A 576,716-nucleotide genomic window follows, 5' to 3' on the forward strand; every position below is an offset into this window, starting at 1 on the left:
TAAGACTATATGACATTTTAAATAATACATTTTCTTAAGAATACTACCTAATCAACGATGTGGAGATCCCAGCTGTTGTCTTCTTAAAGTATACCCGAAGGATAGAGAATCTGTTATTCATAGTCAAATTTCAATTTATTCCACTTGTTATCTAATCTACCTGTCACTTCTGTAGCTGCTTCACATTCTTTTAGATAAACTCTTTCTGGCCTTTATCTATTTTTCCTCTCTTTTCAAGCACCTGCAAGTAAAAGATATGAAATTGAACGTTATTTAATATGGTTTTGGCATATGCACATATACACATTTTTGGTATGCTTGGCACTTAATGTAGGTGGATAATGAAAATGGAATTATTTGTTTTCATATTTTTTCATGTGGTTCTAAACTGATCATAAAAAGAAAATAGAATTTCTTTATTGTTACTTATAGTGATTGATCTTTACAAAAGAAATGATACATTAATCCTTAAAGACAGCTCACTTTCCGTGCATTTTGAGTATTTGTTTCATGCTTTGACATGATGCAAGCACCAATTCATTTCCTTGCAGTAGACATTGTTACATAGTTTCCTAAAAATAAATCATATAAGTAAATCTGGAAGGAACTTTGAAATTTGACTTAGTATATGAATTACATATTTGCAATATTTCCTTAATAAATGAAAATACTTACCATGTGAGCTACTATGGGATAAATGAATGATAGTTTCACTTTAGTATTTGTTTTTAAATCCAAGTTCCCTCAGACAATTGTAAGTTTATTCTTTCATTCAACAATATTATGTGTTACACATGTCAAGAACTCTTCTCTAGAGATTAGAGATACACAGTACTCTAAACCAAACCCAAATCCTTGCTCTAATGGATTTTCCACTCATGTGTGTTGGGGAGGAGGATTAGAAAAACTAGACTTGTGAACAACTTGATTAATGTTTCGGTTGTTGATATAAAATGAAGCATGGCAAGGGAGATGGAGTACCTGAGTGAGTGTTGTTAATTGATACAGGATGTCAGGGGAGGGAGGCCTCTCTGATAAGGTGACATTTCAGTAGAGATCTGAAGGTAATAAGAGAATAAGCCCTGCAGATAATCCTTTCAGAGTGTTCGGGGCAGAGCAGCTTCAGGGATACAAAAGGCAAGAAATAGAATCTTTGCTTATCATTGCCGAGGGATGATAAAAAGGACAATGTGCCTAATGTTTTTTGTTGTTCAAATTTAATGAAAATGTTTTATATTTAGGAACATTTTTTTAAAATATTGCACATTTGCATATATTATTGTGTTGAGTCTTACCATATGCTTGATATATCATTGGAAATTATGATCTTAACATTATAAGAGGAGAAATTGAAGCCCCCCAAGTTTAAAGGATTGTGCCTTAATTCTCACACCTGTTGAGTAGAGAAGCTAGAATCAGAACTCAAATCTGATTCATGGTCCAGTTTTTTTCCCCATTATTTTATAGTTTGTGCTATAGTTAGAGGAAAGCCATCATTATTCTTTAAAATACATGTTATTCAAAGGATACATTCAACCCAATATTTGAGAATTTGGAAATAAAATTTGGAACAAAATTTCTATTCAAAAGTGCATGACCAGAAGCAAACACATCGAACATCCACTGAAATCTTCACATTTTAGTGATAGATATACTAAGGCCAGGAGATACATATTAACTGAAACTTAAGTGACGCTTGAATTTAAAATTGCCACATAAGAGGTAGAATATTCATTAACCTTAGAAAATACTATCAGATATCATCCAATATTTTATTGGAATGATATTTTATCATTACTCAAGTCTCGATGTCCAGGACACAGCAGATGATTCACTCATCATCCCCTGGACATGGGATAGGCCAGTCCTCTATTTGATTCATTCTTCTACCTAGGATACATTTTCATTATATGTCTGAAAATTTCCTGTTTGAGAAACCATGTGTGATACCACTGGGCAAAACCATCCCTGTCTCCTTCATATTCATCTCATGTTGTTCAGATCCCCCTTATTCTTGCTTTCACTCCCCATTTTGCAACTACAATAGGCTGTTTTTTTTTGTTTGTTTGTTTGTGTTATTGTCTGGTGTGTTTAAATGTATCTTTCCTAATATCCCCAAACAAAGCAAATGATGAACTTTTATGGCCTGCTGTACTTCTAGACTCTTTATTTTAGGAACTCAAATAAACATGTGTGTGCATATGCATATATGATAAATTATATGATAACCACTTATACAAATACATTCTGTTGAAAGATGACAAAGTGACTTAAATCAAAATGACTGATTATATAAAATTTATGATTCTTACAGACACTTCATCTTCCAGAACCTCATAATTTTATTTTACTGTCTATTTTAAACCAAATGCTTATATTATCCTTCGGGAGTTTGGGGAGGTGTAAAATATAAAAATACAGAGCATTTTACACAAATGCTTTTTCTTCTGTCCAAATTAATTTTTAAGTTCTGAAATAATACACAAAACATGAATCCTTTAAAAATGAAAACATTAAAAATAAATATGTTCTTTCTCTTCCAGTTGTAATGCCAGTTTTCTTAGTCCCCTCCCACTGCCCCTGCTCCACACCATTTGGTTGAGTCTCTTGCAGAAGCCATTCTCTGCATTTTCACACATACCTATGCATCCAGATTCACCCTTACTATTTTTGTTAGGAATATTTGATGTGATACACACACACACATCATGTTAACATAAAATATAAACATTATCATTTTATGTATTTTTCCTCTTATTTTTACACAATAGTCTTTGGAAATATTCTGGTACGCATTCACATGATTCACATGTAATATTCTTTTTAAATACTACACAGTATTCCACAGCAAGGAATTCTATGGTGAGAACACCTAGTCATTCTCACAAAGAAAAAACATTAGGATGTTCCAAGAACTTTCTATATAGGAAGAATCAGAATTTTCCTCCTTCAAACTCTCTGGAAAAGCACCTTATTAATGAGCTGAGTGTCTATAGGTCCTTAGACCCTTAGTGTCCCCAATTATATCTGAAGGATTGAATAATATGGAAGACAAAGGGTAAACAGTTTCATGCTTATTCAAGAATTTTTTTGTGTGTGAGGGAGTGGTACTGGGGTTTGAACTCAGAAACACTCAACCACTGAGCCACATTCCTAGCTTTGTTTTTTATTTTATTTAGAGACAGGGTCTCACTGAGTTGCTTAGTGCCTTGCCATTGCTGAGGCTGCCTTTGAACTAGCAATCCTCCTGTCTTAGCCTCCCAAGCCTCTGGCATTACAGGCTTGTGAAACTGTGCCTGGCTTATTCCAGAAATTCACTAATGGATAGGAATTTCATCTTATTGTATATATTCAAGAAAAATAAATTGTTTAACCATGTTTTTTCTTAGCACTTGTGAATGAATACTATAACTTAAAGTAAGTGTCTGTTTGTGTGTTTTTTTTATTTTAATCAATGAAAAGAAAATCTAATAGCTTATCAAAGTACAGGTGATAATTAAAAACAAAAACTCAAAAAAATGTAAAATAAATTAGCAACCTTACATTGATGCTTTCTGATGATTAATGAATCACAGGGATATAATAAGTTATATTTTATTGAAGGGACTCCACTTCAGCAACTTGACACATGGACATAGCAACACATGTATTCAAGTAAGCAAAAATATTTTTGCTTTCAGCATAGATTGGGAATACACATATCCAAGGAGAAAAGCTAAGTTTAATGTTGTCCAAGGTATCTTCCACGAAAAGTACCAGTGTCAAGAAATAGCTCTGATTTGCTTTGGGGAACATCTTATGCAATAGGCTACTGAATTGCAGGGAAATGTTGGTCCATTCCTATTTCCTCCTGTTATTGAGGTCATGACTGTAAATCAAAGAGAATCATGTATAAAGCACTAACTGAAGAAGAAACCAACTGGTAAAGCAAATCATCTACAAAACTTGATATTTCCAAAAAGAGAAAATGGCAGAGCAACAGAAGTTCTATCCCAAGAAAATAGCATAGTGACCTATAATGTTAGTGGGATTTAGGGACATCCAAATTTAACACAGTGATCTAAATCAAGAATTGCTCATATCTAGGTGAATTTATGGCACAATGTTGTAGGATTCTTCCACCAAATATAATAAAATATAAAGAATGAGATGTAATTTAAAATACAGGTCAAAAAAGATTATTTTGGAAGAAAGCTTGAAACAGAAATTATAGACCAAGTAGCTACCACTTTTCTTTCCAAAGTATGGTAAACAACTTAAAATTTTGAGAATATTTTTAAATCACAACTACATTTCAAATACACTGTCCTTAGTGGATAAGTTTTGGTACACAAGTAATTCCATTTGATGAAAAATGAAATGACCAATTTTGGGGATAATATGCAGTAGCTGTCTTAGTTATCTCAGGGATTTGTATGACAGTGACATATTACACACATCTGATATAGCATAGTGTATTTAACATTATATTATGCATAACAAACTTCAGTTTTGCTAAATAAAAAGGATAGTAGCAATTGACATCAAACACTATGTTAGACAAATATACTATGCATTGTATATAGATTTACTTGCTTAATTATTAAAGCAATCATATGAGGAGGTGTTATTTACCCCGTTTTTCAGAGAGGAAAATTATAATAGAAAGAAAATAAATCACGGATGAGAAAAAAGCTAGAGAGCCAGAAGAAAAAGAAATATTCAATGAACCATGAAAGCTGAAATAAGTGATCTTGTTTTTGTTTTACTGCTTCAAAGTTTATATATTCCAAGACAGTTGTCCCACTTCCAAATTGGTAATAAAATATCTTGCACATGGAAACTGAATTAATTTAATTGTAGGAAGACTCCCATTTAAAGACATTTACGGAAAAGTGAAGCACCTATTATTGATTGTTGGAAATAGCTACTTAATATAAAACATCTAGACCACAAAAGGAATAACCAATTATTGATATCTATACTGATCAAGACTTGGTACATGAAATCCACTATGCTTGGTGAAAACACCACTCTGTCTTTTGCTGATGAACACTTTATTGAGCTCTTCACTTCACTCTGTTAATATTCAAACTCTATTTAAAGGAAGAAGGAACTTAGTACTAAGTCCTGAAAATCTCTTAAAATTGTTGCATATTGTATTTGATATCTAGGTTACACAAAAAACTAGATTTTTCTGAAATTAAAATGATAAGGTACTTTCTTATATCAGAAAGGGAAAAAATTGACTTGAATGTTTTCCAAGAATCATCTCAAATAATACTGCTATTCCTTATGCTTTTACAGTTTTTTTATGAAAAAAAAAAAAGATATGGTCACACTTCTGTAAAATGGCCCGGTAAATTTAATGATGGATGATTTGCCTACATTATAGCTTTCTTTTCTATTGTGAAGAGTAAAAATATTAACGAAAATAAATTCTAAATGGGTAGTTGGTAATATGTTTGTAGCCAAATATTTCTAAATATACTGTTCATTTATGGATAGATGATTTCTCCATGTCTTCATTCAGTGTGGAAAATCTTGAAGTATAGCAACTCTGTAATCATAAGACACTAAAAAAATTTTAAAAATTAAAAAATAAAAAAAATGAAAACCTACTGATTAGAAAAATGGGCATTTATAATTAAAATATTTGAAAAACTGAAGACTCCATTGTGCTATTAAAAAGCCTCTCACACATAGGGGCTGGCTTTCGCATCGCTCTGTACTGCCTTTTTAGTCATTGCTCTAACTTCAATAGCTCTGTCATTTATTTATTTTTAAAAATTTGCTGTTAGAGCATTTTTCTTCATTGAATAATTCAGTCATCAAGGTACTGCTATCATTTCAATCATTAAAGCATATAAGCTAGTTCCTTTTTTGTTTGTTTCTTAATACTCCAAATAATTACAGACTAGAAACACAATAGTTAAGGGCGAGTCCCACTTACTTGAATAAACATTGCCCAGATAATTTCTACCTGCTCTGTAACTTAATCTCCCCTGCTCCCTGCTCTGGGCTAGAAAATAGAAAGGTATTTTATAAATCAGATGAATAGAACTAGGAGTTTTTATGCACAATGAATATGATGTTAATTTAAACTGAGGCCACTCTCATTTTTTGCATATAGTCTATTAGGTATTTGATAATGTACGCTTCTTTTCCGGTTAGATGTGACCCTGTCATGAGCTATCCTCTAAATACTTTTTTTCATTATCCTTTTTTCATTTTCCAAATGTATTGGGAGCCAATACACTTCCCCCTTGGAGTTTTCTTCTTGACTTTCATGAATTCTGTTAATCAAAGAAATAGTTCTTTTAGTTTGAGCAACAAATCAATCTCAGAGAATGATCCATTTGTTTCTAAGATACCACATAAAGTGTTCTGACAGGCAATAATTCTTGTACAGTCACAAAATAACAGTTTCCCTGGTTCACATTCAGTTAGGAGGGTGTTTTCCACTTACCCACTTTGTTATATAGAACACATATTGGAAACTCATTTTTGTTTAATGTGATGTAAACTGGTCTCGCTAGGAAGTATCTTCCCTCAGACAAATCTGCAATCTTGTTTGTCTGCCTAGGCAAGCTAATCTGATTGTAATCATGTTACTTATCTTTTAATTTCTTTTGAGGCTGATGTATATCAGAAGTGGCATTCAGCTGGGAATAACATTGGTAAAATAGATTTTTATCACATTTAAATGTTTTGGGGGGTTCTGGGCATGTGTTTTTAGATATGCAATCTGAAACCTCCTTGGGGTGTAAGTCCAACAGAAAAACTGCAGTCACAAACTCAATGGTGAAATATAACAAGAGTATAATAATGTAAACACAATTGAAGTAAACTCCCTGTGATTCTGATCCTCACTGATTTCTTTTTACTTTTATTTATTTTTTTTTGCCATAGTGAATTAGGCATGGAAAATCATTTAAAAATGCACACATATTTTATTAAAGAATGAGAAAAGGTAGTGCTGTTCACACAATGCCTGATTGCCTTCTTGTTCTTGAATTGAATTTACTGCAGTATCGAAAACAAATATTGGGGAAAACAACAACGGTATCTTCTACTTCTATACTGAAGTTTTGAAAGATAAGAGTAGCACTTAATAGAAAACTCATTAACAGCCACCTGTAAATTTTAATTGGTATCCACTAGTTGAGCAGGAAAAACTAGAAACCATGAGTGATAATGATTTTATTTATTCCTTCTATGAACTACTTGACTTGAGAAAAATCTGAGAAGATTTCAAGTCAGAATATTGAACTATATAATCCCTCAAAGTCTCTTCCTCGGGAATGAGCCCTGAAAGCATCCACCCTGGTAAAGCAGACACATGAGGAGAGAATCAGGTAAGAGACATTGGGGTCTTGACCAACAGGCAGTTAGAAAGGAGGATCCAGGATGTGATGACTATCATCTGGTGATGGAAATCTTAGCAGATGGCTGAACTTAGGGAGGCTGATCAATCACAGCATTGGTCTCTAACAGCAAGTTGGAAATTACTAAATGCTAACTGTTAGAGGAATAGATAAAATAGAACTTGGAATATTAATCGAACAATTATCAAAAACAGTACAGAACAGTGAGGTTAATGTAGAAGCGGGGAGAGAGATTTTAAGGACAAAATAAGATGTGAAAAGATCAAGTCATACTATAGTCCACATTTTTAAAATTTTGATTTCCAAACCAAACTTGTTTACTATAAATAAACATGTATTTGAAAATATGGCTACAAACATACACTGAACCCCTCATGATAGTTGGCTATGAAAATCTGAGTAGAAATTATTTTAAAGAATGTAAGATTATAAATATTATTATATTTTAATTTGTGTTTTTCTTATTTATACATGTATTTAGGTGATGAAAAAAAGAATATAAAGAAAACATAATGCAGTAGATTATATTGTGAGAATTATATATTCTGAAAAAGGAGTTGTGGAGGGTTATGATAGAAGAACTGATGGAATTGTTCCTAGGGAATTCGTTTGTAAGAGGAAGTACACCCCGGTAGCTATAGGTGATTAAATTAGGACTCTTTGTTACAAGAAATAGGAATCCATTATTGCCCATTTAAATACATAGACAATATCTTAAAAATGCAAGCATTTGTCATAGATAGGCTAAGAATAGTACTGGGTCATGGGAAGAAGTCTGAAACCCAGATTTCATCAAAACCCTCTCAATTTTAGTTCTTTGTGCCTGGATCAATTTTCACTCCCCAAATATAGGCTCCTCATTAATCTATCAATACAGTGGGAAATACGGATGTACCAAATCACATATTAATAAATAAGGTACCTCAATCTCAGCCCCTAGTTCCTTATGAATAAAAACTCATTCATTGTTTGTTTTTTTACTAATCCACATCCAATTCAGTAAAGTTTTGTATCAAAAAAAAAAAGGAGAGCTACTTTATTTTCAATAAAACAGAAAATTCTATTCTCCTTGTAACCATGTACTGAAGGACAAAGGATCATTTTAGAGTAATGGAGACTAAATCGGAAAATCGGTGTGTCCCATTGAATAAATGAATAGTGCACACATCTTTCTTTTCATTTTAAATATGCAAATCAGCCCCTGAAACCTACTGTCATTATGTCTTCAAGATCTAATGTGTATCTTAATGTGAACTTAGCATGCATTTATTAATGTTTTCGTATCACCATCTATCCTAGCTGGTGATCAAATGCTGGGTTTACAAATCTGACTATTCCAATAACTTAATAAAAGGACAAAGAAGCATGCAACCACACAGAAGTACCTTTTTAATATCCCTGATGGCTCTCTGACCTTAAGGGTCCATGGACAGAGAGTGAGCCTCTGGAATTCTTTATTCTTATATAAGGAATACACAAGGGGAGCTTCCATGAAACATTCTATCTCAAAAAGGCAGAAGGGGTAGGATTACAAGGGAACAGGTGAGTGTAACTCAACTCCACTGGTGGCACTACTCCTGTAGCCAAGCCTCATTATCCCAGGGCCCCAGCGGCATCATGACTTAAAGGTATGTTCATCCAGGGCAGCCCATTTGCATTTCTTTATTTAAGATATGGAGTTCTCACTATGTTTCTTGGCTGGTCCCAAACTCCTGGACTCAAATGATCTTTACACCTTAGCTTTCCATGTAGCTAAAACTACAGGCACACATAACTTAATGTCTGTCCTCAATAGTCAATTAAGGTCCACATAACTACTTCATAAATGTAAGAAATGTTGCTAGTTGTGTTAATAAGCTTTCTGTTACTATAACAAATATCTGAAAAATCAATTTATAAAGAGCAAAGGATTATTTTGGTTCATAACTTGGAGATTTCACTCTATGGTCAGTTGGCCTGTTGCTCTAAAGCTTCTGATAAGGCTGCACATCATGGCAGGAGTACATGGTAGAGTAAAACTACTCAACTCATGGCCAGAAAGCAAAAAGAAAGAATGAGGAAGAAGCTGGTATTATGATTTGGATCTAGGATGCCCCACAAAGGCTTTGTGTTTAAGGCTTTGTCCCTAGTGCAACAATGTTCGGAAGTGTGACTTCTCAAAATTGAATGGATAATGAGGGCTGTGACCTCATCAGTGGATTTTGTTGCTCTAGTAAAATATTTTAGACTGGGTAATTTTTAAATGATAGACGTTTGTTAAGACCAGTGCACCAGCAGGGGTGGTGTCTAGTGGAGGCTGCTCTCTGCAAGGGAGCAAATGTGGACAAAGGGTCAGGTGTCTCCCACCAACCTCTTTCCTAGTCACTAATTCCTTTTTTTGAGAATACTATCTGCAGGATAAAAATAATATTCAGAATAATTAATTGCTGACATCTATAAAACTTGATTTTAAGACTACTTATGAATCCACTATTAATCAAAGCAATGTAATGTTGCCTTAAACTCACCTAACATTTACAGAAGTCAATGAAACTGGTTGAACAGTCCAGACACAGGCCTTCACCTATACAGTGAACTGATTTTCAGCAAAGGCATTTAAGCATTTCATTGATTTTTTTTTTTTTACTCAAATGATGCCAGAAGAAGGAGACATACATATGCATATATTATCATTTTTTAAAGTGTTGGCCTATACTTTATCTCATATCCAAAATTAGTTTGAGATGAATCAGAGGCTTAAACACAAAAGCTAAAATCATAAGTCTCTAGGGAAAAAAATTGAGGAATATCTTTGTTGCCTTAAGATAGTTAAGTATGTTACACTCAGGATACAAAATTCATTAAGCAAAAAAGAAAATTAAATGAAAATCTGGACTTCAGCAAAATTAAAAATTTTTGTTTATCAAGAGGGAACAGGAACAGGCATAGTGGCACATGCCTATAATCCCAGGGACTCAGGAAGCTGACATAGGAGGATTGCAAGATTGAGGTCTACCTTGGAAATTTTGTGAGACTATGTCTGAAAATAAAATAAAAAGAGCCTGGAGGTGACTGGTAGATGTCCTCTGGATTAAATCCCCAGTATCTCACACACACAAAAAAAATTAAAACTAAATCTTAAGTATACTTAATCACAACTTAATGGGACATGCAATAAAAACAACTGTATCCAATATTTGAAAGTAATATTAATAACATTTTTCAGACAGTCTGATAAAAAATTAGCAAAAGACTTAAACAGATATCTGAAAGAGAATGTGTGTGTGGGGTGTGTGTGTGTGTGTGTGTGTGTGTGTGTGTGTACACTGTTGGCTGAAGTATAATATAACAAATACTTACTAGCACTGTTTCTGATTATGAAATCAGTTTCCAATAAAATCAACTATCTAATCTAACAACATAGGGAAAAAAAAAGATCTAACTTTGTGTCACAATCGTATCATGTAATGTCCCTAGTAAACATTTTGTTGAGTGAAAAAAAAGTCAGAAAGTAAATGTTTCTTGAGAATGGGAATTGACTGTAAGGCCACAGAGAAAGGTTTTGGGATTACTGAAATATTTTCCATCTTATTTTGCACAGTGGTTACATTGATATTCATATAAAAATTGACAAACTTGTTAATGAATACTGAAATCCAGTGCATTTTTTCAAGTAAATTGCAAATCAGTGGGATAAAAAACGATGAAAACTATGAAATCACAACCAGTCCGATCAACAAGTAGTTACTGAGTGAACTCCAGAGAGGTTTGATAGTGATTAGAGATGTAATTAATGCTAGCAACACAAGATTCCTAAACTTTTTCAAACAACTGATATTTTAGCTACAACTTCTGCTCCATTTAGAACCAAAGGAAGTCTTCCCTATGCAGGATGTAGGTGTATTTTCAATGCAGTCCTGATTAGTTCATAGGCCTCCTAGGCACCCAGCTCTGGCTGCTTCCCTTCAGACCACTGAGGGCTTCTCTCTATACCTATGTCCCCACTTCATATGCAGGTTCATCCTATCTTGCAACCTCCTGGCATCTGCACCCACGGAGGCCTCAGAGACATTAAGTGGGCCCCAGGACCATTGCAGGCCAGCCCTGACTCTGTGTGGGACGCTTGCTGTGGCCCGCTCAGAGGCCCTATTTTAGTTACAAGAAAGAGAATACACACATTCCAAGCCAAATAATAACTTAAAATACCACAGGAAATTTTATGGTTAATTATTAAAGTCTTCTCTTCACCTTGAGAGCAAAGAATGAGAACAATTTGAAATCAAGGGATCAAAAGGACCTCTTGGATATGATATATTTGAGTTTGGCATTTTAATATCAGGTAAGATTTGGTTGGAAGAGACAAAGTAAAAGGAGGATGGTACAGTTAGTATGACCTCTTTAATTTTTTGCTACTTTTGGGGAAACATGGATTTATTAGTTTCTTATCAATACTATAACAAATTATTATAGTGTAGTGTCCCAAAGCAAAACAAATTTATTGTATTAAAGTTACAGAGGTGAGAAGCCTAGGGTAGGCTGTACTGAGCTACATCCAAGGTCTTGCAAGCCTGTGTTGGTTCAGGAGACTCTAGGAGACAATCTGTTCCATGTCCTGCTTCAGCTTCTAGAAGTTTCCTGGATTCCTTGGTTAATAATTTCTTCACTCATTTTAAAAGATAACAACAAAACCTCTTTAAATATCTCTCTCTCTCTCTCTCTCTCTCTCTCTCTCTCTCTCTCTCTCTCTCTCTCTCTGATATTTAACTTCTTACCTTCCTTTTTTACTGATAAGGACACTTATGTTTGCATTGGGCCCAGAAGGCAATCCATCCATCTCTTGGCACAGAAGATAGTGTAGATACCAAGATACCATAGCCACAAGTGAACCTCCTGTGGGAAACACTATTCTGCTTATCACAATCCACACTATTATCCCCAAAGACTCATGTAATTTCCACATGTAAAATACATTCACCCTATTCAAAAGTTAACCATATTCTCAATCTATTTTAGGATAGATTCAAAATCTTAGACCTCAGTTCGAGATTCCGTCTATGTCATCTACTCTAGGTATCATGAGTGAGACTCTGTGTATAATCCTACCATAGTCATATTCTTCTCTATCTGTGAAGGTGTAAAACTCAAAAAGTGGGTCTCTTGTTCCAAAAATACAGTTGTGGGAAAGGCAGTTGATAGCAGTTATGAGCATTTCCTTTAAAAACAGGGAAGAATAAAGCAAATTATGAATAGTATAACATATTAACAAACTATAAACCTGAGAGGTGTTTAGAAAAAAGCTAGTAGCATTTTCATACATTCACTATAGCAAGGATGTAGTTTTTCCCCTTAGGATATATAGTCCTTAAGAAAGCATTCTGTTGATTATAGTAGGGAAGGTGTACATAATTTCCATAAATTTAGAAGTATGCTCCCATTTCCTACAAAATCCTTGAAAGATCGATTACTTCTCAAATCTTTTAGAAACCAAGGTTTATTGAACTAATGTCTTAATTATCTATTGTTGGAAGCCACACACAAACTGTGTGTGTGTGAGCCTACTCTAAAGCAGAGGTATGCCCTTCAGAGAACTCTCCCTGCAGTTTCACCAATCTGAGAGTGCTCTGCTGCTTTGGCAGATATTCTGCAAAATTTATTGGCTCAGACAGCCCTAGGTTCAAAATCAATTCCCTGGAGGTGGAGAGAGATACCAGGGCACCAAGTAGTCTTGTGGCACCAGTTGCCAGGAGGAGAAAAAATTACTGCAAGTGATAAGTCCCCAATCAGGCCAGCTTCTGAACGGCTTTCCACTTCTAGTATACCTTGAAAAATCCCTTCTCACAATAAATTCATTTGGTGTGTTTCAAAGGAATAAATAAAGTATTCATGGGCTTTTTCTTTTATTAGGATCAGACCCATCCAACTCTTCCATTCCACTCATCAATGCCCCTGCTTTGAAAATAGTTTGGCTATTGTGAATTGTGCTGCTATAAACTTTGATGTGGTTGCATCACTATAGTAGCACACTGTTTTTAAAGTCTTTTGGGTATAGACCCAGGTGTGGGATAGCTGGGTCAAATGGCATATCCATTCCAAGTTTTTTTTTTAAAAATCATTATACTACTTCCCAGATTGGTAGCACCAATTTGCAGTCCCACCAGCAATGCTATGAGTGTGTCATTCCCCCACATCCTTGCCAACACTTATTGTCGACTGTATTCTTGATAACTGCAATTCTGACTGGAGTGAGATGAAATCTTAGAGTAATTTTGATTTGCATTTCTCTAATTGTTACAGATGCTGAACATTTTTTTCATATATGTGTTGATCATTGTATACCTTCTGAAAAGTGTCTGCTCAGTTCCTTAGCCCATTTATTGATTGAGTTGTTTGTGGATTTTTTTTGTTTGTTTTTGTTTTTAATGTTAAGTTTTTTTGAGTTCTTTGTATATCCTGGATATTAGTGCTCTATCTGATATGCATGTGATAAAAATTTGTTCCCAAACTGTAGGTTCTCTCTTGACTTCATTGATTGTATCTTTTTATGAGAAGCTTTTTAGTTTGAATCCATAACATTTATTGATTCTTGATTGTATTTCTTGTGCTATAGAAGTTTAATTAAGGAAGTCAGGGCCTAATCTGATATAATGAAGATTTGGGACTACTTTTTTTTTTCTATTAGGCATAGGGTCTTTAGTCTAATTCTTGGGTCCTTGATCCACTTTGAGTTGAGTTTTGTGCATAGTGAGAAATAGGGGTTTAGTTTAATTTTGCTATATATGGATTTCCAGTTTTCCTAGCACCATTTTTTGAAGAGGCTATCTTTTCTTCAATGTATGTTTTTGGCACCTTTTCTAGTATTAGATAACTGAATTTATGTAGGTTTGTCTCTGTGTCTTCTATTCAGTACTATTGATCTACATGTCTGTTTTAGTTTAAAAACTGGTATTGTGATGCCTCTTCTTGCTAAGGATTGCTTTAGCTATTCTCTGTCTCTTATTTTTCCAGATGAATTTCATAATTGCTTTTTCTATTTCTGGGAGGAATGATGTTGGGATTTTAATTGGTATTACATTGAATCTGTATAGTGCTTTTGGTAGTATGGCCATTCTGACAATATTAATTCTGTCTATCCAAAAGCATAGGAGATCTTTCCATCTTCTAAAGTCTTCTTCAATTTATTTCTTTAGGTTCTGTAGTTTTCATTTGAGAGGGCTTTCACCTCTTTTGTTAAATTGATTCCCAAATATTTTTTGGAGGCTATTATGAATGGGGTATTTTTCCTAATTTCTCTTTCAGAGGATTCATCACTGATGTGTAGAAATGCATTTGTCTTGTTTCAGTTTTTAGAGAGAATGCTTCCAATTTTTCTCTATTTAGAATGATATTGGCCTTAGGTTTAGCGTAGACAGCTTTTACATTGTTGAGATATGTTTCTACTATCCCCAGTTTTTCTAGTGCTTTGAACATGAAAGGGTGCTGTATTTTGTTAAACGCTTTCTCTACAGCTATTGAGATAATCATATGATTCTTATCTTTAAGTCTATTGATGTGATGGATTACATTTGTTGATGTCAAAACTTAATTTCTTTAAATAAAATTAAGCAACTATTATCTCAGAGTTATCTTAGAGTTATAAATGTGGGAATAGCCTTGTTGTTTGGCTCTGGTTTGGAGGAATCTGATAAACTCACAGTCAAGATACTGAGGGTATCATCATCAGCAAGCTTCACTGAGCCTGAAGGATCCACCTCCTGACAGATTCCTTAATGGCCAATTGTTTCTGCCTATTGGAAGGAAGGCCTTGTTTCTCTCCATGTGGTCCTTCACCATGACAAATTAACATGGTAACTGGTGTCCCCTGAGTGAGAAATCCAAAAGAAAAACATGGACATGGCAATTTATTTTTGTCCATATTCCATTAGTCACAAGCTCAATCCTAACAGAATTGTGAGAAGAACACAAAAGAGAGTGTCTATCAGGAGATGATTATCAGCAGGGCCTATCAAAGAGATGACTATCACAGTGAACAGTAAGGAATGATAAGGAATGCAAACAAAAATGTATGAGATAGAAACTAAGCTTGAAGCAAATTCTCACAGGCAGTGACAGAAAGACCCCCATGCTAAACAAAGGATGAAAATTCAGTATTTAAAAAAATCCTTTGATCCTCCTTTATGAAATTATTCTCACATTTGTTTGGGAAAAGAAGATAAAGTAAGCAGAATACTTTATGAAAAGTAGATCATCATTGACAGATAAAATATGAGAATAGATCTGAACATCTGAAAACATTTACCCCATTTCCATACCAACCTGACACTCTGATATAAAATTCATCAGCTGTGTGTTTAAGGATTAATCTTGCAAAAAATGGACATAGCTTCTAAGGAGTCATTTCAACACATTTTCAAAAACACATTGTTTGTATGGGAATTTAGCCACTATTTCAAAATCTCCTTGGCTCTGTATTCATCATTGTACCATCATAATTGAAAGGGAAAAGTAACATTTTCTCTAAACGGAAGTGTAAGGGTAGTATTAAAAATAAAAGGATAATTCAATGAATCTGTGGTCTAAAGCCTGGCTTTGGCTGGAAATAACAATGACCTATGGTGATGCCCCCAGGCTAATGTTATTCCCCTATTATAACAAGTATATTTATCTTTTTTGGAAACATTAAGTAAAAGCAGGTGATGCCTGGGATTGGGGCCCAGAACAGGGTTGATTAAATAGAAACTCCTCTGCTCTGCTTCACTTGAGGCTTATGATTTCATTTTAGCAATGTTCCTTTTCAGAAAATAAATAAATAAATAAAAAATGGTTAGCAATAATCAGATGTTAGAAATCTCATAATCTCTGAAATATCCATTTACCAAAAAAAGTTTATTCTGTAGTTATTTTTTTTTCTTAATATGGTGCTGGACACTGTGGAAGAAATAGAGGAAATAATACAAAGTCTTTAACCTAAAGGAATTTAGCATGAAGAGTCCTAATTCCTGCTAGAGTTTGGCAAGGTCAATTAGTCACTTTCTTTTTCTCAAGGTTCCCCATGGCTTCTGGGCAAAAAAGAGTCAGAAGAGAGCAAAAGTGTCAGTTTTATTAAAGGGCATCCAAATGAAGGTGGCTGAGCAAAGGTGGATTAAGGGACAGAGCTGAGATATATCATCAAAGTGGGGTAGACACCATCTACCATTCTTATAGTCACCCTCTCGCCTCCCAATAATTAAGCATTGATTTCTTTCCATTTGCCCACATTTAGGCTAAATCTGACAAAACAAATGCTTATCCAATACAGCAGCAAAAACTGTTTATCCTTAGGGAGTAATATGCATTTTATCTCCCTGTCTGCATGTCTCAAGATAAACCTAGGGCTACACAGTGGCTTCTCCCACTGTGACAGGCTCTTAGTCGCCCCAGATAGTCCTGGAATACATCCATTACCTGACACCCTCAGCATCTTTCATTACCATATCTCAACCCTAAGTCCTTTTAGCAGTGCACATATGTGATTTTGCAATCACTACAGTTTACAGCAAACTTGCAGACAAATGACAAGGAAGATTTTAGTGGGAGCCCAACACCTCATTCAGAATTACTTCATTAATTTATGCTTAGTTAAAAGAAAAAAAAATAACACAAGAACACCAGAGATACCTTTAGAGGGTGTATTAAGAAGTTGCTTTGAAATATAAGAAATGTGAAATGGAAATGTATTGAACTAATATCATTTCACTTGACTAATGAGCAAATATTTAAACAACTTTACTTTTCATCTGGAAGGCTGCCAATATGAAAACTCCTTCAATAAAGAGTTGCTATCCTTTTCCTTATTAAAACTCTGTTTTTATATATATAGTCCCATTGCAGATTGTTGGTGAAGAAATTCATAAAGAGTGGTATCAGTGCCTGGCGTGGTGGAACAAGCTCACTGTGACTTGGGAGCTGGGGGAAGAGGACCATGAGTTCAAGCCCAACCTCAACACTTGGCAAGGCCCTAAGCAACACAGCAAGATGCTGTGTCTAATAAAATATTTATTAAAAAAAAATTGGGCTGGGAATGTGGCTCAGTGGTTAAATGCCCCTGGATTCAATATCTGGTACCAAAAATAAATATATAGATAAATAAAGAGTGGCAGAGGTCAAACAAGTTTGAAATATTTTAGGGTACATCACAAGCATATGAATTAATAGGATTTAATATCTAATTATTGAAGCTCCTATTATTTTATGTGAGAAAGTTGACATAAGAAAAAGCAAGATGAAACATTTTAATGACTTAAAAAACAAAATTATGAATAACACAGTTCTTAGTAGAATTAATAGAATTAATAGACCAGGCAATTTTACCAATGGCAAAATTTTCTTTGCTGTTAATCTTACCAGTGCCAACTACCAACCAAAACAAAATTCATGATTGGCAAACACACAAACACACTCAAACACTCAAACAAAATATGACTTATTTTATGAAATCAGTCATCTTTCATCTTACATATTATGACCAGAACTCCATGTAATAATCAGGTCGCATGTATACTTACTTAGCTAGCACTTCTAGAAAACGATAACAGACTATCAAGAACTAAGAAATCAATATGAAAATGAAGTCATGCTTTTTAATCCCAGTGACTGAACCCTTTTTGGTCAAATGGAGTAGTCACTACAAAGAGCAGTCACATCACTGCTTCCCTTTTAACACTGGCTAAATATTATTGCTCTGCTGTTTCAACAACAAACTGCAGGACTTTGGAGCCAGCAGGCTCTCCTCAAGGACTTGCTGATGTGTAGCAAAAATATTTTAGTGTGAAAAAACTACTCCCTAGTGCACTTGTTTGCAAACTGCTGAATTTCTAGATAACTCTTATGTTTGAGGACTATTTTTGATAGTGCAGATCTGGTGCTGAAATGCCTCTAAAGAATCAACACTTCTCTCTGCACCCCACCCCCTTTACTTCTTTTTTTTTTTTTTTTTTTTTTGCTCACAGCATGACAAACCCTGTAGAAAAACAAAGCTGCTTGGGCAGCAATTTTTTTTTTTTTATTTTATACAGTAATTTGTGGTGTTGAACTCAGACCTTTCTGTTTCATGCTTACAAAACAGTAAAATGCAGTCAAGTGAAATGCAAATTAATATGAAAATCAAACACTGTACTTAGCAGCTTTCAACTTAGTAGACTCAATTGCCAAAAGAATGTAAAGCAGAGCTTTACACTGCTGTTAATTATGGTTTTCTTGCCAGAAATACTATTGCCATTACCTAGAAATTGTAAAGAATTGTTTTATTTCATCCAGAAATTTGTGTGTAATTTAATTACTGTTTATTTCTGTTTTCTCCTCATCTTCTTTAGTTTACACAAAATCCAGCAATTAAGCAAATACTTTTCATAATGGTTCTGTTGAGATATACATTAAATTGAAGTCCACTTAACTTCTAAAGTCTACTTAAATGAAAATAAAGATTTATTTTTCTACTGTTATAACATATACACCAAATGAACTTTTAGTTTTATGTTCTCTTTGGGGAATATAATTTTGCATGTCTAATTAAATCTATTTTTACTGATAATAATTAATGAAAAGTTAAACATGTTTATGCAAATGAAATTATGTAATTCAATGTATGGCCACATACTGGGAAAATCTCTTGCCTTCTGTGTATGGTGTGCCACATTTCATTTTACATCTGGTAGTGAAAACAAGACATGTACTTCCTTTTGGAATTCAGTGTCTAGCAAGGGAGTATACATTTAATTAAATAACTAAAAAACAACAACAACAACAAAAACTTAGTATTATTGTTAACGCTGTTTACCAGTGAGGAGCTGTTTACCAGTGAGGACTTCTTACTTCCCGGAATGCTGAAGTATAACACCCAAGAAGCACGCCAAGGCCATTGTAGAGTGGAAACTGGAAGGCTTTCTTATAGGATAACAGAAAAGACTTCCTCCCTGAGGAAGAAGCAGACCACATAGGCAGGAGGAATCCAGGGAAAGGGGGAGGTCTTCCCTTTTTTATATCTAAGGTCTTCTTTCAGTCCTCCCACATTCCTGTCCTTTATTTCCCTCCATCCTGCAGTGATAGAATTCAGGTGGGAAGGCCCAAAGGTGGGAGATAAGTGGACTAATGAGGCAGGGAAGAGTAATCTGGGCCGGAAGGACCTGGGGTGGTTTGATTAGCACCTCTCTGTTTGCTGGGAGCTACTTTATTAATAGTTCTTTAGGATGGTTCCTAGGCCTTGGGTATATTAAAATTTCAATTTCCCCAGGTATTGTTCTGGTTTCCTGGGACTCAGGTTGAACTCCATCTTCTTTATGCACTCCATTATCAATATGGTCTCCATTTTCTCTAACTACACTAACTACCTATCTTTAAATCTTTAAATCTGGCTTCATTATGATTGGTTTTTGTTAAATTGATACTTGTTTTCTTTTATCAAATATGTTTTTGTTTTTAATTTCTCTGGAAAAGAGACCTATGTAAGTCAAAAGTCTAGTGAATGAGTCTTCTTCTTCTTCTTCTTCTTCTTTTTTTTTTTTTTTTGGTACCAGGGATTGCACTCCAGAGCACTCAGCCACTGAGCCACATCACAGCCCTATTTTGTATTTTACTTAGAGACAGGGTCTCACTGAGTTGCTTAGTGCATCACCATTGCTGAGGTTGACTTTGAACTCGTGATCCTCCCAAGTTCAAAGCCTCCCAAGCTGCTGGGATTACAGGCATGCACCACCGTGCCCAGCTGAATGATTTTTTTTTTTTTTTTACTGTATTTTTCCATTACATTGGATGAGTTCATCATTTACACCATACCTGGTTGTTCACACAGAAAGTCAGAATTACAATTTGGTGAGACCCTTAATGTAGTAGAAGCTTTAGAAAATGATGTCAAACCCTCATGCTAACTTTCTGAACTCAATTGAATTTTTGGCCCAAATATTCTGTTAAAATTATATAAGTAATGAATTACCACTTTACTTTTCAATATGAAAACATTCTTTTACATGCTAAAGTGATATTACTAAGGTACCATCTGCCTTGAGAAATTTTCCTAGTGATGGGACTGGATTTGCACTGATCCACACATGACATGATCCCTTTTGTGACAAAAAGCATGCAATTTAGAGACAGCTGTCCAAAATCAGGGGCTTGCTGTGTAGTTCTGGTACATGGCACTGGTACCTGATTTCACATGGGGATTAAAACTTGGTCTCTTTAGTAATATACTGTAATCAGTTGAACTCAATTGTCACCAACAAGTCTATTGTAAACCAGAGCTATCTTTCTTAAGATTCTCTATGACAAGTATATTGAATTTACTTTTTGTTCTCTTTATTTTCTAGTGAGAGTTTCTTCTCCCTACTGATTTCTCCATTTTTCTGCACTAAAATTTTCTCCTTCATCTTACTTTATAAGTCTTACATATATCTGAACTCATTCCCATTTCAACATTCCAACCATTCTTTTAATGTGGATAAAGGGGCAATTAGTGGTTATAATCTGAAGTTTACTAATATTACACAGCTTTGAAAAATGGGTTTTAAGCAAATAGAATACTCTTACGAAAGTAATAGACTTTGAAGTGATTTTGCTTGCTAAAGATTATTATTATAATTACTCACTAAATTAATTTGATCTTCCAGATAAAGTAATGGTGGGGTTGCCATAGTAAGAAATATCAGTTGTTTTCTTTGCTAGCATAGCCACCTGCAGTTTCAGGCTCATTGGTATTCAGAACTAAAATATCCATATACCACATACTAAAACTCAAAGAAACTAAACACTTCTAGATAATCCAAAAGGTAGCCAAAGACAAAGTTGTGTTTTACATTAATCAGGGTATACACAAAGCTGATATAACAGAAAGAGTGTGACTTTATTCCCCTTCATATAACAAAACAAAGACATGTTAAGGGTTATTTGAAAGGTTCTGCCATCTTTAATGTGTAGTCTTCATTTCTGGGTATACCACTCCAGGACTCCAAATGCCCCAAGCATATGGTTTACTGCTCTCAAAGAAAAACTTGAAGGACTCAACTGAGAAATTGTGAACATTTTATTATTTACTCCTCAGCAACAGTGAGCTGAGACACAGTGGGGGGCTGCCCTGTGCCTACAGGCAGGAGGAGTATATAGGGTAGGTTGCCTGTCCTCTGTGCAAGTGGATTTCTTCAGATGTTTTATGAATATGTCCCTTTACTATACAACCAGGGTCACTGTTTGGATCCTCTCCTAAAGATTGGAGATAAGAGAAGTGACCAACTTCCCCTCTCCATTTCCTTCCTCTCCACATTCTTTTAGAGAACTTCTTATCTTGCTGTAAGCACAGTGTAGTGTCTAACCCAAAAATGAGTCTAAAGTACAATCTCTAATAGTCAACCTCTCCACATCAGAGGGCTAGAGCAACAGACAGAGAATTGAAGAATGTTATCTATAACGGCTTATAATTAATAAGCTAGAATTTAGTCACACAGTGTATGTAGCTCTGTTCAAAAGAGTCTTCTCTAACTGGGTATGATTTTTACCAGATCATACATGGAAATAATGTCTGTATTATTAAAAGGATTAAGAAAACTGTTGAATACTGTTGGATCCGCAGCACTTTCTACTATATAACTTTAGTGTCTTGATTGCAGAGATAGGAGTCTTCACAGCTCAGTGGCCTTACAATTTTATTAACTTATTCTTTTGTTAAAACTATTACTATTTTATCAAATTTTCATATCATGATACCATCTTTGAGATTGCCCTGGATGATCTTACATCATATCTTTTGTGTTCTTTCCATGATAAACTTCTCTTTATGTAGAAAAAGTGAGAAATCTAATGTATACACTTCCTTGAAGCCATAATCAATAGTCAAGAATCTAATGTTTTTGCATAAGTTAAACAGAAGTACAGATTCATTGAATAGTCTTAGGCCTTTATTAAATAAATTACAATATTATGATTTTTGAATATAAGTAAAAGAATTCCTATATTTGTTTCAAATTTAATATAGATGAAATATGGTATTCACTGGACAAATTCCAGTGCCTGGAATATTTGAAATAATTTGGTTGCCTTTATGGTTTGGATGTGAGGTGTCCTCCAGAAGCTCACATATGAAACAATGCAAGACGTTTCAGAGAACTGATTGAGTTGTGAGGCTCTTAATCCAAGTAGTAATTAATCCCCTGATAGGGATTAACTGAGTGCTAACTGAAGTGGTAGGGTATGGTGGGAGGAGGTGGGAATTTGGTCCTGGTTTTGGTGTATATATTTGTATCTGAAGAGTGGAGTCTCTCTCTGTGGTTCTTGATCACTGTGATGTGAGCTGCTTCTCACCTCCACCTGGAGAAATAGATCCGGCCTTTTATGGACTTAGACCTCTGAAACTGTGAGCCCTCAAATAAACTTTTCCTGCTCTATAGTTGTACTGGTCAGGTCCTTTAGTCACAGCAGTGAAAAAGCTGACTAAAACAGTTGCTTAAATAAATTTTGGAATAAATGGATGAATAAACAAATGAATGAGTCAATATTTCCCTAAGACCAACTTTGATGATCTCATAACTAAAAGTCTAAACAGATTGAATATTTTTAAACTCCTTATAGAATTAAATTTATGAACTTCTTGTGAGATGCTTTTATTTTGCCTTTTGTTTCTCAGATTATTAAAAATAATTTGTGTTCTAACTTTAAGAATTTGATAATCAGAATATGTGTGAATCTATAAAAGTTCCAGTTTGACTTAGTCCTTTTTTTTTTCCAGCTTTCTGAATTTTCTCAGTTTCCATGTCAAAACATTTGATGGTGAAGGACACAAATGTCCTCTAGCATATATCAGTAAACTCTCCAAAGACTTTTGCTATATCTGCACCTAAGAGAAACTCCAGTCAACTTCTGTGTCTTCTGAGCACTACTTGAAAAACATAATGATGATAGATTTAGTACATGTTTCCAATCTCCCAAAGCCATCTCCTCCCTTTCCTTTCTTTTTCTTGAGCTTCCTGTCATCTGTCTCCTTAACTCATAAAAAAACATACCCCAGAGATTTTGCATTGATATGCTTTGGAAGTTCTCTAAGAGGTTCTCATTTTCTTTCTTAGTTTTTGGGTGGGAGTTGGAAAAAAGGACTGCTGGGGATAGGAGAATGTCCTGTATTGTTGGCCTGACTATAAAGTCTAGTGCTATCTCTTTGTTTCCTTTTCTGTTTGAAAAGCTCTGGCTGGAAGCTATAAACCGTTGTTTGGCTGAGCATCTCCAGCCAGGCCTCAGACCAGCTGACTATCTGGCACCACACCCTTAGGAACAGAAATTCCTTTCCTTTGTAGAGTTTAGCTGTCACTGCCCAGGCATTTTATGCAAGTGATAGCTTTCCTGCTTCCCATAAATACAATTTACTTTTTACAGAACTGTATCTATTGTTTTAAAACTGTTGACAACCTAAAGACATCACATGTCTAATATCAAAATGCAGAAATGATTTTTTGAAAACACATATGTAATCTAATGGGAGAACTAAGGATACATTAAAATATATTACAGATGATTTCATTGTAAAATCTGTAAATCTAATAACATAACTTCCTGTTTTTATAAATTCAATTTTAAGAGCATTTCCAAGGTCTGATTATAATAAAGTGTCTCTTCATTAATGTTTGTTTCTACTGGCTATAAGCTGATGACATCAGTTCTTTTCTTTCTTGAGTTTATATTTTAAAGCAAATTTTAAACTACAGGGTTATTTTGCTTTCTATTTTGTGAATTGGCAGCAAATGTCAAGCATTTAAATGAAGAATAAACTACAGAGGGATAACATTTCTATTGATCTTGTCTTTGACATATACTAAAAGCATATAAATGGAAATTAGTTATATTAGAAAGGCATGCATAAATGTATTAGCACTTTTCATATAAACCAATTTTCATGGTTCTATGAAATTGCTATATAAAATTTCTCCAAAGCCAAATTAGCAAAAATAGAACCAATCAAAAATCATTAATTACATTTATGTGTGTGTGTGTGTGTGTATATATATATATATATATATATATATATATATTCAGAAATTGGCAAAATTAGTGAACCTCATTTTTCTGAAATTAAAAAGAAAAGGGTACAGAATACATTATACCACTTGGGATAAGAACAGATTAACAGAAGACACAGTGCATTCCTTTGAGGGTTTTGAAGAGCTGTTCTATTGAGCATCTTTTGTTTTGAAGTGTTAAGAATATACCTAGGCACAACATAAAAATCACACACACATAAAAAATGATTATATTTTATTACAAGGGCTTTCTATGGAACACTGACCAGGTATATGATTTTCTTGCAAGATTCTGAGGATACTATCAGCACCAAGGTCCAGACACTTCCTGAAAGATCTCCTTTGACTTGAGGGTCAGACTGAACTAGGCCAACCAGATGCCAAAAGAGTACTAGCCACAAAACCACAAAAGAGTCTTGATTTGAAGTTCATCCCCAAATTTTTACTGGTGCCTTAGGTCAGCAGTCAAACTCTAGAGGTTCCAATGGAGCAGGTCTAGCCACCTATCCATCCATCTCAAAGGCAACAGAAGAAATGAATTGTGGTGAGAGCAAGAAAGGAATTAATTCTCAGTGTGGCAATGCTGGGGAGAAAAACAGCAGTCAAGGGACTGAAATTCTGGCTCTCTCTCATGGGCTAATAGTCTTGGGGTTATATAGGAAGAGGTAGGGGCTTCCATAGCTAGTGATTCTGGTCAGAGTGTGGTATAGGTGGCCATCATCTCAGGATTGGTCAGGGAGAACCTTGTCCAAGATAACACAGTTGCTTATGCCTACGTAGTAGTTTTGTCTCTTATCCCAAGATGTTTAACCGTCTTACCTGTTGTTCCTGGAATATGCCGGTGACTGCAGGACAAAATGATTCAGAAAGAACTAGTCACAAAGGCAATATGGCCTGGTTTCACTTACGCCATGTATATCTTCATGTTGGAGTGAGAATACACCCCTAGGGAGACATGTGCCATTAGAGGAAGTCATAAACAGTGGCTTAAAGGGAAAGCAAATGCTCTATTTGTCCCAAGCATTAAAGGTCCTCCTTTATTTAATCCCACATGAATTCACTGTATCATGTTTATTGAGCACTAAACGTATGACAGATTTTCTTCCCTTTTCTGTAAAAAAGGAAATGATAGTGGCAGGCAAAGTTGTTTCCCTCCTAGAACTTGTGGTCTCCTAAGATGTTCTTCACAATATAAGACAAAATAAGGAGGTATTATGCAAATAATCCACATAAGAATGTCTTGTCAAACTCTTTCAAAATTTAAGAGGCAAAGCCAAATTATATAAATAATTAAAGGGTCTCATCTTACTTCATCAGGAAAGGAGCTAGGAAAACTAGTGAACAATTCTCAATATTAAATTACATTGATTGATCTTATAAAACTAAGCATGCAGAATAACACTCATCAACTTTGATTTTGTTATCACACTCATTTATATTTCTATATTTTTCAATAGTTTTTTTCAGAAAAAGTTCACAAATTTTTAAAACATGTAAAATGAAAAGCATCCCCATTAGCCGTGTTCAAATATACCGACTTTCTGGTCACCTCCTCTAAAATGACTACATCCATTACTGTTAGTCTTCCTTGTGGTTATGCATGCAGTGTAAGTATGGAAATCCATCCTTTTTACATCCTATATAAAGAGTTTTAAAAAGTAGTATTCATGCTATTCTATAAATTATTTTTTATTTAATATATCTTAGTGATCTTTTTTCTATATTGTAAAATGGAGAGATTCCCCATTCCTTTTTATAGCTAAATAGTATTCCATTCTGTTTTCATAAATCATAATTTAAATGGTCCTATTTTTATAGACATCTGTTGTATTTCCTATTATATATTTTGACAAATAATATTGAGTAAATATCCTTTTTCATACATTATTTCTATAGTGCAAAAATATTTATAGACTATATTCTTAGAAATAGGGTTGTTTGTAAAAGTGGATATTTATTTAAATTTTAATTAATTTTGTGAAAAAGACCTCAATAAATATTACAGCAATTTATTTCTACATTCAGTGTATAAAAGTTATCTCCCAATTCAACAAAGTGTGTTGACATCATTTTTGTCAATATAAAAAGTAAAAATATTATCAATTTATTTCATATTTCTGTCTTACTAGAGATTGATTGTCTTTTTATTGATATTAGTAGTAGCAATTAAGAATTAGTAGCAATTCTTGTGTCTTCTCTGTGAACTGCTATCCTTTGTTTATATTTTTTTTCCTATTGAATATATAATATTTTTCATTTTTGTTATTTCCCATGTACTCAGATGTGATCTTGATTTTGTGATGCAATGTGAAAATTATTTCTGTTTTACTTGCCAAGTTAAATCTGTTTATATTTAAAGACATGTCAGATATGATCATTGTTATTCATGGCATTTTTGTCCAATATTTTGGTTCTCATAATATTTTAAAAGTTTTAAAGTAGTCTGTTTCTGTGTGTTTGTGTGTGTATTCAGATGATCTGATATTTTGGAAGATAAGAATTTTTGTTCCAGAGGCTACCCTTGAGACTTTAACTCAATAAAATAATTTTTGTTCTGTTTTATATATTTTATATATATAATTTTCTTGGTATATACAATGACAAATCATGTACTAACTTTCTACTCCATTTACTATAAAATTCCATTTTATTGATTCAGTAATTCACTTCTACATTTTAAATGCTTCTACATTTCCATGTTGGACTTTAAGTTTTTTACTTCAATATGAGCCAATGAAGAAGGCATAATCATTAAATTTGCTTTTCTGCAAATTAAATCAACCTCAAAAAAGATACCCATACTCCCAGAGTTATTTGAGCACTATTCACAGTAATGAAGATATGGAATCAACTGAGATGTCTGTAAAAAGATGAATAGATGAAGAAAGCGTGGCATATATGGAGTCTAGAACACTATTCTATTGAAATCTAGTGAAATCATGCATTCTATTCCCTTAAAGAAATAGGAAGCAGAATAGTGATTTCCAGAGGCTAGGCAGGACAGGGCTGTGGAGATGGGAGAGATTAGTTACATGGTCACCACCAGACAAGAAAAGAAGTATGAGCATTGGTAGTCTGTCACACAGAAGGGTGATTACAGTTAATATTGTATCATAAAATTAAGACAGCTAGAAGGGAGGATTTGTAATGTTCTCATCACAAAGAATGATGAACATTTGAGAAGATGGAAAAATTAAGTATCCTGAAATTTTAAAAAAAGTTTCCCTTGTCTTTGTTCTGTTCTATTTTTGATACTTGTAGCCTTTCCCAATGGCAGGGCACATGCCACTTACATTTTGTTTCATTACAGTTATTTTAGGTTTAGGTATATTATTAAACATGTTCAACATTCATTTTTGTAATATTTACAATAGTTTCTCCTGGCTAAAATTCATTTATCTAGTATTTTACTGAAGTATGGCTCAAAGGATTCTTTCATGATCAAAACCATTTTCAGCAGTTTTTTGTTTGTTTGATTTTTGTTTTTCTGGAAAAACAATGTGGCTGTTTAAAAGTTCTCAGTTAATCTGAGCACATGACTGTAATCCTAGTGACTCTGGACGCCAAGGCAGGAGGATCCAAATTTGAGGCCAGCCTCATTAATTTAGGAAGGCACTAGACAATTTTGTGAGACCTTGTCTCAAAATAAAAAGGACTGCAGATGTAGCTCCCTGGGTTCAATCCCAAGAACCAGGGAAAAGTTCTCCATCCACCTGTTTTCCCCTTAAGTAATAGAAGGATGTTGTGGAATATCTTCAAATTGGTGGAGAGAAATAAGGCTAACTTCAGCTTCATATGAATTTGTCTTTGCATTCCTATATTTATTGGGGTGTGTTCTGATATTGACCATTTTCAGTCAATGTTTCCGCACTTACAGTGTATCATAACAATAAGCTTTGTAAGGTTTTTTTTTTTTCCTTGAAATCTATCATGAGTTGTATCTTTGCATATACTTTTATACTTTGAACAGGCTTATAATCAAATAAAGTTGTGGGCATTTTCTTTGGGTACCACAAATGTGCTTCTGTTGGACATTCTTTTTATGTATTTCTTATGTATTTATAGATTTTTTCTTTTTTCCTTTTGTTTCTGTTTTTCCTCATTTATACTACTTTTCACCTGCCTGTAATTCTTCATGCTCTAAAATACTTCATTTTATTCTTGCACTGATTTTTATTTCTCATCCTTGGTCTTGGTTCCCTTTGCAGAGGTGATTGCTTTATTTTTTAAAAAACAAAATAAAACATGAAGTTTGGTGAAATACTAATTTATACTGCTCCTCTGCTTTATGAAAATAAGAAATTGTGGGGAAATTTGGTTTGTCCTTTTAAATTTTAATTTTTTAACTTTACAGATGCTGTACTGCTACTTTTCTTAACGGATTGGTTGTCACTTCCTTGACCAGCCTTTTCCGTGTAGTGTGTGAAATAACACAGGGGTCACCTTTCTGGATTCACTAAACAAAGCTGTTTTTGGTTTGTGAGGGAGACTTCTTGCAAACACAACTCTCTTGTGTTTTTGGTGGCTCTCTGGTCTCTTTTCCTATTACTTTGTGTTCAGAAGTGTTTTTCCTGCTCGCCTTTTGCACCCAGATTTCCACTGTGACATTTTTCCATAAGAGGTTTTCTATTTTCACCTTTTGATAATGCATTCAACTTCAGGAAGTTTGTTTTGCTGATATATTATGAAATCTGCCACCCCTTGGCCCCTTCTCCATTCTTCATGTGTTTAACTCACTTTACTTTTTCTGATTTCATTGTTTTGTCCTATTCAGCTGTTTTTAGTCAGTTTTATTCTCATTTCGAAATCTGTCTATTATATCTTTCTTCTAGATTTACTTAAAATATATTTTTTTTCTTTTTAACTCCTTGAAGGATGCCGGGGCAGGTGATCATTTACCCAGCTGGGCTCCTTTTGGAAGTCCCTATATGTTATTGTTCATGTATGGGAAAAAGGTTAACTATAGACAGTAGGAAAATTTGAGAAGTCTTTTTGGTAGTCGCATCTGTATTCCACATAATGATAGTAAGCACTGAGGCGGATATCAAAATTTATTCTTTTGCCATTTTTTGTTATAACTAGGTATGAGAGATTTTGTCCTTGAGGCATTAAGTACTTATTTGAAATAAGGACAGTATTTTTATGAAGAACACCATTGGAATTTTAATAGGAATTGCAATAAATCTCTATAGCATTTTTGGTAGTGTGGATATTTTGACAATATTAATATTGCCTATCCAAGAACACAGGAGATTGTTCCTCTTCTGATTTCTTCTTCAATTTCTTTCTTTAGTGTTCTCTAGTTCTTATCGTAGATGCCTTTTATCTCTTTTGTTAGATTGATACCCAAGAATTTTATTTTTTATTTTTGAGTCTATTGTGAATGGAATAGTTTTCCTAATTTCCCTTTCAGCTGACTCATTGATTTTGTGAGTATTGCTCATATATCCTGCTACTTTGCTAAATTCATTTATGGGTTCTAGAAGTCTTCAGAGGGAGTTTGGGGATTTCTAAATATTGGATGATGTCAGTAGCAAACCCAGACAATCTGAGGTCTATTCTTATTTGTATCCCATTAATTTTCTTCTCTTGCTAGATTTTCATGGACTATGTTGAATAGGAGTAGTGAAAATGGGCATCCTTGTCTCATTCCTGCCTTTAAAAGAAATTCTTTCAGTTTTTCTCCATTCAGTATAATGTTGGCATGGGGTTAGTCAAATATAGCATTTATAATATTGAGTAAGTACCTTCTATTTCTAGTTTTTCTAGTGTTTTAAAAATGAATGAGTGCTATAGGTTGTCAAATGCTTTTTCTGCATCTATTGAGATAATCATATAATTCCTTTCTTTGAGTCTATTTGGGTGGTGAATCATATTTATTGTGATTTCAATATGTTGAACCAACCTTGCATCCCTGGGATAAAACCCACTTCATCATGATGTGCTATCTTTTTCATATGCTTTAGGGTACAGTTTGCCAGTATCTTATTAAGAATCATTATATCTATGTTCATCAAGTATATTGGCTTGAAGTTTTTTTTCTTGATTTATCTTTGTCTGGTTTTGTTATCAGGGTGATATTGGCTTACTAGAATGAGTCTGGCAGTGTTCCCACCTTTTCTACTTCATGGAATAATTTGAGGAGGTTTTGTATTAGTTCTTCATTAAACATCTGGTAGAACTAGACTGAGAATCTGGTCTTGGGATTTTCTTTATTGGAGGGCTTTTGTGTGTTCCTTCAATTTCATTACTTGATATGGATTTGTTTAAGTTTTCTGTATCTTCATGATTCAATTTGGATAGATAATATGTGTCTAGAAATCTGTCAATGTCTTCAAGATTTTCTAGCTTATTAGAGTATAAATTTTCAAAACAGTTGCTGATGATCCTCTGGATTTCAATCGTGTCTGGTGTAACATTTTCATTTTATCTTGAATTTTGTTGATTTGAATGTTGTTTTTTCTCTTTCTTTTAGTTATTTCTGCTAAAGGTTCATCAATCTTGTTTATCCTTTCAACAATTCAACTGTTGGTTTTGTTTTTTCTTTTCTGTTTGATATAATCGTTGAATTCATATTCATCTGATGTATGAACTCAATACTATAAACTTTTCTCTTAGAACTACCTTCCCAGATACTTTGATGTGTTATGTCACTATTCTCATTTGTTTGTAATTAAAAAAAATATTCCCCTGATTTTTGCTTCTGTCCATTATTGATTTAGGAGTATATTATTTAGTCTCTAGGTGTTTGAGTGGTGTCTGTTTTTTCTCTTGTCATTAATTTCTAATTTTATTCCATTGTGATATCATAGGATACAAGGAATTATGTCTATTTTTTCTTTGCTAAGATTTGCTTTGTGACCTAAAATATGGTCTGTTTTAGAAAATGTTCCATATGTTGCTGAGAAGAACCTGAATTCAGTCATTGATAGATGAAATATTTTATAGATCTCTATTATATCCAAATTATTAATTGTGTTTTTAGTTCTATAGAATCTTAGTTTATGTCTGTATGATCTGTCTAGTGGTGAGAGGTGTGTTAAATGTGCTCCATGATATTGAATTGTGGTCTATTTGATTCTTAATATTGAGAAGGGTTCATTTTATGTATGTAGGTGCTTAATTGTTTGGAGCATAAATATTTCCAATATTATATCTTGTTGTTTTATTATTCCCTTAAACAGATTAATTGACCTTCTTTGTCTCTTCTGATTAATTTTGGCTTAAAGTACAATTTGATTGGATGCCTTTTCCCATCCTTTCACCTTTAGTATTAAAATAATTTTGCCTGTGAAGTGAGTCCCTTAAATTTAGTGTAATGATGAATCCTATTTTAAATCTAATATGCCATTTATGACTTTTGATTAAAGAGTTTAGACCACCTATAGTCAGTGTTATTATTGAGAAATAGTTTTATTTCCTGCCATTGTGATTTATTTCTAATGTTTAAATCTGACTTGACTCTCCATTAATTGACATTTTTTCTGGTGCAATTTTTTCTTATTCAGGTTTTTATTTTTATTCTTTCTTCATGAAACATTTAATTGGGCATGATTTATACTTCAGGCTTTCAGTTTATGGATTATTTTAGCTACTGTTTATTATGGAAACTTTTTTCATATTCAATTATGAAGCTTAATTTTTCTAGGTATAGTATTCTTGGATAGTATCCATTTTCTTTCAGAGCTTGGTGTATATTTTTCTAAGATTTCCTGAACTTTAGGGTCTGGGTTGAGAAATTATTTGAAATCTGGATTGATCTATCCCTAAATGTGTCCTTCTGTTTTTCTCTTAAAGTTTTAAAATTATTCATTATAATGTATTTTGGAGTGAATCTGTTATAATTTGGTATATTTGTAGTCCTATATGCCTCTCATATTTGAATTTCCATCTCATTCTTAAGATTTTTTCCATGTTATTCTTACATTTTTCTGATATTATTTCATTGTAAAACTTGTGCTACCTCAGTATGTCTTAAATTTGGCCTCTTGATGTTATCCAAAATTTCTTGAGTATTCTGGTTATGGTTTTGTAACTTCTTTTATTTATGGTCAACTTTATTTTTACTGAATGTAAATGATCTTAATTCTCCATTTAAAATTTACACATTGGTATACTGGATTAAAGAAATAAGACCAAACTGAACATTGTCTCCAAAAAGCAGCTACTTCATGCATAGTGAAATACACTTGTAGACTGAAAGTGAAAGGACAAAAAATTATATTCCACGCAAATGGAATCCAAAGCAAGTAGAAGTAGCTACTCTCATATCAGGTAAATCAGATGACAAGCCAAAATTAATCAGAAGAGACAATGAAGGTCATTACATATTGGCAAAAAAGAACACAATAACAAGAAGATATAATGCTTATAAATATTTATACTCTGAATGTCGGTGCACTCAATTTCATAAAACTGTTTTCCCTCAATACAGTAATACTGATAAAACCTAATACAATAATAACGGGGGACTGTAACATAATACTCTCATGAGCAGACCAAAAAAGAAAGAAAGAAAGAAAAAGAGAGAGAGAGAGAGAGAGAGAGAGAGAGAGAGAGAGAGAGAGAGAAAGGAAGGAAGGAAGGAAGGAAGGAAGGAAGGAAGGAAGGAAGGAAGGAAGGAATAGACAATTGGAACTATATGAGAGTAAAAAGTTTCTGTGCAACAAAATAAATAATTGTCAAAATTAAGATACAATTTACAGAATGGGAAAAAATATTTGTAAACTAATTATGCAATAAGGGATAGATATTCAGGATTAGGAAGGACCTTAAGAAGGCTAAATACCAGAAGAATAGAAAAATACAATTTATAAAATGGATTGAGTGTATTTGAAATCAAGATGGTAGAGCAGATTTAGCCTGCCAATCTTAGCTTTGCAGCTGTTCGAATTCAAAATAGCAAGAAAAGCTACTTCTTATTCTGATACAATTCCATTTGTCAGTTTTTATTTTTATTACTGTGCCTTTGTGATCTTATATAAATCAGTTGCCTTTGTAAGTATCTTGAAGTATCTCCTCTTTGTTTTGTTTAAGCAATGTGATAGTTTCAAGTTTAACGTTTATGTCTTTGGTCCATTTTGAGCTAATTTTTGTCTAGTGAAGATCCAGTTTCACACTTCTGCACATACTTGTCCAATTTTATCAGCAGCATCTATAAAACAGATTTTTTTCCATGTATATTCTTAGAACTATTGTCAAAATCAGTTGGCTGTATGAACATGTATTAATTTGGGGGTTCTCTATTCTGCTTCATTGGTCTATATGTCTGTATGTCTGTTTCCATGACAGTACCATGCTACTTTATTTGGTGTACATGTTTCAAAGTTAGATATTGTGATCTTATAGCATGTTTTGTTTTATTTTACCCCTTCATTATCACTTCGGCTATTCTTTTTTTTTTTTCTGGCTCCAAATGAATTTAAGATTTTTTTCCCTATTTCTGTGAAAGGAATCATTGGTATTTTGATAACAGTTGCATGTAATCTATAAATTATCTTGAGTAGTATGGCTGTTTCAATTTATTAATTATTATGATATAGGAATATAAGATATCTTTCCAATTTTTTGTTTTATAAGTTTTTTATTGGTGTTTTATAAATCTTTCATGAACATCTTTAATTTACTTGGTTAAATTTATTCCTAATTATTTTATAGCTATTATGAGTAAAATTAATTTGTTTTTCAGCAAGTTCATTACTGATGTTTAAAGTACTACAATAATTTTTGTATGTTGATTTTTTATTCCGTAAACTTACTGGATTTGTTTATAAGTTCTAAGAAATTTTTCATAGAGTATTGAAGATTTTCTATGTATAGAATCATATTTATACACAGGGAAAATTAAGTATCTTCCTTTCTAGTTTGAATGCACTTTGCTTGTTTCTCTTGATAAAGATTTCTAGTACTGTATTAAATAGAGTGGTCTTGTGCCTGATATTACAGGAAAATATTTCAGCTTTTCCCTGTTCAGCATGATATTATCTTTGGGTTTTCCATACATAACCCTTCATGTTTTGAGTTATGTTCCTCCTGTGCTGTTTTGTTGAGAGTATTTGTCATGAAGTGATGTTGAATCTTATCAGATGCTTTTTCTACATCTATTGAGATGATCATATAGATTTTGTGGCTTTGGTAGTTAAAGTCCTAGAGCTGAAGAATTTGGAAGGGATCTTCCTTTGGTTCCCAGGGATAAGCTTGAGTGAGGCAGATGCTTTTTGCACCAGCAACAGGGGTCCCAAGGCCATGGGTTAGGGAGAAGACCTTCACTAGATCCTGCCAAGTAAGTACAGATTTTGGCAGATGATGGAGCCATTGATTACCATATGCACCTGGAGCTGAGGGGCTGGGTAAAATTTTATTAGCTCCTAAAGAACAACAGTCGCAGGTGAAGCCTGGACTTTACAACAGCAGCTACAGTCTCCAACTTGTGGGCTAGAGAACATATCTGCCCGCCGGATGAGTTCAGATGTTGGTAAGGGACACAATCACTGGTAGCCTGTTCCTGAAGGTGTGAATCTTGGCTGGAAGATTTTCTGGATCCTAATGAACATAAGTAAATGAATCTCAGAGTGTGCAACAGTGGCTACAGTACCTAGGTTATGAATCAGGGAGCACATATTCCCTAATTACCTGGGCTAGCACAAATGAGTCTCTGACTTGTGGGTGGTACAACTGCTAAATCTATCTTCCTGGTGAGGCATATATCAACCCAAAGCTTTGGGCAGTGTCATATTTGTCTACTAGTCCTTAAGCCAAGATGGACTCTAGAAACAGCTTTTGTGATCAATTATGGTCGGAGAGTTGTGGGAGATCCCAAGTGAGTAGTTTCTTTAGAGCAGAGGAGTCACTTTTAGACTAGCTAGCTCTGCAGACTATATTTAAGTACCATGGGATTCTTTTGCAGTCTACTAGTACAATCAGAGTTGCTGGCACTTTCCTGCTTACCTTTGGCCCTGGGATGAGGTCCCCTTCCCCCAGGTTGTGGAGCGAGTAGAGGCTGATTTTGTAAATTGTTAGTCTGTAAACAAGTCAGGATGGCGCCTGGCATTTTGCCAGGGGAATGTTAGAGTCTGTAAACAAGTCTGCATGGCGCCTGGCAAAATGCCAGAGGGAGTGGTTTGTGAAGTAAAGTCAGCAAGCCATTAAGTGTGGAGATTTCTTATTGGTTGACTGATGTATCTAGTTTGTGCTAATTAAGATAAGCTGTGTGGAATGTATAAATACTGCTCCTGTCCTACAATAAAAGGCTCCCACTTTTCGCAGCCAGCCAGGCTGTGGCAGTGAATAGCTTCATTTTTTTGTTTTTCTCTAGGGTGTCCTTCTGATTCTTCATACAGTTTAGGTTTCAAGTCATTTCTTTGCTCATTTACAGAAGTCTTCAATGACCATTACATATAATGACCATTATAGCCTCAGTGGTCACCTCACTCTCCTCAAAATTTGATTTTTCTTTTCTGTGAAAAAATTGCATGAAGGGCACCTCTATTCAGTCATCTTAGCTTATCTTTCCTAGTTATTGGTACTTTTAACTTCATTACACTGTAGTTTGAAAACGTATACAATTGAAGATTAAATCCCTTCTTTTTCTGTTTCATTATCTGCATATATGATCAATGAATCATTTGCTCAAGTGGTTAATTAGCTGCACCTGCATTTGTAAACCTACACTCTGGTGACCTTTTGAAATTAATATGATGTTTTTATTCACATGTCTAACTTAGAAAGCTAATCAAATGGTAGTTTCTTGTCTAAATTCTTCAAATATTTTCTTAGTAGTTTCAAGGTAAGTTTTGTCAACCAGCAATAAATAAGCTAATGATTTAATTTAAAAAGTTTATTTTTGTTGTCTGTTTGTAAACTAAAAATATGGTGACATTATTCAGAAAAATCCTTACAAATAAATAAAAATAAATCTTGGGGATTATTTAAGTCATTAGAGATGCTTCTTATAGGAAGGGAAATGCTATTTCAGAGAACAATAGCCTGTTTACCTCCCAAATCTTATAAATTAGCTCTGTTTTGTTCTCTGTGGGTCTCGTAGAAGGTTCAAAGGTTGTACTTAAAAGATAATCTTTATGCAGCCTCAATGGTCACCTCATGAGAAGAATAATTATTGGAGATTATGGAACCTTGGGACTTTTATCAAGTGATGTCTAAGTTCAGGTCCTGGTAATTTGAAATGAAGTCAAAAGAGAAACCACTTAACCTGAGATGAAAATTAATGGTTGGGAATGAATTAACTCTCTAAATATTTAATTACTTAGAGACACAAAAGTCAGTGGTCAGGACCAAAAGTAATCTTTTGACACATGATTGCCCAGAAGGGCATTTTCTAACTAAAAAGTTTGATTTTGGGGAAATATCTAGAAGAAAGTAAATTTTTAGAAAATAGAAAGTTAAATAGCAATCCTAGTTTCCCTGAGCATTGTTGAATCTATGGTCTCTATTTTGTCTCAAATTAATTTTTTCGTCATTGTTGTTTATTAGATGCTGAAATCCCACCACATTAGTTTGTTGAGACCTTGAACTTTAAAAGTTTTAGAAACAACATTAAAAACAATAACCAACCATAACTGATCAGATGTGTTGTTTGCTGTGGGCCCAGATACATTGACTTCTGCATTCCCTGTATCCGTTATTCTCCTTAAGCATTTGAGCTTGGAAATTAGAGAGGGATAGATTTATTTCATGTAGTTCTATGATCCTCCCTGTATCTGGATTTGCCAAGTCTATGGCCCCTGACCAAGAATTATGTTTGCAGAATTATACACAGGTGGTTTGTTGTTGTAAAAATTGAACAAGCTCATAAGAAATTGCCCCTGAGATATGGGGCAGTAAGTTAGTGAAAGTATGATTCACTGGGTAATGTGTTGTTCTTTTTATTAGTACCCTCAGGGAAAAAGCTTCTGGACTTTTCCAGATTAGTTGTGTTTTCTTTGAGCTATAAATACATTCCTGTATATGGATATTATGAATGTCTTCTTTCAATCTTTTTTTTTCCTGTTCCTCTTTGTTGTCAAGGAGTTTAGAGCTAGCATCATGATCAGCCTTTAAGTACAGAACAGCGTGTTGATGTGCTTTTTATTTATTCCTCCTCTTATTCCCCTGCATATATTCCCTCTTCATTTTCTTTCTTTACCTTGAAAATCAGTTATGTATTTCAAACTGACCAAAGAGATATTTATGGTGACTTAGTAGCAAATGTTCAAATGAACAAATAGGAATTTACTGTGAAGAAAGATGATGGTTCCTTTGATAATTTCCTGTTTCTTCTTGAAGAGTAGTGTGTGTGTGTGTGTGTGTGTGTGTGTGTGTACACTTATGTGGCAGATGCAATGGTTACTGACACAGTACTTCCTTGGTAACAGAATTTTGATTTCCTTGAGATATCAAGTAAAGATCCTTTGTTCCCACAGAAGGTGAACCTAAAACTTCTTGTTTAGAGAACAGTCGTAAGAATTAACAATTTCTCATGGAAAAGAAAAAGAACAATTTTACTAGGTATTTTTATGGAAAGATAATTGCACAAAGAAGAAATGTGAGATTGCCCCAGCTTGTATCCCTGTCTGAGAATAAGTTTTTTATATTTGGAACCACAGCATACTTCTTGTAACAATGAGATAACAAACATAAGACTAAAAGTCCAAATTCCAAGGATTATAGAAAGAAAGATGGAAAAATCCTGAGTTTCTTTTAGTCCTACTGAACTGCTAAAACCAGGCTTTTCACTTCCAATAAAATTATTGCATGGGGGGAAAAAACGTTTTTCATAGTTTACTCTTTTTAAAATTTTACTTCATTTGAATTTGATCCTAATGCTATATTCTTAGAAGACAAGGTTAGGAAATGTTTATAATTATTCCTAGTGATTGACAGAAACAAAAAAGGCTCAGATCTTATATAATCACATTGCTTCATTTCATTGCATTTTCCCAAATAATTAGTAGCCTAACAACTTTTCATTGTTATCTGTCAACAAAACATTTATTCAGGAAAGTCTTATCAAAAAAGCATTTTAATTTTTAACTATTTTTATTTTTAATGAGAATGTTTCTATCATAATATGTTATTATTATTTTTAACAATTAGTAATGAACTATATTGACTATTTGAGAAATTTAACTTTGGCATGTAGATAATTGTTTTCTTGAGGTAGGTTTATCTAATTTACATTTGAAATATTCAATCTGAGGTCAATTTTCACTTAAAATATAGTCCTATTTAATACTGAAAACAGAAGTCCTGAAATTATTAAAATCATTTTGTATTAGAAATGGGACAATATAAACAGAAAGAAGAAAAAATAGCTAAAGAGAATGTAAAAATCTTTCTACATAAATAAGAAGGAATGTAAAATCACAAATGCCAATAACACAACAAGCAGGAAAAGGTGTTAGTGAAGTGAGTATAAAATAAAATGCAGAACTATGAACAACGTAATGATGTTAAGCAATGAAACAGAAAAAAAAACAGAGAAGACATTATAGATAGTAATTAGAACATTTTTTCATTTGCCTAATTTTATGTCAAAAGCATTATATATAGAGTTTCATTTAATTTTTTTTACTACCAGTCCCTCAACTAAATTATATCATTATTCCCATTTTACAAATGACAAAACTGAGTCCTAGAGAGGTTCAGCAACTTAGAATTATACAATTAATAATGGAAGTCAGGATTAACTCAAATAATTTTAAAGCCTATATGTCCAAAGACCCTATTATAGTGCTTTCTAGTAAACATATAAGTATAGCAATATTTATTCCTATATGGACCATATATGCTTTTTTGTCTAAAGTACTTTGTATATTTGTATATTCATCTGTACCCAAGATTCTATTTCCCACTGATGTTTCAGAAATTTTAGAACTGAAGTTGAATGTTATGATTTGAGGACTCATGTAATACAAACTTTTATCATTGTACACATCAGCCAATTTTTTCAGCAACTTTATTCATTTCTGTTTCTCAATTAATGTTAATCACAGTGATTATGCTAATTGAGGTTGTATACAGTATACAAGAAATAACAAATAGAACCGTTTTAGGCTAAACAGCCAAAACAAGATCCACAGTAGACACAAATACTTGAATTGTACATAATTTCAATCAGGTCATACACTGAATAAAGAGTAAGCTCATTTAAATTTCCAAGAACAGAGAGAATTTTCTATTTATTATAGTACACTATAGTTTTATCTCTTGATATTTATGTTTCCACACTATCTTTGCCATTAATGTAGAAAGATTGTAATAACATAAAGATGATAACAATTTGCCCAGACATTCAAGCTGATTTCTATCAACAAAACTGCAACTCTATTCACCCATGCAATAGTTAATGCTGCACATATAACTGTTTAGTAGCTCAAAAGGTGACACTTTACTGTTTTGTAGCAAAAAGCAATAGGCAGCTGAGACTACATTTCCCCTTATACACATTTATCAAAACAGCATCCCATATTTAGAAGCAATTGGGAAAGGTTAATAAATTCTCTGCATTAATAAAAGAAACTGTATAGTCAAGTCTACCTTGTCTAATCTGTTCTGCCACCACTTTAGACCCTTCTGAACCCACCTAGCAAGGATATAATATCTTCAAAATCCGGAACTTCTGGCTGATTGTAAAGGACTGTGTCCCTGCCCAACAACATAAGCTGGCAAACAGACATCAGTCTGTTTCATTTAAAACTTAGATCTTTTGTACACCATGAAATTTTTGGCATTAATTTTGATTTGCTTAATATGTGATGTTAAATATTATTTATATTAGTTACTTAATTTTAGGTCACTCAATTCAACCTAATCTCAGTCCTACTCTATGAATCTATTATATTGTCATTTACTAAAATTCAGACTACAGTTCAGGCATGCCCAGTGGACATTCTCTCTATAAAGTTACCAAAGGACTACTCTTTTGGAGAGTTGCAACGAGGAAAAAAAAATCATAGCAAGCAATTACTTGAACCAAGTTTTTTATTACAAAACAAAATAGGATGAACAGAGAAAAGATAATTGCCTTTTCTATTTTCTTGAGTTTATAAACAGCATGCAGGTGAAGATGTAAAGCCATTCCACACTTCCTGTTTTTTAAGAAGCTAAGGTATTTTCTAGAAGTAATGGAGATTTGGCAACTAGAAAGAAAAGGCATAAGTAATTGTATAATGTGATCACGTTCAAGTATGTGTTGCCTTCTTCCATCTGGTCCTCATATTTATTTACTAATACCACTGATGTTCCTCAGTTTGAAATTCATTTTTTGTGACTTGCTATCAGAGTTACATTATGAGCCATCAAAGTAAAGTTGTCATTACTTTTGAGGCACAACACATTTTGTCTTAAAATACGTTTGTGGATTTAAAATGCCTAACATTTTCATGAGATGAATATCGACTATTACCAGAAGCTAAGTCTAATTGCTAAGAATGGCCATATGCCAAAATTAATTAAATTTAAATGACTTTGGCAAGCTTCAAAGGATATTGCAAAAGAAGAAATTAGAAAAGATCTAAATATATATGTTTTCAGATAGTACTTCCCATTTGTTCATAAGTGCACTAATAAGATTGCCAAAAACTAAGCAGAATTATTTTATCATCATATCTTATATATATATTTTCAGGTGATATCCTCCAATAGTCTATAGATTTGCAATTGGGCTGATTTTGTACAGTGAATCCTAGAGTGTTAGTCAGCTTTAAATTACTGTGACCAAATGCCCAAAATAATCAAGTTTAAAGAAGAAAAGTTTTATTTCGACTTACATATTCAGAGATTTCAGACCATAGTAATTTGACCCTTTGTACTGGGAATGTGATAGCACAGTACATCATGTTGAAAGTATATTAAAGAAGATCTATCTACTCATGGCTTCAGAAGCAAGGAAAGAAAACAGGAAGGGGCTGGCATCACAATATTTTTTTTTAATGGTTATACATAGTAGTTGGGTTCATCCTGACATACTAATACATGCATAGAAATCAATTTCACTTCATGATCCCCCTTTTCTTTCCCACACAGTGCTTTGTTTTGTTTTGTTTTTATGGTACATATATTTAAACCCTGGTCCTCATGGATGCTAGGCAAGTGATCGAACACTGAGCTATATCCCCAGCTTTTCCAATAGTCTCTTCAAGGGCTAATAACCTAATTTTAATTTTCTCCCACTATCTCCAACTTGGTGAAGATTTTGTGACTTCCAAAGAGCATCACAGAGCTCTTTGGATGTCTTCTTTGACAATTATACTAAAATTTATATATTTGCTGTGAATAAATATGATTCTTTGGGGCACATTCAACATCCACAAGATCCAAACTACAACATGAACTAAACAAAAAAATACACACACACACACACACACACACACACACAAACATTTTTTTCACAGTAATTTTTTGGAAATTCCCAAATAGTTCCCGTCTGTGAGTTCTAATCAGTGTACAAGTATAGGTGCATCTTCCATTATTAGATCAGATTACCGTTTCTTTAAGAGGAGGAGCATGGCCACAGTTGGATTATATTTAGGAGTGACATCATTAAAAGTAAATAGTTCTATACACTAAAAAAATCACTAAATATACTGATAAATTTACACTGTGTGACAGATGTGGCAACTGTGGCCAAGTAATGGATAATCAACCCCCTATTTTAATTTCATGCTAATTAAGGAAGTTTATTGGGTAAAATGTTTGGCACAAACAAGCAAGCACAGTTTACTACATTCATACAGGTACTTTTGGAGAAAAGGAAGGATGATCGGTTCTGTACATTTTCTACATTTATTTGCTTTGGCATACCAATTGTGAAGGTTATCCTTTCTGACCATCACTCCCCCCACAATTTAATAGCTGTCACTTACTTAGAATGGCTTGCAACTTTAAGTACCTAGAATGGCTTGCTTCTTCTGACCAAATTCTGACATATCAAAACAGTCCCCAGAAGTAAGTCTGCACCTGAGGCCTTGGCTACTGGAGCAGCCAGGTGGTTCTGGCTATGGCAGAGTTCCTTTCTTTGGAATTTAGAATGAAGAATAAGAGTTTCCAGTTTCCATTGGGGGTAGTGTCTTGAACAGGAAGAGAAGCACATGATGAGCCTTGTGGCTCCTTAAGGACTAACTAGCAGCAAGACAGTGGTCTGTAGGGAAAAGAAGAAACACATATAATAAGAGAGAAGGAAAGAGTGAGGACAAAAAGAGAAAAAGTCTGGAAAGTTCCCCGTTTCCCACTGTATTACCCATCTTATTGTACCTTGGGTTTCAAAAAATACACATATATCCTTAGGAAAACATTTCCTAAGTGGTTTAATTGTAGTTCGCTTTTGGTGCTTACAGTTTGTAACAGAAATGTTCTAATTACTATCTTTGGATAGATAGTTCTTATCAAGTGGGTAGATGTGTCCAAAATAGAGAAGACACTTAGTCAATGTGAAAGCCTTCTGACTGCACACATGCATATCCAGATATATCTGGGTTTAAGAGTCAAATTTCAGATAAAGAGTCCAAAGCCGCCCTGGGAAGCATGCACATTCTCCAACAAACCCTCAGTTACAGATATGAAAGCCATAAGATTTATTGGGACGTGGATATGCTGGACAATTTTTATAACTCTGAAGATTACTGGTCTGTTTACATGAATTTTGTGAAATGTTTTGGCCTTTCAGAGTATGTCTAATATAAAAATCAAAACAATACCCTGCTCCGTAGACAGAGTTGAAAGAATGTCTTTTATTAAATTCCAGTCCCTGGCGAGGTAAGAAAAAAACTTGAGATCAAAATTAAAAGCTCAATGGGTTTCATAAGGGAAAACATAGACAATAAAGAGGGTTGTAATTATGTATTTTATCCATTGGAAAACTCAAAAAGGCTGCATTCCTGACATACCCCATGCACATCTGTTCTCTTACAATCAAAGAGATTGACAGCAATGTTAAGGTAGTTTGAAGGATGCCTGAGAAAAAGGCAAAGCTAAAATGGTCTGGTTTTCTATCCTAAGTAGTTAAATCTAGAAGGGAAAATAAATTCCCTCTAGGAAATGCTACACACTTGAAAGTAGAACACTTCAAAAGTCCAGGGGAATGGTTGAGGATTTTTAATTATATAGAGACTGATCAGAAATGTTAGAACTCACAAATGTTTCTCAAAAGGATAAAGGATGGGGGAAATGTATAAGAAAATCATTTCCAATCAGGGAAAAGGTCTAGTAAACTGAGTGTTAGACCTCACCTGGAGGGCTCAGGGATTCTGGCTCTTGGTTTAAAACAGAGAATCAATTGCTTGACCTTAATGGTGTCTCATGTCAGGAGTGATATAATCAGGGGGAAAGAACAATGTCACTTTGCTAAAATGATCATAGAGAAAGCAGAGTGAATTTCAAGTGAGAATACAGAGGTACATTAAAGTGAAGTTGCCTTCAAGTGAAAGAGTTAGGGGTGTAGTATAGTAGAAGGCTTTGTTGAGCATGGGTGGGGCCTTGGGTAGATCCCCAAACAATACTAGGGGATAAAAAAAGAGAGCTCCCAGTGGGCAAAGTTACAACATTTTGAGCAACAAAATAATTAAAGCAATACTGAATTATAAGCCGAAATAAAAACCCTTATGAAAAGGGAAAAATAAATAACAAATGTACAGTAAAAAATACCTGACAAAGATCACGTCAGCCCGGTAACCAAGGTCAATATCAACAGTTACACAATGCTGATAGTATGCACTCTTGGTAAGATATGACGAGAATATCACCTTTCTGATCATCCTAAAACTCATAACTTCAGCCTAATCATGAGAAAAACATTAGGCAAAATAGCAATTGATGAATGTTCTACAGTATCCCTGACCAGACCTCTTCAAAATTTCAAGATCTTCCAAAATAAGGAACGTACAATAAATTTTCACTCTAAATGGAACCTAAGGAAATATTAGAAATATATAAAACGCAGTATCTTGGAACAGAAAAAGAATCAGATAAAAATTAGTGAAGGCTAAATAAAGTGTAAACTTCTGTTAACAGTAATTTTGGTGGTTAATTTCAGGTGAACACTTAGCTACATTAATGAATACCTACATAGCTGCTAAGTCATTATTTCTGAGTGTGTCTGTCAAGGTGTATTCAGAGGAAACTGGTGTATGAGAGTCCATGAGTTGAGTGGGTAGGATCACAACTCAACATGGGTGAGTACTATTTGACTGGGAACCCAGGTGAATGAAAAGGCAAAGAAAGGGCGAACTCGTAGATTGTCCCTCCTGGATCTGAGATACCCTTCTTTTCCTGCCCTCATACACGAGAATGCTCAGTTCTTTGGGTTTGGACTCTGACATACTCTAGCAGGCTCCATGGTTCTCAGGCCTTCAGTTTCAGATACATGATGATCTTGCCTGTTTCAGAGCCCTTATAACTTGAACTAAATCATACTATAAGCATCCCAGGGTCTTTAGCTTTAGCTTGTAAATCATCTATTGAGAGTCCTTCATTCTATATAATCAACCACATGAGACAATTCTCCAAATAAACTTCCTCTTATCAGTCTCTCTCTCTCTCTCTCTCTCTCTCTCTCTCTCTCTCTCTATATATATATATATATATATATATATATATATATATATATATATATATATCATGGTAAACATGTTATCATGGTATCTTGGAACAGAAAGAAGAATCAGATAAAAATTAATGAAGGCTAAATAAAGTGTAAACTTCAGTTAACAGTAATTAATATAGATAGATAGATAGAGAGAGAGAGACAGAGAGACAGAGAGAGAGATCCCCTTGGTTCTATCTCTTTGTAGAGCCCTAATTAATGAATCAGTGTATCCATATCATCTTATTAATCATAAGAATTATATCATATTACTGTATGGTGTTACTATTACAGGGAACTGCACATAAACTCTAAGGGTCTCTGTACTATCTTTGTAATTTATCTGAAAACCTTCACTATTCTAAACAACAGATAATTTTTCACCCTTTCTACAGTAAAGTTTTTGAAGGCAAGTATACTCTATGTATACCCTTCCATCCCCCTATATCAACAGACATTTAACATAGTTTCTCAAAGTATTGGTATCTGGAAAATTTGGTTGAACAAATGAATGAATTAAAGAAAATACATAAGAAAAATGCACTAATGGTCAAGATAACACTGAATTTAAAGTTCCTGGAGTTTCAGGGAAGTTTTATAAAAGGAAAACCATAAATTTATAAGAGTAATTGATTTATATTCTGCTCAAGAAAGGTAAGAGTGTTGGGAAAAGGTATAATGGCAGCTACACCCCAAAAACCCCAACATGGTGCCTGAGGAGCTTCTCTTCCTCTCTCCCTTTCCCCAAGGCACCAATATTCAAATCTCACTGGCGGGGAACCTTAGCCCCAATAAGAACTAATTTTCTGGGCTCCAGAACTAACATCTGGAAGAACTTACCCATAAACGGGTGACCCGTCATTCTCCTAAGCCCTGCCTCCTCTCCTTAGATCTATATAAGCCCACAGCCTTTTGTAATAAAGTGGAACTCCTCCAGTGACTTGTCTCGCGTGGGTTCTTTCAAAGAGTACATGCTAAAACCATGTACATTTGTCATCTTTTTGTTGCTTTTCCACATTAAGAAGGTATCATGACATACTAATAGTTAACTGTCCTACCTTGTCTTCAACATAGTATCCGTTGTTTACTATGGTCTAGCTATTGCAGCCCTAAATTTTCCCTTAAGTAAAAAACCAACTTCATTCTTGATCCAAGATGCTAACCCATTATATTACTCTGAACCCACATACTTCCTCCCTATTACCCTCAGATGATCAATTTTATTTTATTTTTTTAATTTATTTTTATTTATTTTTTATTGGTTGTTCAAAACATTACAAAGCTCTTGACATATCATATTTCATACATTAGATTCAAGTGGGTTATGAACTCCCATTTTTACCCCGTATACAGATTGGAGAATCACATGGGTTACACATCCACATTTTTACATAATGCCATATTAGTGACTGTTGTATTCTGCTACCTTTCCTATCCTCTACTATCCCCCCTCCCCTCCCCTCCCATCTTCTCTCTCTATCCCATCTACTGTAATTCATTTCTCTCCTTGTTTATTTTCCCTTTCCCCTCACAACCTCTTTTATGTAATTTTGTATAACAATGAGGGTCTCCTTCCATTTCCATGCAATTTCCCTTTTCTCTCCCTTTCCCTCCCACCTCATTTTAATTCAGTTTTCAAAATCTCAGATTAACAGTCATTTGCTCAGGGATTCTTCCTCCATTCTTGCACCAGGCTATGTGTTGTTTGTGTTATTGTTTTAACCATTTTACAGCACCTTGTATTTTTCCCAACCATTTGATTATAATTTCAAGTACACACACACACACACACACATGCTTTAATGACTGCTAACTCTACAAAGCAGGGATTATGCCTTTATATCCATTGCATCCAGCATAATGCCTAGGATATGGTATAACAACACTTTTTTTGTTTTATGAGTTAATAAATGATAAAATATATTAATTAAATAGAAATAGTATCAAACAATTGTAGAACACAACAGACAAATTAATCATCAACTTTCTTATAATCCTACAGGGACCATTTTCCCCATCAATAATGGTTTCTTTCTCTCTTCCTATAGCTATTTAACACAGTGTTAAATCTTCATTCCCATCATCCAGGCTACTCAATACTATTGTATTTTGCAATTCCCTCCTAGCATGGACACTTTCTATATATTATGCAACCATTCCTTAAGTTGTTTTACATTTTACAAGACATACATGACAATTTTTTACTCAAATTGATAATTCACATATATGCAAAAAAAAATAACCGTGCTGCCTATTTTAAATTTACTTCACTTTAAGGGATACTATCAAACACATACACACAAAAACTGTTTTTCAGCTCTGTGTGAACATACTGCACCACACGAGATATCTGGCTTGGTTCAGTGTCTGAATCCAAAAATATCTCCTTATGTTATTTATGGCTGCTGCTGTCTCTTACAAAATTAGCTGTACTCGTGGAGATAAGAATGCTCTAGTGTTCTAGTGTTTCACATGAGACACGCACCCCCCTACACACACACACACACACACACACACAGGGAAGAACAGGGAAAGGAACATACACAAATGGATGCTTTCTTCACATGAATCACAAAAACAATTCTGACCATAAATATTCTTGTGATTTACAGAGTCTTGAAACCTAGTCACAGGATCTTATATAAATTTAGTTAGTGCTTGTTGAATTGATTTTCCCCTATAAAATATAAAGAAAGAAAAACTGTCATCACCAAATATCTGAATCAGGTTTAGTGTACTACATATTTTAGATTTTTCACCATAATATAAGACTTTCACTGTGCAGAATATCATCTACTTGTGATTGTTTGAGAAACTGAATCTTCAAGGACATCAAGGAAGAGGATAAAGATAACCTACACGAAGGCAAAATAGCTTAATTTGGTCTTATCCAAATTCTATGTAGGCAAAGACCCCTGATTAAATCTAATTGTCTCTATTATTAAGGAGGCGTTGTTCAATTTGAGGTATAATCCCATAGAACATTTTTTAAAGATCCTAAAACTAGGTGCTTTTGGTTTATTTTCATGTCAAGAGTCTGCTAAAAATGTGGAGCAACCTGCCTTTTTACATGAACAAGCAGGTCAGGTAAGTGATTAGAGGACATTTGGGGAATTCTTCCTCTCTTTTATCAATAAATACACATTCTACAGCTACAAGAGAAATGAAATCAACCGAAATTAATTCGGGAATTTGAACAGAATACCTCTATTTGCACACATACTCTGTTGGACAATTTAAGATGGCCAAAAGGATTAGGGTAAATAAAGATATGAAATATAGTTATAATATAATACTAGTAAAATAAATCTGAAAGTTTCAATTCATGCTCAACTCTGTAGTCCTAGACAAATTTTTACTTCAAAATTACCCAAAATGGACATTTACAAAATTATCCTCTGAGGACAACATATTTCTCTATGAAAGCAATGTGTTATTTAATAAATTTTCAGAGTGAGTACCTGGATGTAATATTTTCTTAGAAGAAGAAAAAAATTATGTCAGTTGGGACTGAATCTAGTAAGGCAGATGCATTCAATCAACCTTTGAAATGCAATGAAGTATTTTAACAAATATATATAGAATACATTTCAGGTATATGGTTGAAGGAGAAATTAATTCTGCATCATCCAGAATGTTTCAGAGAGATGTCCTTTGAAAGAGTCCGGGAGGATAAGAAAAATGTCTTCTAAAAATAGTACTGTGAAATACATGATGTTTACTCCCAAAGGATGCTCCAAGTCCCATGTCTCTCCATTTCCGATAGCAGGAAAACACCAGCCATGCATCAAACAGGAGACACCTCAAGAGTCTAAAATCTGTCATAATTTACTTCGATTTTACTTTATTTGGTTTGTCTGGCCACATTTCTTTTTCATTTGCATACACACACAGTTATTTGAAAAGCACACATACCCCAAGAAAAGAATCATACAAAGACACACAGTCACACCAAGATAATGAAAGAATGCTCCCTCCCACTCATAAAAATAATTTTTATTTTCACAACACACTCAATAAAGTTGAGAGAGAATACATCAAAAATTGGGAAAGAGTGGATAAAATACAAATTATTTGATTAGGTATGAAGGAGAGTAGAAAGTAATATCCAAAATATTATTTTGAAATATTGCCATAAGGAGTAAATGAGGTACAGGCATTAAGAAAATAGCAGGTGTAAGAGGGACATGCTGATCATCATCAGCTTCTTCCTTAAATTGTGAGATAAAACCCTCAAATCTAAGATAACTTCAATATCCTAAAAAGTCTCATAAAGAGGGTGGAGAAAAAAAAATTGGCCCATCCTACAGACCCCTATGGAAACACATGGCTATGGTGTTTTTATCAACCAAAAACTCTGGAGATCAAATATATATATATATATATATATATATATATATATATATATATATATATTCATGCTTTACCCTTAATTCTATGTCAAATACATCAGATTAAACACATTATGAAGGATTTAGGTAGATAATCTCAGGTAACCCAAGTTTATTCCCATTTACTATAGTTTTAAAAAAAATTATGCTTTTGTAAAGTAAGTGTAAGATATGACAAGACATACAGACTATTTGTTGAAGCTGATCCAGTGGAAATGAAGGAAAACAGAAAGAAGACAAAGGAAAGAAATGATTAAAGAATAAAAATGACACATTGATAATATTACTACCTAATGAATGTGCACTTGATATCAGATGCTTCTTCACATTATGTATAACCCTCACAACAAACCAGAATCAATCTCTATTTTGTGGGTAAGAAAATTAAGTTTTCAGGAGGTGAAATAACTTCTCTCTGGCTCACCAGTGAGTAGAAATGTGGGTTTCAGAGTCAAGTTTCTTTGGCACTCATTGCTGCCCCTAGATAGAGGATCTGCTATGGTTATCAGATTTTTCTGGATGTAAGTTCTACATGATAAAACTAAGGATTCTAAGCTATTCCACAGTAAATTTTAATTGGTTGATTGCAAAGGAAAATATATAGAAACCCCTGTGATGTGGATATGCTAAAGACATGCTGAAAAATACCAGGTCTGCGGTGTCCAGTTTGATGATTAAAGATCTTTTCTTCTGTCCTTATTCCTTAGTTTTATAGTTAAATACATGTGCAGTGAAAACAAAGGTCAGATATATTGCAACAGTATAGCAGGATGCTCTTTTTAATTTCATCTCATATAATGCACACACACACACACACGCAGGATTATATTTTTTACTGAATTCATAAAGCTAGTGAATAGAGGCAGCTCTAATTCAAAATACAAGCATTAACCTGGAAGCATTTTTTTCCAATCCTTTGACATATTAGAGCACTGTACCACCTCAAAAGTGTGGTTTAACTTAATTACTTTCATACACTTCATTAGCTTAGAGAAATTTAAGAGGAAATAATATATGCATATATTATACAAAAAAGATTCCAATACCTTGAGCTAAAAATCTATTCATAAGATTTTACTGCTCCTATATTTAATGAAGAAGAATTTAAATTACTTTTATTTTCTTAGGGGGGAAAATCTCAAATAATATCTTTGGGTATCTAATTAAAATGCTTATGTGCCTTGCCTAATTAAAAATAGACACTTATTCAAAATAACAGAGCATCTAATGTGTGTATGATATTTGTAAATAACTGAAATGAAATGCCTGGCTATAAGAAGAAGTGCAGTAATTGAACTCTGTTCATGTATTAACCTTCCAGTCTCTTCACTCATTGTCTCTTTCTTTTGGGGGATACAACTTTTTTATTGGTTCTTTTTAACTATACATGAAATTATAATCTCTTTTCATATAATTATACCAGCATGGAATACATCTTATTCCAATGAGGACTTCATTCTTGTGGATGTTCACAATGGTGAGATTCACTGTGGTGCATTCACATATATATACTTAGGAAAATTATTTCAGATTTATTCCATGGTGTTTTATCCTAATACCCCTCCCTTCCCTGTATTCCACTTTGTCTAATCTACTGAACCACCCACTGTCTTTTCAGAGGAAAATCATGTAAAACAAGTGATGTCATGATCAGTCTTAAAAGACCTCCAATGGAGGCACAGCATAAAGGCAAACATCTAAAGCTAAGAGCTTGATTTTCTTTGCTTTGCTCTTTCCATTTTTTGTTTTTACTTTTATGCCTCAAGTATTGTGACCACAATCCAGAATTCATTAGTCATGCTCAGATCAGAAGATGGCTTTTTCTTAAAAGACTTGAAGTTGAAAGGTCTCATGAATGCAAAATGGACCCAAAGAGCCTGCCCAGTCTGTAGTTGCATACATATCTTAAATCATAGAAAAGAGCTTCTATCATAGAATACAGAAACTATTTGTGTAAAACTCCCAAACAAAATTTAAATTAGGTCCTGGGGCATGCCTAAATAATGGAATGAAGCAAATAAGAAAATGGAATTTTTACTAGAATATGGAAGAATTCAAACTTGGTTTAAGACTATTAATAAGAATTTTCCTAGAGCCAACATCAAAATTCATTGAGACAGAATTTTCTATATTCATTGTCTCTACAAAACTTCAAACATGATTCATGTTTATCCCCTCAGTTTTGAATGTTATGAGGTATAATTTTGGAGCCAATAAAAAATTCCCCTAGGGAAATTACACATGTATTTTTGTTTGCTTGTTTGTTTATTTGTTTATTTATTTATTTATTTATTTATTTATTTATTTTTGCAACTATATGCCCACAGATTTGAAGAAATGCACACATTCCTGGCAACATGCAATTTACTAAGATTAAATTATAAAGAAATAGAAAACCTGAACAACAACTCCAAGTAAGAATGCTGAATTGGAAAAAAAAAAAAAAAAATGCTTCCATCAGTGAAAGTCCACGACCAGAAAGTTTCACTGCTGAGTTCTACAAAATATTTTCAAAAGAGTAATTGTCAATTCTTAAATTATTTCAAAAAAATTGAAAAGGAGAAAATTCAAAAGAACACATTTAATGAAGCCTCCTGCTGAAATTTGAATCAGGAAGCTTCCCAAAAGCTTGCTTATGTTGTGAAGGCTTGGTCCCAGCCCATAGCATATTGAGAGGTGGTAGAAACTTTAAGAGGTAAGGCTTCATGGGAGATGTAAGGCCACTGAGGACATGCTCTTGAAAGGGATGGTCAGACCCCAGTCTCATCTCTCTTCCCAATGCGTACTTAGTCATGAGGTAAGTAGCTTTGCTATACCATGTGCTCCTTGCCGAGATGTACCAGCATCCAATAGACCCCAAAGTAATGGGTCCACCAGTCCACAGATTGATACCTCTAAAACTGTAAACTTCTTTTTATAAACTAATTATCTCAGATCTTTATTGCAATAAGGAACAACTAATACAACAGTATTACCTTGATACCAAAAGCAGAAGACCCAACCAAGAAAAATCCAAAATACTACACATCAACTACACATCTATGAAAATAGATGCCATAATCCTGAATGAAATAGTAGCAAACTGAATCCAACAGCACATTAAAAAATTATTTACCATCATCAAATGGGATTCTTCTTAGTGATGCAAGGATGCTTCAGCATATGCAGATCAATAAATATTATATGCAACATTGACAGAATAAAGGACAAAAAAAAGATCATCTTGATGGATGCAAGAAAGGCATTCCATAAGGTTCAATAATACACATTTGCATAATAAAAACACTGTGAAAAATATCTATAGAAGGAACATACCTCAACAAAATAAAGGACTTATAAAAGAAGACATAGGGTAAAATCATATTGAATGGGGAAACTGAAAACTTTCTAAGATCTGAGCCAAAGACAAGGATATCCACTTTTGACACTTTATTTGGTACATGGCTAGAAGGCCTATTAGAGAAATCAGGCAAGTGAAAAAAAGTGAAAGGTATCCCAATTGGAAAAGAGAAGTTCATATTTTCACTATTTACAAATGTCATAAATAGAAAATTTGAAAGAACCCACCACGAAATTATTATGATAAACAAATTTAGCCAAATTGCTGATACATACAAAAATCAGTGGCATTGATGTATGCCAATATTATCTGAAATAGAAATTAATAAAACAGTAGCATTTATAATAGTAGCAAAAGTATATCTAGGAATATGTTTAACAAAGTAAGTGAAGGCTGTCGACAATATAAACTAAGAATGATTAAAGACATTTAACAGAACACAGAAAGTGGAAAGGCCTCCCATTTGTGTTCAGATTCATAGCAATCCACAGATTCATGTCAGTCTCTAAGGACCAATAACATTCTTCACAGAACTAAAGAAAAATCCATCCTAAATTGTATGTGATGTCACTGCAAAATAAAAAAGAAAACAATGACCATAGTAATCTTGAAGAAAAGAAAGAGGCAGTAGTCATTACACTCCTGACTTCAAAATACACTACAAAGTCGTAGTAATTAAAATAACATGGTGCAGACATACAGACAGACAAGCTGAACGATAAAAAAGAATAGAGAGCCTAGAAATAAATTCATGCATCCATGCTTGACTGAATTTCTACACAGGTGCCAAGAATAAACATTAAAGAAAGGAGAGCCTTTTTAATATGTGCTACTGGGAATATTGGGTATTCATATGCAGAAGAATGAAACTAGGTATTTCTTTTTTTGCCGTTTATAAAAATCAACTGAAAACATATTGAAGACTTAAATATGAATCCTACTTAAAAATGAAACTACCAGAATAAACTGCTTTAGAACATTGGAATTGTCAAGGTTTTTTTGTTTTTGTTTTTTGTTTGTTTGTTTGTTTTAAGACAAGACTCTGAAAGTAAGGTAAGGAAAATAAAGCAAAGAGAGAGAAATGGGATTGCATAAAAATGAAAAGTTTCAACATAGTAAATGAAACAAACAAAAAGATAATTAACAAAATGAGAGAAAATATTTGCAAACTACACAAGTGGCAGAGGTCAACATATAGAACATATAAAAAACATCATATATCTATCAGCACAAAAACAAAACAATTTTAAAAGGAGTAATAGGCCTAAATATGCATTTCTTACAGGACAATATGCATATGGCCAATATGTAAAAGAAAGTATGTTTGACATCACTATTCCTCAGGAAAATTCAAATCTCCTCATCACAGTAAGAATGGCTACTATCAAAAACACAAAGAAAACAAGTGCTGACCAGAATGTAGAGAAAAGAGAACTCTTGCATACTGTTGGTGGGAACATAAATGAGTACAGCCATTAATGAAAATAATATGGACATTCTTCAAAAAATTAAAAATAGACCTACCATATGACCAAGAAATCTCACTAAGGGAAATAAAGCTATAGGAAATAAAATCAGGAGAAGGAAGAGATATCTGCAATGCCCATTTTTACTGGAGCACTACCCACGATAGCCAAGAAATGAAAACAGCCTAAATGTCCATCAATTGATGTATGGATAAAGAACATGTGAGATATATATATATATATATATATATATATATATATATATATACACACACACACACACACACACACACACACACACACACAATGGAATATTATTTAGCCATTAAAAGAATGAAATCTTGCCATATGTGACAAAAGGGATGGGACTGGAAATCATTGTGCTAAGTGAAGGAGTAAAGCACAGAAAAACAAGTATTATATTATTTCATATGTAGAAGATGTAGAAGGATTTTTTTTTTCTCCTTAAGTTGATCTTATAGAAATCAAGAATAGAATGGTGGTTACCAGAGTTTGGAGAGAGAAAGAAGGGAAAGAAGGGATGGGGCGACATTGATCAATGGATACTGAGTTAGAGTTAGAAAGGAGTAAGACATTCTGGTGTATGGTTGCAAAGTAGAAAGACCATAGTTAGCAAGTACTTGCTATATATTTCAAACAGTTATAAGAAAGGACTTCATTATTTTTATAATAAGGAAAACATAATTATCTGAGTGACTAGATATGTTTAACCAGATTAAAATATTTAAAATGTTTAGGGATTGTGGAGGATATCATTTTTATTGATCTCAAAGACCAAGTGAGTCCATCTTTGGGACTACAAAAATAAAAATTTTACTTTCCCTCTTCAAGTTAATGAGCATTGAGTTAGTGTGGTAAAATATTCCATAATCAACCTCAACACCATTTTTAAATCTTAAAATCTGTTCTACTTTATCTCAAAGACTGATCATGCACTAATAGTCCCGTCCCAGTCCCCCAGCCCAAGAAATTCAGAAAAAAATAAAATAAAACAGCTTTGAAAGAGCATAAAACCATTTAATTAGCTTAATTTTCTTTTAGAGAGGCTTATAATTAAATGAAGTATTTATGATTCTAAAATATACTATATGACACACATTTCTGAGCCTTGAATACTCAAATTGATTTACATGATTTTTTTCAAACCCTATATCTTGAAATTTTAGCAATCTCAGCTTTGAAGTTTGAGCTGTATCAATTTTAAACAAACATACATAGAAGTTATAATTCAGAGTAATCAGTAGTCTAAAGTAGGCCAAAAACTGTGCTCATAGAATATCCAGAATTATTTAAGATTCCTTGCAAAGATGCAGTACAACAAAGCTGTGTACCCCGGTCACCTGGGACAGCCTCTGAAGTCTGTGCTCTCTGGCCTCTTGAAGTACCAAAGATTATGCAAGACAGTGAGATGCTTCTGATTTACAGGAAACATTTTTTTAAAGAGATACTCACTCATTCAATGCCTTAAAAAGTCTTATCTCCTTAAAAAGTCTAACTGAAAAGTTGCATAAAAATAGCCAATATCCTTCTGTGTCTGAAGAGCAGGGGGAAATGTAACATTACTCACAAATGAGGGGTTAGAGAAAAGAGGTAAAGGGTTCAGATTCTGGAGCTCAAAGGCATGGATTTGAATTTGTTATTTATATTTGCTAACATTTGGCAACAGCCTATCGTGTCTCTGTTTTCTGGCCTCAAATGTGAGATTTTGTTAATTTTCCATAGCATTATTTTGAAGGTTAAATATGCTTAGGGAGTTGTGCCAGACATTAAGTAAGTAATATGTAAATATGTATTTATGTATGTATGTATGTGTTTGTGTGAATATTTACACACATGTATTCAATTATTTTATAATTTGAAAACTAGCTGTCATTTAATTAATCAGAGAGACCCAAGTATAAACATATAATTACTTGCCTAATCTTCATTTTCTCTTATGATAGATATAGTACATAATTGTTGAATGAACTGAAATACAAAGAAAAAAGGATCTGAAGAAGAAGGTCTAATGTTACAGCTGACTAGCCTAGAACAACAGAGAAACCATATGAGGATTGCCTTGGAAAAGTTATTTAAAGCTCTCCTTTGCAAATTATCCATGGTACTAGGGGTGAGAGTCAATGTTCACCATGCATCTTTCCTTGAAAGAGTACCCTAAGGTCATGCATGCTTTTGTTACATCAGTAGGTTATGTTTTCGCCCAACATAGATGAGAGGGAGGATGCTGCCTCTTAGTCTAGTTAACACCAAGTGGAGGAATTCCTTACAAATGTGATGTCCTTACTGAATTCTCTTATGACAAAGAAGCAGCTAAGTAAAATTCACATGAAATTTCAAAAGGGAGTTAATAGTCACTTTTGTTTTCAGTGGAAGAAATGTATAGAAGCCACCTCTGCTTCCCTCCCAGCCTTGATATGTCAGAGAAACTAACTCTTTATACTTAAATTCATGCAAAGCTTAAGAGAAGAGCAGTTGGATAAATAATAGAGCCTGTTTGTGATCATTGCCAGCTTTCCCCCCACAACACCTTGTTGAGATTTTAAATTATTTTCAGAAAATACCATCACTTATAGAACCTATGGATAGAGCTCACTGCTAGATCATTGCATTTATATTCTTCATTTGTAAAACATATGCTTAAAAGTTTATAACTCAGCTTTTCAACATTGTGAGAAAATATCTGAAAATTTAAAAAAAAGAAAAATTTAATTACTCACAGTTTTGGTTTTAGTTTATGATTGTCTGGCTTCATTGTTTCTGGGCCTGCAGTGAGGCAGAAATTCATAGTAGAAAGATAGGATGCGGCAAAACAGGTCACCTCATGTCATTTGGAGGCAAAGAGTGAGGGAAGGGCCAGGGTCCACGCTCCCTTCAACCAGGTCCCACTTCCTACAGTTTCCACCATATCCTCACTAGTGTATTCATCTATGAATCCATAAGTGGATTAATCATTAATGAGGTTAAGATACTCATGAACCAATCACTTTCCCCAAGCCCCACATCTGAATATTGTTACACTGGGGATGAAGCCTGCTGAGAGCCACAGCCAAGTCTGTATGGCTCCTGGGCATTTTGCCAACAGTATTGATTGACAGGTGAGGCATTAATATCCGCCTCTGCAGCTACTTTTGCGTTCTCGAGCTATTTTGGACTTCTTGCGGTATTTTGAGTTCTCACGGGGATTCCCCGGGAGTTCCCATTGGTTGGCGAAGTGCAGGAGGAGGGATTTCCCTGGGAGCTATTTCCGGCTGGGGGTTCCTGCAGGAGCCGGGTGGCTTTCGGGAGGATTCCCCAGGAGCGTGTGTGAGGTTTTTTCTTGCAGTAAAAAAATAAAGTTTGTTCCTGCTTCAGTGGCTCGTGATTTGTGCCCAGCCAGACTGCGGCAAAGCCTTCAACACATGAGCCTTTGTGGGAAATTCCAGATCCAAATCGTAACAGTGGATAAGTAGCTAAGATGATCGAAAGTGGACAAAATCCCCTTCTGATTTTCCATGTCAATGTGTTTGTTGCCTAGTTTCAACTGATGCCTTTGACTGCTCTGTACTATGTATGAATTCCTGTTGTGTCCATTAGTGTTTCATAGCTGTCACAAAAATTCCCAACCAGAAAAACTAGAGGAGTAAAAGTATATTTTGACTCAGTTTCAGAGGTTTACTCCATTCTCCAGGTTCTGTTGCTTTAGGCCTGAGGTGAGGTGGAGCATCATGACAGAAAGGCCCAGCGGAGGGAAGCTGCAGAGCTTGTGGCAGGGCAGGAAACTCAGGGAAGGAGAAAGTGGGCAAAGGGGGTTTCCAGCTCTTCTTGGAAGTGCGACTTGGTGAGGGGTGGGGATGGGAGAGATGTTAAGCATATTACTTAGCCATAAAGAAGAATGAAATGATTGCATTTTCCGGTGAATGAATGGAACAGGAGATTATCATGCTAAACTGTAATAAGCCAATCCCCCAAAAAATCAAAGGCCAAAATTCTCTCCAATATATAGATGCGAAGCCACAACAAGGGAGGGTAGGGAAGGGCAGAACAGAACTTCAATGGATCAGACACAGGGGAATAAAGGTAAGGGAAAGGTGATGGGAAGAGGAAGGACAGTAGAATGAATTGTACAGAACTTTCCTGTGCTCACATGTGAATATAAGACAGGTTTAACTCCACATTATGTACAACAATGGGATCCTAATTAAAATGGGTTGTATTCAATGTGTGAATATTATATCAAAATATACTGTCATGTATATGTAAAAACAACAAATAAAAAAATATGAATAACATCAGTCTGGTGTTCTTAAGGTGGTTTCTGGTGGTTTCCTCAATCCCAAAAGAGGGCAGAAGGGATACTTGGTTGATAAAAAGAGCAGATGTCTACCATTGGTGATTTATTGAAACTGTATGAAAGAAAAGATTTAATCTTATATAACTGTGAACACTGGAGCTCAGAAACTGACACTTACCAAACTGTTGTGTTACGATATGGCCAGGATTCCTGCCACTCTTTTCCTTATTGTACTCTAGGAATACTGGACATTTGCATTTATAACCTCTGATTCCTCTGTTTTCTTACCTTAAACCATTTTCATCTCACTCTGTACTCAACTGATTGAAGCAGGATGACCTCAATGCACCTAGTAGAATGATCACCCGCCTAGCAACTCAATTATTCTGTCTAATTCAGTCAGATTGTAATGGAACTGTCCACCAGAATGAACACTGAAGTCTATAAATAGTATTGAATTCAGATATAAATAGCAAAATATAGTGAGCAGGCTACCATATTGAAGAAAGGCTATCTAAAGAGAATAATTATTGATCACAACAGAAGGAATGGAAGCAGAAGCAGAAATGGGCCCAATCAAAGACGTGACCAAGAAGAGATGAAGAGTTCCTTGGCAATAAGGGGCTTTTTACAGACTGAAACTTTGTGTCCACCAAATATAATGAGGTCCTCAAACCTAATGTGAAGATCTTAGAAAGTCAGGATTTGGGGAGATGATTAGGACATGAGGATGAGTCCATCACAAATGAGATTTTTGTCCTTATAAAAGGGACCCCAGAGACTCTCTCGCCCTCCTATTGTAATGTACCAGGACTATAAGGAGGGGTGGCAGTCTGCTATTGTAAAGAGGGCCTTCACCAGAACTTTACCCTCTTGCTCTCTGATCTCAGTGTTCCAGTTTTCTGAAATGTCATACATAAATTTGATATTTGTAAGTCATTCAGTCAATGGTACTTTCTGATAGCAGCCCAAATGTACTAAGACAGGGATAAACACAAACTCTAAAACTTAATAGCATAATGAATAAAGATTCAGTTCTCTGAGGGAACTCAGCTGTTGGAATGGACCCTGAACATTTGCACTTCTCACAAGTACTGAGACAACCTGAGAATGTTTCAGTTTCTTAAAATAGAGGATGACAAATAAAGCAATTCTTTAACCACAAAATATTCAAAAACATTTTTTCAGGGAGGAGTAGAAATCAACATTTTGTGGGTTCATATCCTTCTTACCACTAACTTCCCACTCACCTGTCACCCCCCCCCCCCATTCTCTGGATTACTCATTCTCTATCACTTCCCCATCTGGAACCTTCTTTTATGCTCTCAGATCCCTTGGGATTTATGCAGAGTTATTTTTGCCTGGAAACTTCTTTATTCTTCACTCCCAACTCTCCATTCTCTTCCTTAAACTTGGATGTACACAACCTTCTGTAATAGACCAAGATAGATAATGTGCAAGTCAGTCCAAAGAATTTTTATTTTCTTATCACTGAACACACCAACTACCAAGTGGTGCTTACTTACATCAATAATACCTTATGCCCCTCACCTAGATTAATAATTCTATAAGAGAAAGAAAGAGTCACTTCTTTCTCATGGCCATATCCTCAACATTCAACATTGATTTTGATATGACTTATATCTTTGTTAAGTTAATAAATTGCATCAACATTTTCTGAAGGGATTACACAGTTAAAATTTGCAGGGGGGGGGAGCTGGTTTACATATGAGAAACTTTACTGCAAAGATATGAAACTTTTCAGAAATTTTCTTTTGAATTACAGCATTATGTATTTCATAATGAGGAGAGATCCTTTGAAAGACAGCAGGAAAATGACCATTTTAACGAATAACTTTTCCAATTAGTTGATTCCCTGCACAATTGGAGAGACCGAGAAGTGGTATCACATCTCTGAGTAGGTGTTACTTATTGAAATATGCTTTCTGATTTGAATCTCTGCCTTCAAATCATGCTATGCCTAACACAGTTATAAGCAAAATTTCATGTTGGTTAGATTACGTAAAATTACAGCTGAAAAATAAATTTGAAGTTAATGGAGGCATCTAGATTTTCATACATAGTAGTTGACAATATTGAATAAAATAACTATGTTTCACTTGATGTTGGTGACTTTAAATCTACATGAAATGAGCAATATCTCTGAGAATATTTTGCCTCAGTGCTATGGGGGAACAAGTGGAACAGAGATCAAGTATCTATTTTCTGGTGATTCTAATGAAAACAATAAATTCAAACCTTTATGTAAGCTGACTTCTGGTAATTTGGCTTCAATCCACTATCTTGAATAATCTTTTTATATTTATTATCTCAGGTTGAAATTAAGCCTGAACATATCTTTCTGTTTACATATCTCACTGCCCTTCTTGAAGAGTTAAAGTTTAAATTTGACCCTAATCTTCCCTAAAATACCAAGGCAATGTATCAAAGCTGGGTCTGATTATAATAGAGGGAACATTATTTTTCCACCTGTGACACTATTATTATAATCGCCCGACTTACATTTATAGTCAAGTGGGAGTGTTTGATGAGTTAGAGCCTTTAAACCTGAACATAAGAAAATGCTAACTGTGAAACACATATAAATCCTAAAGCAGATAAAAATTTTAAATCATCTGTTTTGCTATTTGTTTTCATCTAATAAAAATAGAGAAAAAAATAGAAATGAATCTGTAGAATTCTAGGCAATAAGGAAGGATTCAAAAGAACAGTACACTAAACATCTCTCCATGTGTTCCAGTAGTTGACATAGCAGGGGGTAGTCCAAGTATTAAGGGAAAAATGATTCACTGGAGATCGAGTTTCTTTAGACAGTTTCTTTACACAGTCCATCCTATTCACCCTCTCTTTACCAATATCATCCATAGCCTTGAAGCAAGTTTTCCAATATGGTGGCATTCTAAATTGCCATTTTAAATTTCTTAAATGTCTATAACTAATTTCATTCATTCCATCCAATAATGTCAAAGATTATTGTTATCAAACTACTACAAATAAAATAGTCATATAAATCCTAAATATGAATACTTTAAAGCCATTGGAAAGTAACATATTATGCTACTGAGAATGTATCTTTTTTTCTTCATTTATGTTCCCAGATTATTTTAGTTGATGAGATTGTCAATTGTTACTTAGATATAGATTTTATGGTAATTTTTTTATTTGTTTCTAGAGGTTTAACAAAATCAACCAGTCCTGACTATGACAAAGTTGAAATATAATAATTCCCAGATTGAGATTTCAAAGATACTTGTATTAAAGAATTCACACAGAAATAATCCAGTTTACATACTAATTCCCCATCCATATTTTCTTACATAGCTGTCAACTTTTTTTCACCATTATGTATTACTTTCCTCAGAATATAAACTTCAAATTTAAATCAACGACTAGACAGTTTTGAGGTTTAGGCTTTATAAGAAGGGTTCCTTTGTACTAATTTGATAATAATAATCTTTAAAGTTATTTAGCATACCTTAGACATTCCACTGAAATATTAAATAGCTCATATCAAATGTCACAGGCATTGATAATCTAAATTTTTTAAATACAACTTTCTTTGAAATATTATTAGATTAAAAATTCTTATGTTTTAAAATTAAATTATTTCTCTTACAAATCTTAAGTTTATTCACTCAACTACCCATAATTTTGAAATACTTTCAAAATGCTCACTTTCAAAATTACTAATGTAAAAGATATCCAATGTATACAGTTGGGAAACAGAAAAACAAGTAAAATGAATCACAAGGCTGTAAGTATGCTGTTGCACTCATTGCAGTGTGTCTTCCTTGTTATTTCATGTACATTATTCTCTAACTATAAAACTAGTCACTATTTTTTTTTTTGCCATGGATAAGGGGCATTTATCTATGGTATTTAAATGGAAGTATGTTTAAAGCTTTTTGATACAATAGAAAATAGCAAATCTCCTACCTCTAAACCCAATTGGGCACTTCTAGAATAAGGCACCGTTTGGTGATTTTTGTTGAGTGAACAACGATAATTCCTGCATTAATAGATGAGCTTTCTGCCAGTGGCCTGATAGCCTTATACATAATAGCCAGCATTTCTCATAGAGTCCACCTTTTTTTGATCTAAGGAAGGGAATTTTACATAATTAGTCCAGGGGAAGCTGGTCAATGTAAGAAATAACTCTGGAAACTACGGTAATCGTGTTATGTAATTGTAAAGTACAACAATAGTAAATTTGCTGGATGAAACCATAAGCCATCATTGTTCTAGACAAAGAAGGACACATTTTAGAAAGGAGAAAGAGGAGTTTTAGGGATGAATTCTAAAGTACTACAAATTGAAGTAGTTTTTGGTTTATATCAGGGTCAGCAAACTAAGATTTGTTGTTCAAATTCAGTCCTGCTGTCATGTCTTCCTCAGTTCTGAACAATATTTACACATCAAAAAGACTTTTATAAAATCATAATTTGTTCTGTCTAGTCATATATAAGTACCTGCAAAATATCCTTCATTTTATTTCTCAAATTGCAAAGCCCAGAATGCTATTGTCCTTTACAGAAAAAAAAGTATGTTAAACTCTGTATATACTGATAAATTTTCTACTTTCATCACACACATTAATACTTATTATTAATTTATTATTTATCCAATTCTATGATTTGGTGTTTCTCTCAACTAAATAAAGCATGAACCCCTGTAAGAAAAAGAAAGAAGGCTTTCAAGCTCCAGAAATTACAGTTGTTAAACAATATGTGTATAAACACTGACTTACAAAGCAAACATAAAATCAGCTTCAACTGAGAAATATCACTGAAAATTATGCTAAAAGATCACCTTGAATGTTATATTAATAAAACACAGCACTTAAAATTCTTATAGAAAACCTGTGTTCCTTAGTCTGAAATCACTGTGAACTCAAATTCTACTTTAAGAAATGCTATTCTACCCTAGTCCAGCTGTATTGTAAGGTGTGGAAAAGCAGTCAAGGAGTGGTTTCCTTTTGGAGGCAGGTGTTAAAACTCTAAGTAAATGATCTAATTAAACTTTACTTATTTGCTGCTTCCTAGTATTTTTTGCCCTTACTTCCTTTACACCAGTATACTCTAAAATGGTTTAAATATGTGGTCAAAATTTTATATAAAAATCCATAAAACTGCAATAAAATATTCCATATAATATTATATATAACATGTTTAGAAAAAAAACAAACACGATCCTATCAAGTTATGGCTAATTTTATTAAGTCTAGAAGATTATAGTGCACTTTCAAATAAATTGTTAAAATTAAAAAAAAATGTGTCTTTGGGGGCTGGGGATGTGGCTCAAGCGGTAGTGCGCTCGCCTGGCATGTGTGGCCCAGGTTGGATCCTCAGCACCACATACAAAACAAAAGATGTTGTGTCTGCCAAAAACCAAAATAAATAAATAAATATTTAAAAAATTCTCTCTCTAAAAAAAGAAATGTGTCTTTGACCCTCCCCACTTTAAGATTGCTTATTCAGTTGTTTGTTTGATAGAGTTTTTTTTTTATCAGAAACATTAATAAATATTTAAAATTTCAAATCCCATCCTAATCTTTAAGATTATATCTAATATTATTCTGTTATTTCTTATGGCCTTTCTGAAAATGGATCATTTGATACATAACAATACTGAACACCATTAGTAAACAATATTTTTTTAGCATCATCAAAGAGAATTGGGAAAAAATTGTATAGTTATGAACTCTTAACCATTTTTTTTTATCTTCGCTCAGGAAGTTCAATAACTATAAAAATTATTTCTGTTTGGGTCACACATATTCAATTCTACCAATGAATGAAATTTACATTTAATAGAAGCAACAAAAAAATAAAGTTAAAATTAAAGGAGAACATTGATTTTTAGCTTTCCATATTTTGCATTCATATTCTTTGATTATTCCCTGTAGCTAAGAAAATTTATATTACCATGTTTAATCACCTTCCTGCATGCAGTTTATAAACAAGCATTAGAGTAGGGTATAGAGGCAAAAAAAGAAAAAAGCAAATGGTAGTTTGGTCCCTATTCACTTCAATTCCTAAGAGCTCAAGTAGTTGATTCTGTAAATTCCCAATAAAATAAAGATGACTAGGTAGTAAATCCTCTATCCCCTGGTTAGCTACCTAACATCACCTCTCCTTCCTGGGAAAACCAAGTTTGTTTTGAAAAGGGGAAAACACAGAGTAAATAACTTCTCAGTGTGGCAAAAGACATTGGGATAGGGACACAAGATGAACTGTCAAAAGAGGAAAAGATAAAGGCAAGACCTCAACCAACAATTTCTTTGTGAAGTCAGTCTATCGAAACTAAAGTCAATTTCCTAATTGTGCCATTATTTGGTCCATTTGATAGCGCTGTCAATTGTGATAATTCAAATCCCCAAAGGTAAATTTTGCAACAAAGTTTCACCAAAATCTTATTATCTTATAGATAAGGCCAGGTCATTCAACAGGAAGACATAATGCTGTATGTTCTCTGTTTATGATTTGGTATCAAAAGTAAGTTATAATACTTCCAGGGTAACAATATAATATCATCTGAAGGTAAATACCTGCCAATCTGCATAATTAGTGTCCTCCCTACTTAAATGTTTATTGTACCAAAGGACTATTTTATTCTGGTAAAACTGGAGAGTGTCTTTTTTTTGTCACTATCTAAGGCATGTAGAAATGCATTAATTAATATATGAGCCAAGAGAAGAAAGAATATTAATAATGGTAGACATGTGTCTGAATTTTTATCAATCTGAATATTATTATTTAATGAAAGTAAAGTTCACCTTCAGGGGTGACTGATCTAAAAGTTTCTGCAATTTATATTGCAAGTATTATGAACATTTTGAGATAAATCTGAAAGTACTTTGTAAACTATAATGTGTGTTGGAAATGTAAGGGATTGTACAGGTCACTGTCCTGTGCAGCTTCTAAGTTATAAGACAGAACTCTTTCAACGGATCAGTGATGGTGGGAAAATCAAACCTAAGTCTTGCAAGGAATACTGTGCAAATTCTGTGGACTCCCTTGACTGACTTCATGTTTATGTTCCTCTAAAGTGCAACACTATATTTACATCTTTGAAGGTGTTGTTTTGTTTTAAAATATTTTAACTTAAGCATGCCATTTCAGGGTACAGTAAAGTATATGTTCTTCGAAATTTAAATCAAGAGTTTAAAATTGAATACAACTCTAATGCACCAATAAAAAGCGTGGACAAAAAAGAAAAAAATTGAATACATACTGACTTAATTTAATGGGCTCTTCCATTGAATTATGTACTGGTGTTGAGTTCTAACAATTAAAAGAATAGTAACAGTGAGTGAAAGTAACATTTTTTTCACCCCATTACCATCTGAGGTAGATTTCCGCACCCTGCTTCATCCTACTTTCTTCTGTAGGGAAGGAACACCGCTTGCCAGTCAAAATCAATTCATAAGGATCTTTTATTCAAGAATGTAAGTCATCCTATATAAAATATGTTGAATTTTCAAATAAGGAAGGAAAAAATATAATAACTTCAAATTAAGGATCTCTACAATGTCTGGTTTTTTTTCACATGTGTAGAGATGGGGACAAAAAGTTCTATGCAATCCTTTAGTATATATAGAAGATATTGTGTTCTATGAAGAATCATACTTGGAAGGAAGGAAGTTCACAATTGAAGGGTTAGAGAAGACTCTATTTTGAATAGATGCTAATTTATTTACATAACTTTGTAAATAATGAAGATAATTATTATGTTTTGTGTACAATTTTGTAATAAATAGCAATGGAATGATTAAAACATAAAAGGCAATAAATGAAAGAAATATAATAGATAGGGAAGACCAAGCAAAATAAATAAATAAGTGATCAAGGAAAAACTATTGTGTTCTAAGATATTTTTCTTATTTTATGATTTAAGTTTTTTTAGTCTATAATTCTTTTTTCTGTTTGTTACTAATTTGGATTGTAAGGTAACATTTCCTAGACTGGGGATGCAGCTCAATGGTAGAGTATAACAAATAAGGCCCTGAGTTGGATTCCCAGAATTGTAAAATGAGGATTATGAAGATGAAGATGATAATTCCTACACAGAGATACAATCTGAGTCAGAATTAATTACTTTAAATATGAAATTTCTATAGATAACTCTGAAAAAATTCAATCTTCATATTAATAGTGAGATTTTCTTTGACTAAGATTTCAAAGCTAGGTAAGCAAGTATCTCAGAAATTATTCTGATGAAACTAAAGAATCCCAGTATCAGTCTATTATCAAGCAAGTAATGTGACAGTTATTCACAGTGTCCCCCAAATCAATGATTACAGCTACATTATCTTCTTGCTCTATCTTCATTTAGAAGAAAGCAAACCATCTTAAGTCAAACTGGTACGTTCACCCATTCACTTCTCTTCCAATCAAAACCATATTACCTGTCAACAGAGAAGTACACTTACAAGTGTGAAACCATTTGACCATGTTATATTTTAATTTGCAGAGACAAAAATGACAAGCAATTTATTTACATAAAACTGTACAAAAGCAAATTAAATTATGTAAAGAATTCATAAATAGTTGGACGAGTGTTTAATACATTTCGTCATGTTTAGCATAGTTTCGTGCATAGTGACTCATAATAAATGATGATAAATTGTTCTCTGCTTCACTATCAACATCCAAGTAGCAGAACAATAGTCAATGATCAACATTACAAACAGATCGTACCACACTGAATGCAAGTGCTTTAAAATGTCGGAAAAGTTGTCTGAAAGTAACCCTAGGTAGCTGAGAAAATGATGCCTCCTCTGGATGTTTTATAAACCTCCACTTGGGTCATGACTAACAAGCATTATTATCTTCCTGATAAGCTTCATTTCTTTTTTTTTTTCTCTTAAGGACACATTATGGATTGCTGATATAATATACCTAAAGTGACTTAAGTCTTCAGATTTTTCACAACTGCTTTAGGATGGCTGTTGGATTCTTGGCAGCTTCTCTGGTCTGTGTGTTATTTTATTTTCCTATAAGACAGCTTCCCAGGGTAGCCTTTCAGACAGATGTCCTTAGTATCATCTTAGTTCCTCCTCCCATAAAAATAATGCCTCCCTTGTTTTCTGAAACTCAGGCAGCAGGCCAGTCAAAAAATGTACAGAAATGATGTCTGGAGAATCAGAAAGAGCAGTCGATTTTTAGATTGGTGCTACAGATGTTTTAATACACATAAATTTATATAGTTACTCAATTTATAAATGTGTCCAAGTGTGTAATGCATGCAAAAAAGTTCACTTGAAATTCTTGTGTACAGAAAAAAAGTATTGTTTATATACTGTACAACCAAATGAAGAAGCAGCTGAAAAAAAAACAAACAGAAAAAAGAATAAAAATTCTAAATCAATATTTTATCTTACAAAATAGACTGATTTCACCTCTACTAATATGTCTTTGTGTTACTTGTAAAATAAATGCTTTCTTCCAGTGAGTTTATGCAGCCCATAGTAATGCCTGAATTTCATTTTATGAATGCACAATATTTAAGACTGGTCTATTATCTGAGTTTGTCAGAAGGCAAATTTTTAATATATTATTTATTATTTTCAGAAAATAAACATGGATAAATATACAGGATCAAAAAGTTGGGAATAGCCCATTTCCCCTCATTGTCCAAACCCAACAACCGTTTTTTTACCATAACAACAGGTATAAAAGGCACAGTTGCTTATTTTGCATTCACTCATTTATTTTTTTGTTTCTTTTTATTGATTTTTTTTCAAAAGCACTCTATATATGGAGTGGCACCAGATTTAACCTATTCAAAATAAAAGTCATACAAACACAAAATATATTTCTGTGTCATGCCAGCTCATTATATAATAAACATGTTATGATAGCTAATTCTACTAGAATTACTGCGAATACTTACAGTACACTGAATTTTATTCTTTCACACTCATTTTAGTTCTAAAGAGAGGTTCACGAGTTAAATGACAATGACATGACTGTCCTGAATGTGGTGCAAACATCATTGGGAAAGGTGGAGCCAATTAATTTGAAGGTCCAGCATGACCCGTATTAGCTTCATAGACCATAGAAGGGTTTTAAGATAGAGTGAAATGAGCTACCTAAGTGGTTTCAAGTGTCTTGTGAAAGAAAGAAACAAACAAACAAAAAAAAAAACACATTAAAAAATGTTCGCTGAACATCTGTGTTATGCAATTATTTCCTTTGTAACGTGCAAGAAAAATATGTATACATTTCATAAGTATCTTTAGAAGTATTTTGTCTTAATAGGTACTTACAGATTATACAAGGCAGAACTGCTTTAATGCAGTTTCCTAACAAAGTACTAGAATTGCATCTTTCCATAGTGTAAATAATAATCAAACATAAACATGTTCAATTACTGATATTTTAGTCCAATGTTTTTGCTTCAATTACCTATCATTTTTCATCCTACCTATTTTACACAAACTAACATCAAAAGAAAACTCCATTTAAGAAAGAGCATAAGGAAATGTTTCCAAAAGAGTATCCCACCAAACAGAGAAGTGGTTTTCTAGTAAGTATTTTGATGACCTATGGTGAATTATCAACCTATACTCCAGGCTGCTTCTTCACCTTGTAGTCTAAGAAATTCTGCAAAGCATGAAACTACTCAAAGCTACTCTGTGTCTACAGTTTGCTAGAGAGCCATCAAAGTTATGCCTTAACCAGGTTACACACATTCAGTGATGAGAACATTTGCTCTCTTTACCTGTCATCCCCTATTCTGTCCATGGATTGTCACTTTCATCTGAATGTCCCAGCTCAATTTTAAAGTTTTTATATCATCTTGTGTACAGCAAATGGCTAAATATCTGCATATTCTGCTTCTTTGTGTGGCACTGACAAAACTCCATATTTTCCAACTTTAAGATGTATAAACTGTGAGAAATGTCACTGTCCAGAACTCATTTCTTTCATGTTCAGTATAGATTCATTTAAGATATATATTAAATACTGGTCAAATCACATTAGTGACAAAATCAATTAACTTGTCACCGTATTTCAATGCTGTGAGTCTTAAAATATTTCTACATTGTGCAGAATTCAAAATTAGTGCACTTAATTTTGCAAGTGCTACTGAACAGATGCAAATGCAATTGTTGTTTTAAATGTGAGCAATAAAACCAGCAAGCAGAGCTGGGATTCTAAAAGGATACCAGTGGACTTAACTACTTAGACCATACACCAATGTATCTTTCTTTCTTTACCTGACTACCCATAATTATGACTTTAAAAAGTGCAATCTTCCCTGATAATACTATCTGAAATTAAACTTGAACCTCAACATGTTGACTATTACAGTAACAAAATATCTCTCATTTTTTCTCATTTTCTGAGCTTTCAAATAAATCCATTTTAAAAGAAGTAAGATGTTTTCTGGGCATAGAGACATATAAACTAAACTAGTATTTGAGTATTTCTGTTTGTGTATGGGTTCCGTTGCTTTTGTTGTTTAATGGATTTCCACGCCAAGACTAAATCAACTTCATGATTTCCCTGATCTGCCATATGATCTTTGGCCTCATAATGACAAAATTGTTCAAGTTAGTTGATAATTATGGTCCTGTTCTGAAAAAAAAATATTTTTTACAAGTAATAATTAGTGTAATTGATATATGTAATCAAGATTGTGTGAGAATCTTGAGTGAATGTATGGAACTGAAGTTGATGCTCTTGACCTGAAAATAACAACATAATGCCAGTTTGGGACTGCAATCCCCCTTCAGTGTTGTTTTGCTCTTAGTCTTTGCTAGGATAGTAAAGCTGTGATCTTCCCGGAATGCATTTGAGGAGAGTCCACCTTTGTGAGGACTGTATCTTTAGAGGGTTGTTATCACTTTCAAAGGATTGCCTTTGATATTGATAAACCATATTGAGGGTATTTCTGAATATAATTTACCTTCTGCTTTTTTTTTTAACTAGCCGGATGACACTCGAACAAAATCAAAGTGACTAAAATCATGCTTCTGCTTAGGGATAATGAGAGTGTGTTGTGTTCTGCTGATCAGGCTTGTTACCATGAAAGGAACTTGCAACCATCTTTTTTTTTTTCTCTTTTTTTTTCTTTTTGGAAGGGAGTGGGGAAGAGAAAGTGGGTGTTGGGGACCAGTGAGAGGGTTAGACATGCAAGTAACAAGGATGGAGTCTACATTGTACATTGTAATCAGGCTAACGGTATCGCTAAAGGCCTGATCTGGAGGCAGAAGTGGCAGGCAAAGCTTTGTCTCTTTGGTAGCCCCCTCTTTGTGATTAAATGGTTTTGCTTTGTAAGGTTTTTTGCCCCTCATTCTCCTTCTCATACATGAAAAGCACTTTGCTGTTGCTCCTTGATAGCCTACAGGTACACTTCTCTTCTAGTGAGAGTATTGACAGGAGATGGCTTATATTCCCCTGTTTTTGTCAGGGGAATATCCTCAGGGTTGGCTTCCTCATTTCTGCTGAAACTGGCTGCACTGAAGGTCTCATAGGACGAGGTCAACTTTTTGTTCAGGAGGTTTCTGTTGCGGTCACCCATGATGGCGGCCTCGCCATTAGCCAGTTTTTCCTGGCTCCCTCGTTCATCGACCGGCATGAAAGTGGAGAGTTTGGGTTGGCTCTTCTTCCTCTCTGGAGAAGTGCGGACAGGCATCCAGCAGGAATCTGAGTGGCCGTACTCATCACACTCTCGAGTGCATTTTCCAGTCAGGGCTACATCTGGAAGAGGCCTTGAATCTGAAACCCAAGCAGAAGCAGCTGTTAGTGTGAGACATTCCTCAACCAACTTTCCCCTCCTATACAAAACTGTCCTGGGGGGCAGGGGTAAGGCCTTGCAAACTTATTTCCCATTTTCCAATACCCTGCAGCTTATTCTGTAAAACATTTTATTTCTTATATATTAAAGATAAGGTCTTGCAAAAACAAATATTATAGGAGAGAATAGACCAAATGATAAACTTAAGTATATAGAAGAAACATATATGTACTTGGTGCAAGATAGGGTCATACAGATATTTAAGAAAATAGTGCTCAGTAGATGAGTATATTTCTATGGATACAATTTTGTTCTACATTCACTAGAGAAATTATTAAATCCAAATAGATAATTTTCCACATCTATAAATTATTTCAGAAATGGTATGCTTTTGCCAATTGGATTTCTTCTTGCTTTTACATTATTCATAGAATGCAAATCTGCAAAACCTTATATTTAAAATACATTCTGAGACATAAGGGTGACTGAGAAGTTGAACCAAAATTGACAGCACATTATGTGGTTAGAAGTATAATACAAAATACAAGCAGGTTATACATATGAGCACAGTAGCAATACACCACCTTCCCCACCCTGGACACAATTCCCCTTCCCCATGTCAAAATGACCTTATGTGTACCTTAGGATAATTCCCTGAAGTTACATAGAAGTACCTTTGTCAGTGTGTTTGATGAATGGAAATATTATCTGAATGTAATGTATCATGTAAATGTAGGTAAGTTCCTAAACAGTTGATGAAATAGCATATATTCCTAATTAATGGTGTCACCCAAGGGAATAAGAAATATATTCTATTTCTAAAAAGCTAAATCTTTTCTAGAGAGTTCTTAAGGATGAAGATTAAAGGTGGCAGTCATAAAGAAACTGTATGAATAAGTAAAATCATGATATGTGTATGTCTCTGGAAAATAGTTACACATTTTCTTTACACTAAAGATCTTTTTATAGAATATTTTTCTTTGAGAAAGAGTGAGGGAGAGAAAAACCTACTCTACCTCAACAGATTCTAAGAGAATAACTTGTTGGATTTAATTCAATTTACAGATTATCACCACATACAAGATATACTCCAATGTATGTCATATGATATCAATTTATTGCAAGATGTGGGACTTTAAAACAGACAAATTTTGACCTCTGAAATAAATTCACAGTGACTTGCGTTTGCCTAAGCCTGGGTGAATAGGGTTCAGATAGGAGAGAAGAGGATTATTTAAATCTCAATAGATTTGTACCTTTTGCATTTTTGTACCCATATTATGTCCTCTATTTTAACATTATATAAAGCATTTTTGAAGTTCTACTCTGCTAAATATTTAAAATCAAGGCTCTACAATAATACCTATCATTTTTTTTCTTCTGTGATGGGTAACAGAAATATGGACATTTGTCAGCCCATTGATTTTTGAACCACACTAGCCTGAGATTTTTATGCCAAGTGCTGAGAGGTCAGAAGGAAATGACAGTGGTGTTCATGGGAAATTTAGAATTAATTTACACTTTCTTAAATGTAAAATGCAAAGGCAATTATTTTTTTAAGTCACACATGCTGCTATTTGACTGCTAAATGAGCAAATCCTCTTAATTTTATCATCAAAAGAAAAAATCATACTATTCTTATTTTAATTCTGAATTCCCTTTGCTGCATCTCTCAGATATGTATTTTAGAAACATTAAAAAATCAAACTATTGATAAATTTTATGATTTTTTTTGTAATCTAGGTGGTTTAAATGAGCAAACAGCAAATTCTTTGGGAATATGTTCTATCATGGGATACTGTGTTTGAAGCTGACCTAAATGTTTTGAACAGGAAAAAAAAAATGTGTGTGTGTGTGTGTGTGTGTGTGTGTATACAAAAAATGTAAGATCAGATCTACTTTTTTACTCTAAACATTTCCTTTTATCTTCAGCTTTTTAACAAATTCAAACTTTTTATTTTCCTATTATGATAGTGCTTATCAAGGACACATAAAAATAATCAGAAATTTAGCTACTGAAGTAGGAAAAAAATCTTCATGAATGAAATTGTCATTCCCTTCAGAAATGACCCAGAATTGTCTCAAATCATTTCTGTAAGTTTCTTTATGTCTCATATGATGTGTCAGCTACACAGTGGATTACACAGGTAGCTGTTTTTCGGGGATTAATTTCTATTTTTAGTTTGAAATTAATTGCACTTGTTTTCTCTTGGTTTGATATGCATTTACAAACAGCTTGTAAAATTATATTGATGCTTAAAATCTTTTCCTAACTTTTGTTTAACTCATGTATATCAACCACCTTTAATTCCTAAGAAATCATGCTCATTTAGATTGATTCAATTTCCAATCAACTCTAAGTGAGATGCTTGATAATCTTTTCTCTTGGTCTTCATAGTCTGGAGTGTTTCCTGCTAAAATTGATTTCCTTTTATCACTTTTAATGAAAGGCTGCTTGTCTTTGTGCCATTATCCACATGTGAGCTGCCACATCTCTATCCAAGAGGCATGACTTTTAATAAGGATGTCCTGTCATTTCCAAAGTCAAACACTTGATTGGAGACCACACTGAAAGTTGACAAGCCTAATTGGCTGAGACATGTTGCAGAGTTTGTCATCAAATTTAGAAAATAATCAAGAAAGGCTATAAGAGAATCATCAAGAGCAATCAAAACTTCCAATCTAGATGACTAAAATGAATCTTCAAAAGAAATGCCAATGATTAACAAATGCAATTTGTATTATGATGCAATTTATTAAGTAAGGGAAGGCATGAATGGAATAATATTTTTTGTGTTTACATATTTTATTATCTTAATTTTGTAGGCATATATTATAAAATCTTAAAACATAAAAATTGCAGGGTCTTCAAGAATCACCAAATATTATTCTTCATATTCCATAAAAGATATAATTTTAAAATCTCCTCTTTGGGATTTCATTATAGAGCCAGATCTTCTACATCTAGTAACTTCTTAGTCTTTCATGAAAGAATGTGTTTTATGATATCTAATTATTTCATTCTTTGGTTTAATACCATTCCCTTTAATTTTGACCTGAATGAAAATGGAGATCATGTTAGTTGGAATGGATCAAAGAAATATAAACATAGAATGTTCTATATGGAAATATAATAGTATCCTCTATACACATTTTCCACAATAAAGTCAGTTATTTTTAGTTTTCTTCTGTTGTTGTTTGTTTTTCTATTCTTTCCCTCACTCAATCATATTAAACTGAAAAGATTAGAAACAGAAATGGTGCCCATAAGATCCTGTTCCTGCCAACCTTTTACTTGTACAGGTTTCCATTTTGAATTAATTATGCTACTTACTAGAATCATGGCATCATTTTGGAGAGTTCAAGTTCTTTCTTAGACATAAACCTAAGTTCACTCCAAAAAGCACAATTGTAAGCCATCATAACATAAAATAATCCTAGAATAATTTACAACATAAGAAGTACTGTCCCATACTTCACCCTTTTTACTTATCAGCTCAATCAAATAACAAGGACTATGGAAGCCATGAGAGGTCAAACCCATGGGAGATCTGAGGCCAAAGGATAAGTGCTTTGACTACCACTTTAATGTTTTCCCATTACACGATATTGCTTCTTTCTAAAATATAACAGCTGAGTTATTTAGAGGTCAATTACTGCTACCCATACCAATAAGAAAAAGCTACAGTCCCTAAAGAAAGGGGGAAAAATAACTGAGCAGCACAGAAAAGAGAAACCACAGTCACAAATTTTACTGCCTACTAAAAAGAATGGTTTAACCTTCTTAAAACTATAAATATCCTAAGATAGAGAAAATTATATACCAATTCAAGAGTCACGTTTTCGCCCTAAAAGGAAGTTTTTGTTCTTACTAGTCAGGCAGGATATGTAGGTGGTGCACAGATGCCTCTAGATGCTGCTATAATGATGCCAACAATAAATGACCACAGATAATATGTAGCATCATTAGAAATAACAAGAAGAGCCCAGATTTATGGAGCTGATATTTCCAGAAGCTCTCCTACACTGTTCAGAAACCATCACAGGCATCGTTCTTACAAGACAGCACAGTGGATTGTTAAGACTCCTGCAGACAGCAGTGCACTGGACAGGACTTGCATTATGCTGAGTAATGCATTCTGGCAAACCTGGCAACTCCTAATCCAGGTCCTTGACATGGGCTGAAGATACAAAGATCTTCCATTTACTAAGAGAAAGCAGGACCATCTTGCAATTAGTTTTAATATGTTCTCAACGAGTTTTTGTTGTTGTTCCTTAAAGTTCAGATGCCTAAAGCTATGTACTTTGTTAATTTGTTTACAAATTACTTAATTTGTAGACCAAATGAGATAAATTGCTATTCAACATTGAGACTTCCCAGATATTCATACCATCCCTTTAATTTTTCATTAAAATCAAGCACCAGTCCATTCTTCACATTACTCAACAACATTATGTACATTAAAATCTGTGATAGTCTTTTTTTTAAGAGGAAAAAAATAAGCACCATTCCTCCTTTAATTTTAAAGTACTTGTTTTTCTTCTTAAACCTTTTAACTTCTGGACAGACAAAAACTTGTTTTCTAGAAACACCTTAAAGCCTAATGGAGTTGAGTAGAGTATAAAAAGGTCTTATAAATGGATAAATTTAAAAAGATGAGAGATAAGTGGCAACTTTTCCAACAAACAGTTTTATATATTATGTATTTTATATTTTATACTTTTATTTTCATTAATCCCAATGAAAACATCTCTATCACTCAAATAATTAAATCAAGTGCTTTATTTTTAAATAGCTTTCAGAAAATTATTTATTTTGGCCTTGCATGAAAGGAGAAGTAATTAAATGTTAGCTACAAGTTTTTCTTATGAAAATTATTATAATCAATAAAGTTAGAGTTGAGGAGAAAACATCCAAAGAATGGACACTAAGTTGAACTTGGCTTTTTTATGTCAATAATTGAAGGGCCCTACTATTTGCCTGTTTAGGAATTCATAAAGACTAGTAGGAAAAAGCACAACAGATAACAGTTGAGGTGGGAATCACTGACTCACACATGTGACCAATGCCCTGAACATACATTGGAACAGTCTTTTTGGAACAAGATAAAATGTACAGTTCTGTAAGTGTCACACAAAATCTACAGTGTGTTGGGGTTCCTAGAGTGTGCTGTAATTTACTACAGCATCACTATTCCTGGTCCAATTAAAAGAGAGTCTCAGGACTCTATTCCTAAAATCTCATTTCAGGTTTGAGCATCACTCCTGAGCATTTTCTTCAAAAACAGTGAGCATCCAAAAAGAGCATATTTGGAAAACTGACACAACTGAGTTTAATTCTAGGCTCAATCACTTAAGAAATGCAGGACTTTTGTTATATCTCTGAGCTTCAAGTTGTTCTTATGTATAAAATAATACCTATTCTCCCATTTATTGTGGGATAAAAGAGTTAATTAATATATGTGGAACACAATCTGGTCTCTGATGCAGTGCAGGCATTCAGTAAATAGTAGGTTATATATCTGAACAGATTTAAGCATATGTATTCATATACATATAATATACTCTCTCTTCAGCCTTCTAGTAATTAAATGGGAATTGCTTAAGCGAAGAATAGACTCAGAACTAAAGTAACGTAGATTCAAAGCCTTACTTTGTTTTCCTAGTTTTGTGATTGTGAAGAAGTTAGTCATTTTAAGTTTCCTCATCTAAGAATGAACAAGCTTATTAGAATTACTGGTAAAATTAAATATATTAATAGATGTAATATACTCAGTATTAATTCTGCACAGGCAGCTCTCAATTAATATTAGCTATGGTACATAATCCCTAATCCAAATTCAGTCCTCAAGAAAGCACAGAAAATCATGTTTCTTGTGTTTGTGTGCATGTAACTTCACAACAAAACTTAGCTGAACTACTATAAGACTATTTTCATCTGTATCTTACACAATTTGTATTTATATGTCTTATTATTGAAATAGTGGATTCAATTAAGGGCTTGATCTTAGACTATTTTAGATCTTTAGTATATAGCATACATGGCATCTTATTGTCTTATTATCTTATTGAAGATAATATTATATTACCTTTTCTCACATGTGAAGAATTTTAAATTTTTACCCCAAAGGTCTCAGGTAACTTATTGTGAATTAATACCAATTTTCAATTAAAATAACATATATTTTTATTACTTTCCCAGTAGTGCTAATGGAGTCATGTTGATAGCATCTGAAATACAGCAGAGCTACCATTTATTTAGGAAAGCCTGTTGGCCACCATATTCTAGGTACTCTACATGAGGCATCCTCAAAATCCTGTTTTAGGAGTTTATCAAATATTTATTCAGTTGCTATCAAAACTCAAATGCAAATCATTTATTGTTTGAAGTTATCTTTACAGTCTAAAAAAAAACATTCTTATCATTTAATAAACTCACTGGAAACTTTCCCATGGTATGTTGTGTTGCTGGTCTGCTATCAAATATTACCTAAAAAATGGGCAGCATAAGGAGAAGGATCATTTTAAAGATATGTCAAAAATGAGCAGTAAATTTTTTGAAGACTGAGAGATTGAAAAACTAGGTAAAACAGGAAAAGCAGAAAAATTACCTGAAATGCAATGCACCATTCACATCAAAAACAATTAAACAAAAATCTACTGAGATTCCATTAGGTATTTACATGCTTGTTTTAAGTTGTGAAATAGGACCAGAAATTTCTGTAATATCCTTAGACACACACCTTCAGCCATTACTGTTTCTCCCATCAAATGGACATTCTACTTCACATTCTTTGATGCCAGGCCTTGCTTAGACAACAAGAATGTGGCAGAGATAATGCTGTGCTGTTTCTAACCTATCTCTCAACAAGACTAGAATCTTGTGCTTTTACTTTGAAACGCTGGGATCACCATCCTGACAGAAAGCATAGTCTCTCGCCTCTCTGAAGATGAACACCATTTGGATGAAATACCACATGACAAGGAGCCCTGGCTGTCCCACCTACCTCTGCAAGTTCTACATGAGGTAGCTCTCCAGGTGACTGCACCATTGAGCAGAATAGACAAAACTATCAGGAGAACCAAGAAGCTAATCCACAAAAAAATGTAAGAGGAAATAGATCTTTGTTGTTTGTAGCCACTAAGTTATGTTTGCTTGTTTTTATGTTTGGGGAGGTAATGTGGTAATAAATCACTAAAATGATGATCATAGAGTTATTATGTTATCTTCAATAAATAAACTGCTCCAAAACATAGATGTAATTCTGGGAGTAATGCATTCTATTTCTTTTGTGTCTTTTATGTCTCTATATCATGGATTACAAACTGACCAATATTAGTGTAAACATAAAACTGTGAACTAACATCTTTGGAAATGTAAGCACATTTAATTAAGAAGTTCATAGAGAAGGCTCCCATATAAAGTTTTTGAAATTATTTTCCTCTAAATACAAGGTTTTCCTCACCTCGGAGTGCTCCAATTGGTACTGACCCACCAAGACAATATTTCAAATGTTTAAACATGTTTGAAAGCATCAGCAACTTATTTTATTCCTTAGGATGAGCGCGGTTAAAGAGCAATTGAAAATATTGCAAGAAGCATTTACTGCCCTGAGGCTTAGGCCACTGTCATTCTGAATGTGACATTTGCACATATAGTGGAGACCGTGCACACCATGTCTCAAGCAGGCATGCTGAAACAGCTCAAAAATGAACCTGCTGGTTGGTACATGAAAACTGCATAGCAGCCAGAAAATGGATGGTAACTGCTTAGGAGTGGTCTGCTTATGCACATCAGAGATGTGGCTTCCTTGGATTGCCCTTTTCACCATGCCAGCAGAGCTTCTCAAATTGAGGGGCAGAGTGGAAAGAGAATAAAATGCTGCAAATGATATGATATTGATCAAGATAGTATAGAAAACCTTGGAAGAAACTAGAGGCATCTATTGCAGAAGGTATCCATTGGTTTTCCCACTAAGAATAGATACAACTGTGGCTATTTCAATTTATTTTTCTACTATAATGATCATGCCTTCCATGATTTTCCTTCTAGCAACCTAAATTTTCTTATATTAAAAACAATTTGCTTCAATGGCCAAAGACTTCATTGATCTCATGAAAATAAGAAGTACTGCTTCCCCTTACTAATGCAGATATGTATTTACAATATTTTGCAAAAAAAAACATTCAGTGGGTTTCAAGTTACATGATTGATAGTCTCAGTATATTTCCAACATCCCAGTGTATGAGAGAAAGTATATTTTTATAATTACACAATTTCTCCCCCTTGAGTTATAACAAAAGGTTAAGACATATTTAACAATTTAACACTCACCCTCAAAAATAGAAATCACATGTGGTGACTGTCATTCAGTGACATAAAGCATTTTTTAAACACAGAATTATGAAACACAAACTTAGAAGTGAGAAAAATAACTTACGCTCAATTATATTAATAATTTAAGTTAGTATTGAAATGCCCAACCCCAATAACACTGATAAATTATAAAAAGTTTTTGTTTAAATAAAAACTTACTATTTGGGAATGGATTTAACTAATTGCTGATCTCCAGTTTAAAAACTTAATTCCCTAAAATCTACATTCAACATTTGCCTCAAACCAGTGTCCTGAATTGCCAGTAACTGGATGGTTAACTATTTTGCATAGAACAGAAATAAATTCTTGTGATACTGAAAGTTTAGAAAAAAAATGAACCAGATGACAGTTATTTTTAAATTAATAAAATATGTTAGCTTCTTTATATTGGTTTTGCTGAAAAGAGTCACATGAGTAATACCAAAAGAGCTGTAGGTACCAGTTTAAATTAGTAACACTTTATAGTAATGTTTAAATCTTTAAAGTTCTGATTTAATGAGGTAATTATCATCTAATGGCAAGTTATATTTACTCATTAGTACTACAGTCCAATTATCAACCAAATTTCCATCACTGACAAAAAGTTGTAGAACATATATTCTAGAATAAACATTAATAATATCTTTAGGACTTGATGTTTACTCTATAGTATATAAAGGTTTTATTAAATATAAAAATATTGTCTTTGAGTGTCATAGTTCTGAAAGCAGTGGGAATTTTATCTTTTCTTCTCCATATTATATACATACTATATATAATATATCTATATAAGTGTATGCATTCATATATATGTGCATATATGTGTGTATGTATACATTTCAATATGATATATATAATTTTATATGAAGAGATTGAAAAATAAAAACTGAAAAATATATCATTAGTAGACATTATTTTCTCAAAACTTTCTTAATTTCCATAAAAAAGTATAAAACTTTTTTTTACAAAAGTGAGAAGTTAAAAAAATTCTTTGTAATATGTGGTTCTTTTCAAATCTCTAGAGTTTTAACAAATGCAATCATGTTCAATATTAATCAAATTAACTTGGTATTAGGGAATAAATAGGGTAAGGAAAAAATGCTTTGCTACCATGGTCATCATATGATAGATGTGTATTTCTATTTATTATTTTGTGTGAACATCCAAAATGGACCAATTAATGCTCAAATCATGAATGAAGTAGAATTGTAATGCAATTATTTTTGCATGGGGGCAAATCATAGCAATTAAGATTTACTGCTGTAATTTTAATTTATATTTAAGTAGCAAAAACATGATACCCATTCATTTTCTTACTATAGTAATCCTGAGAAACTATACAATTACTCTAATGATATGGCCATTTTCCAAACACCAACTCTTTGCCTGGGATGCATAGTGAAATGTTTTACAAGTCACAGAGAAAAGCTTATCTTGTTGGAAACACCACAGTAACAACAAGTTATACAGTTAAAGAGGATTCCATTGAGAGAAAAATAAAGATTTCAACTTTAGAAAGGTTTAAAGTAAACACTTAGTTCTTGTTTTGTTTTGCTATACTGGGGATAGAACTCAGGGTCTGTCCCATGCTTGGATAAACACTCCCTTATTAAGTCATATCCCCAGCCCATACACATTGCATTCTGAAGTACTATTTAAAAAGGGGTTCTGAGAGATTTTGTTTGGTAGCGTCTGAAAAAAGCATGTATAGAGAGAGTTTTAAAACATGTAGAGTTTTAAAACATGCCTTCTTACTCTGTTCAATAAACTGATGGATTGAAACTAAAATTGGCAATCACAATTAGGACCAAAAAAAGTGTTGAGAAGCTTAGGAGTGCAGAGCAGAGAAACAAAATGAAAAAGGAAATGATCTCTAGTGACCAGCTAAGAAAACTCAATGAACAGCTAAACGGGAGGGGAAATCAATGAAGCAACACTGGATCAGTTTGCTCCATTGATTTTTGCTGCTCATTGAAATGTTTTCCTTTATTTACTTCCTATTTCCTTGGAGAGTGGTAAAGTCTCACTGCTGAACCTCCCTCAGAGTCTATGATGGATGGGAAAGCAAACTCTAGAGATGCCCTCATGCCTTCATTGCTGTCTCTGGCTGAATGGCTCAGAAGCAGATTCCAGCTTCGCTCTGCATGCTTGTTCTCAAGATCCCTCTGTGGTGCACAGAGTGGTCCCCTCCAAAGACATAGGCATGTTGAGTAAGACGATAAAGAGGAATTAGGTTTTAAATAGTATTAGGATGGCTAATATGCTGACCTTCAAAGAGGGAGATTATACTGGATTACCCAAGTGAGCCAATTTGTAATCCACAAGGATCCTTAATAGTGGAAGAGGGAGATGGAAGAAAAATCTGTATCAGAGCAAAGTGATGAGAGAAAGACTCAAGGTTTCGGTCAGCTTTGAAGATCGAAAAGGGGGCTATAGACCAAAGAGTATGATGAGAAGGCTCTAGAAATGGAAAAGGCTAGGAAGCAGATTGTTTCCCTGAGCCATCAGAAAGGAAAGCAATGTTTTCAGAAGTTCCATGTTAGTCCTCTGAGATTCATGGCAAACTGAGATCTAGAGAATTTTAAGAGAATACATTTGTTTAATCAATCAACCCAGTGGAATTTCCTTTTGTCCAGTAAAGTATAAACAACTCACTTTCCTGGGTAATACCTGTTTTGCCCTACTCTTCAGCCATAGCTGCCTCAAGGATTATTACCAATGGGCTCACTTGAAGCCATGAGTGATTCCAAAGGAGATAAAAGGAAGAGAATTTGACATAATATCGATTAAGCAGAGAAGCAGGTACAAGGGCTTAGTCCTTACAAGTACTTTATAAAATATATATATTTTTGTGATTTTCTTGTTTCTGTTACTTTTCACATGTTTTTCTTTAGATGGATTGTCTCCCTTTTTGTGATTAAGAGGAAAGTTCTAATGATAAGAAAACTGAAACTTCTTTTAAGAAGAAGAGTAATAGAGTAAAAAGTCTCTCCCTACTTTGAACCCTGTTCCATAAACCTCACCATAAATTTAAAACTCCTTATTTTAGCACAGAAAGCCCTTCTGGACCTCGATTCTGCTTACCTCTTATTCTGGCACTCTCCCACATGCCCTGGAGCAGACTGACCTAATGCAGAGTTGCTATTTCTAGAAAGCCTTGTGCTATTACATTTCTTCATGATATTAATGTGTTGCTTCTTCCGCTATTCTTTGCCTTATTATCTATCTCCCATGAATCCTTTAAACCCACTTCTAGAACATCTCCTTGAATATTTATTTTTGCCAGAATGATTTTTATTTTTCTTTGCCTCTCCTGTCTTGGTTATTTGTCTGTATCATAACACTTAATATTTGCACTGTATTCTGACACCTATTCATGTGATTTCATTTTGTAATGTGTAACACTCTATGGGTAGAATAAGTTAACTCTGTGCTCTGGATACTAGCAACATACTAGTCACATATGCAGTATCTGAAAGACATGAAAAGGAGGCAGATGTATGTCATTTCTGACAATTATGAATACTTTCATGCCATAGGAAGAAGTATTAAAAACATATATATTAATCATAAGTGCAATGTCATTGGCCAAGCTGAGAAAATGAAGTGGGTTTTGCTTGTTTGTTTGGTATGAGCTGATCTGAATGAACTTCTCTAGGACTCACTCTCCTCACCCCCTTACAGCCTTACAGGGCTGGTCCTATGCTCTTTCTAATTGAGGTTTTTTATTTGTTTGTTTGTTTGTTTGTTTTTGACACACAATTTTAGTTGAAAAAAATCCATACATGTATTTCATAGCACAAAGTTTAAACTTTTATACTCAACTGATATGGGTAGAAGTCTGTCAGTGTAGACAGTAGAGGATGCTAAGAAAAAGTTTAATGGGAAAATCCTATACTTAGTGGTCCAAAGACTACACACACACACACACACACACACACACATACATATATATATGTATGTCACACACATACATACATATATGTATGTGTGTGTGTGTGTGTGTGTGTGTGTGTGTGTGTATCTGTGAATCTTCTTTGCTTATGGCTGGTGGATATTCTATAGTTATCTTAGTGCTGACAGACTCTCTCATTGGCACTGCTGCATGATTTTTAAGAACAAATTGAGGAAATAGAATCTGTTATTGACTTACACAGCTCATTCCATGAAAAAAAACTCAAAGCTCAGTCATGTAATACAGATACATTTTAATAAGAACTATTGTAGGCAATGAGCCAACTTTATTTGGTTTGATAAATTTTATTTGCCTTGTGGTAGCAACCTGATGGATACATTTTCAAGGATGGGCCGTTTAGATTAGTGCTTTCAAACCAAATGTCATGAACCATGAGTAGACTGAATCCATTTAGAGTTATTACCAGCTTTACGTGAAGTTCACATTGTTTTGTGAAGTTTGTGTTTCAAATTTTTATTAGAGTGTATGGATATGCCTATGCATGTACTTGATCCCCATGTAAAAAGAATTTCTTATTGTGGGTCACACTGAATAAGCTTGAAGTATTTGTAATTTAAACTATACCAAGGGTTGGGTATGTTTTTCAGTTGTGGAAAGCTTTGTAGCATATGAAGCCCTTAGAAGGACTCTCAGTACTGCAATAATAATAATAATAATAATAATAATAATAAAATAACAAACAAATAAAACATATCAAACAGAAATCTGTATATTCTAGGGCATTTCTGAGTAAACTATATATTATTATGTGACATTTAATAAATCTCATGTATACACAGTATCATTGGGATTTTAAACTATATTTTATTTGCCATATTGAGTTGTCTTTTATATACTAAAGTTTTATCTTTATAAAAAAATATTACTCAGTTAACTCAAAGAATACAGAGTCAGTCACATGTTCAAAAACCCTTTCAGGAAGCCTACTGTAAATACAGTTGCTTACCTTGACATATTCTGAATTTATGGCTAATTTCCCAGATTTCAATTTTCCAGAATTACATGTAATTGTGATAAGCTTTCTCATAATCTACTAAAATCTTCTGATAGACTTTGATTTATTTCAATCAGCAAAATGGCAACAGACGCTTTTAAAAAGGAGAACTTAATGTGACTTTTTAAAGTCATATAGACATTAAGATGTAGGACACATTTAAACTGTCTAATTGTACCATGGTCTAATGCCTAAGTATTAATCTGTCACAATGTCAAATTACATACATTTAGGCCTTTTCTTTAGCAAAACGTGTCTGTGCTTAACAAACTCGTAGTATAAAAAATTCAGGAGTGCAATTAGAATGTCATCTCTCCCCGCAGATGATTTAAGAAAAGCATGAATCAGAGCTTAACAGTCAACATAATTTCATAGATAATCATGGCAAAATTATGGTACTGCAACAATTCAAAGGAGTACAGTGAGGCTACCAGACAGTGACGATCAACTATTCATCGCCACCATCTGCCATACATGCTCTTTATTTAAGTCTTTTTTTGCATTTTTGTTTTTGCCAATGTTTTCAGTTTTGACTTTGCCAGCAGTAGGCATCACATAGAAAAATAGGTTTCATGGTGTAAACAGATTTTCCCATGTGTGCAATGAATTAGCTTTGCTGGCTATTCTGCAGCTCTTAGGCAAAGAAGAACGGCTGGAGGGAATTAATTTTAGCAAGCTTTTGTGTATTGGCCAGCATCTTGTACTACTCAAATGCAACAATTCTATAACAGAAAAGATAAAACTGGAAGTACTGTAACAATGGAAATTCTTACGAAATCTATGTTTTGCCAGTTTTCCTTTAAATGACATACTTAAAATATATGTAAACTGCATTTACTATTGGATTACACTATCGGTACTTAAGCACATCAGACGGAAAAAGCTGGCAATTTCTGCTTTAGAACTTGTGGTCCTTTTCTGTTCTGCAAATAAGATGAGGACTAGTGGAAGCAAGATTTACTATGGCAGGATATAGGAACTTAGTGGAAATTCCAATACGGAGAGGAAAGAAGAGGAAATGTATTCTACTAAACAAAGTGACATGAAGTTTTCAAGCTCAGGAAAGATAGCTCCCACTATCTTCCAAAAATATATTCATTCATAAATTCAAAAAATATTGGTACATCAGGCAATAGTCTACAAAATAGGAAAGTAATTCATTGAATATTATCCCCATTTTACAGATGAGAAAACAAAGACCAGAGAAATTAAACCAATTACACAAGAACTTATGTTGACAGAGTGGTGAAACGAGGTTATAAACCTAAACAGTCAGACTTAAGAACCTTATTCTTAACCACTATACTCTACAACCTCTCAATGAGCAATACATCAATGTACTATAAATTCAGGTTGTAGATTAAAAAATAATGATCTTTGTCTAAGTCAACTAGAATTGCATTCCACTGTACAAGGAAGAAGAAAGCTGGAAAAAGCAGTGTCCTTGGGTGTCAGATGTAGTGTTAACCGCCACTGTGGTTAAACTCTTAGCTTGAAATAAAGGGATTGTTTTTAAGCTTGGAGAAAGAGAATGGTGAAAACCTAGGAATTGCATGGAAGGAGATTCTAGGCCAGAGTAGCCCTGCATGTGACTGTTGGTGTCCAACCTGTTTCTCCTTGGGGTTTTCTCTCACAGATGTCCCTTAGTTGGTTTTTAAATGGGATGAAGAATTTTCCATCTAGGTCAAAATAAGGAGACTAAATTATTGTGTTGGTAAAAAGCCTCAAATTTCTATTATTATTAAAGCCATGTTCGGCTAAGAAAAAGTCGCCTCCTCATGGTATACGTCTATTTTAAATTCTACCTGGCAGGAAGACTGCTCAATTATGAGGTTTTGGATCATCATCATTCCATAGATAGAAAAGCCATGTTTAGAAACCACACTGTTCTGGGTTGAACTGAGTGTGGAATATGCCAAGCCGCTCCTGGTGAATTGGATGTGACAAATGGAAATAAGTGCTTTAAAATGTAAAATAGTTATAATTTAGACAGTTATTTTTGGCACGTAAAGTATCAAAGAGATTATGTAGGACATACTAGCCATGATTTGGTTGGTTTAATATGAAAATTGATTATCTTTCTTAAGAGAAAATGTACCCAGCACTTGGCCCACACCTGTAATCCCAGCAATTTAGGAAATTAAGAGAGGAGGATCTCGATTCAAAGCCAGCCTCAATGGTGAGGTGCTAAGAAACTAAGTGAGACCCTGTCTCTAAATAAAATACAAAATAGGGCTGGGGATGTGGCTCATTGGTCGAGTGCCCCTGAGTTTAATCCTTGGTACCCACCCCCTTACCCCCCCAAAAAAAGAGAAAGAGAAAATGCACACATAATGATACTTGGCCTGAACTTACTTCTACCTGACTTCCTAAATTAAAGAAGTAATTTAATAATACCTAAAATTTTATTCTATTTGATAATTATTGGTGTGATCCAAACTAAGTTATAATATGTAGACTGGAAAAAAGTGATTTTATTGTTGTTGTTGATTTGCAGTAAGGGAAATTGAACCCTCGAGAGCTTTACCTCTCAGCTATAACCCCAATCCTTTGTATTTGTTATTTTTTAGATAGGGTCTGGATAGGTTGTCCAGGCTGACCTTGAACTTTCCATCTACCCACCTCCACTTCCCGAGTTTTTGGGATTACAGAAGTGCACCACCACACCCAGCTATGCAATATATAAATATTAAATACTGAGATAAAATATTTATATTAATTACCATTAATTAAATGTTCATATTAAATAGTGGGGTAATATTAAATACTGAAGTAAAATGTTATGGTGCCTCCAAGTACATGCATATCTCCAGGACTTTTTCATCATTGTAACTTGGAGCATAGAGGACAAGAATCATGCATTGTATATGCATTTGCTTTCATTTTGAATGCTTAAAGGAACAGAGTGGTTGACACACTAGGATTTGAGCAAAGGAAGTATGATTTGAGCTCACAAAATGCCACTCACCAGCTGTCCACCTCACTAGGTTGCTCTGAGGATTACATGACAAAATGCAGGTCAGGTACTTAATATAATGGTCTACACAGAGAGGCGCTCAGCATATTTCCCTGCTGTTTCCACTAGTGTTGTTTTCAAGTATTTTGGGTCTCCTTTCCCTTCATATTGTTGAATGATAGATGATTAGTTCTAAATTTTTGAAAATCAAATGTTTTATTCAATGCCCCCCCCTTTTTTGACACAAATTAAAAAATAGATGATAACCTCTCAAACTTCTTTTTGTATATTGACTACAGGAAAACCACACATATGAAAGATTACAGATTCATATCTTTGTGTTATAATATATAGTGCCAAATATATTTGTTTTAAATAAACCTTCAGAAAAGTAGAATATGAAATGAACTCCTTTTAAAGTGGCTTATTTTAAAATTATTTAAATTAATAAACTTTGAAAATGTATATTACAAGAAGCTTAGAAGAAGAATTGCAATTTAATTTCAAAGATTAGGTGTACATAAGTTAATGATTTTTCTGACAGTTGCATTGTATTTTATAATTACTAGCTGTTCAAAGTTAACAGAAACTTAATCTTTTGTGACTTGCAGGTATGTAATAATAAAGACTATAAATAATAATTAGTACTCTGTCATCTACTTAACTGTGTATAATCTCTCATTTCCCCTGAAGAAACATTTTTTATATAATTATTATTTTGTACATTTTAAAGTCACATTTCTTATTGCTTAAATTCTCACTTTATTTTTTATATGGGAACCTGAAAAGATGGTAAAATTGAGAAAATTAAAGAGACTGTTTGCCTTCAACACAACATAATATCTACATTATTACATAGGTGGTTTTTAAAAGTATATCAGCAATGTTCAAAAACAAATCTAAAAAAAATTTAAGCACATCAGAAAATATTAAAGCTGCAGAATTCCAGTTAATGCGCATCAAATTATCTTCAAAAAGAGGAGTTAAAAGTTAAGAAACAGTTTTCTGCTGTGCATATTAACTAGGCTAATAATACAAAACTTAAGTGAAAAAGTCAGAATATTTAAAAGAGAAGACAAATATCTTAAGATGACTTGTTTGTATAAAGTGTCAAGTAGAATTTACTCCTCTGAAGAAAAGCTACCAATGACTTTCAGTATTTTAATTTATCCTTTACGCTGGATTAAAATGTTTCATTTGACTATTAAAGATGTTGTCCAGTTAAAATGAGGACTGAATGTCTTCTCATGATATACATACAGGGTTTCCAAAGCAGACACAGATATTTGCCACCAATAAATACATTTAGAATTGCAGTCAGGTTCAGGATTCAGAATAAGATGATCCGAGAACTAAGACTAGTTATACATTATTCATGAATTTGGGGAAACAGTAAAATAAAATATTTTGTTTGCAGTGTATTCAGATAGTTATGGCTAAATACTCCAAAACATTTAGCATCTGACATGTTTTTATATCTTTGAATTTTTTTTAAAAAATCTATCTAAATAGTGATTCTATTGTAATGATGATTGTACAAATACTTAACCCCAGGACTACAAACCAACAAAGAGAAGCACCATGAACATTTTCCTGCTGGGCAAGATATAATTAAATCTTCTATCTTGTAGATAACTAAAAAGATCCACACTTTTTTTCTCTTCATACAAAATGGAACTCCTTATAGATGAATCACTAAGCTACTATCATTATACAAAATTAGGCTATTTTAAACTAAGCTGCTGGAACTTAAAATTAAATTTTTGAGAGACAGGTTGTTTCCCACCCATGTTTGAACATGTTTTTATTTGGGCATTGGAAGGGCTTATCTATGTATTAGGAAAGCTAACAACAGCTACAAATTCCAACTAATGATCATATTTTTATGAATATATTTTAAAATATACAGAACATTAAAAGTCCACAAAAATAAAATATATCAAAAGGCCAACCATCCACAAATTCATATACTGCCACTTACTGAAAACCATGGTATATCAGTATTAAATTTTTAAGTTATTCAAATTGATTATTCTTGAGTTTTTAAGCAATCATAAGTAGATGGTAGCCTTCTAATTTCTTCATTTCTCTACAGATAAGGAAGTAAACATAGCCATAGAAACATTTCTTCCACTCTTCCTTCCTTTCAAGTGTTATTCTCTTATTTAAAAACAAAATTCATAAATGCTGTCTCTTCTCAAAACTGTCATAAATGAGTATTTTATTCAACCTGAGTTCAATTTGGTTAAAAATGTCTTTCTTCCTCTTATAGAACCTGGACATGAAAATGAAGACAAGGTACAAAAGATGTACAGCCGCAAAGCATCTGGTATGTCTTAGACATTGTCCTATGAAACTGTGAACCACATTGCTTGAGATGAATAGCTAAGGTGTAATTATGATTGGCATGCATTTATCCCTGCAAAGTTGTAAGGATAGTTCTTGGCACACAGAAGACATGCATGTGTAAGCTATAATTGTTATCATAATCATGACCATGGGAACTGATTTTTCAATGCTTGGAATAATTTAAGACATCTTTTTGATTGAGTAAAGAAGAGAAAGAGGCAAGTGTTGTTGTGCTCATTTTTCAGAGGGCCAAAATTAAGAGACAGACAGAGTGGTTTGTCTAAAAATGAAACTAAGTATAAAGAATTTGGCTAAAGTATAGCCCAGGAAGCGGACATAGGTGTTTCTCTAACCCTACTGCTTATCTATGTGTGTATGAAAGTGATTTAATTTTGCTCAGCCATTGCTGTCTACTCCTGTAGAGTCATGGTAAAACAGAAGCAAGATTCTACACCTAAAGTACCTGGAGACATGCAAATGAGAAATTTTCAATAAAAACGTATTTAAGAAAGAAGGAAAGAATAAAAGAATAAAGGATGGATCCTGATTTAATCATCTATTCTTTCCATTCTAATAAATTTAAAGTGAACACATGGAAACCAAAAGATACAGTCTGAAAAACATACAAAGAAAGAAAAAAATAGAATAAAGAAAAAGAATGAAAGGAAGAAAAATGGTGGGAAGTTTAGTGAGACGATTGATAGAAAATAGGAAAGAAATTGAAAGACCAGAAAGAAATTGAAAGGAGAGAAATAAAGGAACACAGGGACCAGGAGGAAGGAAGAAATGAAAAAAAGAAGGAAAAGTATGAGGAAGTAAAAAGAGGGAAATGGAAGAAAAAAGACAGGAAAGAACAAAAGAACAAAGGATTAATGTCTTAACTGGACGTGTAACCTGTAGAAGAATTTATGCTTGCCATTAACTTTACATAGATTTTCCAGTTGTGGTTTAAGGTGTGTCTGGATTAATTAGCATTGACTTTCAAATGTGAGACAGATTTGGGTTTGGTCAATCAGAAGGTATATTCTAACCTAAGGCTAAAACATAACTTAAAATTATGATTCTACAGGATATTACACATCATCATGATATGTAACAGAATGAATGAGTTGATTAATCATTTCCTACTATAAAGAAAGAAAAATTTATAAAGACCTATGAAATGAATCTAACATTGAAACCCAGTAGACAAGTTAATGTGAAACTGTGGACCCAGCAAGAAACAAAAACTGCACTGAGGGAAAAACAAACATTGTAGACCTCTGACATGGATCACGTGAACATTTTATATTATCCTGCTCTAATCTCAAAATGTTCTTGGTAGTACCTACCTTGATGGAAAAAGAAAAAAATAAATAAAGAAAAAAAGAGACAATAGGAGCTATCTGTTAATCGTATATTAAAATTTAGAGTTTTTCTTTCTTTTTGATACTTGAGTATCCAAATCTAACCACAAAGGCCTTTATCTAGCCTCTTATTACTTTATCTGTAACTCTTGTTCTTTTGCACCATCAGTACTGAAATTATCATTTTAAACTGAAGACACGAAATAAAAATAAAAACAGACTTTAAATTAGATATTACTCAAATTTACATTATGTTATTATTATTATTATTATTATTATTATTATTATTATCCCCTTCTTTTTAAGAATTTACTAACACTATATATGTTTTGCCTAAAATTCTTTTTTAAACTGAAAAACAAGTTTGTTTAGCTTTTCAAGAAGAAAAGACTTCCAAATGACTTGGCTAGGCACAGCCATGTATTTTAGATCAACATTAGCAAAATGTTATTTGAGAATTGTTTAATGTTCTAAAAGAAGAACAACTAATGACCTAAAATTAGTACAGGATTTAGAGTGTTCCCAGTGGCTAATTTCAGCTCCCCTTCAAAGTCAATCTGAGTGCTATAAGTGCAGCAGAATCTCAGGGTAATTTACACAAGTTTAGTTAGGCAACTTTCTTGCAATGCTGGACATGGATTTAGAAAAGAATAGTGGGTTTTTATGAGTCATCCAGGAGTCATCTTATACAGAACTTTGCATCTAGTGATTGCCACCAAGTATTTACTGTGTATCTTCTACTCAAGTATTGTGAAAGTAACATAATTATTTTAAGTATGAATCCTGTCTTCAGGATGTTGAGAATCTAGGAAAGGAACAAAGTGAGGTAACTTACACTTAGTTTCTAAGCACTAACTTTCCTTAGAGAAGTATGATAAAATAAGTACTGAAATGTTCAAGGAAGAATAAAAATTAAATAAAGTTTGTCTTTTGTCACTGGGCCTATCATTAGAAATAGTAATACTGGTCTACAGTAGTCCCCACCCACCTTCACAACAGAATTCATTAATAATCTGCCTCTTACCTTCCTTTCCACTAGAGCTGACCTCTACTGCAGAGTCCTACCATTGTTACACAGAATTAGATTAAAAAAAAATAAAAATGTTATCATCTCTGAATATGTAAAAGGGGATTTTTGTGTATTTAAATCAACTATGTCTGTGATTCTTTTCTACAGAGGAACAATTATAGCTTCATCCAAACTGGAAAGTTCATTTTTTAACAATAGCAATACCATAAGAATATTAATATACTAGTAGGAAAAAAATGTTGGCTTGCTAAATATCCTGCCTTGAAAACTGCTTGGCACACTTTAGACACCAGATGAATAATTGTGGAATAAATGAATTAATGAATACTAAAATATTAACTATATCTCAGCACCATAATACTACTTATTGTTCTGCCACATGCTTCAAATTTGGGAGTTTTGAGTGTTACTCAATAAAAAACTCAATGACTTTAATGGAAAAAAAAGGAATAATTAGTAATTGTATTAATACTGTTTCCTTTAAAAAATGATTAGCCCATTATCATTGTGCATAAAAGTGGGATTTGTTGTTACAAATTTGTACATTGTTTTCTTTATTTTTTTATTCTATTCTGCCTCTTCTACTCAAATAACATTTGAATTTACACTGAGAGAAAAGAGACAGGCAAGATTTTCCCAGGATACAAAGTCATCACCCCAGAAACTACTTGTGTAAATCCTAGTGCCAATACCACTGAAAATGCCACATAAGTGATCAAGACAGTTTGCCCTCCTCAATTCCCTCAGAGCTAAAGTGGTGACATCCTGCCATATAGCTACAGTCTTTGAAGTGTTGACGGGCTTTCCTGATGTTATAAGTTGCTATGAAAGTGGCTCATAAAAGCAGCATTTTAGTTACTGCCTAAAACAAGCAGAAAAGTTTCAGAACAGTGTTTATGGACCTTTTTATAACCAAATCCACTTTTGATAAACCAAAGATGGTTCCTGGTTTTCCAGAGAATTACCTACCACTCCAAGGGTGTTAAGATACAGTGATCCTGCAGGAGCTCAACAAAGATAGAAAGATATTTGAGATATTTTGAGCACAAGACAGCCCTTTTTAGTGTCAGAGGCACATATTTTAGAAGGGTTGAGTCTTGTTGAATCATTTCTCTTCCCTCCACTGACCAGACTAGATCTTATAGAAATCTGATTAAGCTGCATATAGAGAGGGACCTTCATATGTTCTATAGCTCCCAGGAATAAGAGAATGCAGAGATGTTGCATCATTCTTTCTCTTAGATTTCCCATAAATAGTATTATCCAAGGGAGGGGAGAGAGAAAGCAGCTTTAAGCTACACCTAAAGCATCTGGATACAGTCAAAGTTTTTCTTATCTATTTTGCAAGAAAAAGAGTAAGTGGGAATTCAATAGTGATAACAAAGTAAAGGAGTGAATTCTCTGAGCTGGCAAAATGTATATTTTGAACTGATTTTCTGTTGTGTGAGATCCGATTACTTTTGTTAAACTGCTTTAAAATTCAATCCCGCTTTCTTCTATCCATGATTATTAGAAGGAAGAAAGCATAGAATACGTATTTTTCAAGAATGCTTTTCCTAGGAATGTTGGCCATACTAAAGAATTCATTATATTATACTGCTATCATTACTTATAGTAGGTTTAAGGAAAAACAAGAATCCTACCATTTTCCACAGAATACAGCTTCTACAATATACAAATATGAGAAAATTTAAAGAAAATAAAGAATCATGCTAGCTATTGAAAATAAAGAAGTAAACTGAAAATAAAGACTTCATATTAAACAAATGCACATATTTCACCATAATACTGAATTTATTTTATCAGTCATCCACATCCAAATAAAATACTTTTTTCTTTATCAGATGAATATCGTAGAGGGATTAAAAATTATCCCTAACAATAATTTTGTAAAAATTCACATGATTGATAATAATAGCACACTTTTAAAAAAGCATAATGTGTAAAAAAAAATCATCAAAATATACTCTTTGTTCCTAAGCTTCTTTGTGTTCTTTGTCCAATATATGTGATTCCATTAAATTTGAGTGAAACATGACAACTTAATTTCTGATGTGCTGTTTATTTTGTACTCTATTATACTGTGTATGTTGTTTCTTCTATTCGTAGATTTTCAGCAAGTGAAAGTGGAGGAGGGAGGCAAGTGGCTCAGAATTGACGGCAAACCTGAATCAGGGCGTCCCATGCCAATGAAGCAATGAAAAACCACACTGTTCTTAGAGGGGCAATAATGAATATAAATAGACAAAAGACATTGAATAGCTACTGGGAGAAAAAGAATGAAGCATCCATTTCAAGAAAGAACCCTTTTCTGCTATCACAGATAGCTTTGTGGGCTGGCTAGATTAGGATGCCATATAACAATTTCATGCTTTAAGGGAAGTCTTTCAAAGACAGCTCTCATACACTTTTATTTAAAGGGTCTGACTTAATAATAGGAATTAGCTTGTTGTTTTAGTTGTATATGTTCACCTCTCTCTCTCCCTCTCTTTCTTCCTTCCTACGCCTCTCTCTCTATCTCTCTTTATTGTATTTGTGTATGAGTGTGTTTTAAGTAACTGACTTTAAGATGAAAACTGCTACAATAGATCTGAAGTTATACTTTAAAAATGCATATGTTCTTATAGCTTGTAAGTTCAAGACCAATTTGTACACTTAGATTTGGAGTGATTTATAGGTCAATATCTGGATTATGATCATTTTAGAGAGGAAACTATAATTGACAACCATAAGTGGGTATTGCAAGAAAATATAAAAAATTTCCACATTGTCAAAATGATTGTATTTTAATGGACTCCAACTATTTTTCCAAAAATGTCAATATAACAACTTGTTATTTATTTAAAAATGCCAAAGATATATGTAATAATTCATTAATCGAATATCAGAAGTTGTATATTTCAAATTATATTAGGTGATTTCTATTGAGATGTTTTTAATCAAAAAATATAGTAACATAAATATTATTTTGAAGGGAGGCTTAAATACTAAATGTTCTCAATTTTTAAACTTCAAAAATTGTATCTATTTTGTATGATAACATGTTAAGATTACAGTCAATGGTCATTATTTTGTGATTGTGCAAAATTTTAGAAATCTCATTATTAAGCAAGATTTTGCATTTGCCTATGCTCTAAATAGATTATTCACAAAATACTCATGTAAAAAGCTTAATTTTGGCTCCTCTGTATCAAAATAAGTAAAAATGGTAATATATTTATGTAGAAGAGAAGCAATACCAAATGTTTTCTGCACTCAGGCCTATTATATTCTAGTTAGTAAAGATTTTGAGATAGAATGCATAAATATCACCAGAATTAAAATATAACAGATATGTTTAACATCTTTAATAATATAATTATTCTCTGCTTGTCTCTTAATGACAAAATCAATTTGAGGATTCCTTTACCTTGTCACCTGACTTTGCTGATGTGGATATGATTCACTCTGAAGAGAGAATTAATAAATATGTATATATGGTTACCAAAGGATGTACACAAAACAGAATTTATAATTTACTTACTTTATAAACATTATGGCATTGATGGATATGCTAATGAAACAGTCATAATTTGAACAAAATTTTGATCTATGATAACTCAAAAATTGTTCAATAAGCAATTTGTAAGTACCGACAAAAGAAGGTCAATAATAATATTAAGTAGCACTTTTTCTTGCAATGCTAGGCTTGCTTGCTTAAAAAATAACAATAAGAATAAAAGGCACATAAAGGAAGACCTGAAAAAATGAATCAGCTTTCATCTAAACAGGATCTGAGCAATTACACTGAAATCCATGTAGTGTTCAGAATAGCGTCCTAGACAGTAAATCTGACTATTATCCCAAATAACATAATTACCTCCTCTCTACTAAATACTCGATGCTCTTTTCAAAAGGATGGGCAGAGAGACTAATTCTTTGTAGTTATGCAAATCCCGCCTAGAATGAACACTATCGGTAATAACTGTAGGTCAGTTTATTTCAAGATAATATACCAGGTGCCCACATTGTCAAAATACCTGCATTATAATTCTATTCCAGTTGCTGTTTTTAATTATGAGGTTCTTCTCAACAGGAAACAATCCTACAGAGAACTGAAACAATTTATTTTAAATACTATAAACAACAGAGAGGCTCTCATGGACTTGAGAGTTCTGATCATCCCATGAGCTCACAGCATGTTACGTCAATAGATCGTACAGTAATGAAAAATATTAGCATTTCAAAATGTTTTTACTTATAAAATACCTTAAATATAGATTAAAATGGCTTTCATGCTTATTACTAATTGGTAAATATCATATTTTTTCTAGACTAGGTTTTGTGGAAATATAAATATAAATATGGAAATATAAATCAGTTATATGAATCAAATAGACCAGTTCTACCACCAAAGAACATGAATTCCAAGAAAAGCATTTAGATAAGACAAAGCTTTGGACATGCCTTCAATACTAAGTTCTAAACTAGTTGTTAGAACAATGATGGGTCTTTTTAAGATTTCCTGCACCATGCATTATCACCTTGACCTTATCTGCTTAAGGAAAGACATAGAAAATTGGTATACCTCATCAGTTTAGTCAACTGAGAAAGGTTTCTCTTGCTGCTGTTAGGTTAGTATGTAAAAGGGCGACCGAATGACATTAAAAAAGTTAAGAAAATAAAAATATTTTAGTTAACCAGCATCTGCCCCCATACTGATAACATTTATAGACTGTTTACTATGAGCAGGTCATCATGGTTCTAAATGCTTAATTATTAGCTCTATTAATATTTGATCCCCATTTTAAAGATGGTTCATAAAAAACAAATAAGTACCTTGCCCAAATCACTGTGCTAGTTTCTGCCCACGTTATTTACATTCAGTCTATCTCCAGAGTCCATACATACTACTAATAAGCAAAAAATATATAAGAACTATAATTTTTTGTAGGAATGATGTGGTACAGGAATCCCTCTGAGTTAATTGTTATGAGGCCTGTTAGAGTTGGAAAGAGCCTTTGTCTACTGCTTGCTGTTTAGTGGATCTACAACATAGACTTGCTCCTTGTTCTCAGTAGCCTTCCTTAATTTACATTTCTGTATCTCTGCCTGTTGTCATTGTTATTCTTGTTTGTTTTGTCATGGTGGAGACTACATGCACACATATAAATCTGGAACTGTGCTAAAAATATATTACTTGTGATGGTAAAATATTGAAAATGTTGAACTTCTCTTTATGTCTTATTCTAAACCCGTTACAAAATACATGTGACTTTATGCTACATAAAAGATACATCAAGAATTATAACAGTACAATTCAGTTGATTTTCTACAATCTATATGGACTACATTTTTAAGAATGAAAACTTACAGAATCACAAATAAAATAAGCAAAAAAAAAATGTAACCACAACTACAACATACTGGTAGAGACTCTGATATCAGTAATTTGAGATTATCAAAATATAATTTTTGAATATCTATTTCTTACTTGTAGTTGGACACAATACCTTTTCTTTACCTATTTATTTTTATGTAGTGCTGAAGATTAAAGCCAGGGCCTCACATGTGCTAGGCAAGTGCTCTACTGCTGAGCCACAACCTAGTCCATCAAAATGGAATTTTTATACATAAAAACCTACTAAATTTAATAATGACTTTCAACATATCATAGTAAATTTTATTATATTAATACATATTTGACATTTAGATGATGTAAATTTTGGCATTCTAGGCTTTAAGATTTGTTCTCTGATACTCGAAGCCATGAATTGCTTGGTCAAAATAATGAATCGTCTTCAACAAATTCTTATTTTATATATATACATACATACACACCCACAATCATATATATATATATATATATATATATATATATATATATGGACAAACTTGCATTACATTTTTCACCTAATCTGGAGAAATCTTTATTTTATATCTAGTAGAACCTTCATGTCACTTAGTTTCCATAACTGAACAAATAAAACTTTTGCCTAGGTTTTTTCAGAAAAAGATGGTTAAATGTAAACATTGCCAGCAAATTAAGAACACAATCCATTACTAGGGAGAGTATCAGAAGTTTGATTAGCTGTTTCCCTCTGTGCACTAAGCAATTTTGTTGAATAAATGTATTCCATACTCTGTATTTCTTGTTAAACTCTCTAGGCATGGTAAACTTCAATGATAGTAAAGACCTGTTAATTGAGCTTAAATTTGGTCACACATAAATATTTGTCATCAGTTTACTTGGCAGCAAAACACAAACTAATCAATCCTAAATGATTAATTTTTTGAGTGGTTGTTTGCACGAAAAAGCAGTATATTTTAGATTTTAAGGGTATTACTATGAAATCAGAGTGGCTGTGTTTAAATCATTGATTTACCAATATGATGTGGCCTTGGAGAATTTTTAATCCATTTTGCCTTCTCAGGTTGAAGTTGGACACAAAATAATATGTATACTCCATGATTTCTGAGAGCATTAAATGTATAAATAATATATAAAAAATTCTTAGAATAGACAGAGGTTTCCAGGCTTGCTTTGAGTATTTGCTTATGGTTTTCCATGTATTTTTTCATTTCTGATTAATAATGTTGAGTCTTCAGATAAATTATATCCCTGCATTGGTATCAGTTAGTATCAAAATTAATAATTTTTTTAAAGAGAGAGAAAGAAAGAGATAGATAGAGAGGATTTTTTAATATTTATTTTTTTAGTTTTCGGTGGTCAAAATATCTTTATTTTATTTTTATGTGGTGCTGAGGATGGAACCCAGCGCCCTGCGCATGCCAGGCAAGCGCCATACTGCTTGAGCCACATCCCCAGCACCAAAATTAATAATTTTAAGAAGACCTTCAATGAATCTAACTTAAGATTATAATGGAATGTGCCAGATTTTAGAGACATGAATAGCAATTTATGAATCCAACACTTAGATTAACAGCATCAGGTAGCAGCATACTGAATATACCAATAACAGTGTTTGAGAAGAAGCCTGAGCTAGAATGTTGGGGCAGAGTTGACCTGTTATGCCTGAAGATCAGCCAAGCAACCCCCACACAACCTCAAATGGACACAGAAGTAGAGTGAATACCACTAAGAACATTTGGCCCAGTTGACAGGAAACTGTAACACTTCTTGCCTTAAACTATGTTATCTGCAGGTAACTCTTTGCCCAAAAGATAGTCTTCTCTGTCCAGTTTATCCTTCCTCTTCAAATGACTAATGTATATGATGCTCAACCAGCAATTGTTAAAGTGAAGAAATGAATTGATATTTGTTAATACCTTGTCTCTATAATTTATCCCACTTTTTAGGCTAGGCGTGTTCTAAGTACTCTACATAAATTACATCATTTAATTTCCTCCCCAATAAAAATATCAGTTGTGAGTCCTACCTCTCCAGGAGTGAGGCAGGCACCTAAGGCATCCTAAAACAGGTATCATCTTTCCTTGTGGAATTTTGACTGAGGAGAACACAGACCCAGTATCTCTGAGTTAGCAGTTAGCTTAGTTAAGAGGATTATTCAATTACTTGGCACCTTTTCCCCATCTCTCCCTTTCCCCTATAATCAAAAAGTGTATTTTTACTCTATGCCTTATGTTACAGTCTACTGTAGTTGTAGTTCTATTTTTAGAATGTGTCAGTATGTATTGGCTGAATTTTACATTTTTCTCATTAGAAATATTTCTGATCTATTAGCTAAATTTCATGTTTAATAAAAAGATTCATTTTAATAGTGTAGGGTGTAGGAAGAACACTTACAGATTTCATACCATAAACAGGATCAAGGTTTATTTTAGTCTCAAAGATAATATAATTTAAAAATAAGCTTTTCCTTTGGCTGTCATGAGTCAAACACAAATTTATCTTTTATAGGTTTTTTTTTTCCTTTTAAAATACAACAAATTAAAAATTAAGCAGAACTCTATTCTGTGTATTAAGAATGTACTGTGTCAGTTTACTAATACAAAAATTATTGATATTTTGTTATCCCTTAAGTGAATTCAATAAGACCAACTGATAAAAATCTTTTTTACCTGTTCTTCATTGCAAAACCGTTTTAAATATATTTAATTATAAATACCCTTTCAAACTTCCTATGAGAAAGGTAATTTCATACCCATTTTAAGAAGTATAAATTATTTATTCATTTGAATGTAGAAAACAATGAAAATTCTTTCATTTTATTGACTTTAAAGGCTGTATTTTCTCCACTTGATTATAAACTAATTTTATTTCTCCCAACCAACCACTGTGAACTTTTTGAAGATATATATTGGTGTGGAATCTACTTGAAGCCCAAGCTAAAAGTGAAGCAAAGAAAACAATTGGAAACTCTCCTCACAGATGCCTAACTCAGGGGCACCTGACTCAGACGAATATTGTACTGACATCTCCTATCATTTTGACTGATTTCCTGTTTCTGTCTCAGAAGAAAGGAACATTTTCCTTCCCCTGTCATCTATGCAAGCTAAAGCAGGCGGGAGATTGCTTCTGGCTCATTCTAATTATCAAAACTGCTTTCTCACTCTCATTACATGTCTTTGGTCTCTCTGGCTGAACTACATTGCTTCAGCGATTCTGTATGCCAGTTAATGGGCCTTCTATCACATATATTTGTATCACCCTTCCCTGCTTTATTATGAGAAAGAGAAAAAAAGCAAATGTAAAACGCATTTCTATTGCCATTTAGCCTTCAATTTACATTCTATCATCCATGTATTCATGTCATTACTTGTATAGTTTAATGCCTAAGTTACAAAAAAATCTTGCTCAGGTCATTTTTATTCAGTTATATATGCTTTGAGTTAGTACATCTGAAAATTTTAGACAGGATAAATTTTTGAACAAGAATTTATGGAAGGACATTTTGAAAACTAAAGAATAAAGGAAATATAGAAAATGATATTTCTTTCTTATACTATAAGTAGTTATTTTAAGCAAACAATTATCCAAAAGGTAGAAGTTAAAAGTGTAAGTGGGATGGAGAAGAATTTAAGAGTAATGGTTAGGACATCAGAATGTATTACTAGGAGAAGCTTAGCTGATCATCCTATATTATACATCCTAATCTGTGGACTAATGTCCAGTATAAAATCCATGATCTTTCATCAATCACATCTCATGCCACTTCCTGAAACAGAAAACTGTTTTAAATGGATCATATTGCTAAACCAGTAGGATGAGTCTAAATATGGTCTAAATAAGTGAGTGTGGCCAATTTATCCACTATCTTTTTTCCGTTATAAATAATTTTGTGATAATTGATGTGAAGTAAATGGTTAAACTCTGGCCTTCTGAGTCCAGGAAGTATGGATAATAATGTTAAATAGGAAGTATCATGACATTTATATTTCTGCCCAAAGGCAGATCTACTTTTAGCACAGAACCCAAGCAGGAAGTGTTTCTTCTGTCTAAAGGAACAGAGTATAAAACCCCCATTTTCATCACCAGAGGACACAGGGAATCTCCCTTCATCAAACTCAGAAAGAGCCTTGCATATAGCAAAAGCAGCTGTACCCCATGGGTCACATGTACTTGGTGACTAGCAGACTGCCCAGACACAAGGAAGAAAAGCAGAGCCTCAACAGCACACCACATGAAAGTTCTCTATTTTCAGGATATTTCTGCTTGATTTCTGCAAACAATATTAAGGGTTCAACTCATAAAAGCTACTTTCCACCACAAACATATGACTAGTAAAAAGATGGAACATGAGGGGCAATGGAAGAACCTCAAGAAGAAAAGAAATAAAAACTAAACTGGAACATTGTATCAAACAGACCCTAATTGTTTTTGTGTTCTATCAATTTCTATTTTAGGGAATATAAAAATAACATAATATTCCTGCTATATATCTCCTTCTCCTTCTCCTTCTCCTTCTCCTTCTCCTTCTCCTTCTCCTTCTCCTTCTCCTTCTCCTTCTCCTTCTCCTTCTCCTTCTCCTTCTACCAGGGATTGAACTCAAGGGCACTTGGCCACTTAGCCACATCCCCAGCCCTATTTTGTATTTTATTTAGAGACAGGATCTCACTGATTTGCTTGCTGCCTCACCATTGTTGAGGCTGTATCATTTTAATTTTAAAATAACATGCATTCTATTTTTGTGTATAAATCCATACAATGAGTTCTACAATTCTCTATAATACTCATTCTTCCCAGTTTAACACACAAAAACAAGACTATAGTAGTGCTATGAAAAATACTGACTAATGAGCTCTATTTCTTTGTCATGAGCATGATGGTGTTTCCCCCAAAGAAGAAAAATAAGTTTCAAAAGCAAGCATATTTAGAGAATATAGTTCTAGTAAAGATATTCTAGTCAGGAAGTGTCTCACTCTTCTACGCTACGGCTCTTATATACATATATGAGTGGTTTCTATAAGGTTCTTCAGCTGATTCCCTTACTTATACCTGGCAGAATTTAACACAGGTAACCTTGATTTTGAGACTCATCCACATGCCTTAAGTATAATATTATTATAGTCACTCATATGAGTTGACTTAAGATAAAAATTTATTGTTGCAAATCTCATATAATTATTTAACATAAGTAGGTTAATAGTTTTTGTTAAGTATCCTTTACTCATATACACAGAAGTAAATGAAGCATGACAATCAAGCAGTGAAAGCAAATTCTTCTGTTATGAGTTAGGTTTTGGATTGCGTATTTTCAACTTCATTCCCCATCCTACTTTATATATGAAGACGGGCACCATCCTTTGGGCTCAAATGAAACCCTTTTCCATTTTAGGAAGTTCAAAAGAAACCTTCAAAGTATCGCATGCAAATTGTCATGTGATTCTTAAGATACACAGGTGTCTTCATATTAAACCTCTTGTCCCACCTTTTCACCATTTATCCTAGCCAAAGTTTTCCTACCCAGCTTTGCATACAAGTCTGACTTTCCTTTAGGGTTGGCGTACTCCTTGTTTGAGCTGGCACTAATCGATCAATACGCTCCTACTTCAGCTGTTCAAGCAGCAGCTAACCAGGCAGCCACAACAAACACAATTCTGGCAGCTCCTAATGTGTGTCTCTGCCTGTAATTCAGATGCTGTTTGCAATGAGTTTACATGTAGACCACGTCGCTCTTAGAAAGCTCAGTGCGAGGATTTTAAACAGAAAGCTTATTAGGCACACAGTCCTGCAATTGAAATCATTATAAGTAGTTGCTCAAAATAGTTTGGGAAGATGGAGTGCATGGTAATGTATTTTAATACACAAAAATTAACATTTTGGAGGACAAGAACAATGCTATTTTAAATAATAGCATTCTGGTAAGAAAACTAAGCATTGATCCAATTGAGTACTTCATCATTTACCTAAGAGAAGAAACTTATTTTTTTCCCAATGAAAATCAGAAAGGTTGAGGACAGAAGAAGAGAAACGTGCATGGGGCCACTTGTTGCTTCATTTTTCATTTGCTTTAAATATGTCTGTCAGAAAACATAGCTACAATTAGGGATGAACGTAACTACTCAAAACCCCACAAAGAGTTCATTTCAAGGAACATTATTTGGTGCAGGTTTGACATTATAGTCAACAATCTGGAAGCTAAGATGGAAGAACAAACTTGGTTCTTCTACTGCAAAACATACAACATTTCAAAAAACTCACATTAAAAAACTATAGCACAATGCACAAAGCAATATGTTATAGATACACATGTCCAAGGAAAAAAGTCTCCCTGAAGATTTGGAATTTAATCTGGATTTTAAAATGACTAGATTTTGCCCTCCAAGGGATGGAGTAGGAGCTAGGCAAGAATTCCAGTCAAGAGAACAGCACAAGAAAATGCATGGAAGAATAAAAGATAATATCTACTTGAGATCCTTAATGTGCTCCTGAATTGATAAACCATATTTTATGGGAGGTGGAGGGGGTGAAGTTAGAAAATACAGTAGTTAACGTTCTTCAGAGCCATGCATATAAATCTCAAAACTTTAGAGTGAAGTGGTAAACAGCTATTGTTTCTAAAAAGTTGTGTCTTATAATCAAATCTATTTTGAGACAACACTCTTACTTCATTTCATAGAGGAGAATGGAGTGGAAGAAATAAGAGGGTACTCAGTAATCCCAGTTAGAAAGTGTTGACTGCAGTTCTTGAGAGAAGCAGACAAATTGAAGACAGAATTTCAAAGATGAAATTGGGAACAAAGAGTATAAATAGAATGAAGAGTCACAAAAAATTTTAAATTAAATTTGTTTTTAAGTTGAACTAGCATAAATGTTAACTGCCACTTACTGGATATAAAATCAAAACGACTATATAAATTTTTCCAAAAAAGTATTCATTGCAAATTAATGAACAAACTATCCTCCAATATTATCTAAGCTTTCTAACTATAGAAATATTGCCAGTGAATATATACAAAATTATGTGTATATACAAATGTATGACATTATTTGTATATATTTCAAGTAATATAATATTAAAATGTAAATGTTACTGGTCTGACATTTTGTCATATTTTATAAAGAGACCTGTGTAAATATTCTACCTGAAGAATATATTGTATAAATTAAATTTCTCTCTGTATGCCACATGGTCATACTGATGTAAACATCAAATTAAAAAACAAAACACACTTTATGTCAATACATTAAAAATCCCTCAGTGATTTATATATTATCCAATCTAAAAATATATATTTTTATCAAAGTTACATGCAATATTTAATACTTAAAAGTTATGTATTATTGAATATGAATAATTTAGCTCTCAAGATAAATCTAAATTATATTTCTAAAAGGAAAATTGTATATATATCTACTATGTAATATCCAAAATTGGCACAGAAAATGAACATACATGTACCTTTGTACTATGATTCTTTTAAAGAGAGAGAGAGAGAGAGTATTTTAATATTTATTTTTTTGTTTTCGGCGGACACAACATCTTTGTATATGCTGCTGAGGATTGAACCCGGGCCGCATGCATGCTAGGCGAGCACGCTACCACTTGAGCCACATCCCCAGCTCTGTACTATGATTCTTGACTGTCATTCTGATATACCTGTCACAAACCATTTTTGTTTTCAAAATGTGGCTTTTCCTCAGCCACCCAATGGTGGTATAAACATGTAACCCCAAGATTCGGGAGGCTAACATAGGAGGATAGAAAGTTTGAGGCCAGCCATGACAATTGAACAAGACTCTTTTTGAAAATAAACTAAAAAACCTGCTAGAGATGCAATTCAGGGGCTGGGGATGTGGCTCAAGCGGTAGCAAGCTCGCCTGGCATGCGTGCAGCCCGGGTTCGATCCTCAGCACCACATACCAACAAAGATGTTGTGTCCGCCGAGAACTAAAAAATAAATATTAAAAATTCTCTCTCTCTCTCTCTCTCCTCTCTCACTCTCTCTTAAAAATAAATAAATAAATAGATAAATAAATAAATAAATAAATAAATAAATAATTGGCATGCACCTGTTTAAAAAAAAAAAAAAAGAGAGAGATGCAATTCAATGGAAGAACATCCCTGGGTTCAATCCTCAGGACCTCAAAAGATTAAACAAAGATTTTTCCTCATTGCTACACTTTCATAGTAAATCTACTTATAAATACCAATGTTCCAAAGAATGCTGCCTCTTCCTGTGACTCGCAATGGCCCTAAAGAGGCTAGCAGAATAAAGCATTTCATTTCTAAATTTTTCACTTGACCTAGCTTAGATGGAATCCAGGTGACATTATTACTTTGGATTTAGGATATTGTTTGGGTTAGACAAGAGTAAAATAAAGGATAATATTATTGCAAAAGTAGCTACATTTTTGGCCTACCAGACATACCAGTTTTCATTTAAGATAATAATTTTAAGAATGATGTGTATTGCTGGAATTCTCAATATCTTATTCCATTTTAAATAATTCGCTGTTACTTGCAGATATGAAAACATTAATAAGGCTTGAAAAATGCTCCACATGGGTAATATTTGAGTCATTAGGGTCAGAGCTGTGTGAACTTTTTCATGCATAAAAAGATGAGTTTGTTAAGGCAATATATTCCTACCATGTCCTTTCATTTGTAATAGAGAATTATGTTCGATTCATCCATATTTTACCATGAGGTGTACAGATGCAATATGCCCACATGGGGACCATCTCATATATCTTTGAATTGCTTAATATGCTCTGCAGTGCCTTGCATTTAAAAATAAGTGTGCTCAATGCACTTCTGTAATATGCTCGGTTTTGAAATATTTCAGTTGTAAGGAAGATTTAAAGGTCATTGCTTACTCTGCTAAGATAAGACTTTTCATACTAAGAAATAACACCCCAATATGCAGGAATTCAACATTCATATATTGCAAAGAACCTAAGTGATAACAAAGAGTAGTAGATTTTCCAGAACACCTGAATATATAAGGTTAAGACACTTGAATTCAGACAGAAGTGACAATTGTTAATTGCTTTTTCCTTAAGTCTGCTTATAGGAAAAAGGGAAGAAGACTCTGTTTTATTGTGTAAAACACACACACACACACACACACACACACACACACACACACTTCCTCCAAATCTTCTCACTACAGTATATGACTACCTGAATCATAGGTATAATTTAAAGTGAGGCATACGATAAGTTCACTCTAAAAAATCTTTTTTTTTAAATAAAAATACCCCTTTAGATACAGCAGTTCAGAAACCAGTACATAATTAAATACATATGATGGATTTTGCTGAGTGCTTAATGCATGTAAAATTTCCTTTGACAATTCAAATTTAAACTCACTTTAGTTCTTATAAATCTTGCAAGAGTATAATTGACTTAACATTTTTTTCTAAACCAGCTAATACATTACTTTCATTTCTATCTGGATTTTCATACAAATGAGAATAAGAGAAGGAAAAAAAATTAAAAAACACTACCTGTTAATAATCAATGGAGAAGTAGCTTGGAAAAACCAAACGATTTTTTTCCCTCTCCTTTGTAGTCTTTTGTATAAATTTTTGGTGATTGTGAATATGATTCATTACAAGCCACATAGCAAATTGGGTAAAATTAATTTTAGAGTTGCAAATATTCTGATAGGAATCAGCAGAGAGAATGCTCCAGGCAAAAATTAACAATTTTTCTCTAGAGATTATGAAACCAATTTTCCACATGCCAAAGATATAAGTAAATGCATGTGCAGAACGATCTAGATTTTTTTTTAAAAAAAGCATTTTTCTATAATTTCAAGTAAAAACCATTTATATCACAGTTCTATTTCCCAGACTCATTCACTTATGACTTGTCCAGAAAAGTGGATTTTGTGGACAGACACTAAAGAGGGAGCCAGAGATCTGAGATCCAGCTCTGTTACCAATCCATAAAATTGGATGACCTCCTGTTAATTTATCTGCAACTCAGATTTCTCTAAACACAGAGGATGAAACTAGATTATTTCTAAAATATTAGGAATTCTAAAATTATGCTCCTGGCTTCCAATGCTAGCCATATGGGAAAGGCTAATCCACACCTAATACCTATACTGCATCTGAATTTTCTTCCACTTAAATTTCAGAAATCATGTGGACATATCAAGTACCAATCTATACAACACATTTCTACTAGAATTGACTCTCTCATCTGGGACTTACTGAAGTTCTCTGCCTGCATATATCCTCAGATTTTGATTTGCATTTTTTTACTTGACACTGATTTCAATCATTTCTTACTGTTTCTCCAAAGCTGTTTTGACTGAGCCCATCCCTGTATCTTAACCAAACAGCTCTTCCTTAAGCAATCTACCTATGGAACTCTATGTTGGATCAACCTTCAAGTACAGCTTTTTATCCTCTCATTGAGGTATTTCCTGAGTTAAAGAGATCAAGTTATTGTTTCATTTAGATTCAAGCTACTGTTTGCATACATGTATATGTATTTGAGTGTGGTCACTACGGTGGTGTGGACATACTGTGTCCATGGTAAATGAGTGAATGTGAGAGCTACATTCTGCCTAAGATTCTTTCTCCCCCACTCCCTTGTTTCCTTCTTTTTTTCCTTCCATCTAACATTTACCTTAATCTCCCCATATTATAGGTACAGGGTTAAATCCCATTAATGTAAAGATGAATCACTCACATCTCTATCCTACAAAGATACGGACACATAAATAAATAATCACGATATATTCCTACAAAGGCACATGTAGACATGCTTATAGTCATCTGTTATTGTTTCAGGTTGTTAGTTGGTTGGTGAATGTGAGCATAGGCTAAGAAACTGAAGGAATCTATCTACTCCACTTGCTAGCTGTTTAGTTTTGAAGAAGTTTCTTAGCTTCTCAAGGCTCTATTTCTTCAACCATAATGTAGGAGACAACATTCTCCTCCCCAAATTTTAGTAAAAATTAAACAGGTATCATAGTTTCTGACATACTGAGCAAAAGAAAAAATTGCATATGAAATAGTTTTATGGCTGTTTATATACATGTACATGTATGTTTATATGTTTATATACATGTATGTATGTTTCTTGTTTCTGAGGCCTTATTAATCACTTTCCCCTCCATGAATCTTGAAAGCAATAGGCAGTTAATAAATAATTAAAAATGTATTACTTATGATAAAGCATATCTGCCCTGACTTCGACTTTTTTTTTTTCAAGTGCATGATCTGTCCATGTGGCCAAGGCCAGACATGTACCTTTACACAGAGTCCTCAGAAGACACATAACTCAGAAAGCAAACAAAGTCAAACTCCACAATACTGGCAACAATGACTTCTTTTGGCCTTTTTTTTCAAGCTGCATAACAAGGCAATCTCTGTGCCTTGTATTAGAGGGTACTAATATGGCCCAGAATATAGCTAAATTGAATGGAATGGTCTCTCCCTCTGTGTATGCACAGAATAGTATGAGCTCAAAATTCATGTTAAGACTAACCCACCCACCCCACCCCCAAACACTGTGCTTATATTTGCAAACAGGGCCTTTAAAGATCTCGTTAGATCATAAGGGTGAGGCACTAATTCAATAAGGCTGTTGTCCTTTTAAGAAGAGACATCAGGATTATGAGCCCACAGAAAGGGTCATATGAGGACACAGCAAGAAGGTAATTGTCTACAAGCCAAGGAAAGAAGCCTCAAAAAAAAAAAAAAGTTTTCTCAGTCCTTGAATTTGGACTTTTATCTTAGAGAATAGTTCGAAAATACATTTCTGTTTGTTGGGCATACCAATCTATGGTGTTTTATTATATCAGCCCTGGTAAATTAATATACTGTATTGAAGTACTGGCCAAGGATATATCTAGTTTGTCTATTCAATTTTAGAGCCAAATGGGACTTTTGAAAACAAGGTTAGCTTTCTTGATAACTGAAGCAAAGAAGATAATTTATTTGTATTGCATATTTACTATCTGTCAGCAAAGAAAAAAAATCATAATGTTTATGAAATTAAAGTGACCAACCTGATGTTAAGTCAAGTCATCTGTTGCCAGGTCCCATGATGCCATCCCAACACTGTTAACCCAACTCTTTCAAACAATGATTAGCTTTGTGGTCCTGTAAAAATTGGCCTACCTCCCTGAGTTCTTGTTGGGAAGATTAGAAATAATGTATGTAAATGGGTACACTATTAATAGATGCTCAATACACGGTATTTCTGATTATATATGTTTTTTTTAACTGACTCACATTGTGCTAAAATACATTTCACATAAATAGCCTTTGATTAAGGTTGAGTTTTTTTTCTAGTGGTCAATCATGAGAACTGGAAACAAAAGCAATTTAACTGTTGGCAATATAGTCTAAAATGAGAACAGGAAAGCCCTGGCCTGCCTATGTGGGCAGTGACATGCCTGGGTAGTGGAATCAGCAGCTACTGGCACATAACTCCAGACCCTAATTCCCTTTGTCTTTTCTCTGGGTGGAAAAGCAAGCAAAGCATTCCCTAAGCAGAAGTGTACAAGGACCTTGGGTTGCAATGCAACTCTCAAATATATTCCATTAGGATAATTCATGGGCTGAAAGACCTTTCCTAGAAAACCATTCTTTTACATCAAAAATGTTCTTCTTATCTTGAAACACCTACACTTCCTTATCAAGAACGAGATAACACTGACCTATACCTCCATTATGTTGGTTCCCAGTTAACCACCTTAGTTAAAAGAAACTTTCTGCTTCATAATCAAGAAGAGACCAGATCCTTATTATGGTTAACATGTGAAAGGAGAAAAATGTACAAATAAAAGTATATAAAATCCAACCTGTCATTTAAGTAGATCAGCTCTTTGTTTAATGTAATTTCATATATTAATTTTGACATCAAATAGATAACAAATTGTATATGAAATCATTAAGCTTTACTGGGGAAATTACATAACATATCAATTATATATTTTTGGAAAAATATTTGGAACACTCAAACAGCAAGTGCATATGTGCTACTGGAGAAAACAAAATAGAAATATGTCACAATGTCATGGTTTTCTGTCACTGTACGTGAATACCAGGATAAGACATGGAGAAAATTCCTATTTCTCCCCCCCCCGCCCCCCCCCACTTTCTGTGTCCACATAGATCTACAAACATGAATAGGGCTAGTGAGAAAGCACACGTGTTCACACCCACTCCCAAACACACAGATTGATAGAACTCATTGACCAAGGAAAAAAAAAAAGAATTCATTGATATTCTCACAGCAATCAATTATCAATTATGGACTTTTAGTGCAAGAATACTTATGGATTTTTTTTCTGGTTTGTCTTTCTGAAGACACAATAAACTTGATAACAAAATTTATATTTCAAAAGAATGTAAAGATCACAGAATATACCCACCTGGATTGCTATTTTCTTCATATTAATAAATATCTAAGTTTTGAAGTAAACAATGTATCCCTATTATGTTACACTTTGGAAAAGTTTTCCCTTCTCCATATATTAATTTATTCCAAAAAACAAGAGATTTGATTATTTATATATCATCATCTAAATTTTTACAGATAAGTGATTATTTATTTTATTTCAAACTCTAGAAACAGATTTAATTCAAACTTCTGAGGCTATAAATCCCACAGGTTGATTATATGCTACGAAAAGAAATTGTAAATTTGCTACCCTTTAACTTAATTGAGGGTGTCTACTTCTACCTAGTATTTTGGGACAAGGTCAAAAGGAGATTCTTTTTTAGACCTTTTTATATCTCCCAATTTCCTCCTATTTTTTTTCCCTTCCAGAACAAGTGACACAACTTTCTATTTTCATGTGAGCTTGATCACATAATTTTCCACATTGGAAAGGTGACTAAAAACTTGAGGAAAAGTAAATATAAAATAGATTTTCTTGAGCATGTAATTCCACTCTATAAATATTAAAAAATATCATCTGATTGTCTTAAACTTTTCATAACAGAACAATTTTACATAATACAAATAACAGACTACTCTGGTGTTTTTTTACTCTCAGGATTTGCTTGTATTGCTTAGTTAAGATATATATTATTAGTAATATTATGTTGTGCAGTATTTCCACTCTTACTAGGGCCTTGTAACATGAGGCAGATTCTTTTCATATAAGTGTTTAAATAGAAAACTGGGAAAGTAGAGATGCAATGAAATGCAGTATCAATGACAGTGATCACCCTAGTAAGACTGCTTCATGCTTATATAGGTAAGAACTTATAATGACCTACTTAAGCTTTCTGTGCAGCAACTTTATTTGTTTAAGAAAGCAACAATATATTAACAGTCAACCACAAACAACCATCCTGCAGGAAGTATTGAAACACTAGTACAAGAAATACTAGGCAAGGCTACAAATTTACAGAAAATTTCGTAAACACCATGTTAGTGAACAGTACTTCTTAATTGTTTTTTTAATGATAGTATTCCCTCTCAGAAAATCTCAGTTGATTATTTCACTCTCAGGCCTCATGGTATCAGGGCCTGTTCCTCTGCCAAGATCTGGCTTTTACTCTCCTTCATAAGAGTGCTTCGTGATTTGTAAATAAATACTACCATGGCTGAATGTGTCATCAAAGTTTATGTGTTGGAAACTTAATCCTTAATGCAGCAGTGTTAAGGAGTGAGGCGCTTAAGAGGTGGTAAGGCCACAAGGGTTTTATCTTCACTAATGGTTTAATGCTGTTATCACGGGAGGGGGAGAGGCTGGTTCCTTATCAAAGGACAAGTTCAGTCCAGTCTCTTGTTTTCTCTGACTTTCTTATTGTCCCTCCACTATGGGAAGATAGGGGAACAAAGCCCTTGCTAGATGTCATTCTTCAGCCTTGGACTTTTCCAGACTCCAGAATCATGAGCCAATAATTTTCCCTTCAGTGTGAATTACCAAATCTCTGTTTTTTTGTGTTTTTTTTTTTTTAATAGCAGCATAACATATACGGACTAAGACAAACACCCATGCTAAAATTATTTTTAAATGAAAACGAATGACTTCATCTCTCTCTCTCTCTCTCTCTCTGTCTCTGTCTCTCTCTCTCTCACAACCACACACACACACACACACACACACACACACACTCACACACCTTGTATAAAAGACACAGAATTTATTTTGAAAGACAGAAAAAGCAAGCATAGATATTCTAATAAGAAACCAGATTCTATTGAAGAGCCTACAGAGAATAGTTGTGGGGAATAGTGAGATGATTTTTAGTGAAAAAAAAAATTGTTATAAAACCCCTTGCAAATGTCCCCATTGAGCTACTTCTATTCCCTTTGGTTCATATCCTTACTCATACTCTGATTCAACACTTCAATGTAAAAGTGAGGGCGACAGGGAGGGTCTTATGATGCCAAAGAAATAAAATTTCACTTTGGTACAAAATCTACCATGGGACCAATTTCTAGAACCACAATTAATAGCCTAAATAAAAGGAAAGAAAATGGCACCAGAGATATTTAAAGCTGAGGTTGCATCCATAAAAAAAAATAATAATAATAACCTGTCTACTAGATCTACAATGAAGTGCCCTGTTACATCTTTGGCTTTCCTATAGGTCAAGGTCTTTTTGTTTCTGAAAATTTAAATGTAGCAACTGCATTTGATTTTTTACCTTACCGGCTACTCCTTTACTATAGACATTACCAGTTTTGCCATAAATATTTAAACTCAAGTATCTTGTCTTTTAAAATAACAGGGAATTATAGGGCCAATTGGCACTTGTTGCTAACTCCCAAATTCTTCATAATGCATGACCAGAGCATAATATTTTTGATAATATAGATCACAAAATTTAACCTGCAAGTTTTTAAGGATTTTAAGAGTTATGCTTTAGCTGTAGGCAATGTTTTGGAAGAGCAGACTTCAACTCCACCATCCATGTCTTGTTTGCGTGTTTGCTATCAGCGGTATCTGGATGAAGGGCAGGATTTTTTGCTAAAGCTCTCCCCAGTTCCATTTGCCTCTAACAGATGCTGTGAAACTACTCCCAGTCCCACTGCTGGATGTTCCTTGCTGATTTGCTTCTGTTTATCAGAAATGCTTTCTGTTATCTCAGTATGACCCGTCTGTGATTCCTCAGGATAAAATAAAACATTTTTTAGCAATAAAATACACATTTCTCCTCACAACCCATTGTGAAGATTTTTCAGTCCTTAAGATCTTCTTTGTCCTTTATGGAGTCTTTCATTGATTCGTTTTAGCATGTCCTTATGTCATAGCTGGTGGAGGGAGGGTCATGCAGTTCTCTGTATTTTTAATGAAAAATCCAAATAGATTTGCTCTGGTCTATCCCAGGATTCCTGGAATGTTTGTGTCATGGAGAGTATTGCAGGTATCAGCACATATTTGAATATCTGGCTTTTCAGACTGAATTCGTTTTGATTCTTTGATGGCTTTTATTTAATCAGAGATTTGAAAAGGTGGACCTCCTGTTTTGCTTTAGTCATGAGTAATCTGTAAATGGTTTTCATATACATTATTTCACTCAGTCTCTTTTTTAGGACACTAGAGAAGCAAATATCAAGATCCCTCTTCAGAGGAAGTAGAAATTATATGTATAGAAATTATAAGAAGACTCTAAACATCTAGCAATAAATGTGTCTTGAATTAATATTTTTTCCAAAACATGTCTACCATAAACAAAATGAAATAGAATGATGGAAGTGGATTTTGCTCTATAAATATTGATGTGGCTGCCCACGTATATACAAATTGAATATGTATATATACAAATGGGATATTACTCAGCTATAAAGAAGAATGACTTTATGACATTAACCAAAAAAAGGATCTTTCTGGAGACTGCCATGCTAAGTGAATTAAGCAAAAAAAAAAAAAAAAAAAAACCAAGAGTCAAAAAAATGTTCTCTCTGATATGTGGATGGTAATCTACAACAAGGGGGTGAAAAAGAATAGAAATTCAATGGATTATAAAAGACGAATGAAGGGAAGGGAGAGGGAATAGGAATAAGAAAGACAGTAGAATGAATTTGACATAACTTTCCTATGTGAGTACACCACAGTGATCTCAACATCAAGTACTTCCACAATACTAGTACCTAATTAGGATAAGATATATTCCATGCTTGTATAAATATATCAAAATGGATATTATTGTCATACATAGGTAAAAGAAACAAATAATAAAAAAGAAATAAAAATGTAAATAGGAAGATCATTTAAACTTCCACTTTTCAATTTATGATAGACTCAAATGTCACTAACATAGATTTGTAAATAGCTTTTTTTATTATCCTGTAGTATTTTATTTGTTTACAATAGGCTTTTCCGTATATTATCTCACTTAATCTTAACAGCCATCATGGAAGAAACAACCAATTTTGTCGCATGTTGATGCCTTTTAAAGTCTCTTTGCCAAGATCACAGAAATAACCTTCAATGAAGCAAAAATGTTTATAGTGATGCTTTTTATAAAAGATTTTGGTTTTAGTTAAAAGATTTTATATCAAACTAAAATATAAATGTGTGTGTGTCTGTGTATATATATAGAGAGAAAGGTTTTACTATAGTTTGCAATTTCATTTCTGTAACTTCAAAAAAATCTGTAGCAGACAAAATATGTTCCTTGTGTTGCTCAGGAAAATTCTAGCTCTTTAAGATATTCCAACACCTCAAGAAATGGACTCAGAGACATATGTTTGTTAAGAGCACAAAGAAATGTAAAGAAGCCTGCAAGTTATTTTTTCCCTATCAAAATTCATTGTGCATCTTATTTTTTTTTAACAAGAATGATGCAAAAAATAGAATTTACCTTTGACTCTCACTTAGGGCAAGAAAGAAGCAAACAGTGCTGCATTGATACTCCCTAAAATTGTAATGAAATGCATTTCATGAAAATGAACGTTCCTGCTATTTTTTAGTTGTCACAAAGCTCTTATTGTAGGAGATTAAAAATAATTCCTTGTGGTTTACAACAAAGACCATCCTATCCTGTTTGAAAATCAGGTAATATCTGTGGGAAATAAGAATACAGCTTCCAAGTGCCTGTCACTGGAAAACAGGTTCCCTAGTGCACATTATTCTTTGCAGATAGATAGAGAAGCAAACACTTAGTAGAGAAGTGGAGCAGCAAAGATGAGACAAATCTTTAAAATGGAAACACCACACACACACACACACACACACACACACACACACACAAGAAAAGATGGACTACTTTTTCCACTTACAGAGAAAGATTAAGTAGTAAAACTGAGGAAGTCTTTGGTAGAAAGTGTAGGTTGCCTTTACCTATTTCCATTCAGTCATAGAAATTAAAAAAAGAAAAAGCATGAAGTGGGAAACTGTTTGAAATATTATCAGTGTAAATCACCAATTTAGAGACATAGGAAAAGGTCAATGGAATTGAACTGTACTTCTCTGAGTCTTTAATTTATTTGAGCAATTTATAAAATCAGTTTTCAACAATTAGAGAATCTTAAATTACATCTAAGTGTTGCATGAATTAACTGGAATTCTGGAAATATATACAGAATTTTGTGAAAATTTGTAATTTTAGGCAAATGTAGAATTTCCCAGCGAGAGAGTCTGTTATCTTATTCACAAAGCAGCTCATGATCTCAAATCAGTTAAAAATCATTGAAACTAGATGATCTCCGTGTGCTTTTTCAATGGTAATGTCTTATGATTTTATGATTTTATTACGTCAAAGAGTCTCAGAGAAATATTACCAGTTCTCTCTGGAGAACAGAAATACTATCATCAATAACTAATTAAAACTTGATCTTTTGTTTATAGATTTGTGTGATTCTCCATTTTTTTCTTGCTATATTTATCCCTACTGAATTTTTTAAACTTTGCTTCCTATTTTAATCTTACAGCCAACAAAATAAAGATTTTGGCATTTGTCTTTATATTTATGTGTAAAAGAATCATCTCATTTCTTAGAGATAAGGAAGTATATATATTTTGAAACACACACACACACACACACACACACGAAACTATTTGTAGATTACTTTCATTATTCAAAGAAGCCTTATTGCACATTACTATGTACCATGCACTTGTGAGAATGGTGAATTAGGCAGTTCTTCATAACATAAAATATGCAGAAAGTCTCAGCACATGCACAGGGAAAGAATAGCAACTCCATCAGGCAAGACATTACTGAAACAACCGACCACTAGAATGGAAAACATAGTACTTTAGGTTTAGCCTTATTATAATTTCACAATTCAACTATTATAAATACTTCTAATTTTTCATTTGCTTTAATCACACAAGCATTTAGCTTCTTTCCTTAATTATATACATTCTAGAATCTCACTGTTTTCTAAGTTTTGAAATTTTTTATTAAGTGAATCATTATTCATAAATGTGTAAGTAGAATGAGAATTATATTTTATATGTAATTACATGTTATATTTTGGTTGAGTAAACTTTTTCACAATAACTGAGAGACAAAAGAGTGTGGAACTATGATGTAAAATTCCTTTCATCAAACTTACTTGATCCTTTTCATCTTAGTAGTATATAATAATATACTTCATTCAAAATGCAATCATAAACCAATTATTGATTAATTAGTCTGAAAAATCAATATGGATTCAGAAGCTAAGAAAGATAATATAAATAACTTTTCTGCACTTACCTAATTTCTTAAACTTATAAGAAGGACTTCAAGTTTTTTTTCAAGTAAAACACATTTTCTTAAACTTTTTTATATTATAATTTTTTTCCTAAAAAATGGACAAATAAATGAAATTCAGAAACATAAATAATAGTTATTCCAAAATTTTGAAATATTTTTTCCAGGTAAGAAATATACAAATGCTAAATATTCACTTTGATCTATCTTTTTATATATTTTGTATTCTCTGTTGACATTGCAGATTGTTTGGATGCACCCTATAGTTAATGATAGTATGTCCTTATTTCTCATGGTGGGTTCTCACCCCTCCTTGCTAGCTCAGAGAGTAGCTTTAGGTTTTGATGGCAAGGTAGAATAAGTGTCCAGAAAACTCTGGAGAATGAAAGTCTAAACTGAGGCAAAAATAAACATCAAAAATGAGTAATTATTATCTCATGTAAGTATTCATTACATTGAGGCAACTATGTTTATATTATCATGTACACATCATAAAGATTTCTTTTTAACTGTTTTCTATTCTTAATACACCTCAATATTTCACAGGCCCTGAGAAAGCATAAAAAGTGGACCTACATAACATTTCATAAATTTCTGGGAAGAAGACTGAAATTAAATTTTACTTGTGTGTTATTGGATTTAGAATAGAAAAGTAATCAAACAAATACAAAAGTGGTACATTTTTCACCAACTTGCAAACTTTAAATATTAAAAACAATCTTCCTCAATACAAAAATGCAGAATTTAAGGGGGAAAAATACAATTTTCATCATCCTTAGATGATATATCTGCTTCAGTGTTGCTGCAAATACTCATTTTATTTAAATTTCTTTTTTTTTTCTTTTTGGTTAATATTTGTTAGCATTCATATTAAAGAGAACTTGCAGAGAAGAATTCCTCTTCTTTTCTTTTTTAAGTAAATCTTCCAGAACAATGTTTACATTTAAATACTTGGTACATAAAGGATCCTCTCTTGATAGGCCCACTTAGCATAAGAGCAGTGACCTGAATAAACTTTAGACTGGCAGGTTACCCCTGAAAGCAGTTCTCAAGGGCTGCTGACTTGGCATTTAGCCACTAAATTGAAAGGAGAGGAAGGGGTGAGGACTTGTGGTTTGCATATGTACAGGACATCTGAGTCAGGTGTTTCTTAATCACATCTTAAAGGGTAATTATTAGGTCACATTACATTTGACAAGCTGCTCAAAAATCTTCCAAAGTTATCTGGAGTCTGCAAAAGAAAATTAGCTTACTTTACTCAACAGAAATGTATGAAAGCTAAAATGCTGAGCTCATTAACAGCCATTTTTAGGATCTTTCCTTATTGTAAGATTACGATAGGTATTTGATGGTTCTTTGAATACAATGTTACTTCTCCATTAGCTAAAATTACTATTCAAAGAACATCATTATGTAGAATTATGGGAAAAAAATGAAGTTCGTCGTAAGGAGCATTTGTAAATGGCTTCAGAGATTTTCAAGAAAGAAAACAAATCTAAACATGTCACTATTCTAAATTTAGCCTTACCATTTCTATATTATACTGGTACTTGAATAATATAAAAACACACTTGTAATTTAAGCCATTTTGATATTTTAAATGCAGCACTCAATACAGAACCTATCAGCAGAGATTAATTTACAATCTTACTCAAATTGACTTGAAAGCATTTCGAAGACAAGTAAAAAAAATTATATATATATAATATATATAAAATAACTTGGCATGTTATATTTTTATAAGGTAGCCAAAAATCCTTAAACTGTTAAAATAGCATGTTGGCCTTTAAAAGGCAGATATGTTTTTTTTCTGTTTTTATTACAAGTTCTTTTTCTGTTCCTAAAATACATTATATTATGTTCCTTATAAACCATAACACTTTACATTTTATAGTATAAAAATAATGTTTTGAACACATAGTCCAGTTATACCTACTGGTATAACATTGCCAACAACACAATGTTCCTGTGGTGTGGTCATTTTCAGTGTGAGAGGTGATAAATGGCCAGGAACCCACATTATCTAAAGCAAACAAGCAGTGCTCTTAGCTATTTTCTGACTGAGTCAGAGTTACAAGATAACGTGTTTGAAATAGTTCAGAAGCGTAGAGCAAAAACACCATATTAGGAGGTAAAGACAGAATACTTTTATTCTGTAAGATATTTTGGGGTATTACACATAATGTAGCAGGTATGCAAAATAACTATTGGAGCTTAAATCTATATTTTAATATCATGTCAAAAAATGTTTATGGTACTTGTATCTTACATTACACTCCACCAGGTATGTAGAAAGAATAATGATTATTGTTAAATGCTGACTTGAAAAGTGTTTACACTGAAAAGATAGCAGATATTAGTATAAAAATTTTGAGAGAAAATGTAATTTTAAAAATATTCTTATATCAAATATACATTTTAAAGAGTCAGAAATAATGTTCTAAGTCAAATCATTTATAGAATGTTCTTTTTATTGCTAATTTTGGTAATTATCACTGATATCTTTGGCAGCTTTTTTGACTAGTAATAGCTAAATCATTAAGACTATTAAAAAATTACTCTTGTTAAAAAAAACTAAAAAGGTAAACAAAGAAATTTCACAAATATAGCTTGCAAAAAGTCTATGGTATGCACAAGATACAAAGAAATTAATTTAGGCAAAAAAAATTAAGAGGAATCTATCACAAATATAGCTTGCAAAAAGTCTATGGTATGCACAAGATACAAAGAAATTAATTTAGGCAAAAAAAATTAAGAGGAATCTATCAAACTTAAAGTTATTGTTTTATAAATAGGAGGTTAATCAGGTCACTGTTATTCTATATGTGATTTGGATGGTGATTTCTATCAACAAGTTTTTCTATTAACAAGAAATATTAACAGAAATTCAAAGTTATATGCATCTCTCAAAATTAAAAAAAAAAATGTAAATAATCTTTTTAGTTACATTTCTCTGAATGGCTACTAACAAGACACTGTCCTCAACAGACAGTCTGCCCCCACATGAGAGATAAATAATCTCATTATGAATGTCTATGGATATAAAAACATGCATTTAAAAGGATGCCTTGTATTTTTTAAGGTATAGTATGGCTAGATAGGAGTACATAATCTGGAGAAAGTGTACTAGTTACAAATCCAGTCATTGACTTAATGACCTTTTGCATCTTGCCAGAAAATTTGTAATTAGTTTCCTTACAAAAAGAATGAGGGGTCCTAACTTCATCTTCTCCTTAAGATTGCCATAAGAATTAAATGAGTTAATACAGTTAAAGTACGTAAAAGATGTCCTTTATTAGAGGATCATCTGGTGCTTTACTTAGTAAGTAATGTCCCACTGTTGATCAATTTATGAAATTTGTGATGCTCTATGAAACACAAGTCCAGGAATTTCCAGGGTAAAAAACAAACAAATAAACAAAAAACAACTTTGCAAGGACTTAGTTTGAATGAAAAAAAAAAAAAGAGTGACAAGATGAATTCTGATTTAGACAATATTTCAGTCCCTTTCCTACTGTTTTCCAGATTTCTTAATGTGTGTAGTTAAAGGAATCAGGAACTTTTATTAACATCCATATTTCCACTATTATTTCTCCCACTATCCCTGTTCCTATCTGCCATTCTAGGTCACTGCTTATTAGCATAGGTCATTTCCTTGTCAACAGCTGTCTACACCTACACCTAGATACCAGACAGCTTTTCTAAAAAAGGTTCAGGCTTATTCTAGTAGAGGCACTTGTTAAAAAATATAGAGAAATGCATGTTTTCTAAGAAGCACAGATCTAAATATAGATGCATAGTATGTGAGTTTTATCTTAGGGATAAGTATCACTCATCAATCTTTGTATATAAACCTTCCTACTGAATACCACACAGCCATCTTTCTATTATCTTTACAAAATATAATGAGCATCAGGGAGTGCAATGAATTCTGAGAGTGAATAGCACACAGGGTAAAAGGGTTTTTATCTACCCATGGCTTGTATTTGATATACTTATTTAGGAATGATTTGAACAGAGTGACTACCTGCCCCATGATTATTTACTGTCACCATCCTGAACCGTGCCTTGTAATTAATCACACTCAGCACTAGCAGTGAGGGAGTCTGCTCCCCACAATGCAGTGAAACGTTATTTGCCTCTCCCTCACTTGGTGTTTCTGCAACCCTGTTGTGATTTTGTTTCCAGAAAGACTTCTGTCCCTGCTGTTTGGGGAAATGTATCTATAATGTCTTGATCCAAGAATTTCATATTCAACAGATGGTATTCTTGGCTATGTATTCACTGTAGTTTCCCTGAGCAGAGTTGAGTGCTTAATATTCCTTGTTCTCTGCCAATCATATCTTAGCATACAAGTGAATGTTGATCAAGTATGTATTATTCTTGTGCTTTCACTCTAACCCTAGGGGAATTCTGATCTTTATCTAGCATGAACTGTGAAGAAAGCAAGCTTTTTTTTTTAATGGTCCTGTCTTAAGAGAGATGCCCAACATTGTATATTTATGTGCATAGATAAAATACAAAATATGTCTGCACTAACAGAAACAGGAAAATGTAAATATGAATATTACCACAGAGACTGAGTCTCTCTGAAACTAAAATTTTCTTTGTAGTATTTTCCTCTGTGCATATATATATATATATATATATATATCTCCAAATCTTATAAAATTTAATGAAATAATTATTATGCATGATAGTACATTTAGATTAAGCATTTTTTAGCCTATAAATCTCTGTGCATAAATGTTTGTATTTGCAATGAGATGAGACATTGGTGTATATCTGTGTAGACAGGAACACACAGATACACACCCACATTCACTACATACAAAATCAGATTTCTTAAAACTATCTGTGGGATATTAGCATCTGAGGATTTAGAAATACTGTAGGTCAAGAATGAGGCTTTTTGCAGCAATTTTAATTTCTTCCCTTATAACCAATAAAAGCAACTCTCCCTTGCTTGCTTTCTTCTCAGGTCTGAACATCAAAAAGACAAATGGAGGAAAAAATGGTAAGGACAATATAGGCTTCAGGAACTCAAATTTCATTCATTTTTTTCTGCCTCACCTAACAAGCCTCTACAAGGCAACAAAGGAAAGATTCTATTTTTCCAAACAAAGCCAAGCCAAGAGTGAACTGGATTAACTGATTCAGAGCCTTCGGCTTCCTTGTATGCTTCTTTAGCTGGAAAAATCCGCTATTTTTCTTTTTTGACTTACTTCATTACTTCCTGGCATTCTTTTAAGAGTTTTTTCCTCTTAGGAGCTAAATCTGCCATCAGCAGATTTGACATGGTCATTTGTAGACAAAAGCCTGGGATTTCTTGGAGAATAGGAAAAGATTTAAAAAAAAATAAGGAAAGGAAAAAAAGTCGGATGCGTAGGATGTCACAATATATTTCTGACTTTATCATCAATTTTAGTAGTTGCTAAATAAAGAGGCAAGTTTAACACTTATTAATTGGTAAATTAGGAAACTTGATGGAAACACCCTACACTTATACTTTAAAGACTCTACAATAAAGTTCAATACCTACACTTTTCAACTAATTTCATACCTCAGTGTATTAATGCAGGGAAATTAAATTCCTATTCCTGGAAATGAACCTATCAAATATTTTCCAGTCTTTCAGTATTTCCCTGTAATCGGTCTATATATTCATTAGGGGCAATCAAATGCAGCCTTCCTTAACTAGTATTGTATATGACCATAATATAGTCAGCTCAGTTTCACTTTAGGTATTGTCATATCAGAAATTGTAATAATATCTTAATACCTGCATCAAAAATATAAACCAAATATCTATTTGAAACTCCTGGGTAATATGTATTATTTGTATATGATAAATATGATAAATTGAATATGATAAATATAACAAATAGGATAACTGACAAATGTATTGGCCTATAACACATAATGCTTAATAAATAATCATTAATTTTTCAGATTTATTGTTATCTATCTTCCATTTATGATGTTTAAAGAAAAAATACTTGCAAGGTTAGGCATTTGCTATTTATTAACTCAGCAACACAGAGAGGGTTGGGGAGGAATGTGCTACAAGCTAAAACTTCTGCAATAACTCCATCTAATAACGTAATGAATGAAGAGCTGTCACACTTTGGCACATCTGACTTATTTGATGAGGTCAAGGGCTTGGAGATTCTGTCCTTCCCTGCCCCACCACTGAGAAATGAGCATATTGAAGACAGGTTGGAGAGCTCTTAAAGACACTGCAGTCTCTCCCCTTAATCCTGCTGGAACATTTACAACATCGCAGGATGTCTCCTTTGAATGTCAAGATTAAGAACGTAATCCTTTAAAATTTGGCTCAGACACAAACAAAAGTGAAGTTAGGTTTTTACTTTTTAAAGTATAGCAAAGAAGATGCTCTCTATTACTTGTAAAGTTCAAGGAAGAGATGATTTTGAAAACAGAACCATTCAGTTGATATGTAATAAAAATAAAAAGAATGGATTCAAAAAAATCACTCTTTCTTAAAATTGGTAATAATCAAGCTATTGTTCCTATCTATATTAAGAAAAAGACATCACAAGATTAAGAAGGATTTCTCAAAGCCTACAATATATTCTGATTATCTTTTTTGAAAATGGAAATAAAATCAAATTCTGATGTCATTATTTATTATCGATCTCTTCCTTTTTAAATTACACTTTTTTTCAGTATCCTCAATTGTATAAGACACCTATATTTGAGCTCATTTTAAATGCATTTAAATATTAGTATCAGTATTATATAAAATACATTTAGCCAAGTCTTTATCATATTTTGCTTTTTATAATTTGGAATAAAAATCTATGTTTTACTGTTGAGAGAAAATAAATAAAAGCTACTCCCTTTTATTATGTATGTTTAACATACAGTTCTCATCTTAAGCTTGTCTTATGGTTGTCAGTCCTCTATGGATTTTGACTATGTTGGTCTTGTAGCCCAGGAAATTTACTATAAGATTGAACAATGCCTTGAAATAATATGGATTCATTTAAGACTTGCCTGTTTTCTACTAGAAATAAGAAGGAAAAAAAAATTCTTAAACAAGTTTGTTTCATATTAAGGAGTTTTCTTATAAGGCTATCTGATTGTTCAGATGTAAAAAAAAAATAAATAAGAAGTTGGGGAATGAGAAAATGAATCTTGATAATGTTTCTGAGATAAATTCATGTAATCTTAGCTATCTTGGCCAAAAATCATATAAGAGAACCTAAAATAATAATGCTGCAATATTGAAAGAGACAGAAGCATGAGTCATAGTAGAGGTGTATCGTTGAGACTTTTGGCAAAGTTATAAGCAGAAGGAGTTTAGGAGCATATTAAGATCACATATTTTCAAATCCATCATATTTCCATTTATGAAGGGGCATATAAGAATGATCAAAATGTATATATAACATACAGTTATTCATAATTAGGCAAAACCCCCTAAGAAATGATAAATATTAGGACGCATCCTCACTATCTATAAAACACACCCAAATTGAATGCGAAAGCAGCTCTTCTCTTTGGAAATCTATAGCATGAATAGGTATTTTAATACTACAAATTCCTTTCAGGGTTGCTATTTTTTACTTTAAAATGCTTCATTTTATGTACTTATTTATATTATTCAGCATGGGACCATTGCTGAGACTGGCAGCTAATTAATTCTTCATTTCATAGCTTTCTGTGATTCTACGTCTTCAAACAAACTTTGTTATACATGCCTTACAAAGACAGGGATAGCTAGGTATAGGGTACACACCTGTAATTCTAGCTGCTTGGGATGCTGAGGCAGGAAGATAAAAAGTTCGAGGCAAATATAGTGAGACACTGTTTCAATAAAAATAAAAACGGCTGGAAATGTATGTAGTTCAATGGTAAAGCATCCTGGCATTGATCCCCAGTATTTCAAAATTAAATAAACAACTAACAAAGATAAATGAAATTCCATATTTTTACTTTTTATTTCCTGAATGCAATAATGTTCCAATTACCAATAGCCACTTATTTATTTAGTAGTGAGTCCTAATGGTCTCTAAGAAAGCAAATTATTAAACACACTGTTTTAATAGTACCCTGCCAACTTACTAGTGGATTTTTGCAGTTTTTTGTTTTTATCAAGGACAAAAATATAACAGGTGTTGTCCTTTTTTGAGGTAATAAAGAAATTCTGATATTTTACCATATTAATTATACATACCATTTTTAAAAGTCTAATTGATTAATCAAAGCTGCACCAAGGAATGACTGACCTAGTTAAATATAGCTTTTCAAACAATGTAAAGAATATCTACAGATTTGTAAAGGAGACAAGCTAATCAGGTGATATTTTACAGCTAAAGCATTTTATCAGCATTTTTAAAATCACAGAGGAACCTTTATCAGGTTACATTTAAATTACAGACTAACTTCTGGATTTAAGGAAGGTGGTGTGAATCACTGAGTAACTAAAGTAGGCATGTTGAAAGACCTTGCTGTTATGCTTTTCAGGGAGTGCTTAGGTAGCAACAGGCAGCCAGAGGATTGTTATAGTAGTAGGAGAGAGAACAAGGCACATTTTCTCATTTTTCTTTAATTGGGTGCCAAACTCTTCTCCATTTGTACTCATTATGGCTTAACTGCAGTAGAATATTACAATGTACGAATCCCTTGGAATATGTGGATCTAGAATTCTGATTAATGGACATTAGTGTCGTGTCCAAAGCTGCAGTTAACCATCATGGACACATCTCAATGTGTTTAGGTATGAGAGTGTCTCTAAGTTCTATATACAATAATTAATGTAAATGTCAATATATGAAACTCTACTGGTTACTGTGAAATTTCATATTTATGTGATTCTGCAAAACTGTACTGTTGAAAGACAGTATATGAGAAATTCTGTTTCTATGCACTCAGTATTTCCAGACATTATCCTTTGTTGGAATCGGGGCTGTCAAATAGTATTTAAATATAACTCAAATCAACTATTTCTTGATTACTAGTAAGACTGAGCGTCTTTTGATGTGCTTACTGGTCAATTGAATATCTTTTTTAAAAAATGTTCTAATTAGTTATATATGACAGTAGAATGCATTTTGACATCATACATAAATGGAGTATAATTTCTCATTGTTCTGGTTGTACATGATGTAGAATCGCACCAGTTGTATTATCATATATGCATATAAATAAGTCTGACTTATTCTACTATTCTTCCTATCTGTATAACCCTTCCCTTCTTTCACTCCTCTCTGCCTAGTCCAATTATTCTTCCCTAGAATGTCGTCTTACATCTACTTCTTTTTGTTTTATTTTTTAAAATCTGTCTCTATATTACAACATTATCTTTTCACACTGCAACCTTTTTATTAATTAGTTTAGGAGGTTTTCTGAAGTATTGATGTTTCTAATGTTAATGAAGTTTTTGTTTGTTAAACTTGTTTTTTTGTAGGTAGTCATTTTAGTGTCCTGTTTATGAAAAGAGTCTTCACTCTGAGGTGATAATGTTTTCCTATTTGACCTTCTAAAAGGTTTCAATTCTGTTCTTAAATATTTGGTCTTTAATCCACTTGTAATTCATTTTGTTCATTCGGTGAGGTAAACTTATACTGCTTCTAGCCCCAGTTATTTCAGGTTATTTATCAACTAGAGTCAATAGGCCTATTTTCTCCTGAATTCTAAAGCAGTTTTATAAATTAAAAATCCACATACATGTGCATCTACTTTGCAACTTTTTTCTTCTGTTCCATTTGTTTACATTTTCTAACATTGTACTAATTCCAAACTCTTAGCCATTTCATCTTTAAAATGAGTTTTAAAGTTGGATGTGAAAATCTCCTTCTATCACCAAATTGGTTTTAAAAATTTATCTTGCCAAATTTTGGACTTTAAAAATTCCAAGTAACATTTGGTATTGGTTTGTTAAATTATCTGAAAAGTGTACCTACAATATTTGATTGCTTTAAATTTTAATAAGTGAGAATTAGCTATACTTACCCTGAATCTGGCAGATAATTAAAGCTGACTACTTTTTCTTTTTAAAGAATTTCATTTTTAGTTTTACATGGATATAGTACATCACTCTACCACTGAACCACAACCCCAGTCACTGTTGTGTTTTTTTAAAAATCAATTCCACATGAGCTCCCTTCCTTCACCTTCTCATACTATGACCACTTTGACATGGGTGACATGTTATTACCTTCCAATTCCTGTACCTGACCTTAGCCCTACTTATCCAGGGTAGCATAGAATATTACTGTTCTACCTCATCTTTCCATCCATGTTGGACAGAACTAAAAACAGTGATAGTCCAGCTATTTCCTCTGCAAGGTTAAAACCTAATCATGGGAAGCATTTATGTCACCTTTGACCTAAGTAATTCTGTGATGGAGGCTATTCCAAAATCATCCACCTCATTTTAATTATTCCCTCAAAAGAGTACATCAACTCTCCTCTTTTGCTTTCCAGATTTTTGTCCAGATGCATGTTGGTAGATGATGTACCTTCTAAATTTCAGAATTATATACCAAGTTCTCCAAGTAGTGACATTGAAAGCTTTCTTTTTAGTCAACCTGGCTCTTCTATCAAGCCCATTGCTGACTGTGCATAGTTATCAGCTCTTAACAAGCATGCTCTTAGCAAATCTACTATTCCATAAAGCTCTTTCTGCTTTCTCTCACCAGCTTGAAGTGGGAAGAAGGGATATTATAAAATTTTCCTTGAAAATTTGCAATTGATTTGTCTACTACTGTCTGATATCTGATATCTATTGTCTCCACAACTCATTCCAAACCAATAATTTAGCAACTTTTTGAAAACATTTGCATTTTCTTCATTAAATTTTTGCAAATTTATCATATTATTAGGTTTATGTGCATACTCATGTATATATTATGGTTTCCAATCATTACAATTTTTTCTGTACCTTTTGCACTGAATGTAAAATAGAATGTACCAGGGCAGTGATAATGAACATTTTTGTCTACTTTCAAGTTTTAAAGTCTGTTTTACAATGTTTTATCACCAAGTGTAAGATTTCATGAGGATTAAGGAAATTATTTTTTATTCCAACTGTGCTAAGGTTTTGTTTGACATGAATGAGAGTTGTTTCATCTGTTAATATGATCATTATTTTCTTCTTCTTTAATCTTTTAATGTAGTGCATTACATTAATAGATAATCTGTGTAATAATGCTGCATACAAGATTTCCCTGCATGTTTTGGGTCTTCATAAAATAATATCTGTAATAATACTAACTATGCTGAAATGCTGAGAAAGTACAATGTTGGCTGTTTCTTTGACATTTAGAGAATTTGAGAAAAAAAGACTAAAACATAGTTTACCAAGTATTGGTTTATTTTAATAAAGTGTGCAGAAACTTTGTAAATGTGAAGATATACGCACCAATTTATCTGAGAAAACAATATGAGCACTATATTTGAGGTAGTATCTTTGTTTACATTAATGTTGTAATTATGTTTTAGATAAGTAGAAAGAAAGAACTGTCTATCTTTAAGATTTTCCTTTGGAACATTTCTTTGTGAAAGGAATGAATCTTTACAGATGTTTCTTTTCTCTACTAAGAGGCCACATAATTAAATATGAATTAAAATAACCCCTTTTGTAAAGAATGATAATACAAAAGGTTAACCTGTTGTATCCTAGATGTAGGATTAATTAGTGCAATTTAATATGTATTGAGGGAAATGGTAATAAAACTCAAAGAGTATGTCAGAGCTGGACCTTGAGACATTGTGGTGACACTCATATACAAAAAGGGCTTTAAACTTGAGATACATAAGAGCAAGCAAAATAATTATTTCACCCCACTAAATTATATATGCCAAATAACATTTGTGTGTTATTTGAACTTAAGTTCAAGGATATTTTAAAGATACAAACATCTCTATGAAGTCAGAACTAACAACCTGGTCTTAGACCTCCATGAAATCTGCCAGAGCTTGCTGGACTATTTCATATCCCTTCTGATTTATCGCTATTTAAACTTTGCTTTAGGATATATGAAAATAAACTGAAGACATTTTTAATAAAAAAAGTGAAATTGTGAATTTGGTTTTAAAAATGAAAGGAAGGAAGGAAGGGAAGGATAGAGTAACCAGCTATTGACAAATCACATTCCTCATCAAATTTAATGCAATTACAGTTGTCACCTCCCATAAGACACTACAGGAATGAAATCCAGCTAGGCAGACACTGACCTTTGCTTGCTGTGTGATGGAGCTAGCCATGTCCTAAGCAGTAGTAGAACTGGGCACATGCTCCAAGATTCTGAAGTTATAATCCACACCTTCTGTTCTCAACCCTGGCACATATCTAAATTACTACTGGTGAGTCTTTAAAAGTATTCATTCCTCAGACATAAATAATCTGACTCAGTATGTTGCACATTATTTATTTCATTAATTTCTGAGGAAAGATATTAAGGAAGTATAAGCTAAGGTTCTAGAAGACAAAGAAAGATACCCATTGCCCATAGCCCAAACCCAAGTTGATCAGGTAGGGGAACTGGCTCTGGAATCTCAGTTATTTTCTTTGCATGTACTCAATCCCTGGTTGCTTCTTTCTTGGCACATGACTAATTTATAAACAGCACTATGGTATCCCTATAATTAGTATCATACCATGCAAAAGGAGCACTTTGAAACAAATGCATAGGTTGTATTTGTTATTGTAGAATGGAGCTGAATAAATCAGAATAAGGCAACAAGGACACCCTCCCCATCAAAAAAGGGGGTCTTTTTAAGGCAAAATTCTGTTCAAAAAGGAAGTTTGTGACAAATGCAACACTGTCACTTTATCCACGTCTGTCTCTGTTTGTGAGGGTGAAGTCCAGAGAGTCATGTACTCTCTTTTTTTGCAGGCTCCCTTTCAAAGCCCTTTTCAACAGAGCCTTAATAAGTAGTCTGCAGATGAGAAGGACATGGATGATTATATGCTGGAGTAGGAGGAGAAGGAGAAAGGCCACTAACATTGTCTCCTAATTCCTAATAATTTTCCTGGTACAAACGATGAGCAATATATCAGGGTGCATGAGTCTCCTATGTAGAGAGGGATGGTCCCTCAAAATGATGAAGCTTTTACCCACACACCAAAACTTCATCTTCTGTGTAGTGAGGAAATGAATAAGAGTTATACATTTTTCTTTTCAGGCTCCCTCAGGGACAATTTGTAGTCATTGTTACTGACATCATTTTTAAATGACCTAAATCTATAAAACTGTTTCATTTTCATTCATGCAACTGATCACCCCTTGCTTAGGCCCTCAGAAAAGTCATAAGCTGAATGGACAGACTACATGTCCTCCTATTTGAAATCTAATTTGTGTGTACTACGTAGGGGAGAGAAAAGGAAACTTAAAGCCACACACAAAGGAGGAGGTAAATGAGTGGTTTCAGGTATTATATTTTGTAGGGTACATATATTTCTTCTTGGGTTAATATATACACTAGCCTTATGAAGAAACAGCTACAGCAGCCTTATTCTAAAATCTTTCATTTGATCACTAGGCAGCATGTGAGGATCAATGTGCTATTATCTGTTCCATTGCTGTGTTCCACTTGAAATTAAGAAATTTATATTACACTGGGTGGATTTAATGATCAACTAATTTGACTAATAGTATATCAGGTGGATTCTTCAGTTCTTTTAATGATCAGGACAATATAAACTCTACTTGTTCCAAAACATCAGAAAAATTTAGAAAGTATTAGATATCAGGGGTTGACTATATTACAAACTATTTTATTTGTCCATGTATGCTATAAATCAATGCCAAAGTAATGGTGTTAAATTTTGAATCAGGATTTTTTTACCTCTGTATTAAAATACTTTCAAAGATTAAATCCTAACCTAAACACAGCACTCAAGCCCTCCTATTCTGACAAATGAAGTCCCTCTGTCCCCGCTCCAATTACAAATATTTATTTCACTTTTTTTTGATCATTCCCCTCACTTTCTCACGATCTACAATAATATCTTCGAATCCTCAGGATTCAGCTTAAATGTCAGCTTCTTTGGTAACATCTTCCTGATTTTCCCAAGTAGATTCAGTGGCTGCATGTGTCTGAAAGTTACAACTGAAGAACTTATCACATTGATTTGTTATGATTCATTTACACTTTTATACTCTACAATAAAAAAAAATGATTCTTTCCTCTTCAGGTACCATATGTGATTTTTTGTTTATTTGTTTGTTTGTTTTTGTTTTTTCATTTATTACTATTGTATCACTCATTCATTTAGTTATTAACACTATTGCAAGAACTCAATAGACTCAATGAACGAGTGAACAAATGAGTGAATTCATGTCCTTGTTTTACACATTCCCATAATGTGGTCTGTGTAATGAAACTGGATGAAGAGATGGTGAAATCGACTCACACTTCTAGCCTTCATGTCTTTACATGTATAGTTGCCTACTCTTATATGTCTATAACCATTTACCAATGACTACCTGTTGAATCTTACATGTCTTCCAAAATCTAAGGTAGTCATTCCTCTAGGAAGTTTTATTGGCTTCTACTTCAAGAACCTCCCTCCCTCCTCTGTATTCCTTCCCACATAGTCAGAGTCCCCATTTTAAAGCTTAATTTTTTCTACATTGTTTCTATTAAAACATAATTATGTGTGTATGTGTCTTTATGCCAAAATGCAATTACAAGTTCTTTAAACAAGATCACGTGATTTTCTTTGTTCAGTTCTCCTGTGGACATTCACATGAGTGAGTATATCAGGGCTATATAACTGTAATGTTCAACCGAATAGTTGATGTAATTATAAATTTTCTCCTGTTGTCATTTTTTGAAAATAGATTTTCCATATTATTTCTGCCAAAAATGACAAACCCAGAAAAACCCTTTATTGAGTTGGACATTTTTATTTGCTCCCCAAATTTCCTTAAGGTTTCATATTACTTTTGTTTTGTTTTGTTTTTCCTGGAGGTGTGCTAACGTGCATCCATATATAGGTCTTAGATTACTTCAATATTGTTTTTCACAGAAAGTTGACTTTGTTATATTTCCAAACCTAGAAAAACAAATATAGGGAAAATGAGTCATAGCTCTGACACTGTACTAAAAGTAGTTATTTATAAAAATGAATCTAAAAGTAATAACAACTAAATAAACTATTTTTACTCTCTTCAGAATACACAGAATTAATACTACTATTGATATCTACTATTAATTACAAAGTCTTCTCAACATTGAAGGAAAAGCTCCCTTTAAATACTGGATACCTGTGTTGTTTTAACAGATAAAAGGAAAAAAAAATTCTGATGGAATTGTGAGGGTTATTCCAGGAAGGATGATGGGAACATGTTCTAACAAAATCAGAGCAATTCCTCCGCCGCTGAAAGAAGGTGGGTGGGATAAATGCAATGAATTGAGCTCTCTCTGCAGACTTACCCCATTATTTTACCACTAATGAATTGATTTGTCAAACATCAAAAGCAAAGAGAATAGAACCAAAATTTACCTGCATTTACTAAAAGCTTCAACTATCACTGTAATTCCAAAGTATCATTACAACAGGATGCTCTTGTCAAAGACACATTTAACATTATTCAGTTTATAAAAAGGATACTCAAAAAATGCACACCACATTTTCTGCAAAAGAATTGCTTTTATATTAAAAATGACTTATTTAACATGGGTAATAATTTATAAGTTTGTTTGTAAATAAACACATACACAGTAAGCATGAGGGGGCGGTTTCCAATTATGGCTATGCAGAATCTATGGGTTTTGGCTTTGGGAAAATTATCGCCTCAGAGTGAATTAATACTATGTATTTTCTCTATATTTTCCCTTCACCCAAGACTTTTTTTAAAAAAGAATCTATTAAAGACTATTCTACCTGTGAATGAGCTTTGAATTACCTTTGCTTCTGTCAAAGCCCATTTATCAAATTGACAGTGTGAGTCTCTAAAAGCAAATAAGGGCAAGAAGAGGCCCTGCACTCTTGCCTTGGCAGAATTAAGCTTCTTTTCCACAAGGGAAAGGCATCCCACAGACAGCTGAAGTATTTTACACAAACTCAGCTAAACATGGCTTAATATCTGTTTTTGGAGGATCCTATACAAATTGTGTTTGATATAATTCTGAATGCTCTTATTTTGCAACACTGCATTAACAAATACATATATTTGTTATAATCTTCACAAATCAAATGGACTTAGTTTAAAACTATAAAAGCCTAAAGGAAAAAATATATAAAGTTTTCTCTATTTTATACAAAGTAACTCTCATTATGCATTCTTTTGATATTTTTATGTATGTGCTTATAATCTTTATATAGAAACCTACAGATATAAAACAGCTTCATATTTTAAGGGAAATATTTTATGTAGGTTATAATGGTTCAAAAAATCAGATTAGGCCTAAGAAAATCTGTTTAATGCAGTGGTCATTTTGTTAATACAACTAGATATATAGAGAATGGTTTGCTTGAGCAAATGCCTACATATAAACATTCAACATCTAGACACAAATGTCTGTGTTTTATTAGACAATGTCCTTGAAAACATATCTATGTAACTTGAGCAACTCCTTTTTACTAATGGAGTGGAACATTCTAGAGAGAATTCTATTAAACAAAAAGTCAGTCTTATTATTAGATCTTGCTGGATCAATGATGCCCAAAACATTACCCAGACAGTTTGAAAACTACTCCTTGTCAGATGTCTATCTACCTAACTATGGCCAATTGCTTAATTGAAAATTACATTGTTGATGATTGTGTGTATCAGGCAATTAATAAATCCAAATACAGGTAAAGTGAGTATTTGTAAATATCCAGGGTAGAAATTGGTGGTAAATAAAAGGGATTTATTCTCACATATATGTGAATGTTTAACATGCTTTATGGAAGGCTCTTTGTAGCAATTCTATCTAATGTGGAAAGATACATTCACTTTCAACCAAATCTATTTTTATGATTTTATCTCAACTGTGACTAGTTCATTCACTTACAGTTTGAATGGAAGATCAGTTACCTCCTTAGTTAATTTAAATATTTCAATAATGCAAAGTATTTGGAATGTGAAATATTTTGCATGATTTCCATTTTTAAGAGAGTCAAATCTCATAAATTTAATTTTTAGTTCATTTGTTAATAGTATCACTAAATAAAAATGAATTGAACTAGGAAAAACAGGTATCAATTTATGTGTAAATATATTCAGAAATATTTTTATATATTTAACAGTATGTATATTAGAAAAAATAATATTATATATTAGAAAATAACCCCCTGAATAGTTAATACTCTCTTATGGATGGATATTTATAAATTAGCATAAGAAATATCATGATAAAGATATTAATAAAAATTATTCCAGATGTATGTATGGTATTATCAGTAAAAAATTCCACCTCATTACTCATAGAAAGGCTTCAACTTTTAAGAAAACTTTGGAATAATTACACTAAACTTTTACTACCATTTGCTCTATTATTATGGAAAAACAAGCAGGATTTTCTGAATAAGTTCCAATGTGTCTTTTTAAAGTACTATGTTGAAGAAAATGTATTGTGATGTTATTTTTGCTTTCCTTAAATATTGTATAATGTTTTTTATGGTTTTGTATATATTTTTTTCTGGACCTTTTCATGCTATTTTTTTTTCATTTAAAGAATCCCTCAAATTATTATAGAAATGAGCTACATCCTATGAGAAGGGAAGAAGTTCTCACAGAGGAACTTAAAGCAGGTAGTACCATGCTTCTTGTTTATTTCAGCAAAATGCATGTAGTGTATGAAGTTTCTGAACACTGGTCCTACAGAATAAGGCAATTTTCTTCAGGAGTAGTACTTCTGAAAGTTGGAAGGGCCTCTTCTGCAATAATTGGCATAGAGATACTTTATGATTACCATAAAGTCCTTTTTTAAAACCCTTGTTTATCCCTAAAAATAAAAACACAGAAGGAAACAGTAGGGTTTAAAAGGCATTTATATTGTCTACCAATTTAGTATTTAGCTCAAACAGAATAGCTATGTCAATATGCTTTATGCATATACATACATGCACAAATATATATGCATATGTGTGTGTGTATATATATATCATATGTACTTAACAAAGAGGTCACTTTTTCTGTCACCTCAACATTTCTGGGACATAGTCAAGTGAGTGTCTAGAATCATATTTTAAAACAAATGTTATACTGAATTATAGGTCTTAAGTCTGTTCTGGAAATAGGCACATGGCCAGTATAATTAAGGCTTATATGAGTCACAGAGGCGGCTCTAGGCACTGTTCATCCTATTTATACTCTATCCCTGGAACAAATATTGAGAAACTAAAGAAACAGTGACAAAGAACAATGTCAGGTGAAGTTCACTGGACACAGCCTCCTTTCTTATAACTCAAATGCAACTTAAGGATCCCAGCAGACAGGTTAGGAGACCTCCTACTTCTCTGGAAGTCCTTAATGGTTATGAGGGGACAGGCAGGCAGGTCACAGATTCCTTTGAGATATGACCTTGCTGGGTTATTAAAGAGAATTGGATCCTACTGAAAAATTTGGCCATGGCAATTTACTCTGCAGCAGAATAATGTGTTCACAAGAGAAGTGTCAGAATATTGAGTTCTTTGTGTTGAAATGTACTTTGGTTAAGTGTGTGTGTGTGTATGTGGTGTGTGTATACACACACAACACATACTGGAACTTACAATCCAAACAATTTCTACACATTCTGTCTGCCTTCTCCTTACATGTCATCTTGTTGTGCGGGAATGTTTTCAGAGCAACTATTTATTAGTTCCACGTTATATACTCTTTTTCTATTTTCTCTATTTTTGCATTAAATGTAATTTAGAGTAGTCTTAGGTTCACAATAAAATTTAGAGAAAGGTACAGAGATTTTACATATATTCCATTCCATCAGGCACATTAAAGCCTCCCCCATTATTATCTGTTTTCTCTTAATAGTATCAGAGGAAACAAAAGAACAACAACAACAACAAAAAGATCAAATTGCTAAGAATTATAGATTCAAAGGTTAAAGTAAAAGTCTTAAAAGTTATATTAACCTATAAGTCAAAAACAGCATACATTTATAAATTCTTATCTCCATTGTGTGTCTTTTCATATATAAATGTGTGAGAACTGCATTAAACTATAAGGTCCTGGATAGTAGGAATTATATGTAAGGCACAATTATGTCCTTAAAGGGTAGACAGCAAGTTTTAAAAAGTATCTCTTTGTATGAGTGCAGTCTTGAAGCTTAAAATATTCTTTCTTCCAGAAGTCAAATTATCACTTTTGTTGATTATATAATCTGATACTCAGAAGAGCCAAAAAGCTCCACCAAAGACTGGTAGAACAAATAAACAAATTTAGCAAAGTAGCCTGCTACAAAACCAATATTCAATGAATCTACTGAAGAAATCAGGAAAACAATCTCATTCATCATAGCTTCAAAACATTTAAATAATAAATTAAACCAAGGATGTTAAAGAACTGTACAATTAAAACTATAGAACACTGAAGAAAGAAATTGAAGAAGACACCACCCCAGCCAGGACCTTTTGCTGAAATGACACCTTAGATATTTACCAATAAACCTCCATAAATCCCATCACAGGCCTTTCCTTCTGAAGGGCAAAGACCTTCCTGAAGAAGACACAAGAAAATGGAAAGAACATCATGTTCATGAATAGTCAGAATTAACATTGTCAAAATAGTCAAACTTAAAAAAGCAATATACAGATTCAATGCAATCTCCATCAAAATACCAAAGTCATTCTTCACAAAACTAGAAAAACATTCCTAAAATTTATTTGGAAGAACAAAAGACCCTGAATAACTAAAGCAATTCTTAGTCAAAAAAGCAATGCTGGAGGCATCATCATACCTGTCTTAAATTGTGCTGAAGAGTTATAATAACAAAAACGGCATAAAACCAGACACATAGACCAGTGGTGAAGAATAGAAGGCACAGAGAAAAATTCACAGAGGTAAGTCATCTGATCATTGCAAACAGGTGCCAAAAACATTTACTGAAGAAAAGACAGCATTAGAAAAGAATGGTGGGAATCCTTATGTAGAAGAGTAAAACTAGATCCTTATCTCTCACACCCTACACAAAAAATTAACTCAGAATGGATAAAAGACCTAGAAATCAAATCAGAAACTATGCAACTCCTAGAAGAAAACATAGACCAAACGCCTCCACATATAATTATAGGCAATATCTCTCAATAGAACCACAAATCTCAGGAACTAAGTCCAAGAGTTAAGAAACGAGATGGCATCAAATTAAAAAGCTTTGGACAACAAAGGAAACAATTAAGAATGTGAAGAGAAAACCTACAGGATGGAAGAAAATCTTTGCTAATTACTTTTCTAACAGAGAATTAGTATCTAGAATATTTTAAAAAACTCAACACCCAAAAAAAAAAACCCAAAAAAAACTTTAATAAATGGGAAAAAAATTAAACTGGCCCTTCTCAAAAGAAGAAAAACAAATGGTCAACAAATATATGAAAAAACACTCAACATCATTTGTAATGAGAGAAATGCAAATCAAAACCTCCCTGAGCTTTCATCTTACTTCAGTCAGAAAGGCACTCATCAAGAATACAAACAATAATAGATGGAAGAAATTGTGGAGGGGAAAAAAAGGAACCCTTTTATACCGTTGGTGGCACTGTAAATTTGTACAACCCCTATGAAAATCAATATGGATTTTCCTTTAAGTACTAGACATAAAACCACCACATGAACCAACTATACTACTCATTATAGTATCATATTATCATTATAGAGTGAAGTCATAATACTATAATGATACATGCATACCCATGTGTCTAGCAGCACAGTTCATAATAGCCCAAATATGGAACCAGTCTCAGTTTCCACCAACAGATAAATGCATGAAGAAAATGTGGTATATACCCACAATGGAGTTTTATTCCGCCATAAATAAAATGAAACTAGGTCATTTAAAGGGAAATGGATGTAACTTGAGAATATTATGTTAAGTGAAATAAGCCAAACACAGAAGGTCAAGGATCATGTGTTTCTCTCATATGTGGAAGCTGGCGAAGAAAAAAGGATAAGAAAGTTGTGCCTCTGTATGGGGGGAGATCTCATGAAAATCAAAGAGAGATCAGTAAAGTAGAAGAAAGAGACCAGGGGGAGGGAAAAGGGGAAAAAGGGGGAAAGAAAGAGAAATGATATTGGCCAATTTATATTGCTATATATTGTGCTTGTATGATTATGTAACAAAAAATCCCATCATATTTATAACTAAAATGCACCAATAATAAATGTGAAACTATATTCTTTCTTCCAGAATGTGAGGTATTTCTGTCATTCTCTTTATTCCTCTGTGTGTATTAATTTATTTTTAGCAATGAAATAACTCTTTTGGTTGACAATCTTCTATTAAAATCTAGAATGAACTTATCAAAATTCTCCAGAGATTTTTAAAGGAAGAATAGTTTTTGTTCTGTTTGAACTTTGCTTTAAATGATGCTGTAAGCTCATAACTGAATGAGCTAAACTATTAATACCATGGAAACTTCAAAGGCATTATTTCACTCATCACTCATTTTATATATTTCTATTTCTTCTTGATCTCTTGACACTTTTTGATTTGGCGACTATTTGTATGCCTTCTCATCTGTCCCTCCAGCTAATATTAACTAAAACTATGATAAATACTATAATCCATGCAATAGCCCATGGCAACACAACTAATACTATCATCATTTCCCAGAAGAAAAATAAATACATCACAAAAATTTAAAGTCTTGCCTTCCAAAGCAGATAAACAAGATTCAGACTAAAATATGGCTCCTTCTTATTCCATGTAGGCATACTAAGTCTTACTGATGAAATTTCTCTGCTTTTGGATTTGAGAATCATATCCATTTTGAACTGAAATGGATCTTAGAGATCAATGGAACAGTGGTTTCCAAACCTTATTATGCATCCAAGTTACTGTGGAATTTCTAATAAATAAATAAATAGATAGATAAATAAATAAAATTACAGAATTTGGGGCACTGGTCTGAATTTCAGATTCCTCAGGAATAAGGTACATGTAATGTACTTTTTATTTTTATCATTCTTCCGTATGTATGTTAAAAATAAGAATCTATTGTGCATCAAATTCACAGTTGGAATTTGAAAAGAAATCAGAATTAACTCAGTTTAAAAACATGGATCTCCTCTAAGTTTCTTATGGTAATGATGATACCTCTGAAACTTGTTTTTGTGACTATGATAGGAATAAAACACAGACCTTCTTCTGTTCCTCTTATCAATCTTCTCTTTATCATGATAAGCAACTGGCTTATACATACATTCTAATGAGAAAGCACACAGAACAATTTAATCAAGCTCACTATAAAGTGTCTGAGATGGTGTTACTCTTTAAGATTGTTCTTTGGTCAGGGAAAATGGCTAATAATAACACAACTAATTTCCCACTTGATTTCTCACTTTGTCTCTAATCCTGTATTAAATAAGGGCTGAAAAATTAAAAGATTATGAAGTTTCTAAATGCTTTGTAATGTTTGGTCAAAAAGAAATGATTTACTAATATTTTTACCCTTGTATATTATATCATTAACATTATAATATGAGACATCACAGTAGATAGCATTCAATCTGGATTAGCTATAAATCCTTCATTTAACATAGAAAAACAGAGCCTTTCTTTCTAATCATTGACATGTATTTTCTCTTAAATTAGTTAGCAAACCTTAAGAAAAAATAACCTGTCTTTTAGTGTACTACCAGTGCCACACAGCCTCAGAGGGAAAGTTGAACTAGATGTCCAGTCAGTATTTGCTGAATGATTGATGTAGCTAATGCAGCACAGGTTGGTGGTCATTGGTTAGCATGAATTTTCTTAATGTAGGAGAAACATTCACATATGAGAACCTGGCTTTCAGAAACATTTAAGGAATATAGTGCTACTAAGTAGGTCAAATATTTAATTAATCAGTTCTTGAGTCTCCCAGATTCACCTCCGTTATCATTAGAACTTGGTTTTTAACAGAAATGTTATTGCACTATTTATCCTGACATAAAACATTTTTTTTCTTCTTTCCAACAGATTCCACAAACGTAGGAAATTTCTGTTAATGCTTAATTAAGTTATTGGGTAATGATGCTTGATAACTCTAACTTAGTAAACATTTTCCAATTTCTTAAGGGTTAAAAAGCTGAAAAAGCAGAATCACAGAAAATAAGGGGAATTGCTTATAGTCACTGTGGCAGAATCAAGACTTAATACTCAGTTAATTCTGATTTCCATAATAATCATCAGTAGGATGTCTATTATTTGCATTTTTCCCCTAATGCCAATTTCATTTTAAAGTTCTCACCCATAGACTGCATGTTACATTTTTTCTCTCCTATTGCGACTACATGCTTTGTAATTGGAGAAGCATTAATTTTACCCTGAATGTGATCTCTTAGCAACAGGTAAGTGAGGGAAAAGAAAGTTGAAAATTGCAACCCTGTCTGCAAACTACAAAGTGAAGACAAGACAATTTTCGGTAAAGTCCATTTAATTTAAAATCTCTTTTCTGCCCTTTCAGACAGCCTTACCACTAAGCACTGCTATTAAAGTGCTGCTCATTCCACCTCACCGAAGAATTGCTCTCCTGGATGCTACAATGACTTAGAACTAAGTACACTAGACAGAAGCTGCTGCACAGATCTTATATTTATTTCCAATAAGCAGGCAAAAGGATGAATATAAGTCAAATTTCTTGTGTTCTTGCACTGCCCAGGGAAAATAACAACATACCAGGTTAACTCAGCATCCCTTACAGGGGATCTTTGTTCCCCACAAAAGCACCATTTGGGTGATAAAATACATTAATCCATATTTGAAAAGGAAAATTTTAAGTTAAGAATCTTTAACTTCCATATTGAAATCAAAGTGAACTTAAGATCTACCATCAAAATTAATCTTAATGAGTGACAAGGTAAGCTGTTCAGAAATTAGTAGGTGGATAAGTGATGAAATTCTATGTGAATCAAATTTCTCTTTTACAAAAGGAAGTTTGTGTCTCTGTGCGGGGATTCTCATTAAAAGGATGAAATCGTAACTTCAAGTTCCTTAGAATGTGATGTTATTTGGAAAAAGGGTCTTTGAACAGATGTAATTAGTGAAATACATATTTGAATCATACTTGAGGATGGACTCTTACTCTTATATGACTGGTGCCTTATAAGAAGCTGGAGGGTAATATGAAGACAGAATAGCGGGGTGAAAGCCCTGTGTTCCCAGGGCCAAAGCCTGGAGTTCTACAGCCTCCAGGCAGGGAACACCAAGTCTGTGACCACCCAGAGCTTGGAAGGGGCACAGAAGTATTCTACGTAGAGGTTTTGGAGAGACCAGGGCCATGCCAACATCTAGATTTTGAACATCTAACTCCAGAACTGCAAAAGAGCAATTTTTTTCTGTTGTTTTAGATTATATAGTTGGTGGTACTTTGTTGTGACAGCCTTCGAAAACGAATCCAGTTGGTGAATATAATTAAGACACCTGCCCTGCCAACCTCCTTCTCACATACACATGCAAAAACAAGAATATGTGGGTATGTGGCAATATTTTCAAGTTACCATGTCTTGGTACCAGGAGTAAGGTGACAATGTAACTTTCTCCCTGCATGCTGTTTTGAAATATTCTGTATTAAATATGTAATTGTTGTGATAAAATAACAAGATGATGAATGATCACAGAAGGATGCTCTCCATCATGGCCCAGTGGACAGAAGCCAACTGAAATCTTATGTTCTTCAATTGGAATCTAAAAGTTGTAATTGACATTCTAAATTTTCATTTTGAAGACGTTACTGATATTTATTACCTGACTCCAAACATAATATTCTGTCCTTTTACATGATTTTTGATATTTAGAATATTATAATAATCATTTAAAAATTAGGTATTAAGATTGGACTTGGTAAAATATTTTTATAATTACTATTAACTCTTTGATTTGGGAAAAGTTTCTAAGTCACTCTCACTCTCATTTCCTTCATATATAAAATGTGAATATTTATAAAAATTAAGTGCTGCAGTTATTGAGATTCTGTAAGACATAGAAGAGATAATGTATAGAAATTTCTGAACCCATTGTCTGGTACGTAACTGTAGGTTAGCAATAGAGACCATAAACACATTACAGAGGAGCACAGACAAATTAAATAAGGAGCATATTAATCTACTTTCTTATCAGAAATAAGATCATTCTTGATCTTAATGATTGCTTTGAATTTGATCTTATTGATTGCTTTGAATTTCAGCATTAGAAATTAATAAGTAAAATCTTCTCTACAAATTACTCCCTTATAATCCTGTTTTCTCAACTGTTAAATGAAAAAAATAATACATACTCCATCTAGATTGTTTTTGAATAATAATAATAATAGTAGGTACTATAATTTATTAATTCCTAAGGATAGGTCAGGCTCTGGATTGGGCATGGCACACATAGTAGCATATTCAATCTTTGCAAAAACTATCTGAATTATGTTTAGGATTCAGTCCCTGAGAATTAAATGCACAAGGACACATAAATCTCATAGAAAAATTAGTTGCTATTAAAAACAAAAGGTAGCCAGGTACAGTGGCACACACCTGTAATCCCAGCAGCTTGGGAGGATTGCAAGCCTCAGTAAAAACAGGTGCTAAGTCACTCAGTGAGAACCTGTCTCTAAATAAAATACAAAATAGTGCTGGAGATGTGGTTCAGTGTCTGAGATCCCCTGAGTTTATTAGGTGGTCACTCATATCAAAGTTTTATTATCTTCTGAATATGTGCAGAACACTTTAGAAGAAAAGATTATATAGTTATTTTCCTTGCCATTACAACACATATTTTATAAATGATTCCCATAAGTGAACATATAAATGAGAGAGTGAATTAATGAATGAATAGTATCTGTCTGGATGTATCTGGATTTTCTTTTGTATTGGAGATTTGTATACGTAATGAGGTCTTTCACTTTAAATTTTCATTTTAAATTTCATTTACTCAAAATATTCTCAGATATCCATTAAGGATTAGTTGGATGTGGTGGCACATGCCTGTAATTTGAGCTATTTAGGGGATTGAAGCAGGAGGATTGCAAGCTTGAGGCCAGTCTTGGCAATTTAGTAAGACCCTGTCTTAAAAAATAAAAAGGTCTGGGGATGTGATTCAGTGATAAAACACCCCTGGGTTCAATCCTTAACACCAAAAACAAATAACAACAACAAAAATCTGTAAATATACACATAGGTAATAGTCCATTTTGTGTTGCTAAAAGGAAATATCTGAGGCTGGATAACTTAAAACAACAGAGGTTTACTTGGCACACAGTTTTGGAAGCTGAAAGTACAACAGCCTGGCTTTGGCCTTTGATCATGGATTCCCTGGTTATGTCATAGTATGTTGGAGAGGCATTAAGAAAGAAGGCCACATGTAAAAGTGACAAATACTTTGGTGGTCTTGCTTTATAATGACCTGCTGTCATGAGAATTAATTCACTGCTCTGACACCAACTCACTCTTTGACACACATTGCATTGCATTCTACCAGGCCAACACCTCAAGGTTTCATTACCTTAACAGTGCCCTGGGGCGATGATGCTTCCAGCACATGATCTTTTGGAGACTAAACCTCATGGCAACTATAAGCACACATGTACTTCATACATGAAAACACTGCAGGTAGTATATTAGATATATTGCAGGTAGCCTCAAATTTTATGCTAAAACAACAATAAACTTGGTGGTTTCAACATTTTCAAAATTATGAAAGCATGATTTTTTTTTTTATTTTGCTTAAAGCCTCCAAAGTTACATTTCATACCAATCAAAGTGCACACGAAAAAGCAGGTTTCATGGGACATCCACCCAGAAACACAAAATTACATTTTGTATGGCCCTGTGGCATTTTGACAAAATGGCCCTGAAAAGAATATGAAGAAAGAATATGAGGAAAGGATCATGAATGTAGAAGGAAATTGTTTTTATTGATTTTCATTGGCAGTAGAGTTTATAACACAAGAACTAAATTTACAAAATCAGTTGTCAATTTGGCACTGAGAGACAGGCTCTTCTAGAACTCAAAGGGTTTGGCTCTCATATCCTTCTGATTATTAATTTATGGGTTCTTTTTATGATGTCCAAATGATAAGAACTAGGACAAAATAAAGGAAATTAGATATTTCAAATTAACAAGAAAAATCCTGCACCCAGATCTTAGAATCTATATGGTTCTTTTATGTATTATTTAATTTTTTTTCTACATAACCTTACCTAGTACAAAAACCAAAACTTGACTAGGAAATATAGATATAGAAAGCAATATCCTTAGTTCATTCGATATATCCAATTGTCCTAGGATGTACCCTAATTTTTTTTAATGTTGAGAATTTTTCCAGTTGAAATATATGATTATCATATAGTCAATAGGTGGCTTTCTGATAACTTCACGGAAGCCAAATGTTAGATACCATCTTTAATATAACAAATAAATGCAACATACCAACTATATGAGAATCTGAAATAATTTGTAAAGACTATTTCTCTGGATGTTAAATAATTGCAGGATCCACTATTACTCTCCCTTGTGTATGGTTCTATTTTCATTTGCTTTCTGACACATTATTAAATGCAATCATAAAGTAGAGTGTTTCCTGGAGCAGAAGAGAAGCAGAGGGAAATCATATTACTGAGAATATCCTAAATTCAATAAACAAAGTCTCTGTGTATATGCACAACCAATTTAACAATGTTGACTCAATTGGTCAATCAATTCTGATTTAAAGCAAAGGTCAGCTCAGTCAAACCAGCAATCAATTCAAAGAAAATTAGTAATAATTTTGCTTTCAATCTGCATGCTTTGAATATTACAGGTGATGCAATTATTCCAGAAAAGAAGAAAATAACACTTCAAATCCTGTAACACTGACCTTAAGATTATTGAGTTTTAAGTCTGTTTTGTTAAAATGATATTTTTTACTCTTTCTTGCCTCAAGATATTTTTACTGAAAAAGACAAAAAATAATTTAAAGGCATGGAGACAGTATTTCATTGACAAAATCCAGATAAATTTTACAATAAATAAAAATAAATATGATTTTTTTATATTTTAATAATTATATTATAATTTAATATTTTATAATGTCAGGGACAAACAATCTAAGAATTATTTGGGAAAAAGGATTCATTCTCTTGAAAAAATTAAAATAATATCTTTGAAATTTGCATTATATCACCACTTAAATTATTTATTTATTATATGATTGTAAAGATTAAATACAAAACAGAAACAACTTTGTGAAACATACACTGCTGTGAGACAAACCTAATACACAATAATCACCAGATAGTTTCTGGTGAAATAGATCTAAAGATAAAACTACAAATATTCAATCGGGAGGTACCATAAATGTTACAAAATACAGACTTTTAGAAAAACAATGAACTTATAATTCAAAGTTTTCTTGGAAAGTCTGCACGTTCTAGGATTTCTTGTTCTGTAGAAACTTATGTGGCAATAAATGAAGTCAATAAGTAGATAGAATGCAGGCATGCTCTTTCAAAGAGAAGTTTATGCTGAGAAATTATTACAATTTGAGCTCAGAGGAGTCTAGACAGAAATCAAGAGTCCTTCCTTACAACTTGCATGAACTTGAATTCAAGTTTCTTAATTACCTAAGTCCTGTTTTCTTGAGAACAATGAAAACTTTTCATAAATTTTTAGTGAGATTAAATGAAAATCATGTCTCTCATATTCACTGCAGAGAATTTTGGATAATTAGCCTATATAAATGAGAGCTAGCATTATTATTATGTATTATGTAAGTTAAGTAAATAAAAAATTCTATGCACATGACTGTTTTTGTTCTAAAAAAAGAAATAAAATTTTTAAATAAAAAAATTATGAGCAGAGTAATAGGAGATAATACATTATTTTTTTTCCTTCCTTTTTTTATTGGAAGCCAATCCAGTTTCCTTCCTCCCTCCTACCCTTCCTCCCTCCCCCACTCCTTCCTTCCTTCCTTCCTTCCTTCCTTCCTTCTTTCTTTCTCTTTCTTTCTTTCTTTCTTTCTTTCTTTCTTTCTTTCTTTCTTTCTTTCTTTCTTTCTTTTTTTCTCCTTTTCTGGCCTAACTTTCAAATATGCTGAAATTGAATACTTCTCTACTTTGAAGATGGTAAGAAATAATTGTTCTTGAGGAGTAATTAAGACTCAAGTTATATGGATAGTATTTTTAATGTACTTTCTTCTTTGTTGCTTTTGTTTTATATTGACACATTATAACTATACATAATATAGTGGAATTAGCGCCCACATATTTGTACACACACACAATGTAATAATATAATTTGGTTAACTTTGTTTCCCAGAGCCTTTTCTCCTCTTTCACATGGGTAGTATTTAAAACATACATTTCTATGTATGCATGGATTTTATGTATGTAGTTGTCCAAGTTGATAGCAAAGACTGTTAAGTTGAGCTTTGGTGAATATTCTTTAACATCATGAAAACTGTCCCTCAAAGGCTTTCATTAACATTTGGCCACTAAGGGCCATCCAAACACCATGACAATACACAAAAGCATTAAGGAACCTAGCTGGGTACTGGGAGTTCTTTAGACATACAAGAAATAAAGATTTCTTTGAAATTTTATACTAACAAATGTAATCACAAACAACTATCCATTGGTAGAATCTCCATTATTTAAAATATTAAGAGATGTCATCTATTATCATAGAAAAATTTAGTCTCATAACTGAGATTGGAGACAATGTATCTACAAAAAGTTGATAGTTTATTAGTAAATGAAGAAAGGAAAAAAAATGAGTTTAAAACCAGAAGCAGCTGATTTATTCTACACAGTACTTTCCAAACTTACATGAACTTCTATGTGTGAAGACAAAGGCTCTTGGTGGAAATCAGTACAGCCCCCATGTTTTCTTTTGTTTTTGTTTTTTTGGTCTGGTATGCCTGAACAAGCATGTATGCTGCTACTAGGAGAGAGAGGCAGGCATCAGACTGATTCTAGCTTTCCTGATTCCTCAAAAATTGTGCAATTTTGTGAATCATTTTGCCTCACTATTGTTCAATTGCCTAAACTTGTAAAAGGGACCTATAGTAAATGATACATAAGTTTACTCTTAGTCTAATATTTTATATATGTAAAGCAGTTATAAGCTAAATAGTAAAGTATGCAGGACTTTTCAATTAGATATATATAAATCCATTGATGTAGTATATAACATAATAAAATATTATCTTTGCTGTCTTTCAGGTATTAGAACCATAGAATAAAATTCATAGATATTTAATTCTATTATTACAATAAATACAAAATATTTTTAAAATGAAAATGCACATCAATGTAAGCCAAGTTGAGGACTATATTATTTTACCACATTTTCAAAACTGTGTACTTGTATCATTTGTAGTAAATGACAAGGAGCTTAATAATTAGAAGAAAATATTTGCATAAATTATAATGCTGATTTTGAATAAATATTATTTAAGCAACTCAATAGATATAATTATGTCATGTTCTCCATGAGTATCAAAAATGGCTCAATGATTTTCTATATTTTAAATGACTTTATTAAATAATAATTGTAAAATGTTGCTAGAAATGTTATTAGGATGAACATAATTTTGATTTTTTCATTATTGTAAGAACACTTTATTTAAGAAATTCTAGAAGTCAGATAGATGCTAATTATCAACAGGAACTCATGGACTATTATCAGAATGAAAATTTGGTTCAAATTTGGTTGTCACTTTAAGTTAATTCAAATATAAATAACTAAACACTTAAGAAACGAAAAGGAAAGTCCATGAATATCAACATGATCTCAAGGAACAATAGTATAAGGTAAGATAAATATTACTATTTTTAAAGTCCATTCTAAGAGAAACTTCCTAAGCCTCAGATTTTTCTTTATAAGGGGAAAAGTGGCTTCAGTTTCTCTTGTGTCTTGTGCTGGGGCCTATCTCTTTGCCCAGTGGAGATGGAACAATGGGTTTTAAGTCTGCAGCCACTTACACGTGGCAGCAAGTGTCAGCCCATAAATAGCTCCACAATTCTGTGCATCACTGCCTCTGTTGTTCCTTCTGCTTGGCTCTGCTCATTCTATTGTTCCCCTTTCAAATGACTGTATCTAGAATCCTCCACTAAAGACTCCATCATTATCTGAAGCACATTTGTCTACATAAGAGAGTATTTATTAAGTTTGCCACTAGAATGCTAACACAGTTGGTCTGAGAGGCTGCCAGGCAATTGACTTCCTTATTCAATAATTTCCAAAAATATTACCTAGATCTTTTAATTCCTTAATAAAATCAGTTGTCAAATTATATTTATAGTTCTCAGAAAGCTTATTAAAATAAAAGTAATAGTAATCTAGAAAATCATCTTTTCAACTGAATATTATATACACATATCATTCCCTTCTCAGGTAGATGAACTTTGCCTACCTTAATAATAACTATTTGTGCATTTGGTTTATAAAATTTTCACTTAATTTTGCCTGGGTAGACTGGCATATGCAAATGAAGCTTTAACAAATAAATTGATATTGCTTATAAAATCATCAACACTGAATTCCACAAAACCTTACCTATTGGGCATGCACTAAAACAGAATGGAATAAAACAAAGTGCACAGTTATTTCTCTTTAAGTGAAAATGAGTATCACACAGTTCCTTAGCTGCATCTCTGGTTTGGAGTTAACTGGTAAAACTTTTTATATTTTTTGTTTTGTTCATGGGATTTGGTGGGGTTTTTTTTTGTTTTTGTTTTTGCAATGTTACAGCATGCCATAGTTTCTTTAATGCTCCTACACAAAACGATGTCAGTACTGCAAGTTCTCATTGCACACTCTTGTTTTATAGCATATTCCTGTTAGGAATCTTATGGCTTTCAGTTTGTCAAAGGCCATTTACACTTAATTGGATATGTACATCTTAAGAATCTCCTGTGAGCAATCACTGAATGGTTCTGCTCCTCATTGAACTCCTAATCAGGTTTTCTATGATTCTGCAGGCTCTTAGAAAATTCACATTTTTTTTTCAGGTACATATCTTGTTTCACCTTTGGAAAGATCTTGTAAGGATAATTCATCACTTTAGCATTCTGCTGCACCACCTATATACAGGAGGTGCTAAATAAACCTTTCTTAATGAAATGGTTGTATGGAGAAGTAACTGTTTCTAACAGTGGAGACAGACATGCATGAATTTACAAATGTAACTTTTCCAGATAAGATTTTTCTAGATCAACCAAGATTTTTAAATGATGCACTTTTCCTTAATCACACTTCTTCTGGCTTCTAAAGGAATTTACCTGTGCTTGATTTGACATGACTGACAGCATCAGATTTCTATGGAACTACTTGGCTTAAAACCTTGATGATCACGTTTTATCAGAGCCCAGCTCACTCAACAAGATCTTAGCAATATTCTATTTTCTTCTCTAAGAGGAAGTACAGGTGAGTTAATATATATGAACATATTCATGCAATTAACTCCTCAATACCTATTTTTTTTCTCTGAATCATTACTGTTAAAAGTGACAATACGTATTCCATTTAATAGATTGTTCTTTAAGATTGTATCCTCATTTTCTTATTTTCTGTGATGATTTTGAAGAAAGGTGGAAAAGAGATAATTATTTTAATACAATCAGAAAAATAATGTCAATTTCTGGTAAGTGTAGAGGAGAACTATAAAAGAAAACAAGGCTATGATTTTTTTAATGAAAATCAAGATCTCTTTGATGGGTGGCCAAACAAAAAATAAGAAATAACAATGATTCATGAGTTTATAAATTTTTTATATGAAGCACATTTGTATGTGGTTTTATGATCAAATATATTTAACAAAGGGAAAAACTTATTTAATAATACCATTTTTTCTAGACACAAAACACTTCTAAAACTAAAGTCTTAGCAGAATCTCTCTAAAAACTTTTTTAAAATTTGCATTTATTCAGCATGTATCCAAATGGGACAAGCTTTAAAGATTATAATGGCATATATAATCTGCAGAAAAAATGTATCTCCTCTTTAAAATGAAATTCAGATATGTTCTAGGTAAATAAAACGTCTCTGAATGAAGTCCTACTGATCACTATCATTAGCATTTAGGCAATGTTGAATGTGCCTTTATAAACCACATAAAAATTACAGCATCAGATGTTCCTTTCCTTAGATTTACATACCTCAAAATGTGTAAATCTTAGTACTAGAAGGGAGAATCACACCCTAATACCTGGGCAGTGACTCATCTAGCATTTCCTTTGACAAAGATGAGGGAGAGTCTCCTGTCACTATACTTAAACAAAAGTCTAATGAAAGAGATGAAGGATTTACACAATGAAAACTACAGAACACTAAAGAAAGAAATCAAAGAAGACCTTAGAAAATGGAAAGATCTACCTTGCTCTTGAGTAGGCAGAATTAATATTATCAAATGACCATACTACCAAAAGCACTATACAGATTTAATGCAATTCCAATCAAAATTCTAATGGCATTTCTAATAGAAATACAAAAAGCAATCATGAAATTCATCTGGAAAAATAAGAGACCCAGAATAGCTAAAGCAACCTTAGAAGGAAGAGTGAAGTAGGTGGCATCATTATACCAGACCTTAAACTATACTACAGAGAAATAGTAACAAAAAAAGCATGGTATTGGCACCAAAACAGACTGGTAGACCAATGGTACAGAATAGAGGACACAGAGTCTAACCCACAAAACTACAATTATCTCATATTAGACAAAGGTGCCAAAAACATGCATTGGAGAAAAGACAGCATTTTCAACAAATGGTGCTGGGGAAACTGCAAATCCATATGCAACAAAATGAAATTATACCCCTATCTCTCACCATGCACAAAACTCAACTCAAAGTGGATCAAAGACCTAGGAATTAAACCAGAGACTCTACATCTAATAGAAGAAAAAGTAGGCCCTAATCTTCATCATGTGGGATTAAGCCCCAACTTCCTATTAAAGACTCCTAGAGTGCAAGAATTAAAACTAATAATCAGTAAATGGGATGGAATCAAACTAAAAAGGTTCTTCTCAGCAAAAGAAACAATCCATGAGGTGAACAGAGAACCTACATCCTGGGAACAAAATTTTTACCCCTCACACATCAGATAGAGCACTAATCTCTATATAACCAGTATATAACGAACTCAAAAAGTTAAGCACCAAAAAAACAAATAACCCAATCAACAAATGGGCCAAGGACCTGAACAGACACTTCTCAGAAGAGGATATACAATCAATCAACAACAAATATATTAAAAAATGTTCATTGCTAGCAAATCAAAACTAAGATATCATCTTACTCCAGTCAGAATGGCAGCTATTATGAAGACAAACAACAATAATTGTTGGTGAGGATGTGGGGAAAAGGTACACTCATATATTGCTGGTGGACTGCAAATTGGTGCAGCCAATATGGAAAGCAATATAGAGATTTATTGGAAATCTGGGAATAGAACCACCATTTTGATCCAGCTATCCCTCTCCTTGGTCTATACCCAAAGGACTTAAAAACAGCACACTACAAGGACACAGCCACATCAATGTTTATAGCAGCACAATTCACAATAGCACAACTTGAATCAACCGAGATGCCCTTCAGTGAATGAATGGATTTAAAAAATGTGGCATATATACACAATGGAATTTTACTCAGTAATAAAAGAGAATAAAATAATGGCATTTGCAGGTAGATGGATAGCATTGGAGAAGATAATGCTAAGTGAAATTAACAAATCCCAAAAAAACAAGTGCCAAATGTTTTCTCTGATATAAGATGATTGACTCATAGTGGGGTAGGGACAGGGAGCATGGGAGGAATAAATGAATCCTAGATGGAGCGGAGGTGTGGGAGGCAAAAGGAATGGGAAGGGCATTAGCAAGGATGGTACATGATGCACATGTATGAAGACACAAATTGGTGTCAACAGATTTATATACAACCAGAGATATGAAAAGTTGTTCTATATATGTGTAATAAGAATTGTAATGCATTCCGCTGTCATTTATTTTTAAAAAATTCAATTAAGAAAAATATTTTTTAAAAATGAAAAGTCTATGCCATTAGATTATGAGGCTCCTTTCTAGGATCTGGTATGTTGCTAGGTATTTACTAAGGTGACTGAAACAGTGCCACTGGGGTTTTTAAAACTCTACTGTTGCCCAAAGCCATTATAGTCTATAATTAGATTTTTTTTAAAACCTATTATCACCCAGAGTTTTATAGACTGTAAATTATACAGCTACAGTACTTTAAACTGGAGTCTTAAAAATTATATTTTGATTTTTTAAAATTTATTTTGATAACCAGAATGCATACATTTCTCTGAAATTTAATTTTTTAACCAAAAAATGCTATATAAATCTGGGAATACAGTTTTATTAAACAAATCTGAAATGTCTTTTTTGATGAAAAAAACATTATAAAAATGTAATATTTCATTTTAAAGAAGTATCATATAAAGGAAGAAATAAAAATATCAGTTAAAGAGAAGAAAAAGCCAACATATTTATGAAGCTAAAACTAGTGGCATCAATGTCAAATCCACATTTGCTACTGTAAAAATAAATGCTTTGGTATTCATAAGTTACTGAAACATCTAGGGACAAAATATGTAGAGGTAATACCATAAAAAAATAACAAGAAAGCAAGCTAAAATAAGACATTGACAGCAGCTTGAAAGTAACATAAAGTGAGATAGAACTAATTTATGTCAAGTTGGTATAATGATTAGATAGATAAACCCAGCATAAATAAAAATGTTTTTTAAAGAAATAGTACCAGGGGGAAAACAGTAAAGTTCTTTTTCTAAACTTTTTTTAGTATTTGTTTAATTGTAGTTCTTAAAAAATGTATAAATATATGTATTATATATATCCTGCAGAAAAATTAGTCTAAATTGAATCTCCAAAAGGAACTGAGGACATATTGAATCAGATGTGTCTGTCTGGCATCTTTAACCACTCTGCATCTCCCATATAATGGCACCTTAAAGAAAAAAAAAAAAAATCTTTAGTGTGGTTGATCTCACGTCATTCAGATATGTTCCTTTAAGTCAATTCAGATAAATGTTTCAGTTACTTTCTAATCTCCTAATGGGATAGAGGGTCTAAAAGTATTTTCCAGTATGTAAAAAGCACAGGATCTAGATTTTCATAAAACATGGGCACTCCTTTCAAAGTTGGTGTGATTTAATCTAGAGGCATCTCTTACTCTTTCAAATTGCCAGCCATTTTAAGAGGTTAATCTGCATCAACTTGCTTGCTATAGCTCCAGTTGTGATATTTATTAATAATCATCAACATTTTTGTACATATTGACTTGGGCATATTAATTGTCTTCGGATTTGATGGACTGTTTTTATTTGACTTGTAACTCTCAAGAAATTCTGCCTTAACTATTGGATGAAAATTATTCCATGGTGGGTGTTCCACCTACACACCTATAGGTGTTTTATTATCATTAATGTTGAAAGTAATATCAAATAGCTTGTAAAATATAAGTTTTGTAAACTTATTGTTTTTAATATGTATTTCATATGGAGAGATCAAAAAAATAACAAAATGTAGCTACCACCTCCTAGAAAGTTAAGCTCAGCTGTAGCATAAACATATGGAAAGAAACAGGCCAATAACAGTTGATGTCAAATAGCAAGTGAGAGTTAGCACATGGAGTGTCTTAAAGTCACAGTGAAAAGAATGCAGATAACTTAGAGGAGCAGGGAGGACAAAAAGAAATGAAAATGAATTTTGATGTGGCAAAGGATCTGAGTTAGCAATATTGGGAAAGGTTGATGTATTGCAAGTTGAGAAAATAGCAGAAGATACATGGAATAGAGAAGGAATCTGAACTGTGTTGGAGAACAAGATATAAAGTTTGGAAAGAGAGGCTGGGAGAGTCAATATGACTAGGTAATTTTGTGAAAGACCCATGACCAATAGGTAAAAGACTGTGCAGAGGGTAGTAGCACCATGCAAATGGTGTTTCTTCCAGATTAGCCTGGTGGTGGGTATGCTGTGTTCCAGGAGTGGGGAGAGATAGAACCAGGAAGGTCAGCAGGGGAACTCTGAAGAGTCAATGTGAGCACTGATGGGAGTGAGAATAAAGTGGAAAATTCGACTTCCCTTTTGGCTTTTATACATCAAATCTAATTTTTTGAAATCTACAAAGATAATCTTATATTGCCAGAATAAAACATATCTTAATTGGCACAAAGATAAATCTAGAATTTGATGTCTAAAACAATCTAATAAGGACATTCAACAGATGAAGGAATAAAGAAAATGTGGGATTTATAATGGTGGGATACTATTCAGCCTTAAGGAAGAAAATGTGTCATTTGTGACAACATGGATAGAATTGAAAACATTTCTAAGCCAGGCATAGAAAGACGAATACCACACATTCTCACTTATCCTTGAATCTAAAACACCACAACTCACAGAAGCAGAGAGCTGAATAATGGTTACCAGTGTGAGAGGTTTTGGAGAAAATTGGGGAGATGATTTATGTTCTCAGTACCAATGTTTATGATCATATAGATCAAAGGGCATAAATTCTTAGGAGAAATAAGTTCATTTTTTTTTAGATGAACAGCACAGCAGGCTAAACATAGCTAATTGAGTACTGTACATTCCAATATTACTAAAAATAAATTTCTAATTTCTCATCACCAAAAATGTGTTAAATATTTGAGGTGATAGATATGCTAATTAGCTTGATTTAATTCTTCCACATTGTGTTAAAAATCATAACACTATTTTATACTCAAAAATATTAAACTATAATTTGCTAGTATACAATTAAAATAAGTTTTAAAGCTACACTATGAGATCTATTTTGCAAGAACAAGTGTGACCATATTATTTTCTTTTGTTCTTCTCCTCCAAATACTCTGAAATTCAATCTTACACAAGTGGTTCCTATGACAAATAAACCACATAGTCAAATTCTGGCACCAGTAGCAGCTCATCCAATTCAACAAAGTTTGCAGTGTGTCAGAAACAAAGGTCTTTTTATAATTGCATATGCAGATAGATTTTTCAGAATCACTCATGCTTGTTATGAGTCTCCTGACTCCTGGTCACTTAGAACATTCTTATTTTCTAAAGAGTCATTTTATGTGGAAGAGTGGCATGAGAGTAAAAACTAGATTTCTGAGACTCTAGTGTTCTTAAAGAAAAATATGTATTTTAAAACTTTGCTCCACAAAATGATCTATGGATTGAATTCAATGCCTTATTTTATCTACCACCACCCCAATACATTTTTTTTAATCTTCCCAACTGCACTGTCACCTCTACTCAGGAATTGATTAAGTTCTTGATATTAAATGTATTCCTGAGAGTAGTTCTACAATGTTCAGTGCTAAGGATAACATCACCACCCACAGCTGATAGTACTGAGAGTAGACAGAATTTTGTATCAATTTAACAAAGTCTCAAAACACTGGCACTGATATCATAGTATAGAAAGGACACTTTGGGTTAAGCCCAAATTGACCAGGAACTGGCATTCCTTCCAATATCAATTCCACAGCTATTACCTTAAAGACAAAACTCAGGGTTCTATGGTTACATTCAGTACCCAGACATGAAGTCCATTAGCTCCTACTAGCTAGTATCTGCTATAACTGAACACTTTGTTTAGATACTTGCAAGAATCATAGAACTAGAGGCCATTTATTTTCTGCAGAATATACATGAAATGAATTAACTCCTCTGAACCACTTCTTTCACTTCCAAACACCACACCACACACATACATACACACATATACACTTGCTAACAAGAAGCAATGCTTTGGTTTCAAAAGATCAAGTCTGCTCCTATTTAAGGTTTTTACTCAGAAGTTTCCATACGTGGTGAGGTGGCAACTCAAGGCTATTATTTTTATGTTATTTTTATTTTATGTTTTAAATTCTGTTAGCCATTAAAGCAAGTAATTCAGTGCAGTTTCATTGTACTTGTCAAGCATTAAATTTAAAACACACAAGGACTCTAGATCAAGAAAGAGCATCAAGCTCTGATGTGAGCAATTGATAGACATAAGGGAAAATACACTGCATATAACATCCAGGTACTTTATGCTATGGCTGGAGATAATATTTCTTAGCTCAAGCTTCAATAGACTTCAGAAAGCCACTCTATCCACACACTTTTGCTGTTCTGTTTTCCATGTTTGTGTGGTTCATCCATGAATTCATCAAACACTGCCTGGTTAACTCTTAGATGCCAAGACCCTAGTACTAGTATCTGATGGTACACAGATGCATGAGACAAAATCTCTTGTCTTAAGGAAACTCACAGTTCAATTGGAGAAACAGTCGTATAAACAAATCATTATGATAGAGTGAGACGTGCTAACAGATCCTTGTACAGTAGGGCTGTGCTGACAGACAAGGAGAATTTGCTTTGGAATTTGAGGAAGGCCTTGAGCAGAGAGCATTGTCTGAAGAAAGAACTGGACTTCCCAAGGCAATTCAATGAAAATTAATGAAAGAGGATGATACATAGTTACATGAATCAAGTGATGATACAAGTGCAACTTACAAGTCATACCCTGCTCTAAATACATTAGTAGAGAAGAAACTAACATGAGGGAAAAGAACCCAGCTATGAATTCCAGATCATGAAGAGACTCAGGGAAATCACCATAGCTCTATTTTCAGATTGAAAACACCTGATTCAGAGGATTTGGGGGGAAAGTATACCACTTGTTCTGTGTGTTTGAAAGCACCTTGCAAACATTATCTATTTCATTATACTCACTTTTGTCCTGGTATTATAAAAGCAGAAGTCATTTCATTATGAAGATGAACTTCTTAGAAACAACCAGGCCAAGAGGCAAATTTTAACATTCTCTGTAATATAAGTATTATTTCCATGAAATATGAGAAAAAAAATAAAATAAGGTCTCTTTATATTACATTATTGTCATTAATTCTCATAAGCCTAATCAATTGTTGAACATGGGCATCTATGATAAAACATGGATCATATTTAGGAGAAATTTACCATGAAAGAGTCCCCCAACAGATTACTGTCCTTGTAGCCTTGCTGAGTACATAAATTTTTATTTTTTTTCCTAGTAATTTTATTTTTAGGTCATGTAATTTCAAATACAATTATTAAATCATATGAAAATTATTTCTTATACTTACCCCTGTCAGCATAATGTCAGCATAACTGATAATAATATTGTAGTTTCTCTGGTAGAATGCAGTAGTAATAGAATCAACATCCAGTTCTAAAATAAGGATATTTTTTAAGTTGTTTCTTCAAATTGATGTGCAATGTATCTGACACAAAGCCAGCATTTGGCAAGAGCCTGCCTGGGGCTACTCTTCTCTGCCTATGTCTTCCTGAGGCACATTCTTGAAGCTAAAGTATAGACTTAACTTAGAAGACTTTAAAAGGCAGTGCTGAATCATTGTATCTAATGTTACAGCCTGAGAGGTTCTCACTATAACAACTGACTTATTGACCAATGTAGTAGACATTTTTTGTGTCCTTGCTGCCCACAGTTATTTCCCTCCTTTTTTTTTTTTGGTGCAAATACATTATTTTGCTTTGAAAAATTAACCCCTTTCAGCATTTAGTCCATGCTAAAGCAAAGCTTATGCTATCCCTGGTTCCAGGATAGACATGTGTTTTGGACCTAAGCCAATCAGTATATTACTTTCTCCTACCATGTGATTGGTTCAGATATATCCAGAGTCACACCAGTGACCATGAGACTATGATGAAATGTTTCTAGGTGCTGTATTTTAATTACAAAACCGAATAATTTGAAGATGGAAAGAGAGATGACTCTACAGAGATGCTCCAACAGACTCTGATGACTACATTTGACCTTGTATACAGTCATTTCAGATTAAATTTTAAACATTTCAATCCCCTAATTCAATAAACTTCTTTGTGCTTAAAAGTTATTTGGAGCCCTTTGTGGTGGCACATGCTTGTAATCCCAGTGGCTTGGGAAGCTGAGGCAGGAGGATCACAAGTTGAAAGCCAGCCTCAGCAACTTAGCAAGGCTCTAAGCGACTTAGCAAAACCCTGTCCCACCATGAAAATCAAAAAAAAGGCTGGAGATGTGGTTCAGTGTTAAAGTACCCATGCATTCAATCCCCGGTACTTAAAAAAAATGGGATTAAGTTTTCTATCATTTGCAATACAATTAATAGATACTAAATAACAGCAATCTGTGCCCTATCTCCCTTACTAGCAGCAAGAGAGAATTATACTTTATTTTTTGACTATCTCTTCCCTTGTCCTCTTAATAGTTTTGAGCCACTCTTACATATCCATACCCTAAATTTCCTACCTCCAAAATGCTAAATCTTATTCATTTGGGGATTATGTAAGGAATGGACTATGCCTACTCACGACTAAATGTTTTCTCAAGTGTCTTGATGTTCCTAGTTACTCCATTATCATTTTAGATTATCTGCCTTGATATTTTTTTTTCAAGTGGCAATATTAAACTCCACCTTTAAACTGTATCCACGGTTTGTTTTTCTGTTTTGGAGTTACAGTGGATAATACTTTCATCACAGTTGTGTTCTCTTAGCTAGTACCTGTTTCTCAAAGTTGTTTTGTCCTTTTACATCCTGGAGCTCTGTTAAGACAACATTTTGATATGACGTTCTTACTAGATTCTACGGAAGAAGAGCTTGTGCTGTGCTAGGTTAAGTGCATTTCCTTTGAGTGGCAACAGCAACCTTACTTAAGGAATTAAGCTTTGCCTTTTTTCTCTTTTCAGCTGCACCAGTAGGATGCCTTCTTCTGAAAAGCTGAGTCTCTGGCATATGGAAAAATCAACTATTTGTAGTAAAAGCTTGAGGCTTCTGAGGACTTTTGTGGGCATCCCATATAAATTCAGTGAGTTGGAATTAACAGTTCTGTCCTTGCATAAATGAACAGAAAGCCTGCAAAGTAATTCTCTGCTAATCACAGCAAATTAGTCTTGGATTCTACTGACATGGAAAGATTCTAACTGGCATCAGGCCTGAGGACTAGTAACAATTATATTATCATAGATTAGAAAGTGTCAATATTTGCAAGCCTTATTTAGATGTAATCTTTATTGAAAACAGAATGACTAGTTTTACTCAACATTGTGATTCTCTGATTATTGACATGGTTTTGGCCTTGATAAATTTTTGTTTGGGGACTGAGTATAGCCTTGGTTAAGAAATTCAGAAACATATCCCAGCAATCTGTCAGTCTTTGAAACTCTAGAGGGTTTCTTTTCTTTTTTTTATTTGCCATTTAGTTGTATTTGGTAATTGCTAAAATATTTATTTTATACACTTACTCAAAAAGTATCAATTGAGTACCCCTCACTGCACCATTCTTGAGCTGAATGGTAGAGATATGATCATGTAAAAGAGGAAGACAGATCCCTTTCCTCATATTCTAATGAATATTCACATGAATAAATGCTTAATTAAAGTTTAGTATAATAACTATGAAACTAAAACATAAAATTATTATTTGTAAGATGTATAATCAGGTCAGAAGTCGTAATATATGTGGATCTTTAAAAGTATTATTTTAATAAGTACTGATACTGAAAAAATCAAGCAGCTTTTCTATCAAATGGGAACTTATCACTCTTCTTTCAAGTCCATTTTGAATGCAAAATACACACTGGCCTCAAGGAAGGAATGGTCAAAATGAATGAGGTATGGACTAAGACATCTGGCATATCTGCCTTTGCAATGACGAGAAACATCTAATTAAATAAGACCATTCAGAGCTTGACAAAGTAACATTGGTTTCAAAATGTAAAAATGAACTCATAAAGAAAGCTCTGAAATAAATCAGGTATCTAATCAATCAATAAATTAACTGAGTAGTCTCTCCTTTTCCCCTACTGTATTTTTCTTCCAATACAAATGAGTGCTTTCTGAGAAGTAAATTTTGAGAAGGGAGAAATGACAATTGTTCGACTCCTGTGGAGTAATAGAAATTAGATAATCAGGGAGAGGCAGGGACAGTGGCTCCTATTACAGTGAACATTTGTCCAAAAGATGCAGCTGTACATGTCCTGCTGTTATAATCCCTGAATTAAAACAAAGAAAAAAATAGAGTAATGACCAACTTTCAGAACACAAGTTTGCACTTTGAAGTTCAGAAGTTGGCAATCATGTGTTTGGTACTATATGCATGCACAGTAAATTGAATTTGAATATTTGCCCTCAACAACAGCTGAGGAGAAATCCACATAAATTTATTCATTAGTTTAATCTTCCAGAGCATTTCCAGCCCATATTATCTGGTTTTAAAAACAGTTACTGTGTAGTTTTCAAGTAACCTGGGTAAGAAGAAAATTTCAACTGCTTGAAAACTAAGTCTATTTATGAACCAGAAAAGGAAAAAAAAAAAAACTTTTTGTTAACTTGAAACCAATTAAAACTTCACTAACCAATCTAACAAAACAAAGCACTTTTATTACAGAAAGTTACAGTAGCAACAGTGGTGTTTTTACTCTCTTTTTACCTTTTGAAAAATAATTATTAAATTAAGAATTCATAATCATGCTCGTAAATTACTATTTTGCATTATCATGCATAAATATTTGCATAATTTCTGTGTAAAATTGTAAGTTATGTTAAAATTGTTTTTTCTCTTAAATAGTCTTTACAAAAGAAATAATTGAATATGGATACAAGTATCATTTAAAAAATTTCAAAATGTTTCATGTCTTATGCTTTAGAATACATAATTTAAAATATTTCGCTTCTTTGAGAAATAAATATAAGTCACCTAGAACAATTTCCACAAAACTGTGTGTGTGTGTGTGTGTGTGTGTGTGTATGTAAGTGTGTACTTTTGGAAATATTTTCAAATTTTGAAGATTTCTAAAGTCCACATCTAATCAATTAAAAGTGCACAGATTTTGAAAAAATATGTTGAAATTTTTCAAATATCAAATACCAACTAAACTATAAAACCTATTTGATGATTTGAGTCATGGCAAGTGCAATGGAGAACTTTTGAAATATAAACTTTCACTTATGTAAGTCATACAGTCCCTACAAAAGATCAAGAAAAAGTCATTTTTTTTAATATTCACATCCTCTTAATGTTAGAGCTACTATTTAAAATCCCATAGTCTGGCTCTAAAATTAAGCATTGCATGGAAACACATGTTATAGAATATAAAGCAATTATATAAACTATATTTTAATGGAAAGTTGAATGAATTGATATTAAGTGGGGATATTGTGAAAGATCCTTACAAACATGTGTAGACTTAAAATTTACCCTAGTTGCATCCATCCATAAAATGCTAATGTTAGAAAACTTGTACACTGGTGTTACAAGTCAACCCATAGTCTGTTACAATGGGGGGTTGAATTCTGTATAATAGATGGAATTCTGTATAATGCCAAGCATGCAAAATTCCATTTCAGATAAAATGATTAAAACCACCCTTCTTGTATTGTGAGGGGTTTAACAAAAGGATTTAAATGATGAAATAGATAAAACAGATGATAGTGCCCTCTTGAGGATGCAATTGAAATTTGACACCAGCTACCTATTCAAGAATTCTGCAGGTAAAATTGATGTACTTCCATGTATTATAAAAACACTGTGCTTTATTTTTACAATTTTAAGAAAAAAACTACAAGGGCAATGCAAGAACTATTCATATGGATTCTTCAAACTTTTTCTCAAAAGGCAGGCTTTGAATTTCTTACTAAAAAATTAATGCAAGTATACAGGCAGAGTAGTTTTTGTTTCTAAAACTATGAGACAAACATGTTGCAATAACTGAATATATATAGAGAATTTTGATTTGGCTCTGAAGATTTCCACTAAAAATATTACTAATATATACCTGTAACAAACTATAACAAATTAGGAATTTCATTTGACAAAAGATTCTAAATATGTTACCATCGTATGTATGCACCAGCTTATGATTCTGCTTATTGTGCTATAATGTCTAAGAGCAAAGAACATAATGGCTTGTCTAAGTGTTTTCTGTAACTCCTGCTTTATTTCTTTGGACTAGAACCTTTATGGTTCCTACAAAAATGGACCTCTGGCTCTTCCTGTTTTCTCCAGTGAAAACAAATGTGCATGTGTGTATACATACCCATATTGTGTGCATTTCTTTCTAAAACCCTAACACTATTGAGGATTTTCAACAAAATATAAATCCCATGAAATAACATTGGAGAGGTCTAAAAACTGTACAAAGAAAAAGCCAAGAAGATACACACTAAAAGAACAACGTACATTTTATCAGAAAAAAAAAAAGTAGAAATTCAGAGATCTCACTTAGGAAAAAGTATCGGAAATTCAGAAATCAAGAAAACAGACTAAAAGTAAATGGATTTTCTTTCTTAAAGCCACTGTTATTCTTAGGTGCCACCACTGTGCTAGAATAAACTCTTAAGATGCCTTTAAATTACAAGCCATTCATTTACAGGCTAACTTCCTGAAGAAATCTAACTGCTTATTTGCATTTCTTTTAGCTCATAGAAGAAATATGAAAGGCAAAGTAAAATAAAATAAAATGCTTAGGAAAGGCTCTCCAAATCTTCATAGCTGGAGACTAAACCTCAGGCAGAGCAGCCAAGGGCTAAAACAAGCATCCTCTGTTCATTTGTTATTTGAGCTCAGAGAAAATTGACAAATACTTTTCCTTTCCCCTCCAAAAAGAAAACAAAGCTACAGTAGATCTTATATTAACTTTTCATGAAAAGCCTACTAAAAAATCAATTAATTTACTTGATATTCCTATTAAAATTGCTTGTTAAAACATCAAGTTGTATTGCTGGAAATATTCACCTAGTTTTTCTTTATTTTGCTACTTAGTAGTCAGGAATAATGGGAGTATAAGAAGTAGGGTATTATTATCCTGAATATATAACATAATTATCTCTTAAAAATCCAGATTAAATACATAAAAGAAGAATCTTCGGGCCTTTAGCAAGGGAAGGCCTCTTCCCCTCTGTTCCACATTTAATTCTTTTTCCTAATATTAATTCTATTCTTCTCTATGACATCTGTTTTGGCAAAGCTTCATGTTTATCATCCATGAGAAGGGTTTATGTACCTATATTTCTAAACTTATCTTTGTCTCAAACTATAAATCTTTATTCATCTCCACTTCTCACTCTCCTGGTCATTTGTACATTCTTAAAACTATATCCAAAAATTAAATATACCACCTTGCCTCCAACAGTCTCCCTCAATTCTCTGTTCTTTAAATGTTATAATGGACATTCCCTTTAATTTGTTCTTTTTGTTGAACTAGTGGTCATTTGTATACATTTTACTTATTTGCTACATTTTTCATATGTAACCTTTTAAGTTTTGTTATTGCTACCCAGTGTTATATTCAGTGTCTTCCTTAGGGATTATTATAATAGCCTTCCACTGCTAGCTTATCTAATTCCAATCTATTCTGTATGTTGCTGTCAGATTAGTCATTTTAAAGCTGAAACATGTACACCAATTCACCATTGCACATAAATTAAAGTCCAATCATTTTAATCTGACATTCAAGATCTTGTATGATCTGATCTCATTTTACCATCCCAATATTTTGTATGGCCTGCTTTTATGCAACTCGTAATACTGGTTAACACAATTTTAATGTATTTTTTCATATTTGTCTGTTTTTCCAAGATATAACTGCCTATACTGTACTGCCCTTCTATGTCAATAGAAACATATTCTATCTTTTCTTTTTCTTTTACTTTTCTGCCACTTAATCTATGAATATCTGTTTAATTCCCTGGCATAGAGATAATATGAATAACTCATAGAGGCACTAGCTTCTTTATGTGCATTATTTTGCTGAAAGCCATCTCTTTTTCTGTTAGCTATCACTAAATATTATCTATTTCTCTTAAGGTACTACAACAGTTATTGTAATTTATTGTATACCACATTTATTTTGTGTTATTTTCTCTCCCTAAGAGTAAAATTCTTGAGGTCAACTTTCTTATATTATAATCCTTCCCCACTGCTGAGCACAATGCCCTTTCAAAACTAAGTTGGAAATTAATTTACAAATCTCTCTTTACTTGAAGCAATCTCTATAAACTGTATGTAATTATGATATACATATACACACCTATATATGCACATATATGATGGTTCTGATGAATTATCACAACACTATTCATCAAAAAAGCTGAACAGTCAATGTAATTAGCAATCACCAATACAGCATGTAAAGATCAAAAGGAGACTGGATATTTCTATAGGGCAAAAAGATATGATTGGTTTTTGCAACAAGAGTATTTGACTGATTGCCATTACTCTAATAATTTGACAATTACCAGGGAAAGCATTGTTAGGCATTGCTATCCTTCTGACTTACCTAGGAAACAGGGAAGACAGGACAGTCGTGCAAACAAATAAACTTACAAAAAACAATCAAGCTTTGAAATCCTTGCACATATTCAAATGCCATGAATGACTGAGCACTGAGCCCTCCGTATTTGTACATTACTGAGCAGAGCTGCACATCAGCTGATGGAAACCTTTGTGCCCTAACTCGCTGAACACTAGCTCACTGAATACTCTGTCGGTCAGAAACACTGGTAGGCTTGTTGCAGAGGGAATGCTGCCTGGATTCACATGGTTACCTTTTTGATTAACTTTCCTACTCCCATTGCTACCATTTGTCCCCTGTTACACACAGCACTCTTGAAGGAAAAGATACTCAGTTCCATAAACAAAAACCTTTGCTTTTTTAAAATAATATTTTGCTTTATGCCCCTTAGACAGCATTTTATTGATTTTTAGAAATATTAAAATGTGCTTTTGACAAGTGTCATTATCATTTCAAGAACAGTCCGACTCATTCGGTGGCATTTTTACATCTTCAACATGAGGAAGCATATTGATTGCACTAAAAAACTACATAAGCAAATTGGAACAGCTTGTTTGAGGGAAAATTTCCCTGACCCAAAGAAAATGTGTGTGAGTAACCAGCAAAGCCATGCCAACTGAAGCAATAGTCTGCTTGGGGGCAATTCTCTTCTTCACAGGATTGCTCATTGCGAGGTTGGAGCTGAATTTTATTTGCATGCTGTGCTTCTTCGGGACTTCGCCTAGAATTACATGACTGCCAGCAATCGGGAGCCCATGATTTGACATGCACTTGTGAAGTTAGAAATTGCAGCCATGATAATTTGTATGCATTTCAACATGCTAAAAAAGGAGGTTGCACTTGAAACTGCTCTGAATAGAAGAAGACAAGGTCAAGAAAAATGAAGGGTCAGTGTTTACATATTAAGTAACTGTAATATTCAACCTTCTGTCAGGATAACCAAATACGGGAAACAATGAACTTATAAGAAGAAAAAGGTTGTTTTAGCTCATGGTTCATGAGGTTCCATTCCAGTATTAGACACCTGGTAGAAGTTCCTAACAAAGCAAACTGTTTACTTCACTAAGTACAAAGCAGAAGAGAGACACTGAAAAGACCAGAGAGGTCCTAAGTTCCTTTCAAAAGCATACCCCTATTGATTTAAGGACCTCCCAAATGGCCCCACCTCCTACAGGTCCACAGCACCTCCCAGCAGTGCCACTCTGGAGACCACAGCTACAGCACATGAGCCTTTGGAAGATATTTAATGTCTAAATTATTACATCAGTGCTCTGCTGAAGCATTCTCATGATTCACAAAGCATTCCTGAAATAATAACCAAGCAAAGAATTCTAATATTAGGTAGATAGTACACACACTAGGTAACTCCCCTATGGAAAAAAAAAAAAAAACACATTTCAGAAGAAAGCACTGTTTTTCAGGAGGACTTAGGTGGCCGGTTTCATGCAATGATTCATATAAACCAAGAAGCAAATATAAAACAAAACCCTACAGAGTTGCTCCAAATGGGTAAAGTATTATAGACTTTTAATGATGACAATTATAATATAAACTATTCAAAAGAAGTCATTGCTATCAAAATCCACTTCAACATTTCCTGTCCCAGAAAGTTGGGAATTTTTTTCCAACTGTTCTTCTAAGTCGATATCCACATGTGCTCCTCTGGTCCTGTTTTTTTTCTCAATGTACATAACATCTGCATGCTGACACACAGAGAATCACTTTAAGTTACTAAGTCACATATGACTTAGTTTTGCTTTTGTTTTTTAGCTTTTAGTGTACAAATGAACAAAATATACAAGAGGACATTGATGTGCACAAATTGGATCTTTGATGTCAGTTTATTAAGCTCAAATGATTCACATTGTAAGAACATTAATGAATTTTGTGAGGATAGTAGAGCACATGGTGAATAAAGCTCTTCCCACTGAATTACTGAGAGACTATATTGTAGATTCACTTGGGTTTAGCTCACCTCTCCTAAACTCAAGATGTGTCTCCCATTTCTGATTAATGGTGGGTATGCTTTCTGCACTCAAGTGAAATCATTTATCATTTGTTTCAACTCATTCAATATATCACTTTGAATTAAACTGATTTAAATCATTGAACATGTACAAATTAAAGTGAGTATAATTTTACAGCAAAAATCAATTTTAAAAACATCCTTTCTTTTATGAATGTCATGCACATACTACTGAGTAAAAGGAGAGAGACAAGGAAAGTTGACATCAGTACACCTCCATTTATATGAAATGTTAGAACAGGTCAAACTAAAAAATGGTGATAAAAATTAGAGGAATGAATGATTGCTCAGATGGATGAGGAAGGATTAGGAAGGAATGGAAGAAGGGACTGTTAAGAGGCACAAGGAAATTTGCTGAGGTGAAAGAAATATTTTATATAATGATTGGAGTGATGGCTTAATTGGAGTCCATACTTGTCCAAATTCATTAATGTATATAAGTTATTTTAAAATTACTTTTCTTTCTTCCTTCCTTCCTTTCTTTTTTTTTATTGTGAGACAGGTTCTCACTAAGTTACTTAGGGACTCATTAAGTTGCTGAGGCTGTCTTTGAACTTGAGATCTTCCTGCCTCCTGAGCTGCTGAAATATAGCCATGTACTACCACACCCAGCCAAAATTCTGTGTTTCATTGTAAATTATTCAAACCATCTCAATAAAGTTGATTTATTAATTATTCAAGCAATTATTCAGCCATGGATTTCTAAACTGCTACAAAAGCCAGTACCCTATATCTTAGATTTCCTTTTTGAATACGTATTTACATCTAAATTTATAATCTTGTACTATAGGGAAGCACAGTCTTAGTCTCCAATCTCATTCAGTTCTTTCTGTTGACATTAATGAAACTTACCTACCCTGCTTTAAGGACTGTTGCCTATAATTTACTCTTTCACCATAAAGGAAAATGTGTCTGAATTTTTTTTCCATTATGAAGGATTACTACAGCACCCCACATACATATAACAACAAAATATTTTGGGAAAAAAGTAGGCTTTTCAATTTATCTTTTGGAAAAGTTAAAATGTTTCAGAGTCAAGGATTTCTTTAATATTGTATGAGAGATAAGAAGAAGGTTGGGTGAGCAGAGGGTTTTGGAGTTATATGTTCCTGCAGTGGAGAAGAGCCATCAAAACACTTACTTGTGTCTAACAGGCTATCTACTTTAGGACCTGCTCCCTCTTCTTGAGGAGACAGAACCTTAGACTGGTTTTCAGCCTTCAAAGGCTCTAATTTTTTTTTTTTTATCTGATGGTAGATGAGTTGTGATTAACAAACACTCAAATATCTTCACACTTTCACAAAAGTACAGTGAACTAAAAAATACTAAAGGGAAATGTCAAATTGAGTTTATGGTTACTGTGCTTTGAACCCTGATTATAAATATCACAGTCCTCTGATCTGAGAGTCAATGATCTTCACGAAAACAGTTCCATTGCTTTTGAGCAACACTAACAATGATAGCTACCATTTATTTTGCCCTTGTAGGCAGGCGCCCTTGTAAGCACTTGGTATTTGTTATCAAATTTGCTGTTGGCAATCCCTTTCTGTGGTTAGTTAATATTATCAGTTCTATGTTTCACACAGGAGTGTTCAGCTTTGAGAAATTTGGCAACTTATCCCAAGTTTAGCAGTATCTTATAGTGGCCTGGGATTTTAAAACACAAATACCACAAAATATGGCGTGAGAGTACAAACAGGAGCATAGAAAGATTGGAAACAATTCTAATGCACATAAATAGAACAGTTGATGAATAACTCTCCTGTAGGCTTTCAATAACATACTGTATACCATGGAAAATCAATGAACCACAACTATCCACATCAACATGGATTAAACTCTCTAAGAAAATTTCTGATGAGTGAAAACAGTCACAGAAGAATATATAACACATGACTACATTTATATATAATCCATAAACAAAAATGTAAAACAATTATGTTTTGGGGGATATATGCAGATTTATTAAGACAATGGTTGAAAATAACATATCAATAAATCTCATGTCTTTTCTACATATTTAGCTTTGTCTTTATTTGCTTATATATAGCTTTTAACTGCTGAGGAATAAATAAGTTTCATGATTTTAGTCACTTTAGGATTCTAAAATATATTTTAAAGAATGTTTAGGTTTATCATGGGTAATGCAACTAATAATGATACTAATATTTTATTACAAACTGTCATAAAATAAAAACAGAACTTTTTTTGTTTTATTTTTTTCCTAAAAAATCCTGTGTCAATTTCCTTTGTTACTGATGAATTTCAGTCAAACCCAGATCTAAAATGAATCACTAGCCATCAAAGAATTTCCTCATCAGACTTCTTGAGGATGGAGAAGTTCGGCTAAACCCTTGAGAACACTCATCCTCCATATCACATAGTTTATTTTTATAAAAGTAGATCTCTGTTTTAGCCACACTTCTAGAATCACAGGTCAGGTTTGCTCTCTGAGGTATTGGCCTGGGCCTTACTATCTGCTGCCAGACCTTCTTGAATCCAACTACTTTCCTCCCTGAATTCTGAGTATCAACATCTTCCCTTGGTCAATGCATTCACCATCAGCCAAGAAACACTCACTATCTGTCACTCATCATCTACCTGTCTTCTCTCACTACGTTATCATGATAGCATAGTGCATCTGATTTTCTACCACTTAAAGCAAAATCCACAGCTCAATTACTAGTTTCACAGTAGGGGTGTGATAGGAGAAGCACAAATTTCCAAATTATTCTCTAGAGTTAACTCTCCAAAATTTCTTCCAGAAATGAGGCAAAATGTAAGGAAAAAAAATGAGTACATTTAATATGAGGGGATGAAATCTCTCCAACTATTGATGTACCTTCCAAAGCATTTTTTCACTCACTTAGTTGTCCAACAATTGGAGACACTTAAATGTTTGAATCATTGAAATACAGATATAAATAGCACATGATCTGTATTCTCATGGTGCACACTAATTATTATGTTCACAATCATATGGAACTTGGCAAAAAATGTAATTAAAAATATAAACAAAGTAGAGTGGTATCAGGGAAAGGCCTTCCAGGACAGCTCATATACATAAGCTAAATCTTGAACAGTATTAACAATGGCAATAATATTAGCAAAAAATTACTTCTTAACTAGCATATGGATTAAATGAATGAGATGTTTCACACATTTTATGTAATTCATCAACAATTTTTATGTTACTATGTTAGTCACCTACTTTACAGTTATTAGCACAACGGTTTTGGAGGTTTCAGTTCATGATCTATTGATGGGCCCATTATTTTGAGCAAGTAGTAAGGCAGCACGTCAAGGTGGGAATGAGTGCTGGTGCAAAACCTTTCACCTCATGTCCAGGAAGCAAAAAAAAAAAGGAAAAAATAAATAAAAATAAAAAAGATTTGGGTCCCATACTCCCCTTCAAGGGCATACCTGCAATGATCCCAAATGTTTCACTAAGCCCCACTTCTTGAAGTCTCCGTGGCTTCCAACAGCACCACCCAGGGGAACAAGCCTTTAACATGTGAGCCTTTGAGGGATATTCAAGATCCAAGTTATAATAGTTACCTTTTTTTTCCCCCACTACATGGATGCAAAACTAAGTTTCGGAGAGATCAGGTAAGAGTTTTAAATGATAGAGAACAGAGCAAAGGTTTGGGGCAAAGGTGGGGTTGGAGCAATTAATTAAATAACATGAGATAATTAAAGATTAAATAAAGTTAATTCAAAATGCAAGGGATGAAGTTGGAGGGGTCAATATGGTAATGTTTGGAATTTTTAAAATTTCACCTACTTTACAGTTACTAGCACAACAGGATGTACCACTAGTACAGTGGCATACTTTGTACGTAATAGACTATATAGAAATATTTTTAAGGGAAGAATGGACATTACATAGTTTGCTACCTAACTCAATTTTCTCCTTTGTAATCTAGCAAAGTTTGCCTTACATATATTTTATGAGTCTTTTGAAGACATAATCTTCTATTTTTTTATACTTCAAAAACCATAATCTCTTAGTTTTTATGCTCAGTCAAAAAGACAATACAGCACTAGCGAAGAATATTAAACTATTATACTAACTAAAAAAATTAAAATAAGCTGCACTCTTATAATATCCATAAATCTTGTGTTAGCACTTCCTAAGATTTTGTCCAACTTCCAAGTCACAAAAAGCATATAAATCCAAACAACATGTTTTCCTGACAGTGAAAAATTAAAGGTGAAAGTCCACTTACACTTCTTAGGAACATCTACTGATGTCTGCCAAGGAAACACTTATCACTATCATCAACATTTCAGTATCCATGCCAAAAAATAATTACAAACAAACATTTCAAGATCATTTGAATGCCAAGAAAATCCTTCCACATCCTCAAGGAACTTTAAGGAAAACACACTTTACAATAATGAACTGCCTCCCATTTTCCTCTATTAAATGATTATCTGATGTCAGATACTTGTCTCTTAGTTGTAGCTTAATTACATGGAGGCACCACCATTTGGGGAATTATAGTCTAATGTCACGCTCACCTAAAAGTAATTTGCATGCCACCTGCTCTTTGGTTCTGAGGATGACATCAGCCACTGCAGAAGCAAAGAGCAAAAATGTTATTAAGAAACATAGATATTCTCTGAGGTCATATTGAATTGATGGTACAGAATAAGCTAAGGACAAGTGCATCTCTTACTGGAAGGGATGCCATCACCATGTTTTCTGCCATGAGAGGCATGTTTTCCTAAAGCACCTCATCAATCATTCCATGAAAAGTGACCTGAATTGTAATTTTCTTCTCCAGAAATCTGCTTTGAAATATCAGAAAAGCTGTTGATTCTCTATGCCCCAGTCTCCCGTCTCAGGGCTGAGGATGTGTTCTCCCACATCACAGAGGTGTAATTAATTAAGGTGCAAACATTTTCCAACCTGTGGATGAAGGTAACAGGTGCAAATTACCATTTGAAAAAGAGATTCATGTCACCAAGACTAACTGCTGACTAGGGAGGCTTAAATCAACCCTATTTGAAGTCCTATTATTTTTTAAATGCTGACAGAGAATCCACACTTACATACAGCATCTCTTAGATAAGATATGCTCCCTGCCCTCTGAGTCTGCCATTTCAGCAAAACAGATGGCGAGATTAAAGAATGAATGGGGAAGCAACAGGCAGGGAAATCATGATAGATTTTTACAATCCTAAAAATGTTCTTCAATAGCATTAACAGTAGGTAAATGAGGCTTAGATACTAGCAATTTCTAAATTCAGATGTTTGTCTGAATTTTTGGAAAGGAACTGAGCAGCTGGGCTTTGCTCATCCTCATTTTAAAAAATCTGTTTTTAAAATAGGTATCATTGCAATGCTAATATTTACAATGAAATATAAAAATCAAATACCTGAACACACATGATTCTTGTTTATATCATAATTACTGCTAAAAGACACCACTGATGATGAATAATTATTTCCTTTTTATGTCAGGTAAGTCAGCTTCAATTTTGAGGCTGTGCATGAGAGAAGGCAGTATTTTGTGAAGAGATGAATTTTAATGTGCATTTGCACACAAAGCCCAGTTCCATTTGGAGAAGTGTAAGGAAGAATAGAAGGAAACAGTGAGGGAGTCTGAGGAGAGAGGAATTGATCAGGGTGAGGACTAACAGAACTAAATAGAAGCTTATTTTTCCCCCCTGCTTGGGAATATTGGATAATTTTTAATACAAAAGAACAAGCTACAGAACATTTAGCAAGTGAAGAGTGACTATGAAAGTGGAGGTGAAGAAGCAGAAAACAAGGAAATAAAAAGTCAGGTGGAAAAAATACTCAAAAAGGTACGAATTGGTTAATTCCTAGGATTAATCAAATGACTATGCAAACAATGGGGCATACTGAATTAAAAGAATGTAGAGAGTTTATTTTAATATCTTTAATTGAGTTCTTGATTTGAAGTTTTGAAGGGACTTGGAGTTTTGATATAGATTCCAATTGTATAACATGATGAAATTAGAGTTGCATGTAGAACTAAATTCCACAGCAATGGTAATTCTCCCCATGTTTCTCCCACTCCCTTCTCCGTTTTTTTTGGATTTTTCCTACATGATCAGAAGTACTACTTTTTGGTTATTAGATAAAAACTTCCAGTCTTAATATTGTTCTTGTAAGTTAGCATTTTTGAGCCTCATAATGAACTAACATTTTTATTGGTTTTACATGACATAAGGCTTAATAAAAAAGGATTATTTAAGCTTTGACAATGCTATTTTACATTTTGTGTCCATACTTTATATTTTTGGCAAATGTCTTGATAATAGATAAAAATCAGATATTACTTTAAAATTACACATACTACAAATATTTTCTGAATTCCTAACCACATAATAAATATTAAGTTAGTTATGCTTTCTATCCAATCGCAAACTTTAAAGTAAAAGAAGAGAGGCTAGCAGAAGTACAAAGGAAAAGCATCAACTACTATATGAATTACTCTCAAAAAAGCAGTCCTATGAGCAGGAAACTGTTATACCCCAAATCTGCTTCTTATTTGTTACTTTCCATTAGAGTTTAAGATAATATATATTTCATAGCAATAATCTGATCTTCTAATTTCATACAAAAATGGATTTTTTTCAGCATTTGAATTATGGTTTTGAAATCATTTGTTTGGTTGGTCATTATCTGTAAAAATCAAACGTTCAAAAATTGTAAATCCAATCATTAAATTCAATCATTTTTATGTATAGAGAGAATATAGGCCATATGAGGATTCTGTAAATATAACATTATATACAATTTACACATGTGTAGTTCTGTAATTAGAGGCCAAATCTTTTAAGAAGGGTGTATCTTCTAATGAAAAAAGTTTCTCTGATCTTAAGAGGTTGTGTCTCATAGCATGACACATGCAGATAATTATAATCAAATAATTTTACTAAGGCAGATATGTAAAAGTTTTTTTAAGTTAATTGAAAATGAAATAAATAACTATATACTTTATCTTATGGAGGTTGGGCAATAAAAATAGTGACACATGAACAAATACTGCACACTAGTTACATATAATTAAAATAATCATGAAAACGCCATAAAATAATTACATGGATAATGGAGGAAAGTCATGTCAGACTTGTGAAAGCATTAAGTCAGAATTTCAGCAATTATCTCAAAGAACAATCTCCTATTTTTCATGAATAAGTTTGAAGGAACCTGATAGATAAAAGAACTTTTGTGTAAGGAGTTATTTTAATGTGTTTCCTAATGCCCTGTTAATTCTTAATACTAAGAAAGGAAGAAATATTTGAAAAGAATGAAGCCTACTGAATATTTGAAATAGTGTTTGAATAATAAAAGATTTTTTTAAAAAAATCTATTATATCAAATGTAAAACATTTTTATCAGTTGGTACTGGAAAGAGCAACAACTAAGAAGTTGGAATTCTTTAATCTGACATCAAAATGTGTCCATAACTGATTATAAATTGTCTTTTGAGCCTTCACCTACCTTGTGCTCTTTTAAATACCCTGTATCTCTGGCAACCTAGACTACAAGGTACTTCCCAAAGGCCCTAACCCTTGCTCTTGAGGACACTTTTGCTCAAGCTGGGGTGATTCTTTGTACCAGGGTTGGCACTATTGACAATTTGAGGGGTATCAGCTTTTGTTCTGGTGGTCTGCAATACAGATGGTAGGATGTTTAGTAGTATCCTTGACTTTTATGTACTGAATGCTAGTTTCCTTCCCCCCAGTAATTAAACATCTCCAATATTGTGAATGTCCCCTGAAGGGATGGAGTGGCCAACAGCTTTCCTTGTTGAAAATCACTGTTTAATTCCCTCAATACATGCTTAAGGAAAACTTAGCCACTCTGCCTTTCCAGAACAGATCAAATATGACCTCCCTATCTTCCTCATAAATTCTTAAATCTCTTTTCAAACAACTCATTTGTCTTTATATTCTCTGTACTAATGTGCAGATCTTATCTACAACATCAGAAAGCAATAAGGGTGCAAGCTAAAGTCACTCATTTTCTTCATTGGTGTGTCCAAACAAGCTTTGCTGGGACAAGGTCCTGTACCTCTTATTTTCTCAGAAACCATCAAATAGTTTGTTCCCTAATAAGTAACATTATCACTACCGGTGCTTTGCCTGTACATCAATGTTCATACTGTAGTTTTTGAAAAAGCAAAGCATGATTAATGTTCATCAATCTGAAGCATGTTGCAGACAAGTTCTATTCCCTCCTTTCCTTGAAACTGGAGAGTAAGTCATTGCCATTGAAATCAGTAATGGTCTTGTTGTCTTTTCTCTGTGCAGATAAAGTTCATTACTAAACAAATTAGCTTTTCAATTACTGCTGCTAAGCTATAAGTAATTGGAATTCACTGGAACTTTCACAGACTTTTTTTTTCTAGTTGTTCTTTTGTAAGCACCAATAATTTAAAATAAAATGAAATTATGCTGCTCATGATTTAAAAATACATGAATAAAAAAAGTAACTTAGCATTCAGCCTGATGACACACAATTCAGATAACTTCAACTTAATTTTCTCTGTGTTTTTCTGTCTTTCATTCTATACTGAGATTAATCAGAGTTAGTTTGGGGATAAGATTTTTAAATGAGAAACTTTGGGTTACTAAAGGTAGCTAGGCAAATAACCACATCTGGCTTTATTATTTCTTAGAAAGGGTAGCATCTTAGCAAATTGCTTAACTACAGCCTAAGAGGAAAGACAAACAGAACAAATAGAATCTTTAATTAAAAGAAACAAATGGCCACACAGTTCTTTAAAAAATGAGGTAGACTTTCCCTACTGAAATTAACAAACTTGAAAGATGAGTGTCTCTGTTTTAACTAGCTCCAGGTTAAGGCCCTAAGGAAGACAGTCATTTAGGACACAAGGAAAGATGGCTGCGATGAAGAAATAAGGCTGGATTTTCCAGGACAAGTGAAAGCAATTGACAGCATTGCCACTGAACTCACCCCTGCCCTCGCCACTGACACACCCAACCCAGACAACTTGCCCTCCCAGTCATAACAGAAGTGCTACTGACTGCACAGCTACAAATTCACAGCTCAGAGTGGATATATGGAGGTAGATTGATTCACAGGCACAAACCTGGAATTTTCTACAAGACCTAGTATAACCAATCCTCCAAGTGTGATGGATTTGCTTTGTTTTGATATCTCTTTAGTTTTTCATTAGTTTATTCTTATAAACCATCTGGTCACCAAAGTTCATTACATGTTCATTATGTGCCTAGACCAACAGATAACCTTTTAATCCTACATTTTTATGTCTGAGCCTTAACACTGTGATTAATGCCCCAATACTTTATCAGATTCTCATTTCAGTTCTATCTGCCTGCCTGGGGTTCCAAATTTTTCCCAGATTTCTCATCCAGCACACTGTTTACACACTGGAAATTCTGGATCATTTCAACTTGTTAGTAATATGAATTGAGAGTGGCAGACCTGAAGTGCAAACCCCAATATGTCTAATGTTAAAGTTTTCTATAAAATTCCTTGCTACAGCTATGAGGGAAGACATGTGAGTGCTGTACCTGGGTGCTGCTGATTTTTCAGATAAGGCTAGAGTAACAACTCTTCCAGACCATGGTTAGCCTGTGTGTAGGCTCATCACCTAATCTAAGCACCTTCTTCTAGGATCCATTGGCTCCCATCCACCAAGATGCTCTGTCCATATATGGATTCCTAGGACATTTCTAACCCTGTTGTAATGTTTGAAATCCATAGGTCTCAGTAGCAGACTGCCATTTTTAGTTCATGAAAAGCTAATGGGGCATTAACTAAAACTGGCAAAGCCTCTTCACACTAAAAATACAGACTTGCATGACTTTAATCTGGACAAAGTTGCTGGCGATGCACTAATGTCCTTTAGTTGTTTTTTTCCTGGCCACAGAACACACACAAATGATTAGCAGCAAAAGAAATTAACTAAAACCTTCAAAATTGAAGTTGTACTTAATATTTGCCACATTTCAGGGGATAGATGATAAAATTTCATAATCATCTATGAAAATTGCTACCACTTGTACCAAATCACATTTCTGCAGCCCTGCTTAATTAGCTGTTCTGAGCATAGTCAAACATCAAAACAAATCAAAGCTCGCAGTCAGTTCTTGTTACTTTTGATCACTGGGGTAGCTACTTTTGTGACACAGGTGTTTTGTTTTTTTTTCCTACTTTCCCACACCTATTACACTTCCCAAATCTTCATATTATCCTAGACTCAGACATCTTAGCTACTTTTTTGCAAGATTAGCACATGTGTTATTCAGTTTGAGGGAGTATAGTTTAGTATTAAACAAAATGTGCTAATAAAATATCTATACTAATCCTACAGTTTGAGTAACTTTGAAATAAAATATACATTTTCTTCTAGTATGAAAAAGTTTTTCACACTAAAATATAGTCTGAAAGCGTTGTACTGCATGAACTTTGAAACAAACAAAAACCCAGGGATCCCTCTATCCTTAGTACTGGAGACTGAACCCAGACATACTTCACCTCTGAGCTATATCTCTAGTCTCTCTCTCTCTCTCTCTCTCTCTCTCTCTCTCTCTCTCTCTCTATATATATATATATATATATATATATATATATGCACATATAAACTTTGAGACAATATCTTTCTAAGTTTCTGAGGGTCTTGCTGAGTTGCTGAGGCAGGTCTCAAATTTTCAATCTTTCTGCCTCAGTCTCCCAGGATTATAGGCATGTGCCACCATGCCTGGCTAAAGCCAGGGTTTTATGAAAATATATGTAAGCCTTTTTTACTCTTAGAATAATATCACTAAAGTCATATCAGCAGACATTATTTTAAGCTACTCAAGGTTAGTATCATGTAAATTAAATAAATTGGCTTAATTAAGAATATCATCTAGAGTAATTTCTCACATTTTTAAAGAAAACGTTTTGAATTGAAATTAAGAGTTATAAAGGCATAAAATGTCCGTAGCCATTAGGAACTCATCTAAATATAAAAAGAATTGTTACCATATCTGGAATACAATTGGCTGATTTAATTTCCACAGGAAATTGAAGCATTTCTACAATTAAATAAAGTTGATGAAATACCAATAAAGGACAAGCAGGATTGATACAAAACAGGTTTGTTTATGTTGCAAAATAGTATAAACAGCAATTTAAATAGATCCTAAAATCAGAGCCTTATTCACTTTTAATTCTACATTTTAAAGTTAGGTATATGCTTGTATATAGGAAAAGTTTACATTAACATCAGGCATATATAAATGAACACATATACACATAGATTCATAGAAATGCAGATTTGGGGGAAAGTTTTAAAAGAAAAATGTAATCTTATAAAGAATGATATAGAACACTATATCAAACATGTAGAAGGAATAAGGTGTTTGAGCAAACATAAAGCAAAATTTTCCAAACACGGAACATAATGCCGTTCATGCCACAGTTCGGAGGAAACTCAGCTGGCAATTTCAAGAATCATTGTGGACATGAATTTACCTACTTCATCAAGGTTTAGCAGAGAGTTGTGAATTGGGTCTGGTAAAGACAGAATTACATCACCAGTCAGCAACAATGGGACTGGGCTTCCTCACTGTAAACTTGGAAAATTCTGTGAAACCAGGAAAGAATTCTAGGGCAATAAGCAGATTAGATTCACTTAAAACACGTTGAAATAGATTCTAGCTTCTCACTTTCACCTTTTTTAAAATGCAAAAATTTAAATATTTTGTGGGATACTACTAAACGGATTCCATTTATTAACTATACAAATTGTGGATCAACCAAAGCCAATCAGCTCTGCAATGTGGCTAATGTATTTCCTTCAATGCTGTGGTCATGCAACATTAGGCTATCTCTGTGAGTCCACAGGGGTGGGTAGATGTCTGCCTGTATGCTTGTGGTTTACTTCTTGTTTTCCAAATGAAAGCCAAATAATGCAACATATCTTTGTGGTAAAAATAAACGGTATTACGAATATCAGTGATGTGTAGAAACGTTTCAGTTCTGTGGGATGCCAAGGTAGCAGAATGTTGGGTCCTGGAGAAAGAAAACGAGGCAGGCAGGGAGGCACGTATGCTAACACATATTTGCTCACAGACACATACACTTGCAGCTTTAAAGGGAATACATAAAAATTATGCTGCAGACAATATCTTTATACAAATTTATCATAGCATCTGTCAGCTTCATAATATGTTCATAAAACTAGGAACACGCGTCTTCACAGTATGCTCATTTTGGGATGCCCACTGTAGTTATCTCAAGTTTCCTTGCTGCTTGTCTGGCTGTTGTCATTCAGATCACAGCCTCAGGATTCCTTGTAATTTACCTCCACATCAAAGGTACAACTTGTAGTTAAAAAAAAAAGAGGGAAATGACACTGTATTTAGAAATAAATGATTCAAATAACATTTCTAGAATTGGAGGGAATCAAGGAACAATCTCATAGGTGAGTTGGCATAAAAGGAGCGAATATAAAGATGTTAATGATTTGTTAATAAAAATCTAATCCTGATGAACATTTTCTAATGCAAATGCCAATGAAAACTCTACTCTTTGGAATTATTCAATAATATTAGTGTAAGACATGCCCCATAAGAGTGCTTTGCTAAATTGCTTAAATGAGAAACCACGGCTGCATGACATTCTAGAAATACATCAAAAGTAATTTTCAAAAAAAATTTGTTATCGTCTATCTTAAACATTAGTCATTTAATTAATTAATTGATTGATTAATTGGTCTGAATGTCCTAAAAACTTGTAGCATTTGCCACAAAGATTTTAGTAGAAAAATATTGTTGTAATATTTATACTTTCAGTACTTATAATAAAATGCATTTTTAAAGTTATACCTTTACAAAGACTGGACTTCCAAAATACAATCTCAATAAAAAGTCACCAGGTTCAAAATCTGTGAAATAATGGAGAAACTGCACTGTATTATATTTGAGAATGTATGACTAAGTTAAAATATGTATTTAGGGCTGCCAATTACTGTATGAATAGAGAGATTTTAGAGAAATTTTCTGTTAAATAGTAGACAAACTAAAACATTTCTTCCTTCATTCATCTGGTTAACTACCTATGATAATCAGTGGCTAAATCATCTACTTCCAAACAATCAGATTTGCTTGATACTTAAAGAATAGTACAGGACTCTGAATCCTTGTTAAATGGGATAAAAATATTTCAGCTGAAAACAATCAAGCAAAAATTCCTCCAAATACTTACTCCTTGCCAAAGTTGGGATTTCGTCCAACTCTTAGCAGAATCACATTAAGAATCAAGTCACTCTCCTAATGCATTTATACACTAATAGTCATTTCATTTAGCTTTTCATAGCTGAAAATTAAGGGCAGATGCTATGCAAGATGTTAAATGCAACATGTCCTCTATGTGAGACAATTTGTCTGAAAATCCTGTGAAATTTATGTCAACCTTTTCCTTTTCTTGGATACTATTTCAAAGAAAAACAACATAAAATAATGTATTTCATTAATCTGACCAAAAAATGTAATAGATATTTGCAGCATCATTTCTTAGTAAGATTATGAAGATTATGAATTATATAATATTTAAGATTTTAAAAGATCACAGCTGATGTGTCTACTAGAGTTTATTTAATGATTGTTAAGTAAAAACCTATACTCTTTCTCTGAGTAATATGCCTACAGTGTATAGTTCCAAAATAATCAATCCTTTGAGAGAGTCTGAGAAGAGTGAAAAATAAATGTGGTAAGATGGAAAGCATGTAGGTGTTGTACCAAAATCAGGTTCATGTCTGCTACTTACTCTGATAATTATTTGTATCATGATATTGGTTGATAAAATCTTCCTAACCATCAGGTTCTGCATTTCTTAAGCATAAATAACAAGAATAATTATAGTAGCTAGAATAATTATAAGGGCTACCACTATTAAGAGAGTCTAATATGTTTCAGGCACTGAACTGAGTGCATTGCATAATCACCTGTAATTTTTCCAATGCAGCAGGTGTTATTATTCCAGTCTTTAATAGATGTAAAAACAGGCTAAGAGAAAAAAAGAAAATTAAAATATGAATAATATCCACCTTGAAGTGTTTTTTGAAGTATTAAAGGAAATTATGTTCTATTCAGTGACAAGTATAGTGCTCTGAAAATAAATAAGAGTATATTTCTAGAAATATTTTTCATGGTTCTCCACTCACCTCACCTTTCTAGAGTATGACTTTCCTCAAACACATACTGTCTTCAATCAAATGACCATCCATCCATACTACAATCATTAGCATCTCCAATTTAATGTTCTTCTTCCTGACAAACATCAGCCCATGCTTCCACCCAAATGGACATCAAGGTCTCCCAGGCTTTTGTCAGTACTCTGTTTCCACCATGCCTCATTGCATTCCCTGACCTTGATTACCATGACATGGGACTAGGACATGCCTTTTCTTTACATGTCTATGAATATTTCTTCTGTATTCAATTTCTCCTAAATCCTGATTATGATCACTTGAAGCTTTGCCTTAAATTAAGACTTTCTTTGCTATACTATGATGTAAGGCACAGAAATCCTTTACCATCTTTTTTGTACATAGCCATTCTTCCATAATTCCAAAACAAGATCCCACAAAAGGAAGAAAATATAGAAAGACTGAAGAGAAAATGGAACTTTTCATGAAAGTAGGTATCAAAGGAGATAATCATTAGGCCAGATTTATTCTGTGTTCCTATTGCTTCAGATGCTTACCTTCACATACATGTTATTCTACTTACTGCTAAAAACAATCTTACAAATGAAGAGTTTCATTTTATTTAAAAATATTTTTTAGTTTAGAAAAAAATGTCAATATTATGGTACTCCACCCCTTACATATAGGGGATAGTTTTCAAGACCCTCTGTGGGTGCCTGAAACCATAAATTGTATCACGCTGCTGGGCATAGTGGTGGAACCTGTAATCCCAGCAGCTCTGGAGTTCAAAGTTCAAAGCCAGTTCAAAGCCAGCCTCAGCAACAGTGAGGAGACCATGTCTCTAAATAAAATACAAAATAGGGCTGGGGATGTGGCTCAGTGGTTGAGTGTCCCTAAGTTCAATCCTCAGTACCCACTCCCGCAAAAAAAAAAAAAAAAAAAAAAAGACTATCACACTATATATATTGTGTGTATCTGTGTGTATGATTTTTGCTATATATACATACGTATGACAAAAAGGTTAATTTATACATTAGGTACAGAAAGATAGTAACACAATAAGTAATAATAAAATACAATATGTAAGACAACCCTTTATAATAAAAGTAATATGATTGTGATCTTACTTTTGCAAAATGTTGGAAAGATTTCCTTTATCAGTTACAACTATATAATTTATATATATTTACATCTTGAAGTATAAAAGCAAAGCTAGAAAAAGTGAGCATGAACTTATTTTCCCTTCCTCACTTTTGTCTTTTCACTTACAGGAAGCACTTCACACATTCTCTCTTGGCATATCTGAATTGACAGCATAACTACTTTTGTGCTTTGAGACCATTAATAAGTACAATAAGGGTTAGTTGAACACAGCACTGTGTTAACTGTGAAAGTTAATCTGATAACCCAGAGGGCTACCCAGTGACTAACAGGAGCATGATGTATGTAGCATATTTACAATGGATACAAAGCAATGATTTGTGTCTTGGTGAGACAAAACTGAAAGCTAGAGATTCCATCACACTTCTCAGAATGGCTCAATTTAAATATTGTAACTTGTTTATTTTCGGAATTTTCCTTTTTTAAAAAAAGTAGACAATGGTTGACTGTGGGAACATGAAACCTTAAAAAATGGACAGTCCTGTATATGTTCAACTTGTGATAGGTTGGGAATTTGATCCAGGTCTAACTACAAAGTTCTTATTCTTCTTAGCCATGCTCTTAGAAGTTTAGATGTCACAAGTTTAGATGTCAAGATAAGAAAAGTGATAATGAAATGTATTATACATGTAAGAACATTGAGTTCTCAAGCCCATTTTTATAGCCTGCAGAGATGGCTAGGGATGTGGCTCAAGCGGTAGCGCTCTCCCTGGCATGTGCATGGCCCTGGGTTCGATCCTCAGCACCACGTACAAATAAAGATGTTGTGTCTACCAAAAAAAAAAAAAAACCTTAAAAATAAATATAGCCTGCAGAGAACTTTAAACCATAGCCAGTTCCCTGCAAACAGAAATTCAGAACTTGCCAATAATGAAGTCTGAATGTGTGAGACTCTCATCAGCTTTGCCAGATCATCTCTGCTAATTGACCTTGACCTTTGCACCTAGCCCACTACCTCTCAAATTCAAAAATATCATCCTAACATTCCCTAAGTCTTGCTTCAATGACCATTGCAAACATTTACCAGATTCTCTGTTCATTTGCTTTTCATATTAACTCAAGTCTCTTGTTCAAAACAAGATAGCTTGCATTCTTTATCTGATTTTTTAATTTCCATTTCCCTGTCACCCCAACATTTATATTTTCTCTTTTTTTTTAATTTTTTTTTTAAGAGAGAGAGAGAGAGAGAGAGAGAGAATTTATTTATTTATTTTGGTTCTCGGCGGACACAACATCTTTGTTGGTATGTGGTGCTGAGGATCGAACCCGGGCAGCACGCATGCCAGGCGAGCGCGCTACCGCTTGAGCCACATCCCCAGCCCTATATTTTCTCTTGAAGGGTTTTCACATTAGTTTCCCTAGCCTTTTCCTCCCTAATTCTTCATCTACTTCATTCCATTTCCCTTATCATAAGCATCAATTCTACCCTGTACTGCATCTGAAGTATTACATGTTATTTCTATTGCTATAAGTAAGCTATTCAAAAGAGAAGATGCCACTTTGATTTGAGTCTGTATTTCCCTCAAGGCCTAACATGTGTGCTGACACACAACAGTGTGCAACAACACTAATCCAAGCACAGATAAATTAATATCCTTTTCCATGGAAAACCGAGCCTAGAAATGGAGGATAGTTTAAGTGTCCCACTTACATCTCAAGATGATAAATCTGAATTACAGTCGAACTACCTGGGTTTAAAATAGCTTCTAAATATCCATGTGTTCTACCTTTGATCTAAGGATATGTTTTTTATTTAAGAAATAAATAAGAAGCATACAAAATGTTCAGTCATGCATTATTTTGAATGTATTTTTCTACTTTCCCACCATGCTCCAAAAAATGTTTTGCTTCATTACCTAAATAGATTTAATGATACAGTAAGCAAAATTATGTACAATAAAACTAAGCACTCGGAATTTTAGAGCTTATAGTGTGAATTTTTAAAGTCATTACCTACTCTACCATTATAAATAATCATCATCAACTGTGCAAAATCACAAAATCTCTGCAGTGCCAAGAATACTTGTATCAGTAAACCCAGGATTTTTTTTTATGTGAAACACATGAGATTTATAAAATTATTATTAAATCCCTAAAGGGCTACTGCATGCAATCAATTGCAAACAGAGTCTGTTGATACAGAAAATTATAAGTCTCATTACTATTTAACTATTAAGAAGCTTTTGCAATTTAAAGAGTGAGTTTGATAAAAGGTATTTCAAAGGAAGTGTTTTGTATTTCATATATTTATATGCAAATGATTCTCCCCAGAATATCAATTAAAAATAAGATGTGCAAATTTCTTAATCCAAAGAATATGAAGCCTATCATTTCAGAAGAACTAAAGATTGGTCTCCACTAGACCATATTTCCTAACTCCCTTGAAAGTAGGCTCAGTAGCATAATGCTGGTTGAACACTGGACCACAAATAAATAAAATGCCTCTATAAGTGCTGCTCTTCTTCCTTCTTATCTCCCTGAGAACTGAAAAGACTCCAAAGTCTTAGAGAAAGCGCAACTACAAGTTGGAAGGAGCCATCCACACAACACCCACACATTATAAGATGAACTCAAGTTGGGTTAAAGTACTAAATTTCTGAATCCATTTATTACAATATTTAACCTATGCTAACCAATAAAGTTTCAGAAATATTTTTCCAAAGGAATGTAGTCTTTTTATTTGATTAAGATTTTTTCCTAGTCCTTTGTGTACAGAGATATTTTCTCAAATATTTGAAATGGGAATGGGGAAATTAAAGTTTTTTGTCTGAGCAGTGATGGATCTAGTCCCTGTTACTTATAGCATATGTTTCCCCAGGGGCTGCATGAGGCCACTTGAGAAAACAATTGAAAGTGTCTTAATGAATTAGAGGCAATGACATCTAATGCCCTGGGCTTTGTGTCACTGAAGACTTTTAGCCCATCACTTAATCAGATAAAACTGTTAAATTTAAATCAATATACTTTTCTTTTGTTTAAGGCAAGATTTTATCTTATAGACTGATTAAACATATATAGGCTATTTGCTCACTACATTCCTAAGAATATTTTCTAAAATATTATTTTTATTTTTTAATGTTTAAGTCTAGAAAAATACTTTTTGCCAAAGCACACAAATATCTTCCTTGAGTTCAACCACTCAGAGGCTCAATAAAGGAAGGAGAGGAGGAGGAAAAAACCCTAATCAATTTAGATGAGAATCTTTGCACACAATCAGTGGGTAGAAATCAATGTGAATCCTAATCAAACATGGATTTCACAGTGTGAATATATACAGGCCTCCATTATTCAAACAAATGGCTAGTGTTGCTGTGAATAGTCATAATGAGGCCTGGATTACATTTGTATTAATGCAGACAGAATCCTACTGTTAATTTACTAAACCAAGATTGCTAGGGAATTATAGCTTGTGCCACTTGATAGCAGACAAAGAACCAAGCTTCAGATTCCATATCCTCCAGCACCTGACACCTATCCTGAAATACTTTCCTGGACTTTTAATTGCTTGAGAGCTTAAGAGAACTTACAAACTATAATGACTCCCAAGTTTACTGTCAAAATGTGAACTAGAACTTGAATGTTGTATAACACTTTAGAATTTGCTTCAAAATCCAGCCTCTCTCAACTACTTATATTACACCCCCCCACACACACAGATATTAAATCCAGATAATACAAGAAAAAATATTTTTAAAGAATTTGTAGATACTACCTACTAGAACCCCCACTAAGAGATTCCATTTCTTCCGACATGTTCTTGGATGATACTCTTGATCTGGTTCTCATTTAGTTTTTATAATGTTGAAAGGGAAATGTAGATTTCAAATGTCATTTGTTTCTTTGTACAGAGCACAAAGGTGAAAGAGATTCTGGATCTCTGTTTTATGTGTTTTTTACATGTATACATTTCCCTTTTTGCTTTAAAATAACAACAAGCCACAGTTATCTCTGATTTTAATAACAGTTCACTTTGATTTCAAGAAGAAAAATTTTATTTCTAGTTATAATACATCCTCCTTTCTTCCTCTCATTAGAATAATTTTTTCCAGTTCCCTCCCTCCTAGGACCCCAAGTACTGCTTTTTCTAGTACTTAAAATAGCATTCCTATGGTGGTGGTGGTGTATGGTAGGTTTAATGAACTTCTCCTCCAATGAATTGTGTGCTCCCTGAATGAAGGAACTTTATTATACTCACCATTTTTGTCCTCTGGCCCAAAACAAGAGGCCTCACACAAAGTAAATATCAGCCAATATGATTATTGACTAAATAAATTACATTATTGTGGTCTTTTTAATATCTCATATCAATAAACATAACTAGAATATTTCTTTAAGACAAAATAGTCTTGCCATGACATTGTAATTTATTTGACAATAATAGTATAGTTGCCCAGAGTATAGGTAACTTACTTTTATTGTTTTTGCAATTATATACAATGGGGTAATATGTGTTAGTGTAGATACATTTTGAGAACTTGTCTCTTTTGTAGGATAAATTTCTCAAATTGGAATGTTAGCTCAGTAGTCATGTATTTTTACCTATGATACACATTTTTAAGTACTTCATTAAAGTTGTACAAATTTATACTCTCTCCAGAAGTGTAATTCCAAATACTTATTTTCTCTCAGCTTCATCAATACTGTATACTATACCTATATTTTCATGTTTGTTAGTTTTGTGGGAAAAATGATCAAGACTACTGAAATTTCATTGTTTTCTTCTATCTTTTGGTCATTTTATGTTGTTGTTTTTAATGTACAAGGATTTTATCTTCAAAACTATATCCTTGTCTTTTATGAACTTAGTAGAAGAAAATTAAAAGGAAATACCTTGTAAAAACCAAAACATAAATTGCCTCAGTTTTTTTCATATATTATACATGAAATGTTGCAGGTTATCAGTGGAGTTAAAGTAGCAGGCATTTGCAGGTTTGGGCTCAAATTTCTAATTTCACCAAAATAAACCTGACTTATAAAACTTTGATCTCAAATAATGTAGGAATGTAGAGTTATAATAAGCTTCAAGAATTTACTTTTATTTATGAGATTGTAAATGACCAAACTAAGAAATGAGCAAGATTTCATATATATATATTTCCAGGATTGAAAGACTGCAGATGGTTTCATAATATGGAAGTAGGTGCATGGCAAGTAAGTTGAAACTGAAGTAGATAGGGGGAAATGTTGGTAATAAGAAAGGAAAAAAATACTTAATAGAATCCAGAATGCTGTTTTGGACAAATGGAGTTCATCTCTATTTATAATTCTCATATCAGTGACTTTTTACTTTCTGATCAGAATTTTTCAATTACTCTGGTGGATATTTTCCTTTTATTGATTCAGCGGAACTAAAAATAAAAGTAAGGTAAGTGATGATATGAGAAGAAACTCAAGGCAGGCTAAATATATCAGAATTTTGCAGAAGAAATTTTCATTATCCTGTCAATCACCACGTGCTGATAATCTTCTTTTCCAGCTTTTTCTCCAAGTTAATTAAGATTTCCTAATATTCATAAGAATGAAAAATGCCAAAGGTTTGAAAAATAAAGTTTCATGTTTTGATATTACAATTATTAAAACTGTCTAATTTCTAATTAAAACAAGGTTGAAATTGACTTTGAGTTATTCAGATAAATGGAAACTTTTACTGCTGTAATACTATTAGATAAAATATTTTATTCATTTTCAATATGAGAAACAAAGTCTCTTGTGTTAATAATGACACCATCACTCTGCTCTCATTACAAACTCCTTATATATTGATCATCATAGTGCCTTAATTAGAAGATGGAATCAATGTACCCTTGACTCTAAAATAAGTTCCTTACTTGTTCCCACCTTTTTCTGAGTATTCTAATTATTATTCAATTTTCTTCCCTCTATGTTGTTTTCATTACCGCAAAGAATCAAAGAGAGCACACTGTTTTTGTTATACAATCATTATTGTTGCTGAGCAGTGGTAATGATTATGCTGTGTGTGTGTATGCGTGTGTGTACACATGTATAGATTCAAGAAATATTTATGAAACGAGTTTCAGAAAAGGAACAGCTGTTCCACCTGATTGTCTCTATTTTGGACATCTTCATTCAGTAATAAATGATTCTGACTTCTCATTATGCATTATGAGCTGTGAAAACCTTATATCTTCCTGTGTATATTGATATATTGGCCATGTTTGTGTGTGTGTGTGTGTGTGTGTGTGTGTGTGTGTGTGTGTAATTTAGCGCTGCTATCAAGGGCTTTGTCATTGCTGAGCAGACATTATAGGTCATGTCATAATGCTATATATTAAATATTTTAAAATAAGTAGACCTCATTTCAATTTTGTATTTGTTACACAAATTATATCTTTATTAATAATAATCCAAACATGAAAGTTAAAAGCAGAGTTTTGGAAGTCAAAAATAATCAGACTGTACCTGGAAGGAGTGAGGGCATAATGACTGGATCTGGGATAATTCTTACAGTTGACCAACTAGACCTCTTGCTATCCTACCACATGTCCCCACTTCTAGTCATTTTTTCTTAAATGAACTTTTACATTAGTTGTGTAAATTTACCAGTTCCACACAGTGTAGAAGAGCTCAATGTTGTAAACAAAGAAGAAAACAAAACATTCTGTTTCTCTGTCTCTCTTTTACACACACACAAACACCATCTTCCTACACAAGCACACAATAGAACAGCCCTTACTCAATTATTTGCCTGACACTGTGTTGAGATAATTTAGAGAAGAGAGTTTTCTATCTTAACTACCATTTATATTGATTCCAGCTTCTTCCCCTTAATTTATATGAATAGACCATAACAGAATTATTTCATTAATAAATGTTCATGATCCTACTCTAAAAACATTACTGATCAGTCTCTGCCTGCCACCCAAACCACTGCATTCCTGTTGTTGTCTGTGTTAAATGACAGCTCCTGAAGTTCTCCAAAGCACAATCTTTGGTTGAGCCTCAAGTTCAGAAAATGATCCTTCCTTCTCTCCTGTCTAATAATAGTGGTGTTGTGCCAGTAAAATCTGTGTGCAAAGTAATTGTCTATTCAGTTACCTGCTTGGTAACCTCCTATATGCTTTTAAAAATATCAAATCAATTTTCAGAAGATATTATTTTTAAAAAGATGCAAGAGAATGTTTTAAAATCTATTTCCTACTAAAATCATTCCATCCATAAGGTGTTTTCAATCATTCATATTACTACTGTAAACTAGTAATTGTTAATGTATAGCTATTGCATCACCAATTACAGATAAACAAGTATATTTTTTATTGGGTCATTTGGGAATTGAGCATGTTTTGTGAATTAACTAGAAACTGTAATAAGAACCTGAACATTGGTCATTTATAGGTCTTACTTGAATATCCTCAGCCATTTAGAAGCGAATTCATTACATTTTTGTAATAATTGGTTAAATTTGGCAGGTGAAATATTGGCCTTGAATAATTTAATTGCATAAAATATAATAGATGATATTACACCCACCCACCATCTCTGGTCCATTCTTTTTCTGTTGCCAAAATTTATGTATCTTAGTAACCACATCACCAAATTAATTTGTGAAAATTAATGAATGCACATACAAACATAATTAAAAGATTTAATTTCAAAATAAATCAAAGTTAGATTTTGACATATTATGTATTAAGTAAAATCTGTTCTTACACATGTGATCTATAATTCAATTAAATATTTATTAATATCCTATGGAAGAGGCATCATACTAGAAAGTTCAGAAAGCACAAAGATAAAGCAAACATTGCCACTACTTTTTAAGAATTTATAGTACACTGTAAGACAAATTATGTTAAAGATTGATATAATATAATAGTTTTACGGTTTACTATGATGTAGTTTTACTCTACACCAAAATAATGTGTTAAATGATATAATGCAGGCATAGATAAAGACTTATGAGTGTTTGAGAGACAGATTCTGGGCAGAGTGAGAATTTAGAATTAATGAAAGAGGTGGAATTTGTACTAGACTTTAACAAACAAAGATTTTCCATGCCACTTTTGTAAAACATGCTTTTGTATACATATTTTCATGGCAATTCTTGATTGATAGGGACAAAGTGTTGCATGGTTTGTCTTATGTGTTTCCACTTGACAGACATATTTTACTTATTATGTCAATACAACTTATAAAACACACTGTGACTCATCACCTGGGTATTCAAAGTATATGTCTGTAAAATTGCATGATACAACTGTCATAGACTTGGCATTTCATCACAAAGTGTGGATATGAATTCATAATAGCTGGATTGTATTTATTTTCACAGTAAAACAGCTGGTAGTTTTCTGAGTTTTTGCATTCTGATTTTTGACAGGAAAAAACAGGACATGAAGTACAGTGATTTCTTTTGTGAGAAAGAACAGATATAAACCTAAAAAGACTTTCTCATTGTGAGTTTGGAGAATCAGCCACCACTGTACATGCAGTACACAAATGTGCTGAGGTCTTATCATAAACAATATGGAAAAAAATGTTACATTCAAACAGAATTTCAGAAGATTAAAAAAATCTATCTTATTAACTCTTCCAACAAATACTGGTTGTCAATGTCATGCCAGACATAAAAAATTTCACTCCTTACATTAGTTTACATTCCAATAATAGAACACACATAAGAAACAAATTAACACAAGTATTTATCAGGCAGTGTGATGAGTCTTTGTAGAAAAATAAACACAGATCAGAAGAAAGAAAGTTAAGAAAAGTCTAGAGAGTCCTCTTTAAAGTGACATTTCTAGAAAACAAAGTAAGATTCCACTTCTGTCTAGCAGGTAACTTTCCTGTGCTATCACTTATGAAAAGCATATTACTACATTTCAAGGAACCCATATCACATCTCAAATTTTATAACTTTTTCAACATCATTGGGAAGGGTCAGAATAAAATGTATTCTCATTTAATATTGCAATAAATTTTTGTTAAGATAAAAACCAAAGTGGACTTGCTCAAGAAACATAGAATCTTCTTCTAATTAGATGATGCGCAGTTATATTGTATCTTCCTCGCCTTGTCTTTCCTTCTTCTCCCTGTCCTGCCCTCCCTCTTAGTCCTATCCAATGCTCTACTTTTCTTTTCCTCTTCTATCACTCCCCTTTCCTCACTTCTTCTTTCCTTTCTTCCATCTTCCTGTATATATTTTTCTCTTTTTTACAATTTAAAATCTCATTGGGTGTCATGTATGCTTCTTACCATAGAGCAACTGTAGAAACAAATAATTTCAAAATACATTGGAATTAGCCTTTTTTGGTAGTGATACGGAAGTGATATCAGGTGACTTTCAGAATAAGTCAAGTATATTTCATCATTAAATATATTTTTAATGATAAAAAATTAAATATTTCTGTATATAGTTCACTATTTAATAGAAACACTTCAACCATTTTTTACCATTAAATCTCTGTTTTGCTTTTTAATTGTCCTTCTACTATATTTTTGCTATAATACTTAAACAGGCCATTTCCTTTCCCTTTAGTAATGCACACTTCTATGCAAATCAGGATTTTAAATGAGCCTACACTATATTTTATTTTAGCATTTTATTTTATTTTAGTATTTTAGCATTGACAACTTTCTAATCTCCAGATAATAACTGTAAATACCTATATTTTCCAGAATTAGCCATATGGTTTTACTTTCTGTATGATTTTTTTTTGCAAATATTAGCTTATATTGTTGACATAATTAGTTACATATCAGAGCTTAGACAGAAAAATCCCTGGTGTGACAGGAGGATGGTTCCATCTGTAAGAGGTTGTAACTACCATGAATGCCCTTACCATGAATGCAACAGAATGGAATTCTACGTAGCAGAAATATTTTTAAAATATATTTATTCTTCATGTAAATTATTTAATGCAAAGTGATTCTCAACCATGTCTCCAGGATGAAACCCCCCCTTAATGTATGTTCTTGCCAATTGTAAAATATAATGAATATATGGAATTTATATAAAGAATAATCTGAAATAAAATAGTTTTCTATGTATATTCATAGAGATGATCCTTTCCCATAGATTATATGTATTAAACTAAATACACAAAAATATTTCCCTAATGTATTCTTTAGTTGTTGATTTTTTTAAATTTAATGTTTCCACTCCAACTCTGCTTGGAATTGAATAGAATAATTTGTAAGAAATGTTCTGTTCTAGTGAAAAAAAAGTTACTATCACTGTTTTAATTACTATTTAAATTTCTGGCATTCTCAATGCAAAAGAAATTTTATTTTTTATAGAGCCACCTTATTTGAAGTTACATATTAAATGTATTTATCAAATAAAACATACATTTTATGCCTCATTTGAACAAAATTTATTGTACAGGTATTGTATCCAGGGCCCAGTAAATACCAGGACAATCTAAAAGTACTAAAAGTTCAGACATGTATTCCATGCATGATGCCCTTTCATCTTTTTAGGAGGGGAATATAGTTATAAAGAAAATGAAGGCATCTTTTTATCTTTACTTATCAGGAGAGATTCAAGCAATTATAAGCTTACATGACAAATAATAGGAGTATTATTTATGAGATGAAAAGGGAAGGTTTTTTTTGTATACAGACTGATTTTTCTTTTGTGTATGTTTTCTATGTGGCCAAAATATAACCAAGCCCGAGAGATGGAGGTAGCTTTGTTTTGATGACAGACTGTTCTACAGCTTTGATCCACATATTATCACAACTTACAGTAGGAAAGTTCACTGTTTTGCAACTTAACTATTGTTTTTAATAAAATGGTGTGGTGCTGACAGAATATTTGCTAATTCACCTGATGCCTGAATACATTATATGGAATGGTATTTTTTTAGTAAGTAGATAATTATACTCATGTAATTTAAATGCAAGAAAGCTTTACTTAAATATTTATTGCTTCTTATTGATTTAAATGATATTGTTATTGGAAAAGTAGACCACAAGAAATCATTATAGTGTAAGGGTACTGTTTTCTCTTTTATGTTTCCATGTATAATCTATAATTTCCTTGAGTATAATCTCAAACATTAATTTTAAGTAAATTAATCATGTTTACAGGTTTGCAATGTTGTAGTGTTTCAATAGCTAGTTATTATAAATTTGCCAATAAAATCATTTTGGGAATAAAGTGCATATTATTATTCATTTTTAAAAACTTTCAGACAATCCCCTTATGCCACAGATTCTTCCATGTTTATCATTACATGGTTTCCACAATATCTGATGTAGAATGTCTGACTTAAAATGTATGCAAACATTAAAACCTGTGTTGATTACAAGGAAGAAAGAAAAAGAAGAAAAACAAGGAATAAAACTGGTCTTAAAGCCTAGGAATCTATTGAAAGTATTAATTATTAACATGTAATTCAAGATACTTCACTAGACACTTAAATGTGTGGAAAGGAGCCAAATAGCAGGAATAAAAGATTCGTGTTGAATTTTACCAACAGACCAAGTTCCCAGAATAGTGACCATATTTCAATTGACATACTGAATGAAAGAGCAAATTGATGTACTTTCTTATAGCAGCACAGTTCCTTAATACCTTCTTCTAAAATGGCTTAATGCATTTGTTATCTTCCAATTTTATTTCTTTTATGAATAACCTATCTATAAATGCCACACCTGCTACAAAACTGCAACCTTGTGGTTGCCCTTGTCCATGGAACCTATTGTTGGCTATTTACCTTGATTTATTTTCACCACAGTGGTTAATTGAGGGATGTTATATATATTATAAGAATCCACAAAAAGATAAAGGACTTGATTTCTGTGAAAGTTCAGGAGAGGCAAAAAAAAAAAAAAGTCTTTTATTTTGCTGTAGAGAGAAAAATACATTTCCACAGATTTCTCAGTAGAAAAGGAGATTTGTCATTTATTTTCCATCAACTATACATAATACATTTGCTTTCATATTGCTGTAAAGACTGAAATTATTATCTTAATTTTATTTAACACACAATAGAAGAGGGTCCAAATTATCAAATTATTTTTGCTACATTTTTCCTTATCTCCTGTAGGTGGTAGTGTGACTAGACAGGCTTCTAGGTGTCTCATTTTATTACTCCTATTAAAAAACTGAGACAAGAGTTGAAAATTTGACAAGTTTTAATATGGTCAGTTTTTTTCCCCCAAATTGCTTAAGAATAATAATTTCTTATTAGGTGAACTTCAAATATCTTTTTAATGTACAGGTATGAGCTCTGAGTTGGAGCAATTCTAATATAGTAATTTTGACTTGTAATTCACTATGTCAACATGGTAGGAATAATCACATCAAGCTAAAGTAGATTCTTACTGATAGGCCTCATATAATCTTGCACTTTCCCATTTAATTAGGCCTGTTACTATCCTTAAATGAAGTGTTGCTTTAATTTCCTCTTTTATCATCAAAAAGTAAAAATCAAAAACAAGGGAAAGATTTGCAAGCACAGAAAAGAAAATGGATTTAAAAACTATAAAGACTGGATAAAAAATTTACACAAAAATAAATATTATTTACATTAAACCTTTGATTAACCTTAAGTTTTTGAGCCTAAATGGAGTTTTGTAACAGAATGGTTTGTCTGAAAAGTCAGGAAAAATCCTTCTAAGTTGTTCACCCAGGCCTGAATTTCAAAATCTTTCCAGCTTTATAATGCGAACATGGATTTTTTTTCTCTCTAAATACATTTTTTTTTCAGTACAATGAGGACTTTAAGTAATATACTAAGTTTGAGGTTCATATCACAGGGCATTTAAAAATATTTTTGCAGGCAAAAAAAATGGCTAGAATCTTCTGGTTCCGTAGGGATCATGGTCCCCAGCCCTCCAACCCTTCCTAGCTTATAATTCAAATGTGGCCAAGCTACTTTTATCTATGTTCTCCAAAAATTCACCTTTGGCCTTTATATCAATAAAAAAAGTTGTACTTCCTAAGAATTGCTTTCTGAAGTTTTATTAGAAAATGCATCTTTACCTCAGCAGTCAGTGAATAGCAACTGTCCAGCTCCATTTTGGTCACCCTCAACAATATGCTTCAGGCTAAACTAAAGGTGGGTTTATTATTAGGACATCAAGCCCAAAATAAATTTGCTGAATATAGCCCATACATATTTATTACATATACCAGGGACAGATAAGGGTGAGTATATGGAGATGTGGGAAAATATGCTTTGATAAACAAAGTAATTAATTAAAAGTTAATGATAAATCTCTCCCTCATAATATATACAATTCAGTGATTGAAAATTTTGCTTGATTAGAAATTTACAAGCCATGTGCAGTGGCACACACCAATAATCTCAGAGACTTGTGAGGCTCAGGCAGGTGGATCACAAGTTCAAACCCAGCCTCAGCAACTTAATGAGGCCCTAAGAAACTTGGTGAGATCCTTTCTCAAAGTAAAAGATAAGAGAGATTGGAGATGTGGCTCCATGGTTAAGGGCCCTAAGGTTAACTATTCAGTGCCAAAATAAAAATAAATACATAAATAAATTTTTGAAAAGAAGTTTGCTCAACTTGTAACATACAGGCCTCTTGTGGTTCCTGTCAGAGCTTCAAATTTTGTGTTTTCTTTTTATCATGCCTCTGTATATATGTGTGTGTGTCTGTGCATGAATCATATTAAGATTTCAATCTTGTTTTCCATAAACATAAAAATCTCTCTCCACTAACATTCCAAACAAATGCTTCACTATTTCCACAAATTCAAGCAATCTTTGTCAATGCCAAAAAGTGGAAGGTGGAAAAAAATGGCCTAAAAGAAATGCTGTGCTGCTAAAGGGTATGCCTGACAGTTTAATACTTGAATAAAGTTTATCTGCCACTTATATTTTTATAATAGACATTATATGACATTTCAATGTTAATTTTATTTTATATTTTAATTACACAGAACCAATGTTACAGAAAATTGAATTCATTTTTATTGCCTCTCTGTAATATGTCAATGATTTTCAAATTTCTTTTTATTTTGATTATTGAAACACCTGGGTTGAAATGTTTTGTAGGTGTTCAGTGATTTGGCATACTATTTGATGGTATAAAAAGTGTGACAAGTGTAGGGGATGGTCAGGGGATTTATCTAAAATTACCTAAGTCTGCAAATTTAAGAACACAGTAGAAGAAGAGCTGAAGTTGAAAGTACAAGTAATAAGAACTATGTTAGCTTAAGGGGAGTTTTTTCCTTAAAATTACTTTTTGAAGGGATTTTCCTTAGCACAAACTTTACTGAACTGTAAAAAATAAAAAGAAAGGTGGACAAAAATCACATGGCAGGCAGTCTTTGGATATCAGAGTTAGAATAAAGCAACTTGGTTGGTTTGGTTTGAGAAAATAGGACCAAGAATTTAAAATAGACCTTCAAGGGCTATTTTACTCATTATTCTTAAAAATAAAAAAACAAAAAACCAAAAAAAAAACTGTAAATTAATAAAAGAAAGACAGGAATAGAAACACTAACATTTATTTAAAATTTCTGAAGTACTGTTTTTTTTAATCTTTCAGTAGTACTTTATAGTTGTACATGATAGGTTCATTTTTTAAAAAATATTATTAGTCATAGATGGACACAATAACCTTTATTTTATTTTTTCATGTGGTGCTAAAGATCGAACCCAGTGCCTCATATGTACTAGGCAAATGCTCTAACACTGAGCTACAGTTCAAGACCATTAGGTTCATTTGGACATAACCATATGTGCATGGAATTTAATTTACTCCCTATCAGCCCCAGGATCCTTACCTTTCTTCCTCATATCCCTCCCCCTGTTCCCCTTCTACTGTATGGTGTGGTACTTTCATTTTCACCCTATAGCTCAGAACACTTAACCTACAAAGTAAACAAAATATATATGAATGGTAATTTACTGATTTAGAAAACAAATCTTTGGACATGATCTGTGAGAATGACTTTTAAAGTAAACCATTCAAGTTTACCACGTTAAAACATGTCTATATTTTACCAACCCAATATTATCCCCTAAATTAATCACTTGAGAACTATATTCTCAACAACAATAAAGTACAATCAACAAGTAAGCCTTAAAAACGGAAAATACTTAGTAGTACTGTGAAAAAATGTTAGCACCTCTCTGGAATTTAGAGTCATTTATTTTTCATAATTCATTTGACTAATTCTCCAGCTGTGGTGCAGGGGGTCTGCCTTCTGCCTTAATACCTTATCATCTGCTGTTTCCTACAGGTAGTATACCTACTGTTTTTGTTTATTGTCAACATTTCATGACATTTTCCCCTCCTCTCCATATCATGCTGCAGTGATTAAGTAGTGCATAGCAGTTAAAACTGACCTTTTATTTTGCCTCTTTAGCATGGGCTTTCAGGGCAAAGCATGTTCAGGCAGTAAAATAGCTGACTGTGGAACTCACTGTTCAATGAAGCTTCAAGGGTAATAATGATGCGGTTGCCTTTGAATCCTAAAGACATACACTAAAGCTATTACAAATGATTTAATAAATACATATTTAATTATTAAATCACTTTAAGTGCACTAATTTCCCTACCACAGATGGCACAGAATTACTAGATTTACTCAAGTTTCTCTAAGTAATTTCCATTAGCATATATTCTCACTCTTTTTTTGTCCCCCTGAATTTAGAAACTATTTAGATGATTGCCACAGAGAGTGCCCAAACATACAAAAAGAAATAACAATGATAGAAACAACATAAAGCAATAACCTAAAGTAAATTTCATAAAAAAAACATGAACATACTACATAGAATTTTAGAAAATACATGGTAATTAAAGGTGGACTTCATAAATTCTTATATTTATATTAAAATCTCATAAAGTATTATTTTATGTTATGATGATCTTTGTAATTAAGATAACTGACAAGATACTTTTACACACCCTCTAGCAAATTTGTAGGAGAGAAAAGGAGGAAGAGAGGAATTAGAAGTCTGCAAAATCACAGCTAGACACTCCAAAGCTCTTGTTCAATATTGGAAGCCATGTATATTACAGATTCATTAAGTATCATGCATTCTACTTATTAATTTATTCTTTTCACCAAACCCACAGGAGTATTTACAGTTATATCCTTTTATGGATGGAAAATTCAAGGACAGAAAGATTGAATATTTTCCAAGTCACTCAGTTTGTAATTTAATAAAAAGGTCCCCATAAATGCCATGAAGTTGTATCAGTGCCTCCCTAAGGGATTTTCAGGTAGTTTTATTTACTAATGTTATCTGTTTTCTCCTATAAACAATGGTAGGCTTTTAAAAGAGGTATGTATAATAGAACATTTCCCAATAATTATATAAGGTTTTGTTTCTCATGAAAAAACAAGCTAAATTCACATTGTACATATAATCAACTCTGAAACTTTTCTTATGTCTATTTTGAATCTTGACCAGAATTTTTTTTAAATGTAAACATTAAAGATTATTAATTAAAGATTAATAGATTATGCTTGAATAGATGTGTCCCTTTGGTCATAGATATTAGTATCAGATTTGTTTTTCTGTAATTGTAATAAAGTCTTTTCACCACTAGTCTTTCACATGGTTTTATCTGCTTTCAGTTCTGTGCCTTGTGCTTAAAAATGTTTAATAGTCCCAAATCCCTTTTGAAAATGGACAAAATGTATATGAATAAATGGAAGTAATAATGCAAAAGTGATTAAATATTATAGGGACCTATTTGATTATTGGTCTGAATCTCAGGATGTGCAATTGATCCTTTTATAATGATATCTAATTATACTGATATTTCAGGGCACTAAATAGATGCCCAAGTCATCATAATGATTACTATGATTTATTTAGCACTCAGTTTGTGTCACATAGTAATTTAAGTGTGTTATAGATATTTTCATTTAATTTGTATGACAACTATGTAACATGAATACTATGACCAAACCCAGGTGGCAAATAAAGAAATGAGGCTCAAATATGAAGTTGTCCAAAGCTGCACCACTAGTAAGTGAAGAAGCTGGCCAACCATCTTGGACATGAGATTCCAGATTCACCTGTTAGTCATGAATCTGAACTACACCATTCAACTGAACTTCCCACAATACTGCAAATGAGCTATGAAATAAAATAAAATAAAATAAAATAAAATAAAAATGGCTAAGTGTGACTAAGCAAGTGGTGTTTTAATTTTATTTAATATTAATTAATTTATATATAAAATCACCCATGCTCAGCCAATGGCTTCCATATTGTCAGTATAGTTTTCATTACTCATATTTGCTTAGTTTTATCTTACAAAAATTATAGACTTTCTGTGTTTCCACTTTTACTTGTAAAGTGGTTAAAGTTCTTCTGATTCTGACAAAATATTGTGAATAAACACAATGAGAAAAAAAATATATTATGTTTCTGAAATCACATGATACTGACATCCTAACAGAATGAGTTACTAGGGAAAACATTCATAAACCATTGCTTCCCTATTTGATATATATTTTTCCCACACATGAAACCTATTTTGAACTTGGTTTCTTGCTTTCCATCTGTTCTTCGATTTCCTTTTTGAAGAAAGGGTGGAGACACCCTAGTAACATTCTTCATGCACTTACTCCCCAACAAAATTTGTTTCACTGATTCCATCTCCATTTATGTACATTTCTTCCTTTGCATCACTTTTCCTGTAAAAACTTGTGACTAGGGAGAGTCTCATAGAAAATAAATGCTAAGGAGTGTCACTTTCAGTTTCTCAAACCTTCCCATTAGAAATAGCTCAATCAAACACTCAGTTTCTCATAAAAAATAAAATAAAATAAACAACAGATAAAACAACTAACATCTGCAGAACAGTTGATGCATTGCCATATATTTTAAAAGAAAAAAACAATTTCATTTCAAGAAAACCTGCAAGCTGTAGGTATATGATTATGCATACTTTTATGAAAAAGAAGTTAAACTCACACATTTGTGCAAATTTTAAAGAAAAAGAATAACAGTAAAATTACAAATAAATATTTTAGAATTTTGTTTGTTTTATTTTGACTAATCTTAAACTAAGTAAGTCATTCTGTGTGCTCTTGAAGCCAGACTGCCTAATTTTTAACTGTTTTAGCCTTTCAACTCTGTGATTTTGGATAAGTTAATTAATCACTCTGTACTTAGTATCCTTATCTTTAAAATGGGAATAACAGAATTTCTACTGGAGAGTACTGATGAAATTTAGAATTAAGAGAAAGTTAATAAGAGTTTCTAGCATGTACTAAATCTACAATACATATAGGCTATCATTACTGTTCTTATTAATCTGTCTCCTTATTTTAGTATTGCCTAGTCCTCTTGGTAACATTAATAAAGCATGTATTGCCCTGCATTGTTGAAGAGTTATTCTAAGTTTGTATGGTTTCTTCCTGCTATTATCTTTCAGGATAATGTTCTGCCCTTATTTCTCTCACTCTTGCTCTCTTTTTGTTCTTCTTTCCCTGATCTATAAAATTCAGGTGAATCCAGCTTAGAGGATGTAATCATCAATTACATGCAGAATGAAATTAAATGTGTGCCTCCAATGTGCCTGATTTTGTAGATTGGGAAAATTTTCCTCAGCCATTATAGAACAAGGATCATGGTCACAATCATTGTGAAGTATATCTCTAAGGATCAAAAAGTAGCTCCTCTCTCTAAAACTTGAAAGTGATTTGCATATTCACTCTTCATGCCTCAGAAGGCTTTGAGAATAGAATTACTTTGCCTATGCAATCTATAATGCTGGTTCATTTAAAAAAAAAAAAGAAGAAGGGAAACCTAGTTCATTCAATGTTAGTTAAAATTAAGAATGGTATTTATTTCATGAGTGATGAAAAAATGAAGGTAAGTACCAAAAGAGGACAGATGCAATTGCTAACAGAAAATCACTTAGTATTTTCTGGAGTGAAATACTTACAGTGCAGAAGCTTCTTTCAGATGATCCTCTAGACAGAAAATTTATTACTAAGATGCTACTATTTATGATTCACTTTATTCATGGTCAATAGAAGCATTTTTTTTCTTATTGGATAGTCTGCCCAGAAGAATCCAAAAGTAACACTCTTAAATAAAAATACACTTATGGTGGTAGGCTAGTAGGTGATCCACAGGCTTAAAAAAATGAGCTTTGGTAAGAAATTTTAAATAAGCTTCACTCTATTTCTCTTAGAACAACTGTGCCTTCTCAAAATACTGCATTAATGAAAAATGTGAAAATAGTTGTTATTTTCAAAGGGATGCATCTATCTATGGAAATGTTAAGGTTTAAGTCAAAGTCATCTACACAAAGCTAAAGTTTGGGCTAATTAAAGTATATAAATTACTTTTCTTCTGACCTTGAGGAGATAGGAGCAGGCTGGCATCAACCTGAGCTGTGATCTCAGCAGGGGAATCATGATTACAAATGGCACAGAGCTTCAGATATTGCAGGAATGCTCATGTCAAAATATTTGGGGCTATAACTATAGACAGAATCAATATAGCAGACACGTGCATCATTCTCTGCTTGATTTTTCTATTAAGTTAAACTGAGAATACCTCAAGGAGTAATTATTTCATGCCAAGATTATTGTAAAATTTGCATTAATTACTAAAGCATGGCTTCATTTAAAGATATTCTACTTGGGTGACATTTTTTATTGGCTTACATGGTGTATTTTCTAGTTTTCTTGGATTTTACTTCTATTTCTACTCAAGTCATGCATCAGAAACTAATTTTGTTAGCATCGTTGCAAAAAATCTTGCCCTTTATACCCAAGAGTCATTTAAGTAGGGCCTATAATGCTATCAAGATTATTTATGCCGATTTACTTTAAAAATCAGTCTACATTAAATATACGGGAGCACTTTGAATAGCGCAGTTAAACTACTGGGCTATTAAGTATTATTAAATCATGCACAGTGTTTCAAATAGGAATGATGTGTCTAGTTTGGAACTGTGTGAACATGTACTGCTGGTGAAATCATGGTGCCTGGATGTTTATTATTTCATTCCTTGGAGAGGCTAACATAGCCCCAGAATAAGAAAATTTGACTCAGGGCATTCCTGTTTTCTTTGTGCCTGTTGGTTAAATAAAAATCACTCTATTTTTCAATTTATTATTATCAAATACATGTGTTTATAAGCATACTGATAATTCCCAGTGAGGTTAAAAAAAAGAAAGATTGACAGAATTTATAGGGGTGGGGGAATGAATTTTTTGACTGAAGTTGTTTATAATACCAAAGCAGTTTGCTTTACATATTAAAAGAAGCTTTATTCTATTACATTGGTTCAGCATATTTGATCATTATTTCCAGGAGTTTATAATTAGTTTCAATAGTACAGTCTAAATGATGCTTCTGTTGTTTTGTTATTGTTTACAATTGTTTAATTGGACTTCAATGTTATACTTGTTAAGAAAATAATTACAATGTTGATCATAGAAGTAAGGGTAAATATTTTTGTTTTCCAACATCAACTATGAACATATTATTGGATTTTCTCTTCATTCATTAACTATTCCCAACAAGAAAGATAACAACAAAGATACTGTTCCAAACAGCCAATTTATTATCAGGTTTGGGCTCACTGTCTTTATCTGATCATTTAAAGACTCTGTTAGTAGGCATGTTTTAAATTTCCTTTTAAAATGTATATTCATGCTGATAAATGTGTGTGTGTGTGTGTGTGTGTGTGTGTGTGTGTGTGTGTGTGAACTGTCTGGGTGAATACAAGTTAACTGACTTATTATCTATTTGAATGTGTGTTTCTGTGTATATGTGTGTGTATGTGTATGGTCATCAAAAGCATCAGATATATGTGTGTGTGTGTGTGTGTGTGTGTGTATATATATAAGCATAAACATAATTAGCAAATTCTGAGATCCTATATAATGAAAGCTATCATATATGTTAGAGAAACTCTATGTTGATTTTCTCTGGTCTTGTAATTCTCATTAATTATGTATATATAAGCATGAGTTTAACACTTTATCATGAAAAAACATATTAACACTGTTTTAAAATATATTCTGAAGAAAATTTGTGCACTCATACACACAAAATGAACATTTGCCTTATCATTTTATGTTTTTGGAATCCAAATGTATTACCTGAATTTGCCTAATATACCTTTTTAATGAAAGTATATAAGTCAAGTTGTGGGATACTTCATGAGCTTTCTGTTTTACCAGGGACTTTTTTATAGATGGTTTAATATTTAGCTAACATGTCTTGACCACAATCCATGAAGAAAGAGCTTATGGTCAGTATAAATACTAATCTGACACATGTTTTATCATCAACCTGGTTTTGCCCACTCTACCAGGTCCTTGTTTTACCATGTAATTAATGTATTTTTGAAGTTTCATCATCTTTATAGATTTGTGCATAGGTGTGTATATGTGGATCACAAAATGTATAAAATATGCCATCATAGCATAATGAATAGTGACATTAAAGATAATATTACCATCCCCATTCTGTCACCATTTCACCAGATTTAAGAACATTTTAAGGCAATACACGATTATTTTGTTCTAAAGTCTTTTTTTTTTCTTTTTTCATTTTTTTTTCTGGCACAGAGGATTGAATTCAGTTTTACTAGATTTTGTACAGACAAAGCTTGGGCTGTTTCTTTTTCTTTATATTCACAGTTTCCCATGAATTTATGGGAATAAGGAATGAGAGAGTCAAGGACAATAAATGGGAGGATGGGAGAGAAAGTCAAAGGTAAGATGTGAGAAGAAAGCACTGAGTGGTTGCATCCCACTGTCCACACTTTCTCTTACCTACTTAAATCTTCCTCTATTTCCCCTTTACAGCATTCCGTAAAACTTTTCCACAGTGTTGCCCAAAATTTACAATCTTGGGAAATAATTTCCAAAAAGAAAAAAAAAAAAACAGGCCATTTAACCCTAAGTTGACAAAGTCATATAATCTGCTCAAAGTTCAACTGACTTGTTATGATTAAGAAATCAGATTTTATAAACTTCATTCCCACCAGACCAATACATTCAGATGTGAGCCAGCTATCTGCCTATACATACTTTCCTAGAGGGACAAGTAAATCTATCTCAAAATAGATATGCCTTTTGGCTATGATGAGGCATTCTTCTAGCTTGAACACCTACTGACCCCATCTTCTTAATGTTAGAACTGACAGCAGAAACTTACCACTGATTTCCGTTATTTTCTAAAAATCTCTGCCCACTTCAGCCTTTTCAGTTGCAAAGCTAGTCCAGATGGGACCGTGAAATTTTTGCAGCAAGTTGTACAGAACATAATTTTGTTCAATAAAGTTATTATGCCACATGCAGCTGTATACTGCCATATAAATGAGCACATGTGCAATAGAATTCTTGTATTATAAGTTTTATAAAACTAAAATTGAGATTATACAGCCACCCACAATAATTTATTTGAAACATCAACATGTGCTTTGCTCTAGGGTTACACAAATGGTGCCATTCCTTTTCCAAGAGAAAACGTTTGTCATTTAATATTCAGTATTAACACAAATGTTTTCCTCAGAATTATAGTTTAAATTAGGTGCTTTAAAATACATCAATAAATCATTAACTTCTTACTTTAACATATTAGATCTATAGAAGAATCAATTCTCCCTAACAATGGTGAGAGAACCTAATCACTCTCTAAATTTACTTTTAATTAGCATCATCTGCATTAATTGGTGTAGCTGATAGCAAAACATTACAGTACATTGCTATTTTATATTTGAAATGTAATATATCTTTTGGTCCCACATCTCTCCTAAACAACCTTAGTCATTTTTTTCAGTAAACCCTCAGTAAATATTTTCAGATGCATTGCTCAAGAATTTTCTCCAGGATACTCAAGGATATGAAGCTATGTTAGGAATGCTCTATTCAAAAGAGTTTCTAGGTAACAATTTGGTCTTGACTTCCTCTGGAAATAGCCTCAGAAATATATATTATTTTTTCTCCGTTCTTTTCCTCAAACTCATTATTTCTCCACCAAATATTTGGATAACTCAAAGAAAATGCTGTGTAATCAGCTACTAGCCAAGAAGGAAGAATTTACTACACATTACAAGCTCTCTGTTGCCAGTGACAATGTTGTTATTGCATAATTGTAATAACATGCTTGTGATGCTGTTGTTACATTGTTCCCTGACAAAAGTTAACAAAAGATGGGTGATTTTCCCATTGTTTTGACAGGTGCAGATAAGACCAAAAAACAAAAAAATAAAAAAATAAAAAAAATTAAAGCAGAACTCTAAGTTACCAAAGGTAATACAAGTAATGGTCATAGCTACGTGGAATTATAGTTGTAACATAGCTATGATTTGGGCCTTCTGACCCCAAAGTCCAAGATGTTTACTGCTATATCACATATTCTAATGGTCCCCGCTGCTTCTCTGTAGAGGTAGACTACAAATGCATTAATAACAGACTTTCTGGTTCAATGAAACCCCAAAATTGGTCAAATCAAGACTAATTCCTAATGCTTGGCACCAGACCTATAATTTTGTTTGTAATAACAGCTTTTCTTACCAATTGCATATTTTCAAAATCACTGTTTTGAGCCTAATTTAACTGTTGTCTTATATACCCTGTCTCCTTAGTAGTTTACAAAATAATTTTGCTATTCTTAATTAGTCCATATTTTCCAATCTATTCAATCCTTCAATTCAGGGATTTCTACTCTGGAAATACATCTCTAGGCAGTTGTGTTCAAATAGTAGTGTGTCTCAGATTCTTATTGAATCTTGGGTTGCTCAACCCCGGCTCAGGGCTTTCAAGTCAATAAGCTTTCAATGGCCCCAAGCAACTGGAGTTTTTGGCAAGTTGCCAGGTAACATCAGCACACTGGTCCAGGGATCACATTTCTGGAAGATTTCTTCTACTAGGTTCTTTTTGCCTTTGTCCACAGTGGTTGAATCATGTTCTCAGCATATAGAGACAACGACCCAAAACACCAACTGGATAGTTCAGTCATTTCCTCCCTGCCCCCATCCCGTTTATCCTGTACAACTCTAGTAGATAAAACACAAATCAGATAGTTATTCAATTAACAACTCTCTATTGTCTAAATGGAAACCACTGTTGGAAAATCAGGAGGATCACCTCAACCTAGAGTTTTCATTTGCTCTGCTTTGGTTTACTTTGACAATTTTCTTTACAAAAAGCCCTCCCTTCATTCTGAGTGTGGCCAAATACCATTTAACTTTCAAAGTCTATTTCAAAGGTCATATTCTTTGTGAATATGTCCAAACTTTCCCTAGAATAGTTCATAATTTACTACTTTGAACTCTTTATTTTGCTTAAAAGTAGTTCTATTAAGTTACTCATTATATTTTACTTACCACTTTTAGTTTCTTTAGAGATTTATTTCTATTTGTCTAATCTACCACCAATAAAAGAAAAAAAATCTTTTCTTTTTATTTGGGGAGTAGTACTGGGATTTGAACTCAGGGGTGCTTAACCACTGGGCAACATTCCCAATTCTTTTCTTTTTTGAGACAGGGTCTTGCTAAATTACTTCAGGCTTAACTAAGTTGCTGAGCCTGGCTTTGAATTTGCAATCTTCTTGCCCTAGTCCCCCAAGTCACTCATTAAAAGCACGGGCCACCAAACCCAGACAAAAAAAAAGAAATATATTTGGGTTTTTATGATTATTTATTTCTCACATTCCCTAGTGAAAATTAGGACAAAAATCTGATAATTTGGCCTACTGACTTTCCTTTAGTAAGTGTTCTTTAAAAATTTCTTGAATACAATTGTATTATTTAGCGTATATTATCACCAACATAATATCTTCATTTAGAGCTAGGCTAAAGAAAGTATTCAATATTATCATGCATCTAGAAAAGATAACTTGTGTAGGCACATGTTTCTGACGCACACAAATCTGAATCGATGGACAATTATTTTGCTTAGTTTGTCATGCATTAAAATACATACAATTTTGCCTTGATCAGTGCCTCAAAATTCCACCTGTCTCTACCATCAGTTTTAGGATTTTATCTGTTGCAGGAATATTTGAAATTTAGTACTATCTACATCAATATTTTCGAAATAATATAGATATACTCTAAATTCTAAATTTACTGAAATAGATCACTAAGGGTTTCAGAATCTAACAAAAGCATCCAAGTTAGGGTTGAAATTACTCTGAACAAATTTTTACAGAAAATAGTATTTTCCTTCCATCTCATAACTTATTACTAATACTGAATAGACAAGTTTTTACAATAATTACTTCTAAAATGAATAGAGAGCTTCATAATTATACAGAATTATAAATAAATTTATTTTGAGTTCCTCAACTTTATTTTATCTGTATTTATATGGTACATTTCCAATTAAAATCTTCTACATGGAAATAATGCAAACTTGCCAGAACAGTGATGATTTTCATTTCATTGGTGAGCAAAGCAGAAAAGAAAAAAAAAAAAAACAATACTAAACAAAAGAAAAAAAAGTATTCAGCTTTTGAAAATACCCATGGTATTTAAATCTCTATGTTTAGAGTTTACTAATTATACTATTATAATTTTGGCAATTGGTACAAAATTTAGCTTCGTCCAATAGGGCAAATGAATAGTGATCTTAAGTCTTGTTAAATCATTATCAATACTGACAACAAGAAAACGATTTAAATATTGTAATTCAGAGTAGGAGATATCTTAAAAGCAGGGTTAACTTAAACTATGAATTGTTTAGAAAAAGTCTTTTAGTTCTTTATGTAAAAGTACAGTGACCAAATTGTGACTTCTACTCTCAACAATTGTGTTATAATTAAGTCAAGTTTTCTTCCAATATATAAAAACATAAAGGTGAAAAATGTGTCTAATAAACTATACTTTTAAAATAAGTTGAAATTTTTCCGGTATCTGACAAGATGTTGCCAAATATCTGGCATAGTTTCTGAGCAAACCCACTTTTCACTTAACAGTAGCATGTCCCAAGATAATTTCAAAAGACCTGAGCAGGTATGCTAAACTAACAGTCTCTTGGAGGGGCAAAATAGTAGTTCTCTTCTTTCCTTTACTTTGCTCTGTTTCAAAGCCTTTTCTTCTTCATGAAAGGTCTAGTGATTCTCTCCATGCTGAAAAATGTGCTTACCCACTGGAATTCACGCTCTGTTCTTTCTGGGTATCTGCTGCATTAGTTAATAATCTACCTGAGGAATATAGCAAATGATCCTAAACTCTGAGAGATTTTGGTCTAATTAGAGCCACCAAGTTAAAATAGACAACTTAGTGTTCCTATGCTCTTATGTACTAGCTTTTGGCTATGACTATCTGAATGAGATATATATATATATAAAACTACAATCAATATTTAGAGGTCTTAGATGATGACAAAATCAGTACCAAAAAGGAAAGGCAGAAGACAGTCTGAAGAAAGACATTGATGTTTTTCATGAAGGATGGAACATAAGATAGATGACAGAGAGATAGATGATAGATGGATTTTTATATATTTATCTATTGTGTTAAATGTAAATACATGTATAAACATTGCACTAGGCAGAATAATGAGAATTTAAAGATGTCCACACCCTAATCCCAGGAACCTGTGAGTATATCAGATTGTGTGACAAAACTGGGATTAAAGAGGCAGATCATCTGACCTTGAGATGGGAAGATTTCCCTGGTTTGTTTAGGTGGATTTAATGTAACCATATGGTCCCTATAAGTGTAAAGGGAAGCAGAGAGAGAGACAGAATCAGGGAAGTTGCCATGTTAGAAGTATTTGATAAAATGTTGCTTTGAATACCAGGAAAAAGGGGTCATTAATAAAGGAAACTGAACAAAGCAAGAAGAATTCTTCCTTAGGACCCTGGGAAAGGAATGCAGCCTTGCTGGCATCTTGATTTTAACCCTGTGGGATCCACTTTGTACTGCTAAACTCCAGAATTAAAAGATAATAAATTAGTATTATTTTAAGTTTATGGAAATTTGTTACAATAGCAATGCAAAATCAACATACACTTGCCTCATTGTTTATTTTTAGGTTGCAGAATTTTTCTATTCTTTTTTTCCCTTGTACCAGGGATTGAACCCAGGGGTGATTTACCATTAAACTACATCTCCCATGTTTTCCATTTATTTATTTATTTTTCTAAAATTTGAGACAGGATCTTTCTAAATTGCTGAAGGCCTCACTAATTTGCTGAGGCTGACTTTGAACTTGTGATCCTCCTGCCTCAGCCTTTCAAATTTCTGGGATTACAGGCATGCACCACCATGCCTGGCCAGAATTTTTCTTTGGTGCATAAAGAGAAACACTGTCAGCATCAATTCTGACCAAGATAAATACAAATACAATGAAAATTGTACCTGACAGCAAAAAAGATAATAGAAAATCTCCTTGTATACATGTTTTTACAAAAGCAAATAAGTAAAAAATGACACTAATATGAATGCTATTCAAATCTATATATGCAAAATATTATTACAGCAGTAAGTAATCATTATAAAATCACTAATAAGATATTTTTCATTCTTTTTGTCTATACTAAATCCTTTAAATCTGGTATGTCTGTTAATACTCACAGCACTTGTCAGTTTGAACTAGCCATACTTCAGTTGTTCAATTGGCTAATTGCTGTATTAGATAGAACAGATCTGTAAATTGAAATATTTTAGCTTCCAAAGCCAAGCCAATTTTGGTGATAGTTTTGAGTATAATTATCTGATTTTGAAAGTACAATTTTATTATCCTATTTATTTCTAATAAAGATAGCAATTTCCTTAAACATTTTCAAAGTATACTTTGTCTTCCACCTAGACATTACAGAAAAAGTACAAACTTGAACACATAAACTCATTTGTTATTAAATTTAAACATTATTAGGAACAACTCAACATATAAATTATTTTCAAATAACTAAGTAGAATTCATGGTATTCATCTCTCTCATGCCTTTAGGTGGGGATGTTAGAAAGGCTGATCTAGTTTTATACAAATATGATTTTGTCATCTACTATCTTTCCAAATATAAATTTCTATTTTTCTATTTGGTTTTGACTCTTGAAAACTAAGAATCAAATTTGGGTGGTACAAAATAAAGACAAATGAAAACAAATCTGCTTCTCTTCATCTGCTTCTCAATGGCTGCTTATTCATATCACAGTATAATGTCACAAATCTGTAATGGGTGGTGTTGTCTATTCAGTGACATTGACCTAAAACAGCCAGAGATGGCTGTTGAGAACACAAGAGACTTCAGGTCATCATGTCCCATGGCCAACTAAATTCTATGATTGTCCAAATGTTTTAATTTGGCATAATATAATAAAGGCAAGAATGCAATTTTTTTCCTAAGGAAATACTATACACAATTTAAAAAGATAATAAGCAATTGTAGATTTTGAGAATCCATAATCCTTCTGAGAGATTTTTATTCCAACCTAAACAAGTAGGAGAACATCCTCCCACCACCACCCCCAATCAGGCTTGGTTTTCTAGATAGAACTTTTCTTTATCATTTCAAATAACTCTACCAGTACTAGGCACTAGTACATGCAATTCAAACATGTATGCTTTCTATTCAAATAATTTACAACCTAGCTTTCCTTTTTATTTTCTAGTTTCCAGACGATAAATATCTTGGGGATATTGTAAACCGTGAACATACACCCATAATAAAAGAACCCTGTTCTAAACACTTATGAACACTGTAGGTTTTTTAAAAAAACATTTATCCCAGTCTTTTAGTATTTAATTAAATATTCCAACCCTAAGCCTTTTTTTAAAAAAATCATCACTATTTAGCTAAAATTTAAATGGAAGGTGTTTTTTTCAAAACTTTTAAAATAATGCCCTGCCTATAAAACAATAATAAAAATGAAATCAAATATTTTTCTTGTCCTAATTCGGTTTTTCTTGTAAGACAGTATCAAAACCTAAAGAGACAGTGAATCTGATGCTAAGATATGACAATGCTGCTGTTTTTTTCACAATTACCTAATACTTACATTAGAAACAAATTTTCCCTATAATTAAGGCAGTAACATATTTAATGCATGCTTTATGTACCTTCATTATCCGTGTAAAAGTATCTTGTGACTTTGATGATCCCTTCTCCATAAACTTTAATTCAGTCTGGGTTATGGATGCATTAGATTCATGGGACACTGTGACTCACTTTTCAAAGACCATGCATAATAACCCAATTTGAATTTATCTGAACACCTTATTTCTTAAATTTACTTAAAAAATTGCCAAGTACAGTATCTATCTATTCCCTTAAGACACTGCATGTGAGAAGTGCAGAAACTAGTGTTTGAATAATCAGACTGTCATCTTTGGTAGTTCTGAGTGGCTGTTTCATGTCTGGAAGTTATTTGTTGAAAAATAGTAAGAAAATTGCCCCCAGTGGACACTGATGTTAATAATAGTGGTTGGGAGCAGGGAGTAACACAGCTTGTTACATATATTTGGAGTCAATTTTTTTTTCTTTCTTCACATCCCACTTGGTAGTGTAAAATCCTTCTTTGACTGATGTAAACGATCTACAAGAACACAAATGGTGGCCTCTAAAATTACAAGGGCTACTCCCTAAGTTTGGCTGCAGTAAATAATTAACCCCATCTGAAAGTTAATGGTTTCATGACTTGGAAATTTTGCCTTCAAATGTAAAAAGAAGAAGCCCAAAAGGAAGCAAGATTACATGCATTATTCTCCTTTCTTTGCATGATACTTCAGAGCTTAAGTATATTAACTTTTTCCCAAAACTGTAAAGAATTTTTAAACAGAGGTATCCTATTAAGATCACCCCAAGACTTTTTGTGTGGCCAGTGCAGGAAGAAATATTAAAATCCATGGATGCTGTTAATATTCAGTTGTGTTTGGAATTATCCATTGTTGTGCATAACAAAACAAAACAATGCAAAATATTCCTTTTGAGAATATGATGCACTCAACTGACCCCTTTGAAATATAAAGAATAAAAAAGACTGCCTGATATGCTGACATCTGCTAAGTAAACATTAAGAGCCATGCAAAATGATGCTCCATGCTCCATTTTACTAGCTCATTGTGCTACGAAAAGTTATTGGCCCTATTTATTTTTAAGAAAATGAATGCCTTGCAAGGCTTAGTTATTTGCCCAAGGTCAATCAGCTAGTCACAGAACTAATATTTGATTCCCTGTCTGTTTAACTCCAAAGCCAGGGCTCTAACCAGCACACAGGAGCAGTTTTAAAGAGAGCTCCATGACTAATAACTGCATGAAATCTTTTTATAAATATTTACTGAAAATTCACTAATAAAGAAAATTTGTGTTTTTTTATATTTTACAAACATGATATATTGTATTATTTTAGTTATATGTAAATTGCATATATATATGATATAGATAAAATCTTAATCCTTAACAATATTTTAAGTGTATTCAGTGAAGGAGGAAGTTAAAAACACAAGAAGTCAAGATAAGTAATCTGGAGTTAGTAAAAGAACACAGAATGTCCACAAGAATCAGTTTTATTCCTTGGTGTCTATTTCAAATGCAATATTGAAAACATTTAACCTTTGCTTGTGAGGTATTCCCCCAAATCTCATGTGTTAGACAATGCAAGAAATGTTACAGGAGTAATGATTGGGTTATGAGATGCTTAACCCAATCAGACAATTAATCCCCTGATGGGATTAACTGGGTGGTGACTGAAGGCAGGCAAGGGTATGGCTAGAAGACATGGGCCCCTGGGAGTTTGTCTTTGGGGTATATATTTTGCATCTTGCTAGTGGAGTCTCTCAGCTGCCTGATCATAATGTGAGCTTCCTTCCTCTGCCATGCTCTTCTACCATGTTCTGCCTCACCTTGAGTTCTGAGGAATGGAGCCAACTGCCTATGGATTGAGACCTCTGAAATTGTGAGTCCCTAAATAAACATTTCCTCCTTAAAATTGTTCTTGCTGGATCCTTTAGTCACAGCAGTGAAAAAGCTGACTAAGACACATGGGGTTATTATTATTAACAGTTTGCATAAAAGACTTATTCAAGAGTTCTCATTTTTTAAGTGAGAGGTTGAATGCAACAGGGTTTTAGATTGTGATGTCTTCAAATAGAAGAGGGCCCACATGATGCTGTGCCCACTTTTATCCCTTGAAAATGGTTTCAAGGATAAAGATAAATATCATTGGCATCTTTATTTTTAAAAACATTAATGATTATTATAATCACAATAGCATTCATCAACTATAACAAAACTGGTGGATTATATGATTGCTTTGACCAAGTCTATATAATACCTCCTTAATAAAGTTTACACTAGGTAGATTCTTAAGTAATGTCCTGGGGTGAAAAAACAAAGAAGAAGAAGAAGAAACAAAGGAAGGAAGGAAGGAAGGAAGGAAGGAAGGAAGGAAGGAAGGAAGGAAGGAAGGAAGGAAGGAAGGAAAGAAGGAAGGAAGGAAGGAAGGAGGGAGGAATGTATGTATATGTAAACTAATGTGACTTTTTGCAAAAGGAAAAAAATATTTTGAGGAATTAACTAAAAAGAGTGAGAATCTTTCATTTTCCCTTACATGTGGAATTTAAGGACATAAATATTCTGGAATTTCAGGATGACAGATAGGTAGATAGATCTTGCCCCACTTTTTTTGAGACCATACCACTGCTTATGTTTTTCTCCTTAGGTTCAAAATTTTATTAAAGTAAAATTCCAAAAGCTTGATCTTATTTAATTGACTATATTACATTAATTTTTTTTATAATTGTAAAGAGAATTAGACAAATAAAATTCAATATCTAATCATTAATGTGATTAATTTTGTTCATGATCCCTTGGTCCATTATTAATCTCTATTTATCAACATTCTAACCTAGTCGACATTACATTTTCAGATATCAACAATACTATTGAGCACACTACAAAAAATAAACAACATGTGAAATAACTTCCAATGCATATTTTTAGTCACATCTTGAGGAAAAACTTTTCATGACGTAGGAATAATGATTGATTCATTTCTCTCCCTCTCTCCATCTCTTTCTTTTTACTTGAAAAAATGTGATTTGGGGGAGGGTGTCAGGTAATCACCAATAAGTTTGCAGTGTACAGCATGGCCCTCATTCAGTCATTAGCTAGCCTGTTTCACTTTCTCAGTTGGTTGTTTGTATCTCACTCATTGAGTCTTCTAACAGTGCAGTGACCTCCATTGCCTAAGGGTAGGTAAAGAAAGAGGTTATCTCTTAAGGGTGTCTAAATACTGCCCATTCTTTTAGTACCTGCAGTTCCTTGGAATGGTGCGGCACCTGCAAAAGGTTAATGAGCATAGAGACTTTCAGGCATAATGCAAATTACAGACAGACACTACACAGACATTTCATCGATACACAGACAAGCGGCATGCATGCTGCAGGCACACTACAGGTGGCAGGTATTACTGCAGCACCACCACTGGGAAATCTTACATATTCGTGAGATATATATATGCTTGGTGAGGTTTCATTTTCTACTTTAAAAAGGGAGAGAGAAATCATTTTCTAACAGCCTCCAGGTCTACCTATCATAGTTTGATTTACAACCACATATATCTATCATACTTGCCATTAGAAATCTCTTCAACTTTATCAAATAAAACAAAGAAACAAGTATTTTTTTTTTTAAAGCTTGATCCACCTCTACCAAAAATGTGTTGAATTCTCAAATCTGGCACCTTGTCCTTACTATATTCAACATTTTTTTTTCACTGCTTTTAAAATAGATTGTGGTCTAAATCATCTGCAAGAAATATTTTAAATAGACTTGAACTCTCTGACCTGTTAAAAAAGTAGAGTGAGGACCTCTGATGAATTGCAATTTAAATAAAGAAATCAAGCCATCAGGTTTTCTAAAAATCTTGAATTGTTTATCTTCAAAATTCTAGTCATTGCTGTGTAAGAATCATCAAGCATTAATGTACATGCATTAATACTACCATCATTGCAGAGGGCCTGCAGAGAAAGAGTTCTTCCATTCCCAGTTTCATTTTTTTTTAAAACAATCTCTTGCTAATTTTGTAGCACTCAGCACTAATAGAAAAGTAATCAAATTAGCATTAGCAGTTCATGTTGCAAACTTCAATTTGTATTGCTACAACATCAAAGTGAAAATATTTGCATATCAAAAGTAAAAGAGGAGGGATTTAAATGAATTTAGTGTATTACACAAACTAACTAGGCCTTGATGGTAACTTAAATGATAAATTGTTCACAAATATAGAAATTGAATATATTTATAATTCTTTTCAAAAAACCCCCCAAGGCCTGTGTACTAAATGCTAATGAAATATGAATATTAGAAAAGAATGGAATATGACAGTGCATATGGAAAATGTTAGGTTTCTCATAAGCTGAGAACTCTGTTTAAATTTGATTCAGACTATAGTGTATACAATTGTTTATAATTAACTAAAAATATGTAGGTGATAATTCTATCTATCCACCCATATATCCACCTATCTAACACATTACAATATGCTAATTATTTTCAATATTTCACCATGTAGGTAATTAGAATAGAGTAGATACATTTGTGGGCATAAACATGCCAAAATAATGTGATTACTACAAAATGCATCCCTCATTTTTTATCACACGCTATTATCGTGCAGTTTCCATCTGCCTACCATGATGGCTAATGGTTTAATATCCCTTTCTCATGTGGTGATTCATATGGCCAAATTGGGTGATGCACAATTTTTATGAATGGGTATTTTTATGCAACTCATATTTATGTGCTTTCCATGGAATTCCATGTTTTCATAGATGCAAATCTGGCTTTTAAAATAATTTATGTTTCACCCTTAGCTTAGTCTCATCCTGACAGTAATTTTAGTGAACCACCACCATTTGCAATATAATGTAATTCCTAGAAATTAAATATTTCCTAATGTACCTAGGAGATTCTTTCCTCCTTGGCACACATTCTTGAATTGCCCTAATAGGCACTTCCTAGAGCTCATTAGTATCTGACTATGCATTAGTGTTATTTGTTGTTTCATATTCCAAGTAATCTTTAAAATAAAATGTTTCTATGCCGCTACCAAGCTTCAAAATACTCCTGAAATTATCTGTAAGAATTAAATATATTCATTTATTTTTGATCCTATGTAAGTATCTAGAAAAGAAAGAAAATGCTATTTTATAAGCCATTATCATGACTTAAAATTATGTAGCATAATTAAATTATTACTAATGACAAATTTTCCCAGAGATACTATCAATTATATTCACCACATTGTACAGCTATTAAATGAGGTTCATATAATCTAATTTAAATTCTATACTGGGAAGCTTTTGAGCATTATCTGGGAACCCTTATAGAAAAGATATCAGGAATAGGTAAACAAGCAAAAACACTTTCAATAGAAATGTGGCATACTATAAGTATGGATGATTATTTCTAATCTCCTTAGATCATCTATAAACTAATTGTATGATATTCTAAGGTGAGCAGGCAAAGAAATAAGTGTTGCATGCTCTTATTAATGAATTAGTTCTTAGACTTGAACTGAGTTTTGTTTTTGTTGCTCTTTGTTTATTTCCATTTCCCTGTGGGTGGAAGAAGAGAAAGATTTTTTGTAGTACAGTATAATCATAATATTGATTAGCTTTCTCCATCATAAAATCATAAAGGAATGGACTGGGGACAGGGCCAGTTTCTCTACCCTACCTATGGAAATTGCAGTTTCTCTGAAGGTGTAAAATAGCATAATGTATTGGAGAATATTATGCCAAATATGAGGATATTCTCAAGTGTAGTCTGATAATGTTAGAATAATTTTAAGTTTTAGATAGAAATATTGAACTGTACACAGATCACCTTTGTCATTGTTCAACCATTTCTTCATAACGATATTATAGGACCATTAGATGATTTTTGTGGGGGGAACAAATAAAACAAGGATTTATTATACATTCCTCACAAGTTTCTCTTTTTACATTTGCTACATTACTTAAATAATTTGATGATTTGGAGCGGAAATGGTTATTTTGTTTGAGTGCTTTAAGGTCTTTATAGCTAACAACTCCTTTTTATTTTAGATAAAAGTAATCCTAATCTCAGGAGAAAGAAGACTAATTAAAAAAGAAAAAGACTAAAAGTGACCTCTTGGGAAGACAGGACAGAGATCTGAATATTAATGTAATCAGTAGCTGTCATTTATCATGCAAGGAGAAATCAATTGCAGGTCCAAAAAAAGTAATTTTAAAAACCTGTAACATACATGTCTAAAACATAATAGTAGAAGAAAAATTTCAGCTTTTAAAGAACAACTCAGTTTGTGGACTTTTCCTCAATTTGGGGGAAAGAAGCAAATCTCAATTCTTTTATTTATTCCAGGTGAATATTATACTGTTTTTCAAGATGATTCATCTACAAGACTAGGATTTCATTTTAAAAAGCCACAGTAATTAGATGTTTGGTTATGACATGTTTCTTCAAAATCAAGCTTATTAGCTTTTGAGTTATTTGGCCAATGTAACTCCCAACTTGATGTCTTAGATAGAAATAAAGACAAAAGCTAAATTACAAAAGTAGGCTAGATAAGCTTGGGACTCTAAGCAAATTTACAAGGAAAGTTTCTAAGCAAATCCACATAATCAATTTCCTTTCTTTGAATGGTGTTACAAATCTCGCCTTTAGCCCCTGACAACAAATGCTGCTCAAGTTTGTTGACTACTTCTCTTCAAGAGTTTGTATTAATCTATGGCTGCCTTTCTGTCTCCCTGAAATGACAGTTTTAATTAACTTGCATTTGCCACATTCTACCTGTATTGCCTTATTACCACGGGGTTCTCCTTTGGATTTATCCTAGAAGTTTTGCTGTCATAGAAGAAGCAAACTGCTTGCCTATACAGGTGACTCATAGGAATTCGAAATAAATTTCTAGAACTACATATTTACATGTTTACAGGCAATTTACTCCTGGGTCCAGTTAGAAATTTTAAGTTTTACTCCAACTTTATTCTTTTCTTTAGGCACTAATCACCGTATGCTAATGATTAGAAAATCGTGGTATTCTAGAACCAGTCAAAAAGATCTATAATATTAGTGAGTCCAACTCCCTTATGTTTATGTATAAAGAGACTGAAGGTCTAAGAATAAAGCTATATAAAAATAAAAAATTACCAAGGAATGGCAGATTCAAAACCAAATCTAGAATTTTTAATCCAGTACTTTTTATATATGTTCTCATAATATTGTGAAACATACACTCCAATATTTTAGAAATCTCCAAGAAAAGAAGGGTGAGGCCATTATCCAAGAATATAATGTTGTAGCCTTTGTCGTTTCTGAATAGTCTCTATTGATTAAATTATTACTAACCTCTACATATTGACACCTCCTCTCAGTTCATTTTTACCTCCTCCATAACTAACAGTGATATATTTTTCTAGTATTTTACATACTTGTATTTATTAGTATTTAACTTAGAATTGTTTTACCGAATTTCTTAATTCTCTAATTCTGTAAACAATGAACATTGTTATTATTATTTTTTTCAAATCCACAAATCTCAGGACTATAGACACTAGTGAAAGATGAAGAAGCCCAAGTATGGATGTCTCAGAATTTACTACAGAGAAATGTAAAATGGTTTTTGTTAAATAACCACGAAGACATTCTTCAACTCAGTGGTGTGGGGTATACACTATGACAGTACTGAGTATCAACAGACAAACAGAAATATACTGTTACAATTCTATTATTAGTATTTATAACAGCTCTAGTGCTCTTGATAAATGAAGCCACATTAATTAGTTTCGGGATCTTATTCTTACTTTGGCATATCCACTAGCACTTCTGAACATGCAATTAAAATATTTCAAAATGTCACTTAGGTTTCCATTCTACAAGAAATGCATACTGATTACTGCCACTTGATTTATACTCAGCCACATACATATAGAAACAAAAATATGTTAACATTTTAGGGGTTAAGAAATCTCTCGAACACTGCATGCAATGAAGTTTGATGAAAATAGAGCTATCAATGAGTATACAAAATAAAGCTACACTATTTTCATTTGAATATGAATATTTCCTGTTGTATAGATTTTTTAAAGATTCAATTCTGGTAATAGTTGTTTTACTTTCATTTGTAAAATACAAATTTAGTGAAGATTTTGAACTGCAATCAGTGAAAGCAGAGAACTTTTTTTTTTCCTTTGACATTTTCTAAGTTACCTCTTTATTAAACAAATAGCTTATCTGATTTGAAAGTTAGATGCTGGCCACGTGCTCACTTTACAACAAGCTATCCCCACATTTAAATATCTTGAGATTCCATCTTGGTCTAAAGAATAGCAGAAATTTATTCATAGTAAATATATTTTAGAATATTATTACTTTCATCCTTTCCTATTAAACAGAAAACTAGGTCTTAATTACATAGATGAAAATATATGTATGCATTAAGATATAAGGTAAGGGGCTGGGGATGTGGCTCAAGCGGTAGCGTGCTCGCCTGGCATGCGTGCGGCCCGGGTTCGATCCTCAGCACCACATACCAACAAAGATGTTGTGTCCACCGAAAAACTAAAAATAAATATTAAAATTCTCTCTCTCTCTCTCTCTCTCTCTCTCTCTCTCTCTCTCTCTTAAAAAAAGATATAAGTTAAGAGAGAGGAGAAAGAGAAAACTTGAATAATATTTTTTTTCCAAATTATTTGGCCAATGTAATTCCAACTTGCTTAGGTTGAAGTAGAGACAAAAGCTAAGCTACAAATGGAGCCCTGAAGCACTTCCCTTGATCCTAGAAAAAGGCAAAAGAAGTCTGGATAAGAGTTATAACATTGTTAATTACTTCTTTATATTTGATAAGTTGAATTTTGCAGAAAGAATATTTTATATATCTGCAGATGCCAATTGTAATTAATATTTGTGACTAAAACAATGAAATATTTTCCCTTCAAATCTTTATACCCTTCAAATCAATGAAATATTTTCCCTTCAAAATCAATAATACAGAACGGGGGTAGAAGAAAAGGGGGAACATAAACTGAAACCAATTTCCATCATCTCTGAGTTTGTCAGGATGAACCCCAATACTATGTATTACCATAAAGCTCTAATAAAAAAAGAAAATCATCAATAATGCAAAACTTTATCATTATTATTCAACTCTGCAATACTCTTTCTTGGTCATATGAGAAATAGGTTAAAGCATTTCTCTTATCCTGGAGAGGTGAAGGACAGTAGAAGAGATAACACATGGAGAAGAGTGGAAAGAGAGGGTACTGTTAAATATGGGCAAGATCAGTAAAGTGTTCAAAAAAACGACCCCAGGACTTCTGAAATCCTCTGAATTATTTTATATGTAAGGTAGCTGGTCATACATGTATTACTCCAAGGATAAAGTGTTGTTTTGTTAGTTTACTTTGTAAAGGAAGAAATATGAAGTGAAATACCCAAATGAAGTGGGTGTGAAGAGATGATAACGTTGTTATGAAGATGAAGCCAAACCTAAGTGACTTGCTCAGATAGCAGTACTATTCTCTCATGATGGAAAAAATAGTGAGGCTTCTTAAGACAAAAACTCAGAGCATGAGTGCACCAGCCAAGAAAAGTAGAATAAATAAAGAAGTTACAGAAACTGCTAGAGAGGCTGTGGATGAGAGAGTTTGTTGAAAATGCTTGTGATGATTCCTCAAGGAGAAATAATGCTTGAGAGACAAAGTACTAGAAAATGCTCCTCCAGCAACTCTTTCTTTCTCATCACACTCCCCTTTGTACCTGCGATTCTCCTTTTTATAATTAACTTGCTTTTAATTGACATGCAAAAATTCTACATATTTTTCATGTACAACATGATGTTTCAAAGTAAATACACAATGTAGGATGGCTCAAATGCACTGCTGATCATATGGGTTACCTCACATATTTATTAACACTTTGTGTGGTGAGAATACTTCAAATCTACTCTCTTGATGATTTTCAAGAATACAACATATTGTCATTAAGTACAGTCACCATGTTGTACAATAGATCACTCATACTTAATATTCTTGCCTGTCTACCTATAATTCCCTTATAATAGAGTCCATGTACCAACAGAAATAGAATAAAGCCTGTCCCATGAAGGTGAATGGTGTTCTAAAGTGCAAAATTTATGAATTCTTAGTCTCTATACTGAGCATTAAGGGGAAAAAAGAGCAAAAAAAAAAAAAAGAATGAGGGAAATGGATATATAACACAAAACATTTTCATATCAGATCCACACTGACTTGAAAATTCACATAAAGGGGCAAGGTTAACAAGAAGGATGAATAATGAATCCTTTATTATTCTTAGATACTGTAATATACTACCCAAACTGATATGTTCTATTAATTTTAAAAGGGATCAGTGAAAGTCTTATATTTTATTCATTGATAGACCATGGCTTTTTATTGTCTAAATTTGACTTCTAATAAAATATTTGCTTCAACCTTGGATGACACAACACTAGATAGTTCAATGTGAGAGACTAATCTTGGGAAAAGTTGTAGAATTTTTTAAGCAACTCAACTCTTCTTATATTATCCATCAAATTCATTTCCCTTATAACTAAATCTATCATAAATCTAGGCATCCAAGTATGAAATATGTTTCCCAGCAATAATCTACTATCAATAAACTTGATAAAGCCTTCTAATGACACAACACTTTCTGGTGACATTAAAATGCTTCACAAATACAGTATTGATTTTTGTTGTTGATGATGGCATTAACAATCTACTATAGGAAGGAAGCTGAGATAAGAGGGAAAGGTTAATTTGTCTCAACCATTCTTGTTCTAATTTGCTTTTAATCTTTCATGATTAAAAACAAGTATACAGAAACAAAAATAAATTCATATTCTGATAGAAATTTATGTTTTTCAACATATACTCAATCAAAATGGATTCTCCTTTTAAAAATTTAGGGATTATTTAAACTTTGAGACAATTTTTGAGAATAAAAAAACTAATTTCAAATATAGATATTAGAAGGTGACTTTTAATCAACAATGAATGAATCTTATGTATTTGAGTGGTATTTATTTATTTTTCTTTTCAAAACTTTGGTTTTCTTGCTTAGGCATAATACTCAATACTCATATTTGGTTGCATTTTATGTCTAATAGTATCTATTGCGTGGACTAAAGTGTGTTAAGCATGAAAGTTAATTGTATGCTTTTTCTAACAATTAATATATTCTTTGCCAAAAAGAGTCTGAATTAAATATAACATCTTAGTTTCCATAATGAGGTAATGAATTGTAGATTATTGTGATTTTTTAATTACTAGTCTAATATTTGGGAAAATGTGTTTTGTTACCAAGAATTCTAGTGTAGACTGTTATATTGAAAACTTCTATGTCTAATGTTATTCTATGTGAGACTTGGAAGGTGCAAAATGATTCTTAGAATGCTAGTGTATTTTCAAGCAAGATGCACCTTCACTTCTACATAAGGGAATGAAGAAATCAGAAGGTTCCTCATTTCCTAAAACTATCAACATTGTCATTCTAACAAGTGGAATGAAACTAGGATACAGTTAGACAATTAAAACTATTGAGCAATAATTCTGTTTTACAATAAGCAATGTCCCAAAATATTCTCAGGGTGGGAGCTGTGATGCCCTATCAGTGAATAGGAAAATAAACAGCATTAGGTAGGGGGTTATGAATAAAAACATGCTAGAAAATAATGGATTAAGGAGCCTTTGTAGAATGTGCATTAACTACTGAAAAAACATGTCCAACAAATATTAAAGAATGAAATTCATTTTATGCATGCTTGGGTCATTGGGAGATATACAATATACTAAAGATATCATCTCTGATTTCGAGGGCCTTTCTATATAATTGGAAATCAAAAAACATCTAGGTGAAACAATAAGTAACACTAGTAGGCAGTGATAATAAAACAAGACTGGATTTTCAGATCACATGATATTACCTGTCATATTAGCATGCAGGAGAACAATGTTTGGGAGTGACAGAAATTCCTGCTGTGATTTGCAAGAGAATACATTTTCTATTATCAGATTATATTTTTAAAAATTCAAGTCATTTTTTTATGTCTGGTTCAGGTAGTCTATCACTGTTAAAGCTTGTAATATTGATCATCTCATTGTCTATTCTCATCTTTTACATTTCCTTATTTGGCAAAAGGATTAAACAAATTATCAGTCAGAGGTTCAGCCTCAATTTTAGGTAGTCCCAACATAATTTTTAAGGGATCATTCATTCAGCTCTCTGATGATTCACTGATCTTTCCTTACCTGTGCAAACCTTTATCAACTTGAAGATTCCCAAATATGAGAAATGGTTTCTTTGTGGCTTTATTTTAAAATAAATTGTTTTTCTTCATAGTAGAGATAACAATTAATTTCTCTCTCCCTATTCAAGGCTGGCTTTTCATTATCTTTCCTTTATTGAACTTCAATGAAAGCTGAGGCTTTATTATTTACCAAAGCGGGAAATTATCTTGAATTTTCAACATTCACTTGTAATATATTAATTAGTTATTAATGCATGTTACTGCAGACATTGCTAAAATAAAATAACTATTAGAAAAGAGAAAATATTCAATGAATCCAAATTTTGCCAGATAATGGAATAGCTGTTTTAGGACTCACAATAACTTCAAAATTATCACTATCCCATTTTTTTTTTTTGTGTGTGTGTGTGTGTAAATGATGAAATCCAAATCCAGAAAGTTTAAATAACTTGCCTGAGATCATATGATTCAATTAAGATTTGAACATATGTATATGTAGGGCAAATCAATACTTTCTCACTAAATCATAGCACATTTTGATGTGTAAATATTTTCACACACACGCACACACTTTTGTTCTTCTGAGAGCAGGGAAGTGCAAGCTATTGAACAGAGTGCTATGATTCTCCTGTTTGAGGGTAGAAACAATTCTTTAAAACGAAATTTGACTGTGGAAAAGTATTTGGAAAATAATCAGTAACTTATGTAATCATCAAATGTCACATGAGGAAATTAAGGCTCAGAAAGGGAAAGTCTGGAATCCAAGGTACACAACATTCTGGAGGCAAAGATACGATTAAAAACATAATCCAGGATGGTAATCAGTCCTGGTTAGCTTATAAGCCATTTTCTTATGTAACCCTACAAAACCCTATGAAGTCAGATTTTTAATAGACGTTTCTCCATTAATTGGGCCATACATATAATTTTTAGTTCAATGTGATATTTCAGTGTCCTTCTGAGTGATACTCATTATTACGGGCAACCATCAAAACAAATTCAGAACAGGAGAAAAACAACCAGTTTGAAAGTCTAGGTCATATATGAAAGTCAAGTGCCTGCATGTGTTCATCAGTAGATGGGCAGTGCTCTCTGCTGTGCTAAGGACCAAGAGACTTCCACTTTAAAGTGGCTAACACAGGAGAAGACAATTGTAGTTCTTAAAACATTTTTTTTTTAAACTTGATCAAAACATTTCTGCCCAAGATAGTCAGGACTTAGAAGGTGGAAACTTAGTCTGCATAATGAACAGCCCAAGTCAAACTGGAAAACTTCATGGTTCTCTCTCTAAAAAGGAAAGCACAGAATCAGTAATGGAATTCCTGATGTGGAACTTGGACATCATTTCAGAGAACAGTTAAGTGTAGTCCTTAAAATTGTGCACTGATCAAATTTCTTAACATATCACAATATTCCAAACTTCGCTAAAATACAGGTCAAATTTGTCCCTATGAATGGGAATAAGGGAGGAAAGGAAAGAAGAAAGAAGAAGAAAAATGAAAAATTTTATTTTGCCTTTCAAAGAAAGTTTTCCATTGATCAGTGAGACTATTCCTGCCTTGACTTCAAAACGCTTGGTAGAGCACTCCACAGACAGCAATGGCTGAATTATCTGGGGGTGCAGATCAAAGGAAAGAAAGAAGACAGCAAGAAGTGCATTTAAGTATGGCTTTTATAAAAATTATAATTAGGAATACCAAGGTGTCAAAAGAGAAACTACCAAGGGCAGCCTACATAGATGCTATTTTTAATTCTTCCAAATAAGAAGATGGAACTGAATATAACTAAGATATTTCTCATAATTATTGTATATAGAAGACTTTTAAAGAAAGACATTATAAATGTGTGCTTATTTGTTGATATTCTATTTTAATGTGTATTGAAGTCTTTAAAATGTATCCACTTACTAAAATAATCATACATTTTCAATGAGAATAATTATTTACAAATAAGCACAGCGCAGATTTAAATAACTTGCTATCACTTGCTATTAGTGAACTTGGTAAATGTTTACTAGATATACAGTTTCCAGATAAGCTACTGATTACTTTTAATGAAACAAAATAATCCTCACTTTTTGGCCTTGAATATCAAGCAGTATAATTGTTTACTTTTATTTAACAATGACTTTTGCTCTAAATCCTAACAGGAATGAGATTAAGCCATAAGACCTTGTCAGTGGCAACCAAATATAGTTTCATACTATCGTGTTTACTGACTTCTTTTAAAAAGCATTTTATGTTGAAAGTAGATATAAAACCTCCTGGAGTTACTTCAAATCAGTTTCTGATTTTAGCGATTCATTTTTGGAGACTTCAGATATTAAAGCCCACTTGGATTTTGATTTGCATTTTTTTTTTAACCAGAGAAATCCTAATTGTGGAGTAGCAGGCAGACATTTATGAATAACCACATAATGAAAGTAAGACAAATGCTCACCTGAGGAGGCAGGGATTTACCAGGACTGAAAGGGATTGAAGGACATAATGGAAATGCTGTGGGGGGTTGAGGTTAGAGCCCAAAGACTGCCTGGGGAACTTGGCATTCCTATCTGGTTTAACACACCACAGGGAGGAAGGAGAGGGAGGGGGCAGCTTTAACATTCACTGACTGTAGGCAAATAACTACAGTTTCAGGACTAAGGGCATTTTCCCCTACAAGTCTAACAAAAGAAGAAGCCATTTCCTGGCTACTATCAGAGTATGGAATGTGTTCAGGAGCTAAACATAAATTAAGAAAAAGTGAATAAATAACCATCAATTAATTAATATAACAAGTAAAATTAGGAAAACTAATACTGTGATTCTTTTTAAGATAAAAGTACCTTAAAACAAAACCAGTGCAGTTAATGGCTGTGAGGAATGCTTGCTGTCAATCATTTAAATACTTAGTAGTCTTCCTTAGGTTGAAGAAAAGCCTGAGAGAATCAGGATTCTTTGTAATGATGATTTTGTGTGTGTAAAGGAAGTGACTCTAGTATATTAGCAATGAAGGAGAAAAAGGATTCTGATGATTGTGGAGATACAATATTAGTTGTGATTACTCATTTTTAGATCTTTCCAGAGTGATATATCCTCTGAGAATCTTCGTGGCTTTTTATAAAGCAACCTATGGGTGGTTTCAGACAATCATTGTTAAGAAACTTCCCTGGGTTCCTGGTAGGAGGTACTCTACACACACACACACACACACACACACACACACACACACACACAGAGAGAGAGAGAGAGAGAGAGAGAGAGAGAGAGAATATGAACGAATATGAAAGGAAGCTCCATGATGGATTCCTAAAATACTGCTCTCTCTCTTTCTCAAAATTAGAAATCTCTGAAATCTCTGCTGGGAATCACTCTAGCCACAGCTTTCAAGTCAGTGAACCAATCTTGTGCCAGAAATCCAGAGCACGGCAGCCTCCTTGCCCTGATAGTCCTTTCCAGAGAGTTGCAACCTATGTGCCTAATTTAGGTTGCAAAGAATAAGGAAGTCTGTGAGAGAAACAGGAGCCAACTACATAAATGAACTTTTCTTCTCTGTTACTAATTCCTTCCAACTTGCCTTCTTTCACCCCAGGACTACCTCCTTTAAAATAGCCCCCTTAAACCATTAGTGAAAGTCTTATACTCCAGCATTTTTTGACTGGATATTTACATTAAATGCAGCCAGACAATAGAAAATACTGAGTGGAAATATTGTTTCCAAAGGAGGTTATAAAATACTACCTTATATGCTTAATTTGTCTTGGCACTCCTGGATATTTTGGTTAATTATCAGAAATTAGCTTGAGGGAATGATTAATCTTTTTACTTAGCCAACACACAACTGGTAGTTTCTAGTTAGTCAAGTCCCATGACAGCTTCCACTATTTCTTATCATTACCAAGAAAAATGGGAGGCTTGCGTGGCAAAAGCAGATCTCTATTATCCAATTTAATTCATTAAGTATCTGAATTTCGGTTATGAAATGAAGCGTGCCTGGAGATGTTTTTTTTTTTTTTTAAGTTTCCATAGTTCTCATATTCAGTGGAGAATTACTCTCTTTGTATAAAATTTCTGTACTGTTTTCCTCCCCACATCACCCAAGGTATTATATCTAGAGATCAAAGAAAGAAACTAATATATACATTAAAAAAAGAAAAAGAAAACTGCAACAATATATTTCCCAGAAAATTTTAGGTTTTATTTTTCTAGAAAGAAACTAACTCTATCCATTTGAGTAGTTTTTTCAAGGCCAAATTGAGATCTATTATAATAGAAAGTAATAAAGCTTCCACCCACAAGCACACACAGGACACACTGGAATCTACACTGAGTTTTTTTTTTTAAAAAGCTGAGGGATACAAAAGAAAGAATTTGAAGACCCGTGACCTCTACAACTCAGCATTCCTGGTACATCTTGCCACCAGTGGGGTTTTATCCCAATTTTCCTCTTTCTACCCACTGCCTGCTGCCACTAACAGCACTATCCTCCCTGTTTTTCACCCATTCAGACATACAATTTAGGTTGTGTCCTCTTTTCCAAACCTCAATTACTCCTCCTTTTAAAAGAAGTACTGCCTAAATTCCAATAAGGAAGTCTTTGATTCAAGAACTGAAGTGTCTCATCACACTCTGTTACAGCTCCTGGTGTGACCATCAAGGGGTGCCATCATTTGGTTCTAATACACTTATCCAAACTCCTCTCCCACATAGTATTCTCCCCAGTCTCACACCGATTTCCTCTCTCTTCCCAAGCATAGTAAAAGCAGTTCCCAAAATGCTCATGCTGTTTCCTTCCTCTGTCTTTGAGTATTTTTCCTTCCCCCCTCCATCTATTAAATTTGGAAGGCTCTTCCTTAATTTGTCTCCCCTCCCAAAATCTTTTGTAATTGTCATGTTTGTTCTCCACCAACACTCTTGTACACTTAATGGCAAATTTATTAGTATTTTAATCTGTGCCCAGGATCTTATTCTGAAACATTTTAGGGAATTTTCTTCTGAATGTCTTATTTCTGAATGTCATCTCTGAGAGGTCAGAAAAGATATTTATCATGTTTTTCATATCTCTTAGTAACACTGAGCATTCATTCCTCATCTAGAAAGTATTTAGGAAATATCTGTAAGAATGAAAGTGTCTATACTAAAAAGAGGCAATTGCAATGGCAAGGAAGATGGTGGTAGATGTGCTTCCAACTTTTTTTTGAAGATGGATGTGAATTTATGCTCTCAAGTGAGTCCATCTGTGTGGGCTGGAGTGGGGTGGGGCACAGTTGGGATGAATGGGTCTGAGTGCTTAATAATTATATGTCATGTTACAAGATATGAAACTTGCAATGTGGGATGATGTGGGTGAGGTCAGTGGTTTTATAAGCAAAATAAGATCTATGAAATGGAACTAAGTTTTAGAGATAATTTGTTTGTGTTGTAGAGGACAATTACCTTAAAATAGGCTAGGAATTATTATACTCTTGATTACCTCATCCTTTGTAAGAGCCTATGCTCCTTGGAAGGTTTGTTTAATGCACCTCCACCAGAAATGGACTTTATATTTCAGTTTTGAAAAAGATCCTATGTCACATTATTCAATTATTTTTTTTCTAGGTGACAGTAGCTTCTACCATGTTCACTGTTCACTTTTTTTTTTTTTTTTTGGACACTGGGGATTAAACTCAGGGGCACTCGACCACTGAACCACATCCCCAGTCATATTTTGTATTTTATTTAGAGACAGGGTCTCAATGAGTTGCTTAGCACCTCGCTTTTGCTGAGGCTGGCTTTGAACTTGCGATACTCTTGCCTCAGCCTCTCAAGCTGCTGGGATGACAGGCGTGAGTCACAGCTCCCTGCTCACCTTTTATAATCTTTATTTAACGTAGGGAAGAATTACCTCTGTGGGGGTAGATATTCTACATGTAAAGATACAGAAAATACTTTTTAAAAATAGTAATATTAGCTGATTGGCCCATCCCAAAAGCAACACTGTGTTAAATTATCATAATAACTGACAAAATTTAACAACTGAAAATGAAATATTGGTATTAGACCAGGAAAAATTGGCACACTCTTCATCCATAATAAGAATTCTGACATTTAAAGAACAAATTATTTTAACTATAAAATATTTTCCCTTTTATCTTAAAAAAGTGATATGACTAACATCTCTTATCAGAGTATCTGGGGCAGATTAGATTTTCTGTAAATATTAAACAAATTATAAATAAAACCATCTCAATATTTTACTGTTCCGATGACCTTTGTAGCTGATCATTTGAATCATGGATGATTTTTTTTTATGAAGTATTCATGGTTGATGTGGCTACTACAGGCCTCTGCTAGAAAGGAGACAACTGGCCTAAAATGCACCGCTTATGGTGCATTTCTGTCAAGAGGTTTATTATTTAAATGGGAGGGGAAGAGAAAGAGAGATTGGTGGATTTTCTGATCAAATGTTTTGAGGGAGCCAGTAATCCCAGCGGCTTGGAAGGCTGAGGCAGGAGAATCGGGAGTTCAAAGCTAGCCTCACAAAAGTGAAGTGTTAAGCAACAGAATGAGACCCTGTCTCTAGATAAAAATACAAAAAAAGAGCTGGGGATGTGACTCAGTGGGCAAGCACTCCTGATTTCAACCCCAGTAATCCCCAAAATTAAAGTTTTGTGGGTCCACAGAACTGGAATTGTAACAGATGATCCTGATGTAAATGGTCTTAGGACTTCATTTTAAGAAATGCTGATCAAATTTGCAGTAGTTACTAATAAAGCCAGAATTCTTGAGTCACAGTTACCTGGAAAATTTTAGAGAAATAATCCTGCCCGAACTTGATTTCATAAACACACAGCAGGTGTTCGGGGTTATGTTCCTATTGCTTTACTGCCAGAATTCAGAGAGTAATTGGAGCCTTGGTTTCAGTCTACATGGAGTTATTGTTTTGTTTTGTTTTCTCAGATTAAGAAACCTGAATATAACCTCTGCTAGTCCTTTCTTAAGGTTCTTCTGATTACACATGCACTTCGTTTATACAAACACATTAAGAAATTCAGGATGATAAAATTTCTGTACAAGCTAGTATAGTTCACCTTTCAACTCTACAGTTATACTTTCTAAGTCACCTCTGGCAAGAAATTATTTGACTATTTCAAGTAACCCAGTGTATCTACAAACTTCAAAAACTAAATGATTCTATATTTGGGTACCAGAATTACCCTACTTGAGTGCATGTAATATTCCTAGAACTTCATCTCCTCAACTACAGAATTGCTGTGATTAGTGCTGGAAGCCTCATTGGTGTTTGAACTCTGTGCCTTCCACAGGAAAAACCTGAAGCTTAGAGACCCATGAAGCAAATTTAGGCATTTCTCTGAATTCCATGAGAACACTGGTACTGATAATATTTAATATCATAATTATAGCATATTATATATTCTTTCTCACTACAGAAAACGTACCAAGCCCCTCTTCCACCTGGCAAATCTAGTTAACAGCAATATCGGTTCTGTAAACCAGTATAGATTACCTGGTATACCTGGTACACATAGACATAGAATTTTCGTATTATGTATTTATTTATTTTGTGGTGCGTGTCTTTCAAAGAGTTAGAGAAAAAAATAGTCTGATATTTAACAGGTATTATTCAACTCTAAAGAAATACTATTTGTGCCAGGAAAAAGCAAAACTATCACTTGTTACACTACATACTATGTAATTTGCAATAAAATACCTAGAGCATAATACGCCTGCTTCACAATTTCCCTTAACAAAATCCCACACTCAGTAAATGCATGTGAAAGAGTGATATGCACAGGATCTGGGATTCAGACTCTGGTCTGATCACCTGGGTGAAATTCCATGTGAGTGACCAGCACAAAAGGAGTAACTGTAAGCCTCAGCTTCCTCATGTGTAAATTGAGGAAAGATTATTGTGATGATTAAGTTAATTAACACATAATTCAGAGAGCAGTATGGCACACAGAAAGTGTTCAACGAACAATAATAGCTCTTAAAGTGGAAAGAGATGCTGGGCATAGAAGATAGAAGTCTAATAATACAAGCTTCTAGGTATAAGAGATAAGATTTGATCTTGGGTATATTTGACTCAAGTGTGCATACTTGCAACTACTATCATTATTTAAAACCAGAGAACAAAGTCTGAATTCCGTTTCATATGCATTGATAAGAGATAAGATGTTTAAAATCACGTATTTCATTTGGAGTTTTCAGCTGCAAGGATTATTTCTAGCTCACTTGATTTCTCCTTCTTCCTCTCTTTTGTCTTCCTTCTCAAGAAGAGATGGCTTCCAAATTGGACTACATCCTCTAACAATCCTTGCTTCTTATTACCAATCTTCTGTGAATTGGTATAAGAACCAAAGAAAAATTCTGCATCACTTGGATTAGCTGATGCATTTCCTGAATTGCTTTCTCTATGTGCCTTTTGATTCCTGGAAAATTCACCTAACAGAAAGTGGTACTCTCCTGGAGAGCACTGAGGAAGAAAAGTGAGACAGAATTCTTTCTCATGTAGGAATTTGCCACATAGGTGCAGCATTGCAGCTTCCAGGAAAGAAAACTGAATGGGAAGTGTGAAAATGCTCAGGGAGTCTTTATGTGTTGTATAGAGGTGTCAACCAAAATATCAAATTGGTATGGCAAGGGTATAGGACATTCTGAGTGGATGCTGGCTATAAATAACCAGTAAGTCTGTGCTCTGCATTCTTCCCTAAAACACCCCTGTTTCCACAGCTGACCTGACTCTTTGTTCCTGGAGTAGTGCTCTTAACAATGCAGGCTCTGGAGGAAATTGTCTTGGACTGAGATACATACAAAATATTACAAAGGAAAGGAGAGGTTATAACTTTATGCAGGATCCAGAAATTGTTATATTAGTTCATGGAAAGAGATGGCATTTGTAGATGTTAATGTATGCATAAGATTGTTCAGGAAGAGAGAAAACTTGTAAGAAGGCAAAAGAAATGCAGAGGTATATGGTCACATTATGTCCTGGAGAAACTTGTGAGATATCCTGTGCCACTGTAGAATATTGTAGGCCAGGTTCAGTTTTCCAACACATAATGAGTATTATTTTAACTTACATTATGTTCTTGTTTACATACACTTGCTAGATAGAAAGTGTTAGGCAGTTCTTTATAAAGCTGGATTCAAAATAAATGCCAAGTGAACTTAACTAACCTTTCAAAATCCCTGATTTTTTTAAAAAAAGTTACATACTTTGTGCAAGAAAAGAAAGTATGTACAATAAGGCATGTAGGAGGTTAAGGGGAAAGAAGAATGTGGTTTAAGGTTATTTTAAGAGGTTAAATCAGGAGAGAAGCAAGAAGATTCTGGTCCTGTGCTACCCTCATAAAGTAGTTTCCAACTCTGGCTTGAAGACTAGTTTGTACTCTTTTAAAAAATATTATTCTACTATAATATCCTTTATGTATCTTTAAAACCATTTTTTTCAATTGTAAGTTTTTATGTTGTTCTTCCTGCTAAATCTTGAATTTGTACAAGTCAAAGACACAATATGGTTAATATTTTTTCTCCCTAAAAGCTAAACAGATTTCATTCAAAAAATAGTTGCAGATAACACACAAGCAGGAATGGTAGAGGTTATATGAAGAAAAAAGTGTTCTTATGTTTGATATTTGGCTTTAGGAGCACATTTTAAATAAAATCTAGAAATTGCATCTATTGTTCAACTTTATACAGGAATCCTTTGGAATACAAGATACTGAGTTGTGAGTTAAGCATATACATATCTCTACTCTCAGGTTTCTCAGTGGAAAAAGCAGACTCACAAACCAAGATTGTCTGAGCTATGATGCAGATTCTGCTATAAGTATGCATAAAACATAGGTCTGCCAGTTCACTTTCCTCAATTGTAGGGGGGAAAAAAAGCCCTTTCCAGGTGCCTTAATTGGGAGGAGTACTACAGAATGGGACCAAAGGTGAAAGCAGATGATAGGGACATTTCATTTCTTAAATTCCTTGCCTCTAACATGAGGCCTTTGAAAGCTACTCAAAGCATTAAGTTCACTGGCCTACATTTATTAATGAACTTATTTTTAGATATGGTTAAAATGCTCAGTTTGAATGTAACATATATGCATATGACATATGTATACCTTGGAGGAAAGAGAAGTATAAGAATGGTTCCAGGAACCTATGGCCATTTATAGAAGTATTTTTTTTTCTTGAAGACTCAGTGTTTATTGCTGTTAAAGTGCACTTTAGTTTTCACACTTGACTATTTTTTCCTCCAATTACAGCTATATAGTTCTCATGCAAAAGTATAAACTATAATTTTATACAGAGAGAGCAAAGTTAGAAAGCCATCATATTTAGACTGTCCATTGAAAAGAATAATACCAGCCATAAGAATTGCTTGATTTTAAATGTACAGGAAATTCAATTTGAGAAAATACCTATTGCTAGCTATTAGGCTTTTTTGTGATTAGTTTCAAAAGTATGGTCTGAAATTACAATTCACACAAGTGAAAAACCAAGAGGGTAAAAATCAATTGGGTTTATGACAGATTTTTTTTTTCCTTTTTACAATGTCAGCTATTTCTTTCCTTTCTTGTAATTCAACATTCTTTTCAGCCATATCTTTACATGAATTGGAAACTTCTTTAAAATTATTATTATTATTAAAGTTTTTTAGTTTTAATATTCACATTTTATGTTTGTTAATTAATTAAAAATACCTAATACAGAGGGAAAAAACACCTTAAAACTACACAGGCTGTTAAAGTCTTTAGCACAATTCCACAATTTTGCTATATGGAAATTGAGGCATAGAGAGAATAATATATTGCCTAATTTATGGCCTAATAAGGATTAAAATGGGGGATTCTTAGTTTTCATTTTGATGCTCTTACTAAATTATGTTCTTTCATAAGAATAATAGGATTTTGTCCTTGAAGGCAATTTTGATAACTTAGATTTTCATTTCTGCTTTAACAGTAATTTGATGCATGGTCTGAGATGACTTGCTTTCAATTTGCAACAAGGCCAAGTCTCAACATAGGGTGTTTACATTTATTATTGTTTGTTTGTTTTCCAACTACTGACAATATGGAGCCTTTGGGCTAAAGTTGATGAAGACTTTGCATGTGATTTTCTATCTAGCTTCTCTCAAAATGTGGAAGAAAATATAAAAAAAAAAAAATCTCTGTTATTCAATCCACAACCCATTCCCCTCAAAAACCAAGTGAACAAATAAAACAAAAACAAAAACAAAAAAATCCTCACAAAAACTATAAATGTGTTTCTATTCTTTTATTCAAGACCCAAGCCCCGCCCCCCAATGTTTCACATTGTCCAAATGTTTTTACTCTGCATTTTGGAGCCAACACATGAAAACTGCCATGAAATACGTTACTTCATGGATATTAAATTCTCTCTCTCTCTCTCTCTCTCTCTCACACACACACACACACACACACACTGACAGATATCCTTAATGAGTTATTAGATAAATCAAAAGAGTGTTATTTTTGCCCTGAACACCATTATGTAAGGTAAAAGTATAACATGCTTTTAATCCTGTAGAGACATTTAAGTATGTATGACTCAAAGTTCAAATGACTGAGTTATAACTTAAATAGAAATTCTGACAGTGTAGTTCTTGCTTTGCAATAATATATGCTGATTGGAGAATAGTGTTTTACAATTACTTGGAGGGTTTCTTCCAAGCTCTGACATTCAGCCAGCAGCAGGCAGGGATCTACAATGAAAATCCTTTGATTTAAATAGCTCTGGCTTTGGAAAGTCCAATGAGTTATAATGTTGATGGTCAGAAACAATGAAGCATGTTTAACAAGGCCAGGTTAGCCACTTAAATCATCTCGTGTGCTCTGGAAATTAATTATCCTGAAAAATCCCAAGGGAAAAATGCATTTTCACCCCACAGAATTACTTTTAGTGGAAAATGGTCATCTTGCCCAGATATAGCATGATAATTATCCATAATAATTTGGCTGGAGATTTTTCGAAATTTAAAGAAATATTACTTTTCTTAAATTTTTTTCGACTTCAATGATTGTAATACTTCAAACATTATTTTGATCTGATAAAAGCATAGACACAGGAATGCAGAAGGACAAAATATTTAACAGAGCTATCTCCAGCTGACAAATATTGCACTGTAATTTCTTTAAATGTTGTTGTAGAATGAGGAAGAAACCTAATTTGTTTGGCCAGATTCAACAACATGAGATAACATCTCTTGTGAGGAATAAATGCTAAGAATTTGAACATTTTTTTGCTTCACATGATTGGTGAAAGGTGATTCCATAGCTTATCATGTGATTTATAGAGGTTTAGGATAAAATTTACGAGCTTTAGGATGAAATGGAAACCTGGTGACTATTTTAATTCTCCAGTGAAACAAATTTAAAACCAAATTATTTTGATAACAGGGATTCATTGCAATTTGTAAAAGGCTTTAAAATTAAATTTCATGTATTTCTCCAAAATTAGTTCTTAATTTAAAAGATGTTACACTATAAAATTAAGATTAAAGAAATACAGTTCGTTTCATGAATTCATATGTCCATGTGCTATGGCTTATTCTAAAGTACATTATCTCCAAGTTTTGAGTTAGGATCAACAAACATTAAACTACATTGGAGAAATGTTTATCATGTTTTATTATTCTACATAAACTCGCATGTTTAAAATATAAATGTCTATGCTTTAAAGACCACCTACTGAATATACCACATAATTATTGCACATCATATAAGAATACAAACCAACTAAATTAAGAGTTTTTGAATTTAAAATAACTGCATGTAAGCTAATTAACATATATTCATTTCTTATGAATTCCAGAGTACGCCTCAAGTCCTTTGTGTGAAAAAGTATGAATTTAAAAAAACAAGCACTCAAGCAAAACTCACAGCAATAACTCGATATCACCCACTCTCCCTGAAGGGGAATCTTAGGCAATGGAATGGAAAGTGCCTCTCTACTTACCACAATTGGCAACAGCACTGAGAAAATATAAAACAAAAACCAGCTAGACAGTTCATCTATAAAATGAAAAAAAAAAAAAAGCAACAGGCTTTCTAGTTGGCTCATGAATTCCTTGAGTGGAATTTCCCTTCACTTATTATGTGCTGGTATTCCTAGTACTGCCACTCCTATTGTCCAAGGCTCTCAAGCTGCACATCTACTGTTACTTCTATCCACCTCAGGGAGGTCTAAAAAGAAGTCTGGTGAGGGTCCTCACATGCAAAGACATGAAAAACGAAATGCAATAAGCCCCCCCCCCCCAAATAAATGTAACTATTACCTCTGAAGGAATTTCAAACATGTTGTCATTTCCATCTGTGGCAAACTAAACCATGAATTAGACAGTCCCCAAGGAAAATGAACTCTGATGCACACAGCAGCCTCAGTTCTACACCACTATTGGGGTAAGATAATGTGCACACGATTTAATGTTAACAGAAAATGGAATATTTTTATAAGAGCCAAAGTACACATATTTTCTAAAGACATATCAGGGCAGCAAAAATAAAACACATGTGTTGGAAATGGAAAGATAATATGTTTTGTGTCTCATACATTGTAGAAATTGTCCTGGAATGCATCTCCCATGTAAAATATGATCCCTCTGATACTGCCAAGATCCACAAGACTCAAGAGTGATCTTCTTCATTAGGTCATGTTCATAGAGTTGGGAAAGGCTTTCATTCATGTCAAAATTTCCCTAACCTTGAAAAATTAGTTTAGAAATGAGATAGAGGAGTAGTGTTCTTGTTCCTGCTATTTCTGCCTTTTCTCTTTTCTGGCATTCTACTCGGATTTGGCAGGTATCATAAATTCTAAGATGCACAGTATACACCGCTTTACTATCTATGAGCTGTGAAAAATGCAAGAATATGCAGCCATTCTGTTTGCAATGAAATAGGGGAAAAATGAAGAAGAAGCAACAGAAGAAGCAGATTAAATTCTGTACAGTCTAGCACCTAGCATAGGCCTAGCCTCAAAGAGATACTTTATAGTCTTATTCTTATTAAGTGGAAATTAATTACCACTACTTAATGAAGGTATACTATTCTGTAATGGTGAAACATCAGGGTCCTCACATGCAAAGATATGAAAAATGAAATACAATAAGCCCCCAAATAAATGTCCTAAACAATCACGCAGAGCTGGGAAATTTTATTCATAATTTATGAATCTTTAATAATGAGAGGAAAATATATATACAAATACTGAGTAAATAGTATTATTCAGGGAAATAAACTTAACCAAAGTTAGAAATATGAAATCTCCAATGACTTTTGAACATCAAAGCATATATTTAGCCAACATATGGCATGATATTTCATACTAGAAAGACTTAATTTTAATTTAATTGATTAGTTTTAGGCCAAAAGCCAGAAGGATCTGAGTCATCCCCCATCACATCTTCTTGATTATACTTACTAAGAGTCACAGAGTGAATTTCATATGATGATTTCAATAGTGCCCCAATGGCATGCGTCTTCCATGTTTCTTACCCTGACAGTGCCTGTCATGACCCTACTCCCTCCCTTCCCACAATTAGTGAACATCTGAAACGTAGATACTATGAGTTTTTAGGTTGATGATAAATCCAGCAATAATGCAACTTGGTCTGTAAGCTTGTTACCTTCATGCTAGAAGTCCAACTAATATGGTGCCACTTCCCCAAAAATAAAGAACTGGGATAACTACCGAGATAAATACAAATATGAAGTCAAGACTCTTTAATGCAGACTAAAATGTATAAACATCCAATTAATTGAGAATGACTATTTTTAACATCCTGTCACAGATAAAGGAGTGCATGCATGTGCACATAAACACAAACTATAGATTTTATATAACTCGAGGATTAAAAATTTAAGAAAAGAATGACTTTGGCTTTCCAGTTTGCATGAGTCTGGCTGATTTAACTTGGCATCAGATTTTTCTCTGTATTTCCCTACTAATAATTCAGAGTTTCCCCATCATTTCGTAATACTTCTTGAACCTCTGTCACTTGGAGATTCATCTGCTTACTAAACATTTTTTTAAATAAATGTACAATTCTCTATTTTAGAATCTTAATGGTATTCGTATACAAAAAAGAATTCAACTCAGATAGTTGGTTTCCTGAAAGATGAACTCAGGTCATTCATGAACTTATATGCATTTATTTAACAGGACTCATCCTACTGCTCTCAAACTCAGAAGAATGTACTTGATAAATGTGAATGTTGATGGAGGAAAGAGGGAGGTAGATTGCCAACACTGGAAAACAAATATTCTTGTTTGGGTAGTGAAGTGAGTAAATAAGATCAGTCAGTTAGGTCAAAAGAAATGCTTTAAAGTTCCAGAGACAATATTTTAAGCCTGTTTTTAACATATTCTGTTAGGCAAAAAACTTATCCACACCTGCTACAGCAGATGAGATGTATCAGCTCTGTTTGCAGCAGAAACATGGCAATGAAAACATCAAGATGGTACTAGTTCAGTGGACAAATGTGTAATGTGTGTGTGAAGTCCACATCAACTGACAATATTCATGTGGAAATCAATCACCAATATTACATTTTTCAAAAACAAGAAAAATGCATTAAGGAAAATAGGACCATGGTCAACTTATATGTTTTCAGCATAGTAACTATATGACAAGTTGTCAAGGTCTTATGATATATTTTATAAATCACTTTCAAAAATTCTAATAAGATATATATATATAAGATTTCTAAAAAATACTTTAAAATACATTTTTATTTCACCTATTCTTAAATCACTAGAGATATTTTTGGTCTTATTTTGTATTTTATAAAAACATGTGAATGTAACATGAGAAATGGAGGAGTTCCCCTTTATAATTGAAATTAATTTGTATTAATGATATCCAAGAAAATCCTTAGTAAGAAAATAAGATGTAAAGGAAGAGATGCTTTGATTAACTGATATTTGAGAATTAATAGTTCTCTTATTTTCAGTCTCACACTTACACACTTTTATCCTTATCTATATTTGTAAATTACTTGTGGCCCAACATTTTCTATACTTGCCTCATTTTCTTTTATAATGAAATGAGCAATCATACATGTAGTGATTGTTCCTCTAATAGCATGAAATGTATCCTATAATTTCTTCCCCAGATCTTTTTGGTGACCATTGTATGAGTTCTCTAGAAGATTATTCTAAAAATGAGGAAATGTTAAAGGAGTGCCACCCACACTAGACCGTAGGAAGTATATTGATCATTTGTTAACTGCCTGGCTTGCTGGTGAGTTTGCATGGTGCCCTGCTCCATAATTTAGTTACTGCCAATTCTCATTTTTCAATTTATTTCCAAAAGAATTTCTCTAAGCCTGTGCACTCGCAGATTCAAATTTTAACTGCAAAATTTTTGATTGTATCTATTCTTGATGCCCCTTCTACTTAGATATAGCATCCCCAAATTGCATGTGGGACTGTTGTCTAATATATATCAGTAGTAATCCCTCATACCCACCACCCTCCTCCTTTCTTCTATTTAAATCCATCTGTATACTGTCTGGATGAACTGTTGGGAGCTTAATGCAGTATGACTATGTAATCATTTCATAGGTAAAGAAATGGAACATGGAGTGACTAGATTATCAACATTTAACAAGTGATAATTCAGGATAAGCATTTTGTTTTCCCATACAATTATTCATTGATTAAGTCTATATCATACCCTTACATTTAGGATTTGTGTTAAATGAAGTGGAAGCTTTCAATTACTTATTCAAAGAAGGAGAGACAAATAAACAACAATAACTCACTGAAAAAATAAAGCAAACATATACAGTACTACAAACTAAGATACATGACAACTTATATTTGCAGTTTAAGTGTCTGAGTTTCATTATCAATAAGGCACATCCTTAAGTGTCATGGTCACAGGCACTAAAATGACCCACAAACACTTGAAATTGATTTAATGCCATCAGAAGAAAAAGTAATATACACATTTTGCAGATAAATATAATATTCATGCAACTGCAAGAAACATGCTTTCATTAAGTTGTAATCATACCAAAGCAAACTCCATGACACTTAATGATAGTTTATGGCTTTTCTTTTCCCAAAAATGTCCAGCAAAAAGCAGTTATGATTTTTAATTTTACTTCTTTTTCCTAAAATGATATAACTTATCCAATAAGACAAAATAATTTGTAACTCTGATATTTGGACTTCAGAAGAGCCCAGAAAAATACTTCATCATTGTAATTAGAAATGGTGCTGTATATATCACATATTTCCTTAGAGCATACCACTACAAAATCTCACAGCCATTTATAATAAATCCTTGATTTAAAAAAAAAAGTCATATTGCTAAAATGCTTCTTTTTGTGTCCCTCAATTTATGAGAAAATTTTGAAAAGTAATTCTCATAAATAAACTACATAAACCTCATAAATAAACTACAATTGCAGGTAAAACCCTAAACAAATATTAAAACATCAGCAAATGACTAAATTATAACATCTTTGGAAAATGTTACTGGTTTTTAATTTGAATGTATACTTTCTTAATTTTGGAATGGTCAAATTTTGCTAATTTAGTTCTTTGAGCCTCACACTATTGAAGGCAAGCTGGCCCCTCCCCACTTGTTACAAAAATGTAACAAATTAGAAATAATTTCCTTGAAGTATTGTTTACTTTTGTATATTGGTAATATTAAAATAAACTGGAGACTGAGTACAGTGCCACAAACCTTTAGTATCAGCAGTTTGAGAGACTTAGCAAGGCCCTGTCTCACAACAGAAAAATAAAGTGGTCTGGGGGCAGAGTTCAGTGGTAAAGTATCACTGGGTTCAATTCCTGTAAAATTAAAAAATGAGAAAATGAAAACATAAATTAATTAGGGTTGGGATTGTAGCTCAGTGGTAGTGCACTTGCCTCACACACATCAGGCCCTGGGTTCGATCCACAGCACCAAATAAAATTGAATAAATTAAAATAAAGATATCGTGTCCATCTATAACTAAAAAATATTAAAACTTAATTAATTAGGTAATTAAAATAGATTTCCAGGCAAGATACTACATGACTATAATGCCAGTTACTTGGGAGACTGAGACAGGAGGATCACAAATTCAAGGCCAGCCTGGGAAACTTAGCAAGATAAAAATTTTTAAAAGGCTGGGGATGCTCAGTGTAGAGCACCCCTGGGTTCAGTATCCAGCACTACAAAAATAAATAAATTAACAAACAAAATGTATAACAAATATGGTTGTTCAAAAATACATTATTATATACTAAGTAAAACAGTTTTATGGTTTATCTATTCATGATGTTTTATTTTTCTTAAAAATTTTCTCTTAACTTTGTAGTGGAAGAACTTGATTTTTGTCTTTTGTAATTCACTATTCCAAAAATAATAATGGTTTATTGTGTGAAACAACTGATTTTAATTTTCTTGATTAGGTAAGATAAATATAATTTTTTTCTCTTTCTCAAAAGAAAAAACAAAACACAATGCTGCATCTTTTAAAATGTATTATGATGTCATCTAATCATTTACTTCACTTTTAACCATTTCACTTTCCAGACTGAAACAATTTGTTTTGCTAACAGATTATTGGAAGTTTAAAATGCTTTGCAAAAAGTGCAAAAAGTATTTTATCTTATAAGTAGTAGTAAATTCTTCTGAAAACTCAACTAGACTCATTCAGGAAACGTTTATTACATAATATATATTTTATATTCTAAACTTGTCTTCAAATGTTCCAAAGTTATAGGTATTCTGATAACACTATCAAGTCAACCTCAGTGGACATAAGTTTTTCTTTTCTAGATAAGTGTTTGATATGATGCTATGTTTACACAATCTTCACATATCTGTACATGTATTCAGGAACACTCTGCCTACCCAGCTAACTACATGAGATATCTACAGATGGACCCTAGGCTTCCTTTCACCTTTAAGACATTTTTTCTTTCCCTTTTTCCATTCCACTTGCTTGTGTTGTTACCAATAATCTAATTAAGTTAAAATTAAGTGCACTTGAAAAAACTCACTGATTAAAATTATGTGCATTTTTAAAAATCACAAGCTGCCTATCTTATTGACTCTTTGTATGCACGAGCACCTTGTTCTGCCTTGTTCTGATCTGCCTCTTCCTCTTTCCTTCCCCATAAAAATACTTTCTACCTGTGACAGTTCAGCATATATTTTCAGTTTCTGAAACATAATCACCATTTTTTAGAGTTTCAAGTGTCACAAAACACACTGAGGTGATTTGATTTCTGCTTATTTTCTCACTCATGCTAAATGAAGCCAAAACCATTTGGATATTCTCCCTTACCAAATGTGATCCAGCAGAGTTTGTAGGAAAGAAATTAATGTGTTAGCAGAAAGTTACCTTTTATTGATTTCCACAATAAAATTATAACATAAGTATGCTAGAAGAAAATGTTTTATGGATACATACTAAAGGATATTTAGTGTACAAAACCTGACCTGACACACTTGAACACATATAAGACACAATGTCTTTTTGACAACTGGTTCAGAAAAAAGAAGTCATTGATTTTATGGCATTTTAAAGTTATTGATTTTATGGCACTTTATTGGAAAAGCTATCTCCAAAATAAGGGGTATACACCTTTGCAAAATAACTTCCCCTCCCAACCTCATTTTTGTTCTCATTATGAATACAGAGATCAGCAAAATTTCAGCAATTTGGTGAAGTTTTCTACCGTTCTCACAAGTGCACTAATTTCAAAATTAGGTCTACATTTCTTTGTTGTATTAAAAGTAATTTCTTGCCTTTCTTCATTGCTTGAACACACTGGCTTATCATATTGCTGATGCTCAACAAAGATCACAAAGAATTATAATCCTGAACAATATGCACTACTAGTGTCTAAGGTCATTTTTTCCCCTGTCAATTAACTAATATCCTATTACAATCAGCTAATGTGCCTGTGTTAACAATTCTCTTTATAAGCTGATATTCCATTTATTTAATTGATGTCTGTTGTCCTGATTAAAGTGGACAGGCCAGTTTAAGTAATGATGGCTAAGTGTGGCTAATGTTTATGATTTGAAGTCTTTGGTAACTACTGCTCTGTTTTATTTACTTTAAACTTTGACCGTTCTGTGGCATCCAGATGCACAAGATGGTGGCAATAAAGTCATATTATGCCATTCCTGATTTATAATTGTAGTGTGTGTGTGTGTTTTTTTTTTTTTTTTTTTTTACTAGTTTCACTTCTAGAAAAAGTTGTTAGTGGACTACAAAGAATGCTTGTAATATAAAATTCAGAAACAGTTGCCAATCTTGGTGTTTCTCTAGGAGCCCCTAAGGCTAAACTACCTAGTGTTTTACTGTTTATTCTTTACAAGACTGTTTGTTTTGTTTTCCACTTTATCCTGTCCATTCAAGACAATGAATACATCCAAAAACACAAAAAGAAGTGTCAGCTCACTGAGATCTGTACTTTTTAAAGTAACCTACTGCAATAAATTTGGTTACTCAGGTTGAGAATTTAGGAAATCTGATCACAACTCTCACTGAATAAACTTGGAAAAGTTACTTTTTTTTCTTCTTTAGACTTTTCACAATCCCTTTTAAGAAAAATAACTTATGATTCTATGGGAAATGCTTTATGTTCCACACCTAGATATGTGGAAAACAGTCAATAGAGATGTCAGCAAAACTTCAGCAATTTGGTGATATTTTCTACTGTTCTCACAAGTAGTCTAATTTCAAAATTAGAACTACATTTATTTGTTGTATTAACACTCTTTTCTTGCATTTTTTCATTGCTTGATCTTTATTATTTTTTGCAAGTCAGATTTATTTAACTTCAATTATCATCAGTTATATTGCAATAGAGAAATGGCATTCACAATGAGGACAGAGCAAGTAGTCTTCAACAAGAAGTGCTGGGTCCACAAGTGGAAAGTGGTGACTTTCTCCTCAGAAGAGTAGCTTTGATTTAATAAAAGCACTTCCCTAGAATACCATAACAGTGGCTGACAAGTAAATGTCTGGGCTGAGAATTCTCAATTATCAATACCAATGCAATTTTTGCAATTATATCTCTAAATTATAGTACAGAGGTACTGCTAGTATTATGTGTTGATTATTATGGAATCACAGACCATTAGCAATGGAATGAATTATGTCTAACTTACTGTCTTATGAATGAATTCCTCTAGTAATGACTGAGAAATTGTCATGCAATCTAAATGTTAACATCTTCAATGATACAGAATTTGCAGCACAGACTAAGCCATGAACCAGTTTTATTAAGTGATTCTTACTATAATAAATTTTATTTTTATATGGAAAGAGTTTTTCTCATATAATCCTATTGGTCTGCCACTAAGAAGCACACACACACACAAAAAAAATACAGTGAAACCCTCATCTCTCTTCAGCATTAAAATATATTCCCAGTATCTCAACTGCCTGTCTTCTTCTCAACCTGCTTTCCTTAAGGTCACCAGGCATTCTCTTTGATTCACATATTTTCAAGCATGGGAAGCATCTATACATCCATAAAAGAAGGAAAAACAACAGTTTAAAATTGTAAATTTTTTTTTCTTTTTGAATGAAAACCACTTTTAGGATTCATATAGCAAGTGTGTGACAGAGCATGTAATTGGTCACATGCTCACAACCTTCCTTGTCATTGTATGAAAACAAGTTGTCAAAATTCTTCTCCAGAGAGAGCTCCACAAAGAAAAATAAGGTGATACTTGCTCTCACTAAACATTACATCCCTGATCTAACTTAGTCTCCCCATTGTACAGGTGAGAAATCCATGCCCCAAGAGGGTTAAATTCAGTTTATTGGTAAACCTAGAGGAAAGCCTGACTTAAAAATCCCTAGCCTTCTGTATTCTGTTGAAAGTGAAAATTAAAGCTAAGCTAGTCCAAATGACTCATGTTATGCAGTTAGTGAAATCTTGAGGAGTTACGTGATTAATCTGTATCTCCTGCTTTTCACTCTGCTCTTATTTGATACTAACAGAGTGAAACATATTAAATTAGACACATTGAACATGGTATACACCTCCAAGAGCAGTGTGAGACAAAGCAGATACAGGTTCCCTGTTGTTTTGAGAACACTGCCTTAGAATCCTATGTATAATCAAATACCTGAAGGTTATTGCTTTGGGAATTGAATGTCAAAAAAGCAGAGGGGGAGATGCATATATTCTTGCAACTTACAAAGCACCACTTGATATTATAGAAAAAGAATTTATGTAGGCATTTGAGCTTTTGAGAATATAAAGTAAAGCACTATAATTACTATATGGAAGTCCTTCATTAAGGTTATATAGGTTTGTAATATATGAAGCACATCTGAAAATGGAAATCTTGGGTAGGGTCAGGAAAGAGGCATGTGGCATAAGAAGTGTTCTCTGCCAGCAAATTAATTAAATTTCACAGTTCTAGAAAAAGCCGTATATTAGTGTAGGCACTCACTGAAAGTCAGATGTGCAGGGCCTCTCTGTGAGTGTGCCGTAATCTACTCATAAATAGAACTCTCCAAGGGACATTGACAGCAATTTGGCATTAAGTAAGAGCTCACATAAGGGAGGAATTTACTTTGCAGTCACTTTTATTAGGGAAAGCTTGGAGCTGACATTGCATGCTTTACACACATTTCAATCTGATTTTGCTCTATTTTGACCTTCATGTAACATATTGTTACATTGGAGCTCATATTATTAGTCAGCAATAATTTATGTTGAGAAAATAATTTTCATTTTGCTTTGTCTTTTACTTCCACTAATATTATTAACCACTTCAGAGTATTATAATTTTAGTGCATTTTTTTAGAAAAAGGAATGAGTTTCTTATGTAAAGATTCTCCTTAATAAAGATTGAAAATTTTGCATCAAATGCTCTCATTATTTGAATTGTTTTTTACATAACTATATTCATTTTTATATACTAAGTACTATCCAAAGTTGACCTTTATTATGTATAAATTCAGAACAAAGCCACACAGTTGTAAAGCATATTTCCTTTCCCCCCCTTTTTTCCTCAAGATATTTAAGTGGATTTACTAGGTCCTTCAAATTGATTAAATATGAATATAAACTGTAGGAGCCCATTGTGAATTCCTTGCTTTATTAAAAAGCATTTTGCACTAAGTGAGAAAATGAGAATAAACAGAATACTAAAAGGATTTATAAACAAGCCACAGAAAAATTAGGAAAATTGGGCTGCAAACCAGAAAAGAAGACACAGAGAGGCAAGTGTATATCTCAACCTTATGACAAGGTCTGTCTGAATTTAGTTCTAGAAATCTTTCATTTGGAAAAGAAATAGAAATTATTTTGTGTCTTTCCCAAAGGGAAAGACACAATAAATTGATTCAACTTATAAGAAGGTAGATTTGAGCTCAAAGAAAAAGCTAGGAAGTCATAAGTGTCCTAAAATAGAGTTACCTCTGTACTTTGTGTCACTGGAATTAATCAAGCAGAGATGAGCAAATCTTATAAATGGTGTTGAAGGATGCATGTATAATCTTAGACTGGATTGGTTGACCGCTAATCTCTCTTTCCACTCTTAAATGCCATGACTAATTCAGGAAATATTTATTCTATGCTCCAAGCACTCCACATAAAGAAAAAACAGATACAAAATGATCCTTATATTCACGGAACTAAAAGATTAATTAATTTCATGACTACTTTGGTAGAAAGCATGATGAACAGGGGTAAATTTTGACTTGTACCCTAATTTCCCATCAAGCCCTCTTCCAGTTGTGTTCTCCTGGCACAATCTTTTAAATTCTGAACACATAGCTCCAAGTTAATGCAGAAGCCCTTATCTTACTTAAAAAAGCACAGTTCCCATAGAAATAATTCTTAAGCAAATGCGGTACACACATCAACATATCTTAACATGCCCTTTTTCACCCCAACTATTTTACCTCGAAGTTTTTTCTAATAAAGAAAACACAAACTCTTAGAGCTATTTTTTTCCACATACATTGATTTTTTTTTCTTCTCTCCCAGTTTCATTTGACTTTTTAAAAAACTCCTTTCAATATTTATGGTTTTTGATCATAGAGTTCCTTTACAATTCATACATTTTGAATAATTTTGCTTCCTTTTTGTCAGTTATTTTTCCCTCCTTTGATTGGACATTTTTTCATTATCTACATTTTACTTCTCTAATTTTGTGGTAGAATGATAGGACCATTTTCATATTTGATACATATTGCCCTTATTTTCCTACAACATAATGTGTAATATTTTTGGATCTCCTCAAATTTCTAAACATTTTAGTTAATTTATTTTCTATATGAGACATAAAAATTTCTATAATTCCTTTCCTACCCTTGGAAAATTTTATGGAATTTGAATTACTGATTCCTTTTTAATGAATGCAATAACTTTATACTTAACTAGTTTTTAATTAGAGGTTTTAAGTCTAGGGAAAATAATCAACTATATCTTATGAGAAAATGTATTGAGTCTTCTATGAAACTGATAATGGTCAAAAGCCATAAGGTAAGAAGAATAAAAACAGTACAGAGTTGTATGGGTGAGGGAGGGGTTTGTGTTTAAGTGAAAAAGAAATAACTGTTCTGCAGACATTCATTGGTTCAACAATTTAGTGAGTAAAAAACACTGTGGACATTGAAGATGGAATAAAGGTGAGGCAGAGTCACTGTCCTCTAGAAATTCAGGGTTCAGTATGAATGAGGATCTTAGCCAGCATTGCTCCAAAGGAATCAGGAGAAGCTACAAAAAAGCATATAATGCTTGAGGCAATCCTGAGTGACTTTGACAGTGGTAGACTTCCTGAAGCATCCGTTCTCTTACCATTAAGTACAGATAGACACATTGATTAAGCAATGTTTTGTTGTGTGGACAATTTAAGAAAATGGAGATCAAGTCTATTAACACTGTACCTGGTACAGTAGCCTCTCATGTGTTTACTGCTTCTATTATTGCTTTGAATTTTCTCAACATGGTATGGGTTTAGGTGCTCTCCAGATGGAGGGACCCAAGCACACAAAGACCTGTGAACATAAATGACCACATCTGCTGAGAAAGACGTAGAGGGCAGATCACAGGGTGAATCCAGTGTAACAGAATTAAAGATTGGAAATAAAGCAAGAAGGATCATGAGGGGCAGCCAATGAACAGAGCTTCGTATGAAAGGAGTCATACATTTCTGATTAAAGATTAATGGGACAGACTTACAACATTCTTTTTTTCCAGTTTCCTTGATATTCTAGTGCATTTAAATACAGTGGAAGAGTTGAACATTATCTTTTAATGTTCAGCACAAATTCATGTAAATCATAATGTGTTGCTTTATTAATATACATATATGGGTCTTACTGTACTGCTTTAGAAAATGCCACAAATCATGCTGCCATATACAGGCACAGCTATAGATGAACTTAATATTTTTTTAAGACTCCTGCCAATACTTTTTCCTAGCCCAAAGATAACAAGAACCTGAGCAAGTCATAATGATGCAATGCAGAGTACAAGTGATCTTCCAAACAAGCCCCGGCAGGAGCTGGAAGGACCAGTTCCTCTGGCAGAAAAGGAAATAAGGAAGGCAGGCGTTCCCCATAATGATTGAGTGTTCACGTTTTATAAGGTATGACTCTACTAGAGTTTGAACCCTGAGGGTCTAGCTCCTTTCAAAATGTAGCGCCATAAAGGGAGGTTATCGGAGGATTGCTTGAACAAAGCAGTTCCTTCCATCTCTCTGAAATGTCACCAGATGAGTGACAAAACAAAGTTTTGCAGAAAGGAATTAGCAAGCATTCGTATTTTACATGTGAATGGCATAGCTCTGTAGGGTATTTAGGTTTATTTGAACTGACTTATACCTAATTTTCTACAATGAGAGCAGTATTATAATTAATGTGCACATGACTTTGTGTCATGCTTTTGAAAATGCAAATGTTACGATAATTGAATTTTGAACAAAACTTCACAAAATACTCCTATTTTACACTTTTCAGTGATACATTATAAAAAAAGTTGCTAGTAGAACATTAAAAGTGGCATGTTTATACATATCAGTCCCATTTCTTTCCTGTATAATTGTTTGAGCACAGCACCTTTCTCTGAGAATATCATATTTAATTCTTCTGTTCTCTCCATTAAAGAAAAAAAAAATCTACAACTGTGTACAGATTTCTGAAATGCATAGCATGCTGGAAAATGTAAGAATACACCCAGGTTGAATAATTACTCTGAATCAGTAAGCTCTGTGTAGTGGATGGATGTGTCTTCTAAATGGAAAAGAGGATAGACTCTTAATGGAGAACTCAGAAGAGGGGCAGCTGCACTGCTTCATAAGAACCACCATACCTGTTGATTAATGGAGAGGCCTTAACAGCACTCTTCTTCCATGCGTCTTGCCATGAGGAAAGGGGAGGAAGGGAAAGGTAGTGATGGCAGCAACACCTGGGGAAGGGAGATGGGGAAATATGTAAAGGGAAAATCAGCAGCCCCTACACCGTGGTGTCCATCCATAGACCTTGCCAATAAAACAATTTCCACCAACTCTGAACTTGTTTACTTTCTTCCCTTTAAAAAAAAATCTACATAAATTTTAAAGATAATCTAAACAAATTAGTTGTTTTCAAAGGTGCTAATCTGAAGATTACACCTACAATTGTCCAAACCATGGGACAGAGTGGGCTGCTACATATAATGAGCCACCATCTTTTCTCACTTTTTAACTAGGCAGGGTGGCTTAAGGCAGGATATTCACATAGGGGCATAGAATTTTGGGGTAACAGATTTAAGAAAAACTATAGGAAAGTCTAATAACAAATATACATATATTTTTCTTTCAAACACACAGTAGCCTACTATTTTGTCATTCTGTTTCTAACCAGTGGCTTTATAACTGGTTCACAATGCACTTTTCTTCTTATATTTTTCTAAGGGTATGCAGTGTTGATGTCAAAACAACTTCAACTTGCTAGCTTAATAAAAATAGATTAAATTTAATAAGATATCTTCATACTAGTGGAGGTCAAACTAATAAAAGTTGTGAAAATGTTCACGTTTTAGTTATGTGTTTGATGGGTACGGTTTAATCTGAACTATATGTCATTTTTAAAATGTTAACAGAATTATATGGAAAGAAATGAATGAAAGTGTTTAATACACAGTTGATGATAGTAAACTATTTAATTGTCTCAGTAATATCAATATATGAGATAAGGCTATACCTGAAAATCAAACACTGCTAGATTTTGCTCTTAGTGTTTATTTTAAGACATTTTATAACTTTTAGTGTTTATATTTAAGTACAAACTGTATATGAATATTTCTTTTAAATTAGTTATTTAAAGAAATTTGTAAAATGGGAAATAAACTTGAAAAATTAGATTTCTCTTTTAGGAAGAAAAAAACATGAAAAGAAACAGAATTTAGTTTCTACTGTAAAAAAATAAAAAAAGAAAAAAGAAATAAATTGACCCCTTACCCAAATATGTTTCTCAATGTTTTCATTATGGAAGGGCTGGGACATTGTTGAATTTTTCTCTAAGGACAGGGATTTTCATGAATACATGTTTGCATTCTTGTTTCTGAATGTGATTCTAACCTTTAATCCCAATGTTTAGGAAAGTAGCTATCACAAAGATCTTCGGGCTTGGAACAGAATAATCCTTTCTGGTCTTGCCTTAATCCTGTTTAGACAGAGTGTCTCAAAATTTTCCAATTTCTCAATGTCTCTGGTCTTTGACACGCTGCTTACTAATAGCCATCCTGTTTAAAGTAACATGACCCACCTGAAGCTTAGGCAATATATTAGTCAGCCCTTGAGTTGAGAAATTTGGAAACTAGTTGGTTATCATAAGAGATTAGCATCAAAGAATTCTGAAGGAAAATGTAGTATCAAGACCAGTTGAATTAAAAGAAATAACTCTGAGTTGGAAACTTAACTCTTATCTGATGTGATTGAACATGTTCTTTTTATGTAGTTTTGCTTTGATTCTTATAAGTTTCATGCTTTTACATTTAATTTACAAAATATCAATTTGATGTTACACATAATATTTTAAATGTTGAATCCTGTTCCAAAATTAAAATCTACATATTTCAGTAATAACATTTTATTAAAGATTAAACCTAATTATTTCTAATATAAATATCCCTGAGTGGTTATTTTGGGATGAACATTTATCTTTGGAAGAATCAAATGTGAGAGTCTTGCATACCAAAAACAAAAAGGAGAGAAAGAAACCACATATATTCTCTCTCTCTCTCTCTCTCTCTCTCTCTCTCTCTCTCTCTCTCTTTCTTTTTTGGCCAAATACTTGCACTAACATTATAAAATTATTTTGTTTGTTTCTTTGTTTGTTTGCTTATAGATCCCTAATATGCTAAGGCTTTAGTACATAGTAAAGGTTTCCTTTTGTTTTAGGAAGGCTGGATTTTTTGAGATAATATAATTATAAATAAGCATAGTACTGTGAGAAATACAAAAGTAAACAGTTTTATGAGAAATTTTGAAAAGTAAATATATACACACAAGACGCAGAACACTGGTAGGATAATTTATCATGACACAATGAGTAATATAAAGTTTACAAATAAATGAGACAGCATAAAAGAGTAACCAAAAAATTAAGCTGGGATTTGAAAAGTCAAGAAATGACAGAATGAAAACTAGAAACTTCTGGAATGAGAGAAACCAAAGGCATATATTAAAAGGTAGAGACCAGAATAACAAATGAATCCCTTTTGCTCATGAGAAATTCCTTGTAGGAATGTGTTTATGAACAATGACCTGAGCTGGATTTCCACCTGATAATAAAAAAGTGAAAATGAGCTCCATGATACATGAGAATTAACAGTAAATGGAGAGATAGTTAATGATTTTATAAAGAGTTTGTAATGAATTTGTTTTTCCAAAAGAATGAGAATTCTTTCTCACAAAATAAGAACAACGGCATGCAGAATAGTATGGCACAGCCCAATATAAACCTGACTCTTCTAGATTCTATTTTTGGAAACATGTCTGACCATGGTAGCAATACTAATACTAAGATATTAATACTCATGCTGTGTAACTTAGTTAAATATAAGCCTAGAAAACTCATGTTGAACCCAAAGGGTAAAGCAGAATACAGCCCACTGGTTCCTATTCTAAAGGATTGTATTTTTTTTTTTTTTTGTGAGTTAAAGGGGAATGAAATTCATTAACAAAACACCAAACTGCTACTTAAAAACTGGAGAGGACATGGATAAGAGAATGGCTAAAAAAGCCTTCAGTCAGGGAGGCAGACACAAGTGGGAGGAGGAAGGGGGTAAAAACAGGGGTGAGTCAGTGAAAGTTTCCAACCAACATGGATTGCAATGGTTTATGATAGCGATGGGCCCCTTGTTCTCTGCTCACTGCTCTCCAACCTTTGTCAAAAACTGGCGTGTCTGGTGTAAAGATACGTGAGAAGAGGCATACACATTCCTGATAAAGTACTGTTTTCCTTATCTTATTAGTGAGGCCTATCTTAAAAGAAAATTTTCTGTAACAATTGGAAAAAAAAGAAACATTAGCTCTGGTCTGACTCCAAAAGTTTCTCACAGTCTGTCACATTTGTACACAGAACATTCCAGAATCTTTTGGGGGAGCCCATGCTTCAGGAAATGAGATTTTTCAGATTTTCTTTCATCTTTCTTCTTGCTAGTAACAGTTGGATGATTAACAAAAAGGACCCTTCAATAAACATAGGGCTACAGTCCATCACGTTAGGGGAGGGCTGGAGTACTGAAAGGCCAGCTCCATCACTGCACCAACTCTGCCACTAACTCTGCCACTGTGGGAGTGGCAGAATCTGCCTTGGTGGAGTAGAAATGGTGGTGGGTACAGGGGAATCTGAAACCCTGGCAAGGATGGAATGCTTCCTGTTCCTGTAGGACTCAGTAAACTGCTCTACCACGGAGAGGATGTTGCCTGATGAGCTTTTTGAGAGCAACAAGCACTATTTCAAATTATAAAATATTGATTACACAAACTTAGGGTGAGGTTACCAGTCATATGGAAAAAAAATTAACTAAGAATGGTAAAAACACCCTCTGAAGTACTTTTCCTCAAGCCAACAAAAATAAATGAGTTAAGATGAAAGACTAGTTGATGATTAATCCTATATTCAGCTCTATTTTAGAGTGAATGATATTTCTAGGATCCTGTATTTTTAGATTTTATTCCTTAGATGTAAAGGCATAAGTTGCATAGCTTAATGGCAAAGAAAAAAAAATCAGCTAAGTGTTTAATTTTACCAGCTACCAGCTTTAGTTTAAAAAAAAAAAATAAACTGTAAAATGAAGGATTTAGAGGTGAGTATAACAAAGGTTTAGGTGTAAACCTAGCTACGATTACTGAATAACATTATATTTGGGTTTGATATGTAGATGTATTTATACACATATGAAAATTTTAATTATGATATATTAATGTTAGTATCTAATATTTTAAAATTTTAAATCGAGTAAAAACAAGCAATGTTCTTTCTTTAATTAAAGTTGTTCATTAATTTTATATAATACTATACACTTCTTCCTAAAAATTAATTTTCATACTACTCAAACTCTTGCCATATTCAAATCTGAAGTTATGATAAAGTTTCCTTAGAAGGCATTTTTATTAAAAATTTAATACTTACCTCCATTAAAATATTTTATAAACCTACTAGGAAATTTATTATCTTTCATTAATTTCAATTTTATAGTGTTTTATAAATGTGAATTCTTAAAATCTTGATGTAGCCCAAATAGTATACCCCACTGTGTCCTTTATAAAAACTAATAACCTATCTAAGTACCTGATTATTCATTGATTAATGACTTGAGTCATGTTTTCTTATGACTTTAATTTTAATTAATACATAGTTTATTCAACCAATATAACTAACATTCTAATTTTACTTTTTCCCCAAATATATTTTGTTTAATGAGTGCTCAATCTGAGTTAGACAGTGTTATTCTGACATTTAAGCTTCATGACTTCTTTTTATTCTACAAATTATATAGTATGTCAAAGAGCTTTGGTTTATGTGTATCTATTGTTATTTACCATATTCAAAATTAAAACTAAAACAGTTTTAAAATTATGTATTACAAATCTATTTGAAAGTAGCCATTTTTACATACTGACATGAATATATTGTGAAATTTTTTCATATTTTTTTAAAAAGTGAAATGAGTGACATTGTTTTATACTTTTGCACAACTCTTAATGATTGAATTACTAGAAGAAAGCTGCTCTGTGTTCAATATGTTACAATATTCCACAGCATGCAGTCTCAGGGAAATTCCACTGTGCTTATGTAAAAGAATGAGAATTAAAAGGATAGATGATAGCCTCATATTATCGTGAAAATGGTTTTGAATCCTGGAGATTTGAGACCACACTTTGACAACTGCTAGTATAACCCCTTCAATATTGAGCTGGATTTAAAAACTAAATAATAATAATAATAATAATCCAGTCTCATTGAAGCCACATTCTTACAAGAAGACATTTTTTTTTATGATATAATGTGAGATATGCTGACACAGATGTGCAATATGCAGAGAGTTAAGGAGGTGATGCCTTCAGTAAACGCTAAAGGAAGAGCTGGCTCACAGAAAAAGAGATGCTGGGGAGAGATGTTGAGAACCATTCCAGTGAGAGAAGGTCACAACTGGAAATAGCGCAATGTTTGGGTTTATTTGACAAGTTGTGTTCAAACCCCATCTCAGCCACTCACTAGCTATGTGACGTGTAGCAAGTTACTTCTAAGGTCTGTGTGCCTCAGTTTGTTCCTCTTTGAAAGAGTAAAACTTAATCTAGTAAGGATTTAGTGAGATGAAATATGTTAATTATTCTTACCTTTAATTAGAACACCAAGTAATAGTGCTGATTATTTAAAAACAGTGACTTGTCAACATGATGAAAGCTCAGAGTACAGTGAGGTGGTGGGGACAGAATCAAAGTTATAAAATAAAAGAGAAAGGGCAGAAACAAAGCCAACCTGGCTTGGAGGTTCGATATGGATGCAAGAGATTTAAAAAACAGAACTATGATAATGAAATGTAACTACCCTGGAAATTCCAAGAGAGTCACTTCTCATGTAGACATTAGCAAATCTTCATTTTTACCCAGTATCATACTATAGTTTCACAGAAAAAAAAAAGAAGAAAACAAAAGAAACTGCTATTTTTAAAAAAGTACACCAGGATATTCATAGAAATAGAATGAAATATATACAGAGCCACATAGATGGTGAAAAACTTACTTAAAATAGAAATGTAATGAAACTTCCAAGAGAGGTTATCTTGATGTAATCTTACAGTTGTTGTTTGAATTAGATTATGACTTAATAATAAAGAATGATCAAGTGGATGAATATGTAAATAAGAATATATTTAACCTTACACACACAATTTATTATGAATTTGAGTTGTTGTTATTATTCACAAAATTTACTTATCAGTCCCAATTTCTCTAAAAAGAAATTCTGTTTTGGGCATAGTGCACAAAGAATGTTATGATTTTTCTCCAAATTGTCTTGTATCTTCAAGGTCCTTGATGAATAGAACATTTAAAAAAACTATTTCTCAGTTGCAAAACAAAGATTTTCCATTGAGGTACTTAGTTCTGTTAATTAAGACAATGAAAGGAAAAAAAATGTACTTATTATAGAAGTATGGATTTTAAAAGGAGAAATATGTACTTTTTATAGATGTATGGTTTTTGAATTTAAAACATCCTCTTTGTCAAGTATCTACAAAGAGTTTAGGATTAACCTATTCCTTTTATAAATACCATGTGTTTTATACCAATGAATTATTTTGACTAATTTATCCACCAGAACCATTGTACAATTCAACCTAGACTAAATTATCACAAAAGAAAATAATAATAAAGCAAAAGTAATAATTTAAAATGAAATCTGTAGATAAATCTTGGATGCAGAAAATATTCATTTATTTATTACTCAGTTCAAACAATTTTATTGAGTAGCTAATACATGCCAGGCACTGTTATTAATAGCTGGAGATATAATGGAGAACATGAAAACTTGTTCTCCAGTCTCATGATATTATGAGTCACAATGTCTACATGGTGAGATACTAAATACATTCATAGCACACACCTCCACCCCAGCCAAGGAACATATAAATAATTCTAGAAATTATTTTCAAAAAAAATTTTAATTATATTTCATAAAATTTTGAAACAAAGTTTTTTGCTTTATAACCTCTCATTCTGCCCTCGTAAATGTTGATAGTAAAGCCTATATACAGAGACTGTCTTAACTCCACCTAGCACTTAGGATTTACAATTAACTGTCTTAAGAACCAAAATTAAAGATGACAATTTTTACCTCTATTCTCTGGTCTTACGTATATATGCATGTGCATGAAGTCAAGGAAATAATCAACTTCTGGCAATAAATATTTTATTATATTGACATTTTAAACCTAAGACAGCATACCCTATTCAGCCATCTTTCCCCAGAGCTCAATTTGCTCAGAGGTTTTCCTTGGAGATATCTCTGCTTTTTACAACTTGTTATCTCCCTTCTCTTAGGATCAACTACCACATATTAACCTTGCCAAGTGAAAAAAAAAGTTGTCAATTTTGAGTCAATTTAGCCACGTAAATGTAATAATGCACTAGCAATTGGAAAACATTTTTTTTTTCGTTAAAAACATTCCAGTCTTAAGTAAGATTAGCAGAAGCTACGCAAAGCCATTTTGAGTTTACCCAAAGGAAAATGAAAACAAAATGGATGATTTCCTTCGTAAAGTAGAAATAACTCTGCTTTGCAATGTTATTTATAATTTTAAAACCTCAAGGAATGATTATTCATAGATATGTGGAATGGGAGGAAAGTTAAACAGTCTGTTCACCCTCTCCTTCACTGAAACACTGCTCACTGTTCTTGGTTAATGTATTTTAATTTATTTTTAAAATACAAGTTGTTCTTTGCCTGAAACGCGTCTCAGACGCCTAGTAAAACTTTTTTAAAATTATTTTCTCCTCAACATATTCATGTACAGTCAAACAGATAAGCAGCATGCTCTAAGTTGGAATCCAGGGAATACAGAAGAACACCTTTCTCAATGTTGTCTTTTAAATGACATAAACTCAAATGCCACTTGAGGCAATGCTATTCCCTCAAAGCATATATCTTATTTCATTACATATGTATGTATTCATCATGTTTTATTTCAAGCCTATAAAATATGGTATACTCTTGAAAAATCTGACAGATGATAAAACGGCATGAGGGTGGTACATGTGCTTGTTTTCATACTTCTGCATAACTGCTGATTTCTTTTATTTCAATCAGCTGTCGAAATTGGTTGACAATCATCAAATTTAATAAACAGCATATGGGCCTACTCATGTATGTGAAAGACCTGTTCTTTCTTTCTTTTTCCCACATAACATGCTCTTTTATATTTCAGATAAGTAATACATTTCAAGGGTAGGGAGAAGTTGAAAATAAGCCATATGCCACATGGATTTCACTGTAAAAACAATAGCTAAATTTATTTTAAGGATACTGTAAAAAAAAGAAACTAAGTTTTTGTGTTAGTATATTCTAGTTGCACATCATGCACAAAGTATATTTGTGCATCCTGTTATTGTACATTTTTTTCTGTTTTCAAAACGTAGTTTTATTAAATGTTATGTTCTGTGGTTAAAGGTTTGTAGAAATTTAAATATTAACATCTCAATCGATGGGGGTACTTTATAAGGAGAATCTTAACATCACCCTATTTTAAAACAAAATTTACTGACCAAATACAATGAATATCTCCAAAGAATTTCAATCCAATAGAGAGTTTTATGGTAAAAACATATTTAAAAGATCAAGATAAGAAAAATCCACTCGTTAAAATGGGGACTGATGTTTTTAAAAGTCTGGTTCTTACGGTATAAAGAAAGAGATGGAATATATTTCAATATGTTAAATGTCCAGAATATGATATAACCCTGAGTCCCTCTTGCCTGTCCTACCAACATGCCTCATTCTGGTGTAATTACCGGTCTTTGAGTCCAGACTTGTACTCATCAACCTTGACCTGCTTTCTTCTGTCATGAAGCAAACTCATTGTCCTATTCTTAACTAACCCTTGCATTTCTTAACATTAAAAGCAGTGTATAAGAATATATATCAAAAGCAGTATGTACATGGAATATTATCTTTTGTGAAAGCGGAAGTGCTTCTAAAATAAACGCGATTCTAAATTTTCCTACATGAAATTCAGATTTCCAATGTCAGGCTGTGCATGATTAGAAATGCCAAAGGTATAAATCTAGAGTAGTACCTAGTCTTGAGATTTTTACATTACAACAGCATACCATTTTTACTAGGCATTACTGGAATATTCTCCAACGTGTATATTAGATTCCTTTACAGAGGCAGTCATGTTCCTACAAGTCATAAATTTAATAAATCATCAGATATATAACTTTCATTCTCACATTTACATTACCAAGTATTTTATGGAGCAATTTCCTTACTCATGGCAGTGAGACTGTTCAATGATATAAATAACTAAATAAATACTATTTCAACATAAATTCCTTAACTGCAAAGGAAAATAAATATTGGAGTCTCCCAAGAATAGAGTTCACTATGAAACAGAATACAGTTATCAGTAGGGTCTATCTTGGATGGCATCCATGAAGGTTTATTACCAGGAATATCAGAAGAACACTATTATAGCAAACTACTGAAGCCAAGGACAGAGCCATGGCTGGCTTCCAATGCTCAGAGAAAGAACGTGAAAAGCAGAGTGAACCCACAATACTGAAAAGGTTATTATAAATAACTGGTACATTTACCTCAGATTATCAAAGGTTTCAAAAGAAACTTGAAATACCAACTCTGTCCGTGTCAGATTCAGGGCATGAGTTCTTTATTTGTTGAGACCTGTTTTTCTGCATTAGCCCTGCCAGGCCTGAGTACTACCAGGGAATTCTAGGATTGTGTTAGGCAGAAAAAAATAAAATAAAATAAATCCCATGTAAGTAGAACCAGAGCCTTAGATATAAAAGAATAGTTGAAAAGTCCAGTATTTTAAATTTCTCTAAAATAGAAGGACATATTTCTAAATCTGTATTGTAAACATACGTGTGCACATCTTAGTCTTTAAAGGAAAAGAAAAAAAAAAGCACTATAAGGCATTCAAAAAACGACTGCCTTCAATTAAACCCTATATTTTTTTTTCAGTATTTTACTTAAAGGATCACCTTAAATGCCAAGTTGATATGTTAAGAGACAATGATTCAGCTTTAAGGCACATGCACTACAAATTTGCTATTTATAATTTATAAAACTTCCTTTGACATAGGAAATAGTATTTTTTAACAATATAAAATTGCAATTATAGTAGGAGTCTGTGAAGTTTGAAATGTTTCAAACTGTTGACTTTAATAGAACATTTCCAAAATAGAATATTTCTAAATGTATAACTTATTATTCAAATTATTTCCAAGTTGTGCTCTAACATGCTTGGCACAGTCCATGAAGGTTGGAATGTGAGTGTATGTGTTTGCTTGTGTGCATATGTGTGTGTGTGTGTGTGTGTGTTTCTCCACTGAGCAATGTCAGATTTTCCTAAAGTTCTCTCATATATTTCAGAATGTGTATTAAAAAAAAATGTACAGTAACTGGTAAGTCAAATCCTCTACACGTGGGTCCAATAAGGTAAAATATTTGCTCTCGAAATCATTTAGAAATGCACATCAGGTACAAATAGATAGTTCATAAAGTCCAATCAATAAGGAGACTAGCTAAATGAAGTGCCAAAAATATTAAAATGGATCCTCTAGCTCTTGGGAATCAATGGCAGTAAACTTCCTTTAGAAAGAATGTGTCTTAGCAATAACGTGTAGCCATATTTCTCAAGCTGCTAAACTAAAAAGAGCTCAGAGGCACACACTCTCCATGTAGCTCCTACTGTGCTTTCTGTTCTTTTTTCTCCTACTGAGGCAAGGGAACTGCCCTAACCACTTCAGAAATGCCCTGTCTCCTTGCCAGGAAGGAACCGGAAGCCTTACCACTAATGGTAAGATATATGTGATAATTACAAAAGAGCAGCAGGGACAGATGGGGGCTGAGACTTGCTTAATGACTACGTCAATTATTAGCAAGCTAACTATGCCAGCTTCTCAGTAGAAACAGGTATTTTTACTTAACTCTACATTGAAATATGCATCATCTTTTCTATATATGTGTTCCTTAGTGCATGTGATTCCAATATGTTAAATTTTAAAACACACATTATTCTCATTTTAAAGGAAAAAAAATTTACAACATCTTAACTGCTAACCCCCAACTGAGTAATACATATACTTTTGTAAGGCATATCTTTTGACTATTAAAAAACTGTAAGAAGAAAAGTTATTGAGAATGAGGAAACTTGGAAATTTTCTTTCTTTTTTTTTTGTTGTTACATAATACATAGTCTCATTTAACTTCTTTATGCTGGTGATTTTAAAATTCTTTTCTACTTTATTTGAATTTGCTACTGTATCTGAGAGAGTTTCTTATGCTTAAACAAGTTTAAACAAGTCCAGTAATTTAGATCAACTGGTAAGTGTAATTAAAATAAATATTCCCTAGGGAGGTGGTGGTGTGGTTCTTGTGATGTAAATATATTTGTGCCCAAGTCCTGAAATAGATATTTTCTCATTTAATCACAATTCATAAAAATCATAGTATTTAAAATAGTTTTTCAAGCTTTTTTGAAGTTAGTGATAGACAAGGAAATATTTTTCCTATGTATGGTTACAGAGAGCATAGTTTGAAAGACAAATCTCTCAGTTTTACACATTTAGCAGAAATTTGGGGGTTATTTTGAAATTTCCAGGATAATATCAAAAGTATTAAATAAACTGTCTAAACATCTTTTTATTGCTTGCTTTACTGAATTATTTGCATACTTTAAAAGTTAATTGCTTTATTTCCAACATCTTTTGGAGTCATGGGACCAACTGCAGAATCAGACTCTTAATGCAATAATTTCTTAAGCTTCTTCCCATTGAGTTTTCTTTCCTACTTCAGTAGAAAGATGTAATCAAAGTGTGTGTGTATGTATGCATGTATGTCTGGAAAGAACTCCTAGCAAAACACAGTCAAGGGAATTTAATCATCAAGCTAAACAAGTGAATAAAGGACCTGTTATTTATTCTTACATTACTTTGAGTAAACTATATTTCTTTACCTGGCTCATGATAGTGAGTCTACCATCCTGTTATTCTGAAATAAACAAACAAATGTAAATAAAAACAAACAAGACCTCATCTATTGATTTCCTTTGTATTTTTATGATATGAATACTTAGTTACTCCACTTATGATCCCATGTATCAACATTCATTTTTAACCACAATGTACATTGGCTCTTGAAGAGAAATAAAGTATTGGTTTATGCAAAAGAACAAAAATCCATTGTGTTTTCCAATACATGAATAAAAATAAAACTCCCTGAAAAGTAAGTAAGGCATTAGATTACTGCTTGCAATATATACAATAGCAGCAAGCAAATAAGTGATTTCCTCAAAAATTTACAATAAATTAATGCTTCTGATAAACATAAAATAAATGTCTTTTTAAAATGGAAATAATTATCATGGCTACTATGGGTTTTCCTGAGCTTTGCATACAGTAATGCAAATATAACCCTTTGGAGTTAACAGCAAACAATAAATAATAATATAATAATAAATAATAACAACTAGCATGTTTCATATACCTAGAATTATCAGGTATTAGTCACAATCCTATATATCTTCTCAATTTCATTATCCATAAAAGATAGTCCCTCCCTTAGACTAACTACATAAAGCAAATGAGTGTGCAATATTCTCAGGTAAGCATGAATGTACTATGAAAAATTGGTTTATTAATCTAATTTTCCCCTCTACTTATTAACCTTTAGTTTTAGATATCTAATTAAGATACTATTTTGGGCTGGGGACGTGGCTCAAGCGGTAGCACGCCTGGCGTGCGTGCAGCCCAGGTTCCATCCTCAGCACCACATACAAAAAAACAAAGATGTTGTGTCCGCCGAAAACTAAAAAAAAAGAAAAAAAATATATATATATATATATATATATATAAATTCTCTTTCTCACTCATTCTTTAAGAAAAAATAAAAAAATAAAACAAAGATACTATTTCATGATTTCTGCAAACATTTTTGATAGATTTTTCCACTTCAGTTTTTTTCTTTCTATTCCGTCTCATATTCTTCTCTGTGTATATGTATGAGAAGGAGTTAATAAATCTTTAATTCATTTGTCTCTGACATTCAACACAATTCTTGATGACTTGGTTGCTTTGAAATCACTTTAGCCTTTCTGCTTGAACTGTATTGTAACTGGGTGTTTTGCACCATTCTTTTAAAATTATTTCAAATACCCATAAAGGTTGATTTCTATATTAATAAATGTATTTGGTTTAATTAATGAATTAAATGGAGATGTGAATAAGTTCTATGAATGGGTGCCTAATTGCCAGATTCTATCCACTCTGTTATTGGCCATAATCTTTAGAAGGCTTTATTTATTATCTTGACTATTTGAGCCTTGTCCGTAATGCCTTTCAGGGTGATTCTTCCACTGGACACTGAATTATCTTTAATAATTTGATGAATATCTCTATGAGTTACTGGTTTCTGTCATTTCCTATTCCTTCACAATAAATTGAGAAAAATATGTGCAGGCCTCTTGCAGACAGAAGCCATTTGGCTGGCAGAAAGAAAATGTGACACACTGTTAACATATTTTCTTTCTCTCTGGTTTTCACAAAATTATATTTGTGATAAATACAGGAACTTGTTCACAGGAGATAGAGACCACGTGCTCTTAGCCTAGAGAACTGGAAACCTGCAGGGAATTCAAGAAGGACAAGAAACAACTCACCTTTATGACTAAACATGTGAGGCCAGTGAACAAATCTGAAAATTAGAAAATCATCATGCATTTAAAAAATGTTGTGAACATGGCAAGGCTGAGTTAAAATGGAGGAAAAATGGAACTATATAACCAGAAGAATTTTTTAAATATTACATCTATATACCATTGAACATAGTTTTTAAAAAAGCATTTTGGAATAATTTTTATTAATGCTAATTTCCCCCAAATATATGTTCTTATAAAACTTCTCAATAATTGTTTGAGGTAGATAAGGTGGTAATGATTATACTTATATTATTATAATTATATTTGCATTTTTGTTACATTATTCTCTAAATGATGAAGACAGTACATAAATTGATCCAGGTTCACTTCCAGAAATATGATGGAGTCTGAACTAGAAAAACTACATGTAGCTCTGATTTTTTTGTGAATACACATATTACATATTACAACATAGATGGATTAAATTAGATTTAAGGATTTTTTTAAAACTGAAAAATTATGGAGTAGAGTCTTCTAGAAGTTATCCCAAAGGAAAACAGTCAGAGATGACTCATATATAATAAATTTTAGTACAGAAAATTAATTATTTAATCCCCCAAAGGTCATAGATAAGGTGTTATAAAAGAGAAAATGAGCATGGGATGGTAAAGTTGGAAAAAGCAAAGGAATAAGTTTATTCAAATAGAGAAAATTAAAAAAAAAAAAAAGACCTGAGAGTCAATCTATGGAACAGTCCTTTCATTCTCCTTCAAAAATGAAATGACTGATAGAGAAACTCAGAACTTTTCATTAAAATAAAGAAGAGTGATGTATTTTCCAAAACTTAAAAAAAAAACCAGAAACTAAATAATCAAGTAGAAAGTCTTGTATTTTGTGCTCTGAAATAAAATGTTTGTTATTTAAGAAAAACACGCATGGATAGCTCTAAACCTATGGGCAATTGCTAGAACTAACTTAATAGCTACTTGATCCTGGGGACATAGATAATTCTCAGACATGGGCTGCAAGAGAAAAGCATGGGACTTGATTTCACAAAAGAGGATAAAAACAGTCTAAGGCTGAAATAGGCAAGAATTAGATTTTAGATCTTCATTATTCTGGGAGAAAATGATGAACCAATGTTGTCCAGGAAACTTGCAGAGCCTCTCAAAATTGAATTCCCAAAGAACTGGTGAAGGCTGAACACAATTGATCACACTGAACAAAGGGTGATACCTTAAAAGAAAAAATCCTGATAAAATGCAATTCTGTGTGAACCTGCTGTGTCCAGTCACCTGTTCAAAGATGTTGTATGATTTACATTGCTTTCACCAAAGTTAAGGGAAAGAATAAGGTTGGTACCCTAAAATTCAATGTCCTTAAGGATTTGTGAGACTGAAAATTACCTTGTTTTAGATGGGAGTTATCTGGGGTAATAACTATTTAAATAATTATTTTCAGTAATCTTTTAAATAATTATTTTAAATATTATGTATCAATCCAAGGGTGTTTGAACTTCAGGTGTCAACAGTGCAGAAACTGTCAGGTAGACAAGACTGATGGATAATTGTGAATGTCTAGATAAGGCAAAGAGCTTGCAGAATGGACCAGCACCAAGAAAAGCTATAGTCTAGTTATACAAGGATATCTAAAGCTAATATGGGGGGAAACATTTATGTGTTTTAAAAAATAATATGCAAAACTTTTAAAATATAATCCCAAAAGAAAAGAGAAAACAAACGATAGTCATAAACATTATGTTAGAATTGTGCCTCATGAGTGCCTCAACAGATCTTCAGTCCAGGATAGATTTGCTTCTATAGGTCTCATCAGGCCTCAATGGTTCTGGGATAGAAAACACTTCCAAGATTATCCTTATCAGATAATATTTTTTAATGGAACATTGATTTGTCTTGGATCTCCTTAAAGAAAAGGAGAAGATGCTTTGGAGAAGATGCAGGGAACTTTCTATCTCATGAATGAGTATTCTCCTGTTCTTAATTTAATAAACCAATATTCTATGTTGGCATCAGGATTTTGTAATATTTTTAAGAATTGTTTATGGCACTTGGCTCTGTATAATTTGGAGGCACTGATAAAATTATATGCACCTAGAAAAAAAATTTCCAGATATCACTCAAACACCACTTGGCAATCCAAGTGGCTTCTCTTGTTACACACTACATTTATATAATTCTATTCAGTATTCCAGGAGAATGGAGAGTGCATATGCCAGGCCAAATAAATGCACATATCTAGGGATTTTTGATGAAATGAATAGATGTATGAATTGCATTTTTCACTTAGAATTTATTATGTAGCAATTAGTTAGAATATCTTAAGGCTGGAGGACAAGTTTTACCAATATAGTCCTTATTTGTAATTCTTCCTAAGCCACAAAGAATTCAGAGAAAGGAGAAGAAACTTAAGGGACATTGATAGCTGTTATTTTAGTCAGCTTTTTCGCTGCTCTGACCAAAGACTTGATAAGAACAATTTTAGAAGAAAAAAACTTTATTTGGGGACTCAGGGTTTCAAAGGTCTAAGTCCCTAAACAGTTTACTCCATTCCTCAGGGCATAAGGTGAGGCGGAACATCATGGCAGAAGAGTGTAATGGAGGGAAGCCACTAACATGGTGATCAGGAAGCAGAGAGACTCCGCTTGCAGATACACAATATATTCCCTAAAAGGCACCCCCAGTGGCCCACCAATTCCATTCACACCCTACCTGCCTTCAGCTACCACTCTATTAATTCCTATAAGGGGATTAATTTGCTGATGGGGTTAACTAGCTCTCATAACCCAATCATTTCACCACTTAGCCTTCTTGTACTGTCTCATGCATGAGCTTTTGGGGAACACCTCACATCCAAAGCATAACAGTTATGTTTCCTGTGAATAAAAAAATTTAAAAAAAACACAGAAAGTGGCATCCTTCTGGCAAATAATTACTAATAAGTATTTGCACATAATATATTAGAGGTTTTCCCTTGAATGGTGTACTAGTTGTGGCAAGCATTATTGACCTGGGTGCTGTGCACATGTTGAATGGACTAAAATTAGTCTTTTTATGATGAAATTTGAATTTATTTCTCATTCAAATTCCATTTTTTAAATTATTTTCTGTTCTGAAGCACATCTACTTGCATAGTACTATTAACAATTGACAGACCTGTTATAATATTAAGGATCTCAAAATTACAAAATATTTTTTTTGTTGTTGTTGATGACTGAAACAATGTCATCAATTGCACCACAAACGCAATTAATCCAATATTCTTTTAATTTCAAGTAAGTAAAATGAACAAGTTATTGCACAGTATAATATAAAATGTAAGAGTCATATAATAAGACAAAGGGAGTCTAAAAGAATAATTATTATATGATGCTTATTTCTTGTCTTCCCTGCAGCACCAAATATTTGACAACCACTGCTTTCCTGATTCCAACTCCCTGTGTTAGTCTGCCATATTTTATTGGCTTATTTGCTTTTTATTTCATTTTATTATATTCCCACACAACCAATAATTAATTACATTCTTACAGGGACCCTCAATATTATTATCTCTATTTTTCCTAAGAACACACTGAGTTTCAGACAAGTCTAATAACTTAAAGATTCCCCCCAACATGATTTTATTTTTAATATACCTCTCAGCCACTCTTACTAAAGCCTTCTCTGTTATTCTCTTATATTTCAATCCTCTGCAAGCTTATGTTTTGGTATCATCACTTATTTGATGTCATTTGCTTAAGTGATGGTCTCATCTATTCCCAAAAGTCCATCATTACTGGTGTGCTAATGACTCCTAAGACTATTTTAGTTCCATTATCTATACTTTCAGATTTCCAATCTATATTCCCAATAGCCTGCTGGATATGACTTGCATTTTTCAAGGATGCCATAAATCCTACAAGTCTGCATCAAACCCACAGAGATGAGCTGTTTTTTTCTATTTTCCCCAGGTTGGCAAATGGCAGCACTCTTCCCTCCCGTTTCAGGTTGCTATTTTTGGCTTCCCTCTCTATTTTTGAAAAACCTACCCACATTTCTGCTTATCAAAAAAAAATCTACTTACTCATCTTCAAGGCTTGGTTACAATTTTTTACATCCCCAACTTCTCTGGTCCTTGTTGTATGGAATCTTCCCATACACTATCTTTCATACATTTATTGTTATCTATCTCTCTATCTATCATCTACTCATCTATCATCTATCTCTGGATACTGGGAATTGAACCTAGTGTCACTCTACCAATGAGCTACATCCTCAGTCCTTTTCATTTTTTATTTTGAGCAGGTTCTTACTAAGTTGCCCAGGCTGGCCTTGAATTTACTGTCCTCCTGCTCCAGCCTGCCAAGTAGATGGAATCACAGGTCTATGTGACCAAGCCTAGCATCCTGACTTTATGTTTAACAATATAATTCTGTCCACATCATTCTCCACTGCAATATGTAAACATGTAGAAAATGGAGACCATGTCTCATTCACCTTTGGATCCTTCATGGAAATTTGTGTAGAGTAATTACTCAACAAATGCTTGCTCAATTTAAGTAAATGAATTCTCATAATACTCTGCATTCCCTGTTCATTGTATAAAATTTCAGCTATAGCTTCTGTGACCTTTTGCTATGAATGCTGGGTGGGTGAGATGTGGCCTCATATGTAATAGGAACAATGTGCACAATTCATCCCAGGGCACTGTAGCTGCAAGGAATGCAACCTCAGAGCAGTTCGTTAATCACAGATCACATGTGGGTCCCCTTCTGACATCATCATCTAAGATTTGAGCATTTTAAAGCAGATATATCATAGAAAATATATTTCTAAACAGAAATGAATAAGTTGGAAGTTTTTAAACAGCTAATTGCTATTCTATTATCTATTTATCACCAAAACATTTTACACCACTGGACACCAATTTCATTGGAACATATAGTTTTAAAAAATTACTTTCCTTTGAGATTATCACATGTCAAAAGTTAAAAGCCTGTTTTTGAGGAGATATTTAAATCTACATGCATTTTAAGTATTTTATCATTCTACTAATGAATCTATAATCATATTTTTGGATCACAATGAGAAAGCAAACAAGATAATGAGACTCAAAAACAAAAATTCTACCTATGTAAATTAAGGAAAATTCACTACAAAGATTTTAATACAATGCAACCCATTGTCTATATTACAAATAAGGAGGGAATGAGACTTAAAGAGAAATAACCATGAATGTAACTTGAATCTTGAAATAATAATTACAAAACAATTTGCAACCACCACAAAAGAAATGAATTGGTTTTCAAAAAATAAACCTAATGTGATCCAATCTACTCTACTCTAATGTGATCTAATCATCTATTTAATTTGAGGAGTATAACTGGTCTTCTGAAAATAAATAGAATAATTTCAAAAAATTATTTACAAGCTATTATTAAATTTGAAAGACCTCATTTAAAGCATACATGTGACTAGTAATTGCCCATAGTTATATACAAGAAAAGAGACATAAAATTAATGTTTTATAATTTAGATCTGGATTTAGCTTCTGCTGACAATTGCATCAATGCTAAATTCTAGAGGTTTTGAAATAATTGTGTTTAGCAGCAAAAAAAAAGAGTGGAAAATCAAGTCTTATAAAAGAAAAAAAGAAGATGTAAAAAGAGAAACAGTGACATCAATGTGATTATAATAACAAAATTTAAATAATCTGAATTTATTTGGCTTAAACATGAAACCTATAAAGCAATTTATTAATTGTTTTAAACTAGATTGAAGATGGGTAAAGAGAAAGGATATGAGGCAAATAACATTTCAGGGCCTTCTTCCAACCCCAAATTTTATTTATGAATTGTAAAATTTCCAATAAATGCATGTATAATTATTCCTCTGTAGAGTTTACTTTGCCCTTTTTCTGTACCTTACACTACTCTGAACTTCTCTAATGAGCTTCCTATTTTTTACATTATACTGCCATTAAGGTTGTTACCATTAAGGTTGCCTCTCCCCAACAGAAGGACTTCCATTTTGAAGGCAGGGATTCTTTTTTTATATATTTAAACTCCTTTGGAAAATATTTGTTTTAGATTATTTTTAGTACAAGTTGATTGGATCAAAATTGATTGATTGGATCACAATCAATCAATTATTTGTGAAACAAGACACCAAAGGCATTGCTATGCTTTGCTTCATTCAAGGAAAAAATGTTTCATTTCTCTCAAAAAAAAAAAAAATCCTGCAATAGAAGTGGTACAGTTGGAAATGCTTACTCCAGAAGAGGGACATTGAGATGAATCAGTTTCTCAATAATTGAGCCAGCCCCAGAAGTGAAGAGTGCTGACTTAAGAGTCACTGTGTTCCTGTTTATTTACCACAGAGAAGTTGCTTAAGAATATTGTCATATTTTACTAACATAAATATTTTATACATAATTCTGGGGAAAAATTCAGAGGAAGTCTAGAAATGCATATGATTTAGACACACAGAAAAGGAAAGCAGGAAAGATTGAAATAATGCCTTAACTAAGTAAGGACTAAACAACCAAATTCACTGTCAACAAGTAAGGTAAAAAAATCCACAGAAGCCCAATGCTTGGAGAATCTGAAGGCAACAAAACCACTAACTGACCTCCAAAGTCACTTTGAGATTTCATAAAAGCTCATTCCCTTCTTGAATGTCATAAAGGTTCAGCAGAGTGATGTGGTTTTAAAGGACCAAATTAGAATAAAAAGGGTAATATGGCCGCACGTTTTATCAGTATTAATTATTAATACTGAGATTAGAAAAGAAAGGACTGAGAGTCTGGTAAGCATGTTAATTGGACATTTTTTTAGTTCATTTTTCCTGACATTGTGAATATTTTGCCGCAGTTCAAAGGGAAATATACACCTGAAGAATAATGCACTCAACTGGAACACTGGATATGAGTGTAAAAACTTTAAAAAAGAGAGAAAAAAAAGATAACGATGGAAATTCCAGACCTTGCATGAAAAAGAGCACAAAGAACTGAGCTGATTCTATGTCAGAAGAGAGAAGGCTTCCTTTCACTCATTTAGATCTTTGCTATGTTTTTAAGTTATTGTCGCTGAGGTCATCCCATGTTACCCCATGAAAATAAATAAAACCAAAAAGGACTGGAAATTATCCAAGATGAGAATATTACTCCAACCAATAATTTTAAAATGCTGTAATTGTAAGATTAAACATTTTATGAAGGCCAAGATTAAGCCATTGTATTATATCAAATCCACTTAGATTTATAATCAAAATTATCTATAATAAATAAAAACAGCAAATAATTCCATCAATTAACAGCCAAATTATAACTACTGTTATTTATAAACTATTGCATGCTATTATCTCTTCAATTTCTTCCACAGTACTGTGATTTGTAATTGAAGAAACTGGGGCTGAAAATGGTGAGAAAATTATACTCTTAGTCTGAGGTGAAACCAGGAATCAAACTGATTCATTAGATTGCAAAATTGTTTTTTTTTTTTTTAATTCACTAGGTTGTATCCTCAATGCTGCCAATTCTCCTGTAGGTGAATTTTTTTTTTCAGATTCTTTCAGATTGTACTGTTTATTTTAGTGGAAAATTGAAAAGTAGCTGCAGGACATATCTTGCTTGGCTGAGACCTGGCTTAGAGATTGTCCCTACAATTACTTTCTCTCTATAATCACTATGAAGTAGAAGGGAATGCAGCCCTCCTGAATGGGTGGCATGAAGACCTCTTGAGGACACTTGGGAAATTCAGAACCATGTCACAGATGACTGGAAAAGTAGGAAAATTAACCTCAGTGAGACTCTGGCAACCAAAATGTCAGGAAGAAGCACAAAACCATGGCAATGAATCCATAGTGATGTGTATTATTATTTTCCTACAAAAATAGTATGGGTGAGCATTTGTTTTTGAGATATAATACTTATGCCATTCAGAAGTCTGTGAGGCTCTTGGGCATGATGGAAGAGGCCACCTTGTCACATTACCCAGTCAAATGAGAGGACAACAGTGCCTTGTGGACAGATACCTGCCGATAATTGAGTAGGTAGGTGGGAGAAAAAGAGATAGAGAGGTTCCTTTATCCTCTACAAAGATAATGTGTTTATTCTCCATTCTACCTTTGGCCTTATAAAAAATGGTGGTTTATTCTCAATGAATCTGCATTTACTTCTAAAATTTCATGGCAGATACAAAATGGATTCACAGTGCGTTATATCATGTTTTAATCATCAAGAACAAAACACTCTAAATACTTATTTAAAGCATTTGGAATGAAGAGATGATGTATAAAGAATGAATAGAACAATGGCATCTATCATATGTAAATTTGAAAAAGTAAGAAAGTTCAGAAGTGGGAATTTCAAAAACATTGGTGTATAAAAAAGTCAAAGGTACTTTTTCTGAAAGATTTGAGAAAATCAAGAAGCATAAAATTAATTAAGGATTTAGAGTTTCCAACTTGCTAACCTCATTTACCTTTTTAAAATCTGTCTGATGGATTACCTGCTGTGTTCCTACATTATTTGTAAGGCATTCTATTTGAAAAGGTTTACTTAAGAAAAAAACACATTGTGTTCATCTCTCTTCATTCTTAATCTGACCAGAGTTTAAGTTGTCAAGCAAGAAAATAAACACTTATTCCATTTTGGCATGTCTTAATCATAATTATCTGTGAAGGGCACTGTGGCAGGGGGTGAGACCAGATCTCCAGATGGCCCTTGTACAGTATGATTAAGGGAAGCTCCCAACATGTCTCCCACACTACCCTGCTGTGGTGCCAACCTTTCCACCCACCTGGCCAGTATCACCAGTTAGACTCTTGATTTTTACAATAAATGCATTACCTTTTATTAGAACTCACATATGTTCTGTGGGTTGAGAAAAAGGCCTTAGAATTACTACTGCCACACCTCATTAACTTATATTATAAAATTTACTCTCCATCTCACTAAGAGACACAAGGCTCTTTCTGTTCTCTAGAGGAAAAAACACAAGGACAACTGAATGTTCAGAGAGGATCACAGATTGTTGGATGGGAGTAAGATTTCATATTTAATGTAGTTAATTACTTAAAGATGATCAGAAACAAACAAGGATTAAGTGACCTACAAACTGCTGATGGCAAAGTTGGGGTTAAAGGCCAACTCAGTGTTCTCTGTGTCTGAGCCACACATAGAAATGGAAAACTAGCTTTGTAAAGATGATCTGGAGGGATCTTTTGAAAGAATAAATAGGTCAGTGGGCCAAGATATATAGATAAAATAGACCAAGAAACTATTAAATCACACTTCAATAAAAAATCCGAAGATTGCTGTATCATCAAGGTAAGGGTGAGACTGGATGCTTTTAAAGCTAATATCTGCTTTTTACTTGAACATCAGTTTGTTGCTCTACCTTTTAATTATTTTAACTTCTTCATTGTCAAACATTTTATCATAATAATTTGCTATCATGTTTTAAAATATCTTATTCCACTAATTTTTAATGAGATAGTAAAGAATGAATTACCCCAATTTCATCAATCAAAAGATCAGTATGAAATCATAAAGTTGATTACTATTAGTAATCTTTGCCATGAATGAATATGTAATTCACAAGCTTTACCTAAAATGTTTTTTGACTGGCATAATTCTCATTATTACTTTCTAAAAGCCCAAGGGCTATAAATTCTATAGATTTGGATCATCAAAATGGTGGGTCTCATTCTACGATACTCATGTTGCATGAAATTGTGTTTACTCTTGCAGTGCATTCCTTTTCCTCAGCTAGTCAGAGAAGAAAACTCCATTCCTTATTTGGCACCAACGTCTGTTGGAATATAAGTTAAAGCTTGTTAAAAGAAGAATTAACCCACAGGCCTTCTACATGAAATTATTTTATTATGCTAAAGTACAGAAGGCAGATAAAAGCTTTAGTAAGACACAAATACATTTCAATGTCTATTTATTTAAATTTGCCTGTTTCAGTTACTTCCTTGACACAGCATCTGTGACAACTTATTTTTATCCTTAGCTATCCTAACTTATTCCTGGTTTGCATCATGATATTGGAATGTTATATGTTATTGCATTGCAAATTATCTTCCAAACTTTACAATGGAAGTTAATCCAAAACAGTTAGTGAAAACTGGATTATTTCACACAGGTTAAAATTCAAGGAAAATATATGAGGTAATAATTAGGAACTAGGACAGCATCCAAAATGGTATTTCATGGAAAATCCAAATGAAAATCCAATACAAATCCTGATTAAAACCTAACCAAGCAAAACACTGCAGATTACCTGGATTCCAATTAAATGTGACAAATGAATACTTGACAGGTTTCAATTCCAATTCTATTTATGTCAGAATGACCCATTAATATCAAAGATAAAATTACCAGAATTCAAGCAATACAATTATGCTTTCTGGCTAGATGAGTAGTCTAAAAACGGGAACTCCATCAAAACTGTGAGTTGAATGTCCACTGCTACATTTGGATCACTCAAAATGTATCACATCTCTTTCTGTCATTACCTATACATTGGGACCAACATGAATCACAGCTAGCAGATGCCAAATCATTTATATAAACTCTGCATTTCAAGTGTCAGTCACATACAAAATCAGGAAAAAGCAGTTATATTACCATGGGCCTTGCTATTGACAAGATACAACAGATGTTTACAAAAAAGAACTAAAAGCCTTTTGAGGGGAATCTTAGTAAACTTTCTGTTCTATTTACAAGCTCTCCTGTTGTTTTCTATGACATGTATGCTTCATAAAAAGGAATTGATATGTATTTGTCATATTTAATTATGTTTTAATTATTCATAATTTCTTAATTATTTTAAAGATGTTGAATGGCCTTAAACTCACAAAAATGGAAAATAACATTAAAATGTCTCTATAATGCCAGTGTACAAAGTCCTTTCTATTTCTATAGCTGACATTCAAAAAAGGCTCCATTGTGTATTATATTACTAATAACAAAAATAAACACTTTTTAAAACATAAAATTGTTATCAAATGATGCTCTAAGAAATAGTAATAATGAAATAATAAATTAATACTGCTTTCCTCAGTAGATAAAAAATATATATGTATACATATATGCTTACATATGTAGGTAAAAACTATATTTAAATAAATCTTTAAATATTTATATATAAATATACTTAAAGATATTACAAATATATTACATATATATTATATATGTAATATCTTTAAATTTTAGTTTTCTCCAAAGAATATTGAATAGACTTGCCTCAAATATTCATCAGCACTTCAATTCACACCAAAATTTTATACTCACTTAAAAAATTTTAAAATTTTGTCTTAAATATCACATCAAACTCCCATCCGCATAAGCACACAGCACCATACACACAGATAAGCATGCCTTTATAGCCAGAAGGCAAAATGCCACTTAACATCTGGATAATTAATCAAGAGGGACATCAATTATCAAACCCTGGTAGCATATCTTCTCACCTGATAATAGAGTGAATGAATAATTATTTGGCATGATTTAGTTTAGCAATTCTTTAACTTGGGATCATTTATGAGAAAAAAAAATATATATATATATATACTGGATTTTAATATTCATAGGTAAACTTACAGAAGGAAAAAGCAATCTTTTTCCTGCATTAATATGCTGTACGTAGCTTATCATCACTGAAGAAACTACCATATAACAGAAAGTTAAAATTTTCTACTTCACTAGAGAATTAAGATAGAGAAAGACATAAATCCATTTTGAGTTTTCACTAAAAACAAAATTTCCTTGATGCTCCTTCCTTCCCTTATATATGACCATATCTTTTTTATATACAAAATAATGATGAATTTAGGAAGAACTTGTACCATTCTATTAACTGACATAAATTCATCCTCAAACATTCACTTATGATTTGAAATCCAGAAAATGGATTACCAAATTGCCTTTGGGAACATAAACAAATGTGAACAGTTTTATAAGTACTGCTGCAATATAACTTTATGATCTAAATGAAAATGTGCATAAGGTAAATTGTAATAATTATGAGAATAGCCTCACAAAAGGGTAAGAATATGGAGAATTATAATTTGTGTTCCTTCCTTTCTCTTGCACAAAAGTGAGTAACACCTTACACTTAAATGAGAGAGGAACTCTAATAGTACTTACTGCATACTGTGGAGAGCAAGACAGAGCTGTTCTCCTTCTCTGACTCAATTTCAGCTATCATTGAAAGGAGAGCTTTGAAAATGTTTTTCCTAAAACTCTAGGGGGTAAGGGGAGTCAAGCAAGGTGTTTTTATGGTCATTTCCTTTCACCAAGACTGGACAGTAGCAATTGAAGAAATAGTTGCATGACAAAAATGAGTAGAAGAGAACTACCAGAAAAGATCTTTCTCGGTGGCTATTATTGAGGAATTGTGCTCTAATTTAGCATTTTCATAGCAGACACTGCTCTGGTTTTATTTGTATGTGCATTTATTTCTGACAGGTCATTTTTAAATGATGGTGCAATTTTGGTGAGTTTTATCTACATAGTTATGTTGCTTTATTTGGCATTTCTATATTTTAGTAAATACTTACTATTTAAAATAAAATAGTTTTGGTGTCAGCTATTTTATTTTAGTTTTAGACTGACCTTCGCCAAGCCTACTTATTACGGCTCACTAGCGTGATTATGTGTGTGGATGTTGTGTTTGCCCCTACCATTTTCCATATGCTCTGCCTCACCAACACTGCCATCCGGCGTGGTCCTTTCATAGTTGTCCTCTGGGAGTGGAAGGGCACCCAGTCTTGGCCCTGATGAACTCTTACTGCTTGGTGTTTCTGACTCCTCCAGCCCGCTGTCATAGCAACTCTGCAGTGACCCCTGATGTGGGTCCTGAGGCTGACTCACAACAGAAAACGTCACTCTACGAAATGGCTGCAAAAGAAAAGATTCTGAATGTCACTAAGATATAAGATTGTAAATGATCTTATTAAAAAATACATAATTACATACATTAAAATCTACTGACAACTAATTCAATAAAAATTGTTAAATATGTTGAAATTGACTTGGTGAACTAAATATCATCTTAGACAATGCTTGGAGCTTGGATAACTGAAAATTCTCTTTCTGAAACCAAGATAAGAAAACAGAAATTTCACTAAAACGTGCATTTAAATCTGATATATTAGTTCCATATACTTAACCTTTTTTTATTCAATAGTCTTAATGCTTTTTACAAACAGAATTCATAAAAACAAGGATCAGTGATGTAGCAATAAGTGTTGAACTAACCCAATGTCAAAAAATACATTATTTTAAAATACCTCATCCATGAGATATAAAGTTTTAAAAGATTTAATGCGCTGAAACTTCACATAATTATTAAAATTATAGCTGATAAAAGGATTCCAGATTCAGGGCTAGGAAATTAAAGTATATTTATTATTTCTTTTTATAAAATTATTGTCTATTTAAAATTGTATGAATCACGTTAAAGTTTTCTTAAACAATGAATGGAAAATAATCTAAAAAGTCTAAACATATGTTTTACTATGATTATAATTAGTTAAAAAACAGTAAAATCATGTGCAATCTTTAATTTGTATTTAAAAAGTTCTGCAAAACTTTATCCAACAGGAACCAATAATTTATTATGCTTATGATAATGAACAAACTGAATATTTACTATAGATGAAATGTACAGATTATCTGAACTACATAATAAAATTAAAAAAGAAACACTTAGGCTTATTAAATGAGTAAACTAATATCAGATAGTGGCTGTGCTCCATATCAACAATAATTTTGAAAAGCAATCAAACATTGTCCCATAATATCTTTCTGAGATTATTCTTGGCAATAGTTGTATCCACTAAACTCTTGTTGAATGTGAAGATGGCAGAAGTGTATATATTTTTACTTTATAACTTGTTCTTTCCACCATACAGCATCAAATTAAATTTACCAGATAATAATGAAAAAATGAAGAGCTTTTTTTGTACTTTTGTAGCTTAAATGCTCAAGGTACAAATAACTAATATTAACTGGGATCAGTAGAATTCTAGAAGTGTTAAGAATGCTCAAGGTACAAATAACTAATATTAACTGGGATCAGTAGCATTCTAGAAGTGTTAAGAATTATCTGCACAAGATTTGATATTAGTGAGAAAGCTAAGAAGAATTGTGGCATTTTCCTGTAATTTATAAACTGGTTTTGCTAAAGACAATCACATGCTTCCACAAAATTTCCCTTTTTTGTTGTTGTTGTAGATAGAAGATTTGCTAAGAATACAGTACATTACTGGTATTTCTCCCTAGTACCTTACCATTCACGTACTAAATTGTAACACACAGTCTACAAAATTCTCTTTTTCATTCTAGTTCAAAATCAAATTATTAGAATAGCTAAATCACATTCTTTTCTTTATAAAATTTCACTGATTTGGGTCGGCAATATTGAAAAACAATTACAAAATATTTCTAGTATAAATTGCAAACACATTATGGGCCAAAATTTACATGCAATGTGCTCTAGAAACACTATCCTTATTTTACTAATTCTTCTCACATTTCTTTATATTAGTATCATTGTACATTTTACTCTGTATCTAAATAAATGTAGAAATATATTTGTATTTACCATGTTTCACCTTTGGTGTGAATTTTCTTTTTATAAAATTTTCCCATTTATCCCTACTAGCTGACTGCAAAGTATCTGTGATTGATGTCTTTGTTGTCACCTCAGAAATAAAACCACTGACAAGTCTCCTAAAATCACATTGCTCTGCACACAAAAGATACTCTGCAAATACTACTACACAATGAAATTGTAATATCAATGTTGAATTTAGGCAAGAACTCCAAGGGTCAGGCAGACATATTATCACCTCAAGACACAGAAGTGGGTTAAAAATAGATATATGGATATTGAAAGATAAAAGAAGGTCAAATGCTATACTTAATTCTATTTTAATAACTTTCAAATCTTTTAGGATCTGGCTTTTCTAACACAAGAAAAATTTTCAGGATGAATACAGAAATCCGTAAATAAAATTAATAAGTTGAAAGAAGAAAAATAAGAAATCATGAGAAATAGTGTTTCATTTTGATATAAAAACAAGAAAGAGAATGACATTCATGTGAAGATATTAATCTCAGAATCTGTGTTTACATGCTTGTTCTACCAAAGCAGTGATCGGAGAGCAGAGATGGGTCATAAACTATGTTTGTAATGAAAAATGTCAAAAATAAAATAATGATTGCACTATAACAGGTTAAATAATGACTGCCATGAACATTTTATTTACTTGATTTCCTACCCTATTGTGATTATGAATATTTTAATCTCCATAAATTATTTTAGAAGCAAGAAGAGTATAATTTTAATATACTAAGATCTATTTATTTAGTAACAGATAGATTCATCAATGCTTCCTTTTTTCTGTAAAAATCTCTTCCCATTTAAAATAATATCTGGATGAATGAAGAAATAATTTATAATAAAAGTACAAAATAAAAAGTATTACACAAAGGATCAGAATATGCTGTCACATCATTTTTATGTACAATTTAAAATGTGGCCTTAGAATTCTACAAAGCATTATTAGCATTTATAGCAATCACTAAATCTTAAACTGATAATTGTGAAAAATTAAATTCTTACAGCAATATATTTAAGTTGTTAATATGAACCAAAATTGGTACAGATTCCTATCTTTTGAAGAATAGTCTATGGATGCAAAGAGTTAAAATTTAATTCTAGTAGTATATCATATATATTGAATTAGAGAGCTAGATAGATAAAGAGAGAGGAAGAGACAGAGAGAGGCAGACAGACAATATTTATATACCATCTACCATCATTAGCTTGGGTCTATTGAGAAGGTGGTTTATAACATTCATAGCATTTATAACAGTGGCTATGACACAGAATTCAAGTTATCTTTATATTCCAGGAAGCCTCATTAAAGTGGAAATGCAAAACAGTGTTGACTACATAGCAGAGGATAAATTTGCATTAAATACGTGACTTTGACTTTATCACTGATACTCTGAAGCAAAATGGTTTAAATGATGATTCTTGAGCCTACGTGTACCTTACAATCACTCCAGAGAACTTGTGGAAAAAATAAGTTCAAATTCTTGGCCCCAACAGAAGCCCAGTGAGTCAGCATTCAGGTGTGACCTGGATATTAGTAATTTTTAAGATCTCCTTGATTGATGAAAAGCACAGAGAGCAAAGAAAAACCCTATGGTCAGGAAGAACCTATGGAAAGACATAAAAGAAAGCAAACTGCTCCAGGAAGCAGTTTGGGGTTGTAGCAGTTTCCAAGGAAAGTCAGTAGACTCTTGCATGGTTCCATCTTGAGACTCAAAAACATGGGCATGAAGATACTTAGTGACCTGGAGTGATGGAGCTTTGTCTTTTTCAGTCTTGGCTAATAAATGATTTTGTGTTCTGCAAAGCAAACTGATCTATTTTAAAAGAGAGAAATCAAAGCGCTTGAGGAAGAGTACAGGTCTTCTAGATTACTGAAAGGGTGAAGAGAGGCTAGTGTCCTGAACAAGTAAGGCAAGCAGGAGAACTCAAAGAAGATGATTCTAGGAGCTGGGACTGTAGCTCAGTGGCAGAACACTTGCCTGGCACATGTGAGGCACTGGGTTCAATCCTCAGCACCACATTAAAATAAACAAATAAAATAAAGGAATGATGTCCATCTACAAGTATAATTTAAAAAAAAAGATGATTTTTAAAAAATTGGTGGTGGAAAAAGAATTCAATTGGGTGAGCAAATGATGTGATTAAAGGGTCAAGCTAGAAAACACAATCTGATCATTTCTTACAAAAAAGGAGGAAGAAGAAATTTGAAGGCAGGCAAATGATTATACCAAGACATTTTGAACTATAGAGAAACATTTATCTAGCAAGGGGGTAAGGTTGAAAGAAGGTGGCAGCCATGAGAAGGAATAAGCATGGCACTTTTGAAGCAATCCTGTGTGGATGATTGGATTCAGTCATTAATCCACTTAACATATTTATTTTGCACCCATTATGTTACAGGGTTTCAACAATAGTTCTACACACTGGAAAACTCATAAGTCTTATAGGCTACAGAAACACTCAAAATACAACACAATCGAGTTTCCAATACAATAGAGGCAGGGAAAAGATGCTGTAATCTGTATGGGATTTAGGTGTGTGGATTGAAATCCCTAAAGCTGTTTGAAAGAAAACATACATTAAGGGCCATATTTGATGGATCAGCAAAAAGGGATAAAAAAACAAGTGGGCAAAAAAAATCAGATCATATTTGAAACTAAAAAGCCCAGTACTCAGACATTTCCAGAAAGAAAAAAAAAAAAATCTTATGTGATTAAAGGAATTAGAAACATTAAGAAGAATGCTCAGAATCACAGGTCCATTGGAGTCATCTATTAGAAGTTCATTGTGGCTAAAAACCTCCAAAACATTGCTAACAAAGAAAGGTGCAAATATAGAACAAAAGAAAATAGGCATACAGCAGTAATTTTGAAAAATATGACAAAAGGGAAGAAGTAGTATAGCAGCTTAAAGAAAAAGATCTGTTTAGAGTTTTACTTATCTAGTTTTGTTGTCTTCCTTCATTGGCAGTGAAGTATTTATTTTTTTAGATGAAAAGATCAAGATGTAAGCAAAAACAGATGTCCAACAATAATGCTGAGAGGGGACTTTTTGAAAAACATCAATACATAAAATAACTAGAATTACAAAAGAGATTAAATTTTAAAAATTACAAAAGTAAAATAAGCAGTACAACATGTGAATTTCATTTATGGGTGTCAGTATGTCTCTGTGTGTGTATGTTTAATGAGAAAAAAAAAGGAGTGCACTAAAAATAGCAGAAAAAGAAAAGAATTCTATTTAAAAAAAAAAAAAAGCCCTATAGATTTTCTATGTGACCTTGGGCAAGTTAGCTGACCTCTGGTTCTGATGCCTTAGGCTCAAGGTCTGTAGAATTGAGATAATACTATCTGCCCTTTACCAACTTAAATTCTCTGCGAATTAATGAGATCATTTATAAAAAGAGCCTTAAGCTCCCTTAAAGACACATACTATAAAAGGTACCATACCTCAGGCCACAGCTATATAACTGGAGCTATCTCACATCATTTTTTAGTAATTTACAAAGCTTCTAAACAGAATTTTTAAAGTCCATACAAAATTTCAATCCTAATTATCCTACTAATATACTTAGTTTTTATTTTTTAAATGCAAATTGTAAAGCAAATATGTAGAAAAAGCAATTCCAATCTGGTCCTTCACTGAGCATGAGTATTTCTGCATTGGTTTATTTTAGAATGGTATTTATCAACAATTTTTGTTCTCCATTATGGCACACTACAGACTTTCACTTGAGGACACACCCTCCTACAGGATCTGTGCCAATATTTTAGAGGTCATTGCAAATGTATTCAAAAGCACAATCCCTGGAGCACTGGGTGCATCTTCATCCTCCCAGGGCTCCCAATTGACTAAAATGCATTAGGATTTACTCTGCTTTAAACCTACCATAGACCCGTAATAGGCATCCCTTTTCTGCACACAATTTTATTCCCTTTATTTTCAAGAAATCTAGAGGTCACACAGGAAGTAGAAAAATGCCTTAAAAGTCCTCTGTCTGTCATGCTTGCTTTTCTGCTGTCAGGGGACCTGGGAATGGCAGCCTCTTCCTCCCCTCCCCTTTTCCATGGAAATGTTGGTGAACCTGAGGGGAGGGTTGTGTGATTACAGTGATCATTTTTATTTAAAAAAATAATTTCAGGTACTTAAGAGGAAAAATTAACAAACAGAGATTTAATAAGTTGAATGTTATGTGGTGTACAATGTAACATATTCAGAAGAGTCATTTGCATTTAATAGTTTTGTTTTCTAGAAAAAAAATGTGAGCAGATGCTAAAATCTGTATATTGGAGAGCTGGAGATAAAGAAAGAAACAGCCTGCCTACATTAAGAGAAGATTTGTAATACATCTGGAGAACAGAAAGAAGGCTTGTGTTCCAGCAACATCATTGTTAGGCACTCATGCAGAGTTTCTAAGGCACAATGAGGAGAACTTCTGATTCATTATCCCTTTCTGTAAGATTGTGTCTCTATTACTAATATTGTAAAACAGTTGACAGGGAACCCAAGTCTCTAGAGCCCAGCAGGTATAGAGGTAACAAAAAAGGTCCCCACAAGCTCTGCTTTGCTTCAGATATTGACCAGTAGTCAGATCCCACCCTACTTACACATTGTCTCCAAGGAAAATTAAATAGATCAATTTCAAATTCATTAGGGGATAGAAAAGAATTTTCTAAAATAATTATTTTTGTGAAAAAATATATAGAAAGCCGAAATCAAATTGTACTACAGATATAACTGCCTGTGTTTTTACTTTATCTTGCACATAGATTTTAGAATTTGTAAAAATTTTATAAAAGCATATGAGTATCCTCCAGTTTTTGAAGCACTTATATAATATTATGTACCCTTTTTTAATAGAGAGAGAGATAATTTTTTAATATTTAGTTTTTAGTTTTCAGTGGACACAACATCTTTATTGTATTTTTATGTGGTGCTGAGGATCGAACCCAGTGCCCCGCGCATGCCAGGCGAGCGTGTTACTGCTTGAGCCACATACCCAGCCCTTATGTACTCTTCATATCTGTACATTTAGGAATATCGAATTTGAAATTAACATTAATGTGTCTGTTATTCATATTGTGTCATTAATATCTTTCATTTTCAGAATATGATCATTATTAAACCTGTATAACATTTCAGGTGTTACCTATTTAGAGTCTTTGTCAGAAAGTTCACATACAGTTTCAAGGAAAAGCTGAAAAGAACAAATGAATACATGTATGTGAATGGTAACAAAACCAACATTTTATTAATTCTAAATTATCTAATTAAATGTATCCATCACACTCCAAAATCAAATATTATGTCCATATCAGACAAACTTAAAATATTTGCTTTCTATCAATATTAGCAAAAATCTTTAAAATTACAATGTATGGAATAAACATGGATTATTTTATTTGATATAACAGTGGTCAATTTTATAAAAAGAAAACAAAAAGTCTTAAGTTCTAGGAAACTGTTATATGCATTACTTACAGTAAAAGAGAATATACAGCAAGGGACTAAGAGTACAGGCACTTTCCCCTAAGAGCCCATTTTTTATAACCTAGTGACAGTACCTTTATAGGGATTTTATTTTCAAGAGGATAGTCCCCTAAGGATGCTATGTATTGAAAAGAACCTCAGGTTAAATCTTTTTCCTTATTGAATACTGCTATGTCTAACAGACAACTTTATTGGGAACTTTAAATCTGCACCTTCCTTTTTAGCTTCAGTGGTTTCTCCATAAATTGTCTCCTTATCTGGAGCTCACATACAGCTGTCTCAGTCACATCAATTATTTCTGAATGGGCTGAAAAGGCTTTTTTATTTTTTCCAATTCACTTAGTTATGTCCATCAAACAGAGTTCTAATGACTCTCTTTGTCAGTCATAAAGCACTGAAACAGTCATGGAGCAGAACATTGCAGTATTACAAGGAGAGCTGCCTTTTATTTTTAAAGAGGAGCTATCTAATACTGGGAGGCCTTTCCTTGCAATGAGCGGGCTCTTGATTAATCTGCAAACATCCTCAGCCAGCAACAGTGCTACTGAACAAACATACCTAGGATTCCATGGTGCATTAGTTACAGGATATCTGGCAGAGCACTCAAACAGATTTTAATCAGGTCTTTAAACTTTTTAGGGGCATCTGCCTTTACTGACATCTCAAGATCCCTCTGTACTTCAAACTGCCTTTCTTTCTTTCAAGCCTATAGCAGATGAAAGGATATTAAGAAGAAACATGTTGAAACATTTGGATCAGTTAATTAAAACTCTCATTTGGGGAAGGTGAAGTTAAGTAACTATCTCCTTTGACTGGCATGCAGTTACATATTTGACATTTTGTTTATATTATACTTCAGAAAGTAAGAACGCAGGTGGTACTTTTTAGTCCTCTGTCCTGTAGATCACAACTACTTAATCATTATAAAAGAATAATGATACTGGTATTAAAAAAGTAGCATCCAGGATTGTGCTAGGATTGCACTCTTTATTTCACTTAGGTCACTTCTCCTCATGTGTTGTATTAATGTTCTGATTTTGCAAATGACAAAAAAAAAAAAAAACGAATTTCAATATTTAAATTACCCACAGGAGCTACTCTAGCCTAAAAGTGTAAATTAGCATTTTGGTGTGTTTTTTTTTTTTCCTTCCCTCATCAAAAATATTAAAGAACAGAATAGCCCAAGATCTGAAACTATTAGTAAATATAGGCAAACACTTCAAAACTTCTTTTTTAACTTCAAAAAAAAAAAAAGATATTATGTTCTGAAACCCAAAAGATAGGTCATCTATACTGTGGACACAGATTTTTTTTTCCTCTCTTTGATCTTTTCCTTTCTTTCTTTCTTCTTTTTTCTCTTTCTTACTAGTTTCTTTTAAACCAAGTCCAGGGTTTGGCAAAATTTTTCTGTAGAGGGTCAGAAGATAAATATTTTAGACTTTGTGGGCCACAGAACTCTTCTGTAGCTCCTCAGCTCTGCCATTGTGAGGTGACAACAGCCATTGCATGTATAAGTGAATGGACATAATCTCGTCCCAGGAATACTTCATTTGGGGATCCAGAAATCCAAGTTGCAGATCATTTTCCCATTCTAGGAATGTTTTATTTCTTTCTCAATATTTAAAAATGTAAAAAAAAATCAATCATATCTGGCTTGCTTTCAAAACAAGCAGAAGCCCAGGTTTGGTCTAGTTTACCCATTTCTTAGATAGTTCAGAATCAGGTGTTCAAAAATATCACAACAAAATGACATTTATTGAAAGGGACATTATCCATCTTGTGGATTATCTGGACTCTGTTTCAAACATTTGTTGCTGAACTTTGATTTCAAGCTTTTCCTTGTTACTTAGTGTGAGAACATGGTTAAGTTAGACTGAAGCACCTTTCACCATTATATTCTCTTCTAGGCTATGAAACACTATGTTGGTATTTTCTCATAGAAAAGTAAACATGCTGTGGACACTTCACTAGCCTCTTGTCAGAACAAGGCAGTGTTCCTGTCCCACCTCTACAGACAGAAGAAATTGCACAGGGCTCATTGCCTTTCCTTCCTCAGACATGACATCCCTCAGCGCAGATGCTTTCACCTTCCAAAAGAAATTCCAAATAAAGATATACCAGATGCTGACAGAAATGTAGATCCATTATTCATACCAGTTTTCCAGAGTGACTCAATGATGAAATAAAATTGAACATTTATATATGAAACTTATGGCAAATGTCTCTTATGTATCAGGCACTTAAAATGGTTGAAAAATAACTGAAAATTACATATGACTTAATATTCTAACAGTTCTTCCACATACGGTATATTTGTTCTCCTTTGTAACAACCTTAGTTAGGCAAGACATTGATTTTCTTTCCATTTTTTTTCAGATAAACTGATTCAGAGATTAAATGATTTCAGCAACAGGAATCCTTGTAGTAACTATCCAGTGGAATGAGAACACCAAATGCTCTTTAAAACTATCCTCTCCAAGAGGAAAAGTGGAAATACATATATGACATATTCTCATCAGTAAAATGCAGGTAACACATTGGGCTCTTTGGCTATTTAAGCGAGGTATTATTCATGTTCCTTATACAGCCTACAGCACTATGTCTTTCCATGAAGTTTATTGTAAACATATAATAGAAACTTGATAGGGTCACAAGATGAGAGTATTCAGAAGTTACTGCTTTCCCGAAGCTGCTGGGTCTCTGAACTGCTTAGTAAAACAACCTAAAAGTAGTAAAGCAGCAAAATGCCACCTCTGCTTCCAGATAGCAAACTTATCATAAGGATTTCTTAGCTAATAACTTGCACTTCACCTCACTATAGTGTATGTGAAAAACTACTTGTGATTTGGGATCAGAAAATAGTATAATTAAAATCTAATCTTATTTCCATTCACTTTATGGCTTAGAGAAAATAATGTCCGTCATCTGAACTTCAGTTCCTATCAGTTAAAATGGTATTTTCTAGAAACTGGAGCAATGACGTCTAACTTACAGAGTTCCAATAAGTATTAAGAACAATTTACTTATGAATTATCATAGCACAATAAATAACTACACATTAAATCACTGAATCACTAAATATCTGCAGATTAAATAAACATAAATAGTTTTTTAATGTAAGCAGGTATTCCTTCTCAAATTCATCGTGTTCGTTTCCTGTTACTTATTTTTGTGTTTCTCTTTGTATAAGAATAGGCAATTGGATCATGGAATCCATCATTACTACCAGGTTCTATTGACAATTTGGCTTTTCACCATGCTTATTTTATCCTTAACAGTTAAATTTAATCCTTAATGCATGCTGTTTTGAGGGACACAAACATAGCTACTCCTCTTTCTCACATTTTTCCTTATCATGGCTAAGTACACTAGAGGATCCTAGCCCAATTTCTAATCTCTGTACACTGTCTAATTAATCTGTCTCACCCTAGCATTGGGCATTTGAGCCTTCCCATTGTTTCTCCATCCCAGTTTTTAATCGGTATAATCCATAGGGGACCATTTAATCAGGGAGTGCATTTATTTAACTCCTTTACTTGTGTACACCATAAGCCCAAGTATTTTTCATTTTCATGAAGTGTTGCTGAGAATTCCACCAATAGGTCATTAGTTTGTATCTCTTTTTAATAATGTTTTTCCTTGCACAAGGATATCCAACAATGTGTATTTTTAATTATTGCTGGGGCTGTAATCAGTTCTATTTTTAATTCCCTGAAATGCAAAGTTCAAGACACTATATAACAGCACTTTTCTATTATATCAAATTGTCAGAAGGTAATATTTGCCCCACAAAGTATATCTTATTGTTTCAATATTTGTTAATCCTTGTGTTTTATTAACATTTTGATATGTTACTATGGACTTTTCATCTAGATTTGAAGGTCCGCACAAACCTTATACCTGTTTTAGTAACAATATTAGAAAAGACTTTATAAATTATTATAATTAATATGATTTGATATTTCTTGTCTGTTTTGGAAATTCCTCTGAACTGGGGATAAGAAAACTTAGATTTGAGAAGTAGGTCTGATAATAAGTGTGAAATATGGGGCATGATTAATCTTTCAGCTTTAATGTCTGCAACTATAAAATGAGAGGGTTGCAGCAGATGATATTTAGTATACTTTCCAGTTTTTTAATTCGCTTAAGCTTTAAGAGTGTGAAACTACAAGAATATATGTGCTGAATCAGAGAATAAAGGGTTGAAATCAATGATTTCAAAGTGAGCTTTGTTCAACCATTAAGAAATTCCTTAACACACTTTATGACCCTGAAAATATTAATGCTTCTTGGATCACATTTTTTCATCAAATAAACATCACAAACAAGAATGTGCATGATAATCAAACATTTTAGTTAATTACCTTAATGAAAAGTTACAAAGATGGCATGCTTCCCTCAGGCTTAACATCTTTGTGAAAAGAAAAACACATTCCCAAAAATCAGCTCCATGAAACATGCTTGTCTAAATCTTTGAAACCACCTCTTCTGTGATTCCTCTTTGACTTGACCACATAAAGACGTTCATTTTTGTTCCTACTGTATGTATGCAAGAGGCTGTAAGATTCATGCCTAAGATGTATAATTCTAATAGTGGGGACTGGCAAGTTTGGCACAAAATAGAATAGTGAAAGCATGCTGGACCACAGTTGGATCTCACTCCCTAATTCTTTGAGACATGTTCCCTTGTAAGTCTCAATGTTTACATGAACAGAAGGACATGAAAGCAGAGGGAGTCCTAGGATAGGAAAAGAGAATATTGACAGGCGACTAATGAGAAAAATACTATCTTCACAATGACATTCAGTCCAACAAAGACTTACTAAGTGCTTGCTTTGTGCCTACCACTGTGCTAAGAAATCTACAAGCTGAACTCTCAGTCATTAGACCCAGCTGGGCAAGGTGTGGATTAATCATTCAAAAGCGTTCACTGAATACACGCATAGGCTTATTTTTATTTATTCTTTTTAACTTTTTCACTTAGGCATTGTGATAACCATCCAGAGCTCAGTTCTCATGCTGGTTAGCTGCTTTGCATGACTACCCTACACACCCATGGAGTTCCGGAAACAGCTGAATGAGATCGATAAACCTATGCGGTAAATTGCACAGTTGGAATTCGTCTGCAGCCCTTGAAGGGAGCAATGCTGAAGAACCAAGTGGAACTCCAGCAGGACTGGTCGGGTTTGTAACTATAGAAATACTAGAAATGAACACATCAACAATGACAAGAAACTTAGAAAAGCTACCTCCTTAAATACATAGAAGCACAGATAGGTGCTTGCCTCAAAAGCATTTGAATCAATTCTCCCATATTGAAACGAAAATGAAACATGCATTTTAGATTTTAGGATCCTCTCAAACAGATGCTCCGTTTTCTTCTTCTTCTTCTTCTTTTTTTTTTTTTTTTTGCCTTTTCTATCTTAGACATTTCATGAAACTGCACCTGGTGAAATCTGTTTAGGAAGCTACATACATTTTAAATCCTCCAGATTTCATATTCTATGGAATGAAAGTTTGTGTCCTTAAATACCTTCCCCTGATCTAGATGCATTCATATGTCTGGCAGAAATCAAGACAGCCAAATAGAGTAAGCCTCGGAAGTGTTATTTAAGCCCTTAATTATTAAGCTGAATGAAACCAAACCTAACTTTGAAGCCTGTTATGGTTTAGATTAGGTGTCCCCCAAAAGCTCACGTGTGATACAATGAAAGAAAATTTAGAGGTAAATTGATCGGGTTATGAGCTGTAATCTAATCAGTGTATCAATAACCTGAACGTGATTAAGTGAGTGGTGACTGTAGGCAGGTAGGATGTGGCTGGAGGAGGTGGGTTATCAGGGGTGTGTCTTCAGGGTATATATTTTGTTTGTGTGGAAGGGAGTTCTTTTTCTGCTTCCTGGTGCTGTGTCCCCAGGTGCTTTCTTCAGCCACAATCCCCATGGTGTTCTGCCTCAACTCAGGCCTAGAGGAATGGAGTTGGCCCTCTATGGACTGAGACCTCTGAAACCATGAGCCCACAAATAAACATTCCTCCACCAATTGTTCTTGTCATGTCTTTTTGATCACCATAGCAAAAAAGCTGAATAAAACAAAGCCTAACCATACTACAATTGTGCTTAGGAAAATCTATTGATTTTGCAATCAGAAAACCAGAATCTCATCTCCTGACATCAACTATAAACTGAATAATCATAGGCCACTTACTTAACTGTTCTGAGACATGATTCATTTTAAGTAAATATAAATAATAATCCCTCTATTTTAAAGATGTAGTGAAGATCCAATGAGCCCTTATACAGGATATAAATTGGTCTACATATGATAACAGTGAGTTCAGTCCAGAATTCTGTCCACAAGCCAAAGATTTTTATGGCACTGTATCATGCATTTAAAAATTTTTAAAAATCAGCATGTGTGAGATACTGGGTTCATTCTCCAATACCACAAACACAAAACAACAGCAACATGAACTTAGAATAAATGAATTATTTCCACCACATTAGGATGAATTTTTTAAAAAAGTAAAAAGAAATGATGGTGTCAAGAATGTATTCCTAGATTTTCAAGAATGGCCTTGAGAAGAACTATTAAATACCAACTGAAGCCTAGCTGTGGGTACCCCACCTACGAATACTGCTTCTTGTCCATTTCTTGTTTCTCATTTCTTCATTGTTTATACATGTAAGGAACATTTTAGAAGGATGAATTCTTTGTAAAAAAAAAATGCTTGAGCTCTCCAGAAGAAAATGAAAACTAAGCTCACTCAATGAATATTAAATTTTGATATTTCATGATTCTTTAGGGAAATGAGGGAACCTGCCTATAACACAGAGACTCAAAGGTAATTCCTATATTGTAGGGCACGTAGTCAGAAACACTCAACCTCAATTTTTAGACATAATTTCATAATAAGACATGATTATCTAATATTTGCCATGCACTATTTCAATACTAAATGCCACAAAAACCATTTATTTTGTTTATCATCCTCTTTAGAAATATGGTTGAATCCTTAAGCTTATGTAAAAGGAACATTTTTTTTCCTTTTTTTATTGTTGGTTGTTCAAAACATTACATAGTTCTTGATATATCATATTTCACACTTAAGCAACAGGGAAAAACAAGTCCATGAGGCAACAGTAGAACAATCATATTTTATTACTAATACTATTTAGTTTACTAAGACTATTTACCTTTCATATTTGAAAGAGATTTGGAGATTCATATCTAAAATAAAATATTTTATTCCTTTTTTATCTTAAGACTTTTTTTAAGTCTCCAAGTTTTTTTCTATACTAGTTTATAGACATTGTCATTTTCTACACATTTGTTGATACCTTAATTTTCACTTCATGAAGTTTTTAAATCATAATATTTTGGCCCCTATAATTCATTAAATTATCTATAGCCTATAAAAAAATGTATGACTTACTGGCATTTCTGCCTCTTATTCTCATTATATACATTCTATGCATTAAGAAATAGCAATAATAAGGGATGGGGCTATAGCTCAGTGGTAGAACGCCTCCCTCATGTGAGGCACTGGGTTCAATCCTCAGCACCACATAAAAATGAATAAATAAAGATATTGTATCCATCTACAACTAAAAAAATACTTTAAAAAATAGCAATAATAATAAAGCATGTAATTATCATTTCATTCTTGGGAAAACAAGAGAATCTTGACTTTTTAAAAATGTTTTACTGTAGTTTTTAAATGAAAATTACTTATATTGGCAGATAATAAATTAACCAGGCAAAGTATATATTCTCTGCACTTCATTTTACAGCAAACTCTAAGATTTTAAAAATAAATAAATAAACTGACTGAGAAGGAGACTTATGTACTGCAACAACTGATCAATAGAAGAAACCTTCCCAATGGTAATTAGTAATTGGTAGCACACAATTCCTAGAATGCACTGAAAGAAGGCAAAGCCTCATTAATGATAGAGTTGATAGAGTGTATTCAAAATGCATCGTGATGTTCTCTAACACTCATCGATTGCTTGCTGTGTGTCCATTCAGAGCTTGTTTAATAATAAATATCACTATGGGTAAATACTCATATTATTGTGCATTTTACAGAAGAGGAAACCAATACCAATGGAGGGAACTTGCCCACATTCATGCTGTTGCCAAGCAATCAGCAGATCTGTTCTCACCCATCAGACAATATAGTGGCCTTGACTGAACCCTGAGTGGTTGATAAACAGTCACTGAGACTTCTGCATATCTTTGTAAGAGTGTTAGTGTAACTAAGTCATCTGCTAGCACAGGCCAGCTTATTTAAAAATAAAGGGTGCTAGAACCTGGACAATAGGAGAAAACCAGTACTCAAGGGAATAAAGTCAATTATAACCATTGCTGGTGAGAGTTTTTCACAAGTTACTTAGGTTGAAAAATTAGACATCCAGATTCAAACTCCACTGGATATTATCTGTAGTTTGTTACTGTTTCATTTAGGCCATCTCTAATGGAAATAATGTATAGTTTTCTTTCTATCCTGTGAGCTTAAGATATTAAAGTCCAATAAACCTTCCTCCTTGTTTTACACAGGTCAGCTGTTCTCAACTCTGGCAGCACATTTGAATTACCTGGAAAACTAAAATATATAGAATCCTGGATCACATCCCCAAATTATTTTGGGATTGTGTTCAATATCTATGTCAGCAGGGTTGAAAAATCCACTTTGGTCCTAAAATAAAATGGGAAATCAGTCTAATTTTATCTGCCTTAGCTGGAAGTAATCTCAGTACTCAATCATCATATATTTATAAGCCTGAAGAGGGTAAGTATACTGCTTATTCCACTTTCTGTGTGTTTTTTGAGGTAGCATTTATATTTCAATAGTCTCACTATGAATATGATTTATTGTAAAATATCTCAAATCTTTTGGAAACAGATAGTCTATATTTTGAAAACAATTACAGAAAAACTTCCATAAGTATTTCTTCCCATTCACTTTACTTTGTAAAAAATGGCTTGAGTGTTTTTCTTTTTATAGCTATAATACATTCTAGGAAAAGTAATTTGTAATTAAAATCAGCTGTACTTGAGGTTTTGTTCAGACACAGGATGACTAATAGAGTTTTATTTATTAGTTAGCATCTCAGTAACCAACATGCCATTAAGAAACAGGAAAATTCATCTTCATGAAGTTATCTACAACTTATCATGAGACATATAAGGCCTATTTTGTTTGTCAATTAGCAATTAGTCCTGGATGGCTGGTGAGAGTTTTGTGTTTCTCATAAGGTTATGAATGCATATTGCCATTCCTGACTCTATTTCCTTATGATTAAATGCTACTTCCTTTTCCCTGACCATGTCTTTACCACTTCTTCCTCCTTTTGGCATTTTTTATGCCACTTTTTTTTTCACTTCCTCTTTCCTCCATGTATCTCAAATCATTCTATTAACATAATCACAACAAAACCATTTAAGACAAATTACATTTTTTCTGTCCTAGGTTTTTAAATATCCACCATAAGGATATGAAAATTATTTATGTGCTTCTTTCTAGTTAGGATGTTGCTACTTTCAGACAGCACTGAATCTTAATCCAATTAAAATCTTGATGCTTATAAAATAAGAAATAAATCATAAAAAACACTAAGCACACTAGTTCTTTTATTCTTATTATTATTATCATCAACATTTCCATTGTTATGGGTAATCTAGAGATGCAGTTTATAGCAGGTGAGAATGTAGGAATCATGTTCACACATTATCAGGAAATTTAGTTATGGCAAGACCCAATGCCAAGGATGACAGCTACTTCCTGCCTCTTGCTGTGCCTCTCCTAGCATACATACACCCACACAAACACATGTATGCAGTTAAGAGCTGGAAAAAGATGAACAGGATATTAGAGTCATAGTCAAGTGGATCCTTCCCTAGAAGGATACTTGGTAAAAGTAAGGAAATAAATATTAAATGAGGACCTCAACAGTAGAGGCAAATCTAAAGAAGGGTATTTTTACTCATACATTGCTGGTGGCACTGCAAATTGGTACAACCACTGTGGAAGGCAGTATGGAGATTCCTTAGAAAACTTGGAATGGAACCACCATTTGACCTAGCTATCCCACTTCTCTGTTTATACTCAATGGACTTATAATCAGCCAACTATAGAGACATAGCCACATCAATGTGAAGAGCAGCTCAGTTCACAATAGCTAAACTGTGGAACCAACCTAGATGCCCTTCAACAGATGAATGGATAAATAAACTGTGCTACATATATACAATGGAATATTACTTAGTAGTAAAAGAGAATAAAATTATGGCATCTGCAGATAAATGAATGGAGTTGGAGAATATCATGCTAAGCAAAGTAAGCAAATTCCCCAAAACCAAAAGCAGAAGGTTCTCTCTGATAAATGGATGCTGATCCATATTGGGGAAGGGTGTGTGTGAGGAGAATGGAGGAGCTTTGATTGGGCAAAAGGGAGAGAGGGAAGGGAGGGGACATGGGGTAGGAAAGATGGTGGAATGAGATGAACATCATTACCCTAGGTACACGTATGACTGCTCATATTGTGAGACTCTACAGCATATACAACTAAAGAAGTGAAAAGTTATGCTCCATTTGTGTACAATATATCAAAATACATTCTGCTGTCATGTATAATTAATTAGAATAAATAAAAAAATTAATAATTAATTTAAAAAATTTTAAAATAAGGGTATTTTGGAAATTATTGGACGACTTAACCTAGACCTGGCTGACCTGCCACTGCTTCCCATTTGCTGAAAGCCTTGACTTAAAGTTGTAGCTGGTGACATAAATGCTACATCACGAAGGGTAGGCTTCATGGTAAGAGCCTTGCAGGAGGCACGCACAACTTGAAATACAGCCTTAGGGAAGTAGGAATAAAAAAGGCATGGGAAATTAGGCAAGGATGCTCATTTAACAGAAATGATGTAAAATATACATCTGAGGGAAGTAAAATGTTATACTTTAAAATCTGGACTAAAGCAATATCTTAAAAGTCACTCCCTAATAAATTAAATTTAGGTATATTCAAGATGGTTGAGACAGGAGTATTTAGAATTTGTGCTGTTTTGGACAGTCATTCTCAAAATGACTCCACAACATTATTTTCAATGAAAAAGAAAATCACAACCAAAAGTGATGAATTTTACATTTCTGTCCTGTAAATTCACAGGAAAGAGAGGTTTCATAAAACAATACTTTCCATTACTTCATTCAGTGCACTCTGATTTTTTTTTCTTTTACCATAGCCAATTCCATTCCATTTCATTTCATTTTAGTCCTTTCTTTTCCTTTATTTAAAAATACTGGTTAATATCAACCAAATTGATTTTATGATTCATTACTGGCTCTCAATCATACTGTGGGAAAGAAAATAGCATTTGTTAAAAATGGAGACTTCAGCCCTACTTCCACCCCAAGATGTGCATTCAGTAGTTGTGGCTTAGGAGTCAGGGCTCTGTATTTTATAAGCATCATAGGAAATACTAACCTGTTAAAGTCTGTGACCTGCAGACTTAAAGACTACATTTGGAAAGAATTGATCTCACTTCTCCTCCCTTATTGTCTTCAACTTCCTGTTCTGGTATGCTTCTCCTTATAAACCAGAATAGAACGGACCTCAGATACTCTTCAATTCAATGCCTGGTACCACATTTAACATGTGAGTAAACTGAGGACCTGAAAGGGTAAGCACCAGAAATATATTTAAAACCTCCTTCAGGTTTTGTTCAGATCTCAGAGTTCAAGTCAACAACAATCAGGAAAGGAGCCCTTAAATGCAATCTATGGTTATTTAGTTCATGCAGAATGTTTCCTCCTGAGGCTACTTTTACGTTTAGAAAATAGAACTATGTTAAACCAATTTGATTGGACACTAGTTTTTAATGTATATTTATCTCACTGCAAATTGGAAAACTTAACTTCTCCATTTTCTTATTAGGGTTCAACACAAAATGTACCTTTGGGGGAAAGAAGGCAACATTTCCAATGTACTCTGAAGCTACATCAATAAGTTGGACTATTAGAAGGTTGAGAGAGAGAGCTGCTAATGCCAAGCTATAAAGACATTCTCTATTACTGCTAAAGAATTGTAGATATTGTGCTAGTTAGCTAAAATCTGAAACAACTTTTCAAATAAATCTAAAAACAATTACACTACCATTCTCAGGCTATCACTGCAGAAAAGTGAATAGAAACCATTTTATTATTTATAATGTTCACCTATACTTATGAAAAGAAAAACAGCTATAAGGTTTTAATTAATTCAGCTTACCTTATTATCTATACTCTTCCTGATCAAGAAAACAAAATTTAATTCACATATTTTGGTTAAGAAATTTAGAAATTGCAGAACTGTAACCCTGTTTTAAAAAGTGGTATCCAATTGACTATGTCCAACTAATATTCATATTAAATACCTTTGCCAGATGCTAATTAAAATATTTATACCAATCAGCTATTCTGTAGAATTAAAGGAGATAATTATGTCGATTAAGAAATGTTTTATATTGGGTGTTCCCTTAAGTTCACCTTAAAAATCTTCTATGATCCCTTTGGCATGGATATATAAAATATTTGAAAATATTTATGTTTATTTATAATTTTATAGACTACAGCAAATAAAACACTATTGAATCAATGAAGTAATTAATGAGAGAATGAGAAAAAATATTTTTTAGTTCTGGGGATTTAATGTGGGGCTTGCACTAACTAGGCAAACACTCTGCTACTGTGCTATATCCTCAACCTGTTCTAATTTTACTTTGAGATAGGATCTCTCTAATGTGCCCAGGCTGGCCTTGAACTTGTGCTTCTCTAGCCCTAGACTTCCCAGCAGTTGGGATTACAGGCATGTACCACCATGCTAGCCTAGAAAGAGTGATTTTTAAATTTCACATTTTCAAGTCCCTTTAAATATTTGTATTATCACTGTAAAAGAAGTTTGGGAGGCAATTTAATGGTGTGAACAAGCTACTGGCAGGGGCCAGGAAAGTAGTGGGAATTGTTTGGCTAACATTTTTCAAAAGCACACTGGTATCCATGTAAGTGCAAAAACATGTGCAAATTGCAAACAATTCACATTTTTGCTTAAAAAGTAATATACGAACTCAGTAAAGTGACACTTAATTTGTTATTACTATAAGATATTGTAGATATTTTGAAAAATATTTTTTATAAAACATTTTATCAGATGTTCCACATTTTATTAAAATTTTCCACACAATTAGTCTGAATTAGTGTGTTTTTTTTTTACTGTACTTAATTGGTTAAATTACTGTTTCAATTACTCATTATATGTAGGGATAAAAAGGGGAAAATATCATTAATATCATTTTTGTTGCAGTGATGAGGTTTGTATTGCATATTCAAAGTACAAGGTAACTCATTTATAAAAATCAAGTTTTGTTATTTTTGCCATTCATAATGAGTTAGAACCCAAAGGGGAAAAAAAGCTACAGAACAAACTACAGAGAGCCAGTTCTGTCCTGGGATTACTTCCCAAATCAATAAAAGCAATTAAGCTTCATTGGAATATGTAAACCATTTCAGTAAGTAACTTCATATTTTGTTTAGTTTCCAATTTCATGGCAAGAATTGATTGCCTTTTCAATTTCATAACTAAATTATAAACTAAATACTTTCTACACATCCCAAAATTTAGTTTAAAATGCAACTATTAATAGATGTAGCCAAAAATTGTCTAATGATAAAGTGAAGAAAAATGAAAATGCCATTAGAATATTTAGTCATGTAACAGGATTAAGAAAGAAACAACACTCTGCCACTTCTCCTAGTTTATGTAGTAAAAATTATTCTTGAGATTAGATGAAGCCCTTTACTCTGGACATTGAACCAGTGTTCTGTGTAAGATGCATTATATGAAGTATTAAAAAAAAAAGCATTGATAAAGTTTCATTTTGAAGTAGCTTGGGAGGCTGAGGCAGGAGGATCCCAAGTTCAAAGCCAGCCTCAACAGCTTAGGGAGGCCCTAAGTACCTTAGGGAGACCTTGTCTCTAATAAAAATATTTTTAAAAGGGGCTGTAAATGTGGCTTAGTGGTTGAGAACACCTGGGTTCAATCCCCTTACCAAAACAAACAAAAAAAGTTTTGAATTACTGGTATGTTCAGTGGACAAAGCAGACATCTTCATTAGCTTCATCCCTTCTTGCTCTGAGCTTCATTTTGAATATATTTGCTGTTATTTAGATTTGTTTACATATAAACTATTCTGAGTAATATGACTTTTAAGGAAAGTTCATCACAGGCACTGGGTCCAAGCAAAGTCAGTATTTCTAGCTATTGTCATCTATGTTCCTGGATTTGTTTTTGTGGGAAGAGACACCCTATAGCCTAGGATGTTCAAAAGAAGACCTTTTTAAACCTTTATGACTGGTAAGCTGACAAAAGGAGTATTGCTCTGCTTCCATTTAGAAGCAAAATAAATAGGAGGCAATAAGTTGGATAATAGGAGAACAGGAGAGTGTGGGCATGGTGAGACAGGCACCATTGCCAAATTCCACTACAGTCAACCCTACATTGTAACTCCATCATATATTCACAGAGCTAACTGCTTAGGAGCTTTCTGTTATGTTGACTCTTCAAATATCATGGACAATATCTGGTTGATTTATCTGAAGATACTTTAAGTATTTCTATTGCTCTACATAGCTAGAGATCATGTCATGAATGCCATAGGTCTATGTACAAAAAGGTACGGCCAAATACTTAGCATGTACCCGATCATGTACTGAATGTACTCCTGACTAGCCTGGAAGATTCTTCAGAGTACTTGATTTGCCGTCATTTGCACTCCCTTTGTTACTGGTGTGAAGTTTGTACTCATTATTTTTGCTGAAATTCTTATGTTCATATTGAAATGTAATGATCTAAGTTTCAAAAAAAATCATAGAAAAAAATATAAAATTTCGCACTGGTAGAAGATTAAATTGATGCATGAAACCGTACTATAATAAAAAAAATCATACAATAAAACTAATGTAATTACCAATAATTAATTTGGTAAGCAAATGCATTTTTAACATACACTGATTATTGATCACAAAAAAAACTGTGAGACATGAATTATTACATCAGTATTGTAGAGAATGAATCTAACTTTCAGAATGTCTTACTAACCTTCAAACACTCAAACACACAAAGTAAAGCTACATTGCAAAGATTCAGATTTTACTCTTAAAGTTGATTTTTCATCTCATCATTATCATAAAATCAAATAAAGAATCTGCATTTTTCTCATAAAATATTGCTCACAACCAACACTTAAACCTTAAAGATCATTTACTTGGATTTAACTATGAGACTGTGATCAGAAAACACAAATCTTTTGCCAAGTGCACTTTCTCTAGTTCTTGCATAATGATAGTTCATCTGGATTGCCCACCTGATTGAAATAAAAGATGCCAAGGAAACACATAGGATTAAGAGGTCTGAGTATATTCTTGAAGGTCAATCCAGAAATGATTGACATGTGAGACAGCAAACAGGGCGGAGAGTTGCCCTGAATGTTACAGCACTATTCAATAGGCTAGGGGCCCCAGATGGAACACAAAATCAGAAGGAAGAAGCCACAGTAGACAAAAGCTCACTTCTTTCTGAGTGAGTGGGTATGCTACTGCATGGCCTGAGGACATGGGAATCAAGCTCCTTCACTCTTGTAGGACTCTCAACAAGGATTCTCTAGGGAGTTTCCAGGCTGTCAGTCTTGGACTGGGCTTTAACATTGGTCCTTCATGTTCTGCGGCTCCAGCTTCTTAGACTGAGCAGCTGCTGGTTCCCACTGCTCTATTCAGTGCCTTATCATGTACTCACCCCAATAAATCCCCTTTTATAACCATACATACATTTATCTTATTGCTTCTGTTCCTGTAGAGAACCCTAACTAATGCAAAGCTTCTAGCCTCTTCAATATCGAACTCTTAATGGAATTTCTCTAGAAAGCTACAAACCAAGAAGACTGGTAAATAACCACTAGTTTGCTCTTTGCCCCAGATAGTGGAAAAATTTTCTCCTAACAACTCCATATTCAGTAGTATTTTTAAATATTCTTTAGGATAAGTGTTTACCCTAGGGTGCTATTGTCTGGTTTAGTGCTACCCAAAGTTTGCATATACCAGTTAACAAGCACACCTCAAGTATCTGATTCCCACATTCTCACTAAAGATTATTTTAATCATTTGAGGCTTATCTTCCTGCAAACATAATTTCTTAAGAACAACAAAAAAATAGCCCCAGACAATTAATGACTCATTATCAGATAATATGGGAAGATTGAAAGGTTCTTTGGGCATGAGGAGCATTTGAGTAACTCTATAGTACCCAGGGATGTCACCTAAAGGACTATGAATGGTTTTTGTCATCAGTGGCCTCTCATTGGATTACACAAACATTTCATGAGGATAATATAAAATTTATCACTCTCTGGATGATCAAATATGTTCAATCATGGTGCTACATGCAGGCTTGTATAAGTGGCAGCCATTTTTTTCAGTGGAAAACTCTTGGTCCTTCAATTAATAAAATCAATAGTGTATTTTATTTAAGTGAAATGTGCCCACTGTTTCATCCACGAATGAGCTTACATCTTCAGAAAGCAGAGTTACAGAGTGTTTGCCAGATATTCATATTCAATAAAATTGGTCTTATTATCAGGAGATTGAATCTTTCAGCCCACACATATAGCAAATAGAATTTCTGCAGAAGAATAGGTTCACATACCTGCAAATCTGAATATGTGTCAAATCGGTGATATTACATCCAAAATCTAAAGTAGCCACAGCTTCAGAAATAGAAAAATAGACACTACTCTCTACACAGCAATATACTGAAAATCTGGCGACAATGAAACCTAATAGTAATCCAAGAGAAAGTTTACACATATACCACTTTTCTTCTCCAAAGAGAGGAATGTCAACTTTTTGGAAAGTAAAACAAACCTTCCTATGAAGTGACCACAAACTTGGAAAAATAATAACGATGGCATCTTAGAAATTTTGAGATTACTGAAAATATTAATTTATTTTAATGCTTAAACAAATTCATTATCTGCTTCTTTCATCATGAAAATACAGTATGTGATAGAGGATATACACAGTGTAATAAGGAATAACTTCTTGTGAAGAGAATGTATACTGTGTTCAAAGAAGACTATGATATCCTTATAACATTTTATTTATTTACTTACTTATTTTTCATACCAGGGATTAAGCCCAGAAGCACTTTACCACTGAGTCAAATCCCCAGCCCTTTTAAATATTTTATTTAGTGACAGGGTCTCTCTGAGTTACCTAGAACCTCACTAAGTTGCTGACTTTGGCTTTGAACTCATAATCCTCCTTGTCTCAGCCTCCTGAGCCTCTAGGATTACAGACATGTGCCACCATGCTTGGCCTTATAGTAGTTTAAACAATGATAATCTCACTTCAATATGCTAGTCAGACTAGAAGCCGAACCAGCTACTGTATGGCTGTCTTAGTTATGGAAAGAAATGTGTCCTGCTTAATTGTGTTAAGGAAAAATGACCTAGGTAAAAAGAAAGTGACAAATTGGTGGGAGGGGTTCAATTGACAATTGTTGAATGTCCTAATCCATGAAAACATTCGTGAATTTATTCCCTCCAATTTGGGAAACAAAATGTAATATTGTAGATTCATTTTCTGTTATTTCATATACACATTACATTCAATACCAAAAAATTGAGAAAACTTATATTAATATATTAGGTCGTTATTATTCATCTCATAAAAAGTATTCTTATTTACCAATAATTCACTCCTTAAATTTATTAAAGGAAAGGCACTTGGCAAACTGAACGTATCATTTTTCACACGCCTATGCAGTATGATTTATAACAAACAAGGTACCACTTTCAAATTCTGTTTCAAAGTGACTATTTTTCTGTTAGCATTATTTGAATCAGTTTCTAATTCACTGTGAAATGTCCCAATAAACTTTGATATCTTATCAATTAGTTTGGGAGTAACTGGATATGTTATTATTCTTCCTAATATTTTTCTCTTTTCATATATTGAGCAGTTTTCATATATTCAGCAGTTTTCAGTTTTTCCACATGGATTTATTTTACACACAATAGCTAATTTCTATCAATCTTCATCCGTATTTTAACTAAAATGTGTTTAAGGTAATACAATAAAAATCTGTGGATTTAACATTTGTACCTTTTGACAGAATTTCTTTTCCCTATTCTATGTGAAATGCATGTCAATTCATGAAAATGCTGTGAAACATTTTTCACTTATCAAATATGGTAAAAGTCTGACAGGTTATTCAGACACAAAAAGACAAAATTAGTCCCTAATATTCTGGAGTATTTAATAACCTGGATACTCTGGAGAGTGTTACTTGGACTCTTAATAGAAAAAAATGAGTCAACTGAAAACAGGAATAAAATCAAAATAAAGTAGTTGATCATAACATGTAATTAATTAGGAGTTTTATATTAATGAATAAATAGCCTTTGGTCATTATCTCTCCTTCCCCTAATGGAATTTGTTGCTGCTGCTATTCTCCTATTTAGCTGAAAGAGAAAAATAGTAGAATTGGATCATACATCATTGTAGGGAGTAATCATTTCCCCATTATGGGAAGAGAAATTTCTTAAGGATAATGAGATCCTAGCCAATCATTCGATTAATCCACATGTAACAAGGTGTTTTAATTTTACAAACTATTCTATACAAGTATATATAGTAAATGGCTCTCTGGATTTGGTAAATATCAGGCTTAATATTTCGACATAAAAATTCATGTTACACAAATGAAAAGACTAGAATTACAACTCTAGAATCCAGATCCTTCCAAAGAAGAGCCCATTTAGCAATGTTCCCACTCCCATTTGCTGAGAGGCTGAAAACTGTTAACATATCTCCAAAATGTGACTGATGTACTCTCCTATTACTGGTAAAGTAGACACAATTGCTTACTCTATTATGAAATTAAATTAACTTAGAAATCTGGGTGATAATAATAACAATGAAAGAAGAGATAATAGATAACTCAATATGATAGCTAGTAATTATAGCTCTCTCTTTCATTTGAAAAGAGATACAGAAGATAAGACCAAGTGTATATGAAGCATAAACTCATTTGACCATGAGAGCATCTATGTTTCATCAAGCATTTATGAAGCACATACTGTGAGCCTATCCCTAATCTTGCAAATGTTCTTCATTTGTGTTGCTTCATTGTGTTTAAGAACTTCTAAAGGAGGCTCCAGTTGTTGCTACAATAATTTAAAAGAGCAATTTCCTATTTTGGTGATATTAGTTGTTTCAATTGGATTTTACTAAAATATAAATAATAACATTAGGTAAATATAAAGTTTTATTACAGTAGGTAAATATAAGGATTTTTAATGTACCTTTAGAAATAATATAATTTTTTTTTCAAAAGTATGTTGGCATGAAGCACTTCTATAGAAATATCTTGTACATTCTGTTTTTCCAGGAAATCTATAAGATTATTGATTTTTTCCCATCTAACCTTGAAAACTATTAAGATAAACTAATGACTTGAACTGCATTAATGCACATCAATAGAGATGAATTCTTAGAACTTTCTCAAACCTGCACAGGAAAAGAGCTGAATGTTTATTTAGGTCTGTGTTCAAACATTTGAATTTCAGCAGTTGATATTGACCATACAATGATCGAGAAAAATAATATATGATGAGATCTAATACAATTCTATCTTTTAACAGACAAATAAAACAAAGTATGCTATAAATGGCATAGCAGTATAAGGTATTTACATTAAGCATGCAATTAAAATGAAAGCACATTAAGTGTGTAAGGCATTTTTTTCTATCTCTTCAGCTTCAGAATCCCTCAAATTAAATTTGAATTGCATTAAATGAAATCAGACATGCTTGGCATATAAAATATATGCCTCTTAGATGATGGTTTTCATTTTCTATGCTTTAAAAGATGTCCTTATAAATACTGGTCAATGGCAAATTTTACTATGAAGTTTCTATTATCAACATTCTGTTAATAATAGCTCCAGTTTATCATTCAAATCACAAGTAAATTCTGCACATATAACAAATAAAAAATAGCAACCTCTTCTTTGATATGCATACCAAACAAACTGAATTGATCAATACTTCTGAGTTCAATATTCAGCTCTTATCTTATTGTCTTACAGCAATTTATTTAAGTCCTTATCTACATACAAAAACAATTCCTTTTGTTACGTAATGGCTGACACTGGTCTCCACTGAGCAGTATGGTGTTGTGATGGTCTAAATGTCATATTGGCATCTCCCTCAAATTCACATGGTGAATCTTAACACAGAAATGATAGTATTAAAAGATAGGATTATTGGGATATGATTAGATCATGAAGGTGAAGCCCTCTTGAATGAGATCAGTGTCCTTATGAAAGATGTCCCAGACAGCTGCCTTGCCACTTCCTTCATAGAGGATGCAATGTCTACTAAGAACATGACTTTGCCAAATACCAAATCACTACCAACTTGATTTTGGACTTCCCAGACTCCAGAGTGTGAAAAATAAACTTCTTTACAAGCACTCAATGCATTGCATCTTGCTAAAGTAGCCCTGAGAACTAAGACAGATGCTCAGGCACACAACATATTTTATAGAATTGTTTTGTATTCAAATGTTGAAAATTTTGATTGTAATATTATCATCAGGTCTCACAATATTGTACATCATTATGAATGTTATTGTGTAATGTGAATTGGGCATGGTGATATATGCCTCTAATTCCAGTGGCTTGAGAGGCTGAGGCAGAAGGATCAGGAGTTTAAAGCCAGCCTCAGCAACTCAGCGAGGCTCTAAGCAACTCAGCAAGACCTGTCTCTAAATATAAACTATTAAAAAGGGCTAGGGATGTAGCTCAGTGGTAAAGTGCCCCTGAGTTCAATCCCTGGTTAAAAAAAAAAAATAGAAAAAAATTGTAATGTGATCTAAGTCTAATTTGCTTTAGTTTCTATCATTTTTTCTTTGTAAAGAAACCAGTTGTGAAATATATTGCTTTTATATATTCCAAATCAGCTTTAACTGTTTTTTTTTCAAACATTTAGTTACTTCAAAATAACAGCCTAAAGTTTCCTTAAAGTTATCCCACTTTCTAGTTTAATAATTCTAGCAAATCAGCCAATTTAGTAAATAGTTGCAAAATAATATATAAAAACTTTAAGCTTGGTTTTTGATGGAAAATTCCAAACATATAAACTTTAATATAACAGCTTGAGTCCCCATGCATGCACTGTCTAGTGTCTTCAAGTATTATCACAAGAACAAACCTGCTCCAACCACTCTCTTGTCCACTTCCTTCCCTGGGAGTGGGTAAGAAGCAAATCCCAGATACCACTTACTTCATCCATATTTTACTGTCTACCTATAAAATGGGCTATTTTAACCAAACTACAACATTGTTACCCTGCAAATAGTTAACAATAATTCTTTAAAACAATCAGTTATAACATTTCCAATGTTTGACACATGTAATAATTGGTTCTATGTTTTCAAAGTGGAACTTAAGTTCTACACATGATAAAACCATAATTAGCCAGGCGCAGTGGTGCACATCTGTAATCCCAGCAGCTCTGGAGCCTGAGGAAGGAGGATTGTGCATTCAAAGTGCTCCTGAGTTCAATCCCCAATATAGAAAAAAAAAATAATCAACTACTATGCCTCTTTTAATTGATATAATTTTAAATCTCACTCTATTTTTGCTCTGCATTTTATTTGTGGAAGAACTGAGTTGTTTTTTGCTATTGTTTTTGTTTTTTCTCCTGCATTGTCTCACAATCTTAATTTTGTTGAATTTTATACTCTAGTGATCAATTTTAACATGTCCCTCAATTCTGTAGATTTTTAAAGGCTTATGAGATTCTGTGTATATGTTTGGTTTTGTTAAACTACCTCGTTGGAAATGCCCAGGGTATTTGAATTTTAACATTATGGTGGATCCATTATAAAATCTATTTAGAAAAGAGAAAGCTAACTGTTTCTTCTTCGTGAAAACCAGACGAGTGCCATGCAAATGCAAAACTTATACATTTCTATGAGTGTAAGTTAACTTGTCCACACATTCTAGTGTACAAATCTTCATGTAGAAAACAGAATATGTGTGCCTTTGTGGTTGGCATCACACCTGAATTTTTGAATATAAAATTAACAAGATTATTTTAAACCCAGTTGTACTCACATTCGTTTAATGTTTTTAGAGAAATAAAAGTACTATTAAATAGAAGGGATGTGTCTTCATATTTATTTTGTATAATTCTATGGTAAAACATGATGTTCTCTGGATGATAAATGTGCATTTACCTTTTGTTGTGTGCCTAAATTGCACTTCACACAATGGTGTTCACTGCATTAGAGACAGTAAAATATTGAGTGTCTACTATATATTCAGTGTTGTGGACGCTTAGGATATAAAGATGAATTTAAAAGTGTGCAGTATAATACAGAAGAGACATATGCACAAATGACTCCTGCTACGGTCTTCTTATGATATGAGTATTTTGGTAGCTATTCCATTTCTAAGAACTCAAATTGAAATAAGCTGGTGATTTCAATAAATCTAACATCCTTACTCTCAATAGGGAATTATTATTTAGTCAGAGCTACCTCAGCATATCTGTGCTTTATTTGCCAAGAATAAGATTGCCCCTATTCACAATCTTTAAATCATACAAACACACACACCTCAAGGAGAATAAAAGTTCTCTTGAAAGACACTGAAGAAATAGCCTCCACTTGTAACATGCTTATTGTATACTATGTGCTATTATGTGTTTTCTACCTATTATTTCAGTTAACTCTTCCAATACTTAATACATAAACCTAACTAAAATTACCAAATATGAGAAAGGAATTTCAGCCCCTTGTCTGAAGACTCACACTAACGTATGACAAAACCAGGAGCCCAACTGAATCCGTGGTTGCTGATTCTGTTTTGAGAGCTGGATACAATGCCTCTTTTACTAAATAGGTGAGAATCTAAGGAAAAGCAGCTGATTGTGTTCTCTGCACTAGAGTCTGTTTGCTTTCACTTGGATTCTGGCTCCATAGCCTTTTGCAAAGTGATTCTTATCCATTTCTCTTTATAAAATTTGAATAGCATTGGTCACAACCACAAAAGAGATGCCCTCATAGTTCACAGAAACTGTATGTACAGTGTTTGACAAGTGGTGTGGTACCTAAGAATGTCAGCAATTATCTTTTCCTCCTGTGCCAATGGCATTTAAAATTCATTTTGAATGAAGGGAGTCATTATGTCTAATATATAATATTCAAATTAATAGAAAATGATGTAATTAGGGGAAAAACTTCCTCTGCTGCCAATTACAGGAATAAAAAGCTACAAAAGGAGAGAAAAAATAGTAAGAGAAACAAACATGTCAAAAAAAAAAATAGAAAACTCTGGCCCTCTCAGTTTCCTCACTGAATAGTATAACCCTACGAGAAGTGTTTTGCTATTATAGGGTCAGGAAAAGTGAGTCTTGTTGATTATTTAAAATCACACAATCAGTAAATGACAATGCCAAAGCTCTTATTTTTCCACTACATCTGTGCTTTTCACTCTTTCAGTCACAATAATTTAGAAAAAACATGAGATCATTTTGAGTAGCTTATAAACAAGATTAAAATGAAAATAGAAGGGAAGATAAAATATCAGTGTACATCATATGAAGGAAAAGCAAATGCTGTTCAAAGAACTGCGTAGGTGTCTGTGTGTATCCATGGGACTACTGGTTTCAGGGAACTTGTACCTAACTCATAGAGCAGCTGAAAACATCAAACACATACAGTACCATGTCAAATTCCTAATAAAGGTGTGATAGATACTCAGTCAAACAAACCATGTTGATTGCCTCAAACTGCTAAGGTCATGATCCAATAATTACACTATTTGTGCAGCTCTTAAGAGATCTACTGCACTCAGGACACCAGACATGGTGGTCAAGGACAGATCCCAAAAGTGATTCAGGGGGAAAAACGTCATCACATATAGACAGAGTAATGTGCAGTTTTCTGCTGTCACATTTCTGGGAACTATGTGCAGAATTCTGTTGGATGATGGTTACACTACTGCTAACAAGCTGAGTAGGTGGATTCATCAATTAAATTTTATGTTCCTTAGGTTTTTTTCCTGTATAAAAAAGGAGATAACAATTCCTTCTAATTACCTTTGTGGGATCTGAGCTGTTAGGAAAAAGTCGGTGCAGTGATTTAGAGAAATAATCCAGGGGAAAGTGTGACTGTGTGTGTGCATGTACACACACTCAATAAGAAGAATCCAGTGCCCACAAAAGAAAGGGCAGAGAATCAGAAACCACTTAAAGAGAAATCACACTTCCTATAAACCAGGGATATTCTTTATTTCCAACTAAATTTGTGAGTAATAAGAGTTGCTGGTGCTAAGATGTGAAATATGAAGGACCGGAGAAATGGAGGGAAGTTCCCACATATGTATAAAAAATATCAGGGATCCCAGGGAAGAAGCATAATCTACAAATGTGTGGCCTGGGTTCAATTCTCAGTCATGCAGCTATAGCTAAGGCAAGGCCTTTTGTAAGCCAACATTTTATTTTGTTTTTATCTTCTTTCAGCTCCAGAAAAGAGTAAGGAATGCAATAAAAGATTGATTTCCCCACATGACTATAGATCAGAGATAGTAAGTTCACCAAGTATATGTTTTATTTATTTGACCAACTGGTACAAAAGAAAAGAGGTTTCTAGATAACATTCTCTGAAGCAGTAGAAAAGTATTCTAAGCATTACTGACCCCACATTGTGGCATCTAGAATAAGACTCTTGTCCTCACTTGCTATTAAGGCTGTTCCTCTGCTTCCTGGAAAGTTATTTTAGTGCTTTGAAGAAGTGTTAATTTATACATAGCTTCAATTTTTTATTGTTAAAATAAAAATAAATAATTTGAAAAATACTTTAGATTCAGGGAAAAAAAAATCCATCAATTTAAGGACTATTGCTAAGGGTTAGTTTCAAACACTGCTAAAAACAATGTGAAGGTGAAAGCTACAAGTCTCATAAATGAAGATTCAATTTTGGCCAATTTTAACTTAATATGAAAGCAGCAGATGGTGTGACTTATTGAAAGCACTTTTCAATTTTCGGGGCAAAGTAATTTCTTAAATGAAAGTACTCCTTTAGGCGCACAAACACTGCATTGCAAAGCTGTTAAGAGACCTAGCTGCATGCACAAAACTAGATGTGGTGGTGGAGGACACCCAGAACTCAGAGAATGGCCTTCTAATTGTGCTTGAACTGACGAATTCCCCAATGATCTCTTATTACCATAAATGTGAATGTTTTCATGGATGTGCATGGAGATGTGGATAGATGGTTGTTTAGCTTGATGCCATCCATTTTTCTTCTCATGGTAAGAAAAGCTATAATTTCCTGGTGAAATCATTTATCTCCTACTCCCTGTCCCTGTAGTGATCCCACCAACATCTCCTGGGTACCTAAGCCTGGCCCCTCTTTTTCTCTACAGCTACCTTCCCATAGTGACTGGTTAAAGCAAAGAAAATGTCCAGTGCATTCATCCCAATCTTGCTCAGAGAATTAGATTCATGTGGTTCAATAAGTGCTAATTTGACAGTCTTAAAGTTGGGAAGGTATAAATCTGAGCTTATGAAGTCCCACTGTGGAAGATGGACAGTGAATCCACCATAGAGGACAGCAAAGCAAACAGATGAAGGGAACAAGTCTGATGTCCTTGTTCATGTTTCCAGATCCAGCCATACCTGCAGAAAAACTGCCTCTGGACTTTCAGTTAAGTATGCCACTCATTTTCCTTTGTGTATGCTCCATGCTTATTTTAGACAAGTTCACTTCCGCTTCTTCTGATCATTGTTAACTCTGGATCACTCTTGTTACTCAAAATGGAAACTATTGTCTCACATTTTTGGCAAAAAAAAAAAAAGAATGGTTGGCCAATAAGTTTTCATATAACCTAAGGAAATAACTAAGAGAGAAAGAAAAAAATGAAAATAAACTACCAAGTATGGAAGAACTCATGGCCCTGTGCTTTGTTTATTGGCTTCAAGCTGTATGACACTAAGCAAATACCTCAGAAGATAAAGAACATTATTGGAAATTCAATGCAAAGTTTCATCTATTGAGCTATGCTAATACTGGTTTCATTGCTTCTCACTGAATCACAACTATGATTCCTTTGTGCCCTATAATAGTTACACATAGTCTAGATATTGCTTTAAAACTATCTAATGAAAATTTGGTTATTTAGACTATTTTAATTAAGCTGTTTACATGAAAAGTCTTTTGCAACATAAGTTGTCTAGAGAGAACTTGAAAACTGAGTCAATTCTTTTTTCTTATGTAGCTTTGTTTTCTTGTACTTATGGATGATGACCACTTACACACTGAGAACCTTAGAGGAAAACATGCTGCCATATGTCATTGACAATTTTACTGTAGTTAGTTAAACCTCTTGGCTTTCAATTCTTCTTAGGTATTACATTTTGCCAAGAAGTTAAAATTCATCCTGAGTTGTGAAACACCTAAAGGACATTCCATTAAATATTGCATGAGTCAATCTAGTATATTGATTAAGAGTGGAGTTTCCAAGCATTATGTTCCAAAATGGAAATTATGATTAGGGTTTAAGGAATCTGTTAACCACTGAAACTGTATGCAAAATATTTCAGGAATATGTGTCTGGGTATTTTCTTTTTCCATGGAAAAGTTCCAGGCTTTTATCAAATTCTCAAGTCTACAATCCAAAAAATGTTATTATAAATGGGAGCAAGAAGAGGAATTTTGGTTCTTTAAGAGAAAATCAAGGGGAAAGTGATATTACTTTGTTTCCTTACACTTTTCATTTTCTATTTATCTTATCAAAAACCAGTTTCAGTTCGATATCCACAGCTGCAAGTGGCAAAGTTATGAATATGTAAAATTAACCATGGCATAATCCACTTAATATTACATATAATCACAGCAATAATTGCTTTATTGTTCAGTGGTCAGGTTCCCTGCCAGGAAGCGTAATCCAAGTGAGAATTAAGTGAAAGAAACCTATGTCCATGATGTCACAATTAAGCTCAGTATAGATCAACTTGAACTTAAAATTCCAGTCTACAAACTTTTAAAGGATATCACCATATAAATGTTTCAAATTCAGGTCTTAAGAGAAAAATTTTGCAGAACTACACTAATAGACTTATGTGATCACAGTTTCAAAATTTAAAATGATGTTATGCAAAATTCCTTTATGCAAAGATGTTCTTGCACATTCAGTTATGTTAGTCCTGGAGATAGATATCAGTTAAATCATTGTTTCAACTCATTTATTGAAGAAGGAAAGGAACCAATCAAGAAATGAGGGAAGAAAGGAAGGAAAACATGATAGAAGGAAAGAGAGAGGGAAAGAAAGAGGAAGAGAAGGAGGGAAGGAAAATCAAGGAATTAGAAGATTTTTTACATCTTACTGCAAATTTGCAGAGACACAACAATCTCTTAGTGGGTTTGACTTGCTCCATTTCCTAAGTGTCTTATAATATTTGATATATGTTTTTGCTAAGTGCAACTATTAAAGAATATGCTTTTGATACTTGTCTTCTTCTTGTATTTGTCAGGACACTGATGGCTGGACTGCTGGAATGAAGACTTCAGACGATAACAAAACCACAGCAGCTAAAATGTAGGAATGTTTTTATTTCATGTCAAGTCTGAAAATGGAAGCATATTCCTGCTTCATTTGGTCATTTGGAAATCCAGGTTCCTTTTGTCTGGTACCACACCATCCAGAAGCTCAGTTTTGGAAAGGGCCACTGGCTGTCCCGCCATTGTTATCTTAGCATTTCTCTTTTACAGGGAAGCTCAGAAGGATAGCATTTCCTAACCTTCCTTCCAGGTAGATAAGATCCACTTGACTAATTTATGGGCAAAAAACATGTGTACAGAAGGGAAATATGAAAACCAGATCCTGCTTCGAATGCTCCAGAAGTGGACTCCTTGGCCAAGTAGTTAGTTTGTACACTAACGTATGTGAGAAAACCATGAAAACCATGAAAAGGATGGCAACTCATACGTGGGGAAGCATCAAGACAAAAGGAGCCCATACCTGTATCACTGAGGCCAGCCACTGCACCAGGTTGATGAATTGTCTTCTGAGAGAAAAATAACATTCTACCTTTGTTTAAGCCAGTGCTATGCTAGGTCTATGTCACAGAAATCAAACTTATATTCTAATTATTGCATTAATATATCATACTCTGTTTTTCCTCATACTTTTTTTTCTAATATAAGCATATTTATAATCTGCTTCTACTCTATTTTTTAACATTGTTTGCTATATGTTAAATAAACTAAGGTGCTATATTAATTTAGAGTTCTCACTAAGGAGAAAAATTATTACCTCCAAAACTTATCTAACAACCAAAACCATCAAAAAAAAAAAAAATAAAATAGCAATTGACACTTTTCCATATCCGTCTATTGATTCCAGTGTAAATCATCTAAGTACAGAAAATTTTGCCTAAAGTAATATGTACTGAGATTTCCATTGAAAATCATGTATCAACATAAAAATAAAGTCAAAATCATAGGGAAAATAAATTATGAAAACAAAAATAAAAGGATAGAGTGTAAAGCAATGTTTCTGAGCACTGATGTCAGATATGTAAATTACATGTCTGCTGTCAGCATAGAAAAGAGCCAATAGGCACAGATTGAGCTAATCTGCCTATGGCATGTGCTTGCTTCCTACTTTCTTTCCATTCAGTACATCTTTTATTTTATTTTATTTTTATTATGGCACAGGTATTGTTGCTTGAGGCATGTCTTTCGTTGATAGCTACAACTTCCTCTTCTTAAGGCCTGTCTCTCACTAATCAATACACAACAAGGTGCCAGAGTAATTTCCTTCTTATAAGACTCTTACCACTTCCTGACACTTTTCACATTTCCTCCCTAATTATTTTCCAATTTCAACACCAGATAGAGAGTTCTTGTGCTCCTAATAGGCATTCATCCTTCACAAGTTGGCCTAACATTTACTCAATCCTGGCCTGTCAAGCCACCTACCCGACATCTTTTGGTTTCTGTCATATTTCCAAAAGTACATGTCCTAACCTAATTTTGTCCTTATATCCTAAGCAGCCCCCACCCACCAGTTTTTCCTTCTACAGTTCACTATTATTCCAACAAAGCTCTTCTTAAAAACTTTCATAATGCCCTCAATCACTACTGAGAAGTGTTTGCCTAGAGGAAAAAAAAATTAAAAATCAAGAATACTTATCAGGAGTGGTGCTGGATATATTACTAATTATATATCAAAGGTAAGTGATGAACATGCCAACCTCACGTGCTTAGTAAATATCTGTTCCCTGATGTCTAAAGTATTTTGAAACTAAAGTTCTTAATAAAATGTACTTCAAATTTTGCATGCAATATCATAATAAAAATCTACAGTATTATAACAATGTAACCTTCTGAATGTATTAGTGTTATGGATGTATCTGCATTATTATCATCTACACCATCTTGAAAACATTTTGGATCTTAAATATAAAAAGGTAATAAGAACAGTTGCATTAACTTCTCACATCTTATGTATATTAAGCCCAAAATAAATACACATTTATTGTATCTCATACTTGGCATATGTTTACTGCAATATTGCCTATAAATAATTTCCATTCTCATGTGTTTTCCTATTCACTAGATGATAAAAGATAATAATATTAACAGTGAAGATTGACGTTAATGCATCTGCAATCTGCTACCTTCCTCTGGCTGATAAATGTGTGAGTGGCCAGGGATGAGGTAAAGGAAATGTGCTGATTTAGATTTCCTATGACTGACTAATTCTTCACAGATATCACAGGAACATTGTCAGTACTTAGAAATGTTACAGACATATTTGGATAGAGGTAACAAATGCTCTTTGGAGACCAACCCAGTGTCAGAAGCTACTTATATAACTGTTAAAGAGCTCATGACTGAGGACCAGTGAAACTAATTTTCACCCTATCTCACACGACAGAAGAGAACATTCACAGGCCCTGTTAAAATTAACAGCCTAATGTCTAACCAAAACCAGGACTACAGGAACTCCTAATAAATCTTTGCTGAGTGAATAAATTATAAGTAAGTGTTGAAGATATGTGGAAAATTAGATTAATAATACTTACTTCTGGGGCTGGAAACCTTAAACTAAGAACTAACAAAGCAAATATGGTATCAGATGACCCTAAATTAAGTCCATATAAGTTCAAACATACCCTAGTGAGTCCATAATTGTGCTGCTTTCAGTCAGGAAAGCAATCAGGTAGCTTTCAGTCAGGAAGAAGAAATAAATACTGTGGGGTGTGTGGGAGACTCCCCACTGAAGTTAAGTTTCCGTTTCTGGAGAACATCAAGAAATCCCACATCCCTCCCCCTCCTATCCAAAGGGTGCCAAGCCTAAAAGCGCCAAATTCAAAGTTTTCTTGACCAATCCCCGCAGGACACAGTGTCTGCTCGATGTTCCTGAGTCATCCTGCCAATCAGCACACACCACATCACCTATGCAACCCTGCCTAAGCCAAAGCTTGCAAGTTCGTGCTCTCTGCCCTCCTCCTCTCTTCCTTCTGCCCTCTTCCTCTTCTTTCTCTCCTCTCTCTACTCTCTGCTTTCTTTCTCTCTGCCCTCTTCCTCTTCTCTCTCTGCTCTTTGGCTCTCCTTTTTTTTCCCCTTCTGGCAGCCCCCCAGTAAAATCTCTTGGTTGAATCTCCATCTCGGGTGAGTCACTTGCCTTTCAAATACCATCAATAAGAGAGAGAGGTATAATAGAATACGTAGAAAAATATATGTAAAATAATTTGGCCATCCTAGGCAATTTAGCAAGACTCTATCTCAAAATAAAATATAAAAACGGCTGAGGATACAGTTCAACTAAGTGGTAGTGCTCTTGCCTAGCATGTGTGAGGCCCTAAATTTAATCCCCAACAGCCTACCCCACACCCCACCCCCTGCAAAAAAAAAAAAAAAAGAGAGAGAGAGAGAGAGATTCTTGTCCTGATTCTAACACAAACAAAAATGCACAAGCTTGAACTGTTGCTTAGCCTTACTCTATTCTCTCATCTGTAGCACTTAGGAGGTGGATTTCTACATAATATCTGTGAGGAATTAAAGGAAGTCTCTCCCAAATCTCTAAATTGAAATCCCATGAAGCCATATCATATGCCTTTTACCTCAGAGTATGACCTTATTTGGACATAGAGTCTTTTCAGCCTTAATTGAATTCAAGTGAGCTCATTAGGGTGGGCCCCAATCCAATATAACTGGCATCTTTAAAAGGGGACACTTTGAGATTGCATACAAGGAGAATATCATGTGAACTTGACGATGGTAATACACACCAACAAGAATTGGAACAGTTCTTTCCTCAAAGCCATGAGAAGGAATGACCCTAAGAATGCCTTCATTTTGGTCTTCTCACTCCTAGAACTGAGGCAATACATTTTTGTTGTTATGTTTGTGGTACTTTGCTACAGAAGCCTTAAGAAACTTAATAGAATTACTCAGATTCAATCTAACACTGAAAGACTATGAATTAGGGGAAAGGGAAACTCCAATGAGCCCTGAACAAAACCTTCTAAATGGGGACAGGTTAAAAAACAAACAAACAAACAAAAAAAAAAACAATCATTGGAAGTGGAGGATTTGTATCACAGAATCACAGTATCACATGCCTAGAGCTAGCTCATCTGAGAGCTAGCATAAGCAATACTGTATATTCAAGAGGAACAGTAATTATACTTACAATAACAATTAATAAAAAAGCTCCAACAACTACAGCTGAAGAGAAAATTCTACATGAATTAAAGAGGACAAGGCAGCTGAATCATGGTCTCTGGGTAGAAAATGGGAAGAATATATTTAAAATTTCACCCAATAAATGATATGATAATACCTTTTCTCAATTTTGCTAGTAATTAGTATATGGCCCAACTGAAATAACCAGGATATTTCTGAGTTATTACAATGTAGGAAGCTTTCAAATGTTGTTAAAGTTATTCAGACTTTAATTATTTAACATTAAAAAAAATAAAGTCTTTAAAGATAAATAAGAAACAAAACCACATTTCAATGGGTTTGACTTAATTCAAGTCAGTGTCCAGGGGCATTTTTGTTGCAAATGTGGGACATATCATACACCATATTCAAAATATAAAAATAAAAGTACCCAATTTTGTCATAATTTTATGACCTCATGAACATACAGCAAACCCATCAATTGAACAGTCAGTAATATGACTTATTTTCTCTCTTAATCTAAGAAAAATGAGAAGCCAGCTAGATAATCATTAAAATTAGTTCTCCCCAAGCAGTTTTCATTATTTATAAATTCATATTTCTAAATTAAAGTTACATTTTTAAGTTACTAACACCAAAGTGTTCTAATTAGTAATTTTCTGATTTACTAGTCTAATTCTATTCTAGGTTATGAGTAATTTTCATTCTTACTTGTTTCCCAGAGAAGTTTCTACCAGTCGTTGTTAATGCAAACAAGGAAAATGCAGTATGTAAGAAGGTTTTCTCTGTCATATATCCTTGAAAAATTCTCAATCATACATGAACAACATATTACCCAATTTTCTATATTAGTTTAATGAAAAAGACTAAAATAGTGTCTGAATTTCCAGATGCAATAGGTAAATATTGTGTATCAGTGTTGGCTCTATAGAAAAATACCATTTTCCTTTAACTTCTAATTCTAACATGGGTGAAAAACTTTAGGCCCAGTGCAACTGGAATAGAGGAGTTGCCTTCATAATTTGATGGTTGTCTCCTTCCTAGTTGAGCAGAAATAACTTAGAGAATAAGAGAGAAAATATTCTTTCTTCTTAATCTAACTGATAACCCGACACAGAATGTTTAGGCCTGAATATCATCTGAGCTCATTCTTTGACATAAATTCATGAAAAATAAAATTCAATAATACATTCTATTGCTGAGTAACAAGGGAAACCAATTATAACAATAATGGCCAATGTGAGTAGGTAACATTTACTGGGTGCTTATTAAATGCCAGGCAATGGTCTAATTGCTTGACATGTATTAAGTCAGTGAAATCTAATAAGCAAGCTAAAAGGTAGGCTTTTATTATCTGTATTTCAATGATGAAAAGAAATGTAGCATAGTGATATTAAGGAACTTGCCCAAGATCAAACACCAGAAAGAGAAATTGCTCTAATCCAATATGCTCTACTGCCTTTACAAAGGAAGGGCCACATAAACAAGACACAGGAATACCTACAATGAACTAAGCACTGTATGATTTATGTGAATTGTTCTCATTTTATTGATGAGGGATTGGTACAGAGGTTAAGTCACTGAAGATTGTGGCTACTCAATGATGGCTAGAATATCAATTTATGTGTGTATAAGTTCAATGCACAGGTGTTCAAACGGCACGGGCCAAATTCAATAAAATAAATGAAATTCAGTGAAATAAACTTTTATTGGAACAGAGACATGCTCATTTATTTACTATTATTTATAGCTATTGCTGTTGTTATGGTATATGGCAGAAATGAGGAACTGTGACAGCAACTATGTAGGCCACATTAGCCACAATTACTGTTTGGATCTTTATCAGAACGTTTGCTGAACCCTAGTTGATATACTGGAAAATATTGAAAGAATCAATATTTGTGATTATAATTGCCATATTTTAATATATTAATAAGTAATAATTATTGAAGAAATAAAAGAGGAAAAGAAGCCAAATTTGCCTCTTGTGGATTGAAGTCTTAACCCTTGGTGCCTATTAATGCAACCTTATTGAACATTCACTGCAGATATAATCTAATTAGGATGAGGTTTCTCCTGTGGACCCACATCCAATATGACTAGTGTCCTTATAAGAAGATGAAAATCCCATGTGAAGAGGAGGCTCAGGGCTAGGGTACAGCTGAGTAGGAGAGAGTGTGCGTAATGCCCTGAGTTTAATCAAGAGAGAGAGAGAGAGAGAGAGAGAGAGAGAGAGAGAGAGAGAAACTAACTACAGGGCAATTTTACATGGCAACACAGGAAGTGTTTAGAGTGGCACAGCAACAAGCCAAGGAATACCAAGAATCCAAAGGCACCAATGTAAGCAAGGAAAAGGCAGAAAAGGATTCCACCCAATGTCAGAGAGATTGTGGTCCCACTGACCCTTTAATTTCAGACTTCCAGTGTAAAAAACTGTAAGAGAATAAATCTCTATTGATCTACCCTGCTCATTTTGTTTTCTACTGTAGACCTAGGAAGTTAACTCAATGCCATTTTCAGATATGTAGAGGTCTGATGTGTTTTGAACAGTATAGCATGTGTGGCCAAATGACCATCAAAAACTTGTCTCTGGTTTTTGTTTAGTAGACTTAAGAGTTGGAAAGTGGTTACCCTGTCTGCCTTTCCTTGCCCCTCTGGCTTTAGTTAGTGTCATGAGACTAATGCATATCAATGGAATGCAATGGAAGCAGGATGGCCAGCTGCATTTAAAAAAAAAATATGGTATGGCTTCTGCAGGATGGATGTAGAGAATCCAACAGATGACCTGGATGCAGTAGAGCCACAAAACAGAAGGAGCCTGGGCTCTGAAGAACTGCATAAATAAAACTTTCAACCTTCCCTCCTGATCCCACTGTTCTCTACATGACAGAAAAGTCTACTATTGGATTAAGCTCTGAAATGATTTTGTGTTCTATCATCTATCATTACATCATTTACATTGAACGATAACCACAGAACCAAGTCTCTCACCATGACTAGTATTTGAATTTCCTGTAAGTATTATATTATGATTCCTCTATTTTCAAAAACAAATGGGGAAGGACATCACTAACGCAAAGTGCAAATGCTCATTAACTCAAACACAAGCGGTATTTGCTATCAGCCAAAACTCCATGAAATCTGTAAATGATACACAGGACAAGAAAACCTCCAAGCACCTACCAAGTAGAGAACTAAAGAAATGAGTTAACCCTCAGAATTTGGGGCATGAAAGATATTTACAGGTGCTATAAAGCAAAAAAATCTACTGAGAAGATGCAACTGTGAACAGTTGAGAATAAAAGTATCTTGAAGGTTAATCTGACGCAAAACCAAGACCGTGCTTGAAGCAAATCATGAGGCAGAGGTGAGGATAAATGAGTCACCCTGACAGCTCTCCTTTCTGCAAACAATAGGTTCCAAATGATGCCAAAATGTGATCTTTCTGTGGGTGCAACAGGGAAATCAACTGATGCTATTTTCGTACTTCCTAGATGGAATAATGCATCTAGAGAACAGGCTTTGTCAAAGATAGGCTTCAGAAATGCAAGTCCATAGTAGCTGTCTATGATTGATGGAATATTATCTATCCTGAATAAAAGAACATGAGATACCAAATGTGAAAGATCTTACATGAGACATTCCATGTTTTTCCTTTCCTTTTCCCTCCCTCCCTCCCTTCCTTTCTTGTAAAAAGTAAGTCATCCTAATTATTTTCTGAATCTACATAGGCTAAGCTACAATTGATCAGTCAACATTTAATCATGTTTCCCTCTTGTTTGATTGTGTGAGAAGTTTTGATGTGACTTCAGATTTCTCTTCTTGGGGTGACATACTGCTTTATGATGAATGGTTCTGCTGCCCCCCTGGAACTAGAATTCTATCTTATAATATTTCTTTGCTGTCTGACAGAAGGGATCCAAGATTATCTCATTGCTCATCACTATTGGAAGAAAAATTTAGAAAATTAAAAAGGTTGGTAACATTCTTGGCTTTCTTTGGACTTAGTATATTTTATTCACTCTCTTTCATTTTACTAATTATTTTTCAAATGGTGGAACCATTTTTTGCAGATAAAACTTTATATAAAGTAAACAAGAAAATCTTTGAGTGGAAGTCACACTGTACATCAGAAAGCTAGTGCTACAGACAAAAACATCTGTCAACATATGGCTATGCAGATGTACTGCAACACTTTAGGGTTTGACAGCTTCACATTGGATGTGCTCTTGAGTAAAAGAACAAATTGCTTTTGTCTTCTTAGACTTTAAAATGCCAGGTTTATTCCAGGGCTCAAGAATTCTCCATATTAGATCCTGGCTTTCATCAGTCACACTTACATAAACATAGATTGTGTTTCCCATTAGAGAATTCATCATTTAGTTATACTGTTTAAATGCATGTAAGGCACAAAAAGAATGGGGGGTGGTGGATTAAGCACGCAGAATTGCCTTTACACAAAGAGGATTATTTGAATAAACATCATAAAATGGAAGGCAATGCGCATTCCTCATCAAAGTATATTCCTCATCAAAGTAGCTAAATCAGAAAATACTCAAGGCCTGCTCATAAGTGCTCAGGAGAACTCAGAGGCAACTTATCAAGGAACTTAAGTCAACAGCACAATGTTTAAAATTGGGGATTTGCAAACTGACATACCACTTGAGTTTCTGCCTACCATTTTGTATGATCCCAACATGCAAATTACCCCAAATCATCATTTCTTCACCTCTAAAATAGCATTATAATAGGGATTAAATGAGGTGATATATGTAAAACACTTAGCACTATGCTTGGCATACGGGAATTATATAGCCAGAAATGGGAGCTTTAAAAAGTGAATATTCATAGCAGTTGTTATCATTAAGTGAAGTCCCAGTTAGTAGTGCATGAATTTTTATTTCTGTCAGAACACATTTCTGACAGGACTGCAGAAAACCAGTGAAAATGATGGATTTTACAAGACATGTAATGACGGATAATAACTATTAATAATAACTAATGTGGCTTCAAATTGGAGCCTCTTTCAGGGAAAGGTTTTGTGACATCCTCTTATAGAAACACCAGCATGATTGACAGACCTAAATTTCAACATATATTAAAAATACCATGCAATTTTTAAACTGTATCCTCATCTGGAACTATATGTTAGTTTCTCAAAATGAGAATTTCACCTCCGATAAAATTCAAATAGCTTTTCTGAATAGCCCTACAATCAGGTTGAAAAATGAATGTTATTTCCACCTCAGGTGATCTGTGTCTAGTGACAGGGATAAATAGGCATATTCCACATCACCCCATGCAGTCTGTTTTCCCCTGTATCACAAGGAAGGGGTAATACCAGGAAATTGCCAAACCTCTGTTGGATCCCACCCAGGGAAAGGCACTGAGTCAGACTCTCACATAGATCCACAATGCTTAGCATAAACCCTCACCCTTCCTTCTACCAGGAAGCTTATAACTCAGGTGATGGGGGCCTGGAGAAAAAATATGAAGAGTATGAAGGCAAAAGATATCGGATACATCCTGGACCTATTAAAAGAGGTTATTCCATTGCTTCTTGTTAAACAAGCATTTTTTTATTAGGCGCTCTGAAATGTATAACAGAAGCTCTGGATAGTCATAAAGCACAACAGAGAGCTTGTATACTTTTTCCTGCTTGGAGTATATTCTTTAAAAATCAAACCATTTCCTCAAGGGGGGAAATCGCAAGTTGGCCCCTCACCTCCAGCCCCACCATTCACTACCTACACATACAGAGGCTAATTCCATGTGGGATAACAGAATCGAATCAGAACTAAAAGTTCAAAGGAGCAATAATTCTCAATCTGTGGTTTGTGTTTCTGGAAAGCCACAGAGAACTCTGATCCATGGACCCGTACAGACAACCTGGGCTGACATATCAATTTGATCTCATCACCCTGGGCAAACAGAATCTCTAATTCCATTTAGAAAAGGTGTAGGAAAGAAATTTCCCATTTCTACTCTATAATTCTTAGTTTTCCCTCAGACTTAAAGGTATGGTTATATTTCTTCTTGGTTTCCCCTACAGAACTCTAGCCTTGTGTTCTGGAAAAGAAGAAAAAAACAAAACAAAACAAAGAGAATAGTAGGTTTACTGCCCTATCAAGTGAGGGCCACATGTAGAAATCCTTTTTTTTATTGACTCTTTGAGGTTTCCTCTTTGCTTTCCAAACTCTGTTCCTCTGTAAACGATTGTCTTATTCCACTTTACCATGTAAGGATTTCAGAGAAAGAAGTAAAAACACATCAAAAGGAACAATACTTTTTGCCCAAGACACTATTTGTGGAAAGCATTTTCCTTTTATGGTCATGACCAGAAAGCAAATGACTGCCGAGCAGAGCTGTGTAAGCAAAATATCCATTCAATTCATTTCACAGAAATGCAACCTGAAAAACTGAACAGAAAAGTTGGACACTTGACTAAATTTGCTCTAACTTTATTACAATCAGCTGAAAAAAAAATGTGTCTGTTAAAAATGCCAATGTCAAATAAGGCAGTCAGTAGTCTATAATGGAAAGAACATGGAGTTGGAATCAAACTAATCTCATTTTTTCTCAGTTTCAGTCAAAACTTCATAAACTGACCAAGCATATACTTCCTTAAATTTATAATGTGAGTGATAATAATTCTTTCTACAGGAGGTATGGAGAACTTAACAAAAAAATTCTATATGTTAAGTAATAAGTAAACAATTTAGCAATAAGTGAATTGGAACTTCTCAAATGTACCCTTACATGAATATAAAAAATCAAGTTAAATTTCTTGATAAGGTAACAACTTCTTTCATTTTACCAAGCAAATCAATGAGGAAAATGAAAGGATATAGGGGACATAAGATAATAAGCAGAAACAACTCAAGATGATCAGCCAAGGGGAGAGCTTTTAAAAGATGAGAATGAAGTCATAGCACAAATATTTAACTTGAAGGAATTTAGCTATACCAGTTCAGGCAAAAACACAAAGGGAGGTTGATACTGTATACGTAATTTTGTCCATTTTCCACTCCATAAATGTATAGCTCCAAATATGAGTCAAAGAATAAATTTGCTCTTCCTTTGGTAACATCCCCTTCAACCATCCTCCCAGAATGTGAGAATCTCTCCATACCAAGTGAGGCACAGAGTTTTTATAAACGTACTTTACAAATATGGATGGCAACTTCCACTTCAACCTTACTCAAGTGTCAATTATCTATCACTGTAGAAAATTCTGACTGTTTTAGAAGGATAAGATGTATGTACACTTGTATCAGTTCTTCCCTATGATGTTTTCCAAAGTGATTTCCCTCAAAAATATGGCCTCACTGTAAATCATTAAGGATGTTTAGAAACTATTGTCTACTTTCAATGATCATCTCAAAGCATACATGTCATGGATCCTTGTAATCTGTAAGATTGAAAGATAATATTTAAAACAGTCGGAGCACAATTGCTCAGATGCTCAAATTCACTCTATGGGTTTCAGTGAACAGTTCTAGGTGGATAGTCCAGTTTCTGATAAGATCCCTTTTCATGTTTGAATAAGCCCTCCTGGAAAATTTTTTACTAATCAGAAGCCTCTCTTCTTGTAACTTTCCATAACTGTTCTGAGGACTACAACCTATTGCTCTTTAACATGACATACTTAAAAATGAAGCTTTATGAACATAAATCTTACATTCAAGCCAAACATTATAAAAATGTTCAACCTTTCTTTATATGGCCCTTTTCCCATCTTGACTTCCTCTTGAAAATTACTCTTCGTGTTTGAGCATGTTGTATCACTTCTTACCTGGAATGTCTAAAAATAAGCACAGTGCAACTACAAGGGTGTGACCAGTGTAAGACCATGTATCAGCTCCTATTTCTCATACGCTATATTCGTAATCAAGCTTTCTAAAATTGCAGGCGCTCATTTTTTTGTGAAAGCAGTACTCAGAGATAAATAACTTATGTTAAACTTACATGAAACTACTGAAAGATTTTTTATACATATTGCTGTTGAAGTTTAACTCCCTCATTCTTTATTCAAATATCATCTTTTACAAATTTTCCTATTATCCATATTCAGATATGTTTTGTAAGACTCCACCCAGAATCCAGCCTGTGAGAACCTTTTGCACTTGTTCACTTTGAGATGTTTACACATCACATGTCATAGCATCTTGGCAACCAGGAATGTGGAACAGTATTCAGGGTTCCTCTGTTGAACTTTGAAAATGTAAACTTTTTCATTCATGATTTGAGACCCATAAAGAAAATATAAAAGCACCTAATTTTAATGTACTGAATTCATTGTGAAATAAATACAACAAATCATTCACATAAATTTAATCTATGTAGGCTATATTTTGAGGAACCAATAGAAGAAAAAAAAAATTCAGTCTCACTAGTTTCACTAGTAAGCTAAGCTGGCTACCTTGGAAACGAAATGTGTGTTTATGGGTATATCTGTGTGTGTGTGTGTGTGTGTGTGTGTTCCAATCATCATTCTTTCTAATCTAAAAACTAAAGGACTTTCTCATAATTACTGTTTATTAGTTTTGAACATACAACTTCCTCTTTGTTCAGGAACAAACAGAATTAATATTGCACTTATGGACTTATTTACATATCTGTCTTTCACTCTGAGCATGATATACTGATGGGTCAGGGGACGTGTTTTATTGTTTATTGTTTCTAGTGTAATTAATATGCTCCTAGTATAATTAACACATTCTACTGAATGAATAAATATATAAGTGAATGAATGAAAAGGTCATACAATTGAAAATCAATATGGGAACAAAGAGCTGGTCTTGGAATAACTAACCAACTTCCTCTCTGGTTGCAAAATTCCTCTGCCAGTCTTTTGTGCAATGTGTTGAGCTGATTACAGATTAAAGTAATTACAGTGAATTCTTGATTACTGGCATGCAGTCTAGCTATTTTGTGGATTACCTATCACAACTAATTCCAAACTTATCTGCTGCCACCCAGCATATGTCTGAGTTACAGTCAGCCTCACTGATAGCAGATGTATGCTTCAGGAAAGCACATTTATGTTGATATTTCTGTTCAGAATACATAATTATGAAATTCACTCTGGTGGGGGTTGGAAAGAAAACCAACAAGTATTCTGAAATAAGATGCAGAGATTTTTTTAAACTGTGCCATTTTTTGTATGCCAACCTCGATACAAAAGTTTGAATAATGATTTGCTAACCTTAGTAATGAGTACATGGAGAAATAGCATAAAATCTCAACAATCATAGTCAGTCACGAATCAGTACACAAGAAACACAGTTTGAAAAGGCAGAAGACTATTCCTTGCCTAGTTAAAAAAAAAAAGTCTTATAAACCAATAGATGTGAAATAAAGGTGATATATGGGTAAAGCAAGAAATGTATTTTGGGTTTGATAATTCTTTGTCACAGGGGCTTACTAGGACACTGTAGAATGTTTATCAGCACCCATGTCCTCCACCCACTAGGTGTCAACCAAAATGGCCCCACACATTTCCAAGTGTTCCCCTGGAGTGAAATCACCTCTAGTAGAGAACCACTGCTTTACAGCCACATAAAGTACTTTGGGATTACAAAATAGAGAATAGCTAACTGAGTAATTAGGGGAAAAGGCAGCATTTTCTGGGCAAAAAACCAATACAATATCTTCTTAATTCCATAATATTTTTGGAGTGAGGGAAAGTTATTTCATAATGGCCAGGCAAAAGTCCAATTTCCTTTAGTGGAACTCTGATCCCAGAACACATATGAACTTGAAGAGAACTTTGAATTTGCAAAAGGGACACATTTGTTGGTAATGTTAAATCTGGTAAGGGGAAAAAAAAGTCCCCTTTAACTGGTTTTAATACCTATATAATAATTTCTTTTAGTTCAGTATTTTGTCATCCATAGAATTGGAAAATCATTTTTATCATTCCATTAATTCACATTGAACAGTATGTCTGCGTGATCAGAATTATGTTTTTATAATCGTGTGGTCTAGCACTGCATTAAATCAAATACATTGTCCTGTATTAAACCTTTAATAATATAGTGCTATGGATATCAGAGTGTCAAGAGAACAGATATTTTCATTTCAAATAAAAAAGACTAAATCAAGTGATGCTTCACCTGATCTCACTTCTGACTTTTTTTGTTGTAGGATTGAGAGAAACTGCTGAGCAAAGGGAGAATGGAGCAAAAAGCAAGATTTTTCCGTGTATTTATTTAAAACCTGCAGTAGCTCAAGATTCAGCAGAGGCAGCAAACCCTAAAAGGATATCTGCAAATGGCATAAGATACTATCTTGGTAAAAACACCGGATAAAACATTATCAATTCTAAAATATAATTCTGCAACATCTCACTATGTACACTTCAAAGAAGGATTACTTCAGAGACAAATTTTTGTAATTTACCATAGTCATATCATTAGCATGCAAGCCTCTGCTCACCTGATTTTCTAAGTTCTAAGCATGGTCTTATAAGGTGGGTAATAGATTGATGACAAAAAGGAAGTTTACTGTGGGGAGAATAACATGATTTTGACAAATCTGGGTCCTATGATGGCAATATGTTAACCTACAAAGAGCTTGATACTGTGGTACTCTTTCTAAAATCCCTGAGTACACTAAACTACTTTCAACTTGTCACAACTAGAAAATCCTACTGAGATTTTACTCTAATAATCATTGAAACTATATTATTAATTACAGGCTAGTTTAAAGAAATATATTATGGATAAACTTAGAAGATTAAGGGCCAGAAGTGAGAAGACATGGGCAGCTACCCAACCGTGCAACCTTCATCTAACCCTTAGTTTCTTCATCCATAAAACAAAGGCTTAAAAGTCCTTATTTCTACAGTCCCTCTCAGCTTTACTAGTAGACACACCAGGCTACTTAATGAGATTTTAATAGGATAGTAGTTTTTCAGATTTTTAATTTATTCACAGTTTATAATTTGAAACTAATGAGAGCCAAAATGAATTCGAAATCTAACTTTGAAAAATCAAATAAAAAACTTCTAAGTAGCTCAAACATAGTTTGTGGTTGCAACAATCATATTTCCTACCATTAAAAATATGTGCCACAAATAATTAATTTAGCATTATTTTTATATGCACATATACACACAAAGGTGATAGTATTGGATTTATTGCTTCAATAACAATAACAATAAAAGCAAAGATCCCAAGAAAACATTGAATGATATAGTACTATATAAGAAACTAATGAGTGGGAATTACTTACACTACTTGAACTATACTGACCAAGAAAAATAAATTTTACAGTTTCAGTATAGCCAAAAATTATCTATCCCCAAACTTGTAATTCACTAGTGATATCTATCCCAAATCTCTCAATTCACTGCTGGCTATATAGCAGTAAATAGAGAATGGAAGTAAGAAAGTATATTTATTCTCTTTGTCATTTTGATGCTGTACAAAATGACAGAGAAAATTGCTATACAAATTGTCAAAGAAAATAACATATGTATATAGAGCTATTTTGCCTGAGCAGTTATTACAACATAACATATAGATTTCTCCTACCCACCCCCACCCCCACCCCCCGAAATACATCAATTGCTCAGATCCATTGTTAAGAAAATCTAACCACCACCCTGGTCAGTCATGCTACACCTACATGCTTAGTATCATTATGGAATCAAACTAGGAATTTCATCCTAGGAATTGGGGATGAATCAGAGAAAATTAATTACCTCAACCAGAAAAACAGCTCAAGACCATGTAACACTGAAATCAAAAAAATGTAAAAAAAAAAAAAAACAGTACTTAATATAGAGTTGTCACATATACAACCAATTCAGAAGACTACTCATGAACAAATCTCTCCCTTGCTCCCTTCTGCACTAACCTTTTCTTAATTGTCAGGCAGATAAAATCTTGCACAAACTCCAAAGGTCTATCCAAATCCTTTTCAATAAATTATGAAATACGTAGATCAAAGGGTATTTTTAAAATGATTTTTATACAAAAAAGAGTTCTATGTAAACAACATAAGACTACTCAATTCAAAAGCAGGTGACAGCATTTTGGTGCTAGAAATTAGACTATGAGGCTTTTTTTTTCTCCATGAGCCTAGAACATAATTATTAAAACTGAAATAAGCCTGCATATTATACTGTGAAAAAGTAATGTTAAATTTTCAAACATCAAAATAGATTCCTAGTACATTTACATTTATTTTTACATACAAATTTTAATATATTTTATCACTTAAAAATTTGAACATTGTAAAAAAGCCGATGATACTGTTTTTTTCTCTTAGATTTGAGTTAAGAAGGAGGATCTCATAGGAAGAGAAGATACTGGACAGTTTTAGTCAGCTTTTTCACTAATGTGTCTTAAAGACCTGACAAGAACAATTATAGAGAAGGAAAAGTTTATCTGGGAGCTCACAATTTCATAGGTCTGAGTCCAGAGAAAGCTAGTTCCATTACTCAGGGCTTGAGGTAAGGGAAAACATCAAGGTAGAAGAGTGTGGCAGAGGGAAGTGTCTCATGTGATGATCAGAAAGCAGAGAGACACTAAGCTCAGTTCACCAGATACATACCCCAAAGGCACACTCCCTAAAACCTCGCTCTTCCAGCCACACCTACCTGCTACCAATTCTCACTCAGTTAATCCAGATTGGGGGATTAATTCTACACTGATTGGGTTAAGGCTCTCATTAACCCAATCATTTCTTCTATAAATCTTCTTGCATTGTCTCACATATGAGCTTTTGGGTGACACTTCACGTTCACACCATAACAGGACAGAAAAGCAGAACATCAGAACAACACATGGTCATTACACAGACTCCCAAAACACCTAAGGAATGATGCATGACTGAAAAACTACAATGAATAGATAAGTCATGTCCGAAGAATGTAACCTAAAACTTTTCAGTTTCAAAATACAAGTGATATTAAAACAAACAAATGGATGGAATGCTAGGCAATCTTTTTTTTTTTTTTACTCCTAACCAATATCTTCTCTACTCTACTTCCTTCAGGCAGTACCAAAAATTTTTTCCAGTTCAATAGCAATTTTTTGAGAATCAGTGAGTTCACTAAATGCTTTTATTCCCTTTGGTGACATTCTTCTTTCTACAACCTCATTGAGACAGAAATATTATGGATTTGGAAGCCAGCAGGAAACCTGATGTTTCATTACTTAGAAAACACACTGCAAAGTATTTAACTTCTTTGCAAGTCCAATTTCCTCATCCATATAATGGGAACAAAGAGCCACCTTTCAGAGCTTTGAGAATGCAATGCTTTATGTATGTTTGTTCTTTAAAAGACTCTAACAGGGCTGGAGCTGTGGCTTAGTGGCAGAGTGCTTACCTTGCACATTTGAGGCACTGGGTTCAATCCTCAGCAACACATAAAAATAAACAAATGAAATAAAGAAACCTGTCCATCTACAAATATAAAACAAAATTTAAAAAATGAAAAAGGATCTAATATGTGGTAGATGCTCCAACAAATGCAGGTGCTATTTTTTTTTTCACTATTTAGTATTATTCCTCAAATAAAATCTAAAAGGTTCCCAGAATCAATCACATTTTCATAAAAAAGTTTATTTTTTTTTACAGATATTTTCTTTCTAACTAGTATTGAAAGCACCGACTTATTGGGTGACTTCTTTTTTTCTTACATCCAATGTGCTCTGCTCGGTCATTATACTTTCCTATATGTGTTAGAAACAAAAGCTTGTTAGATTTTAGTTTCCTTTCAATAGCCTCTTACCTTTCCTAAGTAAGACAATTGTTCCTCTAAAAAGTCACAGTTCTTTTACTATCTGTATAGGAGGGAAAAAAATCAATAGCTACTACTTTGACTATATCACACAGTCACAGGCCATGTATGAATGAGTATTAGGGCAGATTTATTGACTTCATGTGATGCCAGTGTGATCTGATTACAACCAGAAGTCTATGAGATGTTTAAGATGTTGGTGGGTTATCTCCCTCAGACCCTTCATGTCCTTGTTACCTGGAAAGGAACTAGAAAAAGAACAACATTTTCTTTTTTTTAGATAAGCCAATAGTTCTAAGACTGAGAAAGCACTGCACTAAAAAGAAAATGAAAAAGTTCACTACAATAAGAACAGAAATAGTAAAGACCAAAAAGACAAAACAAAAGAAACAGGCTATTTGGAGGAAACCCTAGAGCAGTAGACTGTAGGGCTCCCCATGAAAGACAGAGAGCATTAACAATATTGGTCATACATATCTGTGGCCATCAGACAACAGAGCAGCCAATTGATCTTTATTTACACTATCGATGATGAAATAGCATATAGAAAGTTGGAAGAACTGAAAGCAGGAATTTAAAATGTTCAGCTCAAAAACTACTATGACACTAAACACATTTAAGAATTAAAAAAAAAATGCTTCACATGGAGTCAGTGCAATAACAAGATGAAGAACTAAATGCCCAAGGGATACTAACCCAACAGTAGGAAATCAGTAAACAGCTAATTAGCCTGGTTACACATACTCGGGCTGTCTCTACTCCTGCCTAATGAGAGACCCTCTCCTTGCTAGAGAGATATTACCAAAATTACTTAGTTGCATAGAAAGAGATTCTAAATAATAATTTATGGTATTATTTCTTAATAATATGCTTATCTATAGGCCTACCTCTGAATATAATTTCAGTGATAAATTTACTCAATTATTCGCTTGGTTTAAAATAATAATTATCCTCACTTATATAACGGAAAACTTACGCAGGCAAAACAACAGAAAAGATATAATAAGTTGAAAAGTTTTTAAGAAACTGAGAAAAAAAATTTGCAAAGACGTTCAGTGATGAATCAAATAGATAAGAAGGTTTTATAATTAATAAAGGCCAAAAGAAGAAAAGGACACTTTTTGTTTCTATCAACACAAATAAGAACAAAGGACATGAAAAGGTGATTTGAAAATTTTTATGGAGTTAGTGATAAAAGAAAACAAATGAAAATTCTTTCATAAAGATCAGAATGGTAAAAAGAGCATTGGTAAAGTTCTTTGTTAGTTTTGATGTAAATACAAAATGGAAATCTTGGGTATTACTGGTGATATACAATGGTGTAAATCAATGCAACAAAATGTTTATATCAATAAATAAATCATTGCACAGAAAAATGACTGGAAGTAAACTTGTAGAAATATTAAATGCAGGTTGCGTGGTTGGCATAATTTATGTTTAGTTTTCTCTTAACCAAAAATTAACTTCCTTCTTAATTTTAATGTTTAAAAATTCTTAACTTTTCTTTACTTATATTTTGAAATTTGTGCATATAAACGTAATGCTGCCTCTTTTACAAAGATCTGCATTGCTTTAGGTGAAGTGTTCAGTCCAAATAAATCATGGCACAAGACGGAAGGTTGGGATCTGCTCTGTGATTCAACATAAACAAAGAAGAAATGATCCAGAACAAAAACGACAAATCTAAATCACCTGGGTTTTAGGGTCCCCCAAAATAGCTCTAACAAGGATAGAACTGTAGCAAAGGGCAGAATGGAGTATAGGAGAAAAAATCCTAATGAAGTGTTAGGGGTTCCTAACAGACCTCCTTGTATTGATGCTCCTTGGCAGGACAAGAGTCTCACTTCCTTCATCTTTAAATAGAGGAGTCTGAGCTCCAACTGTGACATGCTGAGGACTTAAGATGCTTAGACCACCTATTGATAACCCAGTCATGTTTTACTTACACCGAAAGAAAAAAAGTCTTGTAAGATTTGCAGGAAGTGCTGCAGACAGACATAAATTGAAATTATAATGGAAAACAGCTCCACATAAAAAAGTTAACTTGGCGAAACCACATCCTTTATAAAGGATAAGGGTCTGTAGTCTTTAAAATTTAAGATGCTCTGAGTGGGGGGAGATAACTTCCCTGTGTCACCCTCAATAATACTCCTAATGACTTGATGAAAACAGCAGCCTAGACAGTCTAAAATCGTTAGGTTTCCACAGTATCGCTGATCTGAAGCAGACAGCAAAATTAGATTTCTAAAATATGCCTATTAAATGAAAGGCATTCAGAAAACACACCCCTGAAGAGAAGTCAAGTAGCAAGGTTGCCATGAGATTCAAAAAGAGGGGGGAATAAGTCGTGTTTTGACAGTGGGTTTGAAAAGGTTTCATTCAAACATCACCATTAATCTTGTTTTCTAACTTCAGAACATATTTCATTACCTCTCTGTTTCAACCTCCACGTTGAGTCACCACCACTACTGCTGCTCCTTGATAATTAAGATGCCTGACAAAGTAGAGTCATTTGAAGATTTAAAGAAGAAAAAAAAGCTTCTAAAATTATTTGAAGTTATGGGTTAGATGTACAATTTCAGAATCCAACATTATAGGATTTGATTTTTCAGAAAGTACATCTTATTAACTTTCATTTTAATGATAAAAGTGTAAATTTTGAAAGTCATTGAAGTGTTATATTCAGTAGGCTACATACATGTCTGTGTGGAACTATATATAAACAAATTATGATCCTGGTTTATACCAAGTTAAAACATATATTGTCAGCATGTTAAGCACTTACAAAATGGCATACAATTAACTTCAGTGCTACAGTTCCTTAGGCATTAGTAGAATAGGCATACATATATGCACATAATTGAGATTTTTGTATTTTATAAGTAGAAAATTTTGTGATCAAACATGCTGGCATATAACAACTGCAGAACACAAAGTCCATTTTTAAAATCTTATATATAATCTTTTATAATGTCTTATAATCTTCATTTATTTAAGAAGCTCAAAAGTTGACTGGTTTTCTTCTTTTCCTTAATAAACTCTCAGCACACAAGAGAAAGAAAACATAGTGTATCATGGAAACTTGGTTCTAGCAATATCGAGGGTTAATAAGACTCCTGTACATCCTTGATGAAGGAAGAACTAGCCTCTGCTCAGAAACAAAATGCAAATATTATAAAGGATTACTATAAAAATCATGAGTTAGCACAATGTAGAAAAACACAGTGCTTTTAATCTTGTAAAATTACTTTTTTGGGGGTAGTCTGTTAATTCTTCTTGGCATAACCTCTAAGATGAACTGAATTTAGGTGTAAGGGTGAGAAACATTTTCTTTAAAACTGGCATAGAACTCACTATATTTTCTAAAATGTCTTCATTCCATCAAAAGTAAGAAAATAGGTTCAAAGGAAAAAAATCAAGAGGGTTAAGTTTTTACTTGCTACTTCAATAAAATTACTTGTCAGCACATTCCCCTGATGATTACCCGGACAGTGCCCCTTACATTAACTATGCCGACAGATCCGACATTTTACTGATGGCAATGGCTGTCCAGCAGATTAAAAGCACAATGTAGATTTAATCTCCCAATGACTTGATAGCCTCAAATGAAGGATTCTCAAATTTCATGGTTCTGACCTATTGAGGGTGAATAAGTGTATAATAAATTACCTGTCCCCTATCTTTGTAATAAGAAAAAAGAACAGGATTGGACGATTGCCCTGCTAACTCCAATGTATTACTGTGTTTACCAACATAATCTGCATGATATAGAGCAAAAGATCACCCTATTTAACAGATCTTGAGACATTAATTTGCATTGATATATGACCCTGCTTAATGCCAATACAGTAAGGTGATAACAGCAGGTTCCAGAGAAGACAGATTTCAAGAGAGGCTCATTTGACTGGTGATTAAGGATAACTTCCAGTAAACGTGATTTCTCATCAGGGAGGACAGATGAGTTGCTGCAAAGAGCAACAGTCCCCACTGGCCAGCCAGTATTAGTCACAGTGACACCAAGTGTGCATGTCAGTCATGCTGCCTAGTCTCACTAAAGGGTCAATGTGTCATTGATGTCCTAGGAAAGGACAAGAGCCTCGAAGCTTAATAGAGCTGAAACATAAATGAAGAAGCTGATTCACCTGGATGATTTGTTGTGAGCATGAGAAATCGAACATCTTTAGGAAGCTTTAGTTTATATTGTATTTTCCCTAACTCCAGCTGATTAAATCAGAGTCTCCATTAACCAGCAATACTGCTGCCTATGCATAGGCACTTCACCAACCTGCAGCTTCCTGTCTTTGTCAGCAGACTTGGAAATACAACAGCAGCAGAATTTGTGGATATTGAAAATTAACAATGAGCCTTCTGACTTCCAAAGGCAAGTGCTTGTCCTCCATTCCCCAAGCACTAGAAGTTGGAGCCAAGGTAATAGCTGGCTCATGAGTTGAGGTGAGTCACTCAACTCACAACCACAGAGAGCCTAATCAATAAGATATAAAAAATAAAATTTGTTTTACCCAAAAAATAGCTATTTAAAACATATATGAACATTACAAAGAAGGTAAATTTTACTTCTTGGATACTACTAGGAAATGTGCTGTTGTCATTCCATCTGCCTCCCAAAACCTTCCCTATTGCCCTTCCACTTCTCCAATTCCTTCAAACAAATTTTCACGGTAACCAACATCAACTATAAAAATTCAGACTCCTAGGTGACATTTATAAAAATACACATGGCTCCAGTATTTTTTGCTTTTTGCTGCAGTTTTAACCTATTGCTTCAGCATCCTTTATGTTTATCTCTCAAAGTCCCTCCCTCAATGACTTTCTATCTCTGAATATTGTTTTCCCCTTTAAGAAAGAGAAAAAACAAACCTAATTATTTTAGAGTTAAAGAAAAAAACGATAAAAAAAAACTCTTCTATTTAAGTTGAGATCTGGTCCAGAGGGAATAAGTAAAAATACAGTTAGGGAGTGGCAGGATTTTTTGAATAGTAACTTAGTTCTTATTTCCAAATCAGTGCCTATGTCTGGAGATATTTTTGGTTCTTGCAACTGCCAGTGGTGGTGGGAAGGGATGATTTACCACTGGCACAGAGTAAATAAGTTCAAGGATACTGCTAAACATCCCACAACACTCAGGACAACCCATAAAGAAAGAATTACACAGTCCAAAATATCAATAGTGTCAACCATTGAGAAACACTTATGGAGCCTATAGTTGGGGAAATTGAGACCTTTCAAAATGAAAGTATTTTTAATAGAAGTTGTAATCAAGTTTGAATTGTATCTTAAAATGCCAAAGAGAGTGTGTTAATAATGGTTTTCCTCTCAAATTTCCATTCTCTGCCCAAATACACCATGAAACAGAATGCTTCCAATTCTGCACAGAACTGGTATTTACTACCATCACATTTCATTTTACCTTGAAATGTTAATTGCTGTACAGAGGGGCTGCATGGTTGATTTAAATTTACATTTGCTTTTAAATTTGATTAATCTAGTCTCTTAGGAGCTCATTCTTGCATATCTACTCAGATGGAAAATAAGCTTTGGAGTACACAATGGCTTAAACAATTGTAGTTGCTCTGATAGTTACATTTTTACATCTAAAGTAACTTTTAACTTTAAGCACACACAAAATAAGAGATGCTAATAGAATAAAATATATCATCATTTACACTGAGTCTCTGTTCTGAATATCTAGGCCTGCTGTGACACAGTAATAAATACAAGAGAAAATATAAATTCAAATTACTTATCATATTCCAGAAAATGTCACCTCTTATGAATATCCTCACATTTGATTAAAAAATAAAAATATATATAACTTGAACAAGTCCTCCTCCGAGCAAATATATGTGCCTACAGGAAACACCTTCTGTGTCTAACATCTGGCTTAACTTGAGATTCTCTTCTGGGACACTCCTGTTGGTCAGTGCTGCACATGGGGCACAGGACCATTGCAAAAAAAAAAAAAAAAAAAAAAAAAGATTCTGTAACTGTGCAGGGAAGGCATGGTTAATGAGAAATAGAAAAAAAAATAACATTTCTTAAATACCTAATACTGCATATGCTGTCTCCTAGATATTTCATACCTTTTATCCTCAAAAAGGGAGTAAGAGATTAGAATCATTTTTTTCAGAAAAGAAATTAACACTAAGTTAAATTAGTTTACCCCAAGATCACACAGTTATGAGAGGTGAACCAGCATTCAAATTCATGTCTCTCTGACTCCAAAGGGCTAGTTTTTCCCTTTACAGGTTTTTCCCCTTTTCTCACTTTCTAAGCCAAAAAATGCCAACTACTAGAAAGAACCCTTTCACCCTCACATTCTAAGGCAGGACTAATCAATCACGTCACTTTCTCAATAACATGGATCTACCATAAAATCCTTGCAGGGTAGCACTCTAGAAAGCCATTACCAATCAATCTCTATGAAGGAGCATGGGGAATGAAGACCATTTGCCATCTCTGATCAACACTAAGGGCACAGGCAAAGAATTCTCTGCTGTTCCATGAAGCTAAATCAACACTCTTGAGCAGATTTTTTGTTTTGTTTTATTTTTCTTGAGCTTGACAGAACTGAATTTGAATTCTGGTTCTGACATTTCCACATCACTTACTACCAACTATTTAACCTTAGCCTTCACCTCACTCTAGGACAGTGTAACTGAAATTCCATAAGAAACGTATTGAAATTTGGAGGGCACAATATTATTAAATAAGAATTTCATCTGCAAAGTTTTATAGTCCTTCCTCCTTCAGGGATTTTTCAGAAGGACCATTATGATTCAATAAAGAACGTCAAGTAGTGCTGCTTGATTTGATCACCAAGAGGTTTGCTACTCTACCGCCATTTTGGTTAACATATTAATAACTTGAGACTACTCAAGTAGTCTCGAGAGATAGTTTAGGATTCTGGCTGATTAGATGAAGTAGTATTGCTGAAGGACACATTCTCCTCAAACATATCTGAAGCCATTAATTGCCTGGACAACTATCTAAGATCTAGAATAATTATTTTCCCATCCTCTAATCTCTCCTTCTTTTAGCTCTTCTGACTTTAACAAACTTGTTCAATTCCACAGCACTTGAGTCTGTATATATCTACACATAAACAAAGGGCCTTCACTGAACCTGAGGTAATTCTATAGCTTGGTAACTCGTGTTAGGATAGTATTGTGCATTTTGTCATAGTCTCTTAAATATAAAACATTAAAATGGTGCAGAGACACTCAGCTTGCTGGCCAGAAATAGAGATGCTTACATCACAATCCTTTTTAGTTAAGAAAACACTATTTTTAGGTCTTTTGTTGAAGTAAACAACATAAAATAGCACAGAGTGTTAAACGGCACCTCGTACATATTTTATCCATTGCCTTCCATCAATAAATCTCTTTTCATAGGCTATAACTAAGCTTTTCTTTGATGAAAAACACTGAGTATCATTACTTCTATGTTGCACAATTCATGATCTAATTTTCACATGTATATGTGTATTAGTTTTCAAATACACAAATTACCATGTCTAGCTAAATATATGAAAATACTGATATGTTATCAGTGGTCATCAAATTACCACCTCAACTCTATACTTTCAAGGCAAATTAGCAATAACCGTTATTTAGAATGACTAGCATTTTAGGATGACTAGCATTTTAGGATGGAGAGAAGAAAGAATAAAAGCACCAATAAAGTTATTGACAGAAGGGATATTTCATGAACACTATCTTATTTTGGCCATACAATTGTCTTTATCTTCATGTTATAACTGAGGTAACTAAAACTCAGAGATGTTAAGTGATTTCACCAATCACTTAGTCCCTGATAATTTACCTTCAGATAAGATGAAGTCTACTTGTTCTTACCTCCTTGACATTTAAGTCAGAAAACCATGGATATTACTCCTGTAATATTAGATGAACATCCTCAATCACAGAGCATCTTATGTCTTAATATGTGAAAAACATAAGATTCTGGAGCTTGGTCATCTGTACTTTGAATTCTGACTCTGGCACCTAACAGAATTTCCCCCAATTTTACACAATTTTAGTAATTTGAGAAAGCTGATGCAAAATGAGATAAAACTTATCCCAGAATTCCACAGTGCCTCTGGAAGGAAGGTCTCTAAGTCATCGTTTTTGTTTCATTTTGTTATGTGTTTGGTTTGTTTTTTATCCTTTTTGTGACACTGCTACGTATAAACAGATATACATAGCCTCATAGGGACTGAAGGAAATTTGCAAGGTCATGAAGAGCATGTCTTTCATCTGAAACTAGACTACACATCTATAAAAATGGTCCTATGAGAACTTTATCAAGAATTGCCAGGGAGTATTCCTTGGCCTCCTTTCACACCTCTGTCAATCATAACAACAGACTTAAAAAAAAAAGTAGAGACTGTATATACAAAAATAATTTCTTTCTTGGGCCAACAACTGGAAGGAATACAAGGGTCAAGGAGAAGCAGCAGGATACCTGAAGCAAACTGGCTGGAGGATATTGGAAAAAAAAAAAAGGAGATATCATGGAACCCATATAGAATTACCAAGTAAACAGTCAACCAGAGAGGCCAGGTCTGGGGACTAGGAGTAGGCAGGCAGTGGGCAGTCAGCTGTCTGTTGGTGAGTGCCAAGCCATGGGCAGGATTTGACATATGTTTTCAGTCTCTCAGAAGCCTAGGAAGAGAAAGGTCATGGAACAAGCCTGGATGCCAAAGGGAGCAACAAAGTTAAACAACCAGATAGAAAGCAACTGTGGAGTGTTAGAGATTCTAGTAACAAAAAAAAAATGAAACAAAAACTTGGTGTCTGGACTCCACATTAAATGGATTCAGGTCAAGTCACTTAGGATCTCTGGAACTCAGTTTTCTCATATATAATATGAACTGAAACCAAATTATCCCTAAAGCTATTTCTAGCACAAATAGACTATGGCTTGGTCAGAAGAATGAGGAGAAGAGCAGTTAGCAAAATTGGAGGTAGAGTGAAGAGAAAAATCAATACCAGAGCAGACTCAATGCTGAGCAATCATGTTGAAGTTTAAAAGTCCATTCTCCTTTCTTCAATGAAGACTGAATGCAGACAGTGAGAGACACAGAGAAACCGTGCCCCGACAACAAATAATGTGTGTATACTTCAAAAAAATATCTCCTCAGCTGAAGTCTTCACAAAAAAACTGTAATTTCATTATACTTGTAATCAAACAGTATTATATGAGGAGAGATAATAGCTGGTGTCTGTGAAGGGCAGATTGGAGTTATGTGGAGACAGGTAAGAAAAGAATAAAGCATCCAAAAGAGAAAATGGAGCCACAGGAAGCAGAGCTGGCAGGTTCTTTTAGAGAAAAAGAGAAATTATGCCATAGGTAAAGTATGTTATAGAAAAAGTCCAAGATCCCTATACAAGTGTGGCTTTCAAGAAAAGAACTTTGACCTGAATCTAGAAAATATAGATATAGATACACAGACTAACAGAAACACATCTGTGCTCACTGAGAGTGAAAAACATTCTACCTCGGATTTCGGGAATAGGAATTAAATAAGTATCAGTAGAGAACAGAGAATGCAAGGGATTTGGAGCTTGAGGAGGATGAAACTAATATGAGGTGTAAGTGAAAGAAAATGATTGAGGATTTAAATCTAGTGAATTAAAAAACCAATCACCTGAACATGCAACAGAGTTATATTTTACACACCAAGAATTGATATCAAAAAAAGATAAAATAACAAAATTAGTAGCTAATTAATGTTGAATAGGATCAAGTTATAGGGCTAATGCTGTGGCTCAGTGGTAGAGTACTTGCCTCACATGTGTAAGGCACTGGGTTCGATTCTCAGCACCGCATATAAATAAATGAATAAAATAAAGGTCCATCAACAACTAAAAAAATATTTAAACAAGAACAAGTTATATGTGTGTAATAAATTCATAAAAAGAAACTTCCAGAGGCATGAGGAAGTGCATATTGTCTCTGTCACTGGTAAAACAATCCTTTAAATTGATGAAGATCTGTCTTATGACACAATGGGTAGGCAGAAGGAGGAAGATGGGAAGTGACATGAAAGGGTCAAAGGCACTGAAAGGTCTAAGTCTACCTGCATTAACAGTCAGGAAAACTATGCTGTGATCTTGCAGTTAACATGCCATTTTCTATGTGATATTGAGGAAATCATCTCAACTTTAAAAATGGGTATTTCATTACATGAGCTTGTGATTTCCCCAGTGGTGATCTTTGGGAGTGGAGGTTATTCCTATTCCTCTCTGATATGCAAACACACAACTACCAAAAGGGCAAGTTTCATTCAATACTATGCTCTCTTGGATGCTAATTTTCAGTATAGCTATTTACACTATTAAAAAAGGGATATCCCCATCCTATCCCCTGCACACACCCCCCACCCCAACTGACAAATCACAAATAAGTGAATGCTTTTAGTTGGAATGGAATGTTAAAGGCCAATAAGAGTTATTAGCAAGGCAAAGAATGTTTAAACATCTTCATTTTAAAATCTATAAAGAACCTAGCATGATTTCTCTAAAAGGTTCAACCTCAATAGTGTGCTTTTCTATTTTATAATTAGTAATAAGAAGAGGTGTGCAGGAAAGAAAATAGCATTTCCACAGCCTCACAGCCAGGGCCAGTTTATCACTTAACGAGGATAGTACGATTTTAATTGCATATTTAAGTCATTGGCTGTAGGCGCTGATAAGCTGTTACCATGAAACATCCTAAAATCAATAAAGAAAATGTTAGAAGAAGAGGGAAGTTGTAAATGGAAATGTTAAGAGATTCTTAACTGTGCTGTCTTAAATGCTACTGTTGGAATACAAACTGAACTTTGAGCATGATTTAGCAGAACTATGAAAAGAAAAGACCTCTGAACCACAGCACTTATTTCCAATTGTACTGAAAGCTAGCTGTGTTGTGTCTATGCCAGACTAATTTAGTCAAGAGTAAAAGTATTCATTTAGGCACACAGCTCTCATTGCATCTGTCCTCATCTGAGAAGAAGAAAAACTCAAAGCAAAAGGAGGGAATGCTCTTTGCTACACAAATCATTAAAAATGCTCAAAATCACCAGTTAGTACAACATAGTTTGTCAGTACTGTGATAAATACCTATTAAAAATACAATTATACACATAATCACCTGATGATATATTACTTCTAATATTTTTTTGTTTTGAAAACAAATCACCTCGTTGTTCATATGAATGCTTCCAATTTTAAAATGTTCTCTGAGTTATTACCTAGACAAAGAAAAGATGCTTGCAAAGTTTTATGTTTTAGTGAAGATTTCAGATTGCCAATGGTATACTCACTAAAACTACTACAGAAAGCGGTTTATATACAGAAGACAAAACAACAGCACAATTGTGTAAGCTTGTGCTTATAAAGTACATAAATAATCGATTTATATACAATTGACTGGGTATATATTATATGGAAGTGAGAAAAGTATTGCTCATTAAAGACAGAGCAGCCAAGCATCAAGCAATTCATTAAATATATATTAATAGTTGCAAAATGGGAACAGGTTTGCACTTTTCTCCAGAAAATCATTTTAAAGTAATCTTCTATCTTTATTGGCATCAACTCTAAATCCCAGGTTCACAATGATATATTACTAGGTTTAGAGATGCAATAGTAATAGCAAATATGAACAAAGTAATAAAGGAAGGGCGGGAGAGAGGATAGAGCACGGAGATAGGATAAAAATTGAAAAGCTTTTGGTAAAATATAGAATGTCATTCTCCAAAATGAAATAAAAATCATACTGTAATTTATTTATAAAACTTTGCATTATTAAAACCTACTGTAGGATTAACTTAAAATTATGTTTTTCAGAAAATGGCAAGGCATAAATTCCATCATTATTTTTAAAAAGGGTTTATTAAACCATCTATCCTATGTATGGAAAAACTCCAACTTCACTTGATTGGCTAAAGAAGGGATAATTTAACAGCAAACTGATCACTTTGCATTGTGGATGTGAAGGCAAACAAGCATTTTGGCAAGAGGAGCATTAATGCACACGGGTGTGGGCAACAGATCCTTCGCAGGACAGCTGGATGAGCCCTATAAAGATGTTCCAGCCAAATGTTTACTCTAAAGCCTTCTGGTGTGAAGCACAAGGGAAGGCCTGCAACACAACTAGCTTGAGCCAGCCCTTACTGCAGAAAGCTAAAACTGGTAGTGGATTCTCACACGTATTTTCTTTGAGCACAAGGGTCTATAACTGCATCTGTGTTTTATCATTCCATTCTATGAAAAGAGAGGTAAAAGTCCAAATTCTGAGAGCAGCTTTATCAACTATGAATAAAGCTGAAACATTTTCTTTTAACCTCTGCATGCTGCCTTTTAAAAGCTGTATTTCAATACCTAATACTGAGAGGTTAAACACATGTATGCACATGTTCACAACGTATAATTTGAATGACATTAAAATACAATTGTGCATACTTATCTTGGAAGTGAGAGTTCTCAACAGCAGCAATTTCTTCTCAGGTGACATTTGGCAATGTCTGAAGATATTTTGGATTGCTAAGATTTGGGTGGCACTTCTGGAGTCTAGTAGACACCAGGGAGGCTGCTAAGTACCCAATAATGCACAAGAAACCCACACACAACAAAATCACTATCCAAGTCATCACATGGAAAGCTCCAAGGTTGAGAAACTGCTATAGAAATATTATGAAAATGCTGCAGTTACTATTTAAGTACAATTTTAATGAATTTATAGTAGCATATATTTGATTAAACAATTACTTATTTAAAAGATAATTTCAAACGAAAACCAAATTTTAAAAATTCACTTCTCCAGCACATAGAAAGTTTCACAATATTCAAATAAGAATAGGTGGCAAATTATCCCATTCTGTTGTACCTTTACATCAACATGTGCTCTGCAGTTGCAAACACACATAAGCTAGTGATACAATTCCCTAACAAAGTAACACATTGTGTAGATGCATCATGAGGTTGGATTGATTTTACTAACCACAAATTACAACACATAAACAAATGCTAAGTAATTCTCCTACAAATTTTCTAAGTTACACTTCCAGGTCAAAATAAACATCTCACTTAAATTGAAAATAAATGCAAGAGACAATTTTTCTGTCAAATACAGCATCTGAGAAGGTTTCGTCTCCTGTTGAAAGAGCCAATATGCTTTTAATGTGTTTCACCTTTTGAGACCAGTGTGTAATAAAACCCTCAAATTAAGTAGATTGCATTTTAACTTAGATAAACTAATAGCATAATTAGAACAACGCATAATTCACCATTACTGCTCCAAAGGAAATCACTTAAGTATTTAAGCTTTTTAGAAGAATTTCACTGATAAAGTAATAGCAAAAGTCTCCTGAAGATTAATAGTATTGGTGCCAGTGGTAGATGAAGGGGTGGAGATAGGTAAGAACACTTAGCTTTCGAAAATGCACTTTTAGTAGCCAAAATCATATACAGATTTTTGAGGACATCTGTTATGCTTCTCACTTCCACCCCATTCAAAATGTCAAAAAGAGGTGGCCATGTGGTTAGTCCCACCTGATTTTATCCATAAAGTACAAAATTTTATGGATGTACTAATCATCACATGTCATAAATTTGTACTCTTTTCAATATCACACCATCATCCCAGAATAAGTTCATTTCATTAATACACAAATTGCAGTATGCCCAAATTTTCTTTGAAGCAGAGATGAATATATCTATAGCAATGCATATAAACACAAATAATATGGCTTAAATGTGTACTGTATTTGTGGGAAGAAAAATTATAGCTCAATGTTTTATTAACTTCTTTCTAGAACCCATATTAGAAATGACTATGAAAGTTTTGCTCTGAAAAATGTTAGGAAATCCCAAGTAGAGAGTAGGCACTGAAAGTCAATGAAAATCAACACTAACCTTGAATGCACAGGTTCACAGGTGACAGATTAAAATGAAGATATTTGAAAAGTTTATTTTCTGATAATTAGAATTCAGTATACAAGAAAAATAATTTAAATGGTGATCCTACTTTTGTTCCTTCTCATAGTGACATCTTGCTAGGGGATAAGCTGAGCTCTTGTTTGTTTATAGTTACTTAACACAGGAAAACTCTTCTCACATTCCTAGCTTTCAGATGGGAGTGTTCATGCTTAATTCCTAGGTATGTATTTAGTAAGAGGAAATAGAGAGGCCCACCTGTCACATATAAGAATCCAGCGGGTGGGAACGTCCACAGGTAGCAATTGCCACAAGACAAATCACATATGGAAATAAACTGATATTCTCAACTTTCCAGGTAAGAAAATTCCTGGACATTGAAGACAAGAGAACCATACAGTGCAAGTCATTTGTAATAGGAAATAGAATTTGGCTGTCAAGATCACTTATGTGTTCCTGGATACTGTGACTTCTTTTACCACTGAGATCTGCAGATAAATCATCATTCTGGATGTCTTCCTGAGGTTTTCAAAGAATTTTAGTGCCTATGCACAGGGAAGTACTTTCTGTCTTGAAGAGAAAGAAAACTTATTTAAATAGATTCTTGTACTGGAAACAAGGGACCATTCAAATCTTGATGAAAAGGTAAATTGCAATCACAGCCCCAAATGTACCACAGATCTCTAAAGAACAAAATCTAGGAACACATTTGTTCTTTTGATTCTGTGTTAAGATTAGCTGGATAGGTTTTGTTTGTTTGCCTCATGTTTAATAGCACACAAACTCACAAGGTGAAGACAGAAGTCAGAAAATATAGCAGTTTTTGCAAATAATTGTTATCTCTTCACTTGGAGGAATTATGTCTATTTGATTTAAAGCTTTATGCCAAACTGATAGAATGTAGATGGAAACGCTGCAAGTTTCTCTGCCCCCCCCCCACCTAAAAAAAAGAGATTGGTAGAAATATAATGTATAGCTCAACTGATATTTACAAACTGCTCCCCAACTATGCTCAAAATAATATATAGATATATAGATACATAGATATAGATATAGATAGATATACATATATATATTCATTAGTTTCTTCAATAAATATTAATTGAAGCCAGTGGTTGTAATTTATGGGGCTATAGTGTTACATAAGAGAAATATCGTCTCTTATAGAGGGTGTTTTTTTTTTTTGTTTTTGTTTTTGTTTTTGTTTTAGCTTTTAGTCACTGTGAAAAAAAATACTCAACAAGAACAACTTAGAAGAAGAAATATTTATTTAGGGCTCATGGTTTCAGAGGTCATAGTCCAAATATGGCCGACTCGATTGCTATGGGCCCAAGAGAAGACAGAACATCCTGAGAAAGCAGTCCAGCAGGGGAAAGTGGCCCAGCTCATGGTGAGGAAACAGAAAGAAAGAAAAGAGAGGAGGAAGAGGCTATGGGTAAGATGTGCCCTTATGGGGCATGGCCTCAGTGACCCACCTTCTCTAGGCACACCTCACTTGCTATAGTCCCCACCCAGTTGTCATGCACTAATTAGGGTACAGCTCTCAGAGTCCAATCATTTCACCTCCAAACACTCCAGAATTAATACAGGGGCTTTTGAGAGACACCTCATATACAAACCATAACAGAAGGATTAACAGGGATTGATTAATAAAACAATGAATGTATAAATAGGCAAATATCAGAGAGTAGTATGCATCATGAAAAAAATAAAATAAAGTTTACTATAGGTTTCCTACCTAATGTGCTTTCTGCTGCATCCCTCCTCCATATAGTCTTTACAGTGATCTGCTAAATCTTGACTTTATTGTCAAGATTTTTTTTCATTGTCTCTTTACAGAATATAAAATAAATATGTGTGGTGGTCCAGACTCTTCTCAAACTGCCTTCCTTGATCATTCAACTTCCAATTTCATCTTCCATAAAAGCCACCATGTTGCATTTTATATAACTGTCATCTGTTCCTCCATTCATTTATCCACTCATTCATTCACTAAAGAAAATATTTATTGAGATGCATATATATGTGCTTGGCTTACAATAAAATATAAATATTCATGGTTCTTTCCATTATAAGAACTTATAATCTGGAAATGAAGCCAGATACTAATCAAATTTTAAAAAGAAACTACAAAGTTGAAGCGTGGAAAGTATTTCAAAAGAAAGAAGCCTGGCTCCAATAGAATCATTAAAAAGGAATATGATCCCCAGAGTAAATGACAATTGGGTAGCTTGGAATTTATCTTACTGTGTTCTAATTAGGTGTTTCTCTATGTTCAAAACATTTGTGTGCTCCTGAAGGCAAGCTGTTTTTGGGTGCCAAACCAAGTATACAGTGTCCATATAAAATATTACATGTAATAAAGGGATTATGGCTAATAAGTGTATGCCTCTTTCTAATTGGTTGTATGTAGCCTGAACTGTTGCTAAAAGCAGAGGTCTAGGACGGAAGCCTACACATCATTATTATGAAGTATTTTCCACCCAGGTTCTCACCTCATCTTCAACCCAACTCTTGAGACCAATGGTCTTTGTCTTTCTCCCTCCAACTGTATATGGAACTGTTCTCAGACTCTACATTCCTAAAGGAAAGACAATACCAGTCTGCTCACATCTCCCTTAGAAAGCAGCATCTTAAATGTATAGACTGGGAGATATTTTGTCTAGTAATATAAAAGTTAAGGTGATATTAAATGTGCCTTACAACATTTTTGGGTGTGAACGTTTGCTGGGTATGTCCATGATGTATTTCCAGGCAATAGTCATGTTGCACTGAAGTTATAAGGTGATAAAAATAATTCAGCACCAGGTATTCCTGAGCTGGCCCAGCATGGTGCATGTTTATGTTGTTATGTCTCTGAGTATATGTAGTGTTTTACATTTTCACAGATTCAGGGGGTAACTCCAACCCCAAATTTAGAGGTCAAACACTCAAGCTATCCCCTCTTTCGATCTATTTGTGCTTAATGCTTAAGGCTGAAAAGGTTTAAAAGACATCATAAAATCACATTGCATCAGAAAACAACTTTCTTAGAATGTCTGGAGGGTAATATTTTGGATAATTTAAACTAAAACATATCAAGGAAGTTGCTGGTCTGCAAAACATAATGTTCTTTTTAACTAGAAAGATAGAGCACAGAGCTGCAGAACAAGAACAGCAGAGACATTTAATTTTTAATGTCTAAACAATTTAGCTCTTTGAACTCATTATATCAAGATGAAATTTGAGAAATAATTTTTTTTCCTATAAAAACCACTGGAAAAAAGTATCTTACTAGGAAGCAAGTTGTAAAATCCAAAGGTAAAATATATGGCTTCTTTCATTATCTTACTTTGTGCCTGTCATAATCTAAGATTATTATCTTGAAAAGAACCAAATTATACTAGAAAATTAATGTTTCTGTCTTCGATTTAATTCTGTTTCTTTTGCAGAGTACATTAGAACTATTCTAAAGATTTCTTGGCAGGTGAAGTGCTTCAATGTATATTTATCAAGATCAGTTGCATTTATTTAAATCCCTTACTCTTATGTTTTAATTATATATTTTTAGTTGTCATTTCAAATGTTTAAGCAAGGGAATTTGAATTCCCCAAAGCTCGGTCCTTATGGGTGGCAGTGTTTCTCTGGGTATGAGAAAGCAAACTCTTGATTTTGCAGGGGGGAAAAAAGGGCCAAAGAAATTATATGAGAGCAACTGTATGTCCTTTTACAGCTAGAAGTTGGCTTTACACATTCCGCGACTCATAAATAAACAGAAGAGTTCTGTGAACTATATGCAGATGGCTGGGTCTACACTGGGAAGCTTTTGTGATGACTTTGGTTTGCTTCTCTGTTTTGCCATCTCTTAAAATATCTGCAAAAAAAAATTTTTTTTCTCTGCTCCTCAGAAATAGGACAAGTAAAATCCTGTAACTTGAGAATTTGCCCTTTGCTTACTTAGACCTTTCTGAAGCTTGGAGAAATCCATTTTTTCCCCCTCATTATTGCTCACATAAAAATATCCATCCCCACAACTGGCATGAAAATGCTGATGCTTGAAATATTGATGGCTTTATTTTTAAAAGATAACACAATCTCGGATATACAATGAGAGAGGCCAAGCTGCAAGGTGGTAGAGGGAAGCAATCACCAAAAAGGGAAAAAAAATCCCACAAACCACATGAAGGAAGGGATGAGATCAGCCACTTAAGTAAGTGAGTTTAAGGTTACCACTCTGGCACTGAGCTCCAGTGTTCCTGCCAAGCCCAAATAAGAAAAGAGTGGGAAGAATAAGGACATCCGACAGAGCAAGCCAGGCAGACAAGGGAGGAAAGTCAAGTGGAAATGCTAAGACAGCAGTTTCCCGTCTATTTTTCCCCCCATCTGATTGTGGCACAGAAATCCTAGTAGGGTAGTGAGGACCGTGGATATAAAATAAAAAGAACTGAAAGGATATGCATGCCGGTATTTATTATCACTTAAATGTTGCAAATCCTTTTGAGCAACTAGCCTCAGACTCTCAGACTTGTCCTCTTTCTCTTCCCCTCCTCCTCTCTCTCTCTCTCTCTCTCTCTCTCTCTCTCTCTCATCACCATTAATACTATAGCAACAATCCTCTGCTTGGCTAATCATAATGCTTCTTTCTCAAGAGCAAAAGCCTAAGGGCTTTGACAATGCACAAAGTATTGGCATTTCTCTGATGTATATTCAAAAATCTATATTACAATTCTTAATTCAGCATGCATGAGTCAGCAATAGATACACTGTATCTTTAAAAAGACATGAAGGTTTCTAGTCAAGCCTTTTAAAGCTTTACAAATAACATTTCAAGAGGGTTGAGAATGTGGACCAAGATAGCAGATGGCTTTTAGTACAATACTGCTCCAGGATCCTTTGATTTTATTACTTTTCCTTTTGATGGTGCTCTTTTCTGGTTTGTTTTGATGACTTTGTGGCCTAATGGACCGAAATCAGACAGCGAAGCCGAAAACCCTTAAGTCCTAATGACAAAGAGTGACTTGTTGGGTGACCTTGAGTAAGTGTTACATTTCCTCATCACAATTTCCTATAGCAAAAGGTAAAACTTACTCTAACCCCAAAGGATGGGCAGAGGAGACTAGTAATCCTTATGCAACTTGCCTAGTATGAAATCACACTCAGTCTTTTGATTAGCCAGACACTTTTCCAGGTACTTAATATATTTTGTGACTTATACACAAAGCTGTATAAACTATAAATAGGTAACCCATGTTACACATGAATAGATGAAGCAAATTACAAGTCCTTTTATTATTTTGTTTGCTATGATATCTCTACTAATGAGTAATGATAATTAAGTTTCACAATGTTTAGTAAATATTATTTGGTTATATTACAAATAGTAATTATATATACTATATAATGTTGCAATTACTATATATGGTAATTATATATACTTCCATGTAATATACTATATGTAATGTATGTACTATATACTACACAGAATTATTATATTTAGTATATATATTTGTGACATGTAATAATTATTATTTGGTGATACAATATCGTAAATTAAGGTTTTAGATTTGTATCCCATTTGTTAATTGATTTTCTTAAATCTATGTATACTAGAGTATTCTTACTGGATAACAAATGAATAAAAGAAAAGAAGGAAGGAAGGAAGGAAGGACTGGAGGGAGAAGGAATTGAAGAACAGATGGGACAAGGAGGGAGACGCTCTTCTCCCATGGGTCTGTAAGTACTTTTAGATGTTGAAATGTGTGGATGATGAATTTATTTGTAAGAGCAGTTGGCCTCTGATTTTCAGGTAAAGTCCTGGATGCTAGACTCTGTTTATTTAGTAGTGGGTTTTGGTTGAATTATTTTCTGGTAGTTAACTGTTCTGCATCAGAAAATAAAATCCACAGTTTTTTCCAGTTACAGGGAACACAATGAAAGAACAAATTTGAATCTTCACTTAAGAAAAAGAAAAGAAAGACAGAAAAAAAAAAACAGTGAAAATGAACTCTTGAGCTACCTGCATTGCTCCCCCCAATATCACATGGACATTTTTGTTAAATGAATGCTGTTTTCTACGTGGGCTTGCTTGTAGATTGCTTTCATGTATTTGATATGTTTTCTTTTTATTTAAAGTAGAGAGAAAACAAAACCTTTAAAATGTATTTGAGAAATAGCGATAAGTTAATGATGAGGCAAGGGTTTGACTAGACTGATCACAGACACTCTGAATACTAAGGTATCAAGAAAACACCTAATTTATACACATCTCCTAAGAGTTAATGCCAGGAAGGAAAGATAAGCCACTGAGTCAAAAAAAAAAAAAAAAGAGTCTTTGATTCCTAATTCTGATGTCTGGGGAGAACCACGTGCCTATGGTTTCTTTAAAAAATATTTTTATTTTTATTTTCATTTTGCCTGTCATTCATTCAGCAAGAGCCTCCAAGCACATTAGAACATTAATTTATAATACTTATGCATATGTAGTAGAATTCCCTATGATTTTAAGGACTATCTTGCCAATGGAAAATAGGCCATATGGAGCAACAAGGCACTCTCTACACAACCGGAGTCGATTATCCCTCCTAGCCCCCAAACCCAGCATGATAAAGAGGATATTTGGCTACAATATTTTGGAAGCTAAAGTGCTCTGTGGATGGCCGATGCCAAATTGGAACTGGCTTGGTCTCATACAAAACAGTAGTGGATTCAAACATAATAAAATTATATATATATATATACATATATATATATAACTTTATATATATAACATATATATATATATAAAATCCATAATTTTTAAAGTGGCACTTTGTTTATTGCCTTATTGTAGTGTTTCATTAACAAAGATATTAATAATAGAATGATAAGTAATTTGTAGAAATCGGAAAAATTAAAGATTTTCATCTGGCAATCATATTTCCTTCAACGTATAAAACATTATTTTTTTTCAGAAAATTCATGCGACTTTTTCAGACCATAAAGGAGAAATTGTGTATAAGCCTTGAGTGTATCAATCTGAAAAGAAATGAAACTGACATACTTTGGCAGAGCAAACCCTCTTTGTCCCTCTAAGACTCCACAAACACATTTATATTCCTGTTTCCCCTACATTTTCCATTTTGCTTTTTATTTCCTTCTTTATGTAACACCAACCACTTAGGTCTTAGATTTTGCCATATTTTTTAAAATGACATAACATGTTTCTAGATAAAACGGTTGGCAATTATCTCTGGAATGCTGCAGAAAAGAATTCCTTAAACCTCTGGCTGGTTGTAGAAGGCTTACATTAATCATTCTCTCTCTGCATGCTTGTCTTCTCTTAGTAGTGTCCAATGTCAAGTCAGACAGTCCATGCAGGGCCCTTGATAGAACCGTAAAAGGGCATTAGCACACATTGCAGGTGGCCAGCAGGAACAAGGCCTTGGTCCTGAGTCATTTTATTAATTTTTGCACAGAGTCAAATCTAGTGCTTTGGGCATATTTGCTCCTGAAGTAAATCCTTGTTATGCTACTGAACATACAACTACTGATACAAAATATTTGTTAATGGAATATGCATTTTTTTAATCCCATGCCACTCTAGATTTTATGGGTCTGTTATTCAGTACTTGCATTTTGAAAGTACTAGCACCAAAAGGTGTGTATTATAATTGTGAAATTGTGTGTGTGTGTGTGTGTGTGTGAAAGAGGAACTGGGGATGCCCAACTGTGCTAGCTAGTGTGGCTGAAATAAAATCAGCTTTAACCAACTCTGGACACTCAGTTCAGCTATGGAAGTTTAACAGGAAGTTATTTTTGACACGCATTGAAAGTCACAATGATGTAAATGGTATATTCATCAGGGGATTTTATCTCTCCTATTTGAAACCTGCAGATATTGTAATACCATCTTGAAATGATCTGAGCCAGCTCGAGATAGACTTTTTTTTATTATCATAACCTCCAGGTTACAAATTTTTATCATAACATTATTTTACTCATAGATTTACTGATCATGTTTTCAAAACTATTTACTTTTCACAGTAAAACTTTCAGAAGAGAAATTTAAATTTTCATAAACCTCAGTAAATGTTGCTATAAAAAAAATCACCACTATATACAATCTTCCAAGTAGCATTGGTTATTTCTTATAAAACAACTTAGGAGATTTCAATAAATTGATAATACCCTCCCCTACACTATTTCCTGCAAACTGCATGATTTTAAACTGTGTTTTTTTCTTACTAAAGATAAAATCCAGATTGTTAGTTATATAGTTTTTCATTTCATATTTTCACTACCACCTATGAATACCTGAAGCTATTCTCTTACAGTACTTAATATGTTTGGTCTTGTAAACACACATTTTATCCCTATTATCACTTGTAAATTGCTCTCTCAAAAGGCACAGACTGCATCTTATTTATCTCTGCATTTTTTGCAATTCCTTATAAATAATAAATGCTCAATAAAGTGATGAAATGAATCAAATAAGTCAGCCCTGCAACACCTTTATGTTTTGGCATCTCTATTAACTATTTGAGTAACCAAATATGGGTTACATAATATAGTGGATTAAAGATTAAAATAAATTAGCACTGCTAACATCTTTATTCTCTTTGTTTGGGACCAATAACTATCTGAGTCACCTGATAAAGGCTATATAAGGTTATAACATAGGAATCAAAATAAGTAAGTTGTGCTTAATGCTAAATTAGGCTTTTCTATTCCATATTTTGTGATTTTATTGCCTATTTCTTGTTCAGAATTATACTTAGGACAAGAAAATACCTCAATTTAATATCTTCTTCTTTGCTTTCTAAAAATAATTCTAGATGCATTTGTATTCATGGGTACAATTGGTCTTTACATCATCTTGTAAAGGGGACAGAGCAGATATTAGTAGGCTTACTTTATAGATGATGAAATGATATACAGCATACCTATGAGCTGCCTAAAGGTGCACATGAGCTACCTAAAGGTGCACATGCTATCAGTTTTCCCTTGACATAGACTTTATCTGATGTGACCTCTATAAGATTAAATCTCTTAACCCAATGGATTCTGTTTGTGCTCCCTAAAGATAACTTCTTATTATTGATACTAATAATGAAATTATTATTATTCTATTAGCATGCCACTAGCATGTGGTACATATAAGACCCTGGAAGATGTACACATTGCAAAGGTAACTCTTCTGCCTTTCCTACACACAAAGTATGCAGAATGTTCTTCCTATCCTTCTTATATATTATATGACACTTTCCACTTGTTTATCTGCACAATTTCTGTCTCAGCATGGCACACAGAATACACAATGGGGCAAATTTTTAAGACAACCAAGTCCTGATCCCTCTTGTGTTCAGATGGAAAGTACCTTAGTTCTATATTTCCATCCTAATATCCAATCCTTAACTAGGAAAAAAAATACCCAGTTGTCCAGAAAAAAGACTTCCCACGCAGGTTGCCCTAATTCCTAAAACCTATGAATATATTGTGTTACATGGCTGTAGGGAGATCAAGGTTGCACATGAAATGAAGGATGCAAACAGTTGATGTTAAAATGAAAGTTGGCTTATTCTAGTGGGTCAATATAACAACACATGCACTTACTGTGGAAGAGGGAGGAAGAAGAGTCAGTGAGAGAGAACACCTTAACCATCCACTGCTAACTTTGAAGAGGGAAGGAGACTACAAAGTAATGAGTTTAACCAGCCTAAAGAGGCTGAAAAAGCCAAGAAAGCAGATCCTCCCCTGAAGCCTCCAGAAAGGCATACAACCCTGTCAACACCTCAATTTTAGCCTACTGAGATTCTCTCCCAACTTCTGACCTCCAGAATTATAAAACAGTCAATTTGATATGGTTAAAGACAATCTATGGTGCTTTGTTAGAGCAGCAATAAGAATCTCACATGATATATACATACATGCTTGCATGTACCATGTATATTCATACTGTAAATATACTTCTGGGCATTGGGCACTCCTATCCCTGTTCTGTAAATACCATCACAAATGCAGACTTGTGTTCCTCAAAGCCAGCAGGATCTATTCTTTGACACTGGATGCTAAACAAGTTTGTGCCTTTCTGCTGCAGAGATACCATAATTGAATGTGCAAATAGCCTGTGTTCCTGGACTAAGACTGGGAATTTTCACCCACCACACTGGTTCTATTGCATTGGATGAACTATTTCTTTACTGTGTTGATTGCACTTATTGGTGATTAATGTACTTATACTTACTAGACAGGGACTGACAGGAGGAGAAGAACTTGCTTTTACTCATATCTACATTTAGAGTATCTAGAGGATGCTTAGCACATGACAGGCCCATCAATGTTTCTTGATTTAAATTAATAAGTGAATGGCTAGAAATCTCTTAAAACACATGCACACACACAAGCATGTTTAAAGAACAGCTCTGAGGCTGAAGCAGGAAGATCACAAATTCAAAGCCAACTTCAGCAATTTAGCATGGCCCTAAGCAAATTAGCAAGTCTTGTCTCAAAATATGAAAAGGGGCTGGGGATGTGGTTCAGTGGCTAAGTATTCCTGAGTTCAATCTCTGATAAAAAAAAAAAAGAAAGAAAGAAAAATAAACAAACAAACAAAAAAAAAACAGGCAATATCCTGCTGCATGTGGATGTAAAAGTGAGATAAAATTCTTCAACAGTGGAGTCGCAGCATCTATTTTAGTGTTATTATGGATTGTATCCTTTTTAGCTGAAACCCAGTTTCATTCACCCTCAGCTAGAAAAAATTCACAAGTCTGCATCAACTTGTGATGCTGAGCTCACTTCTCGGTGTGAAGAAATTTGTGTTTTTCCAGAAGAAATTTAACAAATCCAACTTAGTCATGTGTGAGTTACTGTGTTTTTTAAAGTGCTACATTTTGGGGAATCATTAAAGTACTGATTCATATGCAGCTACATATCAATGAAGGATTATATGTTAAAAATGCAAAATTATGAAAATTATAAAACATCTGAAACATTAACCATCCATAGTACTCATTTAAGAAATGAAACTCATTAGCAGAAAGAACACATGCCTAGCAGAGCATGACAAAGAATTTTTATTGATGGTTGCATACTTATCCATTTTACACATGAGACTGTGATCCATAGCTAGAACAGAGAACAGACCTTCCATCTCCATCTTATTAGGGCAAATTGAAGCTAAGTTTGACTCTAATGCATTTCTTCCTGCTTTAGTCAGGATGATGGGGAGAGTATTGCACATGAATAAAGGCCCTTCTGTCTGGTTTTAGTTGCTTTTACTTTGTTTTAATCATTATCTATGAATAGTTTTACAGAATATTTTAATCATTTAAAATAGTTTTACAGAATATTTGAAAATATGCCCATTAAATCTGTTGGCATAACCATATCTAATGCCCAATCTGGGAACTTTTGCCCAGAATTTCACAAATGTCATCTAACACAGTTTAAAACTTACCCTACATAAGTTATTACACCATTTATCAGTGACACTATTGTTCCTTTGTTACTATATGCCAAGTCTAAGATTTGAACCCACTTCTTTTGGGTAATCAAGTCCATATCCCTAACTACCTTTTTAAAATGATTCTTAAGATGGTGGTAGACAGTAGAAATATATTCCATCTGACAAAATTATACATGTGACTCTTCTTAATTGCCCAGGCATAAATTGATGAAGCTTATGATGGATTAAATGTAGCCAACTGGAGAGGACATAAATGCATCACAAATAACAGACAGATGCACTAGAGAGCTAGCTGCATGTGCAGAGAAAGGAAACACAAGTGCCAAGGAAAGGCCACCTGTGGACAATTATTAAATAGTGAGATCTCAGTATACACATGCTTTTAGAAAATTATTTTGATGAAATAGTATCACTCTACTTAGTGTGATCAGATGTATGCTGTATACATATAAAAGGAAGAGGTGCAACATTTAATAAGTAAGGAGAGAAAAAGACAGTCAAATGAATTGAAGTAAAAGAGAATAGAGAAACATTGGAGGCATGATAAGGAAACATAAATTGGAAAAGTAGTTGTTCAGTTAAAGCAACCGATGTTAAAGTACATAAAGCTTTCAGAATAATGAGATGGACCATAATTTGAGAAATGCAAGAAACTTGTGGAATTTGAAAAAGGCAGAAAGGATTCTCATTCTGGAAGGACTGTAAGGCTAATCAAATACAGAGCAGTAACCCCATTGACCCCCACCAATCTCCTGAATCTGGGTCCAAGTCTTCTATTATTGTTGTTAGCATCAGCACCACAGAGCAGGAAAGAGAGTGAAGATAAATGAAGAAAAACAAGTCCTATCTAAACTGGGGAAATGAGAGCCAGACACGGAAGGAAAGCAAAAGAAGCGTGAAGAATGATTTAAAAAGGAACTAAAATAAAGAAAACATGTTATTTTATTTTTATCTCTTTTAGTCCAAAATAATGAAATAGAAAATATGCAAAATGTGGTACCTAAATCCATCAACAGCAGGATGTACAAAAATTATAATGTCTCTATTACATCACCATATGTAGAACTTTTGATTGCTAATTACACTATCAGATGTATAGACGTATGTGATGTGAATAATTTATTTTATAGGTTGTTTTTTTTTATAAATCTAACTTTGGTTCTTGCATACACTGACAAGATTCAAATGTGCAACATACATAATGTGGGAATAGAGCTTTAAGCAATTCTAAGTATACACTTTTTGAAGCATTCATATTTAATTTAAATAACATTCATTTAGGTATCTTAGTTGAATTGTATTTGATATGTGGTGCATTTTAAAATGTCTCAAGATATGACTCTATTAGGAAAACGATTGTATAAAACAAAGACTGATACAGTAAAATGAAAAGAGCAGAATGAATAAGTTTCAAAAATTAGCACTCTCCAAACTCAAAGCAGATTCTGATTGGCTAAATGTGCATCTATGATTTACTAGTCTATTTCCTCGGCTACTCAATAAATAACGTGGTGTCAATGGGGCAACTGTCGTAGCAAAAAGAATGCTGGCCATAAACTGGTCCACATGGCAATATATCATCAGCACGTTTCCATCCTCCTTCTACTTTAGTGTAAATTGTATGCAGTAAGATGATAAAAGTTCCTACACATTCATAGCCGTAGTTCTAAAAACTGTGGATCATGCAAATTATTTGGTTCTTTCTTTCTTCAGTTTATTGAAAGCTTGGATTGGTGGCTTTATCATAGTCTCATCTATTTAAAATAATGGCATGTAGTAAAATTTCAATCCCTACACCTGGCAGTAGAGGAATTACCCTTTATTGCTGTTAGGAGAGTTCTGAGCATATTTTTTAACAGTTGGCATTTGCAGAAGTACTTTACGGACATCAATTAGTTATTGCTGACAATTGCTTCATTAAACAGAGCTGTATCTTTGAGCTCAGGCTCCTGCTTCTACACACTTAAATACTGATATCTTACCCAACAAACACATCACTTCTGAAGACCAAAATCTGGTTTATTAATAGAGAATTTAATCTCCAGATTTGTTTACAATTTGGGGAATTTCTAAACTCACCCCTCAACTTCATCTCTGACCATATCATCTGCTTTCTTAATCTACGTTGTGAATTGCATACTACTTGTTCCATAATAGGACAACAAAGGGACATTTTTCCATATTCATGTATTTATATGCATTTAATTTATATTAAGTATTTATTGCTTGTGAAATAAAGGGTTGATTTTATATCTAGAATCTTTTTCATATTTATCATGAGGTTCCCTGGGTGGAGTCTTCTCCCTTTTAGCACATGCTCTCCAATGTCATTTCCTCAGTCCTGCTTCCCCTCCAAAACTAAACACAGAAGAACAGCTGCTCCAGGTCAAAAAGAAGAAGTAGCAAAACTAAGTGTGGATACATGGATACACGTGCATTTGCACAAGTGAGTAGGTTAGATATGGATTAAGTTCAGGAGTACACTTTCATGTCCTGGTGAATTTACGCTAAGGAAAACCTGCCCTAACAGCCATGTTCAAAAAGAACTCACAAGGCTTGGTGACCTCTAGATGCTTTATAAAGCACAGTCGAATAACTATTGCAAATGAGCAAGAAATGCATTGATTAAATGTCACTAGTAATATCCACAGTTTAAAAAATGCAGGGTCAAAGTAAAAGCAGAATGTACACACAGCTTTGTCAACAACAAACTAGAAAATATCTTGGGCAGCCACAGTTTGCACAATGATAGTGAATGTGTATACTATCGGTAGAGAGAAGTGAACAACCTTTAAAAAAGAGTCACTCTGGAGCTGGATTTGTAGGACATTGGCAAAGCACTTGCCCAGCATTCATTAAGTCCTGTGCTAGTTCCCATGCACAGCATTAAAAAATGTTTTTTAAAATAATTTAGTAAAGTACTTCTACTAAAGTCATTCTAACCAGAGAACTATGTTGTTGAAATCATAGTAGCCAGTCCTTCTCACCCCAAGAAAATCCAATTTGGAAAACATGCAAGTTTATAAAATTATTTTTAAAAATTATTACATTTTTTTCACTTAACCATAATAAGATTCCACAATGAAGACATGTATTTTCACAGATTCCCACTTAATGGAAGAGAAGAATTTTAATGAGATAACTGGCACTGTTCTTTAACCACTAACAGGTGAATAACCTGGCATATCTGACATGTTTGACATTGAATATTACAAAGCTAATTTTACCACATTCCTCTTGAGAGTGTCTCTGTTGGTCACCAGAAATAAACTGATGATTGTACCTTCTGCAAGCACATAGTATATATTTACTCTTGTCTCTATAGCTTAGGTGCATGACATTTGCTCTGCTTGCAATATCTTTTCCCACTTCTTTGAGAAGGATAATATTTATTGAGCTAACATTGTTTGAATACTTTCTCTGTGCCAGCCTTTGCTCTAAATACTTTATATACATCAACTCCTTTGAAACTCTCAAAATGAACAATAATAGTACTCATTTAGTTCTTCTGTGGATTCAATGATTTATTTGTGTAGTGTTTAGGACACTACATAGCAAATAATCAAATGAAATAGGTTGGGTTTGTTGTCTTCATGTTGCAAATGAAGCAATGGAAGCAGAGGCAGATTAAGTCCCCAGGATCACAGGCTAACAAATGATGGTGCTGAACTTTAAGTAGCAACTGTGTGACTCTAAAATCTATGTTCTTAAATATTCTTAATTCTAAAGCTCCGCCATGGCTTCTGCAGCAAATTGATCCTGGACACATCTTCAAGGTTTCCAGACAAAATCCAGACACATATGAGATTGTAGACTTCTTGAAACTACAAACCATATTCAGACAGATGGTCATCTTTTCCAAAGTACTACTGTCACTGATCATTGCACAATGAATATCCACAGTTGGCATAATAGTCCATAGGGATTGACGGTCTTAAGGTATAATGTAAGCGATGATACTTTAACTTTAAAAATTTAACAGATATGCACTGAATATTTTATGCTTGAAATCAGAAATATCCATCCAGTTTAATTATCCTTTTTAAAAAAATTTCTGAGTAGATGATAACCAGGTACCTGTTCAATGATAACTTTCTATACTTATCATTTCCCAAAATATTCTTAAAAGAAAGTCTGACAGTCATGCATGCATATTTGCAGACAAAGATTTTAATTTGTGTCCCAGCTCTGCCACTATGAGTGATACTAGCTGTGAGTTCTCCGAAAGGTGACTTAACCTTTAGCAGCCCCATTGCCTTAGCTTTCCAATGGGGACTTTAGGACCTATTTAATAAAGTGAGGAGGAAGAGTAAAAAAAACAAAGGAATCATTTGCACAAAATAAGCAGCATACAGTAAACCTGTAAATTGCTTTACAGGCTTTCTTCAAGAAAATGAGTTATAAATTTAAAATCAATAAGCATACAAATTAAATTAACTGTAAGTTTCTGTTGAATATGTAGGTTTTCTTTGCAATCTGATCTTTCTGATACTAAGGGGCAAATGTATTATCATTACTTATATACACATTGACTGCAAAAGATGGGAAGCATAACAGAAAAATCTAAAGTAACATTGGGAAGTCACAACACAATTGTGATTTCCTGAGAGTAAAACATGGGTGGATGACAGTACCTCTGAGACTTCTCAGATGACTTGTAAGTGGCATGCTGTGCAACATCTGGTGGTTTGGAAATCTCTACATGTGCCTGGATGGGGAGTGTACACTTCTGGGTAAAGCTCCAAAAGAAGAAACTCCTTGATTCTTATTTGCAGGAGTGACCCTGCAAGGTCAATATTCCCTAGCATGGAACATGCCGGGAATAAGCTACAGAATGGCATTAAATAGATTGGATATATACTGGAGGCTTGGCTGAACTGAAGATGGATGGTTGACCACTTGTATTACTGTGATGAATTTTTTTAAAAGCATGGGTTTGCTCCTATAAGGTGCTGTTCCAAGTTCATTGCAGTGTTCAGTACATTTGTTTTATCTGTGTACATAATTCTTTTCCCAGAGAATCCGAACCACAATAGAGCACCACACACTTGACTTTTGATCAGTCCTGCTTCCTTTTCACAAAATTTTAAATGAATATTTTGGACTCTAAACTCAATATAACTCCTTGAAGTGAATAAATGATAGTACTCCCATATCTTGAACGAGGCTATCAAATGGAGTAGAACTGAAAACTTGCCATTGGTTTCTAAAGAATGGTGCCTAAGAGAGAAGCTTTCTTTGGGGCATGATAATAAGAAAGATGCAACAATACTGCTTGAAGAAACGGAAGAAAATGAAAAAGAAAGAAGAAAGGACAAGGGGGTAGGGCGAGAAGAGCTTTTCTAACCATCTACAAAGCAGAAGTTAATGTGAAGAAAAAGCTGAAATTCTCTAAGTCGTGTTCACTACTCTTAAGGTGCTGGCAGCCACCCATCTTATTAAACATTAATTTAAAAAGCCAGTCAATGCTTGGCCCAGTCTGACCTGCCATTTTGGAATTTCAAACAGGGAAAAAAAATAGAAAGGGACATTAATATCTTTGGATATATATGAGAAATGAGCCAAGGATGTGAGCACTTAAGCCCTCCTACCAGTCCCCAATGAAGTTTTGACCCTTTCCTTGTCATGGCTGCATGTCTTCTTTGCATTTTTATGAAGGGATTCTATTTAGTGTCACCATAGTGGCAAAGCAGCAGTTAAGCAAGAAGCATCAATAACAACAGATTTCTGGCATGTTTCCCTTTCCCTGGCTTGCTGACAACCCTCAGAAATGAAGCATGTGGTTTTGATGAAGTAGTTCCTTAAATTTTAATGTAGCATTGATCTATCTTAGGATACCTAAAGGTTCACGGGCAATACACTAAGGAAGGAGAAATAACAGCTGTAAAGGCAAAACATGCTAAAAGTTCATTTATATTAAAAAAAATCTGTAAAGTGTAAATTAGAAATGGTACTACATTACACCAAAACACAATATCATTGATAACCTTTTGGTTCGTATCATGGATTTTCAATGTCAAAGCTGAAAAGTGAATCACATAAATAATATGCCTTGTCTATAAACCAAGACATGATTCAACCATGCTGAAGTAGTAGAGAGAGGAAAGAACACATTGGTGATATTGCCTCATGGCTGGTGGGGTACACGTCATCCAGGTTATTGGCTACCTCTTCTGTTCCATGTCATCTGCATGAACACAAAGCATTTGCACCCCCTCACTAAGTCCTGTCAATGCAACTTTTACTGACCTTTTGCACATCTCTCCCTGCTCCTCCTTCACCATTGCCACCTGACTTGTGAGGTTATTCATCATCCATCTATAAGTCCCCAGGCTCTTTGCCACTCAATTTTGTCCTCCCAACTCATCTGCTGTCCAATTCATTTTATAACACAAATCTCAAATAACTACAATTTATAAGCTGGTGACAACTCTCATTTCCTACAGGATAAAGTCAGAACACCTTTCCACATTATTCAGATAACCTCAAGCAACCTACGATCTCAGATTCTGGTTCCAATATTCTTCCCTTTGCTTCTATTTCTTCAGTCACAATGAAATACTCTCTCCAAAACCATTTTCCTGTTCCTAAAATTGTGCTTATGTTGTTTCTTCCTTCTCTGTTGGATAAAATTGGTCATAGTCAAACCACTTCCTCCCTATGAAGTCGGACACTACCTTAAAGCAAGTCAATACCCCACTCTTTTGTTCTAAGTAATAGTTGAAACATAGCATTATTAATAGACTTGGATTTGTTTGCAGAGCTTCATCTTTGAATTGCAAATATAAAGTATACCTTCCAATACAGAAGAAGTTCAATATTATTGTCTATTAATTTTCTTAAGGAAAATGTACCTCTGAATTGCCCAGAGTGTGACTCTGCAAAACACTACAGCTACAGATATGAAGTTTTCCAAAGACCATTAAAGTCAAATTTCAAAGCAGGTTTTACTTATTTTTTTTTTTAAATTCAGAGAAAACACACAAGGCTACACTCAGTGGAGAATGATTTAGAGAAATAATATAGATTTCTGTAGCTATTGTGAAGAAGAGCTTAAAGAGAAGGACTTCCCAGAAGATGGAGGCAGAAGAACATAGATGAGGGAGAGAGAAAAGAAACCCACTTTATTGTACACTATCAGACAGACAACCACTAAGAGGGACCCTGTCTTGGCTATGACTGAAATTGCTCTAAAATCCTCCTAACTTACTGGCCTCTTCAGATTCTGGATTCTTTGCTTCAACTTTGCTGAAGAATAAAAGGAAACTGCTTTTGCTGAGCAAAACAAGAAGGAAAAAATGCACTTTGGGAGTGAAATGTAAATGTAACCCTAAAATTAGAGAAATTGGAAATTCTCATTTTTGGTTGAGTGCTTTTTGTTCTGCAGAGACAGCAATCTCGGACCGGTGCTGAGTGAGCCTACCCTGATCTGGAATAATTTAAGAATGTTATATTTCCAACTAATCTAAACCCAAGATTCTAGCTCCTGATACTGTCAATCTAGTAAGAACCAGATGTTTCCATAAAGTGATTTAAAGGAAACTCTATCATATTCTGCTTTCTGAAAGGCATTTCTTCACATGGCTCTTGTAATCAAAGCCCCCTCTAGAAGGTAGCATTGCATTTAAATTTTCAGGGTCTTTATTGTAATCTCAGCAGTATCTAGCTGTCAGCAAGAAGGTGGCATAATAGACTATAATCATTTTGCACAGAGAAAGGACAGGTCTAGTAGAAAATGTTTAATTCTAGGTGATGGCTCCTGCAGAGTCAGTAAAGGGCACATACTAATAAGGAACTGCAAAAAAGTTCCAGTGAGGACATGCTTGCCTCAAAAGGCAAGCTCAGCAAATTTGCTGCAGCTAATAGAACCATTACTACTGCATGTCAGACTATGAAAAATACCAAAGGACAGGAGCATCAGAGTGAAAGGGACAAGAAGATAGCAACCACCAAATATAGAGGTAAAATCAGAATCCCCAAATCATTCCTCCATTTATTTTTACCAGATTAAAGTTATTAACTCAGCCATGTTATCATAGCTGTGAAATAAAAATGTGCCAAAAAGCTTGCACAGGACAAATTTCATGTTTTATTTTATTATAAGTATCACACTCTGTACCCAAACTGTTTACTATATGAGTATCTGCTCCAAGCCCATTCTAATGATGCCGATATTGTCACCTGCTACTACATCAAGGTGCTAAGGCTTTTATCTTTAGTATTTGTACTTACTTTTTTTCTAAAAATCCATCTTACATATAAATGAAAGTCCTATGGATGTAGAAAAGGATAATGTATGAAAAGAATCCTGTTGCTTTTAAAAGGAAATTTATTCTATATGCTATTTATAAAGGCTTCACTTACTATTGGAAGACTGAGACTCAAATGAGTTCTCTAGAAAACCAGGAGGTAGATCAGGAATAATACTCAGATTATTCTCTGCTCACTGCAGTTGCTTTCTGTAATAAAGGGCAGTCCTTCTTGTGCAATGACCACAAGAAGCACGGATGCTTAAAAGCCTCAGACTTAAAATTCCTAACTAAAAATATAAATTTTTAATATAAAGAGGTAGAAGTGCAAAATAAGCAAACCAAGATGGATTCATAAAAATGCACATGATATTCTCATAGGAATGCAAAGTAGCTATTTAGGACTTACAGTACCATTTAACAGCCAGAAAAATAACAACACAAACAAAAGATGAAAACACAGCACCTGACCTTTTACATAGCTAGCTGTTAGTCTGCGCCAGGCTGTGGCTGTTTAATTCAACACAACAATGAGAAAATGTTTTTGGAGGTGGCGTGTGGCATTCCAAAACCAGCCTTCACTGATCTGCAGTGTAAAACATTTATATCATCTAGTCCTCCATTAGGCAAGGTTTTACATTAACTCATTATTTTAAGTAGAAATGAAATTAAGTAGCAGAGATGCCTGAAAATAAATGTAAAAGCAGGTACTCTTTGAAAAGGAATTTGCTTGGGGTGGGAGGAACTCCCATGACCTCACTGCCAAGGAGTTTAATTAATCATGCCTGGAAGAAAGAGGAAATGCTCAGTTTACAGGGCTGTCCTTAAGAACTTACTGTCTGCACTATCACCCAATATCTGAGATACTGATCCTTTGTCATCACCAGTTTCTATGCTGCCATGTGATGGGGCTTAACTCAATTTATCTCACTCTTAATTTAACTGTTAATAAAAACTGAGCGTCGAGGAACATAGCTCAGAAGGTTCTGAATAGTGCCTCTGGGATACACATTTTATCCTTCCCACTGTTTCTATTCTTGTTACATCAGTATGCAGAAGCCATTTCAATTGAATATTCCTAGACACAATAACATTGTATGCAGAAGAATGGGTTTGGGTTTAAATAAAAAGTGTCAGGTTCTGGCAATTTACCCATCATGCACACATCACCAGTACACCAGATATCCTGAGCATCCATGAATACAAGGTCATTTATCAAAAGAGATTATGCTACCTTTCCTATCCCCTACTATCCCCCCTCCCCTTCCCTCCCATCTTCCCTGTCTACCCCATCAGCTGTTGTTCAATTCTCTCCCTTGTTTTTTTTTTTCCCCCTTTAAGGAAATTGGTGAAGGAGCAAGGATGTCTCTCTTCAAGCTTAAGAAGACAAGTGAATTTGCAACAAAAGCAACATCCCTTCTACCTATCTCAGATCAGTTTATGGGGTGGGAAATCTTTTGATAGGCAATGCCCAGCATCTAAATTAGACCTTGAGAAACCACAATGCCTTGCTTTATCTCAGAACCAGTTTAGTCTCATCTGTATATTTTGGACATCATGCCAAGCTATGAGAACACCAAATACCATGAGGCAACAGTGGAACTGCACATCTCTTTTCCCTCTGATACCTAAACTGGACTGATTCTTTTCTCCAGCATTGGTTCTCTGGAAGCCAGATAAATCAGAAAATGGATGAAACACTTCTCTTGGGCCACCCTCAGCTGATAAGCAGAAAGATCACAGTAGGTGATTTTCAGAATTTAGAGAGAACTAGTTCAAGGTTGCAAGGACTTGGCCTTGAGCATCGGACAGACATGAGTTTCAATCCAGTGCTATCATTTACCAGCTCCAGGGCCACAAAAAAAGGTTACTTAACCTTCCTTAGTTCCCTGTTGATAAAATGGGTCAAACACTATACCTGTCTTACAGAGGTATTGTGACAATTCATAAATCCTTAGCATCAATGACTAGCATGTAACAGACGCTCAAGAAATTCCGTATATTTGTATATTATCAGTGTATCAGTGGTACAATATCAAAACTCAGGCAATTCATCCAAATTTTTGAAATGAGGCACAGAAAGAAACCTTTGTTATAAGGGGAGTGGTGATGGGAACATATGCTAAAAATTCCCTGAAAAAATGCAGTAACATCTCCCCCAAGTTGTCTTCATTGTTCCTCACTTTTATGAACACTGAGTTTCCTCATGTGTCATCTCCAGTAAACTCCTGGAGTCTTTGGTATTCTTGCAAACATGCTAAATAATGAGTTCACATTTAAGACATTAATAATTTCATGTTCATAGGAAAATGTGGTTCCCCTCTTGGCTCCTAGATGAATTATATTTTTTAACAAATGATAGTCATTTTTATATGTTTGATGTAACCCAGATATTCTCAAAACACCTTAATTCTTTAACAACCAAAAAGCTAGTGTTGTTTACTTAACATATTTTTTCTTTGCCACAGTAATATGCTCAGTTTCTCATCAGAATAATATATTACTATTTTTAGATCAATTTGAATATGATTTATCATCTTTCACTTGTTGCTGTCCATATGGTTCTTCATAGGCAATAAATTCTCAAATATACTTCTTTTTGTGGAATCAGATTCTTTTCAAAGAGGTCAAACTTAAATAAAATCATTCAGGTTAATATATCATTTCTTACATATTTCTAGATAGTGCCTTGGAGAACTATTTCCATTTTTAAAAATGCCTGAGTCAAAAGTGTAAAAACAAAGATAAACTTGGAACTTAAACCCCCACCGGGGCTTTTTATACCTCAGACATTCTCTCACACAGATAAAAATATCTACCTTATTTTATTATTTCTTTTGCAACTTTGGGTTTGTTTTAAAAGTGACCATATTATGTTCTCTTTCTTTTCCTATATTATGTGCTTGTTTTTCTTTTAATAGCAAAATAATTTTCCTATCAGGATATTTAAATTTGGAAATTGCAGAAGTTCTTAGAGAATTATTTTGCTCTTTATATTCCGACCTATCAGCATTTCACTATCTTTAGTTGTTCAGGATTTTATTAGTATGATGGTAATGTGTTACTTAAATGAAAGAGATGCAGTCTGAGGAATGTGTCTGAGAAATGTGTTATTAGAAGATTTTGTCGTTGCGCAAAAATCACAGAGCATGCTTAAAGGAACCTAGATGGCACACAGCCTGCTACATGCCTAGGCTGCATGGCATATACCGTTGTATATGCAGTCCCTCAGTGCGTCAATGATCAAATGTCACTAAGGGGCACATGATTATATTTAGATCCCCTTTTAAAGGCAGGGCATTTTGCATCTGCTCAACATTCTTCCAAGGAGGATTTACTCAGTTTGTTTGTGATGATACTATCTCATCTAAGTTATCTTCAACGTAGAAGAGAACCCCTTTCTCCATGTTCATCCTTAACCCCTCTCAAAATTCTTTAAAATAATTTTCTTGGGGAATTCAGTTTTCAAAAAGAGTTGGGCTTGTGGGGTGCTGTGGTGCATGACTGTAATCCCAGCAATTTGGTAGGCTAAAACAGGAGGATCCAACCTTGAGGATGGTCTTGGCAACTCAGCAAGACCCTCAATCAAAATTTAAAAAAAAAAATTAAAAATGACTGGGGATGTGACTCAGTGGTACAGAACCCCTGGTTTTAATCCTCAATGACAAACAAACAAACATACAAACAGTGATAGGCTCTTAGATTAAGCCCAATTATAGAAATGTACTCACCATACACTGCTACAGAAAATTTCCACATGCTGAATATTATCTGAGCAAAACTCACTAAACAAATGATTTCATAACCATTTTAACTTAATTATTGAAGAAACTATCATAATATAACACCCCCATCAGATTAATGGCAGGGATAGACAATCTGAAGATGAGTCATTTAACTTGTCCTCAGCAAACGGCAACAGAATCTATTTTTTACTTTATCTATTCAATTTCCCCCTAACAATGTAAAATTCTTGTACAAGCACAAAGCCATCTGCACTTAATTAATCACACAATCCACCCAAACATTATCAGATCCCAAGAGAATGAAAAAGTATATATATAGTTAAATAGAGTTCTCGTGTAATACATTTAAATCAGAGCATATCTAAATGATCTAGAAAAAAAGCAGCACTCTTCTGCCCAGTGCGTTCAATCTCTTAATTTCAAGGCAAGCAGCACAGACATCTGGGGAAAGGCTTCCATCACAACTTGTTATCCTCTTGACGCTGAGTTTCCTCTCTAGAAGATATTGTTTACATTGAAAGTCTCAGTACCAGCCAGGCATAGTAGCACACACCTGTAATCCCAGTAGCTTGGGAGCCAAGGCAGGAGGATCAGGAGTTCAAAGCCAGACTCAGCAATTTAGCAAGGCCCTAAGCAACTCAGTGAGACTCTGTCTCCTACTAAAATTACAAAAAGGGCTGGGGATATGGCTCAGTGGTTAAACATCCCTGGGTTCAATCTCTGGTACAGAAAAAAAAGAAAGAAAGAAAGTCTTAGTACCTGTAACAGAAATTTCTAGAAGACCTCATGCATAATGAGGTATGGCACACTCTTACAAACAAGGAACACATCATCCACAGAGAACACTCACCAGCATTTTTTTGTTCTGCAGGCTACACTTCAGCCACCTCTCTTATCCTGTGACAAGAGGAATGACATTCTTTGAAAAAGATTTTTTCCCTCTGGGGTCAGGTTATAGAAACTCAGAATGGTTGGGAATAGGAACAATTACAGCAAGAATCAGTAAGATGAAGTTTTAGAACTACAGGTGTAGCAGAGGTAAGAGAGGTTGGAAAGTCTGCCTGTTGGGCTGTTTTGCAATCCTCCCTGCCTGTCATCTCTTGGTTGCCAGGTCTTGCCATGATTCTTAGTTAGTCATTTTATCCCTTCAGGGTTGTTTTTCTGGGATCATTAAACTGCATATTTTAGCAGCAAGAACACTCCCCTGGGAACTTGGTGTTCTAGATTCTAATTCAAGCCTTTCCGGTAGGAATGGGCCATGTCTGAGGCCAAGATGCTGACAGATGCCCCTTATCAGTAAAGTGCTGATTTTCCACTTCTAAGGGACAAATCTGAGAGTTGCTATGTTTATATGCTTATATATGCATATAGAGAGAATTAACTGTGATAATGTAAATTGTTGGGTCCTCTTCTAAGGGGAAGGGCTGCTTTTTCATTGCTGGAAAAAAATGTGTGTGTATATATATATATTTGACAGCTGTGGTAGAAGAAAGCAGACCTGGAATTAGATACTTCAATCTGAATGGGTGCCAGTTGTGGAACCTTGGACAGGTCATCTAATCTTGAAGCCATCTAATTTTGTGTTTGGAAGTCAGAAATAGCCAGTCCCATGGCATGGATAGAAGGCTCATTTTATTGACCCTAAAGTTTCCTTTAGATTCATCTGACAACTGGAAATACTAAAGCTGTGAAATGGTAAATAATAAGAGAAATTTCTGACTTCATGGAACTTAGATTGTAAAAGGTGAAAAAAATCAAAGAATTAAATATTACACAGACACAGACACACACACACACACACACACACACACATACACACACACATATACTCACATACACTGCACATCTATGTCCTAAGTGAAGGTGGGAAAAAAGAATAAAGGGTAATGTATGTCGTACGTGAGGAAGGAGCTAATTCAAACAGGGTGGTTGGGAAGCACTCACTGCTGAAATGATCTTAAAGGAGAGAAAAACAGATTGAGCTAAGTAGAGGTTTGGAAGAAAGGCAGTGGAAGACAAGCAGGTACAGACCCTGAGCAGAGAGAAGCGCTGGTCATGCTACAAACACAGGGAGGAGGCCACTGTGGCTGAAGTTGAATAAGACAGGAACTAAGTAGGAGATGACTAGAGACTCAAAGAGACCAGATCACTCTGGACCTTGAGGGTTTTGGCTGTAAGTCAGACTGAGATGGAAAGTCACTGGAGGCTTCTGAGCTGTAATTTGAATTATGTTTTAAAAGAACTATTCTGGCTATGATTTTAAAATAGACTGCTGTAGGGGCCAGAGTTGGAAGCAGCGAGACCAATTAGATGTATTTAGCCACAGTTTGCCAGGCAGAAACAGAACAAGACAATAGCATGCATGCCAGAGTCCAAGAAAAACAAAACATATCCCTAACAAAAGCCCTGTAACCAAAATCCACAACATCCTGAAAAATATGACCCTGCTCAGTTAAATTTCCAGAGTTTGACTACACATCTCAAAAGCAAAGAACCAAGGAGAATGAACCCGTATGTTCTTCGACAATTTAGCTGAGTCCCTAATATTCTATTTATATCATATCATTCCAGTGTACAGTTTTCTACACTTATTTAGTGACGTTTACAGAAGAGATAAATGTAACCAAAGGAAAATTGAAACCAAATGTTTAATTTATGATGCAAAAACCACTTATAATTAAACTGAGACCTAAAAACTAAATATTTTAAAACATTAAAAGAACATAACTCAGTATACTGAAACAGGGAAAGAATTTCAAGTTTATGAGCACTACGAGTAAAAGTTTCCAATATTGTATTTCACAGAGTTCTCACAACATCCTTTTATAGATGGAGATGAAAAAACTCTGGCTACAAGATGTAATGACCTGTCCAAGGTTCCACACCTGGTACCCATTCAGATTGAAGCATCTAAATCCAAGTCTGTTTTCTTCTATCTTACTGTACATTCTCCCAAAATATAGATTGTATAACCAAATAATCAGATACTATGAATGGTCAATAGGGTCAATAATCTACCTTGACTAGTCCAATCTGAACTCTCTTGGTTTGTGCACTGAATTTCTGGCCAAGAGATATAGAAAGAGTGTTATGCTAACTCATAATGAAGTGGCTGATGAGAGTCTTCTGTATTTGAATGGAAGCAAAATGACTTTAATAAAAAGAGAAATTCCAAAAATGTTTCCTTCCCTCAGGGTGGTTTTTTTTTTTTATTTTTCCTTTTCTTTTTTTTCCCCCCTGATGAATGCCTCACTGATCAGATTCTTTTATCCCTTCTAACACTCTACAGTGAAATCCTTCTTCAAATTCACTGAAGAAAACTTTCCTTAAAAAGTAAATACACATTTTGTATCCCACACAGTCACTATTTGAAGAAAAAGTGCTCTATTTTCCACTGCCTAAATGAAGAGATGGAAAGACATTTAAAAGTAATTTTGAGTTTTCATTTAAACATGCTCATAAACCTATGCACTTTCCACTCCTCTAAGACAAGTAAAATAAGTATCACTCTAAAATATTACCTTATTTTGTAAAGAATTACAATATAGATTTAATTTAAAAGAAGCAACATAATTAAAGAGCAAAGTCCCAGCTTACATGTTTTAAAAGGTCAGTGTCAAAGTTGACACAAGAAAATGTGTTTCAAATTGCACCTTTTAAATTTAAATTCTTCTTTAAACATTTCCCTACAAAGTCAATCACTGCAGGGGAGAAATACTTCAGGGATTTCAGTACTGAAAATATATCTTAAAGCAAAATATGCCACTAACAGCATTATATAAAAACTCAAGACAACCTGACATCATTTGAATTTCTTTAAATGTGTACAATATATTGTAAAATATATTTGAAGCCATTTAACCAAATTGAGATGGATATAACTGCATATGGTAACTGAGTTACCATAAAAAAGACTAAAATGGTATTTCAAGAGAATGAACAAAACAGATTATTTCTCTGTAAAATATTGCAAACTCCTAATTGATTAGGAGTCTCACTAGAGGAGTATCTCTGTGTAAGTCAGAGATCCAATCATTAATTTATATAATGAGTTCATTTTATTGTTTCAAGTATTTTTTCTCAAAGTTCTAGCTACAGAGTGGGTGTATTCCTTATTTTTAATGCAATTTATAAGCACATACATACAAACATGTATACAATTTGTTCTCACAAATAAAAAAGAATATAAAAATTTATAGCCTTTGTCGTATAAATTACAATTGAACTTTATTGCCTTTTTTATTAATATAGTGCTATTTCCTTGGTGCTTATTAGTCTTCTTCAAAGCTTTACTCTCAAATCCTCCTCATACAGGAATGGAGCCTTATACTTTTTTTATATTCTCATCACGTCAAGTGTATAGGAAGGCAGATGCTCAATTCACAAGTCTTAATTAACACATTTGCTTTAATAAAAATTATGAGAAAATAGACTCTAATTCAGTTTTATATCCTTACATTAGGAATTAAATGTGAGGAGCTAATAAATTTTTGCAAAACCTAAAGAATATATTTAATTACTGAGTTACATAAAATTTATACCAGTCTTTTGTTTTAGCCATCTCTTACATGAAGAAAGAAACTGCTTGGTTTGTTTCTGTATGTCTGTGTTTGTGTGTGTGTGTGTATGTGTGTGTGTGTGTGTGTGTGTGTGTGTGTGTGTGTGTACATGATGCTGGGGGTCAAACTTAGGGTCTTAGTGTATTCTAAGCACATGTTCTACTGATGAGCTATCCCACCAAACCACCTCCCCCCTTGTCTTTGTAGTAGTTATGCCAGAGAGCACTGAGTGTTGAATAGAAGTCACAGAGACTGCTAATATAAAACAGTTTACTAGTGAAGAAAGAAAACTAATAAAGGTAAAGAAAATAGTATTTTAGGCCAAGACAAGGTTAAAAAATATCATAATGAATTTCAGAGAGGTAAAAGTACATAAAATTAAGTCAATATTACATTGTGTACAGTTTTAAAGCAATTTACTGATAAAAAAAATTAATGTGATCACCTCTAAATAAGTCAGTAGTTGGTATTCATAAGATGAATGAAATATATACTGTGGCCCTGGTATGAGATTAAAGTGACAGCCGGGGGCAATGGCATATACCTATAATCCCTGCAGTTTGGGAGGCTGGGGCAGGAGGATCATAAGTTCAAAGCCAGCCTCAGTAATTTAGCGAGGCCCTAAACAACCCAGTGAGACCTTGTTTCTAAGTAAAATGTAAAAAGAATGGGTGTTTGGCTCAGTGGTTAAGTACCCCTGAGTTCAAATCCCTGTACCAGAAAAAAAAAAAAAAAGAAAGAAAAAAGAAGTTGAAAAAGGATAAATTAAAGCTACAGGAAAATTGCAAAGGTATATTTGAGACATATGTACATATATATGTAAACATTACCCATATGAAAATAAGTAAATGTTACCTACATGTAAATATAAGTAATAAAAATCTGAATAATATAAAATACATTTGCATACCCAATTACAGAAAATAATACATAGATGATGTCAAAATTTCATGATAATTTCAAACATAGATAAAACTAGGCATTTTTCTTTGAATTACACACCCAGTTCTTGGATAATCCTCTCTGAGCAATGTGAAACATTGTTCCTTAAAACAAGTCCAGTGACTCTCAGGCCTGAGTCCAGATGCCTTCCTTCTCCACTGAAGAGAAGTGGTTCTACAGTGACATCATACTGCATTTCCATTGGGTTTCAATTTCTTATATCAGAGTACAATTTATTTTTGAGGGTGGAGATTATACCTTGTATGGTACTACAGTCTCTGACTTTACCATAAAATTTTTTACCAAAGCAAGATTTTCTGGAGTGACTAAGTAACATTTATTTTGGGAGATTAATGGAATTCTTTCAAAATCACCCAATGAGTAACAAGCCAAAATGCATAGTTCACTCTTTACTAATGTCTTTTTCTGCTTTCCCCATTTAAAAATTTCAGTCATAAATAAATAGGAAATAAATGATAACATTGTTTAAAACTTGTAGATTTTTATTTAAAAATATAATTTAAAAAAGAATGAATAAAAGTCCAAATTGAAACTCAGCAGTCCAACTACTTTCTCATGCAAGACACTGGTTTGGTTTTGAAGATCGTGATTATGATGAACCACATTTGTTTCCAAGTCTTTCCTATAGGCCCTCTAAGATAGATTTGCAAAAGCTTTCTTCAGAACAGAGCTAGAGATGAAGACATTCTGATTGAATTACCTCATCTCCCTAGATGTGTTACCCTCCAGAATCCCAATATGTCTTCATAATGTTTAAAATTATGTTTCCTCCATTTTCTAATTAAAGGCCTGATTATATTTATGACAGTTGAGAATTTAATATGTGGATGTTTACTTAGTTGAAAAATTGAATCTATCAGCTCACCTACCAATCACTACAGCTTTTATCACAAGAAAATTGCCTCTGCCCACTGAACTGAACACTAATTTGGAGACCATGTCTTATGTATCTCTGCATGATCTCTCTGTATTTTCATGAGTCTGGACCTTGGATTTGGCTGATAATTTTGCCCCCTACTAAGTAAAATTTTACTATTAACACAAGGCCTAGCTCAGGTCCTCTCAATCTTGTCCCCAACCTCCTCTGGCCTCAACCCTCTCTCAGTCAAGGCCAAATTATGACTTTACTGGGCCCTAGGCTCTTTGGCCTTTGTGAGATAATTTCACCTTTAAAAATACAAATTATATCTTAATTATTGTGTTTGCATAAAAAGTCACATATTAATATTACATACTATAATATTTTACGTGACCCAAAACTTCTTTGTTTTAACTTCTGATTTATAAAAAGTAAAACACTGAAACATAGTCATAGAATCCTAAAAGAAGTATGAGTCTCAAGTGTTGTATCCATGCCAAGTGGAAAGGCAGACTAGTCCCAGAGCCTTCACCCTACATCAAGAATGATAGGTTCTGAACTATTCTATTCCTAGCATTTTATTTGTACCCAAGACAGTGCCAGGCAAAGAGCAACTCCTAACAAATGTTATTGAATGTCAGCAATTAAAATTTCCACCACTTATAAGTAATTAATTATATTTTGCCTTCCTAAAGTCAGTTGTAAGTACTTCCATGAAAGGGTCAAGGCATTATTCACTTTCTCAGATCTAGAGACTCATTAATTATTTGGAATATAATACTTTTAGTATGAATAGAGCCAAATAAAAATTACGCTCATCTTTGCCAAATTAAATCAGTTTTTAATGGATTGCCACTCCAGAGGAAAACTCTTCCAGGATAGGGTACAGTGTCCTTCCACATGAGAGAAATGTGTGAAACTTCTGATTGTCATTTAGATGTATCCAGTTTTCTGAACCTCGGTTTTGACATGAAATGAACAAACAGCTGGAAATGATATATACTGTCATCCCTATTCAGGGTCACCATTAGATTTCATGACCTGTGTTGGTCTGATATGCATGATTATATTGTTACAGTTCCTCAATTTTAATTGTTAAGGTTTAGTATTGACCTCAATAATAAAAATACTTTTAAATGGTACAAAAAAAGAAAGGAGAAGATGAAGGTTAGGGATGTAGCCTAAAGGTAAAGAGCATGTTTAACATGTGTCGAGAACTTGGGTTCAATCTATCCATAAAAAAAAGGAAATGAGTAAAAAAAAATCGCCTTTAAAAAGCCATAATTTAAAAAGTTTTCATCATTATTATGCTAAAGAAATTTAGTTTATTCCCATTGAGCATAAAAGCACAAAATAAACTAAGAACTTCTCTGTAGAATATTATTTATATAAGTGTATATCTAGTTAGTCATTAGGTAGTCAATATTTCCCCATGTGTAAACTAGTTATCATGCTCTTTCATCATTTAACTAACATATAATAAGCACCTATTATGAAACCGGAGCAGACACAACTATATATTACAGAAAATCTCAGAGTATTGAAGCAGATAAACAGTCTGTTGTATTACACTCAGATAATTATTAGGAGAGGTGAAAAGATGTGATATGAAAACCTAGGAGAGTGGCTCCTAGTCTGATTCTGGTTTCAAGTTAGGTTCTTCAGGTTATTGTTAGTAAAGTCTTCAGATAACATTTTTAATTATAAAAGCCATGAAAGAGAACTAGAAAAGTGAAATGCAAACAAGAAAAAATTTTACAAACACCTGTAATATAAACCACACATCTAAGTTGATCTGCATACTGAAGAACAAGACAAATTTTGCAAGAGGAAAAAGAATTTGTATCCCAGGTTATATGAAAAGCAGAGTGAGATGGCAAAGGTATCCCTAGATCAGAAAAGGTGCTGGAGCCCTGAGCCCAGAGGCTCAGTGTGTGCTATATATCATGCATATCAGACCAACTCATTCTGTTTGGAGCTCACTAGGGTGTCAAAGGCAGAAGGCAGGCAGGGAGAATGAGGACTCCCAGATTGTCCACAAAGGAAGAAGCCCAGGTAGGCAGTATTAGATGAAGTTATTGAATATACATGAGCCTCTAAGGGGCTGTGGCTCAGAAGGTATCAGGGCTGAAGCAATTGCTCAGTATGTAGTAGGGCTACATATTTTCTCTCCTCATAGATAAAATATTTTAATCTTTAGGTATGTGATTTTTTTCAACCTCAGAAGCATATATGATGATAGTATATCTGTATTTATGAGGTACTTAACTGTTACAAAAATATTTTATATTTTTCATTTAATTTCTCATTTCAACATTTGAAGACCAGGAGAGATATTTCTAACGTGATCATCACAGAAAAGGACTCTAAGGAAGATGTAGAGGTTTGGTCAAGGTCAGAAATTCCAAATAACAACATGAGGAATACTCTTTCAGTGGAGATACCTGAGTATTCAAAGCCTCTAAATTTTATAGTGGGCATACAGAGAACTGGGAAGGGCTGTGATGGTTGTATCCAAATGATTAACTAAGAATGCTTCATTTTTGCCTTGATTTATTCAAATGATTGCTCTAATTTTCCATTTTGTTGATTATATGTAGATACATTGCTACATCATTAATCCAATTTGAGTTTTTAAAAGGTTATAGGCCTAATAGAGAATGAAAAAAAGAATGATAAACTCTATTTTGCCAGATACATTTGTAGGCTTTTCAACAGTGGCACAAATATGAATATTTCATAATTGCATATTTTCTTTTTGAGTACCAATAGCCATTTTAATATAGAAACTGTTAATAGAATTACCAGATGGGTGCTTTATTTGCTTTTAAAGTGGGTTACAAATAGCAGCAATTAGTCACTGATGGAGACCTCTAAGTTGAGAGGTTTTTCATAATTCAGCACCATGATAATTTTTGGTATCATCTGCAAAACAATAAATACAAAAACGTTTGTAAAAGCAACATATGTCTTGACAATTTTCTAATTATCTGTGTATAAAATACTCGATTCTTCTGCACAGACGGAACTTTTCACATGACATATTTGTACGCCAAAGCATACAAAAGATTACTAGAAATTAGTGAGTCCATATTTCTATGATTTGTTTTTATCTGATTCCGTCCAATTAGAATTCAGAATTATATTAACTTTTCCCACAAAAAAAGAGGTAACTCGTTATATAAAAAACAGGGGAGGATGGATGTTGAGCTGAAAGCAGAATTTTTCTCAGAAATAGCACAGAAATGAAGCTCCACACTTTTCAGGGAAAATAAGAAGGAAAGGCTGCCAGATGGAAATTGGCCAAATGGTGTTCTTTTAGGAATTGTGCCTAAGTTATTCTGAAAGAAAAACAAAAGAAAATAAGAAGGAAACAGAGAGAGACTAAAGAGGAATGCCTTGAAAAAGTTTTTGACTTTAAGAAGCAGAAAACAGCTATACATGACAAAGCACATCTGTAATCCCAGCCAATCAGGAGGCCAAGGCAGGAGGATTACAAGTTCAAGGCCAGTCTGGGCAATGTGTGGACAACCTGTTTCAAAATAAAAACTAAAACTGGTTGGGGATGTACCCTAGTGGTAGAGTGCCTTTAGGTTCAATCCCCAGGGCAGGGAAAAAATAAAAAACAAAACACAAAACAAAACAGAGACCAATTAGCAGTCAAGCATCTTAGTAGATTCATAGGAAAAGCCACTGGATATTTTAGGCTGGAAAATGCAATGTATTGTGGGGTTTTTGTGGTATTTGAAATTTATCAATTGTGCACTTATAAATCAATTATCAACAGTTGCCTTTAACCTGTTTTTGGTATGCTTCTTCGTTTAGTCAGGCATGTCTTCTATCCATCCCAAAGCCTGAGAACATGTTTGCCTCTTAGTCATGTTCTGCAGACCAAGACAGAGATGTGTCTATGGGCGTACCTCTCCCTCCTACATGAACTAAAGAAGGAAGATGTCCATGTCACTGTAGACTCTCCAGAAAGTCCTCTGTGGTTGTCAGTGCTTTTGTTCCTTCATAACAAAAGAAACTTGTCCTGACATCTCTCTTGCTTCAGAGAGTCTCCATCAATATAAGCTCTAATAAAGCATCTCACTTTGAAATATACAAAATACTTAAGAGCAGAGAGCCATTCTACTCTCTCAGACCTCTCTATTGATTTTGCAACTGTAGTAATGCTAAATTCCCTTTTTTACTAGTAGATGCCAACTGTGACTATATGTGCAAGGTTAAGCCTTAGGGTATAATTCTTAGAACATATTGTTCCAGGGAGTGGGGACTGTAACTGGGTGGTGGAGTGCTTGCCCAATTTTGTTCCATCAAATCTTCAAAATTGTAACCAGAATCCAAAAATCTGATACTTGTGATTTTAGGTTACGCATAAAAAGCCTAATTTTACATTTAAATTCTTAGTGTTTATAAAATGTTGGGGATGCATATAAAATATTGTGGATCTATTCTACTTTTATAGTGAAAATTTTATGATTGCATTTCATTTATACCTTTTATCCTTGTTTTCATATCAGTGTTTAAAACAGTAAATAATAAAATAATTTCTGATTCACATGAAGTACTTTTAGGCTTCAATATACCCTTCAGGTCATTTTAACAGTTCCATCAAAATATGTCAAAAGAATACTAGCTCAATTTTTCCAAACAGAATTCTTCATGAGAAATCCAGCCGAAAACAAGTATTCTTTTATGTGTATCAACTTTTACAAATTGAGGAGGATAGCTGGACATGTTTATCATTCAAAAATGCCTAATGAATTAGCAACTATGGATGGTAATTCAAGTACATGACCAATTACACACAGAAATAAAATTTAAGAAATTTAATGTTCAAAATATAAACCATCAGGTAAATCAGGTGAAACTCCATTGCAGGTCTTTTCAGATTTAGCAGTAATAAATATGAGAAAATTAAAGTCAAGTCAGTGATTGCAGATCACAATTAGATTACAGAAATTAAACCAAAGAGGATCATGATGGCAGTGGTGAGGGTTGGTTCTGTGAGGACTGCCATTTGAAGTGAGATTTACATGGTGAGGAGGTAGACAAGAAGACCTCAGGGAAGAAAGCATTTCAAGCATAAAGAAGAACAAATTCAAAGACTTTGACATGGAAAGTCTTTTGTCATGTTTGAGTGACACACAAAAAAAGGGTCAGAGTGACTTTGATTTGATGAATAGTGGTGATAGTCAAAGAAATTGAGGTCACAGAAGCAGGCTGATATCCAATCAGGACATGCTGGATACTACTAGAGACTGGACTTTGCTTTGTTTTTCCTGTAACAGAAAGCCACTGGTGGGTTTTAAATAATGGATGGACATATTTGCATTTACACTTTAGAGAGATTCTTCCATGGGGAATAGGAAGCATAGCAGAATCACAGACTCCAAGCAATGTTGGTAGTTTGGAATATGGTTTCAAAGAGAGGGTGGTGAAAAGTGATGAGATTCAGCATAGATCTTTTCTTTTCTTTTCTTTCTTTTTTTTTTTTTTTTTTTTTTGGTACCAGGGATTGAACTCATGGGCACTCAACCACTTACCCACACCCCCAGTCTGATTTTGTATTTTATTTAGAGACAGGGTCTTAGTGAGTTGTTTATGTACTTCACCATTGGTGAGGCTGGCTTTGAACTCATAATCCTCCTATCTCAGCTTTCCAAGCTGCTGGGATTACAGGTGTATGCCACCAGGTCCCAAATTGATAGATATTTTGATATAAAGAACATAGAAATTGCTGATGCATACATAGCATATAAAGGAAATGTTGAAATAAAAGATCATCTCTCAGTTTTTACTCTAAACTGGGGGGATGGTGGTATTATTCAATCATATAAGAAAGGTGTATTAGGGAAGAAAATTGGAGTATGTCTCAGTCAGTTTTCTGTTGCTATGAATAACACATACTGGATAATTTATTAAAAATAAGGTCTATTCAATTCACAGTTCTAGAGTTTCAGTATTGATAGGCCACATCAGGTGAGGGCCTTCTACTGTATAATAACAATTTAAAGGGCATCACACAGCAAGACAGAGCTCACCCATTCAGATCTCTTTCCCACTTCTTATAAAATCATATATGCAATCATGTGAGGGCTATCCCCTAGAACTGAGCTAACTCTAACATTTCTCAAAGGCTTTATCTCCAAAGCACACTGATTTATGATTCTGAAGACCGAGATTCCATCTTCTTAATACCTCACATTGGGGATTAAATTCAATATGAGTTTTGGTGGGTAAATAAACATCCTAATAGGGTATTTTAGGGAAAAATCAATGGTTCTCCTTTGGCTTTATTACATTTGTGATAATATTAATAACTAGTACTTATTGAGCACAAATTCTATGCCAAGTGCATGTCTAAACTTGGTCACATTTTTTATGTACTGAATCATTCCCCCAAAGCTCCATGAACTGTTAATTTTAGAGATAAAAAAATATGAATTAGAGGGATTAATTAATTAGTCCTAGCCAGCCAGCTTAAAGGTGACCAAGTCAAGGGGAATGAGAGGATGGTGCCAGAACTTACCATAGGAGAAGCCTTTACCAGTGGAGAAGCCAAGTAGGGACTTGCACTGAGTAGAAGACCTGGGGAGGGTGTTACATAGAAACAGAATCATGGGGACACTCAAGACTTAACTATCTGATGGAACTAGCATAGGAAACTGGGGACGATACAGTCAGCAATGAAAGACAAAAGTCAAGTGAATTGGGTAAAGCAAACTGCTTCAGGGAGAGGGCATGAACAACTGTCCCAATGTCAATATTGGGATGGGAGATAGAACTGACCACTGGATTTAGCAAAAGCAAATTTAATGACCATGTGATGATCCATGTCAGTGGCTTGGAAAGGACAAAAGCCCCATAGTAGTGGATTAATAGATCTCCAGATGTAAGCAATTGGAGAATGACCACAGGGATAATACTTGGGCAACTTTGGTGAAAGGGAGCAGAAACATGGGTTGTCATTGGCGATGACAGATAAGTCTGAGAACTTCCTTCATGGTTAGTTAAGTAGTTTATGTTTAAGTTATACTACCATGTGTTCATATGAAAATTATCATGGTCTGGTAGAGAGAAAGAGATTTGTCCAATAGAACATTTCATAGCCAAACACAAAATAAGGTTCCATGCGTAGGAATTGTTTCCAGTGAGTTTCAAGTTTTTATTCACATACATTTTACTGCATGTAGGAATACTGCTAAACTAGTAACCACCTCCTAACTTATCATAAAGAGGATGAAGGATATTCTCTTTGACTTCCCTTTTAAGTTCTGGGATGCAGTTCTATTACCTTATTACAATCAGTCCTCTATTCGCAAATTCCAAACAATTGGATTTCTAACTTGCTTCTAAATCATGTCATCCACAAGTAGTTTATCAATTCTCTTGAATTATTTAGCTGCTGGGTTGATGTTGTTGTTGTTTTCCTTCTCTAACTTGTTACTATTCTAGATGACTTGGATGACTCACTCTTCTAACTCCCAAATACTTTGACCTGTGTATTTCAGTTATCAGTCATGTTCTCTCACATTGGCAATTCACACCCATAGATACAAAACAGGCTGTTTCCAAACAAAAAGTGATCTGCTGTCATATCTGGAATTGTGAAATCCCCCTCTCTCATCACCTCTCCCACTCACCCTTGCCCACAGAAGCTCTTCCTCCACTTCAAAAGCTGATGACCCCACGGCTTTGCCCTTCCATTATTTAGCAGTCTCCACTCCTTCCTGGCTTGACTTCCATCTCTCTCCAATTTTGATCCTCCTGATAACCATTTTCAACATGCTTTCATGGGTGCAATTGATTTCTTCCAGTCTTTGACCTTCTCCCACAGCTGCCTTGCCAATCCCATTACCAAATCAGTCCCACCATCTGTTTGCTCTCCTCCTCCTCCTGGGCTGCCAAGAGTTCCTGAGAAAATTGAATAACCACGCTGATTGACTCTGCTACAAATTTATGATTTCCCAAGTCAGCTGAACCCACAGAGCTGCTCAGCAGCCCTCTTACTCATAGCTATTTGGCTGGGCTTCTCATTCCACACAGCAGCTGCTCCCACCACACCCTCCTCAGGTCCCCACCCTCATCCTCACTGCTTCCACCTCAATACATGATTTCACCTCCCACTCTTGAGAACTCTGATGCTATCAGGCATGAGCCCTTCCCCTCCCTCTCCAGTCCCCAAGCTTATCTCTACTCATCTGCAACTCTTTTTGTGTCTCAGAAGAACCCCTATTCGTTCGTCCATCTGATATTTGGGCACCACTTCTTTCTGCATCTGCTAAGATCTTATTTCATTTGGGTGCTTCCTCTTCTCTGTTCAACCTCTAACTTTCTTTCAGCTCATCAACAGACGTGAATTTTCCTATTTCGTAAAAGGAAAAAAAAAAATACCTTCTCTTATCCGATAGTCCACCATGGAACTGTTTCATAAAACTTGATCTTATTTTCTTAGCTGATTACTCTGCTGATGGAACTATGAGAAACGCCATATAAGGTAGCCTGAGTGAGGAGGTTTGGCTTTAGTATAGATTAGCTCACTTACTAAATTAATGGAATCTAGGCAAGTTATTCAACTTGTCTAGGATCTGACTCCCTCATACTTACCTTAGAAATGCATGGTTCTACTTTTACACTGCTGTCCTGTGTTCTGCCTTCTTTGACAAGGACATCTTGGTTTCCACTAAGCAAATCACTTTTCACCAACAAAGTAGTCTGGTAGGGCTGCTGTTCAAAGAGTGTTATCCTTCACTAACCAAAAGGTTGGCATTAGGACATGTCAGCATTTCCTCTCTAATGATCATGGTGATCAAATAAATTGACATAATTAGATTTAAGTCACTGCAGCAGATGTGTTTGAAAGAAATAGTTTACAAGTCCCTACTAACCTCTGAATTTACTTCTACCCTCTAGGGCCAGAGTATACCTTTCACTTTCCTGAGTATGCTCCTTCATCCTCCAACTTGTGAGTTCTACTTCATGGTTCAAGAAGCTCTTTTAGCTTTAAAATTTTAAGTTCTAAATTTGTTTCTTTTGTTTTAAAACACATATTATTGTGATTAAATGAGATAACTTCTATAATATATTTAACTCAAACTTAGTGCCTGGTAGGTTCTATTGAATTTTGCTGCTGTTATTGCTTTTGATATTGTAATTATTGTCTATTCTTAGCTGAAACAATTTCCTTCTTTATTCCCTGTCACTTGATTTTTCTCTTATAATTCTAAATTTACTTTTTTTTTTCCTTTTGTTTTCCTTCTGTGGCTCATTGGGATTACTTCGCTGCTTCTACAATCTCTCTTTCTCCATATGGGCATCTTATACACATACATGCAGTCATCTATCATGAAATGTAGATGAACTTATTATTTCCTTCTAATCTTTATCTCCTACAGATCAAATTCCAATTACTTATTAAAATTTTCAAACCTAAAATATGAAGCAAACTTCTTTTCTTTCCCCTTTCTTTCATAACATCTGATCACCTACAAAATACTTTACATCCATCAAACCATATACCTCTTGATCACTCCCCAAGGTCAGTATGGAAAATCATGGCATCAGAATCACAGGATCAGACTGCACGCTCTAGGAGTCCCTTAAAGGTACCCCTTTCTGCACTGATTGTACCCTATAAAGCCTTCCACTCTGTGAATAGAGCCATCTTTCTAAGCACTTTAGATATTATCACTTGCTTAAAAATTTTCAGTGACTTCCAAATGCTGATGGGATAAATTGAAACTCTTAGGAGTAAATTCAAAGTCTTTGCTGATCTGAGTTCATTTATCTTTTCATGTTCATATCTAGTCACATATATTTGCAGACACACACATATATGTGCATGTATATCCAGAATAATCCAGCATATTTACACTCCTTTTGTTAATTCATAGGCCAAGTCAACTCATGACTGGAGACACTGATTTTCATGCCCTGATATGCTGTATTTTTGATATCCATATGTTATATTAATAATTGTCACATGGAGAACTGAGAAAATCCCAAATTTTACCCAATAGCAAAAGATTCCAACAATACAATATATCACATATTAAATGTTTTAATAATGTTATTACTGAGAAAATTTTTATAACTATGTGAATTTTGAAAACTAAAATTTTTTAACACTTTCACTAAAAAAAATAAAGCTTGCATTGCCAAATCATGGGTCACAGCAGTATTAAAAGGATGATGGTATTCCTACTGAAATCTATCAAAAACAATCAAAATTCCAAATAAATACAGAATCATCACAATCATATGATAATGTATGTTGCAGGTGCAATGGCACACACCTATAATCCCAGCTCAGGAGGCTTCAAAGGGAGGATCCTGAGTTCAAAGTCAGCCTCAGCATCTTAGCGAGGCGCTAATCAACTCAGAGAGACACTGTCTCTAAATAAAATATTTTAAAAGTTGGGAATGTGGCTCAGTGGTTAAGCACCCCTGGGTTCAATCCCTGGTACCAAAAAAATTATATGATAATGTACATTTAATGATTTATGTGGGACTTTGTGCATACTTTATGATAAACAGATCATTAACAGAGGGATTTTGGAACCTGGGTATTATTAATTTGGATATTTACAAACAGAACCATCAGTTAAATACCTTCCATGGATATAATATGTGTAACCTCTGCATTATGTGAAATACTAAGAATGGCTTCAGCAGTACAAAATAACTTTATTGCCATCTTTCTTAGAAATTTTTACAATAAAAGTACCAAATATCAATAATAATTATTCATAGGCCAGGGGTTCTATATACTTGAAACATCAGATAGTCCCTAACATTCTATGGGCTCTTTCAGCTCTAACAGATGGAAGCTGGATTTCTTTGGTTTCAAGTCAAAGATCAGACTGAAAACATCGGAGCAGAAAACAGATATCTAGTCTGGTAGAATATCTTTTAATTGGAATTAAAGGTGAAAAAAATAGGAGAGGAAACAAACAACTCTACAGACTATGCCTTCAATAATTGATGATCCTTAAAATTTCACTGCCACAGAACTGCCAGACCTGTCTTACTGAAAATGAGATCTCATAAATTGTTGTATTTTTTTTCCAAAAGAAAACAGTAATTCCTATAAACTACAGAACTGTGATTATCTTATCTGTACTATTCACATTTTAAATTCGGGGTTTGTTTTTTAAAACCATGAAGGACAAGGATCAAACAGAAAATATTGAAAAGAATTTAGTAATATGCCACAAAATTAAAAATCAATGAAAAATACATTTGGAGATATTCTGAAATACAAATCAGTTCACACCCTGAAGAGTAAGTCCAGACAGTTGCAGAGATAGAGAGGGAACATGGACCTGCTGGGTAAATGCTAAGCCATTAACCTCAAGATAGCCTCTTGGGCTTGGCTTCATACAGATATTAGCTTAACCTCAAGGAAATTCTCTTTTAAATTAAAGCAAAGGAATTTTTATATTAAAAACATGTTTCACTGTTATCCCAAACATCATACAGGTTTGCAATATCATCACATGTAAATAGTTTAAGTATAAACTAAACTCTGTTTGAAGAATAGTTCCATGTCTATGGATATACGTGGTTTGTTAAAAATTATTATTATTAATCATACTTTTTCCTCTATTAAGAAAGTAAGTCTCTAGTGCAGTGTACTATACTGGTGCTTACAAATGGCCAAATATTCTCTTCTACTACTTCTTATCCTCCACTAAGAGTGGCGACTAATGCCAACCAGAGTCTAAAAATAATATGCCTCAGCTAAGCATCCAACACACATGTCTTTAGGGTTTTTTGCTTCCTCCCTCTATATTGCTTTCTCTGCACTGCCAGGAAAATTATTCCACTAACAAATGAGAGCCTCCACTCCCAAGTCTTTGAAGACCTCTGCTGTCTGATCCCCAGTTCTGCAAAATCAAGCTGAACCTCTTAACATGCAATATAATGCCTTGTACATTTTAATCTATTTTCTAGTCTCCTTTTATAACATCCTGCCTTAACACCCACTTGTCCTCTCTCAGATCATGACTCCTGGCCATGTGTTTTGATCACTCCTGCATAACATACATTCATCTTGCCACAATTGAATTCCTACAGTTTAGTAGATACTGAGTAACAAAGAAGAATGTGAGGACCACATTGTTCTTGTGATTTTTATTATGTTTGTATGTAAACAAGTACCTTTACCCTTACCAGTGTTTTTAGTACTATACACAACAAATAATAAATTGTAGCAACTCAATGAATATTTACTGAGACTGATACTTACACACTTTATTAAATGTCCTAAAAAATACATAAATATCTCATTGATAGTATCAAATGAATTCAACCATTCTTTACTAAGCATCTACTATAAGCAAAGCACTCTGCTAAGAGCTGAAGAAGGGGACTAGGTGAAAATAAATCACACTTGGACCTTCCCAGTGAAGAGATGTATTGAAGAAATTGCACATGTACACACTTAGATACACAAAATATACCATCATTGAAATGGGAAGCTCAGAGTAACATAAAATCACACAGATAAAGTAGCTTAAAACTAACCACTAGCAACTTGATAATTTGAAAATAAGCTTAATAAAAAAAAAGAACAAAAGGTAAGATTTACTCATGTAAATTTGGAAAGACAAATTGCGGGACATTAGAGAATGGGTTAGAGTGAGCTGGCAAGAAAGGAGAAAGTCAATAAAGGCTCTGGAAAGCTAGCAGACCCAACTTAGGCACTGACTTCATGGAAATGAAGACTGCAATGGACAGATGGGAGCAAGAGATTAGAGTAAGAGGAATGGGATTCTAAAGAAAGAAATTTAATTTGTTAGAAATAAGTATTTGATGTTTCTGAAGCAAGTTCTTCTGCATTTGCAATGTATGGAATGGGCCAGCCTTCTAGTCATATCAGAATTCACTCTAAATAATTTTCCACAAGCTTTAATATTAGTTTAACTATGCCCTCCAGCATAACTAAGACTCATTTTATTTCATAATCTAGATCAGTTATCACAGTAGTATGTAGACAGATTTTGCTTTTCTTTTTTTTAACCTGTATTTTTATGAAGTAATATTATTAGATGGCACAGTGAGTGGAATGACTCTCAATAACAGTTATCAGGGCATATTAATTTCAAATTCAGACTAAACAAGAAGTTAGAGTGACTACTGGGAGAGACCATTCAACCACATGACTCAATAGTAGTAAACCTGAAGATCCAACTGATGCACATGTTTGAGAAAGCAAGCTACTGGGGAAAAATGCAACAAAACAGCTGAAGAAAACTGAAATAAAACATTCCTAAACATCATAGTAAAAGAAAATAAAATGATGTGACAAAAAATGATGCAACAATAACCACGTATAAAATGCCATTGTGTTAAAAGTACTTAACAATTTGATGTCTTTGATTAATTAAAATTTCAAAACAAAGAGAGAGAGAGAGCACATGTGCACATGAGAATATGAGCTTACCAATTCCTTTCCCAAAATCTTTATTAGAAAATAAATACATAAATAAATAAGGTTGTCCCTCTTTTTTGAAGTTTACTTTAGTGAACGGTTTCTAAATTGAAGGAGATCCTGGTGTCCCTTTGAAAACAATTGAAGTATGCATTGATAATTGATATTTTTGGTATGCTCTCATTTACAAATATTACTTGCTTTGATAAGCACATTTGTGTATTCTAAATGATCCCAAAACATATCATTTCAAAATCATGCAAAATAGCAAGCTCATTATCAAGGTTTTTCAAGTCTGTTCTAACAAATGGTTTTTAGAATTGAACTTCGATTCCTAAAAACATCAAGAAAATTAATGTTGCAAGACAGATACACCTGAACTTCCAATCCCAACCTAGCTCTTCACTACTTCAAGATCATTGGAAAACAGAGGCGATTGTTTTTAATATCAGGTAGCACTCAGAGGCACCTATCATATGACAGGCAGGGTTCTGTATTACATTCAGACTGCTTATGAATCCTTAGCTCAAATAGAGTAGGTAGGTGTCCTGTGTCACATGTCAAGTATTAATAACAGCTAATACTTGTAGTTGTTCACTTTATGCCAGACAGGGCTGTATTATAAATTTACTTACATATAACATATTCAATGAATCTCATTTTCTAATAATGTGATAGGAGTGATCTTCATTTGAACATATGATTGAATAAATAACTGGCCCAGAATTGCTCTAACTGGTCCATAACCTGTGCTCTAAACACTTCATATTTTAATTATCAAACATATATATGTACTTTAAAGGTATATTTATGTGTATGTGCATCTGTAGCTTTAAATTGTATATTTTCATAAGGCATCCAATAAAGGACCAAATAGAGTAACTCAAACTTTCAGTAAACATTTAGATTTTAAAAATCACTCTCTGATCAGATTATTGTCAGGAAACACAGGACGAAAAATAAAACTGCAAGTTTCTGCTTATCTGCATATAGAAAACCACCAAACTAAAAGGAAGTGTAGGTGACACACATCTTTGTCTTTGTGTTCTCCCAGCACAAATGTTTACTGAACGAGTGTTTTATCACCAATTCAAATTAATCCTCATTCTAGAAAATAGAATTTTCAAGTGAATATATGCCATTGATTAAAAATTTATAATGTTTACATACTTTCTATGCCAATTGTCTGAAATCCCTACTAAACAAAATCAAACCATTTGGATGTGTTAAACAAGGAATAGAACAAGAAGACAAAAAAAAATTAATGACTTTGTCTTTATAAAGTTTTACATAGCAATGAACTTATACTTCCATAAGCACACAGTTCTGTGAACAATTAATTATCTGCAAATTCATGATAACCAATTGGTATCTACACATTAACTATCAAGAGAAGCTTGGAACAATTTTTGAGAGGGCAAAGGAGTTGTTTGTGAACTACTGTAGTATCCAGACTTAAAGGAATCTAATAGCCTCATTATAAAGTCATAAATCAGAAAGCCAAGAGCTTCTAGTAGTTAGAAAAGCAAGCTTTACAGAATATCAAGATCTTAGATTCTTAAAGTGTTTTACTCCTTTGCATGTATTCAATTGTGAGTGGTGTGGAATGGGGAGAAAAACACCTCAATATTCACAACTGCTATGGCCATTCTTTATGCTGCTGCAAAGAAACTTCCAACCCATGTAATAAAGATAAACATGAGCAATCTGAATACATTCTCACTGGGGCAGAAAGAGGGAATGAGAGAACCCTTTTATGTCATGCACATGATAAATTATTTCTAAGACACACTTTTCTTCCTCAGGCCTGTCCAAAGGCAGAGTTCTATTGTGACTCTCCAGAATGCTGTCCTTTATAAGAAATTTCAATGGTTCTTAATAGAATCCTATGAATCACATTATATATTCAAAAATATGATTACCCTTATACGTATCTTTTATGTTCACTCCCCAAATGGTGTGGGGGGTAATTTATATATATATATAAATTTGTATCTAAGTGCATTCTTTAGGTGTTGGTATGTATGGTCACTTGGAATTTAAAAATGTAGTTCATTTAACTCTTTCACACTCATAATTATTTGATATGGTTTTAATTTATAGAAATACTTCATATCGTTAAAATGGCTTTTAAAAATATCTTCTAGATTCAGGAAAAAATAATGTGCAGATTCTTTTGTTCTAAAATAAAAATTATTTTTAATTCTGTTGGTGTATGATGCAGCTTTCAACAATTCTGCAGCTTTTTTTTTTTCATTGTCTTCATTAAACCTATTGGGAGTACCACAGCTTAGGTCATAACATGAAACATCATACTAATTAAAGTGCTAATTAACTGGTATAAGAAATATATTGCATGAAATAGACTGCTGTAATACTTTGTTTTAACTTTTGTGGCATTTCTACTTGGTAACCACTAATTTAGAGTCCTCTAATCATGCTCTTTAATCCAAATGTTAATCTCAGATGACAAGAGCACATGATTACAGAGCCCTAGTGCAAGACATATTGCATTTCTTTTTAGTTGTAAAAATGGGATTCTGAAAGATAAAAGGATCCATTTTTGCAGACTCCTTGGTATTTGTTGGAATACAACCTCTCTTTAGGTAGAACTAATTGGAAATCAGACTCATAAACATTTTCATAAACTTCCCAATCTAAATAGCATGCCATTTAACGTGCCTATCCATCAAAAGATTTTTATTTAAATGGTCCACATGATAAATATGATTGTTTCCTTAATATTATTAGAGTCTTTCTTAGTTCACAATTTTTTAAAATTACATGACTTAAATTAGGTTTCCACTTTTGGTTCAAAAAATGAGATAAAATTTTATATAATAAACAGGAAACTTTTTTTTTAATAAAGTCAACCAGCAGAAAGTTAGTGTAGTCTGACTGTATGCACTTGAAATGGATTATCAGGAGGTAGCCAGTTTCTGATCTTTCTGGAATGCACATACCAAATGTCTGCTTCTTTCATGAGCCTGACACATATGGGAGAAAAAACCCTCTGACCCTCCTTTAACAGCTAGACACACAGGAGGAAGAAAGATTAGAGACCTGGATCCCCCTCAGCTCCCACTGAGATAGAATTTTCACTGACACAATTGGGCAGTAACAATTAGAAAACAGGCTGAGCTGCCCTGATCTCAGAGCTCCAATCTCTTAAAATAGGAAATGTTAATTTTTTCCCCTAACATCTAAAGATATAGGCTAGGAAGATATTCATTTTTAATCACATTAATTTTAACTCCTCGTTAGTAATCCACAAAAAAAAGCAGCATGAGATAGGTTTGGATGGTAATGGTAAGGTCCATAAAAATAGAATAGCCAGCTCTTTCATTAAAAAAGTAAAGACTACTGAACCATGTAGCCTAATAAAAATCTGAGATTGGCTGTATATGCTCGATTGCTAAACTGTGATATGAATAGTCTTGTGGCTACAAGTGAGGTTCTGTACTTTCCAGGGCCACAGAGCCACTTCTGAGGCCTATATTTTCCAAGGTCACAGTTCTTAATCAATATACTCTATTCAAAAAGTAGTTTCAAATAGGAAAAACTGAGGATAATGGTTGTTGATTTTTTCTTCTCCAAAACAAGTTAACCAATAACCAGGTTTCAAGTGAAAGCCACTAAATTTTCAGGTATTAAGTATCATCCAATTCAATTCAACAAGCATTTATTTGGTTTACACTTTACATGTTTCAATCAAATCATTTAATAAATACTGTACATTTGTTATTTAATGATTTTGAAAATAAAGTCCTCCTCAGATATAATAAGTCCAGATTATTTTCAAGAATAACAACTACATATTAGTACACTGATGATTATAATCTGTATTATCCATAATTTTCATGATAATATAATTCATAATTTTAGTTTTCACATTTTTAAACTATTAATTATCAGAGGAAAATGTATATCTTTATGAATGTGGATGAAATCATCTGCAAAAATTGTTCTTTGACTTTTTGGAAACCTTCATCATTGGCTTGTAAACTGTTTGATTTCAAACTTCACAGTTTCCTCTCACTTGTCTATGCCTGAAAAAATGATAGACCATACAACTTTAAGATTTGAATTATAGTTGATCAGAAACTAATAAATTTCCCTAAAGAATCTGTGTCTGCTCAATTTTGCTGAGTTTTGCACCATAATATATGAAGAATATTGGAGACATGGTGTTGCCTTTTCTTGGCTGTTTTTATTTCACTTTTCATAGTGGTATTGGGTCTAGTTTGGTCCATGAATATCTTTCAGCCACTATTACTCTCTATTCCTATATTGATTATAAAAACAACAATTAGAAAATTAATAATTGTCAACATTTATTGAGTTCATGTTACGCCATGCTTACATTGCCTACATTAATCTAATTTAATGGTCACCACTGATTTATGAGGCAGACAGTTATTAACTTTATATCACATAGGAATAAATATAAGCAAAGAAACACAGTTTCTCCAAAGGGCATCTACTTATAAGTAAATTAATCTCATTTCAAACCCACTGGATTCCAAATTCCACACACTTATACGCTATGAAATTCCACAAATGGCCACATATTTAGCTAAATGAAAAAAATGTTCTGTGTGACCAGTTCTCTAAATAAGAATCCCAAATGATTATCCAGTCTATCTTGTGATTTACTTGTGAAAAAAAGTAACACTATTTTGCAAGCCAGTGTGCTACAATGAAAAAAAAAACATATATATATATATACACACACACACATATATATATATATATACACAAATGTGATTATATGTTGTGTGTATATTGTGTATATATATATATATATATATATATATATATACACACACACATATGTCTATATATCTAGTCTCTATCTATATCTATACTTTCATTTTGTTTCCTGTTTCTCTGACCTTCCACTGTTGGAGTAGTAGCAGGAAACTTAAATAGCAATACTATTTTCTGTGTGAGGCACTTTGTGATAAACATTAATCGTGAAATTACAACAGTTGCAAGACTCCTCTGCCTGTTGCTTCTTCTAAGGAGAGAATTACCATTAGATGAAAGAGCCTACAGCAATAAACATCAGGGGCTAGTGTTTGCTTCTCCTCTGAACTCAACCAGGCTGATCCAAGTCCAGAAATGTCTTTGAAGTCACGGAGACCTTCATGTACTGATCAATCCTTGGGGGGTAAAGAGCAAGAAAAACTGGTTCTCTTACTTTAATATTCTGCCAGGGAGTGCGTTCAACTCAATTCACAACAAAAAGGTTTTCTCTGTTACAAACTGAGTGATTTTGTACTTGGGTACTGCTTGCTTCAATTAACTTACAGGACCTATTGATCCCAGAATGTGATTATTTTTACTGTGGTCTGTATTTCCATTAGGTTAAACTATAAGCACAGTAGCAGCAACCTTGAATTCATATTTTCCCTGTTCTCAAGGTACGTATTTTGTTTTGGGTTCATTTAAGTGAAAAACAGTATATGATTTTCTTAATAGCAATAGTCAATGTTGATTATAAATTTGATCAGTATTATCAGTTCACAATATTTCTAAGTTAATAAAATTTTAAAACTTAAGAATTAAAATTATCTGAAAATTGAATGTGTAATCCAAAAGCTCACTAGAGTCCTAAGTACCTGAGAATTCAAACAATTGATCCTTCTGGTGTGGCAATTTTGCAGCAGAGCAAAATTTGACATCAAGACTTGTAATTCATTCAGGCATTATTCCTACACTCTCTCACAAATATCTTTATCATACCTTTTCTTTTTATCTTCAGAGTCTAAGCCTTTTGTTCTCCAATGGTAAAAATATGGAGAATTATTTTTAAACCAGCAATGTGAACATATTTTATATCCCATTATGTTTTAAGAGATTATAAAATAGAAAATACAGGCATCTTATAAAGTAGTTTTCTTTTATTATTTTGGTCACAGAAAAATATTCAGTACAATATAATTATATAGTTTGTAGACATACAATTTATTATAAGAACGTAAATAAAGACAAAAATCCCTGTAATATTATAGATAGGATACCAACTGTAGTTGATTGTCACATAGGAAGAAGAGGTAAAAATTTCAACTATAAAGTTAATCAGCAAGATAAAGACAAATGAATACAAAATACCAGAGAACAATAGTTTCAAAATTATTATGGCACATGGTGATTACAAAAAAATATGTCAATCTTCTGCAAATATTCACTAACTTATCTGTTAACATCTGATTTTTTTGTTATATAATTTAGGTTGAAGAAAACAGGGGGAAACCACATGTAACTTATTGGGAGGATCAAAAAGTTCTGGTTAGAATATAAATTTTCCCTGCTCTCTTTGACAACAATGTCTACAATTCATTCACATCCTGTCACAGAGTGAGGCAGCCTGAAGGGTTATAATATGACTTTTCAACTATCTGAAGACTGATTTCACATGAGCTGACTCTCATTATTTTGAGACATTGGTACCATCTTAATCTAAAAGGCTCAATTGCATTAAATATTATATTTAATTGGGGAACATTTGCAGTAGTCATTCTATTTTAGAACTGCTCCCTTTGTGAGTAATAATCTCTAGTAATAACAGAGATGAAATGGCTTAAGACAGTTTACTCCACCTCTTTACATTCTAGGCAGCAAACCAAAGTGCAAATGCTAATCATTAAATTTTACCTCCTTCCACTTACACAAGCACACATCCACATATGCTCACACTCATACAAAAATTAGACTTTATGTTTATACAGTATCATCAATTGAGCAAATAACTATAATTCAAAGAGGTACTTCCTGCATGCAATTCATACTTAATAAAATAAAAAGGCCCTCCTCTACATACATGAATGCATATGACCACAAATATAAAAGGCCAGTTTCCTATTGATATAATGGCCATACATTCCTTAAACATTTCCATGGTTAATCCTAAATTCAATCAGAAACTGTGTAGAATGTCTGTGAGATATATTTTGTCTTATCTTATACTTTTACACCATAATAAATTATGTTTCAACAAGTATCAGAATGGCCTAAATTTTATTTCCTCTCTTGTCCTCTAGTTTTCTTACTCTCCCTGATTGGCAGTAGTATTTCTTCTTAGTGCCTCATTAAATAGCATGGAACTGTCCAATTTTCTCGGAATTCAGTCCTGAGGTATACATTTCCATTTTCTTTGTTGATCTAGCACAGGTTCAGGTGATTTCTACATAATACATCCATTAGTTCAAGCAAGGCAAATGAAATCACTTCTATACTAATCTCCACATTATTAACTATAAACAGGAACGGGGTGCATATCTCCACTCTTTGTTTGAGTCCATTCAAGTGCAAACTGAAGAAAAAGGATTTCCTGTTCTTCTTTTCATACTCCTGAGTGTGGTGATACCTGATTCTGTCTCTCCACAGTAATTGATAAGATTGCAAAACCTCTCTCACATCCCTCCTTTAATACAAACTGAGAACTTGATTTCTTTTTTCACTTGTTGGCAAGTATAGTTTGATTCCTTTTTTTGTAGAGATCTTATTTTAAAGCCATTTTTGTTTTCTTCAAAATCAGGGCTTCATTTTAATCATCTAGTAATCCTGCCCCTTGGGAATCGATTTCTTTGTATACAAGACAAGATCCAGGTCTATTAGAATCCAACATATTGAGTTGGAACTTGGCATATATTTCACTTACGAGCACATACATTCATTTTACACGATTCCTCAATGTGGCCAGGGGGGTTCGTGGTCTGCACTGTATCCACCTATAAAAAATACAAAAATATATGTCTGCTTTACAGGGATGTGAGTAGGGTTTTGCCAGCCTACTTCCAAAGCTTGAACATCTTGGCTGATGGCAAGTATTCTTTCCTTCTTTAAGATGCATTTGCAATGGCCATGACCTTTTTTCAGAAGTCACAGAGACATAACTGTTCTCACTACAATTAACAACTCTAGGGCACCTAAATCAATACAGCTGGCTAATCTCAAGGATGCAATCCCTGAAAGGAAATGTCTGCATGATATAAAAAAAAAAATGATGTTAAGTGTGTTTTAGGGTTCAAGCTTGTCTAGGCTATGGGAGGGGAAGTTGGGAAAGTGTGGGTTTTGTTTATACTATAAACACAAATAATAACAAAATGGTAATTTTATGATCAATGTTTTTACAACTTGCACATCCCTAAAATTTTAGTGATATGAGCATAATTTGAATATTCACACCCATCTAAGTAGTTTTCTCCTTTTTAGATGAAATCCTTAGATCTCTTCATATAATCTGGGCAATTTACATGCTATCTACAAATGGCCTACTGATATCTGGTCAAGGAAGAATTACTCTTTTCCTAAAAAAAAGAAAAAAGAAAAAAAAATATTGGGGATGTGGTTCAGTGATTAAGTTCCCCTGGGTTCAATCCTCAGCACCAAAAATTTTAAAAAGACAGTAAAAGAGCAGTGTTTTCCAAATTTTATCTCGTTTACACAAATAAAATTCTTTAAGATAGTTTGGTGCTAAAGCCTCCTTTAAATAGCGTTTAAATAATGCTCTGAACTTCTGTTTTCAATGCCAAAAAGAAAACAAAGCATCATTTTTTAATTGAATAGCAAAATTTATGTTACTAAAATCTTCAGTAACATTGAATATTGCCATATAGACGGTTAATAATTTCCAGAGATTACACTTTGTACAGTTCACTACCCAAAATACTTATCTTTAATTTAATAATTAGGATCAGAAAAGGGAAATTATCTGCCCAAATTCTATGGTAATAAAGGATTAGCACACAAGTCAAACTTAGTAAAGAAGTGGATAGTTTCTTTCCCTGGATGTTTGATCAACTTTTTTTTAGAGTAAATGGTATTTAATAAAATGTAACACCTAACTTAAAAATTAGTTATTTATGTTTAAGAGCACAGAATACTTTGAAAAAAATGTATTTTTTATTTTCTAGTAGCCTAAAAGTTAACATAATTTGTGACAACATTCTAATGAGTTACATAAGCAAAGCACAAATCTCCATGATTTAAATTAAAAGTTTAAGATGAACACAAGTTCTATTATTGTATATAAAGCATATCATGCACCTTTAATTTCAAAACTCCTCAGTACTGAAATTAAATATTTGAAAGTTTCTGATTTTGTATTTTCTTTATGAACCATAAGGCATGCCCAGACAACACTAGACCTCCTTTCCTATTATGTATTCTTACTCTATGTGACATATTTCCACAGCACTTATCAAATACTTAACTGTCTTAAGAAGTTAGTTGTTCATGTAATTTCTATGCAAGGCTACAATGTGCTCCCTGAAGGCACACATCATGTAGACTCTGTTTACTGATTCATTCTTAATATCAGCACATGCTTAGTCAGTAATAAAAAATTGGATTAATGAATAAATGCATATCTAGGAACAGCTAATTAAGTAAATAACATTACTTGTTATATCACAGTATCACATATATAATTCTAAAATTTTGAAATCTTTCAAATCTTTCAAACTGCAGAAAATGCTCTTTATTTTACGGCATATTATTTTCCTCTTATTTGTTAACTCTTTCTTAAATTGAATCTGACAAACTAAAAGTTACACTAAGTGCTTTTTTATCTTTTCTATAGTTATTCTTCTTTCCTTATATAGACAATGTAAATTTTTCTGCAAAATGTTTAATAAATGAACAAATGAGCAAAACGATTTTTATAAAAATAAGAAATCAAAGGTCTCACAACATTTCATAATTTATTTCCAAAACTTGACTTGTAATTCAGATTAATAGGAATATAATACATCTAAATAATATATTCATCATTCTTCCATGGACCATAGTGAAATTCTCTAAGATGTTATTCAGAAACAACTCTCATTTCATAAGTTAACAACTTCATATGTTAACTTTTGAAAAGCAGGCTTCTTCTGTTTTTGTGGCTTTAGGCCTTGATGCACTGAAAAAAAAAAAATGCAACTGTGTACTAATATTCACCTGTCACTGAGAAAAATGGAGCCTTTTCTCACCATTAAAGATTAATGTTCAGAAACAAAAGTGCATATTTCAAATCACTTATAGAGTTCACAGACAACTATATAAGAATCATAGTTCTGAAAACTGTTGTTCGGAGAGTCACTGTAGAAATGGATGTTACCAGGATGTGTTTGTTTTGATTTGAATCAGCTAATTAAAATGGCCCTGGAAGCAATTTTCAGATCACTGCTACTAAGGAGATAGGCTCCAGTAAATCAGACCTGACCAATCTTTCAGTCAGGTCCAATTCAGTTCAAGTCGCTATAGACACAGCCTTTGTCTTTGCCTTTCAACCTTCCTTCTCAATTTGTTCTATCACCACGGCAACAAGTCTCTCTCTCTCACACACACACACACACACACAGACACACACACACACACACACACACACACACATAGTCTCTCTCTCACAGGCACACGCTGAGATCAACAATTCTCATACACACACACACATACAAGGTCAGTAGATCACACACATACATACACAGAGATAAATCTCTAGATTTCGCTCAGTGTCCAGTTTTTAACCCAGAGACTGAATTAAGCCAGGAATTTATTTTTTAAAAAAAAATGTCAATAGAATATTCAATTATAAAAGCCATAGTCTTCCCCTTTTCTAGTCTTCCCTGACCAACAGTAGGTGAGAAGTACCAGGAGAAGATAGTTGAGTTTTGCAAACAATGGCAACAGTATTTAGGGAAATAAGTATGAGAATATCTGGAACACTCACACATTGGAATAGACCTGCTCTCTATCTATGATTCTGAAAAACTTCAAAACCATAAACAAGATAATATACATATTTGAAAGGACATATATCTATTTTTATACTGTTTCAGGTAAGTTTTAATGCTGAATCACATTCACTTATGTAATTGGTGTAGATTAAGCAGAAATATGTGTTGGATGTGTTTGCATATAATTGGCAATATATAAAGAGAGTCTATGAATATTCATTAATTTTTCCTCAAATGGTGTTGAAATCTAGGAAAAAGTAAAAGGTACCTTATAAAAAAAAAAGCACAGTTCATTTCACAACATAGAGAACCAAAGTAATGTCAGTTTCCACTATCTAGAAACAGGATATTGATATTTATTTTAGAGCATAAAGCCTAACACAGAAACTGAACCAGGCACAGCACCTCATCATTGAAAGCTGTTACTTCATTTTAAATACTAAAAAATCATTTAAAACAGAAAATGACATATGGTAAACACAGGCTTTAGGCAAGGGGAGGACTACAAGAGAGAAAATTGTAGATGGTATATTGGTCTTTTACTTTCTTCTGATTTATATGAATAATGTATTAAAAACCATAAATTAAGATTTGTTAATGACTACAACACCTGCATAGATATTATGGGGCTTAGGATATACTACACCAGAACATGGCACCTTGACCTTTGAGGAAACAGGCTGACTACTCTCACCTACATCTTCCTCTGGACCTTCTCCTTGAAGAAGGTCATAAGAACATTCATGTGAGAGATATGTATAGTTGAGATGTGTATATTCCTGGAGGGAAAGGACATCCTTATCTCTGAAAACACAGGGGCAAAGAAGAATCTGAACAAACAGGTCTTGCTCAGTTCCTGCAGTTTATAACCATTAGATCCACCTCCCATGCCAATCACACTTCTGCACCACCATCCACCTCTTCATCTAACCTGCACATGAAACTATTCAAGTTTGCCAGCTTTTCTTTGGGTCTATTTCCTTATGAAGGCTCTGGTGTCACATAAAACTTACATTGAATAAATTTATATGCTTTTATCTTCTTATCATATTTTTATTGTAAGGGCCTCAGCCATGAACCCAGTGATGGGTGAGGAAAAGAAATCTTTCTTCCCCTACAGTGTATTACAAGATCATACTTAACTGTCTAATTTAACCTCACAAAGTCCTTGTGAAGTGGGAATCATAATTTTGCTCATTTTACATTTGAGGGAATTGAAGCTCAAAGAGCTTAATCTTCTTATATAAAATCATACAGATAAGTGGTAAAATCAGGGCCCCAAACCAAGACTTTTGGCTCCTAATCAAATATTTTTTAGACTACAGTATGTTTACTCATAAATTATTTTTTTAAACTGACTTTAAATCTTTGAAAAATAGACAGCTAGGTCATAATTATAAATGTTTCTATTTATAACATGGTTTAGGAAATGAAAAGAAAACCTAAGCAAGTTTTCTAAATTATTATAAATGAATGTACTAAGCTCATTTCTGGAAGCCTGTATTTTTCTTACTGTATCACAATTATTTAAATTCATACATACATACATTCTATCATCATTATTTATACTGATGCAAATATAAGAAATGACTTAGACATAATTGAACATTATCTGAATTGCTAAAAATGAAAATAATAAATAAAACCAATTCTATTCAATCAAAGAAAGAGAAATGTGTACCCACTTACATGTGTGAAAGTACACACACACAAACACACACACACACAGAGGCTATTCATTAACACTGTTTCAATGACATTCTTAAGGAATGGAAATCGTTTACATTGGTAATCAACCACTGAATGCCCAGGAAAGGAAAGGGGATAAATAATATCATACCAATTCCTTATCATATGTTTTTTGCCCTGGCTTCAGATTATGAATGATTTGGAGCCTAATAAAAGAGTGCCTTGGGTTGAATAGCCAACCAATCAATATTATTGACTGCCTGCCTGTTAGAATCATAGAATTCAGTGTTATAGATAATGCCACAGGTTAGAGTCCAATCATGTCAGAGGCATGGAAGGAAACACAGAGAAACCCAAGAGAGTATAGTATAAAAATTTCTTGAGGAAATTTTTCTTTGGTTTTTGAAGAAATATATACAAATATTTACCTATAAATGAACTTAATCTTGGAGAGAAAAAGAACCAAGTAGGTAAAGTTATGGAAGAACCATGAGATCCAAATAGTGAGGAAGACAGGTGAGAGTAAGAGGAAGATGGTTCCTTCACTTGAACCTAGAGTTGAGTCCTAGAGAATGGATAAGGTGGAGAACCATGGAAAGGAAGGGCAAAAAATATTCCAAGAAGATACAATTTTTGAGGATGAGAAGAGAGGAGATGAGAAGGCAGTGAGTGGATTCCATCTTCCTGCTCAGCAGGAGATTTCTTCTCAACTGTCCTACTTTTGTAGCTGAAGTCCACATATAATAGGAACCAGGGAAACAGGAAAAACAAAACAGCCCTCTTCTGAACATCCTCAATTACGAATATACAGGCAAATTAAGTCAAAACATGTCAAAAGATGGCACAATGTAACTTTAAGAAAACTGTTTGCTATGATAAAATTAATGTAACGAAATATTTGCAGATTACGACTCTATAGTGGCCTGTTCTTAAATCTTAAATAATTTATATCACAGTTCATTATTTTATTTCATTCTAGTTTTTATTTTAAATAACTATTTCAAAGAAATGCTTTTTCTGAGTTAAGGAGAGATAAAGAATGACCAAATATTGCTATGCATTATTATGAAGATACACAGTAACATAGATTCCAACTTTACAGTTCCATTTACAGTTGGCCCAAACTGAGCATTAATGCATTCTACTCTTAAAACTCATAATGAAAATATATCATGATGGAAACTTAAACTATTATCATTATTCTCTTCAGACCATAACATTGGCCACCTTTGGAAACAAAAGTAGTACTGGCTGCTATTCATGTGCCAAAGCAATAAGTGATCTGAGAGAAACGAGAACTAGATGTTAATGAGAAGATGAAGTGAATAGCAAGCTCAGCTGTCCTTAAATGCCACTAGAATTGCAATCATGTGCCTGAAATATTGAGAGCTAGTTGGGGGAGTCTTGAACACCCACAGAGGGGACTAGGAAGCAGAAAGTGTTTCCAGGTGATGAATAAAACCACCAAGAGTTTAATCTGCTACCAAGCAAATAAAGTAAATGTCCAAGGAATTAATTGAGACTTGAAAATGTAAATGTGAGACAGGAAAAACAAAAGCAAATCTTAACAACCAGTTTCCTTGCTTATAAAGACATGCTAAAAATGTGAGAATTGGCATAGTGATTATGTGGTTCCTTTGGTTGATAACAGATGAATTTGTAAGTTGACTATAATTCTCTTTTAATATAATTTGTGGTTTACTAGTTTCAAAAATCTATGCTTCATGGTATTAGAAATCTCTAGAAATTTTTTCATGAATACCCTCATAAATACTGACATTGATTTAAAAATTGATATGAATATATTTAAATATTGATTTTAGTACATAGAGAGACATTGCATTAATAACTAATGTAGAACTGCAATCTCAGAGATAAAGGCCATCTGGATTCTTCCTCTACTACATTATACATTTTACCAGTGACAACTTCTGATGTCCAGAAAGGTGAAAGGACATGCTCAATAACTGGACCTAGGATTAAAACTAAATATCCTCTCTTCCAAGTCAATGCTTTATTTCATTTAAGTTATGAAATTACATCTCAGAATACTGTAGGATTTTGAAATAGGATTCTATAAGTAAAAGTTAAGAATCTCTTAATTCCAGTACACCCTGGCTATGAAATGTAGGGACGGAAGGTATGTTACATAGGCATCCTCTTAATATATAGTGAACTTTGCTTTAATAATATCAGATGGCTCATCAAAAAGAACAAATGCAATGCAAAAAATACTGCAAATATGTTAAATTACAAAACAACATTCCATGTTATAAAAATAATTCTGTGTGGGGGAAAAAAAAGGAGAATCTCTTTATTTTTGAAAAGTGAAAAACCATAAGAACTTAAAAAACAAAACTACTTGAAAGTTAGCTTTTCATAGCTTCATTTCAAATTTTGGGGGGTGTTTCGAATCAATATCCCATAGAGCATTTTAATATGCTTAATATGCCCATGGCAGTAAAAGGACTGCAAATCTTACCCTTCAAAATAGGTCACAAGGCTTAAAGTGCTTAATCACTAAGCAATATGGTGTTTCTCAATAGAAAAAAAAAAAGAAAAAGAAAAAGATTATTTGCTTCTCGTTTTTACCCCTTTGTCTTCTAAGTGAAGTGCAGTGTGATATATTAGTTTAATTAAAGTCTACCAAATTATCATAAGGATTTTATATGTAGCAAATAATTGGCTTTTTCTCCTATGTTCACTGTTTTTGTAAATGGAAACAAAACTTTTTTCTTTAAATGATTTTTGGTATAAGACGCCAAAAAAACTGCAGAGAAGAAAGGCAAGTGGGGTGCCTAAAGTGTCCTTTGTCACATTGCACATGAAATAAAATTAAGCCTGTGATAATGCAATGAAAATAAATCAATGTTTCCAAAGAGTTAAAAGGTTCGATAATATGGCTCAGAGCCAAAATATACCAAGAATCTTACCGTACATAAAAATGACAGTCCTATTAATATGAAAACTTGGTAGGCTCTAAAATGATGTAAAATATATAAATAAATCATGCTATAAGGGTTTTAATAAATGTATACCATAATGAATCAATCTTTTTCATGGGAAAGATTGTTATGTTATAATAACTCAGGTAAAATTATACTATCAGTTAACTCTTTAATAAAAAGCAAATTTGTATATAAGTGAACAAATAATTAATAAGTGCAACATATTAAATGAAAGTGTAGAAAGTATCAGTAGTTTCATAACCCCTGTTGTTAAAGGTGAGAGGAAACAAACTGTAATTAAAATATACAGAATTTACATAATATTGCCATCTCCCACGGTACCACAGGAACAACTGAGAATAATTTGAATCCAAAATTAGTTGTCCAGCATGGTGGTACACGTCTGTAATTGACTTTGGAGGTTGAGGTAGGAGGACTGCAAGTTAGAGAATAACCTCAGCAATTTCATAGGGCCCTAAGGATTTAACAAGATCCTATCTCAAAATAAAACATAAAAAAAAGTCTGGGGATGTGGCTCAGTGTTACTTAAAGCAAGCTTGGGTTTAATCCCCAGTACAAATTAGGAAAAAAAGAAAAACTGATTGTGTATGAGATCTGAAAGACAAATCTACCAGCAATTCCCTGTAATTCCTAAAGTAATACAGAATATGGATGTTCTGTAATAAATGATAATCAACAATGCTTTTGTTAAACAAAAGCAATTATCATTCGTTTACTACTGTCCTGAATTATGAATGTAATGCACTCCACTATTGTCATGTATTTAAGAAATAAAAAAAAGAATCATAATCTCTATATTACAGAATTCCTGAAAATTTTATTTTTAACATCCTCTGAATTACTTCTTTTAAAAAAGTTTCTGCTGCTGTTCTTGGCCTCATCTCACATTAAGCGTTTTCAATTAGTGATAATAACTAACAATCTAGTGAGTGTTCCTGAGGTTTCAGGCTAACTGGCAAGGTCACTAGGAAGCAGATACTATCAGTAATCACGTTTAACAAAGAAGGGACTCAGGAACTGAGAAAATAACTTGGCCCACACTGCAGATCTAAAAAACATGGTGGTGCTGGAATTTTAAGCTCAGGAAGTCTGGCCCTAGTCTCTGCATTCTTCACTTGACTACACTCTGCTGCTTCTCAATCACTGATAAAAGTGTTCTTAAAAGATGGTTTTGTCAAACTTGCTGTATCTTTTCAAATATACTTTAACAGTACTTTTTTAGGTAAAGAACATTCATATTTTTAATATATCCATAAAACTGTTTAGCATCTAACTAACCTTAGGTTTTTAATTAGCTCATTCTCTCTCCCCCGCCTTCCTCCCCTCTGTGTCTTACAACCACACACACACACACACACACACACACACACACACACACACCACATAACAAAATAATAATTATATTTCTGAAGAATAGCCCATGTGTGTACATAATTATTGACTTGGATGGCATGAAGCCTGTAGATTTTTCTCTCTTCTTAAGGTGTAACTATGTCTTGTGAAACTCCATGACCTCACAAAGTGCAAAATCAAAAACTGAGTCAAGAAAACGATAGTATTCCAAAATCTGAAGAAACACTCCCAGAAAGGAGTGCTTTCTCAGTGAGTGTACATGCATATTTTGAACAGATACATACTTGATTTATTCCATTTGTTTTAAGCCAAAGAGTGAAAGGGAATCTTTGACAAAACTGTCATCTTTAAAACACGGTGATATTTCATTTTCCCCTTCCGTACTATTTAGATTGCTTGGAACTGAAATGCTTCCAGCAGCTCCTGTGCCCAATTTTTCAAAGCTGTCACTTCCTTGCAAATCTGCTTAAGCAAAATACTTAGGTTGTTAGAAAACAGAACAAACATACATTATAAAATACATTCTATTCTTCTTTGCAGGTCAAAGTCTTAGGCAACAATTGGAACTTGGGAGAACATGTGGAAATAAATTAAAAGATGACTATGATGGATTGCTTCAAGTCCATGAATTGGGTGCACCTCTGATTAGTTTTCAAAGATACACTTGGACTTAGCCCAGTAGAGTTTTCTGAACGATAATCATATAATCAGAATGTTATTTTCAATGCTCTCAGTAAAGGTTCTTAAATTTGAAAGACAAGTCCAAGGGAAAATGGGACAATGAAAGATGACTATGGTTACTCTTCCTCAGTTCCTGTCTATAACAGCTATTACAATGTAACTTGTCAACATTCTTTGTCCTAGAGGGTAACAAAAAATCACCCAATGTTACATTTGTAGACCTGTGGCCTTTCTGGTTGCAAGTATCATAACTCATACCCTATAGTACCTGATAAAAGAAAGCACAACACAAGCAAACTTCAAAATAATGACTATAAGAATGAATGGTATAAAAAACAATAAAACTTGTTATTACCAAGCATCTTCAAATGTGATAAGGAATGTGCTTCAAAAGGATTCAGCCACATTGACTTGAAATATTACTCAAAATTCTTAACAAAAAAAAATGCACTTTCTGGATAAACACACACAAACATGCACTCCAAATTGTACATATTTAGATATGTAGTATATAGATTTAACACATATGGAATTTTTTCTCCTTTATGCATGATTACACAATCCAGCTGAAATCCATCCTTCCGAGATTATGCTGGAAAAATTACTCAAGACCTACAATTCCTTCCATTACTTTAAGAAAGCAGTCATGTCTCAGCAAAAGCCAAGACTGCTTATGGTGTACAATCCGAAACCCAATTCTCTCTCGGCACTTTAACACTAGATCTGTCACCCTTTAACACCACAAAATCAATACCCTGGAATGTCATGGTTCTCTGATGGCCCACAAAGTCAAGGCATGATCAATTTCAACTTCCTTACTAGACAGAAATAGACATAGACAAATAAAAGATTTCATTCAAGTTCAATTCAATAAAACAAAGGAATCAAGGTAGAGGGAGTCAAAGATTTTAGAATTCATTTTGACATATTTACACTGAAATCTAGATCGATTTTTAAATTTGACTAATTTGCATTCCCAGGCAAAAAGAATATATTAATTTACAACAAGTATATGAATTGCTCCCATCCCTAAACTAAGAAATACAGCAACTGTGTGTGTTTCCTTCATTGCCTTAGTTAATAAGCACTAGGAAAAAAGTAGTTGACTGAGTTCTTTACTGTGTATCCCTAGCACATGGGGTAATATTTGGCTTTATTGCTCAGCAATATTATGAGTCTTGTCTTTCTTGTCACAAACTATATATCCAGTACCTTAAGACAATCCTTGATACAGAGTTAGCCCTTAATAAATTTATTTGGTTACTATATGAAAAGCAATGCATGCATTAAATATATCTGCAACATAAACTCTACTGGGCAAAGACTTTCTCCTTCTTGTTCACTGTTGTATCCCTGGCATCTGCAATGCCAAACACATAGCAGGGACACAAATAATATGGGCTTATTTTGATGAAAAGACAATGTATTATATATCATCAGTCATTTGCAATTAGCATTCTATAAAATCTAAATATCAGATTTCAAGAATTTTTTTTGGTAATAAACACTTTATATAATAGCGGCTTTATACAGTCTCTAAATTTCCATATATATAAATGTAGTGAATCCAGGCCTGAGAGTTTAGGAAGCATGGAGTGCAGTTTTGGTTCACTAACTTGCTATGTAATTTTGCCCCTCCAGGTCTCTCCAGTCTTACTATAAAATGCAGAGGAAAGCTGAAGAGAGACTAGGATGGTTCTCAGGTGTCCCCTTGGGAGTATGTAGGAATATACCCTCTGGGGTATTTGTAGAGACAAGGATTCAGAAAAAAATCAATGGAAGGGGCTCTAGAGGTCAAGAAAAAGGATGGGAAACAACCCTATTAAGAGAGTTAAAAGAAATTGGAGTCATGCAATTGGGCAAAGAAAATGCTGAGAAAGCCTTAGCAGCCCCTCTGTGTGGGAGAATTTAGCAAACACCTGACTTTCTACTTCTAGTTCTGCCTAGGCAAAGTGTTTACAATGACCCACTCCCTTGTTTTCCTGTGCTATGAAAGTTACAAGAAAAATTCCAAGCTTCTATGTAGTTTGTACCAAGGGGAAGCTATGTGACATGGTTCTTGTGTGACATGACAAGATGTGAAAAAGTCCTTGAGAAAGGAATCCCCCAGAATGGAGAAAGTTAATGGGACCAAGTGTTTCCCTCCGGGGTTTTGTCCCTCTTTCTTCTCTACATCAAACAGAGACAGAAATGAAAATAGCAACCCTCTTGGGAGCATCAGCAAGAAAACCAAATTCTATGGATGGAGGGCAGGACAATAGCCAACACCAGCATTTTTCAGTAAAACTTGCTAACTGATGACTTCTAGAATTATCAGGGAAAAGTTAAACCCTTTGTTTGACTGTGGTGAACCATTATTTGCAGCTGAGTTTATGCCTAAGAAATGCATTTGGTAATAGAAAAAAGAGAAGGATTTGCAAAAATTTTTTTAAAAAAATTAAAAAGAGAACAAAACCTCATGATTATGAGATTTTCTTAATAATACTATTAGACACTCAATGAAGGTCTGTAGGTACATTTGATTGGATCAACTCTCATGTTGCACATTATTTTATATTATAGACATCCTGCAGAAAGACAGCATTTCAATGTAAAAGAGCTCTGGACAAGTTATCAATCAGAAGGCATGAGTTTTGATTCTATCTCTAACTCTCAATAATTCAAATTTTAGCAAGAATTTCTTCAATATAAAATGGAAATCCTAGTAAACATTTGATAAGTGATTTACACTGGATGGCACAAGTAAAACACTCAGCATACTCCTGGCACACACTAGTGCTTATCTATCCTTACCACTGTTTTTTTTTTTTTTTTGAAGAGGCAGATGTATTTAATTTGATTTAAACATTATAAACCTATACATATATTGAAACATTATATAGTATCCTATTAATATGTACATTTTTTTTCTTTCTTTCATTTTGTTTGTTTTGTTACTGGGAATTAAACTCAGGGGCACTGGACCACTGAGCCACATCCCCAGTCCTATTTTGTATTTTATTTAAAGACAGGGTCTTACTGAGTTGCTTAGTGCCTCGATAAGTTGCTGAGGCTGGGTTTGAAATCCTGATCTTCCTGCCTCAGCCTCCAGAGCTGCTGGGATTACAGACATTTCCTGGAATTACAGGCATGAGCCACTGTACCCAGAAAGTATAAACAATATTTATGTGTCAGTAAAAAAAAAAAAAAATCAAAGGTAGAGTCAGAACTATTAGATTGAACCAATTGCAATTGTCAATATTCGCTGTTTTAAACTACAAAAACATTTTTATAAAAAGAAAAAGAATAAAAAGAATTAGAAAACTTGTCTCTGCTAGTTCAGAGTCCATGTTTTATTTCAAAACATGCTTGATCTTCAGTGTGTAACCACGTTGCACTTTTTTTTTTTTACATTTTTAAAAAATTTTTATTATTGGTTGTTCAAAACATTACAAAGCTCTTGACATATCATATTTCATACATTTGATTCAAGTGGGTTATGAACTCCCATTTTCACCCCGTATACAGATTGCAGAATCACATCATTCTCATTGTTTAGAAGCAGGAAGTCATAAACCATTTCAATCCACATCCACTGTTTTACATATTGCCATACTAGTGTCTGATGTATTCTGTTGCCTTTCCTATCCTCTACTATCCCCCTTCCCCTCCCCTTTCCTCCCCTCCCCTCCCATCTTCTCTCTCTGCCTTACCACTGTTACCACAATATAACAGCCTCTGTTCCTACCTTCTTCTTTAGAAAATCTAAACCTTGATGATAGTCTCTCAACAGGTACATTTCTGCTTCCTGACTTTTCCTTTTTTGGGGGGTATGGCTGAGAGAATAAAGGGACAACTTTGAACCCAAGTGAAACCAGAGTCTCTCTACCTAGCATTTTAAATTATTACCCAGGAGATTACCAAAAAGAGTTTTGCACACAGATGGAGAGGTAACATGTAAATTCAGAAACTGCAGAATTTATGGCCATATTTTATATCCTTCTTATAGAAAAACATTTAAAGAAAGATCATTTTCAGTGTAAGAAGAAATAAATTGATGTTAAGAGATGAGCAATGGAGAGGGAGAGAGGGAGAATGACCTTGAATTTCCCATTCATTTTTGAAGGCTGAGTTCAATGTATCCCCCCAACCCTTTTGCATATCACTTGAGCTATTTTATTTTATGAAAACCAAAGAGATTTAACTAAATAACATTAATTTTGGTTTTAGCATTAAAGCATTTTATCAAGCTGGTTATAAAAATCTGTATCTATAAAATCTTATAAGAAGATGCCCCCATCTCCCTTTCTGTTCTATTATTTTGTTAGTTCTATGTTAGTAATTCATGTAGCATCTTACAAAGCAAAAAGCACATTTAAAGCAGAAAATAGCTTCCTATTTACTTATGACTCCTAATGCCTATAATCAATTAAGAAAATGTGAAATTAGTTGAAATCCTGAAGCTACAGAATATTTTCTTGAAATTTTTAATCTGTGTCTTCTTGTAAAACAAAATCAAGTGAAAAAAAAAAATAACATGTATTCAGTTTTCCACGTGGCTGTGAGCTGCAAAGAGCCTGAGGAAGAAATAGAAATTTTATGTGCCAAAGAAATAGAACTGACCCTATTAAGGTCAACTGTGGAGGCTTCCCTAACTGTTTAGTAAGCACTAGGATCCTCTATCTGCATCATGGTGCCCAGATCCTAGAATAAAATTATGGGTTTTATGAAGGTGGGCACAGCCAAATGGCTAAATACTTTTGGATCAAGTCCCAGAATGCAAGAGCTTATGTGCATGATCTTGTTTTGTTTTGTTGACAATAAAGAAAAACTCCTAAGTTTTCCCATAATCCTAGTTTAACAGTAGTCATTTTTCAGTTCCAGGACTGCTCAAACTATGGTCAGCTTTATGAGTCTTTCAAAATAATGAATACATATTATATGTGAGAAATGTAGAGGGATATTTCCATATAATGACAATAAATAATCACATAAGATATATTTCTTACCTAGAATACTCAGGTAATTTATTTTGTCAAGGAAGTGTTAACTTGCATGTTTTAGTACATGAAATTCCAAGAACTGAGAAGACCCAATTTAATGTTAACATTTTAAAATGACTGAGCTCAGATCTAAACAACCTGCTCATTTGTGGTGTTTTGTCATGGAAAAAAAAAAGTCATATAAAGTCAGCTTATATCTTTTATAGTTTCTTTTGTAATAAATCTTGTAGTATATACTATTTTTTAAAAAAGATATTTAAAACACAGTATTTTCCCCCCTTCACAATTTGGTTGCTTGTGTAACTTTTGCTGTAACCGATATAAACTTATGATAATTATATAATAGAGTTCTTATTCAATTTTCCAGGTTTTGAAGGAGGAAACCATAGTTTATTATGTAACACAGATTACATCTTTGATTATACTGCAACTTCTAAGAGTGCAAAGTAGTTAGGATAATTCAGGAACTCCATTTAGTGTTACTGGGGTGAATGACTCCATAAAGACAGAAATGTATAAGCTATCATGGAACATTCTATCCCCACCTGAGTTTCATATTTCTCTTTCCATTGACTTAAGCCCAAACAGTTTCCATAACAAACACATCAGGCAATACGGCCAAGACGCCCATGCTGTTTCTCATTGTTTAGAAGCAGGAAGTCATAAACCATTTCAATCCACATTCCCATAACTAAGGAAATCTGCCAAGATACATGAAAGTAATAATGACTTAGTCCTTGCAGAAATGGAAAACCTGATGGATTATTTCAAGCGAGGACAACTGGAACTAGGTGCATTAGCAGAATCGGTGGGATCTACTTTTAGAACACATATTACTTGTTTGAAAACAGAGCATGAAATGATGTTAATCTGCAAGTGGAGGAAGCTGTTCATGGTCCTCTAATCAGAGCTTGGTGTACTTGAATCATCCGCCCTTTCATTTTTCAACTCAGATTACCCACTGTGTCTGCTCCAGTAGCCATTATGAGTACCCCACTCTTAATAAATTCAATGGGTGTTTTGCAAGTACAAAGCCTGCGGGATTGGACACTTCAGGCTAAATTTTAGCTGCATAATCAAGAATATAGCTGGAAATGCCAATTAACGGTGCAAAGCACAAATCACCAAGCCTTAGCAATAGGAAAACTGTTTATGGACTAAAAATATCACCTATGTAATCTATCCCTGACTTTCCTAGATGGCTCACCAGAATATTAACAATGCTATCTCAATAATATTCTTCAGAGAAATAGAAATCGATGAACAGTAACTTCTTAGCTTAAGAGAATTATGTAAGATAAAAATTAAGTGGAACAAAATTATATACTTACTTCATATTCTGTTATTTAACCTTTAAAGAAAGCAAAACTAGAAATATAGCAGTTTTAATGGATAAAGATCCTCAAAAGAGTAAGGATGAAATATAAGTGGATGCTATCATGCATGATGGCATGTATTTTAAAACCTCTCAAAGCCAAGACTTATGGCATAATAACAAGCACAATTAAAGGGAATATACTTGCATGATAAAATTTCATTTTGAGCTGAAACTTGGGAAGGCAAGTCTTAAAGCCAAATCGAAGCTTATCAGACAAATATATGTATGCCAGACAAGCAGCAAAAGAAGCTATGAAAGAATATCAACACAGATGGGAAGGAGATAGCTGACTTGCAGGAAACCATGCGGAGTGACAGCTCTGCAGTATCTCCACACCTGATCTGGCAGCAGTGCCTAAGGGGGCTGCGCTGTAGCCAAGTCAGCAGGGTCCGGAGGCAGATGTGCCTCTACCCTAGCTGTGTGCAGGAAGTCCTGGTGCCTGCAATCCTGCAACTCTGCAAGTGGTTTCTCAAAATGTGTATAAAAACTCATGACTCGTCTATACTTCACTAGATGCAAACTACACTTCTATTTTAGGGAACTTTATCAGGAAGGAAATGTCTGCCAATAATTGCTATGAGAACATTTATTTGACCCCAATCCATGTTGTTCACCAGATTCAATTATTTTAAATAATATATGGAAGTGGAAACACAATCATTGCTAATCAATACTAGATTGATTCAGTTATAAAAATTCTATATATTAAAAAAACACCTCAAACCATCAGTACCTCCTAAATTTGATTTCACATTCAATACTCCATTTAAGAAATGTAGTTTACGATAATGCTTTATCTTAATTTGTTTTCACAATAAATACCATTACTTGTTTATCTATGCTTGTATTTCTAAATGCAAGGCCCTCTGAGAGAGGCTTCCAGTTGATTTTAAAGACAAATGGGAAGTAACAGAACAACAGAAATTGAAAATCAAATGATGGGTAAGATAAATTATATATCACCACAAATATCTTGTTATAATAATTCATTGGCAATGTAAACAGCAAAAGAGTGCTTTTAAGGAACTTTTATAGGAAAACCTCCTGTTTCAAACTTTATTCAGTTAGGATATTTATTGAGCCCAGTTTCCTGCCTGAGAATGATGGAATTGCAGGGAGTTAATCTCACATACAGGCTGACTGGGGTCTTCCTGTTCCTACCTCCTTTGCAAATGGAACTTCCTGGGGAAACTGAAAAGGAACCAAATATTTCACAACTGAGACTATTCACCTGGCCTTCCACTGTCGACACAATTCCACCCGTTTTTAAAAGTTCTAACATTCTCAGTAAGGAAATTAAAGTTGAAGATGTAAGTATACTAATAATAGTAGCCAGTAAACTTGGTAAATAAATACCCAATTGTTAAACATAAATTAAGGGATTAAATATGATACCCTTGCTAGCTTGTCAGGATCATCAGTTGATTAATGCATGGTATTAGATTATTAATGACAACTACAGATTTACACAGATGAAGATCATTCTATCCAAAAAAAAAAAGGTAAAAAAAAATGTTAAAATCTTCCTAGTTTTTGAATATCGAATTGATACAAAATATCACATTGTTAAGGTAGGTATGATGACTAAGAAAAGATTATTAAACAATCTTTTCTGATACAATAGAGTGGGTGTCATTTTCAACTGATAAAACTACAATAATAAAGGACAGGAGGTAAGTCACACAGATTGGACTTCCACCAACACCTTAATGGTTCAGATGCGCCAGCTCTGCTCGTGCCCCTCTGTGCAAGTTTATCTTAGCAGAAGTGTAATAAGGAGATTTTTCTGAGAAGATTAAATCTCTCAAGTTTCCAGCTCAGTGTTCTAAACTGTGAGGCAGACACTACGTCTGCCTCACTAGTAGAATCTGATTTTACTGTTTTGCTTAAATTCTGAAACTCTTTTTTTCACTCAGCATCTCTGGGAGACTAAGGCTTTCCCGGTTGTTGGCAGAGGTTCTAAGGATTTCTAGTCCAAAGGAAAGGGTGATTTTCATTTGAGTCTGAGTTTTTATGAGTAAACCTTCACAGTTTTTTTTTTTTTTTTTTTGCCATATCTGTCCTCTTTTTAAAAATATAACTTGGACTTCTGCTAGCAAAGCTCAAATGTGATTGGAAAATCCAATAGACACTACCCTGTGCTTTGAAGTTGCCTGTTCACTAATGTCTCAGAGGCAAGTTTACCACTTGATGAATCATTAGTATCACTTCCTGAAGCACTAAAGTTTTCCCTAGGGGTTGCCACTAACTAAGAGCTAATCACCCATGTTCTTATTTAGCTCTTGAGTTCCGATTAGATCATAGTTTAAAGTAAATGACTGCAGATTGCCAACTCTTACCTGACAACACATGACACAAAACCTACATGCTCAAGAAATACATTTTATCTTTTCCTTTAACAAATCCATACCTTGATATTTTTGTCATTAAATATGCAACCATGCTGAGTCTAGCAGCTCAGGGAAAAGATACTAATGATACTTCAGTGGCCACATATTATTACTCTGGGAATTCCTAATGGCTAAGATATTCACAGCCCACTACTAATTTTAAAACATTATATGGCATTACAAAAAAATTGTTAAATGCAGGTTCATATCAGTGGCAGTATATTATAGGTCAAATTCACCCAACAAATATCTTTGAACTGAATATTTGCTTGAGTAAATGTTTTCATATGTATTTCTCTCATAGCCGTAGGCCCATCTCTTAAAATCTTTTTGATGGATGATACATTTTATGCATCTGCTTCCAATTGAAATAAAATTGCATTGATTAATAAAACATTACAATTTGAAGATAATATGACTAAAATGGCAATAACAGTAATACAAATGAATCAGATATTAGGATCCCAGAGAATCCGTTTTTTTGGTAATTTTCCATCAAAACTATTTCTAAAATACAGAAGGGATTTCCTTCTTGTTTTTTTTCCTTATATAAATGGGTGATTATTTTAATGATCTATATCCACATGTGTGTATATATTTATCCTCTGCTTATTTTAAATAATATAGTAAGTACTTCTAAAAATGCCAAATTATTATGCTTGTAAATACACTGATACTATGAATGAATTTTAAAACCTATGTTCTACTTCACCACATTAACACACTTATCATAAAATAAAGTTCTAAATCATATATCATTGTTATTTATCATGTCACAAGTCCTGTTAGATCAAATCACTTTGCAAGTAAATTCTGATAAAAGAAAAATAAATAGTAACTGAAACTTGAGTTTTGGTCACACGTTTTAAAATCATATATAAACAGTCTCTTATATCGTTGTATTGCTAGATCTTACTTATAACATTCGATCATTTTATAAATTAACGGGGGGGGGGGAGGGACGCTTTTTGTCAGAATCAGTTTCTTTTTTCCCTACTTGGAAAGAGAAAGATCCCCATGGGACAGAATCCCCAAACTCTCTTTCCTGTGACGTCTTCTCTAAGCCCACTAGTGTCTCCTGGCAGGCGTCATTTGGTTCCTTTTTCAGTCTCAAGGCAATTTGACTCCTTCCCACTCCCTCCCAATTATAAATATGCAGGTTAAATCAATGGCCCACCCCTTTTTCTGACTCATTGCCTAAACAGAGCAGACTGCCTTCTAGTACAGAACTGACAACAGGTGGGGGAGGAAGTACTAATTAATCAAGCTGAATATCTGAAGTCATTATTGCCTCAAATCCTTTGGTACCTTGTACATTTCTCAATCATCAAACCCCATGCCCACCTGCACTCCTCACACTCTAATCACAAAACATAGGAAAGCATTTTAAAATTGCATAGATTTGTGAATAAAGATATGGGCATATATGCATTCTAACCGAACTCTTTTCCCTTATCATCCAAAAGTTCACAATAGATCCTCAAATTTAACAGTTGAAATATTTTTTTAAAAAAGATACTATTATAAAAACAAAAGAAATATTTACTCTTTGACCCACAGAGTATCTGTCTGCTCCACTATCTCCTCAAGAAGTATAATTTGAAGTCTCTGAAAGTACTAAAGGAATAAGAACAGAACTTTGTACAGGAGGTACTAAATATTAACTGAAGGTAATACAGCCTAAAGAAACAAAGCAACACAAAACAAGCCCCCTGTGGTGTCATGCACTTGTAATCCCAGACACTTGAGAGGCTGAGACAGGAGGATTGCATGTTCAAGACCAGCCTCAGCTACTTAGTGAGGCGCTTAGCAATTTAGCAAGACACTGTTTCAAAATAAAGAATAAAAAAGGACAAGGAATGTACTTCAGAGATAAAGTAGCCCTGGATTCACTTCAGTCAAAACAAGAAACAAAACAAAACAAAGCAAAAAAATCAATCATACATTCTATGATGCAAAAGAAAAATCTCTTTGAGGGCAATTTACAGCTTCTATTCCAGGTTCTTGGATTTGAGTGGCAAAATGGGATTTGTATATCAAGGTGGAGATTTTTCAAGTTGGTTATCTACTATCCGGACTTTAATTTTATCATTCTATGTATTTTTTTAGGAATAATGTGCAGGAAATGAGATACCCTAATTTGCAAATGTCACTTTATTTTTCTTCTTACAAATATGTGTGTACCTGAATCCATGATAAGTGCCTAAAGTTCTCCACTTTCCCTTAAGTGACCTGTTTTTTTATTGCAAATGTCATTTCTCAGACAGATCATATATGCAAGAATACAAATGAGAAAAAAAGACCAAATGTTCAATTGGGTCAGTTGTGGGTTTCAAGTAGAATTTGACTTCAGTGTTTATTTCATATAACAATAAAGATCTAGTGACTCCTTAGGCTGGTATTTCAAAGTTAACAAATTTCATTTACACACTCCATTTCTTTCAATGTCATGTAAAGATTTAACAGTAACATTTACTTTTATGTCTTTGAAAAATCCACAGTCAAGAATTGACTAGGCACTGTTGCACTGGTAAAAATGTTAGAATAGATTGTAAACTATAAACACTTTATAATACTATATTCTTCAATCATTACTTAAAATTAGATTCGAGGATGGCTCATTCATGCTCACAAAATTAGTTCTATGTGGTAACATATTCATTAAGTATACATAAAACCATTTTGAGTAGAAAGTTCCTAAAATACTTTCTATGCTAATCAGAATTCTTTTTCCTTTTTTCCCTGTTGATAATGGCGATTGAACCCAGGGGCACCTAAGCATTGAGATACATTCCCAGTCCTTTTTGTTTTTATTTTGAGACAAGGTCTCACTAAGTTGTTTAGTTCCTTGCTAAGTTGCTGAGGCTGGCCTTGAACTTGCAATCATTCTGTCTCAACCTCCTAAGCTGCCAGGATCACAGGTGTGCACCATGCTCCCAGCACTAATTTGAATTCTTAAATAAAAGTTACACAAAGATGTGTGCCTATTATAAATACGAATTCTGATAGCATTATAAATGCTAACTATTCAGTGTCATAAGATGTCAATGTATTATGTTTAACTTTATGGACCTAATAATGATTCTCTTATACATCCATTTATTTTCCTTAGAGTTGGGTATTATTTTACTAATAACTAAATATATGTCTTACTGATGCCTCATGTTTCAGATCCTAATTGATTTATACAGCCAGGCTAGTAGTGGGGAAAAATAAATATATTTGGTTTGATCATGGTTTGACAGAGAAGAAATAAGTGACATGTAAGGATTTAAATGTAAGCAAAATTCTGTGAAATTTCCAACTTTCATTTAGTAGCACTTTTTTCTTTAAGCTTCCAGTGCTCATTTTTGCTTGGTTCTCAGTTTAATTTCATTCCAGTAGTAAAGGTTAAAATGTGTAAATTTATCAAAATGTGTCTGTAGTAAAGCAAGAGAACTCAGATACCAAGCAGCTAGGACAGGAGTAGGGTAATCTTCCATTTTCTCTTTCCAAATGGTAGCTTAGGATATTGAGACCCTATTTCATCATTAATGAAAAGGGATTTGAGAAATACTGAGATCAAAAACAAAACTGATCCTGAAATCCCAGGCTAACAGAGCACTCTGGGATTATATTTCCTACTTCTGCCTAGACAGCAATACCCATGAGTAACAGCTGTACTTGGTGAAACACTGATTCACTGACTTGGTAATGAATGTACCCTCAACATTAATACATTTCTAAGTCTCCATGTTTGTCTTAATACATCAGTAGATGATTTCATATGTTCAGCTTAAGAGAGCTCCTGATATTCAAAATAGTTTACCCTAAAATGTTTGGACACAGATCTTTGTGATAAATCATCAACAAAACATTTTCTCTCAAATTGATTTTCTCTATACAAGTATGTTTCTAAGAAATTTTATTTACTGACTAATAACTATATACATAATATCATAAAATAAAGATTTAAAGATAATGCAGTCAACATAGGCCAAATATAATATATTTAAATTACTGTTTGTCATTTATCTAGGCCCTTTTCATTAAGGTAAGTAATCAAGTTTAGAACATTCTGATTATATGTAGATTCATGCTAATGACAGGTAAATAAGGATCCAGTAAGTTGATTCTGTTTATAATAACTGAGAGAAATAACATGTTTGTTTGATTTTGTGTTCAATTCAACATTTTACAACTGAATTTAAATTTTCAAAGCACTTACAGCTTTAATCTGAAGATCTATTTCAATCCAGTCCAAGACAGCAATAATAGGAGACTAATGTTTTCCATTTAAAATAATATTTTCTTTGGTCTTTGAAAATCCTCAAGGGGTAAACTATTTTAATTTAATAGGTGCAATTGATCTTCAAATATTCAGCAATATTAAAAGCAAAGAGAGTCCTTCTTTTTAATCAACCAAGTTAGAACTAAAATAAATGAAGATGTTTGTATCATGAGTTCAGGAAGCAAGGGGGAAAAAAAAGAGTACAATCACTTTTGAAAATAATCTTCTTCAAACAAATGATTATATATTAAAAGTCTTGCCCTTAACGAGGTGCAGCTCACCTAGTTTTATTACATATGGGGACAGTTTGATGACTTATTAAATCATTCACATATTTAAGAAAATGAATAATCATTGGCAAATGGCTTTTTACATTATAGGTTATAATGTTCCCTTCCTATTGCATCCAAAGGAAGAAAAAAAGCACTCATCTTTAAGAAATGTGAAATAGCTAAGAAAAAGATCATCTTTAAGAAATGTGAAATTGCTAAGAAAAAGTTATTAACATTTCAGCATTTTCATAATACACAGTTTTTATATCCAGTCCTCCCAAACATCCCATTCCAAGGGTACTTATTCCAATTCTGGGATGTTCAATGGCATAAAAGATTAATTTATAAATATAATCCAGTTACTTCTAAATTGTATTTTCTAAATACCCTCATATCATGCAATCCCTTGAATGTGTATAAGACATTAACACAGAAAGAAGCATGAATGTCATTTAGTTGCCTAAGAAACAAGCATAGTGTTGAAGAGGGTCCTCAAGGGTGGTTAGCAGGTGTGCTGTGACATCTTATCAGACTGGTTCTGTGTTTTTTTACTCTGCGAGTTTGGGCACATAAACCACTAAAGACAACCTGTTTTTGTTTTGTTTTCTCCTTACTGTTTTTCTTTTTCTTTCCTTTACCAAATAGATAAAGCCACATATTCCTGTTGCATGGATTTTATAAAATGATGCTTTTCCTGAACTTAGCTTGGTGTTAAGCATGTGATAATGCAAAATAAAAGCATATTCTAACCTAGAGTCAAGTGATTGGATTTGATCCTTCCCACATTGCAGGCTTATTTACTAGATTTGAAAGCAATTCAAACTGTGCTGCTCAATACAGTGGTCACTAGCTCCAGATGGTTATTAAACTCTTGCAATGATGCTAAACTGAATTGAAAGGGTGTGCTATAATTAGAAAACATATACCAGATTTTTAAGATTAAGTTTTTAAAAGAAGATAAAAGGCCTCATTAATAATTTCATGTTGGTTAAATATGGAATAATATTTTGGATACATGGGGTTAAAGGAAACATGATGTTGAAATTAATTTCACCTGTTTTTCTGTTGTACTTCATTAATGTGGCTACTTGAAAATTTCAAAACATACATATGACTTGAACTATGTTTGTACTAGACAGGGCTGCTCTAAAGTATTTTCCATGAGACTGACCCAGAGCACTTTTTAGAAGAGCAGACCCTGACTCATCCATGCTTGAGAGTCACCCAGCCTAACCGCAACTCCTTGAAGCTCCCCTATTGAATTTTTTGCAGGTAAAATTTTGAAAACTGCTTCCCTAAGACTTCATGTATTAAATATTGCCAAGAAGTCAGTCTCAACTGGACTTTGTACCTAAAAGCCCTGAGAGATTTGGTTATTCCTACTTAATGTCTAATGTGAATACAGGATGATATAAGTAAAGGGCTTTTATTAAGCATACAGCACTTCCTCCAGGCAATCACTTAACCAAATGGTCAAACTCAGGGTTAAGTGCAAACAGCAGACTTCTTGTCTGACAAGTAAAGCACAAATAGAACTTTAAAAAATATGACTGGGAAAGTGGCACCCTGTTAGAACCCCCTATGATACACTCTGGGATATGTCCAAACTTCCTTGGATAGGACATACACTGAGCTGTACAGAGGCAGAAAAGTCAAAGCGAACTTTCCTTCACTTACCAGTAGTTCTCAGATGAGATTGGTTGGGTGGCTCCTCAGTGTCATGGGTCCTTTGAGGAAATTATAGCATAGTGATGTACTTAGCTAATGCAATTAATAATAAAAAACAGTTTTGCATGTAGAGAAAGTCATACATTAAATTTGTTCAACACAAATTCATATGCCAAGCAGATGTTATCTACTGGGGGAGAAAGCTTAATGTTTGCATTAATATTATAATAAAAGTTTTCTGGGTTATTCACTTTGTATGTTTTCTGTATTTTATTCTATCATTTGGAAGAATCAGCAAAGGAATTTTAACAGGCAACAGAGGCACATGCAAAACATATAGAAAGAAAATCTAAAATTGAGGAAAATTGCATGCGTTAATTATATTTCCCTACCAGAAAAAAAAACAAAGAAAATGACTGAATTTACTTTAAATATAGAACAAGCAAATCTTAATCCTATCAGCCTTAACCGTCTGCAAAACACAATCATCAACTGATCAAGTAGATTCTCTCTGGTGTGTCTAAAGGTGCCCACAAAGAGTAGAGAACACTTGAGACAAGGACCCAAAATTCTGCCAGAAAAGGAGTCCCAATTACAGGAAGAATGCACTAGAGGAACACTTTAATGGAGCCCTAGGGATGCAGGTGGGAAGCAAACTTCCATCAGCATTTTGAGCGATAAAAGATCCCTTTCCGTTATATCTCCTTCCTCCTTGATGTTCCACTCCGCCAGCAAGAAATATGAGACAGACATTGTGGGAGAAATTTTGATTAATGAAACCCCTTAAATAAGTAGAAATGCTAGGCAATACTGACCTTGAGAAAAACAAACAAACAAACAAATAAAACAACAACAAAGAACTTGGGACTTAATACCAGAATTCTTGAATTTTGTAATTTGTTTTGTTCTTATCTTTAAAGTGTCAACCTATTTCCAAGGTAAAAAGGTGATGCCAATGTTTTGAAGTAAGAATTTAATGAAAATATTGTCCTAGGTTCCATTACAAAGAAATTACAGATTATGAAGCAAATTAAGAGGTTGTAGTTCAGAGTTAGAGTGCCTATCTAGCATACGCAGGGCACCAGATTCAATCCTCAGCACCACGTAAAAATAAATAAATAAAATAAAGGAATTGTGTCCATCTACAATTAAAAAAGATTTTTAAAAAAGAATCAAACTAAGAGAAAGACAAGCTTTTAGATCATGCAAATTATGACCAAAAAATAATTAGTAGGATCCTTAGAACTCAGATTTGTTTGATAAAGATGATATTTTCTTACATAATATAATATTTCCTTATTGTTAATGCATGAAAAAATCATATGTTGCATTTAACTAGTTCATATGACTGTAGGAAATCCTTTGAAATCCAGTTCATATGTTTGTATATCTATATGTATAGAATATATATATTCTCTATACTTGATACATTTTAATGTATTTATATCATAATAATATGGTAGCAAAGTTAGAGAAAATTTTTATGATTTTTTTTCTCTTTCTGTAAAGGAAAATATCTGACATTCAAAAATTTAATATTCAAGTTCCATCTTTTCATTCTTTCTAGAAAATAGGAATGCTATCTTTCACTATAGAACAGAGATTGGCATAAAGTTGGCTGTTTGATGAGCTTCCTTTTGTCTTTCAAAGGTCCTAGACTTTTCATAATTTCCTAATATCTGACCCTCTCAATTCTAGGGAGCTCAATATCATATTTTTTTTTTATCAGAACAGTATATGACCTCAGAGTAACTATAAAATTGCAATAAGGTATTGGGATAGAAAGAAAACAGAATTATTTCTTTACCTATCCATAAAGAAAATGCTGATATTCTTGATGTGGCCACTTTCCAAAATGGCCCCAAAGAAATAAAACAAAATGAAAGCAGCACACAGCATATAGATATGAATGTGTTTGGATTTCTAAGAAATAACATCTATTTAATTAATGAGGACAACTACTTCAATAGCTCCTCGTAGAGCACACTGTCCTCTTTCCAAGAGAAAGAGCAAATGAAGGACAAATGGCAAGTCCTGGGCTGTTTAGGAGGCCAGTGCAGTGCCACACACCCTCAGCTATGTTTCTCTCCATTCTTGTGCACTGCTGTGAAATGGGTCGGGTTCTTTAACACTCACACAACTGTTACACCACTGTAGGAGGAGCCGTGATTTTTACAAATACTGATTGTCCCCAAACATAAATAAGTGGGAAAATAAACCATAGCATCAAGAATGTTTGCTGTTATGTTCCAAGTCAATGTCCCAACCTTAACAGCAGTAACTGTTCATACTGGCACTCTACGATGATTGTTTAAAATTCAGTGAACTATCACACTTGTCTCAGAGTTGCAATGGCTTCCCAGGTCACTTGAGTAAAATCCCCATAGATCTCACACTTAGTCCCCTCTGAACTTATCCACTAACACTTTTCTCACAGCTGCTTCCCTCCTACCATACTGGTTTCCAGGACTATGCCTCAGTTATCTCTATCCTTACCTTTCTCTTTATTCCCGGACAGATTCCATCACCAACAGGATTGCCTCCCTCCTGAACTTCAGGTCCCTCTCAAATAACATCTTGTCAAGACCCATTGACAGTCAGATGTAAATTGCAGCCTTCACTGCCTATCTCTTTTGTCTGCTTTTTAAAAATATTTTTCAGATCCTGGATCCAAGATGGAGGACCAAAGGGAAGAAGCATTCTGTGTTGTCCAAGCCCCAGTCTCAACTAGTGGGAATACTGCCTTTCTGAGAGTGATAAAGGACCCCTCCATAGCTGCTCCTGATCAGGAATCATGGCTGCCATGCTGTGCAGGGCCCCAAGACTCAGCATTAGAACAGGACTCCCGACTCAGGACTACTCGCCCACACAGGTCTGGTGGGTGCCTTAATGGAAACACCTGCATCAGCAATGGGCACAGAATTCCCAGGCTCCTTTACCATGCATGTCGCTCAGCCATGACCCAATGATTTTTGGTGGTGGTGGTGCAGGAACTCCAGCCAACAGTCCCATGTGATCCCCCATCTGTCCCCCATCAACAGTCCCACTGTGGGGCTCCCTCAGTCACTTCCATCCTCTACTTGGGGTAGCCTACCTGCACCTGGGGACATCATAGGCTCTGAAAAAAGCTGACAACTGGAACACTGCACACTACAGAGCTCATCTCTGAACAGCATGGCACAACCCCATGGTCCGGCTCCCCCAACCTGACCTGACACCCCATTGCTGAAAGCAGCTGCCTCCATCTTGGGTCACTTCCATCACCATCTTTAGTTGGGGCAACTACCAGTTTGGAATACCAGATAGCCACGCTCCCATAGTTTCCTAATTCCTCCCAATCCTCAGCAGCTGCTAACTCAGCAGTGATTGCCCAATTCAAAACAGCCCTCCAGGACAGGTGTGTAGCCACCTTAATGCAACACAGGTGACCCCGGGAGAGAAAGCAGAAAGGGAGAGGGTGAGGGAAATACACTTTAGAGACTAATGTAGAGGGCAGAAACTGAGGTCTACAAGCGAGATAAGGAGATAAGTTCCGGAACCCATGTCACAGGAGCAGACCTCAAAATGAGATCTTTGAGGTGCAGTCTTGCAACAGGACCAGCAGGTGCCACACCCCATTTCCGGGTGCCCTGTACCCAAGACCAACCCTCACACCGGGGAACCCCAACCATCCTGAGGGCATAGATACCTACTAAGAATAGACAGCCCCACCTATTGGATGAGAAGGAAGCAGGAAAGATACTGATCTCCAACCTAAACAATCCTTGTTGCTTCCTTCCAGATTTGTTTTTCTTTCTTTCTTCTCCTTTGTTCTCCTGCCTTCACATTCACAACATATGTGAAACCAAGTATGTTGCTTAAATTAGGATATTGAGGACTGAGACAACTGAATAATATATGATAGTTGTGTTGTATATTCTTTTTTTCTCACCAATCCTTACTATTTTAATATTTTTTATTTTTCTTAATATATATGTGTGTTTGTCTTATGTACTCTACTGTCTTTCCTCTTTGTCTACCCAAAATTACTACCTCTCTCTTCTCCTGTCACTAACCTTCTTCTTTAGATTTGTCTTTCACACTTCCTAAGATGTAATAACTCTATATTCTCATCTCATACCTCCTCAGCATATCTTCCTACACCTCACCCCTGGTTCTTTGTCCACCATCAGAAACTGTAAACCCTATTACAAACCTACTGATTATATTATAGATGATATTTGAATTCACCATTTCTGTATATTGTGACCAAACTGAAAACGTCTTAATAACAACTATTTGTTTTTAGGTGGTATTTTGTTTATATTGGGATCAGTTAACAGTGTCTTGCCCCTCAAAGGCGAGGTATTGGAACCCTACAGGGGCACAATAATCCTATAGGGTGAAAACATTAACACCTCTGATCCACAGTGCCAGAAAGGAAGCCACAAGAGAAATATGAAAAGACAAGGGAAGACAGTGCACAAAACAAATCAAAATACCACATTACTAGAATCCATGGCCAGCAGAGCAGATGAAATGACAGAGAAGGAGTTCAGGAAATACATAATTAAAATGTTCTGTGAATTAAAGGATGATGTAAGAGAGCAAATGCAAGCATCAAAAGATCATTTCCAGGAAGAGCTACATAAGTAAATACAGGAAGCAAAGAATTACTTCAATAGGGAGATAGAGATTTTAAAGAAAAACCAAATAGAAAGACTTGAAATGAAATAAACAATAAACCAAATTAAAAGCTCAATTGAAAGCATCACCAACAGGGTAGACCTCTTGGAAGACAGGACCTCAGAAAACAAAGACAAACTATATAATCTTGAAGGGAATGTAGACCTCACAGTGAAAATGGTAAGAAACCATGAGCAGAACATTCAAGAAATATGGGATAGCATAAAAATAATAAATTTAAGAGTTACTGGGATAGAGGAAAAATTTTCATGTTTGGAAAAATTTCCAAACATGAAGAAAAAATTGGAAAACCAAATTCAAGAGGCTTACAGGACACCAAGCATACAAAATCACAACAGATCCACACCAAGACACATTAGAATGGAAATGCTTAATATACAGAATAAGCAGAGAATATTAAAAGCCATGAGAGAAAAGAATCAGATTACATATAGAGGAAACCCATTAGGTTATGTGCAGATTTTTCAATGCAGACCCTGAAAGCTAGAAAATCCTGGAACAACACATATCAAGTTCTGAAAGAAAATGGATGCCAACCAAAAATTTTGTGTCCAGCAAAATTAAGCTGAATTTAGATTTGATGATAAAATAAAAACCTTCCATAATAAACAAAAGTTAAATGAATTTACAGCTAGAAAACCTGCACTATAGAACATCCTTGGCAAAATATTCTGTGAAGAAGAAATGAAAAATAGCAATGAAAATCAGCAGAGGGAGGTATTACACTACAGGAAAAACTAATCAAAGTAGAAACCAAGTAGTTAAAATAAACAGAAATGTCTGGGAATACAAATCACGTCTCAATAATAAACCCTGAATGTTAATTGGTTAAACTCACCAATCAAAAGACATAGGTGGGATGAGCGAATAAAAAAAAAAAAAAAAAAAACAACAACAATATGCTGCTTCCAAGAGACCAAGAGACTCATCTCATAGGAAAAGTCATACACAAACTGAAGGTGAAATGTTGGGAAAAATAATACCACTGACATGGACTGCGGAAGCAAGCAGGGGTTTCCATCCTCATATCAAATAAAGTAGACTTCAAGCTAAAGTTAATCAAAAGAGACAAAGAAGGACATTTCATACTGCTCAAGGGAACCATACACCAACAAGACATAATACTTATAAATATATAAGAATCTATGTAGCATCTATGTTCATCAAACAAACTTCTCAGGTTGAAGAGTCAAATTGATCGTAATATAATAATTCTGGATGACTTTAATACATCTCTTTCACCACTGGATAGATCTTCCAAACAAAAGTTGAACAAAGAAACTATAGAACTCAATAATATAATAAATAAATTAGACTTAACTGACATATGTAGAATATTTCATCCTTCAACAAGTGAATACACTTTCTCAGCCCCACATGGATCCTTCTCAAAATATGATATACAATCAATCAACAAATATATGAATAAATGTTCAACATCTCTAGCAATTAGAGAAATACAAATCAAAACTACTCTAACATTTAATTTCATTCTAGTCAAAATGGCAGCTATTCAGAACACAAACAACAATAAGTGTTGGTGATGATGTGGGGAAAAAGGCACACTCATACATTGCTGGAGGGACTGCAAATTGGTGCAGCCAATATAGAAAGCAGTACGGGAATTTCTTGGAAAGCTGGGAATAAAACCACCATTTAACCCAGCTATCCCACTCTTCAGTTTATACCCAAAGGAATTAAAAACAGCATACTACAGGGACACAGCCACATCAATGTTTAGAGTAGCATAATTCACAATAGCTAAACAGTGGAACTAACCTAGATGCCCTTCAGTAGATGAATGGATAAAGCAAATCTGGTATATATACACTAATGCAATATTACTCAGCAATAAAAGATAATAAAATCATGGCATTTGAAGGTAAATGGATGGAGTTGACAAATATAATGCTAAGTGAAGTTAGCCAATCCCCAAAAAAACAAAGCCTGAATGATTTCTCTGATATAAGGAGGCTGATTCATAATGGGGTTTGGAGGGGGAGCATGGGAAGAATAGACAAACTCTAGGTAGGGCAGAGGGGTGGGAGAGGAAGGAAGGGGGCCGGAGGGTAAAAAGATGGATATCATTACCCTAAGTATATGTATGAAGACACAAATTGTGTAAATATATATTATATACATTCAGAGATATGAAAAATTGTCTTCTATATGTTTAATATGAATTGTAATGCATTCTGTTGTCATATATAACAAATTAGAATTAAAAAAGAAAAAATATTAACTTATACTTTGCTTATTCACATCTTATTAAATATGTGTATCCCTCCACTGAATTGTAAGCTGTGACAACAGTGATTTTTTTCAATGCTGTTTTTTTGCCATATCTCAGCACCCTGAGCATGCCTGGCACAGAGCATATTAATATGTATTATAGGAATATTTGTTGTTTGCATTCACTAATCTACCACTAAAGCCATTCTACAGGCTTTTACTGAGAGCCTACTATGTATGCCGCACTGGATATTCAGTGATAAATACTATGCAGTGCTTTTTTCTTGAAAAGGTCACATTATTGTGGGAACAGGCCTATAAAAATTTAATTGCAATGCAAAGTGATTAGTGTATGTCGAACTAAAGAGACACTAAAGGAAGGAGAACGACTCATAAGGCGTGGGAGGTAGGGAAAGCTTTGATAAGATGTGACATTTGAGCTGAGTCATGAAATATGAGTGTGTTTCTGAGGAATAAAGAAGGATCAAAAAACATTTCATATCAAGAAAAAGAAATGTACAAAGGCATGGATCAGACAAAGGGAAAGCCCTGTTGGACAGCCAGCAAAGTTTAGTGTGGTTAGAGCAGAGAGTGTCAGATAGGAATGAAGCTCACTTGCTGGGGGTCTTCCTATCATGTTCCTCAGTCTTTGCTTTCTCCTGTGGGGTGGTACAGAAGGCTTTTACTGGCAGAAACGACCTGGGTTATCTGTAAGGCAAGACTATTTCGTACATTAATTCTTAAGGCAGCATGAAAGGTGAATGTGAATGGTCTATGGATGTAGACTAGAAAATGGAGCAGAGGCAGGGGGTGGCAATGGAGAGATAATGAGATTGTTTTTGCCTATGTTGTATTTAGACTTGAGAGGCACACAGATATAGAAAGCAATTGTCACTAGAAAATAAAAGCTTTGAGGATAAGTGGTGACTACTAAAATAAGGAACATACCTTGTTTTTTTCTTTAATATTTATTTTTCATTTGTAGTTGGACACAACACCTTTACTTTATTTATTTATATGTGGTGCTGAGGATCGAACTCAGGGCCCCACACATGCTAGGCAAGCGCTCTGCCACTGAGCCACAACCCCAGCCCATGAACATACCCTTTTAACAGAAGCTTTGGGGATACAATATTGAAAAGGTGAAAAAACGGAGAAATGTCCAGGAAGGTAAAGGTCCACCTAAGAATAGGGACAGCTGCTAATGGAAGCCCTGGTAGTAGAGCTTCAGACAGAAAGTAGCCCAGGAACAAAAGACCACACCTCTCATTCAGATGTAACAGCAGCAGCAGGTTAAGACTAAGTTGGAGAGTAGTGAGTTCATAGGCCCAAGGAAAATGAAGAATGGAAGACACAGGGCTAAAGACTCCTTTTTATGATGAGAAACCTGAGAAAAAGTGGGTATTTCCTAAGATATTAGTGATCTCACTATGTTTACAGGTAGAAGAATTAGAAATAGAGGGGAGAGAAAAAGAGAAGGCAGAGAATGACTAATGAAGCAATGTTTTAGGAGAAATACAGGAGGTGACATGACATATAGGGATAATGAACTTAGCCTTAGCAAAACAAAACAAAAAATGTTTTTGTTTTTCATTTTTTTTAACTTTGCACAGAGACACAAAAGTAGGAGAAAGCTGCAATATAATTTGGGATGTCTGAATAATGTAAGGTTAAGATAGAGGTCTCTTGCTTCAGATGCTACAGGATCATGCTCCATTTTCCCACTTACTGGCTGTAGGATACTGGGACAGTTACTTAACCTCCATGTGCCTCAGTTTCCTCATCTGCTCAGGCTCAGGAGAGGGTGGTAACAATTCCTTCCTCCCTCTTGCAATTGACATGAAAATCAGGAGCCAATGCCCTCCTTGCAGAGCTTCAATGACAGTGGGTAACTCTACTTAGTCACAAAGTAAGTATTGGTTGAGAGAGCAGGAGTGTGAAGAGGTTTGGAGGGTTCAGGCCTCAAGGACTCTCTTTGCTCTATGAGGAGCAGTGAGGAAGAGTACAAGGAGCTGAGCAACATTTAGTGCTCAACAAAACGAGCCTATTCACAACAGACTAGCATTTGCAAACTTCTCAGTTTTATTAGAAGGAAGAACAAAATTGTGCCATCACCACCAACACATGAGGATATCATAACATGGGTTGTCATAAACCTTTTAAAAATACATTTTATTTCATACACACAGAGACATAGACACAGAGTCTTATTTATGAAGAGAAAAGCATCTGTAATTTTTATCACTTGGATGGTTTAAATTTCTAAGATCAGAAAATTTGAGGTTTTTCTCAATTAATATTATAGGAAACTCCTAATATTATAGGAAACTCTAGGTGGGACCTGTGAGTAGTTTTAGGCAGAAATGCTAGAGTCACCCTGCCTTGAGTTCCAGCCCAGGTCTACCTCTTTGGGACTGTGTGATTTTTGACAAGTTATTAAACCCTGAATCTCAGTTTCTTCATCTGAGAAAAATAGCATAAAAAGGATATATTCATCAGCCCTGTAAGAATACAATGACATAATCAACCTACATATACCTTGCCCAGGGTCTGATACATGATAGAACCTTCATCAATGTGGATTTCCTTAAACCTCATCATAAATAGATTTAAAAACATATGAACATTACCAAACAATTATGAGCACTCATAAAAATCTTCACCACTCATCTACTTCTTAAACCACATAATTAGATAATGTCAAAAAATACATATGGGTCTCTCAGGGGTTGGCTTAAAATATTTAAGTACCAAATTGAACTGAAGATAAAATACTGAAATCCTTTAAAAGGGTATCTGTGTGTCATATGAAAAATGATGAATCTTTTTAAATGTCTTACATACTTCCCTGAATAGTATTATCTTGTGACCTTCATTTTTTTACAGCAATAAAAGTACCTTGAGCCTGACAAGATTTATTGTTTCCAACTAAGATTTCCTGCACTGAGTGTGAATTTCATTCACATTAACACCTTACAATTTAAGACCTTTAATTCATAACTTTTGCAAGCACAAAACACCTTAGACCCTAAACAATCTAAAATAAATCAATATATCATGTTTTCTGCAGAAGAAAGGGAACATGATAAAGTGATCCATTTCTGCTCACATCACTGGGGCTGCTTGAATATGACAACTGCCGTCCTTTTCACATGACAAATGACTAGGGAATGCTCTGCCGCTTGCCTGATAGGGAGCTAAACTTATTTCAGGACATGTTCTAATGAGTCATGGAGGAGGCTAATAGTAATCCCTGCTAGGTTACTTCCTCCTTCCACAAAGTAAACAGGCAGTCTTTGCAGCAAATGTTGGTGGCTTTGAACAGATGAAAAGGGGTTAACTGCTTTCAGGAGATTTAAATGTAAGTTAAATCTGAGTTCAATTTGACAAGTCTGGATATAGTGCTATCAGTACATCTCATAAAAATGTTTTGTAGAAGCATACAGCACTGTTGTATTTGATAGTTTCTGTGATCTGTAGCATTTTGGGATAACATCACAGTTTTATCTGTAAGTTTCATAATATTCAAATAGAATTGTCTTAATTTTAAATTATAGGTATAATGATTGAGCTCTTTCTGTATCATTTTTTTTTATTGATTGATGCAATGAAATCAGAAAGTACTGACACTGATGCTACTCATTGGAGATGGGGAGAAACACTTGGACAAAAAATCAACAGCACAATTTTTACAATTCATCACATATGGAAAAAATATTTATGCTTCCATTTCAAATCAGAATGTAAGCTCTACAAGAAACAGGAACAGAGCAAAAATGGGTGTAGATGTATAATAAAATATGTACTGAATGACAGAAGAATCAGTATGTCCTTCAACAAAGCCAAAAAAAAGTCCTTTACTATTAAAACCTAGCTAAAAACTATAGTGATCCCTGCGTGAGAAAATCCAGATGGCACATGGCACCACAAGATGTCTTCTTTCAGGATGTGCTGCTGTCGGTCTGTACTCATAGAAAATGCCTGCCTACAAAATGACAGTTTTGCCTACAACACACCTTCATACATAACTTACCTAACTTCTAAATTTATGTGAAAACATATTTCTTATATGTTTCTTATTAATTTGTCCTTATTACTATCCAGTAAAATATGCTGTTTTCAGATAATAGCTACCATGTATAAAATGAGGTCCTTTCATTCTGCTTCCATATCAATAAAAGAGAGAGCTGTAAAGGTTATCTCTCTTTTTACAGTTAGAGATACTTGAAGGGAAATGAGATATGTACCAGAAATAAAAGAGATCCTGAATGGAGGAGTTAAGAGAAATGCTCTGACCTTGTCTTTTCCAGTGCCCATTATTGTTTATAATGGCTTAAAGAGTTGTCTAGGCATGATGCTGACATTTATGGTATTTTATCTCCCATACCAGACAGCTAAGAACTCTTCCACTTTCACTTATATATTTTAATCAAATGTTCCTGGAATCTAAACACTTCTTATTCCTTTCAGAACTTCCCAAAATCCATGACACCAAGTTCAAATGCTCCCATTTTGAAACCCGGCATTTTTTAATTGAGTTACAATAACATGTCATTTACTTATTCATTGGAGACTGAATTAGCACTTACTTAAATTCATACATTGTACACAGGGCCAACCTTTATTCATAAATTTGTTGTACTTTCCAGGTATCTATTTTCACCTCTAAAGGTGAGAGGGACATAAGACTGGTTGTTGCCCATGTGGGTTCTGTCACCAACATTTTTCAGCCAAAATGCATTACTGATATTCCATCCTTCAACAACAAAGGAGAAGACTTCAGCAAGGTTTGCAAAAAAATGTCACTAGCAAAGGAAGAGTCTATATCTTCTCATATTAATTTGCATTGTTGACTTTCCTTATATGCACATCAAAGGATATCACTGAAAATTTATTTTCACAAGTAGAAACATTAAGGCAATAAGTACCAATCATAAGGACATTTTCCTCCAAGTGTCAGATTCACGACTGAAAATAAGGAACACCAGGTAAGCATAAGGACCACCCAGGCATATTATTTTCCTTTAAAAATAATCATGCAATTTTATCTCTAAAAATGATTAAAGAGCTAACCAAATTCTACCCTCAAAAATCCTTATGGCAGCAGGCTTACTGTTGCAAAATCAGAGGAAATAATCACTTTTTTTTTTTTTTTTTTTTTGGTTAAGCACTACTGGGACTGAACCCAAGAGTGCTTAGCCACTAAATCACATTCACAGTCCTATTTATTTATTTATTTATTTATTTAGAAACAGGAGCTCACTGAGTTGCTGAGGCTGGCTTTGAACTCCCAATCTTCCTTTCTTCAACATCCTGAGCTCCTGGGATTTCAAGCATGCACCACTACCCCGAACAGAAAATTACATTTTTAAAGCAGTAGTGGATAGCATGAAAACTGCCTTAATTTTACTTTGAAAGTATTTTTTACAGCTAATAACAGATGTATAAGTAAATATCATGTGGAAAGCAATGTTAAGCCCTACATAAACATATAGGTACTAAAGTTCCTTCAATATCTAATAATCTGACAAAAGTGAAGTCCACAATCTCAATTCAAATACATTATTAAGCACCTACAAAGCATGGTATCTCATTAGGTTGGAAATACAATGGTTAAAAAATTTTATAGAACCCAAGCAAAATATATATGTACTCATTCTTAAGCAGTATCAAATTAGGAATGTCCATATAATAGAAAATTTGACTCTCCAATTACATATTAGACTATGTTTCATTACATATTTTTAAAAATCTGTTCTCCAACTATGACTTTCTCAACTTTCTAAAAGATATATAGGACATTTTTGCAGATGTAAGAGAATTTAGAAAGTATTTATAGTTGAGAAACAGAAGAGGGAATCATATTCTCAAAATATTTCTGGGATGGTTGATCCTTTAGTACTCTAATCAGAATAGTCTAGCAAAGGATACAGATTAAGTGCTATCATTTTAAACATCAAAATGTCTCAGTATTATCTTCAATAAATTAAGCTCACTAAAAAATAATTGAATCTATGCAGAATTAATTGTAAGATATTGTTTTGAAAGATTTTAATTTATAGACAAAATTCCAAATAGTTCATACCACACAAAGGTATAGCGATTGGAAATTTTTTTAATTAAGTCAGTTTGCATATCCATACCATTATTGGTTCAATGTTTGTCTAATATGTTCAAGTTATAGTTTCAACATCTTAAAATGGTACACAAAGTCTTTGGAAATTGAAACCCCACCTTATTTTAAAGCCTCATCACCTACTGTTTCTGCTCCACACACAGGACCCCTCTAAGTATTGCAATAACTTCTCCTATTTTCCTGGGTCAATAAGTGCCCAAGTGTCCTTAAGACTCTATCAAGGTCACCTACTCTGCAAAAACTTTCAACATCCTAGCAAAGATTCTTTAGAATAGTAGTTTATGCAAAAACGGCCCAAGTGGTGCAGCAGTTAATTTTATATGGCTGTCTCTTCTTTTTTCAACAAGAATGGCCACCCTTTCACATACATTGTCATATAGATGGTTCTACCCAGAGATGTCATTTCTTCCTGCACTCTTAAAGCTGAATATTGAAAGAGTGAGTCATGGTTGTGGTTAGATATCTTCTATTTCCCACCCCACCACACACCTACTCTGTTTCCCATACCCATTGTGATCAGGTTCTATGCCCAGGTCTGTCAGTATGGGTGACATTCACAAAGTTCCTTGTCCTCTACTTATAGCTGAATTAGGCTGATGGGAAATTCCTGGTCTTAACTAAAAAGATGGAGAAGAAACTGGTTAGAATATTTATTCCCTGACTCCCAGCCTACAGGGCCCTCTGCAATCCCCTGCAAGTGCCTCTCCTTTTTCAACCCCTTAAATTTTCCCTGTCCTGGTACCTTGAGCCTGGGGCTCAAACACAGTGACTTACTCAAGGTGGACAAAGTCTCTCTACCATGGCATTACTGACATTGGGTGTAAATAATATTATACTATGAAATGCTTCCTTGTGTCCTGCAGGATATTAGGGATGTTAGTAGCATTCCTAGCATCTATGCACTAGATATAAATAACATTTGTATAGCAATTTACAATTTATAAATTGCTTTCACCTACTTAATCTCACTTGAGCTCCAGAACTCTGCAAACAGATATTACTAGAATCATTGTTACCCATGAGAAAATGAAACTAATAGTGCTGTATCTAAATATTCTATAGAAGAAGGATACATTTGGAGTTTTGTAAACACAAACCAGGATCTAATTCCCGTTGTACTATGCCTGCCTTATAAGTGCATCTTGTACTGAAAGTCCCCATGTTACTATTTGCCTTAATGCCAGTGTTTCATCAGCAGGGCTAATGGGTTTCATATGAAGAACAAAATTCATAGTGGAGTTCTACGGGCATTATGTTAAATGAGAGTGATATAGTCAGTCATCTGTTTTCTCTTTTTCTTCCCCACAGAAGGATAATGTCACAGACATGTTTTATTGACAATTGGAAACCTCTTCAAAGATAATATATTCTGAACCTCAAAAAGTCCACAGGATTACAATAGAAAAAAATAGAAAAACTCCAGGAATTCTCATGTATGTAATCATTTTGTGTTAAGTCAAGAGAGATGCTTAATGCATTTCAGAGTTCCAGAGACTGCATCCTTCCTTTCTCCCCTCTGGGTGCCACCATCATGAAGAAGAAAACACAGTTCTATTTCAAATAGGATTTGCTTATTCAGGCACAAGAGAAAAAGTGCCATCAGACTTAAAGCAATGAAGTGATGTCAGGACATGCGTGCCAGGACAAGTTCAGAAGTCAAAGTAGCAAGAAGGACTGTTTCCATTAGGATCTAAGGAAACATCAACTGATGAGAATTGGTGAAACCAATTTTCTCCAGAGACTATAGTCAGTATTTCCTTTTCTTTTGTCTCTATTTCTTTCCCCATCTTCTTTACTTCCATTGCTTTCTTTCTCCCTTGGGGAAACACTTTCCTAGATTCACAATCCCCAAGACAAATATAAGTATATAGAAATAAACTGAATGTATTTGAGAAAGCTATGACTGAATGATCTAATTGTCTTCACTAATTCATCACCTGCCTCTTTCTCCTTTGACAACTACTTGTCCAATAGTAGTGATTAGTGTGTTAGTATAGGTTCCTGTCATAAAGAAATGTACAAAATAGTAGATAGAAAGTGAGAAACTATGACTCAGGCCATATACTAATTACATCTTGCTGCTTTCAAGGTGGTCCTGAAAAAGCCTATCAGGTTGTTTCTTCAATGAGGTCATTGTCAGGCCATACCTCAGGGAGTAAAGATACCTTCTTTAAGTTCCTATGCATGCATTCCTTAATGCCTTTAAACCTAGCAGCATTCCTATGGGACAGATAGTGTTACATCCAACATACAGATTCAGATATGCATGCCCAAAGAAGTAGAATCATATCTACACCAAGTCATGGCTATTTTTACCCTTCTCTGCCTCTGTTGGAGAAAGATCATATCAAACAACAGTCACTGAATTTGTACAGAATAGGTGGTTGGTAAGTTGAAGACATAGTTTGGAAAAAGTTTCTCAGTCTTGTAATACTAACAAAGAGTGAAATCACTAAATAGGCAATCATACTAATGGTCGGTCTGTGTCTCAAAATATGTGACAGTTTTGTCTATGAGAATAAACCTTACATCTTGCAGAGGAAAAAACCTGGTTACTTCTGAAAAAAGTTTTTTAAACACTATTAAATTATTTTGAGGAAAAAGCAAAATGTAGCAAGGATAACAATGAAGAAAATATTTGGTGATTAAAAATTAAAGTACTGAGATTGCACTTTCAAAACAAAGTCTGGCTGAAGACTCCCCAAATAATATTTAATGACTTATGAAGTGCCTATTTCAAAGTTTGAGAACGCTTACATACCAGATCTGCAGTAGGCAAAATGAAGGTTCCCCAAGAGGTCTAAATCCTAATCCAGGGAATTTGTATATGTGTTATTTTACATAGCAAAGTGGGGATTAAAAATGCAGATGGAACTGCAGTTTTAAACCAACTAACCTGAACTGAAGTTTTAAATCAACTTAACGTTTTGATTAGTTGAGTGAGCTCAATGTCCTCACAGTATACTCAAATGCATAAGAGAGAGAAAAGTATCAGAGGAAGGAGCTGTGACAAAGAAAGACTCTACCAGTTAATCTTGTCTTAGAAGATGGAATAGAGTGAAGAGCCAAAGAGAGAGTTTCTAGAGGCTGCAAAGGACAAGAAAACAGATTCTCTTCTCAACCATCCAGAAAGAAACACAGTCCTATCAACATATTGACTCTATCCCAGTGAGAACCATTATGATTTTTAACCATCACAGCCATAATAAATAAATATTAAGTTGCTGTGATCATCTTATTTTGTTATTGGGGCAACAGGAACCTATACAAGACCAAAGCGAGGGCCTAGGAAACACGTGAGAAATTACTGATGAATGCATTATCCAACATCACATAGGACAGGAATTAGAATCTCTTGGTTGAATAGTACTGATGTCTCTATTTTCTTAGACACAGTTCACTGTCATTCATATAAAACATATAAAAACATTTTAACAAGACACAGTTTTAGCTAAATGTCTTTTAAAAATTGTAATATAAATTGCCATGATGGGAGTAATTAAAAAATGCTCTGAAATACTTAAAGTATTAAGGCACATCATATATCTGGTTCAAATGATTAATTAAGCTACTCTATTCTGATTCATTAAAGAATTCGCCACTATACCAGTGGCAAAAATGACCCAGTGATACAAATAACATAGATTACTAAATCCTCATGTGGGGATAGCCCAGTCCAATGAATATCTATTTAAGGTTGATTAGACTATATAATTAAAAACCTTAAAAAGGAAGAAAAATAGAGTAATAAAAGAGAAATGAATAATTTTTTTTAAAGTCTTTTTTTTTCCACATCAGCTAGAATCAGTTGAAAAAGCCACAGATAATTTTTTTTCCATCAATTTCCAATTCCTACAAATAGCCATGAGTAATGTTAACATATTAAACCACTAATATTCACCAGTGTAAGCATACTCTCAGTGGAATGTCCCAGTCAATGTAATAGCTCAAACCATGGCCGTGAGAGAATTAGATGGAGATTCTGCAAGGTTTTATAGAAACTAAATGGGACAAATTTCAAGAATAGTTACTGAAAATGAGGTCTCAGGAGACTGGAGAAGTTGGCAGAATAAAAAGCTAGGAAACTGAGATGCCAAAATATTAAAGGGAGAATTGCAACCAAGGCAAACTGCTCTATGATGCTCATTCCAGAACAGCTGCTCCTCTGGCCTCTCTTGATGTTGCAGGGCCTTACAATAGAAGATAATTCCCATGAAATCAATCTGGTCATTCTTTTAATAATTAACAACCCTTTACCAACTTTTGCCCTGAGGTTGTACAAGTACAATTTATAAATGTTGTTCTTCTGACCCTTGCTTCTTTTTAACACTTTTCAGAAATGAGAGAAATGTGATTTTAAATGGTGGTTGTTGTTGTTATCTAGGCTAGAATTATCGGCCTTTATTATTTCCTGGTAGTGAGAGGTTTCTAGACCTGGAATTACCCTAGGAGTTTTTAAAACATTTATTTAGAAGATATATTTATATCAAATGAACTAATTAGTTTGATGCTGAGTAACATTAGCACTGAACATGTAGTACCTAAGTACCACGTGGACCTCAACTAGGGGTTAATTGTCAGTTACAGCTTAAAGAGCCTAAATCAAGAGACCAAGAGGGACAGGGGAAAAGCCACCCAGGGTTGCTTTGCCTCCAGATATTTTCCCCTCCATTCTACAGGATACCTCACAGGAGTTCCGTCATTAGAAAGGATCACATCAGGTCTTTCTGTTCTTCCAGAACCCTCCATAAATAGGAATATAACTGGGAGAGGCAATATCTTAAAAAATTGTCATCAACTGGTCACTTCAGCAGGATTATCTGAAAGCCAGTTGATACAAGTATTGCTGTTAATAGAAGACATGTAGGTGCTTGGGCAAAAGGAGAGTACTAGAAGAAATGAAAAACACCAGAAAACAATTAGAAATTGTTAAAAAAAATGAATAACCATTATGATATTTCTCAAGATATTCCAGAGCTTGAAAACCTTCTGCAACCAATGCATTTAAAAAATATACTGGGTACAAAAATATGTCCTTAAGAAAATGTATGTATGACTCAGGTGAATTGTTTCATTCCTCAAAGAAGTTACTTTGGAAAGGTGCGAATATTCCAGTATTGTTGCCATGATTCAAAGCATCCCCATAACTTCTCTTTTAGAAATCACTTCATAGCATCTTTCCTTTTTCATTCAATCTCTGCAGCGATACTAAAAGTTCCCATTTGAAGGTGTTTTGACATCTAAAAATAACTAAAAGTCATTTAGAGCCAAGTGTGAAGAATTCAGAGTGAACAGTTACAGTGGGAAGATTCAGTTTGGGTCAAAATCACAGAATGGCTAAAATGCAGTGAAGCTAACTAAGCTGCTCATTAACTGGTTCTAATATTCACGATCAAAGGAAAAAGAACCATTAGAGCAAAAACTGTTGAAATGTAAAGGAGGGTGTGGAGAAAAATACATTTCAATTGAGCTCCAATGAGAACAGTTGATGCCCCATGGCCAAGGTTGCAATATTGATGCAGGACTATAAAGGAGAGAGAAATCAAAGTTATATTATAATTTCCTTGTGAGGCAATTGTCAAGCATCAACCTTCCCATGAATTAGTAAGTGCTTCCCCAGGGTACATATGGTTTCCATTATATCATACTACATTATTATTCCTGTATAAAACTATCTCCCCTACAAAATTGTGAACGTCTGCTTTACATTACTAGTACAATAAGACATTAATAATTAGGAGTTAAATAATTGAGTAAATAAGGAATACTCACTTATACATATAAATTCTGGTAACATTATTAATGTCTTATTTAAGGTCCGATCACATTTTGAATCATATAACTTCATAAGGACACAGCTTAGGCATAAGTGGATTTCTACCTCTACTGATTTTTAGACATCATCAAGGAATACTGGAAAATTGATGGTTAAAAACAAATTCCAGATTTGCTGATTCTTTATAGTTTTCTCAATGCTGTTGGGATACTGGAGTCGGAAAAACATTCAGTGTTTAAAACATTCTTATCCCTTGGCTGCTTGGTAGTGACTTCAGACTCCTTCTTAGACAGTAAGAACAGTCAGCCTACTTAGCGCAAAAAATGAAGATGGAGCTGGTGTAAAAGCTTACAGGCTGCCACTGGGGAAAGAAATGAGCAGCACCTCATGCTCATAAACGAACTCTGCTGCAGAGCAAGCTCAAGAATCCAGGGGGACACAGATTACCTACAAATCCAATGTCTTTCAGGAACATTGCCAAAAATGGAATTTCCACTTTGCTGAAGTCATTATTCTAACAATCTTCTTTCACAACTTGAAACTAGTGAGATAGTTACTAATACTTTTTCTGAAGACTGTTCCAAAAATGCCAATATGTGCCCAAAATTTCAGTGTTCATCAAACTATTTTTGCTTTAATTTGCAAATATAAACAGATGGCTGTTTTAAAAGGTAAAGTAGTTTGAGCCGCTGCTTATGGTTGTATTGGTAGTGTGTGTTCTTGGGTGTCTATGAGAGTGTGTGTGTGTGTGTGTGTGTGTGTGTGTGTGTATGTGTGTGTGTGTATGTGTGTGTGTGTATGTGTATGTGTGTATGTTTGAGAGAGAAAGAGAAAGCAGAAGAGGGACTTTGTGTGTGTGTGTGTGTGTGTGTGTGTGTGTGTGTGTGTGTGTGTAAGCACTTCAGGTAAAAGAGCCTAGAATGTTAGGATTCATTCTCTAGCATTTTCCTTAGGGCTTGATATTTTTTTCAGTGCTTTTCAACTATAAGTTTAGGAAGAAATGTAGGCAATCATGAAAGTACAGAAAGATACAACTTCCTATCTATATTCCCTTAGTACTTTTATTTCTCACTATCTTTTGCCTTTGATGAAAATGTCCCTCCCCTACCCAATTTTTTTCAATTATTCAATAAAGAGGCCCAGCAAGATACCAGCTTAAGTGATAAAAAAGAAATAAGCCAAACATTTTTTTGGACCCCTGAGCAAAATCCTTGATTCTTTTTTTTTTTTTTTCCTTTTGTAAATTGAGACTTTCCTCTCTGGTTCTAAAGCACATTTTTTTCTCCTTTCTTCAATAAAACATTTCTGCATTTTCTCAGAGTGATAAAATAATGTGTCTTCAATTTTTCTCCATAGAAGAGTGCTAGGAATGAAATGTGACAACGCTACTATTTTTGGTAACAAAATATTCTTTAAAAAAAAAAAAAAAGCTTAATTCTTCTAGAGAAATACTTAAGTTCAACTTCCGGCACCATTACTTCATTTTCATTTTTTTTTCCCATCCATCCTCCTCATATGTATTTTCTTTACACAATGTGTAACAGAAATCACACTAACCAATATTCCAAGTTTCATGGTCAGACTTTCACAGTTCCCATTGAGTGTTAAATGCATTAGTAAGACGAAAGGTAGAGGGAAAAGTTGTTCAATATCAGAGATCAAAACCAAAACAAATCTTGTAAAATCTGCATCTGCCTCGAAGCCAGGATTGTACCCACTCAAACAAAGGCACATTATACTACAAGCCATGCTTGTAGATGTGAGGATTTTTCTGTGTTTCAATTTCTTTTTATACAAAGCAGTATGTGATGAATAATTTCTTTCCTTCTGATATTAAATAACATCAAAACAAAAGTTGTAGTTCAAGTGGCAACACTCTGCTTCCTCACAAACACCAGAGATTAAAAAAGCATCACACCGGTCAACTCTGAACACAAGCTAAGTGCCAAGAGTATACACGACACAATAATTAAAGACTAGAAATGTTTCTGGATTTTCTTTGTTTAGGCTTCATACAAATCACTATCATTTTCTCTGCAGGGCTTCTTTGTTGCCTAAAATGTAGCAATGAGCATTTCTGAAGTGGAGTTGAGAAATTTATACAGACATATGTATGTGAACATCATGAAAGTAATATATGGACCATTTTGCTTGTTCAAGCCATGTCTATTTTCTTCCACTCTGTGCAGATGCTGTTTTATTAACTGGAGTGTGACATGGTGGGGACATCGGGCACTTTAAGTCCCTTCTGATGTACATTCATCAAATAATTATCAAAATTATTATACATTTGAAATCATAAACATAGCATAAAACTCAATTCTTCATTAAGCCATTTCTGAAGGTAGCCAACAGTGATATGCTTGTTTACCATTTGAATCCCAGGCCTTGTGCTCTAGTGATAATTGTTAGCTTACAAGAGAATGATCAACAACTTCAAGATTAATAGCCATGAACTCTTAAGAATTCATAAGCACACACTTTTATTGCTTGCTTACTTGGTAAGGTTAGTGTTCATACTACTTATTAGTGGGGACTGAAAACAATTCCCAGTTGTCTGAATGCACACAAAAAAAAATCTCAAGGTATATCCAGGAAACCTCTCGAAAGAGTGATAATTATACATACAGAACAATTAGTGGATTTCACCAAGTTCTTACAGTGTAATTATGCAAAACATGCTACATCCCCAATCTTCTCTTTCCCCTTCTTGAAAGTGTGCCAATACCATTATTGAAGTTTATAGATTCATAACTAATTATCAATCCTCAAACACTAAATTGAACAACCTTTCCAAATCAAGCCAAATTATCCCTACCCCTAATTTTCTTATAATCTAATGATTTAGTAATTACAAAATATATTTATGAGATCCATAGTTAGTAAGCCAATAACAAACACTGATCAGTTTCTAGAGTCCTGTGCTTTTAAGGTGGCTGCTTATAAACTGGAGTTAAACTTTCATGAGAATAACAGGAAGGTGGTATATCACGCTGTTAAGAATTCAAGTGGGATCTGGGCATTAACTGGGACTTATTTTCCCTAATAGAAATATAACTGCAATGTTGGCAATATTTTAATCCATTGTTGAGGAAACAAAATTCTACAAATGCTTAAATGGAATGAGGAAACAGTAGTAACAGAAATCAATTCATTGGTTTTGGTACTTGAAATGTTAAATTATTCTACTAACACTCAGATTGATTCAGTTTTCATGTATGCAAAGGTATTATATAATGGAACACAGTTATTTCAATGATGAATATTTTGGGAAAGCTGCTTAGGTAAAAAAAAAATCCAACAATAAAAACTGTCACTGACACATTAAGACACTATCTCGATCAAAAATTAGTATACAATTATTTTCATAAAGATTTGACTTCAGGGCTGAGGTGTAGCTTAGTGGTAAAGCACTTGCCTAACATATCCAAGGCCCTGGGTTCCATCCCTGGGATGATTTTAAAAAAAGGAAAAGAGAATCAGGTTCAAATGAACTTTAGTGATATTCATCTACATCTTTTGCCAACTAAATATGTTTCATTAAAACTATGTAAATTGTAAAAAATAGAATGATAATATATTTTAAAAGAAAAATTCTTACATGATAAACCATATTCCATCCTACTGCATGGCTTCCATAGTCAACTGCAGTCTGAAAATATTATGTAGAATATTCCAGAAATAAATGATGCATAAATTTTAATAACTTTTATTATAGTATATTGCTATAATTATTCTTTTATTATTAATTATTGTTGTTAACCACTTACTGTGCTTAATTATAAATTACATTCTATCAAAGATATGTATTATAGAAAAAGAAACAGCATAAAGTGTATGATTCCATGCCCTCTGCAAATTCATGCATCCACTGGGAATTTTGGAATATATCTCCTGAAGATAAGAGGAAAATACTGTAGGTCATATTTAAATTGAATGGTTAATAATAAGCACCTAATTTAAAGAAATGTAAAAAAAGAATAAGTTTCTAAAATATTATATGTTAATTTATGTTCACTTTACTTTCTTTCAAATATTGTGAACACTAAAAATCAAGAGAAAAACATGTTTTACTTTTTTGTAAAAGGTAAATGAACTGTACTAGTTACAAATTTTGGGTCAAAATTTTGCTCTTCATTAAAAGGCATTTCCTGTCCTAAATCAAATAGCAATTCAAAACTTTTTTAAAAATGTTTTTCCAATTTGCATCAATGATGTACAAAACAGAGTAGGAAAATACTGAATAAAATAAAAAATATTAAAATAATGAAAAGAAAAATATATTTCATGTCATTTTCAAATAGCACAGGATGAGTAAAAGGAAGAAGAACATCAATTGGTTTAATTTCCACCTTCCTATCTTTTGATCTGTACTTTGATTTTAAGGTTTAAGGTGATACTATTAAAAAAATGGATTGAATGACCTAATTTCAAGAACATAGTAAGTTAATAAAATAGCAAGGTTGAATATCACAGAAGCCTTTCAGAGAAGCAAAAGATGGAATTTCCTTCCCACAGAAGTAGCTGGTTGTATCACAGACACGTTCCCTCTACTTCACACAGGAACAGAGGCTGAGCATGTGGCCTGTGTAACTGGACTGCCTGTCCTTAAACCTCAGCTCTGCCACTTTACAGCTTCTGTAAATATGAGCAAATTACTCAACTCACTGCTCATCACTTTCCACATCTGCAAAATTAAGGTAACCATAGGAATACTGGAAGGCTGATATGCCTATTTAATGAGTATTAACGTGTATAAAATACGTTGACCAATACTCAAAATATAGTGTACAATATACATTTACTCTTAGTATTTATATATTTTTCCACTGAAACTGAAATTCCAAAGAGGTAAGCATTTATGTCAGTTTCTGTTATTGCTATTTCTCCAGGGTCTAGAATAGTACCATGATCATAATTGGCATATAGTAGTCACTCAGTAAGTATCTGCTCACAGAGATATTAATTGCATAACTTCTCTGTGTGTATACACATTCTGCATGTGTATACACACATTGTACATATGTGTGCCTGTATATGTATTATGCATATGTATATACATATGCTATATATACATTTACATGCACATACATGTAAAGTTATATATATATATATACATACATATACATATATATATATATAACTTATTAAAGGTACATTAAAGAAAAACTCCACAAGTTTATTAACAAAGCAAATTTTAGTGTTCCTGACAAAACAGTTGTATTGGTTTAGAAAAACAGTAATTATCAACATTTTTCCTAATGTACTCTAGAAATGCCATCTCTGTATCTAAAATTGATCCCTGTGATCAACAGTAAAATATTTAGAAAAAAAACATTTAGATGCAGTTTTAAAAATAGATCTTTTTCTATTTAATAATTACTGATATTCCCTGAACAGGGGTATGTTAAACTTCCTTTCTTAAAATGTTGGTAGTCAAATGTAAAATCAGATCTAGAAGCTTGGACAGGTACTTCTTAGGAAAACTCCATTCAGCTATTAATGTTTCATTGCCTGGAAATACTGACCAAAGAAAAAATGTGGGAGTGGTACTTCAAGACTTTGATGAACTTATTCCCCTACAAGGACACCCCTGCATTCACCATGTTGGATGTTTATGGAGCTCCAGATTCAGATTAGTATGTATGTATCTTATCACCTGACGTTTTAATTTTATTAAGAAAATAAAAAAGCACAATAGGTGTATGAAAGCATAATCCCTGACTTGTGCATGGCTGCGACTCATTGTGAAGTTTACTGCCCACGTTAAAAATAATAATTCCAGAGGAGTCTCTGGGAGTGGGGATTCAGCCTTGGTTATATGCCTGGTCATTTCCATCTACCATGAGAAATCAGAACCACTAGATCCCTGTACAACCACTGATGCCACCATGCAGAAAATTCACTGAGATTTTCCTTATAAAAAAAGAATTAGTAAGTCTACATTTCTGTTCACTTCCCTCTACATTTAATTCCTACTGATTTTCACTTGGATTTTCATGTTGAAAATGTATTAGATGGTTTGCACTAAATATTAATACTGTAATTTAAAATATCTCATCCAAGAAACTCAGGAGACTGAGGCAGGAGGAGTGCAAGCTTGAGACCAGCCTCGGAAATTTAGCAAGGCCTTAAGCAATTCAGCAATACCCTGTCTCAAAATAAAAACATAAAAAGGACCAGGGATACATCATTGGTTAAAAACCCCCAATTTTAAAAAATGAAAGAAAGAACGAACAAACAAAAACTCATTCATGAAACAATTTTGTACTATTTTATGCAAATTTTTGATGTTACTTTAAGTAATATGCATACAAGAACTTATTGGTGGGTAAAATTAAAATAACTAAGATGTTACTTAATACCACAAATTTCCACGAAAGCTGGAAATGGCAGAAAGTATGAGCATAAAATTTAGATGTGGTAAGCCAAAGTGTATTTTAAACTTTTTTTGCACATGCTTATGCATTACAGATTCACATATTTTTCACAAAAGCCATAGCAAATCTTCCCATTCTTCATCAATTGTAAGAACACATTTATAAGGTTGCTGTTTGGAGCTCCTCTGGAAAGGAAAAGTGGAAGGAATACTCTCCTACGAATGTTCACACTGTATGTAATGAATAACAAGCTGGTGAGGAAAGGATGATGCTGTCCAATGTATTCTTGCTTAGACCAAGAATAGACTCTGTTAGGGACTGAATTGTGCCCCCCCCCAAGTACACACATTAAAGTCTTAATCCCTAATGTGACTATACTTGGAGATAAGGCTTTAAGGTTAAATGAGGTCATAAAGTTAGGATACTAATCTGATAGAATTTATAGGAGGATGGGACATTGGAGCTTTCTCTGTGCACATGTACAGAGGAAAGGTTATATGAGGACACAGAAAGACAGCTGCTGCCTACAAGCCAAGTAGATAGGCCTCACCAAAAGCCAAGCCTGCCAGCATCTTAATCTAAGAATTTCAGGCTCCAGAACTGAAAAAAAAAAAAAAAAAGTATTTAGGACACCCAGTCTGTGGTATTTTGTTATAGCAGCCTGAGTAGACTAATACAGACTCTACTAAACCTGCTGGGAATTCAGAGCAGGTATTGTGGACTAGAAAATCATACAAAAGCTAAAAATGTAACTATGTAAATGAAAATCTATGAGGAAGACTACAATAATACAAATTATCATATATTTAGAGAGAAGTCTGTTGGAGGGGATTTCCATAGTAAAGGGAGCAGGAATTTGGAGAGGTTCCATTTATCCTGTTTCCTGTGTCACATGGAGATTCTGATATTACTTGTTTCTAGGACTGCTGGAGGAAGTAAATGATATAATACAGCAGAGCCCTTGGCACAGTGATCATCAGCACAGAATAAAAGTTTCATAAATGACAGCTGTTACTTTTAGTTGCTGGACAGGAAGGGAAAGATAATGTCCCAGGAAAGATCACATGGCAAGAAGAAATGACGGTTGAAAAGTGATAAAATTTTTAAAAAATTGTCAAAAATGATGTTTCAGAATTGTTGTGAGCCTCTCCTCAACTAACTGTTCTACAACCATAAGCCATTACCACTCCTGCTTCACTACAGAGAGATGAGCTTCAAGTCCTGGAGGTCTTTTTAACACTAACCAGTGCCTCATAGCATATGTGGAGAGCCACACATAGTCACACCTTGGTACCAGATTAGCACAACTTGGAAGATGACCAGGCTAAGAGACAAGCAGAGGTTTGAACATGCGGTTAGGACAGATATTCTTTTAGTCTTTTAAAAATAAAATACAATGAAAATACGACCAAAGTGTAAAAGTACCTTCCAAAGTGTTTAGAGAAATTCATGGATGACTAGAAATATAATGTCAGTTGTGATAGTGCTTCAAAAATTCTCAAATGATTCATGTGACCCCCATAAACCCTGTCATATAATCAGCACTAGGGTCATTATGTAAAATGACAGAAGAGGAGTTTCTAGAGGCTTCAGGACTTGAAGGGGTTACATGAGGTTACATCAGCCAATTAGTGACAGCTGGGATGGAGGGTAGATTTTTCAGATTGCCTCACCTAGTGCCCATTTTTTGTTTTTTTCTAGAGACCTTCTAGGAGTGAAGCAGTGAGCAGAAGTTAGGAATTCCAAGGCCTATAACCTAGAAATTTCGCTGTCTGGCCTAGCATCTGCAATCAGAATTGAGAAGGGAGGAATACATTAAAAATTCAGGTTTCTAGGCTAAAGCACTAATGTCCTAGAATCAAATTTCTAAGAATGGGGCAAGTAAATCTGCATTTGTAATGATATTTATGCAAAACAGAATTACACAACTCTTATATTTGATTAGCACAGGTTTGTAGCACATTATGAAATAAGCACAATATTCTTCACCAAAACAGTTCAAATTCCTTTTAATCTTCATTGTTTTACTAAAATTTATAGCTTATTAAGTAAAATTATTATTTCTCAGATCTTGAAATATTTAGTCCAGCCAACCAGAAATGAAGGGAGCCGGTGGGTACATTTTACATCTGGTCTGCTGTAAAGATTCCACAGATTTTTGTCAAATGAATTTTTCTGAAGTTGCTTCCAGCATTGAAAAAAAAATGCTATTATCCTCTTATATCTCAGCTTCCTCAAGTTAAAACCAGGATAAGAAACAAGTGCTGACAATAATGTCTTAATAAGTGACAACAATTTTTATTACACTAGTCTAATAATAATAGTAGGGAGAGATAGGTTATCTGCATGCAGGTTTTGCAGTGCTTTGTTCTTTCTCTCAAAAGTATGGGAGCAGAAAATTAGTGGAGACAGAGCAGTTGAACTGGATATTAAAAATAGAAAACAAAACCCAAAACACACAAAACACCTGGTCTAAAGGGAATAAAGTGGAGGTTACCACTTTTTCACTCTTAATCTTGCAATCATATCAAGCCATGACATTTAGTGGAATTCTTAAATTCTCCAGGGCCAAAACTCAAGGCCACAAACATTTGCCTTCGTCAGGCCTGAATGGCTCTTTCAGATATAATCCCCCCTACCTCCTGACTCAATACTGGAGTTGGAGACACTAAGTGCTTTAACGGACTCCTCTGTCTTCCAAGCTGGGAAAGGCTGCCCACCTTTCCTCAACGCCCCAAGCAAAATTCCAACTTCTGAAGGATTATTGATATTTGCAATGTGCTGACTTAGTTATCTTTTAGCAATAAGCACCTGGGTGAACTAAAGACTGAAACAGACATTGGTCACAGGTCATTCAGGATTTCAAAGAGGAGCTTCTCAGGCCTTCCCAGCCTCCTTAAGAGTGATTTTGTGTTGCAAGGCATTTCTCTGCTCCTGTCTCACTGCCCACCACTTTGAACTAAGAGTGTATTCCCTTTTTTAGGCCTTTCTTTAGTAAATGGAGTATGCATTTCCTTTCACAGACATGCTGGACATATCACCTTTTAAAAATGACTGTCATGCGCTGAATGAAAATGGAAACTTATCAGTGAGCATGAGTTGGCACAGTGAGTGAATAAAATATGCAGGAATATATAAATTGACAGACACAGAAATTTGTGCATGTGTTTGGGCGTACATGTATCTATTTTTTCCCCAGATAAGGATCCCCAGAAAAATACTGAAAACCCATATGCTTGCATGGTTCTTCTTTTATATCCCCTCAAAATAAGACAGAATCTTCAGGGTGACCAGTGCTTCCTTCACTTGCCTTAAACATTTGCTTCAGTTTATCTTATTTAAGGGTCTGGTGTTTACACCACCACCAAGAAGGAAGAAGGAGAAATCAGAGAATTATTCATATGCTACTGAAACAAGAGGCATAAATTAGGAAGTGGAGACTGGGGCTCCAGCCAACCCAGCAGGTAACCTTTCATCATGGTAAACCCTCCCAGCAGGGAGAGTAACAGTTCCTGAAGAGCTCAGAACCTGATTAAAAAAAAAAAAAAGTGGCCATGCCAAATTGCAGATACAGTCTACAGGCTACCTAGCATCAAGGTCCACAACTTTTGTTCATTTGTTCAACAGATATTTATGAGTGTCTCCTGTAAACTGGGCATGATCCTGGGCATGAGGAAATACTATGATGATGGACAAGACAAATGTAGAGGCAGTCGCTCTGACCTTCACGTATTTCCCGTTTTATGTGTATCGTTTTTTTTTTTGTATTGTCTCATCTTATGGAAGGTAGGGACCTTGTAATAATCATTTTATCTCCTTCCCAAAGTTTTGCACTGTGTAATAAAGATAGAGCAAAACAATATGCTTTCTGTGAAATGAAGAGATTTAAGAATCACAGGCATCAAAAGAAAGTTATTGCAAAGGTAGAGATGAAATTTTATTCCCTGAGAGGTAGTATTAATAGTAGTAGCACTTCCTAAGGACCTTAATACGTTTTCTGAAAAATGTCTCAAAAATAAAGTTTGGGTTAAAGCAATCTGCCTAATTCTTGATGGGGTTCTTTTAAAAATCACTTATATACATCTAGTTAATTAATTAGACATCCAAATTATACCCAATGCCTTTTCTTCCTGCCTTCCTTCCTTCCTTTAAAGTATGAAGTGCAGTGTGTGACTTCTGGGGAAAAAAAAAAAAAAAAAAAAACAAAAACACCAAAAAAAAAAAAAAAATTTTAAAACCAGCATGCTTTTTAAAGATTTCTTTTGCAAAGATTTTTCCCAGAGAAGTCTGTAAAATATACCCTATTACAAAATGCAGATTTTACAACTTTTCTCATATACTTTCAGAACTCTTGAATTCTGACTCTGTTTTGAGAAGACGTTGTGCAGAGAAGTCTGAAAGAAAACTCTATTTAAAAACAGAGTCTTGTCCTAGGGATGTGCCTCAGTGGTGATAGGCTTGTGTGGTATGCATGTGTCCCTGGTGTTCCATCCCAATCACTACAAACAAAACAGAAAAAAACTCCACAAATCTTAAAGTTTCCTTCAAGTGCTTTTAGTACTCTTGAATTCTGACTGAATATTTTGTTTCATATTTTATAAAGTTGTGTAGCTAATTCCATCAGAGTCATAAAAACCTTCATTGCTTCACTATCCTCATCTCAGGAAAAATAATGGTGTTCTTCCTCACAGTTTGTTCTGAGTAATGAGTGAGCAAACATGTATCCAACACTTTGAAATGTAAGAGGAATGATAAAAAAAATCATCATTTTTCTGTTCTGTAATCTTCTAATATATTCATTCTAAGAGGGCAAAGACTCATTACTCTTTGCATAACCAAGACCAGGGCTGACATTAGTTCTACTAAAAGAAAAAACTTCAATGAATGAACCTCAGTAAATAAACTGGTCACCAGCATTACCATGTTCCTCCTTAGATTTTATAAGGGAGAATTAATTATTGTCTTTCAATTTAAAATAAAATATTTGAATACTAAAATCAATAGGGTTATCTCCTTATTCATAAGTTCCAGTAATTATAACAGAGACTGATCAAAAGACCTGAGATTGGTAACAATTATCAGGAGCAGGGGTATGGGGAAACAGTGAAAGTCTACATCTCATCATTGAACCAATCTCTCTCTTCTCTCTCTCTCTCTCTCTCTCTCTCTCTCTCACACACACACACACACACACACACACACACACACACACACATAAGAAGCAAGGAAGTGATAAAAATTTCTCAAAAAAATTTTGCTATGGTTAATGCTGCTATAAAAACTATACTTTTGATTATTCTGATTCAGCTGAATAATGCACTAAAATCCTCTTTTTAGCTTTGATTTATTACATATTTTAATCACAATAGAAAACAGTCTTAACTTCCTACCCCAGTGAAGAGTATGATTCTCAAACTGTTTCCACCATAAAATAGATAGGTAAATATGTGTGTATACATATATACATATACATATATATATATTTTTGTTTTGTTTTGTTTTCTTTTTTCTTTTCTTTTCTTTCTTTCTTTCTTTCTTTTTTTTCTTTTTTTTTTTTCTTTTTTTTTTACATAGGAACCAAGAACAGGACACTCACAGGCACACAAACACAACTGAAACAAAAAGTCTACCCAAGACAAGTGTTTCTTCCTATGGCAATGTACTGTAGATTTTTCTATTTTGTTTCATATCTTTCTACTTATGGTCAGAAACCTGATAAATTGATAAATCCTCCAAGAGTGTATCACAACCTATTCCTAAATGCCAATTCTGAATGTTCTGTATGAAGGTATTCCTAAATCTTACCTCTATACCTTGAATTGTACTTTCAAGGAACCACAAAGTTTGGACTTTGTTTTTTTTTTTTTTTAATCACTAGTATTTGAGTGGATCTGATTTGTTACAGGATTCACACTTCAAGTTGATCAGAGGAAGTTTACCTCTTGAGATGAAGAAAGAAGCAGAAGCAGTAAGAGTTCTTTATCCAGCCTCTTCTACTGGCCCTTATGTTCAAAACAAAATGAGAGGTTGAGGATAATTAAGTTTTATTCAGGAATTTCACTGTTGTCTCAATGATACTTGAGACAATTTCCCTTTTGCAGGTTTAAATAAATAGCTAATAGAATAAAAATCCACTAGCAGACCTTTGGGATTTGCATGGGTAATAATGTATTTCCTATTACTTTGTGTTTTAATGACATTCCTGTATTTATTTATTTTTTCCAAAAGGGCTATTAGACTGACTTTGATTCACAAAACAAAACAAAAACCATAAAAATTTGGCATTCTTCTTTGGAATTTCCAATCTTGTAGCAAATTTTAATAGGGCAGATGATGTGGCAAATGTATATGAAATAATCAAACTTTACATATAGAATACTTGTTTTTAAGCACATAAATGTATACAACATAACAAATAAACACATAAATACATAAACATGGAGAAGTATGGGGCCATCCAGAGGAGGTCCTGACTTAACTAGAATATCAAACAACTAAAATCCAGTCACTGTCTCAATAGTACAGCATGCTGAATTGTTAGAACTGCTGGAGTTTATACCATCTGACATTAAATAGAATAGCCTTCCATTAAATTTAGTAACAGGAAGCCACATTTCTTCTCAATGTAACTAAAGTGACTTAAATGAATTTAGCCAACGTTTTTGAAATTTTCTTATGTAATTTGTCAAAAAAAAAAAAGCCTTGAAAATTTTAGACATACTTTGGTCAATAATTCAGGACTTACAGAAAAATCAGTCTATTGCAATGCTGTGATAAAAATACAAAATCAAACTCTCAAATTTGTTTCATAACTAACATTTTTATAAATACTGCTCAAAGTCTTTGCATATACAGGTATGGGTACAAACACAGATACACACAATGGCATTTAGAGGTGCACACACAGAAAAACCAAAAGACTCTTTTTTCCTCTAACATAACTATCTGGCCTGAAAAAAACAAGCTGTGATCACATGACATTTCAAAAATATTAATTTAGATTTTTATTTAAAGTCAGTCTTTAATGTAGACAAATGTATAGACAAAGACACAACAGACCTAATTTTGCTTTGTTCACACAAAGCCCAAGTTTAAAATTATTGTTGAATTATGTGTTTGGATTTTCTCCTTTTTTTTTTTTTTCTAATGACTTCATTGTTAGGACAGGGGCTAACCCTCTTAGAATGGAACTCCTTGTGACTTTAGAATATACTAGTAGCAAATTTCTGTATTAATACTGTCTCTTTTATAAGTTTATTAAATTAATATTATTTTTTTTTCTTAAATGAGAGGGAAAAAGAAGTTGAAAATAAAATGTACAAGTGGAACATGCAGTGATTGGCTGACACCCCACGGCCAAGGTCAGGCTCCAGCAGGTTTCGGAGTAGCAAGGTCATCACAGTATGGTGCAAAATGGAGCATCATATAAGAGTGGAATTCAGCCAAACACAGTAATGTATGGATGTAGACGCATCTGAAAGAAGGAAAAAAAGATTTATGCAGGTAAAAAAAAAAAAAAGAAAGAAAAAAGAAATCATGATGAAAATTTCCCCCATGTTTTATGTTCAATTGGAATGCTATGAAAGAGGTTTGGGAGCAGAGAAAAAAATTATTTGCAAATTATGTATTTGTAAATAATAAATACACTCAGGGGAACAAAGTTAACTTGTCAGAGAAATTCTATTTGGAAGCTTTAATAGTTTCATTGTTTGTACACAGCATTTGAGTTCAATACAAACATCACTGAATTCCTGAAAATAAACCTTTATTCCGCCTTTAAAACATTAATTCACCAGAAGTGATAATTAAGATTAGTTTTACTGGGTTCAGCTCAATTCTTTTTGGAATGTGATTTCTCCCAAAACACTAATGCTAAATAAAGCACTGTGTAATGTACCGAAACATAGTCCCTGCTTTAGAAAAGAGTCTAAGGGCTTTTAGAGACAATAAGAGAGGCAGAGTTTACTCCAGATATATCTGAACAGATCTTACTCTTTCTATAGAGACATAGTAAATAAATGAATGGGGAACCTTACCATAGTCTAAAAATCGGTTACATACACCTTAAACATAAATAAATGATTATTACACTACATTTCCTGTACCAACTCCAACTTCACCCCCTACCTATAACTTAGTGATGTTAAAATGTCTAGTAACATTGATGGCTAGATAAAAACGATGACTTCCTCTTGCTACATTTTTCTTTTTTAAGTTCGGGTTTTATTTTTGAACTTAATAAACGCCATAATTTATATTTTATCCCTATATAAATAATACATTAGATTGTTAACTCCCTAACAAGGGAACAAGCCAACTGAAAAATCACAAAATGTCATATTCTTCTAAAAATTTCTAGCAAACAAACTGAAAGGAAAAATCAGTTCACTGTTGTTTATGTACCAAGGATTCTACTAAGGTAAAATGTATTTGCAAAGTGAGTGGAATGTAAAGGAATTCAGAAACCAAAAGGAGTTTTTCCTATTGATGGAAAAGGCCAAATATTATCTCAATTAGAATGCATAGAAAGTTTCATATATGACTTATAGAATATTTTTTATTCTTTTCTATTAAAATACATTTTTATTGAGGGTATGGTAAATTCTAAGCAGGAATTTACATATGTTGTCACTGTCCTGCTAAAATTCAAAATCTTGTCAATGAACTTGTTGAATATATGTTCTCAACTATATTAAGTTACTTTAATGAATATCAACTGCTACCTTACATAGGCGGAAATTATTAATTTCTTTTTAAAATGTATAAATTTTTGAATTATAAATTCCAAGACATTTTTACACACAAGAACTGAAGCACAAGGCCAAGTTATAGTCTATTATAAAAAGATCTATCTTTATAGCCAAGTGTATTGTAACAAATACATAAGTAAATCTAACCAGATTTCTGTTATTTCTGAGGTTGGTATAGAAAAAGTTACAGAAATTCATTTTTTTTTTCCTTACAGAGAATATAATGAAATAAAAAGGAATACTAAACTCTGAAATCCATGATTTGGACTCCAGTTTACCTATATACCCGATACTGTTGCGCTTCCAAATTACTTTTTTATGTCAGGCCTCAGTCTCTTCTTCCATAAAATGGGAGTTCTTAGTTGATATCTTCTAAATCTAAAATGTGATGACTCTGTGATTTTTAAGCCATTGATTATAAGGTCTTTTGGCTTTGTGTATGTTCAAATTTCAGATATTATTCACATATCAATGTATGAATATTGTAATAAAATAAAAAACCATTGGCACCATACTTCTTATACAGGAACATAAAGAGTTTGTGATATATACATTATTTATACTTTTCCACAGGTGAGATATTAAAGATATTTCAAAGATAGGAATACAATAAGAAAATGATTTTGTAATATTTAGTGTCCTGCATAACTTACTTAAAATCATTAAATTGGCTTTGCAGCTTTATATCTACATCACTAATGGATTTAGGATAAGTTTGGGATGAGTTTTAAATTGTCATACGTGGACTTCCATTTAAATTTGCATAGCCATTACTGCAGGTCAAATCAGTGAATTACTTTTTCCTTATTTCATAGACATCCAAAGATTCAGGCAATGTTGTTTTAGTAGATGTCTCTCAACTAAAGACATGGTCTCATTTCCATAGTTATTAGTCTACTGACTGTATCAGGCCAAGTATATCAGCAGTTTCATCATATGCACATTCACTGTGCCTCTTGAAAGACTCCATAGTTGAAAACATGAGAGTCATATTATAGAGATTATGCTTATGGAATTAAATTAGGAAGTGGTGGCTGGCATCATTATGCAGATGTATTACTACCAAAATATATATAGTGTTTTTTATATATACACAAATAAATTGTTATACATTTCCCTTAATGCTTATTGCTCCGATAATGATGGCAAGTCATCCATTTGCTTCCAAAATTGAAGTAGTTAAAAAATAAACAGGTTCTGCTATATTTTTTCATTAGTATATAAGAAATATATATTCTAATGAAAAAATATAGCAATTGAACATAGATTGATCAATTAAAGAGAACATTATTCAAACTAATTCAACAGTTCCTTATAAAAGGAAACTGTCATGAGATTTAATATAATTTTTTCCTTAAGTATTTCAGGATCAACTACAAATGGATTTTTAAAGTGAATGTTTATTCAACCTAAATTCTTGCCAAAAATAAATTGCTTTACTTTCCATTTACTAAGTACAATAAATTTTTACTTTTATGTGCATTATCCAAATAACAGCATATCAAGAGTAAGCTCAGCAGGACTTGAGAGTAATAAGCAATGTTGTAACTATATATTCATATTATCAATTTTTTGAGTTATATTATTTTTTAAGGAATTTTGAAAAACATTTAGCACATAGTAAAACACTGGGTATTTAAAAATAAACAGAAAGCATTATTTTTAATTTTTCAAATCAAAAGCACAGTTGTATTTTTAGATCTTCAGCAGGACTAGGTTTGCCAGGCAAAAGAAGAATGAAATGGAAAGGTGGACACTTAATCTCAATTATTCTGTCAATGATCCAGATTTGACTCAACAGAAGGTGGTTGTCTGAATGGCAAAGGTATGAGTTATGAAAACCTAGGCTACATCATCAGTTTTTCTAATATGTGAATTTCAGAAATAATTCCAGAAACTTTGCAACACACATCTATAGTCTGCCAAAGAGTAACTCTAGAAGCTTGATTAGACTGTCTCTAGAGTATAGGAAAACAAACCTAAAAGAAGGGGGAGGGGACCATAGTATGAGGATTACTTATAAACTTTCGTTACTAGGGAGTTGTTTAGCTTACAACTACATAACCACATAGAGGCAACACTTCAAAATGTCTAATTCTTATGAAGATAAGAACACTCTAAGAACCACCACTCCGCCACTTCCATTTTAATAAGGAGCTGTAATGAGGCAATTCAGGAAAACTCTAAAATAAAAGCTCCATATCAAATGAAATATCATGTTTTAAATTAATCTTTAGTATAAGCACTTAAAAGAATATAACTCTTAAATTTTTCCTTAGATAAATTCATTTGTTGAAGAACATAAAACTTAACAAAACCCTGCATTTCTTAAATTTTTCCTTAGATAAATTCATTTGTTGAAGAACAAAAATTGTAACAAAACCCTGCATTTCTTAAATTTTTCCTTAGATAAATTCATTTGTTGAAGAACATAAATTGTAACAAAGCCCTGCATTTGTTTTTGTTTGTTTGTTTGTTTCTAAACAAAAAGTTTACTTGGAGAAAATATATCATGGCAGTTCTGTAAAAATTAAAGGTAATATCTTTTTAAAATAAAAAAAAAACAGAAAAATCACCTACTTTAAAATAAAAATAAAAATCAGAACAAAAGGGTTCTCTGTATGTCAGATACCTAAATGGAATGTAACTTTGTAAATGGATCCCTTGTCCCCTGACAGCAATATTGTGAAGATGAAGCATATCAATTACTATTACTAATTACACTAAGGGGGATGTGTTTCGTTTGCCTTTATTTCACTGTAGGTCAATTACTTATTTGTGGTTAAAATTTATACATCCTTTTAAATACATAATGACATACAAGGTTTCTACAGTCACTTTTGGTAAACTATATGATTATTCTAATAGCTTTGTGGGTTTTTGTTTTTGTTATATGGACTTTGCTCAGTTAAGAGACTAATATCATACATTAGTTTATTTATAAGCGTATCACTTTGCCTTTTAAACAATCTTGATATTGGCTCTTTTAAAAAATTGAAGAACATAGAAGTAACACCATCTGATGGGTCAAAAGGAGTTTAAGTGAAAGCATAGAAGTTATAAGGCATTTGCATAAAATACCTGTAAATCTGCTACTTATATATCCACTTAAAGGCATAATATTACACAATTTAGAATGCAATTTTCAGTTACAGGACAAAAGTACTATTAAGATGACAGGGGAGAAGTAAATATTCGACAGAAAAGATCTCTTCACACTTTTTTGCATTATATTTTGTCACTTTCTGGGAAATTTTTAAAACCTCAATTTATTTGTGGGTTCTTAAATGTAATCTTATAAAAGTAAAATTATTTTAACTAAGAATCCTTCTTGTTTACAAATCTGATAAAGGCATGAAGAAACAAAAGAAAATTTCTTTATAACTCTAGGTAAAGCAATAATATAACAGATATAAACTCTCCACAATATCAAATGTTGGGTTAAAATAAATAAATTATTCAAGCTTGCATGCCTCAAAAGACATATCTTCAACAGCCATTTCGTACATTAAAGTGCAAACCTATGTTTTTCTTGTATTGCTTTTACTATTGGATATAAAATCAGATTAAGGCTGCTTGTTTTTATCCAAATAGCTACAATAATGGACTACAAACAGAAAATATTTCTTTAGGAAACTAATTTTAATAATTATAGGAGCAAATAAGGAATTAATATAGTTTCTATATCATCTTAAATAAAGCAATAAAATAAAATATTTCTTTGCCTCAATTCTTCTCAGATCCCATATTCCACAAGCAAAGCATGTTTAGTAGTAAAACTATTAAAGAATATTTGACATTCATAAAAGTGGTTAAGATATGTTCTGTCAGTGAGAAATATGTATTGTTTTATAAGCAGAGTTTGCTGCAACATCAGAGGAATTTCCAAAAACTTTATTTGCTGTGTGTTAAACTTTGGTTGGTATAAAAAATAAACTTTCTAAGTATCATACAAGTAAAACTTTAAAAAAAACAAAATTTATATTTTCTGATGTTCCCCTCAGATATATATATGAAATATATATACATATATATATACACACACATATATACATACACATATATGCATATATATACACACATACATATGGATGTGCTGCTATTTTCACATTTCTCCAGGAAACAATTGTGTCTAATATTCCACGCAATCTTTATAGTCTCAGAGTATAACAAAGAATACCAAAACAGTCTTGCACATACTACATCCATTATGAACATTTTCATTGCTTGTATTAAAAAAAAAATGGCCCTTGCAACTTACTTTTTGTTTATACACTTTGATACTGAAATGAGTGCAAATTATGATTGCATATCATCACAGAAGCCCAGTTGTTATAGATATCAATTGTTGTAGACATGAAGTATTAAAAACATAGTTTTTCATGACACTTACATATCAGTAAATATTTTTAAACTAGCTTTTTTGTTGAATTAGTCAGTATTTTGACATTTCATACATGGCATTATACCTGCATAAATCAATCTTATTTGTAAAATTCTTCATTATGTGTATATAACACAGCTAAAACTTTCATTGTGTCCAATCTGAACACACCACTGTAGTGACTTAAGAAATTTTCTCTCTAGATATAATTATCTACTTGGGACTATCCAAATAATATATGCATATTTATTCTATAAGCAGAGAATACAGGATGGATTAGGGCTGTCATGTGCAAAGACAAAGCAAAACACTGTCCACTTTAAATATTTTCCTATAGTAACTTAGTGGACACTAGGTCTAACTTGCAAAATATAGTACTACAACTCTCACTGAAGGCCTCTGCTATTTAATAGCATATGAATTAAGAATTAACATTAAATTACAGTTATTAAAATTTTAAATAATAATTTTTAAAAAGAAAAGACAAAAATCTGCAGAAGATGATCTGTCTCAGGGATATTAGACCTCTCTAGAATATTTTAGTATATTTGGGATGCATCTTACCTGTTTGCTGTACTTGTTATTGGTTTGACAGCTGTACTCAGAGCAGTGATCTGATCCAATTGAAATGTTGTCTCCTGCTCCCACAAATGTGTTGGCTGGTGGTAGATCTTGTACAGCCTGGTGTTTTTTTCCTGCAGTTGGTGATTGTGGATGAAGCTGGACAGTGGGTAATGGGGAACTAGATTTGTAATGCCTTGCCAGGTCAGGACTGCCAGGCCCACCATTAACAGATCTGTATCGCCCCATGCTTGGGCTGTCTGACAGCTTCTCATTGACACTATCATACCTCTGTCCATTTGGTTTAGAAGCTTCTACAGTGACAATGCTGCTGTAGAGAGGCTGCTTAGATTTTTTGTTTTTCTTGTCCTTTTTAGGCTTTTTAGATTTGTCATGCTGTTGGGGTGTAAAAAAATCTTCGTGATCTTTTTTGCCAGCTTCATAGCCATTTTTATTTTTAGACCTGCAGTACCTTGCCATCATGACAATTAAAATTATTAGAATCACTGTCATAATGCCAGCAACCACCCCAATGACAATACTGAGTCTCTGTTTGCTAATTTCATAGCTTGGGTCACCAGCTATATCCTGGGTCAGTGGGGTGTGCAAACTTCTGGCTATCTGAGAGTCAATCACAGTTGCATTTGAAACACTTTCATTGACAAAAACATGCACCAGGGTGGTGGTAGACTGGGAAGGCTGCCCACTGTCATTCACTTGCACCACCAACCTATGCAAACCATAATGCTTTTGGGTGAGTTTTCCCACCAAGGAAACCACACCACTGGTGGGATCAATCTCAAACAGCTTGAAGGGATTCCCTCCCACAATGCTGTAGTTCAGGTCTGCATTGATGCCATCATCACTGTCTGTTGCCAACACTGTAGCTACTACTGTCCTGACATTACTTGAAGGTGGCAGTAAAGTGTAGGAAATGTTTCTGGGAAGGGTAACTGTGGGAGCATTGTCATTTTCATCCATCACAAAGAGAGAGACTGTGGCTGTGGCAGATCTGGGGGGATCTCCCCCATCTACAGCCTTGACTCTGAAAGTGTATGTGGTCTGATGTTCCCGATCAAAAGACATGGTAGAGTAAATGGTACCTGTGTCATTTTCAATAGAAAAAATGTTACTGTTCTCCTCTATGTACAGACTCATCTCTGCATTCCGTCCCTTGTCAGCATCCATCACGGTGACCATTCCCACCGGGCTGTTGGGTTGCAAGTTTTCTTTCACATAAAAGGTAAAGACGTCCTGCATAAACTTAGGGTCATTGTCATTCTTATCAGCCACCTGCACAATTACCGTGGTACTGCCCTGCAGCACAGGGATGCCTTTGTCTTTGGCGTTAACTTTAAACTCATACCTGTCAGTCTGCTCGCGGTCCAGCACCGTATTGACCAGGATGTCCCCAGAATCGGGATCAATGGCAAAGGTCCCCATCACCGATGAATCCAGCGAGTAGGCGATCTCTGCATTCTTTCCGCTGTCAGCATCTGTTGCCAGCACAGTGGCCACCCTTTCGCCAGGTATGTTGTTTTCTGGGAAGTAAACCTCCACCACTGACTGGCCAAAGACCGGTGGGTTGTCATTGGTGTCTCCAACCTTGACCACCAAGGAATTGTTGCTGGAAAGGCTTGGGCTGCCAGAGTCCACCGCAACTATGACCACGTTGAATTCCCTGGTGGTCTCATAGTCTAGAGGAGCCGACGTGTGCAGGAAGTACTTTTTTTTGTTCTGGTCGCCCTCTGTGTCGCTGGCCGGCTTGAGCTGGAAGGGCACATCGCCCACCACTGTGCAGGTCACTACCCCATTCTCCCCTTGATCTCGGTCTGACACCTGTACCAGAGCAATAGGGGTGTCGACCAGAACGTCCTCTGCCACGTTGGCTACCCCGTCCTTAAGTGGGATGCGCCCGATCTTGCGGATTTCAATGGACGGCACGTTGTCGTTTTCATCCTTGATGTTGAGAACCACGGTGGCCTTGTCTGTCTTGGGGGGCTGCCCACGGTCGCGGGCCATGACTGTGAATCGCAGCTGGTTCACCTCCTCGCGGTCTATACGGTGCAAGACACTGAGCCATCCCGACGTCTCGTCGAGGCGCAGTAGTCGTCTCACGGACTCGGTGGCCGCCCCAAACACGTACTCGATCTGTCCATTGACCCCCACGTCCAAGTCGGCGGCGCGCAGCTGCAGAATGGGGGTCCCAGGGGCGCTGTTCTCAGCCAGGTCAGCCTCGTACACGCTCTTCTCGAAGCGGGGGCTGTTGTCGTTCACATCGGTGATGAGCACCCTCAAGATGGCCTGGGAAGATCGAGGCGGGTCGCCGCCGTCGCGCACCCGCAAGGTCAGCTCATAGGAATCGCGTTGCTCGCGGTCCAGCGCCCCCTTCACGATCAGTTGCGGTTGCTTCTCGCCGTCCGGGGTGTCAGCCACCTGAAGCTCGAACACGCTGCTGCGGCTGCTAGGGTTAGTTCCGCCGCCGCCCTCTGGAGCGTCCAGCCGCCGCTTGGAGCCTCCAGGGCCGCCGCCGCTCGCGCCATTCCCGCCGCCCCCTGGGTAGGGGGCGCTGTCGGCTGGCCCAGAGCGCCGGCCCTCTCCACCGCTGCCGCCGCCCCCGGGCTCCTGGAGCAGCTCGTAGCGCTCGATGCCGTTGCGGCCAAAGTCACGGTCGGTGGCGGTTGGCAGCAGGTACAGCGTGCCCACAGGCCGATTCTCCTCCACCGTGAGCGTGAGCACCGGAGACGGGAAGGTGGGCGTGTTGTCGTTGATGTCGAGCACGATGACCCGACCCTCAAACAGGTCCACCCAGCTCTGCGAGGGTCCTATTACCGACACCTCGAAGTCCAGGAAGCACTCATTCTCGTCGAAGATCATCTGACACTGGGGGAGCTTCTCGCGGTCGATGCGCCTTTCGCTTGTGCTCAGCTCACCGGTGAGGTTGTCGATCTTCAGGTACTCGGAGCCCGACTCAAGGCTGAAAGTCACCTCACCCGAGCCGGTCACGATGCCCAGGTCCGAAGCGACATTGCCTATCCGGACGTCGGCGGGGCCCTCCTCCGCCAGCCGATATCGGAGGAGTTGCTTGGCCGCCGCCAGGCTGAGCCAGAGCGGCAGAAGGAGGCAGCAGCCCAAGCACCAGCCGCGCGCCCATCCCGTCGTCCGCATCCTCAGCATCTTCTCCTGCTGCTGCTGCTACTGTTCCTTCTAACCACAGCCCCCTCGGCGCCCCCCTCCTCCGGGGCTGACCGCCTGCCCTCCCCCAGTCCTCTCTCCTCTCCGGGAAAGGAAGGAACGAGAGGGAGGGGAAGGAGGGGGCAAAAGCAGCTTGTAGAGTCGGCCTATGGGGTGGGGGTAGCGGTAGATCCTTCTTTTTCTTCCTCCTGCTTCTTCCGAAAGTTATTGTTTCATAATTCATGCAATGGGTGCTAATCGCCCGCTCGCCGGCCGCGGTTCAGTCGCAGTACTCACAGTTCACGGGACACTGCGCGCCGCGGGTTGGGCGCCCCCCCAGAGTCATCCCCGCAGCGGGAGTAGGATCCCCGGCTCGGTTCCCCGCTCTGTCAGAAGGGGCCAGAATCGCTTCAGCAGGCGGGCGGTGGAACCGGGAAGCCGCGGGTAGCAAGCCTACAGCCTCCCCCGCCTGCCAGCCACGCTGGTCTTTGCTGCTACTCGAGTTGAGTCCAATTCACGTTCAGCCACTCACTCTAGACCCAGCCCCTGCTCCGGCTATGGATGCCCAAGCAAACGTGAGTCGCTTCCTGCAGGAGGCTCCGGGGCCAGCAACAAGCCAGTCTCAACTCTGACTCCTCTCAGGCAGCGGAGAAGCCAGTCAACAGAATGAAAAAAATCCCCAGCAGGTCGCTTCGGGCACGGTGCAGTGAAGACTACTCGCGTCACAGCGCGGTCCGCGTCCGGATTCCCCCGGCGCGCCAAAGAGCAGCCAGAGCCATCTTCAGAGACACCCGGAGTCAGTCGCTTCTCACCCTCCGAGAGCTCGGGTTTCTCTTTTTTCTTAACAACTCTGCGCAAGGTCATTAGTCACGAAGCCGCCGCCTGAAACCGCAGCAGCCGTTCGCCCGCGGGGGCGAGGGTTGAACCGTGCGCCCGCGCGGTGCCCAAGTTTGGGTTAGCAGCCGCAGAGTCCGTGCCTTTCCTCACCTGCATTCGGCCCGCATGTCGGAGCTGTGGGATCTGCAGCGCTGTGCGCGATTCAGGGAGGAGATTGCAGCCTCTCGCTCTCTCTCTCCCGGCTCTCTCTCGATCCCTCCCCTCCCTCCCTCCCTCTTTCTCTCCTCCCTCCTCCTCTCTCCTCCCTCCTCTCCTTTCCCCTTTCCCCCCTCTCTCACTCGCTCTTCTGCACGGATCTCACTCCTTCCTGCCAGTCCCAGTGCAGGGAACTCGAGCTGAACTTGATCCCTTTGCAGTTCAAAGGTGAGCAAGTCAAGCTCCGAGCACAGTCGGCGTTGGCCCGGCGAAAGCGCACGGCCGGGCTCCCCCAATGGCAATTAACAACGTTGCCCAATTTTGTCCGGATTTCCGAAGAAAAGCCAAAGGCGGGGGGGGGGGGGCGTAGAGGGAGAGGTGGAGTCCAGAGACAGCTGCCAAATAGCTTAAAAAAAAAAAAAAATCCAGTTTGCCTAGGGGAGAAAAAGTGCCAGTCGGCTGTTGTCTCGGAAGTGCCCTGGCAAGGCGGGTGAATTCCGCAGTTGTCTTGTCCGCTTTCGCGTCTAAGAGAGTCTGGTGGGGGCGCTCCCGCCGCCTCTCAGGCTGCCTCGACTGGGAGACACTGAACCACAACTGGAAAGCCCTTACTCTCTACCCACGAGACAGAAATGCGCAAGTTTGCCCAAAGTGGTGGCTGCTGCTGAAGGTTGGCTTGCTGGAGACTCAGACTTGTCCCTCACGCTGCTGCGGCGGCGGCGGCAGCGGTAGGAGCCCCAACGCCGAAACTACACACTCCGTGGGAGGAGGGCCCAGAAAAAGGAGGCGGGAGGGAGCACCAGCCATCCGCTGCGCTCCGTAAAGCCCAGCTTCAGCTCAGAAGCCGCTTGGAGAGTGCCCAATCTCAACCTCTTTAAGTCAAAGCCTAGTCCCCCCAACTAGTACAGCCGCTTGTTCTCTGGGAGTTGGACTGGGGGCGGGGGCAAACATGCTTTCCTTCCCTCGCGCTGGTAAATTTCCTCCTCTTGATCTCTCACACGAGTGCGTATGAGAGATCTGGATCAGGACACCTTTCTCTTTCGTCTCTCCCCTTTCAGACGATTTTCTACTCTCCCACAAAAGTGTTTCTGAGCAATTTACCATCTGGATTAGGGCACGGTTACTGGCGGGGGAGCGTGCGTGCGTCCACAAAGCAACGCTGGTGTTCTGAAAATCCGTGATGGGCTGCAGTAGTGAAGAGAGAACCTCAAACTCCAGAGAGAGCGGGAGAGGGATCCTTGTTCTGGGAGCGCAGACTTTGGAGGGTTGGGATGGGGCGGGGGTGGGTTGGGGAGGATGCCTGTCTTTGTTTAAATGCTTGGCATTCCTGTCATCGTGCTTACATTAGGGGGTAGACCGTGTGTGCGCGCGCCTGGGGAATAAAACACATGTTGGAAGCCTGGATATTATTTTCTGAGCAGAAACCTGCAGCCTGTAGTAACTGGTAAAGTGTAGCGTCACCTATCTGGATATAAGGGAAATAAACTTTAATGGCAACTTTGTGTACCAAAGTGTCCCTAGCTCCTTTTCTCTCCTTTTGACTTTGTGCCACTACATCTTCTCTGCTATTTCCCTATGCTAGGTTTCCCCAGTTAATTTTCAACCATGACCACTGCAGACCACTTCATCAGATCTCAGGTCTGATTGTGCTTTCTGAACTGAATCCATTTGCTCCTTATTTATTTAAGGGGCCCCTGCCAAGATTGAATGTTGAAGCGGGCAGGAGATTTGGGGGGAGAATTTTTACTATCTCAAAGGAGGAAAAGGGCTGCTGATGGGATTGGGTTGGTACTTGGCTCTTTTGCCCAATCTATAAGCTTAGAAGGGTTTCCTCTTTAAAAACAAACAAAAAAAAATTGAAGCAGAGTTGGGGGGGGTAGTGGGAAGGAAGGAAGGAGGAAAGAAAAGAGGCAGGGAGGAAGGGAGGAAGGAAGAGAAAGAGAGAGAAAGAAAGAAAGGAGGTCTGTCCAGACTCTCTTTAGACCTGTTTGAGAGGCAGAATGATTTAAACAAGATAAATACTAATAAAATTCCGAAGTAGATGTAGTGTGCGGTTGTTTGGACACGCAATGCGAGCAGGAATGGGGGCGGCAGGGGGCGGGGAGGAGGCAGAGATTTCCAAGCTTTCCTAAAGGGGATCCTGGAAATGCGGAGAATGGAAGTGTGTGTGGTATGTGGTTTGGAAACCGTCAGGTATTTTCCAATGTGTTCAAGCAATAGCATTCGATAGTGGCGACTCTTCCTCTGAGGATAGGGCTGGGGATCCAGCGTTCCCACTAACCCTCCAGCCGCCGTCATCCTAGCCCCTTAGCCCTGTATCTGCAGCATCAGCGAGAAAAGCTCGGTGCGCAGGCTCAGTGCGCACCGCCGCAGTCTCCAGCCGGGGGCGGGGGCGGCCGATGCAGCGCCTTTGCAGCCGCCTAAGTGGCAGTAATGCCAAATCCCCTTATATTGGGCAAGAATACGGGCTTGTCGGAATGCCTGCTTTCCACTGACCCCGTTTACAAAGGGAAAGAAAAGCCTTCTCCACTCCCAGGCCAAGCGCCATGCATTCCGATGCGCGGCAATGTGGTGCAGTGCACTCACTCCCCTCTCCGCCTTTACTAAGGTTTTGCAAACTTCAGACAGCCGCGTGGGCAGAGACGCGTACACTGCCTCATCCTACTCCAGACCATAAACTTGAATACACCCCTCTCCGTCTTCTAACAGTTGCGCGCTGCTCGGATGCGCCCTGGCCAAAGGCACATTTGCTGGGGTCGAAGGAGTGGGCGGCTTTTCCCTCTCAGACCGGAGTTTTCTTCCCTGATGACAGGGGGAGGGGGTGAAACGCGTCCTTCACAGTGGAGTGGTTTCCTCTGCGGGCGGGAGGTAGACTCCAGCCCGCCTTCCCCACTCTTATTCCTACCAACTCCGCGGCTGAGCCAAGTCAGCGTGGGAAATGGGTCCGACGTGTTCTGCATGTGAACAGCGCTGCCAGACTGCCGGGCCCTGAAGCCTCCCCCAGCGGTCCCCGGCTCCGACCTTTCCGCCAGAGCCGCCAAGAAGTGACAGCGGCTTTGCCCGGCGGCGCGGTTCTCGGAGACCGGAACTGAATGGGCGGGGAGAAGGTGCGGGGGAGGTGAGCGGAGCCCTACGGGCGCCCTGGCCTCGGTCAGAGCTCCCAATCCTCTTCCGCCCCCAGTCTAGGGACTGACACTCTCACTCCAGCCTCCTGCGGGTGCGGAGGATGAATGGAGGCGAGAACTCGTTTCCCCCACCCCCGCCCCATTTCCGCAGTCTTCCAGCCAGTGTCACAAGTGCTCAGCAATTTCATTAAATGGAACCAGGGGATTTAATCCCCTTAGTACCAGACCTCACCAAAGGAATATGATATCCGGCTTCGCTCCCACCCACAAACCCGCCCGGTTTCTTAGACCCGAGGCTGCATTTATCTTCTCAACCTGAGAGGCAAAGGTTCAGAAGGAAATGGGATCGAAAGTGTAACCGGCTGCAATAAATTAAAGATCTTGCTGCTGGTGCTGCTGCTGCTGCTTTGGTAGTCAAAACTGAAAAAGAAAATAAGAGCAGTGTCCTAAAGCCTGCATTGATCAGACTAATAAGACGTCATAAAGTGTAGGAAGCAAAATGTTTGAGGGAATGTTGTTGGGAGGGGGGAGGGAGGGAGGCAAAGAGAGAGGGAGAGAGAGGAGACAAGACAAAGAAATGTCCCTTCCCAACCAAGAGTACATAATGAAATTGATTAAAATGGAAATCCATTTCATTCTAACATACATTTAATAAAACGTGACCAATGATTCCTATTCTATGCTAAACATCTCTCCCTAAACTTAAAATATTAGGTATTTTCCTTTTGAAAATTTCCCTACTAACCTCTTTTGCTTAAAACTGCTTTGCCGTAAAGAAATTTTAGTGACTTAGCTGAAAAATAGCATTCAAGGTCCTCGATGTAGTTTAAGCTTAAAGAAAAGACAGGAAGAGAAGTAACGACAAAAGTTTACAGGTAAGAGTACAAAGAAATAGGTGCTAGCGATAGGATCTCAGGGGGGCTTTCATTTTTATTAGACGTTGTATTATTCACAATAATACGAGAAAAAGGTTAAATACAGTATACATGATAGCCAGTTCTGAAAAGAAATATAAAGCAGTTTGACGGAAAGGGAGAAAGTGACTCAAGAACTCCACCAAGGGACAAACAGAGGAAATGACACCCGATATCTCCAAATCTATTGACCTTTACTCTTTTTAAAAAGGTTCTTCTAGGTTCTCTTACACATATGTAAATGTGTTTACAAGGCCCTTAATATCAACCATTTCTCTAACTCCTTTCATCAAATTTTTTGATTCAGTCTTTCTTCTCTAATTTTAGAAATATTGTCCTTTTAGTGTCTTATTTTAAATAGCATACATAACTATGCATAAATATTGTCTTATAGCAAGTATGATTCTAGTCCTTGGGACTGAGAAACTTTAGCCAAATTTTGTAGCTCTAAATCCATTCTTGTAGTAATAAAATGTGTAGTAGACTGAAATGGTTAAATTATTCATGGCAACAACAGCCTTTTTGATGGACACTAAAACTTAGCAATTTAAATAAGGAAACCACAGATTTCCTTTTAAGCAGGTAATGACTGCTTGCATCATTGGTTATTTAATTGGTCTCTAGCCAAGAAACAGAATAAGTTATGCTGCTTAAATCATAAAGTCATATATGCAAGCTATGTTAAAATATGTCAATAAAAGAAAAACAAAAATGTTAGAAACTAAATTTTTGCTATTATTAGGTAACTATAAAATATTTCCATAAGTCTGATATAAATACTCTGTTTTAAAAGAAAAACAAACCCTTAAAAATAAATTTTAAATGTTTAAATGTGAACTCATAGGCTGTCTGATTTTCAGATTTTGAACAAAGTGTTGGTTTTCAAAATGACGCTTGATAAAATTATTTTCACTTTGATCTTAGGAAGGACTGACAATTGATTCTTTTTGAATTTATAATTCTTTAAATTCACAAACATAAGCAAAATAGAACAGATATACAATCTATGCCATGTATATAAATATCCAGTCAGTTACCACAACAGACAAAAAACATTGTCTTCTATTTACAACAAATTTATGGCTTCATCAACTTTATATTAATTTCATACATTCTCAAAAATCTAAGTGTAGGGAGATCACAGTATTTTATAAAATCGGAGTGAGTTTTTGGAAAAGATTCTTGATAGGTTAACAGCACTAGCACTGTATCTTACTTAGGGCCATCGGAATCTATTCTATACCTGTGGTCAAGTTGGACATGTCAAAGCCCTTGACAGGAAGAATGTGAGACATTTGACATTTCTTCTCTGTATCGACAGGGTATGTTAAAGGCCACTGTGAATAATCACCCTTGACCAAGGTAATAGATCTGTTGAAATTTTTGAGAAAAAAAAAATTAATGAATTTTATTATTCTTATTTTAATGAAGATAATAATTACCTTGCTTGTTCTAGGAATGGTCAAAAATGATAAATTAGCTTTCTAAATTTTAATCTCTATGTTTAAATATACTAATTCAATCATTTCTTATGTTGTCAATAATAGGTGGTGAGAAACTTTATTCAAACATATTAGACAAACTGTATTTAGAGAATATAGGATGCAGACTGTTTCTAGACCAAATGATATAATGAATTTGACTGACTACTTCAACAGCAACAAATTTTCTGATAGCGGTTCCTGAAATTCACATGGTTGTCATTGAGACTTTTACCCAAATGTGTTTTACTTGGGCTCTAGACTACCTATAGGATTGCACTTCTTGGCCCCCTGGTGGCTGGATGAGGCCATTGACTAGGCTGCTTTGAAAGAAGGGGAATTTTACTTAAGGGGTGGAAGGAGGAAAGGGGTAGCTCAAATGAAATCACTGTTCAATTCTCTAGAAGTAAAATTGGCCATTAATCTGTCTTGGACCAATACCTGATTATTGTGAATGACTGACAATGACTTCAGAAGTTATTTTAAATGCTTGTTTCAACATTTGATGAATTATCCAAGTAAAACTGAATTAAAAGTCTTATCAAATTAGACAATATAGGTTTAAGATATACATCCCTATAAATATGCATGGATACTGTTGAGTCAAAGATGAAAATATTGTCCCATTCACAGGTCAAGGTGTTCATAAACCTACATATATTTGCATCTGGTGATTTTTGACATTAACAAACATAGTTTAGTGTTTTGTTTTGTTTTGTTTTCCTAGTAACTGGTTTAGAATTCAACACTTTAAACAAGAGTTTTCATAAAGTATTGTTCAATCACAATGGGATGAATATATTTAAAAAGCTTATTCTCATATTTATAATTTTTGTTTTTATTACCTGTTTCGTCTGTGTAGATTATCCTCAATATCATCTCCAAATGACTGGATGAAAAATCCACCAATACAATGTGAATATATGCTTTTATTTAGACTAATTTATAAAGAAAATATGAAGTGTTTTGTTGCATTGTTAAAGCAATGATTAGTTACAGTATGTATCGCCAACGATACATATCTAAATTCAGCACTGATCTAATTGCTCCTTTTGTTTCTGAGTATTTTCTTGTGCTGCTCATGTCTGCCTATAAGTGGGGAAAAAAAGTATCTTCCCCTGACTTTTCAATACTATCTAATATAAAGCTTTCCTTTTTACCTAACAATAGCATTGCTACTAGCCTTGTTATAAAACAGTGTTCTTTAAGATATAGGAGAATGGATGGCTTTCCCCTGTAAAACAGTATTTTCCAAAGGTCTAAAAACCAATTTAACCTTCAGCTACCAAAAGTTGTTCCCTTAGGCTTCCTGGTCATTGTTGACCAGTTTCCCAATTTTCTCAGAGCAGACTTCCTGGGATGCTAATGAAGCTTGCCTTATAGGATCTCTCACTCCCAAGGGCCTCTTCCAAGATCTTGAGCAGTGGTCCAGAGGGATGTGTTTTCACAATCATATGTTTTTGATATTTGCAAATTTGAGAATTGTAATTGCAATAGGCTAAGAATACAGTGCCCTTCCACTCTAATTCCCCTTTCTCACATTTTTTGTTTGGAAGCGTTAGAGATACCACAGACATTTTACAGTTCTGTCTAAGGGTAAGTTCAAATGGGAATATGTTTGAGTATAAGGTATATTTAAAACGCCTATTCTTCATATTTATAATGTTTTTTGGGCTCTAGACTACCTGTAGGATTGCATTTCTTGGTCCCCCTGAGTATAAGATGTACTATTGTGGGTTCACACTAGCTTTCACTCATAGTTAAATTCTTGCTTTTCAGAATGGTGTACAATGCATCCACAAATTTTGCAACAACCACTTTGCCAGCTTATCCAGTGTGGTGGCACAAATGTGTACTGTAAGTGCTTTGATTGATTTCCAGACTTAAGCGAGTGGTAGAGTCAAGCCAAGGTTTAAATGTATAGAGCCAGAAATTAGTCTATAGTAAGTGCTTCCAATTATTAGTCATGTAAAATTCCAGGTGGAGAATTGATTTTGAAAGGGTTCAGAATATGCTACAGTGACCTGACCATTTTGAACTGATGGCATTTGAGAATCAAGAGCAGCAGCAAGAGGCTTTCTGAGCACGCCTTATCTTCTTAAAAGCAAAGCCTCTCCAAACAATTCAGTTGTCCTACATGCCTCCCCCAGAAGTTTTAGAGCCACAGAAGAGTACCTTATCATGAAAGTCAAGAAGTCAGTACATAGCAGCACATTGTTAATATAAAATGACACTGTCATAAATTATGAGATCTCCCATTTATTTTGTTAAAGGTCCACACTGATGTTTCCCAGAAGTCATTTGTTTTCTTAGAAGGGCCTTTTGCCTCCCTGACACCAGCCCCTGTTAAAATGGTATGTAAGATGTAAATCCTAGCTACCTCCTGTAGACATATTTTTTGTCAATTTCTGTGCCTATGTAAATAATTAAATCTATTTTCTTTCTTACCAATCTGCTTTTTGCCAGTTTAGTTTGCACATCTTCAAAAACTGAACTTCAGAGGGTAGAGGAGAAGTATTTCCTCCCTGACAAAGTCTAAACAAAACAGAAATTCTCTAGTCACGAATCATTCAACAAGGCCGCATATACACTACAAACACATTTTTTCAGCGTATGTTTGTATTTTAAACAAAAATTCTGAAAATACAAATTTCATCTAAATTCCTGTGTTTGAGGATATTAGCAGTTTGCAAACAAAATCAGTATGTGTGCTTATATGACATTTATATCCCAGTGCACCAAACTCATCACATCTTTTCCTTACAAAGTCTGACACATCAAGATGAAATGACACAATATCTACCAATGCTGTAAAGAGAGTCTAAAGAAACAAGTATTTCAGTGACAAAACTGTTACAGCTATTAATCAATAAGTCAAAGAATGCTGTATTCACACATTATAAAGCTTAAATCAGAGCCGTACCACTTTTTAAAGAATCCATCTCATTTGTTCTTTATATTTTAATTTTGGAATAATTCTATATGTTTATATTTTTTGAAAGTGTTGGTCATACCAAAATTTTTAAAAAAGAATTACAGATATGAGACACTCTTTTAACAAATTTAACAGATTATGGATTTGGAGAGACTTTGTGGTACTTATTTTGTAAGACATTTAAAATGTGAATTTTTTTCTATGACTTTAATAGTTATTTATCTTGCAACAACTCCTCTTCCTCTTCATCCTCTCTTCTCCACCGCCTTCCGCCTTCTTCCTCTTCTTCCTCCTCTTTCTATTCCCCTTCCCCTCCTCCTCCTCTTCCTCCGCCTCCTCCTTTTCTGGGGATTGAACCAGGGTCTTCCACATGCTAAGCATGTATGCTGCTACAAATCTATGCCCTCAACCCCATGCATCTGTTTTCAGTATTATTAATCCATTTTCATGCATTGTATTTTGCATTTTTTTTTTTTTTTAGAAAAGTTCACCCAAGGGCTGGGGATGTGGCTCAAGCGGTAGCATGCACAGGGCGTTGGGTTCCATCCTCAGCACCACATAAAAATAAAATAAAGATGTTGTGTCCACCGAAAACTAAATAAATAAATAAATAATTCTCTCTCTCTTTCTCTCTCTTTTTTTTTTAAAAGGTCACCCAAATTACATATACTTCAGGTCTTACAAAAACTGACTCTGTTCTTGCTTGTAATGCTTAAGATCTTATAATATACAGAGTGTTTTTAATGAGTGAAATGTGGATCTCAGAGATTCCCTAAAATCACACATTAAGTTCTGCAAGATAAAATAAATGTTAAAATTTTCATTACCTACTTTGTAAGTAAATACTGCTTAATGATAGCTTCCTTAGGACAACAATCATATTTATATAACAAATAATTATTAGATCAGATGGTTCATGTTAGAAGTCGCTAAAGTAGTAGCTTGGTAAAAAAAAAGATTTGGGCAAAGTATTTGGAGATGCTTTGCATCTCCGGACTTCCACTTTGTCCCTCTGTGTTATGGATTCATTTGTCTGGACCCTTGTTTTTATCATTTAGTTCAATATATCAAGCATCTATTTACATTTGATGCTAATTAGATTTTGGGTGTGAGTATAATTCACATCCTTGCCTTTAAAAAGTGCATATTTTAATTCTATTTATAACATGGGAATAACAATCCACTTTTTAAGTTGTGGCTAGTAAGTAAGTTAATTTTACTAGACTTTTTTTAAAAAAAAAAAAAGAGTGAGAGAATTTTTAATATTTACTTTTTAGTTCTCGGCGAACATAACATCTTTGTTGGTATGTGGTGTTGAGGATCGAACCCGGGCCGCACGCATGCCAGGCGAGCGCGCTACCGCTTGAGCCACATCCCCAGCCCTTACTAGACTTTTGATACAACCTGGAGCAAGTTAAATTCTCAATAAAAGTTAGTCTTCCTCTAATTCTCCCAATGCCTTTTTTTAAGATTTGGGGCTGAATGTCCAAGATTTTGCAGAATCTTCATTTCTGTTATTACTTATGTTTATGGCTTAGAATTGGAGTAATTTACACTTTATTGCTCTTCATTTGTACAGGGGTTAACAAATTACAGTCTGCAGGCCACATTTGGACCTTCTCTTGTTTTGTTTTTGAATGGCCTGTGAACCACGATTTTTTTTTAAAACACTTTGAAAGTGTTGTTAAATTCAAACAAAAAAGAATATGGGGCAGAGATAGTAGGTGGCCTGCAAAGCCTAAAATATTTATTATTTAGCTCTTAACAGAAAAGTTTTTCCAAAGTTTTTTAAAAATATATTAACTCCATGAGGATTGTGAAAATACTAGAAAACATGGTATTTCAAATTACAGGTGAGAAGGAAAATACTGTAGTATGTAAGCACCCTGATGCATCATATGTAGTCAGACTCCATGTAGAAAGCTTCATATACATAAAACTCAAGTGTACCTCATGTCACATTAGATAATCTATATACAGTGATATGCTGCTTTTACCATAACACAAACTATCTAGAGCATGCCTGTGATTTATGAAAGATAGTCATTCCATCTGCAGAGGGATTCATTCTCAGACTACTCCCTTTGAATCAGGGCAGACTTTGATGGGTTTTATCAATAGAATACAATGGAAGCATTTTCTCTGGAAGTCCTGACCTGACACCTAAGAATTGGTCTAATTACCTTGTGGTCACCATACCAGAGAGTCCTCATGGGGGTATTGTGGGTGACAGTCAGCTGATCCCCACTTTCCAGGCATTCCCTTGAGTCACCAGACATAAGAATCAAGCCATTTGGGACCCTCTAAACCAGTCCATCTGTCACTGAGTAAAGTAAGTTGACATGATATGGAGCTGATATATCACCACCTGAATCCGAATTCCTGACCCTCAAAATACGAATGAGGTATTCATTAATTGTTATGGGCATTAAGTTTCAGAGTGACTTGTCACTCTGCAATAGAGAGCTGGCACATGGGTATTCTATTTATTAATTTAATGGATTCTGAATGCCAGTACTAGATTTAATAACATTAATTGTTATCATATTGTGGCTCATTTATGTTCCTGACACCATTTTCAATGCATTCTATAAGGCTTTCCTTTAATCTTTGAAGGTAATCATTTAATATAATAAATGATGTGATTATTAGATTATGGAGATTGTTTTCTAAGTACTATAGATGAAGACACTGAAATTTAAGACCTTGAGTAATAAAGAGATGTCATAGCTACTAAGTGACTGAGACTGGGGGAGCCAGCTCAGTTCTTTCATATTTGAAAACCCTTGCTCTGATGTATTATAAATACAACTTCACATTATAATGGGAAGCTGATCTAATTAGTGTATGAAGCTTTACCCATAAGAAGATACACCGAACATCTTTCTTGTTCATTTTTAACATTATGTGTTTTCCCTTTAAAATCTGTCTTCATTGTAGCTCATATTAAATTGTTCTCTCTGTTCAGAATTCTCTGGACTGAAACAAGGAGTAGGACTGTATTTAAACGTATTTATTTCCTTTATGTCAGATAAAAGCAAATATGCAATTTGCTCCTAACTTTTAAAGATGCTACATTTAATTCAAAACACTTTGAAGGAAACATTCAATTGGAGAAGCTTCATTTCCAAAGGTGACACACAATCAATATTTGTGGAAAAATCCCACTCATGATATTTCATTTCTTCTTCACTACAATGTGTTTTATCTTTGTGATCCATGTCATAGAAATAGTGTTTTAATGGTATTTATATAAAGAGACTCTCTTTAAGGTTTTTATTTTAATTTTTGTCTATAGAGGACCATTTTTTACGATAATGAAAATGGCAAGTGTAATTCAAATAATAATGTCAATAATAATTGAAAAGTAATGGCGATAACACATTTTCATTGGGCACATATGACATACTATGAGAATTATAAGCTCTTTACATGTATTTAATTATTTTAAAAAGATTGCAGTAGATTAATATTTATAAGTCCTCAGAGTTGTATATATTGTTATGCTTTTTGGCCTCCCTTTGATACTGCATTATCTATTATGGTTCTGACTTTCATTATGTGTTTGAGGGTCAGACAAGTAATGTGACAATAACTGCACTCTTCTGAAGGCTTTGAGTGTCTTATTCATGAGTGGCCTAAATTTCTGTGCCAGTCATTATTCATTATTCACCAAAGTGCTTTTCTGGCTACTCTCAAGCATAGGAAAGAATGTACCTCCATAAAATCTTGAAATCATGGTGGCCATGTGAATTGTTCAAGCAAATACATATGAGCAGAAATGATGTGAGCCTATTCTTGGTGGAGGGCCATTAAGAACCAGAATATAATTCCCCATCTTTTCTTCATTAACATGTACCTTTACTGGGGGTCTTGAGAGAAACTAAACCAATAGGGATTTGTATGGAGAGTAAATATAAGAAATTAACTCACATGATTATGGAGACTAAGAAGTTCCAAGATCTGCAGCTCACAGGATGGAAGCTGAGGAGAAAGGGAGGCTGAGCCTTCTGCTTGATAAAAAGACTGGGAAAGCTGATACTAGAAGTTCTAGTCCAAAAGTTGTCAGGCTCAGGATTCAGTAGAGCTGCTATTTCAGTCCAAATCCAAAGGCCAGAATAAAACAATGTTGTAGGTTAATCAGTAAGGCAGGTAGAATTCTCTTTTACAACAAGTTTTCTTTTCATTCTATTCTATTCAGACTTTCCACAGGACATCCACATTAGGAAGAGCAATGTGCTTTGCTTAGTCTACTGATTCGAATATGATCCATCATGATGAACACCCAGAATAATGTTTAACCAAATATCTGAAAACCCTGCAGCCTAATTAATATGTCACATGAAATTAGCCACAGGACATGTTTATATATAGCCATATGTATCATAAGATTGAAACAACCTGAAGTGTTTAACAAACATGTAGACAATAGGAAAGTCCCTGGTGGCTCATGGTAAACTTCACTTTATATCATGCTACAGCATGTGTACTCTGTATCTTTCAGGCTTGTAGAAAATGTTCAATTCAATAACTGATAATGGGGGTTAGGGTGAAAATATGGGGGAAAAACTCACATATGTGGGGTTTATTTAGTAGTACCAAATTGTTTGCAGATGTTGAATTATTCAATACAGATAGTCTAGATAGTTGCTCACATCTGCATCAGAATTTGTGGCAGTGAGAAACAAATCCTTGCTCTGTTACGTCCCTAGATTTAGGGAGTATTTGTTTCAGTGGAATAATCTAGCTCATTCTGAGGGTTATAATCTCTTAATCCATAAAATGTAAGATTTTGACTAGATTTTTTAAAAGTTTGTTCCAGAATTACATTTTATTTTAATTTTCCCAAATTAAATAAAAAACTAAATTATAGAGAAGCAAAACAAAACAACCAAAACAAAGGATACTCAATCCATTAGAAGAAATATTGGGGTTAGAAATGTGGTTTTATAATTATCTAGCTAGTAATCTCTTTCCATTGTGCTAATTTATGTTACTTTAAATTCAGCAATAATTCAACAAGGGTATGAAGCCAGGTGTGGTTACACATGCCTGTAATCTCGGTTTCTTGGGAGGCTGAAACAGAAGGCTCAGAAGTTCATGCTCAGCCTCAGCAATTTATCAAGGCCCTAAACAATTTTGCAAGACCCTGTCTGAAAATTAAAGAAAAAAAATGGCTGGTGATGTAGCTCAGTGGTAGAGCATGCCTAGGTTAAATCTCTAATACCTCCCCATACCAAAGTATCAAAAAATATAACCAATTTTTGACTTGATATCAATTTAACATTAGGGAAATATCTAGGGTACGATACTTGAAAATGCCAGAGTAGCTCATTAATAGCTTGTTTCATGCATAAAATTTGAATTAAACTCCTGTTATTTATCCACTTTATACCTAGAAATTAATAAGGAACTATGAGATATTCTTCATCAGAAGCATATGATGTGGCCTGGTAATTCCATTAATTTTATCTTAACCATCATAGGACATAATCATGCATAAGTGACATAATTTGTTTAATGTGAGTATTCATGCCTTATCTTATAGAGTACCATGCTCTTCTAGAGTAGGGTAACTCTGAAATAAAATTATTGAAGACATTTTTGAAATTTAGCAAATTAGAGTCCACATCTACTATGTATAACTACCTTCAATTTTTCCTCTCAAGAGGCTGTTCATTTATGTCTATGGGGCTTCAATTGCTCAGAACATTCTTGGATTTCCTCTTCATAGTACTTGAGGCATTTGTTTTCTACTAGTCCTTTCATTTCTTGAAAGTGTTATTGATTATTAGAAATGGCCAATTGGCATTCAGAATATCCTTATGTGAATTAATTTGCTGCTAGAGCTTGTCAATATTGCATTTATTCAAACAATAAGTTGATATATTTTATTTTGACCCTTTTGTAGTTAATAAAGTGATTTTGATGGCAATTATTTTAAAAAAATGTCCCCAGAGATTTCAGAATATATCAGCATCATTGCAATTATCTTATAGTAGCCAAACAGACTACATTAAGGCCAATGACCTAATGATTGATATAACTGGTATATGCACATGGGTACATATAATATATGTTGTGTGAGTGTACATGTGTGCATAAACAAGAGGGGAGGGGAGTCAGAGAGCAGGAAAGAAAGAGGTGGATGGAGGAGATCTCATTCATTGTTTTGTATATTATGAAAGTTATTGTCTCTATTCTGAGAGCATTTTGATCTAACTTTAGGAGTCAAGACATAAATACATACAAAGTGATATGTAGGGAAGTTTGTTGCAGGCAATGAAGCAGTGCTCTTTGACATGTTAAACAGTGATGCTTCTTTCTCTGGAGATTTAGAGAAAATGATAGGTGGATATTTATGGGATTTTTTTGATACTACAGTATTGCCCGGAGTTACAAAAAATGGACAAGATTAAATGAGATCAATTTTATATCTCTAAAACTCTCTGAATGGAGCAAAATGAAAGGCACTATTATAGACTTGCTTTGGAGGACCAGTGAAACTACTATTTAATCATTTGCTGTACTTCTTCCTTACAAGTCACTGTGGGATAGAAGGAACAGAAGGGACTACCCACTAAGATGGTTATCAGGATTTAATGAGATCATGTATATAAACAGCCCAACACAGGGATCAACATATGACTTACACTCCATAAATATTGGTTTTCTTTCCTCTGGCCAGTCATACTTTGGGTGATTATTTGAGTATCTATGGATATAAGATGAAAATGAATAATTTGGAGTGGATGTGTAGTAAAATGAGGAAGGATATGGAAAAGAAATATGATCTAATCAAAATGGGATAGCAATAATCCTTGTCTTTGAAAAATAATAACATAGTTAAGTCATATTTATAACAAGCTCTTAATTTTTCATATCTATGATTTTTTCCTTATCCCTTGAATAGCCCCAAGATTTTGGTCAGACAGGTTATTATGATCATATACTTAATGAGAAAATTAGTGGCTGTGACTTGTTTAAATAATATAACTGGACTAGAATTTAAACTAAAATAGAGATCCTATGATTGACAGACAACTTCTATGATGGCCCCCAGTGATTTCTACCTATTGGGTAATCATTTGTGTGTGTGTGTGGGGGGGTTGGACCTGGTTACTCACTTTTAATGATGAAAGCTAGGTATTACTACCAACATCCGATTAAAAAGCCACTGGGGCTTTCATCTTGGACTGTCTAAGTCTTTCCTTTCCTCTGTTTAAAAAATTCAGCTGTCATTTTGAGAGCAGCTCTAGGGAAAGGCCCAATCAGTAAGGAAGAATGATCTCTGGCCAGGGACCAGCAAGGACCTGAATGCTGCCAACAGTCAGATAAATGAGATTGAGCCTTCTTAGGCCTGCCAACAACCATGTAGGTGAGTTTGGGAGAGGTTCTCTTTTATTCCTTTCTTCAATATAGTTCACAGAACAAGCAGACCCCTTGACTGCTTTCTCGTGATACGTCTGAGCTGGAGGCACCTGCCAAACCACCTGAATATTTTTGATTCAGAGGTAATACATTTTGTTGTTTTAAGTAACTAAGCATTGAGATATCATATTATGCAGAAATAGCTATATAATCCACATAATTCACTACTCTCGATTACAAACATGTAGTCTGGTTATTAATTGATTGTTAAAGTTTCTGAGTTGGAGTTTTCTGATACTTCGTAACTCTGACTGAATAATCTGTTCATTATCTCTGTGATTCAGATTTCTTATATATGACATGGGAATAATGGAAATAGAAATTACTTATGGAAAGTAATTTCCATAAGTATAGAATCGTTCTGGCCCATAGTGCTCTACACATGTCATTTCTGTTTCTTCATTAAATTAGGAAGCATAATTGATATTACAAATAAATGGAGATAAAAATCTTAAGTAAGTATTAAAAGTTGTGATAGTAAATAGGAATCTGTATTAAAAATTTGTTCCTGCACAAAAGAAACAAAGCATAATGTGGCACATAAAAGGGTCAATCATAAAGCAGAAATTATAAGACCAGAAAGTTCTGCCATATTTCAGTGTGTGTTGAGTTCTAAGAAAAGGGTATTTTTCTATTTAATTGTATTATTGATCAGCAATCTGAATTTAGAAATCTCTTTGTATTGCAGTTTGCAGGTAATGTGATGTCATCTACTTATGTAAATGTCAATATTATATAAAGATATTTTGTTAAATTTATTATATTCATAAATATGTGTGATATTCTTATTATAAATAAATGTTATATGTATTTACTTATGAATTTACTTAAGTAAAAATGAAAAATGTCAAAAAATTACATATTTAGAAGAAACTATGTCAAGGAGAAGCTGTGATTTATAATATCCTCAGCAAAAAATGAGGTGGAATTGTCTGTGTGCTCTGGACCATAATCTGAAAGATATCACCAAATCCAGGGGTGACCCTTACTTATAACAGTAACACACTGGGAAGGGCAAACAGGGAATGCTGGGAGATTGAGAGACAAGATAGGACTTAAAGCATATAAGAAGAATGATTGAATTTAGGAACTAAAATCACATTCATCAAAAATTTAATGCAACACTAAATGCTGCCATTGCTGTTTTAATTTTTCAGAACACTTCATAATGTGAACATAAATAATAAACTCTTGTGAAAATATGTAAATTAAAAAATATGGAGAGACAGTACAATAAAGAAATAACATTTGCAGGAATTGTTTTTCACCATTATCTAGTCTGCATCATAACTCTTGATTCTAGTACAATGTGATAAACTTAAACAATTTTTGATAAGAATAACACTTTTTTTTTAAATTAAGGGGCAAACTCCTAGAGATTTTTCTTAAAAAAGCTAAATATAAAAATTTATTTTATCCAATGATTTAAATAGCATGGTATGTTAATATTTGTAAAAGATAGCATTTATATTTATACTAAGAAATGCATTTTTCCTCTTTTTTTCCCCCTGTAGAATCTAAAATCATTTTCCAGATAAGACTCTTTTAAATCTTAACATTGTAATGACTTAGCATGGTTAATGCTCCATATTTACATGAGAATAATTTCTGATTAGTTCCTTATAAGTCCTTATTTGTATGTGTATTGCTATGTAATTTACCCTTCAATAAGTAGTATGCCAATTGGTAGTATAAGATTGATACACAATGAAGGCATACTATGCCTATTCCTTGTTTCTTTCCTTTAAACTGTTATTGTCATTTTAAAGAACAGAATACAGAATTATCCTTCATGGTAATTAAGTATCATTTAGGGATGAATGTATCTAACAGGATTAAGATTTATGACCATCTAGAAAGTAGCTTCCATGATAGTCCACTCTGAAAGGAACTATTGACAGGTTTTAAAACCAAATGTTCATGCCTTTAATTTTCAGATGGACACTGAATTGGAATTGATATCTCTGACACTAGGAATAGTTTTCTCCATAGCAGTGGAAATGCAGAATGGTATTTGCTACAGAAAAAGGGACTACTTTATTTCAAATAGTCAGTATTTTTTTGTTGATTCCAATATTTTTATTTATTTTTTATATTAGGTTTGAATCAATTTTCACCTGGTATGAAAAAGTTCCATATTTTTTCAAGAAATTTTATGTCTTTGATTTTATTTCTAGTACTCATTGTCACAGAATAATATATATTGATGAAATCTTAATGTATTTGTCAATACATTTTGAATTTCCTAGCTTGATTATATCTGCTTATTGAAAAAGTTGAAGTAAATTTGAAGAAATTAGAATTACTTAAAGTGGAAAAGGAAAATTTTAAGTATACTAATAGTTATTGTACCATGACATATGAGATACTTGGATAATTTATGCATTACATATATATGTCAAGTAATTTTCTTAAGAATTTTATAAAGGTGATTTTTTTTTTTTACGAGGTAGACATGAGGATACTATACAGCTCAGAAGGATAAGATGATTAGTAGATAGAGGAACAGTAATAGAGAAAAAAGTGTTCATGGTTCTGAAATTTATTCAATGGTCTGACAGGTGTAGCTCAGTAGTATAGCACTAGCTTAGCCTGGGTCAGGCTCTATATTTCAGGCCCACACCACATTCGGACCTCCCGAAATTAAATTATTAATCAATAAAGCCTCAGCTGTACCATTTTCAACAAAGGACTTTAAATTGTCAGACCTTCAGATTCTTACTCAAAGATTTGTGACAAGAGACAAAACAAGAGATATTTATAGAACAGGCTTGCAGAGTATGTTAGGATTCCCTGCTTGCTCCTTAGTAAGGGCCTGAGAATAGGAAAGGATTGATACTCTATGCAACAAAAAGTTAAAATGAAACACCAAAGTCCTGTATGCCAAAATAAGACTTTAGACTATCAGGCACATATTCTAAGGAGTTCCTCAAGGAGAAACATTGTAAAGCCATGCAAAGGTCAATCCATTAACAAGATGTTACATGAAGGATGGTGTTGCTCAACAGCAGAGTGCTCACCTAACAGGTGCAAGGACCTGTGTTAGGTCCCCAGCACAGAAAAACAAATAACAAACAAAATCCCTCAAAATAAAATAAGAAACTCCTGGATTTAATCCACAGCACTACAAATAAATGAAGTCCATTAATTAATTAAAAAAAGTAAAAGTTGTAACACTTGAAAGTTTATATGCACCTAATAGAGTCCTAAAATATGAGAAGATGACAGACCTGAAGATAATTCAGAAGTAATAGTTGAAGACTTCAACATCTCATTTATAATAAGAGATAAAACAACCATGGAAAAGCCCAACAAGCAGATAGTAGATAGAACAAGACTACAGATCAACAATACCTAATGCACATCTCTGAGCATTACATTCTGAATACTAGGACAGAAGAAAACACTTCTTAAGAAAATACTTCCCAAGTACACAGGGAAATTCTTCAGTGTAGATTCATATGCTGGGCAAATAAACATAAAAATTATTGAAACCATAGAAAGTATAAAAAGCCCAGGCCCAGCTGGCTTCACCTTTGAAATTATCCCAAAGTTTTAAAGAACAATTCACATGAATCCTCTGCATTCTTTCAAAAAAGTAGAAAAGAATGAAATACTTCCAAATATCATTCTAAGAGATCAGGATGACCCTGATACCCAAACTAGACAAAGACATCACAAGAAAGGACACTGCCAACCACTACCCTATGGATCTATGTGCCAATCCTGAGCAAAGTACTGGCAAATTTAATTCAACAACATATAAAGGATTATAACTGATAATGAAGAGGGTTTTACCCCAGGAATGCAAGATTATGTAGCAAAATCCATTAATGTAATTCATTATATAAGCATCATAAAGGGAGAGAGACAGGATCATTTCCACAAAAACAGAAAAATCACTTTGACAAAATCCCACACTCCTTTATGAGTTAAACACTGAATCAATGGGTAATAAAAGGAAATTTACTCAGTCCGATAAAGGCCGACAATGAAAAACGCACAACTGGCATCATATTCACTGATGAAAGTCTGTGTGCTTTCCCCAAACTTGAGCAACAAGGGATGGCTTCTGTTAGCATTTCTACTCAACATTCATGCTGGAGGTTTCAAGAGGGGCAATTTTTCATGGGGAGGAAGACCTACAGGTAAGAAAAAGAAAGAAAGGAAGGAAGGAAGGAAGGAAGGAAGGAAGGAAGGAAGGAAGGAAGGAAGGAAGGAAGGAAGGAAGGAAGGAAGGAAGGAGAATTCTATTTGCTAAGGAGATTATCTTGAAGGTAGAAAATTCTTCAGAATGCACATAAATGCAGATTCCCTTATTGAAAATAATTTTTAAAAATGCTGAACATTTGAAAATTATAAGAGCAATACACAAAAATCATTTGTATTTTGGTACACTGAAATGAATAAGAATATGACTTTTAAAACAATGACTATATGATAGCACCGAAGTCAAAATACATGGGTAAAAATTTAATAAAAAGTAAGTGAAAAAATTTACATTCTGAAAAATGCAAAACATTATGGAATGAAATAAGAGATGATCTAAATGTATGGAAAGTGATTCCATGAACCTGGATCAGAATTATTAGTATGAGCATTACAATATTCCCCAAACTGATCTAAAAATTCAGTGAATCTCTATCAGAATTTTAGATTCTATTCTTGCTCGTGTTGGAATTGCACCAAGTCTTTTGCAGGTTTATACTGACATCTTCTAATCAGATGAACACACATTTTTTTTTCATACAATTTTAGAGAATAAGATGGTGCAGTTTCTCTTATTAAGAAAATGCCTGTGCCTAACAATCTGAATCATTGGGAAATTGGCAAGCCAGTTCTAAAATTCATGTAAAAATGAATGGTCAAAACAATCTTTAAAATGAAGAACAAAGCAGAAGGCTTATGCACCTTGATTTGAAAACTTATTTTAGAACTATGGCATTCAAGACAGTGTGGTTCTGGCCTAAGTAGAGACATATGGATCAGTGAAACCAAATTGAGGGTCCTGAGATAAACTCTTTATTTAAAGTCAAATGATTTTCTCCAAGGGTGCCATGACAATTTGCAGTGGTAAAAGGAAATCTTTTCAGTCAATGACAGTGGAGCAACTAAATATCCATATGTAAAAGAAAAATATTTTGTCTACAATTTAAGTTGTTTATATCTTTGCAGTTGCGTTTCTTCATACTCTAAAATGATAATAATAATATTCAATGCACAGAATTTCTATGATAAATGCCTTTGCTATATAGCCGATAATGAATACTGTAAATTATGGCTATTATTATCACTTGCTTTCACCATTATTGATGAACCTTTTAGCTCACAGCTGTTGATAGAACCTTTTCTCTAGATAAGAATGTTCCTGCACTATCCAGTGAGTAGCCACTGGCCACATGTGGCTATTGAACACTTGAAATGTAACTGAGGCAATAGTTAATTTTTAAGTTAATTTAATTTTAATTAACAAATGCATGCAGATACCTACTTGTGGGTAGTGGATACTATTTTGGACAGCTCAGATTTTGACTTTGGATATAGGCAGAAAAGTGTATTGTAAATTCAATTCCTAGTCCGCCAACAAGGAATACCTTTCCAACTGAAAATATTGCTTAATTAGCATAAGAAGTAATGCCAGGAACACCTAAGAATAAATCAGAAAGGAGTAGAGGTTGAGATAGGGAAGTTATATTGTAATATTGTAATGTACATACAGATATCAATATGAATAACAAATAAACACACATTGAAATTTGCCAATATCAAAATAGATTCAAACTGAACTTTTTGACATTCACTCTCATTCATTAGCATTGGTAATAAATTGCCTATGGGATTTAAAGTAGTCATTTCCTAATGATGCATATTGTTAAACATAGACAGTGTCTTAGTAAGAGAAGCTGCGCCATCTTATTCTCAATGAACTTAAACAAGAAAAAATGTGTGTTCATCTGATTAGAATATGTCATGGGCTGGGGATGTGGCTCAAGCGGTAGCGCGCTCCCCTGGCATGCATGCGGCCCGGGTTAGATCCTCAGCACCACATACAAAACAAAGATGTTGTGTCCGCCGATAACTAAAACATAAATATTAAAATTCTCTCTCTCTCCCTCTCTCTCACTCTCTCTTTATTAAAAAAAAAAAAAAGAATATGTCATCACAAACCTGTGGAAGTCTTGATGAGATTCCACTATAATGTCAGGGGAGGTTATAGCTTGGCAGAGGAAAGGACATCCTCCCTTTGATAAGCCTCCTGACCTACTCTTTTCCACAGCCAAGAAGAAAGTTTACTTTAGTGAGGCAGGTAAAAAGAAAGCCCTGAGGAATAAGAAGGCAGAGTCAGCAGGCTTCCAAAGTGAATTCTGCAGACTGGAGAAAAGACCAGAGCACATTTAGCATTATTCTCAAGCAATGTCAGGTGTGGGGAGAAATCTTACCTAAAGTGAGGCAATTCCAGCCTTGTCCTAACTCAATATAGTGCCAAACAGCTGTGTGAAGTAATATTTACTGTTGCTGTCACATTAAAGATTTATATCCAACTCTGACCTCTTCCGTATAATGGACCTAAGGGCTTTGAATTTGTTTTTTTATGAATAATGTTTGAAATTGCTTCTGCTCTTATTCCCCCATCTAAGCACCTTCCTTTTTTCACCCCACAATTTCTTATTCAGAGTTGGCAGTACAATCCCTGTTCTGCAACAGGGCATCTGTACAGAACTTAGAATATTCCACATATTTTCTAAACTGAAGACTGCCTCTTGTATTCAGCCTAAACTTATTTGGATACTGTGGAAACATAGGATCAGGAGTTTCTGAAAACCATGTGAGATTAGAAATGCTTAAGAAGGTAGACAATTGTCATAAATACACATCTGTATTGCATAGCTAGCATTTATGGAGTGCTTACATGTGGTACTTTTTATGAGTTGTTTCTTGTAAGCATCTTTATGGGATAAATATTTTAGCCCCAATATACAAGTAAAGAAGACAAAGCTTGGCAAAGACTAAGTGATAACTGGCTTAGAAGAACATAATTAATTTTGATGGAGGTCTTGGGCCATTTGTTAAGCACAATGCCTTGTGGTCTTGCTGATGTAGTATAGAATTCTCCCTGTCAGTCAAGGTGAAAGACAGTGTCATCCTCTCCTGCAGGTGGTAGTGACCTCCTAATATGTGAAATCTGTGCAACTCATATGACTTGCATCAAGTTAAATGCTCTTCTCATTTTCCAGTTTTTCTACCATGAAGATAAATGCAGTGAGGCCTCAATTGGAACCTGACTGAGGGAGCAGGAATCAGTATTCATAAAGTTCTTAATCACTCCTGGATTTCTGAGGCATTGGGCAACTGGGCCCCAATATGGAACATTCTAAAATTGAGCTGAGCTGAGACATGATTCTTGCCCCTCCTTGTATCCACGCAAAGCAGAGGACCTATAAGGAACAAAACCACACTGAACTTAACTCAGGGGAACTGGATTTCAGTCCATGCTGTGCTCTGCAGGGTATTGCCTCTGGCCAAGGCATTTTTGATCTTTTTGAGTTGTAGGAATTTTTTTTTTCATCCATAAAGCCAGGCCATAAAAAACAGGACAATAATTTAGTCTTTTAAAACTGTTTCTATGAGTTTAAAATTTTAGGACAAAATATACCCTCACTATATCTCCAGAAGTAAAATTTTCACAAAACCGACATCCTCCCTCCATATACCAGTGCTTGAAAAGCAAGTTTGAAAGCTTCTCTTTTATGAGGATGTGCTGGAGTGTCAGTCAGAGTTCTTAATTGTACACGATAAAATCCACAATGGCTAGATCCAGCAGACAAGTATGTCAGGTTAGAATTTTCTGGAGGTTTAGAGCCAGATTATGAGGCTACTCTGTTATGATTGATGTCAAATCACAGAAAGAGAAAGGCTTGCTGGAAGTTGGTGTAAGTGGGATTGGCAGGGGAGGATTGTTTAGGCAAAATATCTTGGCTGCTGCCAAGCAGGTACCTCACATATAAGGAAACTGGTCACCTGGAGACATGGCACTTCCAACCTCCACTGTCTTTGTCAGCATGAATCTGGGTAGATGGTAGCATCCTCATGTTATTCACTTTCAAATTTAAGACTCCATGGGTGCTCCTAATTGTCCAGAGCTAGGTCACACGCCTGTACCTAGCTGACCAGGGGCCTAAAAATGTAAGTGCTACAACTTTTACCTTAGGAAGATAAGGATTCTTTTTTTTAATACCTTTATTCTATTTATTCATTTGTATGTGGTGCTGAGGATCAACCCAGGGCCTCACATGTGCCAGGAAGCACTCTACCTCTGAGCTATAGCCCCAGCCCCATAAGGATTCTTAATGTGAAAAAATGGAGTAATAGTGAGCAGGTGTAAGAGTTAACATTCATCACATGATGATGACCTCAACAGCTGCAAAAATATGTCGCCACTGAGTTCATCTTCCAGTGGTTTGTTTTTTAAAAGGTCAGTATTAAGTAAATAGTAATAAAAATGGAAATCTTTAACGGATATATCATAAAAACTTCGCCTTTTAGTAGAGAGGATGGATACATAAAGTTTATAGATTTTTGATGACACCAGATTTTTAATATAAACAAACAATATTATGAACATATCGTGATACGTTGGAATTGATCTCTCATTAACTGAATCTTCAAAGTGACTGATCATAAAATAAGTGATCACTGTAAAAGTAATTTCATAGAGTGGACATTCTTCCATTTCCAATTATCATGGGAGTTAAGATATGTACTGGAATTTGACACTTCAAATTTTAAATCTCAGCAGGAGAACTTTGGGTGATTTCATGATATTACTCATGTTTATAAAAAACTCTGATTGCTTACATTGCCTGATGCATGGCAAATGCCTGTAAGTCCTTATTTGCTTTTTTTTTTTCTTGTATTTTCTCTTGTAAATCTGCTAATGCTACTTTTTACTGATCACACTTGTTTCTCATTGCGTTAGAGCTGCTCTTCATTGCTGTTTCTACACTGCTATGAGATTTCTTTAAGAACATAAGGTTAATAGGTCTTCAGCTTATTGACTACTCAGTAGCAGGGTTGGCATCAGTTCTGTGTGTCCTTTGCTATAAAGGATTCTCCACCCCACCCAACCAGCCTGCATTGTTCTTAACTTTTAAACTTCAATTTCTCATCACTTCTGTTGTTTCTAGGAAGGTTAGCGTGCCTTGCAGTACTTTGGAGATAGATCCTAATGTTCAATCATGCATATGCATCTTCTTGGGCGAATTTTCAAAAGAGGAGAACAATGACACAAAGATTTTTTTCTCTTCTTTTTCATGTGTAAAAAGGGGTTCAGAGTCTGAGAAATCTTCGATTCCTAGCCAATCCATTTACTACTCAAGGATCATTAGGCAAGAGAGTTGCAAGATAGTTAACTTCTCTGAAAGATTTTTCTGATCTGTAAAGTGGAGTTTACTTGCTAACTCGTAGGGTTAGCATGTGAATTAAACATGTACAGCTTTCTGAGGGCCTAGCACATAGTTGGTGCTCCAGAAGTGCAGGCTGTCCTATTCACTGGAGTACAGAACGAGACAGTGGGTAGCAGTAGTCTCCTGAGAAGTGGAGGCTGCCTACCAAGAGGTGAGAAAATGTGCCCTGGGGAAAATATTGTCTACTTCTGCTCAAGGTCGGTCCTGTCAGCCTGCCAAGAGGAAAAGACCTTTAATTTCATGGTGTCATTTTGTCTCCTTAAAGTACAGCCTGACATATATTTGCTTTTTAAATTGAAGTGAACTAAAATTAATCTCATTATGGGAATCTGATAGTCCTTAAGGTACTTGGAGACTCCTGAGTGTCACAAAACTAGGATCAAACACCTTGGCAAAATGCCAGCGGGAAAAGCAAAGGCAGCTAAGTGGGAGCCTGTGGGGCCAGGGTGAAAGGGCAGGGGATGCTTATGTATAATTTGACTCCTTTTGACATTTTGTCAAACTACTGTGGTTCAAACAGACATTGAAGCCTGATTATTTCTCAGAAATCCTCAAAGACCTGCCTTGTTGTTTCTTAGCCGACAGTTTACATTTTTGAAAGCTATTTAAATATTAAATTTTATTTAAATATTCTGTAGAGGGTTGTTATTTAGCATTCATTTAGGCAACCATGGATTCTGTAGCTGTTCCTGGAGCTTGATGTGTACTTGGGCTACTTTAGAGGACAGGAGATGTGAATAAAGTCTAATGTGGGTTTTCTGTGCTGCTCTGCCCTAGGAGTTGGGAAGCAGTTCCTAAAAACGGGTGGTGAATCACAGACATCTCTTTTTTTTTTTTTTTTTCCTATAAGTTCTTCCAGTCCTGATGTGATGATTTCCCCTGCTCTGATACTCTACCTTCCTTCCTGGTTTGTTAATTCTAAACTGAGAGTTTGTTTTCCCCTCAGACATCCTGAGTCTCTCTGCACCTTAAATCTATGAATCTAAGACATTTGTTCCCTCATTTCTTGAGGATTCTGAAGCTTTCTGAAAGTAAAACCCTTAAGAATATCATTTTTTTTTCATGTACTTCAAAATATTTACAAAGCTAATAATTAATCTTTATTTATTGAGCTCTTAAAGCCTGTAGCATTTTGTCATTTTCATTTTCTTAATTTTGAGGACTATTATATCATATCATCCTGACCATATATATCCCTGTCTTCAAAGACAAAAACTCAGTGCTGCTTTTCTAAGTAGAACCTGAACTTTGATTTTCATCTTTTCTCTCTTGTCATGATATTTGGTGCTGTAATTTTTCCCAGGTGTCATTTACTCATAAGAAACAGCACAATGCACTGTATGTACCCATTCCTTCTGACTTCTGAAGTTGAGACAGTATAATCATTATGACCACATGGCTTCTGGAGTTGAATTGCTTGTTCTCTCAACTTTTATTAGGGCATGTGGTTTTTGGCAAGCCACTCAACCTTGATTTCTTCATCTAAAAAATTAACATATTAACGAGTTCCATCCTAAAAATTGGCATGATTAAATGGGGGATAATCCACATAAAGCTCTTTTAATCAAGGGAGAATTGATTTGACCAGAGTAAATGGAGATTGAAGAGGAAGAATCTGAAGATAATGATCAATGCTGATTCTTTTCTCTTTGAGAATTTGCCTGAGAGTAGTTACTTAGTGAATGCTCAGTATATAGCAGGTACTAGGGAGAATGTTTTGGAGTAGAGTCACATCTAGGTCTTTCTGACATCCCAGATCCTTACCCTCTATGCTAGTTATTCCTGCACAGGTAGACACACAGATGGACTTAGAAACAGATACACTGATGTGCAGCTACTGTACCTTGGTTGTTTTGTGCCCTGCTACCACCTCCTAGATCTCTATTGTCATAATAGTTCTGGCCAACTGCCAGATGCTTTGGTCTGATACTGTTCTGCTCGATTAGGGCAATAGAAGTGCTGAAGAATTAAGTAACCACCACACTCAGAAGCCCCCAATTCATGACTGGCTGGGGCTGGTGAATAAATTCCCTAGTTTTCTTACCCCTTCTGTGGTATAACTCTGAAAGACTTTCAAAATTCCTTAGTGGGATTCACCTTCAGTTACCCATCATGGTAACTAAATTGATAACATACTTTATTTCCCACCTTTTCTTGCATATCTCACTCACCTACTGTCCCATGGATCATTCCTGGGACCATGTTCCAAACAAGCTGCTCATGCTTAAATCTTGAGTCGGCTTCTGGCAGAAATTGAACTAAGACCACTTCTGTGAGAATATGACGTATTGTGGAAAGGTCATGAAGTGTCAGATTATGACACATCATACATATTTGTATAGTTCTTTGGTCTTCCATTCATTGATTCAATTTTTGTTTTAAGTGGGTCCTTACATTACTTCAGAGGTCTATGCAAATGACTGCTTGCTGGGCTGCCTGGGAGAAGCAGAATCCTGAGAGTTCCAACTGCCTACCAAGGTGAAGTTTCCTGGTGGGCTCACTGGCTCTGGCTACCCCCTACATTAGGTTCAGGAAGTGAAAATGTTTTTATTCATTTTTTAAAATAAATGTCTTCTCAGAATGTACTGAACATGTTTTCTTCTCTACAGCATTTTGTGATTGAACTTAGGAAGTGGTTCTCAGTTAAGAATGATTTTGTTTTCCTTAGGGTACATTTTTCAATGCTTAGAGATGTTTCTGGCTTTTCAACTGGGAGTGGATGCTACTGGCTTCTAGTGAGTCTTAGTGCATGTGGGCTGCTATGACAAAATACCATATGTGAGCAGGCTCACTAATTACCAATCCTAAGAGAAGAATCCCACTGTATAGAAACTAACAAACGTCATCACTATGCCAGCTACCAGAAACAGGACTCTATGTACTTATACCACTGCATTTTGGGCTACTATTTAGATCCGCCATACATTGGTAACCTGTATTTCTGGGTTTTTTTCCTAAGCCTTTCTTCCCTCATCTTTAAAAAACGTATCATATTAACTATTCCTACCTTGGAGATTAGCATCACTGAATGGGGATAATCCACATGAAGTAAACACAAAACAAATGATGTGAAACAGGTCCATTAGTTAGAGATTCACAGTAAAGTCTTGGATTTATTGTGAGCCAATCCTGCAGGCTCCAGAAAGCTAACTGGGGAAGATGGAGTCTTGACTGTGTGTGTGTGTGTCTCACTTTCACCACAGCCAATGTGCTCTGAATGTCAGCTTGTCTTGACTTATATATCTTCAGGGACTATGTGACCCCCTAGGTGAAGCTTTGAAGGACATGTTGCTTCTAAAGGAGAGAGAAATAAAATAGTTCTGGCCAACTGCCAGATGCTTTGGTCTGATACTGTTCTGCTTGATTAGGGCAATAGAAGTGCTTATAAGTTGCTTATAAGCTGTGGTACTATGGTTTTGATATAAGGTGAGCCCCAAAAGTCCATGTGTGACACATGCTAGCATTTTCAGAGGTGAAAGTAGGTTACACCTAATCAGTGGATTAAGTCTCTGATGTGGATTAACTGGGCAGTAACTCTAGGTACTCAGGGTAGAGTTGGAGAATGTGGGTCACTGGAGGTGTGCATTTGGGGATTTATGTTTTTGTCCTTGGTGAGTGAAGCTCTCTCTGCTTCCTGGTTACCCTGTCATATTCTGAGCTGATTTCCTCCACTATCCCTTCTGCAATGATGTCCTGCCTCACTGAACCCAGAGATGTGGAGTTGGTCATCTATGGATTGAGATCTCTAAAACTATAAACCCTAAATAAACTTTCTCTCATCTATATTGTTCTTGTTAGGGCTTTTTATCACAGTGACAAAAAGTTGACTAAAACAAGCAGGATTCTTGAAATTGGATGTTCAAACCATGATGCTGGCAGATTTGGCATCTGGAGAGAATTAGATAACCTTCTTTCCACTGCAGCCTCAGACATGGAGGTGAGAGATTTCTCTGAGGTCTCTTCGTTTGTGAGGGTACAAATCCCATCCAGTAGAATTCTATCTTCAGGACCTCATTGCTGCTCAAAGGCCCTGTTTCTGATTAATTTATTTTAGGATTTCAGCATGTGAATTTTGGAAGGACAAAAACACGTAGTGTATTGCAGCTGCTAAATACCTTAAAATGTATAGGACAGTCAGTCATCTTATAAAAAGGAATTATTCAGACCCAAATGTCAATAGTGCTGAGGTTGAGAAACTCTGAATAAGGACATAGGATGTATCTTCCTGAACTGTGACCTCTTAAGAAAATAGTAGTTGTATGTTTTGGATATAAACATTACTACATCATATATGAGAATATTTTTTACATAGCTTAGAATATTATAGCTGTGCCATAGAACTTTTTTTTCCCTCTGGAATCAGTAGATCATGTGTCTATTGAGCATGCAGAATATGATTAGTGTGAGTGGAGAAACAATTTTCAATTGTACTGAATTTAATTAATTCAGATTTAAATTCCTAGTATGTGACTAGGAATGGCTACATTATTTGATAGTGTAGGTCCAGTGGCTGAGATTTCAGAGGACAAACTCAGAGAGATCTGAATCCAAATCCTGACTCTCATTTGCTTATTGTCTGTGTCTCCTTGTACATTAAAAAAAAAAAAAAAAAAACACTAAGTTTCTGTTCCTTCATCTGTAAACTCACAAAAAGTTGTAAATTCCTCATGATGCTATTTTAAGGATTAAAGGCAAGCTATTTGGTACAGCACTTGCAATATATATGTGTGCAGTAAATAATTATTAGTGCTGTTACTATTCATCTAATGAGAGTTCTCTCCACACCATGACCAGTCTTAGCAACAGAAACTGGAAATCAGTTAAAATAGCATACTGCCTTCCCAGAGCCCTGAACTCTGACTGATTTATTTCTCTATCTCTGAAATTATTCTAAATCTCTTTGTCTATCTAATCTTTCTATATGTTACACATCAATTTGTAACATGTACTATCTATTCCTAATCCACAGACCTCGTTTGTTATTTTACTTTGTGTTTGAACCACACTACTGCTGTTTGCATCTTGTGTAATTATTGTTTGGCATCCTCCCTTATGACCTGACAGTCATTTCAGAACCTTGACGGAACCTCTCCCTTTTTCATGCTCCTGGTACTTGCTTCCAAGGAACAAAGCCATTGTAAAAACTTTCATCCAAATGCTCATTAACATTTATGGATAGGGCTCTATGAAGGCTGGTGGGGAGTTTCATTTAGTGAGAGAAATTAAAATGAAAGTTTGTCTAGAGTTCTCAATGATGCTTAATGTTACTTGAGCAAAAAGGGTCACCATTATAGTTAATTTGAAATATTCCTACTTTGTGTGGGTTTTATGTAGCTCATATAGTGCTCCCATTATTCAGAAAGCAAAGGGAACAAATGATCATTCAGAAGACACTATAAAAAGTATTTAAAAGTGTGTAATGGTTTTAGTTTTATGTGCACATTTATTAGCTTGTCTGTGAAAGAGTGTACAAGAGAGAAGAAATAGGAGACAAAGAGAACTTTTTTTTTTTTTGCTTTTTTGTTGTTTTGTGGGGGCGTATAAACTAGTGTACTTAATAACAGCACAGCAGTTGGTTTATTTCAACAAGCATCAATAACATCAAGTCTTTTGCAGAATAAGGCATCTCATAGCAAGTGTGACACCTTGAATATCTGTAGTCATAATAAAACAGCATGCTGCCATGATGCTCACTGGACAGGCACCTATGAACACACATAAGTGTACACACTAGCACACAGTATGTCTCCAAGATGCACACTCATGTGCAGACAAATATGGACACATCAACAGATACACCATACACAAGTATATTTGAATTAACACTAAAATAAAAAAATATAAGATGGAAAAAGACAAAAGTGTTTTTAAATGATAGCACTAGAAAAAATTTCTCTGGGTGTCCACCATCTTTTAAATTTCTACTAGAGCTAGTATTTTAATTTTAATATTTAAGTTATATATTACTTTTTAGAGAGTGAACATTAAAAAATTATGTGCTTTTAATAAAGACATCCTGGGGAATGCCTGGCCATGCTGTGGCATTGTGGGTGTCAACATGCTTAATAGCGGCTACAGGAAAAAGAAAATGTTTAGCATGTAATGCACACAATCAAAGCTATTGAGTAAAAAAGCAACATTTGCTATTCTTTAGGAAAATTGGCAACATCAAAAATACTTACTGTGCATAATTAAAACCAAGGAAATATGTTATTGGTTCCATTAAATTTGTTCAAGGACCAAAGGAACAAGTATAGAATTAACTGCATTTATAAACACTTTATTTCATAATGAATACTGCAATTTAAAAAGACAGCCCTTTAGCCAATTTTTTCCCTTTGAATCATTGCCATTGTTAATCAATTACCCAAATTGTGATCAAAACAAGACATTTTTATTCAACTTATGTGTTGATGTGGGTATTTTATTGCATATACTATTTATGTTTGGACTTTTTTCCATGGTTACAATTTTTTAAATTATTTTTTTATTAAAATGTTTTTTATTTGGAACATATGCCTCGTATGTAAGGGGGAAGTACTGTACTATTCTGGGAACTGTGGAGCCATGTGAATGAGACAAACAAGGCCCTTCATGGACGACTCATTCAATTGGGAGTGAGAAGAGACAATGCCCAAGTAATCACATTGATAATTTCATACATTGTACATTCAATTATATAAAATAAAACCAATTGGGCTCTGATTGAGGTAAAGAATGAAGAAGAGTAGGAGGCTATTTTATGCCAGTAGCTCAACAAAGACCTTTCTAAAGGTGGTGCTGGAGATGAGTTCTGAATGTTGAAAAGGAATCAGATATGTAAAACTAATGGGAGGGCAGTGCTTCTGGCTGAGGAGCTACTATAAAGGTCTTGGGTAGAGGACAGTTTACCTTCCAAAAGTGTTTTTGCTACTTTGATTAGAAGCGTTGTTATTACTGGTGCTTACATGAAAGGGAAGCTTAGACGTGTAGATTCTCTTTATTCCCTATTTTGGTACAGTTTCATTTAAAGAAATGACTGATCATATGATATTGGTATATTTTAGCTTGTGAATATTTTCATTCCCATAACAAAAATGAAGTGATACTGTGGTCTTCAGAAGACCACAAACACAGAAGAAAGAATAAGAAAAATGTGGCATATATGCTCAATGGACTATTTTAATCTTAAAGATGAAGGAAACACACATTTTGCAGCATAGATGAACCCTGAAAATATTATACTAAGCAAAGTAAATCAGACACAGAAACATATATATTGCATGATTCCCTTTACGTGAGATAACTATAACAGAGGCAGAACACAGAAACTTTGCCATCAGAAGCTGAGGAAAAAGGGAATTGAAGTGTTTGTTTGATGGGTAGAGTTGCAGGTTTGGAAGATGAAGAAGGTTCTGGAGATGAGTGATGTACTAATGCAAATGTATTTAATACCAAAGAAGTTTTCACTTGAAAAGAGTTAAAATGATAAATTTTATGATACATATATTTTTACCACATTTAAAAGATAAGAAGAAACTTTTAAATTGTGATGATGTTTTTTTCCTAGTTGGTAAAGAACAGTGCAGTAAAAAAACAAATAAGCAAACCGAGTAGTTGTAATTGTCATATTCAAGTGCTTAACGAAAATGTAAACTTACTTATGGAAATGAAAGACATAAAAATGGAACTTCTAGAGACTGGAAAAACAGGCTTGGAAATACGAATTTTCCTGGATGAGATTAAGAACAGTTGGTGCAGGAGATCAGTCCTATTGGAGTAGGACCTACCAGAATCCATTATAACCTTGTTTTAACTTGATTACCTCAGAAAGTACACTGGCTCCAAATATGCTCACATTCTGAGGAACTGAGGATTAAAACCTCAACACATGAATTTTAAAGGAACACGATTCAACCCATAGCAGTATGTAAAGTAATGTCACTAGCTCATACTAATATTATTCTCAACTTAATGACTAGAACATGCCTGTTCTCCATGTCTTTATATAAACTTTGCATTATTAATTTAATGAGCATGTGGTGACTATGTGATATATTATAATTTTTGGCAGAGTAAAGCAGTAGATATAATTATTCGTTTTTATAGAAAAATTACTATTAACATTTTCTTTCTAGATATTATTTTTCCTCATTTATATTTCCTTAGGGTAAAACCTCTATAATGGGATTATTGAGTATAAAATAATTTAAAAATCAAAAATGGAAATATATAATACCAAATGTTTTCTGAAAGGGATTTGCTAATTAGTAATGTCACTGGCATTGATTAACCCAGTAATTTTGGCCAAAATTTTATGAACATCATTTGTCTTTCCATATTTATGAAGTAGTATCTTAAATTTGCTTTTAACTTAACTTTGTTACTGTTATAAATGATATTTCCCCAAGTATTATTTCACTCTTTAGTTATTTACATATCTGAAAATGGAAAATTTGCACACAGGCCTGCGTGAAGACAAGGTGATGTGAACAAAAAGGGAACAGATAGCGAGAAGCCAAGAATGACTCTTTCTCTCATAGCCCTCAGAAGAAACCAACCCTGATGACACCTTGATATTGAATATTAATCTTCCAATATCTCAGTGTGTCCATATTGAGACAATAAGTTTCTATGGTATAGGCCACCTATACTGTGGTACTGTTTCAGCAGTCCTAATGAGCTAATAAACATTATTCCATTTTGGTTATAATCACATACTAGCACAGACTGCATGGCTTAAACTACAAACTCATTTCTTATGGCTCTGGAAACTGGGACATACAATATCGCAGTGATCCAGCATCTGGTGATGAGCTCCTCCTGGTTTGCAGGTGGTCATATTCTCATTTATTAACATTCCAATGGAAAAGAGCAAAGAGGAGAGAAGCAATGGGCTCACTCTTTCCTTTTCTTATTGGAGCACCAGTCCTTCATGAATTCTTCACTCTCACAACCTTCTTACCTCCTGTAGGTATCCAAATACCAGCGTGTTGGTAGTTGTGGTTTCAACATATAAATTCTTCATGGGCAAAAACATGCCATCTGTAACATACTTAAAGAGGCTAATTGTAGCTCTTATTGGTCAATATTGTTGTTCAAAAAATATGTATAGCTCTCTCCTCTGGCATGCAGTTAATCCTCTTGAGCCTAAGTATAGTCATGTGGTCTTTGACAAGGAATGGTGAACAAACATGCTCAGCGTCATTTCAAGAAAATGCTTTATGAACCATTGAAGCCTTCACCTGGGTCTCTCTTTTCCTGGGACTGGCAGCAAACACCACTGGAGATAAGGGCAGCATGTCAGGGCAAATAGCATGGAAGATCTTGCAGCTGGCCCATCATGCACATGCAGTATGAGGATAAAATAAACATGAGTTGTTTTAATTCCCTGATATTTAGGAGTTATCTGCTAACTGTAACTAAACCTGCCCTATTTCAAGTAAAGGAATCAGTAGCCACAGGCTTTATACACAAGAAATTTAAATCAGGATGAAAGCTGTAAAAGTAATCAGATGATTACAAGTAAACATAATAAATATTGTTATAAAAATATGAAAATAATTTTAGGGGTACATACAGGAGAGTCACATTAATCCAGTCCAGGTTAATTTCCCTAAGGGAAGTGATACATTATCTTATTCTTGAAAGACAAGTAGGAGTCAGTCACCTGAAGAAAATGTCAGAGGGACAGCATGAGCTCAGAGGTGAGATTGCAGATTTCTCATTATGCTGAAATGTAATATGTAACACCCAAGGGTCCAATGAATGGAGGTGATGTTTGGGAAGGATAAGTTGAAAGAAGCCTGTTCCAGGAAGGTTTTAAACCACACTTTGAAGGTTATATATTACTTCCACAGGTAGCATCCACAGGTAATGGAAAGTTCATAAAAGTGTGAAATAATCAGTTACAATATAGTTTTGAGTTTGAGGGGAAAAAAACGTGTTATATACACTGCGATTGCTGTTGTGTGAAATGTAAACATGGAGAATTGCAAAGTAATATATAAAAATAGTTATGTAAGTGCTGTGTGGAAAATAGGTAAATATTGTTGCCTATTTAAAATGCTAGTAGGCAGCTTGTTCAATTAAAAGGAAATTTAATATAATGGTCTGACTAGCTAAGCAAAATAAACTAAAAAAAATTTCCCCAAGTCTTAAAAACCTATGGGAAATGAAAATATATGTTTACCAAATGCAGTTAAAGATGTGATAGGAAAAGACTTATTAAGATAAGCAGTACAAATGGAGATGAAATAAGTTTTCTCTAGCTCTCTTGCTAGGAAAATTAACTTATAGCAAATGCAGAATAAATATTTTAAAACCCTGCATTTTCAGATTGGAAATGCAGAGTAGGAAAGTAGTGAAAAATTAAAAAGAAAGCCTGGTAGACAGAATTCTTAAGATGTACCTCTAAGTTTTCTCCTATTTAATCAAGCATGCATCTAGGTACTGCTGCAAAGCAAATTTGAGGATGGAATTAAGATTATTAACCAGCTGATCTTACAAAAGAAGATTTTTCTAGATGACTTGAGTAGATTCAATGCAATTATTTGAGCCCTGAAAGTAGAAAACAGCAGAGCAAAATGATAGGGAAGAGAGAAGCTTGTGACATACCTAAAAATGGGGAGTCGGTCTCAGCACCTTATTGTTGGTTTTGAAGACAAAACAGGCATGAACCAAGGAATGCAAAGACTTTATAGAAGATGAGTTTGACCACTGGTGACAGTCTGCAAGATCTTACAATGGCAGGTAAGGAATTCTGCCAACAACCTGATGGAGGTTGGAAACAAATTTATCCCTAGATCCTCAGGAAGGAGTCAACATTTCAATGTCAAGTCTCCTAAGAAGGGAAGAAAATGGTCCAGCAGGGTCCAAAGGATTTCTAAACTACACAACTATGAGAGGATACCTGTGTTCTTTCAAGTCATTGAGTTTGTGGCAATTTTTACAGTAGCAATACAAAACCACATATTTATAAAAGAAAACATGAAATAAGATAGTTAGGATATGGTAAAGTGCAGGCTTCGGTATAATTCATCAGTAAGTAGTAATAAGTCGTATTGATCAAAGCTGTGCACTCTGAGCCATATTGTATGCAATCAAATTCTAGCTCCATCATTTGCCACATTTGTAACCTTGGGTACATCTCTATCCCTCAGTTTCTTTTTCTGTAGAATAAGGATAATAATAGTTTATTATAGATTATTGTAAGTTTTTCTTGTTTGTAAAATGAATCATTATATGCAAGGTTCATTGAAAGTGTGGTAAAGTGTTAACTGTGATTATTTAATTTGAATTGTTTGAACACACAGGGGTTGGCATGCCATGGCCTGTTTTGTAGATGCTATGAACTAAGAGTGATCTGCATAGAAAACATTTCCTGGTCCCATGGGTTAAATTCCCCCATTGAAAGATGGACTTTTAAACTGAAGAAACAAAACCAAAGATGTAGCAGTTTACAAAATCACATCTAAAACAAAGTGACACATGAATGTTGGAAATGAGTGATAAGAAAAGAATTACAGGACATACGTTATAAAAAAGAAAGCAAGAAAGAAATTAAAGCAACAATATTAGAAATAAAAGATTATTCAGTGGTAACACTATTAAATGGATATGTAAGAATTTCAAATATAACATTAAATCATATTAATTAAGCTAGCAAGGTAACGATATATAGATGATTGGACCAATGAATTTGACTAGAACCCATATGTACAAATCTGTAAATATCAGGGTTGACTCTTATTTTTAAAACAGCATATCAAAGTAGGGTGAAATAACAGGTTACTTTATAGTCAAGAACGTTTTGAATTTAAAGGTAAATCAAAACCTACCTTCTGTGATACACAAAATAAATATTAAATAAAAACCCAAATATTAGAAGCAATGCAGTAAGATTTTAGAAGATATGTAAGAAAAGTCACTATTCATAAATGTGGGGTGAAATTCAAATGTGTCCTAAAAGAAGCTTGATAAATTTAGACTGGCTATTTAGTAGGGCTCTCATATTTATACACATATTTAATTTGAGATAGCTCATTTTAGTTTCCTTTCTTATTATAAAAGGAATGCGTGATCACTGGATAGGCATAAGAAAATATAAAAAAGCAATAACAAAAACAAAGCCTAAATAGTACCCATAATTAATTATATTTAATATGATTAATTATCTTTTTAAATAACTTTTTGCATACATACATTCATATATGAAACTTATATAAGTGTCTCCAAGTATGAATAAAAGCACTAAGTACAACAGAAGTACTTTTAAGATATGAAGTATATTTATCCAATATTTGGATATTATAAGCCTCAATTTGTTCATATTGCAAATTCATTTTGAACTACTTAGGTCACAAAAAAGGTAAGAATGTAAAATATCCAGTTTTATTGAATATTATTGATGTTAACAAAAAATATAAGAAAAATATACTGATAAGAATCCTAACCATCAATAAAATGTGCCATTTAGAGGACTGTGTAAATTTTGCTGAAATTATGATTCTCAACTAGCTTTGATTCAGAATGAAATTTTCACTTGAGGGAAAATTTGAATTTTGTTTATAAAATTGTGCAGGATAGTATGCTAAGAGAATTGTATCACTGAAATCAAGCATTTTAATTCTGTTTTCAGCATTTGTTAACATTTCCTTGGTGAAATTACTTCCACCCTATGCAACTCATTTTATCTTTAGTAAAGTGAATGTGACAACCTTTCTACCATGTCTGTGCTGGAGGTAATTAGGAATATAAGTGAAAGCACCTGTCCACTACAGAAGTCTTACTGGTTTTAGTGTTTTAACCACATTTTATTATAGAGTATTTGTGCATGATAGTAGCCTCTTTATTTTTGGAATACAAAATGTTAATTTTAAAACAAAGAGAAGAGCACTGGGGATGTAGAACACTTGTCTAGTATGTATGAGGCCGTGGGGTTCAATCCCCATCACTGTAAAACAAAATAATAAGAAAAAAGAAAAAAAAAACCTAAAGAATATGACTTTCAGAACTGGTGTATATCCACTTAAATATAAGAGTGTGTGCTCAAGAATGGTGTTTTTCCAAACACCCATTTCTTGCCTTCTATTTTCTAGCTTCTTCAGGCAAGTGGGATGTGACTGTAGCTGACCAACGTGCAATAAAAAATGGCATTGCCACTTCTCAGCAAACATATTTAAAATTCAGCAACCCTATTGTTCTTTCTTCCCCTGTTGCAGGGACTAAGAAAGTCATTTATTCAGAGGGCCCAGCAGCACCGGTGTAGCAGCTATCTCAGCAGGAGTCCCTGGGTGACTTTGGACCACTCTTATGCTGTCTCAGGGGATATTTATCTGGAGGGAGAGACACACCTCCCGGTGTTAAGACACTGCTGTTTGGGAGTGCATTTGCTGCCAGAAGGCCTAGGCCAGCTCCACTACTAGTGTATCCAAAGAGTATAAATACAAGGTGGAAAAGAATTCTCAGATCTACTGTCAGCACCAATCATTTGGAAACCCATACTGTTTCTTGGGAAGGATTTTAGTCTCTTCCAGAGAGTAAAAATCATTTAATATTGAGATCTCCAATTGGCATGGGGATAGTGAATGTTCCCATGTCCTGCATCATTTCCTGTATCAGATGTATAACTTTACTGACATCTTCCAGCAACTTTTTGAAGGAAAAAAAATAGGGTAAAAAAGATGGTATATACTCCTTGGGACAAAAAAAATATAGAACAATGTGAAACAAGAAAAAGCACCTGCAATCCATTTTGCAGAGATAATCATACATACATAGGCTACTAATTGATATAATGGGATATTACCTTCTAGATTTTTTTTCTAACACTTATATAACTTCACACATGCTTGAATATACTACACTTGGGCACATATTCACTTATATAACACATTTTTCATTATTTATCATTGACACAAAATTTAACAATTTCATTTTACAACTTTTCTTTTTTATAGCATATCTCTCTAAATTTAAAAATTTATCAGAAACATTTTACTTTCATTAAGTACTCTTATAAAACATAATTCCCAGTGCTTGAAGAGTATTCTGCTTCATGGACATAGGAAGATTTACTTACTCAGTGTTCTTCTCACATTGAACTTGTTTCCAGTTTGAATGGATTACATATTTTTTTCTTTTATTTTTTAATTATTTGTTTTAATTAGTTATACATGACAGTAGAATGCACTTATATAGTTTGATGTATCATACATAGATGGGATATAATTTCTCATTTTTCTGAGTATACATATTGTAGAATCACATTGGTCATGCAGTCACATACATACATACAGTAATAATGTCTGTTTCATTCTACTATTTTTTCTTATCCCCACATCCCCTGCCTTCCCCTCCTTTCACTTCCCTCTACCTAATCTAAGGTAACATTATTTATTCATCTTTTGCATTACAATTCTTAATACACATAAACACCACACTTTTTGTATTTCTGTTTGCATATAAAGTATGTTGACACCCAATTCAAGTCTTCATACATGTACTTTGTATAATAATGTCCATCACATTTGACCATCCTTGTTAATCCCTTTTCCCCTTCTTTCCCTCCCACCCCTCTTCCATATCTAGAATCCATCTCTTCCTCCCATGCTGTCCCTCCCAAACCCAGTATGAGTCAACCTCCCTGTATCAGAGAAAACATTCGGTATTTGTTTTTTTGGAATTGGCTGACTTCACTTAGCATTATCTTCTCCAACTCCATCCATTTACCTGCAAATGCCATGGTTTTGTTCTTTTTTAATGCTGAGTAAAATTCCACTGTATATATATATGCCACATTTTTTTAACCCATTCATCCATTGAAGGACATCTAAGTTTTCTCTAGCCATCTTGCAAAATTTTATTTTATTTTATTTTGTTTTATTTTTGTTTCAGACTATATTTCTAATTTTTCTTAGACTAAGTTTCTAGTAGTAGTATCTTGGGATCAAAATATAAATATTCTTTTACTTTGCTAAGTATTAAAAACTCACCATCACAAGTAATAGATATCATAATTAGTTCTACATGAACATTGATTTGATTAGGATTACATCTTAAGTGTGATTTTATTTTGTCTCTCATTTACTGTCAGTAAGGTTGTATGTTTTCACATGTAATACATACTTTAGATTACTCTTTATTACTTACTCATCTATTCAATTTTGGATATTACCTTAAATTATTTGCTTTTCTCTATTGACTTGTAAGAACATTAGCTTTTTGTCTAGAAAGTTCTAAATATTTTTTCATGAAACATGATTTGTCTTTTTAATTTTGTTAGTGGTAGCATATGACTTAGAATGTTCTACATTTCCAATGCGCTAAAAATCCAGTCATCTTTTACATGATAGTTTCTTTATTTCTATATGTAGGCATGCTCACCATTTTCCTAAGCCAATAAACATGGCCTGTTCTTTCAGTGATTTAAGGATTTTACTTTCTAGCATTTCATATTATATACAAAGGATGATACTTTTGTCTATCAATAATTGCAAGTTGTCTCACACCTTTGTATTTGATATTTTACTCTACTCAAAATTCCCATCTGTCCTATTCTACAAAAAAATATTGAATTTTGAGGGCTGGGGTTGTAGCTGAGTAGTAGAGTGATTGCCTATCATGTGTGAGGTACTGTATTCGTTTCTCAGCATCACATACAAATAAATAAAATGAAAGTCCATTGATAACTAAAAAAATATTTTTTAAATTGAAGTTTTATATATTTTCTCTAATGAAACACAGCTATCTGAAATACTTATTTCTTAAAGGGGTAGAGATTAAGATTTCTTATTCTCAACAAAATATTATGTAAACATGACTTTTGAATCAGAACAGTATCTCTAGTATTTTTTAATGTTAAACAGCATTTTGAATAGTGAATAATCTTGTAACTGGGTTTTTAAAATCTCACTTTTTGAGTTATATTTTACATGTAAACCCCTATCCTTATATGAATTTTTGTGATTTAAAGACAAAAATATAGTCATTTAAATTAACATAAGCTTTTTAAGAAGAGCAAATTCTATGAAATTTGGCCATGCATACTCATGTGCAAGGTCAAAAGAATGTTTTAGTTTTGTATAAGAAAATCCACTTCATTTTTTTCTCCAAAATAAAATATTTAAATATAGTAAAGATTTCTGCAAAGGTCAAAATGCCTCTTTAATTCATACAGCAGAAAATATTTCAATCTAAAGACCCTAAAGTAATATGTAGCAAATACTACAGTTCAGAGGGTATCAATATTTTTAGTGAAAGAAAGAGGATTTATTACTTAAAATGATATTTTATACATTAAAATAGATATGCACTTAAAATTCATTTTCCAATAAAAATTTTTCCTCTTATAAACTATCCTCATCATCCCAAAGTGATACATCTGAATTTGATACATTGATTGGTTCATTGAAATTGAGCTCTTCAGTAGATGATGTTTAAATATCAATCACCTTATGAATATTTAAATTCAACAAATGTCAAATGAAAGGTTTACTCATTTATTTAAAGAGTTCTTCAGAAATATCAGATAAAATGAGATCATACTTAGTGGTAATTTAAAACTTTTAAAAGGGTGGTCTCTGCATAGTAATACTCCAAAATATTCAAGGGGGAAATACACAAATATGACACAACTTTGTGCTTATTAAAAGACCGTTTTTGATCTTAATGAAATGTGTTATATTTACTTTTAATAGCATTTCCAATTAACTATTGACTTAAAATAATAAGCTTGATTCTAAGTTGATATATTTAAATGAATAATCAACTATCTTAAGCAATAATATTTGTGTGGTTAAAATTGTATTGCTATAGTCCTCAGTTTTGTTACTTCCACTTTTTCACTGCTTACATTACGCATTTTTAAAGAAAGCCCAAAGATCCTTTTATTATTTTCTTTCACTTCATTTTTCAAAAAAATATCTACTGTTTTAAATATACTTTGAACCACATTAAAACTCCAAACTAAAATTTTCCTACCCTATATATACTTAAGCTATGTGGGTAAAGTTTTCATTCATGTTTTTTTATTCTTCAGGAGAGATTAAAATGAGCCCTTGGAATAAGAAATTTCTGCTATTAAATTAAATTATTTAATTCAGAAGTAATGGGGAAATGTTGATGAAAGGATTCTGAATAATATTTGTCTAGGATCAAGAAGTATTGGTGGGTGGGTTATTACACAGTAGGATGATACAGAAAGCAGTAATGTATTATATATTTCAGAATATGATGAAAGGGTTTTGGAAGTTTTCATGATAAATAAATGACAAATGTTTGAGGAGATGGGTATGTTTAATCTGATTTAAGCAATACATGTGTATCCATATGCTTAAATGAGGGCTGGGGTTGTAGCACAGTGGTAGAATGTTCACCTTGCATGTTGAAGGCACTGGGTTTGATCCTCAGCACCACATAAAAATAGAATAAGGTATTGTGTCCATCTACAACTAAAAAAATTTCAAAAAAATCAAATATAGCCATGTTAGTACATATAATTTTTATGTTTTATCTATCAGTTAAACAAATAAATTGAAGAAAAATAAATTAAAGTAAATTTATTTTATGAAGGATGAAATCTGTCCTGAACCAAGTACCAAAAACTTGCTATTTTAACCTTCCCAAATCATTGGCATGCATCAAATTCCCAATATTAAATTCCCCTTCAATTAGCATGGAAAACAGATCATTTAACTAACCAGTGTATTTTACATATGCTGGAAATTATTTTCTTACAAAATTAACCCACTAACCATAAGAACATCAATATTTACTAAATAGTATCTGCTAAGTTCTCTCTGCTTTCTGAGTATAGATTAAAAGGGTGTGTACACATACAAAAGCAAAGAGCAAAGCCATAAAAGGGGTTACTGAAAACCCAGATTTACATCTTACTATTTACAGATGGAATACCTACTGGAAAATGGCAAGAAGCAGTTTGACCAAATGCAAAGAAATGTTTAGAGTCGTAATGTTTTCACGATGTGGCTTGGTTTTCTTTATGAAGTAGGGGTAGAGTGATATCACTCATAGTTAGGTGAGTTTTCTAGGACAGCTCATCTCTCCAGTATTGACATCTCCTACATCTTCTTCTCTACCTGTTACTCTTCACCCACACATTCTGGAATTACCTTCAGCTTTTGACTCAGTTCTTCTATTTGACTCATCCGTTAGTTTCTAACCTTACGTTTCATCTCTTTGACATTCATAGGCAATTTGACTCATTTCAGTCTCAGACTTCATAAAAAATATGCATGTTACCTGTCTTGGTTGGCTTCCTCATAATCTCCTACCATTACCAATCACAATCCATCCCTCAACCAGCCCCAGTACTTGGATTCCCATCATATCTTTAAATATTCCTTTCAGTTTTTTTGACAATGAAAGAGATAGTCATAATACATCAGTCTTTGCTGGATTAGAATATTTTTTCCTCTTTACATGATTTTTGAAGCAGTCATCAAATTCCTACAGTTTGAATTTCTTGACACAGTTTTGTCTTGCCATTTTTTTTCCTTTTAGATAAAAAGTAAAAAGCATACTTCAGAGCACCTATATTTTATTTTCCTGAAATAAATAAATATTAGAATTTTGCTATTCCCAACCTTTTAAAAGAAATGCATCATCATTTCTATGAAATTGAAATCACTAAGAAACTCATCCCAAGCCCACTCCATTCTCTCCTAGGTATGTTTTCTAGAATCAATGTTTCCTCTGCTTCCTGTTCTGAAAACTTGTTTATTTTGCCCCCATCACCATATAAAATTGTTCTTTTTAAGGTCATAGTAACTTCCAAATTCCTAAAATCAGTGGGCAAATCTCGATCTTTTCTTAATCCAGCAAAACCATTAGACACAGGGGAGCATACCTGCCTCCTTGAATGTATCAGTTACTTTGCATACCACATTACACCTGTGTCTCTATTACTCTGGTCCAAGGCAGCATTTCCTCACTTGGACAGCAATATAATTTTAATTTGTCTCTCTACAAATGTCCTTGGTGCCTTTTTACCTTGTCATAGCATCTAAAGTGACTTTTTTGGAATAAAAGATAGATTATGTTATTTCTTAGAACTCTTCCTTTCCGCTAAAAGCCAAAGTTATTACAATAGCTGCAAGGTCCTCCAAAATCTTGCTCCTTCTTCCATTTCCGACCATCAGTTCTTTCCAAATGCATGCTTTTTTTTCCCCCCATTCACATGGACCTCCTTGCTATGTGTTGAACATGCCAGTAATGTTCCTAAATTTGGCACTGGCAACTTATTTTACTTGAAATTCTCTTTCCCCAGATGCTCTCACCCTGTGGTAGATTGTTAAGATGACTTTATACTGGAGTTCAGTGAGAACTTTACCCCATATGATTGATGTCCTTATAAGAATACGGTCATGGGAAAACCATACATACATAAAGAATGCCATGTGGCTGCAAAGGCAGAAATTTGAATTCTGCAACTGCAAACCAAAAAACACCAAAGACTAATAGTAAACTGGCAGAAGCAAGGAAGGGGCAAGGGAAGATTCACACCTGTAGGTTTCAAATGCAGCATGGTACTTTCAGTACCTTGATGATAGCCTTCTAGTCTCACTGTGAGATAATGAATTTCTCTTGCTTTAAGCCCCCATAGTTTGTGGTGTACTGTTATAGTTACCCTAAGAAACAAATGCAAGTCTATTTATTTGCAATTAAGAGCATATTTGTATACAGACAGTGTAGATAGAGGAATGTTTGGGGACAATTGTAAATAGCATCCATATTTTTAATGACTAGCGTTTTGCGCCTTAATTGCTATCTACACACATAACCAAATTTTCTTTAAAAAATAGTCTATGGTTAATTCAGAAATGGTTCACTAGTGAAGGCAATATTATACTGCAGTTAAGTTGCACTTGGGGTTCTGTGAGTTCACCCTGAATGGAAGGCAGCAAACTTAACCTTAACCTTGTAGCTTGTTGTTGCTCTTCTAACCTACCCTTGTGAAATGACTTGTTACGCAATTGGTTCAAATTATTCTCTGTAGTAATAGTTATTTTATTTTCTTTTTTATAAATTTCCCTTGCTTTTTAAAACAACTTTTATTGTTTTTTTTTTCTTATTTACACAGCTTTGCTGTATTACACATAAAAATAAGGGATTTATAGAACCTAAGAAGCAGTCTCAAGCAAAGCACTTGTCTTAATTTCAGATGCCAACCAGAGGTAGGAAAATTAACCTCAAATAGCAAATAAAAAACTAATAGAGGTCATGATTTTTATTCTCCCTTTTACCCTATGGTTCAAGATGGAGTTTCTTAACTATTGAAATGTTGATTATTCAAATGTATTTAGAACACTCAGCATATTTAGACACTGGACCTGTACTGGGAACATGGGTGGTTTAAAACACAAATGTCTCATAAAAAAAAAAAAATCAATGTGTAAGGGAAAGATAAGGAAACCATGACCTACAACCCTGAAAAAAATCATTGTGACAGCAAGGCTACTTATGGGTTCCAAATGCTGGCACTTCTTTATAGTGTATCATTTTTAGATACTGGGATTCAGGAGTAAAAAAAAAATAGTGAGGAATACTAATATTTACTATAAATGATAAAATCTATGTATACTTTTATATCTTGATAAATAAACAACTTTCTTTAGAATGTAGAACTCTCCTCTATCCTTTCATAGTTGTTGTTAAGCCACTACAATAATTGACAAAATTGAGAAATTGACAGAAGAAAACAAAAGAACTAGTGGGGGTCACAAAGGTATTTTGTGAAGTTTTGCTGTTGAGTGCCAGATCTATCATGTAGTTTTGAATTTCCCTGGTCTCCCCTGCTGTCCACCCTACTGCTGCCATTTATTCATCTATGTATATTTGGGACAAAAAAAATATCAAGTTAGGTTGTTCTGAAGTATCGTGGATGTGGGCAATTACATCTTTCTTGTAAAATTCACTAAGTTCTGAATATCAAATATTTCTCTGGGAAGCTTTAAAAGTTTAAGAGTATTTCTTAAACAAGAAATGTTTATTTTATTGAAATGAATTGATATTTGAGGAATTAACATAGTGATTAATTAAAGCTCATTAATAAATGCTAAATATCACTGTCAAGTGTGAATAATTTATTAGTTTTAAAAATTAATTTCTGATATCCTATCCTTTCTAGTTTTTTGACTTTGTGTAGTTGCTTCAAGACTACATGACTTAGTTTCATTATCTAAACCATGAGCTAATTATATATCCCTCAAGGGACTGAATGAAAAATAATGAAAAAATATATGCAAAAGATCTTGCTTTTTGGCATGTAGCAGTTCAATGCATGTGGGCAAATGGCCACCATCCCGTCACTGTAACCTAAGCTGTCCAAAAATCCTAAGATTAATCTAACAATATCATGAGGTTTCCATCATATTTGTGCACCACTTAGTTAAATTCCAATGATTTGTTTTTGTCTTTTAACTGCACTAGCTCATAGCCCACCTTATTTTATGTGTCTGTTTTCTAGTAAGACAGATTTCCTCATCCCTTTTTTATTTGTTTCTAAACTTCTATGCAAGATGCGAGTCTGGACTGAGTGTAAGACACTCGCTTTCTTCTTGTTCTTTTGGGTTCTACCACTTCTTTCGGCTCAAAGTAATGCTATTCTACATTAGGAGCACTATATCTTCTGTGAAGTCTATCATTAGATTCAACATATCTCGTTTTTTAGTTCTTCTTCACTACAATTTTATCTCAAATCAGTATATGGAGTTCCAGGTTTTTTTTTTGTTTTGTTTTGTTTTGTTTTTGTTTGTTTGTTTGTACCAAATGAATTGAAACCTAGTTGTTCTCACTCTTTATTTGTCAGATGTTTTCATTTTTTCATCTCAAGTGAACTTGCAGCACATTGTAATAGAGTCCATTTGATCTACTTGGTACCAGAAAAACACCATTTTTCTCACTTCATTTTGCCATTGGACATGGACTAACTCTGCAGTACTGTCACCTTAAAGCAGTTCTCCCCAACCATTGCATTTTCATTTTTATATAATCATTCTTATATTGTCATTTGAAGAAACATAAATTGGCTTCTTTGACTTTTGCTTTTAACACTTGGTAATTAAGAATAATTCTATATTTGTTTTCTTTGATATAGTAGGCATTAGTGTAGTACAATATATTATATATGGAAATGCATTAGCTTAAGTACTAATACTACTTCCACTTTATCAAGTAGTATTACTGAAAGTACTATTAGTTCTTATTAATACATATTGGATGTATTTCTATGTATCTGGAACTGTATTAATGATATTACATATATCATCACATTTAAACATTTTAACCACACTACAAGGTAGGTATTGTTATATTCTCCACTGTACAGTAAGCATTTGGTCAGCCAAATTCATGCAGATAATGACTGGCTGTGTTCAGAATTGAATTCATTCTGTGTGATGCCACATGCTGTCATTTTCATCTCTTTCTTTCTGAATCTCTTGGATTTAAAATATTGTATTGGAAGCCCATCTGAGCTCTACAGTAGTTATATGTATAATTTCTTCCATGAGAGGCTGAAAAAATACTCTTGAAAACTCAAGAGAACTTGGCATTATGGTAACTATTCAATTATTACTTATTAAATGAAGAAATGAATGAATAGAGTCATGAGACAGTTGTATACACCTGAGAATAGCACAATTTAATTATTTTAAAAGTCAAATTTGATTGGAAAACTATATTTTAGAAGTTTTAAGAAATAACTTCATAAAGAATCCTTATAATATGCAGCATGATCTTTCAACTATTGCAGTCAGTTCATAGGTTTAACTTTGTTCTCTGTGTTTTCAGAGACTGTAAGTCTTGTCTCTACTAGTTTCCTTGAGGAAGTAGGGCTTATATTAAAAATAAACCATTGAAGAGAGCAACCTGGTGCAGGAAAAATATTCATTTTATAGAGAACAACCTGACAAGTTAGAAGTCTTTCTCTAGACACTGGGCTTCATTAAATCAAGGGTAATAGCACAGTCTAATGCCTGACAATTTGCATCTTTCATATTTAATTTAAATTTTTATGCACCATGTATTCCTACTGGTGTATAGTTATCTGATTTCTATTAAATTAAAAGTGTGAGCTTTTAGTCCTAAGTTCTGAAGATCAAGCATTATGTTCTTTTCTAACTCAAATCTTGCGGTGTCAACATTTTTCAGGCTGATTAAACCCCTTGTCACACAACTAAGTAGTAAAACATAGCTTGGATGTGTGACTTGAGTTACTGTACAGTATGTTTGGAGAGAAGTACCTCTGAGGGGGAAAAACATACATTTTTACTTGATGCCCCTTAATTTGTATTCCTCTAGACTACCATTTAAAGTTAAAAGTTTATAAAAATCTAAAGTTTTATGGGTATTGCTTCCTACAGGCTTAAAAGCCCACTTGACATTTATGAACAAATAAATTTGTCATAGAGTGAGTATATTTTTTAAACACTTAACAGGTATTCCCCAGCTCAAAACATCTGCCAAACATGAATGACAAGAATGTTTTTAGTTTTAAAGAAAGCCTATAGTTTAGGATAATTAAAAAGGCAAACAAATTGGTATTAGAGATTATTTAAAAGGCTTATATTTATTTCAGCAGCAAGTATAGCTGTAGCATAAGCACTTAATGAAAGAATAGAAGTATATCGCATTTTGCTAAGATTGGAAAAGTGTGAAAATATGTAAACTGGGCCAAAGCTGCCCTATGGAATGATTTCTCAACTTGAAAACTTGAAGGGCAATTATTTTTATGCCCAGTATCTAAGCATACAACTCATTTGCCTCTGGAGTCTACAAAGAAATGACCAGGCTTTTCCACAAGGGGAATTCTAACGTTTTAAGAGAGAGAGAGATAAAAAGACAACATTATCAATATAACCAGGAATTGTGGTCAGTCTTCTCCACTTGGTTTTGGGTCCCCCCCCCCCTTTGGTCATGATTTCTAATAAATATTTATATTTGTCAATCCTTTAAATTCATAAACTCACGCAATCTCAAGCTTGGATGGAGGTCCCCCTCACCCCCCTACCAATTCTGAATCTCCCTGGAATGCTAAGAAATGGACATTTTACAAGCATGCAAAAAAGAAGGTAGTTAAGTTTGTTCTGGAACCTGGAGGGTGAGGACACCATGAATGATTGAAAACCCAAGGACATGAAGACACTAAGTGCACTCCTGTGCTCACTGCACGTCACAGGTTGACTACTAGAGAGAACAAGGAATAAATGATCAGTGGAAACTAAGTGGAAGAGGAAAAACAGGTTCTTTCTCTTTACCTGACACATCATGTGCATAACATGTTGTGTTTCTCCAATAACAGTTGGTAGCATTTGCATACATTGTAGAGAATGCAGATGGTTTTCTGCTGAGAATGTGGGAAGCCCAGGAGGTCACGCTGGGAATAACAGAAATCTTCAACTACATCCTCAGGAATACTATAATTTTTAAATCCAGGCCTTATTATTTGGTATTTTAACATATTTTTTTTCTGTGTTTAAAACGTATGTGCTCTTGACCCACTTAGGGGGGAAAAACAAGGAAACTTCAACACCCCCCAGTGAAACAAAGGCTAGTAGTATGAATGACTGAAGGTTAAGCAAAAACACCTTCCCCAGGAGAGCAGTATGCTATTGAAGTGCAGATTGGCAGATATCCTTGCCTTGTTATTTTTACATGCTTCACCTACCTGCTGCTTTTCTAAACTTCTGCATGTTACTTTCTATCTTTACAAAAATCGTACTCTCATCTAATATTTTAAGAAATGAAAGCATTGAAAAACCCTAGAAAAGATGGGATATCTTAAAAGGCACTATTAAACATTGAGTTATGTTCTAGAGACTTACAGAAATCGAACTTGCTCCTATCAGGTAAAATCGTCACCTTGTGTTTAAAGCACTGGTGGCAAACAACAAGAACAGATGCATTAGGCTAATGGCATTTTGGTTATTCATGTCTTGTTTGGATTTGGATTTGAGAGGAGGAATTAAGGATGCTAGGATTTAAGGAAGGCAATTACTTCCTAATTTGTATAAATTCTATTTTTTCCTGAGATAATTTACTGCTACCAAGTATAGGTGAGAAATTTAAATTTGCAAGTCCAGAGAGAGAAAGTTTATTCCAAATTAAAATTATTATTTAATGCTCTTTTTTAAATGTATGGAGAAAACCAACCACTGTTGCTCGTGTTCACAATTAAAGGTATCTTTACAAATGTCTACAGCAGAAACAGCATAAAGTACAGTTTGAGCATTTTGTGTAAATATTCAGATAGTTAACTATACTCTAAGCAGGATTGCACTAGTGGACAGAAAACACAATAAATAACTGTAGAGCTCTTTCACCATATAGATATCAAAAATTTAAAGAAAATAATACTAGGCTAGCATATTGATTTTATGCAATAAAAGCACTAAAGCAATAAGTTTTAGTAATTTTAGGCAATGATAAGGGCTATGCAGAGCAATAATGGAATAGAGAGTGAGGGGCAGGGAGAGGAGACACCTAGCAGAGAAAATTATTTAAGGAAGGTAGCAGCGACAATCAAACAGAGACCTGGATAATTTAGGGAGTGAGTCAGACAAAAATCCAAGAGAAGACTTGCTGAAACTCAAAATGCCACAAAGTCCAAAAGCCCTGAGATGGAAACCACTTGGTGGTGTTTGAGGAACAAGAAAGATCAAGGGGAGACTGGAAACTGATGTTGGAGATGAAGGCAGGGGTAAAATCTTGTAAAATGCTGGCAGTCAAATCCATGGGAAAGAGTAAAGACTTTATTTTATGAATGACCAAAAGCCATTGAACGATTTAAGCTTAGGTGCACATGTATAACTGCTGCTTCTGTTTCAGTTCTGGTTCTATCACTTATCAGCTTTGATCTTGGGCAAGTTACTCTTTTTCTTTATCTGTGAAATGGGAAAATAAATGTAACCCTCTTATCAAGTTAAGGTGAGAATTAAATGACTCATATATATGATATCAATTACTTATTTTTCACAAAGGTCACTCCTGTTACTTATGGAAAATAGAGCATAGGAAGCCAGATTGGAAGCAAGAAGGCATTTGGGAGACTACAGCATGTAGAAGTGTGTACTGGACACAGAGGCTCTCTTGAGCACGCTTTAGTGTTTGAAGTAAAGAGAAGTCATCTAATTTATAGTATATTGTTACAGAAAAGTTCAAAAGGTAGACTGAGATGGATAAGATGTGACTTTTGAGAGAAGGAATAAAAATGCTAACAGGACGGTTGCTCTAGAGTTGTAGTTATTAACCAGATAGGAAAAATAATGGGAGATGAGATGGAGCAGAATAGGAAAGAATCCAGAGCCCTCTTTAGATGTCTTAAGAGTTAGGATCTCCATTAGACATCTGTATGGAGATATTAGTATAAAGTTAGATATACAAATTTAGAGAAGCATTGATGACTCTAGTTATATGTTTTAGAGTTAAAGCATAATAGATGGAATTTAAATCCTTGGGGATGAACAAGTAGGTATAGAAAGATAATGGAGTTATGCTAATCACTTGAATATTAGAAACAAGAAAAGAAAAATTGCCAGAGAATTAGGAAAAACCTAGGGGACTATCCTATTGTGGGAGATGAGACATGTGAAGATGTTATTTGGAGTGGGACAAGGAATAACAACTTCTCAATTTGGCATGTTGTAGGTTGAGGGCCATTATCTAAGAGCAAAAACCATGACTAGACCTTTGTGTGACAGCAAATGAAATGAAAGTCTTGGGTCAGTTAAGAAGAGTTGATAGATGAAGCTGTGTAAATGCATTAATTAAAACAAAGATCAAAGAAGGGTAGGAAGAGAATTTAATTGAATAATTAATTCACCTTTACAGTCGTGGTTACTTCTGAAGTTTGAAACATTAGTAGGAAATGCAATGAAAATATTGAATTGTTTGAATACACACATTTGGAAGGATGCTAAATAGCAGATGTGTAGGATGAATGCAAGTCTGAAGATCTAATATCCAACCTAGGACTACAGTTAAAAATACTATTGTGCTGTGTTCTGGAACTTTGATGGATGAGTAGATTTTGGCTCTTCTTGCCAAACCCATATAATGGGTTATTATTTGCAATGATGGACAGGTTAACTTACTTCACTATAGTAACCATTTTACATCTACATGTGTTTAGTAACATCATATTGCACACCTCAGAAATACTCAATAAAACTCATTAAAAGTAAAAGTTCTATATAAAGAAAATTAAAAGTATTAAAGTCCATAAAAATGTTTAAATCCTTTCACTTATTAATTTTACTCCATGAAATACATTCCAAAGAGACAATTTAATTGGTGAAAAACACTACATAATGACTTCAACTGCCATTGATTAAGCATTTAATCTATTGTTAATTTAGTATGGAGGTTGGAAGGATAGTAGAATGAATCAGACATTATTATCCTATGTAAATATATACAAATGATGGGATTCTATATCATGTACCTAACCAGAAGAATGAGAAGTTATACTCCATTACATATAATGCAGCAAAATACATTCTACTTTCATATAAAACTAATTAAAATGAATTTAAAAATTAAAAATAATCCATGGGTATTTGAAATTTAACTAGTTAATAAAATACTTGGAACAGTAGCCAGCTCATAAATATTTTTTAAGCTAGTATTGTACATGGATGAACAACAGAGAGATGACCTGTCAAAATGAATGAATGTGATTGTTTTACATTTCTTTTCTATTTTTGTTTGTATGCACGTGTGTGCAGGTGAATTTTGTTCCAGTTAGAGAACAACTTTGGATTCACTAATTCAGAGTCTACACTTTATTGCCAACATACATCTCTTATTAGATTCCAACCTCTATGAATGTAGTATTCTTACCTCTTTCCTCACCATTGTATTCGATTGACAGGGAAGTTTTTTTAAATTAATCAAATGAATATTTAACTTCATTAAATTATTATTTCTGAAATGGGAAAGATTCATGAATGAGTTGAAGTTTGAAACAGGGCTTCAAGTAGTGGTAGGGTTTTGATAGGTGGAGATCTGAGGAGAAGGAAATAAGATATGCAGTTAACACTGAAAACAGACATAGGGGAACAGCAAAACTCAAGATTTAGAATAAAACGTGTGTCTGCAAAATGACATGTAGTCAGGATGATCATGCAATAGAATTTTGTTATATGGCAGTGAGACCCAAATCTAGAAACATAGTTTGGGACTAAGTTCTGAATGGTGCAAATTACATTATAAGGACATTGAGATTTCTTCAGTAAGCAACATTGAGTTCAGAAAAGATGTTGTATATGTGGGGATAATATCACAAAGACTCTGGTCAAGGAGAAATTAAAGGCTGTAGAAGCTGGAAGCAATGCAAGTATTAGAAGGAGATTTGAGATTGAAGAGATGAAGATGAATCAGAATATATGAAAATGTACCAAATAAAAATGTCCAGAGGCAATTGTAAAAATTAAAAATATATATATATATATATTAAAATAAAAATGAATAAATATTTAAAAATAGATATTTAGTATTTACAAATATAAAAATGTATATACAGGCACACACATATATGCACTCAAGCAAGCTATTTAAATGTAGGCTTATAAAGATGGAAAAAAAAAACCCACAGTGATTGAGATAAGTTAATCATTCAAAACAAGTAAAAACTTTCAAAATGGGGTGAAGAGACTTTCTTTTGTTTTGTTTTGTATTGTTTTTATACTGGGGATTGAACCCAGAGGCATTTTACCAGTATTCCCAGTGGCTCCTTTTTAAAATGTTTTATTTTGAATCAGGGTCTTACTAGTGGCTTTGGGCCTTGTTAAGTAGCTGAGGATGGCCTCAAACTTTCAATCTTCCTCCTCTGCCTCCCAAGTCACTGAGAATACATGCATTTACCACCATGCCTGGCTGTAAAGAGACTCTTCTAAAAACCTAGGGAAAAAGATTTCAAATTGTTTTCTCTTTGACTGCTAACCATTATTTTATTTTTCTGTTCTTATTTTCCTCCTTGATTTCCAACATGAGATAAATATGGGAAATTTAGTATGTATTTTAGTTCTGTGAATGCATCTACTCGATTATAAGAGATATAATATGTCTAAAGCTTTTTAATGATCATATTTAGAATTTGTGCTAATTATATTCTCTATCAAGGTAATGTAAATTATTAATCCTTAAGCTTATTTTCTGAAAGCCATTTTTTTGCTTTGTCAGATGTTTAAGAATGTTATTATGAACCAAAATTATATGATGCATATATTTCTATTGAAATAGACTCCTTCTTAGATGTTTAATTTGTTATTAACTGATAAGTAAATATCAAACAATGCTCTAGGTAGATACATCATTATTAATAATATAAATACTATATCAGTTAAGCTATATTTTATTATGTTCTGCTTTTTTTAATTGGTGAAATTAGGTAACAGTTATATTGAGTTTTACATTTTTAACTAAAACCTATACTAATTCATTGCTCTAATTGTTTTTTATTTGAAAGATACCATTGTTCTTTGACACAGTACTTTTAATGATACTACAAATGAAGTTTCATTTACTTTTTGGCTGCTTATTTTCCATTATTAATTATAATGGCCAGCAACAAACTGAAGTGCCTTTTAATTTGCCTAACTAACTTACTGGCAGTATTTGCCCTATGTTTTTGTTAAACAGTCTGTATATTTAACATACAATTTTTTTTAAATAAAAGATGGCCTTTATCAGATTATTATTATGGCTAAGTCCATATTCATCAGAAATATTTAAAATAGATATTTAGCATTTGAAAGTATAAAACCTGTATATATGAACACACATGTACACTTAAGAAGCCTTTCATCTACACACATCAGAAGATGAAATGTGTATTTATTCAGATAATGTAAGTCAATAATTTTTTTTTTTTTTATTGGTCGTTCATAACATTACATAGTTCTTAATACATCATATTACACGGTTTGATTCAAGTGGATTATGAACTCCCGCTTTTACCCCGTATACAAATTGCTGTATCACATCAGTTACCCTTCCATTGATTGACATATTGCCTTTCTAGTGTCTGATGTATTCTGCTGTCTGTCCTATTGTCTACTATCCCCGCTCCCCTCCCCTCCCCTCCCCTCCCCTTTTCTCTCTCTACCCCTTCTACTGTAAATCATGTCTTCCATTTGTATTCTCTTGACTTACCCCTCCTTACCTCTTATATGACATTTTGTATAACCCTGAGGATCGCCTTCCATTTCCATGCAATTTCCCTTCTCACTCCCTTTCCCTCCCATCTCTCATCCATGTTTACTGTAAATATTCTTCTCAAGCTCTTCGTCCCTACCCTGTCCTTGTTTACACCCCTTATATCAAAGGAGTCATTTGGTATTTGTTTTTTAAAGATTGACTAGCTTCACTTAGCATAATCTGCTCTAATGCCATCCATTTCCCTCCAAATTCTATAATTTTGTCATTTTTTAATGCAGAGTAATACTCCATAGTGTATAAATGCCACATTTTTTTTATCCATTCATCTATTGAAGGGCATCTAGGCTGGTTCCACAGTCTTGCTATCGTGAATTGAGCTGCTATGAACATCGATGTAGCAGTGTCCCTGTAGCATGCTCTTGTTAGGGCTTTAGGGAATAGACCGAGAAGGGGAATAGCTGGGTCAAATGGTGGTTCCATTCCCAGCTTTCCGAGAAATCTCCATACTGCTTTCCAAATTGGCTGCACCAATTTGCAGTCCCACCAGCAATGAACAAGAGTGCCCTTTTCCCCGCATCCTCTCCAGCACTTATTGTTGTTTGACTTCCTAATGGCTGCCAGTCTTACTGGAGTGAGATGGTATCTTAGGGTAGTTTTGATTTGCATTTCTCTGACTGCTAGCGATGGTGAGCATTTTTTCATGTACTTGTTGATTGATTGTATGTCCTCCTCTGAGAAGTGTCTGTTCAGGTCCTTGGCCCATTTATTGATTGGGTTATTTGTTATCTTATTGTCTAATTTTTTGAGTTCTTTGTATATTCTGGTTATTAGGGCTCTATCTGAAGTGTGTGGAGTAAAGATTTGTTCCCAGGATGTAGGCTCCCTATTTATCTCTCTTATTGTTTCTTTTGCTGAGAAAAAACTTTTTAGTTTGAGTAAGTCCCATTTGTTGATTCTATTTGTTAACTCTAGCGCTATGGGTGTCCTATTGAGGAATTTGGAGCCCGATCCCACAGCGTGTAGATCATAACCAACTTTTTCTTCTATCAGATGCCGTGTCTCTGATTTAATATCAAGCTCCTTGATCCATTTTGAGTAAACTTTTGTGCACGGCGAGAGATAGGGATTCAGATTCATTTTGGTGCAAATGGATTTCCAGTTTTCCCAGCACCATTTGTTGAAGATGCTATCCTTCCTCCATTGCATGCTTTTAGCCCCTTTATCAAAAATAAGATAGTTGTAGTTTTGTGGATTAGTTACTGTGTCCTCTATTCTGTACCATTGGTCCACCCGCCTGTTTTGGTACCAGTACCATGCTGTTTTTGTTACTATTGCTCTGTAGTATAGCTTGAAGTCTGGTATCGCTATACCGCCTGATTCACACTTCCTGCTTAGTATTGTTTTTGCTATTCTGGGTCTTTTATTATTCCATATGAATTTCATGATTCTTTTATCTATTTCTACAAGATATGCTGTTGGGATTTTGATTGGCATTGCATTGAACTTATAGAGAACTTTTGGTAATATCGCCATTTTGATGATGTTAGTTCTGCCTATCCATGAGCAGGGTATGTTTTTCCATCTTCTAAGGTCTTCTTCTATGTCTTTCTTTAGGGTTCTGTAATTTTCATTGTATAAATCTTTCACCTCTTTTGTTAGGTTGATTCCCAAGTATTTTATTTTTTGGGGGGATATTGTGAATGGAGTAGTTGTCCTCATTTCCGTTTCAAAGGATTTGTCGCTCATATACAGGAACGCCTTTGATTTATGCGTGTTGATCTTATATCCTGCCACTTTGCTGAATTCATTTATTAGCTCTAATAGCTTCTTTGTAGACCCTTTTGGGTCTGCTAGGTATAGAATCATATCATCTGCAAATAGTGATAATTTAAGTTCTTCTTTTCCTATTTTTATGCCTTTAATTTCTTTTGACTGTCTAATTGCTCTGGCCAGTGTTTCGAGGACTATGTTGAACAGAAGTGGTGAGAGAGGGCATCCCTGTCTTGTACCAGATCTTAGAGGGAATGCCTTCAATTTTTCTCCATTCAGAATGATGCTGGCCTGTGGCTTATCATAGATTGCTTTTACAATGTTGAGGTATGATCCTGTTATCCCTAATTTTTCTAGCGTTTTGAACATAAAGGGATGCTGTACTTTGTCGAATGCTTTTTCTGCATCTATTGAGATGATCATATGGTTTTTATTTTTAAGTCTATTGATGTGGTGAATAACATTTATTGATTTCCGTATATTAAACCAGCCTTGCATCCCAGGGATGAATCCTACTTGATCATGATGTATAATTTTTTTTGATATGTATTTGAATCCGATTCGCCAGAATTTTATTGAGGATTTTTGCGTCAAGGTTCATTAGAGATATTGGTCTGTAGTTTTCCTTCTTTGATGTGTCTTTGTCTGGTTTCGGAATCAGGGTGATGTTGGCGTCGTAGAATGAATTTGGAAGTTCTCCCTCTTTTTCTATTTCCTGAAATAGCTTGAAAAGTATTGGTGTTAGTTCCTCTTTAAAGGTTTTGTAAAACTCTGCTGTATACCCATCCGGTCCTGGGCTTTTCTTAGTTGGTAGTCTTTTGATGGTTTCTTCTATTTCCTCTATTGTTATTGGTCTGTTTAGGTTGTCTATATCCTCCTGGCTCAATCTGGGCAGATCATAGGACTCAAGGAATTTATCTATGCCTTCACTATCTTCTATTTTATTGGAGTATAAGGATTCAAAGTAATTTCTGATTATCTTCTGTATTTCTGAAGTGTCTGTTGTGATATTGCCTTTTTCATCCCGTATGCTAGTAATTTGGGTTCTCTCTCTTCTTCTCTTCATTAGCATGGCTAAGGGTCTGTCAATTTTATTTATTTTTTCAAAGAACCAGCTTTTAGTTTTGTCAATTTTTTCAATTGTTTCTTTTGTTTCAATTTCATTAATTTCAGCTCTGATTTTAATTATTTCTTGCCTTCTACTTCTTTTGCTGTTGTTTTGCTCTTCTTTTTCTAGGATTTTGAGATGAAGTATGAGATCATTTATTTGTTGGTTTTTTCTTTTTTTGAGGAATGAACTCCAAGCAATGAATTTTCCTCTTAGAACTGCTTTCAATGTGTCCCATAGATTCCGATATGTTGTGTCTGTGTTTTCATTTAACTCTAGGAATTTTTTAATTTCCTCCTTGATGTCTTCTAAAACCCATTGATCACTCAGCAACCTATTGTTCATTCTCCAGGTGATGCTTGCTTTTTCCTTTCTTCTTTTATCATTGATTTTCAGTTTCATTCCATTATGATCAGATAAGATGCATGGTATTATCTCTACCCCTTTGTATTGTCTAAGAGTTGCCCTGTGACATAGTATATGGTCTATTTTTGAGAAGGTTCCATGTGCTGCTGAGAAAAAAGTGTAGCTACTTGATGTTGGGTGGTATAGTCTATATATGTCAATTAAGTCTAGGTTGTTAATTGTGTTATTGAGTTCTATAGTTTCCTTATTTAACTTTTGTTTGGAAGATCTGTCCAGTGGTGAGAGAGGTGTGTTGAAGTCTCCCATGATTATTGTATGTTGGTCTATTAGACTCTTGAACTTGAGAAGAGTTTGCTTGATGAATACAGCTGCACCATTATTTGGGGCATATATATTTATGATTGTTATGTCTTGTTGGTGTATGGTTCCCTTGAGCAGTATGAAGTGTCCTTCTATATCCCTTTTGATTAGCTTTGGCTTGAAATCTATTTTATTAGATATGAGTATGGACACTCCTGCTTGTTTCCGCGGTCCATATGAGTGATATGATTTTTCCCAACCTTTCACCTTCAGTCTATGTATATCTTTTCCTATCAAATGCGTCTCCTGTAGACAGCATATTGTTGGGTCTTGTTTTTTGATCCATTCTACTAGCCTGTGTCTCTTAATTGGTGAGTTTAAGCCATTAACATTTAGGGTTATTATTGAGATATGGTTTGTTCTTCTATCCATATTTGTTTATTGATGTTACTAAACCTGATTTGTTATCCTCTATGACTACTTTCCCCCCTTTACTGTCCTACCTCCCATTGTTGGTTTTCAATGTTGTTTTCCATTTCCTCTTCCTGTAATGTTTTGCCAAGGATTTTTTGAAGAGATGGTTTTCTAGCTGCGAATTCTTTTAACTTTTGTTTATTGTGGAAGGTTTTAATTTCATCTTCTAACCTGAAGCTTAATTTCGCCGGATACACGATTCTTGGTTGGAGCCCATTGTCTTTCAGTGTTTGAAATATGTTATTCCAGGATCTTCTAGCTTTCAGAGTCTGTGTTGAGAGATCAGCTGTTATCCTGATTGGTTTACCCCTAAATGTAATCTGCTTTCTTTCTCTTGCAGCTTTTAAAATTCTCTCCTTATTCTGTATGTTGGACATCTTCATTATAATGTGTCTAGGTGTGGATCTCTTATGATTTTGCACATTCGGCGTCCTGTAGGCTTCTAGGATTTGGGATTCTGTCTCAATCTTCAATTCTGGGAAGTTTTCTCGTATTATTTCACTGAATAGACTGTTTATTCCTTTGGAATGGAGCTCTGTGCCTTCCTGTATCCCAATGACTCTTAAATTTGGTCTTTTGATATTGTCCCATAATTCTTGGATGTTCTGCTCATGGTTTCTTAGCAGACTTGCTGAGCTGTCTATGTTCTTTTCCAGTTGAAATACTTTGTCTTCATTGTCTGATGTTCTCTCTTCTAAGTGATCTACTCTGCTGGTAGTATTCTCAATTGAGTTTTTAAGTTGGTTTATTGTTTCCTGCATTTCTAGAATTTCAATTTGTTTGTTTTTTATTACCTCTATCTCCCTGTGAAATTGATCTTTGACTTCCTGGATTTGTTTGTCAATGTGATCTTTCATTGTCTGATTTTGCTGTCTCATGTCTTCCTTGAGACTCCAGATCATCTGAAGCATATATATCCTGAACTCTTTATCTGATATTCCATCTGTTGCAGCTATTACCTCTTCTAAAGTTGAGTTGACCTGCATTGCTTGTGGTCCTTTCTTTCCTTGTCTTTTCATACTGCCCGCGTTTCTTTCTGCTTGGTGCAACTGTTGTGTTTTGAAATTTACCCCCTATTTATTTATGTTGCTCTTGTATACTTGAAAAGTCTCCCTTGCAGGTGCGGGCGGCGGCTGTGCCCCTACTCCAATTGGGGTGACGTGTCTATCACGCTGGTGGCTCTCTGGGCCTGTTCCGGGAGTGGAAGGCGGCTCTGCTCTGTCCCTATTCCAATTGGGGTGTCGTGACTACAATGCTGGCAGATCGCTGGGCCTCTTCCGGGCGTGGGTGGTGGGCTTGGCTGGTGGGATTCCACCTAATGGCAGTCCCTAACCTCCCTGCTTGCTAATTAATGGCTTCTCTGAGGCGCCACGCCTTCTGTAGCTGAGGGGCAGGCCGCGCGAATCAGTTGGCCTGGATCTCCGGGGTCCTGCTGCTGGCTGTTTTGATGTTACAAGCTGTTGGAGAGTGGTGGTGTATTCTTCAGCTTTCCCGGATGGTGGCCACTGACTGCCTGGATGGAGTGTCCCCTGTTTTGATGTTGCACTCTGAAGGAGAGTGGCGGTGTATCCTTCAGCTTTCCCGGATGGTGGCCGCTGACTGGCTCGGCGGAGTGTCCGCTGTGGGGGATGGGACTGTACCGCTTCCTTCCCCTTCTGAGAACCCGTGCTCGGCCCAAGGGTCCGTGTGGGCTTGGCTGGTGGGATTCCACCTAATGGCCTTCCCTAACCTCCCTGCTTGCCAATTAATGGCTTCACTGAGGCGCCACGCCTTCTGTAGCCGCAGGGCAGGCCACGCGAATCAGTTGGCCTGGCTCTCCGGGCCCTGCTGCAGGCTGCTGGGATCCCTGGCACTCTATCACTTTGATTTTTTCTGCTTGCCCCTCCCCCAGCGCTGGCTAGCCAGGTTTCCTTTTGGCTGCTACTGGGAGGAGGGGTTGGAGGTCAGGTGTCTCTGGTTTCCCCCTAGCCTGTATGGAGGCTCAGCTTGATACTCCCTCTCCCGGCAAGCCTAGGAGAGATTTTATGCGAATTCCCGCTGTCTGGGGGGTGAGCTGAATGACACCGACCTGTTTTGATGTCGCACTCTGAAGGAGAGTGGCGGTGTATCCTTCAGCTTTCCCGGATGGTGGCCGCTGACTGGCTCGGCGGAGTGTCCGCTGTGGGGGATGGGACTGTACCGCTTCCTTCCCCTTCTGAGAACCCGTGCTCGGCCCAAGGGTCCGTGTGGGCTTGGCTGGTGGGATTCCACCTAATGGCCTTCCCTAACCTCCCTGCTTGCCAATTAATGGCTTCACTGAGGCGCCACGCCTTCTGTAGCCGCAGGGCAGGCCGCGGGAATCAGTTGGCCTGGCTCTCTGGGCCCTGCTGCAGGCTGCTGGGATCCCTGGCACTCTATCACTTTGATTTTTTCTGCTTGCCCCTCCCCCAGCGCTGGCTAGCCAGGTTTCCTTTTGGCTGCTACTCAAGTCAATAATTATTAAGAAAGAGTAAAATTTTCAAAACAGGCTGAAAAAATCCTTCTGATAATCTGGGGGGAAATTTTTGAACTGTGTCCCTGACTACTCATCGTTATTCTCCAGAGCCTTTAATTTTATTTTTATATTCCTATGTCCCTCTGTGAGATCTATCTTATTGATAAATTTCTCAGTTATCTTTCCTTTCTTTTTCTTGTGGCTTAGTATGGCTGAAGGGATATACATTCTTTCCTCCACCTACTTTTTTTCTACTCAACATTTCTTAGAGAGAGAATTTCTCCCTATTGTTTTTATTTACTTTCAATTTTGCACATATTTGTTTGTACTGTTCGGACATGAGAATTCGGTGGTATGATTCTCACTTGAGTCACCCATGGAATTTGAAAATGGTTGAGAGACTAATTTCAACACAATACTGTAAAATTTTAACTGTAATTCATAGAAATGAAAAACAACAGAAGGAGAAAAATGTCTTAGATCAGCTATAATGATATAGTTAGAGTGTAAATTTAAAAAAAAAAAGTGTATCTAAAAAAAAGTTTCGATATAAAGGAGAATGGAATGGGAAGGATCATGGCATCAGAAGTAGAGTCACAGGGCAAATAATGCAATGTCCATGTTGAGAATGTTTTGGTAACAAATATAAACTTGATCTGATTCTCATCTTCTTGTCTGTCTCATAATAACAGAAAAGTGAGCTGAAAATAATAATTAAGAACTATAATCACATGGTAAAAGAATGCACAGGTTGTAAAAGGAATAAAAAGACCAATACATTGAATGAGCCCGGGTAGTTCATTGATGCTTAAATGAGAGTCAGTTCTTTCAAAGCTGATATCAGCAAGCCCTCCAAGAGGGTCCCTATCCATTTTCATCCTAGGTGGCATGAATAGTGCCTCCAGAAAGAAGTCATTTAGACTTAATTTGAATACTATAATAAGGAGTCAGTTCTTTAATAAAAGGGAAAAAGATATTTTGGGTAGAGAGACATTGGAATGAGAAGCAGTTTAGTATGTTCTGAGAAAAAAAATACTTCACTTTAAACTTTTGGAGGTGAGTTTTAAAAGCTAGGCTGGGGCGAAAGAATGTTTCATACACAGCATTCTACCCTACCATGTAATGTTGTCCCTCAACCTCTCTATTTCTTCTCTGTGGCACTTACAACATTTTTTACCTACTTTATTTTTGCTTATCTTTTCTGCTAGACAATAAGTTTTAGGAATGACAGATTTGCAGAGCATAAACCTGGAAACAAGTCAAGGACCCTTGTAGCCTTCAGATGAGAGGCCACAATAATTAAAGAGAAGGAAAAGAGGGGGTGAAGATGGTGATTAAGTGTGGAGGGACAAGAACAGAGTACAGTTGGGGGTCACTAATAAAACAGGGTGTAGTGGTAGGAGGGGTTTGGAGGTAAGAGGGACACTTGCAGTTTGTCACCTTGACTAACTTAGATTAGTAGGCCATTGGGCCTATCGCCCATATTCAGTTCTGCATTGGAAGCATAAATTCAGGAATGGTTAACATTTCCTTGGTACTGAGGTACTTATGATAGATGTGGTCTCCTAGGAAGTACTTATAGAGGTGGAAGAGAAGAGTTCAAAGAACAGAACTCTGGAATGGATGAAGGAGGAGGAGGTAAATAGGAATGGAAAGGAAAGGTAAAAGAACCATCGAGGGAGGATGGTAGCACGTTACAAGGAAAACCAATTTTAAGAACAATGTAATACTTACCCAGTATAAAAGCAGCAGAAAAGTTTGGTTCAGTAAGCAGTAAAATATTCTCTTTTAATTTGGCAATTCAGAGGTAAGCAGTGAACACAAAAGGATAGTTTGCTAAAGTGAGAGAGACAAAAGGCAAACTCCAAAGACCAACAACAGAATGGAAGGTAAAGAGGTTGAGAATGAATATGAGCTGATTGCAGAATAACCCACCTATATGTAGGATGTTTACTGCTTAATAGTTTTCTGGTCATTGTTAGATAAATTTGTCAATACATTACCTTTACTTGATATATTTTGATTTTGAAAAAAAAGGGGCAATACCTTAATTTGAAAGACAAAGCATCTGATAATAGAAAACGCTAGTCACAGAGAATATATAAGCTCAGACACAGTCTATACACAAATCCATGGCTCCTTGCCTTTTTAGACTCCTTTCCCTACCCACCTCCACAGAAACCACCCAAATTCACAGAAGCAGTGGGGGTTTAGCAAGAAGTCAACAGCTACTCAACCAAGTTTTGCAAGGGATTTTTCTTTTTGCCTTTTAGGCCATGTCTCCATAGCATGACTAAGTTGGTCCTGGATTGCTTGATTTATTCTTCATTTTTTCCCCTTGGATGTATTAATAGAACAATCAATCAGATCTTGGCAGGGATCAGAATTGGCCATTAAAGCAGCCCAATACAATGAATCATGCATAGATTTTTTTTGATAAACACATAGACCTGACCTTGGTTGTGCAAATGTTACATATGAATGCACACATAGCTTTTCATTATACTTATAATATCTAGATTTCAAAAACATCAGATGGAGATCTTTCTGCTTTATAATCCTTCTGAAAAATGATACAAAAATGTATTAAATATACAGTGTGAAACATACTTAAGCAAGTGATTCTCTATTCCAGGTGATTCAGACATTTGTTTAGGTTGACAATTATTTAGGCAGAGATGATCAAGAATGTTATATTTGTTGCAATTTTATAAGATCATGTTTGTTTAGAATACACATTTCTGACTTTTTAAAATTAAAGCTGCATTAGTTTACAACTGGGGAAGGCAATAGACAAATTATGAAAATTTAAAAAAATGTGGTTTGCATTAAAAACATTTTTCAAATCAAATTATTGTTTTATTTGGAAATTTAGGAAATGGAATGCTTTACTTATGGTACAAATTGACCTGAGAATCTATCAAAAGAATTGAAGTGATATAAAGTCATCCTTATTTTACCAGAAAGCAAATAGCCTTCCAATTCTACTTGATCTCAGTTTTCAGGGCACATTTGAATCACAATTTTATGAAAATGTATGCAATCATTTGTATGATCAACAGAGGCTGAGACATTTTGTCCAATGTCATGTTTGTCACAATGTGATCTTTCACACTACAGCAAGAGAAATCCATAAGGAATCAATGACTCAGGATGAATATTCTAGCCCATTCACTTTGGGACCACATTGTTGTATTTGTGAAGCGGATTGCCACTCTAACTGTTACTGCTTGAGGCCACTGAATCTTGGGCCACAGTTTCTATTCTTACATTAGTGTTTATGGTTTAGATATGGAGTCTCCCCAAAGCTCATGTGTATGACAATGCAAGAAAGTTCAGAGGAGAAACAAATGGGTTGTAAGAGTCTTAAACCAATCAATGAATTAATACTCCAATAGGGATAAACTGAAGTAACAGTTAACTGAAGTGGTAGGGTGTTGCTGGAGGAGATGGCAATTGGGGCATTCCTTGTGGCTATATATTTGTATCTGGTGAGTGAAGTCACTCTGTCAGATTCTGATTGTCATGTGAACTGCTTCCCTCTTCCATACTCTCCCACCATAATGTTCTGCCTCACCTCAGTCCCCTAGAAATGGAGCCGACCTTTTATGAAAGGAGAACACTGAAGCCATGAGCCTGCAAATAAACTTTTCCTCCTAAAATTATTCTGGTCAGATCTTTTAGTCACAGCAGGAAAAAAGCTGACTAAAACTGAAATTGGTACTGAGAAGTGGGGTCATTGCTGTGACTAACCTGACCATGTGGTTCAGAAGCTTTTTGAGCTTTTTGGAATTGGTGAGAGGAATTTTGAGATGTTTAGCAGATGCAAGCTCAATTCTTGTTGAAAGGGATCTTTGCAGCTGCAATCATCTGAAGATACCAGACTCTTACTCCATCACTCTTCCAAACTGGACTCTGTCAGTGATTCACCATGGAGAGTCCAGAAGCCCTTATTGTGGGACTAGGTTAGCACCATTGATTCCTCTTGTTCTGAGGCTTCAGCTTCTTGGACTACACAGCTACTGGTTCCTCCAGCTGTCCAACCATATAAGTAGTTAACAGAAGAAAATTTTATATTCACATATAGGCATTAAAAGACACGAAAAGCCCAGGAATCATGGTGAGCCAGTTCTGCAAGTTTCAGGAAAGTTGCCCAGAGTGGATGAACCCTCCTTTGTGTGTACTACACTTGCAGTGCAGCAAAAGAACCCCAGAAAGCAATCTACTTTGGGATTTATGCTCTACATGAGGTTCTGAGATCTCATACTAAAATACTATAGTTCACTAGATTCTACGAAGGGCAGAAGAGCCCAGACTGTTCTTGTCAGTCTCTCCTTATCTGAGAATGTTGTATTTCCCTAAAATTCTACAACCATTCTTGAGAACCTCAGTAAACAAATTGGGGAGAAATGCAGGAATCCAGCCAGCTGAAGAACTGTTCTGCAAAGTCCCACCCTGGATGGTAGCTTTGAAGTTCATGGAGCTCTGGGGACACTTGTCAAGAGAGGAAAGCTCTTTCAGATAACAATAATATATGCCAAGGAATATTCAGATGACAATAATATATGCCAAGGAATATCCATTTTATTTCCTCTTCAAATATAAACTTGATTATCAAATTTAATCAGAGCTTTTCCAGCATAAAATATATTGTGGGTCAGGAATGAGATTTGCTGTAAATGCTATACAATGTCCCTTGTATAGGGTATGGCTGCTTATCGAGCTCCCAAGGGCAGCAGTCCAGTAGAAAAAATTGTGGAAAGTCTTCTTCTACCACCTTATACTCAGATCGTCTGCTAAAAGTTTTTGGCTCAGGGCTCAAGTAATTTCTTTGGAGCTCCAATTAGATATAAATAGAAAAAAAAATGTGATCTCTCTGGAGAGAAAATTGGTGAGGAAAAGGAGAAATATCATTAGAAATATTTTAGATTCAAGGTTTTGTGAAATGTTGGCAGTATTACCCATCACTCAAGGCTGTTATGAGTTTTGTATTATATAATTACATATGGAAGAGAAAGAAAAATGATATACAAATTAAGATACCCCAACTAAAAAAGAAATTATGATGTACTGGTCAGATAAAAAGCTTGCTACCATTTTTACCACCATATTATCTGTATCCCTATCTCTGTTCCACTCCGTTTCCTTACTTCATATTTACCACTTATTTTCTTCCTTTTGCCACTTGCTTCTCATGCAAATCTACTAATGAATTTCCTATTATAAATGTCAGAAAGGACTCTGGTGAGTTTAGAACTTGTGACCCCAGGGTGTTAAGAGTATTAAACACACAGACAAGATCAACCCTAATATCAGAATGAGTAAATGGCCTGGTCTCTGGGACCCTTTTGTTTGTTTGCTTTCTTGAAACAGGTGAACTAATAATACATTCTTCAACATTACCCCGAGGTATAAGGCTTTACATATATAAGATGCTTTACAAATGTTAATTAATGTTAATAACAGCCATATGGCTAAACTAATTTGTGTTTGGATTCAGCTTTGCAAAGCTTTCTAATATGTAATCCTAAAGCGTGGCCATCCAATTTTTGAGTCTACTCTGGGATGCATGCATTAGCTCAGTGGATGTGCTAAGGGTGTGCAAAGACCATACTGGGAAAGGTGGAGACTTCTTGGCTGACCAAGATTATATAAGTTATTTGACTTCTTTGTGTTGTATTTTATTGTCTTGTTTGCCATTTGTAATACTGACCTACTTCACAGGGTTGTTATGAGGATTAAATGAATCTTGCATGTAAAGCCCTGTGAACAGTAAGGATCACATTCTAAGTGCTCATTGACTGTTAGCTAGTGACTTGTCATTCCATATTTTGAATTCAAACTGTGCATTTATTGAGTACTTCACAAATATAAGGACCTGTAGGAATGTCGGAGGATTTTTAAAATTAAGAATTTATTTTTAATACCTGAATATAACAATCTAGTCATTGTTTAAAACACATAATTGTGTTTTGTCTTCTAACAAAAGCATTTTGTCCTCATTTGATTAAATCTGGAGTTCAAACATTTCAATTGTTGAATTGGCTGATTTCCCTTTCAGATTTAATGCCAAGCCAGTTACTCTTTTCTGCATTTAAGTTTACCTCTGGTTTATATCCATTTATTCTGAACTATGATCATATTTTAGGGAAAAACAACATTTATCAGAGTAGAAACAGAAAAGGAGGAACTATTTTCAGCTTTTTTTTGTATTACAATTATTCACTGACATAGGATCTTCTAACATGTGAATAAATCCCAAAAGTCCTATGTAGGGTACCACCATCACCATATCACACTAGAATTGCAGAAATTTAGTATAGAATGGGGCCTAGCAGCAGTTGTTCTAACTGCCTTCACTTGGATAACTTCCTGACTTTTCTGAGATCACACATTCAGTAGTGAAAGAAAAATCAGAAAGCAGCTCTCCTGATTATATGGAAGATGGCATCTTCTGCCTTGAGCAGTACTAGTCTTTAGAGCAAGTCATGTAATAAGAATTTGTGGAAGAAACAAATGCTGACCTGAATTCAGCATTCTTTCTACCATTTTCCAATGTTTTTAGAACTTTATTCTTATCCCAGGCTCTAAAGCTGATACATGCCTAAAGCCTAAAATATATAAATTACCTTTGGTCACTGCTTCCTCTAGGAGAACTGAGTAAATATAATTTCATTCTTCCTTTGGGTTTGAGTGCAGTTCTTTCAGTCACTAGGCGCTGTTTCCTGGTGATTTTTTTCCCTCTGTGGGGGTAATTCAGTTGATTAGCTACTAACTTCCGTGGATCCAGCTTTTCTTGGGATGGATCAAGGAAATCTGATCTTCCCTTTGTTCTTAATGTGACTTAATATAAAATGGAGCTGATACATTGTTGGATTTATAAGTTTGTGTTTGTGTTCACTGAATTAATACACAAAAAGCCCTGACACACAATAAACTCTCAGTAAATATTAATTATTATTAAAATTAACATACAGGACAAATATATAGTAGAACTGGTTTTTTTCAACAAATAATTGTTTGGAAAGCCACGATTTTGTTTTTGTTTATGGAGTCAATTTTACAGTCAATAAAAAATATACATAAAATAAAATAACTTTTGTACTATTCCCAGGAATCTGCCCCCTTTCATAACTAGAATAAAGTAACCATTTTCCTGGGAGGGGCTGAGGAGACAAGGCCTGTATTATATGGCTGCAGATATTGTGGATTCAAATAACAATGTGGGCAGCAGAAACCACATCTGCTAAGATGAATTATTCCTAGGAGCATTGTTAGGCACTATGTCAAACAGCTGTTGAGAAAATAAAATTTGGTGTAAAGGAGGAGATCTAGTGAAAATATGGGTGGACAGGCAGGGGAGAAAGAAAGCCACAATGGAGCAGGGATTATGAAAAGCTGGGGAGAGCCAGGAAATGTGGCACATGCCTGTAATCCTACAGGTGTAGGAGGCTGAGGCAGCAGGATCACAAGTTCAAAGCCAGCCTCAGTAATTTATCAAGACCCTGTTTCAAAGCAAAAAATAAGAAAATGGTATGGGGATGTGGTTCAGTGGTTAAGCGCCCCTGGTTCAATCCATGGCACATAAATAAATAAACATAAATAAATAAATAAAAGGCAATGTTACCAGGTAGTCTCATTTAACAATTGGAGACTTCAAAGGAGAATTTTTAATTCTCAATCCAGTGAAATCCCTCAGATGTCTCCAAGAGAGTTGCCATTGCTCCCGTTAATTCTACATTTTGGGGAACTACTCAAGAAATCATCAGCCAGACCCAGGTCTTCTTCCCCATGTCTTATTATCAGTGAAATTCTTATTTATAGTCATAACATGTAGTTGTGTGTGAGATGAAGTTCAACTGGAGAAATAGTCAAAACATTTTTTTTATAGCTGTATAGGTATTAATAGTAAGAACAGAAATAAAGGGGTCAGTTTCAGAGAAACAATCAACAGACTTACACATTGATTATGTTTTAACATGAAGGAAAGAAGTGGAATTGAGATCTGAATGTGAATAGTGCTAATGTAAATAAATAAATAAAAGGAAAACATAGGAGGGTATTAAGTCTGGGAAGATGTAACCTGACTCACCAAGGTAATATAGTTCAGGGCAGTTGCAATATTTTTTTCAGCACTATCAGCAACAAGGAGGTAGGTAAGTCATGAAGGCCATGCAAAATTTATAAAGAATTATCTATGTGCAAGACAGCAACATCTAATGTAAATATCACTTTCAAATAAATTTTCTTGTACAAATGTCTTTCCTCATTGTCATATATTGATTTTTCTACATTTTATTTGTAGCTAATATGGGTATTTGTGCAGGATTATCTAAAATGTTCATGTCTTCTCCCATCAGAGCTTTTATTAGAAGCAAATTGTTATTTAGGTATATGAAGCATACCTACGTATGCTGTAAATAACTTTAAGAATGTTTAGGAAATAGGTGAATAGTACTTGAAGCATATCTGAAGTATTAAACACATTTGAATTAGAATAATCAAACAAGACATTTGCTGCTTGTTATGAAGCTATAAAGTTATTCTTCACATTTATCTCAATTGAACATTTCAACGAGGGCTTGCATTCTATCTTACCAGAGAGAGAGGAGGAGGAGGAGGAGGAGAAGGAAGAGGAGGAAGAGGAGGAAAAGGAGGAAAGGGAGGAGAGGGAGGAGGGGGAAGGGGAGAAGGAAATGGAAAAAAAGGAAAGAAGAAAGACAGTATTAAAATATTACATGGCAAAATGGTAATATATGTATTACCAGTCAAAAATTCACTAAGTCTCCATGATGTCTTCACCACTTTCACCACTAAGCACTTGGTGTGGCAAAGATTTGTGTTTACTATATAATACCTATTATAATATAGATATTATACAAGGGTACTATTATTGTAATGTACATTATCCATTATTCTTACTAACAGAGTTCTGGTGTTAGCCAGAATGGCTCTGTTAAGATATCTGCATTCCTTTGTTCATAATGGCTTCCCTCTATTCAGATAAGAGGTGGAGTTCTTACTCAGAGTCTAACAAGCCTTGCAGAATCTAGACCCCTGTTACTTCACTGACTCCATGTTCTACTTTTCTCCCACTTGAATATTCCTTTTTATAGCCATTGACCTCCTTGCTTCTTTTAATTTTCTGCAAATGACTTTAATGCAGGGATTTTGAATTAGTTATTTCCTCTTATTTGAATATGAAGTTGCCTACCCCCCCCACACACACCCTCACACACACCTGGCAGAAGCCCCAGTGCAGGAATGTTCAGAGGTGAAATAATTGGAATGTTAGAGCTGTAAACTAATCAGTCCTTCCTAGTTTGAATGGACTCACTGGATGGTAACTGTAAACTTGGCTGTGGCTGGAGGATGTGGGTCACTGGAGGCAAGCTCTGGAAGGGTCCATCTTCTCTATAGCCCTTTCTAGCTAGTCTCCCTTCCTCTGCTTCCTGACTTCCAGGAATGGAACAGAGCTTCACCATCAAACCCTTCCACCATGATATTCTTTCTCCCTCACCTCAGCCTCAGAATAATGGAGTTGGCTAACCATGGACTAAGCCATAAAACCATCAGTCGAAATAAACCATTCCTCCTCTAAATTGTTCCCTTTGGGGTTTTTATCACAGAGACAGAAAGCTGAAAGACAAATACATCTCTCCTTCAAAGTATTTTCCTCTGAACATTACTAAGGCAACTTCCTTCTTCTTTTTTAACCTTGGCTCAAGTGTCATGTTCTTAATGAAAACCACGCTGAACATCCCATTTTAAATCATATTCCCCTGAAAACTCTTTCAGCCTGATCATCGCTCCCATGTTTCCTCCGCCTGCTCAGTTTTCTGTAACAGTCACTATGCTAATGTAGAATGTATTTAGTGTGTTTATTGCTTATTGTATATCCCTTAGCACAAGCATTACATGTGCAAGAATTTTTATCTGCTTAATTCCTTCTCCCATCTACAAGTCCTAGAACAGTACCTGGCACATTAAAGATATACAATAACTATTTCCTGAATTGAATTTCTAGATATAGCTACATGCCTGGCAAAATTTTCAGTTTTCTTGATAAGATACAGAGGATCTTGTTAATGAGATTTAAGCACAAGTTTTATCATGGAGATTTCAGGATAATTTCTTAAAGATGACACTTGTTTCTCTGTGTTCTCTACCTTTTTTTTCTGAAAAGCAGAAATGTTATATAATTTTTTGTAGTTAGTGTGTTAATTTCCTTGAACTAGAAGCATTATGGCTGTCAATAACATCATTCTTTTCTCACATTTTATAAGTGGTTCAACTTATATACATTTTATATTTCCAATGTGTCTCTAATATTTTCTCACTCTTCCATCTCTATTGCCACTTTTTGAATTGCCCTCCCCCTTCATTTTAATGATTTGTATTTACTAAAATAGAAATCCATATTAGGCCACTCTACCTTTCATATTTACTTACCCTACCTATAGAGTGAAGTACAAACTGCTTGTCAAAACTTCAAGACCCTTTGAAATCTGTTTTTCATGCTGCCTTTTAAAAGTAATCTTTTTAACCTGACCCACATTCTCATGTACTCCAAACTCCAGTCACACAGATATAACTTTTTTCCCCAAGTATGCTGCAAATTTACCTTCAGTTTTGCCTTTGTAAGTGCTTCCTTTTAACTAAAAATAACCCCCTTCCTGTTGCCTGTAACATTCCTACTTATTTACATTAATCATCATATGTAGGTTATGCTGAAGTAGCATATAATGCCTAAGCTCATGGTATAACACGATAAAACAATGATAACTGACATCAAGTCCATAGACACTGAAAAGAAAATCTTTTAGGGTATCAGTGAGGGCAAACTGGTTGCACAACAGTAAAGTGGTATTTCTACTTTTTTAACTGATGACATTTGCACTGTTGGTGTAACATAGTGGATAATGGTCATGGTATTGATTAGCATTATATTTTTCCCTTTGTTGTGGAGCAGAAGGGGGAAAAAAGGCCAGTGTTCCTTAAAAAATGTATTTCATAAATCACAAAAAATCAATTAAATGTTGCCCCTTGAGTATGTCTTTTTAATATTCCGTGTGACACAATAGGAAGAATGCATGAAGCACTTCCACTGCATACCAAAGTATGTTAATGGTCTCCAAGAAAGGCATATGTGCATCCCTAAGAATTTTGAGCTGAATTAACACTTTTTTTGTGATGCACTGTTTTTACTTGAATAATGACTGACAAACTATGTTTATTCAAAATTGAGAATTTGGCAGGCATTTTCTGGAGGAAAAAAAGTGAATGAACAAAGTGAACCTGTCACTTCATGGAAAACAACTGAGGCTTTTTGTGACCGATTATACACTTCGAAATTCCTATGAAAGAATTTGGCATAGTGAATTTGACAGCTACCCAATACCTAAAGATTTTGCAGATGAAATTGGTGGTGATATATACAGTTGTGTGTGTGTATGTATGTTTTTAAATATTGAAGAGTATAACTTGCTGAAAGCTAAATTTAAAGTGCAAGATGATCATGGATTTTAATGTAAAACAACAAGCTCACTGATATGGTTTTAACTTCCAGATTATAATTAACTTTTAAGCATTATGATTTGCTAGATAGTTTTGCCGATTATAAAAGAAGAAGAGGCATAATTACCTGAAAAAGTTATTAAAAGTCTCCTCCATTTTCTAACCATGTATTGGTGCAAGCCCATATTCCTTTATGTAATTCTACCAGACAACATCTCAAAGGATTGGATCCAAAAAAAAAAAAAAAAAGATAAGAACATCCAATTTTATTCTATGAAGGCAGATATGAAGAGGTTTGAAAATTCAAATAAATGCGACTTGCTATGGTCTAAATGGATGTGTCCCCTCAAAAGTGATGCTATTAAAGAGATGGGGCTCTAGCCAAACACAGTGGCACATACCTGTAATCTCAGCAGCTCAGGATACTGAGACAGGAGGACTTCAAATCCAGCCTCAGCAATTTATTGAGGCCTTAAACAACATAGGGTCAGATAACCTGTCTCAAAAAAAAAAAAAAAAAAAAAAAGAGAGATGGGGCAATGATTAAATCATAAGTGTCACATCCTCCTGATGAATGGAATTAGAGGCCTGAAGGATCTTGTTTGCCACTTGCACTGTGTGAGAGTGCAGTGAGAAGGACCTGCTGTGAACCAGAGAGCAGGCCCTTACCAGATGACAAACCTGCTGACATCTGATTTTGAACTTCCTGCATCCAGAACTGTGAGAGATAAACTTCTGATGAAGTTGACATCATCTAAGATATTTCGTTTTAGCAGCTTGAACAGACAAAGGCACAACTCTTTTCATTACTATTTTTTTATCTTTTGTTTTTTGGGATACACATTGATTTTTAATAAAATACAGTATGCTCATTAAAGTAATAAAAATTGAGTACATTTCTGTTTTAATTTGAAACATTAATACTAAGACTTTAAATTCACTTTTTGGGTGAATAAATTATCTCATTGGGGTAATAGATTAAATTCACTCAATATTTTTTTTTTTTTAGGAAATCAAAAATAAAACCAAAATATTTGAGAATTGCCCATAAAAAGTGCTTTCTCATTCATGCTACATGCCTAACACCAGAAGGTCAGACATGTTATTCCAGATTGCCATTCAAGGACTCAGGATGACAGAGGCTCATTATCATGTATCTGTAACATTTGAAAATTGTAAATTCTGTTCTCACAACAAGGAAATAATGAAAAACATATATAATCTCATGTTAAATTCTATATAATCATTAAAAAATACTAGATATAAAGAGAGCCAGTGAAACAAATATCAACAGGGAGTTTTAAGCAGAAAATTTTATGTAAGTTAGATTTCCAATTATTGGCAGGTTATGGACAGGTAAGTTGGTGGATAAAGGAGCATTCATGGACAGATTAACAACACTAAAGAAGGTCCTGATAGATTGGTCACGATGGCCTTCATGGCCATGAGGCATTCTTTCCAACCTTAATAAAAGGTCCACATTGGCAGGTAAATGAAGAAGTATATTTGGAAAGTCAAATAAGAATAGATTGTGATGCATTTTAAATATAAGGACAAATAGGTCAGTCTGATTTATTACATACAAAAGTTTTAATTTTGAGAAGGCCTGGCATAGGTAGCACTGGAAGAAGACCTGGCTGCTGCTAATGGTTTGCAGGATGCTAATTGCATGTGACCAAAACTAAATTAAAAAAAAAAAAAAAGGTTTTTTTTTTTTTTTTTAACTAACCCTATGTATTTAGCAGAATTAATTTGTGATTAAGGATGGCAAACAGTTTAAAAAGATGAGGACAAATGATAGAGATGGTTAGAAAAATATGAATTGGTTTTGCTTATTGAATGGATATTGGGTAAGAGGACCAGGATATATTTTTATAGTTACATATATGTTCTTTTTTCTACTTTTTATTGAATCATTTTTACAGTCATCTTTCTATATGGAAAGTGTTTCTTCATAATATGTGCCCATAGAAAGTATCACCTTTAACTTGAATTATATACACATATTTTTTATTACCTATGAAAAAGTTATGTTTCAAAAGTCAGGATAATTTTCATATGCCCCATGTCTTAATACAGTTCTTGGTACATAGTGCTTAATAAATGCTTATTGAGTACATGATTATATTATGTAATTCACATTTCAATTTAAGAGCAATTATTCATTCATTTAATATTCAGAAATAAATAGACGAGAACCATTGCATAAATTTTAAAGAATTTTGACCATATTTTCAAGTTTCCATTTGGACTTAGTAAATTTTAAAGATAGAGTTGTAGAATATGGGCTGGATTGTAGCTCAGGGTTAGAGTGCTTGCTTAGCATGTATGAGGCACAAGGTTCAATCCTTAGTACCACACAAAAAAAAATATATATATTGTGTCCATCTACAACAACAACAACAAAAAAATAGTTTAAAAAGTAGGATTGGCAAACAACAACAAGAACAAGATGTAGACTTGTAGAATATATAGCATATTGTATATAGTATAACCTTCATTTTTTTTCTTTCTATGCTGGCACATGTTTCTGGCAAACTGATTATGGCATAAATCAATATGAAAACTCTGTCAGACAAAATGAGGGTAAAAAGTAATATCACTTACTTTGAGTTCCTATCTATGGCCCGCATGTAGAAGTATATTTTAATATACCAGGAAAGATATAAACCTGCTCTACATAGCACCAGACATTTGCCATCTTCTTTTCTAAGTTCTTTCCACATTGCAATTAATTTAATCCTAAAAATAACCCTATGAAGGAGATGTTATTATTATCTCTGTTTTATATGAGGAAAGTGAAGCACAGGCTCCTAGCTTGCCCAATGTCACATATGTACATCAATATGCATGTGGCAATGGCACTTGTCTCAGGCAGTCCATGTTCCTCGCCTCTGGCTTTGAACTGAACTTTTCCTATAGGACATTACAGAGTTGCAGAGCTCTCACAAAAATGTCATGAAATTCTATAGGATAGTTTACATACACGGTGATTTCTTTTTCTTTTCAGAAAGAGCAGATTAGCTTTTGACAAATGGAGACTTTAGGAAAAGCTCACAACTCCTTAGACAGTCTCTTGAATTTATAGATCTGAAATAGTCAAATGTTTGTATTTTACAATGAAATTGTAAAGATAAAAATCTCTAAGAGGGAAATAATAATACAAAACTCTTCTCTATAGATTTAGAAAACCAGCTTTTTGGATGATTCTAAACCAGTGTGATCCTTGTAAATAGCAAAATGTACTTATTAAAAGACTAAGCGGCATGTTATACACTTGAAAGTTCTTGAAAAATGTGCATGCCAAAACTACTAAAGTCATGAACATATTCTCATTATTAGCATTATCATCAGTTGCTATTTTTTAAATGTATAGGGTTTATGATACTGAATTAAATGCTGCAAAACAAAATATATTTAAAAATCACAAAATACTCAAAAAATAATTAAAAACTCAGTGTTGAGAGACATTACAACAGTGCCTCATTTACTGAGCAATGGTTAACACTTTCCAACAAATAAATGCGTTATAAGTAAAATTTCCCAAAATAGTTTATACATGGAGGAGATTCTACTTGAAATAGTTAACATAGACTTAAAATTATCTACAATCATATCCTACTGAATGCTGGAGAATCTGACTCAATATTTGCAACCAATTAAGTTTTCCTATATATAGAGTTGACATTTTTGCTTTAAAAACTCAAAGTGACTTTTTTCTTTATTGTTTTGCTGTGGGTAGATTTATGATTTTTCGATGGAAACTGTTTTTTTTTTCTCCACAAAAGGATTGAGATTTGAAATGAAGGCTTGAAGTCAAAATGACAGCTTTTATATACATAAGTATACAATCAAATTCAGTGACATGGTTGTTTATTTTAAAATAGAATGGAAATGTGCTCTTTCAAAAGCAAACATATTCAGTTAGCATTTTACAAACTAAAATTAAAAGTAACAAAAGAAATCAAATTGCAGTTGTTGTAATCTTTAATTGGTATTTAGAGCAATAGGTTGGAATTAAAATTAAAAAGCATTTTGTTATTTTTACCTTTAAGAGTCTGTAGAGGATAATGTGAAGTCAGTCTCTACACATATCTTTTATTTTTTTATTTTTATTTTTTATATAATGGATGTGCTTTAGAAATTAATTGAAATTTGATGAAATATGTTGTGAAATTGAACTAGATGTCAGTTGTCCAGAGGATGCTACAATTAAGTCATCCTGTCTAAACTAACATTTCTTCTCTATTGAGAATAATAACTTCATATATCTGTTTACAATCTTGTTTACATAGACAAGATACAATCTTATCTATGTATCTGTGTGTACTAGTTAAAAATAGATGGACATATAGTGATCACTTAATTGTAATATTTGTATGAGTTGTTTCTCTTTTAGGAGCTCAAAATCATACTCATATATTTGAAAATAAACAAACATCTACTGTTCAGCATCCCTTTCTTTGAAAAAAATACTTATTTCAAAAAAGCAAATTGAAGGATGGTATTTTACATTTCAAAACCACCCTGAGGATTCCTTAAAGAATGACATCTTCTGTTAAGTGTCAGAATCACTTAATTCAGGTATCTGGGATTTAATCAAGAACCACCAGTAAGACTGACGCAGATGCAGGCCAAAAATTCATTGTTTTAAAATAATCCTGATTTACAAAGTTTCCATGATACATTTTAGTACTTTCTTGAATTCCCTTGGCATTGCCTCAAGCATCTGTAGACATTGGCTTTGTTAGGCAAGCAACTCTACTCCAACATATAATATCCCACAATAGGCGAGTGTTTCCCCTGATGTTGGGTTGGATATGAGGTATCCCTCAAAAGTCAGGAATATTCAGAAATGAAATGATTAGATTGTGAGAGCTATAACCTAATTGGTCTATCCTAGTTTAAACAGATTCGCTGGATGGTAACTACAGGCAGGTGAAGTTTGGCTGGAAGAGCTGGGTCTATCTTAGTGTGCCTTTGGAGGTTATATCTTGTCCTCCTGGCTTTTCTTCTCTCTTGGTCACCATGAACAGAGCAGTGTTTCTCTGTCACACCCATCCAACATGAGCTTCTGCCACAGCACAGCCCAAAGCCATGGAGTTAGCCAACCACAGACTTAACATCTGAAACCACGAGCCTAAAATAGTTTTCCTCCAACTTGTTCTCATCCGGTACATTGGTAACAGTGATGTAAAGCTAACACATCCATGTAGAGTTTGTGTATTCTCATCCAAATTTAAATGAAATGTAACTCCTTAGAGTGTGTAATCTGGCTTTAGGAGAGGCCAACTACCTTATTCAGATGCAGCAACCAGAAATGCAATGGAGTTCATCTACTGTCCAGAGAAGTTTGACTAATGGGAATAGGCAACAGGAGAGAGCTAGGCAGATGTCTCCTTCTGTTCCTCTGTTCTGTTCTTCTCACAGACTGCTCTGTGGTTCCTCCATGTAGCGTATTGGGCTATGCACTATGTGTCTGAGTAGCACACATGACATTGACTTGCTGCAAAAGCTCATCAATGCCAGTGCAATGCTTCTCTTTCCTTCCTGCTTCACTAATATTCATGCTCATTTATTTCTGTTTTTTTTTTGTAATTCAGTCAAAGACATTCTATGTGTATTTATTTTAGAAGAAATATATGCATTTTATCAAATGCACTTGTGTCTTTACATAAGATCTACCACCTTGAAATTTATCTGAAAAAAAAATCATGATCTTATAGTAAGAGGTATTCATGCAGAAACCAATAGTTGCATATAAAACACAAATTACATCTGGCATTAATATTTTTGATCACCAGTTCCTAAATGTTTCATTATACAATCTAGTTTGTAAGTATAAATAAGTATTCTTGATATTGTACTTTCACCTTATTTGCCTGCAAGTTCCTTCTGATCCTCCAAAAGAACCATTATTCATGGATAGTTGTTTGGAGGGGGTTGAGGCTCTCAAATTTGTTTTCTTGCTACTGTGAGATGTAAAAGCTCACAAACTGTGGAAGAAACAGTGGGAGTGATGCCCTTTTTGTCAATATCTTGTAATCAATTTTACCAGTTGTCATCTCACAATTGTTTTTTTTTTTTTTACATCGAAAGTCTATATAAAGTTTAGTTCTATTTTTTGCTATAGGGTCACTCTTGGGCTTCAGTCAAGCTCATGGCTGGGCAGTAGTCATCTTAAGGCTCAACAAAGAAAGAATTCATTTCCAAGTTCTTCACATGGTGAAGTACACTTTGGTGACTCTTGAAGTGATGGACTGAGGGTCTCAATTCTTGGCTGACTACCAGTGACAAGCTGTTCTTAGTTCGTTTCCACTTGATTGTCTTGATATAGTAGCTCAAATTGTTTCATCTGGGTTCCTTGGAAATAAACAAGCTAGAAGAGAGACTAAAAGGGAAGAGAGAGAATGAGAAAAGGGGGATGCACAAGACAAAAGTCACAGCATAACCTGTAACACAATTTCATAACAGATACCCGTCTCTTTGGTTATTTTTTATCCTTTAGAAGCAGGCCAAGGGAGGGGAATCTATGCAAGCATAAATATCCAGACACAGTGATCATTTGGAACCATTTCAGAAGCTGTTACGGTCTGCAAGAATGTGAAGTCTCCTGTAATACTCATGTGAAATGGCATTGGGAGGTTGAGCCTTTAGTTGATGTTGAGACATGAGTTCTTTGCTCTCATGATGGATTAAAGTTGTAGAGAGTGTGGGTTGTTAGCTTCCTAGGCTCCCTCTTGCTCCACCCACTTTTCCCCCTTGGTCCCTTGCAGGGTCTCATTATGTGATGTCTTCCACCTTTTTATGATGCAGCAGGAAAGCCCTCAGGAGATGCTGGTGCCTTGACCTTGGGCTTTCTATCCTTTAGAACTGTATGAAATAAGTTTTCTTATCCAATCTGTGGTACTCTGTTATAATAGTAGCAAATGGGCTAAAACATCACATCAGAGAATTTATTAAAGACTATGGGCAAAAAATTATATATCAATTCATTATATTCTCAGCATCTCACATACAAGTCAATTACAAATATAAAATCATTATGAAGAGTTATCTTAGGAGTTTTCTTAAATATGCATTTTACCCAAGCAGTCTCATTTAAAAATAATTTCATTTGCATGTTGTCTCATAAATAGGCCTAACTTCAATCCACCATTAATCATCCTACTATCTCTGTTTGAAGTGTGTTGTATGTTGTGATTCAATATAAAAATGTAGAAAATGCTCTCTGTCCTCAAGGAAATAACAAGGCTCTTGGAAAAGCAAACCTATACAATGCAAACACATTTAAAAATATACTTTATATATATTAAAAACCGAACAATATAGAATCCATATAATCCAGAAATTGTATTCCAGAGGAAAAAAGTTGATAATGGTTAATAATTTTTTTATTTAGTCATTGAAGCTTGAGCTGGACCTTGTAAAATGATGGCTGTATTTGTCATTCTTGTACATAGAAATACACAACCCTTTTTAATTTTTAGAGAATTATCAATTGTTTATTTTCTGGTAAAAAGAAACATCCTACATCCCAAAGTACTGATTATATAATCTCCACGCTACCTGGAATGGAGTACGCTGATGTATAACTTTATCTATCAAATCTTCTTCCTTAAAATTTTTCATATGGATCAACTTTAAAAAGTATGAAGTGAATTCCTTTTTTTATATTTATATTTGTGGTGTTGGTGTGTGATGGTGTGTTCTTTGATGCTTGGTCCTTTAGAATTTCTTTGATTTCTCTTGGTTTCCAAAGTCTAGTTTTCCAGGAACCCTGATGATTACTAGTGAATGCCTCTTATGCTTAACATAGATAGCATCTGTTAATTGTGTTTGCATTCAAGAATGTGATTGACACAGCCACATGTCGTGCAGGCAAAGATTCATGCTAGTTTTATTTCAGGTTAGAGAGACAGCCTCACAAAGGGCAGTGTCCCTACAACACACAACTGCTATTTAAAACTCTTCAGTATTTTTCAGTATAATTAATAACATAGACAGATGTGTATGTCTGTTCTAGTAAGCATGTCTATGATAAGAACCATGAAGTAAACAGAGAATCCTAATTAGACAACACCTGTCTCTGATAAAGATGAATGTGACTGTTTTTCTTTTTTCTTTTTGTCTTAAAATTTGAAAAGAGCTTTTTATTACTTTGTGGAATTAGAGACAAAGAAAGTTGTCTTGTCAGGGTTTGCAATGATAAGAGCAAAATTTCCACCTGTTGTGTAGCCTGTTTTCCATGCAGAAAATGGGACTTATAATGGAGAAAAGATCATCAAGAGCATTCAGTTTTCCATGGTTTTGGAATATAGGGTAAGGGAGAGGAAGCAGATGTAATTGAAAATTTAATTCAAGGCTGAAACCACTTCTCTTATTGTCCTATTTACTTTTCATATGGAAGGAATTGGTCTGCACAATACTTGGAGATGAAGGAGAATCCCTCAACTTTCTGAAAGTTGTCCTGTGCCTACATGGGCACTAGAACTTTGGAGAGAGAATGATTTCCAAACCATGTGAAATCTCAGGTATTTTATTCCATAAAGATTTGTTGTTGCAATAAAATACCATCAATAAAGATCTTAAATATAAAAAAATAGTTATTAGCACAGCTTTTAAAATATTATTTTATTACTATAACCTGGAGCTACATGGCTTTTGGAGGGACTATAAAACCAATAAAGCGTTCAGCATAGCAAAATATGAAAGTCAAAGTAATGCTGTTTTAATAAACATTGAAGTCCATCTAAAGCCATCTGCATTTTTTAATTACTTTCACCTCTTTTACAGAACTTACTAACCTGAAAGAGAGATCGCTCTAGTATCATTCATTTTAATGTATATTATTGAACAGTAGGTTTCTAAAATTTGTGGAATCAATTTCCAAAGTGAAGGCTGAAGTGTTAATGTGACTCCTATAGAATTTGGTTTCTGTTAGACTCATAAGTACTAGAAGTGCAGAGTTAACAGTGCATTTCACTCTGACTTCATCATTTACTAGTAAAACTAAATAGCATTTTGAGAAGAGTACATAATAAATGCATTCAGATACTGCAGCTGTTTTTTGTCTGTTTTCCAAACACATAATGTGCTAATTTGGAAAAAAATCAACAACAGCTGCAAATACATGTCAACAGCAAGGTCTTCAAGGGAAGGCCTTAATAGGTTTTGTTAATCAGTGGTGAACCAGGTGTGAATAAATAATTAACACACTTGATAAGAGAGCCCTGTTGCCACTACTGCTATAGCTAAAATTCTGGTTGCCTTTCCTTTAAGTTCAAGATTTATCTGCAATACATGAACAGAAAAATAATCACTACAATTCAAAAAAAGTGAAAATGATAATAAAAGCATTGAGTATGGATATCAAAAGAGAAGTGGTGTATATTTTAGAATACATTTTAATCTTACATAAAAGTAGATGTTTAATAATTTGTTTCATTGGCATATCATTTTTTTTTTCAAAAAGGAGCTAAGGTCTACTAGTCTAGACATGATTAACCAAAATTGATCGCATATAGAGCATGTCAACATATATATTAACATTCTGATACATTTCCTTTTGAAGATAGAAAATGCTGAAATGCATGCTCACTTAATAGCAAGTGAGCATGGAATGCAAACCGAACTTTGTGATTCCTACCCTTAAAGTGTGTACTATACATGCTAATAAACCTACATATACTTTAAACACTGTATAAGGGTGAGGAAATAACTGTAATTTATATTAACTATACTTATTTAGTATAAAACGCAATATATAAAATATTAACATTTGTGGACAAATACTAAGACAGTAGGCATTCTATTCTTTATAGAAGAATATGCAAAACATAGTGGGTTTAGAATATGCAAGTGGTCATCAAATAACCGTCCCAGGTCTAACAGTTGCAGCATTGCCTGGGAATTTGTCCAAAAGGCACACATTTTGACCTACCTCAAAACTAGTGAATCAGAACTCTGGGCGAATGCTCAGATCTGTGGTTTAAGACGTCCCTCTAGAAAATTTTTAATGCCTGCTAAAATTTGAGAATTAATTGTTTATGTTAGTCACAACTGTGTGTAATACAACAATGTTAATTGCCAAGTGCATGTTTTGATGACTAAGGCCCACATCTGGAGACAAAAGCTGTTTAGCATCCCATGAACTCTGAGGAAAGCCACCAGCTGTTGGCATCACTTCACAGTAAGGCTTGCTGAGAGGCCCCAGAAAACAGAAAAGTCATTTGCCACCAACTGTTTTTAACTTGTGTGGATTGTTCATGTGTTGCAGAGGTGCAATAGGTTGGGGGTGGGGGGGTTGTCTTCACTTTTTAACTCATGGGAATTAAAGAGTTCAGGGTAATGTATTTCCCAGAATATAAGTCAGAAATTACAAGTAGTTATCTAGTAAAGTTTCCATGGTCAATCATGTATTTCTCCATCAGCAGCGGGAGTGGAGTTGATTTATTTGAAAATTAGGAAGAGCAGAGTGCCTAAGAAGGCCAATGAATGATAGCTGCCTTACCAAGCTTGGAAGCAACATTTGAGAAGTTTCCATAGGTGAAGTGAAAATTACAGAAAATGTTTAGGCTTGAATCATCTTGCTTCTTTCTCTCAATCTCTCTCCCTAAAACAAACTACTGTGGACTATGTTTTTACCCTCCAAATTCACATATTGAAGGCCCATCACTCAGTGTGATGTTATGGGAAATGGTACCTTTGGGGAGTAATTAGAGTTAGATGAGGACACAAGAAAAAGAGTACCCTTATAAAAAGAGACACCATCTGGGCACAGTGGCACATGCGTGTAAATCCAGAGATTCAGGAAGTTGAAGCAGGATTGCAAATTTGAAGCCAGCCTCACCAATTTAGCATGGACTTGAACAACTTACTGAGACCCTGTCTCAAAACAAAAAATAACCAGGGTAGGAGATGTAGCTCAGTGGTACAGTAGCCCTGGGTTCAATTTCCTGTACCCCTCCACCCTCTTCAAAAAAAAAAAGAGAGAGAGAGAGAGAGAGAGAGAGAGAGAGAGAGAGAGAGAGACCAGAAAAGTTGCTTTCTTTCTTTCAAAGCATGCAGGAAGGAAGAATAGGCCACTTAAGCACAGAGGGAGGAAGCAGCCATCTGCAAAGCTGGGAAGAGAGGCCTCACCAGGGCCCAATCATGCTGGCACTTTGACCGTGGACTCTCAACTTCCAGAATTATGAGAAAATAAATTTCTATTTTTTAAGCTACCCAATCTATTTTGTTGTGGCAGCTTGATTTAAGATACTTGCAAACGTTTGTTCCTTACTCTAAAGAATACTCTTAGTTTTGGGGAGAAAAGGCAGCCCTCATTTTGAAGCCCTAAAGCCTTCAAACTTTAGGATCATCATATTATTTTATACCAACAGCATTTTTCCCTTCTGGGTCTCTTGATGTATCTGAGGTGAGTAAGGATGTAGCTTTGGGAGAGGCAGCTGGAGATAGTGTCACCCTCTGGCTTGATTTAGCAAGTCTTGTAGGAGGTGGCTAGTGGCTTTTGCAATTTATTGAGGGATATAATTACCTATAGTTCTCAGTTACTGGTTTTAATCCCCAGGACCAACACTTGAAGGTTAACCTATTACATGCATTATGTAACCTAAGGACAGTCAAATGTTCTCTCTCAGTCTCTGTTTCTTTACTTCTAAATCTAAGTTTTTTGAAAGAATGTAGAAATAAGTGAATAATTGCATGGCATATAATGGAAACTGAATAAATATCCTTTAATGAGTTTAAAGTCAACGAATAGATGGTCTTCTATTGAACTATTTCTCTTCACTAATTAAAAAAAATATGCTAGATTTTTAAAAGGAAAAGGAAGCTGAAAAGTCATACTATTCAAGAAAGTTTTCTTTAAGTGAATGAAGTATAACCTAAATTTGGGGGAACCGAAATGTGAAATAAACATGAGATTATTTTTGTGATTTTTAAGAAAATGAAGAGTGTTGTCTTCTTTGAAGAGCCAGAATAAATCATAGTCATATTATAATTACACATTTACAGACAGATTATCAGATAACAGGTTATATATTAAGTCTTAACATAAAACTTTAATTCTGTCAACAAACCTAATGGATGTGTTTCCCACCTCCCAAATTATATGTTGAAGTCCTACACTCTAGTACCTTAGAGTGTGCCTTGCTGGAAATAGTGTCTTTAGAGAGGAAATGGAGTATAAATGAGATTTAAGGTAGACACTAATCCAATGTAATTAATGTCCTTATAAAAGGCAGAGATTAGGACACAGACATGCCCACTGGAAGAACACCATATGACTCCAAAATAGCTTTCTCAGTGATGCTTCTGTGAGTCTAGGGATGCCATATATTTCGAATAAATCTCCAGAAGCGGGAAGAGGCATAAAAAATATACTTCTTTATAGCCTTCAAGAAGAAACCAATCGAGCCCTAACACCTTGATCTTGGATTTAAAGATGCACAACTGTGAGACAATAAATTTCTTTTGCTTAAGCTGCTTGATTACTTACACTTTGTTTCTACAGTCCTAGTAATAAATACAACTGGTATCTCTACTTGAAGTGAGGAAACTGAGTCTAGTATTCAATAGATGGTGTGGTGAATTGATTCTAGTCTATTCCCTTATAGGATCCCTACCGATTGGATGTGAGTGAGGACCTGTAGTTTACTTTAAATCAAAATAATATGGCAAGTGTGATGGTACATACATGATTCTGTTCTGGATTATGTTAGATAACATTCCCATATCTGTCTTCTTAAGAAGAAAACTCATGTCATCAGATTCTATATAGAAAAGGCCCCGTGACAAGGAGCTGAGGGATGCCTCCAGCTGACATCCATCAAGAAACATAGCTCATTCTGGCAAGTCCCAAGGAACTGAATGCTGCTGATTAAATGAACTCAGAATCAGATTCTTCCTTAGAATCAAATGAAAATTTCGACTGGCTAAAATATTGATTGAAGTCTATCCAAGACCAAGCCAGGCCATCCAGAGAACCCTGAGTAGAGAAAAAGAGAGTAAAGTTGTTGCTTTGAAGCCACTAGATTTGTACAATGTGTTTGTACAGCATTAGATGCCAAATACATGTAGAATTGACTCCTTAAAACCTGATTACTGGGCTGGGGATGTGGCTCAGCTGTAGAGCGCTCACCTAGCATGTGGGGCCCTGGGTTCAATACTCAGCACCACATAAAAATAAATAAACAAATAAATAAATAAAAGTATTCTGTCCAACTACTACTAAAAAATAAATACTAAAAAAAAACCTGATTACTAATGGATGAAGAAAAATTCCATTTATGATTTGTTGCTTGAGAGACTTGAGGGGAGTTCCAGAGATAATTTGTTTTCTGACACTTGCATCCTGCTATTAAGAATCCTGCCATAAAGAGAGTCAGCCCTTTAAAGATTGTGTTGAAATAAGGACAATGAATTTAGCATTAGAAAAATTTGATTTAAGTCCTCTTGCTGCTACTTATGTGGCAGTGGGATCTTCAGAAAATTTATTCTGATTTAGCCTATTCTTTTATTAAAGAGTATTAATGTTATATATAAAACAACCTAGTACAAATTTGGTGCATGTTATGGTTTGGATCTTAAATGTTTCCCAAACCCCATGAAATAAAGGATAGGTGCTATGTGGAAATGGTAGACTCTTTAAGAAGTGCGGTCTAGTGGAAGTTAGATCAATGGGGGTAAGCCCCTGGTGGGGATATTGAAACCCTAGCCCCTTCATTTTTCTTTGCTTCCCCACTATCATGAGGTGAACAGAGTTCCTCTACCACATTTTCTCACCATGAAGTATTTACTGCCTTACCACAGGTGCAAAAACAACAGTATCTAGTAATCACAGATTGGAAGCCATCAGCCAAAATAAATCTTTTCTTCCTTTAAATTGATTTCTTCAAGTATTATGTCAGTGATAGAAATCTGACTGACATAGGAAAGTGTTACCAAGAAGTGAGTACCCATTTGGCTAACAGAGGAAATTGGTACCAAGAAGTGAGTATCAGGTATAACTATACTTGATAATGTTGTTCAGAAGCCTGTGGAATTCATTTGGGAGAGGGGTTTGGAAAAGTTTGGAGAATCAAGCCAGAGAGAGCCCAGAATATTGTAAGAAGATTTTGATGGTAGCTCAGAAGATCAGAATGCTGATAGGAATGCACACAATAAAAGCTGTGCTAATAAGATTTTAGATGGAAATGATGACTGTTGGAAAATGAATTAGAGGCTACCCTTTTCACACTGTGGAGAACTTGAATTCATTTTGTCAGTACCCTGAGACTTTGTGTGAGGCTGAATTTAAAGGTGACTATCTGGTAAAGGAAATTTCTAAGCAACACAGCATTCATATAGTGGCATGAATGATGCTGGCTGCTTTGAGTCAGATTTATGGTGAAAATTGAGTAAAAATGCAGAGTGGAAAGATTTGAAAACTTTTTTTTTTGTGTGTGTGTATGGTGCTGGGGATTGAACTGAGGGCCTGGTGTGGGGCAAGCACTCCTCCAACTGAACTATATACCCAGCCCCCAAAATGTTCAGATTGGTCAGAAAAGGAGAAGCTTAAATTGCAATCAGGAAGTGTGTGATTGCAAAAGAGATTAGGGCACCTTAGGAATCAGGAAGAGCCCCCTACCCTTACACATTGAAGGCTCAAAGCCTTTTGTTTTAGAAGAAAGCCCCAGAGCACTGTGCTGTATGAGATCACCTAAGGAATTTTTTCCCAAGGAATGTTTTTCTTATTCTTCCAATCACTCAGAGGCTGTTGCAGCCATGTTTCCAGTGGGTCCAGGTAGACCCTGGCATCATCTATGCACAGAAACATGCAGAATGCAAAAGTTACATGCTCACTGTGATTTCAAAGAAAAGCTTGACAGGCCAGGCAGTGTACAGCCAACCTCTAAGAGGCTGATACATAAATTGCCAGAATAAAACTGAAGCTGTAGTGGAGACCTCAGGACTTTAGAGATGCCAGGAATGTGAGATACTGGCCAAAGGAAGTAAGAAGAAGCAGCCCAAGAGAGAGGCCATTTGGGCTACAGCCAGCAAGGTCACAGGGATCTTGACCTTTGGAGGTCACGTCATGCCACTATGTGGCCCTGATGCCAGACATGGAGCTGTATGTAGCATTTAATATTTGCTCTTCTGAGTTTCAGTATCACACTGCTTCAATTCCTTCTTTCTTTGCCCTGATTCTTCCCTTTTCAAATGGAAATATTTAGCCTGTGCCATTGTATCTTGGATATTTATAACCTGTTTATTTATTTATTTCATTTTTGCAGGAATTTGCAGATTAGAATTTCCCTTGAATCCCAGAGGAGACTTTTGACTTGGACTTTGTAGTCATACTGCAATAGTTAAGATGTTGGAGTCTCTTAGAGATGGACTACAAGTATTTTGCATTATCAAATGAACATGAGCCTTTGGGGTTCAATGGTAGAATATTGTGGTTTAGATCTTATATGTACCCCCAAAACCCATACACTGAAGGACTGGTTGCCAGCCTTTGGTGCTGTTGAGAGGGAACTGAACACTTAGGAGTTGATGCCAAGTGGAAGAAAATTAAATCATTGTGGTCTTGAATGGGATATTGAGACCCTGGACCCTGGAAACATCATCATCTCTCTCACACATTTTTTTTTTTTTCTCTCTGTTCCTCACTGCCATGAATTGAACAGGCTTCCTGTTTCATATGCTCCTGCCATGGTGTATTGCCTCACCAGAATCCCCAAAGCTGCAGGAAACCAGTAACCATGGACTAAAACCTCTGAAGCAGTTAGACATAAAAATCTTTCCTCCTTTAAACTTGATGTCCCTAGGTATTTTGTCACAGTGATAGAATATAACTTAACATATTATAGGAATTAATAAGTACTGCATTTCTATACTTTTCTAACTTTAGCTTTTAACTTCATTCTTTTCATTCCTGATAGAGCCATATGGTCTATCAATGCTTAGCAGGGAGCTCCGTATAATTCAAGGGCATGTTTGTGAATGATCTTTGTGTGGTTTGAGGTGGTGGTTAAGCTTCTAGCAGTTTCACAAGATTCAAGGTGAAAGACATTTGGGAATCCAAGCCGGAATTTATATCATGCACAGCACTGTGAAGTTATGTAAAAGTAGTTATGCTATAAACTCAGGAAAGATTTATTTCTTACAGTGACATCTTAGAAAAACAAAACGAGAAGAACTCTTTGGGTTTTTTTTTAATTTTTTTTTTTATTTTTATGAAAGTGCACAGTTCTTCTGTCATTAGAAGTGGAATATTTTGTTAACTTTGTAATTTCTTTGTCAAGCTTACAGATTAATTCAATGTATATTCTGGGACTTTGATAAAACAAGTAAAGACTTTTATATAAATTAAGCCATGAGTGAATTAATTGGATTACTTAACAAATGTCAGGACAATGACATTGTAGTGTTTTAATGGCATTTCAAATTATAACATTTATTATCATATATTATGTTGGATACCATGGCATTATTTCATTTTGTTTAATATATGTCATGGTTTGTATCTGAGATGTTCCCAAAAAGCCATATGCTAAAAGCATGGAAGCAAGCCTGTGTCATTGTTATGAGGTGCTGCAAACTTTAGAAAGTGGGGCCTAGGTGGAAGAAGTAGGTCACTTGGAGTGTGCCTTTGAATAGCATAAATAATTCCAGCCAATTCTCTCTCTCCCTCTTTCTTTCTTTCTTTTTTCCTCACCACCATGGGAGGAGCACCTCAGCTCTACCATATGCTCCCTGCTATGATCTTTTGCCTCACCAAAGACCCAAATAACAGAGCCAAGTGAAAAACCAAATTTTTCCTCTTTTAAGTTGGTTTTTCTTAGATATTTTATTGCAGCAATAGAAAAAAAAAAAATAACACCATATGTAGTTTTTCACATACACACAAATCCTTTCTATTTCCTGGCCTAATTACCTTGGAGTTATACATTCCGTGCTTTTAATCATAAACAACATTGAAATAAAATGGAATTTGGGGATCTGGTTTGCTAGAAAGTAAAGTGGCTTTCATGTGTGATACTTAAAACTTAGGGCGCTGGTGTCCTAGGAGGGCTAAAGTACTAAGGAATTCATTACAATATCTGAAGAACAGGAGGTGAGTGGAAGACACATTCCAGAAAGAGCAATTGAGCATCCATGAAAAAAGATAGTGCTTCCTCATCTTTTCTGTACAGAAGGGAGTCACTATTCTGGTAGAAAAGCAATAGGCAGGGGTTGACCTGTTTGAAGCTGTGTTGACATAGTAATTCACAGTAAATCTCAAACAATTATATTTCAAACTAAAGAATGTTGGTAGGTAAAACTTCCAGTCTAGAAAATCACTCTTTTGCTGCCATTAGTTTCCTAGCTGTGCAACCTTCAGCAATCTAAATGTCCTTATTTGTAAAATGAGGCTAATAACAGTACATAACTCATAGAGTTGTTGTATATATTAAGGTAATGCAGAGTTTTTAGCTTGATGCATGGTCAATAAATTTTATATTTAAAAATATTATTGTTATTGCATTATTGATCAAAAATCTAAAAAGTAGTTTATCAACGTAGCCAGAATTACAGGTAGAGAGAATGGAATATCATATTTGGGTATTTATTATTTTTTCCTGAAGAGTTATGGTTTTCTTCAGATATGGATTACCTTTTGTGTCTATTCATATACAAGAAATAATTTCTATTTTCTGGAAATATACAGGTACACAAGGCTTTAAGTTGCAGCATGTACTCTGAAAGGTCACAGGGATATTTACATTTACTATAGCTTATTCAGAGGAATTCTTTTCTATGAATTTGCTAGTGAAATATGAATGCTTTGTTGGTTTCCCACCAACTGGCAGACTTCATGTTTCCATTTATTTTTAAAGACCTGGGTGCATATTTCATGTTTTTATACACCACAAAATCTAGTTTCTCGAAAAGCGCACATGTGCATAATATTGAGTGAGAACCATTCATCACATAAGTGATGCTTAGAAGACAAACAAAACACATTAACACTTAACCAAAAATGAGTTTTTGTCCCATCATGTTACCTACTTCTGATATAAGAGCAGTGAGAAAAAGACACTGAACAGAAACACCTATCAGGAAACATGATTGAACCTGCAGTAAAGCTGGATTCCTGTGATGGGGAAATGTTTTATAATGAGGTGTGACTGAATTAAACACCTGGTGGTTTCAATATCAAATTAAATCACCCCCTTTGAACTCAGTTTCACTTATGTAGTAACTGTAGTTTTTTAAAACACGTTGTGAAAATAAACTCCTTAAGCATAATGGTGCAAAAGTGTTGCTAAGGTAAGGAGAAGCTGGTTTCAAAAAGGCCACATTATCATCTATTTCTAATTAATAAGACCAAATTTCATCTTTGTATTCATTTCCATAAATTAATTTTGTTAAATTATTTCATAATGTCTATCTTTATACACATATTTTCAAGTTGTGAGTTATAAATTTACATGTTATTACTTCTTCTACTTGGTTTCTTTTAATGGGTAGGTGACCCAAATTATAATAACCGTCATAGCAGAGCAACACCATTAGGAATAGTCACAATTAACATCTATTAAATGCTTTCTCTGAAGCAGGTATTATCCTAGGGTCTTTATACATATTAACTTATTTCACAAGGAAGTCCCTTTCCAAAGTCAGTAAGAATTTTCATTCTCTAACTCTATCCTTAACCCCTCAGTGAGAACTAAGTTTATTTGACTGCTATCATTGATTCAGTATCTCTTGAGATGTCTAGGTTCTTGTTATGGTTTGAATATAAGATGTTCCCAGAAAGCTCATATATAAGACAATACAAAACTCTTCATTGGTAACATGATTAGATAATGAGAGCTGTAACCTAATGTTGTATTTTGAATGTGAGGTGTCCCCCAAAAGCACACATGTGAAACAATGCAAGAAGGTTTGAAGGAGAAATGATTGACTCATACCGTTAATCCAATCAATGGTCTGATCTCTGATGGGATTAACTGAGTGGTAACTGGAGGCATGTAGGGCATGGCTAGACAACATGGTTCATTGGGGGTGTGGCTATGGGGTATATATTTAGTATCTGGAGAGTAAAGTTTCTCTCTGCCTTCTGATCACCATGTGAGCTATTTCCATCCACCACACTCTTCTGCCATGATGTTCTGCCTCAACTCAACCCCTAATGAATGGAACCAGCTTTCTATGGACTAAGACCTCTGAAACCCTGAGCCCCCAAATAAACTTTTTCTTCTCTACAATTGTGCTTGTTGCATCTTTTAGTCCTAGCAACAAAAAAAGATGACTAAAACACCTAGTCAGTGGATTGATCCACTTGATGGGATATTAATTTGAATGTATTAATGGGTGTTAACTTTAGGCAGGTAGGGTGTCTCTGGAGGAAGTAGGCCTCTGAGGGTGTGCCCTGGGGGATTGTATTATCCCTGGGAATTTGCACTCAAGCTCTCCCTGCTTACCATCTCTCATGAGTTGAGCAACTCTCCTCCTTTACACCCTTCCACCATGATGTTCTGCCTCCCCTTGGACCCACCACAATGGACTCCACCAACCATGAACTAAATATGTAAAACCATAAGCCAAAATAAACATTTCCTCTTCTAAGATGTTTCTGTTGGATACATTAGTCTCAGTAATACAAAGTCACTTAAACAATTTTTTTTTCTATCTCTGAGTACTTAGCTTGTGGTTTATTCTTTTTCTAGCATTCTCTTTAATTTGTAATTTTCACTACAATTCTCCTCTAGGCTGGGTTTTAGATATCATCCTCTTTAGGAGAACATAATGAGTTAGGACTAGAATGCTCTCTTCTGAATGTTTATTACCCTCCCCAATTCATATATTGACATCATCCTCACAAAAATTATAATAACGAAAGATGGGACATATGAAAAGTGACAATGTGTTAGGGATGGAACCCTCATGAATGGCACTAGTACACTCATAAGAGAGGCCTGAGACAGACCCTTCCTCACTCCTTCCTTCTACCACAGGAGGAAACAGATAGTTGGCATGACCTATGAACCAGAGAAATGTCTTTCCCAGACACCTAATCAGCCAATGCTTCCATCTTGAACTTCCTAGTCTCCAGGAAGGTGAAAATGCATTCTGTTGCTTATGCTGCTCAGTTTATAGTATTTTATTACAGCAGCTTGAATCAACTATGACAAGGCCCCTTCTTTGTACTTATACAAGTGGATACATCACCCCTGTCACACCTTTACCAGGAGGGGTAAGCCTTGGGTATATGCTTGGTTCACTGAGCACAGGGCCTACCTCTGTTTATCACATTTAGCCCAGTGCCAGGGCACAGAAGTAGTTAGTACATTTTTTTGTTGGGGCAATAAATAAATTAGGCAATTTATTTATTTTTTTGTTTTTTTTGAATCAAACTTAAATTATTCTCTAAATAATTTCTGTTACAAATCAACACAGTAAAGAAAGGTGTAGGCATAGTAGGGCAAGAATATATAGACATTTATTAATAAAACTAATGAACAACTTTCTTTCTTTGAAAATCCTGGATAGGTTGAAGAATGGATTGGAAAATAGATCCCAGAGCATTAGACAGTTAATTCCAACAACACTGACTTTGAAAAAAATTTTGTCAAGGTTTTTGCTTTACCCTTTAGTTACTAAGGCATTTTCAAGTTCAATTACATAGCATTGCCAAAAGCATATAATACTAGTGATTGGGTAATGGTAAGGAAATTAGTGATTTAGATAATGGTGAAGGTATTGGATGAATAAAAAGACAGAAACTAAGAAAATCCTTAAAATATAATGAAAAAGCAAAATGAGAATCTGAGCGGCATGGGGGTTTACAATGAACAGTCAGACGGCTGCTTTTCTGTAACATATATTCATCCATTTCTTCAGATTGGAGTAATGTTAAAACTAACTTTACTAAACTTACTTGTTTTTCACAGGCTTTTGATGATTGATGATGCCTCTCGTTTGAATGCTTTGAAGACTGATATTTAAATAGGAATTAAGTAGTGATTAAATACCAAACAAACTCTGTGAATATTTTATCCACGGCTTTCAGAAATCAGATACAGAAATAAAAACCATATATATTTTAAAATAAGTATTGAAAACAAATCAAAATGATGTGTGCTGTAAATGGCATGCATTATTTATAGAATCGATTACAATCAGAAGTATTACATATGCACGTATATCAATTATGTTAAATAGATTTCAGATATTTAATGACTAAAGACTTTCATAGCAGTCTCATAACTAATTATAAAATGAGTAAGCTATTATCCATCTTTCTAGATGTTTCAGAAATATCTTTGAATATTTAGCATTGTTTTGAGCAAAATGTTGTATATTAGTTTTATACATTTGACAGCAAATTAAATTTATTAATCAAATAGATTTACATTTATTTTTTCACTAAATCATACTTGAAATGATTCAATTGTAGGAGAATTATTTAAAAACATTTTCTCAAGATAATCAAAACATTATGAGCCTCTGGTTCTATTGAAATACTAATGCCTTGAAAATGTTAATAGCTTTTCTTTTTCAGCATTCATGTTTTGTGCAGATTTCAGATGAGACAAACTAGGACTATAATAAATAATGATTAAGACAAAGTGAAATTTTTTTTCTAGTATGAGAAAAAAAAATAAAGTTCTTTTTGAATATGAAATTGTTGTTTCTTTTTATCCTCTCAGTTTAAAGTTGTAGTTTTATAAAAAGAAAAAAAATAGTATTGGGAACTAGATGCTTCCATCTTTCTCCCTTCTTTGAGATACATTGATCCATGCTGTGGTGGTTAGACTTGAAGGTTTTGTTAATGGTGTTTGATCTATTGTATAAAATCAAGAAATATTTGTTGAACCATTAGATTCACATTCTCTCCTTTCCTCTTACATTTGTAATGGCAGAGCATGTAGTCTCTCTAAGTCTCATATTGTCCTTGAAAATTAGAATTACAATTGTGATGATTAAGTGATATATTGTCTTTGAGATGCACTTAGTCTCTCCCAATTGTGTGCCCCTTGGCAATTCCCATGGTCTAAAGCCCTACTCTTACAATGCATCAAGAAAGCAGGACGTTTATAGACCAGGAAATTATACACCCTTTATATCACTGCGCATCTCTTGGAAAAGACTAGAAGCAACTGGCTATAGCCTAGCATCATTTGCCTCTCGTCCAAAGGTTCACTACTTTTGGCACTCCATGAAATGACACATAACCTGATTTTTAACTTTCTCTCCACAGCTTCCTGTGAGAAATTGCTCAGGACACCTACAAGCCATTCACTAGAAGGGCTCTATTGAAAGTGCAGGCGGCCTACCTGGTTGTTCAGTTTGAAAACAGATTCACCAAAAAATGACCATTATACCAAAAGACAACTAGCTGCCATGCTATGCATATTGTATATACAATAATTAGCAATGTTTATTATTTGCTCAGAGATTTCTTAATCTTTTTTTTATTGGTTGTTCAAAACATTACAAAGCTCATGACATATCATCTTTCATACATTTGATTCAAGTGAGTTATGAACACCCATTTTTACCCCAAATACAAATTGCAGAATCACATCAGTTACATATTCACATTTTTACATAATGCCATATTAGTGACTGTTGTATTCTGCTGCCTTTCCTATCCCCTACTATCCCCCCTCCCCTCCCCTCCCATCTTCCCTCTCTACCTCATCTGTTGTTGTTCAGTTCTCTCCCTTGTTTTTTTCCCCCCCTTTCCCCTCACAACCTCTTATATGTGATTTCGTATAACATTGAGGGTTTCCTTCCGTTTCCATGCAATATGAGATTTCTTAATCTTATTGTTGAATATCAGATATTTTCCCTCCTGGAAATCTAAGTTGCCATGGTAAAGGGTAAATTAGGACCAGAGCTTCAGGAAATTTTCATTGTATTATATTTTCCAATATCATTATTATTATTATTTTTTCACGAAACTGAGGAATAAAATACTAAAGTAATTGAAATATTTAAATATGCAAGTTTTAATAGTTCAATTTAAAAACCATTATAAATTTGTTCATCAGTATTTTTTCTGGACAATGCTAGCAATTGAGTTCTTTTACAGGCAGATTCTTATTAATTGTTTTGAAATGGCATTGGTTTCTTCCACTCATTATACATTATCGACTTGTTCTATAAACAAGCCCATTTTTTCAAGGTTGCTTGACTTCTATCCTTTTCTTATCAATTTTAAATTTTTAAAAAAATTTAAAAATGCATTAAGTATATTACCAGTCACGTAAAATATTCCCAAGACATAGAAGTATTAATTAATGTATGTTATTGATATGCCAACTGGCCAGGGTTAAGAGTTTAATCAGATAGTGTGCACAGAATTTGTTTGTTTTCATAGGCAGTTAATTGATCAGTTAATGGAGAGATAAACACTCAAATACTTGAATGAAAAGAACACATCAAGTCTCTCCGCACTGCATGGACTCTGTGGTTTCAGAGGTCACTCCAAATTTTCTGACTTTGTCTTATTTTTTGAAGTAACGGACAAACTGACTTCTGGTGGGTAAATTGCCCACACAGAATTGAGGGTTTTATTCAGAAATGAGGTTTTCTTTTAGAGTTCTTTCCTGAGTATAAAGATGTGCTCAGCAATCACCAGCAGATATAAATAACCAGCTGCAACTTATTGTGGCCATAATTTTAGGAACATGATCTTACCTAATTCATAATTTGTTCTGAAATACATATCTGTCTTTAATATGAGGATCACAAATCTTTATGAACAGATGGCATGCCTAAAGTTTCACTGGTCATGGGAAGTAGAGTGGAGAAGTGAGATCTATGCACTAGCAAAGCTATGCTCATTACCCACCACAATATATGCCATGTCTTAGAGGTTTTATCTTGTAGTACATATTCAGTTCCCTTTTGTTGATTCATTGCATAATGCCTCTGATTGAAGAATTTATGGAGTTCTTACCAATGATTTTTTTCCTTGCTCTCAAGTTCTTTTATGTATAGAGAGGATAAAGATGTTTTTTTCTTTTCCTGATTCTTCAACAACGTAACCAAAGAGAGGGTTAAAATGTTCCCAACCTAAATTTCTAATTTTAGCAGAGAGCTAATTTCTCAAGAAATTATATAGGAATTAATTTTTAATTTTGCCCATATTTGCTGAGAGCCATTGCCAAGTAGGAATGACGCATCGAAATTTCCTTGCCAGCGTACCCCATGTTGCTTAGAGGAAGGACTCGTGGAAATGGACATTTGAAGTGACACTGCATGTATGTTTGAGAAAGGCGACCCTGCTCAAGGACCAGGGTGGATCCGGGTTTAGGGAGGATCCTACTGGATTAGGGCGCATCCAGGTTTAGGGTGTATCCTGCAGGTTTTAGGGAGTATCCCCTCCTTGGGTTTAGGGCGTTCCCAGTTTAGGACAATCTGGGTTTAGGGCGGTTCCAGGTTTAAGGTTATTCCTGCTGGGAATAGGGCGTATCCTGCTGCCTGAGTTCCCAGTTGAGTTCTCCTGGGATTCAGAAAGTATTTGGGATTCAAGCCTGGTGGAGTACGTGAATTTGGCGGAAGAACTTGGATTTCCCCAGAATGTCTTTGTAGAGGGCCGGTGTGAGTTCCGGAATAAAGAATTGCTGTTTGAATCTACAAGGTGTGTGGTGGCTCGTGATTCTGTGCCTAGCCAGACTGCGGCACATATTTATGCTTCAGTTTTCAAACTTATCAGCTTTGTTATACTTTGTTTTAATTTCCTCAAACATTTTTTTGTTTTCATGCCCTCCTAGCATGTTGATCTCTAAAGTGTAGGTCAAAAACTTGTACCAAAGGCACATTATGGGAGTATTTTAGAAACACAGACACTCAGTTTCCACCCAGACCTACTGAATCAGCAGCTGCCTTTTATCAAGGTCCTCAGTTGATTCTTAGGCACATGAAAGTTTGAGTCTCACTGTCCTAGCATGTCATCAGAATGCTTTAAAATAGTCTTGGAAACAACAGAACAAACACAAGCATTGTAATTTCTTAAGAATCAACAATTCTCTTTTGATATGCCTATACTTCCTAAAGGGAATAGAAACATTTCATAAATCATCAATCATTTGTCAGGCACACCCTTTTTTTCCTGCCTCAGTAACTCGTTTGTTTCCCTATAGTTGAGGTCACTTGATTGTCATCTGTAGAGCTCCCTCACTTCTTGCTTCTAGTTTTTGGGACCAACTCTCATCCAAGAAAGGAATATAGCTTGATCACTCCACACTGACCTGTGTGCTCAGCCTCAAATCATCTGTACTCTTCCCTCAGTTCTTGTAATTCATATAACTTGGCTTCTCTCTTGTTTACTTCTTCTGTATCTTCAGAATAATCTTCACATAATGCATCTTTCCCAAGCTTGGTAGTTCCTTTTCCTCTTTCTATTCTTTTTTTCTGGTGACTGGTACCTACTTTAACCTATGGACCTGCCAACAGTTTGAATGTTTGGATTTTTGTTGTCATCTTTCAGCTAGATTGCTGGGCTCTTGCCTGCTCAGACATTTTTTTTTTACTTGTATTCGATATCCAATTCCAAATCCACCCTGTCCAGCCCTTCTGTTGTACTATGAAGCCACTAATTTAGCTTTATGCTTTGCTCTACTTAACACACTCTATTTTCAAGACCTGCAAATTAGAACATTTCTTGTCTTGAGATGGTTTGAAATGTAGAGCCAAAGGATTTCCTGTCTCCCTATAGATCATTAGGAACTCCAAAATTTAACATTATGCTCCTGTTATGGCTTATATATGAGGTATTCCCTAAAAGCTCCTGTGTTAATGCTGTTAGCTCCTGTGTTAGAGGTGAAATAACTAGATTATGAGAACTGTAACCTAATTAGTGGATTAATTCACTTGATAGATTAATAATGAGAAAGAACTACTGAACTGAGTGGTGACTATAGGCAGTGGAACATAGCTGGATGAAGTAGGTCTCTGGGGCTGTATGGTTGGGGATTATTTCTTGTCCTCTGGTTCCTCTCTGTGTTTCTTTGCTTCCTGGCAACATCAGGTACGCCACTTTTCATCACCATGCCCTTCAGCCATCATGTTTTGCTTTACCTCCAGTCCAAAGCAATGCGGTTCACCATCCATGGACAGAAGCTTTGAAACCATGAGCCCAAATAAGCTTTTCCTTCTCCAAATTTTCTTCTCAGATATTTTGCAGCCCCAATAGATTGAAAAACACAGATGAACTTTTAATAAATTAGTTTTTATGGATATCATCTACATACACAGATTAACTATAAACTTGAAAAACTTACATGTTTAACTTTCCCAAAACTCTATATTCTGTTCTCAGAAATACTGAACTTAGAAAAATGTTGTAACTGTGAGTATTTGACATCTTTCTCAGAATCCACTAAAAGCAGAAGATATTATTAATTTATCATTTGAGATGGAAGTTTTGGCAAAAAGAAAGTCTATAAGACTTTAGAAAACAAATGCTAAAGATACTTCAGAATAATAACTTTAAAAAGATTGAGATTTGCCATTATATCTGTTATTTGAATGTGAAGAAATAAAACCAACCTTAGATCTATGCTTCCTGATTCTTTCTCTGGCCCAGGATTATTACTATTTTCAGACTATCTCATGCTTTATATATTGTTCCTCTTCTAAACTATCTTCAATGAAGACAGAGCACTGGGTTTTGCTAGAAACCTACTTCTTTGACTTTTCCTCTACTCTGTGTACCATGCTACCTGAGGTCTAACATGCTGGACAAAAATGCATTCATTTCTCTCTGTCATGTTGTACTCAATCACTTCTACGGTTAACATTCCCTCCTAGAATTTACAAAATCCTTACTGTTTCCACCAAAATAACAAAGAACCAAAAAACACCAAAAAAAAAAAAAAATCACTTCACTTTGATGAGCATTAATTTTTTTTTATTATAATCCTTCTCTTATTGGTTTCCCAGTATTTATTTTTTTTCTGTCTCCAAATAATTCTATGTATAGTTTCCAGATCATCCAGAATGTCTCCTGCTCCCTTCATGATCATTTCTTTCTTGCACTTATTCAAATTACATATGTATACACACACATATACACACACACACACAAACAATATGAATAAACTGCTTCAGCTATCATTTTAAACGAAACTTTAAAAAACGATGATTTAACTCTTGACATACACACACCTCATCAACATACAATACCCATATATAATTATATATGTGAACAAACATATAATAATATGTACACAGTAGTCTCCTCTTATCTAAGTTTTTTTTTTTGGTGTGTTTTCAATTAACCATTGTTAGGAGCCACAGCAAAAATATTGATACAGGCACCTTTGGATTTTATGATTGCCAGCCAGCAATTCACATTCATATGGTAATTGGACTCATGCTGTCTAGCTGGGCCCATTTTCAGGACTCAGGTTACTCATGTCACTCTTGTAATGGGAGAGTTCCCATTGGTTGGGAAAGGATGGTAGGAGGGTGTTCCGGGGGAAGGGGAAACCCCCCGGCTCAGGTAGAACACACACGTGGCGGACCCACCTGTTAGGGGACGCACACGGCCTCTCTCTAAATAAAACTTTGTCTCAGTTTGACTGGCTTGTGTTTTTGTGCCCAACCGGGTTGCAAGATTGCAAGCCCGCGTGCACTGACAGCTCAGCAGGGGATCGCTCAGCAGGGGTGCCGCAGGCAGTGCTCGGCAGCAGGAGCGGGACTCAGCCGGCCCGGGGCCGGGCAGTTTGCGGCATTTTGGTGGCCCTGTACTGGGAACGCCCAAAATTTAAAGGTGAGTAATATCGCTCGCCCCTAAGGAAAGGCGACAGAATGGGTATTTCTGTTTTGATTTATTCTGCTCTTATTTCAGGCTCTCTAGCCTTACAATTTTTTCAGACGAGTTGGGATAAATGGTTATAAACTGCCGGGGCCGGGCAGTTTGCGGCAAACCATAGTCAAACATGGTACAATGATATTAAATAAACAGGTTCAGACATAAATCATTCTTAAGTTTTAAGTTATGCACCATCTGAGTGGTGTAGTGAAATTTTACTTGCTCTTACTCCATTCATCCTGGGACATGAACCATCTCTTTGCTTGGCATGTGCATAGTGTATATATATATATATATATATATATATATATATATATATACTATCACTTGTTAGCCACTTAGTTTCCATCTCAGTTATTAGGTAGACTGTTGTGGTATCACAGTGTTTGTGTTCAAGTAACTCTTATTTTACTTAATAATGTTCCAGAAGAGCATAAGTAGTGAGGTTGGCCATTCAGATAAACAAGAGAGAGAGAGAGAGAGAGAGAGAGAGAGAAACTATAAAATTATTCCTTTAAGTGAAAAGGTCAAAGTCCAATAAGATATTTTAAGAGAGGGACTTAACTTTTATTATAGTATATTGTAAATTTTCTATTTTATTATTAGCTATTGTTGTCAATCTCTTATAGTGCCTAATTTATATATTAAACTTCATCATACATATGTTTATATAGGAAATAACATAGTATATGTAGGGTTTGCTGTTATCCATGGTTTTACTGGGGGTCTTGGAACATGTCCCTTGTTATACACGTTTGTGTTCTTGTGTATTTGTATGTATGCCTGTATCTGCACACACATTCAGAACAATGCATTTCATAAACCAAATACACTGTGTAACCAGTTTCCAGATTATAAGAGAGAACATGTCTGCTGCTATTTTTAGCCACTTTTTCCTAAGGCCAAGACTTCTTTTAGAATTCTCTTTAACCATGCTCCTCCTCACCATCACTCTGAATGGGCCAAGTTATGCTACAGCAATAAACAATGCTAATCCTGAGCATAAAAAGAGAGTAAATGTTTGTTTGTTTTGTGATGGCATCTGGGTTGCCCAGAGTGGACTCCAGCTCCTGGGCTTAAGTGATCAAACAGTCTCAGCCTCCAGATTATCTGTGGCTATAGGCATGCACCACCATGCCGGCTTAGCATGTTTTGCCTTTTAATATTAATGTCCACTGATATCATTCAAACTCTGTTAGGCATTACTTTTATTTATTATTTAAACTGTTTTTAATCATAAGGGATAATTATGCTTAGACATTTGAAGGCTTATTATATTGTATAGATTGTCTTTTAATTGTGTTCATTTGTATTTTGCACAAAAGTTTTCTTATAGAGTTAGTTTAATTTTCTAATTTATAGCTGTAAATAATCTCACTCTGAACATAATCTCAGCCCTATTTATTGCATACCTATTATATATTAACTACTGTGTTTATCATTATGTTAAACATCTAAATTGGAGGTATGAATTTGATGCTGAATCAAGGGGTATAAAATCCCATTAGAGGGGATTATAGAGTTTTTGATTAAGGGTTTGTTTTTCCCTGTTTGCCTGAACTATACACCAAAATTGCATTTGAGGCTCATACCAAGTCCCCCCACCCACAAGCCCAAAGTATTTTCTCATGTTTACAGAGTATAAAATAAGATAGATGGAAATATTTTCCTTACATTTTCAATTTGTGTGTATCATATGTAATGTATTTTGCCAGGCACTAGTTTACAAGTATTTTTTCCTAGGCTTTGTAGATGCTGTATAGTATTAGGTTTTACATTTATGTTTACAATTTTTTTCTAAGTTAACTTTTATTTATGCAATGAGATATAAATCAATGTATTTAAAAGTTTTTTTAACTTTCTTTTTTTTTAGCATATGGATATCCACTTATTAAAATACCTTTGTAGAAAAAATATTATCATTTTCCCGCAGAATTACCTTTTATAGCACTCTTAAAAACAATTATCTATATACATCTGGTTGTACTTCCAAGATTTATTCTGTTTTTTCATCTGTCCATCTTTATGACCAGGTCACAGCTGATTAATCACTGAAATTTTATAATAATATTGAAACCAGATAATGTTAGTGTTAGTACTCCAACATTCTCTTCATTTTTTTTTTTTGTCTTTTATAGGTCCTTTGCATTTCCATATGAATATTAGGATTTCTGCAAAGATCCTGCAGTGATTTTGATTGGAATCACAATAGGGAAAATGGATACCTTATCTGTGTTATATCTTTCAAACTGTATTTCTCTGGTTACTTGACTCTTTCTGTTTATGTTGTTTTTTCATATTCAGGTTATTGGTGTTCAACATTTTCTTATAGGTTTATGCCTAAATATTTTATTGCTTTGAGGATAATATAAATGATACTTGCAAAATCTCAAATATTATTCTGTTTAAGTGGTATCATATGTCTTCCAAATAGTATACAAAAGTCAGAAAAATACTTTTATTTCTATTTCTTCCCATCACATGCTTCCTTGAAAACAGACATACAGACAGACAAGATAGACACCAAAAGCAAACTCACAAATCCTGTTTACTGTGATACTTGACTTTAGTCCAGTGAAACTGAATTTAGAGTTCTGATATCCAAGAACTGTAGAGAATAACTTTTTGTTGTTTTAAGCTACTAAACTTGACAAAGTGTTAATGCAGAAATAGGGACTTTATACATTTCTAATATTTCAGGAATTATTTTCTTTCTGTTAGCTAATGCCTAATGCCTTAAATATCAATAATTTATATGTTGTGTTTGCTTTTGATTATTCTTGGAGGGTTAGTCAATACTCAATCTATACTGAAAGGGGAAATACAAATATAGTTTATTTTCTATTTATTGGGGAATTATGATGAGACAATTCCTCAATTCCTTGAAGACCAGTGCATGAAGTTGCTCACTGGGATATAAAAGTTAGTATTCTGCATTTGTGTATTTCATGCAATTAATTCTGGATGATAGGAAAAATGAGTATCTTAAATGATGGTGTCTTCTAATAGTAGAAGAAAAAGAAAATAAAAAGTACAGCTGCATAGTGGAGGTAGCATAGTATGTGCAAAGAAACCAGTTTTACAGTCAAACCTTCATTTATTTCCTAATTTTTCTCCCTCCTACCTTGTGATTAATGCAAGGGATTAACTATTCAGAACCTTGCTTCTGTTATCTGAAAGATAAAGATAATGTTCTCATGACTGATACCTATAAATTTAAGAGTTCTAATTCATTATTTCTTCTAATGGGATAGCAAAGCATTGGAGTAGGCTCTCATTTCCTCTTAAAAAAGAGTTGAAAGCCACCATGCCCTGCTGAGTATCTAGGAAGTCTTGAGTGAAAACTGGAGTGTTACATTTGTTGTATTTTTTTTTTTTTAATTTTTACGTGACGCTGAGGATCGAACCCAGTGCCTCACACATACTAGGCAAGTGCTCTACCACTACAACCTCAGCCCTAAAAATTGGAGTGTTAAGGATGCAATTTTAAATTTTACATGGTAACTGATATTTTCATAGTTAAAACTGGGTCCTGAATTGTCTTCAAGAGTTTTGCAAATTGGAAATATCCATTACTCTCAAAGATAAGATAAACTTGAGCCAAAATTGAGAACCAAATGTCTTTTGTCTCCAAGAAATTATTTAAAAGATTGGATTAATTATCTTCAAAGAAAGTCCAAAATGATTTAGCCTGAGTCAGTCCCCTGAAGGAGCCACCCGCACCCCAGTGAGCTCTGGGCTTCACAGGAAAGGAAGGCCCAGTTTTTATATTGGTAGCTCTTGAACCACAGGACCTCACAACTTTACACATCCAGTCTGGGCTTCCCCGCCTACCATTTGCCTCTGCTTGCTGCTTGTTATTGTCTTTCTTATTCCATACATGTTGCTCCTGTTGACAACTTCCTACCCATATCTGACTCAGGGACTTCTGTCCTTTAGAAACTTTCTGAGCTCAAATGAGGATCACACATGAAGGTTAAATTGTAGAATGAGATAAAATGGAAAGTTCATGTTATTTCACTTTTTTAGAATATAAAAAAAATCTTTATATTATACTCCATATTATGCTAACTTGGAACCAAGCTACTCAGTTTTAATCCTTGCTCACTATTTCCTAGCTATGTCACTTTGAGGAAACTACTTAATTTGTTTAGTTTTTGCTATTATTCCGATAACACATAAATAATAATGGTACCTCCTTCATCAGGAATTTATAAGAATTAAATGACTAAATTCTTTGTCCTTTTGTATGATGCTGTATTGCCTCTAGTATCTCCCATGGATACTGAAATCTTTAAATGCTCAAGTTTCTTATATAAGACTATCAGTATTAATATATATATTATATATTATATAATATATAATATATATATATATTATATATATATATATATACCAAAGGATATATATATATATCCTTTGGTATACTTTCTCTCCAGTATAAATGCTATGTAAATAGTTGCTATGATGTATTGTTTGAAGAATAATGACAAGGATAAAATGTTTGTACACATTCATTTTGTAATGACATAATATCCATCAGCAACAATGTGTCCTTTTTTATTTTTATTTTTTTCAGGAATTTTTCAACTTAGGTGATACTGCTGGTTACCGGTTACCTTGACGAGTCCTGTTTCCTCAAATGTTGAAGTATAACACCAGAGAGGTATACCCAGGCAAGCCTAGAGTAGAAAGTAAGAAACTATATTAAAAGATAGTGAAACAGACTTCTCCTGGGTGGACTTCTCAAAGGTGGAATCTGTGGTTTGAGGAAGTCCTGTCCTATGTGTCTAAACTTTCCCTTGTACTCCAGGATTCTTCTCCCTTATCTTGTTAATTTCCCCTTATCCTGCTTAGTGACTCAGGGATATCAGTGAAATGGCAGGGAAGGCTGGAAGCGCTTAGGTGGAGTGCTAGGCAGGAAGGGAGCGGCAGCCCAGGGGGCATTGATTAGCAGCTCTTTGTCTGCTCTTGAGTTGCTTAATTAACAATCTTTTTGGGAGAGGGAGAATCAAAGGAATTTGGAGACTTGAACTCTCCAATCTCCCAGGGGCTGTTTTCAATTTCCTGGACTCAAATCCTTGAACAGGAGTCCATTTTCTCATTAAGACCCAATTTACCTAACTACACTAACTACCTGTCTTAAAATCTGTCTTCAGAGGGATCCATTCTAGGATGTGAAACTGATGGATAGGGAGGACCAATTGTATATTGAAATGGGGTTACAACTATGTCTGGCATACAACATGCTAGATAAGTGTATAGATTTTAATATTTCAAAAAGTGTGTGAATGTATTATAATTAATTACTATGTTTGATTGTAATAGAGTGCAAGTTTAAATTTTAAATAGGTACTTAAAAACACATAGAAACTAATATAAAATGATTTACCAAATTTTGGGTGGTTTCTTTTCTCTTAAGACTTTTTAAGCTTATATAATCTTATCTTCCAATATATTATCAAAGGCATCAGAACTATATAGACTTAGGGGTCATTACAGAACAGAAACTCTGTGCAAACAGATAAGGGATCAGACAACTTATAGCCTTTTAGACATTGCTTTGTACTATTTCATCCACTAATAAATAAGGAGGAGGAAAAGAGAAATTGTTATTCAATGGTATAAAGTTCGATTATTCGAGGTGAATGAGTTCTAGAGATCTGCTAAACAACACTTCCTATGACTATATATGTCACCATGCCTATGTGACTGTATCATACACTTAAAATTTTGTTAGGAGAATAGATCTCATGCAAAATAATCTTACCTTAATTAAAAGAAAAAAAAAGTCAGAAATAAGTTCCCATGGGAATAGGCAGTATAAAGAGTGTAGACTGCTTTCTTGTAAATGAATATCCCAGAGAAAATTTAGACCTTTTCAAAATTTAATATGCCTGCAAATCACCAAGAGAGCTTGTGAAAATGCAGATTCTGAATTAGAAGTTGTTGTGTGGAGCTGGGGATTTTGCAGTTACAGCAAACTCCTAGGCAATATATCTTTGCTGCTGATTCTTGAACCACATTATCAGTACAAAGGTTATGAAGTGTGGAGAGACTATAGCAAGGATAGGGTATAATAACTGAAGCTCATTAGCTATTTTGAAATCAACTATCGATCCAAATCCATCTCTTGTATACATTTGAGACAAACATTCTGTGAATCTGAGATTCTTTATACATTGCATTAGTGAAAATGTCTTCTAGATAATGTTTAGTAAGGGAAATGCAGCAATTTTATCCCATCAATCATTTTACTTACAAGGCATTGTGAAAGTTGTCAGAATCAAAATTAAGTTACTTGTGCCAAATACTAACAAAATAGAGTTGGGAGGTTATTAAGGGGAGGTCCTCACCCATATTTGACTGATAACAAGAACTACTAAGGAAGATTGACCAAAAGACAACCGTGTACAATGGCCACCACCACCTTGTACCTCATACTTAAATGAAGATGCTACCCAGCAACCATTTGCCTTTTTCAACTATGGATTCATTCCAACCTTGTTAATGGTCCAAAGTCAAGGATTATTGTTTCAAAACTTATTTCTCCTTCATCATTTTACATTGAACAGCCCTTGTCTTCTTTTGTCTCATGTGATATGCCTGCCATTTTATAAGTGTCCCGGATTGCAATCCCCAATCATTCTGAACGCAGTCTTCATTTTGAAGTGCTGATTTCTCTGGTGCTCATGTGGTTGAACAACAGAGTATGCATTAGCACTTTTCTGCCAATTACATATTCATTGGGAATTAAAGATAAAGCTGGAAATACATGGATTTTTGTGTAATCATAGTATAAATATGACAGATAAAATTAGATAATTTTAAAAATTATTATAATAATTGGATTTACTGTAAAATATCAAGTGTTTATCTCCTAATCTCCATCCTGCAAAAGTTGTAATCAATCTATCTACAAGGATAGTAATAGGTTTATGTATGTGTGTGTGCGTGTGCGTAAAAAATCAAACCAAATATTGCCTGAGAAAATATTAGAATTCAAACACAATCCCAGAAAACTTAAATTTAAAAGCAATGATCAAAAAAGGGCAAATCACTCACATCCGAATCTATGTATTATAAGGGAGAAGAACTTGGGAAAAGATAAAAAATTTCCAATTAAGGTTTATTTACAATTGAAATTATAAATGTATCAAACTTTTTCCAGATGAGAAAAATAATTTTTTAGCAGTCTAATTCTAAGAATAATTGCTTTTGAAGAATTTCATTATATCATCTGTTAAAGAGTAATATATTATTTATATCATGAGGGCAAGCATTCATTCTGTTTATAAGAGATCTTGTTTTTATCAAGCTCACATTTATGTCAGGTCTAGGTATCCACTTCTTGTGGGATTCTCTATTTTGCTTGATGGTTAGGATATTCTGTCCTAATGAAAAGTCTTAAGGTTTCCAAGGCCATGCACTGATAGAAATTTATTTTCAATAAAGGGTTTGAACCAAATAAAATGATAGGCTTGCTTCTTTAAGAAGCACTTTGATTTTCCCTCTATTTCCTTTTATTTATTTATTTTTTTGATTGTTATTTCTAATTGCTAGACGATTTTACATTTGGGTCCAATTTCCTTATAATGCTGTTATCTCTGGAAGTGTTTATGACAAGGTTGGATGTTACCATGGAAATCACTGTGCGACCACAAATTTTACATTCTGATTTTGATGTAATATTAAGATGATTGTGGATTATAGTTGTTCAAAATTTAAAAGATTTAGTAATAAGATGACAAAGGATACAATTTTAAGCACTTAAAGGTTAAGAAATTTATGTCACAATGTGAATGTTTCCAGTGTTCTTTATTCTGTTATGAATATGTTCATTAGAGGGAATAATATCGTTTAATGACCTTTAAATATATGAAGTTATCATTTATTTCCAATTAAGTAAAAAATGATTTCTTGAGTGAGAGATTTGCTTTACTCTCATTATAAATGAAATCAATTAGGTCCAATAAGTATAAGTCACTTGCCTCTTATAAAATCTACATTCTTGGCTGTATAAAACCAGTAAGTTTCCAGATGATGTCTCTAATTCATTTAATATGAATTAATTGACCTTCTAACAAGTGCCTCAATGATGCAAAGGATCAACTGATTTCTGCACATTTTAATTAGTTGGAGGATAGAGATATGATTATGATGATACAGACTAGGTGCTGACCACTGCTCTGCTTAAGTTCAGGATTTCATTAAAATGATGTATTTTGGCTTGAAAAGGGAAGACACTATCAATATCATAATAGCAGAAACACTAGTGAGCTAGTCAAAAGCTAGCTCTAGAATACTAGATGGCTTTCCCATATTTTATTTTTGGCATAATGAGGGAATTTTTAAATAACTTTTTAAGGAAACATAATTTTGACGGGCTTCGTAATTTCATTTTGTTCTCTACTAAAACATCACGTCCTGAGAGAATATACCCTGAATGCTTTATATAAAATAGCATTTCCCAAATCTCAGCACTTATTATACTTCATTCCTTCATAACCTCAATTATCTCCTGGAATTGTTTAACTTTCTTTTTAAATAGGATATGCCTCTAATGTTCAAATGTACCCATTCCTATTCCAATATAGTTCTTATGAAAGCAGATTCTGCATTTACTCATTGCTGATCCTCTTATCTGGAGCATTATCTGATAAATAGTAGGTGCTTAATAAATATTTTCTTGAGTGAATAAAGGAAGATACTGCCGTACCAGTAACAAGGAATGCAGATTGTATATATATTTTTTAAAATACATCAAAGTAGGTAAAGAGACCTGCATGTTTATAGAGCTGGGCTTACTTTATAATGAAATGTCTGCTTTTATGCTTTATTTCTCAATTTCTATTTTTTCTTTGCTTTATCTATTTTTTCCGCCCATGCTACTATTCTTTTTGCAATTCAAAATGAATGGACAAATTGTTAAAATGGATAAAACCAAAACACATGAATCTTTATCATACAACTGCTAAGGTTTTCACAAATGGCCTAAAACAAGAAATGAAGAAAACAGATCAAAGAATGTGAGCAGGGGTCTTCTGTCTCCTTATGCAATACATAACATTTGGGAAACGTATTTAGCAAGTTCTCTGGTTGCTTGTATTGAAATCACTGTTGCTACAAACAGATAAACTCTTTGGAGTGCTATGTTTCTTCATCAAAAATATTTAGTTTTACAATATTATTTAATATTTCCTGAAAGACAGTTCTTTAATACAACGTGCTTGTGCTGCAAACAAAAACACATCACAATTCCATTGGGACAAAAAGTAAATTCTAAAAGAAAACCAGATTAAGGTAGAAAAGGATCTTGGATTTGTTTTTCTTTATTTATGTTTCTGACCATACACTGTATCATTGCTCTTATGCCTCTGGGCACTGTTAGAAATGATCAAGACAATATTAACAATTGATCTTCCACATCTAACTCAGAATAAAAGCCAAACTAAATCAATAATTTTGCCATTGTACAACACCTTGCTATAATTTACTTGTGGGGTAATTTTCTGTGTATGTGCATGAATGATTGAGAATTGTATCCCCAGGAGTACCTTCAACTCAGCCTTAAGAGTCTCTTGTGAAAATTTCATTTTGCTCACTTTCACATTTTACTTTCCTTGGGCAGCTATAATTTTGGATCTACTAACTACGATTAATTTCTACACATTCCAAAGAAGGAGATGTGGTTCCACAGGTGTTATTTGTATTCTTCACAAACACATAACCTTAGTATGTTGTATTAGGTTTACAGAAAACCCAGCATGAGAAAAATCACTTTACAATCAGTCAAAGACTCCCAGGGGGTAGATTATTTCCTGGGAACAAATGCATAACTGTGGTGAGAGAGATGGAATCAGGGCTGCAAATTCACTTGTCCATTTCACTACTTAGTTCACTAAATGACTAAACAGTGTGATAAGAATATGGAGAGAGGGGTTACCTAAAGACAATCTCCATGGTTGCATGATCAGTTTGTCTAAGCCCTATAGTTCTGACCTGAATTGGTCATTTGAGAACAGGTCTTCATTTTTCGTGGTTGTTAAGAGTAATGGTAATGGATTCTGATCTCCACAAAAATAAATGAAAAACAATATTAAAACAAGTGAAAATTGCAAAAATCTCAATCTCAATTTACCATATAGAAGCATATTGTTTTCAGGATGAACCCAAATTCTAAGACTGCATCCGGAACAGGAGTGTTCTCTGAGGTTGGGTTTTAAATAGATGGTGCAGGGGGCTATTAGTCATGAGTTGTTCTGATTCTGCCTTGGACTAATTAATGACATTAAACAAGTCATTTGACCTTCCAGTGATTCTGGTTTTTCCTCCTATGTAAAATGGAGAAGTGAATTTCTGTCTCAGAGAACTTTCAAATGCTAAGTAATAAAAGCAGAGACTGTGGATACTAAAGAGTTTGGAAATGTTATTATCTCTCTTTGCAAATAAGCCCATGAATAAAGAACCTGCATTAAGCTTCAACTTTCTAATCTTTTAGGTCTTTTTGGCACTACCTTCTCTCAAGGATTCATTAAAGTATATGTGATCTTATTGCAGCCAACCCTTATGCATGAGTGAGGTCAGAAAATCTGCCTGTAACTTCTTTATCAGACAGCTGAGAATTAAATACTCTCTTAGAGTCTAGATTACTAGTACATATTTGATTCTTATGCCATGTGCAATAGAATATTTCTTCCTGTTTCACGTGGCTTGACTTCATGGTTCTACCAGTGAAAATACTCTGATACCTCAATTGACAAAGGCTCTATTGGGAGCTTAACAAGAGACAAAGGTCATTGATGCAGTTACCATTTTTGAATATAAGTTTAGGACTTGAGTTTTTCAAAGGAAAAGGAAGCATCTGTGAAGAGCTATGCCTGACTGAGATTCTTCAGATTAGTAGCTACCAATAAAGTATAGATGAAAACTAATTTACACATACTTGTCACACTGCCTTTTGTAAAGGATTTTAAAGTAAACTGTTGGCAGTGTAAGAGCTGTATGTGAAACTTTATCAGGTATTTCTCTTTTTCTTAGTCTAATCACAGGATGGCTCAGTCAGCCAATTCTTTAATGCTCAATTCTTCTGTAACCCTTGCTTTGAAAATGAGAATACATTTTAATGCGGTCGATCAATTGGGGGACAATCTTGGTGTAAAATTAATTAATTTCCCATTTACTTATGGACAATTTCATCCCAAGAAACAATAAGTGAACACAAAATACTGTCTTCAGATGAATTGATTCTGGTAAGATACACCCACCACACATGTGTAGCACAAACTCAACTCATGGTGAGTGTGAGAACCACATCTATCTACATGGTACAACTCTTCATCAGATTTCAGATAACCATTCTACCATCTCATATAAATAAACTTTCTTTTCAAAAAATAATACCATAGTCATTGTAGAAATTATGTACTTCTTAACTATTTATCACATGTAAAGTTTTGCTAGTCTCTGTTTTTTTCCCCTATTTTTTTTTTTTTTTTTTATGTTTTGCTGTTGAAGTTTTAAGTATTGTGTCACATCCAAATTTTCTTTGGTTGACTTTGTATGGTGTGATTTTGCATAGCAATGATCCTAAGTATAGTTATCATGCAGACCTAAGTATAGTTATCATGAAACTTCTGACATAGTGTTTCAGAGGTAAGAAGTACTGGCCACAAGCACAAACAGCTTTGTGTAGAATCTATGCAACTCTAACTGCTCTTCCTTTATCACTGTAAGGAGTAATCAGGGATATGGGTACATTTGGGTAAAAGTGTGTTATAGTGTGTTATAAGTTATAAGTGTGTTAAAAGTGTTAAAAGTGTGTTATAGTGTGCTTCTAGAATAGCCATGTGGATAACTGAAAACAACAACAACAACAACAAAAATAAAAGCAAGATGAGTTTGCTTTTTTCATTTTACTTAGAATTTGCTGTAGTCATTAAGTTCCCCCCCCCTCAGATCTTATTCCACTGTCTTATATAAACTAATGCATCTCATTATTAATTAAATAAATAAAAGAATACATGAAATATATATATATATATATATATACACACACACAAAGGTATAATTAGAAATTTCTCCCAAAGCTGGATACAGTGACAAATGACTGCAATTGCATCAACTCTGGAAGCTGAGGCAGGAGGAGCACAAGCTCAAGGCCAGCCTCAGCAATTTAGTGAGACCCTAAACAATATAAGGAGACCCTATCTTAAAATTTTAAAAAGGGTAAAAAATATTTTTAAATAACATGGATATAGATCAAGAGTAGAGCAACTTTGGGTTCAATAAAGAAAAAACAAAACAAAACAAAACAAAACAAAAACAAAGAAAGAAAGAAATTCCTCCCCAGATAGACCAATGACAGAGTCAACCTTTTCTGGTACTAAGGGTTTTACCTGAGTAGCAGGAGCTGATGAGAGTCAAGAAAATTCATGGCACCTCTTGTTCATTCCTTAGAGATACTGACTTCTCCTTGGTTGAAAACAAAATGTAGGATTGGCATTTTTTTCTTCTCATTAAAGACTAATGTGTTGATCTATTAATAGATATAGCAACATTTAATCAATTGAATAATTTCAATTTTATTATAAATTAAAGGAAAATATTTTAAATCATTTAATCTTTGCTTCTTGTATCTGTAATTACAGAACCAGAAAAATTAATAGTATTAAAATATATTCTGAACTAGTGTTGAACAAAATGTATAGAATATGTGATATGTGTCCACTTAATATAACAAATAATATTAATATGGAGTAAGTTTGATTTCTCTGTTTAAGTCCATCAGCCCAGAGAAAATATCTCCTATTCTCTGGTTCTCAGTGTGATCCGGCCTGATTGGGAATAACAAGGTAATTTAAATATTTTCTAATTAATCAATTGCATTGTTTCAGTGATATTTCTTCTTTGGATCATGGGTCAGTCCCCCAAAGCTTTGTAGCAATAACCATGTAACATTTGTAATACTCAGAATGAGGTTTTTGGTGATAGTCATTTCTAGGTAAAGCAGTATGCAGTTAAACAGAATCTGCACAATTAGTAAGCTTTGTCAGAATTTTCCTACATGTAGGTTTGTACCTTAATTATTTCTGTTTCAAAAGATGAACCTGAGGTTCTGTAAAATCCTAAATTGCCTATTGAATTATCAATATGCATTTTAAATAATCAGTATATTCATATTCTACTGAATGCAAATAATTTGAAAATGTGTGCTACGGAGATTATTTATATTGATGCTAAAAGAGATCATTCAGGGAAGCAGAGCTCTTTGGAATGGAAACCTTCATAGCATTAAGTCATTCAGATCTGAGTTAAAGTCTCGTTTTTGCCACTGGCAACAAGTTCTGTCATGTTACATAAATATAAACCTCAGATTATTCATTTATAAAATAGGTAAAACCATGTCCACTTTGCATCATGGTTATAAAATTAAATGACAGCACATTATATCAAATACATGGCTATCTATTCTTAGTGCAAAATATAGATTCTCTATCTTTCCCTTGCCTTTAGTACTGAATCTAGTTTTAACTGTTATTTTTTGACACACACACACACACATATATAATTTAATAATTGATGTTAATTATAGATTATACTTAAGTTCTAAAAAAAGTTGTTTTGTTAGGTTATTGAAAGAACTGATGTTACCTTCTAAGCATTTTAAGCATAATATGCTTATGGAGCAGTGACTTTCTGTCCTCTCTCTTACTGGTTTTAGTAGTACATAATACTGGCTTTGGCAATCCTTGTCAGTCAATACAACCATAAAACTCCCACCAAAGGTCTTCTTGCTTTTGATATCACAGTAGTTAGCAGCAGGAAATTTCCCAGCAGAATTATTGTTTCCTCAAATGGTATAAAGCTTACATGTTTGATGAAGTTTGGTAATCATCCAATGGAATGTTGAAATAATTAACTGGATTGGAGGAATGGAGAAGCCATCTTCATCTGGGTTGATAACAAGTTTTGCTTACATATTGACAATGTCTCAGACAATCAGAACCAGTTTTACATAAATTTTGGTTAGATGGTATCTCCCATGGGATGCCT

At 34.1% G+C, this 576,716-nt stretch overlaps 1 protein-coding gene and 1 long non-coding RNA gene across 7 annotated transcripts; one reads left to right on the forward strand and one right to left on the reverse strand.

Annotated features, from left to right (window-relative positions):
* Window positions 1–66,896: 66,896 nt before the first annotated feature.
* On the reverse strand, window positions 66,897–460,389 carry Pcdh7 (protocadherin 7). Of its 6 annotated transcripts, XM_026386816.2 has the most exons (4): window positions 457,137–460,389; window positions 275,664–275,880; window positions 249,418–249,513; window positions 71,099–71,185 (listed from the first exon to the last, which is right to left on the reverse strand). In XM_026386816.2, the coding sequence occupies exons 1-3, from the start codon at window positions 460,308–460,310 to the stop codon at window positions 249,425–249,427; spliced, it is 3,480 nt and encodes a 1,159-aa protein (XP_026242601.1). In that variant the 5' UTR covers window positions 460,311–460,389; the 3' UTR covers window positions 71,099–71,185; window positions 249,418–249,424. The 6 variants fall into 6 exon arrangements, with proteins under 6 accessions (XP_077659652.1, XP_026242592.1, XP_026242586.1 ...); XM_077803526.1 differs by lacking the exon at window positions 249,418–249,513 and having other exon boundaries at window positions 66,897–71,185; window positions 275,772–275,880; XM_026386807.2 differs by lacking the exon at window positions 249,418–249,513 and having other exon boundaries at window positions 66,897–71,185; window positions 275,688–275,880.
* LOC144257124 (uncharacterized) lies at window positions 347,532–364,090 on the forward strand. The gene is made up of 3 exons (XR_013344382.1): window positions 347,532–347,621; window positions 348,197–348,319; window positions 363,623–364,090. It is a non-coding gene; the product is annotated as an uncharacterized LOC144257124 (long non-coding RNA).
* Window positions 460,390–576,716: the final 116,327 nt, after the last annotated feature.

The sequence above is a fragment of the Urocitellus parryii genome, chromosome 10 (assembly GCF_045843805.1).
Source record: "Urocitellus parryii isolate mUroPar1 chromosome 10, mUroPar1.hap1, whole genome shotgun sequence".
NCBI classification, from domain to species: Eukaryota; Metazoa; Chordata; class Mammalia; order Rodentia; family Sciuridae; genus Urocitellus; species Urocitellus parryii.

Coding starts and splice junctions, on each gene's coding strand:
- Pcdh7 (XM_026386801.2), bottom strand. CDS start 460,310: ATGCTGAGGATGCGGACGACGGGATGGGCGCGCGGCTGGTGCTTGGGC. Junction 275,881..457,136: donor ATAACAAGTACAGCAAACAG/GTAAGATGCATC, acceptor TTTCTTTTGCAG/CCATTTCGTAGAGTGACGTT. Junction 71,186..275,663: donor GGCAGAGCATATGGAAAATG/GTAGGGGCAAAC, acceptor CTTGGGTTTCAG/ATTCAAGGCCTCTTCCAGAT.